This window comes from Neopsephotus bourkii, unplaced genomic scaffold, assembly GCF_033783945.1.
Source record: "Neopsephotus bourkii isolate Nb327-2 ecotype Australia unplaced genomic scaffold, CSIRO-AGI_Nbou_v1 NB_753, whole genome shotgun sequence".
Lineage (NCBI taxonomy): Eukaryota > Metazoa > Chordata > Aves > Psittaciformes > Psittacidae > Neopsephotus > Neopsephotus bourkii.
Window position 1 is genome coordinate 10,258 of NW_026901251.1, and position 576,716 is coordinate 586,973.

General features: G+C 37.0%; 1 protein-coding gene across 8 annotated transcripts; it reads right to left on the bottom strand.

Moving 5' to 3' along the window:
- Positions 1–61,996: 61,996 nt before the first annotated feature.
- On the bottom strand, positions 61,997–367,229 carry SNTG1 (syntrophin gamma 1). 8 transcript variants are annotated; one of them, XM_061354826.1, is made up of 18 exons: positions 366,904–367,226; positions 207,725–207,779; positions 199,170–199,304; positions 186,891–186,947; positions 181,724–181,781; positions 179,153–179,196; positions 179,004–179,045; positions 158,606–158,708; positions 157,176–157,258; positions 155,855–155,985; positions 150,266–150,395; positions 124,214–124,252; positions 108,099–108,215; positions 103,767–103,838; positions 91,402–91,554; positions 85,545–85,637; positions 73,810–73,920; positions 61,997–63,503 (listed from the first exon to the last, which is right to left on the bottom strand). In XM_061354826.1, the coding sequence occupies exons 2-18, from the start codon at positions 207,749–207,751 to the stop codon at positions 63,345–63,347; spliced, it is 1,554 nt and encodes a 517-aa protein (XP_061210810.1). In that variant the 5' UTR covers positions 207,752–207,779; positions 366,904–367,226; the 3' UTR covers positions 61,997–63,344. The 8 variants fall into 8 exon arrangements, with proteins under 8 accessions (XP_061210810.1, XP_061210811.1, XP_061210813.1 ...); XM_061354828.1 differs by lacking the exon at positions 61,997–63,503 and adding an exon at positions 73,235–73,381 and having other exon boundaries at positions 366,904–367,229; XM_061354827.1 differs by lacking the exon at positions 179,004–179,045 and having other exon boundaries at positions 366,904–367,228.
- Positions 367,230–576,716: the final 209,487 nt, after the last annotated feature.

Sequence of the window (576,716 nt, forward strand, 5' to 3'; positions counted from 1 at the left end):
GAACAGGTCTGTATGCACGTCTAAATGTGCTCTGCCTGAATCACTGCTGTCTGTCCTGTCTGCCTATTAATCCCCTTTTGTAACTTTTCCTAGGGCTCTATTCAGTGTGCATGTGTGTCAAGTGACAAATGGAGTCAGACAACAGGCTGCAGGGACCCATAAGTCTGTGTTACCTGTAAATGAAGTGGTGAGCATCTGCAGGTCAGGTTGTTATCACAGAGAGTACTAAGCTGGACTAGCTAGCAAATAAATTAAGTGGTTTGGGGCCCATGAGTATTTTTGCATGGGTCTCTGGTAATAAGGCAACTGAAGAACCAGCTGCTGGAGAGACCAGGTCATGCAGGACATCTGCCAATGAGACCTTGGGGTCTGGGTATCAACTGAGAGGCTCATGTGTGTGTATTTGAGAGTTGGTCTGTCCAGAAGCTCCTTCCAGAAGATGAAGCTGGCTGTGGCCTCAGGGGCTCATATGCTCAGATGCCAGCAACTGGGAAGACTGGCATTAAGGGGCAGTTCTTGAGCAGTGTACCGCAGTGTCTGACCCCAGCTGCTGGAAGCATCCACACTGGACATGTGTGTATGTGTATTTCCCACTGATGAACCTTCAGCATGATCAGGCATATATGTTTGTGTGTGCTTGTTGTGTGTTACTGGGTATACATGCTCAGCCTCACTACTTATTGGACCTGCAGCAGCCCCACCTCCACTAGACCACCAGACAGGAAACCCCTAAGAATATCCAGCTCACTTTTTGCCCTTGAAAAATCACTTCCTTTTGCTGATTGATTTGATCAGAAATAAACAGAATTGAAAAGGTAGGAACAATTCCAACTTAGCAAAAATTTTGGCAACTGGTAGTATCTGTATTATACAAAGGCTCCAGAAATCTTCAAGCTGGTTGCCTCTGATGTACTCACTTCAGACAAACTAACACAATTCAGTCAGTAAAGGTTTTTTCTATGGTGAAAGAAAAAGTAGTACTTGATAATTTTTCTGACTTTAGGAAAACTGAAAGGGAGGAGATAGAGAATGGTGATAAGAGGTAGTTGATATTTCATTCGCTTTGCAAGCTGAGTTTTGTAATCACCTAATCAGATGTGTAGATCATCATATGTTTTCATATTTTTTGTCTGTGTGACTCCCTGAAATTAATTCAGAATATTGTAACAAAAAGCCTCAAATGAGACATTTCACATTAAAATAATAGACTCAAAATCTGGCTCAGCCATAGAGCAAGACATCCATTAAGCTGATTAACCTGGACTAATCTGCCCCTACATAGCACTGGAATGTTCCTGTGCTTCTGGAAATGTTGGACCATTCAAACTCAGCAAATGCAAGTAATACATATCTGTTGAAGTAATTCTGCTGGTAGGAACCATCTTTTAAAATATGCTTTAGTTACTAGTGAGACAGGTGAATAAAAAAATACTAGGTGGTAACTGAGTACAGAAGCAACTCATACTTTATAGAAACTGGGATCTGGAACAAATTCTGTGAAGCAATATGATCCTCACTTGCAGTCCTGGTGATGATTTGGGCTGAATTTTTACACAGTTATGTTGTCTGAATCTCCTGACAAATTCCATGTGTACCTACAAAAGAACTAAGAAGTCGTTTATATGGTGCTGCACAAAGCTTGGGAAAGATGGTGTTGCTTAGAAATAAACCCCTTTTATGATGCTACTATTCATAAATGGAATTCATCTGACATGCATTTAAATAGTCAGTAACTGCCTTAACAGACAGTGAAAACAGCTGTAATACATTTAAACTACTGTATAATTATTAGCACTAGTCAGCACCAGCAGGAAATATGGGGGCAAAAACTCATACTGTCCCATAAAAACTAGCAATCTAGGAATGTATTATTATAAACAGTTATTTGAGTATAAGTAAATCTCTTTATACTTTATATTAGAATTTCTAGTTGCATTAATTTAGAAATATACACCATCAAAGATTACCTTTCATCTCCTTCATCTCCCCATTCAACTAATGTTGCATTTAGCAATAGCATTTTGCTCCTCTATTTTCTGTTAGTGGTCCAAGCACAGATGTGGCTAACAGATTACACAGTCCTTTCACTTCCTTCTCCTCAGACTAGTGTTTCTATATTATTTAAAACTCAGAAAACAGACCTTGCATTGAATTGCTCAGTTCAGTCATATATCAAGGAAGCAAAAATTAAGCTACTCTCTCTCAGCTCATTATATGTTAAATTACAGACACTCCTGGTTGTGGACTTCATGCTGGCATTTGACAACAAAAGAGACTCTGGTTGCAGCCCAGGTTAGATAAGAGCTAGACATTTGGTCCATTAATCAAGCAAACAATTTCAGCTGAACAGAACGCTACCCTAGGTCCAAATTGGCTTACCCATTGGAGCTGTGCTGCCTTATTCTGAGGCCATGGCCCACATTTTTTGTCTGATTTGTTAGCTGAGGTGGCCAATCGGTTAAGTTACACAGGGAGAGTATTTTATTTTAGTGCCAGATACCTGTAGTGATGACTTCAACAGGTGACGCAATTTTTATTTTGTTCTCAAATGGCAGTATTCCCATGCTGGGAAAGACTAATTTGTCTTGGAATATTACATTATCTATTTCTGGAATGGGCATAAAATGCTTTTGGCTAATAAGTGTTCTGATGGTAGAAACCTGAAGGAACAACGGTGTGACCTCATTGTTTTCTACCACTATTGATATCTTCATTCAGTTATTTGCAAGTTTGCAAAATCTGGGGTATCTGTAGTCCAAGCTTCTATACCTATAAATCAGTAAATGCTCACCCCATTTCCTAGTAATAATTCTGTCTGAAGCCAGTACCTTTACATTTGAAAAGACATTGACAGGGAACAGAGAGATCTGTGACAGCATAGAGAAAAACAGACCCATTCTGCATGAATTACTACATATCTACATCCAGGCACCTACCAACACTCTGCCAGATAGGTGATTAGGTCAAGCACCTACTTTGGCATGGATTGCTACACTTCTTCCTAGGCAAAGTGGCCATGTGTGGAAGTGTTTAGGCCACAAGATGAGGTGGTAACATAAATAGAGAAGGACTGGAAGATTTAAAACCTCCTACAAAGCAAGCAAAATGGCAAATGGACATGTTCCAAGCAGCTGCAACGTCAGACCATTTGTTTCCTGCTGAAGACGGAGAAGGTCAGCTGCCAAACTCGATTTCGGCAATTGATTTTCCTGTGTGAGAACTGCTCCCTTAAACTTTCCCCTCGGGCACTCTCCAAGAGTTTGGAAACAGCATTAAACCTCTGTGTTGTTGTTCATTCTATAAAGAAATATCAATATTAATTTATTCTACATTTAATAAAATAAATCCACAATGATGAATATTACTTTTTCCGTTTTCTAACGCTTGGTGTGGTGAAGATAGATATAATTCTCCCAGTGATAGGCAAATCCGGTAGCCATGTTAGACTGAGGTTTTTTACATCAATTATGAAGGCTGATTTTTGCTTTTAAAATGAAAGTGAGAGTTCCAGATATCGCTTTGGGAAGCAAACTATGGCTTTTCCACTTACAGACGCAAAATGACATGGAAAAAGTCATGTGATAAAGTAATCTTCTCCATTATTTTAGTTTGCAAACATTGTTCTTTAATGGAAATTAGACTAATGTAAGTTCTATCACTATGATTGAGATCCAAAGATATTAATGTGACAATTGCAATTATCTTGGGGGTTTCTAGATAAAAAAGTTTCTCAGAGTCACTCGAGGATTTAATGATTGAAGACTGGGGAGGAACTATGGTATAACTGGAAACAAACCAGTTTTAATTTCATGGAGCAAGGAATTATGCTTAGTAAATGACAAAAAAATAATCCTCAGATATATATTTTAGCCTAAAAGGAAATATGTCATTGATATATTTTTTGTGGGCTGATAGAGTCTTTTTTTTTCCTTTTTTTTTTTTTTTTTTTTTTAGTTAGGCTATTTTCCAGTGATTTATTATTTCCCAAATATGACTCAACCATTGTGAATATTTCCAGAGATCTGAGAGGCTGATTGGTTTCAGAAGAACTGCATCTTTTTCTCATTAGCTGTCTCTGGTTTTAGGAGATTTTGTTGTATCCTGTAGTGATGATCTGTTCACATAACAGCAGGGTCAGCTATATACTTACGTGACTTATCTTCTTTTTTTTTAGTACCAGTATGTCCAAATTCTAAAATTTCCTTGATGTACAAATTGATTCAATTTCTGTGTTTTCATATGAAGTTAGTGAAGTTGAGATGTGAAAAATACTTCTGAAAGTACCTGGAGAGTCAGCAGAAGGCATATGCACATTCATCTCCTACTGCAGTTTGATTTGCCTATGTATTCATGACCACAAAATGCTGGACCAATTTGCAAAATTAGCTAAATATGGAGGTGTTTCACATATATCAGTGATTTGACATATTGCTGCTGACTACTAAATTAAATTCAATGTCATAGATGAGTATTTTTACTGACAAGAACACTGAATTGGTAAGATATCCATTTAATGTTGTTCAATAATTAAATCATATTGAACTATGAGGTGCCTGTCCACCTGCATTATTGGTCCTATTCATAATGTACTCAGAATAAAAATTAATAATTATCATTGATTAAAATATGCGTGGGTCTGAGTTTAACAATCGTATTTTTCTTTACTATTTATGTGACAGAATATACATCTGGTGATGTATAATTTTGATCATAGTCTTCCAAAGCGTATTGAGAAAAAATATAAATGTTACTTATTTTTCTCACTAGGTGTCATAGTTTTAAATAATAATTTTAACTGACCTTTTCTGATCAGTGTCTTAACATCTTTCCTCATAAAAACAGTCACTCTTCAAGAGCAAAACTCAAAAAACGCCTTGACTTTGATTGCAGTCAATAGAAGTCTCAGACAGGTGGTTTTGGTCTACTGGTTTTAAAGATACAGGGAAAGTTAATATCTATGTGCAGTGGTTACTACATTGCAGTGTCACAGATATCCTTGAGAAGACATAGCAGAAATACCACCGTAGCCACAGGCAGTTTGTCAGACGGACTAAGTCATAAGCCAGTTGTTTGGTTTATGATTGAAAGAGAAAAGAACCTTCACTGTCTCAGTTTTTACATCCTTGCTATGTCAAATTTCTTGATAATTTTGAGTGCCTTCAGGTAAGCCCTTGAATCTGTTTGGAATAACACAGAGCAGAATTAGCTTTGCAAATATATCTGGAAACTCTGGTTGTCAAGTGCCGTATTCTGATAGACTTATGGGCTGCATCAGCTCCCAGTGATGTACAGCTGTCACTTTATTTAAGTGCATGGATGATTGATTGTCTTCCTGTCACTCATGCTAGTTGGGCTTAGAGAAAGTGTTACCAGAAATACTCTCATTAAGTATCTGAAGGCCTGAGTGAAAATAAGCCTTTTTTTTTTTTTTTAACAGAAGAAAGGAACAGAAACGCTAGGAAGAAATCAGTAGTTGTTATTTTTTGCTTTTTCTCATATATTTAATAGACAATCTGCTATTAAAAATAAGCCAATAATGAAAAAAGATGACACACAGAAAGAAAAGGAACTGAGGCAATATAGAATAATAGAATAGTTAGGGTTGGAAAGGACCTTAAGATCATCTAGCTCCAACCCCCCTGTCATGAGCAGCGACACCTTACACTAGACCACCTTACCCAAGGCTCTGTTCAGCCTGGCCTTGAACAGTGTCAGGGATGGAGCATTTACCACTTCTTTGAGCAACCTGTCTCACGACCCTCACAGTAAAGAACTTCTTCATATCTGATGTAACTCTCCCCTGTTTAAGTTTAAACCCATTACCCCTTGTCATATCACTACAGTCCCTAATGAAGAGCCCATCTTCAGTATTCTTGTAGGCCTCATTCAGCTATTATGAGTTAAAGCCTACAATGGCCTTGATATTATAAACACATTCCCCCAAAATAAACCTTTCTGGTCCAGCTTCCTAAACTATTTGCATTTAATATATAATCCTTTCACTCTTTTAAGACCATGCTTCTTCTTTCTGTGGAATTTGAGTTTGTGCTTGGTTGAGGTTCAGTTAATATTAGTGCAACACACATATTCCTCAAGTCATGTGGAGCATACGTAGTCCTTCTTCGGCTGACTATCATAGAATCATAAAATCAGGGAAGGGTTTGGGTTAGAAAGCATTATTTGTCTGCATTGTAATAACTTCCTTGTCATGTTTGTTAAATACTGGTAACTTCTGTTGATAAAAGCAGACATGAAAATTTTAAGCTATGTCATGGTTTAAGCCCAGGCCTTAAGTCAACCATGCAGCCCTCTCGCTCACTCCCCCCTTTTCTTCATAGAATAGAATAGAATCATAGAATAGTTAGGGTTGGAAAGGACCTTAAGTTCATCAAGTTCCAACCCCCCTGCCATGGGCAGGGACACCTCGCTCTAAAAATTCCCTCCACCCCACCCTGTTCCCAGAGGGATGGGGAGGAGAATCAAAAGAATGTAATTCCCATGGGTTGAGATAAGAACAGCCCAGTAACTAAGGTATAACACAAACCACTACCGCTACCACCAATAATGTTAAGGGGAACAACAAGGGAAGAGAATACAATACCACTCACCAATACGCAGTCCAATTGGGCAGTGAACTAGCCCTTCCAGGTAACTGCCCCTAGTTCTACATCCTGGGCATGACGTGCTGTGGTATGGAATACCTCTTTGGCTAGTTTGGGTTGGGTGTCCTGTCTCTGATTCCTCCTGGCTTCCCCTGCTCCCTGGCAGAGCACGAGACTCACAAAGTCTTTGGTCAGACTAAACATTTGAGCAGTAACTAAAACCATTGGTGTTATCAGTGCTGTTCCCAGGCTGAAAGTCAAAAACACAGCACTGCACCAGCTACTAAGAAGGAGAAAAAATGACTGCTACTGACGAACCCAGGACAAGCTACTATATGCCAGAGAACACAAGAAAATCTTCCAGTTTGATAGAGCTAAACCAATCAAGTAAAGTTGACTTCAAAAAGAGAAAATGGGTGGTCTGTAAGTGACTTTTGTTTCACATGAAAACTCATCTTTTTCTCCCAAAGCACAGAAGGTATCTTCTTTAAACACTTTTGCACCTAGTGGTCCTATGAAAGATGAAACTTGCAGTGAGTAAGAGAACCTGCTGAAATTGTTGTGACATAAGGGTTTGAATTTTTTTAATCTATGCTGCAGGTAAAAATGAAGATTGCTTTATTTATTTTGTCTTCCCAATGGCTTTTATAATGCCTTGATTAAAAACCTGGTGCAAATCTTATTGGAATAAATTGGAAAACACCTTTTCAATGAACTTTGAATGAGGTGAAATAATTCTATTCTGAAGATAACTAGCCTAGAAAGTTGATTGTCTCCTCTCAGGGAGCTCCTGAGAGTATCTGCTCCGTACAACTTTTGCTGTGTGGAGAAATTTTCTGTCCTTTTGGTCTCTACTTAAAACTGTGATGGCAAAATCTAGAAGAGAAAATGTCAAACCCATTATGTGTGTAGTTACAAGCAGTGATGTAGCCATAATCAAAGTGTAAGGAAGGTTATCAAACAGCTTTTTAAAAGCAATATCTATAGAACTAAGTTATCATGAAAAAGAGTTATAAGACTCCTTATTACAAAACATCAGCTAATTGAGTTTTATTGGTTGTTTTTGTTCAAATAATTAGTGAATATCATAAATAATTAGTGAATATCATAAATAATAGAAATAACCTAATTATTGAGGGATAATTTGGAATTCTGGTGCTATCCTGTACTTAACATTTAATATGTATTCCATGAAAAAAAAAAAAAGTGTCTTAGGAATCTAACCAGTCACTGAAATGATATTAACTTGTCCAAGCTTGCAAAGGGGATTAACGTATAATGGAAAAAAGATTATACTTCAGTGCTTGGAGGAAGTCAAATGTAATGGGAGAGGTTTTGGTCCCATCCTGATCAACTCTGGCTTATTCTTCTGCCACAAATCTTGTGCCCTGCCGCTCAAGCACAGGGACAGGTGAACTCCCTCTATGTTCATAGAAATCACTTTTCACAGTTTTCCTATTAAAGGATCCCAGCAGAGACACAGAATAAAGCACAAAGCAATTCCTTCCTTTGTTAGAAGGTCATAAAAGAGAACTATAAGTGTCTAATCTGACCTGCTATAAAACACAGATCAATGAAGTTCAAGCAGGGTTCTCATAAAGGCTGACTAAGGCACTGTTTATTTTCAAAAGCCTAAATGCTATGACTTCTATTAGCTATACTAATGGCTTAGAAAATTTTTAAATTTATGGAAGCTTTCAAATAAACAGCAGTTTATTTGTGGACATATATATACACATGTATTTATATGATTTATCAGAAGGAAAACATAGAAAATGTGTGCATTTGAGGAAGACATCCTTTTCTTTTTTTTTTTGTTCTTATTTTGTTAAGAGTGTGATAAAGTTTCGGGTGAGAGCAAGAAACACAGAACTCAACAACTTGGACCACTGGAAACAGGGTGAATGAGAAAGGGATGACATGGAACAATAGTTTTTTGACTGAAAGTCCTCTGGATTGTGGAAGAATGGCAGAGGAAGCCAACCCTTCCATGTCCTCCTCCACAAGGCTACTTGGAGTGCTGTGTGATAATAATGATTTGAATGTGCATTTCATTTACAGTTCTAGAATACTAAAGACAGCTCGTAACTCTTTTCTCACTCTGGACGCTATGATGTATGACCAATTGTCCTGGGTTTAGCAGTAGCAGTCATTTTTCTCTTTCTTGGTAGCTGGTGCAGTGCTGTGTTTTGACTTTCAGCTGGGAACAGAGCTGAAAACAATGATGTTTTGGTTTGTCCAAGGACTTTGTGAGCCTCATGCTCTGCCAGGGAGGAGGGAAGCCGGGAGGAAGCAGAGACAAGACACCTGACCCAAAGTGACCAAAGAGGTATTCCATACCACAGCATGTCATGCCCAGGAGGGAACTAGGAGTTACCCGGAAGGGCTAGGGGGACTGCAGGGTTGGAGGAGGTATCGGTTGGTGCTTGGTCGGGCTGGGGGGGTGAGTTATAGGTCGCCTGGTGATGAGGTGTTGTATTCTCTTCCTTTGTTATCTCCTTTATCATTACTATTATTGGTGGTAGCGGTAGTGATTTGTGTTATACCTTAGTTACTAAACTGTTCTTATCTCAACCCATGGGAGTTGCATTCTTTTTGATTCTCCTCTCCGTCCCTCCAAGAATAGGGGAGGGCAAGAACGGGGGGGGAGAGAGTGGACAGGCTGTCTTGGCTGGGGTTAAACCACGACACCAATGTAGCAAGAGAGAATTTGTTATATACTCCTGTGGCAGTTATCAGAGAACTCAGGGTTTTTGTTTGTCATAAAACTTAAGTTTGGGATCCAAATGATTACAAAAAGCGCTAAATTTTACTATTAAAGCAGCAAATTTTTAGCTGTTACAGCTTTGAATAGAATCTTGACTTTGTGAATCCCCAAAGGTTTGCAAAAACCTCATTTACCTAAGGATTTTGAGGTCAGTCATGCTTTCTGGCCAAAAGTACATTTATGATGTATCATAACTTTCCAAAAGCTGTCACAGATAATGCAAAAAACATTAAGCAGAGGGTTAGCTGAAAATGGTGCTGGTCCTTAGGGTATTGAAAAGCAGCTTACAACTCATTGCAATGCTCCAAGTGTTGTGATAGTCACTTTGTGTGCTGATATATTTAAGGTGAATATGCTACCTTAAAGTTTTAAAATGAAGACCACAAACCTATTTACATTCATGACTGTCTCATAGTTTTCCTTTTAAATGTATATAAAATTGAAATATTTCTTGAAAGGCTTCAATCTCCTCTCATTCTCTCCAGCTTAACAATTATGCTAGTCTCCTGACTTCAATCAACTACTATGATTTATAATGTTTTGATTTATTTCAGAATCTTGCCTTTGTAATATATCAAGCACAGTATGTAGTTTGGTTTATTTTTTGTTTGGTTGGTTTTGGTTTACTTTTTAGAGCTGAAGTAAGAGTGGTCACTGTAAAGTGAAAGTCTTCCAATTTGACATTAATAATCCATTTGTGTGCGCCATCAGTCAGAACACGTTATTTTAAGGAACACTGAGGAAAATGAGTGATACTAGTCTGATTTAGGGAAATAATTGTTGCTACATTCAATATAACCTACATAGGTTAAAATAATATAACAATAATATAACTGAACAAGTCCATATGCATTGATACTTTTATCAATAATATACTCTAGAAACTTTACTTTTGAAAAAAGTCACATATTTGACATAGGACACAGCATTTTCATTTGCAGTCTTGTTCATGTCAATTATGATCATAAAAATCTGTCAAGAAATTCTAAAAAGGATGTGGCAGTTAGGAAGCACCGGCAGTTTCAGATTTTAAAGCACTGAAGTGATAATTTTGCAGACATTAATATACAACACCAAAGCAGTAATTTTAATGGTGTGTATGAACACCTTTCAAAATTGTCAGATAACTTTCACAGTCAGAACTGGCTGATGTAGTGAATCATTTAAACTAAAAAACTCAGGGGTAGTGTCCAAAGCTGTGACATCTGCATATTCCTAAGGAACTGGGTGGATGTGTGCACTGACCAGAGTAGTGAGGATTGCTTCGCAACTTTCTCCAAAGGCAAGAACCCTAAGGATAGCCACCTCAAGTGTATGTACACCAAAACATGTTGTCTGGGCATCAAACAGGAAGAACCGGAGCTCCATCCCCAGACTGTTATGATGTCATAGGAATCACAGAATCTTGGTGGGACAACTCACATGGCAATGTTTGACTACAAACTTGGAAAGATAGAAAGAGGAGGAAGTGTTATGTAAAAGAGAGTGTATGTAGGTGATCTATGGATATCACAAATACTCTACAGAATGCCTTTTGATCAAGATTAAAAGGATTGTTAGCAAAGATGATCTTTTGTTAGGTATTTCTTACTGACCACCCAGACAGGATTACAAGGTCAATAAAACCTTACTTTTTCCTCATGGGTGCCCTCAGTTACCTGGAGGTATGTTTCACCCAGCACAGTGGTACACAAGTTTTGCTTATGATGTTCTCTCCCTGTTCTTTCATTATATTTTCTCTCCCATGCCCTGCTGTGAAAGGGGAGCAATAGGGTGGCTTTGGTGGGCACCTGTCAGCCAGGATCAGCCCATTAGAGACTGTTGTAGTGAGGTGAGCATGTCAGAAAAGCAAGCCATGTTACAGAGACTGGGATAGGCTGGAAGAGTTGATTACAGTATGAAGTTGAACAAAGACAAATGCAATGTACTGCACCTAGGTCAGAACAACCAAAAAACTCAGTGCAGAGCAGGATATGTGTGAGTGGGGAGCAGACTTGCTGATAAAAATATTGGGATCTTGGTGGACAATAAGCTAAACATGAATCACAGAATCATAAAATGGTTACTGTTGGAAAGGACCTTAAGATTATCTAGTTCCAACCCCCCCTGCAGCAATCCACTGTTGCAGCAGCAAAGGCAAGTTGTAACCTGCCCTGCATCTGCAGGGCATTACTAGCAGAGATAGATCATTCTAACTCTACTCATCACTTGTCCAGCTGCACCTGGAATACTGTGCCCAGTTCGGATTCCCACAATTCCAGGCAGATTTAGACAGACTTGAGAGGGCCCAAAGGAGGTTCAAAGTGATGAAGAACCCACCCTATGAGGAAAGACTGAAGGATGTGGTCTCTCTCTTCTCTCTGGAGAAGAGAAGGTTCAGAGTGGATCTCATTACAATATTCCAGTACTTAAAGTACAGGTACAAAGAGGAAGGAGGCTTTCTCTTCATAAGAGATGCATGGAGAATACAAGGGACAATGGAAACAAGTTGCAAGGGGAGAGGTTTCATCTTGACATAAGAAAGAATTTTTTTTTACAGTAAGCACAATCATTCACTGGAACAACCTCCCCAGGGATGTGGTAGAGTTTGCAAGATGTGACTGCACAGGGTGCTAGATTATTTTATCTAGGTTCCTTTCCCATGACAGGTTGGACTAGATGATTTATGAGGTCACTTCCAACCTGGGCTGTTCTATGATTCTATGAACCCAAAGCTATCAGAAACCAGTACTAGTCACCCACAGGTGTATCTTGGAATTTTCTGCAATAAAGTCTTGGGATTTTAGTAATGTATTTTAGTTATACAGATTTTCAGTCCTGTTGAGCATATTTTCTATTCTATGACTGAAAGTTCTGGGGTTTGTTTTCTAGTCTTTGTTTATAATAGCACCGATCTGAGCAAAAGATGGGCTAGCATGATTCTACTTGTTATTGAAAATGCATCCATGCTTTTAAAAACCGTACTTAAGTTTTTGCAGACAGTGTTACATGAGACATTAGGGAATAATGCCCATAGATATTGAAGGACCTTAAATATTTCCTTATACTTATTGAAATGATTTTCTGAAGCCATTGATTCTATTGGTAGTGTTTAATACTTGACCCAAAAATTAAAAAATATATTGCTTGTGCACAGATGAGAACTTTTTGCCTGACTTAAGCTTAAATTGACCTATTCTGTGGTTGAACTTTACTGTAGCATTAGAATTTTAAATCCCGTGACCTTTACTCCAATGCACGATGTCTATGCAAACAGACACTTGTATGAATAACTTTCTTTTTCCAGATTTCTCTGAGTAAATGTGCTATTTAAACATAGAATAAAACAAATCCAAAGGAACAAGTGATAATACTTAAAATTCTTAATGTTATACATACTCTCAAATACTGCTCTTGCTTATGAGATGTTCAATCTTAATAAACAGGAAGGGGCAGATGTCCTTATAAAGTTGGGTTCCCAGAATCTGAGTGTTTGCTCATTTAATCAATTTTTACATGAGAAAATGAGATTAGAATATGCAGAACATTGCATAATTGGCACAACTTTATGAGTAGTTTTGAAATATTGATTGTGTAATGTTACATATTGTTCACAAACAGACTTCAATCTCTGCCTTATCCAGCAATACAATCTCTTGAACTTAAACAGTTCACTATGAAGTATAAGTATGAAACATGACTAGTAACTCAACACTGCAGATGGGCCTTTAAGGTTTTTAAAAGATTGCTTCATTTCCTACCTTATAACAGCAAAGAAGAGAAATAAAATCAAGTGGAAAACTAAGTCAAATTAATTTATTTATGTACAAAAATGTCTATACCTTTGGCAGTTAGTGACTCAGTAGGACAAGCTGAACATTGAGCAGGGAACTGAGTAATGGAGTGAGACAAAACAGAATGTCTGCAGGAAACTATTAGTTCAGCATATTGGCCTTTAGTGTTAAAGAAAAACAGCAATTGCAAATTGCTAGTGAATTGCAATATTGAATTACAGTGAATTATGTAAAAATCTCAAAAATCTTCATTTTCTTTCTGGTTATTAACTCCCTAGACCACTTCCTTTACTAGTGGTGACCCAGGACAGGAAGCCTTTCAGCCTTTTCTCCAGCAATATTACCTGCTCACTATGTAGAAACACTGTCCTTGATCAAAATAGCTGCTATAAGATTAACTTTAAAAATCTTTTCTTAATTTTTCTCTTGGCTCCTTTAAAGTCAATGAACTTTGTCTATTTCAAGTTGTTTTCACACTGAATAGTGATTGAATTCTGAACAGTTATTATGTGCAGTGGCTAAAGTATGTGAAGAACAATTAAAAAATAAGCATTTAAAACCTTTTTATTAAAGTGGAAAAAAGAGATCTGGAAAGCAAGAATTCTAGACATCAACTGAAAACTCTAATATTGTGTAAGAAATTGCCGTAAAAGAGGAATGTCTGAGGTTAAAATCACATAAAATCCTGATTCCTTCATTGTCTTTTTCTGTAAAGCGATCTGTACAAGGCTTCTTTCTCTACTAGTTTGTTGGTTGTTTTTTTTCACTTTGAAGACCTAACTCCATAGAAGGCCCAGTAGCTTAATGCATAGTGTTACTGTCTTGCTTCAGGTATTTGTAAGAGGCTTTTCTTAGCAGTGATCTCCATATAATCTCCACCACATTCATTATGAAAAACATGAATCATATGTAATGATCGTTTCCCTTCCTCGTTTATTTCTAAACTTTCCAATGTGTTCCAGTGTATACAATTCAATCAGGAGAACAGCAATCCATACAAAATAACTATAGATGTAAAATTCCAAACACAAACAACTAATAAGGAAACCGCATCCAGCATGCTGGAGCTGTCACACAATGGTCAAACTCCAGTAGCTGCACACAGACAAAAGGTCTCATTTCCATTCCTTGGACATTTAAAACTCCTGACTATTAGGAGCTTTGCATGTGTAAAGAACACAAGATGAGCAGCAGGAAGCCCAAATTAAACTACAGTGCAAATTTCTTTATTCTTGTTCCTGCAAGGTTACTGAGAAATATTACCATATTGCCTTAGAATGGAGAATGGACCATAACAGCAGATGGAAATAATGTAAGTGGATGCATACATGCAAGGAGATGAGATCAGAAGTCATCCTGATTATCATTTTTAAAAAAGAACAATTGACTCCTGTGACATTACGAAATGTCATATAAGCAGCTGTGCTGCGAGCTGTGTAGGAAAAGGGTTATAAATGAGATACTGTTAGGTTCATATAAACTTCTTCTCCAGCAGTACTGAAATCAGCTAAAAATGCTTATATATTTTTAATGAAAAAGAGGAAGGCTTACAGTCTTTCCAGATAGACAGGTTCATATATATAAGTATATTCATAGAAATTCCTAATAACATCCCAGTGACCAATGTAGATTCAGAGAAAACTTATTGTACTCCTGTGTATATGCTTTCATGTCCTAGTTTGTAAATGTCTTTTAGGACAACAAGCAGCTGCATATTTTCACTAGAGTTCAGGCTTTCAAGGCACAGTATGTAATTGAAAACTCTAATAATTATTTAAAAAAAAATCCTTTTAACTGAAGTCACCCTTTTCTGGGGTCAGCAAAACCCTTTGTACAGTAGCCTTAAAATAATAAATTATTAAAATGAATTTAGTCAGAGGTACTAATGAAATCATTAATGGGAAATGATCAATGTTATAACATCATCTGACGTACTAGGTCACATCTAGACAAATGAACAGATTTTCCTCATTAGGAAAATGAGCCACTAACCCTAGCATGATTCCTTTCCTATTTAAAAAGGTCAAATTAGTTTTATGTATGTGTTTTACTTCTTACAACTAAAGCAAATATATGAATGCATTTCACAATAAATTCCCTTGGCAAATGGGGGGGGGAAAATCTAATTTGCATAAATAGAGATTTTAATTATTCTAAATAATCAAATAAGAAAAGAACCTTACTGTTTTATTCTCTCAGAGTAATTCAGAGAGTTACACTGTATAACCAGGCTGTAACCCTGCTACTGTCTGCAATACAGCCGTCCTGTCCCTGGAGATTAGGAAGCAGGTCAAAGAGTGGAAGAGGCTTCCTGGAGAGATGGCTGATGCTCCAAATGTTTAAGAGGCATTGGCCCTCAGTAGCATGCTTTAACTTTTAGTCATCCCTGAAGTGGTCAGGCAGCTGGACTAGATGATTGTTGTAGGTATTTTCCAACTGAACTATACTTCCCTTTTTCCTTCCCTGTTCCCTTCCTTTTTCCTTTTTTTTTTACATTTTCCTTTCACTTTTCCCTTTTCCCTTCTCTTTTCCATTCTTTACTCTTCCATTCTCTTCCATTTTCTTCTCTTCCCTTCCCTTCCCTTCTTTTCCCTTCCATGCCCTTCTTCAACTTAATCCAAACTTAACAGCACTAACCAGACTTTCTTCTGGGTTTATACCTTATAAGTGCATCTGGAACTGTGCAAATGAATAAAAAATACTGCAAAAATTGAGCTTATGGGTAGCCAGATAATGTGAAATGTTTGAATCTAATGATTTGAAATTATATGTAACTGTGTATTAAACATACACACACATGAACATAATACATATTTTTTTTACATATAAGTATATATTTTGTATAACGTATTTGTAATTATTAACCTACCTCATTTAAATGTTTGTTTCTATTTATCTTGGAACTGATTTGTGTCTAATATGGGACAGGAAGACGTATTTATGGTTGAGCGTTGCATGTCTAATTGTAGTAGTTAACACTTACAGCTTTGCATGTTAAACTGATCAGTTATCAATATAAATGAAAATGGTTTCTAGACTTGTGGGAACTAAAATATAATAAGCATGAGATACTTTCCTTTGAAACTATATCATGCTTATGGCAAATATTACACTGTAACCAGAAAAAGTAGACAAACAGTGCTGTGGCTCTTCTCACCATTGAAGTATAGGACACATACAGCCTGGGTTTTGCAGCAATACATCTGGGGCATGCAAACCCGCCTTTGCAGGGAAGAATGGAGAAGAGCTGAAAATGACACTAACAAACACTTGCCCACCATAAGATTTTATGAAACTGCTTTAAAAGAAGCCTGTATCCAATTTCTACTGTCAAGTAAACTCTGATTTTTTTATGTTTCTCACCAACAATGTGACTGAAAGAAAATAATTTTATTTATAAAATGAAGATTTAAAATGTAATTCATTAAAAATACCTATATGCATTTTACATTTTAGTTTTTGCATATTAATGAAAATTAGATTCATTGCAAATAGAGGTCAAACATAAGGGACTTTGGCTATATCATCTATCATAAGATTTTAAAATTCAAGGCTTTATAGAGAGGTGGAAGTTTAATTTTAGGCTTTTTTTTTTTAAGATCTGATTTCTTTTCATGAGAAATTCAAAGGAGGATTTTGGTTTCCTCCAATTTCAAGATGGACAATCAGTGTTTTCACTATTTTACCTACACACAGACATGTTGCTTCTTTATACAACTGACTTTGGTTCTGAAGGATTGGGAATAACCCCAAAGTCTAGTTCAGTAACACCACTATACCCCAAACTTACATGTTTCCCAAAGGAGTACTCACAACACAACTTTTTCAATGTAATACTTGCTCTGTAAAATACTTTCTAGAGCTCAGTATAATTCTAAAACTATAGGTAATTGCACAATAATTTTAAGAATAAAAAACTGATCTTTATACAGTAAAACAGATTTTCACCTGAAATAATTATGACATTGAATAAAAATTAAGAAACTATTTATAGTGAATGTACTAATAATACATTTAGAGTATCTAGTACAATTCCTGTTTGGTCTTACAATTTCTTCTGTGTACAAAATTAGTTATATTCTTCCTTACTCCCTCCTATTTTTTTTTTTTGTTTGTTTGTTTTTTTTTGTGTATGGGGTGGGGAAAAGTTAACTTGCTATTTGGAAAAAAAGCATGAACATTGACTATCAAAGTACCCAGTTTTCTAAAATGCAAAAGACAACTATAAAAAAAGCCTTCCATTCAAGTTATTTTACATTTTCTGATGATTCAGAAAAGGCAGTCAGTGGGAAATAATTTTCTTTTGGTCTTTGATTCTGAGTCCTATTCAGATTAGTTATTCAAAATGAAAATTCTTTGTATGAAGATTATTTAAAAAGAGCTTTATTCATCCAAGATTAATGAATTTTCTACTTCTGAGTAAATGTAAATATGAATATCAGGTTATTTTTGCTTGGTTTTTTTTAATGTTGGTGTTACCAACATTGTATGTTTACACTGTGTGGTTAGTGAGAAAACTAGCATATTGCATTACTTCATTTGCCTTTTGGCAAAGTCAGATTCAGTTTTGAGTTTGAAAGGAACATCATTCTGAAAAAGAACATCTCTTATCAACTGAAGTAATGTTTTCTCATCATTTACAAGCTACCCCAGACGTTCAAAGTGAAAAATAAGTTACCTTGTTCCTTGACAGAAATAAGTGTATATAATTTTGGTATGTGTGCACATGCATATATATATATTTATTTATTTATGCCTCTGTGCCTGTATATCTCTATAGATATGGTGGTCAACCTGTATCTCTACATATAGCCTGTATCTACCTATAAAGCCATACGTGTACATTTTCCTTAGAGGAGATATATTGTCCTCTGTTCAACTGACCTAATTTTCTTCTTTCAGTAGAGATAAGCCTCTTTACAGTTAGCACTAAGAAAAAGTTATTCAGAGTATGAACATACAAAACAGCCATCTAACATTTTCTTTCATGAAAATATTTGTAGGGTAAATTATTTCTGCACTGAACTCCATCTGGGTTGATTTTCATCATTACTTTCAGCAATTCTTGATGGGTCCGGAACACATGTCCTACTTTCTACTGTTTACATAGGGTAATAGTATTTCCAGCAAAAATGGGATAGTGCTCATGCACAGGACAAATTTTACTCTGACATAAATTGGCACAAATCCATCATCCTTCAATATTTGTGATTCCCATCTCAGTATGGTCAACTGCAGTCAAATAGCAGATGGGAGAAATTAATTATTAAGTTGAGCAATAAATAAAAACTGTAACATCTTATTAGTAGTTAAATTAATAGGAAGGATTAATCCTGCCATATGAACTCTTGGATACCTGAGAGAAAAGAAGAATTTTCAATTAATATCACATCCCCTTGACTTAATTTGGGAGAAGAAAGGGAGGAGAGTTCTTCTAATTCATCGAATACCCCAAAAGAGAATTATAAAGAAGCAGATTATTTCCCTGTTAATTTCTGCCTTGCTCTCTACAACCTGGAGTCTCCTTTCACACACATTTCTCTGATGTTTCATTCTGAAGAGTTCTAATCAATAAAACCACTTTTGTTTCTTGCAGGTGGCAAAAAATCTGTTCTTTGCTATGACTGAGCAACTTAATCTTTTAGAACAGAAAAGCTTTTCGTTTTCAGTCACAGAACACAACTTCAACTTTCTTCAACACATATTTTTGGCTCTGAGGTAGAAGAAACTCAGCTGCAGAAGAAAGGTGGAAAAAAGAAAAGAGGACATGTAATCCCTGACACATACTTCTACCACAGCTGTGAAAACTGTATTTGCAATGTTAAGAATGCTGTCCTGACACATTTATTGGTTTTGATCTGTCTGCAACCATATTCAATTTAATAATTTAAATATTGGCATATGTGTATTTGATGGCTTGGCTTCGTGAATGAAGATTAGGGAAGGGCTTTACCCACACTTACTACAATCTCAAGCGATCGATGTCCCCTCCTCTCCTGTTAGATTGATGTTGGATGACATGGATGCATGAACTAATTTCTCTGAAAGGCAAAATAGAACACTTTTATTTAATATTTGATAGGAAAAGTGTAATATATAATTAAAAATACAAAAGTAGTGAACGTTAGAATGATATTTATCAATGATCTTTCACTCTTATCTAGATATATATATATAGCCAAAATTTACACACGTAGGCATACAAAGTTCTGAAAATGTAACTTTGAAGATGAAAAGGTGATGTCTCCATAAAGATACATCAAGGGCCTTCTATCCATGTGTCCAATCTGTTATGATATAATACTTTATTTAGTGAAATATCTTATAAAAACAGAAACTGGGGGGGGAGAGTATCGTTTAAAAAAAAAATCAATCCTTTCTCTTTCCTCACTAAATTTCAAAATTGTTTGGGTTTTTTGTTTGGTTGGGTTTTTTTTCACATTTTGGGTTCTTTTTTCTCTGAGGTTAAATACAGATTTTCACTGTTTAAATACTTTTTTTACCTTGTAAAATGAAACACATTCCTCACAGCATGGAACAATGGAAAATATCAAACACTAAATTCTTCTTGCTGTGAGACATTCTTGCAGGCTGAATTTCAACTTTCTGATCAGCTTCATGCAAGCATATGAAACAAGGATTGAAAAGAGACGTGTTTGCATGCCAACCTCTGAAACAAACACTTGAAAAAAATGGGATGGAGAAGTTAATTCTCATTTTTGTGCACCAAGTATGCTTGGATTTTTTATTGACTTTTAGTGTAAACACAAATAATAAATGTTTTCTGAGCACTCTAGGAGCTTGTCTAGCCATAGGTAAGGTTTACATTTACTTTATTTGAGGAGCTGAAAGAGTAAACCAGTTTTCATTGCAAGGCCTCTCAGGAAAACATCTTTTTAGTAGAGCAGCTGATAGTAGAAGTAGAATTTAGCAAAAAGCATTACCTAAATTACTTTCAGCAATTATTCGTACTGCAGTGTTTACTACAGTGCTTAGTGACTGCAATTGATTGAGACTTAATTATGTTGATAAAATAATGACACTGATGACCTCAGTCACAGGTGTCATGCACAGTACTCGCTCTCATTTTCAGCACAGGCTGAAAATCAAGGCCAGCACAGTTTAGTACTTCTTTAGAAAGGCCTGTAAGAAGATTTAAGATCTCAGTGGGAAAACGCCTAAAGACTACTAGTGAGGTAAGATTTGACCAGCAGGTCGAAGGAGGTGATCCTGCCCCTCTACTCTGCTCTTGTGAAACCTCACTTGGAGTATTGTGTGCAGTTCTGGTGTCCTCAACATAAAAAGGACATGGATCTGTTGGAACAAGTCCAGAGGAGGGCCATGAGGATGATCAGGGGACTGGAGCACCTCCTGTATGAAGATAGGCTGAGAAAGTTGGGGCTGTTCAGCCTGGAGAAGAGAAGGCTGTGTGGAGACCTCATAGCAGGCTTCCAGTATCTGAAGGGGGCCTATAGGGATGCTGGGGAGGGACTCTTCATTAGGGACTGTAGTGATAGGGCAAGGGGTTAAAACTTAAACAGGGGAAGTTTAGATTAGATATAAGGAGGAAGTTCTTTCCTGTTAGGGTGGTGAGGCACTGGAATAGGTTGCCCAAGGAGGTTGTGAATGCTCCATTGCTGGCAGTGTTCAAGACCAGGTTGGATGAAGCCTTGGGTGTCATGGTTTAGTGTGAGGTGTCCCTGCCCATGGCAGCGGCTTTGGAACTAGATCATCTTAAGGTCCTTTCCAACTCTAACTATTCGATGATTATAAGGTAACATCTTTAATAATGAATAACTGATCTCAAATTCTCTCTTTAAATGAATGTTTATGAAACAAATGATGAAAGAAAGCCTCCATAAGCATGGTAAACTGACATAAATTTAACATTGATTAGACATGTTCAAAGGCTCTTGTCTTCCATTTTTAATTTTCATTCACACTTCCTAGCTATAAGCCTAAAAAACAATCAGAAGAGCAGTAATTTAACTTTACCTGCTGAAATTTGGCAAGAAACACAAAGTTTTTATTTTCGTGGGGGTTTTTGCCTTCTTCAGTCTGAATAAGATCTGAAAAAACAGACTTTATAGCATGTTTCAGACCTGAAGAGAAGTAAATAGAGTCCTTGATCATAACTGTAACTTTTTTCTTTATTTAATGAAAGCAGAAACAAAAAGGAAGATGCTGGTATTTTTTTATGTCTTTGTAACAGCAATTTGTTTTTATTGCTGGTTATATATGAGGCCATGATTTATCTGAAATGATCAGCAGCTGAATACAAGAGGCTGACTTTCTGAATTACTTGTAAATCTTTTGTTTTCTCAATGAGGATATAATAAATAAAAACAGAGTGCGTCTGCATATAACTGGAAGTCATGCTGACCACTACTAAGAAATAGGCCATCTGATTTCTTATCAATTTTTAGAAAAATATCACCACTGCAATATGCATTAAGTGAATCTCAGATTCTGGCATCAAGCATTACACAGTCTCTTTTAAACTGCATTGCACGTAATAGTCCATAATCAACTGCCATTGAAGACAGTGGGATGTGTGGAGCTCATGAGAAGATGAAGGAAGAACAGATGGACCAAGACTGAAGGCAGCCAACAGCCAGTCACATAATGAACAGCTCTCTTGCCAGGCCATGTCCCAGTTTTTCAGCTGCTGGGCTGTAATATTCATTTCTTCTATCCTCATGAGCTACACAACTCTTCTGTCTGTTATTTAGTGTAAGCCTCCTGGGCAAGTAGCCTTAGTACCTGCAGAAGTAAAGCATTAATGAGGAAAAGCTTCTGTTAATGCTGTGTTCCCAGCGTAAAGTTGGACTCAAGATATAAAATCTTAAACAGTCCTTTACTTACATTTACACTCATTCCTTCTATAGCAGAGTATGGGATATGGACAGTGGTGACAGGTTCAGTGTCTTTAATCCCTGACCTGTTACACTGACTGCAGCTAACACTAGAAACCACACTGCACAAGCATTGGTGAATCACTGCCAGTGGCGATGTTTGGTACTTAGATGCACATTTTTCCATGAGGTTCAATGTCTTGGAAAATTGAAGTGGTGGTTTACACAAGTTACATTAGGACACACTAGGTCAATTTCTACTCAAAGAGAATCAGAGCAAGAGCTATATGGGGAGCTGGCAAGAGAATGTGAGTAAAGTAATACTTTCTTCTGCAATATCAAAGGAAATGTTATTTGGTTCCAGTGGCACATAAGGATCCCGACATCTAACCATTAATGATTAACTAACTATTGGTTAATCAACTGCCTAGTGCACCAAATCACCACCTCCGATATGAAACATCAATCTGCATGTTTCAAAGACATAGTCACTGACCTCCTACAGATTATTTCTTTTCATACTAGGACTCTTAATATGATTAATAGCAAAAAAAAACCAAACCCACTACTTCAAACAAATGAGCTCTTCCTGGGACAAAAAAAAAAAAAAGAAAAAGGAAAAGTGCTCTCTATCACTTTTTAATTTCTGTTTATATTTGTTTCACTGAATTTATGAGCATAGGAGGTACAGTGAAGGGAAGGAAACATACTGAGCCTTATGGAAGGAGAGAGTAAACAGAAGTCTTAAAAGCAAGTGAAAATTGAAGAGAAAGCTTTATGGTAGGCAGTGATGTCAGAATATGTCTTCATTTGCACTATAGATATTAGTTCAGAGTAAATTAAAAAAACAAACTTAAGCTCTGATATTATCTACTTTGAAATCAAAGAAATTGTTCAGAGAGTTTAACTTATGTGATACCATTCACAGGGGTATCTCTGGTTCCATTGGTGTAACTACAGAAATTGCTGCTGACATAGTTACCTCTTCATTAGTGTTATACTCCGCTTAGTACCTGATCAGAAACTTTTCTGTGAGTGGAAAAGGAAGCATTGTTCAATGTTTCTTGCATAAAGTGATAATATTTACAAAAAAAAAAAAAGCAAAAAAAAAATTCCCAAACCAAAACAAACAAACAAACAAAAAAAACAACAAAAAACCCAACAAACACAAATGACACTAAAGCTTTTATAGTCCTTCACAACTTGTTTATGTTCATAGGTAATGGTATCTAAATCTTTAAAAAGCAACAGGGAAAGTATGTTATTTTGCATGCTGTTGGAACTTTATTTCAGTAGCTATAGATTTAATTTATTGACAATCATTTTGCAACCAGTCAGCTGAAACCACAATTTGTACAGACTGCCATTCTGTGTCAATGTGAAATATATTAGAAAGACATTTGAGGCTGGTACTGATGTAAACAAAAATGCATAGTAGTGAAAACAAAATAAGGTAGAATGAAAGCTTTGTGCATTAATTTGCCCCAGGGTCACACAGAAAATTAACTTCTGCTGTAATTAGTAATGAAACTAATTGATTAGTAATGAAACTAATTGACTGATGGACAGCAGTAAAGCACTTGATGTCATCTACCTGGACTTGTGTAAAGCGTTCGACACTGTCCCGCACGACAATCTTGTCTCTAAATTGGAGAGACATGAATTGGATGAATGGACCACTTGGTGGATAAAGAACTGGCTGGCTGGCCGCACAAAAAGGGTTGTGGTCAATGGCTCAATGTCCGGCTGGAGACCAGTTACGAGTGGTGTCCCTCAGGGATCGGTGTTGGGACCGGTCTTGTTTAACATCTTTGTCACTGACATGGACAGTGGGATTGAGTGCGCCCTCAGCAAGTTTGCCGATGACACCAAGCTGTGTGGTTCGGTTGATACGCTGGAGGGAAGGAATGCCATCCAGAGGGACCTTGACACGCTTGTGAGGTGGGCTGATGCCAACCTCATGAAGTTTAACCATGCCAAGTGCAAGGTCCTACACCTGGGTCGGAGCAATCCCAGACACAGCTACAGGGTGGGCAAAGAAGAGATTCAGAGCAGCCCTGCAGAGAAGGACTTGGGGGTGCTGGTCAATGAGAAAATGAACATGAGCCAGCTTCAGTGTGCGCTTGCAGCCCAGAAAGCCAACTGTATCCTGAGCTGCATCAAAAGGAGCATGACCAGCAGGTTGAAGGAAGTGATCCTGCCCCTTTATTCTGCTCTCGTGAGACCTCACTTGGAGTATTGTGTGCAGTTCTGGTGTCCTCAACATAAAAAGGACATGGAACTGTTGGAACAAGTCCAGAGAAGGGCCACGAGGATGATCAGAGGACTGGAGCACCTCTCGTATGAAGATCGGCTGAGAAAGTTGGGACTGTTCAGCCTGGAGAAGGCTGTGGGGAGACCTCACAGCAGCCTTCCAGTATCTGAAGGAGGCCTATAGGGATGCTGGAGATGGACTCTTCATTAGGGACTGTAGTGATAGGACAGGGGTAATGGGTTAAAACTTAAACAGGGGAAGTTTAGATTGGATATAAGGAGGAAATTCTTTCCTGTTAGGGTAGTGAGGCACTGGAATAGGTTGCCCAAAGAGGTTGTGAATGCTTCATCCCTGGCAGTGTTCAACGCCAGGTTGGATGAGGCCTTGGGTAATATGGTTTAGAGCGAGGTGTCCCTGCCCACGGCAGGGGGGTTGGAGCTTGATGATCTTGAGTTCCTTTCCAACCCTAACTATTCTATGATTCTATTCTATGATTCTATGAAATGTGCTTGGCAGCTGGATGCATGCTGATGTTCACAGCTTTATAAGGGCATAGAAAGAAAGAGTTCGGAAATAATGTTTTTTTTTTAAATCTCAGACTTGAACAAGATACTGTAATAATAGTCTACCTTGTTAAAGTCCGCTTTCATAAATGATGCAACAGTAGTGGTAGGGTGTTTCACTTTTGGATGAAACTATCCTAGTAAACTTGAAAAGTGCTCTTTCTGAACTTCCAGCAAAATTAGCAATTGGTGTTGATTTCACAGTAACATTCAATGTATTAGAGCTTTGTCTTGTGTGAGCAAACTGCTAGAGCAGTATGCACTTGTAAAATGTAAATGTAAACTTAATCTTCACCTGTTTTCAAAGGAAAGTTTCACATTAAGCCAGTAATTTCTTTTCCACCTTTAGTCAGGATAAAGCAAGTATAGCCTGCTTTATAGAATATTCTTTTCAGTTTGTAGCAGATTAATTCTGCTCACATTCAAATCAAGTTCTGTGTAAGTATCTATTGGAATAATAAGGCCTTATGAAAATCAGATTGATAGAGTGCAAAAGGTATCGATTTTCTATTTCAATTGCAAATACTACATTTCTCAGTTGCAGAGAGTTATTTTTAAACCGTGCTTTTTTAGTTACCAAAACTGTACAGGTAACTTCGTAAGAATATCACTGGAGTAATAAATATGTACAACCTGAATGAAAGATTCCTTTTTTGATCATACTGTTCATGTTCAATTATCCTGGGCTCCATAATAGGTGCAGAAACATTTTACAGAAGCGTAACTGCACACCAGGTTGATATATCCCCACAGTATAAACTGCACTGTACTCTGACATTACAGACTCATGCTGTACTTGATTACAACCTTTTTATTGGTTTGTGTCCCAATTCTCATTTTATGTTTCTATAATTTATATATTGTTTTATCTGTTATTTGCTTAACCCTCATTATCCTCGGTTTCCTCATTATTACAGCTAACTTAAAATTGATTAGTAGTAACCAATGTAGTTATCACAATAAAATTTTAAATTTATTCTTCATAATTTTCCTTCAGCCTTCACTTTCAATTGTGTATACATAAATTTAGAGAAAGATACCACAGCATACCCTCTTATGTAGATGCCAAAATGAACCGTCAGGAAATCAGTCAACTGTTGCTTGCAAAAGCATCCACTTTCTAGCCACTAATGCTTGAATTCCTTGCTTGAAACAGTTTGCAAATAGGTGCCCAATAAGGGATGTTTGCTTTTGAATGTCACTCTGATTCTTAATGAAGTTTAATCCACGGCAGCTGCATTAAATAGGAGCCACCAGATGGCAGCAAGATTGTCAGCTCTTAGGAAGGAAGGGGATAGACCAGAGAAAAGTACCTGGTTAGTACAATGCTCTTCTTTATGTACCAGTAAAACGTATCAGTTACTTGAAGCTCTTTGCTTGTTGCTGCATGGCAGAGCCCTTGTTCACAGCAGAAGGACATTTTAAGGCTTCTGATTTTTATTCCAAAACATGTACTATGAGTTTGCTCTTTCCAAAAACACCAATCCCTTGAGGTGTTTTGTTTTGTTTTGTTTTGTTTTTTTTTTACTGTATTTCTCCTTCTCTGAGGCAGAAGGACCACAGTCCTCTCTATAATATCTTGTGTTGAATTTGGGGATTGTTTTTTTCATCATTTTCAGTTAATAATAAAAAGAGACAGAATCAATCCCGTGCCATTTGTCCCCCCAGAATATAATCTCATTGTGAAAAAAAGCCCACAGAACACCCTCTCCCCAAGCCCCCCCCCCACTTTAAAAAATGGCGTGCTGAATTTTTGTCATAAATAAGGCAGGTTTTGTGCCAGAGTTCAAAGAACCATCATGTTTTCAACTTGGTTGTCAATAGTTGATGTAAAGCGCTAAAGGAAGGTCTTCATGACTCTTGTCAGCCTTAGTTCTGTATGTGTGTCTGTGCATTTAGCCAGTCCTCCTGGTGTTGCCAAATTCCTTTATAGAACCACAGAGTCACTGTCTATCGGATTAGGATTATACACTAACTCTGGGAACAGCCTTCAGAAATTATCTGGATTGTGTTACTTCACAGGCTGTGGGGAGACAATGACAATCTATGGGCTACTCCTGCTTTAATGACTTACTGCTCATGACTGCAGCCATGTTCAGTGACTATGTGGCTTTCACTAACCTGTTGCCTTTGCCAAATGCAAATGTAAATTCGAACTCTGACATTTATGTGCTATAGATCACAGAATTAAATTTGCTCCTCTGAAAGTAAAGGTAATCTTTTGAGGTAGCCTGAAGTTTCAGTATGCTCATTTAATTTATTTGATTTGTGGTGATGAAAAACATTTTTTCTTTTTTTTTTTTTTTCTTCTGCTGAACATGTTTAGATACCTTCATTTTCAGTCTTATTTGTTTACCTGGGCTTTGGTAGAAGTCTTACCTAGTGTTTAAAAGAAGACTGTCATTGCCACTGCACAGAAGGTGGAAAGCTAGATGTTTTCCTCTTTTCTGTGTGACAGTGTGATCCTTTAGTGTTATGATTTCCTGTGATAGTGTCACTTCCTCCACATAAAAATTATGTCCTAAATACTGTAACTTCATTTGTAATGGTCCCCATTGACATCTTAAGCTAAACTTCTGAAATAATTCATTCACTGGACAAGCTGTGAAAAGTATCAGTATCTCCAAAAAGTCCGCGTGCTGCTTCAGAAGTGACAAACTTGGGGATCTGCATTCCAGTTCTCAGCACTTGGATCCCTTTGCCTGTTCAATTATGTATTTTCACTTACATGACATAGCCTTCAGTGATGGATTTGAGAACAACCAATTGCCCAAGGACCCTGTGAATGATCTCTGTCAAATCAGAGAGACATCTACCAAAACGCACTCTCTCACCCAAAAGTGGACAGTACCTGGCCAGTGGCACTTTCTGACTCAGTTCAGATGGAAGCCTATTAAACACTGTAACAGCACTACTCACTACCACTGTGAGTACTGAGTTTATTAAATTCACAGGTTTATTAAAAATACCTTATCTCTATCCATCTGGCCTCTACAGTAAGTTTTATGGCCCCTTGCAGAACAATTTCGGTTGTACCACTTGCCCTGGCATTTAAAAAGTCTTGAGTATCACAAAGTGTTACTTGGGCTACAATTAGGGAAAAATGCTGAGCTTGGTTTGTTGGAAACAAAGGTAGAGATCCTGGCCAAAAGAGGAAAGGACTGAAGTGGCACACTATCTTTCAGGTAAAGAAAGAGAAGTCTAAGTGGTGAACAAATGTAATTGTGACCTCTGGGGAAGATCAGAAAGGATCTCTTTATCCACTAACTAAAAACACCCAGATGAACTTTGGGACATCTGCTTCAGTCATCTTCTGCTAGAAGTTGATGAAATACTGTCTTCTAAGTGAGTACATTTAATTTGTAACTCAAACAGTCTCCCTCTGCAAAGTATGAAGTGTTATTTTTATATATATATGAAGACATCTACTGACAGCTTCCCCCTTCACTCAATAACTCTTACTTACTTTACTAAATCCTGCAGTGGAAAAGCTGTCCACTTATTTTTTATGTCTTTCTTTTTTTTTTTTTTTTTTGCATTTAATAAGGGTAGCTGCTAGATGTCATGGTTTCTTATTTGATATGATGACACTTACTGGTAGGTTTCAACTGAAGTGCGTATCCTACTGAGTAGAAGGACCCAGTTACAACACACTATTTGCCTGCCATGGTTCAGTGTTGCCATTTAAATAGAACTGACCTTTGTGTTAATGGAGCCATAACCTCGCCTTTAGAGTAAACTGTGTCTTAATCAAAAATAAGAGATGGAAAAGGAGAGTATACTATGCTGCACAAAAGGTGAAGTATTACTGTGGAAGGTAATGCTTCAGCAGAGTGTTTAGAGCTTGGCAACACATCAAAGTACTAGCTGGAATCAAGATTTCAAATTGAGATGGAGTTTTTCAGAACAGTGTAAGTAAACATATATAGGTGCCTTAGGTCAGATTAAAGATCCATCTTTCTCAGAATCTTGCTTATGAATGGAGTCAGCAATGCTTAGGGAAAACCTTTTAACAGCAGAGCAATGAAAAATTCTGGCAATTTGCAACTCAGGGACTGTCTCAGCCACAAAATTTGTGTTTAATAGCACTTTCTAGGGGTACTTCTTTAATGTATTTATCTAATCTTTCAAGCACTTTATGCTTTTGGATTATAAACATTTCAGCAAGGACTTCAGCTGTTGGCTGCTTGCTGCTTGAAAAACTGTTTCCAACCTTCTGCCTGATCATTTTATTTGGTGTGCTCTTGTACAGTTAGAAAAAAAAATGTTCAGTCTCTATTTGCTTTCATCCCACCACATAAAACCTCCATAATGCCTTCTCCTGATCATTTCTCTTCTGAGATGAAGCGTCATAGTCTACTCAAGGTCTACTAGTACAGATGCCACCTCACTCCCTCGATCAGCCTTTATATACCTTTTCATTTTTGAGGTCAAGAAACAGAACACATATTCAAGACTGGATATAATTTAAGTGTATATAACAGTGTTATGGCATTTTCCTTCTTTTTTCATATGAAGCAATTCCTACCATTCACATTCTTTTGAATTAATCTGATTATTGAGCCAATTGTTTCCATCACACTATTCACAAGATCTGCAAGATGTTCTTGAAGTAACACTGACTTATTTATAGCTCATTAATTTTCAGCGTATCCAACATACAAAAGTTTTTTTTCTCATCTATGTGGATTACTTTAAAAATTCACCTTTTACTGCTCTGTCACGCAGTCAGTCTGCTGGAAATTCCAGAAATATTTAGAAATGTCTCAGTCTTCCAGATTTTTCAGGCTTTATGCATCACTACTAGCAAGTCGCCCAGTGTTGTAAAAGATACACTGCTAATAAAGCTTAAGTTTTAACTATAGCATGAAGCAAATGTTTATTAAAATTAAAGCATGCTGCAACTGAATTAACAAATGCAGTAGCCCTCAGTAGGGCAGAAAAATAGAATTCCCCTTAAGAATATTGCTTGCAACAGATGGGAGTTAATCTTGTTTAATCTTAATTAACCGTCATTTTATGAGGTATGCTTACATTAAAATCTATAACAAAATATGTCCTTCACAAACAAGTTTTTGTTATGTTTTGAGTACAAATTTCTGAATATCAGATATGATTAATCATAAGCATTAAAGTTCTAATAAAATTTCAGTTAAATGACCAGAAGCCATCACCTCATATTTTCAAAATTTCTGCCTTCCTTTTAATGCAGAGACTTCATTTCTGTGGCTTTTCCTTATCCTCTGATGGAAAACAGAAACCAGAATTTTTGATCTCTTGGAAAGTTTTTCTTCATGATGAAGCAAACCCCACAAATTTCCTTTTTCTACATTTTCAAGGATTAACTAAATGCTTTATTTTGTAAAAGGGTATTTTAATCTGTAGGTCCAAACTAAGATTTTAGTTGCAAATATTTAAGTAAATTGATTCTGTGCTTGGATATAATAAAAATATAACCAGGGTAAGGTTTGTATTATATATTAATATAATATATAATATATTTAATATACATATATATTAAAAATACAAACCAGGGTAAGGTTTGTATTAAGAAATAGTTTCTTTAAGTGAGCAATTGATACGATTGAATAAATGGACAAATAGTTATGATGACTGATTTCATTTCCTGGTTCTGATAGGAAGAGAAATAATCAAGGCAACACAAAACCATGTTAAGAAACATAACCTATGCATTATGCTGACATATTATGCACTTTGAGTTAGCAAAAGCATGGTATAATGTGATACTAACAAGCAAAGAGATAACAAGGTCAGTAGGGGGTTATACAAGCTTTTCACATTTGTGAGAGAATGAACTTTTAGCAGCAGATGAGAAGCAGGAAGACTGTTGTGGTCTTTTGATATCCCTAGTCTCATCATCACCTAACTTATGTCCACAGTTTTTTTAGCAGTTAATAGAATTTTACTCTGTCTCATCTGTAGAAGCTGCTCTGTAGGTCTCCCACAGAGTCAAATTTTGAAGATTCAGGTAGCATAGCTGTTACATTAAAAACATACTCTGATTGCTCTTTGTGTGCTTCAGTTCTTTATAAGTTGATTGCATGAGTTCATCTGTGGCAGCGGCTGGGGGAATGTGTGTATGACAGGATTCCCTGACTAATTTTCATGGATCCTGCATAACCATATTCTTCCAGGAAGGCAAATTACCACACATAGACTGTAGCAGTGAAATTGCTGTGCAACACAACAAATCCTTATAGACAATCTGTAGAAGTTAGACAACACAGTTACTAGTGAAAGAAAATTTTTCACAAAAATGCTTCTCAACCTCTGGTAACTCACTCCTGGTTGTCAAGGAGATGCCAGCCCCTGTCTCTGTCTTTGTTGTATAGAGGCTGAATAATTTCCTTTCCCAAAGTTAAGGCTATTGTCCTCAACTTATACGTAGCTACTCATTTGATCTGTCTCTTCCAGACCTGTTGAATTTTGTTAGTGTGCTGGAAAGTTGTCTGCTTTTACAACTGTATCAGTTTTTTAGTTTTTTGGGTTTTTTTTAGTAGAAAGATTACTTCTTACCAGCTTGGTCTTTCTAACTGTGGCAATGCCATTAAATGTTTCATTTGCCATTTGTTTACTTGTTTTACCATCTCAGCATAAAAAAGCAACAAACCCATCAATTTAAAAGTAAATCCTTGGGGGGGGGCCCCAAGCCTCAAACAGATAGTCCTGATAACAAAACCCAACATTTTAAGGATGTTGCATGTTGAAATTGAGTGAAATTGAGTCCAAGTACCAGGAAATGTAGAGTGTATGTTCCTTGCCTGGAGGAAAAACAACCACAGCAACAACAACAACAAAAACCAACAAAAACCCAAAACAAAAAACAAAACAGAGAAAAGAGGTAAGACACAATTTACTGTTTACCTGGTGAAATACAATAGCTGTATCAATAATGCAGAACATAGTAGAAAAAGATCTTGGGTTGACCAAAGAATGCTATCAGGCACATAAGAATAAACATTCATTCACTGCTTAATTTGCTTGCATTTGTCCATTCCATAGCTGGCATTTGGATAAGTGGCATGATGTTACAGATCCCGAAGAGGTCCCTCTCTTGGCAACAAAGATGCAAGGAAGGGATTATGATTCAAAGATGTACCCACCAGTCAGAGCCTCCTGGATCTTTTTGCTGAAGATTATGCTTCAGGACAAGATTTCCCTTTAAAATTAAGATGCACAGCAAGAGGTTATTCCATACAAGTCAGAGAAAATTTGGTAATAAACAGAGCCTTCCTGAAAATAAAATAGTCTTTATTGTATATCACTTTATGTTACTTCCACAAACACTGCTACAAATCCTTACTGTTCGGTTTGAGCTAAACCATATTTTGAAGAAGGAACTTGAATGTATGCTTCTTTTTGCCTCTTTGCCCTAAAGATTATTGGAATTATTGAAGGGTGGATTTGAAAATTAACAGAAAATATTCATGCAGTGCTATAAATTTAAGAAGATGTTTGGATTTTTTATTATTTTTTTTAATATATATAGCTATTGGGAAACTCTAGTGGCCTCTTTCTCCTGCGTCATCTCTTCACCCCCATCAATACAGGAAATATCTATTAAAAACTGGCTTCAATTACAATTACAAACACTTAAGCATAAATGAATTTGACAATTGGACTGCTCAACTTGTTTAAAAGTTAATATGTATGCAACTCTTTGCAGAAACAGGGTCAATAGCTGCACATTTGCACAAAAATTTCAGTTACCACCCAGTCTTAAGATTGTCTGTTCAGTATTGGGAGAGCTTAAACAATCTAAGCAAACAAAATGCAACTTGTCTCCAGGGGAAGGAAAGCATCTTTATTCCAATAATGGGCAATCAAATCCTGGGAAAGAAAACTGGTAAAAAAAAATGTATCTGTAAAGCTCCAGCTTTCAGCTGTTGCTGACAAAAAAAAAACCCTTTAATTTGTTTCTGATGAGTTGAAAGTAGTCAGTCAAATTCTTGCTACAATGTCACTAAGTGACTTCTATTAACTGTCACACAATGATTCTGGTAAAATGGGTCAGTCGTTAGCATAATAAACACAATGGTCATTTGATATAGAGTGAGTGCAAGATAATTGCAAATTGTTTGCAATAATTGATCAGTTTTCAAGATCAGTGAGTAGCTCTGCAGATGTGAAAGCTAACAAATAAATAGCAAATGTCAAAGCATGTGATTTGCACAAGCTGGTAAGAAAACTTGATAATCTTTACTTGAAAAGCTAGGAAAAAGATTTCAAAGATGTTACTGGTTTCTATCTGTGAGCTGGGAAATAAAATCAGTCATCATATTATAATCATCAGGGCATTCCTTTACTGAAAAAAGTTATTCTGATCTGTTTGACCGATGAAGTTGCAGAGATTTGAACAGAAAATTAATCAGCCTTCCTTTCTGGGTACAGTACAAGTGAGACAAAATTTGTTTAATAGTAAAACTGGGAAAAATGTCATGAGCAGAATCAAAACTTGATAGAAACTTTGTGGTTTATGGGAGCTTTGACCTCATGGCTGGAGATGGTCTGCATGTGAAGATGATCTTACATGAATTTGATGATCTTATGTAAATTTTTATGATCTTATGTGAATTTAGCTGCCTGAAAAGTAATTGACATCTTCAAATCCAAAACACATATGTCCTCACTCAAGGATACTTACAAAATAAGCCTGCTGTTGCACGTACACTTAAATAGGGCAATCTATTAGCTGGACACTTTAACATCATATTTGCTTCACTGCTGATCTATGCCTTCAAAAGCATAAATCGTGACACCTATTTGCTATGCGATTTGGTGAATCTGCATCAATCACATTAAAAGAAAAATATAATTAGAACAACTGTGATGACCAGAACTGCACAGAGGTTATGTGGTAGTATAATACAGATGGTGAAATAATCCCTGAGGATTACTTTATGGAGGGGTCTCATAATACAGTCAGATGAAATATCGTGTAATCCATCACAGTGCTAATCTTGAATCATATAATGTAGCACAGCTATATACTGAGGATCCAAGACCCATTCCAAAGGCCACAGCTCAATTCTCCAATGTTGATAAATTCTGAGGGTGCACTTCAGATCAGAAGTAATTGCAATTCTTTGCAGTGCAGAGCAAAATAGGAAATCAGAACATTAAAAAGCAAGTGTTCAGTAATGCGTAGTTTTACCCATGGGTTTTTCTGCATATTTTGAAATAGATGAGTCCTCTAATTAAAATAGCCAAGGGAAATGGGCAAGGGTTTGCTTGTTAATTCTGATGGAATATTCTTCCACATAGTGAGCAAGTGTATGTGTTACGCCAAGTTGCTTCTAATTTCAGTTGAATGCAGTTTAAGGTTTAAATCTCTAAGCCAGTTGTAGAATGGATTAAAATCCATGTTAGGGATGAGTCATTCCTCTCCTCAAGGAAAGTGTCAACTTCTATTCTAAAAATGACGCATAGCCTCTCTTCCTTTTTAGCTCTATTATTCCTCCTAAAAATCTCATCATGGGTGGCTGTTCCCTCAGTGTAATGCATTTGGGATTCTAGGACATCCTCATATTTAAAATTTTCACATGGTTTATATCTCTGCTTTAATTTCCTTCCTTGACTGTCACAGTCCAAATGTTCTCTACAATCTACCTGCACTATTGCTTTGCTCTTCTATATTCATGTCTCCTTTTGACTTTTGAGGGGGAGTCTGTTCATATGCTATCTGCCAAGCACCCCTCCTCTAAGCTTGCATTTAAAAACTTTTCTTTTGTAGAAGCTATTTTCATCTCTGGTGATTTCACTGTAATCATCACTGTATTACAAATTCAGTTAAGTGTCAGGATGTCCAGATTCTTTGTGTAGATGTCATGTCATTGTTTCTTTTAAATTTAATGTAAAAAATAAAATAACTTTTAATTATCTGACACTAGTTGATTGTCTTCTTTCGGACTTTTATTTTATTTCATTACCAAGGAAGACTAAGTTTATTAATGGTAGAGCCTTGATTTCCCTTATAACTTGCTAAATTATATTGTTATTAGAATGAATAGATTGATGAATAAGTCTGATGAATACTAATTATCTTGTTCAGCACTTTATATTGCTATAGAGCAATATAAACCTTATCTTTTGAACCTGCAGATCAAATCTAGACCATCTGCCAGGTTTTAGTTTTTAGAAAGGCTACTCATCTAATGGAGCAAAGACACCATGCCCAAGTGCTCTTGGAGGCATTTTCCTTACAAATTTTTTCATTCCTTCTTTGTTGTTTCATTTGATATAAAATAGAAGTAATCTGGCCTGTAAGTACATGTCTGCCTACTGTGAATGGAAAGCACAGCTGCCACTACTGGTTATTTTAAGGAAAAACTAGCATATTGTAGCTATTTTCAGGAGACTGATCATCTTTCCCCTTTGATTAATCAGGAAAGTCAGCTTCTGTTCTGTGTGAAATAGTAAATAAACTACTTGGGTTAACTTAGTTATAAATGCAAAGAACCACTTGTGTTTTTCTATTTAATGAATCTCTATATTTAAGAAATCTTACTTTATTTTTTTAAGAACTGTGCACTGAGGGGTAATGCTAATCAGTAAAGTCTAATGGAAGGGGAGGATATAAAGGCAATGTTTGGTAATATAGATGGGAGAAATAGGACCCTAGAAAAATTACTAGTACAAAAATAACAGCAGTCTTCAATTATCAAAAACTGAAATAGTGTATTTTTTCATATGTACATTTTTCTTATAACTTTTTATATACCCTGCATGAGCTCTGAAGACTGAAACTACACTATAATAAAATAAGAATGGCATTCCAAAAAATTATGCCAAGTTAGACTCATAGCAAAACAGCCAAAATGTCTATAAAAATAATCAATCTGTCTGATGGCTACAGACATTAAATTAGTCAATGGCAATTTGGTGAACATGCAACAATGTCTGATAGGTCAGTAAAGTTCAACTGTAGTTATTCATTTAGCTACAATTATTACACAGTTTACAATCTCACCCAGGGCATGTTCACAGATCTGCTCACTTTTTAATAAGAACCCATTTAAGGACAAGTTATTACTTACTACCCTCCTCGTTTGAAAAACAGTTTTCTGAAAATAAGTAGGATCTTGTGGAAGGTCTTCTATAGTAGTATCGGTAATGTTGAATTTAGTTTCAATGATTTTCATCATCAGAAAAGCAGTATGCTATCAGTGACAATACAGTCTTGAAAATCAAGGCAATGCCTACATGGCACAGTATTCTGTCAAGACTCAAAGATTTTCTAACAGAAATAAATAAGTCAGGACTTTGAAAACTCATTAGCACTCTAGAAGCAAGTGTGCAGTACTTGCCCTCATATGCACAGAGGTACTAAAGACCGTTTTCCTCAAATGGTACACAGAAAAAAATAGAACCTGGAAATCATCTGTTCCAAGGGCAGGATTGAATATGAATGGGGATCCGTGCATGTGGCCATTTGTGAAACTTTTGAGCAATCATGACACATTTTTGCAGCATGCTTTTCAGAAAAACAGGCTTCTTTGCACATGATATGTCTGAGAAGCAAGGTTTTCAACATATCTTGTATCATTTGTTTTATCTTTGCTTTGAGTGGAGTGGTTGAGTTGATTGGGATGTTATCAGCATATGTCTGGAATTTAATGTGAATGCTTTATTCAGTTGTGACTTCCTGAAGGCATGTACACATCTCCAACAGGTGGTACATTTTCATGAAAAATTTATGTTGCTTAGTAGCATTTGATAATTTCTGTCTGAATTCCAGCATTTGAGAAAACAAAAGTCTAAGTGTACATAAACCTTTTCCCTCCTGTAGTCTTCCACGAGTACGAGAATAATATAAATCTTAAAACTGAATGTTTTTCAAGTCTAATCTTAGAGTTGAAACATTATGCATTACAATTAAGCATATTTTGATGACATCAGTGTCACTCTCAAAAAAAAAGTTGTTCTTATGGGAAAAGGTAATCTATTAACCTAGAAAATAAGAAAATGAGTAAAACATAGAATTTGTTAAAAGTAATAGCATTGTTAAGAAATTAGACAGCTGATACTGTGTTGTGATATGATGCTGAACAGGCTGAAACTATTTTTTTTCACAGACTCTTAGCTACTGAATACCATATTAATATGAGACCATATCAATATGAGACCATATCAAATACTGAGTACACTATAGTACTTAACCAGAGATGGAAAAATGATCCCTTTTTTAAAGATTCACTGTGCTTAACTTTGATGATCAACAAGAATCACTATAATCTCTCAACTACATTTTTAAAATGACAGGTGAAGCAGCAAGATAAAACTTTTGAAATTCATTTAAGCGCTATTTGCAGTTCAGTTGTTGTCTTTTGACTCTTAGTTTCCAGTAATTTTCGATGAGATACAGATAACCAAGTGCTCAAATAATGTCTGAAAATTGTTCTAAGAAACATTTTGCCAGTAAAAGCTTTTAGAAACTTGACCTGCACACCTTAATCCTGATTTCTTCTAATCTCTAAGAAAATGTGTTCTCTCCTTTTTTAATAAAATTATATCTTCTCTCAGAGAAAGCGCATTTTGCCCCAAGAGATCATGCTGCACATATTCTGAATACAATTCTAGTAACATTATATGTGGGTTGGAGTAGATTTGAAACTGGTTCTGGAATGGGTGGGACACATGGAACAAAGGTGGTGAAATAAAAAGCCACTTTTCAGAACTTCTGTTTGCACCACAAAAATGAATCACTTACATGCCTGAACTTTACTAGTGCTTCGTAAGGATAGTCCAAAGAAATCTGTTTTGTAATTCTGAGTAAAAAAGATTTGTTTTGGATAGTCTGAACACATACTAATTTTGTAGAATAAAAGGAAGATGGTAAATATATGATGGGATTCTACACAGTGGAATGGTAAATCTCAAAAAGTACTTTTGAATACACATTGGGTAAGACGAGAATTAAGTGCTGCATCAAGTGCATGCAGACTTAATTTTTATAGACAATGGAATAGTACAGAAATTGAACTGATAGGGACAGGAAAGTTTCCATCAACTACTGTTCTGCCTGTTTCTTTCTTCTTTCTTTTGCCTTAACTGAGATTTGTTTCACAGTGATCGTCACAGGATCTCAGAACTTGGTTGTATATGACTCCATGTGCTGATGAAATCTGAGAAACTCGGGCAAAAGCCTTGTAATATCATAAAAACATGCAGAGTTTGTAGCTATACTTTTCATATATTCATCTGAATAATAATTAAAACCAGTCAGCCTTTTAAATTTACCTAACAGCACATCATTGAAATAAAAAAAACAAAAACATCTTGAAGAAATGAACTAATCCTTGACACCCTGAAGACTATCATTAGGATTTCACACCCTGCGTACAATATATACAGCTCTCCGTTCTGCACAGAGAAGTTCAAGCTTTAACACTGATTCTGAAAGACCACTGACCCAAACCCAAAGATCTTCTATATACCAAAATAGGACACAACATTGCTAGATATGCCCTAGTGTGCTTTGGAGGACCCAGTTCTCTGGTTCCCACGTTAGCCCATGGGCTCTTGAGATTATACTAGCATTTTAGAGAAAATTAATCTGGGTACAGGTAAGAAGACAAAAAGCTGTCAAAATTATGAACAAAAATGATAGGAAGCAGAAATAAAGGCAATATGCAATCTCTACTCCACATTCACAGGGTTCTTGAAGGCATCTTTGGTTTTCACATTGTTTTGACAGCCTGGATAAGAGAAGGCTCAGGCAGAGGTTGTTGTGTTTATAGATGTGATGGGAAAGAATGAAGAGGAAATCAGACTCTTCTCAGTAGCATTGACAGGACAAGAGGGAATGAGTACAAATCAAAAGACATGAAACTCCATCTGAATGAAAGAAGAAAGTTTTTTACTGTGAGGGAGATCAGTCACTGGAGAAGGTTTCCTAGTGAGGTTGTTGTGGCTGTGTGCTCCCCACCTCCTCCCAAGCTACAACCACAAGTGGAACAGTAATCCAGATATCTTGCCAGTATGCAAATATGCCAAGTCAATTATCTTACCTTATAAATAGTGGACAACCCCAGGGCTCGCTGAGCTCTCCTTCATGACAGCAGGCTGCAAGCCAGGTTCTTTCCTTACGTAAGGATGACTCTCAAGGTTACTCCTTGAGGCTGAGAAATTTCTTGAAGACACAGTTTCTCGGTGATTAATAGCATGCTAAACTTTGAAATCTTAAATAAGAGATATAAAGGATTTATTGTGCACATATATAATCCTTTAGACATTAACTGCTGATAAAGTCTGGGTCTTGGAGTAGGTCCAGCTGCACCTAGACTCACTTTTGAGGAGTTCTGAAAGCAAGGGAATCCTTTGTGAATATCATGACTCAATAGGAGGGCCTCCTCAACAGTTTTGTCTGACTGTGTCCTTTATGCAGTAAATAATGTAGTACCTTGCCATTAAAGGCAGTTAAACCAGTCATGTTTATCATTGAACTTTGTTAATTCACTGCCTTATATCAATAAAGTATACAGTTGCCTCTCTCCTATGAGTGAGGTAACACCATCTATGAGAGCTCATAGTCTAAATCTCTGTAGATACTCAAAATTTAACTAAACATGGTCGTGGGCAATCTGTTGTTCTTGATCCTGCTTCAGCATGGAGCGAGGGTGACAGGGGAGGGGCAGGAGGAAGGGACTAGATCACCTCAAAAAAACACTTCCAACCTCAGTCTGTGATTTTGTGATTCTCTTAGAACAGTTTTCCAATGTTTTTTCTATAGACCAAATGGCTTGCTTATGATGATGTCATGAAACTGTGTTAAGAGCTCTACTAAATTCAAGGTACATGACATCTACTGGCTATTCCGTGCTTATGAGTCCTGCTGCCTTGTCACAGAAAGAAATTAGATCTGTTTGACACATGTTGTTCGTGACAAATATATTTGGGCTGCTAGTCATTTCTTTGCTCCCTTCCAGGGACATAGAAATAGTGGTTATTTTGTCATTTGTAGTAATACTGAATGTTGGCTGGCTCATATATACTACTTTTCTCAAATAAAGAAAGAACTGCTATTCCATTCTCTTGGTGCCTGATTTGTATGAGATCTCAAAGATAACCCATAAGGATTCTAAGAATTCAGAAGCTATTTTCTACATATGCTATGACGAAATTCTTCTAGCCTACTTGGTTTAAAAGCATCTTATCTACACACAATATGCCATACAGACTCAACTGAAGGCTGAGCTCTCACCCTTATTGTGAGAATTTATAAGTCAAGTGATCAAAACTGATGATTTTATTAAATATTAAAGTAAAAAAGTTCATTAAATATCAGGTATCACCTGTAGGTATCACCTGTAGGTAGCATACAATTTGCACTAACTATTCCTATTAACTTATCATCATGAACACCCAAGTACTTTACTTTTTTTCTCAGTATTCTCATGCTGTACATTCATATTTGATTGTAACAACCAACCTTCTGATCCCTGCATCTTCTTGAAGATCTTCTTTCTCTGAAGTCAAAGAAGAACTCATTATTTAGTCCAGTTCATCTCCTATCCACTTTTCTATTTTTCTTCTATATTGGAATTGTGTGAACTTATGACCTTACTAAAATTCAGCAAGAAACTGCCATCTGTCTTTTTTTCTCTTTGAATAAATTTTCAACTGAGAGACTGACAGTTTTCAAAGTTTATTATTTCTGCCTTCCTGAAATCTATTGTTTTTTCATTTCCCTGATATTACATTTTTCTTTCTTAAGGATTATGACCTCTATTATTTCATAATCCCTTACTCAAGATTCCTTGTCTCAGGTTTGTGTCCTGAACTAGCTGAATGCTCTTTGCAGCAAGCCATCTTTAGACACTTCATTGGTGTAATAGAAAACTATATTCTATACAACTATAAAGGGATGTTATATCACACGCACTTCTGATTCAAATGAACAACTAGTTATTTGAAGTGCTTCTCATCTGGCTTTTATTTATCTTTGATTAGGGACACTGATCCGGAAAATTCTATTTAGGTGTCTGCATGCTATTTGCATAAAAACCTTCTTTGAGTATTTTTGAGTATTTTCATTTTGTCTACTACAGATTCTGAACACACAATCTCACAACTCTAGGACGACTGTCCAGATTAAATGACTTCACAACATAGTTTTGTGATAGGCCAGATCTATAACTCTAGACTAGTTGAACTGAAAACAGAAAAGAAGAAAATACATTGTTTGTATAATGTTCTGCTGGCCAAGAACATTTGCTTGTCCAGTAAATTGGGTGTTCTAAATTAAGATTCTGTGTCTGCTCAGGGAAATCTCAATTTATAGCTCTGATTTCTTTAGGGAATGTCTAAGCTACTCTTAGATGAAAAAAGGGCCATTTTTTTCTATTGAGGCTGTCATTCTGTTAAGCAAGCAAGTGATGGAAACAGAGAGAGGGAAAAAAAAAAAAACAACACCAAAAAATCCAAGGAAAAAAAATGGCTACAGCTTCACTGTAATTTACTCAAAATAAGATACAGAAATTCCAGATCTGCTTCCAGGATTTTTTTTTTGTTGTTGTTTGTTTGCTGCCTACTGTAAAATTGTATGAGTTAAGATCCAGAGAAAGGAACCTGGCTTTGCCTTCCCCTATCACGCAGTGACTTTAGTTTTCCTTTCTACAGTCCCATGACTCTACACCTGACTATGCTTCAGTAGCTGGGGAACTCAAAAGGGTGTGTATGTCCAGAATAGCTAAAACCCCAGTGTTAGATACCTTGACAGTTATTGCATTTAATTCTTAAGTGCACATATTTCTGATTCTATTATTCCTTTGTTTAAGCTGGCAATTGGGGCAAACAGGGTGTATAATTTTTTATCAATGTTTTCAACTCTGCTATGCAAACAAAGAAAGAATTTTTGCCAAATAGATATATGGAATAGCATTTTCATCAGCTAATTCAATTAAAATTTTGAGCTAGAAGGGCTAATGCCGGAAACTATTGTTTATCATTTTTTAGTATATTTGACAATGAAAAATTATTTGAGAATAAGTAATGTAATTACTGCTAAATGCATTCCAAGGTGTGGAAAGTACTTGTCAAGGAGAACAAATTGTACAGATATAAGATGTTATTCTGATAACTTCACTTTCATTGTTGAAGAAAGCAACACTGAAATAAACTGTTGCAAAATACAATTTTCCAGGGTTTTTACTTTTCAGTTTCAGCTCCACTGACTGAGAATTGTATTTCATTTTCGAAGAATGAGCAATTTCTTGCATGTTGCAAAATACTTGCCCTTGTAAACTGTCAGTTGCAATATCCAGGACAAAAACCTATTTTTAGTACCCAAAGTACGTGTTTTTAGATATGGAGTAAGATGAGGATGTCACCTGGGCAGCAGAAAATAAAAACTAAAAAAAAAAAAAAAAAAAAATCTAAGCCACAATATAATTTTTGGCTGAGAAACTTTGAGCAGAAAATACTGTTTATTCTACTTAAAAAGTCTGTAATTTCTTAAAAAAGAAAAAAAGAAAGAACTTTGTGGCATGTTTTAATTTAAAATGCAGCTTTCTACTCATTAATGAAATGAATTAATTAAAGATGGATGATCACTTACTTGCTAGAGCACTTGAGAAGCATCTGAAGGGCACTTATCATTGTTCAAGACTACAACAGTTTGCCTGTAGCAATTTCTTAATATTAAGTTTCTGTAAAGAAAAAGTAACTCTTTTCAGAAGCCTAACCCATGTATGCCATGTGCATGGGATTTCCATGTGTTCTGCTTGTCCAAGTGCAAAAGCCATTTAACATAGCCATGTACATTAGGAAAGCAACTTGACAGGTCAGCTAGGCCTTACCAAGAGCATAAATTTACACTAATTTATACTAATTCTAGGAATAAATATCCACCTCAGGGGAAAGTTGTCAAGAGCGTCTTAAGTATCAAGTGTGGTCAGAGTCCCATTTTAGCCCTCAGGATGCTTATTGACACACATTTACTATATCACTACTAGCTATCTAAAGGGGATCTACCAAATTAAACACTGCTCTTTGTCATCTTTTAAAACATCTATGTACTGGGATGCCATGTGCTATTAGAGAATGTCACAGCGAGAGCTGTCACTGATGAATCAAACACTTGAATCCTCAAATGTTTAATATGTTATTTCCATATATTCACTTCATTTGCTTCATCTCCTGTAGTAACAATGGGAGAGAGTGGCATCTGTGAGACCTAATGACTGACTGAAAGACTACAAAACAATACATGGATGTAGGAGTGTGCATAGATAAGTTCATGGTGATGAGAAACTTGGAATAAAACTCTTGCTGTGGGACAAAACAGACCCAAAACTAAGAGGGATCTGATTCCTGTTCAGCAATTCACTGGCTAAATTAGAATTCAGAGCTCCTGTATAGTGAGATCTGCCTTCTGGATCAGGAATGCAATGGGCATGGTAGGAATTATATGACATATTACAGTAATACCTTTAAATAAGTAATGCAGTTCCTGAGCTATGACCGTGCAAGTAGCTTCAATGACAATAAACAACTGCAGAGAAAGAGGTGGTATTTCCGTTTCCAGAACTATGCAATTAAATTCAGCTAAATCTGGACTGAACGCTCACAATCCCATACAGATTATACTCTCATTGTCACAATGACTTTTTCTTGCTCTCACTGGGTAGGATTGTCTTCTGGGTACCATTTTAGGGTCATCATTGCCTGCCATTATACAGTTAATTTCTTGCTTGCTTGCTTGATGCTTTCCTTCTACTGAAGTTACATAGCTACTATACAAACAGCTTTCTTCCCATCTATCAAATTTACCTGCTGCTTCTGCTTTGTTTTGGTTTCCATGGAAACAAAGATGATGTTTAAGGACATAGAAGGAAATGCAGGTAATCACAAACCTATTCCTCAAGAACAGACATCTTAAAAAATTTTAATTTTGTCCAAGAATTCCCCCTTGCTGTCTCTTAAGATGTTTATTTTACCCACAATATCCTGGGAGGTTTTCTTTTCATGTCTTTCTATTTATACAGAAAATAATACGGCAATGATATGCTATATTTAAGTCTGAATAAAGAATAACATGAAAATCTTCACAGTTCAACCTTATTTACATGATCCTAATAAGAGAAGAGCCTGGGGGACTTCAGCTAGGTGCCTGGGCAACTGAGGGAGTTGAGCACCCGATTGCTCATTGCTGTAACTACACAGGTTCAGTTTGGCCAAAGTGCTCTGATGCCAAGTTATTGACCTAATTTCTCCACTCAAATGTACTTAATGTTGTTGTTTAAGTGGGATGTTTAATTCCTGTTCTTTTATTTACCTTGGCCAGGAACCTGCTAGAACATCATTTTTTTCCTGACATATTTTGATTTACTTCCAGTGTAAGCTAGGACACCAGGCAAGGAGAAGGTGGAAACAGATGGCAAGTGATGATACATCTTGGCCAGTCACACTACACAGTCTGGATATAATTAAGCTACACCTGAATTCTGGTATCCTCTCCTGGGAGCTGAAAAGCCATGGTGAATCCCACAGCTTGAATGTGTGCTAAAAATTCAAGGATCCTGAGCATTTCCTGGACAATAGGGATCTATTTGCACTCCAAATGCCCAAACGAAACTGTTTCCCAAAATGTTTGGATTAGACAACTTAGTGATACTGAGATTCGTACCCTGGAAGTAATGATGCTTTGCTGTTTTCAGTATTTCAAGGAAGATTAGTATTCAAGACTTTGCATGTCATGAAGATATTCAAATCTATATGTCCCTGTTGCACACTCTATTGATAATAATGGATGCTAGTAATTGCGTCTCCTTCAGTTGCTCTCCTCAGTGCCCCCTCAGAGGTTTCCATTTCCACACCAGCTGCTCATGAAGTGGCTGCTGACAGTTTAAATGTTAAAATACTGTCACTAATTTTAGGATTTCTATATATAACAGCATGTAATTCCAGAGATGTTAAAACAGAAAAAAAAAAAAAAAAGGAAGAAGAAAGAAAAGCAAAAATGCCAAATGATACCTCACTAATATATTGCTAAGGATGGGAATTATTTTAGTTATTTCCAGGTAAATGGATACTGATTCAAAATTTTTGCCAGCTAGTAAAAAAATAAAAGCTCTGGGACAAAGCAGGAGAATGATCAAGACATGGGAATGCACGTTCTAATGATATACAGCTGAAAGGGAGACCAAGCGGATCTGGGGGTTCATAGTCAGAGCCTTTGCATCTATTAGCAAAGAAGAAAGAAATGCCTTCTGGGCAGTCAACTTGCCAACAAAGGATTTCAGAGCAGAGAAAAGATGATATTCTTTTGGGAGGGTGTTCCAAAAATAATTTTTAAGGACTAATCTTAGATATTGCAATAGACAGCTACATGAGAAATGCAGGATACAGTTTAAATTAAAATTTTAAAAAAGAAAAAAAAATAGCAAAATTAATAGGTCAGAGAATAATACAGACAAAGCTTTAATGCAGCTACATCAAGCTATGGTAAGAACTCTTAACTACTTGTATCAGGTCAGACAGTATTGTTATGGGAGACGAGATTCAGAGGAGGATGTCTTTTTCGAATCTGTACTCTGAATAATTAATGTCAGGAAAAAAAGTGCTTTTTATTACAATATTTTTTTGTCTTCTTACCCCAGGACAAGCTCTTTGATTTTCTTTGTACCTAAAGCCAATGAACTGCTGTTAACCTGGCTCACTGTCGCTTCACATCTTGCCCTAAAGGTGTTAGATGGATATAAAGTCACTGAGAGTTCATCTGTGATTCTTTGTTTCTTTTCTGTGAAAACCTAAACCCTTAAAGCAGAGCAGATATAACCCAGGTTTTTGGGGGAACTCTCTCCCACGACGATTACCTCTGCTGACTTTGTTTTCCCAGCATGTATCAGAATTACCTAATAAGTTAGAGTTGAACAGATGCAGTCAAGATCTTACTTTTATTGAGCTTTCTCCTATGCTTCACCCTATGACAGTAGAACAGTGCTGTTAAGAAAATTTAGCTGTCTGCAAAGTTGATGCCTCTTTTGCTGTAGACATGGAAAGAAATGGCACAAATGAGATAACCTCGCTAGTAAAGAAATTATGGTCTTTTATTTGAAGCAGATGAATTGTGACTAAAAATTGGGTTTTTTTCTGTCCTTGATACCACTCCTTTGAGGCTATTAAAAGTAATGCAACCCATTTTTGTATTATGTGCAACTCGTTTCCAAGTTTACTAGGTTTGAGTGGCTTGTTTTTAAGTGTGCATACTTGCGAATGTTGCAAGAGAGTTGAGACCTCAGCACTTGTAGATTTGGAGACTATTAAACTGTCCCGAAAGACTGACACTGAATGTGAGTGGTCAATATTTGCTTCTGATTGTTCTGTCTTCAATTTACTGACCGCAAACAAGCAAAATACCTAATGGTCTTTCAGCAGCTTGTGAAAACAAATCTGTTGCTATTTCAGAGCAGTGTTTAGATATAGTGATGAGTACCATAGGAAGACCCAGGAGATTTAAAAATTCTCTCTTCAGAGTGGATTTTAAGAGCATGCAGTAAATAAGGCATGGACCAGATTTCGAATGATGAGTAAAAAACTAAATATTGAATAGTTGTTCATTGAGTATTGTTTGTGTTCTGAATAAGACAGGAGACCTCTGTAAAAAAAAAAAAAAAAAAATAAATAATTGGATGATAATGTAATTAAAGAGGTCAAAATTTTAGTGCACTTAATAATACAATATTAGCATTGCTTTCTTAACAGGGGTTTTTTGTTGGGTTTTCGAAGATTATTTTACTTAGTTTTGAGGTACGGAAACCTGTGGGTGCCACCTATAAAGGTAATAAAGAAAAAGGAAAAAAGTTGAAAATACATAAAGCAGTATGTAGTAGAGAAGATTATTCAGGAATTTTCACTCTGTCTTACAATGTAAACAAATAGGAGCAGTCAATGAGATTGAAATGCACAAAGTTATGCCTTTTTTAAAAAAAGTCTGAACTGTGAATAATTGCACAACAGGATGAGCTGGAACATGCAACATTGAGGCCAAGGATGTAACAAGTTTCACAGATAGGTTAGACATTGACATAGTTTAAGGAATATATGAAGTTCCATGTTACAGTGTTAGAGTCTGTCTCAAAAGGGAGTTAAAGATATACTTGTCTGGTAGTTCATTTATAAGCCAGCACTTAAACAGATATCAAGCTTTTTGTGTCTGTCACCTGTGTCAAACTATGACCATTGAGATAAACTGATTTTTTTTTGACAATTCCAGTGTGAACTGATTTTATTTTTTCTTTTCACATAAATTGTCTTCAGATATTTGTAAAATACATTTTCTAGCTTCTTTTTTTTTTCCTGTTCTATTATTTCTTTGATTCTGGCAACATATAACAAAGTTCTGTGATGGTTTCTTACAGGAGGTTCACCTTTTCCATTAATAGCACCACTGTGATACCATTAAACACCTTAAAATTATCAGTAAAATCCTCACTAATGGAACTGTTATAGTGTTCAGGTCAAAACCAGATAAAGGTTATTGTATCCTCAAGGCAGATAAGACAAAAGGAAAGTACAACTATTGTTTAATTCAGATCGCCAATTACTCTACATTGCAGAAAATGGAAATTCAGGCAAATTTACTTACTTGTGCCTAGCCTCTTTTATTTCACAGCTCAGACACTTAGGATTTGCTATCCTAGCTGCTCCAAATCCAGTGCCATAATTGAGGAAGGTGTGGTTTAGTTGCCAAGCAAATTGGCTTAGGAAAAGAAAGGAGAAATTAAAAAAAAAAACAAACAAAAACCAACCAACTTATTAATGAAGAACACTAATGAATAAATGATCTCCTACAGTTATGGCAGACAATCTGACTTTCTAGCTGTCAGTCACTAAATGAGCATGGACCTACACTAACCATCATTCACTGCTTTTCAATCTGCCATAAAAAGGTAAGGAAAAGGAATAGTGACATAGGGCATGTTGGATCCACATTACTTGGTATTTATTATCTAGCCATAGGTAGCACCAAAAGAGGCTTTGGATTGGAGAGTGTCAGCAAATTATTTTGTCAGCTTCAACTTGTTGGCATGTAGGTCACTATGGCTCTGCCATGGAAAGGAAAAGTCTCAGTAGGCTGCTACTGCCAAAAGCCATTCTCCTTTAATGCTTCCACTCTTGCTGCCACTGGGGACTAGTTACAGGAGCACCCTAGGAGAGCTGCTGAGAGCTCAAGCCTATTGTGGGAACCATAAACATTTAAAAACCATCTATTGTGTAAAAGCCTGATTTCCCTAGCCCACTGGTTTTAATTTTTTTTTTTTATATATTTTCCATGAAGTACTGTGTACCCCTTCCCAGAAAGCAAGTAGAAATTAAAAGCCAAAATAGTGCTTGAAAGTAGCTGAGTTCATAAATTCTGAACCAAACTTTCAAAGTTAAGTCAGAATTACTAGTGTACTCTCTATTCATAACACATGCTGGTTTATTTTTCAGTTGTGCTTGTTTAAGATTTCAATCGTGAATAGACTGCTATTCATTTGAATCATCGTTCCCCTTCAGGTATGCTTCCAACACCAAGAAGTAGTCATTAGTTAAAAATGATAGCTTGGAGCTTATAACTTGCTGCTCAGAGTTCAAGAAACTGGACATATTAATTTAACCACATGCCTGCTGTGATGTTAGAGCTGTTCTCAGGTGCTCCCAAATGGAAACAGTCTGTGACACATCGTAAGACAGTGGCGTGAGTAGGAGATCTAGGAACTAGCTCTCCTTCCACATTAAGCTTCCCGAAGGCTGCAATATATACTCCAAATGGAAATCAAAGATGGTGGTAGAAGTTAATATATTAAAATTTGTTAGAGATGAGAGAACTCTTAATTACCAGCTGCTTTCAAGTTTTTGATAGCTCTATTAAAGATTTTCAAACCGGTTTATGTACAGAATTTCCTCAGATGCATTTGCTCATCTTGTGTGACCATGACCACAGCTGACATAGTTTTGCCTGTGATATCTTCAGCATTTATTTCAGGTGAATACATTTTAAATACATGGATATATATTTCTCCATATAAATAGATATATAAATATATGGATCTCAACACTATATTGCAGTAGTTTACCTGAGAAAGCTTAATAGCTTCCTCATTAGGAAGAAATAGTTTATCATTTGCTGGAAACACGTCTGCATTTGACCACCATTTGCTTTTCTTTCCTAATTGTACTCATTAGTTGTCTTTCAGAAAGCTGTTCAATTATTGCATATTTTTAACAAAATTATTGAGAGAAGATTTACAGTATAGTTGATGACAACAGTTCTAATTCTATTACAAGTGCCATAAGGTCATTTTCTATTCTGAAGAAATCTATTGTGATTGAGTTTTGTTTTAAGTTTCCAGTAAATGTGCTTATCTCCTTAGATGAGTAATTAAAATACTTGGATAATAATCCAGTGGGACCAGGAAACAATTCTGTATATAAATTACACCATGACTGAATAATTTTTCTATCATATCCCAAGTCTGGTAAGGTAGCAGTTATCAGAGACATCTGCAGTGTTATTTATCTTCTGTTCCACTGGGACAGCAGGCTTTATCTGTTCCCAAGCAGACTATATTGGCAGCTCCATCTTCCAGAAGGGTGAAACAGACCCTTCTAAGTCCTGGGTACCTTCCTTCTCTTCGTACTCTTTATTTTCAAGCATATTTGATATATCTGAATTGCTATAGTATTTCAGTGCCGCTTAAGCAGCGGGAGAGAGAAAACTCAAAACTTGTATGATTCCCCATAAGAAATATCTGACCCAATTTTTTCATAATAGCAGGCGTGTTGTAAGGCCTGACAGTAACAGTCATATTATAAATGCAAAACAATGACCATGCAGCTACTGGTTTACTATGTAAACACATTAAAATATCAGTAGACAAGGATAAATTAAACTAATGCCTTGGTTCTAATTAAGCCTTTGATTTCTGAAGTGATTTTCTGTTAATACACAGGAAAAGGCCCCCAAGGCTACATCTATCCTACTAAATTAAACATGCCCAATACAGTTTTCTGGCACTGAAATAAGCTGGCATGGAATAGCCCTCACACATAGTGCTGCACTCTCCAACCCTGCAGAAGAAGACAACATTCCATCCCCTTATGGAAAATAGTTTTGCTCAGTGCTTACTCTGTGATCCCACCTCAAATTGCTACATAAATGCCAGGGTTTGTTTTAATAATTTAACAACATAAGTAGGAGTATAAGACCATAATGATAGAATAGTGAAAACAGTTCAGATCTACTGCCCACAGTATTCCCTAGCATCACTTCACTTACATCACCAGCATCAATTCTGCTGAGAAGCTTCCTATTTGTTGTCTGACTACCCTGAGTGTTTTCTCAATCACTTCATAATAAAAGTAAAAAAAAGCAGACACACTTATCCTGAAAATATACTGAAAACTTGAAGGGAATTGTATTCCACTGAACTCGTAAGATTTGTCACATTCCCCTTTTACAAGGGGGACATGACAGTATGTGAAGTCACATTAAATTTCTGGCTTGCTTGCAAAGATTGGTATGGTGTGAATATGTCAAACTATTACCATTACATTCTACGGTATAGATATGCTCCTATTTATTAAAATTAAACTTAAAAAAAAAAAGTGAATAAGAAATAAGTACTTTTGCAGCGCTATCTTACCAAATTGGCAAAATCACTTTTACTGCTAAAAATGTGGTCCCCTAGCATTTTCTGTTAATGAATCCACTTACAGATTAATACATAATTTTTATTCCTATGTTATCACTATATGATCCCATGACATACTTAGATAATTAAATTGATTTTCTCCCAAACTATATCCAATTGATTCGTGGCTTATAGTCCCACACACTATTCTCAAGCAGAAGCTGAAATCTTGAGTGCAGGATCCTGTCTTCTAGGTCAACTTTTATAACCTTGGTGAAGACTACAAAAATTTTCTTGCTCATTTACATTGCTTGCCACTGATACACACTTAAAGACAATATGAAACTTCAACATTTGCTATCATTCCACATTGTTGTTATTATATATGATGTTGTATATGCCCTGAAAATCATGGTAATATGCTACAGTACAATACTATATCATTTAGCATAATAGTGCGGTGTGTACTCACAGCATTACAGAGGTTTACTTAGCAAAATGCATATTGAAAAGAACAGTAGGCAGAAGTGAATAACTTCTTTTTACAACATGGGAGTCTCTCTTCCACACCCCAGGAAGCCCTTTCTCTTTGTCTGAGAAGCAGCGTATTCTTGAAGATTTGTTGGTTTCAAAGTCTACAGTTAAACATTCTGAGGAGAAAAAAGGCATCCAAACCCTTCTTTCAATCACTCCTTAAATGGTCCCTTGGATAGAAATCCATCTTGTTTGTAGAGGGAGATACTGCTGCATGCAAAACAACCTTTTAAAACCTTGCACTACAGCAGCTATCCTTGTTTGACTCTCACTGACCTCTAAAAGATTGATGAACTATTACATTTTAAAGATCAAATGTAAGATTAAAGTAATTCTTCACATATAACTTTTAATTTTGCCCCCAGTTCTAGAGTCTACAATGTCAATTTATACAGATTGCTGAGCAGATGCAGAGAGCTATTGATTTCTGCAGGACTCATCATTGCATTGTTGTTGCTGTGACTCACCTAGAGCTACTCTGAAATAATTTGATAATGCTGTAGGCTGACCTAGTGGATTTTATACAAATATTTTTACTTAAGTGCTTCTTACTTGGAACTGTCTGAAATGGGTTGAGCAGAAAATAGGAGATGATTCACAATAGCCCACAAAAGGGTCATTAAGAGATAATGCCAGAACTATTAGATTTGATGCCTCTGGCCTGTCAGCTTATGGAATTGGTTTGGCCTGAGGGGGGATAAAAGCCTGACAACACAAATGAAACAGTGAAGACACCTTTGTGTCTTTGTGTCTTATTCAAAGGGACATTGTCTAGGGCTACTAATTGATATCCAGACTGGAAAAAAACTGCCCAGATACATATAGAAAAGTGTGTGTGGACTAGTTAGGACTTCTTATGACCAACAGTGACATTGTCATAGAATCAACAGTTTGGGTTGGAAGGAACCATTAAAGGTCCACCCACCTTGCAACAATCAGGGACATCTTCAACCAGATCAGGTTGCTCAGCATCCTATCTAGCCTGACCTTGACTGTTTCCAGGGACCACCTCTCTGGGCAACCTGTTCCAGTGTTTCACCACCCTTATTATAAAAATAAATTCTTCCTTATATCTAGTCTAAACCTACCTTCTTTTAGTTCAAAACCCCTTGTCTACTGCAACAGGCTCTGCTGAAAAGTTTGTCCCCACCTTTCTTGCAGGTACCCTTTAAGTACTGAAAGGCTGCAGTAAGGTCTTTCTGGAGCTTTTTCTTGTCCTTTCTCTTGTCCAGGCTAAACAACCCCAGCTCTCTGTCTTCACAGGAGAGGTGCTCCATCCCTTTGATCATTTTTGGGGCCCTCCTCTGGACCTGTTCCAACAGATTCATGTCTTTCCTGTGCTAGGGACTCCAAAGCTGGACACAGTACTCCAGGTGGAGTCTCATGAGAGTGAAGTAGAGGGAGAGAATCACCTCCATCAAACTGCTGATCATGCTTCTAGTGGTGCAGTCCAGAATACAGTTGGCTTTCTGGGCTGCAAGCACACATTGCTGGCTCACACCCCATTTTTTTATCTACCAGTATCCCCAAGTACTTCTGCACTCTCAATCTATTCGTCCCAGAGTCTGTACTGATGGAGGGGATTGACCAAACCTAGGTGCAGGACCTTGCATTTGGCCTTATTGAACCTCATGAGGTTCACATGGGTCCACTTCTTCAGCTTGTCCAGGTCCCTCAGTCCATTCACTAAAGCCATATCTGATTGTCATTTGGAAAGGAGGGAAATAAGAAAACAGGCATACAAATTGTATGATAACTTATAACCCCTACTTTTCATAAAGCATTTTGGTAATATCAGAATAAATGCACTCTGGTTTAAGAATTATGTTGGGCCACCTCAGCAAGCACAGGATCATAGGAGAAGAAATGTAAATGTTAGAAAACAGAGTGGGATATAATCTTGCAAAGAAAATCTTCCAGTCCAAGAAAGTGACTCTGAGACTAGTGCATTTCACATTAGGAAAAAAACCCATGGCTACAAAATTAGAAGATAGTTAAGAAAATTGTTTTAGGTTATCCACAGAAAGAACAGAATCTGTATTTGTAGTACAACTCTTATTTCTTTTACTAATATGCTCATTAAAGCATGAGAGAATATTATTCTTTATTAATGTTTTCTCTGACAACTTTAAAGGCTCAAACCCCATAAAATTTAAAGACATGGTCCTGCAAACCCCTTTTTACATCCCTTTTAAATGTAATTGCCAGTCACCTCCAGCTTACATGCAAGTCAACAGAATATTTCACCATTTCTATTCACTGCTTTTGGTTTGCAAAAACAAAGCAGTGAACAGAAAACTTATTTGCCTTTAGTTTTGTTAATATCTAGGAAACTGTCATCATCCCACAGAGGGAGCAAACAGTTCCCCAATTAATGCTATCCCTTCATGTTCCCTGATCATTTCTTTTTTCTATGTGCCTTCTAAGCATTTTCCTTCTTAATTTAGCTTCTACTCGAATTTAAGCTACAACAGCAAATAGAGAGCTGATCTACCCAAAGAGGAAAAAAGGCATGCAGAAAAGTTATACAGGGCCATAAGGGAAAAGCTAAGGCAATATTTATTGCATACTTTGCACTAAGCCTTTTACTGTCATTATCTGGCCATACCTCTAGAATCACATTTACAAAAATACTGTAAACATCAGCAAATTTTTTGCTGCTTGGGGTGCTCATAAAAAGGATGACTTGATAAGAAAAACACATTAAAGCCTTCTTTTCAGACATTTAAAAAATGTGCTATCAATACATTGAGCTTCATCTGATCATATTTAAAAAGAAAACAAAACAACAAAAAATAGAACAACCCACTCACTGAAACTTTTAAAATTCTTTGTTGTGTTCCAAAAAAAACCACTGCTCACCTAAAGTGAGAATGGGCTTTGAAAAATGTAATTTGTCTGGCCCAAACAGAAGCAAATATATGAATATAGTGCTGATTTTGGCATTGGAGTTCTGTGCCAACCAAGGCTGCCTGCATATAATGCAACTGCAGAGGTTGAAAAAAAACCCCAAGCCCCAAAAACCAACAAAAAAAATTAGTCACTCAGAAATTGCCTGATTACAAAGATGGAACAAGACTTGATAAATGCTGGAGATATTTTACCTCTGGAAGACCATAAAGGAAAGGTTTCCTATAAGCCTTTCATTCTTTTTCCTTTGCCCTTTACAAGGTGGGGTTTTTTTCTTCTCTTTAGTCATGTCTGGAAGCCAGAAGATGTGGAAAGGGGAGTACTGGCATATAAATTCTCTAACCTGTCTCCTAGAAAAAAATATTTGCATCCAAATCTGCATTTTTACCTTCACAACCCTTGGAGCTGTCTCACTGAAAGCTAACTCTTAAAATAATGGCTGACTTTTCCCTGCATCCTCTTCCCCATAATGGGGGGAGAGGGTGGAAGATAAAGACTCCTAGTTTATCTTCTGAGTGATAAACTGTCTTGTTCCTATACCCCATCCTCATTACTGATGAGCTGAGAGCTGATCACATGACTGGAAGAATATGTAGGTCCATGATATACTAGCTTTTCACAAGATGCCTGTGAGTCACCAGTGTGATGTGGCCATGGAAATAACTCACGCAACCAGTCACAGTCTTTGCAGACAGTTGACAAATATGGCCACAGGGCAGGACATAAGGGAGATCATATCCGGAGAGAGGTTTAAGGTTCAGAAGTAGTCACAGTCAGGGAGAAAAGTCAAATTGGCACAGATTTAGACTGCATCCCATTACGATGGTATGGAAACAAGCCAGGGAACCGGATTAGCGAATGTCTGCACTGAGCAATGAAGAACACTGCACAAAGCCCTGCGCTGCCATGGACTTGATCTGTTCCAGAAGCAGTGTATCACGGTGTGGTGCTGATGGGCTGTATTTATTATCTTAAACTGCATTAAAGTGGATGAGCTGCTTCTGGCCCTGAGCTGGTATTGCTGCAGCACAACAGGTAGACATATCAGCTAGAGTCAGCAGTAGCTCAGGAATGTCTGCACCATATTTCACTGCACTGCATAGGCTTCTATATGAGCTTGGTTTGTGCATTCGGGCAAAATGAAAGCTGACAGGGCATATGATTGCTTGCTCCAAATATATCTATGAGAAGAGAGGAAAGGGGAGACTGACACTATGGCTGCGAAAAAAAAATATTTAAATTAGGGGATAATGCTGGCATAAAATCAAATAGATATAAACTAGTTACAGATAGGTTTAGGCTGGAAATTAGGAGACTGTTTCAGACCATCAGAGCTGCGAAATTCCAGAAGGCTTCCCAATAAAAGGAAGATGGCCAAAAAGCCTAATTACTTTCAAAATTAAGTTTAAACATTTGTGAAAGGGCTTTATATGGTGATAGGGGTTATATGATTTGACTGCCTGAGGAAGCTGGGTAAGATTCAGTGACTCATGCTGTTCTTCCTAAATTTATATTCTTCTTAACATTTTCCTACCATTTGATAAGCCGCTCGGTCCTTCACAGTAGGTCACTAGTTTCCCCTCATCCTCTTGGACAGCTCAGATCATTGTTATACAACACCAGGACTGGGGCCCTTGACCTCCCTATCAGGAGGGAGTCCCACGTGAAACTACTCCCAGCCACAGGAACCACTCAGGTATGAATTCTCTTTGCCTTTGAGTTTCCATGTTAACCATATTCCAAGCTCCTGTTTCTAATGAAATGATGAAAGACCTTAACTTCACGCTTCTTTCAAATATGTCTTCTGATGTGAGCAGAACATAAGTTGTTTGTGATGTTGCCCTGATTTGAGCTTTTGCTGCACTCAGTGGTATTGCAGTGCAAAGACCACAGCCAACCACACAACTGCCTCTCTTCCTTGCTTTACTGAAGGGGTTTGACCTTTGAGACCTCTGTCTTCCCTCGCTAGCCACTTGAAGAAAAATTGTAAAAAGAAAAAAAAAAACAACCAACTCAAAAAAACAAACCAAGAAAAAAAGACATCTAGCTTAAAGGATTTTATATCTCTTCAAAAGAAAAAGGTGAGAGTTTGGATCTGGCTGCATAAGTTTTTCTCTTTTTTCACTGAAGATCATGGTACTCAATGGAGTCTTTTTTTGCCTCTTTTAAACACCCAGTTTCAAGAGATACCTTCACATGACAATCTAAGCATCTAGAAAAAAAATTTTCTAGCCCTCTACTCCACAGCAAAAATGTCTGAAAAAGGTTCAGGTTGCACCTTAAGTAGTCCGGAAAAATAGAAATCAGGTAAAACACTATTATATCACAATTCTGCAAGGCCAAATCAGGGGGTATGGAGTGGCAGTGCTGACACGTACTTTATCCCAGATGTTACTGCTTCTATGCTGTGTGCTTTAGGAAAAATAATAAATCTCTGCTTATGGCCTTTTGAGTTTTAAATCATCTCCAGACTGTACATAACTGTAACCATAATCACTTGGGCCAAGCAGTATTCCCTTTTCACCACACCAGTGATGCAAGTGTAAATGTTCTGAAGTTCACTGGCTCTTTCTGAAATCAGATTTTTTTCCCCCATATTTCTTCCAGTAACAAGTTAAATTTATCTTTTGATTTACAGCATATCTTCTAGCATCTCTTCCCTCAGTCAGGCAAAAAGATAAAATACGTTGGTTTTGTTCTAATAGATGTAGTACCATTTGATTTTTATTTGATTGCAAAGATGTACCCCTAAATACCCTCAAACACTGTAATATCAGGACCAAGTTCACTTTGAGCAGCAGCAAGCAATTAAATGTCAGTGAGAAATTAATCTGGTACTCGTGTGGTAAAATAATCTGGTTGTAGGTGAGTTTCCTAGCCAGTGAAGACGTGGATATTTCCAAAATCCTAGTCAAGATATTCAGTGGATGACATGCCCTGTGGAAATGCTCATGCAAGTAAGGAATCATCATAATTTCTATTAAATAACAGTTGAACATAGTGTTGGGAAATAACTTTACCGTACCATACCAAAGAACCATACTAGGTCCTTCAATTATTTTCTTGATCTCTCAGACTTGGCTTTCAATGGACTTGGCTGTCAATGATATAAAACTCATACACTGTATGACTGAATGCAAAAGATTACTTAAAAAATATTTATTTTCTATTTTTTTCTGTTATGTTCCATTACAAAAAGAAGCATAACAAAACCAAAACAGAAGATAGCATTTTATTAGTGGTACATTAATGAGTTTAAACAACTAGGTGACTTATGCTTGTCACAAATACATATTACAAACAATCACAAAACCGTAACTAAAAATGAAATAAATAATTTGAATATTTTTCTTAAGTTTTAATAATTATAAAATATATAGCACTTTCTATTACATTTTTTCAGTTATTTTTATCCATAACAAATTAAAATTTATGACACATTTTGCAAATATGCTAAAGGGATAAGAATAATTTAAAAATCAAAGATCCTGGAGGTACGAAATAGTAAATTGATTAATGTTTATTGGTTTATTATGGTATATCCAGATTGTGCATATCCTGAAAAAATAGCCATTTCTTTAACTAATATACATATTTTTCTTTATAGCATTATAAGATTCAGTTTTTAAATGTAAAGCTTCATGGATTTATGCTTCTGTTTTATACTTGTGCCTAATATGTAGCTTTCCTTAATATATACTGAGTATCTTCCATTAGTATATACTAATATATACACACACACACACACATACACACATACACACTATGCATTATATATTAGTATATACTGAATAATACAAGAGTTTCTGTAATATATAGTTGGGATTCTTGTGGGGAAAGTTGTTGAAAGTGGAAGTCATGTATACCATGGTGAAAACTAACTAGGCTTTACATTTTTCAATGTATTTTGACAGATTATGTAATGTACTGTAATAATATACAGAATCCAAACAGAAATTTATTTTAACTCCAGTATTCCTATGCTTTTCTCTATGATTCTAACAGAATATGAACTGCTGTTTCTGCTAAATTTCCTGAAAATGGAGCCAAGCAAGTAGAAATATTCCAGGAAAGTACTAAAATTGCACTTAAGAACCCTCCAGGTGAGGAAAGCACTTAAGCTCAGATATTACTTTATTTGCTTTAACCTGAATGTTAGTCACATATCGAAGTACTCTTACCAGTACATGGATGCCCTTGCCATAATCCTTAGTACTATCCTCTGGCTGTTTAAGAGATTTAGAGTGTCTGTCACATAGCCGAGAGCACAGTTTTGCTGCCTGTCTGAGCAAAGGGGGTGAGGGGACAGGAAAGTATGCTTGGGACCTCAGAGCAAATATTCAGAAGTGTAGATGTGGTAGACAGGGGGAAATATGCAGCAGGGAGAGGGCTAACTAGTATGGGGTGGCCTGCTGGCATTCATTACTGTCCTGGTGTAGTGAGGGAAAGAAGGTGATGGAGAATAACCTGGCCTGGGCATCTATCAGCCTTTGTCAGCTTCACTTTGCTCTTGCTGCAGCATCCCCCTTCAGGCACTAATCTCTGGCAGGCTACACAGTGGTGCCCAGGTTTCTAGGGTCTTTCAAGCATCTACAGTGCACCAGCAGCAGCCACTGAGGAGAGAGAAACGGCTGGCACTAGAAGCTGGCACCTTCGCTGTTTTCATCTCCGGGTTTTTTCCTCTGGACTCAAACAGCTACATAGTCTGAAAACCCATCAGGACATGGAAGTTCTGTAGGTGTGATGGTTGTCTAGTTTCATCCTAAAAACCCAGTTCACATGCTTAAAGACTGCTCTGTGATATGAAGAATTGCACAGTGAGTGGCAGCAGGCAGGAACCTGGCTTCAAAAGCACATTCCTGATAAAATGAAAACGCTAACGTAGAAGCACTGTTAGCTCCTTAGAGAGAGACACATGCATGCACCCTCAGAGATCCTAAGCTACATTTTTGCCTTGCACTTCCCTTTTGAGTGCCTCAAGTCCTGCCTTAGGCATCTAAGACAGGTAGTTAAATTTCAGGAGCTTCAGTGAGTCTCTTATGCTCCCCATCACGCAGGACCAGTGAGTCCAAGGTATGGACTCATAATTGCCTGAGGTTGAACACTTTAAAATCAGCTTAAACTTTTTTCAGACACTACACTTTTTCAGAGACCAGAGCCTGTAAGGAAATGGAAAGTGCAATGAAAGGATTAGTGTTTAATATTAATAAAATTACATTTTCCAAAAGGTTCCCTGGTATTTATTTACCAAGTAGAATAAAAACTGGTCTTTGTTTTTGGCATAGGGAATATTTGAGGGTACTGGGACAATATATAGCAAAGCTGCTGAATTTCTAAGGGCAGAAACTGTACATTCACAAGATCTTTAGCCTTTTTAACATTTTGTTTGGTGCAAGAAACATCTTAAGGCAGTGAATAAACAAAATCACATTTAACATAACAGGCTGCAGTATTGACAACTACTAACTTGTGTTTAACTGTCCACTTTGAAATATTCTGATAAAGTCTACAAGCACAAAGTAAATAAATATATTTTTGTGGAATCAAGGGCTCATTTGGAAAATAATATTTCTTATCATTGTCATCTCAAAGCACATTGGTACTATATATTATTGGTTTGCATTCTTATGAATTCTGGTTTGAATAGACAAAATTTCAAATTATTGGTTTTAAAAATAACCCACTTCTTACAGCTAGTTTGTCTCCACAAACTTCTTGCTGCACTTAACAAAATAAAATGACCAACATCTAAAAATATGCTAATTTTTATTTCAAAGGTGCCTTCATGCTACTGGTATGCAAAGGTCTTTTGGAAATTGAGAACTGTATTCTTAAACAGATAAAAGAAATGAAAAGTATTCAATCATTGATGAGATCCAGAATAACGTATTCAAATCGGTAACATTTTCATAATAAAATGATGCTAACACCATAATTTAGGATATGGTGAGCTCTGTGAAGGTCAGATCTTCTAAAACTTCCAAGATAAAACAAAACAAATCAAGTTATCTTAAGTTATACTTAAGAGTACACATTTTTTGGTATACCATATGACATCACTTCAATAGGCACAGTATTATAAAGATTTGTTTTTATTAAACTTAATTTAAGAATATCATGACATAAAGAAAATATCATGACATAAAGAGAACAAATTACGTTTTATGATATGGGTTGGTTGGGTTTCTGAGTTTGTTAAATAATTTTCTCTTAATTGCTTACAGATTTTTAACAAAAGCTAACAGCTCACTGCAATTGCAGGGTTTCTTTGTCACTGGGCTATTGACTTACAGAATACCTCTATTCATTATGCATTATGCATGAAATGAGAGACTGCAACGTAAAGCATGGGTTTTGACATACACATATTAAATTCATTATGGTTTAAATGGGAATCTCCTGTAGGTGTTTAAATGAAAAAATACACTCATTTAATATGTTTGTAAATTACATTTTGCTATTTCAGGATTAGTTATAATGCAGAGTTTGAAATTTTTCCTCTTTGGACTGAATTTATGACCAACTTCCCCTAAAAGGGCAAGCCTGGATGCAGAGTCACCTCTGAATATCATGTGAAGTCAGAGCACAAACCCTCCTGCATTTACAAACCAATGCTGACCTGCAGTCAAGCCTATCGTGTTTTGCATTCTCACAACATTACTTTTATTTTCTTGAAAACAAAAGTATTAATTAACCTTCACCAGTTTAGCTCCTTGAAATATAGGTATTTAGGAAATCAAAATCAATTTACAGGCTAATGTTTGTATTTTACATGTGGTGTATTTAATGCCCAGTTGCAAAAGTCTCACTGATGAATACAGCAGTCCTACAAACAGAATACTTGACAGAGATCTTTAGGATACTCTGGTGAAATACCAAAAGCTCATGTTATTAGCTCAGTTCTGCAGAAGAAACATTTTTTTAGAGAGGGAAAGGCTTTCATATCACAGAATCCCTAATGTGCAGCAATCTGGAATGACATAAATACTGGTATGGGTAAATGTTATGTTAATTTAAGCACTTTAAAAATGTCCATTAAGAACTCTCACTTTCAGTGGTGCAACTGTGCACAGAACATCATCAGTTGAAAGAAAAACATTCAACTGACAGCTGATTAGTTCTAGATTGTGTTCTTACAAGCACAGCATTTACTGAAGTGTTAGCTCATGCCAACACTGATGGCTAAATGCCACAGTAATGCAAGAAAAGGAAGGAGATGATTCGGGAACACAGCGAAGAAGAACTGTCATTAACAGGTATTGGGCTTCTGTTTCCAGTGTTGTCAGTGCTCTATCAAAATTTCTGCTTCCAGTATATACTTTCTTGACAAGGTCAGTGCCTGAGTTACCATTGTTTAACCCCTCAGACTGCCATAGCTTTGGATTCAAAATATCTGGGGTTTGTACTTTCTCAGGAGCAAACTCAAGATCTGATGGACAGCCATGGTAGTTTCATGTGTCATTCAGAGACCAGGATGTGACCCCCTCAATTAAGGACAATTCATATAAACAAAGACACAATGACTACGAAAATGTTGGATTTTGGTGACACTTAAAGCATCTGATAGCTGGATTTCAACATCCTTCCACTGTATTTAGCATGGAAAATAAATGTATAACCCTTAGAGGTATACTAATAAGAAGCAAGCATGTGGTGAAGGCCATCTGAAAGTGATAAAAAGAGTCTCCAGAAAATATATTTTCAGATTATTTGGAACTAGTAGCTATACTTCAAGGCAAGGATACTCTCACACACATAAATCCAAGTATTTCTAATGCAAAGCAAAGCAAAGGAAATACGATTTTCCCCGACAGTTCATTCATCTTTTGTCTCTGCCTTGCATTTTTAATTGTTCCCATTTTGAAAAGGATTTACTCTGACTTCACTTTTGAAGCTTTAATTACCTTACTACATAGAAAGAGATATGACAGAATTAGCCTTTCTGTTAAGCAAGCAGATGGTGCTCATAACCCTTTTCTTCTATGTGCTTTTATAACAAGACTGGGGGGGGGGGGAAGAAAAAAAGTTTTGATTTCAATATAATAAACAGAAAACCCACAAAGTATTATTTAAAATGTTATGCACATACTATAGCTGCACTAATGGCTCCTCTTGCACTTTTTTAGGTTCTCATGTCTGGCAAAAGAAGTACCTCACCTTTTCTGTTGCTTCAGCTATATCCCACACATTCTCCCACCATTTTTCCATCTTCACTTATGTGTGTAATAGCACAAAATTAAATTATTTTGCAAAATTATATTTAAATAAAGTTACTAGTTTTAAATTTATCAACTCTGTCAGATTTCATCATTAAATGATATTCTGGAACTAGTAAATGATCTGGTCCAGAGTGATGTAATAATCTTAACATTATGCACTGCCATCTATTCTTTACAAGTTATTTAATTTATACCTGTCTTTTACTAACAATATATAAAAAACATTCAAAGGGTGGACTCATTTTTCAAGCATAATGTAGAGTTATCTCTTTTGTTGACAGCCTGAGTGGAACAGAGGTTCTACTTACGATGTGAAAACAAGGTTAAACATGGAAACAATGTATTAGATGGATTGTCTCCGAAACAAATTCAATAGTTAATTATTGTGAACAAAGACTATGAGATTTATATAATTTAGTTCTTGACAAAAAAAAAGGAGGAAGTAAATAGCAGACATGATACTTTATGCACTTGCACTTAATTTGTTATTCAAATTGAATTCTTATCTCATTATTTCTATTTGAAGAAGAGGGACTTACTTGTGGAAAGGTATTTTGCTTTTTGTGGCTTGGCTTACTTGTTTTTTAATCTATCACTCCAATATGGCTGTATCTTTCTTGCTGTTACTGTTAAGACTAAAAGTACAAAACAGAGAAAAGTAGCATGACTCCATGTATGGACACAAATATGGATTTATAACAGTGCTTAAAGTGCTTTCTTGTTTGAGGAGATACCTAAATGCCTTTTCATGCTTATCTCCTTGTCACCATGTACTATATGCTCGTTGTTTGCTCTTATGTCATTTATAATGATAGGGTATTAAGTTCATACTCAGAGTTTATTGTTATAAAAAACATCTGAAACCAGGAAAATGACAATTCTATTTGTGTATTATTACAGCAATTTGAAAATTTTATTAAATACCGAAGTGCTTCATTTCATAATTTATTCCTTTGTTTCCAGTGTTGCTTAAAGCACTATGTAAGTACAAATAGATCATACTAAAAGCATATCCGTCCTATTCTGGGGTTTCGACTAGGGTTATATACCGATGTCTTGCAGAACAGAGATGGATCTATGATCCCACATGAGCATTTATCTGTTGATGCTGCAAGATGTCTTGCCTCCAGGATTGGTTTCCATGTACATGGTTCACCAAAGGTCTACATCTTATGAATATACATTGTTATATCTTGTTGTTAAGTGGCAGTGCTGTCATGTGAGAAGTCAAGTAGTATACTTTAATTTGCCAGTACCAGAAGTTGTGGGAGCAGCAGAAGCTGTAGCTTGACTGCCTACATACAAAGGGTCCAAACAAGCCACTTTGGCTGCAAAGAATGAGTGGATACAGTGAAGAACTGCAAACAGGTTGGAAAATTCCAGCTCCTGGAATTGAAAACAAAAAGATTAAACATGAAAAAAAAAAGAACACCTCACAAACATATACCAAGGAATGAACCAGTATTCAATGATTTTAACAGTTTAATGTAATTCCCCTAACATGCCTGACAATTCTCCATTACAGGGACTTGGACACTGATCAACCCCCATTCAGTAAGTAATTGTTTGGAGGTTAACATGGACAAATTTCTACGAAGTGCTTCCATAGACATATGAGATCCTACCAGCTAAAGGGGAAGGAACGTGATGCTACAGATTTGTTTTCCCTCAGGTTAATGCAAATCTGGCACTTTTGAAGGTTAATTTAGATAAAAATTGGACTGCACCATAAATCTACACATCTCTGAATTGCTATTCTATATACAACGTACCCACAAAGATCAACGTCAAGTTCCACATCACGTCATCACGTCACCTCACACTGGTAGGTATTATCTTACCTGTGCTCCCTCGCCCTCAAAAAAAGACAAGTTTTCAAAAAGTGCTGTGATCACACAGTGTTATTCATCTATAGTGATCTGTTTTCACTGAGAAGTAACCCTCTCAACAGTTAACATGTAACTGGACTGAAAATAGAACCAGACTCCATGTTTTAAATTTTTTACCAATACTAGACAATTGCTTCTTTTTCTACTTTAATTTACATCTCTAAAGCACCAAAGCATGACTAGGTGGGACCCTTTTAGACACCACACTTAGAGGACATAAATAAAAAACATATATATTTTTTTAACATATATGAATTTGCTCCTTTGTGTTTAATTGACTTTACATGATCAGTGTTTTTTAGGTTGTCTTCACTACGATTTTTCTGGAGTTGGCATTTAACCAATAAATATCTGGTTTATTTGAAAGCAAATACTGACGTATTTGAATACATTTAAGTGTAAGGGTGGTAGCGCAGAGTTGCCATCTTTCTGCTTTCATTCACTGCCTATACGGATTCCTTCATTGTAATATGAAGACAGTAATAGATATCTGTGGTATATTCTATTTCTCTTTCTGTTCAGCACTGCTACTTCCAGGCTGTGAAGAGCTGAGTGTTGTCCTTTTTTTTATTTAAAGAATATCGATAATGTTGTAAATTCAACGAAAAAATAGCTAAATCTCTCAAAATGACATTAAGCTGCAATTTTCTGCCTCTTGAGATTTTCGGGGAGATATTGCTGCATGTAATTCACAGAGATGTTTACAAATCCCTCTTATGCAAGGGAGAACAACTGCCTGAAAGCAGACAGCTGCAGGTACAGAGTGTCCAGTGATGTACTGAATGGGTAGAGCTTTGCTCAGCTCTCTTGCAACATAAGCAGATGTCCTTCAGACATGCTCAGAAGTGAAGTTTCCATGAGCTTCTTTAAAAATGTCTTCTTTAAATGTCCCATGAGATTCTTTAAAATCCCTTAACTCAATATTTTTCTTTATTCTCAATAAAGAAGATGGAGTTTATGCCAAGTTTCACAAACCTGCCATCTGTGTCCATTTAAAAAAAAATATCTGTTTAGAGACATTCTGATTTTCAAACACTGGGAGAAGGGCAATTTTATCACTATGCCAAAGTTTTTTTTTAGTTCCTTAAATTTCAAAATAAGAAAATTTATCATAAATAGGAATATAATGAAAATTCAAAATGAAGAAACAAAGAATTATAGAAGCTATTTCAGAGTAAGAACTATCAGTCATTAAAATTAACTTAGTTTTCAATTAACAGGTTTCTATCAATATTACCCTTCTTTATAAAAATAAATATGAAGCTGAAGATGACAGAACAAATATTTAGTGGAAAAGTGAAATATTCATAGTATCAATTCCATGTGTTACATGTAGAAAGACTACATTTCCCCCTACGTCTCAACAGGATAAGCCTATTAAATATTACAGTTTGAGAACTGTTTGAGTCAATTAGGTAACCCTATTAGCTGAAAGTTCTTACTATAATAATTACACCTACTGGACACTGAATTTTCACAGTGCATTAGAACAGTAATTGCCAACAGTTATCACAGGTGTTTCTGCAGCAGCAACACATTGGGAAGATGGATTGTTTAATGGACCTTCAAGAAAAACAAGTGAGGCAACAGAACAGCTTCCAAAGGTCCCTCTGGATTACTGTTAGTAACATAGTGCAGAAATTACTTTGACTGCAAAGATGAACTCTGAGGAATCATCAAATAATGGATTACTATTTGCTCTGAAACATTATTCCCATTTCAATGTAGGCATGCATTTTTAACTGGAAATTCAATCAATGTGAAGCACAGTAGGCTGACTGGCACATGGTGAGCACATACAGGACTGATTAATGGCTGCAGCTCAATCAATGGGAACAAGATCTATCAGGAGCAAGACTTTTCTGGCAGATTAGCCTAATCACAAGAAAGCTTAATGTACAGATAAGACTTCATGTAGAGCTGCTGGCAGATGAAACATTCCCTCACTTCTACTGGAACTTGCACTTTTAGCTGCCCATGGGTCTACTCTACAGATGGAAGGGAACCCACAAGCTTTTGTGCATGCTTAACCACCCCTGGTTGTTTCTGTATACACTTTGTCATCTGTTTATCCTCTTGTCCAAATACACTTTCTTCTAGGTGGGATTCTGTGTATTGCACACCAGCTTCAGATGAGGTTTCCAGTAACACCAAGCTGTGTCATGCTGTCGACACACTGGAGGAAAGAGATGCCATCAAGAGGGTCCCTGACAGGCTTGGGCCAATGCAAACCTCATGAAATTCAACAAGGCCAAGCACCAGGTCAAGCACAGGCTGGGTGGAGAATGGATCGAGAGCAGCCCTGAGGAGAAGGATTTGGGGGTATTGGTTCATGAAAAGCTTGACACAAGTCAGCAGTGTGAATTTGCAGCCCAGAAAGCCAACTGTATGCTGGCCTGCATCAAAAGGAGCAAGGCCAGCAGGTTGAAGGAGGTGATTCTCCTGCTCTACTCCACTTTCTTGAGACTTCACCTGGAGTACTGCAAGCAACACAAGAGGGACATGAACACAGAAAAACTAAAAATTGAATCACACAAACCTACGCAGGTCAGAAATCTGACCTCAGAATGCAGTCACTGCAACTGAGAAATCCCTCTGTAAAAATCCTAAGGAGGTGCACTGAAAACCCATTTAAAGATGATACTCTAAACTTGAAGTATGCTTAAAATAAGCTACTGAATACCATTTGAGTAAGTAGTTCTATACACTGGATCACTTTCAGAAAAGCAGATGAACTGTGCGCATCTTGTTATGGTTTCTAATCTGTCAATCTCCTTAATTCTTAATGTGGCTGCATTGGCTGCAAGACCTTACTTATAAATGCTTATCATAATACTGTTTTATGTCCATACCAAACATAAATTGTCCACAAAAGGGTGATATTTTCTCATTAAAACATTGATGTCTATATGCTAGCTAATGTTAGAAAATGCAGGAACTGATGTGCTGTAATTGTGCAGGACTTGGGGAAAAATGCTTTCACCAGAAGACACTGATACATGAAAGTAATCATCTAGGGTAATGACTTCTAACACATGCAACAAAACTTTCAATTAAATTAAAATTTTATTTTAGAGAATATACTTGAAATAAGCAGAAATGTCAGTCTGGAAAATGGTGCAAGCATCCATTAAGACACCTGGCAATAGCCGAAAGTGGGCATTTCCTTCACAACAGCAGTGATTTAGGCTATTTGTCTTACTTTAGATTAGACTTCTATATAAGATAATTTCAAGTATGAATTAACTGACATTAATTACTATTAAGGTAGTATTAATTAATAAGTATTAATGATAAATCCTTGAAGTTACACTTCTTCCTTTGCTAATACATTATTTCTGCCCTCTTCAATTCTCCATATTCATATAGGCAAAGAAAATTGACTGGATCTTCATCTTAATATGCTGATTTTTTAATTTATTTCCGTTTATTTCCGCAACTCATCTTAGGAGTTCAGCTAATTTGTGAACAAAAGCTAACCTAATGCAGGACAACTGTGTGACCTTGCCTGAGTTTTCCTGTCAAAACTGTTGAGCTGTGTAAAAGTCCTTCAAGTTCAGAAAGGTGAAAACAGAAATCAAAGTGTAGCTTTTGAGTTATATACATGTTTTACAAGGCACAGCAACTCCTAGTTCACAGAAATTACTCAGTGGTGTGTTTACTTACTTAGAAAATTCAAATGGAAATTGTATGTAATAAGAAAAACAGCACTGATACTAATTTTTATATACATGACATATTCCTATGTTTGGAAGCATATATATATAAAGAAACAGGATCTCTCATAGATTTAAAATACTGTTCATATTTGTCAGAAAAATATAAAGCAGCTTCCATTGCAGTTATCCAATACTTAGCAAGGTGAAACAGAACAGCAAAGGACTCTGAGTTTCTTACAGTTTTGAGATTGTGTTATTAGCATCTGGAAGCTGCTGTGATACTGGAAAGATATTATTGCATCATTAAACTGTAGCTAAACAAATAGGGAAATAGGTAACTAGACAGGAAGGTGCCTAAGTGAATCCCTTTGTGCCTTGGAAATAAGGAGAAAGCTTTGCCCTTTGCCCTTCTGTGCTTGTTTTTTTCAACCCAACCCCAACAGCTCAGTAAGAACAAAGGAGACATGTAGGTTCCACATTCTGCCAAACCAACAGCTCTGTTTTGTAGCTCTTAATCAGAAAAATTCTGTCTGACTGTGCAAACTTGTGCAATATTTCCTGCTGAGTGACAGCTGGGAAATAACCTACAGATTGGATTATCTAAAGGGTATCGGTGATTAATGTTGCCCCTAAGGGATTTTCTTCTCAGAAACCACATAGATTTTGCCTTAGAGACCTTCAAAGTTAGGTCTTTGCACCCAGACATCCTGCCGTGGACCTACTGATGTGACCTATGGTAATTACTGTTCAGATTTTTCAGACTGGAATTGCTTAAATCTACGAGGAGACACTTTTACATTACGTTATATATCTTTATAGTAACGTGCTATTATTTACACAGAAGCCAAACAAAAGCATCATGCAAAGTCTCTAGTAAAAAGCAGTATTTTCAACAGTAACTGACAGAATAGTGCAAATGTTTAAATATCTTAAATTATTTCCAAGTGGAAAAGAAGTATGTGTGGTTAAACTGTAGCCAAATCCATATCACATACTGTGTGTCTCAGAGCATGCCATTTTGAATCTTGTCAAGTCAGGCATGAAACATGCTGTGAAAATGTTGACAGAATTATATAAATATTAGCTAAACTCTGGTGGCAAGTGTGTTTCTCGAAAACAAAAAAGAAGCTGACTGATGAATGGACATGGTTCTGCATTTGTTCTTATGAAGTATTTTTGCCATATTCTTCTAAAATTAACAGTGATATCTTTGTATATTCCACCAGAATATGGAGTAGTTGCTGCATAATTATGAAGACAGAAAGGCTAAAGTATAAAATGCTGTTCCATAACTTATTGTTTGTTTGTTTTTTCAAGCAATGTTCACATACAAATCTGAATGGTTTTCCAGAATAGTAACTTTTGGATAGAAACTCAATATCTAAGCACTCTGATACTCTTAATTCTCTAGATAATAAATAAGTGTTTTAAAGCTAAAAGTATTATCACATCGATACAACATGCCATATCAACACTACTGGGATGGCATGAGATGCACAGCATTGTAAATGATAGAAGACAGGAAGCATTTTGATTTTGATAATTCATATTTGTACAGGAAAGAATTATGTAGAATCATAGAATTATTTAGTTTGAAAAATACCTTTAAGATCATCAAGTCCAACTGTTAACCTAGCACTGCCAAGTCTAAGTGCCACATCTGTGTCCCCACCACATCCAGGGATGGGGACACCACCACTTCACTAGACAGCCTGTCCCAATGCTTGACAACTCTTTTGGTGAAGATTTTTTTCCTAATATCCAGTCTAAACCTCCCCTGATGTAACCTGAAGTAATTTCCTCTTGTTACTTGGGAAAAGCGATGGCCACCTACCTCACTACAACCTCCCTTCAGGTGGCTGTAGAGAGCAGTATGTTCTCCCCTGAGCCTCCTGAAAAGGCCAGACTAAACAACCCCAGTTCCCGTAGCTGCTTCTCATCAGACTTGTGCTCCAGGCCCTTTACCAGCTTTGCTGTTCTTCTCTGGACACTGGACATGCTGCAGCACCTCAGAGTCTGTCTTGCAGTGAGGGGCCCAGAACTGAAAGCAGGATTCAAGCTGCAGCCTCACCAGTGCCAAGAGCAGGGGGTTGATTACTCCACAAGTCCTGTTGGCTACAATATTTCCGATACAAGCCAGGGTGTTATTGGTCTTGGCCCCCTGGGCACACTGCTCATATTCAGCCAACTGCAGACCATAACAAAAGCAAAATTGTTTAAAAATACCCCAAAACAACAAAACAGGACAGACCACCTCACATTTGCAAGGGGTAACTGAATTATAGCACATTATATACATTAACACATTCTGTCAGTACTATAGCTGACTTTTGGAGCTGGAGGAAAACACATCTTAGAGGCAAGAAAAGAAGTCTCAGATCAGGTATGCATACACCGTAACAGGTTCTGCATAGAGTGGGTTAGTGTTAACTGTGAAGAGTTAACCCTTCTGTTCCAGTGACTTTGTTAAACTTTATCAGTGTTCCCTGCTTCTACATTACTGTTTGGGAATGCAGAATTGAAGAGCCCTTCATGCTGGGGCAATGACTTTTCAGTGTTTTGGTTTTGTTCTCAGCTGTGAGCTTTCATCTCACTATATGCTGATATTCCCTGTGTAACAGAACTGGCAAAAATTATCTTATATGTAAAGAAAATGTTACACTGTATTTCCCCGTACAACAGTCAGTCCCCAGGCTTTTTGAAGCACAGAGATGCATTTAACAGGTGATGATAACTGTGTCCATGAATATTCATCACAACCTTTAACAGATGTTTTACAGAATTCCCATCATCTGATTCCAAATGTAGCCTGCATACAGTATGCATGAAATCTGGCATTACAAGCATTTCTGCAAATCTGATTAACATTTCCTAATGACTCAAGAGTTCTGCAGATAGTTATACCTCTAACTCTGTAATGCTACTAGAATCCAAAAAATAGAGGCTAGATTGTTCCACCTCTTCTGATGCTGAATAGTGCTTTAAATTCAAGAAAGGCTTAAAGGATACTGAAGGGGCTAATCCACAGAATTTTAAACTAACCAAAGTTCAAAAAATATGACCTAAGAATGACATTCATTTTATAGCCACATTTATTTACGTTTCTTAGACTAAGGAACATAGTTCATACATGAACAAATTGGAATGGATAAAGTGCTTCACTATAAATGCTGCGGCACCTTCCAAAGACAACATTACCTGACTTTTTTGATCATAACTGGTATTGTTTGATCACCAAGAAAATAAATGACAAGTAAAAATTTTTATTTCTAAATTGATCAATGTGAAAGATTGTGTTTATAATAAAGAGCTTAATGCAGCTATTTGCATTCAAACTCATGACTGCCTCTGACACAATGCCTTTTTTCTTTACATACTTTATCATGCTGTACATATTTAGCCCTTTTTGCCAGTAATTTATTTACTAATTTCCTTTTGGCTCATGGAACCACATAGTTACCACCTTCATTCTGCAATTTTCTCTCAGACATGATCAGGAAAAATAGTACAGCACATGCTTCAAAAGCAAGGCTTAAAGATGGCTAAGAAATTAGTCTTTATGTTAACATAAAGATTGGGATCCTAGTCTAAAAGACCTTTGATCCAAACTCTAAGGCACTTCTAGTTTTCAAAGAGCTTGGGAGATCATTTTTCCTCACACAAACTGGGAAAGTAAATGCCCTATTCTCAAAAGACAGAACTCAAACTAAATAGAATAAATAAATAGAATTAAATTTGGCTAGGGATGTTAACAGGAAGGGATTCTATAGGTACATAGCGAATAAAAGACAGACTAGGGACAATGTAGGGCCCCTCCGGAGGCTATCGGGAGAACTGGCTATGCCGGATTTGGAGAAGGCTGAGGTTCTTAATAACTTCTTTGCATCGGTCTTCTCTGGCAAAGGCTCTGACAGCACCACCCAAGTCTTGGAAGGCAGACGCAGGGACTGTGAGAATGAAGACCTCAGGCCCACTGTAGGAGAGGATCTGGTTCGAGACCATCTTAAGAACCTGAACATTCACAAGTCCATGGGACCTGATGAAATCCATCCACGGGTCCTGAAGGAGCTGGCAAATGAAGTTGCTATGCCACTGTCTTATCATATTTGAAAAATTGTGGCAGTCAGGTGAAGTTCCTGATGACTGGAAAAAGGGAAATATAACCCCCATTTTCAAGAAGGGGAAAATGGATGACCCTGGGAATTACAGACCAGTCAGTCTCACCTCTGTGCCTGGCAAAATCTTGGAGCAGATTCTCCTGGAAGGCATGCTAAGACAAATGAAAAACAACAAGGTGCTTGGTGACAGACAGCATGGCTTCACTAAGGGGAAAACCTGTCTCACCGATTTGGTGGCCTTCTATGATGGGGCTACGGAACTAATAGACAGGGGTAGAGCAGTTGATGTCATCTACCTGGATTTGTGGAAAGTGTTCGACACTGTCCCACACAATATCCTTGTCTCTAAATTTGAGAGACATCAATTTGATAGATGGACCACTCGGTGGATAAAGAACTGGCTGGACGCTGCACATAAAGAGTTGTGGTCAATGGCTCAATATCCAGCTGGAGACCAGTAACGAGTGGTGTCCCTCAGGGGGGTGTTGGGATCGGTTTTGTTCAACATCTTTGTCAGTGACATGGACAGTGGGATTGAGTGCACCCTCAGCAAGTTTGCCGATGACACCAAGCTGTGCGGTTCGGTTGATACGCTGGAGGGAAGGAATGCCATCCAGAGGGACTTTTACACGCTTGTGAGGTGGGCTGATGCCAACCTCATGAAGTTTAACCTTACCAAGGACAAGGTCCTACACCTGGGTCAGAGCAATCCCAGACACAGCTACAGGCTGGACAGAGAAGAGATTCTGATCAGCCCTGAGGAGAAGGACTTGGGGGTGCTGGTTGATGAGAAAATGAACATGAGACGGCAGTGTGTGCTTGCAACCCAGAAAGCCAATCATATCCTGAGCTGCATCAAAAGGAGCATGACCAGCAGGTTGAAGGAGGTGATCCTGCCCCTCTGCTCTCGTGAAACCTCACTTGGAGTATTGTGTGGAGTTCTGGTGTCCTTAACATAAAAAGGACATGGAACTGTTGGAACAAGTCCAGAGGAGGGCCACGAGGATGATCAGGGGACTGGAGCACCTCCCAGATAAAGATAGGCTGAGAAAGTTGGGGCTGTTCAGCCTGGAGAAGAGAAGGCTGCATGGAGACCTCATAGCAGCCTTCCAGTATCTGAAGTGGGCCTATAGGGATGCTGGAGAGGGACTCTTCATTAGGGACTGTTGTGATAGGACAAGGGGTAACGGTTTAAAACTTAAACAGGGTAAGTTAAGATTGGATATAAGGAAGAACTTCTTTACTGTAAGGGTGGTGAAGCACTGGAATAGGTTGCCCAGGTAGGTTGTGACTGCTCTATCCCTGGCAGTGTTCAAGGCCAGGTTGGACAGAGCCTTGGGTGTCATGGTTTAGTGTAAGGTGTCCCTGCCCATGGCAGGGGGTTGGAACTTGATGATCTTAAGGTCCTTTCCAACCCTAACCATTCTATGATTCTATTATTCTATGAACTAAGCCTCTCAGGGTTATCGTTTTCATGAATTAGCTCTTGCAACAAAAGCACAACTGAAAATACAACTTCACTGACTTTCAATTAGACACAGATATAAAGCTTCAGTCTTGTAAGGGAGTATGTATTTAATCCACACTTTTTTTTTCTCCTTTGAAATAAAAACAGATTTTAGATCTTTACTGGATTTTTTCCCTAGGTTGACTTGAGGATATATTTTGCACCATTTCTTCATGATAAAAATATAGTATGAAAAATAGGGTCAAACTCTCAGCCAGCTTTGTCAAAATGATAAACAGGAGAGTCGGTAAATATGCCTAAATGCATACATAGGAAGTTCTGGGGTTTATCATTTTTTAATGTAATTACACCTTTCAAAAGACTTTCAACTAGCAAAAATCCAAGCAATTGATTCAGCTTTCTTTTCTTGGAATTTCTTTGGTTTTCTTTTCATTCATCGAGTTTGCTTTGAATTAGTAATTAGTAAACTAAATAATTAAGTTTTATTTATTACTGCATTCCCCTAGATGCTTTGATAACTGCTTTTAATGTACAAAACTCACAATACATTATTTTTACCTTTGCTTCAATTTGTTTAGTATCTTGGTTTTGGAACAAAAATTTGATTTTGCTCTTCCCATCATCTGAAGAACCCTTGAGCTGGGAAAACTTGTACCTCCAAAGTACAGCCTAGGGAAAAAAAAAAAAAAGAAACATAAAAAAACCATACACAAGCAACTTAGTGTAGTTATCATTGAAAATTGTATTAGAAATATCCAATCTCCTTCCAAGGGAACTTTAACCCTTCTATGGTACATAATTAAATCAGTTTAGAGTTATGTGGTCCAATGCTCCTATGTATTATATGTACAGATATGGCTGTACTGTATTTTGTCAGTGTGTGATTCAGATCTGTCAAGAGTACATTTTTGAAATTTACTCTGAAATTCCTTTATCTGTATTTAACCCTGATTAAACAAAAAAGAGAGGATTAGTAAATTCATTGTCATGCCATACTCCAAAGATTTTTTCCCACTCATGATCTGTGGATTCCCCATTCCATCTGAAGTGATAAACTGCCATAGAAGTCCTCTCTTTTTCTTTCCATATTAAAAAATCTAGTTGTTTTAATGTATAGGAAATTTCAAATAAAAAACAAATATCCATTTTTAAATTATAAAATGACAAAAGGAAACTCTGTAATGAGAACCCATTTTGAGTTTACTTATGAGAGCTCTAATCAGGAATTCAGAAATGACCAATTCATTAATTCTAAGCATATCAGTGGCATTTCATGTAGTTATAATATGAATTACATTGTGTGTTGCTGAAAAGAAAACCAGATTGCACTACAGAATAAACATGCTATTAATAAAATTTACAGCTGTGTAGAAATGCATCTTTCTTTTTTATATCTTATATGGATTTATGTAGAAAAAAAAAAACATTTCAAACTACTTTGCTTAGAAGTGGAAAAGAGCTACTTTTTATTGTCTTTTCAGCCTCATTTAAAGATATCCCCATACTCCAGATATTTTGAAGCCCTAACATTTTTCATTGTGATTTCAGTAGTATTTCACATAGTTATAAAGTCGTCTCCACTCACATGCTGATACTTAGAGGACAAATTAATTTCACATGGATTGGACAACACAGAAACTTAAGGCAGGAGGTTATGTTCCATTTTCTTTTGCCTGACTGTAAATTCCTCTCTGTAGCATAGGATGATGCTTCCCATCTGTGCCCTTTGTCTATATTGATAAATGATTTAGTATGTACTTAAACAATATGAGGGAGGTAAAATTTTTCAAGTATCCTAAATCTATGCAGGTCCCTTTACTTCAGAATGTGTTAATCTTTTTAAATTAATGACTCGTAAAAATCCCTAACCTGCACAAAGCTAAATAAAGTTATCTGTGTTTGGCTGAGTAACTTGAAGGGGAAAAAATCCCCAAAGGACAGTAGCTTAACTGTGCACAGTACACAAAGCAAGTCTTAGAATTATTTTTTTTCCAAATTCTCTCCATATATTTGCCTCTTGCAGGTTAAAAAGCCATAATCTCAGCACCACTTTCATTTTCTGTGTGTATATGACAGGTGAGCTCCCACCTACCATAAACAGTTAAGGACATTCTGTTCCAGATAAACCAGAGGAATTTGGCAATTTATGTGAAACTGTATCATATTTGTTTCAAAAGCTGTCCTCCTGAGCCCACCAAGCTGTGCTACAGAACATAGAATAGCTTCCCTCATCCCCTAGTATGTGCAATTCCTTTCATCTTTTTTTGATCAATGATGTTGACTTACGTCCTGTAGATAGTGAGGTAAAAAAAATAAACCCAACCAAATCAGTATACCATTCAGGTGCCCATACTTCCTACATACATGGTAAACTCCTTTTTTCCCAGACCTATGTAGCTCAACAAATCTAGTTGAAAGATCAAGATCATTGCTTTCTGAATGAAAACCAAATCTATTTAAGCATGTAATTTCCGACATGATAAATGTAAAGGCCACTGATGGTCTCCTGATCTCAGGAGAACAATCAAAGAAACAAGCTTTCATCTTTGTCTGATGATTTATAGGGGCGTCAGGAGAGAGGCACAGCAGTAACAAGGACCTTTAGATGAGCAGGCAAAATAACAGGGTACCTGTCATTCCCAATCAGATTAAGTTCAAGTGAAGATCAGGGTTGTACAGAACTGCAGGACTTTGGAATTTACCATGAAGTTTTGCCACTTGCTTCATTCCCACTCAGAGGAAAGAGAATGACAGTCACACCAAATGACAGGCACGACCCAAGAAAATACTTCAGTTTATGCATAACATCAGTTTGAGAGCCCTGCTTAGCAATGGCTCTTACTTGAGTACATTGCAAAATCAGGTCTGTAGTGTGCAGGGGACAAAACCGTTTTCGAGCCTAATCCCAACAAGACAGCACTTCTTCCACCAGGATATCAAAACAAGTTTGAAGAACTGACAGTTCAATAGCATACTTCACACAGGCTATTAAACACTCTTTATCTATAGCGTAAGGAATTAAAATGCCATTGACAATGCATGAAATGACTCTCACATGAAAGAAAAATGAAATGTTTCTCTTGAGTGATCTTCAACAAGTTGCACATTCTCCCCCCCCCCCCCCCCCCCCATATAAGCATGGAGGAGAGTTCTTTTTGCAAAAATAAAAATGGGGAAATTTTGTGAGTTATAAGTTCTTAAGTCAGGAATACAGAGTATTCCTGGTTACTTCTTTCTGGCTACTTCCTTTGTTTTAGACAATTTCTTAAGAATTCCTTCATCCTTGTTTGAACTGGGATGAATGCTGGTTCATGCTGATACACTGGATGTCTACACCTTGATGTACCACACAACATGAAAAGTCTAGCAACTAGGTTAAACTAGATGTGCAACTGCAGATTGCTAAAACTGGGTGAATTACTTAGGTGCATGCCCAGTAAGATACATTTAATTCCTTGTCTCCTACCAAAGAAGCTGAAGTGCTCCCCTATGCAGCCAGAACTGCAGATGTACAAGATTATAAAGCTATTACCAGTCAGACCATTATCTTAAAATACACTATCTTGAGGATCCTTGGGTTACTGTACTTAATACATTAAAGACCCTTAACCAAATCAGCAGTATTTTGGTACAGGCTCCAAAGGAGATAAATGCCTAAGCAATAGCCAGTCCAGGAAAGAACTCCTCTAGAAAACCCACAAAAGAGCAGAGTGACAGTGAGTATCAATACATATAAGCTTGGCACACCAACCATGTGATTAACACACGGATAGAAGGTGGTTTTTTTCAAGACTCATTTATCAAGAAACAAAGTTGTGGGTACAGAGAGCTTCATGCATACTTTTTGCATTACATGCAATCTGACATGAGCCAACTTTACCCCATGAGTATGACAACCTAAGTGAGCCTTCTTTGAGCTCGCCCTGCTAGGCAGCATGGCTGCATGGTGGTGATCTCCCCCTGAGCTGAGATGCCTCTCAGGCTTTCCGATTCCTTATACGAGACTGAAAAATTCTTTCTTTCCCAAGGGAAAGACCCCTTATTTGCAACAGATCACCACCAAGTTGCTGATAGCATGCTAAATCAATACTAATGAAGACCATGTAGCTAGTTCCTGTAGACATAAACTATTGGACAAATCTGAGATTAGGATTGGACCTAGCTGCACCCTAAGCACCACTGGGAGTTTAGAAAGCAAGGGGTTCTACTCTGAATCTTGTCACTCAGTGTGAGGGTCTCTGTGTAAACCTTCTAGCTCAATCCTGATTCAATTTTCTTTTGTATGTTTCATCCATGTAGTAAGTAATGGACTGAACCTTGCCATTTAACTTTGTCAAGTCACACTTTTCACAAATTCATATGAAAACCACTTTTGCTAATACCCTCTGATGGTGATTCTTTGAGTGACCCTAAACCACTCATTTGCAACACTTCTTTTCGTTGTTTCATGTGTTCTATGTGTTTTTTTTTTTCATTTTCACTACTGCAAAATGCATAAGCAATGAACAGAAACCAGACTTAATCTTTTTCAGTAACTATTCTGTTCAAGGACTTTCTCAAGTAGGAAAGAGAAGCAAGACCTACTCATCAAAGTACCCAGTTTCACAGAGATGTGTAGCTACAGCACTGACACAAATGCATGAGAGAGAGTATTGCAGTGCTTGCTGTGGTGACTGCTCTGAATTCTAATTTTAAACGCTAATTCTCCTTCGTTGGGAATAGGCACCCTTGGGGATAATGATCTATACCACTGTCAAAGCCAAGTGAATGAGTTTCTTATGTTTTTGAACATCACAGTTCCTCAGAACCATTTGTTTAATGCTTGCCTCAGAGAGTTAATATAGGGTGACAAAATTTTGTACAAATATATATACATAGGTTGACTTCTAAACAATACGTGCATTTGTAAAACATGCTGGCTTTCTCACAAATTGCCAAAACAACCTAAATGTGTGTGCCACGTAAGTAATTCCTAAATCAGTTTTTATGAATTATAAAATATAAGCAGATGTTCTTACTGGCTTGAAGGTGTAGCTCAACACTCTAATACATTAACATGGTACTTCTTTTAGTTAATAAAAGCAGCCCATTCTCTTCAAGTGCTTTCCTTATTAATCATCAGTAACTGTGCATAACCTGCATCATAGAATCATGGAATCATAGAATAGTTAGGGTTGGAAAGGACCTTAAGATCATCAAGTCCCACACCTCACACTATACCATCTCACCCAAGGCTTCACCCAACCTGGCCTTGAACACTGCCAGGGATGGAGCATTCACAACCTCTCTGGGCAACCCATTCCAGTGCCTCACCACCCTATCAGGAAAGAATTTCCTCCTTATATCCAATCTAAACTTCCCCTGTTTAAGTTTTAACCCATTACCCCTTGCCCTATCACTACAGTCCCTAATGAAGAGTCCCTCTCCAGCATCCTTGTAGGCCCCCTTCAGATACTGGAAGGCTGCTATGAGGTCTCTACTCAGCCTTCTCTTCTCCAGGCTGAACAGCCCCAACTTTCTCAGCCTATCTTCATATGGGAGGTGCTCCAGTCTCCTGATCATTCTCGTGGCCCTCCTCTGGACTTGTTCCAACAGTTCCATGTCCTTTTTATGTCGAGGACATCAGAACTGCACACAGTACTCCAGGTGAGGTCTCACGTACAGGACCATATATAGCATATTTAGGAAATACTACATTTTTTGTTGACCCTAAAGTAGAATTGACACATGGACCAGGAACCAGGTGGTAATTCCTTTTAAAGCAAAAATTGCAACCAAATGGAAAAAAACTCTGTGGCTGATGCTGGCATCAACTACTCATGAGAATCCTGAGACACTTTTAATGTTGAGGCACACAGCTTTATGATGCCTTGATGGAAGATCAAGACAAAAGCTCAGTATGCATTATTTACCGCCTTTAAAACGGAACTCTCAATCCACAAGTAGAGACAAAACTTGTGAATAACTTCACGCAGACCTATTTAGAAATTGGGGACCAAGGTAAAATAGTATATGATGAAAACATCAACAGCTTCACCATTTGGATACATCCAGTGTGATCATGGAAAATCTGACATAGTTAATTCATCTTTTAAGAAATGCACTGTAAGAATACAGTCTCACTGAGCAAATACTGTATGTATCATGCATAATATTAAAGCAACCAGTAAGATACAATTTTTCCTCCCAATTATTATTTGCAGATTGCTTAAACTGCTTTTTACATTTTATATCATTTAGTAACATTAATTTCAAAGAATACCAGAATGCAGTGCAAACAAATAAACAGTGCAGATAAGCTGACAAATTAGATTTAAGACTTCTCTTGAGATGCTATTAAATTACTGCAATCAGAAATCATAAAGAATTGAAATTCTGTCTTCACTGAAATTAAATTGATTTTTTTTTCTTTGACATATTTGGGACCAAGATATTTCACCAATTCTTCTTAATGAGAAATATTTTATTTATTACTAACCATCTAGGACTTATTTGTTCTAGTCTTTGTAACCAAATTACTGCCTATTGTCTTCTGCTAATGTTATTTTGCTTCAGTTACCCAAGGATGCTTATTTTATAGATGGGACATAAATGCAATACATAAATGGCCCACAAAAGAAAAGCTATTGACTTCAGCACCTGTAATAATTTGATGATGTTCCCTATAGTCACACAAACAAAGAAAACTATATTGCTCCTATTCTTAGCACTAGTGGTAAATCTAGAACACATTCTGCAAGGGAATTATAAAATATTTTCACATTCATATCATACGTCAATTTACTACTCATTCCCATCACTTCAGAATCCTGGACTAAACTACATATGATTTTGATGAGATGGCATCAAACAAAATTACTTCCTATCTAGAAAATGGTTTCAGAAAAGTGGGAATGCATCATAATTATCTTAATGTAGGGTATGATCAGGTTAGGGTTTTTCTTTCATTTTCAGTCATGGGGCTTGATTTACCCTTAACAGAGACTGGATTACCAAACAAACACAGAATAAATCAGGGTGTCTGTATTTTTACTTACCATAAGCTAATGAATACGCATAGAAATATGAATGTCTGACTAGTCCATGGCTCGGTGACAGCTATAAAATTTAGCGAAGATTTTTGCATTATTTAGCAAAGGAATTTTGCATTATCACCAGGAATAAAAAAAAGCTGCATTTTTTCAACACGAGTGTCCTGCCAGAACAGGATTGATTTGTGTCCTATGGCTTCATTGATGATCTACATTCAATTTATTATTAAACAGTCTTTCATCCTCTATTTTGGATTATGTGTTCTGGACCGATTCTATTCATGCAAAAAGGGCATTTACAAGTCATGAACTTGTGAAATAGTTTTTGCATCACACAATGCAACAGCATTTCATCTGCCAGTGCACATCACCAAATGCAGGTATTCTCTACACTAACCGTTGACATGAATCATACAGATTTTATCACATAATAGCAAAATAAGTTTGCCCTTCAGTAGGATGCTTGGAAAAAACTGAAAGAAACTGTCAGTGTTTTATAATGATTAGACAGTTACATCTCAGACCAGCTATAAATGGTGGAGTAAATAAAGAAACCATTTTTATTAAAAAAAAGGATATCAGAAGTCACTTTTCAAATATTAATTTCAGCAAATCTCTTTGTTGTCTTTGCCACTGCATCTTCAAAAAGCTGTAGCTGTACTTTTCCAGCACTGATGGTTTTTTGTTTTGTTTGTTTGTTTTTATGATACTTTGACTGATTATATTATTCTTCTGTTTAGCTTTTAAGGAAGTTTTTTATACTAGGTACTTGTAGGTCCTTATTTTAGAATCATAGAATAGTTAGGGTTGCAAAGGACCTTAAGATCAAGTTCCAAGCCCCCTGCCATGGGCAGGGACACCTCACACTAAACCATGACACCCGAGGCTCTGTCCAGCCTGGCCTTGAACACAACCAGGGATGGAGCATTCACAAGAATTATTTTCAAGAATAAAAATAACTGGGTCATTGGGCACCTGGGATATGCCTTAATTTGGCTGTTCGTCTCATGCCTAATTGAGAAAGATTACATTCTTGCAAAGTGACACGTTGTCCATACTGGTAGCACGGGTAGGAAATTGAGTAGGATTAAGATTTTGTCCATGCTCAGTTCCACTGTGTTACCAATCCCTTAAGAGTGTCTTACTAGAGAAAAATTATGGTCCAAGGTAATTTCCTTTGTCAACTGCCGTGGCTTTATAACTGTAAATGGAAAGATGGGGAGGACACAGAAAATAAAAAAACAAACATGAGAAAAAGGAAAAAAAGCAAGAAAGTCAGCCCTAATAAAATAACCGTTCTTGTGTGTTACCAAAGTTACGCCAAATGTTAAAAGTTTACAGTTTGTTTAGTACTGAAGGATGACCTACCAGCATTTTTTTGTTTCTAGCTACAGCATGTAAGACTGTAAGAACTATGCTTAACAGCCTCTATTACAGTTACAGTAGCTATTTGGTCAGCATTCCAATTTCTAAGCATAGAATAAATACTTGTTCATAAGAGTTACATTAATAAATCTTGACCTTGAAGTGAACTTGGTTTCTTTTGACCTCTATTACTGAACTTTGGATTATCAAGGGCTTCTTACATACTGTTTTATTTCAATATCCTGTATGTGTATTACCTGCACAAAGAGACAGACATTAAGGTAAGTATCCCTAGAAAACATGGAGTGTGCTCCTAAAGAAATTAAGATATATACTATGTTTTGTGTTATTTAGTAGCCTTTTGGTATGAAAACCAAATTAAACATATTTGCAATACTATTTATTGTTTACAGTGTATTCTCTAGGTCTGATTGCTTTTTATGTTGCAGTTCTCTTTCAAACTATACTTCATTACTTAAAAAAAGGGATAACATCTTGGAGATTTGGCTTTAGAGAGTGGTACAGAAGAATATGAGCACAAGTATATGTTACTATTTTTAATGTGAAGGGAGAGAAGTCCTTTTGTGTCTGTAATTATATTTGGTAGTTTACAGACTGTTTAGCTGAATTAAGACTGAAATGCTGTAAGAACTCGATTTAACTAGACAATCTTAACTATTAATTCTCCTTTCAGGAAATCACAACAATTTATTATAAAGCAACATACCAAATGCTCTAAATGATAAAAAGCCTGCTAGCTCTATAAGCTATCAGTCAAAAACTGAGTAAGAGGTAGCAGCGGATATGCAGCAGAAACTGCTATGATTTATGCCAGTGCTGTTATAAACACATCACAGTAGAGATTTGTTCCGAAGAACCCTAATACCTTGTGTACTTATATTTATCATAGGTCTGTGCAGACCCAGAAACAATGTTTTTATCAAACTATAATGTGTTTGACTTGGAATACGTTTAGCACAGATGACAGATTTTAACCACTAATTTTGACTTAACATTGTCGTCTATTATATGAAGATGAAATAACAATAAGCAAGGAAACAAGCCACACAGGGTTGCATGTTTTTTTTGACTGAAAACCATAACTTTCATTACCCTCTATAATCTCATTCATGAGCACTGGTAGTGAGTTTAGGTTTCAGAACATTTATAAAATTTTGGCTGCAATTTGTAATGCACTCTGGAAAAAAAAATCTATTAACTTGAAATGTAAGAGGGGAAAAACAATTTAAATATTCATTCATTGCTTAAATACTGGAATAGCTGAACAGCTGGTAAAATCATTAGTTGCAGAACTTGGCTTCACTCCATTTTACTGGTGAATATTCACCATTAAAAATAGTTCAGTCAATTCAGTAGTGATTAAGAAAGAAAAAATACCATGAGCACATTGTTATCTATAAAATAGAAACTGCCTGAAGATTTACTGAAGATTTCACTGCATCAAAATATAAGACACAACTTCTCAGGTGTCCTCAGAAACTATTACTTGTGCTTTGTGTTCTGGGAAACACGAGAATGCTGTAATTAAATAATAAAAGTATCCAATTATATTCATTAGATCTGTCCTCCAAGTACTTGTTCAAGACCACCTTTGAATTCATAAGAAGATTTTGCATCTGCAGTGTTATTCTGTAAGAATTGAGAGATGGACTGAATGAATTATCTGACATTGAACTATGAAGTCTATAAAAAATGGCTTTCAGTTAAGCTTTACCCAAAAAAAGAGTGGTTGAATTTGGTATGAGTAATGTAAAAATAACAGAAGTGAATGTGTGCAAGAAAGACGTGGACCTGCTCTAGCAGGAGGGCTATGAAGATGATCAGAGGGATGAGCACTTCTCTTGTGAAGACAGGCTGAGAGGGTTGGGCTTGTTCAGCCTGGAGAAAACAAGACTCCAGGAATACTTTACTGCATACTTTCAACACTTAAAGAGGGCTTATAAGAAAGATGGAGAGAGACTTTTTACCAAGGCCTACACTGACAGGGTAAGGGGTAATGTTTTTTAAACTAAAAGAGGGTAGGTTTAAATTGGACATAAGGAAGAATATTTTTATAATGAGTGTGGTAAGCTGCTGGAACAGGTTTCCCAAGAAGTTGTGGATGGCCCATCACTGGCAGTGGAAATATAATAGTTTGCACTGAATTTTCAAATACTGAATGTAAAAATTCATGGAACTTATAAAAAGTTAGATGTGGATTTTTTACATGAACAATATGATGTTTTAAATAGAAGCTTTTTTCTTTACACAGAGTTTGTTAATTTGTGTGTCTTTTGTACACTCTTAATAAACAAAAGTATATATAAATATTAATAGGATATAGGTAATTTAATTTAAATTTTATTCATATTTTTCTTGTCCTGCAAACTTTTTTTCCATTATTCTTTATTTTCTCAGATCTTTCTTGGAAAAGAGATTTTAAATTTCTGCTTCATATGAACTCCTTCATTAAGTGGAGAAATAATATTGTTAGCTTACATAACTAAACATGTCTAGTTTATGTTCCAGTTCATGTGCATATAGCAATATTGTTGAAGAACACAACTAGCATAGACATAACCTAAACTGGCCACCACCTTAATGAAGATATCTGAAGAGAATCACAACCTTTACCTTTCTGTAAAATGATGGAGAGTAGGTAATGGTTTTCATATGTAGGTACTCATAAAAAAGTGGTAAACTCACAGAACAATCTGTTTTATAAGTAATATTATTCACCAAGATGTTATTTTCATAATTTTTTCTACAAATAGAAAGGCACAGTGACTTATTTGAACTTCAAATTTACTATACCTTGTGCAAACAAGCAGTAAAATGGAGAAGGAAATATTAAAGGGTTCTGATTAATGGAGTAATGTGGTGGGAAAGGTTGACTTAAGGGAAAGGATAGAAGCATATTCTGTAAAGAAAAGGGCATTTTCAGCAATTGATGGTTGAAGAGAAGTGGAACTTAGAAAAAAAAAATTACACCTTCAGAGAAACACAGAGTCACAGAATTGCATACTGGGTTGAGGCTAGAAGGATCCACCAGGGGTCTAGACCAACCTCCTCCTTCTCAAGCAGGGTCACCTAGAGCACATTACTCCGGATTGTGCTCAGATGGTTCTCAAATATCTCCAGGGAAAGAGACTCCACAACCTCTCTGGGCAACCTATTCCAATGCTCAGTCAATGCTCTCCTATAACAGCAGTGTCAAGCAATAGTAATAAAGCTTGCTGATATCTTGATATTTATTAGCTGTTAGTGAAAATGCAAACATACATAGGCTCCCACTGATTTTCCTGAGATTTGGACTTGCATTAATATAATCTGGAAATTGATGCTCTATTACTCACTTGATACAGCAACTATTTCATCAGTTGTACTGAGTTTTTTTTAAGACTGACGATAAAAGCATAAGTCATAGACACCATGGCTGATTTCTCTTTTTACAGACACCTGAACAGAAATATGTAAAACATAAACTGAGAACTGCTGTAATAACACACACTCCCACCCATGAAACAGGAGAAGAGGAAGGAAAGCTCACAGATCAGCTTGAAACCAGGATTACTTTCTCTCAAAACAAAGGATGCATCAGTGAAAGAAACCTAAAAATTAATCAGTCTGGGCTTTCAAGTGAAATGAAATAATAAAGACTTGATGCCTGCTTCCAATTGACAGTGGTATTGATTTTTCAGTAAGAAGCACATAACAGAATACAACTTGCATAATTTTAAAATCACCCCCATGTTTAACTAAAACAAAGAGATTTGACAAGAGACAATCTCTTACATAATAAAACCAAGTGCAATTTGAGGAAGTACTACTTATCCCACAATATAAAAAAAATAACAAGGAATAATAATGTGATGGAAAAAAGACTGAGAACTTTACCTTTGTGGCAGCATCAAAACAGACAAAGCCCATGCTAAAGTCAATGGTAAGTCCCATAAGATGACTTTCCAAAACACAGGCATATGTCTTGCACTGTAAAAGAAAAGTCAGAGACGGGATTTACCACAGAATACACATCTTGAAATTCTTTCCAGGACCAGGTTTTCGCTTTCCTTATTCTAATGTTTACATAGATCAACATTATTACCAGAAATAAATTATTTGTTTATAAATAAATTTATTGCTAATTTATTTAAAATCAAAGGATTTGATAGCAGTGATTAAGTTTTCTAAGTATTGTAAAAAGAGGCTTTGCTTCCATTAGGGGAAAAAAATAAATAAATGAGGATCAGAATAGCCTCTGTGGTTTATCAATGACAATAGGTAAAAGGGAAGTTTCATTATTTTTGAACTCTCTTATTTGTTTTGGTATCCAGTAACTTCCTCTCACATTAATATACGCCTTTCAGATTTTTAAGCAGAAATAAATGCATTTGTAAAACATCTCTTTGGTATGCTCTTTATTTTGTTTTTGTGTTCTGCTAAATATCACTGGAAAAGGCATTATTACATACAATGTAGCAACCAATGTAATAATATGAAATACTTTTTTTTTCTGCTTCAGCTAGTGGACCAAAATATGTCAAAGGTTCTTATGAGAAACTCTGAAATCCTGAAAGAATTTATCACTGTCTGCTATGCATCTATTTTGTTCCATAACATCCGTAACACTTCAATACATGCTGTGAGACATCTACTAGTGTAATTTCCAGGATGACTATTAATGTGCTGACTTCAGGTATAAAATTACAAACTTTTATTTTTTCACCAAAACATTTTTAAACCTGATGCAAATTCTTCAAAGAAGCTGTTCTTGTTTTATGGAAATGTCACCCTCCAGATTAATGAAATGTGGTTACATTCTTCAAATGCTGCTGTGGACACTAAACACACTTCCATGACCTATAATGTGTCAAAGAACCAGAATATAAATTGTAGACATGGGGACAATGTAAGTTATTAAAATATCAGTGTTACAAAAGTATGTATTGTTATTTTGGGAATTTTGATTAGTAAGGATAAATCACATGCCTTTACTTATATATTCTTTAGGTGGGCTGTTTGAATTCTAAATGGTCTTTCCCAGAACAGAAGAAGCTGAAAGGCTCATTAATAGCTTCTAAGAATTGAAATAGACATTATAATAAAGGAAAATGTAGCAGTCCATAGCTATATAGATTCTCTGGTTATTTTAAATTTGATGTTCTTATGCTTCAATATATATTTATTTTCTGGAACTGAACTATTTGTACAAATTGCTTTCACTGATCAAAACAGGCCTCAACTACACTGGCCAAAACAGGCCTCAACCATGCAAACAGTTGTTGGTTAATCTTCGTGCACACACCTTGGAGCTCTAGAATCTGGAAGCCATCACTGAAGCTGAAGGACACTTTCTGTTGGTTAGCACATGGGAAGAAGTGCATCATTATAATCCAGTCTATTGGCAAAGCATGTGCATTTATAATTCTGAAGTGAAACCAATCCATGCCATGTGCCTTACAAGATGATTTTGCATTATTGCTGAGTAACCACAAATCTTGTGTTACTGTGTGATCCACCAAAGGTGTTCAAAAACTATAACTGTTCATCAGTAAATGAAAGTTTTCCTGCTGCTGTTGCTGAGGTCAAATGCAGTGACTGGTCTGTTTCTATAGCTTCCAAAACTGAAAGAACTTCATGTACTTCACTACATGTGTAAAATCTTAATACATAAAGAAGCACTTAGTCATTGTAACTATTAATAAATAAATCCTGCAAATTTTTAATTATTAATGATTCAGCTCTATGGTATTGCAGTCATACAGTATTTGTGTTTATATTAGCAGCAGCTGTACAATAAAACTACTATGAATATGTAAACTGATAGTAAACCATTGTTAGAAAAGGAGAGGATATTGCCTTTGACAACACCTCATTAGTAAAAAAAAAGGAGTGTAAGAAATATATTTTCACAGTGACTTATTACTTAATGATTTCATGCATGATAAAGTATCGCATGCAAAGCAAAAAATATACAGTTTTGTAGAATTTTCCCACTAACTTCCTACAAGATGCATACTATGTTTTTATTTATAGGTCTCAAAAATACCTAAACCAGATATAAAGCCTTTACTGAGAATTAAAATTTGGCAAGGAGATAGTATATCAGGTTTAAAATATGTATTGCCATCTTAACTCATCTAACCTCTCACCTCTACATTGCAGGGCAGCCTACAGTGTGCACTGCAGCACCATGCTGAGCTTCCACAGCTATCTCTGCCTAGGCTAATTAGCCTCACTGAGAAGTAAAGATTTATGAGAAACAGGATGTATCAGTCTTGGTTCAATGCTGTACTTAAAAGCAACCTGCTTCCCAGACTGGAGGGTCTTTCTTCAAAAGGCAGTGCACACTCTGTGGAGAAATATCATCTAGTTTAGCTCAATGTGGGTACCAGTAGGAAGAAACTCCACTGTAATGTGCAGGCCATCAGTAGTAGCTGATTCTTTATTTACTCTTTACCTACACGTAAGACCAGTCTATGCGCTTTGACCATGCACTCCATGATGTTCAAAATAATGCAGAGACACAAAATTGTGACAATAACAAAAGGATTTCTGGACAGCAAGATTTTAGTTTATTTGGGGAAAATTGTCCCTTGCTTTATGTATGTGTTGTGTGCACTTGCACTATTCTGGTCACAGGTCAGAGTAGGAATGTGAACTTTCAGACACTCGTTAACTGTTGAGATTTTTCTCATCTTTGTTTTCTTTAACTTGTCTTTCAATTCAGATATCCGAAGAAAGCAAAAATACAGAAATTCTTCCCAGGAGACTTTAAAATTTCATATACATTTAAAAAACACTTTAAATTATTAAAAGTGACTATTAATAATATATACTGTGGATGTTTGGCTTAGGTTGCTGATTTCTCACACAGGGCATGAAAACCTTATCAGAACTGAAGCATTCCCATCCCAAAAGAAGCAGAAGAACTTTCAGCACTGATTTTGTGTTCTTGCACAGAATACAGAATCTTAAATTGGGTTTATGAATAATTCAGTGGGTCAGGCGGGAGGCTGAAGGAAGTAACCTAAAGTTGTTCCTTAGATTCTACTCTCTCAATATACACAGTTTAAATTATGGAAAGAATCCTGTGTTTTAAACCTTGTGTGAATCTATCTCTGAAGATATAGGAAACCATACTATGGGTCCAAGATTTAATTCAGCTTTTCAAACTCAGATTCAACTTCAGTGGAGATGAACGCTGAAGTACTGTAATACAAAGCAGCTTACACAATAGCCCTTATATTAGGGAACAACCACAATGCAAACAAGCAGGAAAATTCATGATGGAAGAGGTGAAAATTTTTGCATAAAGTAGCAGGAACACAAAGTAAACCTGACAATCATATATAATTGTACATCATTATGCAAGCTAGAATAATCTCAGGTACTTTATACAACAGTGTTGTGAGACAGTAAGGAAAAAGGAACTCCATTCCAAATCCTTTTACTTTTCCTTTAATAAGTAATTATGACAAAGGGTTAGCGTCTCTTACTACTTTAAACTAAAGAGTGACTGTGAAACATCACAATGGCAGCAGTACAATATCATACCACATATTACTGCTGAATATCTTCAGCTTGACTATGTCTCCTTTAACATATTTCTTTCTTAAAAAACAAAACAAAAAAACCCAACCAAACCAACACCTGCCTATTTTTTGGTTTACATATAACTCTGGCAGAAACTATGAATTAGGCTTAAACAAAATTTATTACATATTTATAGTACTTTCAAAATACTTTATTTTGTGATGTATTCTTTAGAATTACATCTGAATAGGGTCCTGATTAACCTCTTGTGGAGGTTAATGCCAATTTATACTCATCAACTAACTCTGTTATTATTTCTATGATTATGGAATAGTACACAACACATTTGAATAATTTTAAATGCCAGTTTTAAAATGCAATTACATTTTCAAAATTATATGATTTCATAGTAAGAAAAGCCTGAACACAGCTGTATCATCATTCATGTGAAATATGAATAATCATATGAGTGCATATAACACAATTTTAGTAAAAATGTAGAGTTGATACTTTGATTTTGAACTTGTCCCCTTTTCTCAAAAAGCAATGAAAGAACTTGCTGGAGATGAATTATTCCACTCCTTAGTAAAACCAGATTTTACCTGAATCTGAAAATTGGTGGATGAAAGCAGTTTCAGATTGCTGAAAGAAAAATTAAAAGGCCAAGACCAGTTATACTGAAATTTAATATATTATTTTTCTTCAAAACTGGGATATAGAGAGGCAATAAAATAAAGAAAAAAGCTGAAATAGTGTATGTGAGTTACACATTAATAGTCTACCATGAGAAGCCTGTTTGACCACCTTCACAAATTTGCTATGATCAATCAGTCTCAGGAAATCACTACTTTGAGTTCATAATTGCACTCTGAACATCGGCTGAATGAAAAGAAAGGTGGAAGGGCTAAGACTAAACTCAGGTTAAGATTATTAAGGAAATTCTTTTTGGAGACAGAGGAGCAATTTTGAATAAATGCAATTCTAAAACCCAAGAGAAAAATGTAAACTAGGAATGCTAAACTATGAATCAATATTAGAGTAGAACAAATATGAAGTGGCTTCTAGGCTAAAGGTTATTAAAGAAAATTGTCATATGTTCTTTTACTGATGGCACAGTAGTGCTTCAACAAACTGTTACAGCCAGTTATACAAGAAAGACAAAGCGCCTCAAGTATTTAATAGCAGAGGACATATAGTTTTTATGCAGAAAAACTACACTTATATTTTCAGCACAACAGAGTTGAAAAGGTATGAATAGCTCCTGTAAAAGGCAGCAGAGTGCATAAATTTAAAGATAAAAGTTGAACCTGTTTCAATCTTCCTCCAGCAAAAGTATTATGCATTAAAACTGACAGCAACGTAAATTTGCAAAATGCATAATCATTAGGATATACTAATTCAGTCCATCTGCAGGTGTTGGTTTATAGGTTAGAAAAAGGCCACCACATAAGTATTTGTCTAAATAAAAAACTGTCAGTGTTTGCCTTCCCAGGAGATACAGAAAATGCACACAGGGAAACTGAGCATTAGCCAGTACTTGCACAGCTAATAAGCAAACACAACTTTTGTAGGTGTGTTGTCAACTAAAGCTATTCCAAGAACATGTATTTTTTATGATTAGAACATCAATATAACAACTAGGATGAGCTGAATTCTAATTCTGGTAGGTATTTTTTCCTTCTATTTTAACTTTAAAAAACCCAAAACCAACAAAATCACAAACCAAACATGACTCTTTGGTTATGTGAAAAAAACAGTGTTATCTTTAAACACTTGCATATGTCATTTCGCTATAAAAATTAACTAGTAATCTGTACATGACTGTCATCTATCTCTGCTCTGTCATCTGGCAATTGAGTAAATACACAAGAAATGTCAGCTGTGTGAAAAAAGAATAATGTGCCTGAGGTACAATTTTGTTCTTGCTTGTATCCAGTAAGTAGTCTTATCCAGTGTACTCTCATTCATGATTATTACAAGGACAATTTAATTCCTGCAAGGTTCTCTTGCATTATCCAATAACTAATAAAATAGCATGTTAGTATATAATATCTAAACAGCTGTTTATGTCCCTGATCTATAGATTGTTTTTCTTCTTCTGTGAACTTTAGTTTGAGAGCTGCAGGAGGTCAGAGAATTTCTTAAACTGCACCGCCATTTCATATAGACCTATATGTTAATGAACCAAAAGTTAATTACCAAGACAGTTTGCTCTCACCTGTATACGTTCAACTTCTAAAAAAGTTGCTGTTTGGAAGGCTTTTTCCCATAGTGTAAGGTCAGGCTCTAATTCCACTGAAAAGTAAAGATCTTCTCCAGATTCAGACTGGACACTGAAGCAATGTTTCCGCCGGTCCAGTAAATCACTGTCCTGATGAAAACCTGAAGTTATATAATCTGGCATACATCAATTAATATTTTTAATTGCAAACATCTATGCCTGAAATCTAGCATTTAAAAAGCGCATTTTTTATGATATAACACTGTAAAAAACTACTAAGAACTGAGGAACTGAAAATTAGGGGTTTGGTCTAAACATTGACATTTCAGTAAACTTAAACAGGACACATATTTGGAAAGGTAAAGAACATGATAGAAGACCACCTTACATTGCTCAAGGGAGCTCTCTGGTGCAGAGAAGCAGGAAGTTAAAGTGACCAAGAATGGAAATATTTAAGTAGGCAAAAGTAGAGTAAGCACCACTTTTCTCTTTCTTTTCATTCAGTAGACATGTGACAGACCTGCTCAATAAAGCCAGTACAGAACGCACTTGTACATATTCCTGTTTCAAAACTGCTTTACAGTTTCTAGAAGAATCACCTGTGGAGGTAATATACCCTCTCTCTGCAACCATGATGATGAAAAACAGTTGCTCAGATTTTAAGATGACCAGTCACTATGAAACAGTATCTTTCATTACTTCCATCAAGGCCTAAGCCTACTAGCTCTATAGCATTAAGTTATGGATAAAAAAAAATCAGAATGCACATAGGCTGTTAGATCTTAAAAAAGGCATTTCCAAAAAATTAATATTCTTGCAGATTTTTTTTTTCCAGGTGTACAGAGGACTCTGTAGTTTAAGCGGCTAGACGTAGCTAAAAAATAGCTTATGTCCTATGATAAATACTTTTGTCCTTTTTTCCCTCTCCATGACTGCCTTTGTTCTAAAACTAAAATGTCAACTCTGCTCACAGTATTGACAGCATTCAAAAAAAGAGGTCATAATGTCTCTGTTGTTAAAGGCACCTAAGCTCTAACATGCGTACTCAGCCTCAAAGCACACAGAGCAGTACCACTATGACAAATGTTTAATCTTGTGGTTTAATCTTGTGTAGCAACATAAAAAGTATAATCTAGTGCCTGACTATACAAACCCCATCAGCAGGAACTGCATGAGTAAAAGTACTGACTGACCCTCACTCCTTCAGGGAAGAAAAGCTACTTTGTGTAGTGCAACAGCACTTCTTGTCTAACAGGTCTCAAGCAGGGTCTTAAACATTTCATCTCCAGAGCTACACCTGAGTGAATGGGTCTGTTGGTCCATAACTGAATGGACTATTCAGTGTGGAGTCTGCGTGCAAGGTACATAACTTTCCCAAGGAAAGTTTTATTTCCTCATGGCTACAACTTCAGAAGAAATTAAAAATATTTTTAACTCATCTTCATCTATTCTTGACAAAAGTCAGTAGACAGCAATTAATTATTACTAACACAACCTCTTAAACCTTATTTGAAACAAGACTACAGCACTATATGGCATCACAGGAATCACTGCCATTAAAGCAACTGAAGTAATATCCCATTTTTAAATGAAAATTTAGTGCAGTGCTTGATTCCAGAATCCGTATCTCTTTAGCTGGTGCAATAACGTTTGATGTTCTTAAATTACATTGTTAGACTTTCCCATTCTTACAGGCTTTTTTCCTATTGAGAAGAATATGCTGGGTATGAAAAAAGAAACGAGTTCTTGTGTAGACTCTGAAAAATTAAAAGTTTTAGTGAGATTGAGCTCTGTTAAAATATATTTGAAAAATACAACAATCTCAGAAAAGTTTTTTAAGTGATTAAATAAAAGCTTTGCATTTTATCAACACAACTAGCAATAACTGTATTAGATTTTACTAAGCATTACATAAAACCTAAAGGATGAAAAGAGAGAGAGAAGTGATAAATGGGATCCACAATATTAATCCTTGGTTTTGCTATTTATGATAAATGAGAACATTGTTTTAGAAAAGATCTAATCAATACTAGGTAGCATTTCACTTCAGTGGTTTACATATAAAATTTTTATAATATTTCACCTACTGCATCATACTGTGACACACACATAATATACTCATTTATTATCAGAATTTACATTTTGTGAAGTTCTTATTTGGAATGAAAAACAATTCATCAATTCCGCAGAAATAATAATTTTCCACAGAAAAATAATCTCTTTTTTTCTTACTAGGTCCAATGTATGTTCTAGTGATTTTGATATCAATAACTATGGTCACTGTAAGAAAGGTTCAGTCAAATATATTTAAATGTTGTACTTTAAAAAAAAAAAAAAGACATACACATAAGGTATTCCTTTCTTAGTGGTATTTCTTTCTATTTGCAAAAATAAATAGGTGCAAGGTTCCGTTTAGTACTGCTTCTGCTCCTTTTATGTTTCTTTAGTTTTTCATTCGATCTCAGGCTTTTAAAAAGCGAAATCTGTATTCCAACTGTATAGACCTAACCATGTTTCTATTTGTATATGGATAACTGGAGGAAACAATGCATAGGCAAAATTAAAGATAGCTTTCCAAATGTTTTTGTGAAGGCAGGAATTTAAAACAAACTTTTTTTCTTAGGAATCCAACTGAGAATTGTCCAAAAGCCTCCGCAAATTTAAGACAAACTTGTCACGAGTCTCAAAACCAGGCATGGATTAAGCAGGAATTTTCATTAACTTTTAACACATGATTCTTTCATCTGAAATATAAAATGTTAGTCTAACCTTTTAAGAATCTGCTAAGACCCTCTATTTTTTATAATCACTTACTAGCCAATGATGAATATGAGCCAATTTCTAGGTGATTTTTTAAGAACTCTTTCATTCTTTAATGACTAGGTATACCATTTACCCCTGATGTTCTCTCAGAGAATTATTAAAGATTCTCTGAAGAGGAACAGTCACAAAACTTGTAGTGCTATGCTAATTCCCTAATGGAAGTAGTCCTGCAGAAGGATGGGCTGTGAGGAAAGCCCTTGGCTTACATCCAGCTTCAGGGTAATCCAGCATCTCTGCTGACAGGATGGTATGACTCCTGCTTGCCTAATTAATAATGATGTCCATGTTAAGTGAGAGTAATAAATTTGTCTAAGGGAACAAAGCATGGCTCATTAGGCAGGTCCTTTCAAATTAAGGCAGAATGCTTCTTTATCACTAAGTAGTGGCATCGCCTTCTCTTCTGCAGAAGTAATCTTTCCCCTTTTGAAAGCCTGCCCTCTCCAGAAGCACTACTGCTCCTTTTTGATTACTTATGTCTTTTTACTTTATGTACAATGAATGCACTCATATTTGGCTATTATTTAAGAGCACTAAGATGCAACTTTTACTATAGCTATTGAGAGTTGAGTTGTGCTACAAAGGTCTGTGCAATAGGAAACAAAGCTAAACCTACCAGTTTCCTGATCATGGCATGACTTTTACCGAGGATGTGCTCAAGAACTCTCTGGAAACAAGCTTACATGTAAAGTTCTATGTAATATAAAGACTAATTTGGTGATGGAACTGTAAATATTAGTGACACTGGAGAGCAGTTTTTGACATGAACAACAATTCGTGTAAGATGTTCAAAATCAAACTAATCAGAATTGCATTCCTAAATGGACAAAATAGACCTTGACTTTTGAGATAATTTTATTTCAGCTGTTAAAATGAGGTAAATATTCATGATTGTGAGGTAAACTATAGCAATCTTTAATAATATACAGATAAGAAAACAAAAAAAAAAACCTGTTTTCTTTTTTTTGACTAGACAGTCCTGCAAAAAGAAATCCATCCAATCATAACTGAAGTTCAAACCTAGCACTTAAATTCTCTGAAGATAAAAAGCATTCTCCCATTAGTTCAAGACTCCAATAACTCCAAGGCAGCTGTGAAAACTAATCACATCACATGCCTTTACACTTGCTGGCATCAGTGCCATTATTATTTTACTGTTTGTGTATACTTTCATTTACCAGCTCCATCTACATAAACATCCTTCTCCACAAGCATCCTTTTTTCTAAAGAATCCTAATGATCTACTTCTTTATCTGAAACTTTGGTAACACTTTTCTTTAGCATTGCCATTAGTTGCTATGGAGATGGTTCTAATAGCATCTACAGGCAGCAGGGAACAGATTCACTCCAAAGTGAAAAAAGATACTGCTTCTCCAACACATCCTCATTAATCAAGTAATGAATTAAAAATGACCCATGCAGGCATGCACGTGTTTGTAAATACCTCATCTTATGTAGATACTTCTCAATTTTGATGTTAAAAGAAACACACCAAAAAGAACTTGAAATTGCATGTGTGTGTACATATATATCTGTGCATTCAAATAAAACAAAATGCCAACTAAGCTAAAACTGGACAGAATACTTTTCAATGTGCAAATTTTATGAAAATACATTTTTTCAAGGGGAAAAAATAATTGTAATTACAGGATAAAAGGATGAATTTCAATTTCAATTAAATCTACATTAGAAAGATCTGTCTGACTGCTTGAGAGAAACAGAAATGTTCATTCCCTGTAATCTATGAGGTACAGGAGTAAGCTTGAATCACTTTCTTATTCTGTCTGAATAGGAAAATTAATTTGCTATACTGTCTGACTAAAAGTTGATGCAGTATCAAAGAACTTCATCTGAATCAGAACAAGAGTCTGAGTGCAAGTTTCTCCTGATCTAGTGCCATAGTTGTACCTATTTCTTAATGACCTCACTCAGAAATGTGTTTATTAGAAGAGGAAAATGTTCATTATTTTAATAAAATAGACTAATCCTTTGATAAAAGAAATTAATACCTTCCAGAAAAGTACTGTTGGTTATTTTCTGCTAAAGGAGAAATCAGAGACTATATAATTACAGAGATTAAGTAATGTGTTCATCATCTGTCTGGACAGTGATTAAGGTTTTTGTACCTTTCCAGACTTTGAGGCATCATTTGGTGGAAATTAAGTTTACTCAGAAGAGTAAACATAACGCTAACAGATAGTAATGGTAAAGAGTGATTCTATCTTTTCATTCTGAGCTCTTGCTTACAACTTTCTCAGATTTAAATATTGGTAGCTGGGGATTTTTCTATGTTATTTTCCTGCCTGAGAATATTTATTTTTTTATTTTCACTATTTTTTTTTATTTTGACTATAAAATTAAAACAGCTGAATCAGTTATGTGAAATAAATTAGGAAAAGGAATGAAATCATTCTGTCCACATTAAAAACAAGGAAACAAACCAACAAGCAGAACTGCCCCTAAAACTGCTTTTTGGATGGTAGCAAACTTTCGTTGCCATTAAAAAAAAAAACAAAAAAAACCAAAAAACCACAAGTTAAGCCTTACTGAAAAATTTAGATGTTCTTGGCAAAAATTGGCTGATACCATTTTGAAATTTTCATGCTGAACATGCTCCATTTCCATTCTGTAAGAGAAGAACCTTACCTAACTACTTTTCCCAGCTATTAGGGGATGTTACGCTACTAGCCATGGGAAATGAGAACAGGATACACTAGAGGCTAGCTACCTTTTCAAGAAGAAAAAAAGAGGATCTGACTCAAAACCATAAATTAGCAAACAAATTATGTGGAAGAAAAGTTCTTGTAATTCTCACATGGTGAAATTTTTGTGGGGTTTCCTTTTCATCTTTAGATGCATTTACGTTAAATGAGGAAAACAGCTTTTAAAGGTCAGCTTCATGGAAGACACATATTGGAAGGATAAGAAATAATTCTGATGAAATAAAGTCTGTACAATTACGCACCAAATTGATTATTCATAATAACAAAAGCATTACTTACATGACTGCATACTCTTTGGTTTGGCTTGTTATTTTTCTTTTTGTTTCAACAGAATTCCTTACTCAAAGAGCTTGTCAATACATTATGGCAGGCTGAGAACAGATTAGGGTAGCAAAGTGAAAGTATCTGTGTTGGATTACCAGTATGTCAGCAAATTTGTATCAGCAAATGTGTAAAAAATTATACTTTACATGTACTTGGTGATATTGCTCTGAAAAAAAATTCAAAAGTGCCTATAGAAAAAAAGATCCTATCACGAAACAATAAGATAAAAAAATTGTTAGGAAATTAATATTTCTGCATTCAGTGTTGGTCTGACTGTTGAGAGTAAGTAATATGTAGACCTCCACCATGAAGAGAATACACAAATGTGAATTTTAAACAGTTGTTCCTGAGTTTATTTCATCTAAGGAATGGGACACAGATCCAGTGAAAAAAATATGTGATCAGTTAGATGAAAGCCTATAGTCCTAAATTCTTTATGCAATGAAACTGCAACGTCTTATGCTAAATTTAATTATTGCAATAGTCAGAAAGAAAGACAGGAAAAAACCTCAAATAATTAGTGAATGTGACCAAAAAATAAGAGCAAGTTGATAAATTAGAGAAAAATACTACACAAAAATCTACCCAAATTGATGTATCACTACATACTAGTGGGTAAAATACAGAAATGGCATCACTCCAATCTTGAGAAATGCTCTGATTAAACTAAGTCAATGAATGAAAACCTCAAACTTTGGATAAATATTTAACATGGAGGATGTAAGAAACATACTTGTGCTTCCCAAGTACCCTCGTCCAGTATTTATACTTCACACCTTATTTCTGTTCCTTTTCATCATGCCTTCTGTTAAAAGTTGAATTTGGCTTTGCCTTTCAATGATGTTGCAACACCACTGTCAGTTTCAGAACTAAACAAGCAAGCAATTTCTTAGAAGGCAAATCTGATGCCTTTAACCAACTGAGACTGCACGAATCATTTAAACATGTATTTTCTGTATCTGTTGTTCTTTTTATTTTCCTCTTTGTGTTTTTCTTTTTATTACTCCCAGGAAGCAGGATCAGACTCTTAGATTGGCAGCTCCCAGTCCAGACTTGTTTTTACCTGAAAGGTGACAGTATTATAACCTAATTGCATTAATAAAAAAACCAAAAAGTCCAAAAAATGAGGGGTTTTGTTTGTTTTGAAATAAAACCAAAAAACCTCTAAAGTTAAAGGGAAACAGGAAAAGCCTTGCTTAATAACTTTACATTTCAAATATTGTTTTTCCTTCCTTTTCTGAATCAAATAAAAGTTAACAATCCTTTATACAGTTGCAGTTGGCATGTATTTAGTAACACTGTCTTTTGTCTTCAAAAAAGACTCTTGCATGCTGCTATAGAGTTGCAGGAACATAACACCTTTAACATACAGAACACACTACATTTATCCAAATTAACACACCACATATTAGGGATTGTATTACTGTGTATATGCTGAAGAGAAATGAAACGACATTACACACAGAATCCCAGATAATATGGATGATCAGGCTGGAGGTGTGGTCATCTATTGCTTATCTCCATGCAAGGCACCTACACACCAGCTTATGCTTATAAAGATCCAGAGATGGAAATTCAATGGCCTCATCAGGAGCTCTATTTTAGTACTGAATAACACTAGCACCCAAGAAGTTTTTCTTTATTGTGTAACTGAATCCAACTTAATGATGGTCTTAATGCCAGTGGACATGGAGATAATTTAGGACTTTTACTATTTTTTTATAAAACAAATGTAAATCTACTTAGACTGGGAGCAGATCCTCTTTGCTTTGGAAACAAATGTTCTTAAATTTAGAACAGGAGATAAATCAAACTGCTTAGAAAGCTGCTTAGAACTGAACTTAGAACATAGCACTTTTTCTCAAGAACTGGCACATAGCTAAATACTCGTTGAAAATCTAATTTTACCTGAATGTAGCATTAACCTATTCAAAAAAGGGATTCATTACTTATGCCTCCTAAGCAGTTTTGAGCACATATGGAATCACATCAAGATGCAATTCTCAGCCATTGAGCAACCTATATTAATAATAGACCTCAAAATATGCTCTATACCTTCACTTTATATGTTTATGTCTCTATTGGCATTAATTTTAAAATTTATCTGAATATATAAACATTTTCAGAAGTTTCCCATGCTTTATATATCATTCTTTTTCCATACTTCGACTTACTGGCAACAGACAACAAAATTACAGGAAACCAAACAGGAAAATTAACATTACTGTGTTTGGGGATTTTACACACACTAGTAGCTAAATAAGGAAGGAAACACAAGTCTCCTGAGACACCAAGTTGGTCCTGACTAATGTAGTAAGAAAATTGTAGCTGACTGATGCAAACGATACCATCTATAAACATCACTGATTCACCATCCTGACTTATTGCTGGCATAGACTTCCTTTTCACAGTTACCTTCACATTTAATTTCAGAACTGATCTAATACATGAATATGTTTCCTGGTTTATGCTGAATGAAGTGTGCTCTTTATTTTAAATCTCCAAATATTCTGCATGACACACAAAAGATAGAGGACAGGTTACTGAACAACAGAAAGCATTTTCTCACAATTAAAAGGAGATGCTTGGATGAAGCTGAAAAAACTTCGTAATTCAAGCAAACAAAGCAAACTTGCTTGCAGAGAAGTGTAATTTTTATATTCTTCTTCATAACTTACCTGAAAAATCTAAGAAATATTTTTCTACCCCCCACATGGAAAAATTGCTTAAATATTTATTTACCAATTTATCAAAGATACATCTTGTTAAATTATACACTTAGGCATGCATGTAGATGTACACACAGTCAAAATAGACACATTAAAACTGCATATCAAAAATGTAAGAGGTACCAAAAAGACATATGCAAGATAAGGCCATCTGCCCATTTCTGAAGCTGGTGATTTAAGTAACTGCTTTTTTGGAGTGTTGAAGATTTGAACAATCTTAACACTGGAATTAGCTGGCTGTTAATGAGGCTTTTCCCTCAAAATAGAGGATAGGTTGAAATAAGCTTCTTTGAGATTAAAAATATTTATTCATAGTAAATTCTACCACCATTTCTGTTGAAAATGACTCACAGATGCATGTTAATCTCAGAAGTGGTACTGTTACAGTATCTTGCCTGAAAAATTGCTTAACATGGATCACTAATTTTCAGCCACATGCTAGTGTCACTGTCCCACTATCATCAATTTGAATAAAACTGGTGGTAAAAAAAGAAAGTGGTTTAAAAGCTATCAACATCTCTTACCAGCACCTTCCACTGATTAATCATCAGAGCTTGTACAATTTCTAACTTCTTCCCAGTTTGAACTTGCCTGACTGATTTCTACTTCCTCTTTCTTTCTACCAGTTTTTTTTTTAAGTTAAATAATTCTTCAGTATCTCTGTTAAGGTACTTCCACTCCATAATCAACAGACCTATTGAATATTTAATGGATTACTTTGTATGCTTATCAATTTATGCATTTATCTCCTCCAGACCTTATGTTATTTGCATCTCCATAAATGTCCTTTTACATCAAACATAGTCCACTGCTGTTTGCCATTACTTCACAATGAATAATTTAATCCTATACAATTAAAATGTGATTTTTGTACTCAGCCTGCTTTACCTACTTTGCATGTCAAAAATATCATTCCAACACAAAAATCTTGACAATGAAGTGCTTTATATTTACAAATATATATTTTTACACTGTGCTACTTTAAAACCTTTTTACAGTACCTTTCTTTATAAGCCACTTTTGTTTTGGTAATGTACAAATGTGGGTGTCAGGGTTTGGGTGTCTTTTATTTGTTTTGACTATCTAAAGTAGTAAATACTGAATTAGTGGTAGCCAATACCTGCAAACAGGTATTTCTGTCTTCCTGGATTTATCTCTGTCCAATCACATGTGATTTTTGCTTTTGGAGCAGAAACATTAGATAATTTTATCTTCTCAATTCTCCTGAAAACAATGACATGAACTCTGTCTCTGCCATGGAAGAACAGGAAGTGCAGGAGAGGGAACACTGTGGTAGAAGAGCCAAGGTTCCTTTTCTTCATTTTTTTCATAAGGTTTCCTGAACTATCATGCTATCTATCAATCTCTGAGAATATAATGCTTCAAACCCTGTTAGCCTGCCCTTTTGCAATTCAACTCTTTCTCTAAGGAAAACAGATTTACAGTGAAAGTACCATCTGAGGTACTGTAGAAGGAAAGAAGTTTGAAGATAATCACAAGGCACAGTGTAACTTTTTCTAAGTTAAGTTGCCTCTGGTGCATTAGTATCCATAGGATTTGTGTCTGGAAACACAGTTGAAATTGAGACATTTATGATGCCAGAATAAAAGCTGAACGAAACCTTGAGTTTCTACAGTGGCTCAGTGTAGTAGTAGAAATGGGAAGCTGTTTTTCTTGGGTTTACTTGCTTTTATACCTATTGAAACCAAGGTTAAGTCCTATAGTACCTGCTGTACAAAAGTAGAATATGGTAAAGATTAATATTCCAATATCAGAAGCTGTAACATGATTGTAATGTTTTTTCTACTTCCATTTCTTATTATTTACAGGTTTTAGTCAGCTATAGAACCTGTCTGAAACATTTCAACACTTTATAAGCTTGACTATGCTTACAGAAATAAAGGAATAATAAATATGAATAATGCAACAAAGAAACTCAGAAATTATATTCCTTTACCACTTAAACAGGAATTGCCTCTCTGCTGGGACATCCTCTTTTAGCACAGACTGAGAATGGTCTACACCTCTTCCCAGACAAGGTGGGAGAGATGGGTGATAAGAAAAAAACATCTCTGTACCCCTTTCTGTGCTTCCACAGAACAGTCCTAGGAAGGGATTTGTTGAAGTTTTACTGCTTTTTGGACTTATTCCTTGGCTGCAACTTACTTTTGCTACACAGCTGAAAAGAGAAAAAAATCTCTGCATTGGTATACAAGAATAGGGGATAAAGGAGGGGGCAAAGAGAAAAGTAAGTGAAAATGACTGAATGAGAAGAGTATCATGAAGGAAGATGGCAGAAGAAATGAAAAGAAGCACATTTAAATTAGAGAAAACTACATGGAAATAAGTCACAAGGAACAGTTGTCCTGGCTCCAACAGGATTACTTCTCAAAGAAGAGGTAGCTTGGTGCTTAGAGAGGTTACCAGAAAAAAAAAAATAATGCATGTCACAAGTGAGATTTTTTATCTCTCTCAAAGCCTGACCATGCTCTAACAGTGTTGTTCATATTACACCCTCAGTGAAATGTCTTCAATGTTTTCCTGTTTACTCTCTCCCTACATGACCACTACTAAAGAGTCAATGTTTGCACACACTTTGGAGTTAAAGGACGTAACACGGCACTGGGACGTGTTGCATTTAGGATGTTCTCCTTGACAAAGATTCCAGAACTCACAGTCAACACAGCAGTAAAAGAAATCCTTTCACTTATCTGTTCCAGATTGCTAGCAAAGAGCTTTGGGGTTTTTTTCAGACTATAAATTTCGTTTCTTATTTTTGATGTCTCTGATGTAAAAAGGTTCTGAATGTTATTGAGATGTTCCATCTGTAATCTGCCTCCCTAAGGAAAGTACACTACATCTGTGTGACCTACAAAAACTAAGAATGTACAATATATGTCAGGATAAGTCCTTCCCATTGGGAAATGCTTCTTTAAAATATGATCTTTCATACTTTCTTTTTTCTCTGCCTAGATGAAACTCCCCAAAAGACCGAATTATCTTTTACATAATTTTGACCTCCAAAACCCAAACCTAACATACACAAGAAAGCACTTCAGATGAATAGAAAGAGACATTGTTTTCATTTCTTTTTCATTTCTTTTTCTTCTCCTCGAGTTTTAGATTAAGAAATGCTGAGCATCTGGAAAACTGGTTTTCATTTAAGACAGAGAAAAAAATATATATATTAATTCTGAATGTACTCAGAATTGAAAATTAAATATAATGTGCAATAATGACCCTATTCAATTTGCTACTCACAGCTTTAACTTTCTAAACATATTTTATTATCTCTTCCCATTTATTAAAGTTAAGGCTGAAGAAAACTGGAAAAATAAAAGAAAGGGTGAAAAAAATGCAAAAAATATAAAAACTTTCATAATGGTACTGAATACTCTAAAAACTGCTCTCAGTAAAATTTAAAAGCAATGAAATTGCTCCCTACTTCTTTAGCTTCTCACTTAGAAAATGAAACTGGTAAATGATACTGGTTAAATGTTACATTAAACTAAAGCTATAAAACACATACAGCATTGTGGAGAAATAAAACAGTTTCCTAGCCAAAATCAGTTTATTTCGAATTTTGCCATGCCTTCACATTTGTCTCTGTATGTACTGACACCAGACTTCTGATACTGACTTCAAAGGGAAAAAATGGATCTCTTTCTGTAAGGTGGTCAGATGCAGTTTCCAGTTGCAGTGTTATACTTTGGATATTCAACTGGTCTGACAAAGTGATAATCTACTTTATACTTTCACAACATACCTTGAGAATTTTGCACATTATCTCATAAACTGAAAATGTTTTCTCAGCTCGTGTCCAATCCCAGGTCGTGACCTTGGAAAAAGCACAACAAACAAAAGAAACAAAAAAGGAAAGTGAAGTATTTTTGCTTACTTTAAGAATTAATTTTATAAAAAAAAAATATCTATCCCTAAACCATTTACATCCAGTATAACGTACAGAGAAAGATCAAGCATTGCCTCAGGGCAATAACTACTAGGGACCAGATTTTTCCATCCAGGCAGCACTTACGAGTTGTCCTATCTGTCTCCCTGTGCTCCTGTCTCTCCAGTATACTTGCATGCAGGCTGCTCTATGCTGAATGACGAAGCTCCCCCTGGGAACTGGTGTAGGTTGCACTGAGAACCTGAGAAGATGCAGAGCTTGAATTCCTCTCATAAAGCCTTGACTATAAGAAGGCATATTTTCACCAATTCCCTCCTCATAACTGCATGCAACAATTTGCAAATCCATAAAGTTTCCAGCCTTGAAACATCCAAGACACTTACCCCACATGCTTTGAATTCCAGGGAGAAAAATGAATAACAAACAAAAGGCAAATATACTTTTCCTTTTTTTAAACTGAGACCTAATATTTAACAAACTAAAATTTGAGGAATAGTCAATTTCTCCTTTGTCATATGATTTGAAATTGGTTTTATCAGTATTAATTTTAAGCAATTATTTTTCACACAAAAAAAACATTGCATAAGGAGTTCAATACAAGCAAGAGTAAAGGTTAAGATTTAAGTAAGACAGAAAGGGATGGATGAATATATTCAGTAAGGAAAGAGTCAAGCTGATATCACAGCAATCTATAAATTACTTTCCAAGGAAACTGTACGAATGAAAGCGGCAACACAGCTACAGGCTGGGCAGAGAAGAGATTCAGAGCAGCCCTGTGGAGAAGGACTTGGGGGTACTGGTTGATGAGAAAATGAACATGAGCCGGCAGTGTGCACTTGCAGCCCAGAAAGCCAACTGTATCCTAGGCTGCATCAAAAGGAGCGTGAGCAGCAGGTCGAAGGAGGTGATCCTGCCCCTTTATTCTGCTCTTGTGAGCCTCACTTGGAGTATTGTGTGTAGTTCTGGTGTCCTCAACATAAAAAGGACATGGAACTGTTGCAACAAGTCCAGAGGAGTGCCACGAGAATGATCACGGGACTGGAGCACCTCTCATATGAAGATAGGCTGAGAAAGTTGGGACTGTTCAGCCTGGAGATGAGAAGGCTGCGTGGAGACCTCATAGCAGCCTTCCAGTATCTGAAGGGGGCCTATATGGATGCTGGGGATGGACTCTTCATTAGGGACTGTAGTGATAGGACAAGGAGAAATGGGTTAAAACTTAAACAGGGGAAGTTTAGATTGGATATAAGGAGGAAATTCTTTCCTGTTAGGGTGGTGAGGCACTGGAATGGGTTGCCCAAGGAGGTTGTGAATGCTCCATCCCTGGCAGTGTTCAAGGCCAGGTTGGATGAGGCCTTGAGTGATATAGTTTAGAGTGAGGTGTCCCTGCCCATGGCAGGGGGCTTGGAACTTGATAATCTTAAGGTCCTTTCCAACCCTAACTATTCTATGATTCTATGATTCACAATCTCAAAAGACACAAGAACACACAACAGAATGCAAATCGAGGCTACATAGGAAAGAAATAAAATCTTAACAGAAGTTTTGAATAGTGGCCCAGCTCCAAAGGAGGACAGTTATATCAACTGTTAATAACAATCGTTAAGCAGGATGAAGAGGCCATTGAAGTCAGTTTATTTGGTTTTCAAGATCCAAAAATATAAATTTCTTTTAAAAAGATGTATGAGACCAACTTATCTTTTATTTAAATGGAAAACAACAGATGAATTAAGAGTTTAAGAAGCAGTTGGGAGACGTGATGAATAACATATGAAATGCTTTTGTCAAGGAAAGAGAAAAGGGAGGGAAGGAAGGAAGGGAGGAAGGAAGGGAAGGAAGGGAGGGAAGGAAGGACGGAGGGAGGGAGGGAGGGAAGGGAAGCGAAGGGAAGGAAGGAGGGATGGAGGGAGGGAGGGAGGGAAGGAGAGAAGGGAAGGGAGGGTAGGAGGGAGGGAGGGAAGGAAGGGAAGGGAGGGAAGGGAAGGAAGGAGGGAGGGAGGGGAGGGGAGGGAGGGGAGGGAGGGAAGGCAGGGAGGGGAGGGGAGGGGAGGGGGGAAGGAAGGAAGGAAGGAAGGAAGGAAGGAAGGAAGGAAGGAAGGAAGGAAGGGTTTGCTTTTTATGCTGTGGACAAAAAAGATCAAATTTCTCAGTATGGACAGATTAATGAGGAGACGAGTCTTGCTACAGCTCCACCGAGCCCAAAACACCAGCCACACAATCTGAAGTCATATTACCCCATCGGGAAAAGTCATTACTACTGCTTCTGAAGCACAAAGTCATAAAGAGCTATTTTCAAAAGCTTACTGTAGTTCCAGACTTTGGGGAAAAATATCAGAGTTCTCCCTTCTCTGCCTGTTTTCTACTTCTGTTTTTACTTATAAAGGGACTTGTTTTCAGGTTAAAAAAAAAAACAAACAAATCCTTTTTGTTCCTTATATAAAGACATGTGCACAGCAAAAGCAACTGCAGAGACTAGGGAAACACTAATTTTATTTTATGGTTCAAAAGTTGGTAGCACTTCTGTGTTCAGAAAACAACTGAATCCAAGGAATTTACACTGCAAATATACTTAAAACTGTTTTTCTTTTTGTAACTACACTTTATGCATCTCACAGAAAAAAAGCTCTGAAACTGTGGCATCGTAAGTGTGCTCTTAATCTTTTGTAATCCCTGAAGAGATGAATATATATACCTTCAGAATAATGAACATAACTGCATGTTTTCAAGTGTGCATACAAAACCCAGGATTTTATAAGTCCTTTTAAAAAGCTTACTGCAGTCTGATAAAAACATAATCTTGCTGGGCATGTAAGTATGCAATTATTATATACGTTAGATGTTTTTAAGGTAGGTCAACAGGAACTCTTCCTCTTTTTGTCCTTTAAGAAGCATGTTTGTCATTTTGCTTCCCTCCTACTCTGTGCAGCAAATGTTCGGGTACGTCTGCCAAAGCCAGGAGAGTCGCTTTTGAATTAAGGTGCTTGGCGTCATAATCTGACATTTTAATCCAATCCTGAATAATATCCACCAACAAAAGCCAACCCGCCATTACTAGCCATGTGAGAGCCAAACTCCAGTGAACCACTAGTGAACTAGTGTACCAACACTGAACACATGAAGTTTTCAGTTCATACTTCCGTCTCTCTTGTCTTTCACATGGTTTTAAACACTGTGCTAAACAAACATGAATAGTGACTGATGAACGATGCACAGACTTGCAAACTGGCTTTGAACTACTTCAGGAGCAGGTTGCCTAGAAAGGTGGTAGATGCCCCATCCCTGGAGACAGCCAACATCAGGTTCAACGGGGCTCTGGGCAACCTGCTCTACTTGAAAATGCCCCTTCTCATTGCAGTAGAGGTTGGACTAGATGACCTTTAAAGGTCCCTTCCAAGCCAAACTATACTCTGTTTCTGATTCAGGCAGGAAGGGGTACAGCCTGGATCCTGCAACACAGGGTTTAGCACCAGTCAGAAAGGTCACTCAACAAACAAAATGAATCCACATGACTCCCTGTTGCTGGTATGGTACTGCTACCAGCTCCTTCCCTATTTGCTTACAAGTTAGCTAGACGGTTCCTCTGTTTACTGTGGTTTAGATGTACCATAAACAGTGAAAGTAAATGCTGAGTATAAGGCAAAATATAAGCTAAAATTTTGGCCAGTGTTGCCAGTCAGATTCCAATTAATATATTTAATCTAAACAATTTCATTTGCTTCCCTACCTTCTTTTTGATGCTTCCAAGCAGCACAAAAGTAACATTCCAGATGAAATCTGAATACAGAGATATTGTCATTTCCACAGATGCAAAAAGTTTTGATATCTCCCCAAATCTCAGAAGTTTTACTAGAATGATAGTTCAATTTAAACCTAACCATCTTACTTCAGGACTGTTCTGCCTACCAAAGAAAAATGAAAAGCCCCTTTTTAGCACAAGTAGATATCTGTTGTATTTTTCTAAGTTCTTAGGTAACTGGAGGAAAAGAAATTCTTGCTAGATGCCCAATCATCTGATAAACAGTTGTTTTCTATCACTTCTATACCACATACCCTGGAACTTTTCAGTGCTGTAAGTTGCAATCTTGTTAGCTCAATGAGTGGTTTTCATTGTGAAAGCCTTGCATATATTACCTGAAAATATTTTACTTAATAAAATTTCTTCCCACTAAGCATGAGAAATATACTTACTGGAGGTGCTATAAATTTATACAGGGAAGATCCCCTCAGAGCTAGAAACTTTGGTGTGTACATTCGATCCTGAAGGGAGTCTTGTTCCCGTTCTTCCGTCCAGCCCATGTAGACTATCTGACAGAAAAATCAATAGTGTTGACAAATGTCTCAGATATTTTCTTCAAATGAATTGCAAATATTCCACAAAAGTAAGCCGATGTCTGTCGAGTTTTACATAGCTACTAACCTAGAACCCCCCACAAAATATGGTGTACTGGCAGTTTGCTTACAATCACATACTTGTATAAAGGATGCCTGTTATGACAATCCAAAAACATCAAAACAAATATTTATTGTACTAACAAAAATAAAAAAGCCAAACCACATACTCAGGGGATGTTAAAGGTCTATTACATTATTAAAAGCTCCCTGAAATAATTCTACATATTTGCTGCCAGATTATGTCAGAGGAATTTAATGCAAGTGAAGGGTAAGGAACCACTAGGCAGGAATACAAAATTAAGTAGCTGCTGTTACATTGCAATGTAGATGCAGTCTCCACATACAAATTCACAATTACGTATTAAACAATGTGACCTGAAAAATTTTATTTCCAAAAAATGACAAGTTTTATTTTTTCCCTTTCGAAAAACCCCTGTGTAGGCGTTTTGAACCTCCTTGCTTAGGAATAGCAAATTAAGACTGTTTCCAGACACTATTTTGAACAGACTTCATCTACAGCTAAGAAATAACCAGAATGCTGTTGACTTTTCCCACTATTTGAAGATCATCTGACAGAGATGTATGAACTAGAACTTACTCAAACCCAATTAAGGATTTAATTCCCTACCTAGCCATCTATTAAGTTGGAGTAATTTAAAATCAAATCCTTACAGAGAAACAGTATGAGTCACCACTAAGCCAAATTCTGGAGAACATCTGACCAGGGAGTAGACACATCATGCAACTTCTGATTTATACTCATGCCATTAGTAATAAAATAAAATTTCCAGTGTGCAATGGTACACTACTTATGGAAAATAAATCAACCCATATTCCATGCAGTGCTGCTAATGGAATAAATTTATTTTTAAATCTCTTTGTGAAACTGATGTCTAAATTAACTAGGCATAGGGCATTCTCTGTCTCTAAAAGACAGTAATGAAAGGAATATAAGGAAAGGAGTTTTGAAAAAAAATAACTACAACCATGTTAACAGTCAACGAGTTAGTAAGTTGGCATACATGGTATAAGGGTACCTAAATGGTATAAATGTAGCTAAAATGAATGTTTGTACTGCATGTTTTAGACTTTGAGATTTTGTATGCTACATACTTTTTAAAAAGTGCTTTACACAAGTTTATTTCATTACTGTTAGGAAAAACTTTTTTCATCAACAGGTTTTCATGGAAGAATGTTTTTCTTTGTTTTGTTTGTGGGTTTTTTGCCTTTTTTTTTTTTTTAGATCTATTGTAACACACATTGTAACAATTCTAACAATTAATGGCTTTTTCAAATCCCCATGTATGAACTACTACACTCCATCACAGTTTATGAGATATTTTATGGTCTATAAACAGAGACAGGAAGAAGGTTCATTCATCTAACACTTACACAGAAACCTCAGCGTTTATTGTTTTGCCAAAAGCAAACACTAACACTTTAATATAGTCTCAGGTCTAATTAATAACAAGTGTTTAAGTATCTGCTTGTTTGGTGATTAAACAACTGTATAAAAGTCAGAAAGAAGACAGATCTGTACAATACTCAAGAGTCAAGCAGAGTACTCCACAGTATATTGTCATGCAACAACTAAAAAGCCACTTTCCTTGAACCTCATTTATTCTTGAATGAAGAGATAGTCAGCAAAAAACAAAAACAAAAAACAAACAACAACAAGAAAACCCAAACCAACTGACTGGTACTATAAGAGAAGTTTTAAATTATTTTAATTTAACGTTTATTCAGGTTCTCTTTTTTTTTTTTTTTTTGTGTGGGTTTTTTTGTATTATTCAATATAGGACAAGTATGGATCCTCATCACTCTGACTTGGTAGGAATCTGTAGAACTTCATGACTGAAAGGGGCTATGCAGAAGAGTAAAATGAGTATAAAACAAATGTACAAAAGTTTGGCACATTTCCCTCTCTGTAACTGAAAGAGAACGAATGATCTCTACTTTCTAGGAATTGAGACATTTATGCTTTTAAGTTAATTAAACTGAATTGATTTGGTTCCATCTTGATCTGTTTCATTAAAATCAGACACACAGTAAGATATCATCTTGCCTAATATTATTTAATATCACTGCAGCACTGTATGCAATCTGTTTTCAGTTAGCATTTTTCTTTTTCACATTTCTCTTTTCTACATCTCCTCTGACTCCTACAAGTCAGTCATGCTGTGCAGATGCATTGATATTTCAAATTTGATTGCCTTAATATTAAAGCAGCCATGAAATTTAAGGCAATTGCTCCTTTAGATATTTTTCCCTTGTCTCTGTAGATCATGATGATAAATTAGATCGATTTTTCAGACAACCCACTATACCAAGACTTTATACAAAAAAGCATTTCTTCTTCAGACTAAATACCTACTATTAAACATACAGATGAACTGTTAAGCAAAGGCTGTATGATTATAATTAGGAACACTTACAAAGTTGTTTGAGTACATGTGCATATTTGCATGTGTGGATTAAAACAGATTCAGGAAAACAGGGTAATACTGAACAAATATTTGATAATTGTTTTACTTATGGGTTCCTAAAGTGGTCTCAGTTTATCTAAACACACTGAACACGTGAAATTAAAAAATAAATTAAATTATGACTTTTGCATAATGAAGCTTTGAAACTCCTCAAACCCATTTAATTAAGAATTAAAATAGAGGCCACATTCTCGAGACATTTAAGTTACTGGTAAATATTTTGACTTCCAAAAAACCTTTGACTATGAACAACATAAAGAAAAGTATTTCTTTGGAAAGAGATCTTAACTTTCCAAACTTCATGTGTAAGTATGTATTGAAATAGTGGATGAAGATGACATTTCACAAGTGTCCAAAACTTGTGCGTTTTGGAACATATTTTAATGCCGTACATGTGGACCTGGCCCAAAATATGAAGTGTCATGATATTTGTCTGAAATGTTTAAAACCACATATATATGATGAATGAAATGTGAATCACAACTATGCATAGCATGCCCCTTTGTAAGTTTCAAAAACAGTTTAAGTTTTTAATCATAAAATTTTATATGAGTCCCTATAAATTGCTGACCATTACCCACAAAGGTGGCAGTGGTGGGGAAAAGAGATTTTACTTGTGATAGCATTCCACTTAAAAGATACTCTTTAAAAGATACTCTTTGCAGTCCTAGTTTCTAACTTACCTGAAGCAGCAAAATCAAATGGTGACACAAATTAGTTATCTTAGTGGCTGCTGATTCAGTTACAAAGATTCAATAAGTTACAGTTTATGAGTTAAATCTTGTACATTTAAAAAAAATCTATATCTAAATGATAAATGAAACAGGATACTTTCTTCAGTCAAAAATTCATAATCTCCTAATTCAGTAGGCACAGAGACATAATCATCAAGCAAGATAAATTGCCATAAATTCCTGTATTTAATATCTGTCTCATATATTGCTAAAATGATTTTAATAGCCTTGACTTTCAGAGAGGCTTCTCCAAAGTTTTTATGCAAATTTTATTATATTTTAGGAACAAAAATACATGAAAATTTACTCAAAAGGAAACATATGTGACATTAAATGAGTGAGGTGTATCAAAGATCAGAATGGATGCACTGACAGCTTTTTATCTTGGAAATCTCATATTCATACTCATGAGAAACAGAGCTGTAAGGCAACAGGATAAACATGGAGCCTGAAGGCAACTGAGTATGTCAGACAACACAAGGGAAAAATTATGAGGGATGAGAAACTAAGATAATGCTCTCTACCCTTGTTTTAATATTGTTTTCTCTGTATTATAGTCTCAAAATTCATTACAGTCAATTGTTAGCAGAAAAATAATAAAACCAAACTAAAACCATCTAGAAGTGGGATTGTAATGCAATCACTGGCAGAATCAGTTCTGCTTATAAAAGGCTTAGGATTTTTATGCTGAGAAGGCGTTTTTCTCAAAGTCAACAGCAGACCTAATCATACATATTTTTGAGTGAATGCTAGAAAAATGTTTCTGTATTGTATCTATAATCAAAATGCCTATTACCCTTTTTCTCAGGTTGGTGAAGAGCCTGGTAATCTTTCCATACTGTTTTAATTCCTGTGAATTGTTTTCTATCTTCACAAATTCTGCTAAACCAAGGCAGTATCCATATGAAAAATAATCTCACAGAAACAGAAGACAAATGGTTATGAAAGGTTATTTTACATATATTTCAGATTAGATTTAAAATAATTTAAAGCCGCACTTGTTTCATTATGTTTTGTGAAAAATAAACATCAGTAACAATCAGTATTTTCTAGAAAACAGTGCCATGAAATTATTAATAGCAGAAGAACAGCTTTGGGGCATATCCCCTTCCACTTTTATGTCTAAACTGCAAAATTTAGAAATTTGATATTTTTGTTTGGGGTATGGATGGAAATTGTCCTGCACAACCCTCTCTAGGTGATTTTGCTTGACCAGAGGGGTTGGGCAAGATGACCTCCAGAGGTTTCTTATTGCCTCAACCATTCTGTGATTCTGTGAAATAACAAAAATTATGAACGTATAAAACCAGCTTGCAAAACAGTTTTCTCTCTCAGTCTTCCTCTGGTTTATTTTCTCTTTCTATCTCATGTGCTTTAGGGCCATCACTGACAAAGATGATTTTTGTATTTTTGACCCACCTATCAATAACAGTTTATTCAATATCTAAGCATTTCACTTATTATTGGAGATTATAAAATTATTATAGGAGATATAAGATTACACATTTATTGTATTGCATGTATATTAATTTACCTCTGGAAAACAACTCATGTTGTCATCTTGTCAGACGAAAGCTAAGTATAGGTTTTCCATTTGTTTTTGTTCTGCTCTGTTTTTTAAATGGTCACGCAAAAATAAGGAAATATTTTTGGGTCTTAAAGTAAAGAGTACCAGAGAAAACAAAATACTTCTTAATTACTGAAGATGAGTTTTTCCTTATGCTTCATATAACTGAAAACTGATATCAAATAATAAATACAGGGTACACTTGCTTTCTTAGCATATAATAACATAATCAGAGTGAAAACAGTTGTTTCGGGTAACAAAACTTGCCTGCACCTCTGCAGATAACTCTCCAACATTAACGACACTGAAAAACCTGCACCACGGCTTACATCACATCCAACATCATCCCATGAGAAATCTTAACACCTTCTTAGCCTGTCTTTGTATGGGAGGTGCTCTATCCCCCTTATCATCCTAGTGGACCTCCATGTCCTTATGCTGTGGACACCAGAACTACATGCAGTACTCTAAGTAGTGAAACAGTACAAACATATCTCATGCTAGTCTTGGCTTGCAGAATATTGACTAGGTAGTTAAAAAAAAAAGTAATAAAAAATCAACTAGAGTAGCGAGGCAGTGGTAAACCCCCTGAATTGCACAAGAGATGAGTTCATTTTACATGGGATTGAGTCGATGTTCTCCTGGTTAATAGGTATGGCAGCAAGATAATGAAAAAATACATCTTGTATTATCTGGAGCAATCTGCGTGCCTCACTTTAATTAGCCTCCTTTCTTCTTGTAGGGACTTCTCTTGTCTACTTGCCACATAACTTACCTTGGGAGCAATTTAGCATCCTTGGGATGTGCTAAATTCATTTGGGTACCAGGTTTATCACTGAGGACACAGTCCCGCTGCCATCACAGGCATCTTACAGCCTACCTGAGAAACTTCAGACCTTCTTTGGCATTCAACAGAGCAACTTTCAGCAAACCCTTTGATAATGGGCAGGTATCACACACATCCTGACTAAAATGACTATATATCACAGTAATTACTCCTTCTCCTTTTGCTGTTGCGTAAGTACAACCAGTAGGATTCTGTTTTGTTGGTTTTGTTTTGTTTTGTTTTTTACTGGGAAAAAAAATATCTTTGCTATATGGCCATATTTGAATTCCTGCCTGTCCATTTTTCACCTATTGAATTTACAAGTAGGCACAAGAAGGGCTGTAAATTTTAATCCAGGATAAAAATTCTGAGGTTTTTCAGGGTTTAAACAGATAAAAGTGCAATACAGAAAGCTCAACACTCAGGTGGCAAGAAAGTAAACATCATCTATTCTAAAGCCTAGTAGCTTGACTGTGTTTAGGATTTATCTTTTGATCAATGACTTTTCTCCTGCTTTTATAAATGTACACAGTATAAATGTAATATATTTCTTAGGCTGTAAAATATAAATGGGTCAAACAAAAAATATTTCTGATAATTGAGCTGGAGGGCATGGTTTCTCCTTTCTGATGAACAGTGTGACACATTCATCTTTGTCATCTCAGGTTAGACTACTGAAACATGCTGAATGAAGGAAAAAAAATCAGAGTATTACGAGTCACTAGACAGTGTCTTTCAGACTTTCGATGGTGCCACTGAGCAGACAGCTGACATAATTATCCTCCTCAGGTACCAGTGTGAGCGAAGCACTTACAGAAACTTGTATTATCATTCTTAACTCACCCCAGGAGTAGTTTTCAATTAGATTTCAATGAGTGATTCCAGATGTTGCTTTGATTTCCATTTCTGTTTCTCAGGAAAGGACTGGTAAGCAGCTTGGATAGGACTAGTGCAGTTTAGGCTATCTGCCTGTCTCTGTGAGATCACAGTATTAATGTAGTGGCTTTGCTCATATCCTGAAAGCCCACTAAATATCTGCTTAGTGAGCTCTATCCAAAGGGGAAGGTAACAGTAAAAGAGGAAAACCCCCAAATGAGTAAGTATACAGAAAATACAGATGATGTGTAATAGGTTAGACTTGTTTGAAATTAATTTTAGTAACACATGCTTTGAGTTTGCATAACATTAGAATTACATTTATATAGAATTAGATGTTTACACTTCAAAGTGTTCACAAAGCCAGAATAAAATTGCAAATAGTGCATGCTTAAAGCTGGCTTTTAAATCTCTGGTGTTGCTGCTTGCACAGCAAAGTAAACATATCTGTCAGAAATCCCTTTTTTGGTAAAAATGAATTCACAAGATCTGACTTCAAAACCTTTTTATACCTTTGTGAGATTTCAGTTTGAACTATTAAAAACATTAGCAATGCAGATATATATGTAAGCATACAAAAGCCTGTTTAGACCTAAAATATTATATTTAAATACTGAAAACAATATCAGAATTCTAGGGCATAATTCTGGGTGACAATTATTAGGCAGCCAAATTTTTAGATTCCATTCTTAGTCATTTAAATGGCAATACTTATAAATGGATGAAAATGGCTATTATTTGAAATAGCTGCTCCAAATATATTACTATATATATTTGGAAAATATCTTTTGCTATTCATACTGAGAAACAATTATTTTCTGTCCAATCTGATTATCAAGCTTAAAGTGTTCTTCAGGTTTTCTCAAGGCTCTCAGAAAACACAATTACCACTTACATACTAAGTGGTTCTACAGAGGGACAGGCAGGCTGCTTTACTCACATATAAGACAACATAAAAAATCCACTGTGGGTGCCATCTGTACGGCTGAGGGAGAGATCCTGATGGAATAGTTCAAGGCCCTGTGAAGAATGGATAATGGCCTACAGGAACATTATTAACTGATCAATGTAAACTCATAATATCTAGCTGAAAGTCTCTCCTTTCAAAGAGAGATCTTTTTCTTCAAGGCCTTTTTGCATAGTCTCAGAGGTCTGGATCCTATTTGCATACTCTTCTTTCCCATTGTCTGGGGTTGCTATTTAATGGCAGTCTGTTTCAACAGGAGGGGAAGGAGAGGACACCATATTATCTCACCTACCACTGTGAGGGCAGGCCCGTGGGAGCAATGTTGGAGTGACTAATGACTATTGCTTCTATTAAGCAAGTACCATAAATAGCAGGTTTTTAAACAAATCATGTGGAGTATATTTAAAGAAAGTAGCTAGAAGCTGTGTATTGTTGCATCTTAATCCTGATGAACTTCAGGGTACTCTCAGCATGCCAGTTGGATTGAATGACTCTGGATACTCAGCACTTACACACCACCGGATCTATCAGGTAGAAAGGCTTGTTTTAGTGAAAGAAGCTGGATGTCTGTCTAGACCTTGGTCAGAAGTTCCTGGCCACAGGATTGCCAATATACTGCTTCAGGCCTTTTGCCCTCTCCAGACATGCACCATTTTCCAGAATCATTCTTTGTAAGTAAATACGGATGTTTTTTCTAGTTCTAAACCCAGCATTACTGAGACATGCTCCAACAAGCAAAACATTTATTATTTAACAAAAAAAAAAAAAAAACATAAATAAATAAATATTGTTAAAGTTCTCAGCTCCTGAGAATAGCTTATCTATTCGCTGCTGTCACATTTCTATCTGCTGCTTCACAAATTATGATGGACTTAATAACTTGTTTCCCAAAACAGTAAGACTGAATGCAAAAGTTCTCTAATGTGCACAAGATATAACAGATACTGAGCACAAACAGTGCCTCCTTCCAGGAAATGTAACTGTTTAAAAGGAAAAAAAAATAGTGTCCTCATACTATGATTTTCTAGCAGATGTTTCTGAATTTGCAGTTAACTCCATTTTTTAATATTTTTTCCATTAATTTTATTGTCAGATTTTCATCAGAAATTTTCAGTGATTAATACCTCTCCGGTTTTGCTTTTGCTTTTGTTTTTCCTTCTTCACTTGTAGGTAACCCATAAATTGTACTATTTCATACATCAACTATTTTCTCAAGTTAAAGTACCAACTGTATCATTGGTACCATGGAGTATTACTGTGATGAAAGGGAAAAGATCCTTATCTGTGGTCCAGAGAATTATGTTTAGTCACTGTTACTAGAACTTTGAGAAACTACATATTTTTCCTTTTCACAGGGTATAGTACAAAGAACCAATCGCCTGCATAGATGTAAAACGATTGAATGAGAAAAAAAATGAAATACCTATTAGTGCTCCTCTTGAAGTAAACTGTAATTAAAAATACTTTCTTTCAGCCTTTTGAGTCCCATATGCCTCTTCAATAGAAGATCTACAGTTAAAGTACATGCTTCATTGATTCCAATTAATTTATTTAGATGACACAATTCCCCGAGGAATGTTGTGTGTATAGGCTTATTGAACACCTCCATTCTAATCTACTAAATTAATGTTATTCTTGGGAACTTTTACATTCACTTGATGCAATAAAAGAGACATTATAATAAGGAACTGCAATGTTGCAGTATTTTTATTTCTAGCCTCAGCCTTGAATAAAAATTCCAAAATAGCTAGACAGAACAAATGCTTATCTGGTAAGCCATGGATATTAATGATTTTGGATTTAAGGTGAGGTTAGAGGAAAGAACAAAGTCTTCCTCATACTTAATCTTTCTAAGTATAACTGTAAAGAAAAAAAACAAACCAAACCAAGCAAACCAAAAACATGACCTATAGATTTTATGGACCTGGTGACTCAATTTCTCTCCCTTTCTTATTTCTTCTCTTCACTACCACTTTTCAGGAACTTGTCAGAGCAGAGTTGTATAGGACATATGCATCATTCGAGGCACCTATTTCTAAACAAGGATGCTGGAATTTATTTCCTCCTGCTTTGTTGGTCTGTTTGAATAATAGCTAAAAATCCTGTCCAACAATAAAATACATAAAACAGATGCAAGAATTTATTCTATTGGAATAAAATTAAAAACATTTGCTATTTATGTTTCCAGCTGAGACATCATAAATATAAAACTCCACCCCAAAGTCTGTCTTTTAAATCTCAGGCATCCCTTTAAATGTCCTATGCAGGTACATGTCTTGAGTTTTTTTTGGTAAGTGGCAAAATATCAGATCCAAATTTAATTATGTCATGCATATGAACAGAGCAAAGGGATAAAATGATGTAACAAAAGCAGTACCTTCAACTGCTGTTTAAATTCAGTGATTTCTCACTGTCTAACCGCATCACAGATATAGAATTATGCTTCTGGGAAGCGCTGTGTTTGTTACATTTTGTCCGTACTAAAGCTTTATGACAAATCAGGAAGCAATGATTCCTCTGTCTAAATCTGTTGGGGCGGGGGGGTGTCTAGTTTGGAACAACCCTGCGTGCCTACAGGCAGGGTCAGGTTTATGACAAAATGTTAAGATCACATTGCAAAAAGCAGCAAGCTAAGGGAAAGCCCTTATTATGGCAACCTAGCAATTACAGCACTTGCAAATTCAGTGTGTCAAACTTGTATCTTTCATCTTCTAACCTAACTATCAAGATAAAATCCAAGGCATACAGCTCCTGTTGGAAGACACACAAGACCTGTGGGAGCAGAAAGAGCCTGATTTAAAACCTGAGAGGAGCCTAAAGCTAGACAAAAGATCTGGTAACAGCACCTTAATCTGGAAAGCAGTAATCAAGCTGTCCACATGCTGGTTGAATATATTTAAGCTATGACTGTCACTCAAAAATAGGCATAAACATATTATTTCATAAAGTACTTATCTATCTTGTCCAAATATCTATCCTACTAGCTAGCTATTTAGTGCAAAAAAACTATCAATTTATTACAGTCTTTGTGGAAGCACTATGAGCTTTGAACTCAGACCACAAAGAGGGAAGAGCTATCAGATCTGTCCATGTGAGATGTACAAGGTAGAACTACACAGTGGCTGTTTTGGATCTTCTCCTGATGTTTCTACATTCTTCAGGAACTAGATGGGTAACATCTAGGCATCGCACCACTTCCCCACAGATTCCTAAATACTGCTTGTAATCTACCCTTGAAAGGTTACTAAAATATGTACAATACCTAGTAACACTTCTTTCAGAAGGAGAAAATAAGTAACATCTGTTTATCTGTTTATCAATTTAGTATTCCACTTAGTAACATCTAGGTATGGGAAATGTCTGTTCATTTCACTAAGTTTTAAATGTCTACAGTAGAAGCAAAGCATTCAGATCCCCGCTAATTCATCTGCCCTATTCAAACCTTTAGTTAAGAATACAGGAACATTCATCCCTGTATTGACTAAAATTTGGCCACAGATCTGCATGGATGTGGCCTCTAAATTTAGTCAGGCAAAACATACCTTAACTGAAAGCAATTTTCAGGTAGTGACATTAATATTGCAAAGACAAAAAATAGATAATACTTCCAATACTAATGAGAAAAAAATACCAGAAGATATATGAGAATAATATGTAAATGAGGATGAACTCCATACTTGAGGCAAAATTGAATTTGATGGACATATAGAAATTCTTTGATACACAGCTTGAGACTTATAATTTGAGATTTAAGTAACAACTTGATCTAATCACTCTTTTCTATCATCTGAATTTCCAGTGGGTGTCCAAATTACTTCCATCCTTTCATGAACTACAAGGAATGCAGCTCTAGGACATAATCATGGCTATCTAATAACTGCATCCAGTGACTCACAACATGAATATCATCTAGCTCCTCAGGTAATCCACTATCTTCAGGAAGCGGTCTGACCTTCCTCTCAAAAGTCAACATTATTTCCTCAGTCTAAAATCTCTAACAACCTATGCTGTGTATTGCCCTTCCAAGATTTTTATGTCCTGAAGTTCAAAAGCTATTCTGTTCTACAATATAAAGGGAAGAAAAATACTTTGTTTGGCTATAGGAAGCATAGTTTTTTATAACAGAGAGCGCCTCAGAAGCATCTAAAATAATTAACAAAATGTTTATTGAAATGTCTTCATGTCAACCAAAGAAACATATTTATATATTTTTATATATATATTCCTTTTATTTTAGAGAAAGCTCAATAAAATATGGATAAATTACATAAGCCTTTTAAGGGTTTATGTTACAGAGTAATAATCCATGCCGAGTGCTATAGATGGCTGACAACACAGCGTGGGGAATTAGCACAGCACAATTTACACCCTACCGTTCAATTCTGCTTAATTTAACAGCAAGAACTCGGCTCCCCCTGTGCGTTTCTATAAACACTTAACAATAGAAGCTTAATTCTAGAGAATTTCTTTTAAAAGAAACCTGATCAAATCCTTACTGGGACAACAGATGGTGATAGAGCAGATATACCATAGGACCTGAAAATTCAATAATTGTCAGTCAAGAGCTGCAGAATGGCTACTCTGAATATCTATAGTAAAGGCATGTTAAAAATAAAATAAAAATCAACAGTCATGCAAATTTCAGGAGAGAAAAATAATACCTCCCCAAGCCACAAAAAAAAAAAAAAAAACCAACAAAAAAACCACACAACAAAATACACGTCAGGAGAGGGAACAAAACCCTGCCCTTAATGTATGTGCAGAGATGTGTAGAATGACTTGATTTATTTTGATTACACCCTATTTAATCATTCCAATCATTCCAATTTAAAAACATTAATACAATAGGAATGTCATCTTGAAACTTATTATCCTGCAATTAAGAAAAAATGGTGGTGTTTCACACAGATGTTTAGAACAGGCGTGGTCCTATCAGCCCACCTGAGCAATGCAATTCACTTTATTAAGCATTTAGAGATGCAGCAAACGATAGTGGCTTGAGTGACAGGTAAGCCAGCCACTCTGACATCTGCATGTATTCACCTTTATGCATTGTTTACAAGTTAGGTTTTATTAAGTAAACTCACTAAGCAGAAGTTTTAGAAGTGATTGTGAATTAGATTGTCCTAACTACGTAAGTTTAATCAAGCTGAACTGTAGCCTAGTAATCCAAAATACGAGGTGATAGTACGTTGCTGATCTAGTACAGCTGCATGTAGTTGCTTTTACTAAATTGTATCGAAAGCAAGAGAAAATGGGCATATCCATGTGTATTCATGAACGTCATCAAGATGTAAATATGCCTGCAAAACACTGGGATTCATGACAATCAAGTGCTGTGGAGTCTCACATGCACAATTATATCCCATTTACTTGCCTTAGTGTGGCAGAAGTCCATTACACCATGATACTGTTTTAAAACTGAGTTAAACAAAGTTGTGGAGAGGAAAAGAGACCCTGTCTCATTCTCATATAATTCTCACTATAAACTGTTAACTTTGAACAGGGCAGCTACCAGTCCTTTTTCCATAAATGCAGTGGAATTCTAGAGGGAAAGTTTCTTCCTAAAAAATGAAAATTAAAATTATTTAACAAGAACATCTTATCTTCTGCAGAGACAAGGCAAATCTTTAAAAAAATGCTCACTTGCAGCAGATAGAAGAGAAACAGTGTTCAACTTAAAGGATTATAGCATTCTTCCCCGTTATCCTTTTTTTTATGAATTCAACATTGATTAAAGGTGAAGGGCCTTTGAATTCATCTTAATAGAGGTAAAACATACAGTGTGGGAAAATAAAGTTTTAAATACACTGCTCTGCCCAGATATTCTAATCTGTTTCATGTGAAACCTTGAGACTCAGCATTTGTTTGTGTAGTAGGGAAACGAAAGGCTATTATTTGCTGCATTTGTGAACATATATGTGAACACAGCCATAATCCAATAAAATAGAAAATCAGCTCCTTGGGTTTGACAGGTACTGAATCTGCTTTGCACTGCTAGCTTTTTGAGTAAAGGAAGTTTTAAAGTGCAATCAGAAAGGTACTACTTTCCCAACAGCAATTTAGAAACATTTTTACTTGCACACGTAGGGACAGGAGGTGAATTGAAGGCGAGAATGAGATTTAGATCTAAACTTTCAATTCCACTGCACACCTAAACCAGATGTAACCAATTCATCCTCCTAGCGTGGCAATCAGTAAATGTCAAATCTCAATATAACCCAAATAGCAAATGACAGTCATAGTGCGTAGTAAAATCTCCAGTAACTGGAGGCAATATATTTGGTTTCCTGCCCTGAGAAGGATCAGAAGAATTTGTAAGAAAGACTATATAATACAGATTTCCTTAGATGCTATCAAATCAATTTTCAGCTGAGATCAGCACATTCACAAACTCACGATAGCTAATGTGAAGACTGGGAGTTGAAAAGGAATGGGCAGCGCTTGTCCTCAATACACCACCAGAGTTTATTAAGGTAGGGTGCATTTTCTTGTCATTTGGAAAGGGTTAGTGGGGAAGCTGATGCCACCTTTCAGAACTCAACTGCTTAACGATGTCTCTTGTGGGAGATGACATTTGCTGTAATCAGCATAACAGCTGAACAGCAGTGATGAGTTCCAAGAAAAGGAAACATGAGTTTCCTTTCCCTTCGCTGATCAAATAGAAAAGCCTCTAGCTGAAACCTTGAAATATTCTATTCTTTGTGCCTCTCTACTATGAGGTCTTTATTGTTTTTCATCTGGAAATATGGAATTTTGTCTGTAATGTAGTATTCTTTTTAGTGCATATTTAAAATGCACATTATGTTTTCAGCACCAAATGATTTATTTTTTTTTTCTCAACATGATGATATTCTCTTAGATGGCACTATGTGTAGCCTGTGCATAAGTACCAGTATAGAAAACACAACCAATTTTCTAATTTTTTTATGCTACCGTCTAGGGGTTTTCTTTATTACTGTCAGCTCAGAAAGGGGAAACTTTATTTCTCTGTTCTCTCACAATCTTCTTCAGCAGTATGCTGTCTCAGTATGTTGTCTTTGTTGTCCTCTTCCAGCATTTTTTGCATCATCTTTCCACTACTATTAAATGTATTAACACCATTCTCAGAAATTATTGCTTCATGCTGTCCATACCACTTTCTCAGCAATACTCATGATGTTTGAACCTTTAATTTTTGGTAAATGTATCTTATTTTTCTAATAATTTTCCAGACAGACCTACATTCATAAATACTGTCTTAAAGACAAGATGCTATATTACATGCAGTCAAATAGTTTCCTAATCACTTTCTCTCTTCTCTTTTTAACCTATTGCAACATTGAGACATTTGGGTAACACTGCCAGTGCTAAAGTAGCTTCCACATCTATGCAGGTTCATTTGTTTCCTTATTGTAAAGCTAATGTGTATGTCTGTGCTAATATTTGCTTCTCCAAATCAAGAATATATTCATAAAGGAATTCTAACTAACTGGATTGCTTTGTTGACTCTAGTTTGACAATTGCCTTCACCTTGTTATATTTAACAACTAATTAAAATCCACATATATAGATAAATATATACGTATCAATTTTAATTGGCTATATATATGTACATGAACACACACACGTACATATATGTAAATTCTAAGTGAAAATAACCTTCAATTGCCCTACTAGTGCTCATAAAGGAACCCATGGGTATTTGTTAAGTGAATTTAAGTATGCCTTTTTTTTTTTTCTTTTTTTTTTTTAGCATAATAGGATGAAGACAGCAGTCGAAAAGTATCACTGATCAGGGAAAATTCTATGGAAAATTTTGTTTACATAGACAAAGGCATAAAATCAAAGGGTTCACATGCATTTCTGATAATTTTGATAAGTATTTGATACTATATATACGCTATATATATTAGATTTTATAGACTATATATACCATATATATTAGATTTTGATACTAATACCTACGTGTGAGAAATACATTAACCAACTAAGTAATCTGAGGCTGCCAATGAATGAACTTCGAGACTGTCAGTTGACTCAGTTTGCCCCAAGCTCTGCAGCTAGCATGCTCCATAACCCTGTGCAAATATTTTTTTATGCCTTCATTTGGACAACAGAGTTCATGAATTTTTAGAATGTTAATGGATAATTCCATAAAGCATAACAATCTAATTCCCCCTTTTATAGTAAAAAGAGTAAGATGCAATCTGAAGAAAAATTATATAAACATATATGTATGTACATACATGCATTGAAAGGTTAATTTTAAAAGATTAGGCATGATCTTGTTTTTAGTGAAGACTCCAGTTTCCTTTGACTTCAGAAAAAGTTACCTATTTTGAGGCAGCAAGGTACTCCCTAAAGAAAATCTACTGAGAATTCTTGAGCTAGAATAATGCACAGCTACCACGCAACTAAATACAGTTGAAATGAGAATTATAAATACGACAAACTCCAATTTTCTTTTTCTTACCTGCTGGTTTACGGGAAAATTCCTGTTGATTTTTTTTATCTATAAAAATGAATAAAGAAATAGATTAATAGTCATTAGATAAAAAACAACTGAACAAAAATAAACACCATTTGATTTTAGAGACATATACCAGATACTTCCTTCCTAATTATGTATAAAAAAATAAAAGAAGAAAATTTTCATTAAAGAGGTTGAAAACTTTGACATGCTCATGTGAATAATGGGACATTTTGGTCCCTATGTAGTTAATTCCACTGTTCAGAATACTGGAAAGGAGAATACACACAAAATTATTTATGACTTCTCTAATACCACATTTTTTACTTTATCTGATAAGAATCACAGAATTGTTAACGTTGGAAGGGTGCTGGAAGCCGTAACTTAAATTGGAGTATTTAATTATATAAGTAACTCAGAACAACTTACTGCCATCTACCAAAGTCATCAAGCTTTAAGCAAATTCCTTTCCTGAAAAAGTTAGGGAAAATTGGGCTGGAATAACTTTTGAAACAGCCCTTACTCTACCCTTCTTATCCTAGGTGAAAATCAAGTATGCAAAATCAGTTTTGATAATTATTCAAGTAGTATTTTTTCTTTAAGCGTTCACCAATACCCCTTGTAAAAAGAAAAAAAAAAAAAAAACCCACAAAACAACCAGCATGAGGCACCTGACTGATCAGGAGTTTGTACTTAGCCCTGTAGATCACTGACTCCATCTAAATAACCATTGCCAGCTTTCTGACACAAAAGTGTTCAGTACAATCAGAATTAAGTGTGGATTGTACCCATTCTTGCCATTAATAAAACAGAAATCTTCTTTACTTTAACCATACGCCCTGAAAGCTTTTGATCAAGCCTAGTAAATCCATGTGCATTTATGACAGACACTTAATACCTAGAATTTACTTTTTGCTCTCTTATGTTAACTTTTCACAGTAGTTTTTGCAGCTATTATTTTATTCAGAACAGCCCTGCAGAGAAGGACTTGGGGGTGTTGGTTGATGAGAAACTAAACATGAGCTGGCAGTGTGCACTCACATCCCAGAAAGCCAACTGTATCCTGGGCTGCATCAAAAGGAGCGTGACCAGCAGGTCAAAGGCAGTGATCCTGCCCCTCTACTCTGCTCTTGTGAGATTTCACTTGGAGTATTGTGTACAGTTCTGGTGTCCTCAACATAAAAAGGACATGGAACTGTTGGAACAAGTCCAGAGGAGGGCCATGAGGATGATCAGGGGACTGGAGCACCTCCCGTATGAAGACAGGCTGAGAAAATTGGGGCTGTTCAGCCTGAGACGACAAGGCTGCGTGGAGACTTCATAGCAGCCTTCCAGTATCTGAAGGGGCCTATAAGGGTGCTGGGGACGGACTTTTCATTAGGGACTGTAGTGATAGAACAAGGGGTAATGGGTTCAAACTTAAACAGGGGAAGTTCAGGTTAGATATAAGAAGAAGTTCTTTACTGTTAGGGTGGTGAGGCACTGGAATGGGTTGCCCAGGGAGGTTGTCAATGCTCCATCCCTGGCAATGTTCAAGGCCAGGTTGGACAGAGCCTTGGGTGATATGGTTTAGAGCAAGGTGTCCCTGCCCATGGCAGGGGGGTTGGAACTAGATGAACTTAAGGTCCTTTTCAACCCTAACTATTCTATGATTATATGGGTAAATGAGTAAATGACAACTTTAAAACAAAGGCATTGTCAACTATGAATCACTTGTAAAGCCCTGAAAGCCCTGAAACTACCGTAGAATTTACACTGCTTCAACCAAAGTTATGGCATCTTTTGAAAAGAAGAATCAGCACTGAATTCCCTCCAGTGTTTAGAAAATAATTTCTGAACAACTCCGTGCACCGTGTTTTGTAGACATTGCTGCAGTGATAAACTCTTTGCATTCTTCATGCAGATACCAAGTAAGTACTGTCTGTCACTGACATTCCACAATTTCACTATCAAAGGATAATTTTCACTGACAAGCACATACTGGCAAGCATTTTCAGTTGGTTTTCAAACATACCCTGAATAAAAAGTGTCTGAACAACATTTCTCCCTTCTTGCATGTACATCAACTTCAGTCGATGTAAGCTAAGGGGAAACACTGGAGAAGCTAGGACATTCAGTGGACAATATTAAAATAAAATCAATCCACACTTCAGAATGTAACAATTACCTTATATAGAATCATAGAATAGTTAGGGTTGGAAAGGACCTTAAGGTCATCAAGTTCCAACCCGCCTGCCATGGGAAGGGACACCTCGCTGTAAACCATATTACCCAAGGCCTCGTCCAGCCTGGCCTTGAACACTGCCAGGGATGGAGCATTCACAACCTCCCTGGGCAACCTATGTGAGTTCTTAAAAGAAAAGGTGAATGCAAACCACAAGTTTTTGGAAGAAAAACAGAGATTTCAAGACTTTTGGGATTTATTCCTAAACCCAACATGAAATACTCCAGCATGATAAATCCCTGTTTGTGTTAGTAGGCACTATTAAAATTGTTGTCAAAACTGTGTATTTTCTTCTAGTTTAATCAAAGACTGAAGCCAGTACCATGAAAAAATTGCAATATGAAGGAACATTTACTATGCTAAATGAAATACTGGAAATATCTTTTTAGGGGCAAGTTAAAGTTACATATTACATACTTTGGTAGTATTTTTATTTACTTCATGTATCGAGATTAATTTTTTTAACAGAATAAAAGTACATTAGGAGACCAGTGTACTTCTAAATGTTCCTGGGAAATGTTTAAACACATAATGCAAACTTAATTTTCTCATTTTTCAGATTTCCAGTTTGGTTTTGTTTTTTTTTTTTTTAAGCACGGTCAAAACACCTACATTGTTCTAACTGTTGTTTGATGAATTTAACTAATCATGTTTGTTTTTCAGGTAATATGGGGATAATTTCCTGAAATCCGTTATTTTTAATTGCAGTATAGTTTTCAAACTGCGTTACAGGTGTTCAGCTCTATCTGGAACTGGAAAACATTAAGTATGATTAGTTTTAGGAAGATTGTAACTGTTTATCATTCACAAGCATTAACATTGGATGTTACATAAAAAAAAAAACAACAACAAAACGTTCTACAGTAAGGAAGCAGAAGTCACTGATCTTCAAGATTACGAGATACCGTGTCTGAGAATACAGAAAGAAAAACATTAGCTAACATTGTTCTTCCCGGGATGCTACAGTATAGAGTAAAATTTAATCTACAGATGATCCAGATCCAACAATCCTTAAGAATAAAAATCTAAATAGAAAAATTTGTCATAATTAGAAAGAGAAAAATACATCTTCTGTTACTTGATAAATTAGCTAAAGGAGAAATTTTCCTTCAGTCTTCCATACCATTACTGAACTTTTGTAATACTCTCATTCATTAAGCACAATCACAGTACACAATGTTATGTAACTAATGCATATGGGTAACGTTTGTTTTCATCAGAGAAGACCAATATGATACTTTGGAAGCATATATACACATAACCTTTAACAATCTGACAGTAAGAAAGAAAGGCAGGATATTCTTTAGAAAGACGCATTTATCCAAGCAGTAAAAATCAGGAGTGGCACAAAAGGAGACAAAAGAAGTTAGTAAATAATTTTTTTTTTGTTCTGAAGGCAAGAACACATGGGAACTGAACTAGGGCTAGCAAGAACTACCTTCTTGTACTTCATGTTCAAAAAACAGGTGCTGAGGGGTGAAATTCTATTCTGGTTGATGTTTTGAGAATGCAGATTAGGAAAAAAAACAAGCATCCAAGAACACCACAGAGAAAGTAGGTTGATATTTCGTAATCACCTAAATGTGGAAGGAGGAAGTAGGCACCAAAAATAAGGTCTCTGCAGTATATTGCATCTGACATGGGCAAGTGATGCTGATCTGAGACTAATAATGGAAGAATATATTTTAGAGGTAGCTATTATAAAAGAATTTTGACATGGTTTTGAAATGTTTTTGACATGGTAACATACCTGTTTTTTGACATGGTTTAGTGATGGACTTGGCAGTCCTGGGGTAAAGACTGGACTTGATGCTCTTTTTCAACCTAGTTGATTCTGTGATTCTATATCTAACTGTGATAAGGGTATGAACATATATGACTAGATATGTTTCAAAAATTCACCTGGCCAAATATATTAGGACACCATAACCATGAAGAATATTGGATAATGAGACAATATGAAGTGAGACATCAAGAATGCACCATGGCCAAATTCAGTTAATTGTGTGCACTACATGTTGCCACCAGATGGATAGTTTTCACAGTGATGGCTGTGCCTGCTCTGCAGAAAAAATAAGTGAGAACGTGAAACACATCACTCTACAGCAGGGTGAGCAGATGAACTGGCCCTGGCTTAAGGTGTGTGCAAGGATTGCAAAATTTGATATTTTATTTTATTTTAATTTTTTATTTGTGTCAGAGAAGCAGTAGTACGTAAGAATACCCTTCTGTACTATTATCCTTTTGTGTGATTTGTACCCTATTCTGCAACGCAGCTGATTAAGGTCACAAAAACTGGATTTTAAAGGTTGACATTCAGCTGAAACTTAACTGAACTGTTCACTGCTCTGAGAGATACTATTTCAGACCTTCTTTGAGCAAATAACATAGTAATAACTATTGTCAGTTTCCATAATAGGATTTTTAAGTGTAACCTCAAAACTGCTATTTATTAACTGTTTGTTTGACCTTTTTTCCCCTATTTATTTTAATGAAATTTGCTATTCCAATGTAATCACAGGATCCTCATGAGACGATGAGAAAATGTGGCTTTCAGTGAGCACATACTACTGTAAGGACTCTCAAGGGCAGTATGATCTGAACTGATTCTAGTTTTTTCAAATTCTTAAGAATTTAAATGGAAACAGTCATATGTTTGAAAACTCTGTGTCCCAAGCTTGCTTTAATCCTATCTCCTTAAAATACTGTACTGTAAATGAGAGGCTCACAGTTCTAATGTGATACTGTGAAAGATCACATCAGATTAATGACAGTGTCGGTCTCAGGTTATCACAACTGCTCCTCTGCAAGAAGCAATAATATAGTAGATATTACTGCTTGACAGAGGCTATTCCCTCAGAGAACTTACAGGAACAGCCAAGACTGAAAAGCATCACTTGGAATAAGCTGGCAGTTCCTGCTCTGTATTTTGTTGACTTACACAGTAGATCAGACTCTCACACATTTTCACATATGATTCGATCTATCATTTCTTTGCAGCCTGTAGTTTACACGTAAGTTTGTAGGTCTCCTTCCTTATCATAAGTTTTCAAATTATAAAAGAACTCTTTATTATTTTATCTCTGCTAGCCATATAGCTGGATGTCACCAGTTTTTTACTGTAAAGGCTTCTTAGTCTTTTTTCTTTTTTTTTTGCATTACATAACTGCTGATTTATATTCACAAACAGCTAATTAAAATATAATGGCTTGACAAGAATGTAGATTCATTAAACAGTTCTTTGTCTTGCATATTAATGCAGTTCCTGCCACTGGGATGTTAAGTGACTGCAAACAGGTAGAAAGTTCATGACTATTTGGAGCACTTTGGAAAAAAAACATGAATCCATTCTGTGATAATCTTATGTTAATGAATGAATAAGAAAGAGTATATAACTAATGTTTGGAATTATTAGTTGGTTACTCTTATTTTTTGTTTTTGCTAGGTTTTTGCCTGCTGAGTGTGACAGATAAATTGTGGTAAGGTGATATTTTGTTATCCAAGAATATATGTGCGTAGAAAAAGCAGGGAATCCGGGAAAATTTGAAAGAAGCATACATCAGTTCACAGAAAATACATTATATCTTGGTGGATGCATTCAAATAGATGTACAACTGCCTATAGAGTGAATGAAGGAATTCTTGGTGTTGGTTTTACAATCTGTAGCAGATCTTAGAGTTTAGGCTGAAAACCTATATATGCTGTAATTTGCAAAGTGATCTGTTAATGTGTTCTGGAAAATATGGCAGCATAGAAACTACTTTGTGAAACAATTATGTTACTTCCTGACGCCATTCACTATTGTCTGTTGATCACATTTTACCAGCTAAATGGTTCGAAGGCTGGAAATATTAGGACTATTGTCATGATTTCTAGTATTGTCATGCCTAACTTGGATTTTTCTTAAAGCTAGATGCAGTGGATTGCAAATGCACTCATCCTGAATGAACTCAGCATAAAGTTTCTTGAAAGAAGAAACGGGAAAACCGAATATATGAACATTCATATAGAGAAGAGGCTTGATACAATGAATAATCTATAAACATAAACTTGACCTGTGCTTTGGAGTCTGTTCCTATAGATACCTGTAGGCTAAATCATTCTCACTATAGTTTCTAGATGAGAACAACAAAATTGAGAAGCAAGATGATATACATTTCAACTTCTACAATAAATGTTGTAAAATGTCTCTTAAGGATTAAAAAAAAAAAATAAAACATACAAAAATAGACCAAATACTTTTAAAAAGTATAGACAACTAAGACACAATAGGCATAGTTCAGGAAGTCCCTAATCATCTTACTGAAGAAGTCCTAAAGTAGCAGCTGGCTAGAAAGGCAAATGGAAATATAATCATACTTTTGCTACCACTAGACCCATCTTTGTTCTGGCTCAGTGTTAGCCTTAAAATTCTCATGGATCATCTCAATACATCCAGAAACCAAATGCTTTCACTGACATCCTACTTATAAGCAGAAGAAGAAAGGCCCGAGATAGTTCTGAGGTCTCATCTGGAAAGCAGTCCTGTAATTCTTCAGTCTTCTTTTTAAATTCTTGTACTGACTGGCCTTGTATTAGCCAGCTGTACAAAGTATACAGATAGCTCACATACTTCGGTGAGCTGTCATACACACAGGTATTTGATAAATTCTTTTGGAGACAACAAAAGGTGGCTACTAAGACTGAGGAAACTGGCTGAATACAAATTCTTCCTAAAGGGGTCTTGAACTGATGCATGGAAAAAATCAAGAGTTGTATATTGACAGTTATTATCAATTTATGGCATGTAAGAGCACTGTTGAAGGACAAATGGTCATCTGAACTGTGATTGAAAACCTGCATACCATCAAACCTCTTTCACTTCCTTTCTCACACAAAAGAATTCAGTGATGCACAGCATTAACAGATGGATATTACAAAGAAATATCAAATTTGTGACTATTATATGAAAGTATAGTGCGAGCCCTAAGGACAAAAGCACAAAACCTAGTCTTCACATATTTGTGATGTTCCAGCAATAGGACTGGAATTACTTAAAAAATAATGAAGGTTGACTTGGCAGATATATGACTTCACTTAATGTTACAATATTTAACACCTGTTCCTAGGTTTGGACATTATCTTAATGATAATACTGTTCCTGTGCTTCTTTAAAGAAGATACTCGTGCTACAAACATCACGTTTCACAACAAAGATTAAAATACCAGCAGCAACATGCATATTTTTAGCGACAATGGTAACAACTGATATCCAGTCCCTAAGAAACTATTATGGTTCCATCTGAAAGTGAGAAACATACTTCTTTCTCTACTGAAGATTTAGTAGAAAGACTGTGAACAATGAGAATTGAAAAAATACATATTAAAAATAAAAAAAAAAAAACCAAAAAAACCCCAGAAGGAGATACAAGAAACATTACTTCAGATAATGAAACACAACTAGTTAATTGTGGTTTATATCACAATAGTGATTGCTTACTGGAATATTATTACCGCAATATCAATCACACTAAGAGTAAAAAAAGCTGGTGTAGGCAATAATCAGTAACACATTTATTCACGAAATAGTGAAATGTGTTCCTCTCGAGTACCTCTTAAATTTGCAACTTAAAACAATTTTACTATCCACCAAAGAAAAACAGTTTGCAACAGGAATCCATCTGAATACTTCATCAGTATTCATATTCATGTTAATTCTTGTCAAAAAACCATAAATAAGATTCCTGAGTAAAGATGCACTGTACCCAGCATCTCTCAATCCAGTCTTCCTTTGAAGATATTGAGGACTTCTGAAATATAACTTCCAGATTCCTCTAGCTAAACTTTCTAAATTAATTCTATATCACCTGTACTCAAAACACTTCAAATATAAACTCTATATATCTTCTGTATCTGGACATATTAGGTTCTAGAAGCTATAAGATGCATCTGGAGTACATATTTTATTCTTTTTCTCTGAATTGCAAATATTCAAGGAAAAATTTGTTGAAATTAAATCCTATTTCACAATAATGCTTTACTTAGCTGTTGCTATTTTCTTCTTCTATGCAATAGTGATTAGGACTTGTGTTGAAAAATAAATAAAAAAAATTCTAAACTTTCAAAACTTTCACTGCCAAAAGACATAACAGGAAACAAGTTTAATAGTTGGAAGACCATGCTTGGCATTAGAAATCTAAAATTCATTTACACAGGCTATCACTGATTTATTGTGGTATCCTAAATTTCCAAACTTCACTACATGAGTTAGTTTTAGACAGTATGCTTGAGTTATTATACTTCAGTTTAGTTTGACTGAGAACACAGCAAAATAACATTTAAAGTTCAGAATATGGTATGAGAAGCAGGTCATAATGGCTGCTTTAGTAGATGACAAAATGCAAAAGAAGCATTTATATCCTCAGTGCATTACTAGACCAAAACACCAACACCCCAGTGCTTCAAGATATACGCACTTAAAAAAAAAAAAAATGAGGTTAAGGAAAAGAAAATAACTAGATTTTGAAGTACAAGCAGAGTGAAGAAAACCCTGGGCCACTCTCCTTCACAAAACCATGTCGATGGCACACATCTGTCTCTACAAACACCCATAAGAAATGCCAGAATATACAACTTTTGAAGAGAAAATAATCTTATTATACAAGTGTGCTAAATACAGTTATGAAATATCACTGATCTAGTCAGGATTTGGTGTGGCTTTTTTGAGGTGTATTAATCTTTTTCAAAGCTGATACAGTATAGTCAGTACACAAGACTGACATTTACTTAATTTATTTGTGCTTGTTATGAAACTTGGACAATGAGAAACAAGACAATATACATATAGATAAAAGCAATGCTGGGTGTTTTCAGCATTTGGAAAGGATGCAAAAATTTTGGTTATTTATAGCAGCTAATAAAGGAGCTAAAGTCAGGAAGGACAAATACAATCTAGAAATAAATATGTACTGGATGTACCAAGTGTTAGTGTGACACTGCATGTGAGGTGATGAGATTAGTATTTAACAAAGATGAGTTTCAATGGGAATACTTATCTAAACACAAAATTTCAATCAGATGGTTAATTATCTGGTTTAGATGGTTTACTAAAAGGTCTGCAGCTCTTAACCCCTCTGTCCACCAATTATTACTGCAGAATAAGCAACCCCATATCATTCTTTCAGCAGGAGTCAGACTATTAAATTTTTAAAAATTAATCTAGATGTCTCTCCTGGTTTAAAACAGCAGATTTTATACTTTTTTATTTATCAAAGAAATGAAATAATGTAAATAACTCCAATTTCAATTTTTCTTTTCACTTACAATTTAATTACAACATAACATTTAGACAATATAATACCTAGGATATAGTGTTTATTTTTTTAAGTTTTCAAAAAATGCCAAAAAAAATGGAGGAAAAGCGTAAGTGTAATGGTAGCCACAGTCTGGCTTATCTATTTCTGAATGCAGTTTCAAGCACTGATATGAACATGCTCATACTGTGATAATGCAAAAGAATAGAAACATATGCCTAAAAAGGAACTTGAAAGATAAAGCTGTCTGCTCAGCCCATTTGTACAGTCCTGCCACAATGGCCCTCTCAGTGCCTTGTGAGTCAGTTTATTATCAAGTACAGCTCCACTTAGCACTGGAAATTTCCCTTGTATCAAAACAGACTCTTTCTGGTTGCATTTTAAGCCAATTACTTCTCATGTAATCCATTACAGAAACAAAGAGGGAATGTCTTGGGTTTTGTGCAGCTTTTCTAAAGTTGAAAGATTATTCTTTTCTACAGGCTAAGCAGTCCTATTTCACCTTGTATTTCCTTGCAAGTTCATGCTATTGTCAAAGAAGCCAAAGCCCTCTTTGCTGACACTGATTCTGCATACAAGCATTTTTCCTGCATGATGAGGAGGATTGACTAGCACATTACAACTCTGACCCCTCAGCCTTCCTCCATGAGTCTCACAGTCACTTTTGATCCGCTTACAGTCACACTGAAATTGGTCATGGCTGCACGAATGAGCAGTCCCAGATAATTGTAATTTGGCTAGATGGCTTTAGCAACATCCCTCAGATTTAAGCTCCTGGAAGACAGAGGCTTCCCACAATATTACATCCATTCAGTAGACTGAATTTTTCATTGCAGGAGTCATTCATGGACAATACATCTCTTCCTCGTGGGAAGGGTGATCATTAATCTCACAGCTTTTCCATCCTGCCAGGTATTATTTTTAATCCACTCTCAGTAGGCTTGAAACTTTTATTACTGAGGGCAACACTGTAATTCATCACTGAGTAGGGACCATTTCCATATGAAGACCTGTAAGCAGAAACCTTTTTTTGCCAGGTTTCTCTGTTCTCACTAGGTGCAATTGTGGATCTTCCTGGCTTCTTGCCTATCATCTTATCCACACCCTCCAATCCCACATTAGTCATATGGCTCTTTATCTTTTAGGTTACCCTCCTGCCAACCTGGTCTTTTCACTCTGGCTTGGCTGAAACAGTATGAGAGGCAGATAGCTGAAGACTGAAGCTAAACCTGTTTTGTTCCTATGCTTTCAGTCTATCAGCAGGCTTCTGACCTTTCCCATGGAGAGTTTACAGTTTGCCAAGTTTGCATTATTTCAGGACTCCTCATTTCGGTAGACAGAAAATTTGCAGTTCATACTCTGGTATTTAATATGAAAAAGGGGGTAGTAAAATGGCAGACAAAATGATACATTTTACACAATTGTATATAACACATGAAACGACCTACTTGACAGAACCTAATGCTCCATAGAAATGTAGCTAGTGATTTTAAAAATACATTTAATAGTTATACCATACTATATCTGTCTAAATGAACTCCTGATGGCAAACTTCAATAAACTGGCTGGGTGCCAGTGGATAGACAAATTCCTTTACCTGAGGCAATGAAGGTAAAGAGGTTTTCTGTAGTCTTTACAGGTATTATATTTTGTACCACCCCACTAATAACCCAAGTTTGTATGAGTGGATTAAAAATAAAATTGTAGGAACACCTAGTCTTTGCTGTATTGTGTCACATTCCACTTTTTCTGTCTAAAAGAATGACATAATTTTATTCTCTTGGAGCTCTCAGGAAGAACAGTGATATTTATGAGACAATTTGGCTGACAGCACCAGACAAAAAACTGCTTGTAAGCCTAAAAAAAAAATAAATAATAAAAACACTCCCCATATTACATTACTTCAATAATTCTTTTGACACAAGATGAAATAGCTGTTGAGACATTAGGTTCACGTAATAATGAACTAGGTATTAACACAATTCCCAAATTTTCTGATAAAAAAAATAAATTTCATGTCACTATGAGGTATAAAAACCTTAGGGTTTTTTCATTACTTGTTCTCCAGGCTCACAATTTATCTGTAAAACTAGTATTTTTTATTTCACTTAAAACACTTAAAATTACTTTGCAGTACTTTTATATTTAGAGGTCATGTACTCATGTTTTGTAAAATATGTCTAGTCCCTCCTCCTTATACACAGTGAGTCTTACTATATTCTGCATTCAGGTCAATCACAGACTCACTCTAGCCCTGTATTTTAGTTAAGCTCTGAGCTGTTTTGCAATGAGAAACTCTTCTGCAATAAAACTTCTGCTTTCTCGTAAGTAGGAAAAACCTGACACTTCTTAACCTTCTTTCTCTTAAGAAGCTGCTGAGCAATTAACTTGAAAAGCCTTGAATTTAGTTCCCTTCTAAAGAATGTAGTTCCTTCTACTTATCTCAAATTGCACCTCATAAGTAAGAACTTATTACTAAAATACTAAGCAAAAAATCCTCACAAATATGGGTTTTCTCAAGTATTTTCTGGTATTTCTGAAAAGGAATGCTCAAATACTGAGCACTATGGTCATACACAAGTGCAAAGACCTGTGTATATCTATGGGACCATGGCTGAAAAACAGGCCAAGGGGTGAAGTATATCAAAGTACCAAAAAGGGTATGGTACAGTTTTTTGAATAAACCTTTTTTTTTTTTTAAGATGGTAAATACTGAACTACATTTGAAAACTATTTAAATTTTGACCATAATAATGTTCATTGACATTGTAGTAATCGATTATATATTTTTCTTGCCTTGCATATGACCTTGTAATCCTGAAAGAGTTTTGAATAATTCAGCATCAAGAGAATTTCCCCCTCAGGAATTACCAATTTCTTGGCAATAAGAATGACTAAGATGAGCACTGAGGTTACTACAAGTAAATTTAAAGATGAGTTTTGCTTTAATGTGCGTTTCAGACTTGCCTGTAAGGAAACTATGAACTTCTATTGAATTTCACTGGATTACACTGGGCTAGATATAATCTTTGAAAATATTTTTTCAACAGAAAACAAAAAAGGTAAAGCAAATTTCAAATTCCTTTAAACATGACATATTGCTGCATGAGTGAGAGTTCTCACATGGAGTAAAAGTTCAAGAAGCATTTTTAAGATCTTGAAAATAAATCTGTGTCAATAAATTTCAGAACAGCAAACCACTGTCTAACTGCATTTCAGCAGTAAAAGAGACCGTTTAGTCAGAAGTATAGAGTTTTGCTATATCAATAGTTCTTGAAGTCCAATGAAAACATGACATTATAAGCTAATAAATGCAAATAATAACATTTCATTTTTTCAAGGTATCAACGTGCCATATTCTCTAAGTTTCAGCACTATAAAATCAGTATCAAAGGAAGAATCATCCATATAACACTCAAATTATTTGAAGAAATTAAACAAGTAATTAATTTTCCCACAATGGCTTCTCTTACTACTCTAATAATGTTTTAGTTATCAGTCATAGAGATTATCTTTCCTGAAAGAAAAAGGAATGGCACACATATGCTCAGAAAATTACTACAGCAGTAGATTTAAAAGAAGTATAAGAAAACACATTATTCAGCAAAGGTATAATGAACAATGAAGACAGTGTAATGGGTATAAGAACACAAAAGCTATAATTTACAACAAGTGAAAGGCATACGTCAAGCTGCAACAAAAATAGATGATGTATAATGAGTAAAATTGTATGTAGTTACATTGTTATATATTGTCATGATGTAGAAATTAGCTATATAAACTTGACATTATTACAATAACAGTTAAAATAGTAATATATATCAGCATGGTGTGTTATTTGGAGAATTTAAAACTGAACAAAGCAATTAAGGAGCTGAATGATATCATGTCTATTCATAAAACAATAGGCTGCCGTGAGAGCATAAGCTCAAAGCAAAAGAAGAAAATATCCCAAAGATAAATGAAGGTAGCAATTCCTATATCAAATATGGAATTATTTTTTTGCTATGAATACTAACTGTTCTTAGCAGTAATTAGGTGGGTATTAACACACACAATACAATCTGCAAAAGATTTATTTTTTAGCTGGCCTGAATAAAATAGTAATGAAATAAAGTCATAGCTATGCAGAGATAGTTTTTAACCCTGAAACCGTACTTATTATTGGGTGTTCTAAGCCACAGAGAATTTACTCTTTCTACTTAATATTTATTTAATCTAGAATATTCCTGTAGTCAGCAAATGGATGTGTCTATTTAAAACTCTTCTCATTAATGTAATGTAGTCCCCTGTCTAGTCTCTTAACATGTTCCAACATTACTCAAGATTGTTACATAAAAGGTGACAATCATCTGTTTACAACTCACCTTTTAAATAAATTCTGATCCAAAAGAGCACTCAATACTTTCACCTTCTTGTCACTGTCTACTAATAATTTTCTTTTCAATATGCAGTGAACCAACTCTTTTCTTGGCCTCCCTATTATCACTGGTGTATGTCAAAACCATTTCTTTTCATCATTACTGAGGAAATCTCTAGTCCTGCCATCTTTCTGGTTCTACATGCTCATATGATACTTCCTGAGCTGAACCTTAATATTGAATTCTACTCTGCTATTTCTTTCCTCTGATTTAGGTTGATTAAGAGTTCATCATTTAGCCAAGGCCTTTCTTGCACTTTTTTTTTTTTTTTTCCAGTAGACTAGTAAACAGAACAAAGACAAACAAATATAGAGAACTGTTAAGAAGCTGATGACAGGGATAAAAAGAGTTGAAAATAGTCCCATGATTAGTAATAACTTTTCTTGTCTTCTAATGCTTAGGACAGAAAATACCAAAAGGTAAACAATGTAAGATTTTTTATTCTTTTTTAAAGATGAAAGGCTAATGTTTTTGGAGCTAAAGGTTTCTTCAAATCCATGTCTATTCAAATCTAACACAACTCCACCCCCAGCCCAACATGCCTCAGAGTTGTAGTTCTGATCAGATAAAAACCTGACAATTGAAGCTACACAGGCTGTTAATGCAGTGAGTTTATTTATTATTTGCTGCTGACTTGGTCAAGATGAAAACTGCTTTCTAAATCATTCCACTGTAAAGACTGAATGGTATTATAACCAGGAGCAAGTGGGAAGTTTCTATGAGTCTGTCTTCAGGGTTTAAAAACACCCTAAAAAACAAATGCAAAAACAAATGCATAAGCTGTGATTTGTTGTGATTTGTTCTACGAACTTACAAAGGTAATGGGAAGATGGGTTTGCATCAAAAAGCTAAATAGAGGTCAGGCAGCTATAATTGTGGTCAACTAGATTTGGCCTGCAACGTATCCAGCTACGTAAATGGCAACTTAATTTACTGGTAGAACCATCTGCAGGCCCCACAGGGTTCCAGTTGCCATCCAAGCCCAAGAAACTACTTTGTTTTTATTCATAATGCATACTATATTTTCTTGACCTGCTCATTACATTCTGAGATGAAAATGCTATTTATGGTTACTGCTTGGTAAATGATTGCGCTAATCTCCATATCGCTGCAGCAGGAGTAGCTAGCTTAATTAAGGTGCATGAATACTTTGCTAAATAGTCAGGAGAGGTATACTGGCTATCTCGTTATGCAAATAACTTTAAAAATAATCTGTTTGAAACAGCTTTTCAAGAGCCTTTCAGAATTTTGTTTGCTATAGTATTTGAAATTTATAGATTACGTTTATCCAGCAGTATAAAGATCCATTTATGCTAAACTAGTGGAAAAGAAAAGAATTCTGATGTTAATCATGCATACAGACTATGATTTCTTAATTATTTAAAGAGGAGATGAAAAAAGAATGTTTAGCTCCACAACTCCATGGATTGTGTCAGCCTGAGGACATATTTATTCTTGTGAAACACCTTATTTATGATGCAAAATAAATTAAAAAAACCTCTTAAAAATTAATATTTATATCATAAAATGAGGCAAATATTTAAATAGAATGCACACATTATTAAAATATAAGTTTATGAGTGGCCAGTATTTTACTGCCTGGTGAAAAACAAAACAAGTGGTAAAAAAAAATATACCCACTTCCTCTAAAAAGTGGATCATATAAATCATGTAGTCTTGAATTACACTGTTCACTGCTGAAAGCCCAAATATCTATGTAGTAATTGCTTACTTGTATAATATTTAATAATGATAAAGCTTGTGTCCTTCAAGATTTGCTTAATATTAACATTTGCATTTCCATGACTCCTTTTAAAATAAGAAACTTCAGGTGTTATTTTGCAAACATCTGGAGTATCTCAGGAAAATACAAGGAGAAAAAAGTTTGTGAAAACTCAGAATACTTCACGGAAGTGACTAATAACATTAGTATGGCAAGGACTAATGGCAAGGTACATCTGCACCCGGGAAGGTACAGCAGCAGCCACAATGAATGGGAAGGCAAATAGGAAAACAACAAATATGTTAATTTACACAGATTTACAAGGACCAGGTTGTCCTGGGTTTAGCAGTAGCAGTCATTTTTCTCCTTCTTGGTATCTGGTGCAGTTCTGTGTTTTGACTTTTGGCCTGGGAGCAGTGCTGATAATAATGTTTTAGTTTGGCCAAGGACTTTGTGGGCCTCATGCTCTGCCGGGGAGGAGGGAAGCTGGGAGGAAGCAGAGACAGGACATCTGACCCAAACTGGCCAAAGAGGCACGTCATGCCCAGGATGTAACTGAGAGTTACCCGGAAGGGCTGGAACGGCCAGGTTGGAGGAGATATCGGTCAGTGCTTGGTCGGGCTGGGGAGGCAAGTTATCGGTCACCGGGTGTTGAGGTATTGTATTCTCTTATCTTGTTATTTCTTTTATCATTACTATTATTGGTGGTAGCAGTAGTGATTTTTGTTATACCTTAGTTACTAAACTGTTCTTATCTCAACCTGTGAGAGTTGCATTCTTTTCGATTCTCCTCTCCGTCCCTCTGGGAGTAGGGGAGGGCAAGAAGGGGGGGAGTGAGTGAACAAGCTGTCTGGCTGGTTTTAAACCACGACACAGGCCCATCGCTCATCAGGAAAAAACAGAACACTTTGCAACAATCTGGCTTTCCCAAAGCAATGTGGGATAGTTTTGCAGTAATAATAATAGCACAAATTAAGAAGCTTCAGCACTCCAAAGTGGTGGGGAGCACCCTCTGTGATGTGACAGCACCTCAAAAGCATGGATTTTAATTTGATATCAAAATCTGAGAAATATTCCTGTTAGCTTTTAAAACTTTTGTGGATTGCAAAGGAAGATCTTAGACAAAAGAAGGGAAAAGGGTAAAGACTTACCTGACTACAACATTTATAAGTATAGAAAATCCTTAGTTGCTCAGTTGAAGACATCTCTATGGTGCTTGTTTTTTGCTGATCTTTCTCTATCATGGCAAATGACTGCAGAAGATGTGCTGACTCTTCCTGTCTATATATACTCCCTATGTTCCTAACCTTTCAGCTGTGCTAAAAAAAACTGTTTGGGGGATTGTACTTTATGGGATTAGTGAAATGAGTTGGATAAAAAAATCTGCAAAAATAAGAACATGTAGTATAAGGAGTGAAGTGTTTGTGTTCAATTTGGTCATGACAGCTAACACCAGAGTACCCATTGATGCTATGGGACATAGGAGATAAGCATGTATCTGCTGCACTTAACCAGTACTCCAAATAGATGAATCCTACTGGATAGCCTGGATGAGAGCCCTACCTCCTGTTAAACAGTACCGGTGTGAATTTTACATGTGGCTCAAGGAATAGCAAAGAGAACAGTCTTCAGAGGAGGGAGCAGAGTCTCAGCCGTCCTCTGTCTCTGGACATCCTTTGGCCAGGGGTGAGACAGATGGTACCATGCCTGCAGGCTAAGTAGCATGGAAAGCTCCTGTCTCTGGTGTCAGGGTAACTCTTTCAACCTGTAGGCTATTATGCTAAAGTACCCTCTTGCCATTTCCTATTGGTAGTGGGAGAGGTAGGTACTTAATTCAAGGAGACTGAATTACCCTCTGGAGATAGCTGCATTCTTTATATAGTTAATGGGATAGAAGTGCCTAAGATAGGAAGATTGGTTCACTTTCTTCAAGTCTTAAAGACATTTTCTTTTATCCCTTGAGTTTGTAGGAAGTTTGGGTGACAGGATCTTGCCTTCTCAGGGACAAATACCTAACATTTCTATGAGATTACTTAATTTAGCTAAATTAGATTAAATTCCTACATTTTTACAAAAAGAGATGTTTAGTTCCTTGGCAATCAGATACCAGTGAAGAACTACTAGAACTCATTTGACAATGTTAAATTGGATGAATTGTGTGAGAAGCTGCAACATGTTGGGATTTGATAGGAAGATTTTTATCCTTTTTATTACCTTAGGAAACAAACACAATGAAAACGGTATTTTCTGCAAGGCAGGTAACATATTATTCCCTGGAGAAAACTTCAGTAATTTTGTCTGATCATTAACCAACAGACTTATAAATAGTTTTGGAAACTGTACATTTTTATCCTGATTTTTTTTAAGACCCCTTGTCTGTATAAACTGGAAACCTATGAAACCCGCAAATAAATCACCTCCATATAGATTAGTTGCACATATTCAAATCTACTTCTGCATAATTTGTTCTAATGAAAAAAAAACACTTTATCCTGTTATTCAAATGGTCAGTGTATTACTGACACAGTAGGGTACAAAAATACTTTCTACTGATTTTTTTATGTATCACACTTGAAGAACAATGGAGTAATTTTCAAATCAGTAATTTGAAATAGAAGTAAGGGTTTTTTTGATGATATTTGAAAAGTAGCCTCATGAATAAACCTGGAATTTATTACATTAAAAGAGCTAAATTGTGCATCTGCATTGATCTTACATCATCTTTCTTCTAATATAGCTAAAAGTCAGTTTAAGGATTAACCAACATCAAATCCTTCATTAGTTGCATTTTATATTGTATTTTATGGTAGTGAAACATTAAGTAGTTATGGACGAGATGAACAGGCTTTCTGTAACTACCTGGTTGCCTCCTCCCCAGTATTGTTTTTTTATTTCCTCATGCTCCATATCTAAAAATTAGTGACTACTTTTCCTATCACAGGAGATCTCATATCAAAGTAGAATTTAGGAACCCAGTATGTACACCTGAGTCATAAAGCACTCTCTTGACAGATCACCCAGGCATAAGTGATAATTGTCTCATAAAAATAAAGCAAAATTGGAGAATAAAGGATTACCTGCATCAAATATACAAATGTGTAGTAATTTTAATATCAATCAAATATATGTGATTAATAACTTCTGAGACATTATTATATAGAGCATAAGATTGCAGGTTTGATTTCAGACAGAAATGAAGCAACGAAAAAATTGTTTTATACATTTTTATAGATTTAATATACTTCTACCTCTTAATATTTAATACCTACTAAATCTTATTCTGTGTGTGCATATTAGTATGCATATGTACACATATACAGACACATACATAACTTTAAAGCAGTTTACTTTTTTTTTTCCCCCTTAGACTTAATAATTGGGTTTAATTCTAATATTTCACACTGTTCTTTCTTCAACGTGAAATAACCCTGATTAAATTCAGAATTCTATGAAGAACACTGCACCTTTGAACTGGCAAAGTTTAAAGTTATCTGTACTGAAGAATCAGGTGAAATACAGAAAAGGCAGCTACATACACAACCAGAAAGGGTGGAAAAATTAGGTAATTGCAAATAAGTCATGACAGCTGTGCTTTAAGTTACTTTCTAAGTAAGTTAGGGTTATTTAAGGCCAAAGTTGTCTCAAGTGATTTTACAAATGCAGTAAAAAAAAAAATTCCTTTCATTTTACTGTACTGCAGTTCCTGTGGAATTGCTCAAAAAATTTTGAAACAATAAAAAAAAAAAAAAGAAAAAATAACCAACCGACTCCCCCCCCAGCCCTCCCCCCAAACAACCCCTAAAACCCCAAACAGACAACTCTCATACCATAATAGTAAACAGTTCAAGAAAGTAAACATAAACAAAGGAAATGAATAATTCTTCAGAGTGACAAGTTATAAATACCATGCATTGAGAAATGAGAATGAGACAAGGTGCTTTATTCTCAGTTTTTAAGTATGACTTCGCAACCTCAACAACAGCCTTTGAAATAAGTTTTGTATGTAATTATCTAATTTTCTGAAATAAACAAACTGTTGAAAACAAACCAGTGCTGTAATCATGTTGATGACTTTTCAGAATTTTCACTTAAGAACATGAGGTATTATTAGGAGATAGGAAACTTGCCACTGTTTCACAAGACCTTTTCTTAGCATAGAAATAGCAAGTTCAGAGCATCTGGGGCTCTTTTCCTCTGCAGCACATTCTGCCTAGTGGTCATTTGTTGTTTTGCCTATTCTCCCATCAACTGGGTTTGTTTGCACCAACCTCTTAAAACTGTCCTGCAATGACTGAAATTCCTGTCTTCTCCACCACCTGTCTGCACTCTGAGTCCATTCTCTTCCTCAGGTGAATGTAAACTGTACATTATCTGAATGTGCTGGATACCTACAGCACTTTATGAAGCAAGACAATCAAATGGAGAAAGTACTTTCAACACATTAGCCTATTAATAATGTATACCCTGAGGTGTTTTATTGCTTTTTGAGTGCATTTCAATTTCTTTTATTCCTTTTTTTTTTCCTAATTGGTTGTGGAAGAAAGGCAGAACTTTTGATGTAACCACCTTTTAAAAATATATTGTAAAAGTGTGTAAGAGGAAAGGGACGTGAAAACAAGACACCCTTGCTTTAAAATACAAATAATCATATTCCTGTTTGGTTTCGGTTTTTTTAAGACAGCAAAGAGGAGGAAGACAAAAAGAAAGGTTATTGTCTAGCCTCCCGGGTCCCAGTTGCTATTCTATCAACAACAGTTTGTTATTCAACAGCCACTTTCCACATGCTCTCACTTAAAGTAAACTGACTGTGGAATATTGAACAGTTTACTGCACAAAAAAACCCAAAAACAAACAAACAAAAAAACCCCACAAACCTAGATTAAAGTAGCTGGAAATCTCCAACTTCTACTGAAAGGGCAGCTTGGCATTTTGGCAGGAAAGGGCAATTTATAAGTACTTTCTTTTTCCACGTGTTACCTCTCTGCAAAAACCAGAGTGGCTTACCTGTGTTCCCAGTCAGACTGCTCTTACTTCCTACATTCTTGCCATCACTTCTTTGCCACTTTAAATCAATGAAGAGATTTTTATTTTTTTTTTCCTTAATTACAGGCTCCTTGCTACCTTTTACAGGGGTGGGATGTTGAGAGCAAGCATGGCATCCCTGCAAAGTGTCTACTAACTCAACAGATTATAATCTTTATTATAGTGTGTCAACTTAAACCTTCAATAATAACGGAATGAAGGGAGAAAGTCTTAGAGCTTAATATAAATCCTACACAGATTAAAGTACATATTGAATATTCTGATGTTTTGCTTTTATTTAAATGCCAGTACAAGGCTACGATTTAATTTGAATCCGTACAAAATTGGATGAATCAGATAAAGTTCAGGTACTCTTTACTGTATGACAACATCATATATAAAACTGCAAAAATTCTTTCTCTGCAATAACATGGCTTTCATTTTTTAAGGCTTACATTTAACAGGCAAATTGTGATTCGTCTGTTTCAAGAATATTACAAAGGGCTTTTTATTCTCTCTTAAGGACATTGTTCCTCTTAAATTGTATTTTAGAGCTATATAGTGGTAATTTATCATAATACAGATGGTAATAATTTTGCCAGATATTACTGACCACTGCAAGACTTGTAATACTATGTACAGCAAACCTGGAAAGATATTATTACAGACAGCATTAAAAGATTTAACACTGGGGAGGAGTTTGCTACAGAAAGTCAATTTTGTTTCATTTAAAAAGCTATCATGACTAATTGAAGTTTACAACATATATTCCAAATCAAGACTGCAAGGTTGCATGTCTTGCTGAGTACTATCATCATAATGTGTTATAACAACAGCTCCAGCTAGGAAGACAGAAGTTTCTTGCTACAAATTTCCCAGATAATGTAGCTATTCTGGAAACAATATTTCTCAAATAATACTCTTTCCTGTGCTTTTTTCCTAACCTGTCACATGATAGACGTTATCCTTTAAACTCAGATACATTATAATAGTGCAGATGAAACATACTGGAGCAACAACTATACAGTTTGGCAAGACCTAACTTTTTCTTTACAGCTAAATCAGTATGCCCAAGAGGATATAAAATACCTGACAATTCTTCAGTCAAGAAGATACAGGCAACTACTAAAATAATACGTGCATCAAACTGCCCAAAATGTAAGTAAGTATGCAACAAGGCCACATGTAATACTTGATAACAGTGACATAGAAATGGATGTGTTTAAAAATGTCAGGCTGGCAACATCCCATGTTAAAAAAGGGAGGAAAAATAGGTATTTATTTTTGGAATTTTGATGCTGCATTCACTACATTTATTCATTTAGATCTATGTGCCTTAAGACAATTATGGAATAGAAAAAAAAAAAAAAAAAAAAAAAGGGAGCAGGATGTTACAAGTGCATTGAGTTCCGAGTTTTAAATGTTCCTTCAGAAACCTAAATATCAGCACTGGAGTGACTACCTCTGTAGACTTCCCTTTACAAGGCTGAGAACAGGATGCAGAACAAAAACCTGAAATGCCAGGACTCTGTAAACACCTGGATGCCTAACACTGCCTAAAACTCACTTGAACATAAATTTACTTGACAACACCCAATTTATCTGAGTAGTTCTGTCTTGGAAAAAAAAGAAAAGGTATCTGTAAAAACTATTCTATTTGTAATATTTTGAAGACTTCCTATAATCCTCTGTTGTTTTGGCCTTCATTTTACAAGGCTTTCAACTTCTGAATTCTATTCATTATTTGTCCTTTGCACTACTACAGAATATACCACTGTATGAGGTTTCATAATAATGTTAACCTTTTTGGATTTGCTCCAAACATGCTTAGTAACCCCAAAAAATTAAATATTATTGCAATACACAATTTGTGTTGCATCTAAGAGCATAAAATCCCCCAAAACTCCAAAATTACTAACATCAGAGCACCCTGGTGGTTTGCCATGGTATTTCAGCTAAAAAATTAAAATGTGAAATCTGTTCACTTCATGTAAGTGACATTGATTTATTCATGTAATATAACATTTCACAGTATGCTCTTACTGGTGGAAGCATCTACCAGAAAAAATGAGACATGTACTACTAATTTATTTCAGTAACTTACTAAACACTGCAGTAGTCCTGTGATACTTTATTCTTCTCACAAGTGGAACAGATCATATTATTATACTTGTAGGTTTTTTTTCTCCCTTTTTGTACTTTTTTTCTCTTCCTCTACTACTGACTTACAGAATCCCTTTACAGTTACCCAAACTTCAGCACATGATGGATTCATCACATCATGAATTAAAATGTGATATTAAGTCACTTCCAACAGTGCATTTCTACAGTATACAATCTGATTACATACCAACTCAATTCATGTTGTGTAATTTTAAAGGGATGTATTTCATCTCATATATAAGTTCTCCATGGTTTCTGGGGTGCTAAAGAAATGAAAATTAGCAGTATCACTCTCAGTATTCTAGAAAAGCTAGAGGACACTAGTTCAAATTTACTGAATATGAACAAAAAAGACTGCATAACTGGAGTCTGTCTTTGATGAAAATTTGAAGTCACTAATTCAGTTAACATATTGATATTTTTAGCTAATCTCTCATCCTGTATTCAGGATGTAATTTCATATATCTTTGCATTAAAACTGTAAATATTTTGTTGCATAATAATACAATTTTTATCTCACACTGTACAATGATTGATAGTGTAACCACTGCAGGCAAAATGTGTTTGCTTGCAGGCACCATATTCCAGCTTCCATCATGTATATTCAGTTAGCAATATTGCCTATGAAAGAAAGATAATGATGTCAAGATTTTGGTTTTGCTTCTACTCCTGCATTTTTGTTAGCTCCTTGCTCTTTGGTAGATACTGGCTACGCTGATGATTCTGAGAGTGAGTAACATAACCTTTTGGGACATATTAGATCATGACAGAAGAGATTTTGATATTATACTTATAAAAATTTAATTGAACTGTAGACTCAAACATGAAATTTTGGAGCCAGGGACTCAGAACTGTAACACAGATACAGGACCACAGGGACAGAAAGCTATGTTATTCCAACACACATTTGTGAGTCTTGAACTATCAGATCATTTTTTTTCAGCTAGCTTGTGTGTGAAAAAGTAAAATAAATCAGATTTTCTGGTTGAAAATAGTATGCTTTTTTTTCAAGTTATCCAAACATTTATTTGGCAGATTTATTTGGAGAAACTCTCTCTGGCCCCTCAAGGGCAGGTGTGACCGACGTGTGATATACACATCTCTAGGTGCTGAGTCTGAACTCACCACCCTAGGGTCCCTTACCAGTCAAAGGAAAGAAAGCAATGCCCTCAGGGAATTAATCTCATCATAATAGAGATGTTGAAAGTAAATCATATGGATCACTCTTTGGACATTCCGCTTTAAGACATCTAAAGTTAGGCAAGATAAATTCCACCCAAATCTACACAGCCCAAACTTGATTCACAGGTAAAGGAAATGCTTTCAGAAACAATTTAGTTTTTATAGTCTTGTTTTCATCTGCTTCCTTGTTTTTCAAAAGAAGGATATGAGAAAGAGCATGAAAGTTAACCTTTCCATCAGCTAAATGGTGTTTAAATTAAACAAATTGTTTTTCATAACCTCTAGACAGAAATAAGAAGTTAATTGTAACTAAAAATCAGCCAAATTGTTCAGAAGTTCAAATAAAGTCCTATGCTCTCTTTCTTTGGTACTGTATGCCACAGTAAGGGAGACTGTGAGTAAATGCCTCTCTTAAAGGAAAAACATTAACATCAACAGTATGTATATGTCAATAGCCATCTTGTAAAGAAAGAAAATATGGGGACCTCTAATCACATCTAATCATTGTTCTGAGCAACAGTTTGGGTTTTTCCACTCTGTGTGCCTAATGTTTCTTACATTTACTTATCACATATGCTGTCAAATAACTAATTCTTTCTGGCAACTGACAATTTAAAATAAAGTATGTTACAGAAAAGAGAGTCTCATTGGTCTCCATAAATTCATATGGGCTATGAACAATTAGGGCAGTTTTAGATAACTGCCCTAGTTATCTAAATACTGCCCTAGTTATTTAGATGACAGATAACTGTCATAAGCCTTAACTCTCACAGAGTACTTTACAGTCTGTCTTTGGGATAAAGCAAATATGAACACTGGCGTAATAGTTGTATCATCATGTACTGTTGTGAGTAAACAAATACACTGCTTCAGGTAGCAAAAAACATTAATAGTCTGAAATAAACACGAAAAGAGAGAAAAACAGCACTCTCAATTGCCAGAAAGCTTACTTAGACAAGAAAGGTTCTCTACAGCAACAGAACTGTAAGGATGAATAAATAGCCATAAAGTTGGCTTGTACTGCATGGAAGCTTGCAGATGGTGGATGAATTCATGTCTGTCACGTTTTTATAATACAATGACTTTTACATATTGTTGCCAGATGGAACATAGTTTTGCATCTTGAATATAAATCTCCAAGAAATACAACTTCCTTCTATACTTTCCCTGTATTTGAAACAAAAGCAAACTCAGAGGCAGGTTTGGGAGTCTAAAGCAGATTTAAGGAAATCTGAGAGAATGTAAATTAAATTCTCTAGGGCTTCCTTGTTATAACTCATTTCAAAATAATGGAATTACCCATGTGTTCCATACTTTTTGAGGAAAATCAGGGAAGATATCATATAGGCTTCTGCAGGAAAAAACTACATCATTTATCAAATACAAAACACATCCAAGGCAGTTCCAAAAGATCTTTCAATTGAACTTACTAGTAGTTTGGTATAACTTTTGTGTAGCATTTATTCTTGCTTCAATAAAAAGAGACACCTATCCAACAAGATCAGATCATAAAAGCACAGTGCATGAATTACAGATGCATTAAGCCTTTGCTGATAACGAACATCTGTGTCTATAACACAGAAGCACCTTGCCATTCTCCTTGCGTTAAACAATACCTAAACAGACCTAATATCTAATTCAGATCTGATTATACCAGTCTTTATATAGATGTGTTTCCTCAAACTATCAAGAAAGTAGAGATTCTATTTTTTTTATATGTGCTTACACATTACACCTGGCTTTCTCCTGTGTGTTTGGTCTTTGTTTCTAATGCTAGCTGGTATTGCTAAGAAGCAAATAACTCTGATAGTGATAAAGTGAACTACATGACTTTAGGGAGGAATGTTTTCCCATTCAATGGTTTCTCACAAAGTCTGATTTGATGACAAACTTGAGTTGACTTCTCTCAGACAGCCTCAAGCACTGTTTATATGCAGATAATTCTGTGTGTGAACCCATTAGGCTTTTATGACAGTTATGATCAAGTATGATTGGGAAACCTTCTGGCTTATTTGGATCCATACTTACATTGTGCTTTGTGAGGTTGGAAATGTTACTTGCTATTGCTTGTAGCCAGTCAATACAGTCTTCAGCAGAGAGACACTGAATTATTCCACTGCAAACCCCATCCACAGCAATTACTTGGAATGCATTTTGCCTATAGACATATCATAATAGATTAGGTCAGAAGAAAATTTCATCTATTCTAGCATATCATCTTAACAATGTTTGTAGAAATGTTTTCTTACAACGGTCAGCCACTGAACACTGATAAATTGCTGTTTTTTCTGTTTTATAAATACCTGACATATTAAAATGATCATGCTAAAAGGTCAACTCAGTCTATATTAAGGTTCCATGAAGCTATAAAAAAATTCCATGGACTAGCTCCACAGAACCTTGACCAACACTGCATGACTTCAGAGGATAAACAAGTGAAATAGCCGATACGTGCCAAAAAGTCAATACTTTAATACTGCAGACCACAGAGAGGGAAGGTGAGCATTGCACACTCTAAACAACCATTTGCAAAATTCACGAATTACCAGTACCTTTTTATCAACAACTTTTGTTTCATTTTTCTAATACATTTCATTTTTCTAATACATTTCTAATACATTGTTTAAATACAGTAAGGTCTGGACACCCCTTGTCAGCTGCTCTTGGTTAAAGAGTTTTGTTCCTTTTCTAAACTACTGGTAGAAAAGCTGTAGAATTAAAAATCAATCAGGTTGCATTAGTGACTTTTACAATTGCATTTCTGAATATAGGATCATTACCAAAATACACTGAAATGCCAAGAGACATTCAATGACAAAAGCAATTGACACCTGGGTGCTTCTACCCCAGCACCAATCTGGGCATGTATGCAATAATCTGTCTTGCTTTATAGATTGACTTTCCACAGCTGAATGCTGAGCAATTACAGAATGAGAGAAAACTTTCAGACGTTAAAAGAGTAGCAGACCTAATTTCTTCAGTAAATAGGCTTCTTGGCTAAAAGCCTTTGGAAGGCTCACAGGTTTCAGAACCAAAAAACTTCAATATTAATCCATATCCCAGAGTGAGAGATACTAAACATACAGAAAATACCACATTCTACCTCTGTCACACTGCTACAAACCTACCTGTCAATGATCAATTAATGGTTTAAAATTAAGTACATAGTTCAGACTCTTTAAGAATGGCTCAAGCAAAGTGATCATTATCTTCAGGGTAAAACTGAGTGTCACTTATGACAGTTTCTGAAATCTCAAGACAGATATCCACTCAGCAAAGTCTGTTGGTTTTTTTCTGCCTTTTGAAATTATCTTCTAGTTGTATAAAATCTACAGCTAATACCTATCTCTACCACAAAGGTCTTTGCTGCATCCATGTCAAGTACAGGCTTATCTTTTGGTCAGGAGAAGCATTAAAAATTAACTAGACCCACCCCACTGCTTTGAGATTTTCATCATGAGAACTAGCTCTTACAGGAGGATTAGACTTACATATCCTGACACGATCATGAAGAGACCAGTGGTTTATCTAAATCCGTTATCTAACTTTTCAGTTTAGTTGCCTTTTTACATGGGTAGTGAATGCTCATTAACATGGGTAGTGACTTCTCATTAAATTCCCAAAGGTACGAACTGAGAGCTACTTGTTTCAATGACTCATGTGCATTGAAATAAGTAGCTCTCAGTGGTCACGTACCTGACATGGACATGTACTTATGTCAGATAAAGTTTTTGAGAAAGGTTTAATTAAAGCATCTTCAGATAACACAGCTAGCATTTATTTGCTATATCCTTATTTTAAATGGCTATAAATATAAATGGTAAATTCTTCAAGAATAAAATTCTAAGTCCTTACACGAAGAACATGGCATGATGCTCAAATCTGTTGACTATCTCTTACAGCATTAATTTCAGGACTCCCCTTCTTTCTACTCAGTCTATTGCAAACCAAAGTAGGAATCCACGTAATCTATTAATGTGTGATGCTAACTTGCACAAGCAAAGAAACCCTGTTCCAGATTCAGTCCTGATGAACAAATTTCCTTCACACTATACACATTGAATCTGATGCATTCAGGGCATCAGACTGTTCCTACTGTTCCCTAGGTATTTGATGTATGCACATAGAAAAAAACAGCATTCATTCAGAGTGTTCTTGCCCAAGTATCAATGAGCACAGACAAACTCCGAAATATGAAAAGTTATTAGGCTTTTGATAGTGAAAACAGCTTTGTAAATAGCAAGTACAGAAAAATTAATGAATTAGCTTCCATTTCATTTTGCTTTCTAATTTTCAATATCCTATTATTAATGTTGTTCTATATAGCAGTCTCTTTTAAAAATTATCATCTACCTTCCTCTCATAACACATTTTGAGATGGATTAACAATTTTAAATATTCCAGTAATTTAAAACACTCTTATTAACTTCTTGATAGCAACCTAAAATGTTTGGTTTATGCTTTTTTTAAGGAAACTCCACTCCCTCTGCTATATTTAGACTATTTTTTTTTCTTTAAGTACTCTTAACTTCCTCCTGTTAGACAACATAGAAGGACACAAGGAGAAAAAAATATCAGAGTAGGTATTCAAGGTTTAAGTGTGATGTATTTTGTTTTGTATGAATATATTTTCAAATTTATTTTCTGGAAATCCAAACCTCAGGAATATCATTACTACCTAAAAATCTGTCTTTGTAAAATACAAGTGTTATAATGTGCACTTTAAGCTCATGTATTATTGATGCAGAAGACTAAATTTTAAAACCCTAGAACTATGACAGTTGAGTATGCTCTAATTTTCTATGTCAGTAGTTCTGTTCAATTCAATATCTTATCTGAAGTGTACAGCAGAACAGATCTCAGATTTGACTGTCACAGTTTTAGGCCACTTATGCTTCATGCTTTTAATTATTTCTATTTCAACCACTGTTAAACATTGAGCTAAAGGTTTTCAGAAAATTTAATAAAAAAAACCTCCTGCATCCATGGTGAATACAACCTGTTTCCTTTCAGTTCAACCAACACACTGTTGTAGCCTTTGGTTTACACTTCCCCGAGCTCGCCACTATTATTGAGAAAAAGGATCATGGCGTCAAGTAAATATGATTTTGCTATTACTAGTCAAAAGCTGCAGGCTATTTTAAGCTTCAGAATTATCTACTGCTAAAATAACTGTTCCCTAACCTGCTTTAATTTCAGCTCTGTGAATAGGAAAATGCTGTCAGACCTAGGCAGATCTAAGCAACAACAGCCCTTAAAATCAACTGAGGCTATGGGAAGGTTTTGTCCAACTTCCAAATGTTTGTGAGAATGAATAAGAAAGAAGCATGCCATGATAAGAAAAGGTAAAATTAAAGCTATGCAAACCCCAAACTGAGGTTGAAGAACGCTCCTCTTCCACCAGTTTCAGGGGTGGGGTTCATTAACCCACTCCCTGGGGTAGATGGTAACAGTTGACAGTAGGACCCACAAAAACACATGGAAGGGGGAGCATAGAAACAGAGAAAAGGTACTGGGAAGGCTCTTCCATGAAACAGTCTTTCCAGAAATAGTAACAAAGTTTTTCTGTATTAACTTCATAATTTTTCATGCGTTACCCTGGAAGAACTGCTAGTCTCTGATGTGCCACTAGGGTATAGCATAACACACTATTCTTCCCAGACTCACACATCTAAGCTGGAAGACATGAAGGCTACATGGGAAAGCCAGAGTTTATTTCAATTAGTAAGGGTTCACAGCTTCACAAGTCCTTTGTGCTTATTTTAGGAGCTAATGTTTCTGATTAATTAGAAGTAGTAGTAATAGAGACACATGCTCTATAACTGTATACAGCTGTCCTCCAGTTAATGACTCACATGCTGTAACTCATTGAATTTGTTTGTACTACAATTTCGTTCTTATATATACATAAAATACCTAGGTATTTAAAACTTTTAACAAGTTTAACCACTGTGTGCACTGAAATACTACTTCCTGGAAGTGGCGGGACATTGCCTGCTGATGGAAGTAAATGATAAACCTTTTGTTTGCTTCTGTGTGTAGCTTTTGCTTTATTAAACTGCCTTTATCTTGACCCAAGGTTTTTCCAATCACCCTTCTTCCCCTGTGTCCTGCTGAGCTGGGGAGTGATCGAGCAGCTTGGTGGGCACCTAGCATCCATCAGAGTGATGCCATATTTGTGAACCTGACTATGAGCTTCGCACAGCTTTCCCAGTGATTGGGAGACAAAATGGCAATGAAATTAGATGTTAACAAATGTAAAGTAACACATATGGGAAAAAATAACCTTAGCTATATGTAAGTAACAAAGGACTCTACTGTAGCCATAAACATTGATGAAAGAAATGCAAGAGTTACAAAAAACATTTCTCTGAAAAACAGAGCTCAGTAACAGTCAAAAGGTAATAGGCTATTACAAAGTATTAGATAAGAACAGAGAAAAATTATGCAAAACAGCATTATGTCTTAATATAAACCAAGACAGACCCTCCTTGAAGTCTGGATCCCTTTGTCATATAGAAAATATATTAGAATTATGAAAGAAACACAGAGAATAAGAAGGATACTCAGATCTATGAAAGGGTTTCTCTAGAAGTAAATAATAACAGTGATCCTTCAAATTTTAGAAACGTAAGACAGTAATCTGAATTTATGAGAACATAAATCAAGAACGATTATTTAGCATTTCCATCGATACAAGAGTCAGGGCCCAGAGTCCACCCGCTTCCCCCTCCTGGGAGAGCAGCAGCTTGTGCTTGAGGCTAATTCTGCCATGATGTGGCTGTGAGATGTGGCATCAGTCTGCTGTGGAACAGCTTGAGTAGGAGGGCCTACTCACCTGGGAGCTGCTTATCTGCTCAGGTTTTTGCCTTTGGTCCTTGCCTGAGTTTGGTTTCACCTATGCCTGTGCCTGGTCATGTAACCCACTGATTCAGACCTGACGTGTAGGCTGCATCTCCAGCCTGACCTGGCCCTACCTTGCCATGATGGACTCATCTGAAGACCACCGCTAGGCTTGCTCTGCTCCTCCACTGAGGGAAGCAGAACAGGGCCCTTGTCTGTATGGACAATTCCTTGTCCAGGTTTGTCAGCTCTTGGCTCGCCTTCCCCATGGGGCAACCAGCCCTTGCTGCTCCCAAACAACAGGATTATTTCACCCAGTGAAGTTATCAGGCAAAATACTTAATACAAATGGAAGGAAGTAAATTTTAAAAATAAAATTACATTGCAGAGCTCAGTGAGAAAAAATGAGCCTGAAAAACTTAGCTCAGTGCATTGCAAAACTAAAGGTATTAAAAAACAACAGCTAAGAAAGAAGCTTTCCAGAAGAGGAGCATTAGCAGTTATTAAATATGACAATCTATGTGTACAAACTGAGAAATGGGCCTGACAACTAGGTGCAAGTGGGAAGATCATGTTTCCTCCCCTCCTTCTGGCTGATGTGAAAGCAGAACATGGGTGAAAGTGTACCTCAACAGACCTTTATGAAAGCTCCAATATCTCATGTCTCTGACAGCTGTGGTAGAATTAATAATGCCATTCTAACAAGGCAACTCCCTAAGGCTTTTATATGTCAACCAAGAAGTCAAGTTGTTTCAACTTTCTGGAATTCTTTACCTGCACAAATCTGATCCTGGAAGGTACTGGGAAAATCGTGAATGAAGAAGTGGAATTAATCGGAGATCACACCACCTTTTTTCCCACCTAAGTCCTGGGGATGCTGGCCATGAAGAACATGATAATGTATCCTGAAAAAAATTAAAAGGTCCTTATCAGTTTTGGGCTTCATTGTAAGTACTCAGCAGATTTGGAAAGAGAGAGATAGAGTTCAGAGACTTTATATTTCATTTGGCAGTGTTTCGCTTTCCCCAGACCATTTGGCATCAGTTTTAGCTAGTACTGGAGACATTCTGAATTTCCCACAAATAAAATAAATCTGAACCTCACCATCAATATGCTTAAAGGAAGTGTGAGGAACAGTATTCTAAAACCCTAGGGAAAACAGACTGTGCCCTCTTTTTTAAATGGCTAGTTATGAATAAAAGTGAATGTTTACTATGTATCTCATCATCAGCTACTAGCCTTTTATCTGTGCCCTGAATAAAGGTGATCTCTAAATTATTCACTACACAACCATAACTCAGTTGTTCCCTGTGGTCCTGTAGACATTTACATACCTGTCTATTTTAACAAATCACCTCAAAACCTGGTAATTGTGCATGGGATTTAACATGTAATGAAAATTGTTTAGTCAAAACTACATGCTTTACCTATTTACACAAGATATTACATATGTTTTCACCCATCATAAAGACAAATGCACAGCAAAATCCCCTTAAGAACAATATAATGATGGAAATTTTGTATTTCCTGGCTAAGAAAATTGTTTAAAGCCCCTCATTGCATTCCAAAGGCATCTTTTAATAAAAATCTGATCAGACATCTATAGCATTTCATCCTAGAGAGAACTTCCTCTATAATGCCATCATTCTTTGGCAAAATTTCAAGTGTAAATTACTAGAAACAAAGTACTCTGAACTTAAACCAGCAAAACCATGCACCTAATATAGAAAACTATCCTGAAAAAAGCTTTCTGCCTTTCTTTAAATAGGTATGTTTTCATTTTTATAATTTTAATTCCTATGCCATCAAAATAATCTAGAAGGAAAAAACTTCTGCAAAATCCCTCCTGCTCAGATAAAAGTAGTAATCATATCTGTCAAGGCACAGTCTCAGTGGTTATGATTTGTCATATTTTAATTCCCAGCCATAATGTCTGGCAACTTCTTTCGCCCTCTATGGAACTGTCTATCTCCAATGTTAACTAGAGTGCGACTCATGTTGCTGTGCTTTATTAGGTACTTCCGCTTAGGTATTATAGTATAATTAATTTCCTATTTAATGCCACAAAAAAAAAAAATTAAAAACCTGCTCTTACCGTGTTGTTGGGGTGGTAGTTGAGATGCAAACCACTGTCACACAGGGGAGAGGATGTGCCACTGCTTTGGTCGCTGGGGGCACCTAATACAAATATGAATTGACAAAAAAATCTTAATTAATTTATAATGCTAGAATTCAAATTTGTGTATTTCTCTGTGTGTGCATATACCCTCCCCCCATTAGATTTGTCATATCTAACATTCATGTACTTTCTCCATTCAGCCAGCATCAATCCTCTGGTTTGCATGGGTAGCTTTCATCAGCTAAGTAGAGAAGCTCAAGAAAACCTCTCCTGGTGCATTGCTTAATAGAGTTCATAGTTTGTTTAGCAAGAAAAATCAATGGGTTTTGCAAATTTGATAATAAAAGGGAAGTGTGTACCCCCTTGCTCACTTTTCATGGGAAGGAACTAGTCATGACAATGCTTTTGTTAGTCTTGATGATGTTTACAGTTCTAACTCCTTGTAACATTTTAGGAAACTATATGCTAAAGTCCAGAAATAATATGATAGGATTGATGTAAATGCATGTTTCTGTGCATTACTCCGGGTACTCTGTGGTAACACTACCTTTCATAAAAGGAACAAATGTACTGTTGTGTAAGATTATGGTGTTCTAAATTATTTCTTGTCCCACTAAATTTTAATACGCATGCAAAAGATAAAGAGAGTATTTCATCAAATGATTTTATAAAATGTTATTTCATAATTGACTATTTAATTACTACTAAAAAGGTTGAAATTATTGAAACAAAATATTTGTTTTACTGCTTAAAAAATCAAGCAATTCATTTTACCCTCTTAGGTGCAAGAAGCAGAAGGAAAACAGTGGTGACAAAAGACACAGGTTGACATATAAATATGCTTGGATATGCTGCAATTGTCTATAATTATGCACCCACACTTACAATTTAATATAATTAAAGGAAGACAGCTGTCTCCATATGTCTCTCATGGGGCTAGTTGACTAAAACTAAGTTGGACTTAAACAAAACATTTATCATCCCAGAGTAATTTATTCTTAGGTAGACAGACATTTCCACCAAAGCCTCTGAATTTTAAATGGGAAAGTCAAGCCATCTAAACATACACACACAATCTCACTGTCACATTTACAAGACATAATTCTTTCAGACTAAAATGTCTCTGTATCATACTGTAAACTAATGTAATTTCACTGTTTTACCTGCAGCTTTGCTGATTCACACCAGTCAAATGCCTTGTGATTTGTTTTTCAAGCAAAGATAGCAATTTTTTGCTTGAGGTGAATGTTACTACAATACCTGGCAATACAGGCAGCTCATGCTCAGGCAGTAGTGCTGACCAAAAAAGCTCCTGTAAATCACCCTCAATGCACTTGCACTTGCAAGCTGCAAGCATTTATGAACACTGAACTGAGTTGTCATTTGGCTAATTAATAAAGGCTTACATGCACAATCTTCATTTAGTGGCAGTTTGAGAAAAGCAGGTGCTCTTTTCAGAAAGGACACAGTTAGGGTCACTTCTTCCCCTGCGTTGCGAAGGACCTGAACCTGGAAGAGAAATACAAGATAGGGCACCATAGATATGTATGGCCAAAATGCATCAGCAAATTCAAGCAATACCACATAGCTTTCACATACCAGAACATAACTGCTTAGCCATTTATTGCAATGACTCTTTTAAAAAAAGCAAGATTTAATGTTTGCTATATACTTGTCAGTTGAGCTTCTAGAAACACATTCAGGTAGTGGAGCAGTGGGGGGGGGGCACGTGCCTGCTACAGTAGCACTGGCTTTTGCACTATTACTCAACTTGCTCCCTGAAACCGTTCAGCTGTGCACCTCCTTCTTTCAGATCTAGCATCAGCCACACTAGCTTGTATGCATAAAAAAAGTAATCAAAAACAAACCACCCTCCCCCCAGGTTGTCTCATAAGTCCCCAACCAAAACAATAGCAGTAGCTTCCACAGTCGTGCCATAATCCTCTGATTAAGTCTTTCCAACAGCCAGAGTGAAATTTAGGAAGCACTCTAGCATAGGTCAGAGACCTAATCTTCCTTACAGCCACAGAGGAAAAGTACCTATTTTAAGCCTTAAGTCTTAGATAAGCACAAGCTTGGGTTTTGCCAAAGGGCAACTTGCATTCTGGACACAGGAATGCATAAATCACCTATGCACCTGTGACGGCTTTTAGCCTTCCTGTACTCTCCCACAATTGCTCCTGCAGCTCTTGTTCATGCCTTTAGCTTTTGTGTGCTACAGCTGATAAATCCCTCAAGACATATGGCAGACAAAGGGAACCCCAGGCACTTCTCCAGAGTGGCACAAAAGAGGCACAACAGCAACTAAGCAAAAATTCTGTACTTACAGTGAAGGAATAGTATTTTAATCAGTTTATTATAACATGTGAGCCAAGAAGCATCAGGTCACACAACTCTGATTCACAGAAGAACTATTTCCTGTTCTGGCTGTATAACTTCAAAACTCTTCAAGGGCTGATTTAATTTGGGCTTACAAAGACAGAACCGTATCTCTATCTGTGTGACTGTGCTGGTACTGTGCATACAGACAGCTACACAGTAACACATTAATGTTTTAAAGTAGCATGGATCTGCTCCCTTTTTACTGTGTTTTCATAGTAGCTGGGTAACACACAGGTAACCATTCTGTGATTATGCTACTTGTGAGAAAGCTTTGTAAATAATTTATGGAGGATTGCTATTCTTTAATATATTCCTAGCAACAACCTATCCTACAGATTTAGTTATAAATGTATATAACTATACATTAGGTATACATTTATGCATATAACTAAATGGTTTGATGCTTACACATGGAATCACTGCATTACATTAAGTTAACTTAAATAAATTCCTCAAGAAAAAATATCAACTTTGCCTTTAAACATGCAAGCATAATACTTCCTCCTCCACACTGGTTGCTACAGAGGAGTAACGATATGATGACAGAATATTGGATCCAGTATCTGAAATACACTCTAAAATTTTAGTCTTTCTATTGTTTAAAAAAGCATAGTGGTTGTCATGGCACAATTTGCATTGTAGTGTTTATTTATACATATGTGTGCAAATAAACAAACATACAGCAAAAAAACATTCATTAACTTAAACTATATGCCACAAACTTAATCTCTAACAAGAGCCTCTTTGATGAGCACTTCCCAGATCTGATGTGTTTTATACTTTAGAATTCCTAAGTGTACATATTTCATAGAAAAAAGATGACTTGAAATCTGCAGAACAGTAGATCAAGACTGCAGAGTCCTGAATTCCACCAGAGAAACCCTATTGTATTCTCAGCCTCCATAGAAAATTCATCCTTCTCCTCTCTATGTAGCAGTCACACAGTTCAGAGTAGTCCTAGCCAAAGCAAGCAAAAAGCTTACAGGCATGTATTCTCTATTGAAAGGACAAATAGACGAACTGCAGGTATACTATAACTACACCTAACTTTTAAAAATTATTTCTTTTCACTCAGGAATAGGGAAGAAATAAGTGGAAAAGTTACAGCATTTACAACTTTAATTTATGAAGTCACCTTTTAAGATACCTCGGAAGTGGATATCATCTGTGAAAGAAGCTGAGACAGTAAACTCTGCCCCTGAATCTTTAATCTTCCAAGAGTAAAATAAGCCACAAACATGTATGATTTCATTTGACAACATATTGTCCTGTAAAGGCTAGAAGTTGCCATAAGTAGTCTAATGTGACCTTTTTTCTCACACCTCTCTCTCACACCTTTTTATCTCGTAGGATGAAGAATTTAATTTGGTACACGTTTTAGTTGATATTAGCAATACTTATTTCACTGAACTGCATTTTCAAGTGTATGAACCATATAAACCATTTTGACACGCAGAATAAAGACTAAAGAGATATAAAAGATTAAAAAACTACTACATAATAATTACAACAAAGAGGAGGTGAGCTATCAATTCCATTTCACTTACTTCCTAGTCATTGAAAAAGACATTCTGTGAAATAAGGCTAGCTGAAGAAAATGGGATTGTTAATTAAATTTATTGTCATTTTGTAGCTTTCAGTTAAAAGTTTTACTGTTATTTTCTATTTCTTGTTTTTATTTTATGCAAGAAATTAATAATTACTGAACTGCTTTAAATCAAATATGCCTTTTAGGAATCATTTACTTCATGTACTTATGTGTACACCATGCCATACCACCATTCCTCCGTGCAGAAAGAGAACAAGCTACAATAGGAATCTACTTTTAGCGAGGGATATTTTTAGTGGTATGCCAGAACAGCTCTTGTTCATAAATGGAATATTGTTATCTTTTACAAAAAAATATAGCAGCCCAAAGTAATGTAACAAATTCTCATGGAGGGTTATGTTTACGAGAAAAAAACCCAACCCCAAACCACTTGAAAACATAGAGCCAAACAATTTGTCTGGAATACAGTATGAATTTCTAGAGTTTTACAAACATGAATGGAATTCTACCAATGTTCAGATTACTGGCTTATCAATTATTTTTCTCTCTTCCTTATTGCCTAACACCAGATTAGCTCAACTTTATAAAGAAATTTTAGTAAAATGACGACTGTGTGAAAGTAAATGTTTCCTCAGGCTTGGAAAATGTACATTCATTAAAAAGTAGTTCATCTGCACAAGTATATTCATGCAGTCCTGAAAATCAGTAGCATATTCCACTAACAAAGTAGTAATGAGCTTTTACAACTGAAGGTAACCCATAAACATACTGAAGAAACCCAAGGTCAATCATGATATAATATTTTAGATTAAAAAATGGATAGGTATCTACTCAGCCATCCTGCTCTCTTACTTGGAAAAGAGCTCCCTCATTTATTGCATATACATTGCCAATGCCTTGTCAATCACACACTATCATTGACAACATATGTGTTTGTTATTCCTGGCAGTGATAATTCTAGAACTATTTGAAGGTTACTTTCAAAGACAAGATGGAAATAGAGTACCTAAATCCTTTATACATATTTTTCAGAGTTACAGCATGTTTTCTGACTTATAAGAAAAACTTAGAGCTAGGCCGAACAGTGTAACTAACTCCAGATTTAATTTTTTTTGCCAGCACCATCATATATTGTATGCATGATAAAAATGACATAAGACTAAAAAGCCAGGGACTAGTTTCTCCTTCCTGTAAACAATGAGGCTCTCTTAAAAAAATGTAATTTAGAAGACTCTCAAATTTCTTCTCATTTTGCAATGTCTACTTCCATCTTTTAATATAATTACGTTGAATTCCTAATATGTTAGTCCATAAATTAGAAAAAAACCCCATGGGTTTTAGTTTAGGTTTTTTTTTCTCCCCATTCAAAGATAAGGTGCATTTTAAAGAGCAAAATAGAGTACTGTGGAGATCTTGATTCACTGGAGGTTGAACAGTAGTGTTAAAGTGGCATTGCATTTTTTTCAGTAGTTAAAAGCAACAACAGGTCACTGGAAAAAGGGCACTAATATTATTCCAGCCCCAATTTTTATTCTAAAGAACTGTCTGGACCTTCGAGAAAAGGAGTTTTACTAGGAATTCTGCATACAATTGCTAATTGACCACTGATTTCCATAAAGATCCTATCCCTTGCAGAAAATGTTTCAGCATTGGGTAGAATATAAATACCATTTTTCATCATTAAAGGTAGCTATTTATTTGATGAGCGACTAGTCCACAATTAATTGCTTTCTTTTAAAATACATTCCCCACTGTGTTTAAATGGTAAAAAAAGTCAGTACGAATGAAATGTAGCTAAATAAGTAAGAGATCTTACCTTCATTACTGGTAATAGAGAAGGCAGTTCTAAATTTACATCAAATAAAAATATTTTAAAGATCCCCCATCATAAGAATTTGGTGAAGATGAGATAGTGCTAAATCCACAGAATATCTGCTGGAAAGAAATTTAACTCAGTAGTGGACCTAACACTTCCCAAGTCTAACAAGATTATATCTCCCCACCATAAGCCATGGAAAAACTCCCTTTGGAAGAGATCTATAGGTCTATGCACTTGACCTGAAAATTTCTAAAGCACTGCATCCCAGATTGCAGAAAATGCATGGCCGGGCACCATTAAGAAGATTTGCTTTTTTCCTGTACCACTGAAAAGTAATAATCCATTTTATTCCCAGAGGCTGCACTGACCATTCATGATGTATGGGATTTATTTCCTATGAAGCCCTAGATTTTTAATGTTTTCAAGATCTTTTACAAAACATTTGATTTCAGGCAATGAATTCAACTTCCTATATCAGGGGTTTATTTTAGTAGTTAGCAATGAATAGTAGTTTAGTAGCTGTAGTTAGCAATGTGTTGAAGCAGATGTTGCATGCATTAAATAATAAAAAGCTATTCAATATTGCTGTTACTACTTGATTTAGACTTATTTTTGTATTTAATTTAGTAAGCAATACTAGCTATTGATCTGTTGGTGCTCAGTGTCTACTGAAGTCATCCCTGAAGCAGGAAGAAGCTGTGACACTGAAGTCTTAACATCCCATCAACATTATGGCTCTATATTAAATCCCTGCTGCTGTTTTAGAAATCAGGTTTATGTATTTAATGTAGAATGAGTTGATGTCAAAAGAACTACACAAACAGAAACACTAAATACTGCCAGTAAATTTCCTTATGCAAAGCATAAGCTTACTACCAGTGGGATCAAGAAACAATTTACATCTACCACAAATAGCCCTACATAAAGTTAGGATACTCATGAGTGAAGTGAGATGGGCAAAAATAATGGTTGTGCTTGTCTCAACTAGTAGCTATGTGAAACAATAGAATTAGAAAAGCCAGTGTTTCTGAAGCAACACTGTCTATATTTCCATGAAATTACTGTAATGACTGCAAGGGGGCCATTTGAAGAAGCTAATTTTATTGGTGATGTGCAATAGTGCTGAATAAAACCTCTACATAATAATAACACCAGTCTGAATTTTTAATAATGTCTACAATTATATTGCCTTTTAATTTTATAAAACCTTTTAAAGTCCCACTTCAAGAAAACACTTGAGCGTATGTTGAAGTCTCTCTCAATATATTCAGGAAAGCACTGAGGCGTGAATTCCCTTTGACTTCAGTAAGCATTCTTTCCTGAATAAGACTAAATCCCTTATTAAATTACCAATGAAATTTACCCACCAATGAAGTGGTAAAGATTTAACCAGAAGATTATATAGTCCCTAAGACCTGTGTTCTGAACTGAAGCAAATTCCACTCTTCAGCTTTAAAGGAAAATTCAGTTATTTGATGACTACATTGAATTATAAACATCTGGGAGGGGGGAGGGAGGAGGGAAGTAAAAAAAAAGGCAGAAGTACCTTCCCAGCCACTGTGCAGTTATACAGTGCACTACTAGCAAATTCATTGGTAGCTTTTGGTACAATAACATAAAAGCCCAAAGCTATCAGGTTCAAAAGATGCACAAAACTGTTTTGAATTGTTTTTATTTAAAAAATTAACTGCTTTATTCAGTAAAAGCCATGTAGTCAATACAGAATATTTGCATTAAAAACACATCACCGTATGGGGGGATGATATTCATAACAGTGTTTACCAACAATGAAAGTTAATTAACAAATAAAACAGTAAAACCTATCAAAGCTTATTTCCTTCAGAAAATTTCTCTTTCTGACATACAGAGCAAACTAGAAACATCATTTTATGACAGCAGTTCCTATTCAGGCTGCACAACTCAAAGTATACTTCAGACCATTGTTTGACACTACCATAGTTGTAGGTTTTGAATTTTTGCTGCCTGGTTCCAGAACGAGCCTTATATATTTAGATGCAAATGGACTGCATACTAGAAGTGGGAGCTTCCTCAAACAAGGCAAAAGGAAATGTGGGGCAGAATATGGCACAAGACATGTCTTTCTATTCAGAACTCTCTTCTGAGTGTATCTCACTACTGGCACTGATTTTAAAAAGTGCACGGGGACGCAGTAAGATAAGCAGCTGCAGCAAAGATTCCCTACTGAGCCTACAACTGAGCAATTATTCTGAAAAGTGGTGGATAGAAATTTACAGCTTCTTAAGAAAACACAGGAACTGAATCAAGGTAACATTTACTCAGTGAATACTCGAGCTACTAAGGCACTACACAAAAGATCATTTCAGAGCAACATACACAGATATACAGAGTTTGATATTTTTGACAAGTCCCATAAGACTGATCACTTAGAGACAAAATTATTCCCGATTACAAGTGACAGGACTCATTTTAAGTTAGACTATCAGGTGATTTCTCAGACGAATGGCAACATAAGTTATCTTATAGCTATATTCAGGTTTCATTTGTTGATCCTTGCCCTACCTGCTTTCACAAGCTCACATGCTTTGGACATACAGGTACCGGAACACACAACCTCATGAACCCTGTATAAAGCATTAGTGTGAAATCTAAGTATCCACCTTTAAAAACTGATAAGAATTTATCATGTTTCAAGCCTACAGGCAAAGCAGGACATTTATATTAGATGACACGAAGAGACATCTGCACAGTTTCCTAAATAGGAAATTAATAAATTAATCAGATGTAAGCAACGAGAATAAGCATAAGAAGGTAGTAGAAAGAGATTAATGTAACAAATAATGTATTGGAAATATAGTTCACTTGTACAAAAAAGAAAAATAAAATCCATCCAGGCAACAGAGGACCAAATATAGGTCACACAGAGGACACAGACTCCTCAGTTCTTTCTTCAATGCAGTTCCAAGGTAAAAAGATGATATTGTCAGTTCAGTGATATATTTACAGTCAAGCTGGAAAAAAATAAACTGTTTTTAAACTCTGAAGTATAGCACTTGTGGAGCAGAGTACTTACAAGTGACTTTGTCTAAAAGATCTGATAACACCTTTTAGATTTTTTTATGCTCCATAATCAACTGTTTAATCAACTCTATAATCAACTAAAATGTTTAATAATCTTTCAATCAGAATAGCAGTAGAGTGCAATTATTGTGTGGTTGCATGTTTATCTTTTCAAAAGTAATATATTAAGTGCCTCAGCAAAAGGTATCAAAGCAAACACCTGAGGGGAAAAAATATGAAAGGAATAGTCTGCAGCATTTTCCTAGTTTTCTTTCATGAATCTTACCATCATTAATAAATATCACCCATAAAAAGAAAAAAAGTACTACTGTAAGTGCTTAACTTGCATTCTTAGGTCATGTACCCTAATTTTTGATTCTGTTTCACTGTAGACTTCACTTAGTGGTTATCATAGTTCATACTAAATCATTACAAGGCCATTGCTCCAATACAGAAACTATGAAAAGCAAGTGACTAGGACTTGTTAAGCCTATTAAGACTGGGAACACCTTACTCTGGAGTCCTTCACCATAGGTCAGAAGGGACACCATAGGTCCCTGAACTGAAACATTTCATACCATACTCTGAAAAATTAAAAATGTTAATTCCTTCTATAGATTCTAATACAATTTTACCATGATCTATCACTATATTGTTTGACTCATCCCAGCTGAGCTTCAGATTGTTGATTCTAAGGCAAACATTGATTCTAATTCCAGACAATGGGTCTTGTTACTGTTTCAAACCTATATTCCATGTACTACTATCGGTCTGGGACTGTGGTCCATAGAAGGAAATAAATACACAAAGATCCATTTATTAGCCATTCAGCTCTATATGACATGCAGTTCATGACAACAAGAAAATACGCATGTAAACTCACAAAAAAATCAAAGAACCAGATGACTCCAACCCAAATTCATCCCAAGTTTCATGAGCTTTTTCAGTGTATCTGTATGTTATGAGTACATGCCAGAGCTCAGAACTGCCCATCTTTGTTTTCACTTTACCTACTCCATACATGGGTCTACTTTTCTAGAATTACACAGCTACACTAAATGATCTGTGTAGTTATACAGTCTTAAAAGTCCTCTAAACTCTCATAGCTGTTCCATTTTATGAACACTATTATGTATCTAGCTGCTGGGCACCTACTCTCTTCCCGAACTAATTCATGAACATATATTTTGTAATTATATATTTAATGAGCTCCAAAACAACTGGCTAACATAAATGAGGCAAATGACTTAATAAAACCTTAGAAATACCAGTAGACCTGTTTCTAGTGTGGCTGAAACTAAACTGCATTTATTCTACAATTTTTTTAAGGGTATGTAATAGGAAACTGTAATTCTTTTGGACAATACAAAACGTTAAGATAGTTTTCTAATTGTAAATTACAACTCCATGAAATGGATAAAATCACCCCCATGTATTTAGGTAAATTACTCATCCCAACCATCAGTTAAATATTATATATCCATAAGCCTAATTCTGTTTCCAACTAGTTGTGTACATTTCATCTTCTACCATATTTGGGTAAACCTCTGTCGTGGTTTAAACCCTGTCAGCCACACAGTTATCATTGGTGCGATAGCTCATAAATTTACACAGGAACTGGATATTTTTGGGGTTCAATTTCACTGACATTGTCAAATCAAATATTGACTGAAGCTGCTTTGGGGAAAATGTGTGATCCTCTTAATAAACAAAACAAAACTACTGAAATGGAAGAACAATTTACACCATTATAATAGCATCTACAATTTTCTACACAGGTTGGCCAAAAGGGTTGCACAGCAACCTCTGTGCACTGGTGTGTACAACCAGACTGATGATAGGCTATCCCACCAGTCTACAGAAGATTTCTTATTTAAGTCACAAGGTTTTTGAACTTCATAATAATCAGAAACCAACTGTGATAGTATGCTATACTGAGATTGTGGTGATATCTTTTTACTTTACACTGCATGTTAAGGAGAATATTTAAAAAAAGCTGCCAGTACCTGCAGATTTTAAGCAACCTCCAGACACTTTGCACATTTACATTCAAGGATCTATCACATAAAATTTCAAGGGCTTTTAAGCAAAATCTAGGCCCATATTTTAATATGCAGGTAATATGTAGAAATTCATCCTACTCATCCTATAGGCACAATACCCTTGTGAATTTTATCCTTATTATTCACACAAATATAATTTTAGTGGGGTTTGGTCCAATATGATATGCAGCAAGAATAAGCCAGAACCATAATTTACTAATTCTCTGTAGAGTACCAACCAGTTCTTGGTATTGTTATTCAGACAGCAAAGATGGATAAAACCATCTTCAAATGAAAAAAAAAAAATGTCATCAGGCATTCTTTGGACTAAAAAAAAATATATATTTATGGACTAGTATACTATAATATACACCATACTAAATACTCCATCACAGATTTCCTTGACGCACTTTTAAGCAAGGTTTTGATTATGATTGAATAATTTGCAAAAAAACAGGTTATTCTGGAATGACACTTTCTGGTGATAAGATCTGCCACAGAAACACTCAGTGCTGGATATAGGCCAGAGCTTCAGTCATGAAATTACTAATAAATAAAATGGGAAAACCAACACAGCAGGTAATAATATCAGTATTTCTTATGTAGAATATTAACATTTTGCTTATGGGTTGCAACTATTATGGCACACAATTCATGACGATGCATGCATTATTCTATAAAAAAGCAAGCCTAGTGTATGAGCTATCTAGGAGTGTATGAGAAAACAACAGATTCCACATTTATAAGCTGAATTGAAGAAAAATGCTGTGTATTGCCTCTCAAAACCAACAGACACAGCAATTAGACAGGAAACCTCTGTAGAATGATTTAGAAGTCTCCATCCCCTATACAAAACTTGCATAAAATATACAGCATAACGAAAAAGACTAAGTACATTATCCACATTACATGAAGAAAAATAAAAATAACATCAGCTATATTTACAGAATAAACAAAATCATTCTGCATTTATCTGCATGATTCCTAGAGTACCCAGATAAACATAGAATAAAAATCACTAAAAATCCTTTTATGAACGGTTATTTTTCTTCTGCCAGAAGATATTATGCTAAAGCTAGAAAGCTTCAGACAGAAATAACTTTTAAATGAAAAAGTGAGAGCAAAAAATCAAAGTAAAGTTGAAAGTGGGGATATTTTTTTTCTAATACACTGTAACAGAAATTAGACAATAAGCTGGAATTAAGGTCTCCAAATTTTGCAAGTGATGTGCTCTCCTTGACAGAAGGAAATAATTCCTATCAATTTATTTGTTTTAAAGGATTCTGAGTTCTTTCTTTTCATAATCGTTCATATTGCACTTTTTTTGTTCTTGTTAAAGTAATGAACTTAAAGTGTCTGAGTTTTCTAGCCCTGATCATTAGCAAAACAATGATGCTGCCCGCTTATCTATTAAATGTGTAAGAATGCACCGCTACTTAAAACTGCTTCCACACTTCAAATTTATGAGAGTAAGTGCTCTTACAGTTATATTCTATATGAAATTTCTGACACATTTACTAGAGGTACATTTTTTTCTGCATGCAACTTCTGAAAAGATCATTAGTAATTTTCAAAATGAGTATACATTACTAAACTACATGTCAGCTACTGTGTCCCTGTTCCTTACGCTTGCAGAGTGAAAGTCATCCAGTTGATAAAGCATTTTGAAGCACATTCTTAAGTTTTTAAATCTTTTATAAAGAGAGTTATGTCTAAGATTGTTGAAAACATGGCTTTAATATTTTGTCTAGGCAGAGCCCTGGTTGTTGGAGAAAAAGAAAGATCAGTCCAGAATAAAAGTTTGCTCACGCTAATCCCAGTGCAAGCCTGGGGTCATACACACAGCTAGTGGCAAATTTCACATTTACATACTCAATATAAAATTTGCTGCTGGCAAATATGACCTTAACATTTACTTTTCATGAATAGTCACACTAATCAACCACCAACATATAAATGCTCATGAAAAATGAATGCAAAATGGTCTTAAAGAGTTTGAAATCAAATTTTAATTCTAAATTTGAATAAATATTAATGTACAAGCCTATTCCTATTTGTTCAGTTCTAAATGTTATCAACTTCACAATGACATAAAGAATAATTCTTGGACAAATCTGTATTTGAAGTAATGTTTTAGATCAATATATGCAGTTAACTCTGCTAAGATTCTTGGCAGCTAAGGATCTAATCTCTGAGAAAGATATTTTAGCACTACAGGGAGTGTGCTCTGTGGTAAAAGTTTTCAGCTGAGAAATGAGTAAGAACATACTTTCAATGACAGACTTTCGACTGCAGAATAACTGTACTGCATCTAGCCGAAGTTGAGAAAATTAGCTTGCTCTCCATAAGTATTTGTAAAAAAGAAAGCTCTCAATTTAATAAAATCCTTAAATTCATACTTTTAGGCAAATACATATATAGTTTGTTGGACTGAAATCCAGCATAGTTATCCTGAAACATGAAATTTTCACAAATAATATTGCCTCAACATTTTTAGATTCATTTTCTAAATTTTAAGGGTCTTGGCAAAACTGAGTTTGGAGGTACTCACAGTGGATATTAATTAACTGGAGGACATTTACAGATATTTTGGAAAGAAAAGAGATTAACATACAATTCCATGGAACTAAAATAAAAAAAAAAAAACAACAAAAACTAATTAGTATTTCAGCACAATGATGAAAATGTATTGAATTACAGGTTTAATAAGTTTATAGCATGAAGTCTTCATGACTTTCGAAGTTAAGCATAAATCTGATACGTTAATCCAAAATGATCAGGCTACATATCCCATTGCAACCCTTATTTTACCTTTTCTTATTTTCCTAATTAGGCAATAACTCCATGGAAATCCATTCTCGCCAGCAGTTAATTACCATTTGAGACTATAAAATCTTATAAACCCCACAATTTATAGACTATTATATATAGTGGATGTGTTTTCTGAAGAAAAAATCGCAATTAAAGAAAACCAAAATGCTTTGTAAAATTCTGTTACATTGCTGCTAGGTGAGTATGTCAGAGCATCATGAATTCACAAACTACAGACTTCGCTTTTAGAAAGTCTAGGTCCCTCAAACCTCAATAGTTCTGGTTTTACAATATTCTATGTGCTGTCAGTTTCTAAAAAAATTCAGAAAATAAGCAAAACAGAACCTATGTATCTCAAAGCTGCCTAAAAATTTTTATACAGAAGGATGATTCAAAAAACACACTCCGATTTGGAAAACAGTCTTCTGCTGAGATATAGGTATTTTGTGTTTGACACATTCTGGGATATTAAAAGCTGTAGTCATAGAATTAAAAGTAAAAATTTAACTGTTGTGGTATTGCCAAATTCCAAAGCTCCCAGTGTTTCAACTGGAAAAAGAAAATAATACTTTGTCTCACAGATTTGTTGCTGACATTGTTGTGCAGGGGATTCATTTTACTCTAAAGCTTCGTTTATCGATTGATGGAAAGATGCTTTATACAGTCTGTAAAACCTTGTAATCTTTCAGGACAAAAGATGTTTAAATTAAATATTTTATCTGTAAGCATTCATTATGGCAAATGCTATCGCTCACCAACATTTCTCAGTGGAATCAGTGATTCAGAAAGTGTACGTTATGACCTGAAGAGCACAGGGGATTTTGAATGTGTTTTTTATTAGATTTTTCATGTAAACATGACTGAACAAAAGATGTCAAAAAATCTTAAGATGACTGAGATGTGGTGAAGATTTTGGGAAACATGTCTGTTATTCCATTTATGTAAATAAATTATTCTCAGAATAGTATATGAAGCAAAGGCATTTCAGAGAATCCAGAAATATCCTCAGTACTTTCTACAGCACACCAACATATTAAAATATGGAAGTTTTTTCATGTAGAGCATTTCTTTTTAATGGGTTAGCATAATTAGAACCTTTGAAATACTCTGACTCACTACTGGCTTGACAAGGGCATGTGAAGTGAAAGAGAGCCATGTACATTTGCTAGACCTCATTTAAAGATAGATGTAATTATCTTGGTAATGCCATGTTAGCCTTAGCAGTGACTATTTCCCATTTTGATCAGAAAAGTTTTAACAGCACGCGGAGGCAACAACTCCTGCCGGTCTCTGCACTGAAATCTAAAGAACAGGTAACCTTTTTAATTTTTAATGAAGACTTTCTTCCCTCTGTGATCACACAAGCACCAGAACTTTTCTTGGTATCTGTGAATCTGTTACCACTGCAAGCTGTTATACTGGCCACAGTCTTGCAAAATAGTTGACAGGAAACATATAGTACCAAACTGAACTTGTAGAAAGACATTGGTACTATCATGACAAAAGGAAAAAAGAATACGTTTAGAAATAGGCCCAGTGCTGACAAACAGATACCGAAACACCAGTACCATACTGTACCATACTAGTGATTGAGAAGTATGGGGTGGGCCATCTGGAAACCTCCATGTATCTGGCTGGAACAGTCCAACACTGAATACTATTGAAAAATCTATAAAGTCCATTCTCCTTTCCTCTTCCTCCTCCACCGAACAAACTGTCAAAAGACAAAGACCCATTGTAAAAAAGAAACCTAAAAATATGTACAGGTTTTAGATAACCCCTGGATAAATGGTTTCTTCCTGGCACCCATCTGATTTTACTATAGCCAAAACAATGACAATTCTGAAGAGTTAAATCAGGTACTGTAACTGCTGGAAAAATGTCAGAAGACTCTGTGTGTGCACATTTGCACTTCTTTAAGCACACCTCTTTGTTCTGACTCCTTCTGGCTAGCTAAATCAGTACGCATGCTCTATTTTGTCCAGTATGCTCCCTTGGGCCCACATCAAACCATAAGAAATAGAGAGGCTGCTTTTCATAAGTGAGTATTTGCTTTCAGTCTATATCACATGGTTGTTATCTGTCTAAAGAAAATACATTTGTTGCCAGTCTTTAAAGGTAAATAAATTTTTTATTAATAGTGGCTAGGAAAGATAATTTTCATGCCTATAGAAAGTTTCAGTTTTCCTACATTAAAGTGGAGTCTTTTTTTGTATGTTTATTACCACTGCCTTTTGGAGGGTTTTGATGCTTTTTATGCCATTCCTGTCTATTCCTACTAGATTATTATGGGCTATTTATTGCAATCAAAAAAACCCCTCAAACCCCTAGCTGCAGTGGCCTGTGTTTTTTCTAATATATACCACAAAAAAAAAAAAACAAAACAAACCAGAATAAAAATCACTGGGACTCTGGTGCTCTATTAGAAAGCCAGCCCCATTTTCTTATTTTTTAATGATCGTGAAGTATTGAATCTATGCACAGCAAAGAAAAAACTGAGTCCCTCTACCAAAGTCACACAGATACAGCTCCAAAAGTGGAAGATGCTATGAAGAATCTTAAAAAAAAAAAAAAAAAACCAAAAAAAAAAAAACCTTTCAAAAAGTTCTGGAGGGTGAAACACAGAGAGGTACAAGCAAATATGAAAATATTTTTATTTGCTGCCCAAAGAAACCTGAGTCATTATAGTAAAATAATGATGTAAACAAGGTCACAAACAAAGCATGTCTGATGGTACTTGCTTTAAATCCAGTACTGCATGACAAAGGAGGAGCCAGTGGCAGTTATCTGAAAGATGCTGCACCATAACTGGTGATTTGAGGACTATAACTATGTAATAACCAAATAACAACATTAGTCATATAGGCATGGTATTAGTCATGCTGGCATGTTCGACTATTAAAACTTGGTAGCAGTGATGAGTAGTTTTAAAATTACTAATATAGCTACAGATATCTTGAGAAAAATAAATGAAAATACAAATCACGAAGCCAAGCAACACATGATGGTATTTTAAAAGTCTAACATCATAAGGCTTGAATAAATTCAAGACTTTACAGAGTTTGATACAAAAAATATCTAAATTAAAAAAAAAAATAGCTAAAACTAGATTAGAAAAGCATCTGAATACACGTTAAAAACACTACTCTAGGATGTCACTTAATCCAAGGAACGTCCATCACACAGGAAAAACAGTGAACTATTTACACTTGGTAAATTCTTTTCTAGTTGACGGGCTCTTCTTTCAAATTAATGCTGAAATAATTGACAGATTATTATTAGATCCATATTTAATGAACAATAAAGATGTCCAATAACAGATATTTTCATTAATCCCACCAGGGCAGTTAACGTGACATTAGCACATTATTTATTTATTTATTTTTACCTAAGTCTCAAATAGCAATGAGAAGCTGTATGGAAAAAGTAATAACTTGGCCTCTTCTTATGAAGGAAATACAGGATTAAAAAAAAAAAAAAAAGAAAATTACCTTTCATTTTTAAATTGAAAAGTTATAAACTTCTGATTGATTATAGTCTTCTCTTAGAAATGCTGTCTAAACAGCTCCAGGATTTAAGGTCATCATTCAGTCTAGAGGGGAAAGGATTAGATGGCTGTGGTATGAGTTACACAGTACAGAATCTCTGCCACATAATATAAGAAGGTGATAATCTGTATTTGCAGGTTGCTGTTGCCACTGTCACCAAACAGCACAATTTTAGTGTAGAAATCTTTATCTGTAGAGATCCTTAAGTACTTCATATAATTCAGGGAGCTAAATCTGATAATAGCCTAAGTCTCTATTTCACAATTAAGCAAAAAAAAAAAAAAAAAAAAAAAGAGAGAATATAAAAACATAATTTACCAAAAGACACATCCACAAAGTAAAGCTGGACTGAGATTTCAGATCATATTGTTTCCAGTCCTAACTTACAAATACATCATGCTTGTTCTTTTGCTTAAAGCCATTTACAAAAAAGATTACTTAAGCTATTTATAACGGGGTTTAAACATCAGTTTGAATGAAATCACAATTTTAAAACAAAACAAAACAAAAAAACAATCGAGTGAGTTTCATCAGCTGCACATTTAAGCAACAACAAGCCATACACTGTCTGTTTCATAGAACATGTATGACTCATGGACAGCTGGCACAGTTATGGCCCTGTTATAAATGCATAGAAAACGGGGAGGCAAAAGATACAATGCAGTGCATATGGACATCACATCAGGTCATTCTGCTAGAAAATGACGCCTTTGCAAAATGCAGCTGATGGCTGGATTGAAACACAGTGCTGCATATTGTAGTTAGTGCTACATAAAAATCCTCCAAAGTCTAAATATCTATGCTGTCTTGATACCTACCTACATACCTCTGCATGAGCTTTTCCTGTTGGTTTGCAAGGAATGTATGAATACCACATTAACTGGTACATAGGAACTATTTTTCATTAGAAAATATTCCCTGAATTTTTGCCAAATAATAAATAACAAACTATTTCATATCCATAGTAATTTAATTCTGTTTCATTTCCTAAGAAAAGAAAAGATACAAAGATCCAAAGAAACACCAGTGACATCCAACCATAGCTGTTGGTACTATCTGAGATGCTTTATTCACTACTTTAAGAACAGAGGCAAAATGTCCATGTGTGCTACAAGAACTGCATTATGTTGGTGATTGCAAATCTATCTTTGTTTTACGTTTTGACAATAAATGGAGGTAAGTGCTACAGTATATTAGTTTCAAGACTACAAATATATTAGTTTCTAGCCTTATCAATACTCATATCAATTGTGAGCCCTTCAAAGACTAAGTGTGTGGATTGACAAGTTATGCCTTATTGGACCATTTTAATTAGCCCACGAGAAGCCTAAACTCAAAGGTTTGTTTATGCATAATCCTAATTTCAGCCTTTAAAATGTCTTGCTGTAAGATGTGAAGGACAGTCTACTGGAAAAAGAACAATTAAGAAATACAGAGTAGAAAGCACAGACTCATGTAAATTAACAGATATAATGGATTCTTCTTACTTCTACATTCAAGTTCATACTTCATTTTTGGAGTCAAATTGCCAGTATGATTTTGAGAGATATTTTTTAAGAGAACTGCTAGATATTTTTTTTTTCCTCAAGCTCTTTCCATGATGATATGTTAACACAGAGAGCATGTATGTATTTTACCATAGCAGAGAACTAAGACTGAGGCAGTGTTATTCTGTACTCCAATGGGAGCCTTTACAAGCCATGACAACAAACTTTCAGCCTCTGATAAAAACTCATAATGTGCTTTCACAATATGAGTAACATCTCACCTCTAGAACCAGAAACCTAAGTTCAAAATTAAATGATTCAAGCAAAGCTAAAAAAATAAAAAAGAAAAATCAGAAGGAATGGTGTAGAGGAACAGTAAGAATTGACTAAAACCTACCTATCCAGTCTAACAACAGTCTTACCTACCTGATCTGCTTACCTATATCTACCTATCTCCTTGTGAGATTCAGGCAATTATATGTATTTCGTTACTAACAGGCTCTATTAATCACTGAACACTATATCATCAGATCTAACAACCAATGGAAGACAATAAAGACAACAAAGGAGTGCCCACAAGTGTTAAGCTAACCAAGTTCACTCCATACTGGGGAAAGATTCTCCCTGCTATGAAACATGGCACTAATTTGATACAACTACTTGATTTTGAAATTCAAATAAATTTATATGCATCAGTAAAACATGGTGATATACCAGGGCCAACTAAACGTCAGTATAAAACAACAGGCTGCAGTGATTATGCCACAGGTCTTTTCATGCTTTGAAGATATGACATATGCTTAAAAAGTTTCTGCAAGCAACAAGACATTTTTTTATTTTGATGCACACTGCCAATAAAAGTCTGAATTTTCTACAGCCATCTTCAGATTTACACACTGAAAAAAAAAATAAAATCTATGCTGCTTTAGAATGACCAAGACTTTAATACAACCAAGATCACTAATATATTCTCAAATATGTTACCTACTAAGTCTTAATTAGTTACAGAAAAAATCAGAAAGAAACAAACCTCTGAGCTCATGTACCTTACACTGCCATTTGAAAAATAGCTAGATGCAATAAGGACTGAAAATCAAGTTTCAACTACTGTTCATCTCCCTGCTGTGAGCAACTATGCTCCACAAGAATCCCATTTTCTCTGTTACCTTCAGATTAGAGTTACAGATCCTGTATTTGACAAAGATCCTACAAGAGGGAAGTGACAGAACAATTCAAACTGCAAAGGGCATGCTGCAGACAAAATCCCACCTAACTCCTGCAGGCAGACCAGTTCATGTAGTTGCCCTTTACTCAGTGCTAGGACTAAAGCCACTGATTACTGCACAAGGAATAACCACATCTATCATTACTATAGCTGGCTTTGCCACAAATGTACTCCATAACTATGTAATTTATGATAGTGAATGTGTCTAAAAAACCTCCAGATTATCAGAGTTTTGCTTTTCGTATTTTCTATTTTATGTTTCTAACTCCTCTGTGTATTTGAGTTTATAAAACGTTGTACAGACATTTTATCTTATTTAAACATTGCTCAATATTTACTATTAATTCTTAAAAATTATTCTTAGAATAAAGATTTATCTGCTTTTTAAACTCCTAAAATACTTGCACATAAACAAATCAACATTCAAAACTGATAAGAGACTTTTTTTTTCTATTATTTAGAGAAAATTATCTATATGGAGTTTGAGAAGCAGATTATGTTGGGCAAACAAGGTATAAACCAAAATTTAACATGATGGCACTTGCTACTCTGTCAATATGCACCTTTTGGCTTTTCCAAAATCTCTTCAATCTGACCATAAATAGCCAACAGATTTATGTATAATTTTAATGGTTCAGAGATTGTCTCAGAAAAAAAGAAAAAAAATAATCCTGTTCTTACCAGTTTTCAATATACCTTTGAGTGAGCAAGTCTACACTTTTTTTTTTCCTCATGTCTTGAAATTTCAACAGCCTATTGAAATCCCATTGAGAGATTAACCAAGTAACTGTGGTAAGCTTATAAAAGATTAAAAGCTGATCACTGTTGCACAGCCAAAACTTAAAAGTACTATAAATATTACTATTAGCCAGTGTATATGGAAGGTGGCATGATGAAGGCTCTGAAGAATGAAGCATGATTTGCAGCACAAATTTCCAACATGAAACCACGGAAGCACTCTGAGGAATAGTGCAGTGATTACTCTTTCAGCCAGCAGTAACTTGCTCATAAGTACTTCATCTTTGTTAATATTTATACCCAAATGCCATATGTTCAATGATCTGGTGTATAATGGAATGCTGTATGAAATCCAGAATAATTTACTGGCAAAGTAAATTTTAGAAAAGTAAACTTTCAAATATATCATTATTACATTATTTTAAAAATATAGGTACAAATTCTATGGAACTACACACAATTTAAAGATAATTTCTTTTGTAATATTCTCATTTCTGGCATTCTTTTCTGAAATACAGGTCTTCCTACTTCTGAAAGCACTAAAAAAGAGTCAAATATAACAAATGTACATGATACTTTTAGCAAAGCTGACTTACCAAGGGAACCATTCTACCATAGCTCTGAAATACACACGGCTGCTCTAGAAGGAACCTCCTTAATACACTGTTATTCTAAACGATATTGATAACTGCTTAACTGAAGGACGAGAGCACCCTCATAAGTAACAGACAGAGAATTAAAGGCAGATGAATTGTTTTGTTTCAATGTTTAACTGGGATTAAAACCAACTAATCTGCAAATCTCAAACGTAGTGTAAATTACAGCGTTTGAAATTAAAATGACCACACACAATCAGAAAGGTGCAGCACTGCTGAAATTTGATAGCTATAAGCCAGAAGAAATGTTGGAATATGTACATCTAAAATCTCCATAATAAAATAACTGCCTTTAATGTAGAAAAGCCCGAGAACAGCAATTACATCAAACTTAGGAAGAAAAGACTGAATTAAGATCTTAAGCTTCTTGCCATGCTAGAAGGTACAGACATACTTGTCTAGAAATAACAATAATACAACTGATACCAGCAGACTGCAATCAGTGTGCACTACCATCTCAATTACTACAAAAGAAAAAAAGTTAGACAAAAAACCCCAAAATGCTCACCACTTCTTCATGTCTGCATTTTCTCACATTAATTCCATTAATCTGTTATTAAAAAGATAAAGAGAAGACTTACTCTACATTTCATAAGCATACATTTCATTTCACTTTTCTAGAAAAATATAAACAAAATAACTTGCAATTTTACTCACCTGTAGAATTGCATCTCCTATAAAAAGCAAACCTGAAAGTTCAGCTGAAAACAGAAAGCATATTTTTTACTTATTTTGTAGAAAATATCCTACATTTTGTGTACATGTATTCCTATTTAATGTTTTTACATAATCTTTTAAAAATTTAAACAAAACCCTAATAAAATACCCAACAAGCAACTTCCAAATAAATTATTTGGATGTTTTGTTTGTTTTTTTAAATCCGTGAATACTGGCATATCAGTGTTACACAGCCCAATATGAGACTATGAAACATCTTCCATCAGTCATTAACACATTTCAGGCCATTATGGTGAGGTATGGCATACTTTTCCTAATAGAAAATGACTGCAGGACTAGGTCCTATTTGCCTGTGCGAGACTGTTTCTTACAGACTCCAAGGAAAAAGCAACAGGGAGACTCCAGAGCTACGTATGAATGACAAATTTAACTTGTAAGCTTTTACCAAAGACACCTTAGAGCCTGCATCTTTGGTAAACTCTGTGGAGATTTATGCTGGATAGCACTTTATACGCTGAAGAGCTAGATAATCAGTGTATTGTACAAAATCACCAGACAAATTGAGTTTTATTTTTAAAACAAATCTATACCTTATAAATCACAAGGAAATTTATAAAATCTAATTTTAAAGTTGCAATTTTTAAATATTGAGCTATCTAATGAAAATATTTTATAAATACACAAGAAATATAACAAGATTATTTAAGTGTCTATAAAGAAATAAATAACCCCTAACATGAGAACTAAGGAATGTTAAGAGATTAGATGGGACTATCTATACTATCCCAAAACATCACAGAAGACACTTCCTAGAAAAGACTTGTATTTACTTGAGTTGTAAAACTATAATCAATATTGACATAAATTATAATACTCCAATATGTGTTTGAAGGACTGTTCTTATTAGATATATGTAATGAAGGATGCTTAAATTATTGGAGGATTGACATTTTAATTTATTTTTTTTTCTTAAATAAATGCATATCTCAGTATCCGCCAGATACTGTGCTTACATGTACTAACACTTCACATACAACCAAATCTGCCAGCCTAAGCTCCTTACATGCATCACTAGTTTTAATAATTGGATCAAATATCACATTCTTTTTTAAAGGTCCAAAGAAAGAGCTGGAGTCAATAGGGAGGAGGGCAGAACCAAGCCTGCAGAATTTTGAGGTATAGCCTCTGGGTTAGACAGCGTTTTCTGTATCTGTATCCCTAGTACAGATGCATAGCATGATATCACAAGACAGTTGTACAAGAGATGTCCCTCAAAACTAGCTCTAAACATCAGCAGTATGTTTATGAAAAGCAGTAATGGAGATTATACCCAGATAGGTATTGAGGTTAGAGAAAACGTATCAGTGACTGCAGCAGAAAAATGATAAAAAAGTGTGCACTTTTGTGTGCTCAGTTAAATTTCTTTTTTATTTTTCTGCAGTCCTTAATAGCATTTTAATAGCTAGTGTAGGTAATATATGCCACACTATTATGTATTACATTCTGATATGTACACTGAACAGTCACAAGTATAACTTCTTAAAGTTAACCTTATTGCCTTCCTTAGGGGCTCATTCCATGCTGCTCTATAGCCTCCCTACATACAACTTTCACGTCTGCCTTTCAGGGTTGGCTTTCAGTTCTCAGTATCCTGATCCCTCTGTACCTCTCTTTCTCTGTTTGGGTAATTCTGAGAATGTTTTTTATGCTGGTATGTTTTAACTATATAGAATCAGGATCCTAAAATTACTGCATAACAGATGGAAGCAAATACTTCAAAGTCTGCACTTCTGACCTTATACAAATGTACACAATACACACAAACTTTAAATACAGACATTAAATACCCAGCGCTAGTACTGTTTCACAACCTTCATCCCTCATCACTGCACACATCATGAGCTGTTTAACCATTATCCATCTTCCTAGTACATATTACATCAGTCCAGTAATTTCAAAACATTTCCAGTCAAAAACAGTACTTCAAAACCAATTCAGCACCAGCTCTGCCCATATTAAAAATGAATACTTATGCAGCACCAGTTTTTCTATGTATGAGTTGCTGCAAATGCTTAACACAGCACAGCATCTAACAACAACACAGGGGTATTATCAAGGTTCTGTCATTACCCACCCCTGTCCAAGTACTACCCTACTAACCAGTATAAAAATACATGCATTCTCTTCTTGTGTTACCATGCTTTAATGGGCAAACATTTGATCTACTACAGCTTCCTGGCAATAATCATTTGGAAATAAAAGCCACAAAAGTTAAATCTGTTAAGCAATTTTATTTTCTAAATACCTTATTATTTCTCTCCTTAAAAATAATGCCTTACAAGAACTCTTTAAAAAAAATAAAATCATGTAGAACACCGTTTACAAAATATTCCAAATTACGTACTTTTTCAGAGAACAGTTCTGAGGACAGAGATCATAATAACATGGAGAGATAAAGCATTTGTTTAACACTTCCTGAAGAATCTCAAGACTTAATGCACTGGGTTATAAGTAGCACATCAAAACACAATGTACTAATCTGACACCCACCTCTTTGTTCTTTGGAAATCTTAGAAATGACCACTGGAATATTATGTTCTGCTCCACCCTGAAAACAGAATAAATGGCAATTTTGTCAGTCACTAGGAACAGCTCTTTATTAAGTTTACCCTTTCCCTATCTGTAGGTTTCAGAAAGACTGAGAAAATAATTATTCTGCATTTCCTTTTTCTTTATAAAAACCCAAAAGCAAAATCAAAACCAACCCAAACCACAAACTAAACAACCAAAAACAAACAAACAAAAAAAATCCCAAACTTGATTGGGATTAATTCCTTATTGCCTCTCATAAAGAAGTTCTCAGTTGCTATCATCAGCTCAGGAAGTGATTTGAATGTTGTTCAAACCTCTACAAGACTTAAAGAAAAAGAACATTAGTTACTGTGAATTCTGGAGAGATTAATGTATGAAATTGTGCCCTGCAAAAAGCAAAATGGACATTGCATTACAATGGCAGCCATGCTGTGATCAGTTTTCATGCTGGCAAGAAACAGGTAAACAAAAGCCCAAGAAAAGCAAGTTTGGACTTTTCATCTCAAAGGTAGCCTTTATTTGTTTCTGTCCCTCCTACACAAGCACAAAGAGTGAGCAAAGCAGTGGAATAAGTAACAAGAAACCAAAAAGGAAACCTTACAAAATGGAACAGTAGGTATTCAATAAATGGGGGGAAATAAAGGAAAGCTAGACAGTAATTCAACAGCAGCATTTCAGCAGCAATTCAGTGCTGTTGCTTCATTCAATTTATCCTGTGGGGACTGGAAACATTTATGGTGTTTAAGAATAACGTATTAAAAAGAAACCTTACATAAAAAGGAAACTCAGAGGAAGAGAAAGGCATATACACACAAAGACACAAATATTTCTTTCCTCTGTAAAGAATATCAACATGTAAGCTTGAATGTAACCTGTACAAATTCAGATCCTTAGAAATTAGTCTGCCACACTGTTATTTTTCCTAGGAATACTGGTTAAGCATCTACTTACTCTTCTCTTTCAGAGAAAATAGTTAACCAACCTATCTAGACAATGGATCTTTTCCAATGTTTTAAATTTTCCACCCCTCTAAATGTGGAAATGTAGTTATGGATCTCAGATCAGGAGTCAAGTAATGTCGAGTAATGGTGCTGAAGTCTTAAGGGCTCAGACCTCTAACAGACTCTTAACACCCATCTTTGTAATGCAAATTTTCTTTGTCAGTTCTCTGATGAGCTTGGAATAAAGGTAGCTAACACACCTGTGGAGGTGGTCCTGATAGAAAAGGCAGAGGAAGTTCTAATCACTGACAGCTGTTTGAAGGTCTTTGTCCTGGATGTTGGTCATTACTGATGGAAGGTCACCCACATTTCCTTTCAAAGTGTTGCATGATACAGTTCTAAAGATTTTTTCTTAAGCCAGTTTTTCATGTATGAGGGTTTTTTCTGAAATTTTAGTAAGGAAAAACATGGAACTAAAGCTAGCGACTTTTACTGACAAATGCTGGCTTCGTGTTTGGCTCCAAGTATAATAAAATTACTATTTTGTTTTTCTAAGCAGAGGGAGTCTATAAAACCTTACAGCAATTGTTGGACTTCAGCATCTGCAGACAATGTAGGTGACATTTTTATTTCATACTAAAAGACAACATTTATTGAACTAACAAAAATAGCTTTAAGGTCTATTGGCACAATATGGCTAGTGTGTATGAGAATAATCTTCCCAACTGAAAAATGGCGACATTATACATGTTGCCTATTGGAAGCAGTCCATGTAAAGCTCTGAACTGTGTTCAAAGATTGTCTTAAAGAATACTACTTGGTATAAGCCAAAAGTGTGCCAGTAATCGTGTACACAAGCCTTTAAAGATGAAATGATAAATTTTTAAACTAAAAGCTAGATGATTCAACTATTTAATCTTTCTAGCCTTTTTATTTTATTTTTTGTTTCAATTTGAAACACAGAGAAAATGTGTTAATGAAAAAATATCACAGAATGAAGAGAAAAAAAATCGTCTAAGTATGTACATAAGTGTGAGCAGGACAAGTGCATATGCTTGCTTTAGAGATTTTTTGATTGAGTCAGATTTTGAAAGTCATACTGAATCTCAGCAGATGTGCAATGCTATTCATCATTTAAAAAGAACTAACAACACAGTCAGGAAAATGGCAGTGTACAGTGCCTTAGTAGCTAGAAGTCAGACTGCAACTGCAAACCTTAATTTATTTAATGAACTATCAATTTTATTGTCTATTTCCACAGGAACTCTACACTCCAATTACTGAGAAACATGATGTTCTTTCAGAAGTCATATATACTTAGCAGCTTCTTGTGTCAAATCACAAACGTGTTGGAGATGTGATAAATGACTGAAATACTACACTACACAATTTCTGCATCTAACTCCGTGGCTATTCCTTCACACAGAGAGGTTTATTACTGAGACTTCTAAAGGGGCTTCAGAAATTAGAAAATAATTCCTTCTGAAGAGTGTTAACCAGATCAGTTCTGCTTCAAATTCAATCGCACTTTTACAATTAATTTTGGTAAAATATAGTACAGCAAAATACAAAAATCAGTTTTCTTTTGCTCTTTCACACCTTCAAAGAGTGGATTATAAGCACTATTTTACAGGGCTTAAGTTCAGATCTTGTGTAAATCAATCGCAGAAGCAGATTTTTTTAAAAAAGCTGAATGCCAAAACTAGACAAAATCATAAAGAAACAAATATTTTAAAGTGGCACTAATCACTGCACTGCTATAACTCACACATCAGATAAACTGCATCCCCTGATACATACCACTTTAATAACATAAGTCCTTAGATAACCCCCCTCTTCAAGTAACCATAGAGTAGCAAGACAACAAGAATATGTGTTTTTGTGGGAAATTGAATTACTGAAACAAGGAGGAAAAGCCTCCTCACTTCTACAAAAATAGTTACTTTTCTATTTAAAACTAATAATAAATGTAAGTCCATTATTAAAGTTTAGGTATCCTCAAAAAACCCCAAACAAACTGTTACTCATCTGCAAGAGGAAGCATACCATGATTGGTACCTTTTAAGAAAGAAAACTAGCAGTCTTTAGAATATTTGGAATTCAGACTGACATTTCATAACATACCTAAAAAGTCCATTTCAGTAAGTCTTCATAAAGTTTGCTTACCAAAGAGCATTACTTTAAATTCCAGTTCTGAGTTGTTTCTTACTACTATTTTAAAATTACAGTAGCTGATTATGTTAATTATTGTGTTTAGATTGTTTTGACTACCCAATTGCTTGTCAATCTTTTTGAGAGTATAGGATTACTAAAAATGGGATCTAGCAAAAGAGGTTCCATGTTTATTGATTTTCTAAAAAGAAACAAATACTACCGTTTAATACACATAGAATTCTACTTGCCATTTTCACTACCTATTCTACATCATCTAAGTTTGTTTCCCTTGCTGAAAGAGATATCTTTTCTATTTAATATATTTGTTGAAGTGATTCCATAGCCTTACTGTTAGTTATTCCAAAAATTTAAAAGAAATAATCTATTCAACTCTGAATTTAGGTAGCTTCACCTTTCCACTACTTAAGATTAATACTGATCAAAATGTCTATGCAATAAAATAAGTAATTTTAATTTAGAGCCTTTATTTGTAAATTCTATTGCAGCTGCTTCTAGTACACTTGATATAGGTGTTTTATTTTGTTTTGTTTCCCTAGGGGAACAAGATTTGTTTTCCTGTCTAGGCTGAATTAACAATCTGTTTTGGCACTTTTAAATACTTCTGCAACTTCCAAGGATTTTCTACAGAACAATGGACATCTTGCCTAAAAAATTTAGAATATCTCACTCCACTAATTTAAGAAAGACCACTGCATATTCACTATTTAATTTATATTTCTCAATGATATTTTATTTTATACAATGCACCTGATACTTAAACAATATTGAATTTACTAGGAATTTTAATTCTAAAAGATAACCCACTGTAATGTATATCTAAGAAATCAATTTTAGTGACTCTTAATGAGATTTGCTCTCCGAACCTCAAAAGTCCTTACTGTAACCAGTTATTTTTGGCACCAGTTAAATAAAACCTCATTCAGACATATACTTAATTTTACATTGACATTCATTACTTCATCACTATTCAGTGAAATGTAACTTATATTAGAGGAAAATAACTTGTGAGATGTTGACTAAACTTGCAAGAAACTTTGGCCACAAAATAGTAAATAATTTTCCTTGATTAAAGGTCTTCAGTGGGTCAAGATGATAATGGCAAGTGTACTGAGACATATTTTAATAACTAGTATTGCTATTCTGCAATATTCTTATCAAGGACAACACAAATGCACATTAGTCCCTCTTTTGAGTCCATTTTTACAAGGTCAGCACTAGCAGATGTTCACAGGAAAGTCTATACTTTCACTTTGTATGCGTAATTTAGGCCTTTTTGTATTCCTGTGAAGTACTGCTATCTGAGACTGAGGACTGCTGTGTCTAGCAGGTAGAATTAATGTTGTGCTGTCTACACTGAGATTCAAAACTAAGGAAAGGGCTTAAACTATGACAAGTTTTCAAAAGCATAGAGTTTGATGACAAAAATTAACCCTTCTCCTCTCCCTCAAAATAGGATCACCTACACTTATCTATGTTCCTAAGCCTTGCTGAAGGAAGCAAAAATATGTAGCCTGATAAACTGCTACCTTTGGTTGATCTACAGCAAAATAAATATCAAAATGCAGTAACACTCTGTCCTACTAATGAACTGCAGTGAATTAATGTGATATCCTTTGCAGGAGAATTGATGATGAACTTATTGGCTGTTCCATGTGTCTGCTAGTGTACTTTAGCATTCATTAATAACCATCTGAATTAGAGTGCTGTTGAACAAAAGTACAGTCTGTGTAGTTGTAAATACTTCAACTCTCTTATCAAATTTTATTACAGAGTTGCTCACCTTAAATCTTAAGGGAATGATCTTTACACTGTCTTCCATGCCATAGGGCAGTGTAGCTGCTGGCTTACCTACTGGACAGTGGGTTACATTCTATAATATGATTGCTCTCTTGTTTCTATTTCTCTAAAATATAGTTTGTCCTCATTAAAAGTAACATTAACTGTATACAAGGACACTTTATGTGTAACAGGGAGTAACAGAGAAAAAGAACCCCAAAACCCCATCCTACCTTTATACTTAATCCAAATCCTCCTATAGTCTGTCTCCTAATTGTCACTGTTCTTTCCTGAAAAAAAAAAAAAAAGAATTTAGACTTAATGTTTTCTGCCATAACATCTATATTCACACTTTGATAAGTTGTTCCTGTGCTTTCTCCCTACATTGATTTTTCTTGTTCTAATAAACTTGTGAATTTCACAATGCGAAAATCCCATGAAACCTATGTTGGAGAGAAAAATGATAAAGTCTGGAAAAAAAGCTGAGGTTCTATCTCAGACTAAAATTCATTTGTTCAATTTATACCATACTAGCAATTACTGCAATGCAATAAGAACAGAACTGTAAAGTTTTGTTAGCACACAACACATGCATTTCAGAGGTCTTAACCTTGCCTAGTCCGAAACCGGTCCCATATGCAAACTGAAAAATACATGCTGAAGTACATAAACTGCACTCCTGTAGGACATTTTCCAATTTAGTCTAATCCAAAAGGACTACAGCTTGTGTAATCCAAGACCACTCAGTGATGTGAACCAACACGTAAGTGCACATCATCCAGAAAATCATTTCAAAGCAAAGTCCCTATCCAAATTAAAAAAAACTAATACAATCACAGCCACTGTTGATGTCACAGTATCACAGTATGCTAGAGATTGGAAGGGACCTCAAAAGATCATCTAGTCCAATCCCCCTGCCGGAGCAGGAACACCTAGATAAGTTTACACAGGAATGTGTCCAGGCGGGTTTTGAATGCCTCCAGAGAAGGAGACTCCACAACCTCCCTGGGCAGCCTGTCATAGCTATGGTTTAAAAATCATAAGCAGTGATTCAAAGGATGTTGTTACAGATAGAATTATTTAAAGCAGCCCATTTTTTTACTTTTATTGCTCATTTTAAATGCTCTTCTGTAAAAACTGCAGGCTAGTATATCTCTTAGATATGAACATTGACAAAAAAATACTTTGATTTCTAGTTTGTCGTCTTGACTTTATTTCTAAAGATCATTTAGAATTAGTCTATTAGCAGTAAAAAGCTTTAGTATCAGATATTCCAAATACATGGAATATATGGAGTTTATAATGTCCTCTGTACGTGGACTAGATCTTATAAATTACGTATTGCATAAAGGAAGTCTGAATATATATTTTATGTATATATATTCATTTATTTCACCATAATCAGCCAGTGCCAGTCAGATTTGAACGTCTCTCATCAGAAACATACCAGTAACAGTAACAGAAAGGATGGAATATCTACATAGGTATTTTGTCCTTACTTCATATACAGAAAGGTAAAGAAAGCATGCCAGGCTATTGCATAAGAGCTTTGGAAACCTAAATTTGAGGGGAAATCAGTTGCTTGCTTTCTTTCTCAAATTTGTTGATGAATTGAGTAACTGCAGACAGAGCAAGCATAAACTAGGTCTTTTTGAATGGCAAGACAAAATGGGTTGCCTAAAATGAGACTTTCCATTTATTTATTTAGTCTAAAGCTTGCAAATGTTTACTCCAAGAAAGAGGTATATAATTTTGTTGTTAAACGGCCTAATGTTTCAATATTTTTATTTACATTTGAAATGCATGAAAAAATACACTTTTATGTTTGTTACCCACTAATGAATGCATAGTATAGCAATAGAGGAATATATGACTATCCTGTTTCATCTATGTGCTTCTACACTGTTTAGAAGGACTAGAAGAGTCTTGACAGCTCTCAACTCACACCATCTAGGATGCAACTTTTATAATGAAATTCCCAGAAACTGGGTTCAGTCCACAAAGTTATTTCACTTCAGGCCACTAACTGTACTTATAAAAACTTTAGTCTGTCAGGAGGTTTCAGCCAGAGGTAATGTGCAGGCAGTACATTCAGGATAAACCAATATAAGCCACAGCTCGATGTGTGGTCTAAACTGAGTTTACACAGATGAACATGAAACACTCAGCTGTGGCTTCAGTGGTAGCTGTATTTTTCCTGTTAACTCCACCTCATTTTCAGCTCCAGCTTGTGTTTAACATCTAGTTAAGAACAGAAGCTTGACTTGCACATCCTAGTCAATGCATTCTAGTATTTTTGTTATACATGTCAAATCAAATAGAAAATATTTGCATTATCTAAGAAGATGCTGAATAATAAACTGGCTTGATGTACTAGATTAACCACGACTGAAATAAAGAATGTCACTCTTTACAATTAAATTTCAAATTAAGTGGTATGCTTAGTGGAAAACATAAATCTTCAGTAAAATTTGTAGCCCATATGAGAGTAGTCACTGTAAAGTTTAAATAGCGACATATGAATATATTCTGAACCGGAGCTATGCTTAAAAAAAACTAATAAAAACCTGTCCTGCAGAACATTTCTATTCTTGTTTTTCTTTTCAAAAACCAGTGTAAACGCATCAATAAAATATTATTTCTGGCTTTCACTTAAGTGAAGGCAGAGTCAAATCATCCCTGAAAACTTGATTTGCAGTCTTATGTGAGGTTACCAATGCTGTCTAACAGGAAACTAAAAACATTTTCCACTGGAGTTGAGAATTACTTTTTAAAAGGAAGAAATGCATGTTTCAGAAATACTTCACTAGCATGGCTAACTACTAAATAAACAAAACAGTAAAAGTAAGCAAAGGGAACAGAAAAAAATCAAGCAACTGCAATTTTCACGCACAACATGATTTATCAGGAGAGTTTCATCTAGTAATTTTTCCTAGGATCTTTTCTAGTAGATATTAAATGTTTCATGTCTGTTACTGAACTGGATTGAACTTTGAAAACATACTGCAAAGTAGCGTCACTTCAGTGATTATGTGCAATGAAGGCATCACACGGCATTTAACCTAGGTTAATTCGACACACTTCTCATTGTTATGATAAAGAATAACCTTGGTGTATCTTTAATGTAAAGACTTACATATGCTTCATAGCATAATAGCAATTACACACATGCAAAAAAATAATGATCTTCAAAAATACACATCAGAAGTACATGAGCTCTATATTTCATCAGTAAACTAGCAATGATAGCCTAGTCTGCAATTGCAAATCTTACATCAACAATATAGTGAAAAAGCTTTTACAGAACTGTCAGAAGCATCACATTTTTCATAAACCTGTAAAAACTGTAATCCTTAAAGAAAAATAAATATATTCAGTGCAGGTCAGTCAAAGCAGGAGCCCGAGATAGGTGATAATCTTCATCATCTATGTCCTCCATTCAGTAGAGAGACAGAACGTCAACAAATCCCACTCCTTAGAGTTGCAAAGTAACCTGAATAAGTATTTTGATAGTAGATACCAGCTTTGCAATGGGTTGCCAGAAAACTCTTTATCCAACTAAGATTTTCTTTGTGATTTGCACAACTTGCACGTGACTTTTTGCATGTGACTTGCAAAAGAATCCCAAACAAGGTTTCATATTCACTGCCATCTTCAATCAATGTGACCTGAATAAACCTCACATTATATTTTAAAGTAAAATAATATCTTTAATAGAATGATTACTAAAATAAAGAAGTTAAACCAGAAACCTGGAACAAATTATTTTGTTCTGATTTCTTTATTTAGTATTTCAAATAAGCAGTGACAATAAAATGCTTTTCACTGGCCTAATGGCTATAAGCTCTTAAAAGGCTTTACAACTATTAATCTAGCCCTTCCGGGTAACTGCCCCCAGTTTATATACTGGCCATGACATGCTGTGGTATGGAATACCTCTTTGGTTAGTTTGGGTCAGGTGTCCTGTCTTTGCTTCCTCCCGGCTTCCCCTCCTCCCTGGCAGAGCATGAGACTCACAAAGTCCTTGGTCAGAGTAAGCATTACTGAGCAACAACTAAAAACATCGGTGCTATCAGTGCTGTTCCCAGGCTGAAAGTCAAAACCACAGCACTGCACCAGCTACTAAGAAGGAGAAAAATGACTGCTACTGCTGAACCCAGGGTATAATGAAATATGGCAACAACTCTTGAAGGCAGCACATTTTGTACCAGTAAAGAAGTGCTCTAAATATCCCAATTGACCATTTCTGGCTATTTCAGGTTTATGATAGTGATGCTCCACTGATTCCAACTATCCACTTAAAATATAATCTAACTAAAAATCTCTGTCAGATGTAGATTTCTATTAACATTTTACCTAGTTTCACTTTTCCTTCTATTGACACAGGATAATACTCTGCTTGAGCTTGCAATGGTTTTGCAAATTCCAAGAGTAACTTCACCTTCCAAGTTGACAAATTAAAACTTGATTCTGATTAAAAGCCTCTTAGTTCAATACTAAAACTACACAAAATATCTTGCAAGCTTGCTATTCCATTATCACATTTATTATCTACATTACACCAGAGGGAAAGTTAGAGCTCCTAGGATCCTTAAGTGCAAGATTCAGAGCAGTGTTTTAGAAGCTGCTTCCAGGGACAGAACAAACGTAGTTATCATTTTATTGAAAAATTCAAAGCTGCTGCCAAGCTGTCAGCATTTTCCATGCCTCTAACTCAGAAAATTCCTCATCCACACATATGTTCATTGACTGGAAAGGAGAGCTAAGACTTTTGCCCAAAAAATTCTTCCTTAGAGCTTTGCACTGAAATAAAGCAATGTTTTTTTAGGCTTTAATTAAAGAGGTATTAAAATTTCTCCTTAAAATCCATAGAATCTTCTAGAGATCATGCACATAATTTTAAATGAGTTTACAAGTGAAGAAAGACTGGGACTCTGTGAACACAGCAACAGTAAATAGGAAACAAAAACACAGAACCCTATATACTCATTAATTATTTACATTTAGCCAAGAGTTAATGTTATTTTTAACAATTAAATCTTAGGGCACACAAAGATTGAAATATTTTATTCTGACTTGTATGTGATGTAAAAAGAAGTTTATAACTGCTTAACTGACTAGCAATAATCAGTAATTAGTAATACTTTGAAATTATTCATTTCATATAACATAAAACAGTAATCTAATGTGATCTGATAATCTGTCTCAGTGAAAGTAGTCAAATAACAGATGAATAGAAGGATGCAGAACTTCAAATCTCTTCATAAAACTGAGTTAACAGTGTGTGAAACTTCAATATTTGATTACTCAACCTTTTTACTATAATATAAATATTGCATTCAATTGGGACACTGGTGAGTCTGGTTATTCATCTTGCAAAAGTAAAGGTATGAAGAATTAATTTATCTAGGTCCAGACAGAAAATAAGACCTCTCTTTGTCACAGCAGACAGACCAGACACAAGGTACTATACGTACGGAAGAACATGGAAAAAAGTTGCATGGGTGTGGAACAAATCAGCAGGTGGGAAAAGAGGAATAGACATGGAGAGGCATCTACAATAGCACAGTGACATGGAAAAGTGCAGAGGGAAAAAACAGAGTTTTATAGCTTTTAAAATGTAATAACAAAATATAAATATATAATCAATACGTTGGCAGCAACTTCATAGATCAACCTGTTTATATTTGATACCATAGTATCTTCAAGGCTATCACCTTGTGTAGTTTATTAGCTATTAGTAATCACCTACATCCCAAAATAAGAAAATGAAATGAGAATTTATTTTTCATTAATTGTTTTTCATACATTTCCAAGAAGGGAGATTTAATATCCTCATTTTGGTATGCTCTTCTCTTTCTTACTGGCATTTCTTTGGATTAACTGACATGAGCAGTCAAACTTTGCGCTCATTCTGAGCGTAAAGGACACAGAACACAGGTCAGTCACATTTCCAATTTGAATTAACAGCATTAAGAAGGTTTGCCAGCACACTTGCTCATCTGCTAACAACTTCTGTTGTGTGACATTCGAAGCTTGTCTCATTATTTCAGTTCCTCATGCAACTGGAGAAAGTTGGCAGTAAGGGATGGTGGTGATATGGTGGTCAACTGGAAACCCCCATCCTCTGCAGCTATGCTGGAGACTGAGGATGGTAAGAGCAGCTGTGTTGTGTAGACTGTTAACACTTACTTGAACAAACAAAGCACTCAACCCTTATCTTGTTCTTAATTCAAAATGTTCCCAGCATATGTCTAAAACCAGAAACATTTACCTGAATATCTACTTATAAAAATTCTACTCCTAAGTTTAATTTGTTTCAAAAGTACTGCATTTATTATAGAAATAAAAGAGAAAAAAATAAACCAAAACAAAACAAGAAAAAAACACAGAAACCTAGAGTCAGTATGGATCTGAATTCCCACTAGGCTTGGTAGGAATATCACAGAACTATTTAATGTAGTTCTGTGATAAGTGTAGTTTCCAGCTACTGCCTCATATCATACACTGCATTGACCAATGATTTGGGGTTTCTGAGTGTTTTCTGTGGGGGAAAAGCTTTCTTCCAATGAGAAAAAGCTATTCTGCTCTTTCACATTTGGCTTTACAAATGGCAGTCCTGTGTTTGTGCCTCAGTAGATGGTTATGCTTTTTATTTTTAAGTAGCTGCAAAAAAATAAGCTGGCTTAGGTTGTCCTTAAATAAGCACATTTATATCTGTCAGGCTGTCACTTTTAAAAGCTGTCCAGATTGGCAGGGGAAAAAAAAGTTACCACCATCTGATAGATAGTTGAGGACTTCTGTAAAAAAGTGGATTCACTCCACTGAATAGCTGACAGATACCAACATAATAAAAAAAAAATCACCATCCTTACTGGTAGCTTTGTGAAGGTAACAAGAATGGAAAGCGCTTGAAAGGTGAGCTATGTGTTCACATATTTGCAATTCTCTCCAGGACAGGGAGTTTCACTATGGCATCATTCATACTATTCAATCACACAATAGAATCAAAGTATTAAAGAAATACAGAAATAAATACAATACAGAAAGTAAACTCATATGTTTACTATTTTGAGCTTTTAATTTTCAGACATTTTTTCTAATCATTAACATTGATAATGTTATTTGAACTTCTTTTATGTACACCAAAACACATGAAAAGAAAATTTTAAGTTTTCAAAAGAGGCTGATCCAATGTAACAGCTTTAAAACTCACTCTCAGGAAGTCTCCAAAACGAAAATGTGCAAGCATGGGAAATGTAATAACTTCATCTGACTGCTCAAGCAAGTGACAGTAAAGTAATGTGTTCTGAATTTAAACTGATACTTAAAAATTAATAATACTTCTATAATTTAAATTTTAAAAATCAAGAAAAACATGTTATTGTGCAAAGCTTATGAGCTGAAGAACTGTCTCCAATGGAATGTATTTTTTTGTAATACCATAATGGGCTTTGTATAGAGTTATATTTCAACACAGTTGATCTCACAATAGCAAAAGGACAACTTTAAAAGTAAGGTGTATCATGTTCTTATCTTTGCAATAAAAGAATGATTGCGTGATTAATAATGCCAGGAATCAGGTCTGGCTAAAGTCCAACAATTTAGGTCAGTGTTATTCTGATATTGGAAAAGGTGTTCTTTTCTCTATCAAAACCCCAGCTACAGTCCATAGGTCACATTCAGATATACTTGTATTAATCTCAGTTAAATCCATGGACAAATGCCATACTACTCTGAGAGCTGTTGCTCTATAAATTATAAGATAAATGTACATTCACTTTTTATTATTATTGGAGTTATGAATGATCTTCACATCAATCTCCCAAAAAGATCTTTAATTTTAAGAAATATTAAAGAAATCATTCATGTTTAATTTAATAATGCGTTACTACACAGCAGCATGCAACTACATTACTCAAAAGCATCACTTTCATGTTACCATCAGGTGAGTTAGCAGCTCTCTGGAAAATCCATGGCTCTTTAACAGAGCCTTTAAAGAAATCTTTAAAAGGTGTAAATTCTCCTGGTAGCTGAACTTGGCAATTTGCCAGCTGCTCATATTTCATTTTCAGTCTTTTAGCAAACCAGTAGCTGATTTCAATAAACCATCTTGTCAGATGGCACACTGTCATAACCGTAGTTTACAGATCTCACATATACTTTGTTAGAAAAAAAAATCTCAGTACAATTAGCAAAGAAATAAAAACTATTAGAGAAGAAAACAAAAACCAGATAAACTACTTGATAAAACACAATAATCCTCTTAATTGAATTTCAGATGTTCATGAAAGGTGATATGAATTGTGAGGATTAACTCTAAAACAATAACATTGATTCTGGAATTATAAAGATTAACATTTTCCTAGGGATAAAACTATTGAAGATTCATATTTCAGATCAGACATGTCAGGTCTTAGATTATAATCCCTCTCATCATGATTTTCAGCAAGGTCAGTATTAGGCTATCCTTTTTAGTCCAGGCTTTTGGCCCACACATCTAAAAAATGCTGGGAGTTTCTTTATTGCACATTGTTACCTGGAACAGCTTATAAAGCAAACTTTTGTAAATATAATTTCATGTAATTCAAGAAATATTTTTAAAAGGAAATATAAAATAAAGATCTTCTATATCTCTGTCATCAATAGTGATGAAGTTGCCACGTGCTCTAATTCAGTTGTTTTCAGGGAATTTCTTTTTGATTAAAAAAGTGAAAAAACCTCACTGTTCTATCCCATAAAATAATAGACTGTCACAGAGATTTATGATCATAGACTCATAGAATGGTTTGGTTTGGAATGTACCTTAAAGCTTAAAGGGACACCTTCCTCTAGACCAGGTTGCTCAAAGTCCTGTCTAACCTGGCCTTGAGCACTTCCAGGGATGGGGCAGCCACATCTTCTCTGGGCAACCTATGCCACTGTCTCACCACCCTCACCATAAATAAATTCTTCCTAATGTCTAATCTAAATGTCCCCTCGGTCAGTTCAAAACCATTCCCCCTTGCCCTATCACATTATATGCCCTTGTAAGAAGTCCCTCTCCTAGCCCCCTTGTAGGCATTGGAAGACTGTTACAAGGTCTCTCCCAAGATTTCTCTAGGTTGAACAAGCCCAACTCTCTCAGCCTGTCTTCCTAGGAAAGGTGCTCCAGCCCTCTGAGTATCTTTGTGGCCCTCCTCTGAACTTGCCTAAGCAGGTCCACATCCTCGGGGCTGCTTTAAAGACAGTCTACACCCAGCCTGTATTGGTGCTTGGGATTGCCCTGACCCAGATGTAGGACCTTGCACTTTGCCTTCTTGAACTTCATGATGTTTGTACTGGCCCAACTCTAGAGCCTGTCCAGGTCCTTCTGGATGACATCCCCCCCCTCCAGCATGTCAACGGCACCATACAGCTTGGTGCTGCTGGCAAAGCTGCTGAGGGTGCACTTGATTCCACTTGTCCATGACACCAACAAAGATGTTGAACAGGACAAGTCCCAACACTGACCCCTAAGGAACACCACTTTTCACTGGTCTCCATTTGGACATCAAACCATTGACCAAAACTCTGAGTGCAACCATCCAGCGAATTCCTTATCCACCAAGCAGTCCATCTGTCAAATCAACGCCTCTCCTATTTAGAGAAAAGGATACCAACCCCTTAGCAGTAAAAAAAAAACTAATAAAAATCTCTGTAATACTTACTGATGCAACTGATGCTCAAATTTAGATCTAATCCATGGTAATTTGAGCAATCTTTGATGCTTTATGGAATTGCCAGAAATACACTTGCTGCACTATCATTTTGTTTATCCTACTAGAAAAACAGATTTATTTTTTTTTTTTTTTTTTTTTTTTAGTGTTTAACACTGTTTATGTTGCTTGTAATGTTTTAGATTTTTTACTTTATTACTCCAAACTGTATACAATGAACGAAGAGACAAGGTTCCTTTGCATCTGTTTAGTTTTGGAAAACAAGAAGTGTTTTCCACCAAAAGGGAAGTGTTCTAAATTAAGAACTAGGTCCTTATCCCATGTACTCACATTAAGCAGCACCTCATTCCTAAGGAGCTATTGATTTCATTTAGACGGCTCCTCAGGATGCAGATCAGGGTACTGCTGGAACGTTAAGTATCTGTTTAAAGTCTGTCCTACACAGAGGAGCATGCAAATTGACTCAGACCCAACAAACAGAAGAGACACTGTTTTGAACTAGAAACACAGTAATAGCTTTTCATTCCTTACCAGTGCAGAACTGATTAAGCAAATCCTTATAATCAAATTATTTGCAGATTATTTAATAGAACAGATTAAAAACTTTTCCTGTAGCTATTCTCTGTAAAATGTAACAATGATATTGGTCTTCAGTTGCAAATTTTATTTTTTATTCTTCAGGGTTTATTCTATGAGGCAATCAATGGCTTTCTTACTAATGAAAGCACTTGCTCTTGCTGAGTAGCATGCATGTAAAAGAAAAATAGATGTGCTCAGTGATCTAGAATGAGAGAAAGAACAAAATCAATGAAGCAAAGTAAAAAATAAGAAAACAAGCAAATAAGACACCTAATACATCAGGAATAAAAATGAGGAAAAAAACCAAAAGGAAGCCTGTGGGACCTGTTTGATCAAGCTATAGAATCAAAGCACGCGTTTCCAGACAATTTAAATGACCTGTGACAAAAGGACAGTTAACTGTGAAATGCCGATCATCCATAGCTTCAATGAGCCTACTTATTCAAGACCAGAGGAAATCAGGGTGAAGTGTTCAGAAGTCAAAAAGGCACTTCCAGGATAAAGAAACTCATCCCCACCACACTAATATCAGTCAGCTATTGTGGTATGCATTCAATATGCAAATAAGATAAGGAGAGTGTAACTGATGAAGCAAATCATCCCCTGTTTTCCATAGTGCCACTGAAAAACTAAAGAGGGCAAACTGCAAAAGAAATCCTTTCTGTGAAATGGAAAAATAATATATATGCATTTCATGAAGACATTTAAATAACAGCTTCAGTAGAAGCAATAGATATTACAGCACAATAATGAAAGTAATATTTTTGAGCAATAAAATGTTTTAATAAATAATGCCAGAATGGGGTTGGTGGAGTAATGGTGCCACAGTGTGTTGCTAATTGAACAACTGTAGCCTCAGCTCGAACTCGTAATTTCTCTTTACCTGAGCTGCTAGATTACCTCTGTGTTGAGGAACTGATTGATAAAAGGAGCATCTATATTCCATATAAAGAACAGACCTGTCTTAGAAAACTGCATTTATACAGCATGAAATTGTCAAAAGCTAATGTCAGATTTGTCATGCAAATAAACCCAACCTGTATGGAGACAGTGTAGACAGTGTGATACTCTTGTTTCATAGAAAAACTCAGAATCGTTCACCTCAAGATGTTCATAACAGTGAGATGGATTCTCTTATAAATTTTCCACACTTTTAGCACAACTAATATTCTACCAATTTATTTCTGGTTTCTGCTTTGTACCTTTTTATTCCACTTGTATTTAGAGATACAGGGATGTTGCAACAGCAAATAATTAATAAAACAGACATAGTAACAGTCATATAATATTTACATAAACAGATACCAGACTACTATGCACCACAAGATTTAACACGATTTCATTTAGCTCAAAGGGAGAGCAGAATGTTTATGATAGTTTCCCACAGATCTTAAGATCATCTCTGTAAGATACAATTACAGTACCTTTAAAAATGTCTACAGAAATTAATAGTAAATGGCTGCTATCATATTTAGTGATCTTCTAGAAATTAATAAAAACTTAGTATTATAATAGTTCCAAATCCTACAATATTATTATATATTGCATTTTACACATCTTCCAAATAACTGTCTACAAAGCTCAGTTTCTTACCCACAAAATTCAATATGGTGCTTAAATAAGAAAGCTGACACATCACACAAAACCAGTAATACATAAATCACACTACTACACTGCTCCAGCTGAAGTCCATCTTTATTAGGATAATGTGCTGGTAAAACTAGTGACTCTCGCAGCATGAATTAGCAGCATGCATGAAGTCCAGTGTTGCACTGCCATATGACGCAACCATAGCAAAAGAGGACAGCAGATAGTTCCTCTAACAGCAAAGGCCTGCCATAAAAGTTACACATCAACTGTCTTATCAGAAGTCCACTGACAGTACTCGGATATGCAAGTACATTGAGGTCTCTGTACTCACTGTAAAATTCTCTGCTGATGTCATTGCTGTCGCATTCAGTGGCTCCAATATTTAAGGATGAGTGCAGAAAAATAATACTGTCGTCACGCATATAACTTATTCATTATCTTATTGCTGCTTCTTAGATGAGTATGGCTAAGATTTACTCTCAAAAGATGATGTATTAAAACACACTGTTAACAGTCTAAAATGAAATATCAAACTGTAGGAGTAAATGCATACGTATGTGTGTGGGCATACACATGCACACATACATACAGAGTATTTCTGCTTTGCATAAAGTACATCTTAAAGAAAAAATAAAAACTACTTACACCAGAATAGAAAGGCTCACCAGACACACAGATCACATCCTGCTCCTGGATCATCAAAATATCTTTGGCTAAGTGCAGTCGCACTTTGAAAGGCTCCTGGTTACCATCCTGCAGCAAACAAATCCCTGTCTTTGTCTTCGAAGGAAGGAATAAAGAAAAAATGTTTTTGTTAGAGTTTGCATTGCCAGAAGTGGTATTTTGAAACAGAATAGCTTAGAGATAGGTACAGTTATAAAACGGCAGCAAATATGCAAAATTGTATCCAGTAATCGCTGTATTTATTTACTGTGTTCAGACTACAAGGGAATGACTGTCATAGAGGCAATATCAAAGGCAGATTTTACAAAAATAAGGTGCGATTCTGACGATGATGAATTTGTGAAATTCCTTTCAAATCGCTTCAGAGCAGCTGTGTTCTTACTTTCCATCTTTGTATTAAATGATGACACCTCACTTGGACATGAAATCAAGGCTGATGTTCCTCATATTACACCAATTTTGACACAAATATATGAACAATAACACCTCCAAACTAGCCAGATGTGAGCACTGACAGCCTACATGAACCTGTGTGGGCTTTTCATGATCTGGGAGCATACTAAATTGTGCTTTAACATTCGCCTTCAAATGAAGGCGCTGAAGTTAAGAATAAGAGATCAAAGAATACAATTGCCTGTAGTAACTTACTTCTTAATCAAATTTGAACTCTATGTTTATTGTTAGATTAAGAATTCTGTAGGATTCTTCAATATAGAACAAGTGACTTGCCAACAATTTTGCAGATTCTTTGTGGTAGCACCTACTTGTACTACTTTTGGGGGCAGTAGTTTGAGCAGTGAAAAAGCCTGCACGTGAAAGTACTTCCAATATGTAATAATTTTTCCCTGAAGGCCGTGTTGAAATGGCATTCTTTATAACATTTCATAACTGACAACAGTCATGTTGGTAGAGTGTTTTTGGTATGAGAAAATTGCTTACAAACAATTTAAAAATTCAGCCTTACAACTGGTAATCTAACAGTATTAGACACCTATACTTATTTGCATAGATACAGAGATATGCATGTACGCATGTATGTATCTCAGCAGAAAATTCAGATACAAAAGCGTTTAAAATCTTCGACTACTCAATGTCAATAAAACTTTGCTTTCATTCAGGTCACATTTCAATTCACTCTCTGTAAGAAGCTGTTTTGAGAGGAGATCAAGGAAAAAAAAGTCTTGCTGTGAACTTTAACTACCAAGGCTGACCTGGCTGAATCTAAGGGTTTTTTCTCAGACAAGAGTTTAAAAGAGGATTTGGAAGATCTCCCCATAATGTGCTCTGATACCTTACATCCATAGCATGGACAGAAGAAACACAAATATGGAACTGACAGGAGGCAATTGTCAGAATAAAGGTTTAAGTTGGTTTCAAAAGGCTTTGAAAGAGGTGGAAAGGTCGAGGACAACCTTTAAATAGCTCTATACAACGTTCTGTCACTTCTGCTCAATGCTCAACACTCAAACTTAGGAAGTTGCTTTCCCTTGGACACCAATAGGAAATGTGTATAACTCAGTCATAACTTTGAAAGTTGGTCTGACATTTTTATTTTATTAACTAAGTGAAAAAAAGAAAAAACTAAGAGTTCCATACGCTGAACTCACACTCTGGTCAATAGAAGCCCTGGACAGAAAACATCATACAGCCTTGTTTGAATATTTAGGTGTCTTTTTCAAATAGGACAAGATAGAAACTGACACGAAGAGAAAAATCAGATCTGTTAGGTTTTCAGCACCACTGAAAAATTCCCTCTCACATCATACATAGAATATTACAACATTAAAAAAAGAGAATAAAAAGACAGTGTAAAATAGTTAAATTCCCATGGTCCTCTCCTTGTGACTTTTGCTTTACAAACTAAGACAACTCCTCTTTCCATGGAGTTGTGAAGTAAGCACTAAGTGACAACAGAAGCTGAACAAAGCAAGCTGTAAATAACTACATTCAAAAAAAGAGGAGTAGCCTACAAACATCTACATTATAAAATGCCTTTCTCCTGCAGAAAAGTTTGCAGACATGCCTTTCGTCCTTCCTGGATAAGAAGCTAAATTAATTCTGCCTCTAGTACACTGATAATAGTAACTCTGCTGTACTTGACTGCATGCTCCTGATTTGGTCAATAACCCTATAAAATCTCCACAGAGTCTTTCTGCAAAAGCTGAGGGGGTTCATTCCCTCTCCTACCTGAGAGCAGCATGTAAAGGAGAAGAATGTAGTTCAGTTTCCTTAGCTAAGCTCAAGAGAATTCCTTGAGAAGGATGACTGGAATTTAATTGTTTCATTCTGTTTCATTTTTGTCTTCTAAAATTTCCTTTCTGTTCTTTCCCCCACTCCATTCAAAGCATCCAGGAAACTGAACAAAATAAAGGTAAGAGCTCCTGAACCCTGGAACTTAGGGAAGGTATCCTGTTTATATGCTTTCATACAAATTCATATAAATTTCATATAAATTCATAATTCATGTAAATTACTGTGCATATCAACATTTTTCATCCATGTAGCCCCAGCAAAATTATTCTGGCTGGAGAGAGATCATCTGTCCAGCCTACACCCTTGCCACTTCTTATATTTGAAAATCTTAGATGGTGTGCCTGTGTGTGTGTGGATGAGGTAGGGGATTGTGGGTGGTAGCTGATGTTCACTTTTGTTCCCATTATTAATTTTTAAGAGATTCCATGACAGCATGTGCTAAAATTTTCCTTCCAAGCCTTTTATATCTCACTGGCATAGGGCTCTGCCCTACCCCTGACCTACAGCAATAAACCAGCACACAGCACGTCAGCCAAGCTACTGTAACTGTCAGTGTGAAATCATGCAAGGCACTTTCTTGTGTTCAAATGTATGATAAACTGCATCCCCTTATAGCAGATATGGATAGAGAAGCATAGTTCAGCTGATAACAGCTTGTTCAGCCAATGCACCTTGACTAACTGAGACAAAATCACCAGCAACATTGCCCTACTTAAATTTATATCATCTTACTTTCTTCTTCCTGTCTATAGAGTTTGGCATCTCTTGTAGTGAGGGTAAGAAAACTGGGTGTTTAAGTTCCACATCTTTATGAAGTGAATGAGGTAGTCTAGGGAACGAATATGGAAGCAATACACAGTGGTGAAAGAACAAGTTTCTAGGTGGGAGAGGATTCAGTGACTTCATGCAGAAGTAGTGATGAACGAGGTAGCAGTACCTAAGCGACAGATGTAGTGAATGTTGCACCTGCACAGCGTTGCCTCTGATATCTCAGTCTACACCCTTTTAAGCTGTGTTAGACAAGAACACCAATATAGCAAGAGCTGATGTCTTTGGCAGGAGTTTAGAAACTGCTTACTGTTCCTGAACTACTATAGGAGGGGCTGAAAACTGATCCCTTGTTGCTTTGCCACACCAGTCTGTGCTGAACTTTCTGCTTCAGATCACTATCAGAACAGTAGAGGTTGCCAGAGCCTTCAAGGCAGACTGCTTCTATAAAGGATATGGTCACACTCATTACTAGCAATAAGGCAGTGAGAAAAAGGCCATTTAAAAACCTTTTCCTATTATACCCTGACTTACAGCACATTGTGCATATTGGCTGTGTATAAGATCTGGCCCTAATAACTTTCCTAAAAGAAATTTAGAAACACACACCATAAACAGCATGGTAAAATGTATATGGCCTTTCCAAATATTTAATAAATAACTTCACAGGAAAACTATGATTTATACATTTATGCTAGCAGCAGTCTCTACCAAGCATACACAAAACTTAATCCTGCATGAGAAACATCTTTAAAATTACATATTGATTTCAAACCAAATTTTCTGTAGGACTTCCAACATAAATAATTTTTCATTTATCTGGCCTAAATAAGGCTACTGGCAGGTTTTCTGTTGAAAATGTTTTTGTTTAATTTTTCCCTATTTGTGGTTTTCTCTGTCATGTATGCAGTTTTTAAAACTTTTTCTATGTTTTGTTCTGGAGGAGACTTATTCAGTATTTCAGGCAATTTTAAATAGCCTTCATTAGTTTTAAATACAAGACTATGTATTTTTGTTTATGCTATTTTTTCTATTTCTTCTGCCTTGCCGTAATAATTTGATTAGCTTTGCTTATCCTAGCTTCACATTAGTAGGAAGACTTCAACAGATACCCCAGAATAGGCTAGTACATAAACCAGTGGAAGAAAGGAAGACAAAAGTAATACATTTTCTATGAAAGGTGGCCCCAAGTTTTTAGTGCCTGCTTTGGCCAGTATGTCCTAAAATGAATGAAACCTCTGCAATTTAGCTTTAAGCCCTGAAATTTATTTCTACTATCAAAATTATGATATCAGTAAGGAGAATGGGCTGCAGAAAATACCTTAAATATGCACGTAGCTCACTCCAGATGAGTATCAACGCTTTTGGATGCCTATCTGAACTAAAGCTAACCCCTGAGCAGTTGGAGATATACTTCTCACTGCTTTATAATTGTAAGTATAATAATAAAATGGGAAATTGATCAGAGGTAGAAGATGACAATGGTAATGAATATATGAGGTAGGAATATGTGTCAGAACTACACAAAGGATCTTTTTTAAATGGTCCAGCTACTCATTCTGTGGAGGTGCTGCTGGCGCAATTTAAAAGTACTTTTATTGTAAAATACTGGAATGCAGCCCAGATACACAGGGATGTGTTCAGCTTGTCATTCAGAGCCTATTCTATCAGATACTAACATTTTCCAATTCAGAGGATAGCAAGTCCAGTCCTGCACATCGATTTTACACTCCAACTCAAAGAACAGCAGGGAAATGTTGAATTTGGACTTTATCTGCATTTTCTTTGATTTGCCAGGTATTTGCCTTGTAAGTATTTGGCTACAGCATTCTTTATCAGTGCTTTTCTTTCAGAGAATTTCTTTGTTTCGTACAGTCTGATTAATTCAGTATGTAAATTAGACATTTGGAGAATATATATTTATATAAATATGTATATATATGAGCTTCTTACTGAACTAAGGTACTTTCTTAGAGCAAAACTTCTTATTTTCTAACATTATCAGGAAAGAAGTTTTGATGTTTGAATTGCCAATGAGTATACTATATTGGGACTATATTATATCATTACAGTTGAGACCAAGAGATTAGATAACATAAAACTGAAAGTTATTGTAAGAACATGTGTGTTTCTTAAAATTTAATTCATCTATTACATTACATTTTCACAGGCACTGTAAGTTTCCAGTAATTTTCCATCTTGTGATTTTGGCATTAAATTATGAGTGGAAGCTATATTTAAGATTATGAGTGGAAGCTAGATTCCACAAACCCAAGGGATTAGAAATCCCAGAACTGCCATTTGACAGCATTTATAAACAAAGGGAATCATCAGCCTAGGGTGAAACGTGTAAACCAGAAAAGAGCATAAAGGTAAGTAGAAACAATCCAAAAGAGTAAATAACAAGATCTATGAAAGAAAGTCACAAGGAAGTAAAAATACTGCTTAAAAATATGACATGTTCTATGGCAGGCAAAAAACCCCAAAACAACAATACAGGATGGATGTTGAAATAGAGGCAACTGGACCTCTGAAAAACAGAATGTGTCAAATTTTAAAGTGTGTGAAGACTACAAGATCATTCACAGGATACATAAAGCAGAGGAAAAACAGTTTACCAATAAGGAAACAATGGACATTACTATAGAGACAGATTAATAGATAATAAGCATTAAAATGAATGGGGTACTTATTAATTTAAGCAAGTTTGAAGTTATATTAGGTAAAAACAGCCAAGCTAATAGAAGAAAAGGATGAGATTTCAAAAGTTAGGAAGTAAGAAAAGTTAGGAAGTAAGAAAAGTTAGAAAGCTGCACATGCAGCATATTCATAAAGTATATAGAAAATATCAGCTTAAAAAAAAAAAAAGAAAAGAAAGAAAAAAAAAAAGAGTGTCTAAAGGGAGAATGTTTTCATGCATTATAACAATCCCAAGTCGTCACTTTCATCAGAAGGGTACTTTCACGCCAGAGGACAGTATTATGTCAGAGGCTGAGGTTATCTTTCAAGAGAGAGTTTTCAGAATGCAGAAGGTCAGGTGAGTACGGGAGAGCATTTAAAGAACCCAGTGACTCTATGATTCATGCTCTTGTAAAGTTCAGAAAGCTCAGGATAAAGGCTAAAAGAGGAGCCAGATAGTCTTACGGTTTAGAAATTGTTGAGTAAGTACAAGAACCAGCACAATGGATACATTTGCTGATCAGTGAGGGAAAAGAGCATAGAAGCCAGAATAATTAGTTATAAAATAATGCAAATTTTCCCACAACTAGCAAGCAGATAAGCCACAAGAAAAAAAAACCTATAACTTTCCTATCATCAGATACCAGGTATTTTCCCTGTTGGTGCTGTCTGTGTCTGTGAGCGTTCTGTGTGTCGGTATGTGATATGCGTTAGTCATGTACATAAGTACATATGTGCATAAGCACACACACATGTAGTGTATATGTGTGCTCTGTATGTGTGTGTCTACTGGGGATACTTATTCACCCCCACTACTGTTTGGACCTGGGGCATGGAGCTGCAGTTGCTTCTCTTCTTGGGCTTTCAGATTCAGCTCAGTATGTTTTTCCCTGAATGAAAACCAAAACAGATGATGCTTTTCAATGATAGTGTTGAAGTTTTAGTTAAAAATTACGCTATATGTAAGCATAAGGCTGATGATGATTTATTTAGACACAGGCATTTGATGAAAGTAGGTTGAAAATCTATATTTTATTAACTTTGGTTAGACTGGGAGGAGAGATGTAGATCACAGTTTCCAGAATTTCTTGGAAGTGACAGCACTGATTCTGTGGCAGAAGATTTATTTTACAGAAAGCAGATAAACTATGGTTGAATCTACTGCATTTAAGTTTATTAATCTAAAATCAAAAGGAGCTTCTTTTTTATCTCCAGGCCACAGACTTTCTTAGGATGGGTGGAGTCATCCTCTCCTTTCCTTCTCTATCATGGGAAGTCCAACAAAGCAGCTGATTTTTAAAGAGCTAAATTTGAAACCAATGCCCCCCATTAGAAAACAGATACAGAACAAAACAGATCTTTCAATTAACTTATTGTACTGTACCGTAAAGGCTAAGATAGAACTCATATGCTAGGTCATTTTTCTGTGGCTGTTCTTGTCATCACTGCTGCTTGGCACAGAAGTTAATTGCCACTAAATAATTAATACTAGTGTACAGTTTAAATAATGACATAAAAATACAATGAAAATAACATGTATCTGCCTCTTCATCAATAAATGCATTCATAAATAAATTATATTATAAAAAAAATCAACATGCCCTTAAAAATATGTTTTAACTTTTGGTCAGGCCATTGAACTAGATGATCATTGAAAGCACCTTCCAACTGAAAATGTTCTCTTCTAAAACCCAAACCAAACCTCCAAACTAGCAAAAACGCTTTTTTTCCAGGCAAATAATCTGAGATATACTTAGACTGGGCACAAATCTTCTAAGGTCTTAAAGCCTGATACATAGCATCCTGGACAAACATCATTACATTCTTCCCCAAAGGTAAACTTAACTGTCATATTAGGTTTTGACTGTACTACTCCTCTCAGAATGTTGTCATGATTTAATGTTCTTTAGCCTGTTTATTTTCTGTTCTCCCCTAATTTATACCAATTGATTCTCAAGTCCAAATTGACTTTAAGCTGCAGTTAGTTCTTGGTTCTAGTGCTGTTCCCATCCCTCCACTTCATTTTTTTTTCATGGGATCATTGTAACGCTTACAGATATGGCCATTTTTCTTGCTCTCAGTCATAACTTCCTAAACGTTGTTTGCAATTTTCAGTGTACAGTCCTGACTTTTTAATCACAATACTGCATTGACCTCATTGCGCAATTTGGTGTAAACAGTACTCACTGTGTCTCAATTGCTCACGTGAAACTGCATTACAAACATTGTTCATAGACAATCACTGAGTAAATAAGATGCTCTTTTTAATGTCTATAAATACATCTCATTTACTTTAAGGAAAAGTTAGTGGAAGGGGGAAAGAAGTACTTTGCACTGACATTATGAAACTATACTTACTTTAAGCAGAAATAACCCTCTTACCTCATGAAATCAGAATGGAATTGCTTTTCATATTGGTCATCTTCGCCTCTTTCCCTACTCAACATTTTCCCCCACCTTTACAGCACCAGACAGATTTTTGACTCCACTGATGTTTTCAGATATAAACACTGCATGAAGAGCAAAGATCACACGAAACATAGCTACGTGCACCTACATTGTGCCTACAGAGGCAAATTGGAATGGGCAGAGGTGATGGCTAGGGATGAATACACCTGGGCAAATTCTTTCATCTTCTACTACAAAGTCTGTCTGCCACCATAAAGTGATCAGCTGAATAACTTGTATCTGATTATATAACTCCTCTCATTTTAGAAAAAAAGGTGAGGAAAAAAGGATTTTGCATATAAAAAGGATTAAAAGTTCATGCAATTTGATTCTACTATTGTTGAAAAAAGAAAAACATCTGATCCTACCTCTTCACAGGCAGTCCTGAAATCCATGTGCTATGACACAGCAAGTGATATTTGTCTAAAATGGAGAGAAAGATTTCATTAGAATGAAAAAGATATTGCAAAACATAAAAGTTACCTGTCTGAGCTGAGCGACTGCACTTCTTTTTGTTAGGTCCAGTTATAGTCATTGATTAAAAAGAGAAATGATCAAAGTTGCAACAGGATTAGGAAGTGTGAGTTATTAGAAGTTGCTCCTGTTTCTTACAAAGTACACAACCTGATTTCATAGAATATAATGAAAGGAATGATTATGTTCCAACAACCATCTCCTCTCCACAGGGCATTCAAACTTACTTTTCTTATTTCAACTATAAATATTTTTTTTGGTTGTTTTTATTTTTTGTCCGTTCCCCCCCCTCCCCAAACAAAAAATAAGTGTATACCTGAAAGTAACAGAAATTGAGACAATTAAATGTTGCTCTTCAGAATACACTTTCTCTTCTAAAAGACTGTTGGTTTTTTTTCCTCCCCTAATTAAAAAACTTCATGCACCAATGACTTTTGTCTCACATTTTATTAATGCACTTAATGTCTCCAAGTAAGTCAGTGTCATTTAAGTGTGCCTACTTTGCAGAAATATTTATGAGTTGAAAAAACAAATGTTAGAAAGTCAAGAATATGTGTGAATGCTGGCAAAATGTCACACCAAATCCTGTGATTATTACTTTGCCTGGCCTTTATTGAAAGCCTATTCATCCCAGCGCACACTTATGCATGCATTTATTAATGGTATAAAGCCACAGGAACAGGCTGTTATCAGAGGAAAATAACTGTCCTGCTGTTGGTTCTGCAATAAAAACACTCATGTATCACTTCTGGGCAAAAGAGTAATTGCATTCAATGGCTAGCAAATTGAAACCTGTACCAAAATCATCCCCATCAAACATTTTACTGCTATTCTGTGTTAATTATGTACTTACAATTATTTGCATAAATATAGTATTAAAAGCTCCCTCCCAAAAATTGCCCCATTAGCCTAAGCTTAAAACAAAATGTAAAAACTATACCTACAAAAATGTAGGTCTTAATAATAATACTAAAACATCTTCATTTGTTTTGCTGCCATGGACGCAGTTTCATTAAACCCAAGCACACATACACATATGAGGTTAATGTTGTGTATTTACTGAGCTCTGCTTGGTTCACAGCCTGTGCCCTATGCTAGCAGAGCTAGCCTAGGTTGGACAGGTTACAAAGCAGGAATTTAAAATTGACCCATCATCATTCTTTCATTTATCAGCTTCACAAGTGCACCAAGATGCAATAAAGAACTCTTCCTGTAATTCTGCTCTCATGGTGCTCATAAAAAAAAAAAAAAGGTTGCTACTACAATCTTGAAGATTTTCCCTCTGGTGCAATAGTCTTTGTGCAATGAAGTATGTTTCCTTGTAATTTTTATGAACTCTCTTTCCAGGTGCTGAGTAAACTCTAGCGGGAAAGAAGCTTTAGTTACCTTAACAAAATGTCCTCTGAGGACATTTAGCCTTGTGGGACTATAAAAGCATGTACCTTTAAAATACAAACTGAAGTACTGCACAGTGTCCTCCTTTCTCGGGTCCTGGTTATGTCAGGTCAGAATTACTAGTGCCATTAAAAATGTTTTCACTTATGTTCTGCCTTTTATTAATAAAGTTCTAAAAAGCTTCGGTTTGGGCAACTATGGTTCCACACTCAACGACAATTCCTCTTCGGTTCTTTTATAGCTACTCTTTGATCTAAATCATATCTAATCCAGGTAATTTCTACAACTCAGTATTACTCCATTTTCTTTATTTTCTTCTTTTTGTTGGTTTTATTAATTACAAATTTATTTACTTATTTTGGAAATATTTGTATTACCACATAGAAGAATAGTCAGGAGCAACTTGGCTTCACAGGATTATAGCCAATTGTACACACAGCTCACAATCTAAAATAGCTTCTAATTCTGCTCAGATAACAATTTAGCAGTCTTGGAAGTATGAAGTTTCACGTGAATACAAAATTCTTTGTTAAAAAAACCTTTAAACCTTCTTTTTTAATCCTTTAAAAAACACCAAAAAATAGGTGAAATAAAATATACAACAAATACTCTCCTGACAGCCATCTCCTACCTGAGTAACTTCTCTGGTTCTCACAGAAAGGCTTTTCACTGCTTTCTCTGGGAAAGCTGGTTATAGGCAATTTTTCATTGTCTGTAACAACAACTTTTCTATTAAAAATATTGTCTAAAATGTAAACCTTGGACTACATAATTCTCAACAAAAAAATCACACTCAGGCATTCAGCAACTCAGTTACTAATCTTTGCAGTATAGCTGGCTCTGCTTCTGTATTCCTCTATTTCCTACCAATATTGTCTGCAGCTGCACACAGAGAACGTAAGCCCATTATCAGTGTTCTTTTTCTGACTATCAGCAATTTTATAACACTTGATATTTTAGACACAGCATATAGATGGTTTGCTTTCAAAGTGCATTAACTCATAAATCAGCTAGAAACATCACTGTTTCCAGCATTTACATACCAAATAAACACTCTAGATGATTAAGTTACAGGAATATGTATCATGAATCATGCAGAAATTCTGTGAGCTTATGCTGGTAAAATGCCCCAAGGATTAGTAACTGTCTCCTCCTGTAATACATTAAGAAAGTGTAGAAAATCTAAAACTAAGTAATTCTGAAAATAAAACATTTGTACAATGATAAACTGTGAAAAACACTGCTGATAGATATTCCTGATCAGCCTCTGGCTAACCTATGCAAGCCCCTTATCTCCAAACCACCACCACTTTCACCTGAGGACCTTTCCAGCTCTCCTAGGAACTTCCTTCAGTCTCACATAGACAGTCCACTGGCTACCAGCTTAAAGCCCCCTTCAGATGCAGCATTCCTTTTTCATGTACTTTTTTTTTTTTTTTCCTTCCTTTACCCTTAGCTGTCTTTGGAATCAGAAAGTGAGCAGGGAGCTGCCTGTGGCTTTGAAGGGAGGAGGTGCAGAGGAAACAGCAATGTCAGGACAGACAAGGTGTGCAAGCACAGGGAGGGGAAGGCCTGAGCAGCATGCAAAGAGAAAGAATGGCTTCATTGAGGCTTCCTCTGAAAATGCCAGGAATCACTGCAATCAAAATATGTAAACAAGCAAGCTCAGGAAAGTTGCTTTCCTTCCTTTTGACTTGATTTGCAATCTGCACTTCCTCCAAAAAACGAGTTACCAAACTTACTTAGTTCATCTCTGCTGATAGATGCAAAGGATGTAACATGAGACAGGTTGGTAACAGAATTTGACACTCCTTTGGCAGAACAAGCAGCTATTCAGTACTGCAAAAAAATTTACTGAGCAGTATTATTATGGCATTTGTGTTCTGAAGGAAAATCAATGGCTAAAATAAAACAGTAAAGTTTAAGAATGTGGCAGCCCTCAGAGACAAAGCTTCATTCAGGACAATGCACTGAGCACTTGAGCTATGCTCTGGTCTTCTTATAACAAATCGGGTCATATCCAAGTGGTATAATAGATGTAATTCCACAAACTACTTCCATGACTGAATATTCTGGTATACTTAATAAAATAAGATTGCAAACAAACAAAAAACCCCAAATAATAATAATAATTAAAAAAAACATAAAAAAATTCATGTGCACAAAACAGTAATAAGAGACACTTTGCAAAATTTTGGGAATACCACAAGCCAAATAAAATACTATTGAAGCAACAGCAGAAATACAGTAGGAATAGTAGGAAACTACATTCTCAAGGTTACCGATACAAAGTAAAAACACAATACTGTATGCAAGTCCATGGAAAAACTAGGTATTAATCTAATGCAGTTCAATTCAGTATATGGTATCACTGCAGCTTCTATATTTCTTACTTGCCAGAGATAGATCACAATAAATTCTTATTGTCTGAGAACTGTCTCAATTGGTAACTGGGTAATGGACTAAAACCATGCTTCAGAGGCACAGATACCAGATCTGCAACTAATTGTAATCAAGTTCACTACTAAACTTCATGTTTGCTTTTTCAAGTCATTCTTTTGCCTCTGTTTTTACGAAGACCTTTAATGCTCTACATTTTGGAGAAGTCTGAAGGAAGTAATATCTGTCATTTCTGTGCATGTTAGGAAATGCAACATACACATTTTTAACTCTGCAAAGGCTGGGTTGGTTTGTTGTTTATTTTTGGGGGGGGGGGTTATTTTAGCAATAATTAAGGAACAAACCAAACCCAAAACCAAACCAAACCAAACCAACCAACCAACCAACCAAAACCCAACTACAAACCCCCAAAACATTTATATTGTAAATAGGAAAAGTAGGCTTAGAAATTATCCTTAGGTGTACCATAGCAGGTCCTTTGTGCTTTAAGGAAAAGAAAAATATGTTGGGAAAAAAGGGGCATTGCTGTAAATGCAAATTCCATGAAGGCATATTCATTCCATCTGGCTTATCACAGCGTGTTTAGTACTGGAAGAGTAGTCAGAGGCATGCAGACAGCATAGTAAATCAAAGGAACAGTTTAGATTAATAAAACTCTATTCAGTTACTGGTTCCAGAACAGCTGAATTATATTTCATTTGAACACTGAGTTACTTATGTTCAGTTAACATAATGATTTTTAATAATTTATGATAGCAACGTACTGGACTCATCTGGTGAAAAATTTCTGAGTGAGCTGGGAACAGTCTCTAGATCCAAACACAGCCTCATGCTTCTCTCATACAGTTCAATACATGAAGAGGCATCTATATATACATTTCACAGAATTACAGCTTTAATAAATTAAAGTTGGAAGATGCTTATAGAGCTGGTGACCCCTAAGCTGTACGTACTTCAATCTACCTGATAATCCAAGGACTGAGATGAACGTTGAACTCAGCAAAGCTGTGCATTTCAGCAGCAGTGAGGAAAATACTCACCTGACAAACCTATTTAACAAAATGTCCAGCTCTTGGCAAAGCTAATGCTTCAAAAGAATTGAAGCTGCAATTAGTAGCTGACAAGGCTTTTAATGTTTAATTCATTTTACCTTGGTTAAAACAAGAATGATATTTACCTACCAATCATAATTTATTCTGTTAGCTGCAAGCATTTGTAATCAGCAAGCCCAATTAAGAATTCACTGTATAAGCTTTTTTTTTTTTTTTTTCACAAGAATCAGTGAGCCATAAGGCAGTATTAGCTGAACGAACGTATCTGGTACTATTTGGGCTAACAACTATCTAGCGCCCCCCAGAACAAACACCTGCAAATTGAGCTAACAAATAACCCAGTCTGTTCTGGCTTGGCAAAACCACGCTGATGTAAACAGCAAAATAAAAAAGAACAATGCAACACACAGTCTTTCAAGGGGGGAAATGGAGTGTTACAGGCAAATCATCTGAATAAGGTGAGGTTAAATGCCAGTGGTCTGCCAGTGCATGTCTTTATGTGAAATGCTCTATGGCAAAATGGAACAAAAAAGTTTGGCTTTGGGTCAAAGCCTGGAATGTTGCTAGAAGAAAACAAACCTTGTGTCTCACTTTTCCAGTGTTACCTTTTAGTGACTCACTAGACATGTCTAAATATAATTATGTACTTAATTCCAAAGAGAGGTAGTGCAGATGTCAGAGCCCAAGCAGAGACTAAATGTCTCTTCATTCTTAACTGCTCTGGAGGCTGCATGAACTGTGTCATGATTTAGACTATGTCTCAGGTTTGCCTAAAAGTGCCTTGTAGCAAAGATGAACAGAAGTTCTTTTCAGATTATCTGGCACTGCAGTTTTTCTCTCCATTATCTCTCAACACAGAATTTCCTTATAAAAGAGATACTGACATTCCTCTGCCAAGGCAATTGTTTCCCAGTCAAATATAGACTTCATGCCTCTGGCATTATGCCGAATGCTAATAGTTTGGAAAGAGACCTTCCACATCATGTTGCATCTTTTGATTACACTTAAGTTTTAAAAATAACTCAAACAATATAGTACCAATCACCTACAAGAAGTTACAAATTAAATTAATAGTTGTAAACACTCAGGACAGTTTCATTTGGGAATTGCTTAGATACTTAAAGTAATCCAAAGACAGGAATGCTTCCACTTCTTCAAATGCTGAGCATGCTTTTCCAAATTAACATGCGGGTAAGAATACTTAATGGCAAGGTCAGTTTAATGTAAGTTTTGTGTTTGTCTTACCTTCAACTTTGAACATTGACCCAAGGGATCAATATTGGGATTGTTCAACATCTTTGGACATGGATAGTGGGACTGAGTGCACCCTCAGCAGGTTTGCTGCCGACAGTGTGTGATGCGGTTGACATGCTGAAGGGAAGAGATGCCATCCAGAAGGACCTGGACGGGCTTTAGAGTTGGGCCAGTGCAAACATCATGAAGTTCAACAAAGCCAAGTGCACCTGTGTCAGGGCAATTGCAAGCACAAATACAGGCTGGGTGGAGACTGTCTTTAAAGCACTCCTGAGAAGAAGGACTTGGGGGCAGGCACCGGTTGAGGAGAAACTCAATAGGACCCAGCAGTGTGTGCTTGCAGGCCAGAAAGCCAATCATTTCCTGGGCTGCATCAAAAGAAGCATGGCCAGCAGGTCGAGGGAGGAGATTTTCCCCTTCTATTCTGCTCTTCTACTTGGAGTAATGCTATCAGCTGTAGGGCCCCCAACACAAGAGGCATGTGGACCTGCTCAAGCAATTCCAGAGGAGGGCCACAAAGATGATCAGAGGGCTGGAGCACCTCTCTGGTGAAGACAAGCTGGGAGAGCTGGGGTCATTCAGCCTGGAGGAGAAAAATTTCAAGAGAGGCCTTATAACAGTCTTCCAGTACCTAAAGGGAGACTACAGGAAATCTGGAGAGGGACTTTTTACAAGGGCATGTAATGTGATAGGGCAAGGGGGAATGGTTTTGAACTGACCGAGGGGACATTTAGATTAGACATAAGGAAAAACTTTTTCATGATGAGGGTGGTGATACACTGGCACAGGTTGCCCAAAGAAGCTGTGGTTGCTTCATCCCTAGCAATATTTAAGGCCAGGTTGGACGGGGCTTTGAGCAACTTGATCTAGTGAAAGGTGTCCCTCCTGCCCATGGCAGGAGGGTTGGAACTGGATGACCTATAAGGTCCTTTCCAACCTAAACCTTTTTATGCCTCTGATTTATTCAACAGACAATATAATAAAACAGACATTTAGCCATGTAAAGTCCAGAGAAACTAGACTTCATACCCGTGTGGCAATAACTAAATTTATATATATTTAAATAGTCATAAAAGTTTCTAAAATTTTCCTATGTGACCAGAACAGTCTGGATTAATGCAAATTAAGATAAATTGATTCACAAATAGGGAGGTGCAAAAGATCAGTATGACCACCAAATGAAATAAGCATACAAAATATTTTTGAGTTTTATATGTCCACAGACTAAGAAAATGTATGCAGCATATATAATAAAGGAGTGTTAAAACACACTTAGTGAAATTGTTTGGCTAAATGTATTTCTTTAGGAAATGGATTCCATTATCAGAAAACTCAGTCACACAATCCCCACTAATCCTAGCTCTTTCATTTCAGATTCAGACTAAAAAACCATGAATGCAATACCAACACATAATTTATATTTCCCCACTGCTAACAGGACCTTCCCTCAATTTCTGTAGGCAAGTGTATCCGTACCGACTTTAAAAAAAATGTTTTAAATTAATTGCTGTTGATATTTGTGGATGCCATGTTCACTGGGCAGTGCTTGTTTTTATGCTTAAAATAATCAAAATAATAATGTAAAGTTAGCAACAAAAATTAAACCAAGATTAAATAAAGAAGGGACATGACATCAGACTTAATATAGAAGATGTCATTCAATTAAATGAATATGAACATGTTTTTCTTCCAATTTACAAGTGTATATAGTAGCACATAGTTCCATTTTGTATTTGACTGAAATGTTTCCCGTATACCAAGGAAAACGCAAACTAGGATTTTTCAATTGATATGACACCATTTCTGCTCATATGCTGGTTTGAATCAGAAACTTGATAGAGCTTGAACTGACAAGATAAGCATAACTGAAAGAAATGACAAAGTCTAATCTCAGAGAAATTCAGAAGTTTAACTTCAATGAAAACAAAATGATGAGTCATTTTAAATTGCCCCAAGACATAAATAAAATCCTAGTTTCATTTGAAAATTCATAACCAAACCAATATTTGAATTTGACCTTCCTTTACTATTTCTTTCCTTACTATTTTATCATTGTTTCTGTGAAATGATTCATATTATTGAAAAGAACATTCCTAGTCTACAGTCACAAAATCAAAACACTGTTATATTTAATATTAACAAGTTACGTATCACAATGTAATACATTTGTAATTGGTTTGAAATAGAGCAGTGAAAGTATTTTAAATGCTTTCCTATTATATCCATAGGTGTGAACAATTAAAGTGGACTAAGGCATCTCTGTGCTGTAGATGAGCTGTTTATTGTGTCAGGTCATTGATCCTTCAATTTAACTGATTTTATTCATGGTTTTTTTTTCCCTTCCTTTTATAAAATATTAATTTATGGATTTTTCATAAATAATCACAAAAAATGAATAAATTGAAAAATTAATTTATAAAAGTATTTAATGTGATCAAGTAACATTTAATAGCTTTAGACTAAAGTCTAAACTGCAAGTTAGTTCCTACTACCAGGTCCTGTGATCGGTAGCAACCTTCCTGCTAAGAAGCATGCACACACTTCCAGTGGTCACCATTAAAAACCATGCATTTGTTTGTGATCTCTGGGACAGCATCACTATGGCAGAGAGCATCTTTATTGCAGTTGCTACTACAGTGCTGCCTTATCTACAAAGTCACTTCTAAAGTTTACCACTAAACACCAATTTTCCTCAGGTTAAGTTTAAAAAAAATAATAAAGTAATCAATTTCAAATAGTTGCCACTGAAGGAAGAAGGAATAATCCTGTGCCTTACACTAGGAAATTCTAGCCATCAGAGATATATCATGATCATGGTTTGCATGGCCTTCACCATATTTATCTTTTTCCAAAGCTAATACTTCTATACAGAAGAATTCAGTACTTACAGAAAACAAACACCAACAAGCTGGCTCAAAATTAATCAACGTAATTAGATCTTTCACTTGAGTTTTTATATGATTGCAGCAAAAGCTTCTTTAACTTCTCTGGAATTCAGAAAATGGGAATCTATAGCAGTACTGCTGTAATATCATCAAGTCAGGTTTATTTATTGTCAAACTGTTCCTCCAGTAGTACATTGTCAAAATGCATAAAAAGAGACCTTGAGATATGCAAAATATGCCACACAGGAAAACAGCAATTAAAGTACTGTAAAATTAAAATAAACAAAGTTAAGTAGCCAGTGAGAAACAATGCTAAGCAGAAAATATCCTTATGAGAGCAGCACCCCTCACTGAAAATCTGGATGGAACTGAACTGGACTGGGTTGGTGAAATGGTCACCTTAGCTGTCCATACAGCCTTTCTTTCAGGTTGTTAATCCTGCCATGGGGGTGTAGTAATAAATTGCTAAGAAACACCAACTACAGCCTGCTCCACTTTTAAAAACTGAGGTTGATTCAGGCTAGTGGTAAATAAGCTGGTCCAGGAACACTGAGACACCACATAATGATACCCAGGCAGGGCAGACATGGGTGGGCAGCTATAGGTGCCATCCCTATTTAATCAGTCACTGTGTGGAATTACTCATTTTGGTCATCTCCTTTTCTATGTAATTGACTGCTGCTCAGTTTATATTTTACTTAATGTATGCTTGAGCTCATTGAGAGCCAGTATGTCAAAACCTAAGACTCGAGAAATTTTTCTTCGGACACACTCACAATGCAATATAATATGGGTGGGGCTAATATCAGTAACTCCTATGATTGCCTTTCACACTCCACTAAATGCAGGCGAGAGTCACTAAATGCAGGTGAGAGGAGATAATGAGAAAATCGAAGTGTACAGTCAAGCAGACTGGAAGATGCTGAAAGTCATGTTGAAAAAGTGTTACCAGTAATAGAATGAGAAGAATGTGGAACAGAACCTGAAACTTGATAGATCAGAAGAAAGGGGATAGGGTAGGCCAAACTGAGGGAGGGTTTGGGTGATGGGCAAGTTGAGGGATGAGGGAGAAAGAGACAACCTCAACCAGAGTGAAAATGAAGGTCTGTAACCACCACAGAGCACTGGCCCCCGGGGAAGTGTACCCCAAAATCACACCAGAAATCCACAGGCGTAGTAGTATACACCCGCTTTTCTGTAAAGAATACTAAATTAAGCAATGTCAGCAAATTTAATGTGTATATCATTAAGCTATTAAGTACAGATTTAGCTCGTGCCAACTAGTACTCTCCAGAACAACAGACTCCATGATTCAGTAGTTAGTATAAGGATTACTCTCAATAGACAATTATCTTACAGCCACCTGACTTCAGAGGACAGGGCACATGAATACCAGGGATGCCGGCTCTTACGCAGCTACCCTGAAAGCCAGAAGCCATTTTTATTTATAATGATAAATGTAAACTAGTAGCTTTGCCTTTGGAAACTCACAAGAAGTGCCATAACACTGCAGCTAGAGCTCAAAGGACAGCTCTAAAGCTTCCAAGCCTACCTGTGAGAGTACCAGAAGATAGCTCAAAACTTTTTTTGTTTTATTTTTCAAGTAGATTCCAGTGGAAAAAAAAAAGATTGTGATTGTGTAACTGAAAGCAAGTCATAGTGTATACACAAAAGGATAATGGTTTCAGTTTGCATAGCTATGCTTAATTCAAGTATTTTCCAACTTTTTAACTTACCTGAAAGATTTCAAACATAAGTCTTCAAATCAAACGGGACACAAGTTTAAACAATTCTATTGATGTCTCCAAAACCCACAGATATCGTGGTGTACATCTATGTTGGTACACTAAACAGTACCAAAGACATCTGCACTTCAAACACAGTCACTGAAGTAAAGCAGGACTTTTGTATCTTTTCTACTTTCCATGACTCCCAGTCAAGAGAGTAAGGGAGAATATAGAGTTAAGGTTACAATTCCTTTACTCACTTTAAAATCTATTTTGAGGAACAGAAAGATTACAGTTTAAAGACTCTATCCTATCCCTGTGGGGATATGGACCCACAGGGAGGTATGGGGTTTTTTTTCAGCAGATTTTTTCCCCAGGGTAATGGAAGTAGGAAACAAAATTCTCAAACTACCCACAAAGTTTGTGTGTTAATAAATGTAACACAGTGCCAGTCTGAGAAGACTGATGTAAAAAGCACAAAAAGCATAAAAAGGGGAGAGAAAAACATTAAGAGAAGAGGGAAGATATTGTTTATAAGAAGGGCAGTGAAAGAAAAGTGGAACACGTTTTTTAAAAAATCATTTGCATTTGCCTATTGCATATTATTTTTTTAAACTATATACAAACGTCAGCTTGATCAAATCCACATATAGTAAGAGAAATTGTATTTTTTTTTCACCAACAGTATTCCATATTCTAACTATGACTGGTAAGCTGAAGGGAAAGTAGCTTAGGTATATGAAAAACCTAACTTTAAATTTTGTTGGGTTTTTTTTACCTCCTCTACCCTCAGCAGACCCGAGGAGAAAAAGGTTAAACTTGGAGAAAGAGAAGTCATGTAAACCTTAGGAATAAAGTGACTCTAAGCAGTACTGTTGAGAAGAGAGGGTCAGAGATGCATTAAGAGATACTTTCCTTTTCTGAATGATTATGGCAACCATGTACTTTAAAAAGTCTTTTCATGAGATTATCAGAACTATCAAAGTCCATTGCTTGTGACATGCCTATTGAAAACAAATTACTGAAGTGCAGTTTTGTGTACCGAGTCACAAGTGCTTAAAACCATCCTTTATCATTTTAGAAATATTCAAGTGAAAGAGAGATACGTAAAGAAAACAACCTCTGTACAGAAGTCCAGTGACACACAGAATTAAAGCAATTTAAGTAAATGTTAGCACAAACACACTGATGCAGGAAATTAAGATGGGTGTTGTGGGGCTGTGTAAAATGCTTGAGGATCTGGGATTTGGCAAACCTGTCACAAAGGAATGATTAAGGCAGGAAGCTCAGCTAAATTAAGACCATGCAGCAGAACAAAATACATGACTATTTTTAGAAACTGTTGACGTCCACATAGCCCAGGGAAAAAACTGGTCTCCTAGTTTCAGTGTAAGTGACAGCAATGCCATCAGGGCAAGCTACAAGGACATAGTGAGAGTAAACGGCAGACAAGTTAAATCTGAGGCATATACAGGACAATAAGAAATGATGGCATAGCATTCATGTCAAGAACTCTGCTGCTCCGAATCCCCTTTTGCCATTTAATGAACATGCCAAAGTGCAAGTTACACTAGGAAATCTTGGTATCAAGTAGCTTTATATGAGCTTCAAACTATGTAAGAAAAAAACAATGTCAGTATAAATACTGATACTGAGTGGGAATTCTTTATGACGGTTCTAGGTTCAGAAGTGTTGCTTTATGCTTGTCTGTGATAATTGATCATAGTTTAAAAGAATTATTGATAACTGACTGATTCAAAAATTCAATGAAAACTAGAATGCTAAAGAAGTTATTAGAGAGTGTTTCACTCCTTGGGAAAGGTTTCTCCTTTGAAAATAGCAATTTCTTTAGTGAACTGATGATACTACCTCTCAGAGCACAGTTTCCACATTCTTGCATTTCTTCATGGTTTTAACAGCCATAAGTGTCTGTTTAAAACAATGGTTCACTCAATGAGAAATATTTTAGTTTCTTTAAAACAGTTTTTCTTTTTTTTTATTTTCCCTCCCTAAATATAGCAGCAGTTTTAACAATCATTAACAGTCAACCTATAAAATATCATGAGAGCTCAGAAGTATTGCCATGAGAATTTGTAAGCTACCACTTGAACATGAGGATAGAATCACAGAATAGATTCAACAGATTTTCCGGAATCATGCTATGATTCCGGAAAGATCGTAAGAACTGATAAGTAGTTAAATATACACTGAGTCCACAGTTCTTTTGGATTCTTACAATCATGTTGTGGAAGAAACTGAAGAAAGAGGACACATCTGTTAAGAACACAGGAGTAAAAACCTTCATTACTTAATTTTATTTTGTTTGAGATGACATGTTAATAGATCAAAAGATTGAAAAAAAAAAAAGCCTGTCCTTATTATATGCAGACTCATGGTCTTCTACTACCTCCTCTGACTTTTAAAAGAGACTGTTAGAGAAAATCAATTGATATCAATCAATCTGCTGCCATTAACTTGCAGTATAATGTAGGAGAAAACAGTAGGCACCACCTTCTTGATAGTAGTAGTGTTACGTGTAAGATTTTTAAGAGGACCCTAGAACAGCAGTGAACCCCTCAAAAATGGTTTAATATTTGCCAAACAAATGAACTTTTTTGTTCTCCTTCATGGAAACAGAGCAGGAAGACAAAGCTTATATTTTAAGACATCCCCCAACAGACTGCTGTATGTGCTCTCTTAGGCTGCCAAATTATGCTTACCTAGGGTATACTGCTTGTCTTTAGAAGGGACAATGTCTGTGGTCTGCTTTTATGGGAACTTTTTATATGGGTGCAAATAATAATGTAAAAAATATTACTCCAATAAAAATAGTAGCAGCAGTGCACACAGCGTAGTGCCATGCATGGTCAAGGAACTATCCCATCGTTACAAATTCTAAGTAACTGACTAAAAATAAGTATTTCGCTGAACAGAGTTCCAGCATCATGGGATTTTTCAGACTTTTTCAGTCTTTTTGACAAAACTGAGCTCCCTTAGTAATTCCTCTTTCCCTGGACTAGTGTGCTGTAAATCTTCAAGATACCAACCTTGCAACAGACAATACAAAACCACGTTTCCTTACAAAATTATCAGATCACCTTCACTGCATATGCATATCTCCCACCACTCCTTCCAAGAAGCCTGCTCTGATACAGCTTCTGATCAAGTTTATACATTTCCTGGGGAAGCAGCTGTGGCATCCCACAGATATGTCAACTCAACACCAGCTCCCCACAGCATCAGGCAAGGAAGGTCCTGGTTAGGCAAAAACACAGGAAGAAAAGATACAACTTCTGTTCTGAGTTCTCTTTCCATGTGTAATAGTTTCCCAAGCTTTTAATGGAGGCTTAGGATCAGGTTGTAGAGAATTAAGAACATGGGGTGGTTATTCACCACTTGGACTTTCAAATGGTTTACATGGCAAAACTCTTTTACTTTTTTCTCAAAGCTTGTAACCAACTTTTTCATTTGTCTCACAAATTTTAAGTCTCTTGTTCAGAAACCTACAAAACCTGAGGGAGGTTGTGAATGCTCCATCCCTGGAGGTGTTCAAGGCCAGGTTGGACAAAGCCTTGGGTGGCACGGTTTAGCGTGAGGTGTCCCTGCCCATGGCAGGGGGGTTGGAACTAGATGATCTTAAGGTCCTTTCCAACCCTAACTATTCTATGATTCTATGAACTAATGAGAGTATAATATATCCGCTCATTTAGATATTCTCCCAGAAACTCTATGGTGTAGGCCCATTTCTCGTTCTTTATTCTGGAGATAATGAGATCTCAGAATTGGAAGACTTACCAGGGCCATGCCTGTGGCTTTTATTCCCATCTTTTAATATTCATAACTACAGGCCTATAATTCTTTTAACTATGTAACTCTGCCATTAGCGGAAATTTGGGTAACAGTTTGTTCACTGCCTGCTGTAAACAAGCAGAACTGAACTGGATATAAGGATTTTCCTTATGTCTTTCCAAAGTTGCGATATTCCACTTCAAAATCTTCTTTGCACTGTAACTGACAACACCGGATTCATGACTCTGTCCCTTTCACTTCTAACCTTTTTGCTTGTGACATCTTACCGCCTCCACAACCTGCCAATATTATCCTTATTATTCTTTTAAAAATTTTATATCTCACTGCTTCTCTTTTTACAATTTATATTAGGTCTTGGTTTCAATTTCTGCTGGCTATCCTCCTAAGCTCAAATTCTGACTATTTATGACTGAAAGCTATGCAAAACTGATTGCAGTGTACTAGTTAAGGTTTAAGAGCATCCAATCTAAGACTGCAGTATCAGAAATACCTTACAGTACACAAATATCCAAAAGCTTGAGCTGAAAGAATTTGTTGCAATATCCTAGTTTCAAGTCCTACAGTTTTCTCATTTCTAAGTTTTAAAGATAAAGTATTACATTTATAAACTTTTGGGTAATTACAGTTCATTTAATCTTGTATACACAAAGAGCTTCCTAAACATGTAATTTTTTTCCTACTCCCTTTTAATACTCCAGATACAAGAATCATCTACCAAAATCAGAAGAGAATTCAAAACCAGAAAACAGTGACACTGGAATAGGAGTGTCTTTCCCAAATCTTAATAAAAAAAATAAATATATATGTAAAAATTTATATACTTGCAGAGCAATGCAACCTAACTTTGACCAAGTCTAAGTGGAAAGAATTTAGAGAACTGTCCTGTAAAATGCTGAAAAGTCCTGTTTCAGAGAAGAAGGGAAAACCGCAGGATGTGATACATTGCAGTCTGCTGTGTAAATTCATATAAAAACCGTATTTCTCAATATGCAACTCATTTGATGGATGAGCTGTGTCCAGGATGAAATCTACTGCTCATAGATTATTTTTTTATTATTATGACATCATTACTTAAATGTGCAATCAGCTTGTATTACCTCTATAAGAATTCAGGCACTTCTCCAAATTCTTCATTTTTACAACCTTTCTTTGAAAAGGATGCACAATAAACCTGGTAATGCTTTGTAGGTATTTGTAGCTATCTGTTCTTCAGCTATTACACTGACAAATGATGCAGTAAGCTGACTGTGGTTTATATAATGCAACAGATTTGAAAAACTGCTCTTGTTTTTGTTAAGTCAGTTATAAAGCGAGACTTTACCCCCTCTATACTCTGTGCTCTGTACTCTCCCAGGTAGAAACCTTTTAAAATATGGAACAAAGCATCTCAGAAATGTGCTATTTGAGATGAAAAATTAGGAGCCCATTAAACTAGAGCACTGACTAATATTCTCTCTTTTTTTCCTTTACTACTTCTTTCACATTTCACCTACCTAGGCAGGACTAGTCTGCTGAAGCAAAATTAGAATTCCAGAGAAGATCTGAACTGCTGAAATGTTAAACATGTCAGCATGTTAGAGATCCACACTTCTGCTCTACAGCAATAAGTAGTACAAGGTCTAACTGTCTGTTCCTGATCCTCAGGTGAAAAGAACAATTGATATCAGGCACATTCAGCAGGCACTTATACTGTGTCTTACCCTGGCAATCCAGGCTGAAGTTAAGTACTGCAAAACCATTCAGAGACTCTGAAACTGCCTTCTAATGGTAGGTATGGCATATGAATTGAACAAAATGTATATAGCTACTGGATATTAAAAGCATTTTGCAAAAGCCAGTAAGAAACATCACATTTTCTTATGGATTCTCTTGATAATTGAGCCTATTATGGAAAAAAAAATTAAGAGAAAATGCAAATATATATAGTTTAACATGGAAATTATTGTTCAAAACATTTTTGCAGTGTCTGCTGTGGGGTTCAGTGACTGAAGAGCTCAAATCTCAGTTAATATGCTATAGAATACCTTTCTTTTTCTCTCATTATTCTTTCACTAAATAAATTCCAAATAAAAAGAAACTCCTATTTGTATGTAACATTTAGATCCAAAATCCCCATTCAAAAAGGCATGAAAAGCAGCTGCAGATGTAATTGCATTGAATAACGTCAGAATGAGCAACACATTTTGATGCAAGTCAGAAATAGGTAATGCAGATAATATACTATTGTTTTCAGTGTTCTAATGTTAATGCAGAGTCACCTAACCAAAAGCAAACAGCCTCCAGCTCTCCATCACTCAAATAGCTCATTTAAGATTAATAATAATCTTTTCACTTTTATCACTTGTAGATAAAAGGGAATCAGTAAAGGAAATTAAGCAGAGCAGGATTTGATTCAGGTTCAGCCAACCTTTTTATTAATGAAAATACATTAATTCAGTTGGGTTTTAATAGTAAACTTGGGGTGAGAATATGGCTATAAGCCACAGGCATAATGGCCCTCATTTGTCTTTCACTGTCCTCTAACCTTCCAACCCAAGCCACCCTAACTCCTCAGCACATGGACAATGCAGGAAACTCGACAATCTAGAGCTTAGCATAAAGTTGTGTGCCACTTCAACAATCACCTCTTTTCCACACTTTCAAATTAATACAGAGGATGTTCAAAGTAAGAGGGTGGAAGAAGGTACTTAAAGATGGATGACCAAGGACTACACGAAGGCACAGGATGATCACTCATTTGTTGCACCGAGACCGTTTTCCTTCTGTCTGTGAAGGATGCATTAACGTTACCTAATTTTGTGCAGAGGGATTAAGCGTGACCTGATAAGACTCAACACACAGATCCATTTTGTTCTGGGCAGTAGGACCCAATCAGACCACTTAAAGATATAGGTTTGTACACGGTTTTCTTACTGAATGAATTTTTCTTTATGCTGCCTGTCAGAAACAGTAAAAAGTTAGCTACTCCTTCCTTACTCAATAAAGAAATAAATAGCATTCAAATTGTATTTAGTAATTACAAACTTTTTTTTTTTTTTACTATGCTATATATCATGCAGCTTGCTGCAAAAACATAGTTCTAATAGTTCTTTTCACTGAGGGTATCCTATATGCCATAAAAATTAAAATATTACTGCAGATGGAATTATGGCTACAATTATGGAGGAAGGCTCAGTGCCTTCAGCAATAGAGTAATATAAATGTTACATAATGATTTCATTTCCTCTCCAAATGTTCAGTCAGATTAATTTACACAAGCACATTGCCCTTTCCCTCACACACCACAGAAACAGTTGCCCTGGAGTTAAAGATAATCACTCTTTATACACAGTATAGTGCAACTGAATGGGGTGAGACTTTCTCATTGAAAGGCAACAATTGTACAGCCAACTGTTGCACAGGTGATTGGATGAAATGTTATTTCTATGAAAAAAATAACTTATATGACTTTGCACCAGCAATATGAAGAAAAATGTTTTTACAAATGAAAACCTACGTGTGAAGCAACTAAAATAACAGCGACCAATTTCACTGGGAAAGGGAAAACAATGACCAAACACAGTAAAACTAAAACACAGTGCTAATATTGGTTTATAAATATATGGTGTATATTAAAGTTTATCATAAAACACAGCATTCAGCATGAAGAATAAAGTCGCTCTGTCTTTAATAGCAATGTAGCTGAAAACATTTGCCGTTTTAAAATGTTATACGGCAATGTCTAACACTAATATTCAGAAGACTGGGTAGGCATTTATTTTCATGTATTCAAATGTTCATAAGTAATAAGATTTACTCTGAATATGGAATGAATCAGATACATCTTACACATCACAGGCTATTTAATGTTTTAGAAGAATATGATTTTGGTAATGACTATATTGCATCATTTTCTGTCCATTTTACAAAATCAGATGAAGTTAAACAATGATGACAAAATCTATAGCCATATATCAGATATCTGCGAGAAACCCAGGGTAACTTACAAGTGGCAACACTTAATTAACTTCTCCTATATTTTATTTGTTCTCAAATTTGCTCTTTTATGAATTCTGCACAAATCTACCAGACACCAAGAATATTTTACAATTCCTAGTTATGCTTTATTTTTTCAGAGTTTCACAGATGAAATTTAGTTTCTGATGACCTCAGTGGAAATTTTGCCATTATCCTGAAAGACACTAAGAGCTTCACATTTCTCAGTAAGCTATTCCTGGTTAACAGGAAGGTGTTGAGCCTCACTGTATTTTCACATACCCGTTAGGATCTTTAAAGCTATAATAACTGACAGAACAAAGGAATCACCCCCTAACCCCTGATTCTGTAACATGGCATTTTACACAGTGGTACAGTCATGATACTAAAGCCCCCCTTAGTTTCACTTACACCACAGTTGTGAGAACATGTTGTGAGAACATGTTGTAAGAACAGGGACTGCTGTTTGGAGAAGAGTCTTCTGTATTTGTCCTTCACTGGGAGACCAACATTACACTAGCCTGATAATCTACCTTCTACAGAGTATATCGCAGTAAATATAACTAGTGTTTTCACTTACATAACTGACAGTAATGACACTTCTTTTCATAGTAATTGAACAGGCATCTGTTACAACCCATCAAAAGAGCCTTGCTCACCAAAACACGCAGAAATAACAGGTTCTGATTTTTAAAAGAAACTATCATTCATTATGACTAATATAATGGTAATATATAGCAATATTAAACCAAAATGCTTTAATTTTTTTTTAGATTAAATAAGCGCAAATTAAGATTATGAAATATAAGAAATAGCAAAAATGCACACATTATCTCAAGTGAAAAAAGCCAGTATTTTGCATTTTTGTGGCCATTAATGATGATTCAACTGCACTGCAATGCTGTTTTATAGGGTTTTATATCAATTTATAATCTTGTATATGCTTATTTTTGACACTGAATAATTTTTATTTATGTTTGAAATTTATGGCTCCTAGTCAGTCGCAAATGTACTACTAAACTAAACTCATTAAAAGGAGATCATGCCCATTTTTTTAAATAAATGTGAATTGAAAAAAATTGTTCAAAGACCTTTATCAGTTATATTTTATCATCTGTTCATTCTGGGGCCAAAACAAGGGCAAGCTCTCTGACACATATGAAGCTATATGTTAATGGCAAACCCAAGTTCTTTCTACCTGTCTTTCTATTTCAGTTTTGGAGACCAAATAGTTAAGGTAGCTTAAGCAAGAGTTGGATCAGCAAACAACGCTTTAGAACTAACTCTCTTAATCTTTTGTGATGTTTGCATCTTAGCCACTGTTTACTTCAATAATAAGTAAGCAATAAACTCATTAGCAGAGATATGGCATAGAAGGTCAATCTGCCTCAATCACAGCAGAGGAAGTTACTATGGAAGCTGATAGTAAACATGATAAAAGCCTGAAAGAGAAAAGAATAATTTTCTCAAATTTGATCAGTCATATCATTGTTATCCCAAATTAGATTCAGCCTATGATTATCAATCCATAGGCACCAATGCAGTATCTTTTAATTTCACTTCTCTGCCATAATCTATTTTTTCGAGCTGCATGAGGGCCTCTCCTGTTCACCATGTTTTCAAAGACTTCTTAAAGTCAATACAGGCACTTCTATGACAGCAGCAGAGCAATGGTTTGATGTATAAGGGCATATATTTTGGCCCTAAAATAGTTACCTAAACAATATCATGGTCTCACTCTTATTTATAGAAAGGTTCTAATAACCTGGGATCACATTCTTTCCAAATCTACTAAAAAGTTTCTGCCTTTTTTTTTTTTTTTTTCTGAGCTTTTTTGAATGCTCCCTAAGGCTTTGCCTCTTATTTCATTTTTCAGTAAGGAAAAGATCCCACTCCAGGTGTGTTTCGGTTTTCTTTCTTAGGAAATCATTAGTGAATTATTATCAGCCACATTTCCCACTTACACGTAAAATGCTTAACTTCCTGGTGATCTTTGCAGTGGGCACCTCTTTCTCCAGGTAATAAGGACAAGCTCATGGTTGAACCTCTAGTCTTTTCTAAAACCTTATGGGAGCAATATCCGACATCTCTTCAAATTACAGTGCTACAGCCACTATCGATGGAAAAAGCTTTAACGAGGGCAAAGATCTAAAATATTGTAAATATAAAAATTTATCAACACAATTTTATTGTATTTATCTTTTAGCAGGTGTAAAAAAAAAGATATGCATTCCCAAAATGTAGGTGTTACTATTCACTGCACTCAATTATTAGTAATATCATCAGAATTCATTGAGGTTTTCCAGCAAATAGAGAAACCAACATAGTAGACTCAATAGTTATTTCTTAATCAGAATTTAATTTCTGTCAGCCTTTTGTTTTAGCAAAGTGCATCAAACCTCATTCACACTATATAAAAGGAATTAATTAACTGGGCCGCAAGTTTTGATAGGACTTCTGAAATACTAGCATTAACCTAGTAGTGATTTGTACTTCCATATAACTGCCTGTCATTTTTAAAGCTCTGAACTAAAAAATGAAAGTGTCCTCTTTTTTTTTTTGTTTTATTGTAGCTTTCCTACATGTTTCAGTCTTTTAACACAGCTGTCTGCCACTGCATATAATATACATTAGTGCCGTCACTACTAAGCAATATGTGCAAATTATATGTTCCTATTTTGGAATATATTTGACATATAAAAACAAACTAGATTTTTCAATAAGCAGGAAATGCAAAACGGAGTGGACTTTTGCAGCTTAAATTAGTACTCTGGCTTTCCAAGTTCAACAAAAATAAGAGCAACAAAACCAGACTCCAAATCAAAATCTTAATGCTGGACTTTAAGTTAACCTTACTGAAAATCTCATTAAGGTTGTATATTTCTCAATTATATAATTTGTTTTTGAGAAATATAAGCAAGATAAAAAAACCAACCAAACGTTTGCCCTTATAGCAGAGTATGAAGAAGCCTACCAAAGAAATGAAAACGTAAGGTAAAGCCAAAGGGATACGCATTTTATGTGCCCAAGTTACTAAGATCTACTCCCAGTTACACGATGATATGCATGATTAAGCCATCCATTCACTGAAAGGTGAATAAATACTTCTTGCTGTTGTATGTATCAATGTCTCAATAAATTGACAGTATCAACCACAACAGTGAACTGATCTAAAGATACAGCAGGAAAAGTCAAAACCTGATGACATATTTCCATTACCTTGCCTCTTACCTTCAAAAGCATCTCACTGTATTTTCCACTTACTAATGTGTAATAACATACGAAGAGTTGGCTTGGCCAGATTAGTAAACTAGTTTTGAGAACAATGTACTTTACAGAAAAAGAGCTGTTCCCACTGTGCTGTACCAAAATGTTGTGTTGTTTTGATTTTTATTTATTTGACAATTGCAGCCTTCAGATCTATGCAATATCTGAAGTATTGTTGACACTACTGTTAGTTACTCTGTATGGATCTTCTTTACTCCAGAGACTGTAGTGTGATTCTAATGTTCTTCAGCACAAGTTACTAGTAAAGACTTCATTTTAATTTCAGAAACAGAAGGTCCTGTCAAGCAGTTGAAGGAAGTTTTCCCTAACTTACATTGCCAATGGAGGATGGCTTGAGATAACTATAATAAAAGAGCATTTGCTCCATCCAATCTGCTCAAGCACTACAAGAACCACCTGTAGTCTACTGTTTATAGTTTTGGGTACAATATATCAAAAAACCAAACGTGAAACAGATGGAGACAGTTCAGGGGACACCAGTAAGAACAATCACGCATCCAAAAAATAGGGCCTATAGGCTGTGAGAATTTAAGTTATTGTAGCCCAGAATAGAGAAGACTGAGAAAAAACAACACATGCAGCCATATACTTATATATATATATACACATAAATACGTATATGTATATATGTACCTATAAAAAGAACAGAGAATAGAAACAAACTGCTGTCCATGTTTGTTGTGCATAGGCCAAGAAGTAACAGGATTCAATCACAGTGAGGAAGATTTAGGTTACACACTAAGAAGAATTTCCCTGTAGTAGAAACTCTTAAGCAGTTTATGGAAGCTAACTGCTGAAGGAAGCTTCTGTAACAAGAGGTGTGTTGTTATTTATTTTTTATCATTTTTCTTTTCCTAAGAACTAATTAAATATAGATAGTCTAGGATTGGCTTAAGTACAGCTCATCTCACACTGTACGGAAGGATTGGACAGCATGATCTCTCAAATTTCATTCCAACACTTTTTTCTAGAATATTCACATTTTTAAAAGCTAAATTTCAGGTAAATTAAATTTCAACTTCCTTAAATATCAATAATTTCATCTGCAGCAACAAAAAACAAATCCAGCATTATATTCCCCCCAAATATAACTGTGATACATTAATTACCTGAAAAAAATTTAATGTACTCTGTATACAATTGTGAATACAGGTTTAACCTTACTTCATTTAAACCAGAACTGCATTTTTAATTATTTTTGCAGTGATAAAACATTATATTAAAACTTTTCCTCTTGTCTTTTGCTTAAATAACATTATAAAATGTATGTTTAGCAAAATCCTTAGTCTTCATAAAATTTGTAGGTTTCTATGAAAACCTCAGTGCCATGATTCAAATGCACAAGGAGACTTGAGTCCAAATAGTTTGCTAGCTGCAAGATGTAAAAGCTATCCAGAACAGTAAAATTCACCCTTGAAACAGGATTTTCATGGGGCATACACCTTTTGTGTGAATATATCAGGGCTGAACTCCATCAGAAGTAATTCTTACTGTGATTCAGAAAAAATTCCATTGCTGGAGCTGCAAAAATTTTGCTGGAGAGTTGGCAATCATTCACTGATACAAAAAAAAAAAAAAGGCACTGAAGGGAAAATGTGTGAAAACACAGTTTCATGAGACGTTCCAAATGTACGAATTATTTGTTTCATCACCAGTGTTTCATTAGTGATGATGACACAGCAGGTTTTTATTTTGACATATAGGAATCACAATTCACATTCACCATCATAAATTTCTCTGATTTACTGATTTAGACAGAATGTTCCCATAACCTGAAAAAGACAAAACTGCTTAAAAGGAAAATAAATAAAAGTCATAAAACTGTGAATCTGGTATCTCTTAATTATGATCTCCCCTGAAAAACATGCAACCTCCAAAACCAGCCTGCTTGGATTATTTCCAGTCATGATCATTCATTGGAAAACTGCACCTATAGAAAAAGATCATGAAAAACAACACATTTACCTTTTTCTTTAAAAAAAAAAACAAACAGAAATCCACTAAAGGGGAAGTGCATAACATTGACCAAGAATAGAAACCTTGCTACCAATCAATTTTGGGAAGTCTAGACATAAAACTAAATTCTGTATCTCTTACAATTCACTACCAAACTTTTTAATAACATAAATACCCAAGGTTAGCCAGTCACGTATTTTTACTTCAAAGTAAGAAAACACTTATTTCCTCCTTCTGTACAAAGATAAAATAAAACACTGGAAAATGTACATCCCTAATGCTGTCATATTTTTACTTTTCTGCTTAAGAAGACCTGGCTGTCCTATTGGGGCATGAAATAATAAGAGTGTTTATCCCTCCCTTGAGCATGGAAATTCTTTAACATCAGCTGCACACCTCTGACTGTGAATGATGAAAACTGCTAGAGTACAATGGAAATAATAACGAGTTCTCCGAAGTTGAGCGTGTCATGGTCACAGATGCAGGCTTTGCAAGCTAACAAAAAAAAAAAAAAAAAAGAAATTAATCTAGACAGTAGGTTCCTGTTGAATTTCTCCACTGTCATCAGCTGTTTATTATCATGCTGCATTGTGAATAAATGAAAGATTTAGACAGCTTCAGCATTTATTAAATTCCTAATTGGAATCACAGATATTGAGATCTGAGACAATTTCAAGTCATTTTCACTGATAAGCAAGCTCATGACAACAGCCTCAAAGAAGCTGTTCAATAAATATGTATAAGCAGTTGCTGAGGCAGAAAGCTGTTTCTCTCTACTCCATAAGAGTAAAAAGTTTTGGGTAGTTTCCTTACCCATAAATGTATCTAAATCATGAGTCAGAAGTAAGCTGTCTGATCTGAGACTGTACTGGTGTGCAGAGACAGATGTAAACCAAGGAATAAATAGGAACTAGGAAAATGCTTTGAAGTCGTCATGTTTCTCAAACTCAAGAAAATAGAAAGTTTAGAACTATTTTCAACATTGCGTGCATAAAACCCCACAGGATGTCCCTATCCGGCATATACAATAATTCATACACAAATAAACTGCACAGAAATTCTCAACAGAGAAGGAAACAGAGGTGTATGCTCCTGACTGAGAGCTTACAAAATACAGCAAAGCAATGCAGATATGCAGACTCCACTGGATTTTTACTGTGACCAACAGTTTCCAAAATATCTTTCAAACAAACAGTGACATTTCTCCCCTACATATAATCTATCCTAATATCCAGTATTGTCAGACTATCTTGGTCAAGATTTGGGAACTCACATATATGAATACCATTAGCTTGTGGTGTAACCCCAGAGGGCAACTAAGCCCCACTCAGCCACTCGCTCATTTCCCCTGTGATCAGGATAGGGGAGAGAATCAGAAGAGTAAAAGTGAGAAAACTCCTAGGTTAAGATAAAGACAGATGAACGGGTAAACCAAGACCTGGGCATGCAAGCAAAGCAGAACAAGGAATCCATTCACCACTTCCCATCGGCAGGCAGGTGTTCAGCTATCTCTAGGAAAGGAGGGCTTCATCGACATGTAAGGGTGACTTGGGAAGAAAACCACCATCACCTCAAATATCCTCCCCCTTTTTCCTTCTTCCCCCAGCTTTATATGCTGAGCATGATGCCATACAGTATGGAATACCCCTTTGTTCAGTCTCAGTCAGCTGTTCTGGCTGTGTCCCTTCCCAGCTTCTTGTGCACCCCCAGCCCACTTGCTAGTGGGGTGTTGTGAGGAGCAGAAAAGGCCTTGACTCTGTGGAAGCACTGCCAAGCAGTAAGGAAAACATCCCCTGAATTACAAACACTGTTTCCAGCACGAATTCAAAACATATCCCATACCACCTACTATGAAGAAAATTAACTCTATCCCAGCCAAAACCAGCACACTTTACAGTAGAAAAATAACCAGTGACATTTAAAGCTATACTTCACTTATCATTAATGAGTTGTTATTTTGTTGTCAAGTAGCACTCTTAAGATCTTGGAAGGCGAATCAGCTAAGTGTCATTGGGATGGCAGCCAACTTATTCCGCTGTTCTATCACTTATACAGAAATTTCATTTTTTAACTCACCCATCTCTCCCTACTACTTCCCTTTTTTTAAGTACAGCACAAAGAATCAAAAGCAGGATTGAGAAAAGGAAACAGAGATGAAAAGGGATCTGGCACTGTTTCACAGTCACCGTTCTGAGAAGCTGCCTCATCTGACATTCCATGTTCAGAAGTTGGAGAGTGAACAGAATTTTTTCAGGCAAGGCACACCAAACAGTGAGCACTGTCAGGGGACAAGGCAAATTCAGTGAATTAAAGAACAAAATGCTGCAGGTAAAAGAAATGGCAGATTTTGGGTTTCTAGATAGCAACCTACAGGCAAACTGATATGATTTGTTAGTTGAAAAAACAAACTACTCTACAAGGAATCATCTTCTATGTAATTTCCAAGCTGTCAAATCTAAGCTTATGATCTTATTGCCCTTAAAGTTGAAAATATCCTTAGGGAAAACATTAGTCTGAAAGCAAATTGAATTGCAGGCATTTTAATATTAATCTCTTTTACTCAACATAGCTTCTCCATTCAAAAGACTCTTGGTTGTTTCAGAGCAGTTCTGCTGTTAACTCTCAGGAAGAATGACAGGGAGCTTAATACAGATTGGTCTGAATCCCACTGCTTGTCTGACCATAAAAACCTTGGGGACACAACACCATCTACCTAAATCCTTCCACTCTTCAATTCATATATACTTAATAGAGTTTAATCCTCAAATAATAAGTCCAACTAAAGTAGACTAGATAATCTCCTGTACATCTTCAGGGATACCTGCTTTTTTTTTTTTTTTCATGCTGCATCATGATGAAACGTATGAGTCTGATTTTGTAGAAACAGCTAAAACAAATCCTAGGCCAAACCTTTAACTCTTGATGAGTGTAAAAGTCTGAGGAGTTGTATCTGCAATTTGGCAGGACAGGACAGCAGCATATCTGTAACCTGAGGCAGCCAGACATGGCCCAGATTCAGATAGGAGGGCCTGTAGTTGTGCTTTGCAGAATGACATTGCCAGCAAAGCTGAACAATTCTCAGTCTAAAGATGGATCATATCAATAAACTTGCCAATGTTACACTGGGTCTTCTTGTAAAAGATAACATGGATATGCTCTTGCCCATGAATTACACTTATCTGTTTATTTCTCTTTATTCGACTAATACGGAAACAAAAGATAGACCACTGGTTTCTGAACTGGATATAGGCTCAGAAACGCCACTTTCAGTTTCTTATTCAATATAAACTTATATTATGCCTTAAATGAAAACATTTAGATCTAAATTTGTAACAAGATACCCAAAATATTCAAAAAAATAAACTATTCTATTCTATGATTCTAAAATACATCTTCAGCTAACTCCAGGCTATGTCAGCAGAAGCAGATAGGAGATGCTCAACCTTTTGTCAAGGCGATTCTTTCAGTGCCTGAATGTTTGCCCAAGTTTTGCGCTCAGAACCCCATTTAAACAGGATTGGCAAACAGTCTCCGAGCTTATATACACAGCTCTCGAATCCAGCAAGCAAGGCTGCTTGCAAGATGCAGACAGCCAGTAGCTCTCAGATGACAGCTACTTGTGTGGACTCCGTAAGCCACAGGACAGGTTTTTATGATTCCGCTGTAAAATCTACCCCATATTGTGAGAAGCTTTTTTACCCATAAAAATCAGACATTACTATAGAAAGCTACTGTCATTTCCAAACTGCAACCTATTTCCTTGGAAGAAAAAAATTATTTTATTTATTCCAAATTTGGATGATTTCAAGTTAAAGCTAGTGAGAAGCATTTAAACTTGGTTTCTATGGAAAGAATGAGGGTTTAAAATAGATACAGTGGATTGCAGCTAAGCCTTAATAATTTTGTCTGTACTACAGAGAGCTCATAGGAAGACTTTAAAATTACTGTGGACATTTAAAAATGGTAAAAGAAAGATACATTCATTAGGTGTCAATAACAAGAGTAATAAAACAAACAGCTAGCCTAAGAAAATATTTTCTGATATAATCCACTGAAGGACAATGGACATTCTTGAAAACAAGAATCATTTTTAAGCTAAAAAAAAAAAGTACACAAAAAAAAAGGCAGTTTTTAAGTATCATGACAGTTGCATGACAACAAGAGAGATGAGATCTGAATACTATGGGACATGGAAAAAGACAAGAAAGAGAAAAGAATGAAAATAATGCTTCATTATTATATCATAGGAAACTATTATGGAAGATACAAATAATTAGTAAATCATTAACACAACACAGATTATGAAATAATTTATTGCAAATTGTAATATATTTATATGCATTAAATACAAACCAAAACAAAACATGAAGTAATATAAAAATGCAGTAGAAGAAATTCTTAGTAATGTAACATACTAATAAAAAGGAAAAAAAAAAAACACAGTAGATCTTGAGTAACTTCGCAACGAAAAAGAAAGTTACAGATCTTAGCTCCTGATAATGGTTAAAAAAACATTTTCATTTCTTATTTCTAGCTGAGGAGATCTTACTAACATGAACATAGTTAAGAAAAGACTGAAGCTAGAGAACTGTCTTATTTGTAACAAATACATGCTCAGATGTTTAGAAGTCCAGACAGAGACAGGAAAATGTAATAAAGTGGAGGAGGAATTCTATTAGCATGTAGTATGAGAGGAGGAATAGAGGGAGCCACTCTTACAAAAATAACTTTTGACTCAGCTGCTTCATTCACCTAAATACACACCTTAAGCATGCAATTTCTTTGATATATTCTCTGTCAAAAGTAATAAATACTTTAAAATATTCCTGCCTCAGAATACAAAGATAGACTCGTATTATTCACAGACACCTTTTAGGAAATTATTGTCACAGTCCTCCAGCAACAGCATAATCAAAATTGAAGATGACAGAACACTTAAAAAAAAAACCCAAAAAATAAAGCCGAATAAAGCCTTAGCCTGAATTATCTGGTGCAAAAGGTTTCATGCTTTTATTCAGAGGAGATAAATGTTTGCTTAAGTTAACCAGACCAAGAAAGATTTTTGTCTTCAGCTACAAAAAAACTCCTCTCATAATGGAATATTAATATAGCCTACCTGGTTGCAGAGATACATTTTAAAATGTTTGACACTCTAAACATACATGATGTACATGCCAACTTCGTTAGAATCAATGAAGAGCGACAACTCAGCATCATACAAAACATGGATTCTGATCACTCAGCCTATTCTTTACCTCTGTTATGAGACCACAGGCTGGCAACAATCTCTCCTGCTTGAGATTTCACAATCACTTAGTACTGCTTGAGGCAATGGGCGATCCCAGACATGCATCTTGACCAGCTCTGGGCTCCTCAATAGAGGTAGATGCTCCTCTCTCTCCATCCCTTTCAGCCTGAAACTACATGCAAAAGACATTTGGCTGTATGGAACTCTAAAGAGGTGCTTCTATCCAGGGAGCTGAGGAGCAAAGTACATGCCAGCACAGCACACATCAGAAGGTAATTTGAAAAGAAGCCTCAGATACTGACAGAACTGAAAGTCCCTGGTTTAGAAATCCTTTATATTTTAAATGGGATTGTTAAGTCCTGTATTTTTTACGGTATACTGAAAACCAAACCAGAACAAAACAGTAGGTGCTTATTATTGGGACATGCCAAAACCTATGATCCAGAAAGCTAAGACCTTAAGACTCTAGATACTGAATGTGGCAGATGTTTTTTGAATTATGAAGTCCACAGCTAGATGTTTTTTGAATTATGAAGTCCACAGCTAGACTATAGTATCAGCAGTGCTTGCATATGGAGAGCATCAGTAACAGAAGTGATATGAATATACATGTCATGAAAGAAAAAAAAAAAAAATCTAAACCTTGTTACTCCTGAAAATACAGAGAAGATTTCTACAACCATACCCAGCTGTGGGTTTAATCATCTGGAAAGAACACAAGGCACCCCACAAAGAATACAATTAGTCTGTAAATGGGGTAGGCCTAACCACTTTCACCTGCCTGCTCCTCATTTCCTAAGCATCCTGCTTTACAGGGTGTTCACATTATGTAGGCAGCTACGAGATGGAAGCTGTGTCTACTCTTCAGTATTGGTGCAGTGACTGCTTTGAATAAATTAGACTGATAAAAATCGAAATGGTTTTCACAGTGGCCTACTGTTTCTTTATTTTTACCTGTTAATTCAATAGAGGATGTCAAACCACTATGGAGAGGAAGTTTGGAAAGATTCTCAAATAAACCTTGCCAATACAGTCATTATGCTCTGCTGATAATCAGTTAATGCAAATAAGCATTATTAAGCACAGATACAGCACAGAAGAACAGAGCATATCCAATGCTTTATTTTATCAGCATTACATTGTTTCTTTCTCCTATAGCAGAAGAACTTCCTGGTTGCATGTTTTAGAATTCCAGCAATACTGTGCAAGATAAAACTTCTCTGGAAGAGTATTCTCTAGCTGTTTTGTTAACCACAGAAAGCTCTGCTGTCAGTTAGCTGACAGTCATACACTACCAACAAAAATTCAATCCTACACTTCGCTCATATGCAATCAATATGAGCATCTAGAAGGCTAATACACACATAGAGCTAGCCAGAAGAAAAGCATCAGCTTTATTCCAGCATCTGCAGGGGGTTTATTAGTAGATTTGCATAAAATTTGTAACTAACAAGCATAGACAATGTCAGATGACCCTTTACTACACTGTTACCCTCCTTCACAAAGAAAATAATTAGGGTCCATGGAAGGCACTCAATGTAGCAAGAAAATGAGACATTGAAATTAAACAGAATAAATTAAACCAAATGGGTAATAATGAACATTAAAAATATGTACTGGCATTTCTCATCCTTTTTCTAAGACCCTTTCAATGTCCAGACTAATTATAAATAAATTTTATTTTCCTACAGTTATGATTGAAATTTTAAAGTTATACCTATAATTGGTGACAGTGATACTCCATTTATAATTTTATCTGACAGGCATGTCATTGGATAAATACTGATTCTTATTTTCCACATTAAAGGTGCTATTGGCCTTTAAATATAGTATCTGTGCAAACATATGTCCACCTTTCAGCAGCTCTACACTTGCAATGATAATTGACAAAACAATGAATCAAGCTGTATGTCTACCCTAGGTTATATATATATACACACACAAATAGCTGTATCTAGACACACACACACCTCCTCCATGACCGAAGCACGCTGTATACTTAACTATGTAACCATCCAAAGAGCATAGCCAATAAACTGTTAATAAGCTGGGCATATCTGTCTTGAGCCCAGTTTACAGAACTTTTTAAAACAGTCAGACTCCTATAGCAAAGCCAGATGAGCACACAGACAAATATTAAGATGTCCAAGAAACCAAACCCAAACAAAAACACCCAAGCACAGTCTTTATACAACTTGAAGTCTATTTCGTTTCAGGAAACTTGTATTTGGTCTAACAGTTCTTTTTCTTTATGACTATGAGTCTTGCTAAAAGCTATAAACTAAGAAAATAAAAGGTGAATGTCTTTTTCATATTTTGAAGAATAGCAGGCAATAAGCATTTTTTCACAGCAATCTTTAATTTAGACAAAGCACAAAACAGTCCCTCGTCCCTTCAGAATTAATGTTAAAAATTACAAAATATTTTAGGGCACAAGACAGGGAAAAAAAAACTTCTCAACACACTCAGCGGTCCAGAAATCCCATTCATCACCTCATCCTTTGGATTTATCTTTTACATGTGATATATTTTATTCCTTCCAGAGCTGACATCTACACAAAGGTTACCTTTAACTTGAGTACTCGTGGAAAGTCTCTGTTCTCTAAGGTACCTTTGCTCTCACAAGACAGAAACAAGCTCTTATGGTCAGATGTTAGTTAATATTGGTGAATTATTCTCTGTAAGGGATTATATCTGTTAATTAGCCTTTATTCAGTATCTTTCTTAAAACATATTTTAGTTTATAAAGGATGGACAAGTCAGAAAACAAAAGCCAGGTGATCAGGCTAGATTCAAGAAGACAATACTAGAATCTCTTTGGAGGTATTGGCTGATCTTGATTATCAAGGCTGTTTATTAACTGCAAATACTCTGTTTAATTTAAAACTTTAATGTGAATGATGTGTAAATATTTTCAAGGCTATGTGCCTCTCTACTACCTTATTCTAATGTAAATTACAAATAATTACAACAGAAACATTGTGTATGCACAAGGATTCATTATCTTCCCATCCTAGCAAATAAGTAGTAAAATAAACATACATAGCAGCACATAAAATAGGCCACTATTTCTTCTAGTATATTATGCCTACACATATATACATTCTTTATCAGTGTGATAAAGTATGGGTTCCCAAAATTATAAGCATTTTCCTTGTTATTAAAAAAAACAAACAACATTTTACAATTTACCCCAGTGTCAAAGAATTATCAGACTTATAGGTAAGTGCCCAATCAAACCTTTGAAATATCTGACAACAGGAGTAAAATAAATACCTCTATTTGTAACTTGAGATTTTTTTCTTTTCCCCCTTATTAACTTATACAAATTTCTTAAAAAAAATAAGAGATAAAATCTATGCAAGGGAACCTCTCAGTATTAGTCCTTCCATAACGAAAGTGTCCACTTAAATGTCCAGTCCTTCACCTTACAGCTACAGTCTTTAAAATGTAAGTCACTTATTAGAAACCCATTTCTAGGTAGGTTTTAAAAGACCCCAAAGACCTCATCATCATCATCCTTTATCATGCACCTTCAGGCTTATTTTTGTACTTCCTAGCTACCTGCTAGTGTCCTCACACCTACCTTGTAACTGAGGTTACCTCCCTGCTGCTCTCCTTCACTCCACAGCTGCGCACTTGGGTATGCAGGAGGACAGACCACAGCCACAGGCATGCAGATGGCTCATGTGTGCAGGCTATCCAGCTGAAGACCTCTTCAAGGACAAACTGTTCACTCTGCCCAGGGTACCCTGATAAGCTGCAGCTCTGCCCTCCTTTTGCCATGAGAAATCAGCTTTGGGGGCTCAGCAGACATAGGCAGCAGTCCCAAGAAGGAAGGGTGGTGTGTCCTGAAAGCACTACAACTGGAATTTTAGCAACTCATTAGGTAGAGATTTCCTTTTACACAAGTAAATCTGCCTTTTTTTCTGGAGGATTTCTCTCCCAGTGCTGCCCATCTCTTCTTGTGCTGGGAGGACATGTGATCTTCAGCACCCTGAAGATAAATTGTTAGCAGGATCAATAGGACTAACAGAACATGAGGAGACAGGAGCAAAGGGGCAGTCTTCAGAGAAAGGTAAATCCCAAAGAAGGGACAAGTGGCAGGAACTGATTTTTTCTCTCCATGCCACTTTACTAGCAACTATACAAAATAAATTTGCTCCCATCTTTAAGATGTTATCATATGTGCATGCATACGTGTATCTGGGAACTGGTATTCAATGCTGTTGCTGTCTTATCTCAAACTAAGACTTTTACCCTCTATTACTGGAGCGTATTTATCTTATCACACCATTCCAATCAATAAAAACTCCGGTTTGTGGCACAGAGGTGGTGTGCATGGTCAGGCCTACTCTTTAATCTCACTGCAGAGCATTATTTTCGACTGTGGAATTTATTAGTTTTACACTAAATCATCACTCTTTTTGTTAGAAAGAATTGAGGATTGTTAAAAATTGTGTTGTAGAAACAAGAAAACTGGGACTTTGGAATATGTGTAAACACATCTCTCAGTGGGAACTTGGCACCAGGATCACAGCAGTATGCAGTAAATAGCTTCTCTTTAGCTGAACTGTACAGGCCTTAGAATGACATTATTAGTATTAAATGGAACCTTTGGAAACTAGCAATTTATGTTACAAATTCTCTGCTGTTTTGTTAAGGTTTTAAACAGGAAAGCACAACTCACTTTAGACTTCCTGTAAATAGGAAAAGTTTCATTGAAACTTTCAAATTACAGTCTTCAAAAGTCAGACAGAAGTGCTTGTGTCAGGCACAGTTTGAAACCTGAAACTGCTAATAGCAAGATACGCTTTTACCTCCACTCAGTAGGCAAGATTTCAGAAGTATTTAGAAAGGCTGTGCGAGGTAAAAGTTCAGTGTGTGTGTGCACAGCTGATGAAGAACCATTTGGAGACATGCACACACCTGGGGCTGGCAGAAAAATTCGTGTTCTAGAGATGGAATATTAGGTCATAAGTAGCTAAAAGTGAATTTAAGATTCTTCAGGGACATTCTCCTTTTAGCGAATAAAGGGCAAATGGCCATCCTCTTGTTCCATTTTTCTCTGCAGGCTTCAGTGAAGCTGACCATAAGGTAAGGTTGTACTGTGTGACAGATGCAGACAGGTTCCAGGGGAACTGCTTAAAAGGTCGCTTATTTGTGATCTCCCTCATGTGCAACTATTTTTTCAGGCCACTTGCAGAAGAAGTACTTCAACAGCAGAGTCTCAAGTGCGAATAACATGGAAACAACAATGTCCTACCTACTCAATAAAACTACTATGGTGTTACCAAACCCGTCCAAGTGCTTTGAAGAAATCAGGCCACTGATGAAGAATAATCATCCAAAACTGAAAACAAAATTTAATCCTCCTCCCCTTCTCTCTCCCCCACCAAAAAAAAAACCCCAAAAAACCCAACCAACAAAACCCAACCTACTCCATAGTAAAATTTCCTTGATTTAAAAGGCCAGAATGACAAATAGTAAACCACCCTTAGTTCAAAAGTTTTTTTTTTGCTAGAGCTCAGATTTCACATATTACTTTGAAAGTGATTTGTACTCCCTCCTGAAGAAGAGATTTTCCCCCATTTATAAGAATCTTATCTGTTACTCACCTCTTTATCATCTTACGGTTCAGTTACAGAATTGCAGTAAACCTGAAGATATTGGAAGTACCTGGGTACCTAGGAAACTCGCTAATAAATACAGAAAGCTACTACAGAATGACACATTGTCATGGTTTAGTCCCAGCCAGTAACTCAGAACCACACAGCCACTTGCGCACCGCCCCCCCCCCCCCCCCATTCCCTTCCTCCCCCCCACTCCCGGAGGGATGGGGAGGAGAATCGAAAGAACTCCCACAGGTTGAGATAAGAACAGCCTAGTAACTAAGGTATAACACAAATCAGTACTGCTACCACCAATAATAATAATGATAAAGGAAATAATAAGGGAAGAGAATATAAATGCTCACCACCCACCGACCAACACCCAGCCCGACCCAAGCAGTGATCTAACCATTCCAGGTAACTGTCCCCAGTTTATATAGTGGGCATGACGTGCTGTGGTATGGAATACCTCTTTAGCTAGTTTGGGTCAGGTGTCCTGTCTCTGCTTCCTCCTGGCTTTCCCTCCTCCCTGTCAGAACATGAGACTCACAAAGTCCTTGGTCAGAGTAAACATTACTGAGCAGCAACTAAAAACATTGGTGTTATCAGCACTGTTCTCAGGCTGAAAGTCAAAACCACAGCACTGCATCAGCTACTTAGAAGGAAAAAAAAATGACGCTACTGCTGAACCCAGGACACACATGTAGGTTGACTAAGCTACCTCATCAGACATAAGTTCTACTCATCCTTCTGTTGGGATCTCCACACTTGGATTCAGGTCAACTGAAGCTTTCTAAAGAACCAGATAAGGACTGAAACTGATTACTTCACCCTCTAAAACAAAATAATCTCTTTGGAGAACTATAATCTTTGCCCACAATGCCAATCCAAAGCTTTTGAGAGCATCAGCATGCCCCAGTATATCGAGGAAATAAGGGCAGTGGTGTTTAGTCTTTTACTGCCACAAATGTACAGAAACACAAATATACTATAAAGAGAAAACTTCACGCACAAACCTCCTACTTCACTGTATGCACTTATACTCCTAGGGAGAAGACAAGATAACAAACAATATATGATTTGACACAAACCAAAAAGGTATTCTGATGCTACCATGATGCAATAAAAAATTTTTAGACCACTTCCACCACATCCCATACCTGATACATGCACTTCCTGGTTGCAAACGACCCTGCATTCCCTGCCCCCTCTATATTTGTACTTTTAAGCTTAAAATGAAAAGGGGATTGTATACCTAAGAATTCATCTAGCTACTTTGACTATGGATATTACTTACCACCCTTGTCTTATTTATGTCCTTAGACACCCAGCCAAGATGTGCTGCCTACCAGAAAAATCAGTAATGGATAATCTGAGGCCCAACCAGGGTAGGAACCATTCCCCTCACATCCTTGGACCCCAGGGAGGCAGCAGATTTCAGATTTCCCTAAGAAGTGAGTCCAGTCTGCATACTGAGCTTTCTGTTCTCTTCAGAAGGGAGTCTCCTATGACAATGATCCATCTTTTTTTTTTTCTTTTTGCAAGCAGTTTTGAAGCAGGGCATAGATCGACTTAACCTCAGTGATACCTCCAAGTTGGATGAACCACCATCCTTGTTATGGTTCAGTTCCATTTGCAGAGCCTCCTACCCTTTATGAGGAGGCACCTGGGAAGGTGGGGCTGTCACTGAGGAGATATGCTTGTGGAGCTAGACAGGAACTTGTTACCAATGTCACACCCTGTTCCTTCAGTTTATGTGTTCACCCCTGGTCATCAGCCCCCGTAGCACAAGCCACAGGCTCCTGACAGCTCTCTCAGCTCCTTCTGAAGTTCCCTTGGTTTGGGAAACTCCTCTGTGCACTGTACCTCAGCAACGGAGTGCTCAATACTCTGCCCTGGTTTCTGTGACCAACTGCCAGAATCCTACTTACCAAGCACAGAAAAATATCACCTGCTGTTTCCGAAAATGTTTCAGCTAGACACAAATAATGAAAAGGTTCTCTTTCAAACAGCAATGTAATTCCTTCAGAATACTGTGAGAAATTCTTTTGGTCTCTCCATTTTTCCTAGAGCAGTTAGTAAATTCATCGCGTTTTCAACATCTTAGAGGCAAAGAACATTTTTGGGACCTGATCCTCAAAGATACAGACGCTTACAGATTTTTGCTCACTGATCTCAAGAGCTTTCCCTTCTCTTAAAGGATAGCGTTCTTACATGCCATTATGTGTTCATGCTTAGTCCTTCTGATGACTACTTCCCTTTATCAGGGGAACATACATAACACAGTTGAAGTGATTTCATTTAATCAAACAATGGATATTCTCCCCCTGTATAACACATGCCACTTTTCTGCTGCATGGGAGGAATGGAGAGCTAGCGTTGACAAAGACGTCTAGTTTACTGGAATAGTCAATATGAATGACATTGTCCGTGTAAGCCCTGCCTTCACCTAACTGCTGAAGTTACTAACTTTTTTGACACTAATACCACTGTTGTTGGCACCACATTGTTTTATGCACTTCTTTCAGAAGTAGAGCTAACAAAGCTTCCAAGTTTCTTATAAGCACTCATTGTCTCCTGCAAAGTTGTTCATTCCTTCTGAGACTAATTCTCCTGAACTAGTCCTCCTGCTTGCCCATGCTGTGCACATTCTGCTAGCAGTTACAAGCTCTTGGGAAGTCACATAAGCCGCTAGGGCTCCTGCTGCTGCTTCCAAATGCTTTGGCTTTCAAACACATTACCTTGGCTTGCACTCACCACAGCATGTGCTGTTACACACAGTGTATTCTTTTGTTTATTTTTTTACTTTTCTAGACCCTGATTTTGAGCTCAACATTTCTTTCCAAAGCAAATCACCATTTTAATATTGCATTGTGCCCTGGGTTTTGCCAGAGAGACACTGGTGCCAGAGATAGTTACTGGAACCCACCTGGATTCAAAGTGCACTGACCCAGGGAGCAGCCTTAAAAAAATTCCAAATAAGACGGGCAAGTTAAACTGTAGCTATGAGAACCTAATAACACAAGAACTTAAAAAAAAAACATTTTCCTTAGGGATTTGAAGCAGGAAGAGAAAGACCAGAAGAATGTTGCACACGCAAGTAGAAATGGTGAATAACAGTTTTAAGGTATATATCCAGAGATATGAATAGAGTGGCACAGCACATGGTAAACAGCCTAAAGGAATCTGGGGAGAATTCAGAGCTAAACACTTAAAGGGAAGGCAACCTATTCATGAAAGTCTTTGATTTCCTCTTTGTATCCAAGCAATGTCCTCTGTTGAACATGAGTATTACAAAATTACACAGCCCTATTTTATTGCAGTCACTATTTTAATATAACTTTCTGTTATCCTCATACTTAGTAATTACATTATTAGTTAACAGACAACCAGGTGATTTAGTTGTTTAAGCACACCTTCTAGTGTTCTTATTTAGTGATATTTGGCCTGGTACCAGTGTAAGCACAGCAGAGAACTGAGCTAATTACAGAAGGTATATCAAAAGTTGTATTTACTCATAGGATAGCTCTCAGACACAGCAATCACAATGACTAAATGTAGATATAACCTCTGAAGTAGTAAAGCTAAACAGTTCAAGGAACTACAGAGACTGCCAAAATGGCATTCAGCAGTAATTGAGCATTAACCGCATCCAGCCTGTGGCTGCCCAGCTTTTACAACACCAACATAACAGTGCAGATTTTTCTATCTACAGTGTACTTGGGACTACTTCAATGCACAATAAAACTGCAATATCTGGAATACTAATTTTACATCCATGTTGCTTAGACAGAATTTTGAAAAAAATATTCAAGTTTTCTTCACTAAGTTTTCCTTACAGCACGTAAAGTGAGCTTTCTGTCTCCTGCTTGAACAACGTAAGGTTTCTCACAATGCACCTTTACCTACATCTGCTTCCAAAAAAGTTGAGCGTTACTTGGCCTTCATTAACAGTGACATTCCAGAACTTGCAAGAGATGTCCATTAACACTTTTGAGACACCTTCTCAGACAATAATAACAACATGTATCACTGGGAAGTTACTTAAAGAATGACTGGCAGCCATAGACAGTTCTGAGTAACGAGCAAAACAGTGCGTGGTTCATTAGGTATTTTCCTATAGATTGAATTACATAAATCCTTCGTGACTAAAATACTTGCTGGGCTATGTTAGTTTGAAGTATAGTTGAGACAACCAAGGCAAATAAGTATTGAACATATTGCTAACTTATTTTTGTCAAAATAGAAGTGGTTAAACTGAAGGAACTTACTAACTTTTGAACTGGCCAAAAAGGTGAACGTTTTTCAAATAAACCAAAATGTAATTGTAGGGTTTTTTTTAAATCTCATTAAAACTGTTCTTAAATAAACAACCATTTTCCTGAAACATTGAAAATTCAAACCTTAACATGCAGTACTGAACTAATTTAAAATTTTCTTAGGGGATATGAGTGGCTTAGGTACAGTACTCTCATTCCACTGCACAATGTAATAATAATCTCAGTCTGACTGTAAAACCAACTACAGAAACTTTCATCTATTAAAACAAACAAGTATAAAAATGAGACTACAGAACGGTGAGAAGAAAATTGGATTTTTGGAATCCCTTTGGTTTAATTAATCAAAGCCTATACTAATAAAGGCAGCACAATTACTTTCCTCGCAATACATGAAATAATAATACTGAAACATGCAGATCTAATTCATAAATGTAGCTTTATCCACACACATTGAAGCTGCCTGAATCTACTCAACTGCTTTGTTTTTAATATATTATTGCTATTTCCACTCGGCCCATTTTAACTCTCTTGACTAACTTAAATCATCTAGTACAAGAGATACTTCTTTATTCACTAGTACCATTCTGAATAAATAATTCCACTGATGAAGGGTATAAACTATTCCTAGATAGGGATTTTAAGGTACTTTGTTTAAGTAAGAGAAACAAAAAGAACCAGTGCAATACAAACTCGTTTATTTCTAAGTGAAAAATAGAATACAAAACAAAGAACCCCACATCGTTATAGGCATGACCTCAATGCTTGTATTTTCTCAGGCACCAAATTCCTTTCTAACTGCTTAGGCATTCAAGTTAAAAGGGACTTATGCACTCAAGTAACTTTCTCATGCATGACTGTCTCAGTCTAGGGTACCCTTTGGATGCCTTAAGCATCTTGAAGCTCACCCTGTTATCTGGTCACCTAACCATTAAGCATCATGGCACTATATATGATATCAAAACTCATATAACTTTCACAGCAGGTCCGTGAAATGCAAGTGGAAAAGCCACACCTGAGAGATACAAAAACTGGGGGGTTTGCCTCACAATAGAGCTAAAGTTACATGAAAATCTGAGATAGAGGATAGAGAGCATACCACTGCAGGGAGGCCAGACCACTGCACCTTCTTACACTTTTTTTTTTTTTCCTTTGGTAACAGCATAATTCTCACCAACACTGTTTCATGAGGATGATAAAGAGCTGAAGTAAAATCCAGTAAGAATTTCTACCTCTCCCCAATTCCTCTTGATGTACAAGATATGTCTAAAATCTAAGCACAAGAATGAAAAATTGAAGCATAGATGCCTATACATACATAACTGGTGTCTCTTGTTCTACCCTCTAAGTACATCCAGATGGATAAAAATGAGAGTACTAGCTATAATAAACTGTAATCTGTGAAAAACTGAGAAGAAATAAAGAGAAGCTAAGGAACACAATGTGTTGCCTTTGTCCATATTGTTTATTAATGAATTTACAAACACTAGTCCATGTAGAAAACACTCTCTTCCATAAAAGCAACAAATAAAATATAAATAAAATCAGAATTTTAACAAAACCTTTCCCATAATCTTTAAATATATAAATTTTCCCAAATTAAAATGCATTTTTCTGTATCCAATCCACAGAATGCATAATGCAAATGCTGCCAACATAAATTTTAAGAACAACTTTACTGAATGCTATTACTTGTGGTTTTTGGAAATGTGAATCCCACACGTGAAAATGAGAACACGAACTTAACAAAAGTAACTATAATTTCAGCAGGGCACTCTTCTTGCCATTGATTTCATTCAGTGAACTTTACTCATGAGAGAATAAACAATGGTGATCTTATTTTTTCTCATAAAAATGTTTAGAATTTTTAAGAATATGATCACTAGAATACACTAGAAGACAATGAAACAATTCACTAAAGAATCCTTGACATTCACCTATGACAAGCCCCAGACAATTTGTGCAAAATTTCTGCTACATGAAATGGAAAGCTTTGTACCATTTTATGACTGATGGACTCAGAGGTCATCTTCAGTGGTAAAGTCATTGAAAGTCAAAACAATGCAATCCACAAATTATTTTTGGGCTGAGGTAGCTCCAGCTTTATTTATTTTACCACAGCTATTGAAGCTGTGATCTTATTAGGTGTTTTTATAATCTTGACAATGTACCTAAGAAGTAAGGAAGTACCACTTGTCCATTTTAAGATGGTGATCACTGGTTGCTACAAGAAGACCAGCACTAGGGAAGCTTGAGCCAAACATTCTATAACATACGTCATTTTATTCACTAAACCCGATGGCAACACTGAGTTAATAACACTAATTGCAAAGGAGGTGTATCACAGTATCACAGTATCACAGTATCACAGTATGTTAGAGATTGGAAGGGACCTCAAAAGATCATCTAGTCCAATCCCCCTGCCTGAGCAGGAACACCTAGATAAGGTTACACAGGAACGTGTCCAGGCGGGTTTTGAATGTCTCCAAAGAAGGAGATTCCACAACCTCCCTGGGCAGCCTATTCCAGTGTTCCGTCACCCTCACTGAGAAGAAGTTTCTTCTCAGGTTTAAGTGGAACCTCTTGTGCTCCAATTTGTATCCATTACCCCTTGTCCTTTCATTGTTTGCCACTGAGAAGAGCCTGGCTCCATCCTTGTGACACTCCCCCTTTATATATTTATATACACTAATAAGGTCACCCCTCAATCTCCTCTTCTCCAAACTATAGAGACCCAGCTCCCTCAGTCTTTCCTCGTAAGGGAGATGCTCTACTCCCTTAATCATCTTAGTTGCCCTGCGCTGGACTCTCTCCAGCAGGTCCCTGTCCTTTTTAAACTGAGGGGCCCAGAACTGGACACAATATTCCAGATGAGGTCTCACCAGGGCAGAGTAGAGGGGAAGGAGGACCTCTCTCGACCTACTAACCACCCCCCTTCTAATACACCCCAGGATGCCATTGGCCTTCTTGGCCACAAGGGCACAGTGTCGGCTCATGGTCACCCTGTCGTCCACCAGGACCCCCAGGTCCCTCTCCCCTACACTGCTCTCTAACAGGTCGTTCCCCAGCCTATACTGGAACCTGGGGTTGTTCCTGCCCAGATGCAGGACTCTACACTTTCCCTTGTTATATTTCATCAAGTTATTCCCCGCCCAACTCTCCAGCCTGTCCAGGTCTCTCTGGATGGCAGCACAGCCTTCTGGCGTGTCGGCCACCCCTCCCAGCTTAGTGTCATCAGCAAACTTGCTGATAGTACACTCAATTCCCTCATCTAAATCGTTGATGAATATATTAAATAATACTGGTCCCAGTACCGACCCTTGAGGCACTCCACTAGATACAGGCCTCCAACTAGACTCCGCCCCATAGACTACAACTCTCTGGCTTCTCTCCTTCAGCCAGTTCACAGTCCACCTCACTACCCTATCATCCAGACCACACTTCCTCAATTTAGCCGCAAGGATGCTGTGGGAGACCGTGTCAAACGCTTTGCTGAAGTCAAGGTAGACCACATCCACCGCTCTACCATCATCCATCCACCGTGTTATTTCCTCATAAAAGGCTACAAGATTGGTCAAGCACGACTTCCCCTTGGTGAAGCCATGTTGACTGCCCCTCATAACCCTCTTATCCTTGATATGCCTTAAGATGGCACCAAGGACAAGGTGTTCCATCACTTTCCCAGGAATGGAGGTGAGGCTAACCGGTCTATAGTTACCCGGGTCCTCCTTCTTGCCCTTTTAGAAGACAGGAGTGACATTTGCTTTCCTCCAGTCCTCAGGCACCTCTCCCGTTTCCCAAGACTTGGTAAAGATGATGGAGAGCGGTCTAGCAATGACCTCAGCCAGTTCCCTCAGCACCCGCGGGTGCATCCCATCTGGACCCATGGATTTATGGATATCCAGATTGCTCAACTGGTCTTTAACCCATTCCTCATCGACTAAGGCAGACCGCTCCGTTGACCTATCTTCATCCGAGGTCTAAGGCTCGGCTAATTAAGCTGTATTGATTACTACATCTTTATGTCCTAAATACATATTTTACTCTATTCTACTCTAATTCTGCTGTTAAAGGTGTTCCTACAGGATTGTTTGGCTATTAGCAATGAAGTTCTAAAACAGTAGCAGGAAGTCATCAGTTCAGTTTTCACTAAGTTATGGAAGAGAATTTGGCCTAAAGCCAGCCTTCCATTCCAACTTTAGATCTGGCCCATTGTCAACATCCGCAAAGCAAACTAGCATGGCTTGCACAATGCAGCATTTAATAATTATTTAATTTAGGTATTTAATACTTGATGGATTTGTGCACGGAAAACTAAGGCTACCAAGCCAGAACAGCCAAAAACATAATACATGAAACCATGTTCTACTTTGGGTATGACAGAATTCACTCTACTTTTCACATGTATAGCTACAAATCATGCAAATATTAAGAGAAGAGACACTCCAATCAAAACTATTCTACAGTCATTGCTTATACAGACTATGGATATGCGGGGAATATAAGATATTTTTAGAAAAAAAAGCAGACAACTAAAAAAAAATGCTACGCTAGGAAAACTCTGGGAAACTCGAAACAGCACAGAGCACTGCTTTCTCAGCTATTCTAGTAGCAGTAGGACATACTGTAGGACAGCTCTAGCTGTGGAATTCTTAAATCTCTGAAATCCCCAGGAGTCATTGTTATTGCTGATCACAGTGGGGCAGAATTAATTGCTGGTCATTTTTGCAAATACAGCAATTTTTATCAGAAAATGTAAAATATTTAATACTTATTTCTACATAAAAGATAGCATTTATTGATATTTAAAGGTATAAAGAAATCTTAAAAATCTGTTTCAACCTTGTATTTAACGAGATGAAAACATCTAAGACTAACTACTTCTGTTTGAATTTTTTTTTTTAAATTGCATCCAGTTAAACTGTAACAAAATCTTAGAATCATAGAATCATAGAATACTTAGGGTTGGAAAAGACCTTAAGATCATAAAATTCCAACCCCCCTGCCATGGGCAGGGACACCTCGCTCTAAACCATATCACCCAAGGCCTTGTCCAACCTGGCCTTGAACACTGCCAGCAATGGAGCATTCACAACCTCCCTGGGCAACCTATTCCAGTGCCTCACCACCCTAACAGGAAAGAATTTCCTCCTTATATCCAATCTAAACTTCCCCTGTTGAAGTTTTAACCCATTACCCCTTGTCCTGTCACTACAGTCCCTAATGAAGAGTCCATCCCCAGCAACCCTATAGGCCCCCTTCAGATACTGGAAGGCTGCTGTGAGGTCTCCATGCAGCCTTCACTTCTCCAGGCTGAACAGTCCCAACTTTCTCAGCCAATCTTCATATGGGAGGTGCTCCAGTCCCCTGGTCATTCTCGTGGCCCTCCTCTGGACTTGTTCCAACAGTTCCATGCCCTTTTTATGTTGAGGACACCAGAACTGCACACAATACTCCAAGTATTGGATCTCTACTTCATATGAGAAAGGTGAGTAATGGAAATAAGCAAGAAATACAGCTTCCACTTACCTATTTTGTTATTATGCATTTGTTAAACATACATAAATATATTCCATTTTAAAGAAATGTTCACTTGAGTTTTCTGGAAAGAGCCATTGTTCTTTTTCTCTTACCTTTACTACATTCGTTACTAATTTATCAAAATTAATGAAACTTAATGAACTCATCAGTTAAATAATTCTTATCATGTGTTCATTTTACAGACAGTGGTATGTCTCTGCCCTTTCTACTGCCTTACTTTTCTAAGTTATTAGGTAAATTTGAGAATGAACATTATGCCCAGTTACAATTCTCAAAATTGGGGCTTGTGACTGTCACCTTTTCCCTTTTCCTGATCACACAAAATATGGTAATCTAAAAATTAAATTACCTCTTGCTTGTAAAACACACATATTTTGTATTTTCATTTGTCTGCTGGGACATTGAGATATTGTCTGGCTTTTAATTACAGACTGCACAATAAAAAGTAGTGTGTCCTCAAAGCTAAAGTGCCATTTTGGATTTAATTATCCATCCTGCATTTCATTTTCACTCCTGACACAAGCCACAGCTTTTGTAAGGAAGAATTTCTGTTTGGATGTTAGCTTTTTATATACTGCAAGAGAAAGCTGTCTGATGCATTGCCTTAACTCAACAGCATAGTCAGAAACATTCACAACCACTGTGAAATGACTCCAGAAATCAGCTATTTTGAATGCATGAAGATCACACCAGGTTTCAAGAGTCTTTTTTAAGCTCCTTCCTTCCTGAGTAATCTTGCCTTCCACAGATGTCTATCATTGGATACATAAAGAACCACTGGGAAACTAGAAACAGAAATTGACACATTATATGAGTACTGGTATAAGCCATTTCAGAATAAATGAAAACAAAACAAATATGCAACCTACAGCTGCTGGGTACAAGAAAGTTCATTCTTACTGCACATGCACATTACTTACTGATGTTATCTAGTGTCACCTAAAGTATTTTGCAATTTGCAATTCTTTTCAAAATAAGGGAGTATTGAAAAAGAAACCCCACTATTTAAGAGCAACACAAGAACATTAGCAGTATTCTGGTACTGTTCAGTGAAGATTCAGCCTTAAACATGTTTTAAAGATAACAGTGAATCCACAGGATAACTAGCTACTCTACAGAATGCCTCAAACCTGGGCACATTTAACCTACAGTGTATATGGTGTTTGGTAGCTTTAGGAAGTAGCCCAGTAATATGCAAACTTTTAACTACTGCTTGTGTCCTTTTTATAACTAACATCCTCCCCAAAAAAAAATTTCAAAACCAAGCAAAGCCATAAATAAGTTTAAAAAACTCTAGAATATATTCTAATCCTCACACATGTGTATTAGATCGTTAAAAAAATAAAAAACGTTTGCCTAGGAGGTAAAATAAAAAGAATTTAAATATCAGGAATCAGCAAACCACAACTTTTCAGCTATTTTATAATACAACAAAGGAAAGATGTTTTAGCAAGAATCCATGGTGAACAATAAATTTGTACACTTCTAGCAGCAGATTATCTGATGACACATAATTAATCTTTGATTAATGACTTTAATTTAGACAGTACAATTATTTTTGCAAAGACTGTAACAAGCAGAGTTACACAAGTTTTTCAGTGCAAATTGCAATAATTCTACTTAAATCAGGCTTTAATGTGTTCTCTTTGAACCTCTCTTTCGTACAACTGATTTCTAAGTGTGAGTGGAGTTTGGTTTTATCTTTCCTATGTCTGAATTTTTATTCACGCTTCAAGTTAATTTCTGCCTTTATTCTTACAATTTGCTTTGTTATGGTACTCCTGAATACTGTTTAATCTTGCAGAACTTAAGAATCTGAAACTCAAAGCAGATATTTAAATTGGGTCTCAGATACTATCTCAACTTTTCCACATTGTGAACAATTTAGACAGATTACTGTACAAATTGTAACAATAACCGTATAGCTGAATGCTATATAGTAGAATTTAAATATCCACCTACATAGCAATGGATTATTAAAACATTCACAGTAAAAACTTCCCTAATATTCATTTTATTGATCCAAAACCATTGGATTTATAGTAAATCTGATAACAGACTGCCTTCTACATTATGTCCATGGGTCTTCAACAAGTATGTCCATTTCATTAGCAGCTACACATCAATCCTGAATCCACTTCAAAATGGTTATCCTAACAGTATATGCTGCCAGAAATTTGTTTTGCCTTGCCTCACTCATGATACTCATTCACTCACTTTCATCGCCATTTCTGTCTTTTCTCTAAGTCTTGGTATCGGCTGGGATAGAGGTATTGTTTTTCTTAGTAGCTGGTACAGTGCTGTGTTTTGAATTTAGTATGAAAATAATGTTAATTTAAAAAATCATGTTTTAGTTGTTGCTAAAGTACTGCTTACTCTAAACCAAGACCTTTTCAGTTAACTCTATCCCAGATGAAACCAGGACATTCTATTACATTCCATCTGAAAGTTTTATGAAGCTGTTGAGAGGCACAGGTTGCTGCTTTTGTTTTTGGAGTCACTAATTCTTTGCAGCACTTTCTGTTTCAAGTAAAGCACTTAAAATGGTTTTGCAGATTTATTTTTTTTTTCCTTCCAGGAAGCTGGAAAATCCAGGTCAGCTTTCTGCAGTTTCTGGACAGCTACTTCAAATAGCAAGAGAAGTTGCTCACTCTCAAGGGCTAACCGGCAAGGTCCTAACAATTGTATAGTTTATTTCAGCAAATTGAGGGTCTCAAGGTTTTCTGTATGGTATGTACACACATGTAAAATATATATGTTAAAAATTAGTCAAATTAGAACATATTCATTGTCCAGCATAAAAATTCTACCCAGAAACCTTGGCTGGTAAATCAACAGTGGAGAAGAAAATAATAACTTCTGTAGACAGTGAGAACTACTACACTGTTGTAAATGTTTGGTTTTTTTTGTAAGTCAATGTAACAGGGAAAAAAAAAAGAATAAAAACTATTAAGAATATTTAATGAGCTCAAAATGCTTTCACCAATATAGCAATACTCCTATTTCCTCAGAAGACATACCTTCTTTTGATAATTAAACTACTTGAAAACAAGCAATAGAACCAAAATACAAAGTATTCACCTACACATCCACAATCACTCCAGTTACTAATGTGCGGCAAGAGATTATCACAGATTGCATATTTATAATTGCTTGTCTATTAAGAGCTAATGCAAGTATACAAGCACTCCTTGATGAGATTTGTAAAGCCCACTGAATAACTGCATAGGTCATCATTTGCTAATGCAGCTCAATTTCACTTCACTTCTTGAGAAGGATTTTGTTTTCCTTATTTGCAAATGAATTCGGGGTGGACTATAAAGTCCAAGACTCATTCTACACATAAGCACTTCCTCCCTTGCCAAACTTTTCCTCTTCTAGAACACAGGGATCACGATAAAGCTAGTCATCTAGGTAACATTTTTTTCTACCACTTTAGCAAGAAATATGTCAAGTTTGACACATGAGCTACAGGAATCTTTAGTTGACTTTTCATAAGACACCAGGCTCTCACAGTTTTTCTTGATTGCTTTATTTCAATTTTCAAAGCAGAATTTGTTGAATAAAATTAATGAAAAAAGAATGTTTCCAACCTTTTCCACTCCAAAATGTCATTGTTTTAGCCATCCTATTTGCAAGCACCTCTCATTTTCTCACACTTCTCATGCCCTGCAGCTGTTGACAGCTCTCATTTTCCTCCTTCACTGGTTTTTACCAGTTCACTAAGTATAAATCCTGCAGCTTGCTAATCCTGAGAATCATTTTCCTCCAACTCACTGTCTGGTTGGAGTGCTGTATCTCTACTTGGCTCCTGCCTTGCAGTCTGAATTTCTTCCAAGGCTGCTGCTTTATGAAAATTTTTAGGTTTGTGTATTTTCAGTTGGGCAGATATTGGATGGTGGCAGCTCTTGTGCTCCCACCAATTTCTAGCTTATGCACTAGAGGTTCTTTTGCTCAGTCCAGTCAACTCAAGAGCTTAGCGTAAGCTCAAAACATGTAAGTTTTGAAGGAGATTTTAGGTGAAAACTCAGTGAACAAGAATAGAGTTCTGCTAAAAACATAAGAGGCAAATCAAAAGGAATGAACTAAGTGGAAAATGCAAACACAGCAGCATTAAGGAGATAAACTGGAACAAAGTGTGTGACCCCAGAGGAAGAGGGATGGACCAAGAGGTCAATAAAATGATTTTCTGCTTAACTAGCTCTGAAAGGCTTCTATAAGTTTTGCTTCAAAAAAATTTAACCCCAATGGTTTCAATTATGTTACTGATTCAAAAGAAACCATATTACCTTGTAATATGATATTTAGTCTGCAGTTTTCTCTGTCATTGGGCACTGCCTGCTACAGAGTACCTGGAAAGAATCAGGTACTGGGCATTGGCAGGAGTCTTTTTCAAGAGCAGAAATTATGGTTTATTTCAGGATAGCTGTCGTTTACTTGATTGACATTAACAACTGATAAAAACAACCTTTTCACTTTTTTTTTTTTCCTACCCCATATCCTAAAAGGTCACCTTTTATTTTCATCCTTCTCTACATCTCACAGACCTACAAAACGTCAGCTACTTAAACATATACAATTATTACACAGACAGGAAAGAAATGCAAAGCCCAGGTACTCAGTCAAGTGCTTTCTAACCCATTAGAGTTTAAAACAAACAACAAAATCAAACCCAACCAAAGCAAACTAGCCATAACCAAACCAACCAATCAACCAGCAACCACAAAGCAAAACTCAACAAAACAATAAAACAAAAATTAAAACACTGTATAGGCACAACATCAGGATTCCTACCTGGCAGGTAGTCACTTACTGAATGAGCCATTTTTTTTATCTGAACTACATTACCACAGGTTTCCAGCATATTGTTTTGATTTATTTTGTTAGTCTTTCCTAAGATTACTAAAGATGGATAGCACAGAAATAAGCATAACCATCGAGGCTTTTCCACACTGAATCCTACAATGCAGGAATGGCCTTTTAGCTGATCACATGTATCTTCCAGACCAACACAGCAAAGGCTCATGCAGGGCAGAAACATAAATGGACACTGAATGCTTTACATTTTCACTTTCTTAAAAGAGCTTTTCTTTTTCAAGGTAACAATTATAAATAACATTCTTCCACGTTATACTTCAGTAACGTAAGGCTTACTAAAGCAAAAAGCTGAGATCTATAAAACCTCCCAAAGATATTAAATAAATATTTTGTCTTTCTTCCTCATGGATAATAACAGTATGGCTTATTTTATCCTTTATATGTGCATTTTTAGCCTTAAAAATATCTTCCATTATCTGAATGCTCATATTTCATCATTCTCCTTTCAGTTTTCCCAGTATTCTACCTCAAAAGTGACCAGTCTTCAAATTTAATCAGATACATCTCTTGATTTCCAACATCTTTTCCTTTCACACAAAATGTAATACTCTAATTTGACCCACTTTCCTTGCAACTAATCTTCCTGAGCTTTGATTTTCTTCTGTGATTCTCCTTCCACTTCCTAACAATTTCAATTAATCAGAATCTTAAACTGAAAAATACAGGAGTCTTAGTGTTCAAGGATATTTGAGAGGAAAATGGGAATTCTTGATTTGGTCCATAATCATCTGCTGATTTTTAGGTCCTTTTTCAGGTAAAACTATGGCTTATAGTATTTTTCCTTAAAAACTTATTTCTACCATAACTTTATAATCATAACTGAAATAAAACGACTATTAAATGCACAATAAAAGACCAAGAGAATTTAGAAGACCAGTCCTGCACTTGCTGTAGGTGAAAACATCTAAGGCTGGAGAGAAGTCCAACCTAAAAGGCAAATTCTTTTGCCTCAGCTGGAAAAAAAAGTGATTTGCTTGTAGAAGTGAGTTGCATAAGCAATTTGACACTACTAAATACCAGCTATAGCAGAACAAAGTATTTTGGTGTTTAACAAGTAGAATATTGTACTGCAGATGAAATAGTAAAATATTTTACATATTAGTGGCTAAAAGTTTCCAACAATTATTTTAAAAGACATGCTTTTGAACTTAAACTCTCAATTTACTGTGTCAGATAAATTTAAGAAAAGCATAATTTAACATTAAATGTTCTGTGCATGACTTCGCAAACTAGGACTCTCATGAAGACTGAAAGCAACTCAGAGGCTGAAAGGGATAGCTAAGAATGTCCCATGGTCTGACACAGAATACAATATGGTGTGCTAAATGCGAGAAGTCAAAAACAGGAAGAGAACTCCTACAACTTGTGGTATTGTGCAAATTATTCTTAAAGACTGCTAACAGAACTGTAAAAAGAAGCCTTGAGATGTATGGCATGTATTTTCATTTTTACAAGTACCTCAGGTCATAGCTGACCATAGGGAAAGCTGACAATCTTACGACTGGACTTATGTGGAACAGATACCAAGGGCCTTTCCGTAATGAGAAATAAAAGAAATACCCTTTCCTCGAAAGAAGACAGTACACAATGCTACGGTGGAGAAACAAATCCAATAGTCCCCCGTTTCTTGAAATTAATCCTTCAGCTCACAGATGTAATTTCAGGCTTTCTGGATAGAATCTCAGCCAACAGACTTCCATTAATAGCCAAACCTCTTTTAGACACTGAAAAAGCAGCACCACAGATATGACTGAGATTCAAAATTTAGAACACTGTCTACAGCCACAATTAACTGCAAAAGTTGGATGATGTCCAGAGCTGCAGTCCTTAGCTTAAAAGTCTGCCTATAACAGAAGGATTTATATTAAATCCAAGCTAACCCAAAGCACCATTTTAATGCAGCGCATTCTGCACTCATTTTAACATGGAAAATACTGCAGACAGAAAATGTAGTGGGTCTTTTTGGATATTCCTTTGTTTTTCCTATTGGAAAGCTTTAGCTATTAAAATATTAATTCTTTCTAAGAGTTTAAGTCAGGAAAGAAACTGTTTCTCCCATGTTAAAAAAACTTCCTTAGAAATTTAGATCTCGCATCATAACACCCAGGAACACTGTGAATTAAGCAGGAAATTAGTTTTGAAGTTAGAAATACTTCTTCAGGTATTGCCACAGGAAACTGACCTAATTAAGCAGGGTAAAAGCCTTCAATTTATTTTATCAGACATATGTAGCACTCATATATTAGATTATGCCTTAGAATCATAGAATTGTTTAAGTTGGAAAGACCTTTAAGATCACTGAGTCCTACCATTAACCTAGCACTGCCAAATCCACCACTAAACCATGTCCCTAAGAGCCACATCTATGGGTCTTTTAAATACCTTCTGGGATGATGGTTTCACCACTTCCCTGGGCAGCCTGTTCCAATGCCTGACTACCCTTTTGATGGAGAATTTTTTTTCTAATATCCAATCTAAACCTCCTTTGGCACAACTTGAGGCTTGTCTTGGGAGAAGAAACCAACACCCACCTCACTACAACCTGCTTTCAGGTGTTTGCAGAAAGTTATATGGTCTTCCCTGAGCTTCCTTCTCTCTAGGCTAAACAACCCCGGTTCCCTCAGCCACTTTTCATATGACTTATTCTCCTTACCCTTTAACACTTCACTGCACTTCTAATCTTTGAAGATTTCAACTTTATGATGCATAGTAGAACCATCAGAGCTTTTTCATGTTGCTAGACTTTTGTATGTAGCAAAGAATGGCATCCTATGGCTGCACGACTTGTTAAGAGCTGTCCCTAGAATTATATCTCAAGGCTCCTTGATCCACTCTTAAGGCTCCTTGATGCACAGTGAAACAGATGGATGGATGGACAGACGGATAGATAGTTTTAAATAACCTTCCTTCTTTTATTCATTCTGCTGCCACCAAAACATAACAAGCTCTAACCGAAAGCATGATAGAAATAAAGCACATTAAATACACATGAAAAACAAGCAAACAAAAACCACCTAAACATAAAAAGCACATAAATTACAGCTGCAGCCAAGTACTCCAGAGTCAGTGAACAGTAATGCAGTTACCATGATGCATTACTTCAAGTTCCTGGTATACATATATTAATATGGGCTTAACTGTGTGTTTTCATATACCATTTTTCTCCTCACAGAACTTCTGTTTCACCTGTTGCAATGGCCAGACTGTGCCCTCAGGATGAATTTCACAGTCACAGCTGAGTATGGCAAGGCAGCAATGGGCAGTGCTGCAGTTAAGTCAGTTAAACGCTACTCTGAAATACTGAATTCTTTTCTTGGCATGACCATGCAGTCCCTGCAGGGTGATGGACAAGAAACATAAAGCACGGGTATCACCTGCAGTTTCTATATGTTTCTACTGTTATCATAATAGTCTCATAACATGATTCAACCCCCTGGAATCCTGCTAGTGCTTTGTTTACTTAACTAGCAACAGAGGCCTGTTCTGAAGAAATAATGTATTACAGCATCAAAATAGTCTAAAATAATGAGCTTTGATAATTTTGGCCTTGATCATTTTCCCTGTGACTTTTACATGTATATGAAGGGGAAAATATATAACAGTTATGTTATAAAAAGAAAGCTGCTAACATAATAAAGCATCCTGAAACTATCATAGCAGTGCAAAAAAACACCTAATGACAGTATTCATTAAAAAAGTCTTGCTTGGTCAAAATAAATATGGCACAGTGACACTATGTGAGAAGGATCTGTTACATTACTACACGTTTTGTCAGTACTCTCTATGCAGTCACTGAGGCACTTTTGTTTTTGAATAGATCGTTGTGCAGTTAGACATATTATTCACCCAAATATGGATTAGAAATTGTGCTAAGGTTGCACAGAGAATTTCACATCTGCCATTTCCAAACTTTTCAGGCATTAGCTTTCTTGCATTACTATTTTAAACACATTTATATGTCACGACCTACATATGTAATTATTCATTCAAAGCATGGCATGCATTAAAGAACTTAATAATACCCACAATTCAGAAAAAGAAATTCACTGTTCAAAAGAATCCTCCAAACAAAACAAACTCGTCAGAAGAAAGATTCATGATCAGAATTGAAATATTGAGGGTCATGTGCCACTATCCCAAAATTCAGGAAATAATTGCTTCAAAATTCAAGTTAAGAGCTAAGTATTTACAAAAACAGGGGAAAATGTATCTGTAAAGAAAAGTGGGCTGTATCAGATACATACAGATTTCTTGTTCTTATGGATTTTCTGCTCCTTTGGAAACCACTTCTGTACACAAGATGCATTCAGTAAGTACCACTCTCATTTAAGTACTTCACATATAGACCTCTTTTCTTGTGCATATGCAAGATTATTGATTTATTTTACTGCCCATTAGTGTACCTGATATTTTTCTTGTAATTAGAATAATTCAAAGGCCAGTATGTCCAACTAAGCAACTCATGCAGAGCCCAGACTTTTGCTGTGCATAAATATGCATAGGTTTTTGCATATTCGGGAGTGCTTGATTACGATTCTTAACATATTCAATCAGAAGGGGTTCTGAAGAGATTTTCATCTCAATTATGCATGCCTCATTATCATACTTTTAGTGAAGCGGAAAGTACATTACAAGGTGAGAGCCAAAAGTGATGAGATGAAAAGCACAAAGCATAAGTATTTTAGAAGGATTTCTAAATTTGTCTGAAATAATATTAATTCATAATAATATTAATCATCCTTTCTATAACACTGAATTTTTACATGGCACTTTACAATCAGCTCTTCAGAGGATTTTTCATAAAATCAGGTATGGTGTAAAGCTTCAGTAAAAAAAGAGCACAGTTATCACTGCAGAGACAGACAAATCAGAAAAGTATTCTGTGATGTGCTGGGACTTAAGTAGAGATGTTTTTCTAAGATTGACAATAGGCGCTCAGAAAATAGGAATACCCTGAACCAAGAGGAAATGGGGCACTGTTATGAAGGGCAGAATTGATGGAGACAAAGCTTCAGGCAGACAGAGGGAGCTAAAACAAGAGCAAAGCAACATATAATTAGGAGGTATTTGGAGCGTGACACTGAGGTCAGCAGATCAGAAAGTACAGTTTGGAAGGGAAAGAGAAGAAATCTGACTCTGAAGGCAAAAGAACACAAAAGAATTTAAAGACAGAAGTTATGTGGTTAGAAGAACATGACTTTCAATAGCAGTATTTTTGTTAGACTGGTGAGATGAAACTTTCAGAATGGAAGGATAAGCAGAGAAGAGAGGATGGATAGATAAGAAGGGACTACCTGAAAAAGCAGTTGGAAAAAAAAAAACCTACAACAACCATATATCCTGGAACATAGCTGATGTGACGGAGGAAGAGTGTAGGCACCCTTTATTTACACCAAAAAGGATTTGAACGCAAAGAGGGAGGATGAAGTTAGTATGTGAACAGAAGAAAAAAACCAACTTTTATTAGGTGAAGAGCACAGATAACATAAAAGAAAAAAATTAATATAAATATACTTCTCAATATCAATCAAAAGCATAAAAATTAAATATGAAGGAAAGATTAAGGAAAAGGAACAGTATAGCTTGAGGGATTGTGAAGATACAAAAAAAGTCTTGCAGAAAACAGTTGAAATTAAAGGCTATGGTAGTTAATAAAAGCCAGGGGGGAGGGAAGAATCTTTATGGACATAACATTTAAACTGCAAAACTTTAAAAGATTATTCACATTAAGAAACCACATTTGAATGAAGAAACCACATTGATGGATGGAGCTTTGAGCAACCTGATCTAGTGGAGCTTTGAGCAACCTGATCTAGTGGAAGGTGTCCCTCCCAGTTGGGAAATGACTAAAATGTCTTTAACGTCCCTTCCACTACCAACCGTTCTATGGTTCTATGATTCTAGCTCTAAGAATATTGCTACCAGTATTCCGCCCTCAAGATACTTCTAACAAATCTGATCAACCATCAGAAAATGGGTGTGCTGTTGAATAAGAGCCAAACATTAATTTATTCAGAGAGAGAATATGATAGTAGAACGTACATTATGAAAAAGCAATAAAAGGAAGATCTGCTGCACAAATCTTTGAGCAAAAATAATTACAAACTGTAATGCTGTATAATGTATGTTTGACAAATGTGAACTGTATAAGCTAAGCACAAGTGGCAGGTAACTACCTGATATTACAGACATATTAGTGTATCTTCAACAGACTGAAGTATTGTTCTGTAGCTTTCTGAATTCTTCACCTGAATAAATGGTAGGCCTTCAGGTATTCAGATATAGCATATACTTTTAAATTGGTAATATTAATGAATATTTTTAAACCTGTGGACTATGAGTAATTTCAAAATTCAGGTGTGAAAGTTTGATAGGAGTCATGACCAATGAGAACAGGCATACCTTCCTCACTAAAATTCAGACAGTATTATGATAATAACCATAGCATAAACAAGCCACCTCTACTAATAGGAAAGGGCATAAAGACAACTGCAGGAATTAGTGTCTGATAAGCTTGTTTACCTGACAGAAAAGGGTCTCTTTCAACTGTCACAGCAAGAGCAACAATGCAAAGGCTGCTGTACTTAATTATTTGCTACATTTTTCCATCAGGAACAAAACGTCACTTTACTGGGACTGCTCATATTAAAAGCACTGCTGGAAAAACAGTAGTAAACCACAATATAATACAAAACCATACAGTATAAGAAATGAAACATTTAGAATGATCAGTAGGTGGGAGCAGGCTTTTAGAATTCTCCCATGCACACAGGACAAAAAAACACTGCCTGTGCCTATTTAAAAGGAATTACGTTAGTTCCCAAATCTAGGAATGTGCTCAAGAACGGTAGAAAAAAATCAGTAATTAATTAAAAGAAGAAGAAAAAAAAAAACACCAAAAAAAAACCAAAAAGTCAGTGCAATTTGTACTTATTTAGATGTGAGCTGCATCAGTTTCCAAAGCAAGCAGATTTTACAAGAAATTGTTGAAATGTACCTTTGACCTGGTAGCGAACATAATATGGTTAAGAGCCGTTAAATCTTTTTGTAACATAAAATATTCATTATTCATGCAAATACTCCAATGTGTACATTGACCATTTTTAACAATAAAAATGTCAAAAGTCAGTCCTCCATAGCAGACAAAAGAGATTTCTTTATAAAGACATGAAATGTTGCTGTACTTCCTTAATTACCATTGACAATTCAGCAAGAACAAATACAATCAGGTTGTGTGCACATCTATCTTTTTATGAGTTTTGTTCCGTTCCACCAGTGTAATGGTGGATATATTTACTGTATGAAACTATTTAGAACAAAATTGACAAAATAGGGTAATATGCTTTTATGTTCCCAGAAAGCAATTACAAGACAATAAAAACAAAAGTGAACTTTCTTTTGTTCCTTTTTCTAACAACATATTCTGTCTGCATAGAACAGCAAACCTCTATTAAAACTGTAACAGGATTTCAAGGCCCATAGGTCTTTATCACTCTTTTAACTGCAAGACATGAAACAAGTTTAACGTATGTGATTCTTAACATAGTTGCCCAGTCTTTCTTGAAAATAGGCATTCTCAAAACGTTACTGATCAGTAGAACGCATTTTATCCATGCTTAATAAGAAAAAAGCACTTGGAATAGAATCTAGACAATTATAAATTAGATTTAGACCAAGAAAATGTTCTGTCCTTAAAGTACTTCAGAAAATTTATTTTTCTAATTAAATTCTCAGAAGTGTTCTAGATACTAAAAATTGTCTCTCCAATGGGACGTCCAAGAAACCAGAGGTCTAATGGTAAAAAAATAAATGGTGAAAGGAAGTTATACTGAGGTTCAAACTTTTCACTTTTAACAAATCAAAGTAATGAAACATTGACAGAGATACTTCTGATTTGGTGACATTTGAAGTCTAAAGTATTATTCTTTTTCTCATAAAATCACTTCAGTTTTATAGTAGAAGCACAGAATCCATCTGTCAGGCTAAGCTTCTGGGCTAAAAAGTTCCACTGCATGCCTTTTGTTTTATTAATCGCTACACCAAATCCAATTTTACTTATCATAAGTACCCTATCTCCTTCTCTGGAACTCTGAGATAACTAAACATTTGCTCTTTGTGTACAAATAGGAAGCTAGCAGAGAGGAGAACTGGGGTACATCTCATATCTGTCACACACCAGAAAGGATTTCTGAATTTCATCTTCTAAGCTTTTTTTTTGTGTGTATATCTGTCTACAGTTTCGACAGGCTCATTTCTCAATTCTAGACAATACATGCCTATTTCACAAGGAGGATAAAAAAAACCTCCAAAACAATGGCATGCAGCATAAATCAAGGCAAAACACAAAGAAATGTATCGTATGTGCTGCTCATGCCCTACTACCCAGAAACCTGTCCAAAATATAAACTCCATCATCTTAACCATATAAAGAAAGGAAAAATGTGATCATTTCAAAGATCTCAGGGGAAACCCAATGCTAACTCACAACCCGTGCATCCAGAGTAGTCTTAGACACAATTTGTAGCATCATTTAGCAAATAATAAACAAAATCTTTGACTTGTAAATTTTTGTCAAAGACAGCAACTTCAGATAGAAGTCCAAAACTACCCATACTGAAGAAGAGATGTGAGCGAGTCAGAGAGAAATGTCCAAAATCTGAACTGCCCTCTGGTTCTTGAAATCCAAAGATGCTGGAAATAACAGAAGAAAATCCTGATGTTTATTAACTTGTACCAGTAACAAGTGGTGTCCCTCAGGGATTGGTGTTGGGACTGGTCTTGTTCAACATCTTTGTCACTGACATGGACAGTGAGATTGAGTGCACCCTCAGCAAGTTTGCCGATGACACCAAGCTGTGTGATTCAGTTGACACACTGGAGGGAAGGAATGCCATCCAGAGGGACCTTGACACGCTTGTAAGGTGGGCTGATGCCAACCTCATGAAATTTAACCATGACAAGTGCAAGGTCCTACACCTGGGTCGGAGCAATCCCAGACACAGCTACAGGCCGGGCAGAGAAGAGATTCAGAGCAGCCCTGCGGAGAAGGACTTGGGGGTGCTGGTCAATGAGAAAATGAACATGAGCCAGCTTCTGTGTGCGCTCGCAGCCCAAAAAGCCAACCGTATCCTGGGCTGCATCAAAAGGAGTGTGACCAGCAGGTGGAAGGAGGTGATCCTGCCCCTTTATTCTACTTTCGTGAGACCTCACTTGGAGTATTGTGTGCAGTTCTGGTGTCCTCAACATAAAAAGGACATGGAACTGTTGGAACAAGTCCAGAGGAGGGCCATGAGGATGACCAGGGGACTGGAGCACCTCCTGTATGAAGATAGGCTGAGAAAGTTGGGGCTGTTCAACCTGGAGAAGAGAAGGCTGTGTGGAGACCTCATAGCAGCCCTCCAGTATCTGAAGGGGGCCTGTAAGGTTGCCAGGGAGGGACTTTTCATTAGGGACTGTAGTGACAGGACAAAGGCTAACGGGTTCAAACTTAAACAGGGAAAATTTAGATTGGATATAAGGAAAAAGTTCTTTACTGTAAGGGTGATGAGGCACTGGAACGGGCTGCACAAGGAAGCTGTGAATGATTCATCCCTAGTGGCGTTCAAGGCCAGGTTGGACAGAGTCTTGGGCGACACGGTTTAGTGGGAGGCGTCCCATGGCAGGGGGGTGGGAACTTGATGATCTTAAGGTCCTTTCAAACCCTAACTATTCTATGACTATATAAGCATAAATATTAAATTATGTTCCTCCCATTGTACTCCTCTTCTGTCCCAGAAGCTTAAAACCTGCCTTATGAGATTTTTACTTATACATATGAGCCTGTCACTTTTGCATGCATTTAGCATTTGTGTAAGGAAAGGGCAAGAACAAGAAAAATAGCTATCTGGTTTTCATATTCTTTCATAAACAGCTTCTACCTTTAATTTCCTTATTCTGCTGGTGTTTTGTTTTTTTTTATCACTAGATACTGTGAGTTCCAGCATATCCAAATGTGGAAGCAAGAAAAAAACAGTAAAAAAAGGGGCTATTTCAGTTCTTGCTTAACATTAGAGATGCCTGGGTGGCCAAGGTGGTTAATTAGTGAAAGAAATATAGAATTGTGAAATCACAGAATGTATTTGTCAGTGTAACAGAAGAAATACAGAAGAGGAAAAAGACATTTAGGAAATTAACAGGACTGCTGAAATTGTATTGAGGGATTAATTTACTGCTGCCTCCACTATTACAACTTATATTAACAAAATCATTATAGAAAAACCCTATATTAATATGGAGTTCACTAAAATAATCTGCTAATAAAATGCATTATAAAATTAATTGTTCCTTCCTTTCTTTTAAAGGAATACCTGTGTTAAGGTGTTACAATTTGTAATGAAACACAGCTGAGAAAATTGAGTATCACCCTCAGAAAACTTCTGAAGATAACTAGCATTCTTAGAAAGAAATTAACTTCAGGTAGTTAAAGTTACAGCAAACTTTGTTCTTTAATATAATTTTAAACTAATATTTAGAAAGTATGCTACTGCTTTCATGTTTCTAAACCAGCAGAACATCTCAGGAAACTGATTTCTGTGTACATGCAACCCTTGCTTCATATCCATTACATATTTTAAAAATAAGAAAAATAATCTCATGCTTAAATGTTACCCTTGAGCAAACGTGAGGTAAAGCAAGATATGTAATGACATTCAGCCTTTCTGGAGAACATAGAACTCAATATCCTAGTATCTAGAATAAATCCAATCGAAGTTTTCAGCCAAAGCTTTGATCCAAATAACATACAGAAGTTGCAGAATCAGCCAAATGTCTATTTATTGATTTGGTGTCAGGTGGACATAAGAAGGGACAGACACCTTCCCACCAGCACTACTGTATGCAACAAGTAGAAGCATTAAGTATTAAAGATCCATCTACAGATACGGGTCTGTCCCCACTCACAGACTATGAAGTGCACAGAAGAAAGTGAGATATATTTGCAAATACCTATGTGAAATTTGTGAACTTGTTAGTGATGAAAAAAATTGTTTTCCATGTCTGAGGGTATCTGTATTTGGTATTTTTCTTAGAAGATATAAAATTACACCACACACTGTACACTCAAAAAATAGCATTCCTTTATGCTAAACACAATAATACCTATTTTTCTGTTGATATCCCCTTAAACCAGTTACCAGTCTTAACTGCAAATGTTGTACCCCATGAGAAAATGGTCCACAGCTTTTTGTTGTCTGGCTGTATTACTTGAAATGTCAATACAAAGACAAGTATTGTAAGCTCTTAACAGTTTACCTGACTTCCTCTTATTTCTATAAGCTCTTAACAAGTTTACCTGACCACCTGACAATTGTTATTCTACAAGTTATGCATACAGTCAATATTCATAGGTGAGCAGTGTCTTTCAGTATGCTTTTCTGACTTCCCCAGACCTCTTCCCAGGCCTTTGCTTATTCTTTTATGTCAGATCCTGAACTTAATTCAGCTTTCTAGGTTTTACTCCAAGGACTATGAATTCATCTAAGTAACTTGGCCTCTGCCAAGTCTTGCAGTAGGTAACTGCTGGTGGTAAACACATAGGAACAGAGGCTTCAACACAAGTACCATTTATTCCTGAACACAGTGCATGCAGTCTAAGCTAGGCAAAACAGGTTCCTCTTTCAATGAAATTAACAAGAGGAACATTTACAGATTAGCTGATGTTAGCCAGGTGCCTCCCAGAAAGGAACTGATGCACAAGGAACTTAAAGCTTTGTTAGCTGTTGCAGGAAATGTTCAGAAAGAACCTCTGCCATTTGTGGACCTTCTCCCCTACCTTTAACAGTAATCTTTCCATGCTCTGAACATCCCAAACTCCAGCCACTGAAAACAAAACCTACCAATTCTAATCCTTCTTAGGCATAGAATCTTGTAACAATGGTCTATTTGTAAAGTTACGTTGAAAAGAAAAAAATGCTTTCTTGAATCTTAAGCCTTCTTTTGGCTATTGCACACACCAATCCCCCGCTTATCCCTTTGGCTTCAAGCAGGCGGTAAAGAGTAAAACGAGTGATACATAATGCATAATCTGAGTAAGAAATGAGATACGTTTCCCAAACTTGTAATAAATATTTTATATATCACACAGTACCTTTGAGCCCTACAGTCCCTAGGTCTTAATAGAATGTGGGATGGAGGAGAGGCAACCAAATTATTAGACTAGCAAGATGATGTAAGTTAACCCCAGTAAGCAGCTAACCACCCCTCAGCCACTCACTCACTCCCACCCTCAGCAGGACAAAGGAAGAGGAAAGGAAAAAGTGGGGATAGAGATAAAAACTGTGGAGTAAGTGAAGTAAAAATTGAAGACGAGAAACAAAACAAAACAAAACAAAGCAAAAGTGACGCAAAGGCTCACCACCTCTTATGGGTAGATCAAAGCCCAGCCAGATTCTGAGCAAAGATGGCTAACTGAACTAAAACGCCCTCTTTTCTGTTTTTCTTGCTGAGCATGATGCTATATGGCATGAAATATATCAGTGGTTAGTTCAGGTCATCTGACTGGTTGTGTGCCTTCCCAGCATCCTGCCCATCTCCTAGTTATTCACTGGAGGAGGGGGTGGGGCATAGTGACAAAGAGAGAAGGCCTTGAGGCTGTTCAGCAATAGCTAAAACATCAGTGTGTTTTCAGTATTCTTTTGGTCACAAACCTAAAACAGAACACCATACGGGCTGCTATGAAGAAAATTAATTCTATCCCTGTCAGGCCCAATACACAAGAGGTTTCTGAAAAATCATACCCAGAGGTGGATGGAGAAAATAATGGCTTTTATCTCTGCACTCATATCATTACATGTGTCTTCATAACTGAACAAATTCCTGATACATAAACATTTTTGCTTACCAGTAACTCTTTGTATTCCCCAGTTTGATTTGTGATATTCTGTTGTAAATTATCCTGGCTTCAAAAAACACGCACAGCTTTCCATAATACCTTTATTAGTCCTTTAATGTCATGCCTGAAATCTAGAGTCTGATTTGACCAAAGTACTTTTGTTCCAGGGTGAGAGATCTTCACTCACAGCAACTCACTCTTCATACAATGTAGTCTTCCTCACAGCGAAGATATTCCATCTGAAAAAGGCTCTTACACTCATTCAATTTTACAAACAATATTTAAGGATCTATTTTGGTCAGTAACTGTGATCCCAAAAGAGTAACAGTTTCCTAGCATCCTGTACCCAGGGTCATGTGTACACAAGGCAACTCAAGCTACACATATCCATTCAAATTGCTTAGCTGGAATCTACTACAAACTCAAGAAAAACAAGATTTTACTTTCTGCATTTCAGAAGAGATTGCTAGAGAATTGTTTCATAAATTTAAATCCTGTTACTAATTTAAATCTAGCAGGTAGGTAGTTACAGGATATAGGGGATATCAGGAAAATACCTAGGAAACAGTTGTATAAATAAGACACCACAGCAGCAGGCTTAATTTTTAAGTTTTAAGCATAAAAGAAGGCATGCACTGACCTTTTCCTTGTTCCATGTGGCCATCAAAATGAATTTAAACAAGATACAAGACCTGCACACTTAGTTTCATGAAGCAATTTTTCAAACAATAGAACGTGCAAGATGAGAACTGGGTGCTTTATTCTTATTGTAGCAACTACATGGCAATTTGTCTGTCAACTCTCTTGCTAGTTGTTTTTATTAATCTATTTGAGTTTGGATCAATTCCAATTTTCTAATTTCCTGGGCAGCTTTCACAGAAACTATATTCTATAAAAAGAATTTCCCAAAATACAATTTTTTTTTCTGTCTTCCCATATGTTGCATTTTCCTTCAAGATAACTCTGATCTAGTGCTCAATGTTAACATGCTTCTGTCATGGATCGATCACACGGCTAATGAACTGTTCTGGATCTACAGAGACAAAAACCACCTGATTTCCTCTTGTGAGCAGGAATTCCCTCGTTCAAGAAGATACTTGTGACAGGAAAGAGAAAAGATTTTTTGCACTGTTTAAAAGGTTTATTTTACGCTGTTTTTTAAATGAATTTATAAGTTCAGTTTTGATGCAGTAGCAATTAAAGCAGCCAATAATAAAAACAAGTGAATATACATCTATAGTAAATATTCTTTCTAAAAAGAATAGTAAACATTTCTTTCTAAAAAGAAATTTCTAAAAACAAAGTCTTTACATAACCAAAAATATCTAAATATATCAAATAATATATCAATCCTGCCCATCACTCATAGCTACAGATAAAGGTTCACCAGTGACAGCTTGAAGGAGAAAAATCAGACTTTTTAAAAGGCCAAATTTTATCCCTCAAATAAGGAAAGATCCTTTTCCACCACAAAACGTATGTACTGCAGAATACTATATCTAAATAAAACACTACCAAAATCAAGGAACAGAGAAACGTTCATAGTTTTAAGGATTTTCTTTCAAAAGATATTCTTTCTAGTCACGGAAATCATGACAGATAGGTGACAATATGTCTCTTCTGCTTTTTCAGAGCAAACCACTACTGACAGAGATGTGTCACTCTCATAATCTTCCACTCTTTTCCTTCAGTCAGAAGGACAAAATACCCAACTGCCATCTCAGCTGTTTTACTCTTCACCAGAAGATTCCCTTCTGAAGATTTCAGTCATTTCTGTGACAGTGCTGTCACTCTTGCTTAACCAACAAGTCATGCTTTCTTCTCAGAAGATGAAGTGATAATTTTGCATTTCAGTGATAAAAACACACAAATGTACAATTAGTCTTTAACCAGAAGACAGCCAGCAGAACGACAAGAAAACTGATATAGGGCATATATGGTGGAATTTACTGAACATGATTCAACCACCTAAAAGGTAGACATCTAGCCTTAGATTCCCCTTCAGCTGAGTGAAAAGCATCATCTTCTCCAGGGGTGATTCATTCTACCTAGCTTTGATATCTTCTTCATGAAGAAATGAATCCTCTTTGACCACACCTCTTGGGTATAACTGAGACTAATGCCATTTAAGACGCATTAAAAAATAAACAGTGTTGTATTATTGTACAGCATGCAACTGAACTAACTTCAAATTCTTCATATACAAATGGGTTTTAGTTACTGAACAACTGTACAGCAATTGCACTGGGGCCTGTGTGTATATATATTTGCAGCTATTCATATATACTATGTATGCACACTTAAGAAAAGATTTACAAAAGTGTAAATCTTTATTGGGAGAAGATGGGCAGAAATTAATCTTGTTTCAGTTTGGTTTATGGACCATTATTATGATTTTAATTAGTAAAATACTCTGGAAAAAGATACGAAGTCTTAACCTAATGGCATAATATAGTCATGGCAGTCATTTCGGATAACCCTCAAGTACCTGAATATCCTGCTTTCATAGGTTTGTTGGAGTTTTTGTTTGCTTGTTTTGGTTTTGTTTTGTTTGTTTGTGGGCTTGTTTGGTTTTGGTTTTGGGTGTTTTTTTTTGGGTGGGTGGGGTGTTGGGTTAGGTTTTGCATTTTGGTTTGGTTTAGTTTTATGACAGTACAGTCCTGGTTTAGCAATGTTTCCAAGATATTTCACATTCAGCAATGGTACTTATGACATTTCCTGTCTCAACAGCATAAATTTTAGCTTTACCATTTTTAAGTGATCCCAAAGACAGCTACAAAGCTGATATGTTCAGTATCCTAATGAAAGTTAGATCTTGTATCTGATCTAAACAGCCACAAGTAAGGATTACATCCTTTAATACAACCTTATCAGCCACATGTATTCAAGCCCCTGGGGAAACCAGTTGCCATAACATGAACCTGAAAGACATAAAAGATCAAGGTGCTGAAGTAAGGTTAAAGGAGAAGTCTGTGCACAGAATTATTTCCTGCTGCATATAACCTGCAACACTGGTGTTGATCAGAAATATGGGAACATAAGACTCTGTTCTGTTCAGTTCTTATTAAGCAAATGAATGACAATATAATTTCATGCTTCTCAGTAATTCAAGACAAATACTCAGAGTATTCATTTTTCTCCAGTTTGTTTTCTATATCCCATGCTGTCTGCTTTATAGAGAAGAATGGAAAGCAAACACAGAACAAAAAGAATGAAGTATTAAGACCAAAGAGGAGAGAATACAAGCAAAGCAGCAAGCAAAATCAAATTAATAATATAAAACAATATCTTATTGCAAAAAGAAGCACTTGGAGAACATTCTTGCACAGAATCAGTGTATAATTTAGGTTCTTTCAACCTTCCAGTAACAAGGGGGGCTTTAAGAAAATAATAATAATTTTAATAACATCCACCACATTTTGTTGTGTGCTCACCTAGGCTGTAATTTGTACTATTTTTTATATTTTGCAGCATTTATCCCACAATTTGAGTTCTGATTCAAACCCAAAAGCATCTTCCAGATTATTAAAATAATTTACTTGAAAGATCTGCAGACATTTTATCATCCACTTATCAACTCTTGACTGCATTTAAAGAAAAGTTAAAGACACAACTAAGATGTATCATACAGATTATGGCACAACCTAACATATAACATGTAATTTCTGAATCTCTAAGAGGTGATTCTTAGTTCAAAATATAAAGATATAAACATATAGATGTGATAAAAATAGTTAGATGAAAGAACAAAAAATAGTTTAGAACCATAGAAGAGCTTCCAGTAGCACAGACTGATTTACCATTTGGTCACATGTTGCTTTCGCTTATTTATTTATTTTGGCTTTAAATTAAACACATTATTTTCACCTCCATCTGTCACAAAGCAATCCTTGTCCTAGTTTTTGTTTGTGTCACTCTCTGTTTCCTTCACAGCATTAGCATTTCTTCTTCCACTAAGAATGAGTGGTTTCTTACAAGGCAAGTATTTCAAGTAGTGATTTTGAAGATGAAACACTTGACAGGAGTTCAGAAAGCTCTGCTTCACAGTCCCATTACAATAAATGTCCATGAGCATTTTAAAAAGGATTTTGTGGAAAATCTCAGCATACCTATTGTTATAAACTGGCCTATTTGCAAGGACAGGGAGGAAGAAAACATGGCAACTGACATTGCTGGTAAAGGGAATAAGCTTACCTAGGGCAAGAAACAAAGGGATATGAGCCAAAGGAACAAAAATACTTCTTGAAGGTACTTGTAGGGATACATCTTATACTTCCTACCAGCTAGAAATTAAAACACATTTCAAAATAACTAAACTCCATGTGAAGTGAGGAAAGCATAATTTTAATAAGAGATTTATGCACACTTATTTTATTCTTACTGTAAAATTAAATTCCAAATTTTTGCTAGACTGGTTTAAGTATTGCCATTGAATTATGCAGATCAAGAAAAAATTCCAGATACAGTTCAGGTACTCTCATCAACTTCCTTGTTAAACCCACTAACTTGTTAAGTGACAAAACTGTCTCAAACTTTACTTAATAGAGTCAGAAGAACCAATCCTGTCATTAACTGACATACTTATTTCTGCAAGTAGCATAATCAAGCTCACATAGATGCTGGTACTTCAGAAGACAGTATCTTTTTTTATATTCCCACAGTCAAAATTTCATTTCACATTACTTCAGTTTTTAGACATTTGCTCTATCTTCACTTCACTGAAAAAAATATCTTGAGTTACTTAATGTAATAAACCTGTGGAGATGTTCTTAAAATTCTTTGAACTTAAGCAGTTAACCTCTTTCTGTAGTATTTGACAAGCAATCTTAATGTTTTTGAGATAACTGTTTGATCATTCTCAAACTAAAAATATACAATTTTACCTAAGTCCTCAGGCTTAGGCTCAAAATTCCGACAAAATTTTATGTCCTTGTAAAAACTAATATAACTATCCTTGAAATCATAACAGGCATTAAAAAGCCACTTACAAGGAGTTCCACATTCCAAGCTTCCATACCATAGACTAAACATCAATAATGTTGGGGTGTTTTTTTTCCCTTCTGAAAAACACATTACCTCGAGCCAAATGAATCTCAAACTAAGATTAAGATGAGCCAATGTGGCATGTGCATTTTCACTCAACTTCAAAAATGTAGCTGTCTAGTACAAACTGTAAAATTAAGAGACAACTCTCCAGCAGATGAATTAGACTTCTGCTTCATAGGATGTCCAGAGGGATTACAATTTCAAAACAGCAGAAAGCTTAGTAGAAGAAACTCTAACTGCAGTACAAACAGCAAGTTGCATACACTGATTCTGATTACAAAGGATGAGTGAAAAGGAGGAATATGGTCAAGTACATGATCACAATCAAAGAGCTCAAGTCACAGTGCTTCCCGCAATCCCAAGCAAAACACAGTGCTGACAAGATTTAAACATAGGAATTGAAGTGCTCTGTTTTACATGGGTGTAAGATAAACCATACACAACCACTTGAAGAATCTGGGCAGGTAGCACCACAAAATAACAAACAGCAACTGCAAAATGAAAAATACTGGTAGATTCTGCACCCACTTCTACATCTGCACTTACTCTATATCTAGAATCAAGACTTGCTACATTATTTGTGGTGGTTTCTTCCTGAAGAACCAATGACTGATTACTCTGGAGACCCCATAATGGCACCTCTACCACACAACTAGTTCTTACCCTCACCTGTGCCACATCTGTTGTCCTAGGATATCGGCAGGAAATACTGAGAGGGGTTTGGACAGGCGGAAGAATTTAAAATGGTAAGGTGATGTAAAAGAAAACCTAATTACAGTCTTTAGATAATCGAGTGAATGAATCCTTGGAGCAAACTGTAAATGTTAAGCAAAGAATTCTGCTCAGTAGGGATCAGGTGAGAAGAGTAGGGACACAAGCAGCAGTAACACGTTACTTCCAAGTCATTCCCAAGCTACGTGAAACATCAGCAGTCATAAAATTAATCCTTATCATTTTCCTCTGTTCTACAGAAATACAATTTCTGTAATTTCTTCATATCTTTCTATTGTGACCTCATCGTAATAACCAAGACTTAATACTGGGCTTTGTCAACCAAGATTTTCCTCAGAGAAATAAATTCTGAAAATCCACAAAAGCAAGATGGACCCACACTATCACACTGAACAATCAGGTTCCAGTTGGCCATAAAGGACAATCGTGTAGTTTAGATCACACATCAGTTTACTTGCTTAAATATTTCTACTTATTATCTACCTTTCTCAACAAAATGAAAATGATATGTAAATTCTAATGCTAAAATGCTCTTAAAATAATGTACCGTCCAGTCACAGTGACAATATTAGAGGTGGCACAGCTGATCATTTCAATTCCTAAATCTTCCCTACATTCATATTCTACCTAAAATTCCATCTGCTCCCTAATAGTATCACCTGTAGGACAAGACTTTCCATCTGCTGAAACAAAAGCACAGAGCACACAGCACTCAGCAGTAAGCAGAACTGACACACGGAACATGATAGTGAGATTCTACAACACAAGCAAGTTTTGATTCCAATAATTCCTTTCATGCCCTGGGTGAAAGATCTATGGTTCTAACAGCAAATGCAAACCAGATATTTATAAATGGCAAATAGAAAGGCCAAACAATTTATCACAACTTGATTTATAGTATGCCATTGTTTTGCTTATGTAATTTAAGCATAAGCAGAAAACTTTCAGGAAACACCACAATCACTCAAGTTTTATGTAGTGAAACGCAAATACGAAACAATTTCAAAGTTCAAATGCAGTACTTTTTAGACAGAGTCTGTTTTCTTCTTGCAATGCTTTCATGCTTAGCTTTAAGAATCTGAAGCTTAACAGAATTACTGATATGCTTAAGTACATGCATGTTTGCAAGACCAGTGTTTCAGCCTTGTCTTTTTACACAACATGTAATGCACAGCTTATGATGAAACATTCTAATAATGGTGAAGTCCTAAGGCAGTGGCCCTTTGTATCCAAATCTTCATACTGTGAATTGTTCATCAAGCAATTCATTCTAAGTGTAATAGAAATATTTCTTCTGTGGGAACAGATGCCTTCAATGGCTAAGCTCTTTATTTGATTCTTACACCCTGAGATTCCCACTGTGTATAAGGTACTAACCGTGTTAAGATTCTGGTAACACAAGACGAAGGCATTTAAGTTATATACTTTCAGAGGTAAAAATACAGTTAAAAATGCTTAGGCATCCAAATCAAATATAATAAACAAAGCTAGCAGATAGCACTTGCTTTGTTCACAGTGCTGGCTTATTTCTTTTTCAACCTATTCAGTCTGCATGGTTATAAAAAGATCAGATTTGCATTATGTTTGTATTTACTGCAGTAGTGCTAATTTGATTTTCCAGTGTTGGATTCTTAAAAGCTTATTTTTAAGGTTTAATCTTAAACACGGTTAGTGAAGAAGCTTATGGGGAAAAAAATGTAAGTTGCTCCTTTCCTCTGATAAAACATTTTGGAGCAAAAATTAAAAGAAAACCACAACCATTTGTTAACTATTCTGACTCTTTACTTGTGTCCAGCTTACTGTATTAACCATTCACAGATACCAACCAAGACGCAATAGGATGTAATCACTAACTGTTTTATCTGATACCTCAAGACATGAAGGAAATAAATGCAGTACAGAATGGACAATGAGAGACTAGGAAAGTCTAGCAAGTTGTTCAACACGCAAATCGATGTATACAATCAACAACTGTTACTCTTGAAATGATCAAAATTACACTTTAGTCAACAATGGGTGACTCATCTCCCTGGCAAGTTATCATTGTGACTTGAATAGCAGAAGTTAGCTTCACATTCTCATAAATAAAGCCTTCTTCACACACATGAAACTGGATAAAGTCAGATCTTGCACATCTGGAGCTGAGAAGACAAAAAGTAGGAATGTCTTTTCTGTAATACTTCTACTCACATCTATGCATTTTTTTTGCGCTTAGTTTGTGTGAACAAAGGACAAATAAAGATTTTCCACTGTAGCATCACTGTGGAGAGGAAGGAAAAGTTATATATAACTTTCAAGGGTTCTACTGCAGTTTTATCTCTTAGCAATATTGTAATTTATTTATCTTACAGACTATGTGATTTACTTCACTAAGTCTACTACGTTTGGTTATGACATTTTTAAAAATCAATCAGGCCCCATAAACAGAATATAAGTACTTTAACTGTGTATAACTTAGTTTCAACTTAGAGATAGTAAATACGTTGTGTAGATCTTGACATTCAAGTTTCCCATCCTTAAGCTGCCATTCTTCTTTAATTTTTATTAGATGCTTTTTTTTTTTAATAGAGTTAAAAGCAGTTCAGAGAAGTGAGAAATTTAACATAGCTCATGGTTGGTTTCCAAACAATTCACTACAAAAAAATCTGCTAGAAATTGTTATAAAAGATTTCTTTTTCCTTCACTTTGGCACTCTGCAATAGAATAAAGTTGAATTCTTAAACGATTAACTTACTCCCCTTCACAAAAAAAGTACTAATTTGTTAAACAACTTTAATTAACATTTGGAACTTATGTTCAATTCAGGATAAAAAATATTTAACATTTATCTTTCACAAAGTATTCACTAATTTCCACATGTCCTTTATTTTAAGCATCTCTGTCTCTATATTTAACTAGTTAGTTTGTGACGAAAATAGATTATTAAATCTGGCTTTCTGGGAAAATGAACAAACAAACAAAAAAAAAACCCAAACAAAAAAGCAACCAAACAAACAAACAAACAAAAAAAAAAAACAAAACAAACAAAAAATTGCCAAAAACCAAAACTCATTTCTTCTTTATTTACTGAATGGGTTTTATCAATGATGAAAAATTAAATCCTAAATCACACTGCAAGTTTAAAAATGGATTAGCCGAAAGTAATTCCAGAAGTCAAGAGTTTTCTTTATTATTGGTTGCTGTGGCTCAGATAACTGTCTTCTAGAACCACTGGATATGGACTGCAGGTGAATGTATGCAAACCCACTTACACCCTGACAGGTGAAACTGAAAAAAACAAGAGCTGGAGCTCCCCTTCAAGCCAACTCTCATGGTCACCATAAATATCTCCTAGCATAGGCTCAGGTGTGAATGACACAAAGGAGAGTAAAACTCCTGATGTTCAGATGAAAGCAGCTCTGCTTATACAATGTTTGCTATCATACATGCAAGAGAAATGGAAATTTTTTCACCAGGTTAAATCTTAAATCCACTGGATCTTACTTTGAGAAATGTGAGCTGTAATTGATGAGGTTTTTAACTCTGCAGTACTTCTAGGGAACAGTTATAAGTGCAAAAACAAATTAGAGGTTTTATTTATATTCACAAGTTTTATTTATATTAGCAAGTTTTATTTGTTCCTCTTGCAACTTTACTGCTTGTTTTTATTTGAGTGTTAGTATATTCCAGAAGAATTAATGGAATTATGAAATGTTATCATCAGCCTTCAACTCTCCCTTTCCTGAAGAGAGCTCTGTAAAGTTTCAGAGCTCACATCATATTCCTTTATTTAAACAATCTACTGCAATTTACAAAAAAACCTTCATTCATTCAAATAAAACCTTTATATTATAGTGTATATATAGTGTATATAATTATTATATATACAATCTTATATATATATAACTGATGCTCCAAAGGCATGCCTGGCATGAATAAAGGGAACCTGGCTAAGATAGGTCAAATTATAGGAAGTCTTCTGTTTTCTTACCTTTGCAGAGCTTCAACTCAAATAGCACTTTTTTCTCCCAGGAATGATAAGGACAATAAGCAATAATTAATTTACAGTGATTAATTTTTCTGGGCACAGAAAAAGAAAAGCAACAAAGCAATGTCCTCAGGCAATCCTGTTTCATTTAATCTTTTTTCTTCTCCCTTCCAGAGCTTTACTGCTTTGTTCTGCATTATTCTTTCTTCCTATAAGCTTTCATATTCATTTAAACTGGGATGTACTCTGTATATGGAAAGTCACATGATCAATCTTTTAAGTGTCCAAGCTTACTAAAACAATGAAGACTCTTAAAAATGAAAACTTATTTGAAATCCTCTGTTTACCTATTATGATGGGAGGAAGAAAGGGTGAAGGGCCACAGCTGAGGTAACATTTTTCTTCCACAAATTATTCACTTTACAGCTGATTACAATTTATCAGTCAGATCTCGTAAAGGAGTAGTGGTATGGTGGAATTCTATATTCATTGTTATTCTTAACCTCTTCTAAAAGCACACAAGTAATTCTGGAAGCACTTCAGTTTAAGACTTTGGTTACATGAATTCTGGTAAACTAGATATGCCGAAGCTTATTTTGTGCCACTAACAGGAAGTGGCATGACTTACATGCAAAATGTTAAAATCTCTCTATTTCAGAACAGAGAGGCCTTATCTATCCTAGTTATCAAGAACCGTCATTGACCTATGCTAGTCCCTAAATTGCCTCTAAATACTGTTTGAGAAAGTGTTAATTGCATAAGCCAAAGCATTTTAGGGAACATGCCAAAAACTAAATGGCTCCATCCCTGTTTGCTACTATATACAGCTTATAAATCCAGCATCTTCTGAAGTGCAAAGCAATAGTCCCTTAAACTCCTTGGGATATAATACATCGCTCTCATCATAAAAATGACTAGTTTTAAAATGTAAACTATAAGCTCGAAATTTAACAGTCTCTATTCTGTACTTGGGAACTGCAAGTAGTGCTATGACCATTCAGCAAAGACATCCTTGCATTTAAAGATTTTGTAACTACCATGTTTCAAAGCAATTACTATACAGCAGTACAGAACAATTAATATAACTACTGTGATACTAAAATAATTAAGTCAACGCAAACTATTTAAAAAACTGAAACTTCCATTTCATATTGATACTTCTGTGAACTTAATTTCAACATCAGGTTACTTTATTGCTCACAACTGTTTTACACTAAATACAGTTTACCAAAATGAAAGGAACAAAATATTTTTAAACATGACATTATAAAAGGCATCATTTCAGGAAAAAAGAACAACAAAAGCAATCTAGTGAAAATAATGACATCCTGAAGGCATATGTTTCTTGTATTTGCCATCACTTGATTACTAGTGTAGTAACATAGATGAACATACTAGCAAATGGCTAAGCATCTTTGTATCTTTTTGAACACAAGTACAGAAAAATAATAATTCTAGCACCACAAAAATCACATATATAGATGATCAAATTATTTCTAGCTGTGCAGTTGGTTCAGTAGTCTGTATTAGCCTACGTTCTCTTAAAAGTCTGATGCAGTTCACTTTTCTATGGAGCAATTTCTAACTAAATAAACAACTAAATAAAAGAACTTTTAAAAATAATTCAGATATAATAAGTCCCTTTTTGTGAAGGAAAGTAATGCTTATATGAAATGCAAGTTCCATTTAAATATGGAAATAGGAAATTTTAGGTACGCTTAGCTTTCCTACAAAATGTAATCATCTAATGATTTCCCTAAGGCCAGGCTGGACAGGGCTTTGAGGAACCTGGTCTAATGGAAGGTGTCCCTGCCCATGACAGGGGAGGTTCCAAGAACTAGATGATCTTTAATGTTCCTTCCAACCTAAATCATTCTGTGATTCCAGCACAGGAAGGAAGGCAATGGTGATTTCTTTTGGTCTTTGATAGGGTTTGTAGGATGTTTTTGGTTTTGGTTTTGGGGTTTTTTTGGACAAAAGTCTTGACATTGATTCTACAGCAAAATGGATTTTTAATGTCTTATATCTCTTCTGACCCTACTGGGTGCTATTTCTATTTCTGTCCCAGTGAGTCAAAGGCACAGTTACTCCATTTCCAGCTTCCAGATCATAACCACTGTTTTCTCTAAGCTATCCAACTACTAACATGGTTATACTAGAATAACAACCATTGTTTTTATCATGGTTTTGCTAGAAATTTGCTGCATCTTTCTGAGTGAGAAAGACTGCGTGCCTCAAGGCATGCTCTTCTTTCCAACAGTACTTACTGGTTGAATAAAAATATTCATTTACAGTAATATATGAAGTAAACAGAATTCTTCAGGCTGTTTAAATGTGAAATACACAATATTTCACAGAACATTTAGCTCACAACTTTGCCTCCGTTATTATTAGCTCTGTCAAGCTAAAGCTTCTGCTGCAATTCTCTATTTCTGTATGTTACACCAGAGTTTGTGAACTCTATCACAACCTCACATTTGAAGCCTCATTCCAGCATTGTAAATGGCATACTGACCCTAACTCCTGGTATGTAAGACCATTACAAACTGAATGGACTTATGTCAAATCTCACAGATTTATTTCTGTCAAATAAAGACCAAAGGTCTTAAATTCTTTCACCCATTCACTCATAGAACTAAGCCTTTTTATCCTACCTTTCTGTGACTACTGGATTGCAAGTGACAGCATCTTTGAACAGTAAGCAAACATACAGTGACTTGAAAAATCTAGAAAAGGAGGCTTTGCCTGTGGTGACACAAAATATGTAGCAACTTAGGACAGGTAACACCTAATCTTTGCAAAACTGAGAAAAAGGTTCAGTATGCATGTTCCAGGAGAGTGCTTACTAATGGCCACCCTCGAAACACAGGTTTAACTTTACTTTCCATTTAGCTAGCTGAATCAATTTCAGCAACAGTCTTACTTGCAGCAGGTACATGATTATAAAAGTAGTGTTATATATAGAATTGAAGACTGCCACTTTATGACAGTCCATTTAGCTAAATTATCTTCCATGTTAATGCAAGAAAATTCTAGACTAAAGCTTATCACACAGATTCACCTCTGGATTGTCCATTTTTCTGTTAAAATACTTTCAAAATGTAGCACAACTGGATTCTGCACTCACAAGTCTGTCCTGGTTTTAGCAGTAGCAGTCATTTTTCTCCTTCTTAGTAGCTGGTGCAGTGCTGTGTTTTGACTTTCGGGCTGGGAACAGAGCTGATAAAAATGATGTTTTGGTTTGGCCAAAGCCTTTGTGAGCCTCATACTCTGCCAGGGAGGAGGGGAAGCTGGGAGGAAGCAGAGACAGGACAGCTGACCCAAACTGAACAAAGAGGTATTCCATACCACAGCACGTCATGCCCAGGATGTAACTGGGAGAGGGACCCGGAAGGGGGCTAGAGTGGACTGCAGGGTTGGAGGAGGTATCGGTCGGTGCTTGGTCGGGCTGGGGGGGGCAAGTTATCGGTCACCTGGTGATGGGGTGTTGTATTCTCTTCCCTTGTTATTTCCTTTATCATTACTATTATTGGTGGTAGCAGTAGTGATTTGTGTTATACCTTAGTTACTAAACTGTTCTTATCTCAACCCATGGGAGTTGCATTTCTTTTTGAGTCTCCTCTCCGTTCCCCCAGGAGTAGGGGGAGGGCAAGAAGGGGGGGAGTGGGTAACAAGCTGATATCTGGGTTTAAACCACGACAGATGCTTGCATTTTACATATAATAAGTGGTAACATACAACACACCAAAATAAAACCCAACTTTAAACACTTCTACTTGCTTGATTAGCATTGTATGTAAGACTTCATCACACAGGACTGTTGAATTTGGATGTAAATACACACATTATAGCTGCGCTTAAAAAACAAAACAAAACAAACACACATACACCAAAAAAAAAACCAACTGGGAATCAAGATCAAGCTTTCACTTAGCCTGTCATAGTGAAGGACACCAAAGTAAAAGGAATAAAAATAGCTTCCTTTTCCTGTCAGCTACCTCTACAGACATACAGAAAAATGGAAAACCTTGATAATGGCTATATAGAGAAGCAAGGAGTGTACTCTTGCTCTAATGTTAGGAAAATCCCTCTCTTTTAATTGTAACAACAAGTGAAATAATAGCACTTGATATTTACCTGGGAGATACTTGAATCCAAGGTTATGGAGGTCTCGCCTCTAGGTCACTGAAAGGAAAGCAAGCTGAAATTTGATCTTTAAGGTGCCTTCAACCCCAAACCATTCCACGATTCAATAAAGTGCACATGGATTTTAAAAATACAACAAATGTAATTCTGGCAACCATCAAAGTCACGAGTATTAGCTGGATTTTTTATTATTTTTTTTTTTTTACATAGCTCTCTTACAAAACTCATGCATTTTAATAAGCCTAATAATTTGTACATATTGTGAACTATAATTACTTTGCTTTCAGGTTGATTTACTACTGTTGACAGGAAAGGAGTGTAAACGCATCACCTTTTAATTTTTTTCAGATACTTGACGCAGTGATGGAGTGATTAGAAGGATTATAAATACAGAAATATTGGACACGTTCAGGAATGCTCATAAATTTTGAATTAAAACCACTGTTAACATAAATGTCACAGAAGCTTTGTTCAGCTTAATTCATGCCTTAATACTCTAAGCATCTGGTGAAGTCTCATAGAGGGTATTTTCTCCATTCAAAAAATAACAGTTTCAAGCAGCAGTGGTTCTTTTATGAAAGACAGTATCTTATAATGCAGTGACAACCTTAAATTAAGCTCTTCTTTAGGCTTTTGTGTGTAGGAATATGATGTATCCCAGTTCACTAGCATCCATTACCCATAAATGTAAGAAACTTTTTTTCATGCTCCTAGTTTCTTATTTAAGTGACAACACTGCAAAATGTAGGCTGTTTAAAACACTTAGAGGGCAATCTATTGAAAATAATATCCTGTTCCACATGGACACTAGACGTTATACCAAAGCTGCAGTTTTTCAAATCCTAAATTTAGGAACAGCAGATTGACATTGTCAGTCTCGATCATCTAACTCAAGCCTCTTGCAATCATCTTAATCAGTTTCGCAAAATTTGGTTAGTACAAAGGGGCAATTGAACATATATGCTATGCATCCTCATGCAACAGATGACGCAAAATATTTTTCCAAACTCCACAGTCCACTATGAGCCAAGGTCCCTCAATCACAACTACTTCCCTTCAGTATCAACATATATCGGGAATTTTGTTTGTTCAGTTTGATTTTAAAAAAATCACCAAACATAATTCATGAATGCAGGATAGGAACGAGAGACCAAACAATAGAGGAAATGAAAAGGGAAAGGCAGAAGTGACTAACAGTGTAATTTTTGGCTGTAACCCTTCTGAACCACAGAATGGCACCTATCAATGGGCAAGGCACAGAAGCCAGGTGCTTGAAAGAGTTTATCATCACTAAAATTTTACTGTAGTCCAGTATATACCTCTGAGGGCTCTGCAGCTAACATTTTCAGGAAGAACTAAAAAAGCTAAGAAACCATCCCCCAAAGCAATATTATGATTTATCCCACAAACAAACAATCTTTCAGGCAGTCTGGTACCTAAAAGTGTATACTGGCCTCAGCAGATTATAGTAGATAAGGTTGAAAGAGCTCTCCTCAGATACCCAGTATAAACTGCAAGAACTGCAAGCAGCCCCAGCATGTAATTTTGTCTGTAAATGTATCAAGCATCATTATACAAGTAATCAAACTTCTTGTCTTCCCTGCTTCTATTGCCATGACTTTTTTGAAACATTACAATCTGCAATTTGCAAAAACAATAAGAAAAAACAGTGACAATGGCAAAGTTTAATTTACACGTGTTTCTCTAATATTAAAACGCATGGAATACAAGCTGTGAAACAACTGAATTATGAATATTCATAACTTGTAATGGGTAACCTAATACTGAAAGTAGTTAATACAATTAATGACTTCAAATGATTTTTTTAAAGAGTGTTTCCAATAGATTATTTATTATAATTAACCCGTAAAAATTTTTATCTTCACAGATGATACTGTGAGAATATCTGCAAAATTGTCATTCTGTTTAAGGTGTTTCACTCTTACAAAAGAAGACTGGAGAATGAATGTAAGTTAACTAGCATCAGTATCCGAGAAATATTTATGTGAACATTAGCACAACCATCAAGCAAAACCAAACCACACATGACAGTATGGCAACTAAATTAATTACCTAAATTAAGTTAAAGGTGAAACTTTAAATGTTGCTTGACTTACAATGTCAGTGTTAGTTCTCCCAGTCTCCTCCTCAAAACAGAGCAGTTCGCTGAGACACTTTGTTCCTTTGTCCTCAAACAGGAGGAATGGCACAGAGTCACAGCTGGCACCAGCGATGCCTCCTGCATGCCTTTCCTGAGTTAGACTAGGGAGGATAGTCTGGGAGACGACACTCCACTCACTTTAGAAACTAAAAGAAGAACAGCTGCCCTTTAAGTCATTAAATTTTGTTGGTTTTTTTTTCATTTTACTAAACACTATTGTTCGGTTTCCCCACAGATGAAACTGTGCGAATGGCAGACACTTGATTTCAGTACATACACCCAGAGGCACACCCCTAAGACCTATTAGCATGACTCCATCTCCACTGGCACACCAGATGCTGCAGAATACATCCCAGAATTCTACAGATCACTAAGACCACTAAGACCTAAAATGAAGTCCCAATGACATAACCGACCCTCTTCAATTCTAGGGTAATCTGGCCAAAAAGTCAGTAGGAACCATGCAAGCAGACCACGACAGGTCTATTCAGGCAGCACAGGCCACTGACACTGAGCAATCTGTTAATCTTTACAAAATGCTTTACTCTTTAAGACCCTAAAGAGTCATTCATATTTCTTGAATTTCATACTCACTGGAATAATGTGCTAAATTTGTGAAAGCTAAAATATAAAATGGATTCACCGGGTCATACTGACATCTGCATACATGTTCATATCACCATGCAAGTAAACTGAGGATAACATTTTGCTTTTGTAGTAAAAGAAACCTTTCCAGATAAATCAAATAGGCCAGAGATATTCCAGCTATGAGAGGGTTCAGGAGCAAAAGAATCAGGCTTGTGCCCTTTCTCCCATAAATATACAGTATCATAATCCAGAAACAATAAGATACCATACACCAGATCTACAGCAGACCTGTCACCAGTCATTTACAGAGCTGGCAGATCAACTGTATATTAGAAGGAAAAAGGTATACAAGAAACTGAACTTTAAGAAGTTATGATGCCACTGTAACATCTCAGGAAAGATCTATCACCCCACCCCCAAAATTACAAGTTTCATTTACGTTCTTCACTTTGCAAGACTGGTATTCGTTCATAATTCTTTAAGTTGTCAAACATGTAGTCTCACTACATAAAAGATGTCTAACTTATGTGAGGCTTAATTTGGATAGCATTTTAATTACAAATCTATGATGCATCAGGCTGGTTTGTATTTCAATCACATTTTAGTAAGCTGAGTTATATTACATAAATGATCTTTAAAGACAACCACTTTTTAGAAGTGACTATCTTCAGGACTGATGCAAGGGAAGACATATCCAAGTTATCTTCCAGCAGATTTCACAGATGGCTCACAAGGCTGTCATAAGGCACAGGAGGAAGACAGTTGCTTATTTCTTCATACCAATGAGAGTGCTAAGCACAATCTGGATTTAAGGCTCGAAGTCATTTATTTATCAATAACTCTTCTAAACCCTACTCCTGACAACTAGTATTTCTTACATCAAAGCGAATTACTAAAAGTTTAAATGAAAAGGGTTCAAGGAAATAAGAATATTTCACATATATGAGATGTGAAGTATTGCCTTATAAAAACATGCAATACGTGCTTTTCAAGTACAACTTTATGCACCCTTCCATGCAGTCTATCAGTCTATAGCAGTCTATTTAGTTGGTATGAAAGCACCATGTAGTAGTCATGGGGTACACTGGTTAGATGATTTCAGGAAAAAAAAAAAAAAAAAAAGCAATTTTTTTCCAAATGTAACTACAAGTTGAAGTTGTAGATCAAATTCTGACAAACAGTACCATCATCAGTTTGTGCCCTATTACTGACTAGGCTTTGAAGAGAAACACAGCAAACTACAAATGTGTATGTTTATTTTTCAAAGCCTACCATACTTGGTCAAAACAGACACTTTTTATATATATATATAATTTATATACATAATAATAGCCAATTTATGGTGTTTTTTAGTTTTTTTTTCACAATTACTGAAAAACAGCAAAAGGAAACAAGTTTTAATGGGTCATGCTGGTATCCTTTTATACCCTTCACATGGACTGATTCTTTTTTCAGCCTTCCAACAGCACCGTGAAAAATAACAATCCATTAAAAAAATAAACAAATCAGGGTACATTTTCTTCCCTACAGCTTCTAAAGACTCAACTAACCTGGCTGCAAGCATCTGGCACCAAGCAAGTAGCATATGTAAGTTGTTTACAGTCTTCGTGTATCTCAGAAATAGAAAGCCTAAGGCTCTTGTCAAGAAGTTTCAACTCTATCAAAAACATTGTTCTTCTAAGATATTAGTCTCTGAGACCTCATTTTTTTGACCATGATTGTTCTCTGAACAATCATAGCATCTTTGCTGGGGCTTGCAGAAGGAAATCACACTGATTAAGTGTATGTGCCACACTGAAATCCAGGGACAGTGCTCCAGAGCCTTTTCAAAGTGTTAGCCTACAGTCTGGTCTTGACTCACTGCATTACCTTCTTTTAATAAGCTCAGCCACCTATTTCTGTGTGTGTGTGCGTGTCTTATGTTAAGGGGGGATATAGTATTTAGAAGCTCCATTAGAAGAAGCCTCTACAACAAAAAAATATGCCTTATAATTTTTCAGTCTCCTAGGCAGTTGCTTAATTACACACCCCACTCTGATTAACCTACAGATGCATATGAGTCTGTCATGCTATGGCATTTAATACAGCATAATGACTTCTCTTCATGGTTCTGTATAAAGCCAAATGCAATATGGGAATCATACATGTCTGTATCTCTCTGAGATTCTTGTGATACATTAAACAAAATAGGTGGGGAGAAGTTACCTTTTTCCAGGTACCTTCTTCAGGTACTTCACAAGTACTTAACTTTCCAAGTACCTAACTTCACAGCCATTTCCAATATCCCACCATTCTGTCTCGAGATCTCAAACCAAACTGCTCTTGTCCTGGATGGTTCTATTACACACAGACCTGTCATATCGCCTTGTAATATGTGATACAGCAATTTATTATTACTGCCTCTATGGTTGGTGTAATTATAGGCAAACATATTCTGTAAGAAGTCTTTTCTTCCTTTCCCAGACATTTCCTCCCACAGTATGACAAGTCCTTTCATTTTTTTTTTTTATTCTCTGTTTCACAAATTCTATTTTCATCAGTCCAATAGATATATTTGTGTATGAAATGTGTATTAGTTTGACACATTCAACTAAGTTCAGGGAAGCTGAACAGGATTTAAAAGAAGAAAACAAAACAAGCCAAAAAGCCCAAAACCAACCCTAATACTGTGAGTCTTTTGAGAGTCAACAACCACTAAACCCAGGAAGCCTGACTTATTTTGCATTTTCATTACACCTGAAGAAGTTTTAGCTTTTGTGCACTGTAATCCACTTGCTGTTAGCTATGACAAGCATCACAAAATAATTATCTTATTTCCTCTAGCACTGGACATCTGGTTTAGTTATTCCCACAGTGACATATGATGAAAATGTATTTTCTCTCCTTCACATATAAAAGGCAGTAGAAATATAAGAAGTCAGCATCAGTATGTACTGCAGTACTATCTCTAATGACTCATGTCTTTCATGTATTTTCCAGTAGTTTGTTAATTTTTAATAATCTATCTTTAAATAGGTATCCTGAGATTAACTGCAAGAGATTTTTTTTAGGTATCGCGCAGGATTTAACAGCTAATTTGGGCAACAGGCAGTAAGGTAAGTCACTGATATTCTTTCATCATCTTTCATCATCATGATGTATATCAGCATGATATACACGTACATATATATACAACCAGATGAATATGTAAAATGACATTAAATTGTCAGTACAACCAGAAAACAAGTATTCTCCACATTAACATCAGTTTTGGAAGGCATTCCAATCTCTCTCTAAAATAAGCCTACATTATGTTGTCTTATTCAATGCAAGCCAAACTTCTTCAACATACATATGTTAGTTTAAAAGTAATAGAGAGCACCACAATAACTATAGTTTAAAGTGTTGGGTACATAGGACAACAAAAGCATTTCTATTATTATCCAGCTCCCAGCTATGTATTTTCTCAAGCTTCAATTTTCCAGTGGAAAGTCATTCCCCCTCTTTGCCAGTAAATAATTCTGATAGCGTAAATACTGATAGATAATACTTTTATATACCCATTTTATGACAGACATGTCAGAGCACTTGAAAATTTAAATACTTCAGAAAAAAACATTGAGATTTGTTATTCTGATGACAAGAGATTGTACCTTTTCCTTCTTACTCCTCAGATCATTAGAAGGAAAGATGTCCTGTGCAAAATACTATACTCTGTACAAAGATAGAACAGGTGCAGAATAAAAAGTCTATCTAGACGGCAGACAAACTGAAGTAGCCAAATAAAGGTTCTGATGTTGCCACCAAAGACCTACTGGTAAAATTATATCTTAAAACAACAGAACAATAAAATCAGGAGGTCAGGTAGTAACACTAGCTCCACCTGACTCTTAGCATAGGGACTATTCCCTTCATTATGGCTTCTGGAAACTTTAAAAGAAGAGTTTGAGGTGACACAGAAAACATAATATTGTGGAGTGACTTGATGGAACAGAGAAAACTGCCTTGAAAAAAACATCTACTCCTTGCCTGGAAACATGGAATCTTCATCTCAGTCTGGCTAAAGAGGAATAATGAAAGAGCACTATCATTTTACCAGCTTTGAAATGCAGGATTTAAAATACATCACTCCTCTTGTTATTGTGCAGGCTCCTCATCCTTTTTAATTAACCTGTCTTCCTTCTCCATCACTCTGCCCTTATTTATTTGTTTGGGAGTTCTTTTGTTTAAAAATAAGAGAGCTCATCTGACTTTGTCTTCCATATGACTACTAGGGGCTCAGGACAATAGGAACAGCTGAACAGAACTGAACATCTGATTAGCCATGAAAGCTTGCCAGGGGTCAGAGTAGCTTACAAAATGGCATGCCAGTCCTGAACTGCTTCTAGAGTAAGTCTTCCAGTTAAGAGTTAGAAGGAATAACAGAAACTGCATATTCTTGGCTCACATACTTCTCCATTATTTTTGTCTTCCAGGTATGAATATATAACCAGGAACAAGTGCATCATATCTCAACCAGCTTCTTCAAATGTGTGCCCAGCATCTTCAACACCACCTGGAAAATATGGAGTTTCCCCTGTTAAACTGATCGCAGTTAGAGCTAGGTATGGGGGTTTCCCTCAGTAAAAAGTAATATGCTGTAAAATACAGTTCTCAAGAGACTCTAAAAAAGAAGTAGAAAAAGTGATGAAGAATGTAAACCTCAACTAAACAGTCAGGTGAGTTTTGATGAATTTGTAACTTTTTTCATTTTGCCAAACCAACTAATAAAAAACCCTCTCTCATAAATAAACACGGAAGTAAGATCCACGGGATTATTACAATTAAAGGCAAGTAAATCTGGATTAGAAGCAACCAAACTGCTTCTCATTCGCCTTTCTTTTTAATAAAAACTCTTAGCGATTTTGGATGGCAAGCATGCTGATGTGTCTGTAGGCTACCTCTGTGTTGACAAGCTTTATTCTGTCTTTGCTTGGGGTCAAGCATGACAAATTTCCAGCCAGATAACACTTGTCACATCTTAAGGCCATCCAGACAGTAATCATGCCTGCTGCTCACAGAAGCAACATCTGCCACTGCAACAAACTAGAGCTCTTGATTCACACAAGCTCTTGCTGAGTCCCAGATCATTAGGATCTCCTAAGTGCTTCCTCTTACACATGAAAAACACACCTATCATTGAACAAGCAAAGTGCCTCGCTCCCTGCTAGACCCTTGAACACCACAGCTCCGTGCTGAGCCTGAGCTTAGCAACAGGAAGAGCCCCCTTCACTCACATAAGCAAGATCTTGTCAGACTGTCATCATTACCTGATGAGTGAGAGGCTCTTCAGCTGTGAAGACAAATCTAGCTAGTTTCACAAGCACCCTGCTAAAACCACAAGTGCAGTGGGACTTGCTTTAGGCACAAGCCTAGAGCCTGTGCTGGGTTGAGCACAGGGCTCTGCAAAGCCCTTTGGCACACCACAGCTCCCCTTCCTTCGGCCACCTCACCTAGGAAAGTGTTTTGGAGCTACTGCACCAGCTTTAATGTTTAACATAAACTAACATTTCCTAAAAGACCCCAAAGTGTATGCAGTTAAACACCTGATAGGATCATACAAGAACATTTAACTCCCTGTCCCTACTTACTCCTTCAAAGGTCCAGGTTAGAAAACGCCTTAAGGTTAGAAACTTCTCTAGTATGGAAAACGACCTAGACAAACATGGCAGTTAAAAAGAGCATGTAGCTCACATTTAGCCTGCTTGACATGAAATTACTTCTCTCTTAAAAGAAATACTGTGTTAAGAAGAGGTAAGATTTCACTCAGGGAAAACTTCAAAAGCAGCAGCTTTTATAGAATTAACAGGTAAAAGACTATAACAGTCTAATTTTCATTTTAAACAAACCTATTTGTTCAACATCAGCTTAGAATTACATATTAGAAAAAAGCTCTTTCTACATTTTGACAAAATTATTTGAAAATATACCTGGAGCAAAATTTATCAGTTTCACATGGCTCAAAAAAGTTATCAAGCCCAGTATATTCAGGGATTTGAGTTGGTTAATCTTTAAAACATGAGAAAAGTACTCCTGAGATTTTGGGATAAAATCTTCCAACGGGTATTGCTGGATGCCAACAATCCCTCATTGTTATATTCTTACTTATCTAACAATGGGGGAAATCTAACAACAGGGGAAAAATACCTGAGATAACCTCTTCAAAGAGAAATATTATGTTTTGTTTTCTGGAACCAGTGGGGATTTTTAACATGCCAATTAATTAGCTTTTTCCATAGACACTAGATACCTTCTGCTATCCTTAATTCTTAACAGAAGCGTGATCTTCAACACCTAGAATTTAACACATTTCAATACACCCTAGGGAGCTAGTTTTAATGGAAGGAAAAAATGTAATATAAACACAAAAATGAACTTTAATGTACACAGAGCTCACAGATCCTCAGATGACAGATGGCAGCATTATATTAAGAGTTTTAGATTATAGACTTTTGAGAAACTGGTTGCTTCTTCACAACATTCTTACTGTATTCTTACAATAAAAGAAAGAAAAAGTTCCTTGAAAATACAACACCCTAGACACAATAACTTCCCTCTAGAAATGACTCATTACCTATGAGAGCCATCGCGTGTCAAAACGCAAAATATCCAATATTCTTCATTAGAAAAGGTGCTATTATTTACAGTGACTTATTCCTTCCCACAAGGATTCAGATTTTTTTTTCCTTAGAAACAAATGAGAATTGCATACAGTTATGATTAAGATTTTGCTTGATAAATCTGTAAATAAACATACTTTGAGAGTTCTCTTTCTCTGTCAAACACTTGGCTAAAGTAATTGAAAAAGAGGCAGGAGCACCTACAGGAATGAGTTGTTATTAATAACAATGTCATGCTATTGCTGACTTTGGAAGTTACATTCTTTTACCTGGATCTTACTGTAAACTTCCCACTGTTCAATGCAGTTAGCAGAGAAAAGCAACAGTTTGACAAGCAGTGGGAAGCCAATGCCAGCAGTGACAGCAGTGGCAGTTGCTGTGTGCTGAGAGGAGTGTGAGGCTTGCAAAGACCCTGGAGGTGTCTGAGGGGGATTCTGGCCCCCAACACCCTTGGGATGTGTGTGTGCAGGAAACATGAAGCAGGTCTCACAACAGGGGCTGTGCAAGGGGGAGGAAAGGCTGCATTCAGCTTTGAACTGACTGACACAAGTAACCCACACAATGAAGGGTGGTAGAGTTAGACACAAAAGTTCACAAAGGTGAACGAAGGATGGTAGGTTTAAATTGGACACAGGGAAGAAATTCCTCACTGCGAGGGTGGTGAGACACTGGTGCAGGCAGCCCGAAGAAGCTGTGGCTGTCCCATCCCTGGTAGTGCTCAAGACCAAGTTGGATGGGGCTTTGAGCAACCTGGTCTAGTGGAAGGTATCCCTGCCCATAGCAGGGGGCAGTTGGACTAGACAGTCTTTAAAGGTCTCTTTCAACCCAAACTAGTCTGTGATTGTATGGCAAAGAAAATCAAGAATAAAAATGGCTGTCATTAATAATTTACTATTAAAAGATCATCAGATAATCATTAACGGCACAAGACAGAAATTTGTTCATAAAGTTACTTAGCCACCACTATATTTTAATTTTATAATAAGCTTTGATATCCTATTAATAGAATCAATACGTACATTCAGTATGCCGAATCTCTCATTTGATATCTAATTATTACTTTGGTGTAACTACTTAGCAGCAGACACAGAAACTACAGAATTACTCTGGTAAGAATTGAGTTTAGATTTGTAAAACCACTATGGAACTCTGTACTACACTGCAGTAGCATCACATTTCCTCACAGACAGCTATGGGGACTGTTGTAAACACTGTAGTCTCAGCAGATACATTTATGAAAACACTGCCTACTTTCTAATTGGATTTATAAAGACAAACTATTTAGAAATCAGATACTGAACAGATTTTTTTTTTTTCAAGACTTCTCACCTGTTATTGTCCAAATCAGTCCATCCAAAGCTTTCTCTATTTCTCTGGTATTCTGATTTTCTGGTATTCTAAAAGATTTTATAAAATCTCAACAACCTAAAGGCCGACTCCTCTCTTGCAAAATCTTCCAGCAAACTCAGCAAGACATACCACAGTCAAAACCTTTGTAATTAAGCTCTGTTAAGTTTATGTCTACACATAACAGGTCTGAAATCTAATGACCTCAGTTTGAATACTCTAGCCTTAATCCTTTGACAATTAAAACCCCAATAGTTTACTCCATCTGAACATTCTAGCTAGTTAAAGTGTACTGTTGATGGTACAGAGACTTCCACCCTCTATCTCCAGTTTATCTAACTCCAAATAATTTCTAGAAACATGGAAATATTCAGCTAACTATGAGCATCTGTGGCCTTATATAGATATCAAATGAGCATGATGACTTTTCCTAATCTCACAGTGTGAGCGATCACAGTGTCTCAACAAGCCTCTAACACTTTGAGGACACTGGAGATTCAAGTCAGAAATCAAGCCTGGGTGTAATGTCAATAATACCACCTAATCACTTCCAGATGCCGAAATGGATTCTGAGAGAAGATTGCTTTGTGTGCATGTTTTACAAGTAGCCGTATTACTGTCATGTCTGTGAATCCCAATTATGTAGGTAATTAATTACAATTAATTAATTTATTGTAATTACCTGTAATTGTAAAAGCAACTCAGTCCCCTGAAGTTTTTCACTCGTTAGTTGCCACATAACATAGTTCAGGAAGATTCTTTTCTATCGGCAGCCTGATAATCACATTACCATAACAACATTATCAGGTTGAGGAGGGCTACCCAGTCTGTATATATGGAGCATCATAATATCCTAAAAATTAACTTTTCTTCTCTTGAAAACTAGAATGTACAATAAGAATTTATGGCTAAGCATATCTGGAACTGTAAGCAGAAAGTCCAAATAATTAGTTTATAAAGTTACTGCACACATCTTCTACTTAGTAAGGAAATAAATAAATAAATAAATAAATGAGAACTTCAGAAAACTGAAGTAGAAATTTATATTAAAATAGTGAAGAACGAAATGTTCTATCCACACTCAAAGAAACAAGTTTGCAAATACAAGATGACTCATACTGAATCTGCACTTTTTAATGACATGTACTTTCATTACTGTCTTTATTTTAAACAAAACTAGCAGGAATTTCAGTGCTCATTAAAGTGAAAAATGGGTATTGTTGTCCAGGACAAGAGACAGTAAAATATAAGAAGTTAAAACACAGCTTAATAAAGCACAAACCAGACAAGCCCTACAATCTTCTCTAAGGCGGAAAAACGTCCCAGAAGAGGATCTTTATTTCACATGTACTAAAGCTTTAGTACTGCTACAACAAACTCTTCAAATGGCCGTTCCAATAGCTCCAACATCTACATCACTACAAACCAGCACTTTACCCCCTTTTCAAGGAAAAGAAACAATGCAACCCAGAACCCACTAAGCATCTTGTCTGGCAGATAGGCTGCAAACACATCAAACAGGTAAAATATTTAGCATGTAGCAAATAAAGCCTCATTTATGAAACCATAATTTATTGTTTCAATCAGCAGTTTTTTAAATAAGGATGGTTTTAAAAAGGTCTCTCACTTCCGCGGTCAGGGTTATGCCTCCTGGCACAGAAAAATTCCCAAATAAAAACTACCTGTCCTTTCACAGACCACTTCTGGTGCCTCCAGGACCACCGGTGAGCATGACCACAGGCACATACCGCCACGCTCCCGCAGCTCAGCGTTCCTCCGGCACAAGCACTCTCCAGCCCCTGCGGAGGCAGGGAAGTACTAATGACTTATTTTATCAGCTTGGTCACTCCAGGATTCATTGTGCAGAACACATCATCACACGTAAGTTGTGAAGGTCACAGTGCTGGAAGGGAGCCAGATCAAGTCCAGCTTCTTATTACCTCAGGCACCACCTCAAAAGCTGAAGCTATTTTCCTTTTCTCATTAAAATATTATTTCAGAACTGCACTCTTTCCCCTTTTTTCCCCTTTTTTTTCACCCCCCTCCTAAGCGTGCAATCATTTTTTTCTTGTGCCAAAAGTGTTTTTTTCAAATCCTGCTTCTCTGGAGTTACCTGACATACCTTTAAATAGAGATCCTACCCAAAATGCAGAATAGCAAACCCAGTAAAGCAGCTCCTGACCCATCTATACACAGGGACCTGAACAGACATCCTCACTAACCTCAGAACTAGACATCTCTGACTCAGGATCCCACAGGGCACTCTAATTAATGACTGAAACAGCTTCTTGTTTCTTCTAATAAAACATCCCCTCTTCTTATTCTGACAGCCTTTTCTCTTACCTACTTTTATCTGCCTGTATCAGTTTTCTGAAATACCAGTTAAGAAGAAAATTGGTAAAACAACATCTGTGTGTTGGACAAACATGAAGCCATGCTCTGTCACAAAATGTGACTGCAGAGAAAGCAGCAAGTAACCCACTGGTTTTGCTGTAATTTCCTTCCTAATTACCTCAACTGGTGAAATACCTTCAAGTTACTTCTCCCATTCCAGTATTTAGTCTACTGTGATTAATAGCTTCTAAAGTTAAAAAATACTCAGTTGTCTCAAGAGAGTACTTTTTAAAGTGTGCCCTCCCTGGTGTCCCAGGACCTCAGAGTCATTTCAGAAATCTTTCTCTTCAATAAATCTCCGCATCTCTTCATTCCTGTTGTCAGTTCATCAGAAATAAGGAGATGAATTTGAAATGAAGATGCAAATACTAGAATCTGAAACTAAGTACTAAAGCCCTTTTTAATTCAGCTCTATTGTTCGTTTTTAAGCTTCACAAGGCTTCACTGACCCAGTTTCCCAATGACTTTTTCCTGCAATTTTCCCTCCTGTTCAATGAAGTGGATACAACCTACAGTATTCACTAACTGAACTGACAGTTTTATGTTAAGGACAACATCTCCTGAATATAGTTTTGGTATTTCCATTATGTATATTCACTGTATCTGTGTTGAAGCATTGCCTTTCGTGCACTTATGGGTTCTCCGTGTAAAAGTAAGAACTTGAACACATATCTCTCCATTGAAAGTACATACACGGTTAACAAATGGACTCTAATTCTTCATTATTCAGTGTTCACAAAGACATTTCCACTAATTATTCTTTTCTATCATTATACTGGCTTTTTAAGGGGAAAGTGAAATGCTGAATCAGAAGTTCAGAAGTTTTCATTAACAGAAAGCTTTTTAAAGAATTGTACCAGAGACAATACACACAGACAGCTACCCTGTACCATATCCTTAACTGTGGGCACTCATGGAAGGAAAGTGGCTTCAACTCAATCAGACTGTGCTGACTATTCATTCTGCCTAAATGCAGCACTCAAGTCATTTCTTTAAATGCTGAAAGCTTCCCAATCAACATCGTCTCTATTTTTAATATAACATTGAACAATAAATACTGAATTGTTGGTGTTAGTATCCTCGCTTCTACTTTTGGACAAATCTGTATTAAAAATTGTATTAAATGTATCTGATAATGTCCACCACAAAATACTGATAATTTTAAATTTAATGCTGCAAGATGGCCTTATGAAACTAACATTACCTGTCAGTTTAATAGATACTTCAGAATAATTTATAAGGCACATCATACTTCAGGTGAATGTAAAGACAGTAATGAAGGGCAAAAGGACTGCTGGACTGTTTGATCTATGTTCAGAGAAACTAAGAAACATCTCAGACATATACCTCTGAAGCCTCCTTATGACCTAAGTCTCTGCTTCAGCCCTTTGCAGCTGATAGCACCACCTGCCCATGGATTCTGAGCTGAAATACCTGTCAGTATGAGAAGCAGAGGAGAAAGCAAGCCTCAGCAGCCTATGTACAAACATAGCTACTTGCCAGCCTTCAAACAGCCCCTTGCTAGCCTGCATTCTTTAGTTACTTTCTGTGTAGCCAAACTACACAACCAAGTCCCAGCTACATTTCTGTTCAGGACTTCTGCTTTTAAAGCTGGTCCATCTTGAAAACAAGTTACAGCATGTAACTAGTAATAGGAGAAGATTGTGTTCTTCCAATTATCTGACCAGCTCAAGCTAGATCTGTTTCTCCTCCACTGGAAATCCAGGTTCTGCATGGATTTTTGCAGACTGCAGCTCAACCATCCTGAATCTATCACTCTACTGCGCTGAAGGGAGATGAAACCATGTTCCCCTCACATATGAGGTTGGTTCCACACTCCCCACAGGCATACACATAATTCCCACTACATTACTGGCACCACTGCTAAAAAGGCATAAAACAGCTTTTCCACAAAACTTACAGGAAGTCTAAACAAGAAGCACAGGTATACAAAAACCTCATTAACTTCACTGAACAAACTCAGATATCACACTTCAGAACTGCCTGACACCTATTGAGAAGAACTGTGAAGTTACGTGGTATTGATGTTAACCACAACTACATTAATGGCAATTTTAGGATGAAAGACAGCAAGAGGGATCAAAGGTCACTGGTTTTAATCAAGAAGATAGCTTTAAAAGCAAAGGTTTAGTTAACACAGAGATCCCACACTGGAATGCAATGGCTTATTTTCAGTTTTGCTTTGAACCTACACTCATATCCTTACTAATGGCTATTTTAAAATCCTTAAATGATTATGATCCTGGTTCTTTATCTAGCTAAAAATGTGTTTTGCCTGGAAGACTGCAGAGCTTGCTTGTTCTGGTTCAGAAACAAGCAACTCACAGAAAAGACACCATATCTTTAATCACAATTTCGTTGATAATAATGGCATCTCATAACTGAAAATTATGGACACATCAATAATAAAACCTAGCACTGTCTTTGTGCATATACTTTCTGTAGTTCTAAGAATTTTTTATTTAAACTGCACTGTGTGCTGTTGTGATTACCAATGGCAAATGTAACTCCTTAATGGCCTGTTCACCTAAGGTTGTTTGAACTCTGGGCATAGAGGTAATACTCATTTCAGCACATGTGTTTCCATAGTCTGTATAGAAGCACTCTACACTTGGTTTGAGAAATAGGTCTTCTTACATATCCTGCTTAAGTGGGACTTGACAATACCATTCTTTCATCTTTTTTACTCAAATTTCATTTCTTTCTATCTTGCACTAGCTGGGGCAACTGGTACACAGGATCCAAGCCACTTCAGATTCTTACGGCACTGGCTGGACATACACCTTATAAGAACACTCCTACCTTTGCAGTTATACACCTCCTCCTATCAGTTAGAATCAGTTTATAGAAGCACTACTAACGGCATCATGGTTGAAAGCATACGCGGCTATCTGCTGACCTTTGCTAACAGTTCAAGTGAGCATGGATATTGTGACATTATATATAAGTTCATGTCTCCAACTCGAGCTGCAGAAAAATGAGTTTCTGCATCTAGTAACTCAGTTTTCCACTTTAAGAGAATACTTCCAATATATCTATTGTCCTCCTTTGTCATGACAGCAGCTTCCAGAAGAGTCAGCTGAAGATCACCATCTGTAGGGTCTCTACCTCTGTGCCTTCCATCTCTCAGGAACACTTACTTCCTTGCATCAGAGACTCATTTATCTAATTCAAAAGAGACAGGAGGTAAACTTATACCTGTTTAGATCTCCAAGATTCAAAATACACACATTGGCCACTCCAATAAGCACTCAGATGACATTTTCCCCACCGAGTATGTTTCCTTTAGCCACTTGTTTCAACAAAGGAGTTTTGGCTTTGTTATCCTTCTTTTTTAAAGCTGTCCCTAGCTAGGTACTTTCCTGCTCCCCTACAGCTTTTAAAGAATAAAATCAAGTTCTATGTCTCTCACCACCTGTCTACAGGCACCTGAGCACACATCTTTTGAAGTCATTGCAAGGCTGAGCTTCAAGAATGTCTTGCACAGTTTCAGTTATATGTTTGGACTGTATTATATGTTTGCTCTAACCACAAAAGCATAAAAAATGTTGTCAGTGTATTCTATGCTTCTATGTAGCATGCTGCATCACCAGATCTCCACAAAGATTATTTTACTGAGATAAAATTTAAGAGTTGTTCTTCAGAGCCTTCTTATATTACTTGGACAAATCACATTCTTTCACAGCTTTATTTCTAGTATATTATCACAGAAATAGGGATAAATTAAATACTAAGACAGTGCAACACAGGTTTCTACATGGCATGTTGGATGGCTGAAAAGGAAAAATTCCAGGCATGACAGAAATCCATTACATGAAACTTAAAATGATTGCTCAAAACCAAATGAAATGGTATTTTAATTTTTACCCTTTTGACAGAATTGATATATTCTACACACTGACTTTTGATCAATTCTACCTTTCTCTAACACTGAACAGAAACGAGATGGTTTCCTGCTGGACTACAGAAAGAAACTTCCACAAACCATGAATTTGCTACCAAAAATTAATATATCACCCTGGCAAAGCTATTTCAAGAAGGAATTCATGAAGAGTATAAGAAACGCAAATGCTGTACTTATGATTACCTTGATGCAAGTTTTACCCATGCTGTTAGAGCTTCCAAAGGAAAGAAAGTCTGAAAAGAACTTCCGTCAGTACTTCAACAGACTTTGATCTCTGTTTTTGAGAGGTACTGGGGATCAGTGAGAGAAAATATTTTGATTAAAAAAAATAACAATAAAATCTACAAATAAAACCAGGACTGACAGATTCTGCAGATCAGTTCCTTCTGGAAAAAGAAAAGGCCATGGATTCAGCTAATGGCAGAATGTTGGCAAAATAACCATTCAACAGAGGAGAAAATTCAAAATCTTTTAGCTTGGGTTGTGAGGCTTAAATAACACTATGAAAACTTAGACTATAAATATGCGCAGATACTTTATGTACAAAGTTGCTCATATGAAAAATGTGAAGTGCTAATTTAAGGGCCTCGTAATAGATACTAAAAGTATCAGTTGACATAGCTGACAATTTCAACTACGTTTGTATCTATAAATCAGCAAATCCCAGAGCTCAAACAAATCTCCTGAGTAGTCTCAATCTCTCCCTTTTTTAAATTCATATCTTCCCTTGCACTTAGGGACTACATATGAAAAGCTTAAATACAAAATAACAGCTGTTCTCATCCCATTTTCAGCATTAGTGGCATCAAGAGAAAACAAAAGGTTTGTGAGATAGATTGCTGCAAAGAGATCTTCAGCAGAGGTTGGCTAACTCAGAATATTCTGTTGCTTTGTATTAGGATAAGAGATTTCACTTGGGACTAAATTGAGAATGATTTCCGGGTTTCTCCTATAAAGTCTGATCTATAGCACTAAAATTTTTGCTATTTCTCTTTTGCCACTGTACTTATTAAGAGCCTGTAGGATGTAAAATGCTGCAGTGAGTTTATCCAGTTTAGCACCTGTACTTCTATTGTAGCCTGCTTTCTCCACAGTCTTTCTCTTACACTTATTTCATGTAGTTATGAGCCCATTCATCTGAAACTCCATAAAGTTCCAGTTTTGAGGATATGTGAGTTAGCTGTCATCTAGATTATCTACATAAAATATGAGTAATTCACAACAGATTCCTATTAGGAATAGTATTAGCTGAAGACTGCCACTTGCATTCATAGCATCAAACATCCTATTACTAAAAGCAGAGATTTCTATTTCCCAAAAAACAGTGCTGTTCACTATAGAGCAAAACTTCTTTACCATCTCTTTATCTCTTCTCTTGAAATACAACAGAGATGACAATGAAAGGCAGTGAGAAAAGAACATCTGCATCATAAAATCTCTTCGACCATCAGCAGATGATCATTCATTTTCTTAATCAAGTTCTTTAAGCTAGCAGTCTCCAATGATTTCACCAGGCTTGGAAGTTTAAGGAACTTCTTGCTGCCAGCACATTCAACCAGTTTTAAATGACAAAATCGAAGTAAAATTTTAAAAGGTGAGCATTACCCCAAAAGACATTGAGATTTTTCTTTAAACTCACTCTTTCTTCTAATATTCTACTGCTTTAATGTCTCATCTTAATGTTATCTCATTCCAGCCTATTACTGAAACTGCTTAAGGCCAACATGAAGAGAGATTTCAACAGCATTTACAAAGCTGACAAACAATAACATCCACAGTGTCTTCAGAAGTAGCACAACATAACGCCTGAAAAACAAACAATCTTTCTATATTTAACCTGACAAACCCCTCAGAGATAGAAAGCCTTCAGGACCATACCAGAACAAAACAAAGTAAGTCCGACTGTGGTTAACATTTGGATTCTTTGGAGCCAAGATTTTTAAGACAGCCCAGTAAAAACTGAGACATGAATGCCTTGTCAGACAAGTGCCTCAAGATGAAATTTAGATTTGCTCCTGAGACATAGAACAAACAAGCTTAAATATTAAACAAAATAATAATAATAATAAAAAAAAAATAAAACCCCACTTCAGAATAGAGCCACTGAAAAAAAGAGGACTTAATGAAGGATATTAAACAATATGTATTTGTATTTAATGTGATGGTTATCAGTTTCCATGCAGACAGATATAGGCTGTGAGAGCAACTGAAGGTGATCAAATACTTCAGAGCTGAAATGGTATTTCTGGGCTTTTTTGCTGTAATATTCATGTTAGAAAAGCAGTAGACACAAATTACTAGATTTAGAAAACTACAGAAAAAAGGTGGTGTCTTACTTTTATCTTAGTGCAACAGTTAAGATTTTTCACAAATATTTTTATATAAAACACCTCAATAATAGAGACAGAAAAGCATGAAAATTTAAGAAGGCAGCATGTGCAGGCACAAGTCACTAGTCAAGACGTTTTTTCCTTGTGTTTGTTAATGTTTCAGAGAACCTTGAAAGCAGTACACATCCGGCTACCCACAATTCAAAGGCAAAAGATGTTTATATGAGATGAAAAACCTGCAGCGCTAGCTCCCCTGTACAGTAAAATAGAAAGAGAGAGGTTGTTCCAAAGGCCAAGTCAAAACAGGGACCCAATTCGGAAATTTAAACCTGAGTCTGAAAAACAAAGTTAAACATTTCATCCCTTGGAGCTTCTTTGACAACTCTTTTATCACTCTGGCTTCTGTTACTAACACAATAAATGGCAGCACTTTTAACCTCCTCTGGATCACAAGTAACATGCATAAATTCATCAGCTTTGTTCTTCTGGTGTTGCCAGGAACCAGGGAGTGCAAATCCAGCTATGTGCTGACAGCTGTTCTGTGTTCTCTTCTATCAGGGATAAAGATCTGCATTGTTAACTATACCGGAAACCACACAGCCCAGCCATGGAAAAAAAAAATACACTAATAATTCATCCCGATACAAAAGAATGGTTGAAAACCACAGAATCCTTAAAATCTGGTTTAATAAGAACACAAAGAACAAATATGCAGGGATTATTTATGGAATGATATTTAGAACATCCATAATGAATAAAAACATCAAAGCAGTTTAGCAGTAGATAAACACCAGTTCAACATTTCCATTCACTATAGCAACCTGCTGCCTTCCTCTTGGACATATGTTGCTTCTGTATCTACATGGCTTGTGTTATGGTTCCAGACATGTCTTGAGGAGGCTGAAAAGACTCCTCTGAAATCACTGCCGTACATAATGAGTCATACTGCAAAGGGTGACTTGGCAATTTTATTAGCTATAGGATAACTGACCATCACCACCAGCTCCCTGCTTATCTTCAGTGTATTTCAACAGCAGCTGTCAACATCTGCGACAAAGAATCTGCCAGTATAGTGTATTATGATGAGGGAATTTATACTCTGATCATTACTATGGTTACTGAATTCTACAGCAGAAAGATTTTAATAGAAATTACTTTTGTGTTCATATTGTTAAATTATTTGTAGTGGTTCAGAGACTGCTCAGTGATAATTTCTAAAAGGCCTTTTTGAAAGTCTTTAGGATTTTTTATTTATTTTTACTTGATCCTATTCTTGCTTAAGTTGTAAAAAGTAAACCTATTTCGAAGCATAAATAAGGAATTACATAGCCTGTGCTATGGTTCCAGACTCGAGTCTCTTCTCTGAAATCACTGCCATACATCATGAGTCATACTGCCAAACCTGGTGACCCAGAATTACTTATGCCTTCCTTAGTACCACATCACTGGAAATTTTCTGCATGAACTATTCTAACTTAAAATCAGACTGTCTAAACTAAAACTCTTCTTGAGAATCCTCTGTTCTGTCTGTCACAATCAACCTTCAGACTTCAAGGTAAGGTAAGTTTTGTTAAAATGTTCTGTTTAAGTGGTTAAACCAAAAAGGTTAATTTTCATTTGAAAACATTTTAATTATTGCAGTTTATACAACATTTAAAAATTAAAGTTTGGCAACACAATTAAATGTTTTTAATCTTATCTTTTTTTCAACCATTATGTAGAAAAAAAAATAAAAAAAATCATGTCTGAATTTCCATCTGAGATGAAAAAAAACATCAAAACCTTAAATGTATTAAAGCAGGATTGATCCCCAGGACCATCTAATGAGAGTTCTGCCAACAAATGAACAGTATTACATCTTGCAGTGCCAAGTGATTAACACATTTGTTTGAAAGGAGTCTCTCAACACAAAGCGTTCACAGCCTTTCTCACTGCGGCTTGCCAAAGACAACAGGTCATTTTCTGGAACAGTTCTGAGCAAGCCTTCCTTTAACATAAACATACTCCAGAATAATGTTTCAGGTTTACAAGAATACCATGAAGTCCCAGATGAAGACACAAATGTGATCAAAATAGCTCACCTGAGTGTTCACAGAGAAAAAGAGAATTCAAGTTTTACATGACGAAGAAAAGACTTCTGCCTAAAAGGAAGGTAATACATAAAAGCTCTACTTACAAAGTAACTAATACAAATGAAAGTGACTATAAACTCAAAGCCTGTAACCAGATGAACCCAGTAAAAGAAGACATATCCACATTTCTTGGTTAACGACACTGCTGCTACCTCATGCTTTAGTTAATCTTTTTTTCTGATGATGGGAACAATTCCCGTTCTGAAACCAAGCTGTCCATGTGTCACAAAGACTACCAAATAATCAAAAAAAAGCTTTTCATCAGATCCCTGCATCTATGTTCCCTGCAGAAATAGACTAGTTAACAACAGTGACATCACCTCTTTTTCAAAACTACCTACATATACAACAAAATGGAAATTTTTGTCATGAGATATTTGGGGGGGGGGGAAGCCTAAAAATATGCTCAGGTTTATAACTGAGCTTTTGGTTTATTCTGAAACAGAAAACCAGACAGGAGATGCTGCTCACAGAGACAAGATACCACTGCTGAGGTCACCACAAGGTCCAGCAGACTGTTCAGCACACACACCACCTCAGCAGGAGCCAGATACCTGCCTGCAGAGGGAATGAAGCCACAGCAGGTCAGAATTTGGAGCATGATTACAGAGGTGGATGAGTGGGTGAGATGAGTAAGTAATGGCTGACATATGACTGACTGTAAACCCATTGGGAGCACTGGAGAGGCAGACTGGTGGAAAGGAAGAGAGCATAAAGCCCCATTAGTTTTAGCATCAATCTCGATATAAATGTTGTCCATTATCTGGTTTTACTCAGTCATTTTTGTAAACATCTGTATATTCACTAGCTTAAAAAAACCCCAACACATCAGCAAGGAGAAATGTCAGTGCAATAAATGCAGCAATATTGAATAAACAAACATATCTAGTTTATTATGTAGATACATTAGCATATCAGCAGCTCCTTTGAGGATCCTGCTACATACATCTAATTTACTTACATCTTACAGAATGCTTCTTCATACACTTCTCCATACACTACTGTGTAGCATAATACAGTGGTAAAGACACACAATGAACGTAGTGTCCTTTGCTACAGCAGGACAATACCATTCTCAGGCTATTTTTTTCTGTGTTATAACACTTAGATACATCAGTTGGAGGGTGCAGGAACCCCAAAGTTTATCCACTATGAACCCACTGTACAGCACAGATGTGTTATCTCAGCTTACGCATGTTGAAGTTACCAACAAACCTTTGAACATCTCATGGTAAATTACATGCCTGTGGCCTTCCGCCTCAAAGACTTTTTACTGCTTAGTCCACATTTGATGCTCAGATTCCAAGTCCCATAAAAATCAAAAGGAGTGAATATATATAAAGAAAAGAGGTATCCTATAAGGACACAAAACGGGTTGTTCACAGTCCTCCTACAGTCATTCAAGTGGGCTTTGGTGATGACTGTCATGTTATGAGCTTCTCACACAAAAGCACTCCAAATATTTTCCACAGTTTATAATTATTAAACATTACTGTCTTTGAATAATTACAGAACATATTCATAGTTTTCATCATACTCTTAGGCATCTACCTCATTTAGGCCTGAGGAGCAAAACTCCATATAGAGAAATAGCAGCAGAATTTTAAGAACAGCGCTGTTAACTGCGTCCTCACATAACTGTGACTTCTGGAATGTGCATTTATATCCCATGTGTTTTGATTCCATCATTAAATACTGCCTCTAAACATTTTGACTGTACTTTCTGAAATTTTGGTTGTTCTGCCATTCAACTTAGTGTCACACTTATTAAAGTTGTTTTACCTATTTTGCGTACATCATATTCAAAACTTTTGTTTGCTGCAGTAATGAAATACCTGGGCAGTGAGAAATGAGCAGCCAGAGTACAGTGATGTGCATCTCCAGTCCATCATCAGTGTTCATGGCTCTGTCCTGGGGATGGTATGATTCTCACTGCTCTCCACATATTCATCGGTGTACATACCAACACCACCATCTTAAAAAAAGCATCTTGGTAACTCAGGTGCAACCAGAGGTCATGTCAGGGAGCCCTTTGAGAAGGTCCTTGGGAGAAGACTGATTTTTAGCATGGCAAGAAACAGCAATTTCAGGTAGTAAAATATCCTTCCTTACCTGTCATTTTACTTTCATCAGATGAAGAATTAATGTTTCATTACCTAAATACTGATCACATATTTCTGCCATGGTTCAGAGTCACAAACACTCTCTAATCTAAATAGTCAAGATGAAGCTCTGCTGAAGTATTTCTGGTAACGCAGCCACAATGAAGGCTGATGTTGCATCTGAAAAATCATGACGGTTCTGCAGAATGCCTTTGCCATCTCTTTTACAGGCAAAGATTAATTCTTTTGTCCTTGTTAATTTTGTTTCCCATTCCAGACTAGCTAATAAGATCCCTACACCAAAATTCAGAACTATGAGAAATCATGCCACTTTAGCAATTTTCTGCATCTTTTGTGACGGAGGAGGGCCTGCTATACTGCATGCAGAACCAGCCTTTCCTGTCAGAATACAGAAGCAGTATTTTTCACATCTATGAATAGTTTATCTCTTTCCTTTTGTTCCAGAAAGTGCTAAGTATGGGCCTAGTTCACCTGTTAGAAATAAGCTCAAACACTGGCTCACCTTCGGGCCCTGCCTCAGAGCAGGATCCTCAGGCACCATTGATGGGAGCACAGGGTGCAGTGGTCAGGCTGGTGGGGAGCAGAGCACACATGAGCCAGGGCTTGGGCAGGTTCCAAGCCCATCTGGTCTTACTCCTAAGGTCCCGCAGGCGACGTGAAGCTCACTGGCAGGCCATGCTGCTTTGCTCTCCAGGGAACAATCACATATTTATTCACTAGCTGGAACCAGAGAGAAAGCAATCTTCCTGCACCTTCTCTCTCCAAAGCACATTCCAGACTGCCCTGGGCTGCACCAAAAATAAAACAAGAGGTAGCACTGAACACAAGGCTCCTAGGGGAAATGAAGGAAAGCAGCCTCTATTCTGATTGAGAGGTGTGTGTTTAACACTTTCAGTTAAAGTGGAAAAGTGAGCAACACAGCTGTCCCAAAGAATAGCAAGGATACAAAATACACGATCTCTTCAGGTTATTTTTGGGGATGACTCAACCCTCAGGAGTAGCAAAAAAGAGGATGATGGCTGCATGATTATGTAAGTTTAATGGTAAGTTTACGCATGACACATTCATCTTGGTGAAAGTGCCTGAGGTCTGCCATCAATTAAAATCAATGCGATGGCAAAGATAAAGCCAACAACCTCTTGAAATCATCCAAGTTCTGTACTGCATTCCTCTTACTTCGGTGGCAACAGAGGAAACAAAGCTTCCTAAACATTGAGAACAGCCATTCTCAATAGCTCTACACCTGCCCACAGCACAGACTTTTCAAGGTGCTGCAGGGGTGGCAAGTCTCCTTGATGGAATAGCAAACAAAGACAAAAAAAAAATATTCAATGACTCTATCATAAAAGCTATACTGGAATCACTTATTTTTATTTTTCCACTTTAAAAAGTCAGTAATTTCCAAATATAAAGTCATTCTGGACAAGACTAATCTCCACAGCCCCAGCAGCATTTCTATAACCAGAATAACATAATTATTTTAATTGCAGGGTCTTTAAGACTTAATCTCTAATAATGTGATAGCCAGCTGTTTCTGTAATCTATCTCACTTAAAGAAATTGAATTGGTCCCAAACAGCTGTTCCTAAACAGCAGCCACACAACGTGATTGCACATTATAAGGTCACAACATGCAAATTATAGAATTGTGATTTGCAGATAACTGTATCTCCATTTCATAATGCAATACAGAGCCATCTGAAGGCAGATAAGGTACATCCAGCAACTGTGCAATTGAGACTAATTTACTTTCTAAATGTAAATCATTACCTGGTACCCAACATAGCTACAAGTGTGTACACTGAAGTCAAATTCAAACAAAAAATGAAGCTGTATACACTGAACTGTGAAAGTGACTATCAACTTATCAAGACTGTAATAGAGTCTTCATTCTAAGTCTTGAAAGCAAGATTTAATGTCTTTCCAAAATCAGCACTCCTTACTGCCCTACCATTACTTGTCTGATGCACGAAGTTTTGCCTAAAAATGCTGAAGCATTGTCAGGCTGAAGTAAAACAAGTCACCAATGGTGATCCTTACAGTTCTTATAACATCTAAAAATAGCATCACTATATCATACGGATATGGTGGTATTTAAAAAAAAAAAATTACTGGGAAAATTCCTGATATTAATTCCTTATTCTTCAGACACAGACTCTACTTTACACTGGCCTATAGACAGTTGAGTAGCTACAGACATTCCTTTAAGTACATTTTACATGATGCAAATTAATCTTTTAAAGACTGAACAATTATTTTTTTCATGCCTGACTTTTCTATTCCAGTTGCCGACTAGCAAAAAAGGTTAGCTTGCCCACGATTTTCAATAAGCCAACAAGAACGAAAGGGGGTTCAAAGGAATCTACTTTGTCACAGATCCTGGACTGGATTCTGATGATAGTTACCTTATCCTTAGGTAGATCTTACCCTTAGGCAGGTCTTGGCGCTTCTAATCATAGAATGATTAGGGTTGGAATGAACCTTTAAGATCATCTAGTCCCAATTCCCTTCCATGGGCAGAGATACCTCACATGACCATGTCACCCCAGGCTCTGTCCAACCTGGCCTTGAAGACTGCCAGGGATGGAGCATTTACCACTGCTTTGGGCAACCCATTCCAGTGCCTCACCACCCTTACAGTAAAGAACTTCCATATATCTAACCTAAACTTCCCCAGTTTAAGTTTAAACCAATTCCTCTTTGTCCTATCACTATAATCCCTGATGAAAAGTGCCTCTCCAGCACCCTGTAATCCATCTTCAGATACTAGAAAGCTGCTGTGATGTCTCCCCGCAGCTTCTCTCCTCCAGGCTGAACAGCACCAATTTTCTCAGCCTGTTTTCATATTGGACGTGCTCCAGCCCCTTTATCATTCTTGTGGCCCTCCTCTGGACTTGCTCCCGCAGCTCTTATGTTCTTATGTTGAGGACATCAGAACTGCACACAGTAATCCAACTGGGGACTCAAAATTCCAGGCAAACCTCTACTTGAAGAGCCACAATGGCTCATCATTACCTTTTGACAAAAATAACAGTTGAGAGGAAATTAATCTTACACAAAATGACAATTTACCAGAAAAGCAGTTAATAGGTGCATTTTGATACAGTTGATATTATTTTAAAAGAGGCAGAGACAAGATGAATTCTTAAAAATTAAACCTTTCCTAAATACAGAGATTTCCAAGGCAATTATTTATAGACTGGCAAATGCTCGCAAGGCATTTTATAAACAAAAAATTACCGTGCAAAACCTCTATTAATCTGGCAAAGAAAACAGGTTCAAAGACAGCAATAGCATTACACGCACATTAGGAACTTTAAAAAAAAACCAAAACCCAACCACCAAATTAAAAGGTTTGCTCGTATTTTATCATGGAAAATTTCTAAGCAAATAAGAAATTAACTGACCTTATATAAACCCTGTCAAATTGTTCTCACCTTGTGCACCTGAGCACATGCATTTAGAATCTTCATTTCTGCCCTTTCTTCCGTTTTCTCCTCTTAACACATATTTTATGAGACAGAGTTTACATACACCATCTACAGCATGTGAGTAGGTCTATTACCATGCTAAACACCTTAAATAAACCAGCTAAGCAAAACTTCTGTTTAACCAAATGGATAAAAATATATTTTCTCTACATCCATAATTTATCTTGTTGGTTGGCAGGAAACACACAACTGAGAAAATACTTAAGAAACTGCACAAATATTTAGCATGGAGTATTTCACCCTTGAAATTGAATAAAACCCAACTCCTATGAATAGCTTGACCAGGATTTCTCTGTATGGAATACTTACCCTAAAAATATTTCTTAACATAATTCTCTTCATTTAAGGAATTAATGAATTTGCTCCACCTAATATAATATATCTGTAATAATGATAAAACATCTAATGTCCTAACTATAAAAGCTATACACAGCAGAAGTGTAACTGCTTGCATTCAGCAACACTCCTTCATTATAAAGGATTAGAATCCCTATGAACGGGAGTCCTTGGACAGAAAAATACTCCTACAGCTGTACTTCGAAACAGTTCTGAAAAACACTGACAACAAAAGGTGATGAAGCAAATTTTAATATTAGAAGAACTACCCATTATGTTGGAACACTATCTTGAGACAGCCCATCACTAGGTATTTTCAGCTGAGAAATCAGTGTTTTATCCAACATTGGTGTAGAATGATCAGTATCATAAGATAGGGTTATCACCAAACAAACAAAAAAAATAACCAAAATAAAAACCAAAGTGCACTCAAATGACATGTTTTGCACACAAACTTTCAAGAATTCTTGTACATTTTAAAGCGCATACAGAACCATTTTTCATTGATGCAACAAGACCTGTACATTTCTGTTACTGCCAAAAGGACACTTCCAGCACAGATTTCCCTTCCTATGGAAATAAAGCACATCGTCATATCTACGAGTGCTGAATAATGAAAGGATAAATTCTTCTTTGACATGCTGATATAAATTGAAATATTAAGCAGTTATGGAACTGACAGTACAAGTGCATTAAAGAAGGCCTGCAAAGCCTGAAAATATAACCAAGAGAAAAATGACCTGAGTTACTGAAAAAGTATTCCCATTTTGACACTCAGAATGCGAGCCTTCAAGATGCATCACCGGAGTCCTACATTCTGTGTGGCTCACTACTACTTAGAGGTAAGAATAACCCGACAGACAGTGAGCAGCATACTTTTCATTAGCTCTGTGTCATCTTTATTTAAAGACAGAGACAGAGGCAAAATCCCAGAAAGAGGATTAATATTTCCAGAGAAAAAAATGGGATTTAAGTTGGAAATTTTAATACTAATTGATGTCTTGGATCACAAATGGAGCTACTATAAACCAGACTTAACCGCATTGCTTGGAAAAGACAGCCACAGTACCATCTTTTCTTCAATGTTTGTTTAGTGTTTATTCATAACGCTTTTTTGACATAATATGATAAATGCAACAAAGGAAAAAAAGGAAGAGAAGACATGAAAATTGTGACATGTAAATTGTAGTGTATTTTAAAATGGAAAAGAATTTGGACAGTACCTATAAAAAACTTCAGGTACATTTGGAAGGTGAAACAGAAGTGAGGCAGATGAAGCAAGGACTCTGCTTGTATGTACTTATGTTAAGCTGCCAACATGTATCCCCAAATGAATTTCACAAATTCTATGAAAGAAGGATTATAAAAGCATGATCATTTCATGCTGTGTCTCTGGCTAGGTAGCCGGAGTCAATACAAGACTATTGACTAGTTTTCTAGGGATACAGAATTTATTTTTCTTGTATTTAGCACATTAAGCTGATCCTGTGCTTATTGAGATATCGCAATTATGTTTTATCTCTGCTTTTCAAAACACACTTCCTGTGATATATCTTCTTATCTCAACAGTCAGATGAATCACAGTTTAATGCCTGTCTGCTCTAAGTATGCAATGTATCAGGAATGGTCAAACTTGCTCAAGAGCCAAATGTGGTTTACAGTTGGTTTAAATGCAGCTTCCTTAGCAGTGGTCAGAACGGGTTTTAATAACCCTTCAGAGAACATATGGAAAACTTGATCAGAACTTATTTTAAGCAAGAAAAATAAAAAACAAAAAATAAAGTGCATTATATATGAGATGTTGATCATTGCACATTTGCTAAAGTTTCACAGTGAATGTAAAATCACATCTATTTTCTTATAAAACACCTTTCCTTCAGCACCAGCAAATCTTTCACAAACCTCAAGACAACACCACCTGGAGGGATGTTTTAGCCTTCATTAGTTCCTTTGTGGAAAGAAAATTGAGCTTTTGAGGCAGTTCAGATGGAAATTAGCCTATAAAATCTGCCACCTTGTCCATTGCAAGTTAACACACTGGCTGATACACATTAGTGATTTTTCTCGACATCTGTAGACTAAGTAAGGGATAAACCCTTCTGCCAAGACATCAGTTTTGGGGTATCTTTGGTTTTGGAATGGATTTTGGAGCCTATTTTTTATCTTGCATTACCATCACTGACAGTAAAGAACGTGAAAGAAGATGCATATAATACACAATCATGCAATCCTATTGGGGTAGGGCTGTCAGCAATGCTAGGCACATAGCAAAATAGTTGAGATAAAAACTGTAGTGGCCATGAGCACTTTCCTGGGTTAGGTATCTGCTGGATTCAGAACCAGAGGTCTAAGATGCATATGTTATTGCAAAACTCCAAAGACTACAACTTCTCTCCAAACTTTAACTTCTTAAATTACCTCAAGCAGGAACAGCTAATAATAAAGCTTGTTTCGTCAGAAAATGGAAGCTAACAGGCATTTTTTGTACCTCCTAGACAGGTAGGTCTTCCTTAGCAATAAATGTGTATGTCCCTTTGACAGTCTCTCTGTATCCCTGAGTGACGTGCCATCTGTGGGTCGACCCTAAAGATGCCCTAAAAAATGCTTCATAATGTCAAGATGTTTACAAAGGCAGACAAGAAGTTTCACAAGGCAGAAAAGTAATGTTTTAAGCCAGACTATTATAAATAAAAGTAAATAGGTTAATAAATAACTTTTTAAGGTTTCATTAAAAACCTGTATCCTTTCAAGATATTTATAAAAACCATGTATTTTAAAACAGCAGCCTAGTCACCTTTCAGTTCACAGAATGGGAAATGGAAGTGTAGATGATCTACGTCTAGTTAAACCACATTAGGCACATTTCCCTTCTAGAGCAGACTGACAGTTTTTCCTACCTGCAGTGTATGACCCTCACAAAAGCAAATCAGGATATTCAATTACTTATATCAGGTCCAAAGATAATGAAGTTTGAGTACAATTTTGTTCCATAAAATCTCATTAGTTACTGGGGCCATATTTATCTGTAATTAGATGTTTTGCCACATCCTATGGAGATTCTGCAGCCTCAATCAGGCCCTGACAGTAAAGTGACGAATCTTTATTTTCTACAGGCATATACATTTAAGAGAACACAAACGATTAAGGATAAAAGAAACTAAAACACAAAACAAACAAACCACACTACTCCAAGCTATTAGGAGAGAGAAAAGAAACTGGGTAAGTTTAATAAAACACTGCCTCCTCCCATCACCAAACCACTTGGTGGACTGGCAGGCAAATCTGGGCACCTGCATCTTCTCTGTTTGACATCAAGGACAAGTAATGGCTAAGCCTAATTTAATGCCTAAACTACACTGCCCTCGTCCATCATGAATATGGAAGCTCTATCCTTTTCTTAGCCCTGGTTTCCTGCCTAGAATAATCTAACTCTGGCTCCAGCAAGCCCCCTCTAGCACAAGCTCTTTTTTTTCAGAAGAAATGATGCTTGAATGGATTACAAGCAGATGATTGCACGAAAGGGCAGATGGTAGATACAGGGAGCAGCTGCCACTACCAGCAAAAATGGCAGGGCAAGGTCAATTCAGGAACTCTAGTTGTAGCTAGAAATGGTTTTGGGGTGGGTATTTTTGTAATGTCTCCAAGATGAATATTGGACAGCATGAAACAACAGATACTTTAATTTACATTTTCTTAGAACAGAACATACACCGGCTATCCAAAAAGGAGTTATTTGTTAAGTACATAGTAATAGAAAAGCTCTTGTCACAACAGGAGACAGCATCTGACCACTAAGAAATTCCAAAGGTGCAAAGGATGAATTCTCTTTCCCCTGAAAAGCCTGGCTGTGATCTGCAACAGCAAACTTGTAGAGTACATATCCCAGATGAAATTCCAGAAAAACAGATAGCTGGTTTGGAGTCCAGGACAGTCTGATTTTCTTCAGACGTTATGCAAGGCCACTGAAAACATTCATGCTCAGTGACCGGTAACACATCTGTTCATATGACTTTAAGTAAGTTACCAAAGCAGCTGGGTTACAAAACTTAAAGGCACCTAGATTTAGTAACAAGATGCCTAAAGGAGTAACAAGGTAGTCAAAGCACAGATCTAAACGTCTTGTACTCCTTCCCTATTTGTTTTTGCTGTATAATTACTATGTCACAGTGTGCTTAACCTGCTTTGTTTGATTACATCGTGATAACAGCAAACAACTGTGTTCCCCACTATCCCATGGGCTGCTCAGTGGGCTGAACAACTGATAAGCCTTACAGTTAACACGCTACAAAAGCAAAGCGACTAATGAAATATTAAAACACCAAAGCAAGCATGACCATAAGCAGGGTCAGTGAGACACAAGGGTGCTTTTATCTCCTCTTTCTCAGAGAAGGTAATGGACCAGTTTTAAGCAATACTGTTCTGATGCCTATCCTATGCAATAGGATTGTATGCACACACTAATTTTTTTTTTCTCACTTCTGTAGATTGCCTTTCTGCTAAGATAAATCCAATGTATCTTTAACTCTGGTCACTTGTCAACTAAAACATGCTTGAAAAATCTAAAGGAAAGTAAGAGAAGAAAAATGACAGCTTGATGCTCAAAAAATGTAAACAAATCCATCTTCAGACTTCTCATGCACAGCACTACTGTATGGAAAGCAAAATTGTTTATTAAATTAGTCAGGCCTTTTAAGTACAGTATGTTATCAATTAAGGATTCATGCTATAGCTACTGTATAACAGAACCAGGGATGACAAAAAAAAAATGTATCAGTAAATAACAGGTATTCTAGCACCAAAGGAGCATTGCTATACTGGAATGCGTGTAAAGAAAAGTCACAAAATGGGATTAAAGTTATGTTCTTGTTAATGCCCAAGAATTCAGAAATTAGAGCCACATTACATAAAATGAAAACATAACAGCAGAGATCTCTTAACACCTTACAACCCTCTAAACACCCCATAAGCCTTAGGGTGTAACATAGTAACTTGCAAAGTTAAGGTTTCTATTTGGCATTTTTAACTCTGATTTTTTCAGGCCACAAAAGTCTGTTAGAGATTTTGCTTCATTTTCCATTTCACTATCCCTGATTAGCTGCAGTCAGGGAGAGGACACTGTTCTAAATGGAACCCTAACACTGACATTCTTCCAACAAAAAAATATCAAGTAAGTAGACCTATGGTCTATGTACCTATTAAGAACCATGGTTATTTATTCCTTCAGTTTCTATGTGTGTAAATTACATTTCAATATTTCACTTAATAAGTTCTGAAACCATATTTAAACTTTTCCTGGTTTCATGTCTGTTTTGTTTTGTTTTTATCTCCAAAATCTCTGTAATTGAGAAAGCACCAATTCAGCAGGATGAAGATCTTTAGTACAAAAATTACACTGCATCTTTCACATATTGACAACGTGTAGGCTTTTTGTTGTTGTTTTGGTAGTGGTGTTGTGTGTTTTTTTTGGTGTTGCTTTGTTTCTTGTTGGTTTTTTTTTTTTTTAAATATGGCAGCACTCCCAAATTCAGCTATATGGCAGCACATACTGTTTTTCATACACACACTGACATCTTCACTCACTGAACCAACTCCTTCAGAAGTTCTATTGCAATATGAGTTATCTTCATATTTATATTCATTCTTGCTTTGTTTGAGTTCAGATAAATAGGATGGTCTAAGAAAGAGAAAGCTGTGTGGTTTCATTAGTTTACTCAATGATTTTGAGATGGAGTTCGTGACTTTGAATTATTTTACCCTGTGCATGTACTTAAATACCTGACTGTGTCTGTCTAAGACTGAATTATGACTTATTACTTTCAGAAATTTTGACTTAAAACAATATTTCTGGAAAAGTAGCACTGGGGCTTTTTCCTAAATATATAAAAAAAGGTGAATGAAGCTGTCCAGTGAGGCAACAGCTCTCTCACTAACTATATATCTTTATTCAAGATACCACCTGTAGATCATTTTAAAATACATTGACATTATCAAGCAATCTCTGCTTGGATTTGTTTCTTTTTTTCTATTGGGGGGGGCTTTGCTGAGTATTTGGGTTGCTTTGGGGGTTTGGTTGGTTGATTTTTAATATGTGTAATTGATCTCCATCCTCCTTTCGTTTCTTTTACATACTTCCAAAGCTTAGAAAAAATGAAAAAGTCCTTGGGCATTATACTCTATTATACTCAGCAAGACCTTGCTACATGCCACAGACAGCAATCACAGCTATCCACAAGATTATTAGTGACTGTCAAAAATGGAATAGATTAATTCTGAAAAGTTGTGGGTTGATTTCCCAAACTTCATAAAATAAATAGGCTCACTGCGCAACCCAAGTATCACAGAAAAATAATTGAAAAAGCAACATGGGGTGAAGTTATCATCACTGAGTATTAAAGCCATGCAATAATGGCCTACCTCATGTGTAAACCAGAAATCTAAATAAGTACATGTTAAATACATTCATCCCTGAAATCCATAAAGATCATAAAGACTTAAACAGATACAGAAAGAAAGCTCAGAAGCTGTACCTATTTTGACTGCATTTTTTTTCTGAAGAATTAACAACTAAGTAAAAAAGGATTAAAATCATCATACTCAATATGGAAACTTAAGATATTCCTGTCAGTTCCTGGAACTTTTGCTTGCTCCATAGTAAGAGACAATCCTGCTCTAACTTCCTGCACAACAGTGACTTTGAAGATTTCTGTTTTGTAGTGTTTGCAGTAATAATAAATTGTAGATGCCACACAGAGGAATTAAGATAGAAATAACTCATTCCTCAGAGTTAGAGATGTATCCTTACCAAAAAGTCCATCTTTGAAAGAGATGGATATTTGAAAACAGAGTGCTAGTCCTTCTTTTAGAGGCATAGGACAGTGGTATTGCAGGACCCAGCATCAAGTGAAAGAGAAAAGGAAACCACAGACCCAAAGGCCAATCAAAAGGCACACAGAAGGATTACTGCTACATCCTATTCAGATGGCAGAAAATTAATCTACATATGTATTCAGAGCACTGGGACCAACACCAAAGTGCCTAGAGAGCCTTCACAGCAAGAACACAGTGCTCACTACATGAAAAACTCATTCATTTTAGCTCCACTGACATGCCTGACAAGAGTAGGAGATGAAACTGCCCCAGAAGTTTATCCCAGTCTATTTTTTTTAAAGTGGGACTGCTTCTAGTCCTGAACATCATCAGATCATGCCTTTCCTGCCCATCACAAACTGCCTCTTTGCTTTCTGAATCCGTATCCTTCATCTACTGTGTGACCTTGCCAACAGTACAAATGAATTTCACAGATCCCTACTTCCCTGGGGTCCCACATAATCGCTGTGTTCTACAACAACCTTACTACACCATCACAGACGGATTACAAATACTATGTACACATAAATTGTGGTGCACAAGCAGACTACTAGATAAACCTGGTACCTTCCTGTTAGCTTCCTCCCTGCTTGATGCAGGCCAGACTTCAAAGGGAATCATAACATACGAGGAAAACACAATGTACACATGGAACTTGTCCCAGCACACAGCTAAAAGACAACATACTGGGGTGTATTCCAGGCTATGAGAAGTAGGTACCACTTCTACATATAACAGTTTTAGACATGGGTAAGATTAAATGCTGGTGGGTTTATGTGCAAGTGACTTTCCAATCAATTTCCTAGGACTAAGTATTTTCTTGCACTAGGAAACACAACACAAATTAATTTATCAACTGCTCTTCCCCAAACCTGAAGGACCAGAGATTATCCCTACCCTCTACTTTCATGTCTGATCCCTTCCAAAAACCAAGCTGCTGTTTAGCATATCCCTTAGTGTTTTGGGGATTTCCACTGATATTAAGGTGACACAAGGCATGTTTGATTTTACTTTTTTTTCCCCACACACAGTATCGAGTCCTGATGGCAGGCAGACTTATCTAAACAATTAAGCAAGCATATTGAATAAGGAAGACATATAATGACTGAATACTGTGCTGTACTATGGTGGATTCAGAGGTAGACCTGAAAATATTCTCTGCATTTTTGTTACTCATATGAAAATGTTTACTGCTGAATTAGCTCAGTGTTAAAGATGTGTGTTTCTGGAAGGCAAGCTTTGCAGAATTCATACACTGAAGAGGCAACACAGGCTGCCTATTCAGAAAGGCTGATCACCTGGGTCTGATGTCTCATATTACTAACGTAGCTCAGCCATTTACACCTATCATTATAAGAAAGGAAAGCAAACCTATAAAGAAACCAAGTACTGTCTAGATACTGGGGAGGGGTGACATAACAAAGAAACGAGAGCTAGTGCATTATTTCTACAGTGGCTTTCATTTAGAGCAAACCACTACACTAATGTAGAGCAGTTTGAAAAATTAGAACTCTGGCTGTTCATTTATTACTTTAGTTCTTCTATTGGTTTACCTGCTTGTATAAGTGGATTGTACTTTTTGGTTTTGATTTTAACCATTAGACATTCACCTAATATCTGTCATGTCCCATGAAAAATGCACAGTACACAGACCAAGGACAAGGTCTGTATGACAAAGTCTTGGCTTTTTTCTTAAGGATTACCCACAAACAACAAAGCGCAAGTGGAGCTCACAAAGACATTGTCCTGGGTTCAGCAGTAGCAGTCATTTTTCTCCTTCTTGGTAGCTGGTGCAGTGCTGTGTTTTGACTTTCGGCCTGGGAGCAGAGCTGATAAAAATGATGCTTTGATTTGGCCAAGGACTTTGTGAGCCTCATGCTCTGCCAGGGAGGAGGGAAGCCGGGAGGAAGCAGAGACAGGACACCTGACCCAAACTGACCAAAGAGGTATTCTGTACCACAGCACGTCATGCCCAGGATGTAATGGAGAGTTACCCGGAAGGGCTGGTGGACTGCAGGGTTGGAGGAGATATCGGTTGGTGCTTGGTCGGGGTGGGGGGCAAGTTATCGGTCGGCTGGTGGTGAGGTGTTGTATTCTCTTCCCTTGTTACTTCCTTTATCATTATTATTGGTGGTAGCAGCAGTGATTTGTCTTATACCTTAGTTACTAAACTGTTCTTATCTCAACCCATGGGAGTTGCATTCTTTTTGATTCTCCTCTCCATCCCTCCAGGAGTAGGGGGAGGGGAAGAGAGGGGGAGTGAGTGAACGAGCTGTCTGGGTGGGGTTAAACAATGACAGACATTAAAAGCATTTCAAGCAAAAGGCGACAAGATGACAGCATACAGAGACTAAGATTTCTAAAGGAAACAAGTCACCACCATTACTTTTGCTAGCAGGATGCTAATAAATATTTAGACTATTCTGTTATAATTCTTTCCCTCTCAAAAGTAACCTAGTAATAAAGACTATGATCTGACTGCATTTTAAGTACACCACAGAATATGGGTCATAAGCCACTAGCAATTAAGAAACATCATCATCCAAACATAGGCTGCAGATTCAAAAGAGCACATAAAATACTGCAGCCGCAATGTAGAATTGCATGTTTCACCCCACAGGAGAGGAAAAGATTAGAAGGACATACCGGACTGTCAACAGATCACCAAAGGACAGATACGTAGAGCAATGGCAGGTGATAATGTACATATGATAATATGTTGCTTCTTGGTAGTTTTTGAGGTCTTAATACCATCCAAATTGTGTGAAGAGGCTACTACAAAGCATGCTGGTACACCTTGAGAACACAGAGTACCACAAAGCATTGGAATGAGAAGCAGTATAGCTCCATGAGTAACCCAGGATCTGTTAATTCCCACCTCACTAAGACTAATTATTGTCTTCATTTCTTTAACACCCATTTCTACACATTCTTGGCATAACTATGCTTCATCTTGCTTAGTCATATTTTCACCTTATTCAATGTCATATTAGGCAAACTTGTTTGCAGATGATAGGTTCAAAACACATTTCATGTAGCTTGTCTGTAAGGGTATGAATTCATGGTATCAAGAACTCCAAGGGCAGAGTCCTCCAAAAACAACAGAAAGGACTGAACTTCCAATGCACTGTCCTTCAAGGCTGCTTAGGCACTATCAGTATGATGAATCACACATTCTGGTGACATGGGGCCATGCTTGTTTGAATTATGTATGATTGCTAGTTTAATAAAACACAATGACTCATAACAGTTTTAAGGGCAGAACGCTCACTACCCTCTGTAGGAATGGATCTGCTAGCACTGGTTTCGTGATATGCAGAGAAAAACCCTTCCTAACTGGAATCCTTAAAAAGCACAGGAAAAAATCCAGTAATTCACACATCAGGTGAAAGAGGACAAGGGACCTATATCCAAAACTGAAAGACACAACAGAGAAGTATCATTAATTCCACATTGCAAGTTAATTCTTTTCATCCTATCCTGTTTGACTCCACAGATTTTCTTATTTTCTTTAGCATTTAGTAGTCCACATTTTCAGTATGTTCCATTGGCTTTACTTTGGTAATCCCAGTTCAAGAGACAAAATTGATTAGAGATGCCACCAAATGTCCTCCACAAAAGTGGACAGTCTCCAAGATGAGTAAAGCATTGAAGATCACGATGTAATAAAAGTGGCTGAAGTAGCTGGGTTTGTTCACAGAAAAGATGGCTTCTAATACATAAAAAGTTCTTGATAGAGAATATGGAAGTACACTCTGCGTAAGGATGCATAATGACACAACCAGAAGCAATAGGCAGAAACGGAATCAGTGGAAATACCAACTTAATATGAGGAAAAATAAATCCCCGCTGTGAGGACCGCTGAGCATTGGAAACAGGTTGCCAGGGAAGTGGTGCAATCTCCCTCCCTGGAAATATTCAGGATTTAGGTTGACAGGGGCATTGATAAAATATTCTAAAACCCTGCTTCCAAGAGAAGTTGAATTAGATGATCTTCAGAGCTGTCTTCCAACCTATTCTTTTTTCATTATTCCATGCAACTAAAACACTGAACCTTATGATGCATGACTCTCCCTTAAAAAAATTACTCCAAAAAAGCTGTCATAGTCCTTGACCCATTTTAATTCTGCCTAAATTTCACACAAGTCTGTTGGACACTCTTCTGAAAAGTTAGGACCCATATTAAAAATGCATACATGTTATACACATGCATACTGACAGACTATCTAAATTTGATGCTAAAGGAAAACACATTTTCTCTAAGTGACTTCCCCCGGTGTCCAAATTTCCTTCACAGCTCATCATGCCTCTTTCAGCACCCGTATCTTTCACTACATTATTTTGATCAGTCGTAGCAGCTGTCCCCTGCATGCTCTGTTTCACTCGTGGTGCTGGGGACAGACCTACAAGGAGAAGCCCCACCACATGCAGGACCAGCAATGAAGTTTCAGTACCTACTCTTGAACCTTGAATAGTGAATGTCTTCTGGTATGCAGACAAGAGGAGAGTGGAGGATGAGCAACAGGGAAAAAAAAGGGGAGACGTAGCTTAAGGGCTGTGACAGAGTTCAGAGCCAGCCATCCCCATCTGCCAGTGCTCATCAACAATAATATAAGGACTCCAGACAAAGTTGAGGAACCACAACTAGATCCTCGTCCATCTCCTGCCCTTTTACTCCACAGACAGGCATATGGAAACCTGCAGTCATTCACAGCATAACACCCATCAAATCACATCTCAACTGCACAACATAGTTACAGCCATTCTACATTAAACCTTTTAATATTGTGGTCCATAATAAAAGTTTTTGAAGGATTTGTGTAATTCTCAAAGAAAAGTGAAATTCATCCACCTGAAAAGAAGCGAGAAAGAAAGAAGCAACTATTCTCAGAAATACCCTATGATATTACAAAGTACACAGAAAACCAACCTTTTGTGAGGCACTCACCAGTGTAAAACTCGTCCATAAAAGGATAAACTTTTTTAAAAAGTGAACATATTTCTATGATTCTAAATAAAGGTTTCATTAGTTAACAAAAAAAAAAAAAAAAGTGGGTGTTTTTGAAACAAACAAGCAAACAACTAGAAGATGAAGACTCAAGCTTGCATCACCAATGACTTGCATAAACACAATACTGGACCTGACAAAGCAATGACTTGCTGAAATTTGTCATTTTCTAAAATAAAAAGAAATCTTGTTTGACCCAGAAACATGTATGACTTTCTAAGACTGGTAAGAGAAAAGCAAGCCCTTCTTTTTCCCACACATATACACAAGCATAAACCACACATTTTCAGCTGCAAGCAGTATTCTAGTTATAATAGCTCAGAATAGGCAGTTCTCACATCACTACAGCATAGTAAACATATTTACAGAAACCAAACCTGTTTGCGAAGTAATTGGAAATGCTCTTATGTGTTGTTTACATTTGCAACTCCCAGATTTATTTTTTTTTTAAACACATGTATTAGTGAGACATGCAAGGCAGGCCTAGCTGAAAACCAATCATGAAAGAAATTTACAGTTGAGCAAATGAATTAGCTAATAATTACCACAAGGGAAAAGACACAGGAAAATAAAAACTCTCTTAAAAGATCAAACAGAATTGCATATAAAGTGTGCTACCCAGAAATGAATGTCATTTACATTTTTAAAAGTAAGACAAATTTAGTAAAAATTATCAAGATTTGCTTGAGAAATTATAAACCCTTTTAAAACACACAAATGTTCTCAGATGTATCTGATATGGACTTCACTGAGTCTCAAAGTTGGATCGTATTGTACTGCATGAACATCTTAATGGTTGGAACAGGTTGCCCAGAGAAGCTGTGGATTTCCCATCCCTGGAAGTACTCTAAGCCAGGTTGGATGAGGCTTTGAGCAACATGATCTAGTGGAAGGTGTCCCTGCCCATGGCAGGCAGTTGGAACTGTATGATCTTTAAGGTCCCTTCCAACTCAAATCATTCTGTGATTCCATCATGAGTCTGATTTTTTTATAGCAGATAATTTGAATTTATAGACATGAAGTATATCATTTTTAATGAATATTGCTGCAGTTCCATGGTACATGTATAGTGAGTACTTCTATATATGTTTCTAAACTCAGTGCAAGTAACAACGATTCAAAACATATTTTTGTATATACTTTTCTTTAAGGTTACTTCTCAGCAATGGCTAAATAAATCTCCATCAACATATTCCTTTACGCTTTGTTTCCTGCTCAATAGCCATTTAATATTGTCTTTGCTATGTCTTAGTATACTTCTATTTATGTTTTTTCCTACTAAACATCAACAGAACTCACCATACGTTAAACAAAGTCATGATACACTATCAGCAATATTTTCCTATCTGAAACCGGGGGTGTTTGCACAAATTCCTGCAAAGTAGGACTCTCTTATTACATGTCACATGACAGAATCAAAATTCAGCTCTGTGAAATCCAGGAACAGATTAATTACAGAAAACACATCTCTGAACTTTCAAAGGACTATCTGGGATTTACCCACATGACTCATAATTAAGAAAGAAAGAATCAGAGTGAAAACAAAATTGGAATTCTCATCCATTTTTATTTCCATTGCAGCGGTATGTATGAACACCTGCTGTACACTACAGTCATGTTACTGGGACTTTACAAAAGTCATAAAGATACTACTTTACTCCAAATAATTCAACAGTGTGCACATACTATTCCTGTTGATGTCACTGAATGCTGCATACCTTGTGACTATGCACAGCAGTGAGGCTAGATCAAAGGTTAGGAAGAGCTGTTAACTACAGCTGGAATTAAAACCAAAAAACTTCAAAGGCAAAGCAGAAAAAAAGCAGGATAATAATTTTGAAGCTTTTTGCATTTACAGATCATGTCATTTGTGTAAAAAAAAAAATCATCTACAATTTTACATAAGATATATCTTACATACATTACGATACTGAAAATTATACTCAAAACCTTTAGTGATTCTTTTTTTCTCTTACAGAATATAACCTTCTTGCACATTTTGGGGATTGCAAAAGCAGTTTTGATCAAATTTTCAAATAACATTTCAATGATTACACTTTTGAAAATGACATTTTCAGTGAAAGCATTTTCTACCTGATAATACTTATGCAAATTTGTTCATCAAAACACTGCTGGCTGTGATATAATCAGTGTAGATGCCATATACACCACAAGCATTGAAGCTACTGAATGAATAAAAGTACTAATATACTTAAATGTTGGCATTATTTTAATACAAATATTTAAATTATTATGTAACTATAAATGCTAAATGTTAACAAATAATTGTATTATTATTTTCTGGTTCAATTATGTGTTCTTTATTAATGCACTGTTTCTTAATAATAAATTAAATATTTAAATTATTTATTTATATAAACTTAATGGACAACTCTGTAAGTCTTCAGCCTGTCTACCTTTTAGGTGATCACTGCATCCGGTGTGGTGTTTCTTCTAGTCACATATCTCAAAGAAAATAGGAACATATAAATCTAGATATGCTGTCAACTCTTAAAATTACAGGCTATCATAGCACATTGTTAATAAATTTCAGTAGAATAAAGACAGAAATCCTAAAGACAATGATGAATAGCTGTTGTAACACTGCCAAAAGACCAGAAGGGAGCTCCTACAAGAAGCTTACCAACATAGGAATGACTTTGCAAATATTTATTTAATATTAGTATGGGCAAGAACATACACTGATGTCTGTTACACCTCTAAGAATGCCTAGTGTAAATGAGCTGAGCAAACTTAAATCTGAAACAAGCTAACAGAACAAGCCTAGATGTACCAATTTAAGAGCCTCACCATGGCCTAATGACACCCACCATGGTTATGACTGAGAACTTTGCAAGTATTCTGAATAGGTAATGATAGCACCCAGTCAGCGATGACAAATAGGTGCTCAAAGTGATTTAAGAGTGCAAGACAGGCACAAGAACACCTTCAATGTTAACTTACACTCCATTTGTCAGTAAGAATATAATTTTGAATTGGATGTCAGGATTTACGTTCCCAGTTTACACAACTGATTAAAACATTTCCTCTTTTAACATGTACCTTTATTCTACCACCCTTTTCCTTTAAAGACTGTACAACATGCAAGGTGGAGGAGAATAGTCTGAAGCAACTGAACTGCTAACAACTCAGACCTAGTAACAGACAAATAAAATCTACTGATCTACCTTGTTAATCTGAGTTACAGCCACTAACCAGTGTTTCGCTAGAGGTTACCTCTACACTTAACACACATGGAATAAACTCCTCAACTTGAATGGTTCATTTGAGATCAGCCAAAAAGATAGCAACTCCCTTAACATGGGTTCTCTGTTAAATATGTAGAAGTGAATTCTAGGGAATATGAGAACTCTTCTTCAGTAAATAACAAACTAAAGCAGTTTTTCCAGGCTTTAGAATCCAGCATCAGGGAACTTCAAACCTGAGGTGATAAAGCTCATAGTTAAACACAATTTAACTATGAAGGGCTCTGCCATTAAGCCTCAAAGCCCACAAGCTACAGGCTGCAGCTGTGTGCCAAGAACCACAAAATCCAATGAATTAATTCAGAGGAGAGACAATTAAATCAGAAATATGGAAGGCACTTACAGCCTATTCTGCTGAATGTAACAGCAAACTGTTCCTCAGTAATGGTAATATTCAATATAGGGTAAGGCTCAGTGAACCTAAGTTGACTCAGTTGCTTTCTTACATAAAAGTGAGTACCAAGAACAAAGAACGCTAAATATAACATAGCCATACGCACTAATCTACAATTCTAAAACATGAAAGAACTTAAAAAGGAACTTGAAAAATGCAAAGACCATAGTAATTTGAAAATTAATACTACTTGGTACTTTCTGTACAATTTAGTCTATTTTTAATGACTGGAATACAATTTAAATATATTTGAATACTTTTTTTGTCATAAAAGTTCATTTGTAAACATTTTGGTACCTACTTAAAATTACATTTATATACCCACCTATACATATAGAAAGGCATACACAAAATAACAGATATTTATTAAGCAAATATAGGGTATAACAAAAAACTTGACACTCTGTCAACACTGCAGAAATGTATCCATGGCTTCCACTGCAAATTCTCTTTTTCTAAGACAAAAAAGCAAAGATATTACCTAAAGAAGCCTACACATGGAAAGCGAAGTATTATGTCAATTTCCTGTACTCTACATGCATTATTTTACAATCCAGAAACAGTGGAATATTGAAATATTCTCATACTTTCTTCTGCAGTATAGGCATAACAAGGTACATGCATGACCACAATAATCACAAGACTCAAATATGTGACATTCTTTAAAGAATTTAACCCTAAATATCTTGTAGAACAGCAAAATAACATTCTAACTTGAAAACAGTTAAGAAAGTGAGAAACATAAATATTAAATAACTTGTATTAATTACACTGAAAACCAGTGAACACCACAGGAAATAAACCTAGTTGCATTCGACACTGTCCCGCATGAATTCCTTGTCTCTAAATTGGAGAGACATCAATTTGATGGGTGGACCACTCAGTGGATAAAGAACTGGCTGGATGGCCGCATGCAAAGAGTTCTGGTCAATGGCTCAGTGTCCAGCTGGACATCAGTAATGAGTGGTGTCCCTCAGGGACTGTTGTTGGGATCGGTCTTGGTCAACATCGTTGTCGATGACATGGACAGTGGGATTGAGTGCGCCCTCAGCAAGTCTCCGATGACACCAAGCTGTGTGGTTCGGTTGATACGCTGGAGGGAAGTAATGCATCCAGAGGGATCCTGACACACTTATGAGTGGGCAAATGTCAACCTTATGAAGTTTGACCAATTCAAGTGCAAGGTCCAGTATCTAGGTCGGAGCAATCCCAGACACAGCTACAGGCAGGCTGGGCAGAGAAGAGATTCAGAGCAGCCCTGCGGAGAAGGATTTGGGGGTGCTGATCGCTGAGAAAATGAACACGAGCCGGCTTCAGTGTGCGCTTGCAGCCCAGAAGGCCAACCGTATCCTGGGCTGCATCAAAAGGAGCTGACCAGCAGGTCAAAGGAGGTGATCCTGCCCCTCTACTCTGCTCTCGTGAGACCTCACTTGGAGTATTGTGTGCAGTTCTGGGGTCCTCAACATAAAAAGGACATGGAAGTGTTGGAACAAGTCCAGAGGAGGGCCACGAGAATGATCAGGGGATTGGAGCACCTCCCATATGAAGATGGGTTGAGAAAGTTGGGGCTGTTCAGCCTGGAGAAGAGAAGGCTGCGTGGAGACCTCATAGCAGCCTTCCAGTACCTAAAGGGGCCTACAAGGATTCCGGCAAGGGACTCTTCGCTAGGGACTGTAGTGACAGAACAAGGGGTAATGTGTTAAAACTTAAACAGGGGAAGTTTAGATGGATATAAGGGAGAAGTTCTTTACTGTGTGGGTGGTGAGGCAGTGGAATGGGTTGCCCAGGGAAGTTGCGAATGCTCCATCCCTGGCAGTGTTCAAGGCCAGGTTGGACAGCGCCTTGGGTGACATGGTTCAGCGTGAGGCATCCCTGCCCACGGCAGGGGGGTTGGAACTAGATAATCTTAAGGTCCTTTCCAAGCATAACTATTCTATGATTCTATAAATATAAAGGACAAGAAACTACAAATCTAAGGATATCTATACCATAACTGACTGATGTAAATTTCTGTAGTCTGATCCTATCTACTCACCGAACTCCATCAAATTATTATATAACTGTAAATAAATCTGCCTGGGCTCCTAATGTATGGCTTCCCCCACAGAAACCTGAGAAACTGTACATCATCTTTTGGTTTTTGGTTGGTTGGATTTTAGGCAAATTGTTCTTGGTTCCTTATTTGACAGAAAAAATATCTTCTCGCAATCTCATTTCCTTGAGTCCTCCCACCCCAAATCAGTTCTGTCACTCAGAAGTGAAGTCTTTGCGACACAATCTTTTCTCATGTCCCGTAATGCCACTAATGAACATAAAAACCTTCTTGCCATGGTTTAACCTCAGAAGACAACTAGGTACCATGCAGCTGCTCGCCCCCCACCCCACCTTCCAGGTAGAATGGGGAAGAAAAATGGAAGAAAGTAAACCCCATGGGTTGAGATAAGAACAGTTTAATAATTTAAATGAAATAAAATACAGTAATAATAATAGAAATAATATCAACAATAACAATAATAACAGGGAACAAAAAAATAGAAGGAAAAGAAAAATTTCTGAAAAGCCAAATGACACTCAATACAGTTGCTCAACCCTCACTGACCAATGCAGCAATCAGTAGATCCCAGCCAATTTCCCACACCACGTTTACTGAGCATGACCTTCTGTCGTACAGAATGTCCTTTTGGCTTATTTGGGTCAGCTGTCCTGGCTCTCCTCCCTCCCAGCTTCTTGTGCACCTGGTCACTGGCAGAGCATGAGAAACTAGGAAGTCCTTGATTTCAGAGTAAGCACTACTTAGCAACAACTAAAATACCAGCATGTCAGCAACATTATTCTCATACTAAATCCAAAACACAGCTGCACTGTACCAACTACCAAGAAGAAAATGAACTCTATCCCAGCCAAAAACAGGACAGTAATTTAAACCACCACGATAGGGAGTCCACAGATTCAAGTGAGCATCTTTAGAAGATACTGTTTCAAGTCACTGAAATCACAGTTACCTAAGCAATCCTAAGCAATCCTCAAGTGTATTAAATGAAAACAAAATTTGTAGGACATAAAGTAACTATGGAAAGGAGAACTATTATTTCATATTGATTAGTATTAAAAGACTATAATTTCATTAATTTAATATTTACAGTTAATTGAAAAAGTATTTTGCAAGCATAATCTCGCTCAAGTCTGAGCGCACCATTTTCACAAACCTGTCTTCTGATAAGATCTCAGTAATAAAAGTTCTCAATCAGTAATGCAGTAGAAGTTTGGAGGGTTTTGTTCACATTTTAAGCTATGCACATGCCTCAATGCCCAACTGAGTGTGAAAGGACTTCCAAAGAATACTTTGGAAACACATTATGGAAATATCCTCACTGAAAATCAAGTAGTAAATTAATCAGAACACAAAATTTCCTCTTAAGAATAGTCAATTTTTCTGAACAGAGATGGTCAGCAGCCCAAACTAAGAAGTAGTTTTACAGAGTCAACAAATATGCTGGTCAGCTGAAAACCCAATGAAATAGAGGGAATTGCTGGCGCACGTTGTGGTGGAAGCAGGGTGAGCCTGTGTACATTTCACAAGGTGGTTGTTAGTTTAACAGCAGTGCCTCATCAACTTGTGTGTTCTGGTCTTGGATCTAACCTGCACTAAAGGTATGAGCTTTCTCACTTGTTAACAAATCTCTGGACAGGTATCAGTTCATCATTTCTGCTCTCCTTTTCTCACATATGCATGAAGAACAGAACATTCAAATTAATTACACTGCTGGAGAATGGTCAGAGGTTTCCTTGCACAGTGGGTCAGGCCCATGTGATCTATTTAATCACTATTAATCTCTTTGTGCTTCACAGACAGGTAAGTAATATTATGCTGCTCTGTTTTTTCTTATTTCCAGCTGCTGACCTTCACTAAACGCTCCATAAACTAGAGTAAAGACATCCCTCAGGAGTCAGTTGCTCTAATTCTCCTGGAATATATTTGCAAAGAAGGGGCAGGTGGCCCACACAGCAGTCTGGATGGAAATGTGATCAACCGTATAAAGATTTGAGAACCCTTGTGCTCACAAAATTGAAGGGGAGCTGGCAGGTACATTATCTATCATATTCTCACAGATTGGGATAACATAAAACTGATTAGTTATCCATTGTAAATACATAAAAGGACTTGGCGCACACAGACTTTGCCAGAGTAACAATATCCAGCAAGAAGGAGACTGAATTTGCTTAGATAGCCTAGTCTGATTCTGCAAAGCCAATCATATGTTCAAACAGTTAAGAAATACCAGGTATAAACTGCTTTCTGTTATGAAGTATCAGGAAGTAATCCATATTTCATTCTGAATTGTCAGATGTTTCTAAAGATACTCTACCATACATGCTAGAGGCAAAACACTGAAGAGGAAGCAAAGCAAATATTTCTGAGCTGTGTTTACAGCATCCTTCCAGCAATAAACATGAGCATGCACAGCAAGGGCTTCTGGTGCCCTCAAGGTACTGTGCGTAAAACATGGACAGGAGATTTTCAGTTAATGGAGTTCCAAGAAGTTAGAGCTTCTGCCATCACACTGTTTCAGGAAGTATAATTTCTTCCTATAGTAGCCCCAGAAATGTCACTGGCATTATTAAGAAGCAAGCAATTGCAAACAGGTAGACAGAACAGAGTTCAACCTTTTCTCAGTAGTAGAAGCAATTCTATCATTAACTTAGCACAACCAAATTGAATCTGTCATGCACATACATAGCTGTTCATGCAAATGTAAAAATATTGTTTGAGAGTTTTACTGCGTTTGTGAGTTTTTAACTGGCCCTACAGTTTAGCACTGTTTTCCTTGAAAAATGCATGTGTTCAAACTTGAAGGTTGAGCACCTTCCCAAATTAGTTATCATTATTTAAGGAGACACGGGTTGAAACATGATCTTTCCCAAATTTTAATTATTCTGTATGATTAAAGCAGAGATTTCAGATGAACACTGCCTGATGTGTTTTGGTTGACATGACAATACGCAGGTTTTGGTTACTCAATCAGCCACATCACTGTTTCTTCCATTCTTGTACGCTTCCTGTCTTTTATTGCGGCTCCAATGTCCTGTTCTATCCAATGCCATTTTTCTTGGGTTGTATTAAAAACAGATTTGTTCCAAACATTTCTAAGCTTGTTTAAGTAAACTGTACTTCTCCACTGCTTTTCAAACAGAAAAAAAAAAAAAAAACCAAAAAACCCGCAACCCCACAAATAGCAGCATTTTTCCTCTTCTTCTGTGGCTTTGGGTTTCCTTTTATGTCATTTTCCCCATATTGCTATTATATACTTTCTAATACTGCTTTTATTGATTTATTTTACACACAATTTCTTGTCAAATAACATCTGTAATGACATTTATTTTATCCCAGTATAAAATCCCTGAATTTTGATACCTGAAATCACAGTGTGGTTTAAAAGTACAAGTGTTTATTTCCTACTTACGTTCCAAATTTAACTTTAGGTATCAAACCATAATCGTAGAAACATATAATAGTTAAAGTTGGAAAGGACCTTAAGATCACCTAGTTCCAACCCCCCTGCCATGGGTAGGGACACCTCACACTAAATCATGCCACCCAAGGCGCTGTCCAACCTGGCCTTGAACACTGCCAGGGATGGAGAATTCACAACTTCCTTGGGGCAACCCATTCCAGGGCCTCACCACCCTTACAGTAAAGAACTTCTTCCTTATATACAATCTAAACTTCCCCTGTTTAAGTTTTAACCCATTACCCTTGTCCTATTACTACAGTCCCTAATGAAGAGTCCCTCCCTGGCATCCCTATAAGCACCCTTCAGATACTGGAAGGCTGCTATGAGGACTCCATGCAGCCTTCTCTTCTCCAAGCTGAACAGCCCCAACTTTCTCAACCCATCTTCATACAGTAGGTGCTCCAGTCCCCTGATCATCCTCGTGGCCCTCCTCTGGACTTGTTCCAACACTTCCATGTCCTTTTCATGTTGAAGACACCAGAACTGCACACAATACTCCAGGTGAGGTCTCACGAGAGCAGAGTAGAGGGGCAGGATCACCTCCTTCGACCTGCTGGTCACGCTCCTTTTGATGCAGCCCAGGATACAGTTGGCTTTCTGGGCTGCGAGTGCACACTGAAGCTGGCTCGTGTTCATTTTCTCATCGACCAGCACCCCCAAGTCTGTCTCTGCAGGGCTGCTCTGAATCTCTTCTCTGCCCAACCTGTAGCTATGTCTGGAATTGCTCCGACCCAAGTGTAGGACCTTGCATTTGGCATGCTTAAACTTTATAAGGTTGGCATCAGCCCACCTCACAAGCATGTCAAGGTCCCTCTGGATGGCATTCCTTCGCTCCAGCGTATCAACCGAATCACACAGCCTGGTGTCATCGGCAAACTTGCTGAGGGCGCACTCAATCCCACTGTCCATGTCAGCGACGAGGATGTTGAACAACACCGGTCCCACCACCGATCCCTGAGGGAGACCACTCTCCATTGTTCTCCACCCAGACATTGAGCCATTGACCACAACTCTCTGCATGCAACCATCCAGCCAGTTCTTTATCTAGCCAGTGGTCCATTCATCAAACTGATGTCTCTCCAATTTAGAGACAAGGATGTTGTGTGGGACAGTGTCGAACGCTTTGCACAAGTCCAGGTAGGTTACATCAACTGCTCTACCCCTGTCCATCAGTTCCATATCGCTATCACAGAAGGCCACCAAATTGGTGAGGCAGGATTTCCCCTTGGTGAGGCCATGCTGGCTGTCACCAAGCACCTTGCTGGTTTTCATGTGTCTTAGCATTACTTCCAGGAGAATCTGCTCCAAGATTTTGCCAGGCACAGAGGTGAGACTGACTGGTCTGTAGTTCCCTGGGTCATCCATTTTCCCTTTCTTGAAAATGGGGGTTATATTTCCCTTTTCTCCAGTCTTTGGGAACTTCATCTGACTGCCACAATTTTTCAAATATGATGGACAGTGGCTTTGCAACTTCATTCGCCAGCTCCTTCAGCACCCCTGGATGGATTTCACCAGGTCCCATGGACTTGTGTACGTTCAGGTTCTTAAGATGGTCTCGAACCAAATCCTATCCTACAGTGGGCCTAAGGTCTTTATTCTCCCAGTCCCTACGTCTGCCTTCCAAGACTTGGGTGGTGCAGTCAGAGCATTAGCCAGAGAAGACCGAGGCAAAGAAGTCATTCAGAACCTCAGCCTTCTCCAAATCCAGAGTAGCCAGTTCTCCCGATAGCTTCCAGAGGGCCCACATTGTCCCTAGTCTGTCTTTTATTTGCAGTGTACCTACAGAATCCCTTCCCATTATCTTCCACATCCCTAACCAAATTTAATTCCAGCTGGGCCTTAGCTTTCCTAACCTGGTCCCTAGCTTCCCGGTTGTCATCCCTGTACCCTTCCCAGGCAGGCTGTCCTTGCTTCCACCTTTTATAATCCTCTTTTTTCCTTTGAATTTTCCTCAGGAGCTCCTTATCCATTCAAGGAGGTCTCCTGCTCCTCCTGCTGCACTTCCTTCTAGCTGGGACGCAACACACCTGAGCTTGTGTCACCTATATTGGATTCCAGCATATTCCAAGAAAACATATACAAGAGTATTCACAGTGTGAAACATGAGTAAGCAAGATCACTGCACTCTGCAAGCTGCTTTATAAAAGCAACAGATACAGAGAGACTTTTTCAGAGCTTATTGATGATGAGTTTAATTTGGGTGCTCTGAATTGCCCTGCTTATACTGACATATACTTACTGCACACTAAGTACTATATATTGTATATTATACACTGTACACTACGTTGAGAAGAGGACTTGGTCTAGACAACTAAATACCCCCCTGTCAAAGTCGTATTACTAAAAACTTGTTACCAATTTTATATCTGTAATACTATATTCAAAAGTACTCATGGTGGGAAATTGGACAATTTCTGAATCAGGAACAAATTTGGATGAGTGATAATTAGTAAATTATTTGGCTTCTGACAGAGTAAAGACCTCTTTCCTGCCTTGCTTTAAACTGTGCATTAGATTTCCATGAATGTCCAACTGTAAAATCCCAAGCATTGTGTTACTGCAATATCCTAAAATCACAAATGGTCCAGATGGTGTCTAACACAAAATGACTACAAATATGTTTTTGGTTTTGTATTTGATGCAATAACTGTGAATATTTTGCATGTTTCTTGACAAGTCAACAAAATAGGCATTGATAATATTGTTCATTAACTTACCCTTTCAGCAAAGTGAGTAGTATGCAACTGCATACTACCAGTATGCGACTGCAGTCTGGTCTCTGGCAAAACTGGTGGATGCATAGCTTGCCAGAACTGGTACAACATATACATTACATATAATTGCTATAATCAATAAACCACCTTGACTTTGTCAGCTTAAGCCTTCCAGGATATGTTTCTATTAAGAACAACTGTTGCAATATAAGGTGTTAACTATTTCCCTTGCTGACAAACATTTCTTCTTCAGGCCTCAAATATAGGAAGATACTTAGTATGTGTCATAATTCCCACTCCTTTCTTGAACTACGCATACTAATTTCACTTTCACCCAGTCTTTGCTGCACTGTAAGATGCCATCACTAACTCATTTTATGTTACATTTATTAGGCAGAAGTTACACTCTCACAAACCTTCTATTTGTTTCTGTTTGACTCCATTCTAAAAATAACAGTGTCATTCCCAAAATGACACTCCATTGTTTCCAAATGTCCTCAGATGACAAAAGGACCCTGAGAAACTGGAAGTGCTCCTTGTTCTGTTTGGGGCAGACCTGCACACTCGCTTAAAAAAACAAAAAGTTCACCATGCTTCTCTCACAGTGAATGGGCAAATTACCTATTCAGCAACACCGGAAGGAAATACACATTGCTTTTCGTAATTGAACGAGCAATATACTTAAGCTGTGCATGCCAAAAAAAAAACCCACAAAAAAAGAAATGCCACCCCACAAAAAAAAACAAAAAACAACCAAACAAAAACCAAACCACACTCAAATGCAGGAATGGAAAAACTGCTTTTTCCTTTAAATTACCAAAAACAAAGAAAAAAAAAAAGGAATAAATAAGAAAAGTACCTTTAAGTACCTTTACAGTATATGTATATTTTTTACAACACAAACTAAACGTACTAGACACAAACTAATGAGTAAAACAAGATTTCATCTACATCACAGTGGTACGGCTAATCTTTTGGATTATAAGTATTATGCAAAGTAAAATATTATTTACATGGCTAAACTTGTTTGTTTTGTTTTGTTTTGTTTTTTAATGGACAGGTTGTGCTACTTAGTATCTCAGGTATCTGTTGCACCGGTAGAATAAGAACCTACCTAATACACTGGAGGCGAAAAAGGGTATGTTCAGTAAGCATTTACCTCTTTATTGACCCCTTATTCCTCAGAGTTTCCTACATCATTAGGCTGTCAAAGTAGAAAATTTATATTATTTGCTGACTAAATCGTAGCTACAACCACTGAGCAAGAATCTTGCTCTGAACATAATAAAAATGTATCACAGATCATTATTTGTCAGCCCTACTGAATAATAAATATCAGTTACCACCCTAGTCTCAACAAATATGACAAGAAAAATATTACTCCACCAGGATATTTTTAAATGGGTTTAAAGGCTTTTTAAGACAGTCTGTAAACCATCTTTAATGTATGATTTGCTTCAAAATACTTTTCTTCAGGAATTATTGCATTACAGACATGAAGCATACAACAACGTATTTCTGCACAGAGTGGGTAAGTCTGCAAATAATTTCAGAAAGGTTTTCACACCTGTTCAAAACCCAAAATAATCTTCCATCAGCAGAAACAGAGAATTTTAAAACATTACTAAAGCATAAATGATAGTCAATAACCAATAATCATACAACTCCATCTCAACATATATCTAAATGAATCTCATTAAATTCATTCATTACTCAATGAGGATACTGCCTGAAGAAACATAGAGCTAAGTGTTTTCTTCGAATGTTCTAAGAAAACACTCAGGTAAAAACTTTCACATGACTTAATCTTGCCTGTTTCACAGACAGTAAACTGAACTAAAAGCACATTTACCCTACACTAATAGTATTTTATCCTTGTTATGTATGTCCTTTTGGGTAAGATACGAATGTTACAGCTTTCCTACATGATCTTATTTACGTACCACTGAATCTCACAACATAATCCAATTATAAACTGAAAGCACTACAAAAATCTCTTTTTGTAGCATAATCTCATCAGTGGTCTCATGGGTGCTCCATCACCCTGGAATTGCAGCATTGCTTCCTTTCAACTACATGCTGAATAATGTAAATGCTCCACTGCAATCTTGTCCTCAATCAATACTCCTCACATTCTGTAAGTCAAAACATAGCCCTACATGCTTCTCATCCTGTCTGCATAACTATGTGACCCTAACATTGTTTTGGTAGTTAGAAGTGCTATATACCTTAAATAAGCAGGAAACATTAGGGTTTGTTTCATCTCTTTTCTGTAGGGCACATTTCAAATAATATTACACTCCTTTGAAGTATAATACACTTTCAAAACAGCTGTGTGGCTAAACAGTAAAGCTAAGCTTGACAGTAATGCTCATATTTCAGCAATTCTGCTGTTGTGAAGGGTAGAATGGGATAGGAAGCAGTTACTGTATACAGGCTGCAATCCATTTCTATAGGTTTAGAAACTTATTTGCCAAGCCAAAAAAAAAAAAAATAATAAAAAAATTAAGCAGTTTGAAGATGTAAGGCTTTCAAATAGACATAGTAATGTACAGAATTATTTCAAAGCATATGAAAAACTGAAGACAGTGAAAGGCAAGATTAGGCCTGGCCCTGACTCAGGGACAGGAGCAGACAAAGCAATGTGGACAAAAAAAAGCCGGTCTGTAAGGGCTTAACACTTATTTTCATGCAATACCGGTCCTATTTCCTTCCCTGCTCAGAGAAATTCCGCAGAACGAAGGTCATGGCTCCACCTCAGCCCTTTCAAACTTTGTCACCAAATAAAAAAATGCAAGTAAAACCTCATTTAGCAGTGAAGCAACAAGAGCACCTCCTTTTAATAGGGAAAATGAGCCCCTCCAATGTGTGCCTATGCTGGAGCAGAACTGAGATCTGGAAAGAGAGGCAGCAACAGCATGTTGTACTACAGGGATGCTCAAAGCACTCCAGTGATGAGTAGGAATCCTTCGTCTGAAAGAAATTGCCCTTCCGCTGCTAATTCCCACACAGAAACCTTAGATATTCAATTTATTCCATTAATTCATGGTCATGAGGATGCTTATGCAGTCACACAATGCTGAAATCAAATGTTTGCTACTTCACTAGAAATGTATTCAGGTTTAACTAAACACAGGCAGCAGGCAACACAGTCATTTTGATGGGAACTGAATCTGCTCTTCCTTCCTTCCTAAAATAAAGGGTAAGTTTCTATCACATCTCATGGAAGCAAGAGAAAGGCAGTTTACTGTATTGTCATTCTGTGGAATATCACTGCAATAAAGAAATTAATGGCTTTAAGAAAACTGGTGCCTTTGATAACCATGGCTGTCCAATAGAGCCTTAAGGAAAACAGGCCATCCCAATTAAGCTGTTTTAGAAGCAAATCAGAGTCATCCTTGACTGGATCAAATTATTACCCATTATAGTAAAGGTAATTTGATTATTAGAGATACAGTCATTGAATTGGTGTCAGGCTCATATTAAGATATTTCAGGAATAACTTCTGATAGTGTTTACTTGATCACTATGGTGGTTCATTATTTAATTATAAAAAGGAATTACTTAATTGAATCTCTATAAAGTGAGGGTTCTTAGAGATTATTTAATTAAGGGGATGGGAGAAAACAATTCTCTGATGCCAAAGCTAAGGGCTACATATTAAATTGCAAAGCAAAGAGCTACATATTCAATTTTAAACAGGGAGGCTAAGACATATCTAAGAAATTCTATTAAAATAAATGATCTAGCAAGGCGAAGAAATTCAAGTATTTATTAGAGTTTCTGAATGTTTAATTAATCAATATTACAAATACATCACAAAGTATGCTTTTGTGTGAGTGTTTACTGGAAGCAAAACGAACAAGCGTGATTCTATAAAGAAACTTTTGCAAAGTAAACAGTAAAAACAACTGTAAAACCTACAAGTACACAAAAGTGTTTCTGGAGGAGCTTCCCCTGGCCAGAGATAGCCCAAATACAGACCTCTGTGCTACAGGCTGGCAAGACTTCAGAAAAGCTGTCCTACACTCTTCTCTCCTCCTTTTTTCCCCGAGAAAATCATCACTGAACTGAGCAACATTTCTAGCCAAAGCAAAAGCCAGGACATGTTTCAGAACAGTAGGAAACAAATGTCAAGAGCAGTGAATAAGTGTTACCTGGGAAAAAACTGAGCACTTCAGTTCACAACAAAAAATAAATCACTGAAGCTCTCTCTGTTGGGAAATGCCTCAAAAATCTAAGAACAAATTGAAGCTGACATTAAAATCAATTCATGACTATGAAGAACTCTGCTGGTGGATAGATATATTTGATTTCTATTTCTTGAATTGGCACATTACTTTCCAGGGAATTTCTGAATGAGCTTCCTAGTCTCCATGTACTGATCAGAAATGAGTCAAGTTCCAGCTTTAGTCACTTACTGTAACACAAAGCTTTTCTAAATGGACATTAAACTGTTGTTCCCTATAATGCTCAATTCTGGAGTAATTGTGGTTACTGCAATGTTTTCATTTCAGTATGATATAGGGAAAAATACTGTAACTGTGAAATTCCATTATGTTTTAAAAAATCAGCTTTTCAGATTTTAATTATCAGAATTTAAGTACAGAAATCTATTTAAAATAAAAAGCATACACTGAACTAAATATAGATACAAAACCACCTATACCACTGCAAAAAGGAGCATCCATGTTTTTAATTCACCTGCCTTTACAGTATATCCATACGCAGTAAATACCCCAGGAACCACCACTGAAACTGAGGCTAATCACTACTTGTGTGAGGTAAATAAAGGTACCTGTCAATATTTTATAGTGGAGGGACCTGAGACAAATTAAGTATTAAATCAGTTAATTACAGAAAGCCAATTCTCCTCTCTCATGACTGTGGGCACACATTTAGACACCAACTCCTGGTCCAGTCCTGCTTGCTGAACTTGACAAGATCTGCCCTGGCTCTCCCCATCTCACCCACCCCAACTCAGCCTCTTCTTCACTGCATGTATGTCTTTCATCCACCAGATACTGACCCATCCTGTTCACGTACTTCACTTTTGTTTCTGCCTGCAGCCTGCTTTAATGTTTGTACAAGGCTGCAGCAACTATACACTGGCTTTGCTCTCACTTCCAGGGAGAACTCACTTCAGAGATCCTATGCTGTATTTTTCATTTCTAGATGATAAAGCTATCAAAATAAAGGAGGTTTGGCATGTATTAGATCAAACTCATTTTCTTTAAAACAAAAGTACTTATCTGAATTGCTCCATTCCCTATGAAAAGTGTGCAAAAGACAAAATGTCAGCCAGTTATGAAGAAGACAATTTTATATCCCATATCAAACCAAATGGCAGTTGTATATAAAGCAGGCCTATAACTGCACCCACATTTTGTATGTAAATGACACAAGAAAAGCTAGCTCAAATGTACTTTTGAATCAGAAAGTCAAATGTTACTTTCTTACCAAGGGATATTCAGATCAGTGTTTGTGCAGGGTATGCCACTGATGTTCAGTATTACATTTTGCTGTTTCTACTCACTCTGTTATTCCATGCCTTATTTTGCCAGCTGCAAGAAATGCTGCAACTCATCATGTTGCAAATATCTGAGAATCCCAATTCATTTGCTAGTACCCTTTATCGTATCCTGTGAATGCTGCAACACCCAGTGGAATGTTGTTGTATTATTGGACTCGCATGAGATATGAGGCCAAAGTGGAGGAACAGATATATTTACTGGTTTTTAAACTGGAAGTTGCAATCTTAGTTACTTTACCTTTTCATCTAAAAAAAAGAAATAAAAGAGAATTCAAAAACCCAACAAACAGCAATACTAAAGCTGATAAACCACTTCTTGCCCTACCTAAACCCCACAACTGCAGTACAGGGTGTATGAACACAGGTGTACTGTAAAAGTCCATCTACAAAGGAAAAGTAGATCACACATATCCTTATTTCCAGCAAATAGTTTTACAAGCAAGGCAACTTTCAAAAACTTTTGCTTCTCCACACTTCTTCTCCAGTACATAGACAAAAGAAGCTGAAAAGGTCCACTGCGTTTCTGTGAGAGGTTTGTGAACAAGGTGCAGCATTTTTATCTTTTTCTGACAGCCAAAAACCATATTCTGACTTTCCAAGGGGTCAGAGGCAGTGCTAATATACATTTCAAGACTGGAGAAACATGAAAATGCCTACCATACACACGAAAATATGTGACATAAAAAGTGGTGTCATCATAGTTCTAAATTTCACCCCAAAAAAAAGATAACAAGGTTTATAAAACTTGTAACCTACCAAAACTAACGAATAGCAAAATAAATTCCTAAGTAAGTTTTGATTATGCAATGCACTTGAAGAAATTGTCAATATAAAAAATATCTTGAGGCTTTGAAATTAACGTGAAAAAGCATTACAGTGAAAAAAAAAGTCTATTTTTTATTTTTAATATTTTTCTTCCTTTCTGCTATTGTATTTGAATACTAATTATTTACAAGCAGAGGAACACAAATCAAGCATTTAATGCTTAAATAAAGCATTCTCTACCCTTTCCCCAAGGAAACACTGAAAACAAAAGGGAATGTATATAGTTTCAAAGTTAATTCCTAATGTATAGATTCAAAGCTTAAAGAAAGGAAAAAAAAAACACCCACACTGTGGGAACTACAGATAAGCTATAAGATTGTTAGGAGAGAATTATTTGGAAACTGAAATGTAATAGTAATTTTCTTGTTGAATACACATGATTTATGTGCACCAAGAATCTGTCTCACATGATCACTGGAATGTGTTCTTGGGAGTCCCCCGGATGCCAGAAACCGTCAGCTTTGTTCCATGGGCTTCTTACCTGGAGAAAAACTTAGATTCAATCCACACCACAAACTGTGCTGATTTGTGCTGTGCAAACATGGATCTCTGAACAAAAAAAACTGGGAACTTATTCTTGGCTATGAATAGAAACAGAATGAGGAACTTCAGCAATCCTACTTGTAAACTGGACTAATAAATTCTTTCAGAAGGAAAATCCTGGGATATGGAGACAGCCAAATTAAGCCAGCTGGAACAGAAATACAGGAAGATTATGAACCTATAAGGGGTTAGGGGGTGGGCGGTATATACGTTTTTTATACTTTGTTTTTTCTTAGGATACATCTGCTGCTGGCATTAGTTGCTCAGAAAAGTGGTGATTTATAAAGAGCTTGGTTTATTACCATTGGCAGGACTTCTTGAAGGCTACTTCATTCAGAGCTGTTGTACCCCCCTCAGTGTTACTCTCTGTGTTTCTTTCTTTGCAGCACCACCATCCAATGTTTGAGAAAAAATCTGTAAGTGGACAGGTGTAGTGAGCAGCTTCAGTGAACAACCAGGGAGAGACTGATCATGGAAGAATGAAGTTTATCTGAAATACAAAACTCAGAACGTGGTTTATCTGCAGAGTGAGGGAGGGCAGCTCATCACAAGGCACACACAGGAGAGCTACAGGTAGCTACAGTTGGGTAAAACTTCTGGGGGAATGACAGTGAAACACATTTTGTTTAAAAACAGGCTTTGGTTGCCAAGATAAAGGTATATATTTAAAAAGAAGAAAAATAGAAATACGAAAGGCATAAGAGTGTGTCGAGGTAAAGGTTTTTTGCTGAGGAACAAATCTATTGGTATGCCAAAACATATCAAAAGAGGCAGGAAAAATAACTTCATTTAATTTCATTCCTGAAGTTATCTGAGTTTCAGAAGCTGCAAATGCTCTTATATGTTCTGCTCGGTCGTTGTTAAAGCTAATGTAATTTCCATTTTTTAAAAGGCTCCATTTTTTAAAGGCGCTTTACCTTATCTTCTGCACTAGGTGAACTGACACATCACAAAACACTCTGTCATAAAGGACATGAAGGAACACTCCTTGAACAGGTCATGGGCAAATTTTCTCTGGCTAAACAGTGTGTTCAAAAATCCAACCTGTTCCTGAACTGAGCTAACAGAGCAATAGCTCTGGGGTGGGAGAAAAGGAGAAAGGAAAGAAAGCCTAAAGAAAACACACTAATGAGATCTGGAAAGGTACAGCAGTGAAAACTGTCTGGGTCAAATCACCACTGCATTTGCTCACTACCAGCAAGTAAAACAGTGATGAAGTTAGTTAACAGACAGCTCTCAGTTAACACAGCTCTGTGTCCTGACTCATTATTGAGTTTATCAGTGACAATGAGATGGTCTATGATTTCATGCTATATCCAGGCCAACGCTGTAATTCCATAAAATGCTGGAATTTTAGAGGATTTTCCAGGATAAAGCTCCAGCCCTCTGATCATCTTTGTGTTTTACACAGGCCCACATCTCAAGCCTGTCAAGGTCCCTCTGTATGGCACCTCTTCCCTCCAGCATATCAACCACACCACACAGATTAGTGTCATCAGCAAACTTGCAGCGGGTGCACTCAATCCCGCTGTCCATGTTGCCAACAAGCAGTTGTCATCTTGTTTGTTTTCCTTTGGTTGGTTGGTTGGTGTTTTTTAAGAGACTCTCAAATTTTCAATATACAGTTCAGCTTCATCAAAATTCAGGAGTTTGCTTTTGGAATCACTGTGTTCCCTGAGCTGCAGGTAAAAAATGGAAGCTGATTCTGCACATAGATCACACCCACTGAAATATGTTTTAGTATTGCATTCATTAAACTGATGTAAAAGTTCCCTGTTGTGTTAGCAGCAACTGTTGAAGTATATGCTGAAAGACAGATAGTTGGGCTTGTTCAGCCTGCAGAAGAGAATGCTCCAGGGAGACCTCAGAGCAGCCTTCCAGTACCTAAAGGGGGGCTACAAGTAAGCTGGATAGGGACTTTTTACAGGGGCATGTAGGGATAGGACAAAGGGGAATGGCTTTCAATTGAAAGAGGGTACATTCAGATTAGATATTAGGAAGAAATTCTTCACTATCACGATGGTGAGTCACTGGCATAGGTTGCCCAGAGAAGCTGTGGCTGCCCCACCCCTGGAAGTGCTCAAGGCGAGGCTGAATGGGGCTTTGAGCAACCTAGTCTAGTTGATGGCAGCAGGGTGAAACTATATGATCTTTAAGATCCCTTCTAACGGAAACTATTATATAATTCTATGATAAAGTCACGGGAATATATTGATTAGCAAACACTATCTTTTAAAGAAATCACAACTTAAATCTTTTTACATTGCTCCATAGAAACCAAAATAACTCTGACAATGTTCAAAGCAACTGATAAAGATTCAGAATACATTTAAAATGGGCTCTAGGGAGTTCTGATAGAGACACTGAAATATTAGGGACCAACACAAACCAGATTCCACTGCATATTCTTTGTAACATACTGAGTTTTCAGACAGCTGCAGTGGTAACCTCCTTCACCTACTCTGTACTCCAGCTCTTTTATGCTGTTTTCAGAACTGAAGACATCCTAACATGTCACCCAGGCTGACTTAACTTTGATTAGCTGGGTTCAAGTGTCTTTGTACTGAGAAACATGTGAAAGCAGTATGAACCCACGTAATATCAAATCTGTCTCTTAGTTAGTTTTTGTTCTTAGAAAGAAGATTAATATTTTGTGAAAGATCATAAATTGTCAAGATGGACTTTTTAAAGAAGCCAGAGTCACACTTTCATTGCAATTTCTCTGCAAATAAATTATTTAGAAGTACAGAATGTCATACAGTAGTACACAGAAGGACACTGGAAAATTTATCATCTTTTGTTTTACTAGCATTGGCAAGAGGTTTTGAATGGACCATGTACAGTATAGCCAGGAAACCCAAAGAATAAGATAAAAGTACAGAAAAATAAATGTTATTTGTGAGGTAAGGTTATTAGCTTACTGTACAAAGAGGTCACACTACCACCACTGATTTATACTCCAGCACAATCGCTTGAATGTATGCAGGAGGCAATCCTTACGTACAACCACCTCGGTGAGGAAGGAAGCCAGGCAGACAGCAGTGAAGTTGGGACCAGCTATGTGCCCTGATACTTTCATTGTTGTGCTAGAGCTGGCTGGATGTGGAGAGCAACACAGACACAGGCACAAACAGCATTATCGCCTGTGGTGTCCCCAGCACAGCTCCTACCAGATGGCTTCCCTTCTGCTTGCATGGTGTGGCTGGGAGGGAAGGACAGTGTCACCACATCCTGGTATCACTGCTCTTTCACCTGCAAACTCAGAGAAACACAGCCACCATCACCTCCTCCTCCTCCACACACAAATTCCTACCTAAAATACAGCCTTTCTAAGTGGCAGCTTTATGTCCCAGTTTCTTTATAATAGTTAGTGCTTGCACTGACCCGTCATGACTGCATCTGTCATCAACGACAGATCAGTAAAAAAGTTACTGATTACAATAACAACTGTAATTAAGAGAACTGAATAAATGGAGCTAAAGCCCTTCTCAGGGAGACACAGCAAGAGAATCTAAGATAATAAAAAAAAAATAAATCACTTTTTATAGCTCACAAGCACCTTAAAAGCAGAGTTTTAATGTTTATTAGACCAGAAGATCTATGGACAGAGACTATCTGATCTAGCTGGGACAAGGAAGTTTTCTTTACAGTTATTAAGCATATTACAGATAAGCATATTACAGCATATTAAGGCTTACCCCTTCTAGTCTTACTGTTCATTGAAGCAAAATGAAGTTCATCTTTCTGATCAGAAAAGTGAAGAAGATCTTACCAAATCTGCAGGCAACAAAATAATTTCCTGGATGGCAGGAGTTTCTTAGTGTGCCGGAAGCACACACCCTCTGTCAAAGGTGGAAGCCTATCATGCATTAGTTCCTACTGTTCACTGTCTCACTGTAAAAATATTCATAGTGCCTACTAAACATAATTTTTCATTGACTGGTTCTATTTTCCACTGTGGTCAGGCTGAAAACAGCTGTTCAATATTCTCTGATGAGATGAAGCTCTCTAATGAGGTTTGTTGCTCACTCTTCCACACTTAATCTGCAAAATAACCACCTGAAATACTGACATTCCATGACATACCAAATAATCGTTTTTCAGCCATGATCATTTTCATGACTGTGAACATCCAAGAGGAAAAAAAGAATGGTATGAAGAGAGAGAGACAATATTAAGTTGTGAGAAATGGGTAAAGGAAGTAAAAGACGTAAGTAAAACCAGCTGCACCAGTAACACCGAAGAAAGTTTAAGAGAGAAAAAAATAGTAACATATCTATGGGTGGAAAGATGGGAAGAGGCAAGAAAAGCATAAATTTTGTTGACAGAATGCAAAATAAAGAGAAACAAGTAATTAAAGAAGGTCTTTATATATAAATGATGTGTGCATGAAGACAGGTAAATATAGATAAACTAGGTATTGCTGATAAAATAACTACCAGAAGAGGAAAACTGCAAAACTCAGAAAATGATGACGCATTAAGTACTACTAGAAGTAAATAAAAAAAAAATAGATGTGGTCAATTATAATGTAAGTACTCCAGGACATCTGAAACTATTCGGGAATAATTGCATGCACTCATAAGGTTTCAGTTCAGAAAGTAACGGTCAGGTGGAAGAACCCCTTCAGTTTAACACGAACAGTGTAAATGTGGAGTTCACTACAGGAAGTAAATTCAGCTCATCCATACTTACTGTTCCAGTGCTTTAGGTGGCATTTTCTTAGTTAAGGCTTCGTTCCTCGATTACAGAAGCTTAATCAACCTCATCAGTCATGAGACCGATTAGAAATATGTTTTATCAGTCCTTACATGGAAAACCGACATCAGGAATAAAACAGATCATGACTTCCTGAAAGGCTGGACCAGATGGTCTTTTGAGATCCCTCCCAACCTGGGCTGTTGCATGATTCTACGATACTTTGGTCTTTGATGCCATTCTGATTGTTCTCAATTTGTAATGGTCCATAGTTCAGAGCAGCATATCTGATATTATAGGCACTGAATACTGTGGCCACATGAGGGCTAAGTACTACTTTTCCAGTGTGATACCTTAATGCCACTTAATAAAGACATTGTTTTCTACATTAATCAATGTTCAGGAACTCATATGAAGAATCCTAATAAATTCCTTCAGTGGAGGACAAAAAAACCCAAACCAAAACAACACACACACACACACACACACACACACACACACACACACACACACACACACACACAAACAACAGAAGGGTTCTGATCAATCTTAATCTGTTTTAGCATGGATTTTTTAAAATGACCAATGTCATATACCAAAAAAATAATTACCCACATCAACCAATGAATGTTCACTATAGTCAAAGATGGTACACTATGCTTGCTTTGTAACAATCTGCTTTGTTTTCTTTTCAAAGAAAATAATTTCCTAACAATTGCAAGGAAAAGGAAAAGGGTAAAACTGTTAAAAATGTTACCACAGTTAATGTAGTTATGATTCAATTTAGTCTTAGTCATTGGCATAATTGTTAGTACGTTCTATCCCTTTAGTCATAAAGCTACCACTGGAAATTATATCACAGCACTTTATACATTCCGTGTAGCTATGTTCTTGGCTTTAGATCCAATGAACTTTTTTCATTGAGCTACAATTTCATTAGATATACCTCACTGTTTTCATTTCTTGTATAAACTTGTCTGCTTGTTTTCCAACTCTAAAGTACTGATTTGTCAGCCCTGGGTAAATGAAAGTTACTTTAGCACAGAGTAACAGTTCTCATTCACTTGGTTGATGCCACCAGATAAAGTAAAATTACTGTTTTTTTCTAGGTGAGTATAAAGCACACTGAGTGGCTAGAAGACGAAAAATGTAAGAAAGAGAAAAAAGATATAACCCAGCAAAATGGGTTACTAATATGTGAAGGCATAAAGGTAATATAAATCCACCAGTGTGTTAGGATTGCACATGAAAAATAAAGTCTTCCTCCCCCCCCAAAAAAAAAGTTTAAATTACATGGATGTGTTTAAAGGATTTTCTGCATACTGATCCTTTTATTTGCTCAGAATTATCATTTAAGATTAATTAAGTCTTGGAATATATGAAGCCTTAGAATACACGGAAAGACTGCATGTGACCACATTCCTCACCTTTCACATTTTCTGCTACAGATTTGCATTCAGTTCTTACATAGCACTCAAACAGCAATGGTAAATCCCATACCTTTCAGATTTCTTTTTGCTCTTTACCCTGACTTGGAAAATATACCTGGATATTCCCCTTCTTTGCACGGTTTATGAAAAGCATCATACTGACACACTTGGTTTTGCACTAATCTTGCAAAAAAAATCCTTTGAGAAATGTTTTTCAGTATTCCGAAGTCTGATTCAGCATAAGGCTTTCAGTATTCCAGGGATCCATAGCATGCATGGACTAGTATTTTGCCAGTAGCACAATTTTACTAGAATTTATCACTGTGAAATTTTAGTCCTTTTTACAGAAAACACATTCAGCTAGACAAGGGTATTTTACACCTTTTGTCTGAGCAGAGAGCATGAATACAGTTTACAACTTGTACCATTTTTTATACCAGTGGGATATTTCTTCCCCAGCTCTAGAGGCAATTTGTTTACATAGTTTAAAAATGCAAGTCTGAATGCTACATTTAATTTTCAGAAGCACTGCGTGAATATTTGAGGATCTGAGTAACACTAGGAACAACTTCTCCCCAAAAATGCAATAGCAATACATAAACTATAATTCGTCTAAATATCCTTGTAATATGTTAAATATGGGGGGGGGGGGGGGGATTAAAACTCAAAAGGGGAAAAATTTGTATTTCCAATCAGTAACCAAAATTATTTCACTATATAACCCCCTTGCCACTGCCACAGGAATGCGAGAGTACACAGTAACTCTTCTTCCTGTGAGAGAGAAGTGTTTACTATTCTCTCAATGACTGGAAATCTGGCATGGGAGACAGAGAGATGTCAAGAGGAAATAAAAAGTTAAAATAGTAATAAATATTTAAACATAACTAGGAGTTCTGGAAGTTTATCCCTGTGCATCTGAATCAGGTTTTAGGGCTTTCAAGTTTACAGCTTCTAAACTCTAAACTGCTTTTATCTGTGAGCCTAGAATTACATGGCAGAAGCTTTTTAGAGTCTCATCCATTCAGTTTGCAAAGTGCCTACTGCCACAGATCACAGCTTCTCTTAGACCATTTGTTGAACATTAAAGTAAATTTCACAGTTCCCCAGACATAATTTTAAAAGTACTCAGACAAATTAATGGAAGCCTGTGTCTCATAACCACAACCATGTTAATAAACTGCACTCCCCAGTTGTATCATAATTACCAATTTGGCCACAATAATCTTTAACTAGGACTCACAATACATTTTCTATAAATACACAATTGTTCTACTCCATGAAATACATCGTATGCAAAACATCCAAAGAGCAACAGAAAACCAAAGGACATGTTGGCATAATTTTCATTTTTTAATTTGATTACCTAGGAAAATGAAGTTGGTTGTGTTACTATGCTGCATGTATATGCCCACACAAGGGTGAACAGGTGAGAAATACCTGCGTTTCTGAACATCAGCAAAAGCCTTTATTAGTTTGCAGTTTTCCCCATACTCAGTTTCATCAAAACAGGTTCATAAAAGTTTTGTGCAAACGCATAGCTGGATAAAAGTTTCCATTATTAATCCTACTGGCAATTAACACACCCACCAGGGATCTGAGCTTTTATGATTGATAGATAACCTACCATCTCAAAATGAAGTGAAGACAAATGAAAGCACTGCTTGCAGAATTACCAACTACTGTGGAGGAGCCAAGGTCCTAGAGTCGTGGGACCAGAGAGCTATTTACACAAACACAATACGTGCAAGACCACAGGGGATTATCCCGTTTAAAGAGAAAACATTTCACAATCCCCAATGCTATGCCAAAATACTGTATTGAAACAATAACTTATTAAGCAAACATGGCCCCAGTAGTGAGGCCATCTGAGTATCAACTACACTTGTTGCCTTACGATAACAAGACAACCGTGGAAGAGAAAGGCAATGGCACTAGAATCTTTGCTAATGAGCACATATAGTGTGCTAGCATAGCAAAATGTAAGTTGTAAGTGGTTTAATGTCTCACATCAGCAACTAATACACCTGCTTGCTGATTCACCCTATAGAATAAGTCAATGAGAAGGTGCTATGGGACAGGCATGATCATGATGGATGGTTCTTCTCTCTCTTTTGTAAAGGGATGACTCTTTTAGGCTGTTACTACTATGCTACTTACACAGCAATTGTCATTCATTCTACATGCAGATGCCTAATACATTACAGGCCTTGCCAGAAGAACATTTGGTAAAAATGGTGAAGTCACAGAATCACAGAGCTGTCTGGGTTGGAAAAGACCTTAAGATCATCTTGTTCCAACCCTCCTGCCATGGGCAGGGATGCCTCACGCTGTACCATGTCACCCAAGGCTTTGTCCAACCTGGCTTTGAACACTGCCAGGGATGAAGCACTCACCACTTCTTTGGGCAACTTGTGCCAAACCTTGTAGAATCATAGAACAGTTAGGGTTGGAAAGGACCTTAAGATCATCTAGTTCCAACCCCCCTGCCATGGGCAGGGACAACTCGCTCTAAACCATATTACCCAAGGCGCTGTCCAACCTGGCCTTGAACACTGCCAGGGATGGAGCATTCACAACCTCCCTGGGCAAACCATTCCAGTGCCTCACCACCCTAACAGGAAAGAATTTCCTCCTTATATCCAATCTAAACTTCCCTTGTTTAAGTTTTAAACCATTTCTCCTTGTCCTATCACTACAGTCCCTAATGAAGAGCCCATCCCCAGCATCCCTACAGGCCCCCTTCAGATACTGGAAGGTTGCTATGAGGTCTCCATGCAGCCTTCTCTTCTCCAGGCTGAACAGCCCCAACTTTCTCAACCCATCTTCATACAGTAGGTGCTCCAGTCCCCGATCACCCTCGTGGCCCTCCTCTGGACTTGTTCCAAAAGTTCCATGTCCTTTTTATGTTGAGGACACCAGAACTGCTCACAGTACTCCAAGTGAGGTCTCACGAGAGCAGAATAAAGGGGAAGGATCACCTCCTTCAACCTGCTGGTCACACTCATTTTGATGCAGCCCCGGATACGGTTGGCTTTCTGGGCTGCAAGCACACACTGAAGCCGGCTCATGTTCATTTTCTCATTGACCAGCACCCCCAAGTCCTTCTCCACAGGGCTGCTCTGAATCTCTTCTCTGCCCAGCCTGTAGCTGTGCCTGGGATTGCTCCGACCCAGGTGTAGGACCTTGCACTTGGCATGCTTAAACTTCATGAGGTTGGCATCAGCCCACATCACAAGCGTGTCAAGGTCCCTCTGGATGCCATTCCTTCCCTCCAGCGTATCAACCGAACCACACAGCCTGGTGTCATCGGCAAACTTGCTGTGGGCGCACTCAATCCCACTGTCCATGTCAGTGACAAAGATGTTAAACAAGACCAGTCCCAGGGCCGATTCCTGAGGGAGACCACTCGCCCTTGGTCTCCTCCCGGACATTGAGCCATTGACCACAACTCTTTGTGTGCAGCCATCCAGCCAGTTCTTTATCCACCAAGTGGTCCATTCATCAAACTGATGTCTCTCCAATTTAGAGACAAGAATGTTGTGTGAGACAGTGTCGAATGCTTTACACAAATCCAGGTAGATGACATCAACTGCTCTACCCCTGTCCATCAGTTCTGTAGCCCCACCATAAAAGGCCACCAAATTGGTCACGCAGGATTTCCCCTTAGTGAAGCCATGATGGCTGTCACCAAGCACCTCCTTGTTTTTCATGTCCCTTAGCATGCTTTCCAGGAGAATCTGCTCCATGGTTTTGTCGGGCACAGAGGTGAAACTGACTGGTCTGTCATTCCCCGGGTCATCCATTTTCCCCTTCTTGAAAATGGGGGTTATATTTCCCTTTTTCCAGTCGTCGGGAACTTCACCTGACTACCATGATTTTTCAAATATGATGGCCAGCGGCTTAGCAACTTCATTTGCCAGCTCCTTCAGCACCCGTGGATGGATTTCATCAGGACTCATGCACTTGTGTACGTTCAGATTTTTAAGATGGTCTCGAACCAATTCCTCTCCTACAGTGGACCCAAGGTCTTCATTCTCACAGTCCCTGTGTCTGCCTTCCAAGACTTGGGTGGTGCAGTCAGAGCCTTTGCCAGAGAAGACCAAGGCAAAGAAGTCATTCAGAACCTCAGCTTTCTCCAAATCCTGTGTAGCTAGTTCACCTGAGAGCTTCCTGAGGGGGCCTACGTTCTCCGTAATCTGTTTTTTATTTGCTATGTACCTGTAGAATCCCTTCCTGTTATCCTTAATATCCCTAGCAAAGTTTAATTCTAACTGGGCCTTAGCTTTCCTAACCTAGTCTCTAGCTTCCCGGACAATAACCCTGTACTCTTCCCAGGCCACCTGTCCTTGCTTCCACTTTCTAGAAGACTCCTTTTTCATTTGAATTTTCCTCAGGAGATCCTTATCCATCCAAGGAGGTCTCCTGGCCCTCCTGCTGCACTTCCAGGTAATCTGCCTTTGTCTGTTATGTACTGCCTTAAGGCAGATGTCTAAAAAGATTCACATAAAGCATCTGCAATTTCACTGAAGAAATGTATATTAAATAGTTTTAAGTTAACCAGCCAAGCATAGTTATTGAAACAAGAAATACTATTTTCATGCTGTGTGCCAGGATATATACACAACAGCATGCATTAAGTAGATTCAATTATTGGATTAGCAGGACAAAAATGGGAAAAAAAAGAGGCAAAAAATCAGTTATTCAAGAATGAGGCATTAAGACCTCACTGAATTACATAAAACTATTCATACAAAACTATTCAAAATGAACCACTGAAAAAACTTCTTGTTTAGGTTTGAAATCAGTTCCAGATGGAAACCATCTGCAAGCATCCTAGTAGAAGATGATAACTGAACATTATAAAAGCAGATTTTCAAGCAAAGCATTTTTACTTTCATATGAGACAAGAAAAAATACGTATTACGGAAATTTCAAGGGACAGAACAGCAATTCAGACAGTGGTGGACAGGTGGTAAGAACAAAAACCTCAACAAGCTGCTAAATACAGCATCTAATGCTTGGCTTTCCTAAGCAAACCCTTAAAAACAAAGAGAAAGCTTCAGTTTGATGTGAGAGAGGAAGAACCAGCAGAGGCTGGTGAACAGATTTTAACAGGCTAGAAAAATGATCCTCACTTATAGCTCTGAATAGGTTTGAGGAGGGTACACAGCATGAGAAAGATTATCTGAAAGAGGTCAATCCCTGTACAAGCACAGGCCACCACGTACTTTAGCACAGAATCACAGAATGATAGAATAGTTTGGATTGGAAGCGTCCTTCAAAGGTCATCTAGTCCAACCCCACTGTAACAAGCAGGGACATCTTCAACTAGATGAGGTTGCCCAGAACCACATCCAGCCTGGCCTTGCATGTCTCCAGGGATAGCGCATTTACCACCTCTCTGGGTGACCTTTGCCAGTAATCCACCATCCTCATTTTAAACATTTTTTAATTCATGTCTAGCCTGAATCTCCCCTTTTTTAGTTTAAAACCGTTACCCCTTGTCCTATCACAGCAGGGCCTGATAAAAATTTCTCCCCATCTTTCTTATAGGCCCCTCTTAAGAATTGAAAGGAGCAACAATGTCTCCCCACAGTCTTCTCCAGGCTGAACCACCCCAGCCCTCTCAGCCTTTTCTTGTAGGAGAGGTACTTTTCTGATCATATCTGTGGCCCTCCTCTGGACTCTCTCCAACAGGTCCATACCTTTCCTGTACTGAGGACTCCTGAGCTGGATGCAGTACTGCAGGTGGGGAGTATGTAAGTGTAAAAGATGCCTCAAGAACATCTAGCTACGTAATGCGGCCACTGTCACCATCAAAGACAGTTTTACTACAGATTTCCAGTTTACAGGGCTATAAGGCTAATAATCACTATCTTATTTAATATAGATATTTATCTTTTACAAGCACACAATATACGTGTATGTTAGAAACATACACTTTCAAGAAACATACACTATAAAGAATAAAACAGAAATAATGTAGGGGAAAATCACAGATGTGAAGCTCTAGCTAGAGACCATCCTCAAAAATATTAAAATGAGCTGCTCTCAGATTACCAATTTTAGCATCCCTTCAGGGAAAAGTCGTCAGAAAAGCAAAAATTAAGCCTTACGGCAATTTAAGAGAAATATATTCTCTGTGCATATGTGTCAGTAACCAGAAATAGAAACAGATGTTATACCTGAAGTTTTGCAGATGAATTGACAGCAGCCTTTGTAACTCAAGTCACTTTTACCTTTATCATGATGGCACCTTGTACCTCAGAGTAAGATGCCATCTGTGCTCACTGCTATACAAGTGAACAACAAAGAAACATTCTCCACTTACCACTTCTTGCTTGAATTATGTAATTTTACATCACCGTATCATGTCGTTATAGGATTGTTATGCTGAAAAATTTCACAGGTTTCCAGCAAGTCACTGAACTATGAATCCAATAGTAAGCATGACTAATTGTATACTCTCCTGGAAGCTTCGTGGGGCACCTAAAGGTGCTCTTTGACATAAGCAACCATCTACAGCAGGTCCACTGTCCAGTCTTTGTAAATAAAAAGGGTGCCACTATAAAAATCTCCAATATATCTCTTCCATCGTCTTTTAACAGAAGCAGTCCAACAAGGCCCCAGATACCAGCTAGCTACTCAGATGGAAGGGACCATCATTGTAAATCATTTCACACTTTCAGAAGCTGCCTTGCATACTTCAGTAAATCAAATAAATGAAAACTGAGCTTGTAGTAGAAGTACATCCTCTCTGTGGCTGAGGAAGGCAGAGCCGATTCAGTCGCACATCTTGCCTGTCATGGTTGTACAAAACACCTGCACTCTTGCAGGCTGCTAGGGAAAGCAACAGTACGACTGCCATGAGGATTATCCCAAGAACCACTTATCTATACAGAGAACAACAGTTTCTCCCTCCCAGCAGCTACACATCTGAGGAGTCTTCTGATTATCCTTCAGTTTAGATATCTGTTGCATGTAATGCATCAAGTTAAGCATCACTCTGGAGATTTGACTTGCAGACTGTAGAGGGACAGTCAGCCTAAACTGAAGGCTGAATGCACAGGTGTTACTGGTATATACAGAGAGAACATCCCATATGTGCGCTCACTATGCTGAATCTGTTTGCATAGTCAAAAACTCAAAAGGTCAAACTCTGTCCTAATCTGCATCCCAAATGTGCCCCAGTACTATGAAAACAATTGGCTTGTATAAGAGATGGTGATTTTTATGTCTAGTGTTAATCTGCGGTACTTTAAAGCATGTTTTCATGCTGTTTTTCATAATTTCTAAATACAAGAGTATATCTCAGATGGAGGGTGTTAAAAAAATCTTTCAACTAAAGATGATATTTCCGTAATTATACCTTCTTTTTAAGCTAACAAAAAGCTTTGACAAACAAACAGATGGGTGTTTTTGGCTAAAACCATAGGTTTTGAAAACAGAACAGGCCAGTTTATACAATCATAAATATAGGTTACTACTACAGATGTATATTTTTAAAAATAAAGGACTAGCCTTTGCTGCAGTAGCATCTCCAGCTATATATTTACATGCCATAAATCTGCAGAAAGAGACATTTAGCTGTAATTGCAAAACTTCAAAGGACTATGTGTTTTTTGTGAGCTTTTGTGCAGAGGTTTTTCCAGCACTATAAATGCACTAGAAATTCTATATGTAAGATAATCTAAAATACTTCTTGCCATCCAGAAAACACAACTCTGCTGCCATAAAATGAGGAATGTAAGTTAATATTGTGTATCATTTTGCAACTAGAGTAATACTGGCACTTGATCCATAAAAGCAGCCTCTTTTTCATCTACTTTCTCTGAGCAGAATTAGTATTTAGAAAGCTCACAATCTCAATTTTACACTTTTACAGTTGCCTTTAGAGGTGGTTACAGCCATTTGTTCCAGCTTTACCTGCTGGAAAGGAAGGTGCCCAGATAATTTTCCTAAGGAAATAAGAGTTGTGAAATGAGGTCCATAACTCCTCTTAGTCTCCGCAGACTTCTGAGCATTGTAGAGTCTACTATAAGGACTTGTGTGCGTGTATGAAGTCCAGTTTATGGAAGCATTTATCTTGAGCAAGAGATACATGTACATACATGTAAGGCAGAGCAAAAAGGAAGAGAAATCCTGATGATGCTGCTTTTGCATCTTGCCTAACATGGGACAACCTGAGGACCTCACCAATTTCCATTTTGCTTCTTGTGCACTAAGAGGACAATCTCAGATAGCCTGAAGAACCAGAGCATCTCAACTACATCCCCAAATGGTCCCACAGAAGTGAGTGGTCTGTCTAAGGATGCACAGGAGGTCCCGCTTTAAATGCAGGGAACTTAAGAGGACTTTTGGAGAACACTGACACACATATAGTCTTTTCCAGATATTTCTCATATGGACAGCAAACATACTTCTGGCAGAACTCTTCTACATGAGTAGCAGGTCTTTATTTCAAGGACATAATTCTGAGTATTACTGAACAACTGCAGTCTTGAGAAGCAGCACTTTCCCTTCAAGAACACGGACAGCTCTCTCACCAAACATCTTGCTTTTGTTGTTGCAGTTCTCTCTCTGCCTTGTCTAGAAATGAAACTATTCACTTTTTCTTTTTCAAGGTCATACATATCTTCTTATTATCGCAGCATAAAGAATGCAAAAACAAACCCAGTGTATTTTTCTGCCATCTTTAATACAGTGTATTTAGAGGTTTATGATCCCAGTTACTGACCTCAAACTTACAGTCCTGCTGCCATAAAAGAACTGTATAGAAGGCACACTGCTATATACACATGGTGGTCAGTACTACCATGCAGTAGGTACCAGGGAAAGCATTATGTCACTTCATGCTCCCGAGAGTAAAAAGTAGCAAAAAAATATCCATCGGGAAAACAGCAGAATTCCCTGTATGTATCCCTAAACACCTTCTATCATTCTCTCTAATGAACAACTGTATATGAATGAACATCTTATCTACATCTTACAACACTTACAACTTAAAATATAGCACTTTAACAGCTTGTCGTTCTATCTGCTGAATGTCTTTGCTAACGCTCTTCGTAACACATTGTAAGCCATTAAAAGCTTCTGCTCTACTTGGCAAACATTTCAGTGACATTAAGAAAGTCTTATTTAAATTAATTCTCTTTAGAAAAAAGTAGGGGAAAATGCCTATAGGTTTCTTTATGCTCTCAGGTGTTCAGATAAAGAGAATACCTCCTGGCTTCACCACAGTACGCATAGTTAGGGTGATAAATTCCCATTAAAGGTAGGGTCTCTCCCTGCATAAAAAAGTTATCATTTCCAAGTTCAGTAGTTGCACCAAGTCTTCTCCTAAGGAAGTATATATGGGTAGAGTTCACCTCCATATGCAGGTTCCTGTGATCTTCTGTAACAAGTTATTGTAGCTTGTCCCTTCAGTACTAGAAAGAGCCTGCTAAGTCTCAGAATACTTCTCAAATAAGCACTTCAGATCAGGTCTTAACCTTTCCCTAAGGCTGCTCAGTAGAAAACATATTTGATTGTTCTCTGACACACTTTTTTAGTATAGACAGGCATCCTGTTTCTCTATAACGTTTAAAAATATAAACACCTCCTGAAACTAAACACATAATAAAACCATCAAAAGGCATTCCTGTTTGAATCTACAGTGGAAAACACTACTGCAAGAAAAGTTTGCTAGAAAATAATATAATGTGGTGAAGAAGGCGCCATATTATGAGGACTGCCTCCTGCGAAAGTGTTGGTCTGTATCAACTAGAGAAAAACTCTTCCCTAAAGCACTACATCATGCAACCCTAAACTCTGCTGGGTGTCAGGAGCTTAGCAGGAAGCTGTACCAGCCTGTAAATTCCTTAAATCCACTCTCCTAGGTGCAAAAGCTTCACAGGAGCTTGTCCAGATCACTCAACTGGATTTAGCACCTACACAAAAAGTCTGTCTTGAAACTACTGGTTTCACAAGGCTGAAATAAAGAGCTAACAAAAATGCCACAAGAGTCTTTCTCCACTGCTGCAACATTGACATCTCATACTCTCTTCCACACATTTCAGACACAAAGCCTGGAGGCCTGAGGCAGCAGAGATGCAGGTCAATTGCTCAATGACCTTCTCAGAACTGGATGGGCTCCCCCTATGCTGGCCATTCAGCCACACTGGACAGAACTCTCTTTTCTCTCCATTTTAACAAAGTATATATTCAAGGATCAGATTCTTTGATATTTACAACATTTCCTGAGTTTTACCATCATCTCCAAACATGATGCTCTTGTCTAACAAGAATCTGAGGGATCTTTCTAAACAACAGACTTCTTCTTTAACCAGCGATACAACTAATGCATGTGTTTGTTAGTATCTTTCCTGCTCTGCAGAATTTCCCATCTTACTTTTGATAAAAAGCAGCAGGCATACAGGAATTATTTTAAGATCATGAACTTTGACACATTATCAGTTTTTTTAGAGATAATATTCAATACAGCAACAACACAACAGTGCAAATCTCATGAAGATCAACAAGGCCAAGTGCAAAGTCCTGCACCTGGGTCGGGGCAATCCCAAATACAAGCACAGGCCGGGCAGAGACTGGATTGAGAGCAGACTTGAGAAGAACTTGGGGGTGCTGGCAGATGAAAAGCTCAACAAGTACACAGCATTGTGTGCTTGCAGCCCAGAAAGCCAACCAGATGCTGGGCTGCATCTAGAGGAGCATAGCTCAGAATCACAAAGGATGTGATTCTGCCACTCTGTTTTCATGAGACCCCAGCTGGAGTACTGTGTTCAGTTCAGGGCTGGAGCACCTCTCCTATGAAGCTAGGCTGAGAGAGTTTGGCTTGCTCAGCCTGGAGAAGAGAAGGCTCCAGAGAGACCTTACAGTAGCCTTCCAGTACCTGAAAGAGGGCCTAAAAGAAATACAAGGGCATGTAGGGATAGGACAAGGGGGAATGGCTTTAAATTTGAAGAGGGAGAATTAGATTAAACATTGGGAAGAAATTTTTCATGATGAGGGTGGTAAGACACTGGTACACAGGTCGCCCAGGGAAGTTGCAGATGCCCCATCCCGTTAAGTGTTCAAGGCCAGGTTAGACAGTGCTTTGAGCAGCCTGGGCCAGTGGAAGGTGTCCATGCCCATGTCAGTAGGGGTGGAACTAAATGATCTTTAAGATCTCTTCCCACCCAAACCATTCTATGGTTCTCTGATTCTATGACAGAGAGACTGATTGGACCAAACAGGCTTTCTACTCTTCCCCAAATGTTGCAAAATAAGGTCTAGAGAGTAATAGCCTCTACCCTAAATCTATTCTGCTGTATGTTCAAACAATATCATAAATCCCTTATTTCCTTGCAGAAAACAATAAAATTGTATCATGCCGAATTCCTACTTTTAGGCAAAAATGAGCTGATGCCTTTCAAGGCTGATGCCTGAAAATACACTTAAAAATAGTAAGACTTATGTTGGTAAATACTGAAAAAAATAGGTGTCTATACAACGTATGAACTTAACAGGAAGGGTTCGGTTAATTTCAGTAGATGTTGGATGATGCTCTTGTAATTTGCTGAAAGGCAACTGGCCTTCAAGTATAGTTTTTTTTTCCATTTCTCAAAATGCTTTTTTTTCACAAAAAAGGATGTCTTTGCTATAGTTAGACAACTTTAGCTAATACATGATAGCAAAGAGTGAACTATAAAAGTAAAGATCAAGCCTGATTTCAAAGGGGGAAAGTAATGGACTCAGTCCTGTAAACTGTAAAAAGATTAATAGTGTATATTAAAGAGTGCATAAAGATTAACAGATGCTGTACACAGACACACAGAAGCAGAACACAAAAAAAACCTAGTCTCAGAGTTGAGAAAACAACTGAATGCAAATAATGAAAATAATGGTTGCAATTAACCTCGAGATTTCCATTTCAGGAAGAAATATTGTAATATCATTAAGAGGCTAAAAAGAGGCAGTAAGAGGTATATTGAAGGGATATGTTGTGCAGGAGCAAAGTGATAAATAGCAATATCAAGTCACTGTTAACACTGGATTTACCAATCAAAGCACGCAGTGAATACTCATACAGTCCATCACCCATAGACAGGAAGCTTTAGGGGCATTTTAAACTAACAAGAAAACTTTGCAAACTTGAACAGCATACAGAACATGGATAATAACAACATAAAGCATAACAACATAAAAGTATGTGTAACTACTGATCGGTAAGATCAGCTGCCGCTTAGTAGGTTACATAGGTTATATAATGTAGTGAAGAGGACAGATGCTGTATAAAACAGATTAATAAACTGAAATGTAAACAATTTTAATGAAGACATCCCAAGAAAATAGTCCAGGGAACCTCACAGCTGCACAGACAGCAACCTGTGGACAGAGGCATGTGATGAATTGTTACTACAGATACTTAAGAATTAATTAGCTGAAAGACTAATGACATGATGTAGAAAGAAATTCTCTACTTGTGTATTCAATTATCCAGGAGGTCCTTTCTAATCTCAGTGAGCAAAAGAAAAATGAGAGGTGATAATCATCAGATGCCATCATGATTCCTACGTCCTTTGCTTGGAAACATCTAACACAGTTACAGCAGGCTTCCTCCAGTAAAATTCCTTCACGAATGCCACTGGGTTTGACAGAGAAGTTGCTTCAGCTGGAAAAGTAAGAGAGTAGCTATTTTTGCACTTACATTAACAGAGTTGCTTAGTTTGCGTACAGGGAGCCCTGCCACTAACTGCCCCCTTGGCAGTGGCCAATCATGCTACATTCATCACACGTTAACCGCTCCAGCTCCTTGCAATTGCAGCCCCAGTTTGCTTTTATATCTGTTCCTCCCGGTTACTAAAGCCTAACGCCGATTTTGAAAAGACTGCTTTTTATTATGTATTACATTCTGTGTGCATAAAGTTGCTTCATATAAAAGCAAACCACATAACCCACAGAATGAGAATATAAGCACTCCAAACACTAAAACCCATAGAGACACAGATCTGGTGCTCATTTTTACTCAAAATCTGTCTTCAGTGAAGGGCTCTACACATGCATCACTGTGTGTTTTGTTACATGGTGGCAACTGTTCTGCATGGACTAAACCCTTATATTGCCACATAAATGTCTGCCATTTACTAACCGATTGAAACAGTTGTGTGAAGAACTGTATGTGAATTCTGCTGCATTCAGGAACATACAGCTGCGATACCAACCAGTAATGGATACAGGCAGACAGCTGTGTCTGATAAAACCTAGAGCTGCGAGGCAACTGTAGAGCCAATGATCTTCCCCTCCTTTTTCACTTGAAAAAAACCTGATTAGCATAGATTAGTTCTCAAAGGCTGTTTATAATATGTACGAAATGATAGTAGAGAGAGCAGAGAGTTCTCTTACAAGCATAATTCTAATGGCTTTACTCCTTTAGGGGTCAAAAGCAAGCCAAAGAAAATCAATATCCATTTGTGTTGCAGAAGCTGAAACATACAGTAGTTCATTATTCACAACAGTTAAAATAATCAAAAAATTTTGCCATAGAGAGAAATTAGAGCAAGCAATCTCATATAAATTTGAATGAAGATAAATCCAGAAATAGCAAAGCGTTTCATGAAAAGGATCTCAGAAAGATCTCTGTAATTAGGAATAAATCTTTAAATTACAGTAAATATTAACAACTAAACTATATATGAATATAAAATTTTGAGAGTATTTCCAAGATCATAGTGTTGTACCTGTTGATATCAGTGACATTTTTACACTAAATCTAAATTCAATAAAAATGCAAAATGATCTTTAAACCAAGAAAGAATCAGAGGGTAGGACTACTACCACTCATCAGATTCTGGCATCTGTACAGAACGATTTCAACGTATCTTTAGTTTTTGAAAGAAATGGGAAGAAAAATGAATGTCATAAACAGTACTCCCATTCTTACCTCTTTATGGATAGCTGTATTCCTTTAAATGAATTTAATACAATAGGTGGAGGGAAAAAGGCATGTGTTCTGTTTTATTCAAAGAGCCTTTTCTCACAGTTAATTGTAAGTCTATTTAAATAATTTGACCAAAAGCAATATAAAATTTTCTTAAAGAGTCTTTTCTCCCACCTTCAACAGCAAGCCCAGTACACTTCCCACTGTTTGAAAAAGTACACTGAAAATGAAAATAAACATATAACAAACCCAGACTTTAGAATAAATTAATGAATAAACTGTTCCTCCACCAATAGCATTATCTCAGGAGCTCCAAGCAACAAACAGTTCAGAAGTGCTTGATGTCATCAGCTTTAAAATCATACCTTTGAACCAAAATGTCACCCAGCCAGGGAAGGAACACACAAATCTAACAGCAAGTAACAAATACTTCATAAGAAAAAAAATAAAATAAAAAAAGAAAAACCAACATTTTTGAGGTGCGATCTAGATGATAACTATATGCAGAATAATCAACTAAGCCAACAATCAACTGCACTCGGAGCATCTCTGAAGCCCTGAGTTCTTTCACAGACTCAGTATCTGTGCCAGTATTAAAGCAGTAGAACATCAGTGACTTTACCCCAACCACATCTCACACAGGAATTTCAATGGCTGTTGAAAAGCACCCTGTGATCACCAGTGTGGGACTTTTGCTCTGCTCCAGGGCTGTTCCATTCCAGGAACATCCACTTCCTCCTTCAGGGCAGGACTATTCAGCTGTGTTCAGCTCCTGACACGGGAGACCTCCTGTTTTTCACAGCAGAAGGCACAGCACAGCCTTCCACAAAACCTTATTGTTCTGTCTCTTATTGTTACAGTCATTCTGAATACCTGAGTGTCACAGCAAACCTTCTCCAGCAGTATCATTATACATATGTAACTCTAATCTACTCTTACTCTCACATTAGTATCACAACGAAGAACATTTAGGGTTTGGTCCAACACCACCCAACATAAATTGAAGAACAAATGATGAAATTAAACTCATCCCAAACACTCTCCTTGATTAGTTCCCCTTTATTCAATACTTTAATAAACTGTAGAGAGCAAGTCCCCAGGAAACAACCCAGCCCTTGGCTGCTGCACCTCCAAACTCATCACGTAACTGAACGTTCCACCTCTTTTGGCCAACTTGAGCTAATTACTGAAGATCAGGCTCAGAGACCCAAACAACAGTGACAGCAACATCTAAAGTGCACAGTGGAAAAAAGCTTTGTTTCCATATCACGTAGGATATGGTAAGGAGCAGACACATCATCCACTAAATCAGTCTCTTGAGATAGACAATAATTTTTCCCATGAATAATTAAATATACATGTGAATTTCACTGGTTGTGTCTCCACTGCACTCCCTCGTGTTGATTAGAGCTGTATCTCTGAGGGATGATCTGTTTTAGTTTTGTGGGGGGTTTTAACATGTACTTTCTCTCCTTCCTCTGATCTGCAACAGGAGAGCAGAAAATTTAGGCTGGCCACAACGACAGTAAGGCTTTCTGACTCTTCCAGTTATGGTAGGTAAAACTCAGGGCAAACACAGAAGGTCAGCTGTGTAATCATGCTGAGCCAATGTCACAGCATACTGACAGAGGTACACCTTGATGCAGCAGACTCAAACTGGGATTCAAGCGACTCACATTCCGTCTTTTCCCTGGAAACCTGAACCAAAAGCACAGCCATAAGAAAGGCCAAGCAAGACTACATATGAAATCCATTTGACATTTCTTACCATTCACTACAACTCTTTCAAACAATGCATGCAAGCAGACCTGGAAATGCCCACCAGTAAGAAATACTGACAGCATCACAGTTTTCCTAGTAGCTCAGGCACAAGGACCAGTGCTGAATTATGAGCATGAAGAAACGGTACGTACTTGAGTACTGCAGAGGGAAGAACTCAGAGCAGACTACAGCTCTTGTTTGTTTGTCTTAATATTGAATTTAAGATGAATACATAGAAATGACACACTCAACTGAGTTTGGCTAACTATGAAAACCACGCTTAGCTGTTGATACGTTTAATTTTGCTTACAGGTCTTTCTGTCTGTTTATGAAAGTTATGCCTGACAGCCAAGTAGCATGTCTGAGCAAATGTGAAAAAAAATCAGATAAGAAACATAATCTCTGAGCTTGTCCCGAAATTTCTGAATCAAGCCAACATCTTATCTATTAAAGAGATTTGCATAGTTTTAAAACCATGCTTCTGCTATGAAGTCACATACACTGTACTTTAGAAATCCACATCTGAAAGATATAAGCAAACTGGGATATCGAACATTGAAGAGGATACCAGAACAGCCCTACAGCGAACTGTATGATGGCCACTCTTGATTCTTTTAAATTAAGAACGACACAGATTTTAAACCACAGAATAAATATGCAAAAAGGCTTTCTGAAAAGTACCATGTAAAAGATAAAGAAAATATGTGAAGATAAAGAGTTTTGATCAGTATTTTAGAAGTCGTCATTTTTACTTATATCCTTAAAGATCTCAGCTCTTACCTTTCTCTTTCTTCTCAAGTTTGTAACAGGAAAAGAAACGTTTATTTTTTCTATCAGACCCTGTGAAAACTTGGTTCTTCAGACATGTAACAGAGTGAAAAGCTGCCTGTAAGTGAAAATCTAGAGCACCATGTTCTTTAATTCAGTGATGGGGACCTTCATTAGATTATCTCATAGCTATGGGATAAGATACAGCAAAAGCCTAATGATAAATCATTAAATTGTGTTTTCTTCCTCTCCAGGCAAAGAGCAAGTATAGCATTAGATTAGTTTGAAGGACTAAAAAGAAAACAGCTCTGTAACAGGCTTCAGAAGTGACAAAGCTAATACAGTTTTTAAACCCCATTTACTTATATAATCAGGTATAAGCAGTTACTTATGGTAATTGTGGAAACCTCAAATGTAATATATAGCCTGAATGAATTCCAGATCAGTGCATGCTTCAGGGTTTTATCATCTCGCTTGCACATGCCTAGTGAAAGCCTGCCACTCTGCAACCGAAGAAGGAATTACTACAGTAAAGCCACAGGCAGACTTTGCTAAAAGCTGTACTTTTTTTTATATGACACACAAGCAGCTAGCTGAGTGTTTTAAGTAATGAATAAGTTTGCATCCCACTGTCTAGCAACAGTGACTCTAATTGTGCTTCGCTGCATCTTCAGAGAGTCAGAAATATGAACCACAGGAACACTCTCAGTAAACTGTGCTGAAACAAATGACACTCCCCTCAGTCAGCTTACCCACAGTGATCCCCATCCACCATTACCAGAAAGGCTTACTTTTATCTTTCTGCTATAAACCTGAGTTAGTCACACCTACATTGTACTGACATCCCAACATCTTTTAATCTTATTATGCCAATATTGCATCTATGTAAGAATGTGTATTTCAGTGCATAAAAAGATCTCTTGCTGCTGACAAATCAAAGTGCATTAACCTGGGCAGCTCTGAGATTGTCACGCACACCCACACACCCCTTTCGTTAAAAGACCTCATTGATTAGAAATTGAAATATCCAAAACTCAACAAACATTTCACGCACAGTGACAGTTCTGTAGGAGCATATGCTCCCAACATTGCAACTTACACTTTTACCACTATCAGGAAGTAATTTTCCCCACCTTATCTCCCCCACACACACCATTCCCAGTGCCCCTTCTTGAAAGTACCACATTCGCTGGAACGCCCACGTTCACGTTCACGTCCACTAGTTGACTGAGCTCTTAGCGGAATGTCAGAGCTTAGCTACAGGTCTCTGTAAATGCTCTTATTCTGTGCTGCTTTCACGTTAGAACACAACATACATCAAGGTCACTGTAAAAGATTGTAGTTTTCAGGCTGATACAGGAGACACCAAAGAAATCAATAAGAGCAAACTTAATTAAATGCTGTCTGAAGTTCTGTCTTCACCCACACCTGCCCAGAATTCACATCTCTATCCCTTGCGTTAAAGAGACAGGTGTTTCATAGATACGGGGAGTCCAGCTGCCTAGCTTATGTGCTATCAGTGCTGAAAGGTGAACAGGAGAATTCATTCTTTGCACTATGACAGGTCTGCTCTGAGCTCTCTGAGTTTTTAGCAAGAGATTACAGCCCCATGGGCCTCCTCCTTTGAAGTGGAGCTCCTCCGAGAGCAGAATTAGTCCCCTGCCTGCAATCTGTGCTCCATATACTGAAATAAATCATAGTCAACTTTTTGTTTCATGGCAATGTCAAGTACAGCAATAAATACCCACAAGCTAAAACTATTCAAACAAACAAGGCTGGACAAACCATAGCCTCGCAGCAACAGCATCTCAAAGGAAATCACTAGGTAGGGCACAAGAAAGTTAAAGGCATAAATATCAAAACTCTGGGTTCACTAGCGTAATCCTTTCAAATGGGTCGGAAAGGCTAACACCCTGCCTCTCTCCTGCAAGAAGCACTGATATAAAGCAATTAAGAGTCTTCTACAATTGTTACACCTCAGCACAAAAAGAAAGACATTTTATATTAACGCCTATTAGAAGACATCACCTCTCCCAGCTGCAAGTGGAAGAAGCACTGGGACACGGCGCTTCCTTCCCGGCCACCACCCCGGAGCACCGCACCGGCGAGATGCCCGCGGCGGACTGGCGGAGTTGGAGCGGGGCTCCCCGCAATCCCAGCCACCAACCTTCCGCACTCAAACGCCTGAAAATTGCCGTTGGCGCCGCCGATCACCCTGCCTCCAAACCAGGAGCGGGCCGGCGGTAGCTGCATTTTAAAAGTCACTCGCGACGAAGGTAATGCAGAGAAAGGAGAGAGGCAGAGAAGCACTTACTTGCCTGCGCACCACGGCCGGACGACCTCCTCTCAGCTGGTGAATCGCCGTGCCGCTCGTCCTCCCGGACCGCTCCGCGCTATTGCCCAAATATTTCCACAAGGCGCCGGCACATCGCCGGGTTCAGCCGGAGCGCTCCGGGAGTGCGGCCGCCGCCGCCCCCAGCCCGGTGCCCATAGTGCCACCGCAGCCCCGGCAACTCGCGCCCCTTCCCGACGGCCTCCGGCTAACACGGCATCGCACCCGAGCCGCCGCCGCGCCGAGGGGGAGCGTGGGGCTCCCTGCGCCCTTCCCGGAGACGGAGCGGGGGCGGCGGGCGGGGGAGTGCGGTGAGGCAGCGCCGCCCCTCCGCGGCGGGGAGCGGCCAGGCGAGGCGAGGGGAGGCGAGGCGGGGCGCCGCCGCCACCGCGGCCGTAGCCAGCCGCGGTGATGCCGGCCCCGCCCGGGACCCCGCCTGCCCCACGCTCGCCGCTCCCGGAGAGCTCCGTAACGCCGCCCCGCTGCAGCCGCCCCGGGATCCGGTGACGCGCAGCCCTCCCCCAGGCCGGCCCCCGTGGCGAAGCGGGGCGAGCGGGCGGTGAGGCGGGGCGCTGCGGTGCGTCCCGCAGGGGGCCGCTACCGGCCGGCAGTCGGGGAGCGCTCCCGGCCTCGGCGCTGCTGGCGCCCCTGGAGCTGCCGACCCGCAAGGGGGAGGCGGCGTCCCCCGAGGCCGCAGAGAGTGCGTTTGGCTGCGGAGCCCAGTACCCCGGTCCTGGGGCTCTGCGGCTGTCGGCTCTCCCCGTATCTAAGCGGTAAAGTTGTGTCCGTGCCCCCCCCCGTCTCCCCCCCTCCGCCTCAGAGGTCCTCCGTTTCTGCTTAACTTCTCCGGCTGCCGGTTCTCCTGGCCGCGACTGGGTCCAGGGACGACGCACACCGACCCCCGTGCTCGTAAGAAATTAGGTGCTGGTTTTACCACTTTGTCAGGCTGCGGCTCGGGCGCGATCTCCTCCTCTTCGAATTCCCCATCCCGTCCCGTCTCCCTGGGCCGCGGTTCTGCGGCGAGCCCCGCTCCTACGGGCTACGTCGGACAAGGAGCAAAATGGGTGAGGCATGCTCCCATGTGCCTCCCTAAAGCCCCTGCGAGCCCTCGCCTAGGAGCGTCCCGGATACCCTGCCGGGGAGCAGCGCTGAAAGTGATACGGTATAACGTTTCGGTGAGATAAACACACACACACACACACACATATATATATGTGCAAACATTATGTATGTGCACAGACCCGACATGCAGAGGCCGGTGAGGGGCGGCTGCCTCGGGACAGCCAGCTCTCCTCTGGGGTCGGGGGCCGCCAGGCGCCAACTCGGCTCCGCGCAGGCTGCGGGGAAGAAGGTGGTGACCGACTGCCGCGGGAAGAGGGAGAAGGATGGAGTCCGCGGGGAGCCGCCGTCTCTCGGCAAGGCGCTCCTCCGCGCTGCGTGAGGGCGCAGGGACCCCGCGTTGGGCCGGGAGGCGGGCCGGGCCGCCGCTGTGGGGAGCTGCGGGTGCTGCACGAAACAGGGCCGGTGCTGCTGCACGGTGTTGGGCAGAGCCGCCCCGTCTGGGTGCTGCGGTTGGACTGAAGATGGGGGGAGCTGCCGTGGCCTCTGTCGCATCCTCTGGGGCCCGTTTTAGCTCTTGGAAATGTTTTTTTTTTGTGGTCAGGCTGAGGATTTTGTGGTCAATCATGGAGGATTAAAAGACCCGTAAAAGGAGATTGAGCTTTTGCTTCTCTGTGTCTCCTCTGCCAGCTCTTTTCCTTTCCACTCGTTTAGTCTGCTTGGAATGAAAAGTAATTTTCATATGTGTCTTACAGTTAAGGGGCCCTCTTCCACCGAGCTGGTGCAAACAAAAATGTTTCTGTTCCTTATGAATTCCTTTTATAAATACTAACTTCAATAACATGCAGCAAGACATTAAAGGGGAAAAGGATTTAAAAGGCAGGTTCATGCAAGCTAAATAATAGAGTTGCTGTGGAGAGTACAGTTAACTGTGGAGTTGATAAATGCATGAGAATATGCAGTGATAGGTTACATGCCTAATTGAACAGATTTGTACTTCAGTTCTTATCTAGAAATACAGATCCTTATTTCTCCTTGTTTCTTAATACTGATTAATGTTAACAGAGCTCTTGATAGCTATAAGCTAACCAAGTTATCTGCCCTATTGTGGTTCTAGCACAAGATTGAATCGTTTCAGCTGACAGTTCTCCTGACACGACTGAAAAAATAAATTATTACAACTATACAGGTATTAGCACTAAGATGATTGAAATGCATGTCTGAGAATTGAAAGAAGTGAAATGTAGTGAACCAAAACCTATTCAAACACAGAAGTGGTACAGTAGCCCTCCTTGCTCATGCCCTGCTGAGAAAGTCGTCACAGCCACAGAGAGTACAGTTTTTAAATAAAGTGGAAAAAATAGTATTCTATGATTTTTAAGTACTCTGGATAGAGCCAGTTCCACATTCAAATTCCAACAGGGACAACCTCCTTGTTCGAAGTATTGAAGGCACCTTCGCACAGCACTTGCAAACCTGGGTATAGATTAATTGGTACATACAGTGTTCCTCCACCTGTAAGAAGCTTAGTCTAGAGAAGACTTAGAGGGGATCTCATTAATGCATATAAATACTTCAAAGGAGGGTTCCAGGAGGATGCTGCCAGACTCTTTTCAGTGGAGCCCAGTGACAGGATGAGGAGCAATGGCCATAAACTAAGACACAGGAAGTTTCACCTCAACATGAGGAAGAACTTCTTTGTGTTGAGGGTGGCAGAGCACTGAAACAGGCTGCCCAGGGAAGTCGTGGAGTCTCCTTCTCTGGAGACATTGAAATCCCACCTGGATGCATTCCTGTGTAACCTGCCTTGCCTTGCCCGAAGGGTTGGACCAGGTGATCTCCCAGAGACGCCTTCTGACCCTAATGATGCTGTGAGTCTGCAATTCTCTGAAGTTCTGTCATCCTTCATAGAGACCTCTCCATTTTTAATTTGTGTGACAATGAAGAGTAGGATAGTTCAAGCATTATTTCGTTTTCACAAGAGAAAGTTGTTATAATTTTCAAGTTGGGATCTCTCAAACTGTTCCTATGTTCATTAGACTACATGTGTTAGTTACAGGTTTCGTTAGCAGTAAGAGAATGCTGAAGATGAACTCTACCAAAAAAAAAAAAGAAAAGGTGAAAACAGTGCATAATCCTTTAAATCATTATCAAACTGATGCCACATGGTTTTATGAAGTGTGACTGCCAGTTCTACACACAATTAGAATTTTAATTTAGTGTTGTATTTTTGCTTCAAGCAGCACAAACACAAGATTTATACAGAAATCAGATTTCAGGTAAGCTTACCATGTAGTTAAGAACATGAAGCAACACTTAAAGTCAGAGTGTGTGAGCCATAATTGTTTTTGTGTAGTATGTCCAACACTAAATAAGAGATTTTGCGTAATTACGCTGATAGCATGTTGGCTTCTGTTGTAGGTTCTGCAACTTCAGCAGACTGGCACCACTAAAGTCACCAAGAAGGATAGAGTGACAAATGAGGGACACCATTAAGAAATGGAAGAAATAGAGGCTAAGCATGAAGGTAAAGGCGCATTGTTTTAAAAAGATGGGAGTGAAAGGAAGAATGTCACCCAACAAGAGAGCAGGTGACATCCTTTGTAAAACTGTATTGACTGCCTATCTGCAATAGGTCATTTGTATTCTTTTGCCTTGGCAAAATTATTACAGCACCCAATCTCTTTTCTTCTAGTTACAGTTCATTTTAATTGCAGGCAGCAATTCTGACATTTGGCAGCTGAATGCTGGTGCATCTGTCACACATAAGCTTCCCTGTGAAAGAGCTAGGAAACTAAGAGCAGAGAACTAGGCCTTTGAAAAGTGCATAGGTGTTGTGCTTTAAGCCCAGCTGGCAATAAGAACCACACAGCCGTTCGAGCACACACCCCCACTTCCTCCCCCTGCTTCCTGAGGGATGGGAAGGAAAATCGAAAGAATGTAACTCCCAGGGGTTGAGAAAAGAGCAGTCCAGTAACTAAGGTATAACACAAATCACTGCTGCTGCCACCAATAATAAGTGAAGTAACAAGGGAAGAGAATACAACCGCTCACCATCCGCCAACTGATACCCAGCCCGATCCTAGCAGTGATCTAGCCCTTCTGGGTAACTGCCCCCAGTTTATATACTGGGCATGACGTGCTGTGGTATGGAATACCTCTTTGGCTAGTTTGGGTCAGGTGTCCTGTCTCTGCTTCCTCCCGGCTTCCCCTCCTCCCTGGCAGAGCATGAGACTCACAAAGTCTTTGGTCAGAGTAAATATTAAAGAGCAGCAACTAAAAACATTGGTGTTATCAGCATTGTTCCCAGGCTGAAAGTCAAAACCACAGCACTGCATCAGCTACTAAGAAGGAGAAAAATGACTGCTACTGCTGAACCCAGGACAATAGGAAAGAAACTACTACTAGTAGTGAACAAGTAAGATGGATATATAAGAAAGTTACTACAAATGCTTTGGGGAGTAGAGAGAAGAGCCTTTTTGTCCAATATTACCAGAACAGTGGGTTCTCCATTCATGTCGCAGGTCCTGACACCTCATCATGGCTCTCCACTGTTACCTATTTTTTCCTTGATGGGACTTCATCAGTTCTAAGCAATCAACAACATGAAACACACTTCAATCTGCAAATGAAGGCAATATATACTCCTATTTTACATATAAAACTCAGTACCTGAAACCAGGCATGGTTGATGTTCATTTACAAGCACTCTTTTTTTTTCAATTACGAACTGCCTTTAATAGCTCTCTAGATGTGTTTTTAATTCTTACAAAGTCCTGGGTCTTGTTTATTCACATAAAAATGCTCAATAAAAAGACATTATCAGTCTGTAAGAAGAACTTTTTAAGAAGACTATCAAGCAAATTCAAGTGAAACATATAGCACTGATGGATGTTTCATTGACTCTATGAGTATAGAATTAATTTCTTCTTAATATCCACTTTTGGAAAAGACACCAATTACAATAGCAGATGTAACTCATTCAAGGTCAGGTGTCACATGCTTTATGATAAGTAGGTCACAGGGTCATCTTTCAGCACTTTTGTATTCCCTATACTGAATTACAAATGCAGAGCTCATTCCCAGTTTTTGATGACTTTGCATTGGTTTTAGTTTCCATTCACATACTGGTAATAATCCACACAACCAAGTCCAGAAAAGTCTATGAACATATTCCCCCATGTTTCCCCACAACTAGTCTAAACTAAGCTTAAAAACCAAACCAACCAAAAACAAACAAAAACCAAAAAAGCACACACACAACAACAAAAAAAAAAAAAAAAGCCCCAGCCCACAAACAAACAGAAAACACCCCCTTAATTTTCCAGTATCTGGCACACTCACATAGAACAATGTGTCATTTGTCACCGTGGCTTGTAGTCTGAAAATCTGACTGGGGAAATGATAAGAGACCAAAATAGTATTTTACAGTCTGTGGGTGGCCAAAAAGGCTGCAGCTATATTCCATAATATTCCTTGGTGCCACGATTTATTTCTCAAGAGCTCTTGTCAATCCATTTAAAACTCACACAAACATAGACTCAAAGATAAACGTGGCGTTTTTTTCAGACTGGAGCCAAATACGCTTAGACATTAAAATCCCCCTTTTCACGTGTAAACAGGATATTAGCAATTCTGTAAATTCTATGTAAATTTTACTTTGAAATCCTGAGCTTTTTAAATTATCTCAAAGCTTGGAGAATTTAAACCCACATACATTGAAGCCAAACAGCAGAGAATCTCAAAGCCAAACTGCGAAGTTCATAGTCTTAAATTCATTCCTTAATGCCAAATTTTACACTCAGCTTGTATGTCATGTTCGGTGCTGTTATTATTTATGTGAATCAATGATTGGCTTGCATGTCATTAGTGGGTATTTTAACCTAAAGGAGAGTTTGGATAAAATTGTAACAAAGGTTTTTAACTAGTTTCAGGGAAATTATCTATGTTATCTACCTTAGTAATTAATTTATTAAAATCAAGTAAAAAATCATATGCAGTAAATAGTAGGATCTAAGAAAATTATAAATTACTTTTTTCTGTATTGTCCTCAGTAACAAAATTTTTCTTTGCATTATCACAATTATCCCATTTTTTCACCAAAAGAAGATAAAATTACCCTCTGTGCATTTAGAAATCAATTTTACACGTTGTAAACTTCAAAACTGTTGGGAGGGGGCAAAAAAGTATTATTTGAGTATAACTAAGTATTATTTGAGTATAACTAATTTGCACTCTGTAGCACCTATAAGTCTCCATAAGAAAACTAAAAAAATGAAAGATAATAAAGGATGTGAAAGAATTTATGTCTGTTATCTTCACAGGTAGTAAAAAGATGACACAGTGGAATTCAAATATTGTATGTAATATGCAAATTATTTAATTGATTAAAGCATTTTGAAATTTTGAAATATATGTGGATATAGCCATAGTTCATAAAATGGTTGCTATGTTCCTGGCATTAAAGAGCATTAATATATAGTTGAGACAATTTTTGTGGATGGAATAAAAATCACAGTTTTGCCCCAAAGTTGAAACAACTCTGCAAAGAGGTATTAAGGCTTATGTACAAAAGTATGCCTGTTACAGATAATCCCTGACAGATGGGTATTAGGACATGATCTACCCAGCATCTTCAGCCTGGCCCAAGTGTCTGCCTGTGGGAGGATGAAGGGAGCAATGACTATTTAATCATCAAATGCTTTCAGATGCTCAATATTTTTTCACACTCGCAGCTCCCAGTCAGGGTGAGGGGTTAAAAATGAGCTGCCAAGGAAATGGATGGGTGTTTCTGCTTAGGGAGGGATGAGGCAAGCCTTGCCACCTGAAGCTACCATAGCATCCCTACAATCCTTCACTAGAAAGGGCAGCTGCTTTAGCTTGGATTTCGCTCCTCAGTTCCATAGCAGCAACATGGTGCTCTGTGAATGAATTCAGCATTTGCTGGAGACGCCAGGAATGGCTGCTTCACTGCAGAGAAGGAGGGTGCAGGTGCCTCTTGGTTTGAGGAACATGATAGGTGTATGTATGCTCTGTGATGCACATGAAAAACAAAGAACCAGGCCTAGTTTGACAGTCCTGTAAAATCTAGGTAGTTTTCTGCTTTAGTGCGCTAGGTTTGCATGCATAACTTACACCTATTCTAGGGAAAACCTTCTGGGCTTCGAGCTATTCACCATTTGCTGATGTTTCTCGAGAAACTGACCCCAGCCCACAGTTGTGCAACTCACTTCATTTCTGCATTAATGAGTGAAGTATGCCAGGTCCTTTAACTACTGAATAATCAGCATTGCTCTTCCATCATGTAGATAGTCTCAAAATTTTGGAGCTTTCCCCCAACTCTCCTAGCCAGGAATGCTGTGAAATGATTCCCAACACCACTGCGTGCTTCTCCAGCCACACCTTCGTGACATCTGCTGAACATGAACATGGTTTTTACTCATAGCCCTTTCTTCTCAGCACAGCCTGTCCCTGCCTTTAGATCATCTTGGTTTGCTGTCTGTCAGAAAAGTCATTGTTTGCCCCTGGGTTTTTTTTGCCATGACTTACCAGCATGCACATATTCCTGGGTGTTGTCAGGGTGCTGCGAGGCTCAGTGTCTTCCTGGGGACTAGGATATAGTGACAAAGTCAAGTCCAAGGTAAAGCTGGGAAGACAAACCACAGATGAGGATCCAATTCAGCAAAGTCCATGGCCAGGCACAGGAGTGGTTATGAGAGAACTGCAGGTAGGTAAGCCTGCACTGTGTGCATGTGTCCTACAGCAGGGACTGATGGCTCCAGACGGAGCTGAAACGTGGTCCTGGTCCCATGGGTAAGGGTGGGGATCCATGGGAGGCTGGATGAGGGCTTGCAGTTGATAAAAGTAGCAAATACACTTCACCAGTAACTGTGGTGAAGCAGGACCTACCACTTTTCTCAAACCTATTGCAGGATATTCCTACTGCAGAGGCTTTCTGTGCTATAAATGCATGTACCAAATTATTACTCATTACAAAAAACATGAAGGTACTGAGCTGAAGCTCCAGCTCTGTTACAGCATTTCCCAAGAGGTGTTGATTCCAGGGCAAAGGAAGCCCTCGTGCAATTCCAGCACTGTTTTGCTCACAGATATAAAAAATCACCCACAGCATCTCATTCAGAAATCATGAAATGGGTGTTTTTTAATTAGCATAAGAAACTCTTGTACAAAATGTTTCTCATTTTTGTCCAAGGACGTGGTACCTTTGAAATGTTCCTTGTAAGACACAATTGGCAGCATTGAAACCTAAGAATGAATTTCGACTATCCACCTCTACTTGTCTTTTACAGGAATAATCTGTCTTCCAAGTATTACCTCTCTATAAATATAGACCTCTGAAATAATTTTTTACAGAACTAAAATGAAGGGTGGAATAAATCTGGTGGGGTTTTTACCAAGTTATAGATGAGATCTGCTAAAACTAAGAATAACATCTGCATTATCTTGGTCCCATTATCAGTGCTCTGGTCTTGCTGCCTGCATTATCCTCCTCCTTCCTGGAGGGAGCTCCACTACCCCAGGCATCTGTGGGAAAGCTTTAGCCCCACTTACAAACAGGGAAAAAAGAAAATAGATGCTTTATATATAAACCAATCATTTTAGCAATTCCTTAATATTTGTTTCTCTGGGGGAAAAATGTTGCAAGAAAAGTGTTGCACGGTTATAGCCTTAATATCTTGATACTGTATTTCATATTCCCTTTTCTCTAGAAACAGCATGTAATCCTGTTTTCTGCCATGGGTGACTGGGAATTTGAGTTCAGATGATTAGCTTCCCTTTGAATTTCAATTGGCTGACTTGCAGATTTTCCTGGTTTGTGCCCACTAGCTATTCATTAGATCATAAAGACACTTTTCTTTCTTTTGCTACAAATATTTGTGTAAAAATAATTCATTTATTCTCCTCTGCACATATTTAATTATTTTAGTAGACTTTGTGTTATCGTAATTAAAGGTTGACTGAGAAAAAAAATGAAGTATTATTTGCATAAAGCAAATTAATTTATTTATTGTTTCAGGAGAGTAAATTGACTCAAGTGTATTTTGATTCTATTTCTCCCTTAGTAGTACCTCTCAAAATGTTCTGATATTGTCTGCGGATGTGATGAAAATAACCATAACTTAATATGTACTCAAATATTAATTGCAGCTTGTTCATGATGAAAACAAACCGCTTGTCACTATGCAATAGTTGGACACTGTAGTTTTTATAGGTTAATTAGCCTTCAACATGGGTCTCAGCTTAAAAAAAGAAGGTAAATATGCGTCTCAAAGCAATCATATTTTTCACTGCAGATATTACTGGTACTGGGAGACTAAGTGTAAATGAGTCACAGATCTATCACAAACTTATTAAAGCCTTAGCAGACCTCATCACCTGTAGAGTTGCGTGGCTATGAAATTGCCATGAATTCCTGGCATTTTTTCCAACTGGCAATAAATAGTGAATTAGTTTTTATGTCAATACTATTATGAATGCTTTAAAAAAATGTTAACTCTGCACTTCAGTTAATTTTAGAAATTAAATACTGAGTTAACATTTGGGGTTGAGTGAACATTTTTTTTCCACTGTTGATTAATAGCTCTTAAAAGAAACAAAATACTTCAAAAATTGCATAAAGCTTGATAAAAGGGTAGCAGAGTTTGAAACATATGAAGTACATGCACTTTAGAAATTAAATCATTGTGAAAATTATTGTTTATATCAGACCAGAAATGGAGAGAAAGTTCATTTTTATTTGTTAGGAAATGCTGTGTTGCTGATATCTCAAAATCTTTCTAGAGAAATAAAAATTTGGAAAAAGCTCCTTTCACATCTGTGAGAACTTTTATAATATTTTCTTCTTTTACTCATCATAGTAAAATTATAAGTAATTCAAAACCAGTGAAAAAAAAAGTATTTCCTTTCTGATAATCAGTTTATTTTGATACTTCAAAACACAGTTCTGTCAAGCTGACTTGGTGCCAGATATGTACTGCTCATGCAAGCTGTTTTTGACTGATTGACATCTGAATCCAAGCTAGTATTGATGGGTGCTGATATATATCGAAGCTTCCTTGTGTCATACTGAAGGCTGTAACAATCACATGCCACAGCTCCCGTACAGAAGCTGATATACAGCTGCCTATAGAAAAATCATTTACTTTCAACAACCTGTGCTGACTGATTCCTAGAGGTTTTGCATTAGCATGCTGGCCAAGAGAAAAAGACTATTAACCTGAAGCCTTTTTCTGGAGAAAGAGACACAGTCTGACAAGTTGAAATGCTGGGGCGGGGAGGGGGGGGAAGTCAAAGCTGAAATATGGCGATTCTTGTTGGACAGCTTCTTTCCTAAAAAGAGAGAGGTTCAAAGAACTGCCACGTATGTAACGTATTCTTTGTCTTCTTCCTGGTACATCAGGCAAACGGGTCTGTCTGGCTTTTATGGTTCTCTTGTCTAAAATACAGATTTTGCTTATGCCTTCCTGTGGTCACAAAATGGTTTAATGCTCCAGGATCACAGAGAAGAATCACTTAGGAGATACTCCAGTCTCTTGTGATTAAGTACTCTATTAAAACTACAACCTAGACTTGAAGATCCTCTGGAAAGACTCTAAAGACTGACATTTGAAGCTAAAAAGGATCTTAGAAAACCTTTTGCATCTGTCTGGAATACTTAGATTTATTCCCATCAACCTTCCTGAACTTGATATTCTAGTCTGGGCGATAATCCAAGATCTTTCATGAAGCTGTGTTCCCCCAAGCCTCCTTAATATCACTAGTTCTTAGATAATGGGGCTTAAAGTCTCAAGACACACTGAGAGCTTTCAACCCTGAGTTCTTCCCATGTTACAGGATTCACTAAGCTGCATGCTGCTCAGATAGTAACAGCTCAGATGCTGTCTTCACTCTGATTTCTTTTGATATTGTAGTCAGTGAATCTCTCCTGTCAACTTTTGCTGAAAAATAATGGTAATATTTTTAATAGCAGGTGGTGAGGGTCATAGGTAACTGGGTGCATGCATGCACACACATAGTACGAACAGCTGAAAATCATCAATTAGGGCTCTACTTTTCTGAATACAGCAAAATCTTGTAGTTGTAAAGGAACTGTGAAGTACTGAATGCTAAATTTTTAGTGTTTTTCTCACTAGGTGTCTTTAATTCACATGTGAATAATAAAACCATTACTTAATAGAATGTACACAACATAAAGCGTATTAGAAACCTGAACAAAAGATTTTGTGTTTCAGTGATCAAAGCACCTGCATCATTTTACATAATCATATATTTTAAATCTATGCACAAAAGTTATTTTAAAAAATCAAAATGCGATGTAGAACAAATCCAATTGGAAATGTTGAGAATATGTGGAGTTGTGATAAAAAAAGTTGTCTAAGAAAAAAAGCAAAAAGAGACTCTATTAGTCTGATGGCTCTTACAGGAATTTTCTTTGCTAATGGCAATCCTGCCCATAGGCTCTGGTAGGCAGCCCCCAGCAAAGGTGAAGAATTATGCACCCAGAAGTGTGCAAAATGTCAGGATTAAGATTTCTTTAATTTAAGAGTTAGTAAAATCTAAGAAGAAATGAGACAAGATCGCTCATTCTTTTGAAAAATCCAGTTATGAAGTTTTTAACTGTTTTAACAACTTGTTTAGTCCATAAGGGTGTGTCAAAGATGAGAATTAATTCTTTCAGATTATGAAGATTCATTTCAGATTATCTCTCAACATTATTACTGTGTAGTTCATAAATCAATCCCACCAAGTCCAGCAGAGAAAAAACCTTGTTTCTCTAGGTCAGTGTGCTATGAAAGACTTTTCATCAGTAGGAAATTTTACAGAAAAGTCAATTATTTGGTTTATTAGAGAGTTTCCTTTAGTAAAAGCAGTACTAAAAGAAACAATACTTGATGTGGTTGTAGTGTAACAGCACTTAAGACAGAGTAAAGTAAAGAAACTCTGTTCCTTAACTATGTATGTATTACAATGTAGAAACTGCCACATTAATATTTTTTTTCACATGCTGAAAATTAAGAAGGAAGCGGTATTTGTCTCTGTCACTTTGATTTGAAGACTACTACAGTCAATGGAAGTTGTTCTCCACTTACACATAATTTCCCGATGGTCTGCATGAGAGAGATACTAGTTTACTAATCTATTTAATTTGGGAATAAAGAACTTGGTCCCATGTTATCAGGAAGAGGAGATTAACACGGAACCCTTAATTCTCATACCATTTCTCTAATTATCAAGCAACAGACTTCTTCCTGTTTCAAAAAGACCACATTTTATAGTCAAAATGAGCATTTCAAAAGAATTTCAATTAGCAAAAATGCCCACTTGTTCTGAAGTGGGTGAAAGCAAATCCCCAAATCTCAGAAGTTGCCGTGAAACAGAATTGTTGTCAGTCCTGCTATTACCCACACAGGGTTTTGCATCAAACCCGTTATCCCTTTAATCTCTTTATGTCTCTCCCATGAGCAGAGGACAAAAATGAAAATGGAAAGCCCTGTGCATCAGTGACCTATATCAGACTACTGACTTAGTAGCTAGAATGGTAAAATATCACTGCTTAAGTTCTCCTTCTACCAACAAGCTGTGCTATATTCTATCAGTAGAAAACAGGAAAAGAGAAAACGAAAGGAAAACAAGTAGCAGGGGGAGGGAAGGAAATAATATGTGAATATATTTTCTTACAGAAATATAGATAGTGTCAGGCACTGTAATTTCCTGGCCTAGCTCACTACTTCTGTGTGGGAAACACTGATAAGTTTCAGTGGCGGGATTATGGACAGATGTCTAGCATTTTGTAACACTTTTCATTCTTAAGGATCTGGAAAATATTTGTATGTCTTAGCTATACACACCTACACAAACTGAGTCACCTGTGATGGTGAATATGACTGTTGCACTGCCTGTTCATTTTTGGTATGAAATGCAATCACTGCAGCAATTCCTTAAACTTAGGAAGTGAGGTACTTCCAGACCACACACTGGAAAATTTAGTTAAGTACCTATTTCTTGTTAATTATAATCATTGTGCATTTAGTAACTTGATATTTGACAGACCCAGAGAAGGGAATGTAAGTGGCTGTAGCAAGAAACAGGAAAATTGCTACTAGCATTGTGGTAAATAACAGTCACAACTGCCACAACTGCCTTGTTATTCAATTTCAAAACCTGTAAGACAGACACAGTGTCAGTATTCATCCTTAGATAAAGGATATGAAGAATATTCTAGAATTATATTTTCATGTTCTGTTAATAAGGATCTCACCTCTTTATTTACTTGCTTCAAAATGTTAACAAAATTAAAGTTGTCCCAATGTTTTGCCTAAAAGAGTAATCTTAATTCAGATGTCTTCAGTAATATCAGTTGTCCAACAAATGGAAAAATAGCCAATATGTTACAAGTATTTTTGGAAAGAATTTGAATATGATTGAAACCTCTCTGTAGATAAGGATTTTGTATATTAGGAAGCACAAAGAGATAATGAAACAAATAATTCAGTATCTGTAGATGCAGTAGGAGCAATAAGTGAATAATATCACCAGGAGAAAAATGTGCTTTTTTTTTGGTTATGCATTTTGCTCAGAGCTTTAAGCAATATATACCTGCTATAAGAAAACATTCTTCTTCTAATGAATGGTATTGATCTCTATCATAAAATCCAGCCAAAATGTACACATATGCATAAATACATAGAGATAACCATACACACAGCTGCAGCTCTACATGTAATGTTCATGCACATAGGTGCAAAAAAATGCATTAATTATGTATCAACCCTACACATGTATAAAACCTTTTTGGCCTTTGAAAAAAAATATTCCATGTATTATTACAAGATGTCTGAATTGTCCTGAAGTTACATCGACAGAAAATAAGATAAACCAAACCTCCTGACTCTTGCTTTTACTGCCTTCTGTTTTAACCTTGTGAAATGGATGCTGCATTTACAAAGTTTTACAGTTTCTGTTTCTTAAAGAAAGAAAAATGTCTCTGCAGCACTGCTGTCAAGAGTGTTGGAGCAAGTGCGCTTAGGTTATGTCTAGACAGCACAGCAGATAAGCATCCTGGCCTGCCGGGGGTCCCAGTCCTCCAACACCCTAATCACAGATGCGTGATGCTGCTCCCCCTAGCCTAATTGCCCAGTTTCTTACCCATAGAGACAAGGACTAGGGGAGGGAGAGAAGGAAAATAAGGTGATGGTGCACTTCTGGTCTGGCTCTGATATTCTCTGGGGTCCTGCAGTGCAAACATAGTCTTGGAGGCTCTCCTTATGCCCACTGAAGTCAGTGGGAATTTTTCAGGTAACACCTGCCTCAAGTTCTCCATATGACAGTAGAGGTTATTGAAAGAACACTCACAGTGTTTAACTGAGAAAAAGTATACTTATTCCAAACCACAAATACTCTAATTGCCTTAGGCTCTGAGAATCGTCAGACTGATTTAAAACAAAGATCTGTATTTGTTATGTCATATATATGAAATTTTGTATAATTTCCATAAGTCTTTTGATTTTGACCATTTACAACCAGCTAAAGCTTGGACTTTGAAAAATCAGCCAGGCAGAAACTTGAAATGCAGAACTTATACACGCAATACGTTTCAATTTCACCAGATTACAAATTTAAAGTGTTTTTTTCACTATCAGTACTTCAATTTTTATACAACCAACAGGGCGGGTGGTAAACTCATTCCTGAATGACAATTAGTAAACTTTAAGTCCCAGTGGTGCTCAGAAGAGTCTGTAATATTGCTTAATGTTCTAAAAATAATTGATTTTCAGAGTTTCCACAGCCCAGTAACATACATACGATGTATTAAAACTTGAAAGTCAAAATACCTCCCAACTGTTGCAATTTTTTTTCTAGATTTTAGCCATGTCTTTACAAAGAGTATTCAATATCTTTTTTGACCTGATGTGCATGGGTCTCAAGCTATCACACTACCTCCTCATTCCATGCTTGTTAAAGAATCAAATAGTCAAAAAAGGTAAATGTTAAATCTGGAAGAGATTTTTTTTCTCAGTTTGCTGGTTATGCAAAAATTGCAACTGCTGTGACCATTCATGTTCAGTAATAATAATAATTAAAAAAAAAATAATTATTATCTGTTTCAGGACAGGCCTCTGAACAATTCCAGATGCAACAACATTAAAGAGAGAGCACAATATGATTGATTAAAACTTCTCCAGTGACATAAAGTAGCTTGGCTAAGCGTGGTTTATGACTTTATTAATGCAATTTATGCACTATTTCTATTTCAAATGTGCGATTTTAATTTTGAGGAAACCTTTTGTAGTAAGTAGCATTCCCTAAGTACTTACCCATAAGGCTGCTTACAGAAGACTGCCTAAATTACAAGGGAATAATCTGTGTCTCAGTGCACAGAAGTACTCCTTTTATTAGTACAACCAATTGAACCTGAGGTACTGTATGACAGCTATGGAAATTGTTAATGATTAGAATCCAGTAAATGACTTGTGTCTTGATGATTCTGATTCCTCTACAGTCATGGTCAGCTCGAGAGTATTTCAGATTAAAGGTAAAAGGAGAAGAATAAAGATTTGATTTGAACCCATTGCCTCTGGGAAAATGTTGGTGAAAGTAAGAAGATGAATAGTATTTCTTCCTTGGGGACTTGTCAATAGTTGTGTTACAGCCAACAGTAGAACTGTCAGATAAATGAATCATTAAGAATTCAACTTTAAGGCAGGAAGTTTTTTCACACATGATGAATAACTAGTGCATGCCTGAAGAGAAATAGATGGCAATTGTCATAAGTGGCTATAAGCTTATTTGCACAAGGATGGAAGAAATCTGAAGATACCAGCTACCAAGTGGAGTGAAAGCGACAGGAAAATATAATTGTGTTTGGGTGTGAAAAGATATGCCTTCCAATAGGATCTTCCTCCTACGGATTTTTAGGAAGACCTACCAAGAACTGAATTTTAAATACACTCCATTTCTGAACCATGGCTGTTTACATGATTAAGGTAAGAATAAACCCCAAGATTTGTAGGATTTGAAAGTACAATGGCTGCTTTTCATCTAGTAAAAATGGCAAACTGCCACCAGTGTGAATCTTGTTTAAGGTACATAATGGTTCAATTTCAAAGCAGAATATAATTATCTCACAGTTACTTACTAGAATTTCTGGCATGAAGTAAACCCAGAAAAACAAATGCAAAGTTGGATTAAATATGCATAAGTACCTATAGTGTGAAAACCCATTCCTTACAGCAATCCATCTTGCCAACATCTTTTTAAATTTTTGCATATACGTTGTAACAGAGGTTGATAGCAAGAAAAGTAAGAACTTAAATACCTAGGGAGGAGAAGAAAACCCAAACAAAATCATCCGATTAAAATTGTAGGAGATAACATTATTTCTCAAATGTGAGAACGTTAGGTGAGCAATAATTACTTGACAGTAAAAGATTAACTGAAGTTGCATTTCACATACTTAACTGAAAGCAAAACATCTCAGCAGTAGACTGTGTTAACAATTTTCTCCATTACTTCAGGAAGGGTAACTCACTGTTTTCTGTGCAAGATTTGAATCTGTTTTCCCAGCTATAATGGGAACTATATGGTTGCCCAGGGAGGTCGTGAATGCTCCATCCCTGGCGGTGTTCAAGGCCAGGTTGGAGAAAGCCTTGGGTGACATGGTTTAGTGTGAGGTGTCCCTGCCCATGGCAGGGGGGTTGGAACTAGATGTTCTTAAGGTCCTTTCCAACCCTAACTATTCTATGATTTTATGATTCTATAAAAGACCTTACTATTCACCAGACCATAGAAGCCCACCTCCCATTTATTTGCCCTGGGCTCAGACTAAGAAGGGAACACAAATAAACATGCTATTAAACATATCTATTAATTATAGAGTGATTTTTTTAAACAAAGTTCTTGAAAGCCCTCTTTGGAAGGACAGGAAAATATAATCAAAACTAAGCAGAAAAGATTTTTCCTGTGTTTCCAAAATCCAAAGCATAGAAAAAAGCTTCATTTTTCACATTGCCTGGGAATGTGAAAAAACATAGTGCAAGGTTAAGCACTCTCACTGAGAGGTAGCTGGCTGTGTTGAGGGGCTTTCTTAGAACTGAAGTATCATCTCAGATCTGAAAAACTTTAGACCATGGTGGGGATGTGATCTGAGGTTGTATGATAAACTGTCAATTTGTAAAAATACAACATTTGAAGAATTCAAAACCAAATCTTCTTTATTTTTCCTTTGACAAGTATGAATATAGAGGGCTGTGAATGCACAGTTAGTTTCATGCCAATATAAGAAAACAGTTCACTGGAATGTTAGAAATAACAGACTCAGTCCTACGACATTTATGCTGAAAAATAAAATTCCAGCTTCTATCTATGGATGTTACTAATCTGTGGAAGAGAATTTTACCCATGGCTTTTGTCATCCAAAGCCATAAAGGGGTTTCCATACGTATTTATTTAGCTACAGATATCTTGTTTGTTCTTTCAAGCAACTAGCGATTAGGACTAAAAAAGGCACATTAGTGTCAGGCCACACCTGCTTGACTCCAGGGTAGAACACAGTCTGCAGGTGCTCTCACCCTTCTTCTGCCCATGATCCCCTCTGTACTAGGGAGTCCACACATTCACTGAGAAGGCTAGGGTGCGTATGTCTCAAGCTAATACAGCCTTTCACACAGAAAGACAAAATGATCCTGACAACAGCAAGGTTTAGAAGGCAGTATCTGAACATGACTTAGACTATGTCCCATTCTCTGCATTATGCAATAATTTTACTAGCAGTTTTAAACTGTCAAGGTAATGAGTCCTTGTGCAAGATATCTTATCCTGGAGTAGGATATTGTATTTAGCTAAAGCATCTGGGTTGCACATGGAAAGTCAGTGTTTTCTGGAATGGAGGCAGCCAGAGTATGAAATACCATACCACATAGATAACCCCTATATGCATAAAAGCAAAGAATTGAGTAACTTATATATCTCTGTATGGTAGCATTACAGTGATATTATCCTTGTATCAGAGGTATTAGAAATGGAACACTTGCCAGAGTGATGCTATAAAAATGTCTCTTCGATGTTTTTTTTCCTCCCTTATTTTTGTAGCATTCTCAGTTACATTTTATGTGCTGTTAGAAAATTCAATTTCATTGTGATCATCTGTGTAATATTCCATTTTACTGTCTGCTAACAATGCAAATAGCTCACATTTATCATGGCCTTCCAATCAAATTAACAAAAATGCTGAAGCTGTGAAAATCAGTGCCTTTTCCAGAAACATTTAGGAATGCTTGTCACGTATCTAGTTTGAATTTCTATGACATGAGGATTTTGAAATTCCATTGGCAAGTATGGATCTGATCTATTGCTGTGTATAGATGCTCAGATAAAAGTATTCAGGTATGAAGGTAATAGGTATTCTGAAAATAGTCCCAAGAAAACACATTGATTAGGAAATCTGACTTCTACAAACAAGCAAACAGGAAATAGGCTGCGTCATTGGTCTTATTTTTAGCACAAAGTTGTGCTATCCAGGAAAGGCAAGAAGAGCTTTTGTGCATAGAAAGGATAGAGGAAAGAGCAGAATTAAAACACTCTCCGAAGAACTGAAATATGAATATGCTTCTGTACCTAACATGTAACATGAATGAGAGCAAGCCTGGCTGAGAATAGGATGTAAGGTAGTGTTCTGTTGAGAATACCGTAGAAGAAAAGCAGGAATTATGATCAGTCAGTCACCTAGAAATAGTCCAGAAAAGAAAGAAGCAACCATGAACAATGATCATATGCCGTATACCTCATTTTATGCTTATATTCCTCATTTTGTTTATTTGCACATCATCTATTTGTCTTTTTTTGATCTTTTTTTTTTTCTCCTTGGGGTGCTTCATATGAGACCACCTCATTTCAGATGAGTCTGTGGCCCTTTTTACCACTTTCTTTTTTGCTTGAAAACTTATGGTAGTCATGAATACAAAGGAAAACATTGAAATGTAAAAATAAACATACACATTTTTACCCCTTCACAGAAAGCCAGTAAGTGGCAGTTATAGTCCGAACCAGCTGAAGTCATTTGGACTTCAGTGAGCCTGGATTGGGTTCTGGAGGCTGACATCCATGTTTTGAAATTCAACTTTTTCTATATTTCATGTTACAAATTTTAAGTTATCTCATCTTAGATTTTGAAATTTCAATATTCTGCAAGACACCTTTCAACCTAACAAAACCAGAAAGAGCAGGCAGAAATGCTCTTCTAGCCTGTCTGCAGAGCTAACAGAACTACAGGAGGTGCCAGAATTTTGCATGAAAGTATTTCTATGCTCTTTCTCTCGTCTGCAGACTGAATAGAAGCTGTATATTTTGTATTAATCTTTGTATTAAATATGAGACTTTAAAATAAAGCATACCATGTTATTCATACAATGTCAGAGCCTAAGAACTCTGGAGCAATTAAAAACTGAGGCATGGTCTTCTTTCAAGCTATCTTGTATTGCTGCAGAATAGATGATGGCAATAGTTCACTTTTTGTATTTTTAAACAGTGGCTTATGTCAGTGAACAGTGAGAAAAAGATACATTTTCTATCATCTCCACTGCTCCCAGCAGCCTAAGGTGTATGCATACTACAAGTTATTTAGCTTTCCATCTCTCTTTTTAGGTTCTTGTCCCAAGGTTATTTGTGATACATGAGCATTCGTTCAATCCCAGGCTCTCTTTTGAAATGAAACAACAGTTCCTACCAAAACAAAGCCTGGGCATAGTTCATTCAGGAGGTACCTTCTAGTTGGCAATTTGAGTAACAGTGACCGAGTCCATGTGGAGTGACCCTATGCTGTCCTCCCACACGGTGGCAGCAGGATGTGCATCCCTACAGTCCTGCATGCTCCTGTCCCAGGCCTCACCTGTGCAGCACCCACCATGTGGACACCCTTCTGGTTTACAGCATAAAAACCTACTGTTTTGGAAGGTAGCATGGGCCTTGCATTGCTTGGCACATTTCAGACTGAAAAAAAAAAAAAAGCACACAGATAGAGAGCACTGTGGTTTACACAGTGGTAGTCCTTGAAGTTTACAGAGGACCTACCACCAAGATTTTCATAGTCCACACAGCCTGACTAAGGATCTGATCCTGGAGAGAGTATGCGAATATGCACACTTTTTAGGATGTGACTTCCAAAAACAGGCTACAATGTGTTCTAGTGGCATCTGTAAAAATATTATCAACAGCTTTGTTACCCATTGTTTGAGTCAGAGGACAGTAAATTGTACAGCTTTGAGTCTGAAGATAGTATGTTAAATGATAATAATAAATCTTAGTCTTCAAAGAATGTTTTACTCTTTTGGCAGGCCATTCTCTTCCACAGATTTCAGTATGGCTGGAATAATGTGTCTTCAGGCCATTGAATCACTTCTTTCAAAAGCTGTGATTTTACTCAAGTATCTCACTGAAGCAGATTAATATACGCTTGTTCCTGTTCCTGTTCAGACATCTCTGTATTAAAACAAGTAAGAATATCAGAATACTTTAGTAGCATAAACTGTTCTCTAGTCTTTGATCCCCCAGGGTGACCATGCACATAATATTCATGCCATGATTTTAGGTCTCAATTATATATTACATAGCAGATAGTAGAGAGGCTGTCATGATTATGGCTGGTGTTTCCTGAAGTCTACGGCTGTCTCTTGTACTCTACTATTCATAGGACAGTCCAAGATTGGAAGGGACATCAAAAAATCATCTAGTCAAATCTTTCATGGAAAAGGGAGCCTAGATAAGATTATCAAGCACCCTGTCTATTTACCTCAGTATTCATTATTCAACTCAATGCCCAATAATGCAGAATAAATCATAATCCAATATATTCTGAGTGATAGTTCCAAGTAGCAATTACATCCTGTGTTTTGAAACATAGGTTTATGGCTTGTTGGTTTGTTTAACTGTTAGTCTACGTTTATGGGGGCTGTCTTTGCATGACTCGGCCTGATTATTCCAGGTGAGAAATAGGTGCAGTTCTTGGCTGACCTAAGCATTTAGCCACTTCCAGTTAATTTATACTCCTAGAATCAGAGGTAACTTTGAAAACTTAAGCCCTATCCTTGGAATGATTTTTTTGATCGAACACATTAGCGTCAAACTCAATAGAGTACCTCAACAACCTCTTTTAAAACATAAATTATTAAAAGCTTTAGGGGAGTCAGGTGAGTTAGGGTAATTCAAGCTTTTAACTGCAGCATAGTCAACTTTTAAATATATGTTGAATATATTTCAATTGGTCTTACGATGACAGTGCCTGGGGCTTCCATAAAAGTTCACTACCATAAATGACACTGATGAATTCACAGGATGACAGGCTGAAATGAAGAACAGAGGTGAAATTTCAAAATGTGAAAGGCTTCCAAATTTGTGTCTGTGTCATTAATAAATCCATTGATAAAAGTAACTGATGGTGTTTCCAGGAATGATGTAAAAGGAACCATCTCTTATCTCCAAGGGTAAAGCAAAGTATTCGGAAAACCAGAGAAGAAACCAATTATGGCAAGCAGCTCAATTGAATTTATGAAATGATCAAGAACAGGAAATTTCCACATAGTCTTTGCCAGATTCTATGTGTCTATGGGTCCTTATTTTTAATTCTGTTACAGGAATAAATCCATGAAAGTAAATTGCTGAAGCTAAATATGATTGTTAATCCAATTCTCCTCAATTTCCCTTTGTCTTACACATACAATGCTTTGAGGAATGAAGTATGGGGGACTCAACATTGGAGTGCTAGGAGATGTATGTCTGGACATCATAAACATATTTAATTAATGGTAAAAATGAGCACATGAATATAATTTGCCTTTGAAGGGAAAAAGGTAGAGCTATGACATTCTGCAAAATAAGAAAGCAGCCATTTGCGCATTACAGTGACAATACCTTCCTAATGTTTCCTTGTTTTCAAGATATGCTATAATAGAGAAAGAAAAGACTTTTGCTTAATTAAATATGGATAATTACATAAATATGTATTTTAGCTGTCTACTTCAATGATGAACAGGATGACATTAAAAAAATTATAATGCTCTGCACAAAGCTCCTGTGATGGTAATTACATCTAGTACATTACCTCATAACAAGCACTGCCTTTGTGTAAGAGAATTTTATTTCAATTTGAGGACAACGTGGGTGTAAACAAAACAACAAATGAAGAGCTACACTTGTGCTACTCTGTCAGAAAGCTTTAGGGGAAAAGTCCTCTCAGAGGAGATTAATTTTAGATATTTAATTTTTCAATTACTCTCAGAATTTCAGCCAACCATTAAAGTTCATTAGGGTCCTGAATGCTGCATGCACTATATCAAGTCACAAACTTACCACTTGTAAATATTTATCTTTGTTAGTATTTTTAAGATAGTTTTGGTGTTTCTGCTATAAAAATCCATTAAGCAGTCAGTACCAGTTCATCAGAAACATCAAGGGCCTAAATTCCATAGGTTTGGATCAGATAATAAGGAAGTAAATATCAAGCAATTGTCATTTACACACCTGTTACGATGAGTATCTTTTTCAGGTTGTTCTAGCAGATTCTTAATTCCCTTCATTCCAACTAAGACAGAATTTCTGGAAAAGTTCGTAAATTTGAGCACTGGCCAGAAGTAAAATGTTCTCTTGAACCAGGGCTCAAAACTTAAAATTGCACGTTCTAATTCAGCAGTGCCTAACCTTGAACAATGACTGACATAAAAACTGTTCACTTTGGAGTAAAGTGTTCATGCCTTTAAGGACAGCCAGAACAGTGGCCCAGTTTACCAGGCATTAATACTATTATTTTTCATGATGCATTAAGGGCAAACAGGAAACATGTTTTCCAAGTTTGCCAAAGGAAACATGTTTTCCAAGTTTACCAAAACAGTTGATTTGAAGATTTAAATCATCACTTTTAATTTGACCTTTTAGACATTGCCAAGTATAGCACTTCAAACCACTTGTCTCCTCTGCTCACTTCTCCAAATCTGAAAATGTTTGACCCACCACAAACAAGCAACTATGATACTTAATTAGCTGCAGATGAGAATAATGACTTACAAGCCAGCTCTGGAGCTGCTTTGGAGTCATGCCAGCTGAAGAAAAGTCACATAGTATGTATGCTTTTCCCTAAAAATTACAAACTTTCTGCCTTATCACAGATTGTCTATGTAAAAGCCTTTTTAAAAATACACCTATTATCCACCTGTTGATCAAAAGTGTACTGACAAAGTAAAAAAGCTTATGTCCTGGGTTCAGCTTTATCAGTCATTTTTCTCCTTCTTAGTAGCTGGTGCAGTGCTGTGGTTTTGACTTTCAGCCTGGGAACAGCGCTGATAACACTGATGTTTTTAGTTGCTGCTCAGTAATGTTTACTCTGACCAAGGACTTTCTGAGTCTCATGCTTTGCCAGGGAGGAGGGGAAGCTGGGAGGAAGTAGAGAGAGGACACCTGACCCAAACTAACTAAAGAGGTATTCCATACTACAGCACGTCATGCCCAGTATATAAACCGGGGACAGTCACCCAGAAGGGCTAGATCACTGCTCGGGTCGGGCTGGGTATTGGTCAGCGGGTGGTGAGCGGTTGTATTCTCTTCCCTTGTTATTTCCCTTATTGCTATTATTATTGGTGGCAGCAGTAGTGATTTGTGTTATACCTTAGTTACTAAACTGTTCTTATCTCAACCCTTGGGAGTTGCATTCTTTTGATTCTCCTCCCCGTCCCTCCCGGAGCTGGGGGAGAAAGGGGGTGAGGGAGAGAGCAGCTGCATGGTTCTGAGTTGCTGGCTGGGCTTAAACTGTGACATCTTATCATAAGCTTTCTTCTACCAAGGTTACCTTTTAAATTCATTCATTGAAATAGATGCTTCCCCAGTCATACCTGATCTAAGAATGTATCAGGTTATTGAAAGTAGTCTTGCGAATATGACAGAAACAAAAGCTAAATTGTGAGATTACTTTAAAAAAACATTACTGTCCAAACCACCCTTCACATTTTTGAAAATGCACCTTTGCTTTTCTAGAAGTATGAAAAGATGCAGTAGCATTACTAGAGAAAGCTGGAATTGCAAGATCCTAATGCAGAGAATACTGAATGCACCGAAAATATGTAAAAAAAAAGGGGGGGATAAATTCCTTAAGAGTGCTACATTTTGAATAAAAACTTTCACTATAAACATGGTCTTTGAAACAACTTGATTCTTCCTCACACTTAGTGCTGCTTCAGTTTTCCTTTTAATCTGAATAATAGATTACTGCTTACAAAACTACAGCTTTGTTTTAGTCAGTACTACTGCTGAGCATATAAGATCTGTCAAAACAGCATGAAATAGGTGATGGAAAGGAAGAGAACCTTTCCAATGATCTTTCAATCACAAGAGAATTTTCAAGATTTCTTAAATAATAGGACAAAAAATGGTGCAAAAGATTTTCTGCTTATGTCGTACTGACATATAATTTAAGCAAAGCTATATATCCTTAAAATGCTTGTAATAGTCATCCATTTTAAAATTGCAGTGTGTGGACAACATTTGGTTACATATTATTCCTTATATGAAATTTTCTTATGTGTTTTATGGAATGTATCTTCTTTCTCTTCTGTGCAGAACAAACAATACCCAGAGCTTTCTTATTGTATTGGCTTTCTGTGATATATTCTGTTCCTACATTATTGTGAGATTCTTATTCTCAAATATCAGTATTGACTTAAATAGTTTTCTTTAGAAGTAACGTACTTGTTTATGTTTTACATGAAGGGAATAACAGTCCAAAAATATTCTGAGAGAGCATACGCCCCTAGGTTCAGATATGCATGTAAGTGCACAGAGTGTGCACCACTTATGGAAAAACAGCACAGTTCCAAATTGTTGGAGGAAAAGATAATCAGATTTTAATCCTGTTTGCATCTGGGCAAAAGTAACATCTCAAATTTGTTCAAAGTGGATACCTTTTATACTGTATTTAAATTACTGTAAATTATTATTGCAAAAGGTAAGTTCTCATTGTTAAGCAAATGCAAAGTGACAGTTCATGTGTCACAGGAATAGAATGCTGTTATAAAACTTAGGACCACTTATTTTTTCAGGCGTGGAGATAAAAGAACAGTAATAATAAAACGAGCCTCCTTAGGTATTGCCAGTATTCTGCATTACGCATTTATATGATAACTTTTATATAGAGGATCTTCTGATGTTATTAAACCTCACAGGTAGTAGATATTGCTCCCATTCTTTTATAACTGCAGTGACTTGCAGAGAGCGTGGAGAGATTTGTGCATTAATGACTGCTTAGCTCTTTCTCTGGAGCAAATCAGTCTTCTTCTCAGGCTAAATTATTCCTCACAAATTTCTCTGCTTTCATTCCCAAGGTGCCTTTTAGTAAGATACACCTTCATGGATTTGCACTGTGCAGTGAAGACATGCCATTACTATCAAATGCATAAGCATGAATTTCATCATATCCAACTTTATCCAAGTAACATGGGAATGCTTGATCTATCATAATCATGTAGATATATCCAAAAAGAATGAGGCATCTCCAAATGACAATTCATCTTATGCACTGTGAATATCTACCTAGGGATGAGAGAAATCACACTGAAGAGGTTCATTTGTCTCCATTGGAGGAGCCCCCACCTCTAGCGCAGATTAGGCAGCTAATTTTTAGATGGCTAATGTTGGATGAGATTAATACCACCCCAGGTAATGAAGTAACATAGTAGGTCAATATTCAAGTCCTCTGTATTGTGCAGTAGCTGTAACTCCTGCTATCACTGTTTCTAATCAACAGTGAACGGTTATAATAAAGCACCAGTCCCATTTTAATGTATGTAAGAAATTTAGTATTAACCAAATCATCAACCACAGCCTTTCTTTTTCTTAAGCCGTTGGTTGGTGTTTTTTGCCCTTGCTGAGCAGAAACAGAAAGACAGCATATTAAGCCTTTGGCCAGGCTTTGTCTTTACATCAGTCCTCTCTGTCCCATATACTGAGTTGGCTTCAGATTCTTCATCTTTCAACACTGAAGTGAGGAGCTATCCATAATGTAATGCAACACATGAGAATAGCTTGGGCTTTTTGATGAAAAGTCATATAGTTTCCTTAGTTGTACTCTTTGTAAGTCTTCGATCTATTATTTCGTCCAGCCTGCATGCTAGAAAAGTACAGTATGACCACAGGATTTTGCTTTTTTTCAGATTGGCACTTCATGACAGTCTTTCATTTTCTGTCAAATATTACTGTTCTGTACAACAGTAGAGTGAGATAAACTGAGCTGGAAAGAGCCTGATGACAATCATTTAATATATTGTGCCAGAATGTCCTTTATTTTGCTCTGTCAATCATCTTACCTTTTTTTTTCCTTTTTTTTTTTCCTTTTTTTCTTTTTTTTCTTTTTTTTCTTTTCTTACAGTTATAACATGACAGTTGGAGCTGCCCAGATGATGCATGTGGAGTACCAGTTTAGGAGGAACTGTGAAAGATGGATTTTACTGTGTGACACAGTTCCTGGCCTCCTTGATCTTGCCTCAGAAATTTACTTTGAACCTGCAGGAAACTAACAGTCATGGTATCTTCACTGTGCTGACATGACAGAAGGTAAATATAAAACTTCCTTCCATTCAATAACTCAGTTGATGTTTACATTATCTGAGTGTGAGGATTGTCTGGCCATTCACCTGCACTGTTGCTCTACTAACTTGTTTTGTAAGCATTTTGTCTTTTGCAGTGTCCTGATGAACAACTAAAAGTGCCAACAGTAGCTCTCAAAACTGCAGTGGTAAGGAAATAATCCAATTCAGTGATTCAGAATTACTTTTTCATATTTAACTGAATCCTAAACAAATCAGTGATTCTTTCCAATAGCTACAACATTATCAGAAATGTACTGCCTCTTTTGTGGATAATTCTAAATTACAATTTTTCTAATGTCACCATGCTACACAGTTTTCTTGGCATGCTTATTTTGATTTAAAAAAGTTTTCTTTTGATAATATCTTTTATCTTTGTTCTCAGATTGGTGAAGAAATAGTTCTATTCTATGGTACTTTGCTTCAATACCGTTTATACCCTATGGCTTCTTTCTGGAGAATCAGAGAAGTAAAAGCTATTTTTCTGATCTTAAGTTAAACTTCAAATAGAAAAAAAAAAAAAACAACAAACCAAGGTATGAGAATTTAGCATTTCAGGGAAGATTTAGAAATTCAGAGAAAACTTCAGAGAAATACGGTCTAGCATTATAAATATTAAATAGAGGAATAAAATAAGTTAGGATGATATTTATTTTTTACTCATTGTTCTGTATGAAGTAGGTGACAAAAACAAAAAAAAAGGAGGGAGGGAGGGTAATCCTAGGATTCCTAGACTTTCCACAAATGTAAGATTTCTTGTAAATGTAAATCTGCCCTAACTCTGAAAAAGAGTCACATTTTTGAAGCTTGAATGCGGGAAAACAATAAGGGTATTTATCTACTAGACACTGCAAACCTTTGAGGAAAGGGATGACATTGGTGGAAAGACAGTACCTGATGGGTGGCTTTAGATCACTTGCTATAGCAGTCTTTTTCTTTTTTCCTGTCTGTTTGTATTGTGCTCGCCCGAGGGAAATATGTTGTGTACTTGTGAATAAAAGTGGCATTAGTATTAAATCCAGGTTTGTTTTGCAAGTTCTCAATGTAAGTATCATCCATGACAAGGATTTTAGATGAACAGAGAGGGGGCTAAAAGGGCAAAAGATCTTCCTTAATAGACCAGTTCCCCTTTGTTTATGAATTTTCTGAGGGTAATTCAGATGGGCATCCAGTTGGGCTGCTCTGCAGTGGCTAGCCAAAAGGTAAACTAACTACCTACTCTTCTCCTACTTTGATCTTCCTCTCCATGGTGTCTCCTCTTTGTTGGTGATCTTCCTCCATCCTCAAATTTCCAGTGCTGAAGTAGTGAAGGATTAAATTCCTCCAGTGGCAGTTATTCTGCTTGCTCTAATGTAAAGCAGTTTAATCATTATTTATTCCCCTATCAAAGCAGGCAGCCACCAATGGGTAGTGTTTTCTAGAAATCTGTCTGTATTTCACACTAGTCAATAGATCCTTGAAGGCAAAATTGAACCACTGAGTAAATAAAACAAAAAAGGAAACTGAGTGGACAGCAGTTGGCATTTGCATAGTTCTTTATTGGCTTGGCCTTGCATATTAAACACAGATGTGAGTGCTTACTAAGAGTACAACTGTCTAAATACAAGAAGAGATCTAAAAATGGTGGCTGGCCCAGCCTGAATTCTGCAGAGAAAAATTGTCGCACCATTTTCAGTAGTAATTAAAGCTATTGAATATTTTTACAATTATTTGTAACAGGAAAATTGTACTCAGAATATATTATATAGCTGGCTAATGCTTCTTTTAGTGGTGCTTTCTCCTTAAAAGAGCGCTGAAGAACAATTACAGAAATGGCAAAAGAAAATGAAGTGAATAACTTTTCAAGATCATATGGATTTCTAGACAGATCCAAAGGAATGCTTATATATTTTTTTTTTCCAGATATCCCAATAAGGAGAAAAGGACAATTAATATCCTAAGAAAAAAAAAAATAAATTGTGAATTATCTATGCAAAGAAGAAAAAATGAACGTAAAGAAGAAAAGCTTTTACTCCCAAACATATTTTACAAAAATCATAACTTCTATTTTCTCCAAGGACTAACTGTGCACCTCACTCACAAAATAGACAACTATTTCATAAACAGGAGCAAAATGCTGAAGGATCTTGATATATATTCATGTGAGCCAAAATTAGCTTCTGATCTCATGGGAAAAGCTACAAAAACCATAATTGGGCACCGAAATTGAAAACATATTTACTTTAAACTGTTCAGAAAAGAATTCATGGGCTTCAAGTTGCCGCAGACAAACAATTTGTTGTTACACCAGATTTGAAAGAAAAATTACTGGTTCTATTCCTACTGTGAACATAAAGTCATGGTCATTTTAAGAATTTTATATTAATATCAATGTTTCATGGAGTCAGTGATTAAGAAATCTAACATTAATGTATATACATAAAAAAAAAAAAAAAAGATTTTTCCCTGATGGAAGAGATAAAATGGTTATGTCATGTGACTAGCTCCACTCAAGATTTTTTTCAATCGCACATTTTTTGTGAGAAAGCACCATTTTGAGAAAACCAGAATTATGCACAGAATTGAAAGAGTGTGAAAGAGTGTTTCTGTGCAAGAGTTCTTCCAGTTCTAAGGTGGATTTTATGTAGAAGAAAAGGAAAAAGGAGAATATAATTTCACAAGAGCAAACAGCCCCACGGCCAGGATATTTCTCCAAGACTTAAAAAGCTTTTTTGTACTGTGTGATGTCACTTCTCCAAATTTTCTGGGTATTTATAGCACAGTATCGTGTCAGGACAAATCCAAATCTCACAGCATGAGAAGGAAACGCAAATGTAAAAATAGAAAAGGGTGTCAAAACACATACCAGTAAATCCCCTCAGCTGGGTTCAGTGTCAAAGATGATGCAGGTTGTTGCACTGTACATCCAGCCCAATATCCAAGTTTCACGAGCAGAGTTGCTCTAAAGAAATACAAATACAATTTGAAACCTTAACATTTCTATAAGAAGGTATTATTTTCTGTCTATTGTTACAACACGACAGAAAATGAATTATCTCAAAGTTTTGGGTTTTTTTAAATTACTGTGTGTTGATGAAATGCAAAAGGCATATATATACACTTATAAAATGTTAACCTTCTCACAGATCATTTCTAATTGAAAGAAATGGATAAATTATTTGCAAGGGCCCTTGTGTACAGTAGTTTGTTCAAAACTGAACAGGCTGCCCCGGGAAGCAGTGGAGTCACCATCCTTAGATGTATTTAAGAGATGTATAGATGTGGCACTTGGGCACATGGTTTTGTGGTGATTTTGGCAGTGTCAGGTTAAGGATGGCACTCTATCGTCTGAAAGGTCTTTTCCAAACTAAGTGATTCTCTGATTCTATAGCACCATCCCCTCAAAAAAAACCCTCCAAAACTAGCCAACAAGTTAAAAAAAAAAGAAAAAAAAAAAAAGAGAGGGGACAGGGGGCTGCGTTATCACAGAAATAATTCTCTATATCTGGAAGAACATGACAAATATTTCAGGTTTACATTGTACGTAGCCAATTTTCAACCCAAGATTCTGTATTGCCAACAAGAAATGTAGGCTATTAAATAATAATAACAAAACCAAGGATAGGCTAAGTCCTCTATATTGTTTCACTGCCCTATTTCTGTTTAAGCAACTATACATCTGAATAAAACCAGTAGAATTTTTCTACACTTCTATAAAGGAAAAAGTGCTGCTACAACTAGGAGAACTCAAGTAATTTGGTTAGGCAAGGTATTTATTTTGAGCATATTCACTCAAAGTGAAAAGTTGAACATTTTCTATTTATCTGCTACTGAGATGAAGTAAGATTTGAATGATGTTTGGAAATCAGATCATATCAACATAAAGCATGTTATGTTTTCTGCATAAAAGAAAATAATTTAGAAGGAAAAAGGAGAAAAAATAGCTTCTGAAAATAAGATTTAAAATGCAGTGATTTGGCTGTTGCTTATTTCAAAATATGGCCTGAAGTCTAAACTAAACAAAAAAAAAATCATAATTTATTCATAACTGGAGAAAATAAGTTATAAGCTCTGAGGTCAGGAAAAAATCAGGCTCAAGTGTTTTGCTCTGCATTGTTAGTTTTAGTGTGTTTGTCTCGAGTCAGGGTCCCATTGAAGAAAACCCTAGTGTCAGACCCTGTTTCTTTTTGTGATCCCAAGAGTGAAATTAAGATGCAAACAAGGTCAAATACCGTTGGTACTTGATCAGTTGGTTTATTACAAAAAGACAATTATTATAAAAAAGGGAAATTACTGTAATAAGGGGATAGTGATAGAACAGGTTGGAAAAGGGATGGAAATGAAGCAAGGATCCAGAGTGCAGAGAGAGAGAGCGCATCACCACTGTGGATCCACCGGTGTCCCGGAGCTCTGTCATCAGAGGTGGTGGGAGTCCTTCAGGGTTTGTAGGTGGTATTGGAGCAGAGTGTCCCCCAAGAGTCCACAGTAGTTGTCGGAGGTGGGTTTCCTCATGGAGGCGTCCTTCTGGATTTGTCCCCTTGAAGGTACCCTGTGGAGTGTGTCTCTTGGAGTTCCCCTCATGGTGTTGTCTCATGGAGGGTGTTCCTCATGTAGCAGACATCAGTGGAGAGTGTTCTCACGGAGCTGTCATCCTGCAGTCATCTTCATGGCAATGGCTCCTTTTCATGATTACCTTCTCCCCCTTTTATAATGAGTTGGGGGGAGTACCTCTGTTCTTCATGTCACATATTACATGTTCCTGGTGGACCAGTTTCCCTGGTCTTGCAGCCAGCTCTTCAACTGCATGTGTGTGTCTGCACACAGACATGTCTGCAGCAATTCTTGGGATAATGGACAGCAATTCCTCACACCAGTCCTCGAGGTAATGGACAGAAGAGTCTTAGCTCTTTCCCACTCATCCCTCAGGCAATGGATAGCAGAGTCCCAGGCAATGGGCATTGGAGTCTTATCTCAACTCCTCCCACCCATCTCTGGGAAAAAAAGATAGGTGCAATTCCATCTCAGCTTCTCAGACCAATCTTTGAGACAATGGACAGATTCAGAACAGTCTCTCACATCTCGTGAGTCCTGTTACAAGCCTGCTTTGCACTGCACAAATAATTTTTGTGTAACACCTTAACCTCACTGTAAAGTTAAACAGGGCTACAAAGTAGGGGAGGTTCAAGGCAACTTGCATGGCTTCTATAAGTCATCCTAGAAATCACTCAGTCATGACTAATGATTTTGGTTATTTTTCAATAGATTCTATCACAGGATATTACTAATGACTGGGCGACTTGGATTTTGTGTGTTTCTATGTTAAAACATGACACAGCCTGCAGCAGAAACATTACAGAGAAATTGTTTAGCCTGCTGCAGATAGTCACTTGGTGCTCACAGTGACTGATTTGGCTGGTTCATCTCTTCAGTGGTTGTTCAGTCAATGGTTCAGTTCCACAGAGCCATGGCAGGGGAAGCCTCCTGTGATCTATACAGATCTGAATGGTTACTGCTCCCCAGGCCATAAAACAAGACAAACTTTTAAGCTGTGGGGAGAGATGTAGCTACTGAGAATCTGGTTTACAGCTGTTTCTATTTGTGATAGCTTTAGCGCTAGGGAAATCAGAAACACTATTTTGGATCCTGTCTCCAATCCCAGTTAAGAGCAATGAATTTTAGTGTTGTGGGGTTTTTTTCTATCAGATATTCTACTAGGAAATTAATCGCATTTGTAGAAGTGATAACCAATGTTAGAGTTGACTTATTTTTTCTTCAGCATTGTCTTGAAATAAGGAAATATTTCATATTGCAATAGCAGTAAAGTGTAGATGGTTCCTAACAGTCTTGTTAGTGTCCTGGGTTTAGCAGTAGCAGTCATTTTTTCTCTTTCTTGGTAGCTGGTGCAGGGCTGTGTTTTGACTTTCAGCTGGGAACAGAGCTGAAAAACAATGATGTTTTGGTTTGGCCAAGGACTTTGTGGGCCTCATGCTCTGCCAGGGAGGAGGGAAGCCGGGAGGAAGCAGAGACAGGACACCTGACCCAAACTGACCAAAGAGGTATTCCATACCACAGCACGTCATGCCCAGGATGTAACTGGGAGTTAGCCGGAAGGGCTGGGTGGACGGCAGGGTTGGAGGAGGTATGGGTCGGTGCTTGATCGGGCTGGGGGGGGCAAGTTATCGATCACCTGGTGATGGGGTGTTGTATTCTCTTCCCTTGTTATTTCCTTTATCATTACTATTATTGGTGGTAGCAGTAGTGATTTGTGTTATACCTTAGTTACTAAACTGTTCTTATCTCAACCCGTGGGAGTTGCATTTCTTTTTGATTCTCCTCTCCGTTCCCCCAGGAGTAGGGGGAGGGCAAGAAGGGGGGGAGTGGGTAACAAGCTGTCTGGCTGTGGGTTAAACCACGACAGTTCTTTTTGGCGCCCAACGTGGGGCACGAGGGGTTGAGATAACGACAGATCTGACGGTCACAATGCTGATTTATTGGCTCTCAGAGTTGTTCCTCTTGATCTCACAGCTTCAGAATGTTGTAACTTACTTAGAGCCGGTATTTGCTGTGTTAGTGTTTATCAAGTGTGGGGCTTGGGCTAAGGTTCCTGTCTCACTGTACTTTATGGCAATGACTTGTAATACGGGCGAGCTCCAGCAGCAGGGCGGGACGGACGTGGCCGTGGACTGGTGCCTGGCCGTCCGGCTGCTCCTCACCGTCCTGGCCCTCGCCCTCGCCTCCGTCTGCGTGAGGCTCTGGGAAGCCGAGGGAGGGCGGCCCCGGGAGCCGGCGGCTGCTGAAGCGGCCCGGGAGAGCGGCCCCGGGGACCAAGCGGGAGCGGGACCGGAGGCCGCAAAGGGACGGCTGCCGGTGGAGGAGGTCGGGGCGGTCGAGGAGCAGGAGAAGGCAGCGGAGGAGCCGAGCCCCGCGGCCGAGCCCAGCCCCGCGACGGCCGAGAGCATTCCCCGGCAGCCGCCCGCCGAGCCCCAGGAGGACGCAGGAGACCCCGCAGCATTTCCCAGCGAGGCAGAGGAGGAAGAGCTGGACTCAGGAAAAGAGAAGCTGGTGGTGGGAGAGCCGGCAAGCACAGCAGCTACACCAGCCCCAGTGACAAGTACAGCAGCATCATCTGAGAGTTCTGAAGGATTTGAATGGCCTTTGGGTACCCTTGGGACCTGCCTGCTGATTGTGATGATGTTCACTATGTTGGCACACATGCAGAGTGTGTTTTACCCACCACCATTGTGTCTGATCCCAAAATTTAAGCAGAGTCGGGTTTGGGTCTTGTCTGGGGTTAGACAACAATATGGGAGGACCAAGAGGTTTTCCCCAAGGCTGGAGAGTCATGAGTGGCAGGGCATGTGGGACAGTATGGGCAAGTATCTAGTCCACTGGGCCCCTCCAGTGCTTTGGAAACATTGGAGATGGAAGGACAATGAATTATTTTGAACCTGGTGGGCCCCTGACCCTTAAGGCCAACAGAGCAGAGATGCAACATAGAGATGGACTCATGATCAAGGGGTGGACCTAACAATGAACACTACTGCCCAGGTTATTCATGTGTGTGAACACTGCACACAGCCTCTCCTGCTCTGAAAGACTGTTACAAGAGATGGAGCCTGGCATCATGGACCAGATGGACTCAGCAGCTTTATAGGGACTGGTCCATGCACTACGATGAGAGTGCACTTAGATAAGAGTGATGGTATATTGAAAATGTGGGATCTGAGCATGACGTGAATGGTATGGAATAAGGGGTGGATAATGTCCTGGGTTTAGCAGTGGCAGTCATTTTTCTCTTTCTTGGTAGCTGGTGCAGGGCTGTGTTTTGACTTTCAGCTGGGAACAGAGCTGAAAAACAATGATGTTTTGGTTTGGCCAAGGACTTTGTGGGCCTCATGCTCTGCCAGGGAGGAGGGGAGCCCGGAGGAAGCAGAGACAGGACACCTGACCCAAACTGACCAAAGAGGTATTCCATACCACAGCACGTCATGCCCAGGATGTAACTGGGAGTTACCTGGAAGGGCGAGTTGGACTCCTGGGTTGGAGGAGGTATGGGTTGGTGCTTGATCGGGCTGGGGGGGGCAAGTTATCGGTCACCTGGTGATGGGGTGTTGTATTCTCTTCCCTTGTTATTTCCTTTATCATTACTATTATTGGTGGTAGCAGTAGTGATTTGTGTTATACCTTAGTTACTAAACTGTTCTTATCTCAACCCGTGGGAGTTGCATTTCTTTTTGATTCTCCTCTCCGTTCCCCCAGGAGTAGGGGGAGGGCAAGAAGGGGGGGAGTGGGTAACAAGCTGTCTGGCTGTGGGTTAAACCACGACAGTTAGTTATTAGTGGTATTTAGAGCTGCAATAAAACCTAAACCAATCAAAAAGGGAGTCTGAAGGTGGCAGTGAGCTTACAAAATGGGAAGAGTACACAGACTCTGACCAGAGAGTCTGTAGCACACATACTGAATGAACAGAGGGATGACCAAGTTTTCTTCTGTATGCATGTAGTTATTGTGAAAGGATAATGAAAGGAGACTGATGAGTTATGAAGGATGTGAAGTCCCAGCTTTTACAGAGACAAATTTCTGAATTCTTTCATGTAGTCTGTTTCATGTATGTAAATCTCTGATCACAGCTCAAGGCTTTAAGTGGTTTGTTTGACTTGACTATTAAACAACTATAAAAGAAAATGTACAGGATTGGTTTCTGTTGGAGTTTGTTTGTTTGCTTGCTTGTTTTCCCACTCAGGCTTCTCTAACTTTCTAAGGGTTTTCATTAATTTCAATCAATTGTATCCTCATCTCAGGCTTGTCTCTGTCCAACCAAAACTATTCTATGAATCAAACTACTTACTATGTCCCCTTAAAACTATTTAAATAATTGGTGTCCCTTACCTGGTGGATTTTAGACCCTAACTGATTCTGAGGGATGATATAATGCAAAATGCTAAAATTAATTATTGTTTTTAATGTGAAGCAGAAGCTAAATTTGCCAAAAATAATAAAAATTGTCTCCACTTACCTTGTCTTTTCCTTTCTTATCACCCTTTTGTCCTAGCTAGGAATACCTCCTGTTGATCTAAATCTGGTGTTCAACTGTTATTTCTCAAATTACTTCTTCTTACCTTGACCAATGTTCTCCCATGCCATAACATTATGAAAACATTGAACACATTCTAAGGCCAGTATAAGATTTAAGGAAATTTTTGGTGAAGCATAATTAGCATGATGCTAAAATAAACTGTTTGAGGGACAAATTGTTACAGTTTACACCATGTTGAAAGATCATAATGAAAGCCTTTAAGATTAAATCCTGCTATTTTTTCCCCTAAATTCTATTGAAACTGGCAGGAGGTAGAAGCCTGGCAGTTTCATTTTTCCATTATCTTCCATGGCAGTGAGCCATCCTCAAAGGAAATGAAACAGATTCAGCCGGAGCAGAGCACACTGCTACAGGAAATCATCCCATGAAGATATAATATAGAATAAAAGAAGCAGATATTAAATGATTTATCAGTGCTATCACATGATAGGTGAATAGCAACATCAGATGAAGACTCAGGTCTCCCTGCCCTGGGTCCCGCCCTAACAACTTCCTGCTTTGTTTTGAGGATAGTAATAACCAAGACAGTATTCTAGTTTCCAATTTTTAATTCTAAGAATTACATCATTCATAAAGCATAAATATTAGTGTCTCCATGACACAACTATGTGCTTTTTATTCCAGGGTATGCTTCTTTGAATCGACATTTAAAATTAACATATAAATTAATTTAGCTGTGGTTAGGTGAATGCTAATTTATATTTTGGCAACCATTCTGAGAACAATGAATTTATGATTTTCTCTTAGCCAGGAAGATCTACTATATAAGAGCATCCCCAGTGAAAAATGTGAACCCAAGGTTCTGACATTGCTGACAAACTATTTGTCATTAATATGCAGCTTGATCAACTGAATTGTTTGCAGCAACTTACATAGCTTATGTGCAGGTCACCTGTAGCAGTATGCCATTAAAATTGGGCATTCATTTTATATTCTCTTTTGTTTTTCCTTTCTTCAGGGTAGATAAAACATATTATTATTGTCCTCAAAGCATGAGTCTGCATTCCTTTGTATCGGTTGACTTGTCTGCAAATATATATCTGGTCATACAGGCCTGGCAGTGAAAAAGATATATGTGGGTGCTTCTCATATCACTTTGCTTTGTGCTACTGGTTAGATGGCTGATGTGAAATATCCTACTCCAACTGATCTTCTACTCAGGAGCAAACCTTCACTGATTCTCCATCTGAATTACTGAAGCATTCTCAAAATAACATGAAAAACCTGTTATGCTTTTCTCACAAAAGGGTGATCACTTAGGATTCACAAGTTCCTATAATTTACAGATCTTACTTTAAATAAATAAATAAATAAAAAGATAAATAAATGAAGGCTCTTTGAATATATACCCTTCATTCTAGTTATCTATCAATGTGATATAGTGCACTTGAAACTTGTGACATCATCAGTTGTATCACACAAGTTAGACATCACTCACTATAAACTGGCTATAAACTAAAGGCTATATCACTGGCTATAAGCTCTTCAGAAAGGACAGGCAAAGAGAGCAAGGCAGTGGACTAGTCCTGTATATTAGAGAGTGTTTTGATTATCTGGAGTTTAATGATGTTGACAAGAGGGTTGGGTGTTTATACGCAAGAATGAGGGGGAAGGCCAACAGGGCAGTTATCATGGTGGGAGTCCGCTATAGCTCACCCAACCAGGATGAAGAGGCAGATGAAATATTCTACAAATAGCTGGGAGAAGACTCACAACTGCTAGCCCTTATTCTCATGGGGGACTTCAACTTACCAGATGTCTGCTGGAAATATAATACAGCAAAGAAAAGCAGTTCAGGAGGTTCCTGGAGTGTGTGGAAGATAACTTCCTGACCCAGCTGGTGAGTGAGGCAACTAGGGAAGGCATTCCACTGGACCTGTTGTTGAGCAGAAAAGGACTTGTGGGTGATATGATAGTTGAAGGCTGTCTTACGCATAGCAATCATGAAATGATACGGGTTTTTGAATCTCAGATGAGTGAGGAATGGGGTCAGCAGAACTGCTACCTTGGACTCACGGAGAGCATATTTTGGCCTATTTAAAAGACTGGTTGACAGCGTCCCTTGAGATGCAAAGGAAAGCTGGACATTCTTCAAGAAGGAAACCTTCAAGTTGCAGGAGAAGACTGTTCCCATGTGCTGAAAGACAAGCAAGTGAGGAAGACCACTGACCTGGCTGAACAGAGAGCTTTGACAGGAACTCAGGAAAAAAAAGGTGAGTTTATGACCTATGGAAGTCCAGGGAGACTACAAGTGTGTTGTGAGGTGATGCTGAGAGAAAATTGGAGGGCCAAAGTCCAACTAGAACTTAAGCTGGGTACTGCTGTAAAAGACAGTAAAAGATGGTTCTATAAGTAGATTAACAACAAAAGGAGGGCTAAGGAGAATCTCCATCCTTTAAGGGATGCAGGGGAAAGCATAGTGACAAAGGGTGAGGAAAAGGCATAGGTATTTATGCCTTCTTTATCCCAGTCTCTAATAGCAAAACCAGTTGTTTCCCAGGTACCCAGCCCCTGAGCTAGAAGACAGAGATGTGGAGCAGAATAAAGCCCCTATAATCCAATTCAGCAACCTGATGCACCACTTAGACACATGCAAGACTCTGGAGCTGGATGTGATCTACCCAAGGGTACTGAGGAAGATGGTGGAATTGGTGATTGAGCCACTACCAATCATTTATCAGCAGTCCTGGCTAAGCAAGGATGTCCCAGCTGACTGGAGGTTAGAAAATGTGACATCCATCTACAAGAAGGGCCAGAAGGAGGATCCAGGGAACCATAGGCCTGTCACTCTGACCTCGGTGCTGGGGATGGTTACGAAGCAGATCATCTTGGTTGCCATCATGTGGCACATACAGGACAACCAGGTGATCAGACAAAGTCAGCATGAGCTTATGAAAGTCAGGTGCTGCTTGAATAACCTAATCTTCCTATAACAAGGTGACCCACCCCGTGGGCAAGAGAAAGTTTGCAGGTGTTGCCCTTTGGTAAATTTGCAGATGACATCAAGTTGGTCAGAAATGTTGATCTGCTTCAGGGAAGGAAGGCTTTACAGAGGGATCCAGGTAGGCTGGATTGGTGGGCTGTGGCCAGTTTCAAGATGTCAACAAGGCTCAGTGCTGGATCCTGCACTAGCATCACAACAACTCCATGCAATGCTATAGGTCTGGGGAAGAGTGTCTGGAAAAGGACCTGTGGGTGCTGATTGACTGCCACTGAATATGAGCAGCTTGTTCCCAGGCAGCCAAGCAGGCTAATAACATCTTGTCTTGTATCAGTATTGTGGCCAAGAGGACTTTTGCACCAATGCTTCCTATTAGATACACCACAGTCTTCACAATTCCATATGTAAGGAAAATTTTTGCAATGTTGAGACTTAAATTGTATGAAACCATTTCTTCTCTAGCAATGTAGCTGGTTAAAATATTTATTTTTTTAAACTATGTTTTCTTTTTTTTTTTCCTTCTTAATATTTTTAATGCACTCGTTACTGGAGAGTAGCCACCAAATTTTTTAGAGGAATATCTGTAAGTCATCTGAGAATATCTCACGTTCATTACAAAGCAAATGCATAATGCTTATAATCCTGAATAACATAGAAATTAACAGTAGAGCCCTGAAAAGCTGTGTAAATTCTGTCACTATTCAAATTCTAAATCTGTACTGAAAGGGAACTTCATTAAGACAGTTGTGTCTTATTTCCAGCTGCAGCTCAATCTTTAAATAACTGTACTAGAAAAAAAAAATAAAGGCACCAACTTATATAAATTATGAACATGAATAAAGGACAAGTGCTTTACAGTGTACTACTGCATGTAAGCCTGTCTCCAAGTTTTCCGATGATTCACAGTGTATCCAGGCAACAAAGTAAATGACAGCTTTTGAATGTATTTCCTGTTCTTTCTTCATCCACATTTATAAACTCTTTTTTTTTTCTTTTTCTTTCCCTCCCCCCCCCACCCCCCCCGAAGTCTGGTTAGTCATTTTGGGAGCAGTTTTAAAAAACTTCCATTTCATCAGTTTAAGATAAAAAGATGTTCACTCAGCCAGCCTGTGGCATGATTTAAAGATTTTTTCTTGCATGCTTTCCAGGTTTTTGACTTATCTCCTGTTGCAATTAGGAAATGCTTAGATTTGCCAATATCTGTAATCTCTGATTTAGTCATCCACACATCTGTACCCTTGTTTGGTACCTCTATATTTCTGTTGCCGCATATGCTGTAGACACACCTCTAACTCCATTCCCTGGAGTATATGGACTCACAACCTACTGAATACATACAACCTTTATATTGACTTTCACTCAATTTTGTTTCCAATTCACTGTCAATTTCATAACGATTCCATTTAAACTGACCTTACCAAATTTTATGCTCAGGTCTGGAATTTTGTGCTCAAGCCTATAAACAAGGTAAGGAATATGATGCTGGTCAACTCATTCTTTATGATTGCCTGCAGATTGTATTCTTTAAGCTTTGGTTTGCAGGGAGCAATTTCACCAGCAATATTCTGTCTCTGGTATATTTATAATAAAAAGAGAGGCCTTTAAATTCTAATAGTAGAAGGCTAAGTTCATTTCTCTCACAGCACATTTGTTCCATTTTAAATTCAATTAAATTTCATTGTTCCGCAATCCCATTTTACAGGGTCTTTCCCCTAACAATTACTTTTCTGGATGATTCATGAGCGGCTTACCCCTGAATCTCTGCCCCGGCAGTATTCAGCATGCCAAGACGTTAGATCCTAGTGAGAGTCAAAATGTATCCCCACGAAAAAATTAACTCTTCTGAACATTGTTTCATTACTTATGTTCTTTGTATCCTGGAAGGAATTCAGTATCCAAGTAATTTCCTGTCTTTTGAAATCATGAATTTCAAAATCAATTTTTTGAAAGACAAATGATTGCTTTATTGTGTCTGTCATGTGGGACTGATTTTCAGAAACAAGCCTGCTTCATAGAAACACTGATCTTGGAACCATGCTGTGACGTGTTTGACATGCCTGAGGTATGGGATGCCATCCAGAGGTGCCTGAACAAGTTTGTGAAGTGGGCCCATGTGAACCTCGTGATTTTCAACAAGGTCGGGTACTAGGTCCTATACATGGAGGATGAAGGCATTGAAAGCAGCCCTGCCAGAAGGACTTGGGAATACTGGTGGATGGACAACTGAACATGAGCCAGCAATGTGCACTCACAGCCCAGAAAGTCAGCTGTATCCTGGGCTACAACCAAAGAAACATGTACAGCAGGTCAGGAAAGGTGATTCTGCCCCTGTACTCTGCTCTCATGAGACCCCACCTGGAATACTGCATCCTGTTCTAGAGTGCTCAGCACTGGAAAAACATGGACCTATTGGAGTGGGTCCAGAGGAGGGCCATGAAGATGATCAGAGGGCTGCAGCACTTCTCCTATGAAGACAGACTGAGGGAGCTGGGGTTGTTCAGTCTGTAGAAAAGAAGACTGCAAAGAGACTTTATTGTAGCCTTTCCAATACCTACAGGGGTCCTGTTGTGATAGGGTGACGGGTAATGGTTTTAAACTAAAAGAGGTTGGATTCAGACTATATATAAGGAAGAAATTTTTCACCAAGAGGGTCGTGAAACACTGGAAGAGGTTGCCCAGAGACATGGTAGATGCCCTGTCCCTGGAAACATTCCAGGTCAGATTGAACAGGGCTCTAAGAATCCTGCTCTGGTTGAAGATGTCCCTGATCATTGTGTAGGGGGGTGGACTAGATAACCTTTAAAGGTCTCTTCCATCCCAAACCATTCCATGATTCTAATATTCTGTGCTGTGTTTCTGTAGATTGAACCTGAGAACAAACTGCCTGCCATATTTTAAAGTCTTCATTGAGGTGCATGATCTACTTTTTTTTTTCAATAATTGTACAAGATTGTTGCCCATTATATGACACCCAAATTGTTAAAAACTTCCTACCTATACTTAGAAATTAAAAGAAGTTCAAGGCTGAAACTCATGCTGAATTTCTATGGGAAAGAGACACTAGATTTAAAATAGAAGGAACTAATAAAAAACAATCAGTCTTAAAATTCAACAAAATGCATAATGGTAGTGAATATTTTCCTCCAGCAAACAATCCACCAAACTGCAGTGTACTATGCAATAATTCAAGGACCACTGTCTTCACTCTTTCAGTTCATTTCCCATAGCGGTAAGTATTCCTTCAAACCCCCTTTGAAAAGGACTTAAACTAACTGATTCGATGCAGGCAGACACAGGTAAACAGAACTTGTCTGCTCAGATTGACATAAATAATTTTATTCACCTTTTTGATATACACTTTATTAAGTAACGATTCAAGGGAGAAGAATATGATTTTGTGTGTCTGTGTCAGCAGACTCAGATTGCTCATACATCTTATTGAGCATTGTCTTGCTAGGCAGAGCATGTAGAGTTTTACCTTTGGTTAAGGAAAGTTAAGACTTCATAAGAAGGTCTTAATAAAAATGAGGACAAGTCAGCTGAAGGGAGGAAAAATAAAAGAAAAAAGGAAGAAGAGAAAGAAAAAATATATTTCCAATTTAACCACACTGTAATAGATTAATGCATGGCTTTAATGTATCTGCTCTTGTACTTCATAATTACTTTCATCATACTGCCAATTGTGGTTAATATAAATAAATACTCTCATTTGAACCTTACCTTACTTAGGGACCTTGAAGTAACTGGGTAATATCAAAGCATATTTCATCCAATGTCATGGTAAACAAAAAGGCTTAAATTACTGGGTGTATTTCTCTGACCCCAGCACATTCCTCAAAATAGCCAAAAACCTGGTTGAACGCTTGCCAACTGTCAACCTAAAAAGATGTTGCACACTAAAGAATGGAAAACTCAAATAAAACAAAAAGGTGCTTTCCAGGTTCTGTGGTAAGTGCTGAAAGTCTTTGGGAATGTGTGGATGTCTCCCATATCGCTTGAGCCCAGAGATGTAGAAATATATGGAAGGTACATGCCATGCTCTTTTGCTGCAACTACACATGAGTAACAAGAAGATTGCCTGCAGCAGAAGGACACAGTGACAGAACAGCTGAGCAAGAAGTTGGAGAGCTAGAGAAGTGCCTGGCCACACACTGCAACACTCCACACCCTTTCAGTGAACATTGGAATCATAGAATAGTTAGGAAAGGACCTTAAGTTCATCTAGTTCCAACCCCCCTGCCATGGGCAGGGACACCTCACACTAAACCATGTCATCCCAGGCTCTGTTCAACCTGGCCTTGAACACCGCCAGGGATGGAGCATTCACAACTTCCCGGGGCAACCCAATCCAGTGCCTCACCACCCTTAAAGAACTTCTTCCTTATATCCAATCTAAACTTCCCCTGTTTAAGTTTTAACCCATTACCCCTTGTCCTGTCACTACAGTCCCTAATGAATAGTCCCCCCTCAGCATCCCTATAGGCCCCCTTCAGCTACTGGAAGGCTGCTATGAGGTCTCCATGCAGCCTTCTCTTCTCCAGGCTGAACAGCCCCAACTTTCTCAGCCTATCTTCATATGGGAGGTGCTCCAGTCCCCTGGTCATTCTCGTGGCCCTCCTCTGGACTTGTTCCAACAGTTCCATGTCCTTTTTATGTTGAGGACACCAGAACTGCACACAATACTTCAAGTGAGGTCTCACAAGAGCAGAGAAGATGTGGAACAAATTTAGACCCTGAAAGGCCTCTAGGTATGGGGTACTGCCATATGTTCAGGGATCCATTTCTTCTGACACAAAGACCATAGCAGGCACTTTTATGCTTCAGGGAAGAAGAGGGGTGCCAAGGAACACATTGTTTGCTTCAGGACCAGTTGGATCTTGCATGCACTCTGGTCATGTCCTCAGAAGCTCTTTGTTGCTTTTCTTCATGACCAGAGAATCTGATTGCAGAGTTTTGGTGTGTGTTCTGAGACAAGTTTGGCATGGACCATGCCAGCATCTGGGATGAATTATCTGTATGTGGGATTTTCCCTTTATTGTGTAGGAGGGCCATAGTAGCCCTGTTGTGGAAGACCTGGAGCACAAATTTCCAGTTTTTTTCCATAGCACAGGACCAGTGAAGGCCATCTGCTGCAGCTGATGCCCATGTTGGAGGGTGGAATTCAACCAGATCAGGGCAGTGTGGTCCCATAACAGAGCATATTTGATAACTTTTATCTGGTCCAAAACATTCATCATGGGGTATTGGAGCTATCCTATAGGAATCTATATACACTGGCATCAGTTCCTGCTTTGTGGGGCTCCTTAGAGGCACTATATCACATAAGGCTTGGTAAAGTTCTGCAAGATCTTGAACAAGACTGCTTATCACGGAGGATGTCAAGGCTGCCCCTTGACCTGGTGTTTTTTCTTCTCAAGAAAGGGGAAGAAGGTTGGTGCTTGCAAATCTGGATAAAACCCCAGATGACTGGAGGGATGTGAAAACCTGTGAAGTCACCAACTTGATGGTCCTTTACTGGGCAAATGAGTCAAGATGTCTGGCCTGGTGACTGGGAACAAGTGAACTCCATTCCACATGCTAAATATCTACTAGGGCACAGACACACTTCTCTACCTGGTCATCTACAGTTCTACAACGAACCCCTTTCCTGATCCTAGCTGGGGCAAAATGGAAGTGAGGGTTTCAGAGCAGGTGTGAGGGTGAACAAGTCTGTTGTGGGGCCTTGACTTCAGGGAAGATGAGCTCACTGTCATCCTGCCAGTCCTGCCCATTTTCTGGTACTGCTCCAACAGCCTCTGCCTTTTCCTCATGACCTGGACTTGGATTTTTTTTCAGGTCAGGGCAGCACTGGCTCCCTTTCTGGCAGCTGATCTGTGTCATCAAGTTATCAGGTCAGGGTTTCCCTTCCCAGAGGCCATGCTGATTCTTTCTTTACTGGCTGTGTTTATCCATGTGCTCGGTAATGTCATCCTTTAATATAGACTGTTGCATCTTACCACAGATGAAAGACAGCCTCATTGATCCTCTCCAGAGCCCCTTTTGTGGATGGGACTTACAGTGGCAGTCTTCCAGGTCCCTGGCTCAGTGGCTGCTGTGATAGGTTACACATTTTGGCCAGCGGCTATTCAATTTCACATTTGAGTTCCTTCATAGCTCTTGGGTGAATGGCTGTTGATCCTGGTGACTTATTGACAGCTAACTTGTTCTCTGTGGTCTAATACTTCCTGTATACTTAGCTCAAGTAGATATAGCTCCCACTGACCTGCTACAAAAGATGCATTGGATGTTGGAAACTTCCCAACATCTTTAACAGTAAAAAAATCTATACAAAAAATAAATCTGATATTCTTTGCTGTGGCCTTATCCTCAAAGGCAACTTTAACATCTTTGTCATCAGGTGGTCCAGCTGTTTCATGAGCTGGCTTCCACAGTCTGAGGCATTTAAAGACATTTTATTATCAGTCTGAGCATCTTTCACAAATGTATTTATTTTCCCATAAATTCCTGTGTACATATGTTATGTCATGATTTTGCTGCTCTCCTCGTTTGTGACAACCTTTCTGTTTTTTACAGTCGATCCTTTCTGCATATTACCCTCCTTAATTTTTCCATTTAGCTATACAGGGATTTTTACTGGGTCATTATGTCTTTTTCTGAGAGTTTACCTGGGCTTCTAATACAGTATTTTCAAACAGCCTCAAGGCTGCTTGCAGGCTTCTTGTTTTTTTGAGTATTCATTCTAGGGGTATTTTTGCTAATTGCCTCATTTTTATGTAATTCCCTTTTCTGAAATTGAATGTCTGTATGTGGGATTTATTTGGTTTGTTCTCTCCCACTGCAATATTAAGCCTAATTTTATTCTGATTGCTGTTACAGTGTGCTCTTCAACTAATACCATTTGAATTAGGTCGTGTGCAGTACTCAGGACCAAAGCCTAAATGGCAGCTTTCATGAGAGTGCTGAGTTGTTCTAGGAAGCAGAGAGTCTTATCTCTACCTCTTATCTATACTTCTGCCTCTTATCTCTACCTCTATAGAGTCTGTATACATACACTGAAAATCTTGTGCCATTGCAACCCGTCTTAAATTTGCAACATTACGTAAGCACTATAATCCTCCAGATCAAAGAGTCCAGATTATCACCCTGGTACCATTTGTTTGTTATTATTAGAACATGTGATTTCCACACAGAATTCCATAGTCCTTCTCTTTCCCCACAACATTTTTATGCTATTAAATTTTATATATTTTCCTTCATGCACATCTCATTCCATCATCCTTCAAAGGTGGTAGCCTGGCAATGATATATCCCCTTAATTGTCTTTTCACCAGGTCTTTGAGATGCCTATTGTATCAGGGTTGATGGTTATTGCCAAAAATTCTTGTTTCTATATCTTACTTTTTAGGCTTCTAGCACTGGTGTAGAAGTCAGCATTTGTTAGTTTGGCCCTCGGCTTAGCTTTGCCATGTTAGTCAACTGCCATTTTAGGCAAACTAACTTGTCCTCCCTGTTTCTGCTTATTTCCCTTCTGGCTTTTTCAGAGGTGAGCTGCATATCATCCAGGTTACCCTGCCGAATTGAATCAGGCTGAAGGAGGTGTTTCTCCATGTTTGTCAACATTTTCACAGTTCTTACTTAAAATAATCCTGTATGACCTTAATTTTCAAAGCCATCAGCCTTGATTAAAACAAAGCCTGTCCTTCGTTTATAAGTTCCCTTTGTCTCAAAAGGTTTCCCAGTTCCTAATATACTGAAATGTCTGTCCTTGGTACAACATGGTCTCATCTGTGCACTGCAACTCTGGATCCTTGTCTGCCTTTCATGCTTCATGCCCTGGAACTGGTAGCATTTTGGAGAATGCTACCATGAAAATTCTCTTTAGTTTTCTATTGGGCAGTCCAAACAGCTGTCCAGAGCATCACTCATACACTGCCCTAACTCAGTGGTATGAGCTCAAATCATGACTCCTGGATCCTTTCATACACCTTTGCATTTCTCACTATCAGCTTCTTCTTTGATAGCCCACTGCCGAGCACCCTTGGTGAAAGATCTATCACACATGCTAGAGATGTAGTAGTCTACTCTCAGACACTTTCATTTGCAGCTCAGCTCCCTCTATCTACAAGACTTCTTAGGAGCACAAAGCTGTCACACAGATGACCACCCACCCTGAAGCATCATAGAATCATACAATCACAGGTTAGTTTGGGTTGAAAAGGACCTTCAAAGGTCATCTCATCCATACCTCCTGCAATGAGGAGGGACATCTTCAACTAGATCAGGATGCTCAGAACCACATCCAGCCTGGCCTTCAATGTTTCCAAGGGTGACAAGCAGGTGTTGTCTGGATACCTCTCCTTTTTTTTTAGCTGTCAGTTTTCAGTGACTCTCAAAAGAACAGACACAATCTCCCAAAACCAAGAGCTCTTTGCACAGCATGGACACATATAGAGCCAATCCCACAGGTAGTTAATTCCCCTCTTATCCTGGTTTATCATTATTAAGTTAACTAGCAACAAATGAGATATACCTAAGAATGGGTGAGGGATGAGTGGTGTTTGGAGAAAGGTGTTGAACTGACAAAATTAATTACAGCATTTCATTTATAGTACTCTAGGTACTATACATAATATACTATACTACATTACACAGGGATGACAGGTTAATTGTTAAAGCTTCAATCGCTAATATAGGGGTTTGTGTAGAATTAGGTAGGAGGCTTATATTGTGCAGCAGAAGTTATTTAAAAGAAAATAAAACTGACTTGAATTAGATCAAAAGTTAAAACCTAAAAGTCCACCCCATTTTTAATTCATAGGAACTTTCAAATCTCAATAAATGCAAATATTTAATTTTTATCTTTCTAATAGGATTATTTAGCTTTTAACCATTTTAACTATTACTTAAATATTAAAAGGAAATTAAATAAGGAGAAAGTGTTTTGTAGATGTCGGCTTCATTCATCTTATTTTGAAATGTATTTCTACCTCTTTTGAGATGTAACTTTTTTAAAGTCATCTCTTACCAAAATAGGAATTCCAGCAGGAATTTAATTTAAAACTTTTCATGTATATCTAGACAGGAGACTAGCTGTTTGACTTAGTAGTGAAATAAAGCATAGGAATCAAGTAGTTTAGTAATCTCAGTTCTATTCCTAGCATGCCAAATTCAATTATTTAGCTGTTTAGTTTATCTCATGAGACAGGGCACATTTTTCATATGCTGACTGCTAAAATGAAAACAATTAAGGCCAAATTCTCTTCCAATGTCAGGACTCACAACCTTGAAGAATTGCTCTGGGGTGAGCAGTGTTTGGAAAATAAAAACTCTCCCAAATTTTTTATTCAAGGATTAGCTCTGAACACATTGTAATTCTTTGTCAAATCCATTACTGTCCACTGGACCATTCAGAATCTCATGATGATAGATGCTTCTATAACAAAAAAAAGTTCTTACTGCATTTTATTATACAACGATAAACATCTGTCTAAAGGGTTATTGCAATTACCGTGCAAACCTACAAGGGTGAAAATGAAGCTGACTCCACCAGCTCAAACTAAAGGGCACATAAGTGAATTGACCTCACAAGAAGAGATTTTTCTGGTTGTGGGTAAACAGGAGAAATGAGAGGAACAAGTTCAAAGGAATCTGGTTTAGAACACAAAAAAGAAATAGAATGTTAGCAACACCTAGATATATGGTGAAGAGAAAGGCAGAGTAGGAATCCTACCAGAAGGCTCTGTTTTTACAGATGTCCACGATAAACAGAAGTCTCTATGACTTTTTATCCTACTGTTTTCACTATCCTGACATCTATTTATCTCTTTTCTGGCTATGTTTAATCAGGTAATATAAAAAGTTTCTGATAGTCCTGTGTCATGGTTTAAACCCAGCCACACAGCTCGTTCACTCACTCCCCCCCTTCTTGCCCTCCCCCTACTCCTGGAGGGACAGTGAGGAGAATCAGAAAGAATGCAACCCCTACGGGTTGAGATAAGAACAGTCCAGTAACTAAGGTATAACACAAATCACTACTGCTACCACCAATAATAATAACGATAAGGGAAATAATACGGGAAGAGAATACAACACCTCAGCACCAGCTGATCAATAACTCACCCCACCCCACCCAACTGAGCACAGACCGATGCCTAGTCCAACCCTGCAGTGCCCCTGCCCTTCTGGGTAACTCTCAGATACAACCTGGGCATGACGTGCTGTGGTATGGAATACCTCTTTGGTCACTTTGGGTCAGGTGTCCTGTCTCTGCTTCCCCTCCTCCCTGACAGAGCATGAGACTCAGAAAGTCCTTGGCCAGACCAAACATTTGAGCAGCAACTAAAAACATCGGTGTTATCAGCACCATTCCCAGGCCGAAAGTCAAAAACACAGCACTGCACCAGCTACTAAGAAGGAGAAAAAAATGACTGCTACTGCTACTGCTAAACCCAGGACATCCTGTTAGTAAATTTCAACTGTTTCAGTCATCTGGTGCTGTGATAAAAGGCCACACTGTTCTCTTTACCTGTGCAATGCCATAACTTCTTGCTGAGAGTTCTTCAGCATTAGTTGCAAATTGAAGCTGGATTAATAATGTTATTTTTGTGTGTTAGAATTCGTACTGACTCTATGCAGAATAATCTAGTAAGGTCAAAGGTTCTCAACATTTGTCTTTGCTAAAGAGAAAGTGTTTTCAGGAGATAAAGTAGATGCTAAAGGGATTTTCCTAATGTTAGACCCAGCAGGTGAGAAAGAAGCTATACAAAAAAGCACCTTTTCTTCGTGGGAGTAGGATCAAGCTGGCTCAGTCGCTTTTTAAGCTGCCTTGAGAAGAGTTTGTCCCATTCCTAGGAGCATTCTGCAATTTCCCACCACAGAAAAACCTGATGTGAGAAAGCTTGATATTACAGTCTGTCTCTCACTAGATAGATAAGACCTCAACCAGCATAAATAACATCCATGACTACCCTGCAGTGACTATTTATTTGATAGTATAGTGTGATCTACAGTATCAAACACTTAAAAAAAATAATCTAAAGCTGTTGTGCTACCTTTCTCACACTTATCAAAGTCAACAAAAGTTTTGTTAGTCAGATTGATCCATGCTGCCTTAAGAAGGCAGTCTGAGCTTCAAGGAAAACTGATTTGTAAGAAAATACCACTTGTACAAATGTAGTTTTCAAGTTGTGTGCTCATATGCTGTTCAAAATAAAAGAGGTATGAGTGATAGGAGTGTTTCTGTGGGTTCAGTTGCAGCTTCATATTTCAAAGCTGAATTTTATGTTCACATTGGCATAATCAAAAGCTGAGAAAGAAATAACTATGTTTTTCAGCAGTTCAGTTATTGTAGGAATTCTGCTTGCATACTGTGTAGGCTCTGGGTCACTTCTTTCTTTTATACTTCTGACGGTTTTGGGGTTTGTTTGTTTGTTTGTTTTCCCCCTAGGACTAGCAGCTTTTTGCAAGAATTTTCAGCTAGAAACAACATACAGTTTTCCATGGAGTGAGTAACAGTCACTGAATTCAGTATGGGAGGAAGGGCTGTAAGAACCTTTGTTTTGTACCTGAAGCATTCTAAACAAATGGGTATGTGAAATTTGCACTTGAAGTTGCGTAAGACTGGATAGCAGGGAAAATTTCTTTACTGATAGGGTGGTCAGACATTGGAACAGGCTGCCCAGGGAAGTGGTGGAATCACTATTCCTGAAAGTGTTCAAAAACCATGTAGATGAGGCCCTGATTGACACGGTTTAGTGGTGGGCTTCGGAGTCCCAGGCTAAAGGTTTGACTTGATGATCTTAAAGGTATTTTCCAACCTAGCTGATTCGATGATTCTAAGTGATATTCATTGCAGAATCATAAGAAAGGAGTCAGCAGTAAAGTTTTATGCATATCAATACTCTTCTGAGTAACTAGAAAAGTCTGATTATTTACTATGCCTCTGCAAGAGTAGTTGTTGTTTATAATGCATATTAAAAACCAATAAAATCAATAAAATAATTTTCCCTATTTAGGTATGTATATGTACCTCTGATTATTTTGAATTTCAAAACCTGGAATTATGTTGCATAGCAAGAGGGACTCCTGCAGCATACCTTAGGATACTTCCGCATGTAGGATGCACCTCAGTTTCCACCGAATCCCACACACGTTACGGAGCTAAGGGCTCAGGGCATTGTGTCCTCCCTCTCCTTTTGTCATTGCATGGAATTTTCTTTGCCTAACTTTAGATATCTAAATAGTAGGCATCCAGTCTAATTCATCTAATTTCTTCAAATAGACCAGAGGAACTGCCCTCTGGAAGAGTATGCCTCTTTCCTTCAACTAAATAAGTAACCAAAATAACTAACTAGCTCAGTCTAGCTACAGTTTAGGTAGCTAAATTTGAGAGAGGTTGAGCCCAGAGGTTTGTCACATCGATTTGTAATGCAATTTGCTTTAGCTGGACAACTGCCATTCCACACTAGAAAAAAATAAGAATTGCAGCTGAGTACTGTGCAAGATCAATTTGGACTGTTTCAACTTGACTGTCTCAAAGCACTTAAATATTTTTCACTTTCTGCATTCAGTGAAAGCCACTTCCATGACCTGTGTCAGCATCCTCATCCTTTTCATAAGACTTGCTTAGTACTGAAGAAAACATTCCGTTTGCATGATGTAATCAAATTTTGTGTTTTCAAAATAAACTATCTCCACCTCTTTTAAGTATGAAAACTTTCAGGCCCCCAAGATCATTTTCAGAAGAACATGGTCAATTGGAAAAATAAGCAGTAAAGAGAATAAAAAAATTACTATGTCACAAGAATTATGGCAATTTTAGTCTGAGTAACAAGAAAACAGCATTGAGCAAAGCTACATTCCTTTCCATCTCCATGGAATACCTGGATTTAAATCTCCATGGACATGTAAGAGACATGCTATGCAGTTTAATACTTGCAGCTTCGAAGTTCTTTAGAAAATCCACTCCCATCTCACAGAATAATTCTGGAGAAACCAAGTCTAAAAATTTGATTTAAAAATTTAAAATTAGAAAACTGTTGAAAAACTTCCCTTCTTCACATCCGTCAATGTCAAATTATTTTCTGCCTTGCTGTTTATTTGTCAGCATATGGTACCACAGAATAATTGAAGTAGACTGTATCCTGGGCTGCATCAAAAGGAGCATGACCAGCAGGTCGAAGGAGGTGATCCTGCCCCTTCATTCTGCTCTCGTGAGACCTTACTTGGAGTATTGTGTGCAGTTCTGGTGTCCTTCACATAAAAAGGACATGGAACTGTTGGAACACATCCAGAGGAGGGCCACGAGGATGATCAAGGGACTAAAGCACCTCCCATATAAAGGTAGGCTGAGAAAGTTGGGGCTGTTCAGCCTAGAGAAGAGAAGGCTGCGTGGAGACCTCATAGCAGCCTTCCAGTATCTGAAGGGGGCCTATAGGGATGCTTGGGAGGGACTCTTCATTAGGGACTGTAGTGATAGGACAAGGGGTAATGGGTTAAAACTTAAACAGGGGAAGTTTAGATTGGATATAAGGAAGAAATTCTTTCCTGTTAGGGTGGTGAGGCACTGGAATGGGTTGCACAGGGAGGTTGTTGAATGCTCCATCCCTGGCAGTGTTCAAGGCCAGGTTGGACGAGGCCTTGGGTGATATGGTTTAGAGCGAGGTGTCCCTGCCCATGGCAGGAGGGTTGGAACTTGATGATCTTAAGGTCCTTTCCAACCCTAACTATTCTATGATTCTATGATGTCCTCAGACTGTCTGGCAATGAATATGAGGAAATCATCTTCCAGTTTACTTCTTGGCTATTTTCCTACAGCCGTCTTCTGATTTCAGTGCCCTTCTGCAGTAGTTCCTAGGTAATGTGATAATTTGAAGTTTCCTTTCACTGACAAATTGATTGAGTTCCAGCTGAGCTACAGTAACCGTTAAAAGTCCTTGCTGCTTCCTCTTCTCACTAGAAGCTGAGAGCTCTTTGTCTGTTCACATATGTCATATTTTCTGTGTGATAGGATTCTCAGAAAGTACTTTACATCAAATTCAGAAGATTTCAGCAAAGACACAATGTAGTTAAACACAACACCGAATTCAGCAATGTGAGACACACTCAGGAAAAGCGATTTCTGACCTACCACAGGCCTTGCTTGCCTTACCACACCAGGTAAATTTTAAAAGCATAGGTCTTTCCAACAAGGTCATCGAAACTGTCATCAGAATGTGTAGGGAGGGTTCAAATAGGTTAAGTTTTGCATGGTAAGTGACTACAAGACTAACCAATCAGAAAACTAAACAGTTTGTGTTATGCTGTTAACCTCTGACTTCTGCCCTGTGATAGGTACAAATCCATACCATCTGGAAGCATGGGGCACATTCCTCTGACCAGCTCACATAAAAGTTGACACACTGCAGGTTCTGGGACATAATGAAGTTGATAGTCTTGCTGAGAACTTTGTTTTACAACAGAAGAAGGATCATAAAAACTATAGACTGACGGTTAAAGCAGATGTGTCAGGAGGACAAATCTCACTTGATTTATACCTGCAGGATATTCTTAATGCTTGAAAAAGGCATCTGTAAGGCCATCATGTCTACTTTGTTGGCAAAGAGAGCAAAATTCAGTATAAAACCTGGGTTAGGCTGAAGAATGCAGCTTAAATTTCACTGATAAGCTTCTAACAGCAAAGTCTATATGTCTGAAGATGCTGCTTTTCTTTTTTTTTACTAATTACAGCTTTATGACTCATTGCCTTCCTTGATCCATTCGCTTTCTGAAAAGATTTGCAGCTGCAGGGCAGTGACTACAACTGACCTCAGCTTACCCTCTCTCTCTTGCTGCTATCATTACTTGCACTTCATTGCATAGTCCAAATCAGAAAGGCATTGTATATAGCTATATTCACACACACACACACACACACACACACAGAGAGCATTAGAATCAATGTATCAGAGATAATTTCAGATAAAAAGGAGAGTTATGCAACTGTGTATCAGCCAGTCAATTGACAAAAGAACTCATATGGCAAATGATTTAACAGTTCCTCTGTTCAGAGCTTTGATCTCTCTAGTTGCACTTAAGATCACGTACTGTCAGGCAATAGGTGTCTAACCCAAATATTGTGTGTTTCTCTTTGAAGTACTTCACACTTGTATTTTTTAACTATTACCAAGTCAGTACTATTGAATGAATCATGCACTGAGAAATACTTCATCTGCCCATTCTCTATCTACAGTGTATTAGCATGTTTTATACTATATAATTGCCAGATGCTTGTTTACAAGTACCATTCTTTTTTCACTATTCCAACCTAGATTGTTAAGCTCTTTACCAGACCAGAAGGACAAAAAACTGCTGCTATTGCATAAAGGCATGCATCTCCCTGAAGCACCTTTCAGTTCTTAATGAAGATTTGTGCTTAATAAGATGTTAAGCATCTACTGTTAACCATACAGCAATGTAAAAGCACAGTATTACAGGTCTTAGCCTTCTTTTTACAGTGGGGATGCCACCTAGTTAATTTACAGCTTGATAAACCTTCAACACTATGTTAATGTGGCCGTCTGCATATTCCCTTTTGCTGCACTGGATACCATAAATTACCATAAACATTAAATTATTTTAAGGACGAGCAAAATAAAGAAGAATCACTGGATTTTTAATGTGTTCACAGCACTGACTTGAATGCTGCAGTCATGTAAGCTTGAATGTGGCAAGTGCTAATGATGATTTCAGCCTATTTAGGGTACTTCACTTTGTGTCAAAAGATTTCTCCATTACTCTTTCACAGTCAGGAGTCCGATTAAGAGCTGCAATACAAATTTGACATCTTATCCTTTTATTCTGTTTTTAATTAATTATGTTGTCACTGGCGATCTATAAAAATATTCAATCTACTGGTAGATATTGTTTTGGGATTAAGAGTCTCCCAAGTACCTCAGGATGGCCCAAGAAGACAATAAATACAACAGCTAGAGTCCTATGAATAATAATGCATGAAAGCAGGTTAATGATCATACAAATGTTTTAAAACTATTCTTAGAAAAATTAAGAAAACCTCTAATCTACTCTTCAAAAACTCTAATCCACTTCTTATTTTGTAAATTGGGACTACAGTTAAAAAAGTAGCGAGGGAGGAAATAAAAGAGGAATCCAATATTCAGCTGGGAATTTTGCTTCTCAAGAAGGAGAGATGATTAATAATGCTACTTGCAGTCAGTTTTAGGTATATATAGTGTCTTTAATCTGCTTAGTCAGAATAATTTCACAACCTGTTATTTATGGTCATTTAGGATGGCTAGAATTATGGTACTGTTCAGGTTTAGATTCTGTATGAAGCACCTTGTGAAGATCTGTGCTCTTGCGAAAACTTCTGTTCTTCACCTTGAACAATTTTGTTCAGATAATCCATAGCTTTCTGGATAGATCTATCTCAAAGAAGCCATGTTTTAACATGGATGTCTGATCAACTCTATTTGCCTTCTCTATAACAAGCCACAAGAACGAAGGAAAAAAGCTTTCAATGAGGATATTTTATTATTTTTTTTCTCTTCCCACCTGCCATCATTCTCTCTATTTCATGATTTAACTTCAAACACCCTCACTGGATCCAGATAGTGGGGGCACTAAGAAATCGTGAGTCATCACTAGTAGTGCTAGTAAGAATGTATGATATCTTTCCTACTTATTTACTGGTTAATTCAAATTGACAGTTGATTCTTTTCTTTTTTTTTTTTTAAGTCTTCCTGAGCAGTTTAATGTTTAACATTTAACTTAATAAGGAGAAAAATTGAATATATGGCTTATGCAGAAAGAAGTCTAGAAGCAGAAATGAAATTTCTTTCCCCTATTTCCTTTTCCATACTTGCCAGAATGCTTCTAGTTACTCCTGCTAAAACTAGAAGTTCATAATTGACATAAGATCATAACTTGTATGAAGACGTATATTTAGAAAAGGCCTAGATAGAATTTTGCTAAGTTTCTACTGAAAAAGATTCTGATGTGATCATATTTGGACTGCAAAGTAGCACTGCTCTCTGCTGGTAGTTATAAAATTCAATTGCTACTTGGCAGTTGCATTAAGTTTCTTCAACATATTTGCCTGATTAATCTTTAAATTATGCTTTTGTTTGGATTAAGAGAGACAGAGAAATGTTTAGTCAGCTATAAAGCTAAAACATATCTGCTTGCTGCACTGATAAATGATCAATTATCAGGCAAGGTATTCTCAGCAAAGCATTACATTCGCAGAATTTTACATTTGAGGATCCCTCAGCCTTTGACCTTTCTGCCATAACCTGTATCTGTATTCACATCTTTAATAACTTGTCTGAGTCTTCTGTTTTTTTCTTTAACTTGGTCTTCACATTTATAAATTCTTTGCTCATAATGCAACCTTCTTTTTATTAGAGAAACAGATGCCACAAACCCATCTGAACACTGTGTTAACACACAGTTCTAATCAGCAGCATCTCCACACAAAGAAATTTCCTGAGACCTCTCTGTACCTTAAGAAGGAAAAGCCAGAGCCTTTGTTCCCCTTGCTGTAAATCTTCCAATTACAGATTCTTCTGGCAAATAAGTTTGCCTCCATGTTCATGCAGTAACAAGCGATGATGGTCTTTGTCAGTCATCTGCCTCCTCTCCTTGCTGCATCCAGAGGGCATTAAGAAGGCCCTGAGGTCAGTAATCACAGCAGTATCAGCTCTGGGCATTTAAGGGTCATGAGTCGGACTCTTAAAACCTGTAATTTTAAGAAGTGGTGGTTTGAGAGGGAACATTTCTTGTCTATCAGACTTGGTTTTAGGCTCTACAACACGAAGACTGGTAACATATTTGTACATTGATTTGCTTCTCTGTCGATTTTTCTTTCTGGAAATAGATCTTGTTTTATTCCAATATGAATCTCAGAGTTGGTCAAACTTGGACAATTTCCCAATCTATATTAAGAGGACTGCAACCCGACATGGACTGTGCCACATGAAATGAGCAGGAGCAACCTTAGCCAAGCAAGTGACAATGACAGAAGCTTAAACTCCATTTGTTACTAAGCTCTAAATGCAGGCTGGGAGTGCATTCCCCTTTAACTGTGAGTTGTATCGAAGCTGTTAACTTTTCATGTCCAAGCTTTGCTAAGAGAATCTAGATTGACCTTAAGAAGGAGAATGCACTGCTGTTATATTAGCACGACACTATTTGCCACAGAACTAAAATAAATGTTTTTTTAATCCACTGTAAGGAAAGCAAGATATTATTTTAATCTCTGACAGAAAAGGAAAAGAATTAAAAAACTAACAATCCTTTCCTCCTAAAGTAATTTTATTTCAATACCTTTAAACCAAACTGAGAAAAATTTATTGGTATGCACCAAGTTATGTATGGAGGGTTAGATTTCCAAAGGCACAAAGGACAGTCGGATGTCTAATTCCATTTATGCCTTTATAAATAATTGTCAACAGTGAAAGGAAAGCTGTGATATGTGATAAACACAATCCAAGGTCTTTCTGCCTTTTTTAAGCAAGTAAACCATTATCACCTTCCATGCAGGAGAAGAATTCCCTAAGAAAGCAAAGTAAACAAGCAAGCAAAGAACCCAACAACCCTTCTCCCTCCATCAACTTTTTAAAAATCCTTTCCCAAATATTGTTTTTCCCAAAATTGCAAGCACAGAAACTGACAATGGCTTGAAAGATGAGTATTGTGACTCATGGTACTCCTTACACCAAAACTGATAATTTGGTAGTTGATTGCCTTAGCCAAGTTACCGTTCAGCTTTGTTTGTTTGACTTCTCCTTCTGTTCCCTGGCTAAATTTTGCTAGTAGACTCTTTAGGACAAAAATGAATCATAGTGCATATGTATACAATCTCTAGGGATTATATGGCTATAATCATATCCCTATAATTATATCCCTATAATCCCATTCTTAGATTTAGATTGCCATGTGGCATTAGATTATTTAAACTAATTACAGCATTTAACTAGTCTCTGACAAACCAGGAAATTATTTGTACATGTACCCAATGTAAGATTTCATCTCTTTCTCTTCATTTTTAATCAATTTGTAATTTTGAGACTAACCCAATTGAAAGAGTGTTTTCTTATATTAAAGAGAATAAAAAGCTTGGTGTGCTAAATTCTTATTCCATTGCTCAGGACATAATTTTTTTTTTTGAACAATGGAATCCTGAATTTCTGAGTTTTAAATAATATGTAGGAGAAGGCTGTTAATGCAAACCAAATGTAAGCAGGTCTAATTTCCATTATAAGTTCCCGTATTTCTTTCCTCTTTCTTTTCTCACCCACCTGTTTTACTTCTTTTTTTTTTCCCCTCCAGATCAATTCAAGTGTTATCATGCCTCAGAGGAAAAAATCTTGCACAAAAATATGCTTCACCTTAGGAGATCAAAGCTGTTTTAAAGCTGGTGTTTTTTTTTCAAGCCTCTTTTAATCTTGGCAACATCAAGCTCATTAGAAACAACAACAAAAACCAGAAAAAGGGGGTTTTAAGTTAGGATCAGTAAATTAAAAAGAAGCTTTGATATCCAGTAGAAATCAGTGATTAAAAAAAATATTCATGTTATAAAATGGGACTTGGAGAACTGATTATGCAAGAGGGCTGGAAATTCAATTTTTAGTGTCTCACTTCATCAGTACATAACAGTTACAGGGCACCTATCTGTTAGAGGGAAAACTTGTAGTGTAAGAAACAACCCAACTGAGCAAGAGTATAGCCCTAATAAAGCAATTTAATGAAATATTTATGGAAATGGAAAGCCATTAACTACTGATTTGTCCAATTGTTATGTATCATACAGAAGAACAACACACTAAATAACATGCCATTGACTAGTGCAAAACAACAAACCCTGAACGTCATGCTGGTGTCAAAAAGAATGTGTGAAGCATATAAACAAAAGTGTAATCACTTTGCTTCCTTTTCAGCTCAGTTTGGTTGACTTAAAAGCTTCAGCATTTTGGAGTCAACTCACTGAATACAATCTTTATTTCATGAGAAAATGGGTTAATTTCCTTTTCCATTTCCATTAAAATTGTTGTCATGAGAACAAATGAATTCTGCACCTTTTTTGATTATCTCATTCTCTCTCAAAAAGATTGAGACTTCTGAATGTTAAAGGTCTGGAGTATCTCTGAAAGACAACATTTTTCTGGACACTTTAGACTTTTAAATAATCTCTATTTTTGCTGCTTGTCCCTCCCCATATTTATCACCAGCTGTAGGAGCTAGGTAACTGACACTCAGCTCTACAAATCTATTTCATCGTAAAGGACTGTGAGGACTGTCAGCTCTACCCCTACACCGTGAAGACTGTAGCAGGTATGAACATTATTGCTTAAGACTCAGCCCAGCCAAAGCCAGGCCCTGTTACCATCCTGAAGAGACATCAGAAAAGACTGGCAGGAGTACTAGCTGCCTTGGTGAATGAATAGATGGATAGATGAGTGGATGGATGGATGGACAGACGGATGGATGGACAGATGGATACATTACTCAGTGCTCAGAGTCCAAATTTTTGCTTGTCTGTTTCTTTTAGAGGAGTTCTTGTAAAACTGTTGAGTGAAATATTGTTTCTGAATAAATTCAAAACTTCAAGGGGCAAAGTTTTCATTCATAACACAATTTCTTGAATTATGATTCAACTCAGTATCCCATGATAAGGTATATTGCCATTTAGCAGAGAAACCACAGTTCTCTTTTTTCATAAAAACCCCACAGTCCTTTTTCAGCTGCAGCTCCTGCTACATAAATTATATTTTTCTTCCTTCCAACACAAATTTGTAAAAATTGCTTATGGAGCCTACAGTACTAGACCTTTGCTGTCTACTTCACCAGGTGTGAAACATGGCTGTCCTTTGGCATAAAAAGGAGAATATTCTACTCTACTGCCAACTGTTTCATTTTCAGTTGGTATCTGGATGCCTTTCAGAGTGTTATTTTCAGCCTGCAAATTACTAAAAGTTCAAGACATTTATTACTGCTTCCCTTCCATGCAAATTTCATTAGATAAAATTACCTGAAGCTATTGATGCAAAATGGAAGCATCTCATTTCAAACCCCTGCCCTCCCTGCTGAAGCACACCATGCACATGCAAACACTTGAACAGGAGACAACAGCCAGCTAAGGTGATCATTAGAGTGTGGATGTTGAACACCAGAGCAAATTTTAAAACCTGTCAATTTTTCTAGGGTGAGAAGGGTGGATGAGAAAGTGGAGTTTTATTGTTGCTACAGTACTGCCACCAAAACCAACTTGCATTAGTCAAAAAGCAAAATAAGTTTATTGGATATAAACATGAGTCCAAGTGCTGAAATCCTAAATACAGTTGTACAACTAACTGATGCCATTCTGACAAAGGCCAATTTTTGTTTGCGCAATGGAATTGTATTATGTACCTTAAAAGAATCAGTTCTGACTATTCTGATTATATAATATGACTCCCTACATGCCGTTTATTTGGACTAAATCCTACACATCCAATAATTTAGTACAATAAAGTAATAGTTAATGCCAGTGGAATAGCCTGGACAAACCAAGTCTACGCTTTACTTTTTCTGAGCTTAGAACTGTTGAATTCAGAATTGCTGAATTTGCATTTAATTTATTTTATGGCTACGCACCCTACAGCAATCACTGATGTAAAGCTACTGCAAAGTAGCAATTCCAACACTGAATCTCCAATCTCAAAAAAACCCAACCCTGGATAAAAATAGTTTAACAGTAATTTTGCTTGGATAATGACTGCCTAAAATTGACCTTAAATGAAAGCTTTCTCTGAGTTCTTGTCCCCCACAGAGGATTGGTAATTAGAAAACCACTCACAAATTGCCATGCCCAGGGAATTGTCCATCAGCGAACCAAAAAGTGAAGTTTCTGAAATTTTCTCTAGCTGCATATTTATTTACTCCTGCATTTTGATTTAAAAACAGTAAGATGCTTACTGAAAGCAAATATCAAAATCTCACCACTTTTTAGATGTTTTGGGGGTGACATTTTATTGAAACATAGTACTTCATCGCTACAACTTTGGTTTGATTTAGTCCAAGTTTTGGGACCTTGCATCTTAATTAGAGATACTTTAGCCTTGAAATGAATGTGCAATTTATTTTTGTATAGTGGATGTCCTTCTGTTTCTATGGAAACCAGATGTTTGATAATTATACTTGTGCTGTAAATAGTCGTGTGCTGTCATGTGAAAGACTACTCTTTGCAAGTTGCTATTCAGCTGAATAGTCGGTTTTTTTGTCTATTGAAAAATTGGAAGTAAACTGTGTCAAATAGCTGCCTCTGAAATTAAGGTCAAAAAGCAATCACTTTGCTTGACTATTTAAAATAATTATAGAAAAACATTGCTAGATTTTGTTGCTATTTTGCAGGTCAATCTGTATTGCCTTCCTTCTTTTAGTTCTATTTGCTTATTATTTTTTATGCAGAGGAAAACTAACATGAACAATAAATGAGGAAATGTAAGTCTTCTGTAGCTAAGAAGACAGTCAGCAGTCTCAGCCAAACCAATGAGGGTGTACCTGATCCAGAGATCAAAAATTTTTTAAACTCATATCGGTGAGGTGGAGCAAGAATTGTGTATTGATTAACTATAGTGAATTTTCCTTTTTACATCTCGTAAGTGATCTTTAAAGCATTTCAGGGCATGTCATTTTAAAGGGCTCAGCAGTCAGTAGCTAAATAAGGTAGAGGTAGTGAGGAGGCTGGCAAAGGGGTGAGCTCTGAAATGAAACGTGGAAAACTGGAGTGAAAGGGCACTGTGCTGAAAGAGCAAAACTGTTAGGAAGAGAGAACAGCCAGCACATGCCTCCTGAGGGTCATGTGGGAAAACAGGAACTTGTGAAGTGTATGTGGCCATGCATTTTTGTGCCTAAAGTCCCCATAACTAACATAATAACATAAGGGCTTGGAATTTGTGTTTTTAAAGGGAACTATCTGTAAGTAAGAAGACTAATACAGCTCTACATCTCAACATGATTTAGAACTATGAATTCCTCAATTAATGTAGTAAGATATTAGTATAATCTTTGATAATATCACTTTTACATTGAAATCAAGCAAGATCAAATGTGGTTTCAGCTTTTTGCTAATTGTTGAAATTCTAATCAATATTTTTTCTCTGACACTGTTCACAAAAATAGTTGTTTCCTGGAGTAACAGCTCTGCTTAATCCATACACCACAAAGTTTAAGAGTATTCAAAGTAGTTACCAACCTCCCTATAATACATTTTTTGGGGGGTTGAGTTTCATGTTTTAAGTCACTTACAAAGGTGCACAATATAAAAATGTGTGCAATAAAAGTGGCCTATTTCATATTTTTATTTCTAGCTTAATTTGGTGCCCCTGAGAGCAGCTCTTCTGTTACCAGACATAAAATGAAACTTGTATAACAAGAAAACTTGCTACTTGCTAAGGTGTGCAGTATCAACTAATCTGTTATTATGAAAACAGATTTACTCTATTTATACAATCACCTATTTTTCCTCCAAACAGCAAACAGGGCGTTGCTTGGAGGAATCCTAAATCTATAAATACAGCTTACATATTATATCTCTAACTTGCTCTAGTCTTTCTCTTGCCTCACACCCACTGCCTTACATTCTTCTCCTTCTTCCATCAGATATATTTATAATTTTTTAATTTTTATACCTTTTAAAGATAAATGAAACAGACTGTGCCAGAACGCAGAAGAAATAAAGAATATGTTTAACATAAAATGTGAACTTTTAAGGGTATACTTCAGACACTATCACTAACCGTCTATTCTAGTATATTTATATTATATTTATATTTATATTAATTATATTTATATTTATATTTATATTTATATTTATATTTATATTTATATTTATATTTATATTTATATTTATATTTATTTTATTTTATTTTATTTTTATTTTTATTTTTATATATAGATATCTTGCCTCCACCCCCAAAAAATCCTCTTTGGACACAATTCTATTATTTTTCTCAGCAGGCAACGACATCACACTCTTACGTGTAACATTTTGCTGGTTACAGAGGCATGGAGCATAGCTCTGACTCTAGCTTCATTATGAATTTTCCGGTCATTCTACCCTGAGGTATTATTCACTTGAAAAGCACTAGGACTGAATAAAGACTACCTTTTAATACATGCATGTTAAATTTCACATTAGACACCATGCAGGGCATCAGAAAATATGAAACAAAGAGCGTGCATTCAAACTGAAAAGGCTCTTTGAATTTCCCAGTGGGTACACACATACATTATTTCATGAACCTCTGAAGCCTATAGTTCCTTTATTTGTAGCCACAGGTCCAAAAGGAGCAGTCCAGTTTTGAGATATTTGCTACACAAGGTCATTTTTTTCCATGACAGGAGTGCATATGACCCCAAAGCAAACTTGTTCTCTCCACCTTTGTCTCTAGGTTTAGAAAATGTCTGCCTTTTATTCAGAACACTTCAATAGGATATTTTTTAGACAATATTTGGTTTGGTTATGTTTGGGCACTGGACAGCCGCAGTGTACAACAGTGGTCCAAATTGTATCTGTAAACCCCTGAAAGCTTTCCCTGTCACTAGACACTTTTGAAATAAGTAACAAACCATTTCCTAAAGCTATCTTCAACACAGGGTAAAACCTGATAGTAGAAACAAAGGGAAAACTGAGAAATGTGCTTTTCCAGAGGACACAATAGCAGACGGAACCTGACTAGAGACCTCACTAAACTTTGTAAGTAAGTTAGTCATAAAAAAAGTAATCTCTGAACATAAAGTAAAATTGAACTCCTTACAAAAGAAGACAAATAGAAGAGGCATCAAAAGGAGCGTGACCAGCAGGTCAAAGGAGGAGATTCTGCCCCTCTGCTCTCATGAGACACCATTTGATGGACTCTGTGCAGTTCTAGTGTACTCAGCTTAAGAAGGCCATGAACTGTTGGAGCAGGTCCAGAGGAGGGCCATGAGGATGATCAGGGGACTGGGGCACCTCCCATATGAAGATAGGCTGAGAAAGTTGGGGCTGTTCAGCCTGGAGAAGAGAAGGCTGCGTGGAGACCTCATAGCAGCCTTCCAGCTCTGAAGGGGGACTAGGGATGTCAGAGAGGGACTCAGGGACTGTAGCAGTAGGACAAGTAGAAATGGGTTTAAACTTAAACTGGGGAAGTTGAGGTTAGATATAAGGAAAAAGTTCTTTACTGTGTGGGTGGTGAGGCACTGGAATGGCTTGCCTAAAGAAATGGTAAATGCTATCCCTGTGTCCTGGGTTTAGCAGTAGCAGTCATTTTTCTCCTTCTCGGTAGCTGGTGCAGTGTTGTGTTTTGACTTTTGGCCTGGAAACAGAGCTGAAAACAATGATGTTTTGGTTTGGCCAAGGACTTTGTGAGCCTCATGCTCTGCCCGGGAGGAGGGGAAGCCGGGAGGAAGCAGAGACAGGACAGCTGACCCAAACTGACCAAAGAGGTATTCCGTACCACAGCACATCATGCCCAGGATATAACTGGGAGTTACGCGGTAGAGCACAGGGTCTTCTGGGTCAGACTTGTTTTTTCGGCAGGTGGTGTCATATTCTCTTCCCTTGCTATTTTCTCTTATAATTGTTCTCGTTGGTGGTAGTGGTGGTGATTTGTGTTGTACATTGTTTGCTGGACTGTTCTTGTCTCAACCCATGGGAGTTGCATTCTTTTGATTCTCCTCCCCATCCCTCCAGGAGCGGGGAAGGGGGGAACACCGGGGGCGGGAACGTGGGCCTCGACTGCTTCCAGCCTTTCACCAGTCACTGGACGTGAGTGCACAAGCTGTCTGGCTGGGTTTAAACCACAATACCCTGGCAGTGTTCAAGGCCAGGTTGGACAGAGCCTTGGGTGACATGATCTAGTGTGAGGCATCCCTGCCAATGGCAGGGGCATTAGAACTAGATGATCATAAAGTCCTTTCCATTCTGTGATGCTGAGAGCAAATGAAAAATAAGAAGGGAAAGCAGACCAATGAATCTTATCTGTTCAGTAAAGTGTAAAGAAAGGAAAGCACTTGCTGCTATTTAATGCTACAGTCAGTAAAGAACAGAAATTATAGTGGCCTCCTTCTCCCCACTTCATCACACAAATTTTAATGTAGGAAAGTCATTAATTCCCCTCTCCACTACCACCATACAGTCTACTTGGGAAAAAAAAAAAAAAAAAAAGGCTTACCATTTTCACCTGAAATTGTAAAACAAGACACATAATAGAATTTAACCAACTGAACAAAACAGTCACTCTTACTCAAAGAACAAAATGAAAAATTAGATTTCCAGACACAAAAGTTCACAGATGTCTGTAGAATAACAATACATCAGTAACTATTTAGAGGTGATACTATGTTTTCCATATATACTAAAGTATTAGTCACATCAAATGCGTATGTATGATATTGGTTGTAGCTTTTCTGTGCAAGCTTAGCTGTGTATGACAGATGCTTAGCTGGAAAACCAGTGGAGAAACCTGCAGGTCTATCACATGATGTAGCACCTTCCAGTGCTGGAAGATTTCTGAAGGATACCCTAGGTCTTCCTTTGTTAGATTTGGCTTTTTAGATGACTATGAACTCAACACTTGCCTAGCAGTGTCAGAGAAAGAACCCAAAACTTTCATGTGCCTATTCCATCCCCATCAATTCTTTGTCTCATCACTCTTCTAATTCTCACCTTCTCTCTTTGCAGACTCAGTTCTGTTATCCTATAAGGCCAACTGTCTGTAATGTACTTGCCCAAGTCTGACAGGTGAATGATTCCATTGAATGATTAGGTCTTCAGGGGCCTTCAGAAATGCTTGGGAGCTGTATTCCTTGTGCTTGTAGTCTGCATGTGGGACTGACTACGGCAATTGCCTATTACATTCACCATGGGCATGTTTCTGAAGTAATGTCTTCCAAGAACAGCTTTGGACCATCTTTAAAGGTAGCTGAAACAATAGCACGAAGTATGAAAGTCCAGAAGTTCAAGAGCTGGGAACTACTGCTGTCAAAGTGGATAAAGATTCCCCAAAAGCCTCTATGCAGCACACTGCAACCTGCAGTGCATTGAACAAGATTGATGGAGGGCACTGCTATTCAGTCAGTACCATAGGTCCCAAAACAATCTATTTGGGAAAGTTTCCAGGAAATTTAAGGAGAAAAACATCCTGTCTTTCTAATAACAAATTTTTTGCATTTAGCACTGATCAATGATAAAATATACACTGAAACTATCTGAAGACTGCAGTAGGTAGGAGGTGTCAGGGAGCACCAGGCACTTCAGAGGGGAAGTGTGATAGAGCCAAGGGTGACAGCATCCTCTCTGACATGGGTGCAGTCCCACGGTGTCCAGACAAGAAGAGACAAACAGATCATAGAATGGTTCAGGTTGGAAAGGACCTTGAGATCATCTAGTTCCAACTCCCCTGCCATGGGCAAGGACTTCTTACTCCAGCCGATGTCGTCCAAGGCTCTTTCCAATCTGGCCTTGAACACTGCCAGAGATGGCACATTCACAACACTTAGATGCTCTCTAGAAGGTCCAGGGCTGGGCATGAATGCAGCTCATGGCTGAAATGGGGATGCCCCTCAGGGCTATTCCTTGATTTCCCTCATCTGGTCCTAGGTTCCATGGCTGCACTGCTTCAGAGCTCCATCATTACAAACAGTCATGGCCCTGAGACCAAAAGTGTTGGTGCCATCATGGCCCTGAGAGCAGGAAGCACAGAGTGGCTCCAAAAGCAGGTCCTGCCTTAACAGCATCAAGGAACAGCACCAGAAAAATGAGAGAAGTACCCAGTAGCCCAAAAGGTCTGACTGAATTTCATTTGACTGTAATCTCGCTTATTTGTAATAGGTGTGGGTAAGTTTAAGCTGTTTGGTAGCTTTTGAAAATAAAGTCACACACTTAGGAGACTGGCAGTACAATGTGTCATTCTTTACACATTGTAGTATCATGGTGAGCCAGACCTGCTGTGGACCCTTGCTGTGAGGACTCCCTGCCCTCTGTCTTCAGAGCAAGCTGGGGAGTGGTCCAACAGCTTTTCCTCAGACAGGCAAAAATGTGGATGATTTGTTTACATTTCTGTTATAGATCTCTTTTTGGAGAGCATGGGGAGAGAGGACTCCAAATTAACTTTATAACTTGTTCCCATATGGGCAGATAGGATTTTCAGCCAAAGGAAAATTTAGGCTTTAACAGTGATGAAATACATTGATCTGTAATGGCTCCAGTAGACCATCAAGGTTGTATCCTACAATGTCCCTTGGAATTACAGATCTGAACTTCAGTAAGGATGGTGAGACAGTGAATTCCTTACTCTTCAAGGTACAGAATTTGCATTGGAGAGGATGCAAATTCAGAGTGAAAAGTCAAGAAGCCAGAATGCAAGCACCTAGGTAGGCATCATAATCTACATGCAATTTGGTACTGAAATTTCAGGAGAATAGAGAGATGAAGACATAGAGGTTTGGATGACTCGAAGAATAGAAAAGAATTTATGCAGGAGGAAGTTTGCTTCAGGGTTCTGGTGGAACTAGGCTCTTCAGGGGCATCCAGGAGCCTGTATATCAGACAAAATTCTGCTCCTCTAATATTTTTCTTTAGAGGGTAAATCTTTCAAAGAAGAGGTTAGGTCTTTATTACTGATCACCAGTTATGGCCTTGAGTGTGCAGCTACCTATATAAAATAACAGCTTATTCCTTATAATAAGTAGAAGTGAAGTATTAGGCTTTTAATTCCAGAGGATTTTAGTCTACATACTCTGAGCTAACAAAGTAAGCCAGAATACGAACAGTTGATAATACTTTATTTTTGATTCATCTTTTATCTGTACAAGACTAAACATCTATGTTTAAAGCTTAGCATTCATTACTATAGAATCAAAGTGTTTCAAAGTATGAATGGATTGCCCTGGATATACAGAAAAAAATAATTATCTGAAGACTGAATACAGGCAAAAATAAGAGATCAGCAGCCAGTTTCTTTTCAAGTCCAGACTAATCAAATTAATTCAAAATTCTTTGCATGATTCCATTGCTAAAAATCAGTTAAACATGTTACAAAAATCAATCAGAACCCAAATTTCGCTAGTACTACTACTTAGTGAGGAATATGCACAGCCAAGACAGCAGTTCATCATAAAACCACGTCCCATGAGTTGCTAGGTATATTCTGGAATGAGCTGAATGTTGACATTTACCCCTGGACATTAAAAAATAAAACAACAAACTCAAGCAATATTGCAAAACACTAATAAGTAGCTCTCTGTTTAACCACTGTATTCTCTTATAAAACTGTAAAATTATTTTAGTACCCCCATTTCAGAAAACACTGAATTACACTTACAACAAATTAAAATAATACGAGAGAAAGCCTAATGTCTTAGATTATTTTTCAGTCCACTTATAACAGTTTGAAAAAGAATGCAAGATTACTTTAAATGTGAACATGGCAGGTGGCTAACATTACTGTGCAATGCATGTCCCTACTACCCTTTTTGCTCAGTATAACGAGTAGCTGGAGAGAGAATAGAAGTAACACCAGGTAGTTTGTTTGTGTCTTTTCAGATAAAAGTGATCATTTAATGATGAAAAATGTGTTCATGCATTCACACAAACAGCATCTGTATATATAGTTCTTGATGGCTGGCTATGTTCCCTTGGATTATTTAATTACAATAGCTTACTGCTCCTTATGGTTTTGTTTCTGTTTCCATTTTTAACATGAAAATCAACATAGCACTCAATTAGACTGACACATGAAAATATTTCTAAAAAATACTATTCATACTAATTCTTTAAAATTATTTTATAAATATATGTAATATTTAATGAAAGATTCAGAGACTTTTTTACAGACAGCAAACTGAAAATTCATTTACAATGTTTAGTGCACTCCTAGTTTCATTCTCATCCATTATTTTATTATTGTTATTTTAGGTAGTGACTTTTATGATTATGCCATTTGGAGAACATATATTTTCAATTGCAGAATTGCATCAGAACAGCATGGTTTAGAATTGTAATTGTTGTTGACATGACCTTCTGGAAGGAGAACTGGATTCTTGTATTTTGATCAAGAAGAGTGATGATATCACACCAAAATAAACATATTCTCAGCAGTTCTTACTCTTTATATCAATATAGAACTAAATTATGACTTGGCTTTCATAAAAAAGTGCAGTGTGGCTAGCCCCATAACACTTTGAAAGTATTGTATATGCTTTGTGTTCTGACTGGGCCTTTCATATTTGTGAAAAAGTAGAAAAGAATCAGAATGAATGTGTTCTTATCAATATGATCACATTTCCTAAAGTGGATACCTTGCCAGTCATATGATAGCATCCATTCACTTGTTTTGATAGCTTCTTTTTTCACTTCTTTGGGAGCAATACCAAAATTATGACTGCTCTCAAGACTTTACAAACAATTGTAAGCCAGTGGTCTAAATTTTTCAAGTGAATGTTCATACTGGATCCTAAGAACCCCATGTTGGAAATATTTCTTTACTAGAAGGCACTGAAAACCACAGAAATTCAAAGGCAGTTGTATGCACATCAGGAGATAGTCACTGTCAAAGAGCAGTAGAAAAGAAGAATCAGGAGAAAGATTCACCTGTCCCAACATTCTATCTGCACCAGTGGTCAAGAGTGGATACATAGTGAAAAACTCATGAACTTCTTGGGCAATTCACAACTCCGAGACTTTTTTGTCCTTATTACTGACACTTTCTTGTACCTTCATTTCTGGATTTAGAGTGAGTTCCTCTCAATTTAAGGAGAAAACTAGAGGTGCAAGACACTTTAATAAAGTCTTGAAGTTTATAAACTCATATGAATTATAAAGTTTACATAGTTTTATGAAATAACAGGTTGCTTAGCCCTACTTGTGTAGCTTTTGACACCTACAGCTTAATGACTTAATTTTAATATCCAAGAACTACTCAGAAATATGAAAATTTCAGAATTAACACTGTGACAGTGTGGACTCAGGCACACTGATTTTATACATGTGTATTTTTCATGTAAATGCAGACCTAATTGTTTAACTGCATATTAAGAGCTTTGAATTATTTTCCAATAATGCCAAAATTTTCCTAACTTACCTTTTTCTTTTTTCCAAGCTATACTTAACTAAAAACTTTGCAGAAAGGACTTCTTGACTGCATTATTGTTTAAAGTATTTAGCACTGTTTTGTTCTTTCTTTTTGTCAAATAAACTTTGCTAAATGCCATCATCATGTGCCTGCCACTTAGTTTTTTACAGAGAAACCTGCAGAGCACTGAACCTGGGCTGCATTTTGCTAGCTACTTGCAAGCTAGTTTTTTTTACTATGGTACAATTTTGATGATTCAGTAACATTAAAATTGGACTGCTATTACATTAACCTTTATAAGAAAATAATACACAATGGAGAATATCGTATAACCAATAGTAATAATTTAAAAATATTTCTGTGAATTAGACAGCATATAAAGATGGAAGAGAATCTGTTTACCAAAAAAACCTCTTAGACCATATTCATTTTGTTTCTAAACCAAATGGTGCAAAGTCAAAGCAAAGAAGTTTCATGGAATTTCTTGCTAGGGATTAACCATGTGCATTGTATTCCTATGTTTAATATGTCTATTTTACCAGTTGGCCATGGTCAGCTATGATTTTCCTCAAAGGTGAAAGGTAATAACTTTTAAACTTATGCATTCTTACTACAAAAATGTCAAATGCCAGTAGCTTCCTCGCAGAAATAACAATTCTAGTTCAGAGCTACTTGAAAACCACTCTTAAAGGACTGGCTATTTCATTCCCACACAACTGGATAGCAGGGAGTAGGTGGGAGGACCTAAAACCACCTTGGCCTTAGTTAGGAGAGTTTTCATTGGTTTGATGCATCAGCTTTCAATATCCTCAGAGGAAGCAGAGTCTTCAGCTTGTTTTCCAGTCAAATTTTTTGCATAAAAAATATCAGGTGTCAAGCATCCTTTTTGAAAACATTGAATAGCCAGAGACTGGATGCCTTCAGTAATAAGAGCACAGCCCAGGGAAGGTACATATATCTTTAGCCTTTCTGTGCATAAAATTGCTTTTGTAGCTCTACATCTGGAGAGAAATGTGGTTTGATCAGTGTGGTTTGAAGGAATGCCATCAGCTATACGAGCTAACATGGTCTTTAATTGCCAGGTCACACTTGCACGCAATCTTTCTGTGAACTTTTTAAACATATATAAAAGCAGTGGTGAGCTTGCAAATATGATGTTCAACAGAAAGAAGTTTCCTTTCATCCTCAAGAAAACATAAGGGTAACTATCTGTGAATCATCCCTATAGGCCTACACAAGCCACCTTGTGCTTCAGTAAGAATCTTAATGCCATAAATGTTTAATCCATATGTTTCCTTTGTGATTCATCCCTGAGCAGCTCCATATGTCAGCACTGGTCAGACAAGGCTTTTGAAATGCACATTAACAGAGCTGGTGACTTGCAGATAAATGTGCGTCAGCCCCACAAATTGTTATTTTCTGTTTATAAATCCATTCAGTTGGAATACAAAATCACTGAGGAGAGGACTGCTGAAGAGGTCATCAGCAGTGACATTGAGCTGGAAAAGTTAAAGTTTACCTGGAACGATAAGCATGTCTTTCCTGTCTCATTTGCTTTTATTGTGGGGCTGGCTATGAACTAGTCCTTTCTAGGACACCTTGGTTATGCCCAACCTGCAGGAATTGGGTTGGGAGTTGAATCCAGCTCAGCTCACCCACTCCAGTGTCTCACTGAGAATAAATCAGGCTGAGAGGGATCACTAGCATGTTTCCCTTGAGTGGGTGGCAAATGGACTGGGATTTCAAGGTTTACTGCAGCATGTACCTCCATGCAAAGTAAACATGGGCTATGATTCTGGTATTGGTAATCTTGAGTTGAGAGAAAGGTCTAGTACGTGGACCATACTACCCCAGTGTCTGGTATAATACAGTATTGCAAACATGAAGTTCTTGTGGAGAGCAAGGTAGGAAATCATTATTCTCACTTTATAAGAAAAGCAATGAAGCATGCCTTGAGCGGATGAAGCAGTTCAGAGTTCCTTCTAAACTTTTTAGTCAGAAGCATCTGTTTTCAAAGAAACATGAATAATTTCTATCCTGCATTCTGTACAAAAATCACTTTTTAAGGCTAAATCTTTCTTGAACTCAGTAAAGACAGTATACATAGCTACAGTACTTCCCAAAGGAAACCAAGGCTTAATGTTGTGATCAAATCAAGTACTCCTGTCTATATACAGGTATGCAAACACAGGCATTGGGTTCACAGAATATGCACAGGAACCTATTGTTGTCATGTGGGATGGTTAGCTAAATCTGGATCAAGAACCAGCCTCAGACAGCAGACTAAAGGAAACCTAGGTTTTGATACAGGTCTTGATGTAGCAATGGCAAGATTTTCTTTCACACAATACATAAGCACATAGGGTATGAAGATTCAGCTGGCTGTCATGAATACCTCTTAATGTTCATATATGAAAGAAATCTGACCCAAAATACACTGAACTTTCCACCTTTGTGCTAAAATTCTGTAAATCTCAAATGCTTGCACCATGGGTGAGGATAAAAACAAAACAAAGCCTTACTCTTACTGTTATCTACAAAGACATCATACAGTTTCTATTTTTTACTACAGATAAGTTTCAGTCCTTATCCCAAACATATTTAAAGTAGTTTTTAACTTCCAATGAACTCTAATAAACTGTTTTTGTTTTTTAAATTTGAAGGTTTACAGCATAGTTTGTACCAACTAAATATATTTCTTCAGGTTAGCATGTTTCACTTGATGTTCTACTTTAACAGAATAGGGTTTTTTTGTTCAAACTGATTACATTTGAACAGAGAAATATTAGTGCCCTTAGCAATGTTAAGGTTAAAGAACTGTTCAATCGTCAAGAACATCCATTCTTTTCTTCAAAAAATTATATCAAAGGCTCCTTTCATCTGCATGCCAATACATTTAAAAACTGATGAAATTTTTTTGCATACTACTTAAGATTAGAATACAAATAAGATTGAACAGATGGACAAATATATTGCTGATTGACTAATTTTACAGCTGGTTGAATACTATTGATTAAATTATTCAAGAGTTAACAGTAACTTTTGTTTAATGAATTGGTAATTTATTTTAAGTGAGTGCTCTGTCAAGTCTTAAAAATAAGAAGAGAGGCATTTCATAAATAAGGTACTGACTGTTACAAAGTTTTATGTTGTCATTCTTCTACAAAATTCTTGTTGAATTCTTGTCTTTTTCATGACTTTGAATGTGGGTCATTTTTACAAGCCAATATATGGAAAACTAAAATAAATACTGCAACACATATTTTTTAAGAAAACTTAAGAATATTAATGAGTAAATTTTGAATAGTTTTTAAATCATCTTACTGTTTGTTTTATATACTTTAATGAAAAACATTACTTCTCATCTACAATGAGTAAGGAAAAGAGTACTTGTGAGACTTGAACATCTTAAATGTTGTAGCTTTCAGTACAGCCTGAAGGCAAAAGCAATTAATAGTCCTTAGAAGGGAGATCCCAACTCAGTTGCATATTTGGCTTCTAAATGAAATATTGCAAAGATTATTGGCAGATTTTCTTATTGTATTGCCTGTGTGGAAAGGTATTGGTTTTATAATAATTAATAGTTTCAATAAACATTCACTCTATGCTTGTATAAATATGTTATCTTGATATTCCAGTTTCCAAGTGAGAAATGCGTAGAGGGAAAAAAAGGAAAAAGAAAATAAAATTTTGGTAACCACAGGCAGAAACCCAGAAGCTAGTTAAACTGAGACACTAAGTAAGCAACATATATATGTTATCCATCTAATAATATATAAAATAAATATAGTATAATATTAATATAGTCTTAATATAATATTATTACTGTTATTGATATAATTAATATAAAGATTAATATTATAGTTAATGTAATTGTATATCAATATAGTTATTAATATTATATTCCATATTACATATTGCATATTGATAGGCATGTCAATATAATTATATTAGTATAAAAATTATTAACTAATATTAATATAATATAATTTAATATATAATATATGTTATCCATCTAATTCCTTTAATTTCACTATTATTGATTAAATTCTATGCAGAAAAAAAATGTATTTGTTAGGATATATAAGTACAGAATGCCCCAAAGTAAAATAATCTTGCCTTCTTATTATCTTCAAGCAACAACTGGGGATGAACTCGTGTTCTAGAATAGGCTGATTATTTATTCATATATATATATATACATAACTCTAGATAAGTTGGCTTCAATAAACATCTCACAAAAGAAGGCAAAAGGGCAAAGCACAGAAGTGAAATTTTGAAACAAAAAAGATATCAGACATTTATTCATTGAATATATCTTATTTCTAAGTGTTCTACTGCAAAAAACCTATGCAAGCTCAATTCTAACTTTAAAATAATGACTATTTTAATTTGAAAAACATTGAATAGTTTAAAGATTGGCTAGTAACACCTATCAAATGTACCCAAAGTTCTCTCTTGGTATGTTCTTAAGTTCATTTTGACATTTTATTCCAAAAGAAATGTGTCCCCTAAATTACATTAGATTGTCACACCACAGGAATTATTACCCAACAGCTGGTTTTATAGAAGGCAATAGAATTGTTTTATGCTTAAGCCTAATGTAATTTGTGCATACTTGCATTTTATCATTGTGACAAGGTAGACATGTGGGATTCTATATCTGAAGATGAACCTAGAGGAAAACAGATTGCTGTTTAAAGACAAAGAAATTACAGTGGACTTGCATTAAATTTCAATAAACCCTTTCAATGTCATTAAAACACACAGCAGAAAGATAAACTTGATGTTCTAAAAGAAAATTCAAAATGTCTGCTTTTTATTTAGCAAGCTTTAACTCATCAAGTGTCATTGTCAGCTGGGGTCTTCACATTTCAGGGCAATAAAAAAAGTAAAAACAAGTATAATGTTATGTAATATGTATGGATGAAAAATCAGAAAATAAAGCTGCTTGTCCATTCTGATTAACAAAATATAGCTCAAATTTTTTTAAGTTATAACATTCCTATTCCATTTCAGTAGAATTTCAATGCTTTCCCTATTTAGGCAGGCTTTCGACTATGCCAGAATGAAGTTGGCTAAGATCCATCAAAAAAATCCCAAACAGGTGTCCCCTATGAAACCTCAACTTAACATTTCAAAAAATATATTTAACATTTTAAAGAAATTATTTAGAAATTTCTAAAAAAATTCAAAGTAAAAAGAAACAAGAAAAAAAAACCAACCTACTGATGATACTGTGTGAAGACTCAACACTGAAAAAAAAGCAAAACATCTCCTTAAGTATTACTCAGAAAAGTGACTTGCTAGTTGCCTGCCTGTAAAACACTTTTGTCAAGTTCATCACAATGTAGATTATTAGGGAAAAACTTTTTTCCTTAGCTCATGTTTAGGGTTTGGCTCCATGTACCTTGGGAGGCAAATTTTATGTAAGCTTATGAAGTATCTTCCTTTATCATGAATAAAGAGAAGCTCTGCTAAATAATTACAATAAAACCCCTCCTGTATTATAAAATTTATGAAGTCATGCCCAGATAAGTTTACTCAAGTACCCAGAGACTCCTGTAGATAATTTAATTGCTAAGAACTTCTCTCCTGATAAGATACCTTTTGGTTTGGAGGTTTGTACATGGATAAAAACCCATCTGTATTTAATGACACATGAGGACACCTCCTAAGATAACTCTTACTCTGAGAAAAAGTGTAACCAACTGTATTAGAGAGGGAATATTTTTAAGGGAGATTTAAGTTGAAACAGATAGGGAATCCACAGTATGTTACTGAGAATTCAAAAACTACGGGGAAAATCACTACGATACACAACAGATGCAGTGATTCAGGGAATATCTCTCACTTCTTACAGCTTTTTATTATGAAAAAAAGACTAGATCTGAGGCTAAGTAAAACCATTTTGTAAAGTATATGGACACATTTTGATAAAAGTGGTGGCAAAGTAGAGGATACAGAGACAAGCAAAAGAGGAATAAAACAGAAAAAGTCTTCAAACCAAAACGTTATACAGAAATAGATATGTCAAGGTTAAAGTGTCCAAAGCTACTCCTTCCAATTTATCTAATGCTCACCATCGCTTCAGACATGATATCTGATCAAATTGGTGAAGTTACACCTCATTTGGGGAGTCTATCTTTTATTCTATAGTGTTAGTAATAAATGATCATTTCTTCACATGTGTGAGAAAATTTCTCCAGTTACGCACTAATTTTTATATTTTCCTTTACTACTGTCACTCAGTAAAGGACTGAATAAGGGCAAGGGAAGCAAAATTAGAAAAAGGGACATTTCTCATTTTATTGTTATGTTTACCAAAGGCTAGTGAAAAAGAAATGCACAAAATAGTTTTAAGCCATGATCACGTATTTCATTGTAAAAGCAAGTTTGAAAAGAAATTAATTCTCACATTTACCCACTGTTTTGGTTTTTTTTTTGTTGTTAGGTTTTGTTTGTTTGTTTCATTGTGCCTCCAGTGTGTTAGGCTGACAATGCTGCCATGTTCTCTGGGAACTTGAAGATTCATGTGACAATCTGAAAGTTCATGTGGAAACCTGAAGGTTTTTGTGATTCAGAGCTATTGGAATGTACTTTTTGAACCTTAGAATAACAAAATAAGGTTTTCAAAGGCACTTGATTTATTTTTCAGTTTTCTGAAAAAGCTAATCATTAAAATATACGTTTTTCTGCACCAGAGTCTTATTTATTATTTTGATTGCATGTATCTAAGCAAGAGTCAAACAAACCTTTACACAAAAACCCACCAAAGAAAAATGTCTGCAATAAAAGAAAACAATGTATGTTGAACTGATTAAACCAAAATGAATTTAGCTTTGCAAAATGAGAATTTGTATACTGAGGACCAGACTTTATAATTGGCAGAATTAAGACTTTACTGTAAAAAGAGCAAATGTACAGCAGATAGAAAAGCTGACAAAAACTGTAAAAGAAATTCTGCTGCAAAAAGTGACAATGTGATTTGAGGCTCTATGGAGAAGGCAATAATGGTTAGATGTATGTAGTATTAGTGAGGCATTTCACAATAATACATGAAGGTCTGCAATCCACATTAAGAAGACAGAAGAGTCATGAACATTTCCAGATACTATCTAACATGTTCAACTTGCAAACAGAAAAGCCTTACAAGAGCTACTGTAAAGGTTTGGGAACCTGCCAAATTTAATGAATTTAATATATATATATTTCTAAAATAACATTCTAAGTCAAACTATAATGTAACATCCTAATCTGGTGCAATCAAAAGTGCCAAATGCTGCATTGAAACCCAGATGCATAAATGCTAAAAAATTATAGAACATGAATCATCTGTCATTCAGAAATATAGCCCTGGGTGTTGAACTGTGATCCAAACTGGCTGAAATTGTCAGTATATGCCCTATTCCATACTTTTGCTTACAGGAGAAACAGCCAAACTGAGTACTTCTAAAAGAGACTTTTCAGATAATCTTTTGTCACAGATTTGTTCAAGATCTACATATTTAAGTACTTGCCAGATTTCCAGAATCCCATATCTTTCAAGACTCGTTGTGTGTCACCATCCTGCAGCACTTCTTCCCTTGGACCTTTGGTTTCATTTTGTATTCAAAATCCCTGGGCCCTTAATGGAAATGGCGCATTTCAGTCTGTCTGCTACACTGCTGATCCTCAATGACAGGCTAAACTTGCTTCTTTCAGGTGAGATGCTGCTTAATACACACACACACTTCTTGCACATCCATGTACACACATTTATTAATCAGAGATTCGCAAGACCACTCCTATGCACTTAGTAACTGTACTAGAGTGATCTTTGGTTCAGATCCTCTTGTGTGGTAGAAGATAGCATTTCGTTATGCTTTCTTTGCCCACTTCCTCTGCTATTGTGTATTTCCAGCTTACTTCTGTGACGTTGGACAATCCTTCATTTAAGCCTTACCATTCTATTACCCCACTGTTTTTGCACTTCTTTCCCAGGCTTTTAACTGAATCTTCCTTTTAAGCTTCCAAGTATCCTTCTAAGGATCCTTCCAAGTGTCCTTCATCATTTGTCTTAGCAACGGAGTTTTCAAAATTGCCTGGCCAAATATACTAATCAATACATAAGTAAACTCTAGTTGTATTATTATAGTTACCACATATTGAAAGATTTATCAGCAAAAAATGTGTACATAAATGCATCCCTTGATGTAACAATTTTTAGAGAAACACTTTTTCAACTGAATCTAAAATTCTAAATTCTGTTTCGATTTCCTAAATCCAACTAATTAATTAAGACTTCTAGATTGGGACACATTTTCTTACTCAAAGTATCATCATGTTTCTGAAATCAGGATCATTCAAGTCTTTCTAAAGGTTTCACTGACCTTTAGGATCAACCTACCACCATTAATATTGTCCCCACAACCACACAGTATAGAAGCTGAACACGTAATGAATGCTAGTACTATCTATATGTGCTTCTAAATTTGTATTGCTGATAACTGCTTACCATCATATCACATCAACAAAATCTCTGGAGAATCATGAAACTACAACTGTCCCTGTCCCTGCAATTGTAAAAAATACTAAGAATCTAGCTAAACAAAAAAATCTAGCATGGTTTAGGGAAGTCTGTTAAATTACATCCTTGAATGATCGTATCTGCTCAAGGTTATTAAAAAATTGGTGTTTGAAAAATACATGACCACCTCAATGATATTCAGCATAAGTATCATTAAAGAAGGGGGAAATCAATGGCAAAATGCATAAATATTCTAATATAGTTTCAGTTGTTGAACTTTAAATCCATTTAGCTAAGAAATATAGTGGAGTGATACAGGATCCTTGCTGTTTCAGGACTTTTCAACACTTGCACAAATAATCTGAAAAAAGGGAGGTGGAAGCTGTAAGAAGGCAAAAATTTGCTGGTGATAGTAAGTTATTCAAGGTAATAAAAACAAGGGCAACTGAACTGCGGAAGAAATAACCTAATAATGAAATGGCAGATGAAATCAGTATAGGCAAATGCACGGTGGTGCACAGGAGGAGAAACAATCCTAATTTTACATATAAAGTGATGAACTCTGAGATTACTTTTGTCAGGCAGGAATGAGATCTTTAGGGTAGGCCTGTAATAAACAGTTCAATGAAAATGTCAGCTTAATACTCAGGAGCAGTAAAAAAGAAAATAAAAGCCTAAAAGAGGAAAAGGAAAACAATACAGCAAATGTTACAATATTATATAATATTGTATAAAGTTATCCTGGGTGTCCTTTGCAGTTGCTGTTCCTCCCACCACCAACTAAAAAGGGAAGAAGGGAAAAATTAGAAAGAATAATCAACAGCAGTCCCACAGCTATTCAACATAGGAAAAGAAACAGCTAATAAGTGGTAAAAAAATCCCTGTGAAATCATATGTCACATTCAGAAAATAAAAAAGGAAGGAGCAGCCCAATAAAGACTAGGGATGTCAAAGTAATCTAGCTAAAAACAACCCATCAAACAAAACATGAATGCTTCATAGCTCATAGCTAATCTGTGGAACTGACACAAAGGGATGTGGATGATAAACCTTTACAGGAGTTTAAAAAGCAGTTGGAGAAGTTTATAGAAAAAAAAATCTATGAAGAGCTAGTAATCAAAGCCATAACCTCAAGTGCAGGAAGCCCTTTATATACTGTCTGCTGTGGACTGGGAGACTAATAAAGCCCATAAGAGCATTTATGGGCTTCTGATGTCACCTGCAACAAATAACATCAGAGTTGAAAAACTCCAAAGAGAAAAAAATAACAACATTTCAGATGAAAATACAGATTTTAAGCCCTGTAGGACTACATGCTTTTTCCAGCAATTTCAGCTGGTCCAACAAAAAAAACATCTATTCCTGTCTGTGTGTGTTAACCCCAGTAGACAGCTAAGCCCCACACAGCCACTCACTCATTCTCCCTGCAGTGGGATGGGGAAGAGAATCAGGAGGATAAAAGTGAGAAAATTCTCAGGTTGAGATAAAGGCAGTTTAACATGTAAAGCAAAAGCCACTCACGCAAGCAAAGCAAAATAAGGAATACATTCACCACTTCCCAGGGGCAGGCAGGTGTTCAGTCATCTACATGAAAGCAGGCTCCATCATGTGTAACAATTACTTGGGAAGACAAAATGCCATCACTCCAAACATCCCCTGCTTCCTCCTTCTTGTTCAACTTTTATTGTTCAGCATGAGCAATGAAATGAAGTGGCTGGAAGGATCTGGGAGTGCTGACTGACAACTGCTGAACATGAGCTAGCTTGCACCCAGGCAGCTAAGAAGGCCAATGGGATCCTGGCTTGTATCAGCAATAATCTGGCCAGCACGGCCAGGGCAGCAATCATCAATCTGTACTTGGGCACACCTTCAATCCTGTATTCGGTTCTAGGTCCCTCACTACAAGACGGACACTGAGGTGTTGGAGTGGGTTCAGAGAACGGCAACAAAGCTGGTAAACAGCCTGGAGCACAAGTCTGTTGAGTAGCAGCTGAGGGAACTGGGGTGTTTAGTCTGGAGAAGGCTCAGGGGAGACCTGGTCGCCTTCTACAACTACCTGAAAGGACGTTATAGTGAGGTGAGGTTGGTCTCTTCTCCCAAGTAACAAATGATAGGACAAAAGGAAATGGCCTCAAGTTGTGCTACAAGAGGTTTAGATTGGATATTAGGAAAAATTTCTTCACAGAGAGGGTAATCAGGTATTGGAACAGGCTGCCCAGGGCAGTTTTGGAATCACTGCCCCCAAAAGTGTTCAAAAACTGTGTAGATGAGGTCCTCAGTGACATGGTTTAGGGGTGGTCTTGGCAGTCCTGGGGTAAGAGTTGAACTTGATGATTTTAAATGTCTTTTCCCAAGTAGCTTATTCTATGATTCCATGAAGTCATATGGTATGGGATATCCCTTTAGTCAGTTGGGATCAGCTGTCCTGGCTGTGTCCCCTCACAACTTCTTGTGCACCCTCAGAATACTCACTGACAAGACAGTGTGGGAAATATAACAGGCTTTGACTCTGTGCAAGCACTGCTCATTAACAACTCAAACATCAGTGTATTACCAATGCTGTTATGGTCAAAATCCATAGCCTCATACTAGCTGCTATGAAGAGAATTGATTCTGCCCCAGAAAAAAACAGTACATTGTGTCATTTTTTGTCCTTGGTACATCATATAATTCTACCATGTTCATAAGAATTTCCTAGGAAAGCTTTTCTGGATGAAGGCTTGGAAGAGACTAACATTCCTGATTCATCAGCTTACATGTTCTGTAGTACTTAACATATTTATCAGATGAAGCCTTCCTCTACAAAAGCTTTCACTTATTATAATTGTACTATAAAAGGGGTCCTGAAAAACACTTGTAACTGTTAGATGCCATCACAACTAAAGGAAACTAAAACATTTAGACTTTGAAGTGCAAAAATAAAGCCACATGATACGTGTCAATTCTCATGATCATCTGTCAGAGGACTTTCTTGCTATGAGCCTGAAGATCTGGAAGCTGGGGAAAGAGAGACAGAGTGCCAGTTTGGAGAAGGGTGGCTTAAATTTGAACTGTTAAAGTTACCTGTTAAGGAGTGCACTGATTCTTAGCTAGGCATTACATTATTAAAAGGATACAAACAACAACAAAGGTCTTTGTTACGGACAGTCAGGATTACAGGGCTCAAATTTTTAACAGTAGCAGATCATATGGAAAGTTTCAGAAAGTAAATGAGTTATCAAACCTTAGCAATTGAAAGAAAATGGAATGCACAAGAATTTTCTAAGAAAGAATAAGAAAAAATTTAGGCAGATACACTAAATACCTCTCTATGTTGGACTATTAGAGGTATTTTCTAATATATCTGGGGAAAAATGTTCTTCTCTGTTTCAAAGTTGCTTCTGAGAGCAATATGGTGTGTAACAGAAATTATTCTTGGTCCTCAAAATCCTAATCATATCATATCAGATGCTCCAGACATTGACCTTTTGTCAGTGAGTAATGACAAATAAGTGGTAACCTCTCAGAGGAGACCTTGCTTCAATTTTCAGAATTACACAGTGCCTGTTATCTAACCAGTTTTTGGGGGGTTGGTACAGAGGTCCCTGGGGTCCTACTTTCTAATTTAGATAAACTACTGAAGCAGATTAGGCACATCCAAATCTTACTCAGATGTAGATTTAGGAAATACTTCTAGCTGCTGGGATTTCCCATTCCACTCATATGCATGTAGCTACTCAAGTTACTTGCCTTGTGTGGTGGGTTGATCCTGGCTGGCTGCCGTGTGCCCACCAGAGTTGCTCTATCACTTCCCTCTTCAGCTGTATGGGGAGAGAAAATTACAGCAAAAGCCTCTAGTGGGTCGAGTGAGATAAGGACAGGCAGAGATTGCTCACTGATTACCATCATGGGCAAAACAGGCTTCACTTGGGGAGATTAGTTTAATTTATTACCAATCAAATCAGAGTAGTGTAAAGAGAAATAAAATCTTAAAACACCTTCCCCCACCCCTCCCTTCTTCCTGCGGTTAACTTTATTCCTGATTTTCTCTACCTCCTCCCCACCAGCAATGCAGTGGGGATGAGGAATAGAGGTTGTGATCAGCTCATCACAGATTGCTTCTCCTGCTCCTTCCTCCACTGGGGAGGAGTCCTCACACTCTTCCCCAGCTCTGGCATGGGGTCCTTCCCACAGGCTACAGTCTTTCATGGGTCCCCCCCACAGGGTGCAGGAACAGACTGCTCCAGTGTGGGTCCCTTCCATGGGGTGCAGTCCTTCAGGATCAGGCTGCTTCAGCATGGGCTCCTTGTGGGGTCAACAAGTCCTGCAGCAAACCTGCTCCAGTGCAGGCTTCCCATGAGGTCACAGAGTCTTTTGGGCATCCCCCTGCTTTGTTGTCAGGTCCTCCCCAGGTTGCAGGTGGAATCTGCTCCACCGTGGACCTCCATGGGCTGCAGGACACAGCCTGCCTCACCATGCTCTACATCACAGGCTGCAAGGTGCCTGGAGCACCTCCTCCCCTCCTTCTGCACTGACCTTGGTGTCTGCAGGGCTGTTGGTCTCACATATTCACTATTATCTCTGGCTGAAGTTGACATTGTATAAATTTTTAATTCTTCCTTCCTAAATACATTATCCCAGAGCTGAGCCTTGGCCAGTGGTGGGTCCACCTTGCAGCCATCTGGCATTGGTTCTATCAGACATAGGTGAAATTTCTAGTAGCTACTCACAGAAGTCATCCTTGTAGCCCCCCCCACCTACCCAAACCTTGCCATGAAAACCCAATATACCTTGCAATTAATCCCCACAGGAATGAAGTCTGGAGTATCAGGCTGTGTACCTATCACCTATCCAACCTATATCACCACATGGCTCTTTGATACTCAATCCTTGTCATGAAGATCATTTCCTTTGTGTTCTGCTATGCATGATTGTTTGCTCTGTTCTTTAGGATTCAAACTCTTTAGGATAAGCAGTGTCCTCCTATTTTTATATTGTTCCTGAATCTGACTAGACACATGGTTCAATAATACAGCAAATACAGCCTTAAGTCTTTTAGTACTTTTAGGTCACAAATACTTAATCCTAGGACACAAAGCAGTGGGTTTGCATCAATCCCTTCCTCCCATCTGCTTCAAACATTAAAAATTATTGAAAGGTCAACCTTTTTCTGTCATGCTTGATGCTGGATTAGATATTGCCTTTGCCACTCTAACTTCATGCCAGATCGGATACCATTTGCTTTCTCATCCCTAACATTAGGCCTTCATGAACTCCATATCCAATGCTCTGGTTGATTTGGCAGATGTTTGACTGCGGGTCCCTTTGGGATCTCAGGTTGTGTGTGGACACACAGTTCTGTGTTAATGAAGCTGTGGCCCTATGGAGGTGTGCCTGCTGCATCCCATTTTCTAAGAAGTTTAAAGGGAATTAGGGACCCAGATCAAATTAAGTTTCAATTGGTTTTGTTTCTTTTGCCACTGGTAAAAATCCTTGTAATTGTTTTTTCCTCTTAAACCGTCAGCAGAAGTGTAGAAATAATACCTACCATTTACATACCAAGGAAGTCATAAATATCCAAAACAAAACTTCTAAATACCCTGCGGGTTGCAAGTTGTCCATGTAGACAAGTGAGAAAATATAAACAAACAAAATATGTACAAGTTATAGTAATTTGCTAGTGTTTTTCCTAGCAGGAACAAACGTGTTCTATTTATTAAATACATATGCCAGAGGATAATTTGATTTTTTTAATCAGACCCATAAGACTACAGTGTACAAAATCATAATCTTGAAGATTGCTGAAGATGACACTGTTACTTTGTTTTAGTGGTACTGTTTTTAACAAATTTGTGAAAAGCTTGTATCCCAGCCCAAAGAGGGTCTTTGCTGAACACCTATTTGTAGTGTTTGCATTGCTTAGTTTCCATGCCAGAGTACAAAGGTGATATTTTGTGTTATGCTCATTATCAATCAATCTTATTTATTTATCTTTACTTGCTCTGTTGTCTGATAGAAGCCTGAAGGCAGCCAGAACACCAAAACTGTCTAGGATAAGTGTAGTATTTAATATAATTGAGGAAATATCTGAAGCGCATCAATATGGATGAGGGCAAAAGTAAACTGTTGGTGTCACTGAAGCTCAAAGGAAGATTCATGGGTAAATAAAAACATGCAACTACAGTTTCATTTAGAGTAGATTTTAAGAGTAGGAGTCAGAAAGCTTTACCTGGAGCTAATATATCTGGGTTTCTGGTGTTAAAATTCTAAGGGAGGCACTTTTTCCTGGAGGAAGACACATAAACGGGACACATAACTGTTGCAGGCAGACCTAGCTGCCTGTATCTATTAAACTTGACAGCTCTTTTCCCGACAGCTCTTTTCTCACCCTTGCGACTATCTCCCCATGTGCCCACTGAACCTAACCATCCTGCAGCCTACAGGGTGTCTGGCTAAGTGCTCCTCCAGACTGACAAAGGAAGGAGCTGCCAAACTGTGGCAGCTTCCCAAGGACATCAGCAGCTGCTGATGCCATCTCTCAGCATCACTCCTGTTCTCTCTTCAGAGCCCTGCCTGTGGGACTCTTATGGTTGCCTCTTTGTGGCAACACCAGCGCTCCACAGTGTTGGAGAATAAAAGAAAGAATCTCTCAGAAACTGCTGAAATCTGAATAAATAGCTCCTGCTCCACCTGTTTTCACCTATATGCCATTTGAGCAAAATATAAAATTATACCTAGCCAGAATACAAGTTAAGAATTAGTTAAGACACTAAAAAGTATTTTTCCATTTATTTTCAGCTCTCCAGCTGCATTATATTTAATGGCTTAAAAAAAAATAGCCAGATAGTAAAAAAAAAAAAAACAAAAAACAGAAAATTCAGTAACACAAGCATTTCTCAGCAAAATCAGATGTGATTAAATTAAGCCATTTTCATCAGCTGAATGATGAGTAAGAGTCTATAGGTAGTGAAGCCAGCTCAGGGCCCAGGGAGGGCTTTCATCTAAGAGCTTGAGCTACTTTGTCATCATTCTTACATTGTCCTGGCACAGAGAAAGACTAGGTATTTAGCAAGATCAGGAATCAGGCAGCCTCACATATTGAGCTGGTCATTTGAGCTTGCTGGCAAACAAAAACCAATGCTGACTCATACTCAAGTGATAGCAAAGAGCCCAGGAAGCCCACAGTGATCATACTTGGCAGTGGTGCTGTACACATCCTGGAAGAGACTGAGGGCTAGGGCTATAAATCTAACTTGAGCTGAAGAAAAAGCAAACCCCAAACAACCTTAAGTACAGGTTAGAAGAATAAAAAACGAAAGCATTTCATTGCCAATGTCTAAATGTCATCATTAGCTATAAAAATTTCCTTTTCATAAACCTATATCTGTAATCTCATGATTCTTGTAAACAGTGTCAAACAAACTCTATGACAAGCAAACCTCTAATGACACTATAAAGGGAGGGTAAAAATGAGGAAGGAGAAAAAGAAAAGGCACAGAGTGGATTTTATCTGAGGTGTGAAGCACCCAAGTCAAAGTGATGGAGAAATAAAATGAAGGTGTCTTTGGGCAAGCTGCCTGAAAAGGCAACTGTGTGTGGGTAGTTGGAGAATTAATGAGGAAGTGTAAATGAAAAATCTCTCAAAGTAACTAGCAACTGAACTTTTAGAGGCATTCAGGCTTCTTTGAAAAGTGTGTAATGAGAGATTGAAAGGAGAGTTAATGATGAAACCTGTAGAGATTAAACCAAGAAGTAACATTTAAAACTGAAAGCTCCCTTGAGACCAAAAGCCAGCAGTAGGTAGACTGGAACCACTCATTACTGCAATCAAAAGTCTTGCCAATATTCTCAGAAACTAAAAAATGCAAGTGAAAAAAACAAGAACTCTGCCTCAGGGAATAGTGTGTCTGCAGGTGATTTTTTGAGTGATTTGAGATAATGACTGAGAATTGCATTTGGCAAAAAAACGTAAGAGAAAAAAAAGCAGGCTACAAGTGGAAAAAGGCCCTTCCTGTTCTGAGCCTTTTCCATGGCTAAACAAGATTAAAACGTGAAACAACAGCAGCAAAAGCCTCTAATATATTTTTTGTAAATAGTAGCAATCATTTCATTAAACAGATTGGTATCTCCGAAGCCTTTGTCAGGCATGAAGCAAAGCTGAACTAAAGAGATTTCTTAGATTTATAAATGAGAAAAAAATCATTGAGGTGGGCACAACATGCCATATGTAAGTGTAAAGGTTATTGACTCCATTCCCATAAACAATAAAATTCATCTTTACTATAGATCTTTTGTACTACCTGAAACATTGTTTCAGACATGGGGAAAATTACATTATATAAAAGTATTGTTAGGTTAAATACTACAAGAGCTCTTTATACTAAATCTTACCATTTATTTTTCTCTCAGAGGATGCCTTGTTTTTTTTTTTTTTTTGTATGCTTGTTTTTACAAAAGTACATGGATTTCAAGTCCCAGGGAGTGCCTCTATTTTCTACTAAGTTGCAAAGATTTCAAATTCATCAGAATTTCCTCTGTTCTTTCCACCAGAAAACCTCAAACAAAATGCAAGCAAGTCCTACCTTGAAGAACTTCACCTAAAAAACCCAACCAAACAAAAATGAGTTAACTGAATAAGGAAGGTCTCAAAAAGCCACCCCAACCCCCAAAACAACCAAGCTGAGCCAAGCCAACTCAACCCAAACTAAATTAACCCTCCACCCTTCAACTTGAAGTTTTCTACTGTTTCATTGTGCTGTTGTATAATGTAAAGCACACAGTCCTTGCCACAGAGTTTTAATATTTCTTAATGTCAGTTTCACAGTATCACAGTAGGTTAGAGATTGGAAGGGACCTCAAAAGATCATCTAGTCCAATCCCCCTGCCGGAGCAGGAACACCTAGATAAGGTTACACAGGAACGTGTCCAGGCGGCTTGAATGTCTCCAAAGAAGGAGATTCCACAACCTCCCTGGGCAGCCTGTTCCAGTGTTCCGTCACCCTCACTGAGAAGAAGTTTCTTCTCAGGTTTAAGTGGAACCTCTTGTGCTCCAATTTGTATCCATTACCCCTTGTCCTTTCATTGTTTGCCACTGAGAAGAGCCTGGCTCCATCCTCGTGACACTCCCCCTTTATATATTTATATACACTAATAAGGTCACCCCTCAATCTCCTCTTCTCCAAACTATAGAGACCCAGCTCCCTCAGTCTTTCCTCATAAGGGAGATGCTCCACTCCCTTAATCATCTTAGTTGCCCAAGTTTCATAGCTTGAGATTTTGTACTCAGATGGAGTTACGTTTGCTTTAGAAGAATTGCTGCAGAAATAGTGGGGCAAATCAAAGTTCTTCTAACTAAACCTCTCCTTCTTCCTGTGCACCTACAGCGGAAAGCACCGAACACCTGAAAACTTTATGCTATTCTCACTCAAAACCAGCTCAGAAGATGCCAGAAGCAGAAGCCTTCCAGGTGTTTCATGTGAACACTAATAATTATACAATCTGACTACATCCGTTCCTAAAATTACACTATTATTCATCTATCATTTTTGTTTTCTTTCAATAATTCTTTCAGAATTCTCTTGAATCCTTCTAGAAGTCCTACCATCTCATTACATTTTTTCTTAAAACATATTGTCAGGCAATAGGGTTCTTGAAGATTTCTTGAAGGCTATGCCACAAAGTGAACTGTAGCAACATCAGCAGTAGTTGACCCTGCTGGGTTTATACAGTGTTCTGCCTGAAGAAACTGTTCAACGAACACTAACTTAGAAGCAAATCACCCACTCTGAGCAAAATGTTTTTGAGGAGCAGTTCCAGATGTCTATCCATTCATAGCACTGATTACCACTTCCACAGAAGTTCAAACCAAAGAGAGAGAAATGTAAACCAGCATTTAGGCCCATATCTATTAACCAGTTGTTTTTTGTTGTTTTTTTTTCACACACTGGTTATTCATAATCTACTCATACTTTATTAAAAGATAGTATCACCTTTGCCATGTGATAACTGAATTCAGACATCAGTAGCCATCATCCTAATGTCGTTTACCAACATCCTAAATTCCTGATTAACTTTAATATCATTTTTTCTCCATGATGCAAAAATGTATCATAATCCTAAGTATCTTGATTCAGGTCCTATACAATTCCTGCCACAAGCTTATACATTGTTCCTGTAATTACAACTTCAAATCAAAGAGCAAGTGGCAAATGTCAATTTTACTATTGTCACACCGTCTGATATTTAGATTTATACAGTAGTGTAGATATACAGGGAAAGCTGTTTTAAACTTTCTTTCACTACGTAAGCTTTTTCTAGAATCTCTCAAATCATCTTCTTCAAAGGTGAAACTGATATTTTTTTTTTTTTAATGAAACTTTGACACTACATGGTGAACTAAGCCAATTTTAATCTTGTTTAGATGACTCGGCATTTGCCGTTGGCTTTTCACAGGAAAGCATTAAGTGTATGAGGTAGGTGCCATGGAAGGTAGTGATCTTTGATCACACAGATAAAAATAAGACTGAAACTTAGTTGTGGCAGGATGTAGAAGACATGGAATAGCATTCCCTTATAGCACTGACAGTTTTTACCAATTTAAATGTCACATTAGTGTATTTTATGTGTGTTACATTGAATATACTGTCAGATTTTATAGTTATCTGTTATCTGTTTTGAATGCATTCAAACATCAAGTTAATCATTTAGCCATCTTATACAATCAGTCACAAGTTTGTGACGTCTGGAGTTCTAACCTGCATGTCTGCAGAAATTTATTATGCCTGCAGCATCAACTCATACAATAGCTGCTGCTCTTCTAACTACTTTCTAGTGGAGTCTAAGTAGTAAACCAATTGACAGTGGCCTTGCTATAAGAGCTCTATTGTTGACATGCATACATATTTGAAGAACACTGTGTCCTATTTCTAGGATTGCAAATTTGGAACTTTCTTTTTAAAATGAAATATTTGTAGCCTCTACAGGACAAAATTATATAAATGTATAAACAATGCTATCCGATTTCAGAGTCAGAAATTAGTAACATGAGACAAATTAATTACAGAATTTCAGACACAAAACCTTGACATTACCATGAACACATATTGTGGTTTAACCCCAGCCTGCAATTAAGCCCCACACAGCTGCTTGCTGGCTATCACACTGTGGGATGGTGGAGAGAATTGGAAGGGTAAAAGGGTATCATCTCATGGGTTGAAATAAAGACAGCTTAATAGGTAAAGCAAAAGCCATGCATGCAAACAAAACAAAACAAGGAATTCATTCATCACTTCCCAGGGTCAGGGAGGTGTCCAGCCATTTCCGGGAAACAGGGCTCCATCCCTCTTGAAGTCAACACCCAGTCTAAGTCCTGAAAGGACTTACACAAATGAAAGGACTTTCATTTAGTTCTTGAAAGAGTCATAAGTCAAAAAATCTGAAAACTTTGGTAGAAACTTCTTTTTTGTTTGAGTTTTGAAAAACTTGAAATATATTAAAATTGTAGAAACAGAAAAGAAAAAATTAAAATTAAAAATAAGAAAACAGAAGGAAATTAATGGAAAATACAAAATTTCCAAGAATTTCCAGGAATTCGAGTGACAGATTCTTAAACAGAGAACCATAGGTTTTACTGCTTTTATTTCAGTGACTAGCATTAGCAATTCTACCCCTTTAGGGCAAACCACCAGCATGCCCAGAAACTCAATTTCTTCTTGGCTGAGATCCATAGGCACCTTGTAGGTTTTGACTGGGACAGCTGTTTGAAAATATTGCGCAGTTAGTCTTGACGTTTATCTTTATCTTACAAATGAATATGCTGACATACCCTCAGCTGAGGTATAGCTTAACTATTGCATCAAATCACCCACAAAGAAAACTTTGTGATGCAAAATATTCACGTCTATACTCTTCTGAGATATTTCTTGACCATCACCGTTTTCAACAAAAATATTACAACAAGAGAAATATTGTCTAGTTATTCATGGAAAAGAGCATTAATACACTAAAGTTTTGAAAAGAGACAAAAGCCATTGGAGACTGTGACCAATAATTCTAAATTTGCAAATTCTTGATAGCTACAGATCTTCAGAGATTAATTATAAAGTTACTCGTCCTGAAAATGGCATCTCAGTTTGCCTCAATAGGCGCTGTTTGGAGTCACATTCCACTGAAACAAGCATCCAGATTCAGATTTAAAATGTGCTGGTTTATTACAGTTTTTGATTCCTCTAATAAATGTCCTTTCTAAACATAGACAGCTCCCATAAATCTCCTCAAATCTGTGGGATATTTAAAAGTAGGCATTTGTCTTATAGAATAGATTCAACTAATCCCTGAAGCAACACACATATGGATGTAGTAACCTCTTCACTAATTTGCCCAAATGCTCTGTATGCTCACCATCAGTGCCAATGTCTGTCATGTAAATCAAATAAAATATCAGTGGGTTTTTTAAAAGAAATTCATAGAGCTTAAGCAATAAAATAAATCATCACTGAAAAGCTATTCTGCCTTCTGTTCCCCCACCATTAACTTGGAGTAATTCCTGGATTTAAAGGGCTTCCAGGAATCACTAATTTCTTAGTGATCCCAGCTGAAACCTGCATCCCTTGTCACCTTAGTCAGTCATAAATGGTATAGTCCATCTTTGAGAAGTAACGCATTCTCAGGAAAGCACTACATTATTCCATTTATTTTTTTTTTCTCCTCTTTACTTTCTGCTTTTCCTTCCAGTGCTTACCATTTCTTTGCCATGAGTTTTTCTTATACTGGTCACTTCTCTGTGGCAGAAAAAGGGAGTGAAATATATGGTATAAAGAGCAAAAATAGTTTCTTTGGTCACATTCTTTCCTTAAAACATTTCAGCTACTACTGTGTTCTTCTAATGTACCACAGCTAGTTCTTCAAAGTGACCTTCCACAATTTACTGTCAAAACAAATTACATATTGGGTCTGAAAATGGTAATATCATTGGGAGGTAAGAGGAGGCATTAAAATTAACTTCATATGAGGATAATTAGTTTCATAATACACATTGATAACAGCAACATGACTTGAACCATTTTCCACCCAACATTTATTATTTTTCTTGCTTTAGTTAGTGTGCAATTGCTTTCTTTGCTGTTTAAAGATGTTACTTTGTTCATACGTTTGAATAAACTCTATGTCATACAGTGAAAGTAATCCACTCCAGAATTTGAATAGAAATACCATGACAAAAAAAAACTTTTTTCTTTCTCAAGAGCGAGGCTCTCTCAACAGCAGCAATGGTTTCCCTGATCATCATCTCCACTGATCTCTGGGTAGCAGTAGCTTTAACAGATCAATATAGGAATGCAATGAAGAGATGAAAGCAAGATGATGAAAGGTCCTGAGGGCAAGACATTCAAGAAGTGGCTGAGGTTTGTTCAGGCTGTAGAAGAAAAGGCTGGGGGGGGTGGGTGGGGTGACCTCATGGCAGCCTACAACTCCTTCAAGGGGGGCAGTGGAGGGAGAGGTGTTGATCTCCCTGGTTATCAGACACAAGGAAATAGAATGAAGTTGTGCCAGGGGAAATTCAGATTGGACGTTAGGAAAAAGTTCTTCACTGAGAGGGCAGTCATTCATTGGAACAGGCTCCCCAGGGAAATGGTCATAACAACAAGCCTGTCAGAGTTAGAGAAACATCTCTGTGATGCTCTTAGTCATATGGTTTAGGTAGTCCTGTGAGGAGCAGAGAGTTTGACTCAGTGATCAGTGTGGATCCTTCCCAAGTAGAGATATGCAAATTCAATGAAGTTCTGGCTACTAAAGAGATCTTATCTTTTTTTTTTTCCTCTAAATGTTTTAAACCAACTAAACCAGTTACACTCTTTTGAAGTTTTTTTTTCAAGTTACATGAATATATTAAATACATAGAAATATTAATTTAAGAAAAGATTAATAGCACTCTCTGAAAAAAAATAGTGAGTTAAAAGTGTCATTCTTGAATTCCTTGGCAATAAACTATCAAGGTACTGAAATATAAATATTACTGTAATGACTAGTATGTTGGCCTGGTTTTGCTGAAAAGTGTTCAATGAGAGTTTCATTCTGTTAGTTCAGTTCTCTCAGCACTTCAGGTGGTTCACACGGCTCACTTTTATGATTTCTTTTTCAACTGATATTTGCATTAGTAATCTGAATTTTAACTTGCTTTCCTACTCTTCAACAATTATTTTCAGAAACAATATTTTCATACATGGGAAAACACAAGAATGAAAACAGGCATTTTTTTTTCATTTTTTATTCCCCAAAAGATCACTGTTTTCTTTATAAAATTAAGCTACTTAGCTAATTAAACATTCTAGCAAGTTGTACCTGTATAAATATGTATACTGTGTGCATTTTCTGTGCTCCTTTTGCAAGTCTACAATTACTGAAAAATAACAGAGCCCCTGATTTAATGTGCTCAAGGCAATGGAACTCAAAATACACAGTAATAAATATCAAAATCGATTATTGCTCATTTTGCCTTCTTATGTAAACCAGCGGGACATTAAATTCTGTACAAAAATATTTGTCTGGCACTACTATAAGTCCAACAAAACTTTTCTTCTGTGGGTCTACCCCTCCTCATGTCTTTTTTTGTATTCTGCTCACCTGATGCTCACTCTAGAATCTACTAGCAGACATCAGAATTTAAGATAAGGAATACAGTCAGTATCAACCAGCTTACAATCAGTTTTACGAATGCCCATGAATAAGAGGCAATTGTTAAGGATTGACTCCAAAGATGCAATGGAGCAAAAGAGAATAAGTCTAACTAGACCAACAAAAGGATCAGGATTATTTTTAGGACAAGTTTTCACTGCATGGACAGCAGGGTGTGTATAGTTTGTTTTCCTATGGTTTATTTATTTTGAAGGCCTTGCTTTACTGACACACTGTAATAAAGTACAGTCTCTCCAACACACACTTTACTTTCTGAAGAAGATGCTTTTTAATAGGGAAAAGGCACTTGAGTGTGGCTGAGCCATAGTTACAGTTATAAGTTTTAGAAAGCCCTTTCTTTTGATACAGGATTTACAATACTCAGCTCTCAGAACTGTACTTTTAGGTACTACTCAGAGACGCCTCCAGAATCCAGGATTATCTGGAAACTTCTCATTTGCCTACACACTAGATTTATTGTGTAGGAGTACTCTGTACACAATACTAAGGCTTAATAACTGCATATAATTAGCTCAGTTTCAAGTATGCGTGCAATCTATATATGTCTAGCACAGGCCCCACTGTACTGTTGCATCCACAGCTAGCTGTGGATGGAAAAAAATGTAGAACTTGTGCCTCACTGGCTGTGTATTCAATACACCATTGCACACAAACACCTGCACACTACAGACAGTACAGTTAGAACTGGAAATTGCATACAGAGAGTTAAAGACATTAAGGTGTCAAAATCTCTGTCTTTATATCCTGTGTCCATGCGATGAAAGTCTAGTATGCATTGTTTATCATCAGGATAAACTCATTGTTCTAGTCCTTGTACATGTTGTAGGACATACAGTGAAATAAGGGCTCTTCTTCATTATATATAGTTTTCTAGTTAAAGTATCCCATTCTCCATGGGGCAATTACATAACAGTAACATACATAGAACTTAAAAAAAATCACATGTGGTTATTAGATGAAGGACTGAAGCGCAGAGACTGTCTTTATTTGAGGGGCTTACAATTGGCCCATCAAATTTTAAAGGACACAGTATGAACTCTTTAACAGAACTGGCAAGAGCCTCTCTTAGGGATTCTGGAAATCTTCTTGGAGCTGCAACCATTAACTGAATTCACATAGGTAGTTGCATTGTTAATAAATCTCTTCTTACTAGAGGCCAAGCTGAAATCCTGTTCTACAAGAGCTGGTTTCCACAGAGATATTTGGGACAGAAATTATGAAAAAAGTAAGGCTCAGGAAAGATGATGTTGGTAGTGAGAAAATAGGAGCAGCTAAAACCATTTCACAGCAAAATTCACAGGACACACTGCATAGATCCAAGCATGGATATAGTGGGATGTGAGAAAGAAAGAAGCAGCAAAGATATGAACTACTGAGTTATTATTGTACATAAAGCAATTCAAACACTGTGAAACTAAGCCTAGCTGAGACAGCAAAGTACTTATTTTCCAAAACTAGGAAACTTGTGAAAGATAACTCCTAATGCTGTGATAGAGCTGATTCATTACAGAAATTTTGCTTTACAAAAAATTAATGAGTTATCTATAATTATGTTACTCATTTTGAGACATTAATTTGAATCCAAAATGGAATGAATTCTGAGATGCAGATTTAGATTGAGGAGGATTAAAATACCAAACCAAACAACTGTGTTGCAGCAATAACAGAAAAGGACAAGATGGAACCCTCTAGTGAGAAGAATGAAGACGTGGTAGAATAGAAAACTGAAATTATATATATATCTACATATATAAGAAGATACAACAAAAAATATATTCCCAAAAGACTCCGTAGAGGAAACATCTTTAAAGTCTGAGGTACTGCCCATGATTCCACTTCTGTCCAGTAGTTCCCAGTCAATGAGTAACTAAATTGACAGATAAGACATTGAGTCACATGCACAGTGTTCCTCTTATACTTTATATAAACTATTTCTCAGGTCAATTAAAGACAGCTATGTACTAAAGGCAGACGGATGGCAAACTAAACTCCTGACACTGTCGGCATTGTTGGAAATGAAAGGAGCTATTAAACAGACGGCTTATGACTGTAAAACGACCACAAAAGTCCCTGAAGTTGGAATTAGTAATCTTAAGGTCTTTTTCAAACTATTGTATTGTGATAATAATGGTTTTAGGGTTTTTTTTCTTCTTTTTTTTTTTTTGTTTTTAATAGTTTTTATTTTGTTCTTTCTTTTTTAGAGAAATGAAATTAAACTCTAAAGCTGAATAGTGTCTTTCCTTCACATCTGAATGTCTATTTTCCTAAAATCACTGTCAACGCAGCAATGGAGCTGTGTTCTTTCTTTTCTTCTCCCAAATCTTTTTGAAAGAAGGATGAAAAGCAAAATTCAATGTTTCTGAAACCCAAATGCTAAAAAATATGGACAAGAGTTATTCTTAGGCATAATGAGATACTGCATGCCCACTGTGAATGAAAGCAACATAAGATACATTTTAGAATGAATATCATAATGGAGTAGGAATAAAAGAATTCCAGTAGCTACTAAATTTGTTTCCAAATGACACTATTTCAGCCTGTCAAGAAAATGTTAAGTGCTATGAGGACATTCCAAAGATATAATCAGACTCCTATTCTTCACTAAATATATATATGTATTAGAACAGATGTAAGAATGGGTTTCAGCTAGCTCCAAATAAATGGTCACCTGCTGTACTATTTAAGTATAGTGTAGCTTAACTTAGAACAGCTAAGCCAAATCAAGTGTAATTAAGAAAAAATAAACAAAAACAAAACACACAGAATTGGCCAGTTTGAGCAAACTTCATTCTAAAGGACAAACTCCCAAGTCACAGTACAATACTTGAATCAAATTCGTGAGCTAAATTCTCAGACCTGCAAGTTATTTTTGAACCCAGGTTTTCTCATTGAAAGTATATGTTCCATAAACTTCATAGGTGGTATTATTTTACATATACATTTATATACATACATGCACATTTATACATCTGTGTGTGTGTATGGGTGTGTTATATATGTGTATAAGCATATAGACACACACATATATATGTTGTGCTGAGAGAATATTTTGCAAAATAGAAACTGGAACCAAGACTTGCTTTAATAATTCACATATTTTTCTGCTGAAGATACTCCATATAAATGCTGTAAGTTTTGTTTGCAATTTATGGCATAAACAAAAACATGATCGTAAATAGTTACCTACAACTGTTTTTTCTCTAACTCCTGAATGCTTGAATATTCTGAAAAAAAAGAAATGATTGGTTTTGGGAATCTTGTATATTCATTTTTAGATTCAGTAGAGAACAGTAGAATAAAAAAATATTGCATTACATATAAGTCTTTTCAAGATACAAAATTTTTAGAGCAAATGTTTATGTAAGCATGATACTAGAAGTCAGAGGACTAGGGGTTATTTTCTTCCTCCTCCCTTCAACCTCCTAAGAACTTGTTTCTGAAATTGCATATTTCAAAAATTGCTTGACAGGTTTTTAGTGCCAAGGGCTAATTGACTGCTGCAGCACATGGAGAGAGCTGAGAGAGAAGAGAGGAATGTAAGAAAGCAAGGCAAAGAAAACTGTAGAAAAAAGAGATGAACAAAGTAAATATTTAAATATTATGAGAATGAACAAATTGCCCAGAAATCCTATTTTTTTTAATTAGATGGTTTAGTTGCTGCTGAACCAGATGGAATGATAAAACAAATTATACAGACATACATCTCGTATGTACCTGGGATGACAGGGTAGTTCCACTACTAAGGGATAGATCACCTTTGCTCAGTTCCTGTTTTCCCCTTTCATCTGAGTTTACAGGAACATGCAGTTCACATACTAAATCTGACTGCTTTAATACCTTTTTGTTTTTTGCCTGTGAATCATCTTTTCCACTGGGATGTTCAGAAGTTCCCAGGAGCCTGCTAGCAGCTACTCACTGCTTAAGGTTTTTTTCCAAATAAAGCTTTAGAAAACAAGAATATTTGTAATCTTGATGGAAGTGAAACACATAAAATTTCTTTCAGTGTATTCCTAGTTAGAAACATACAATTTATTTCACATAGTAGCCATTTTTCAAGCAGAGTTGTTCAGTGAGCAAGAGAAATAATGATGACTGGTTTTCCATCTAAGTAGATTGCTGGTGTTTATTGAAGTTAAGATTTCAGTATGAGCACAGCCTCATTACTCTCTTTTCTACTGGGCTGATAAGGGCTATACAGCCTGAAATATTCAGGGAACTTTTGCCTTTCTTGCTAATCTCAACCAAAAATAGTGAATGGACTCAAAACTGTATGGAAGAATATATCCAGAGGCATAGAAAGAAAGGGAAGGCACGATTGTGCAAGACTTAGCTTCCTATCCTTAGGGAGCCACACTAAAAAAAACATTTCTTGACTATAGGAATTTTAAGTGGAGGTATTTTTTCTGGCAAATAGCTGGTTGGGTTTTTTGCCATTATTTTTACTGTCATGAGGGTTGACGATTACCACAGGAATAACTCACTGGGAAAATTTTACCCACATGAATAAAAATGTATTGGACCAGAGTCTAGGAAAGCATGCTAATACCTTTGGGCACACCAATGTTATCAACATTAGCACTACTATCCTGAGGCAGAGCTTATTTGCTGCTTAACATTCCTGAATGTGTTGTGCAACAGACTAGCAGAAAATGAATCTGCCCAGATGTTCAACATCACGCAGTTGGAGCAGGCAGCATGTGTCATGTACAGATAGCTTATGTATACACAAACCTGACCTACTTGAATATTATGTAATAAAGAAGCTAGAATCAATGACTTAATTGGTTAAAGACACTAAGAGAATACCCAAAAAATCACCTGGCTGATATTTTTTTGTTCATCTATACATGAAAATATTTGTAAAGGTCTAACTCAGATTGGGCTGTGACTGGCTTTTCATTACTTAGATGTTGCTTTTTTAAGTATATGGGGAAAGCACTAGGCCAGAAGGCAGTGAAGTAGCTATTGCTTTTTTTTTTTTTTTTTAATACAATATAAGCACTTAGCAGAATTTGTTGGATGATACCAATACATTTAACAAATATACTTTAATGTAAATTACTCCTCAGGGAGATTCCAATAAACTGCTAAAGCACTGTATAGGAAAAAAATAACACCCCCCCCCCCCCAAGCCTATAAGCAAGCCTATTTATATCCTATAGAAACAGGATAATATTTTTATATTTTAAGGGATTATTTGAGTTTGAGTCATTACAAAGGGTCATTCAGCTAGTATTATAAAGTCTGAAGTTGGAGCTAAGGTTTTCAAAGCTACATTTTTGTTGGTTTTAATAGTACCATATTGAGACATGTCACTGCTGATTAAGACATCAAAATATTAATAAAGATGCACTTTTGAATAATTTTAGTTCTTTGAGGATCCCTGGCATTCTTTGCCAGTCAGCTGCTGTGCTCAGAATTCTTGCTTGCAATTCCAAGCCAGGTGTTGGCATGAATCCTTGAAATACTTTGAAGAGAGATTATATCATCCCTCTGCATCAGAATGAGGGGATCATTTTTGTAAGTCACAGCAGGGTATGTAATTGATAATTTTATCAACTATTGAAGCTTCAAAATGTAGTTCAGTTTTAGAGGAAGATTAGAGCAGTAGGAGCTTCAAATTATAGCAGTCAATAGGATATAAAAATAAGTCAAAGTAAAGAATTGAACTATTAGGCCTTTTTTTTTCAAAGATAATTAGCAGTATACAGACATTTCTCATAGACATCTGTGGAGATACGAGTAAGAATGTAATTAGATATGTCTTTGAACATTAAGTAGTCCTGAACTTTCAATGAATATTTGTGACTGAAGTAAGTAATGGATTACTCTATTTTATACCATCTTTGAATCAGGAGGGAGGAGGAGGAAGTACAAAGCAACAATGAAAGTCAAGGGAAGACTGGAGGATTTTCTTCTGTTAAGAGTACTTCTTTGAAATGAGATAATTGTTTGTCCCTTTCTTGTTCCTATAATAGTGTCAATTCTAAAAAAAATCAGGAGAAAAAGAACAAATAAGAATATAGCTAACAATAAGTAAAAGTGTTTGTGTCTCGATAAATTACAACAGAAAAAAATCCACATTTTCTTTGATGATAGACAGGCTAAAAACCAGGAATTCAGACCCTATATTCCTCCTGTCCTGTTGCTCATGCTGCTAACATATTCTATATACTCTCTAAAATTTCAACTACCTTTTTTAAGTATAACCTACAGCAGAAAATACATATTCTAAAAAAACCCCAAAACCAAATTAAGCAAAATTACCACCACCTCCCCCACCACCCAAGATTATCCTCATTCTGCCCAATGGAACTTTAAAACAAAAAGCAGTTCTTAAACATTTTCAACTGAGATAAAGCATTTTAAGCATATCATTATATATGCCTAGGACCGAATACATGTGAATGAACAAGGATTGAAGGGAGGAGAGCATGGCAATGCTTTAGCCAAGATTTTTCAAGTATTTTACATCAGCGCTAAAATTGCATTATTAACCTAGATTTAGGCCTGGGATCTGGGTGCAAAGAACTCAGGAACAGGAATTAATTTAGTTCTACAATTCTAGTAAAATTAAAATTAGGGGAAAAAAATCAAAGGAAAAAAATGATAGTCGATGTAGGTGCAAAATAGGAAGTGTCTTGCTCTTGTTAAAGAAAGAAAAGTGGGATGATTACATTTCCAAAGCAGCAACTAATTCTAATTTTTTTACTCTCCCCACAATTTTCTTTTAAAAGTACAATATTCCTGTGTTACATCAACACCAGTAATCTGAGACATTTCTATGGTTACTATTCCTACAGACATTGAAAAAAGGTTGAATTAGCTTGTATAAGCTGTGTTGGGTTTTTATATCTATTTCCAAATTTTCAATGAACTAAACTAATAAGACACAAGAGAAATAAAGGAATATGTGTCTACTTTAAAGATAAAGCTCCACTAAGCAATAGAAATTCAAAAACACTTTAACAAAAGTGTCTAAATAATTGATATCAAAAATCAAACATAAAAATCGTAACAGATGAAAGAAAGTCCAGCCATCAAACTCTTTTATCTCTAGAGGTCACAAATTGCATATGTAGACAAGAGTGTAAATTACAGATGAGCAATACTCCCCCTCTTCATCCGGTGATGTGTGTCTCAACCAGCAGATAAACTCTGTAAAGATTTTGTACTAAATAGGTTTTGGTGAATTTTTCTTTCAATTTACTTGCCCAGTCCTTTCTAAAACCACCTACAGCCTTAGTATCCATCACATCTTGAGAAACAGCCCAGTTACTGTGAACACGATTTTTTTTTTCTTCACAAATTCAATAGAGAAAATCAGACAGTATTCAGGAACATCGATAAATGACTGGTCAAAACAGGGACAAATCAAAACAGAATTCTGTAGCCTGAAGATCTCATTGCCTCAACTTACATCTGCATTTGGTCCATTAGCAAATGAAAAATAAATAAATAAATAAATAAAAAGCACATTCTTAAAGCTGTATTTAATAGTACCCTTCCTGACTGGTCTTCTGCATAAATCAGGCTTTTAGTGACTTCATCATCTTTTCAAAAATCCCAAATGATTCTTTTCTCTTGTTGTAATCTCAGGACAGCGAGAATCCATGCCCGTTTCAGAAATGTTTCAATCTCTCACTATGCCTCCAAGAAAAAAGCTGCATTAGCCCGGGAATACTTTACAGCAAAACAGAATAATGCTCTCTTCACTGAAAAGCTCAGCCAACAATGTTCTATGTTTTCTTTTCATACTTACACTTTCTGTTTAGTAAATTAAAAACATCCCATTCTGATTATTATTATCTTTTTGGTTACCAAATAACAATGAGTGAAATTGAAGGAAGAATACAAAAGCAAGAAAGTAAGCTTATTTCTACAAGACCAATGCTTTGTATCACACCTTTGGCAACAAATGATGATTTTTTATAAATAATACATTACATCTAAATTCGACTTTATGAGAAAATATGATGCATACAGAAAAAAAAGTCCAGCAAAAATCTATTTTTTTTTTAAAGTTTATACCTAAGCATGTCAGATGCAGTAAGGAAAGCAACTTATAAAGATTTGAAGTATATTTGCAGTACATTGATATAAGTGACTTTATAGCAACAAAATTTTTCTATATGATAGATTGCAATGTAAAAATGCTCGCAGGAGACAGCCTTTCGGCAAAACTGGAATCTAAGAGGACCTAGATAACAGAGGGAGAGCACAGGATAGACTGTCAGTGTGACATGACTAAGTGCTAAAAATCTAGAGACCATTAATAATCAGAAAGGCAATTATTGTCCATATTGGAAAGTAGTTGAGTGCCATTCACTGGCTAAGTTGATGGTATTATTTATACAGAGATTTAGCGCTGTTACTTACTGAATAATGAAGTATCTGCTATATATATTATTCAAGTAATTTTTTCCCATTCTGGTTAAATAGCATCTATCAAATACCAGTAGAAATAGAATTATCTTTTTTGTGTCATGACAGACAGCTTTAAATCTATTACACTTTGCTCAAACTTTTAAGTTATGCCTATATAACAAATTGGAACTGAATTAAAAAAATATCTGTCTTTTTTGTTTAATCAAAGACATTTGCATATCCAGTAATGTTACCTGCTTTTTCACCCAGGTAATAGAGGATTTCAGGAGTCATTGAGTTTAATTTCCATAGACAGCATAAACTAAAGGGATACCGTTATTTCTTATTTAATCTATGAACCATTCTGTTCAAGCAACAGTTGTAATGGTTGGGATGATCATGGGTGCGTGACTACATACACACACAGTATTTATAGACACATGTCTTCTGTCTACAGAGGTATGTTTTGACAAGGAAAAAGGTTCTCACTTCTCAAACAGGGGATAACTATTTCTCCGTTCTACAATTTTTCAGGCACCTACCACTGGTAAGCAACAAACTATCAAGTCAACCAGCTGCCTAAGGGTAGGATGTAGCTTCTTCACAAATTAACAACTTTGGAGCATAAAATGTTTCTGAACACCGTCACAGCAGACTGGCAGAATCTTATCCTTGTGTCTGTCTCCTCTCTTTTGGAAGGGTTCTTAAATCTTATGTAGTTGCCTGTCTGTGAAACAGGCGACACCGGAGCAACTCCTCTGACTCTTGAAAGGATGATGAGCCTACACGTCATTACTCCTGAAGAAGCACCCTATAAGTGCTTCAGGGTACTTTGAATTGTTTGTATTTTTTGAAAAAAAATCAGTGGAAGATTTGTTACTACTCTGCAGGCTTTCTGACTAGATGCTCAATGAAGTCCTCTTTTTACTGGATTTGACCCCAAGTTATACATTGTATAATGTATATTATTGTACATAATATATACATATATGTACACACATATATATACATATAATAAAAAAATAAAATAGATACATTGTATAATGTATAGCTGCAAAGATATTTACAACTGAATGCCCAGATAACTGGAATCTCTGAGATAATATGTTCTACGTCTCAGAAAAAGATTTCTCACCAAAAACTTTCACTATCACTAATGAGCAAGATAAGGAAATTTATTAGAAATTATAAAACATCTTTGGATAAAAATATTTTCATATGTGGCTACATGCACATCTATAGAAAATATGTATATGTATATAGAAAATACTCATAATTTCTCCCCTTCCCTGCTCCAACAAGAAAAAAATAATGAGACACTGTTAGCTTCCAAAAAAGAAAGAGAACTGAGGAACAGCCTCCACAAAAGTCTTGGAAATGATAACTCTTTCCAAATACACTGGCAGAAGAAAGCCTAGAAAAGAGTCTGGAGGACGAAGATTATCAAAGTACAAAGAAAACATTCAGAGGAGGTAAAACCACACCAGAATGCTAAGGGAAATATGTGTCTCTCTATTTGATGTGCTGAAATGTGGGGAGATTCCCGTGCCAGAAGTTTTCAGTTCCAGAGGTGCTGAACAGATCTATGTCATATTGAAATGTAACTAGAAAAGGCTTTAAAACAAACTCATTAAATGAACAACAACAAATCACTAGGACTAGAATATGCTCAGCAAAGAGTTCTTGACCAGCCCAGAAATGAAATATCAACTTGTGGAGTGTAAAATTAATGCTAAAAATGCCTTGGAACGAAAGGATTGCAAAGTGGTTGATGGGCCACAGTGCATCACTATATGTGCTGAAGTTTAATGCGTACATGTTCAAAAATTCAGATTAAAATTTTTATTGAGGGAAAAGAAAAGAGAATGAAGGGGAGAAAAAAACTTCAATGGATACCAAATACATAGAATTCTCTGCAAATGAAGACCTTCAGCCCAAATTACCAGACCGTGCAAAAGTTCTACTAGATGCTTACAGGCTTCTTCAAAACAGGGTTTAGACCGGGGCAGAGATGGATCAGTTGGCTAGATGTGTTTTGTTTTGACCCAATGTATATGGGCTTGGATTTTGTATTATCTGTTTTTTTTTCTGTTTCAAGAACTTTTACTAGCCTAAAAATATTAATCAGTGAGTACTACTGCAGGTGCAGTATGGCTACTTCTGCTAGACTAAGGTGTCCCAGCTACCTTCTGTCTTCACAATAAACCATAAAAAAGTCGCCTCTGAAATGAACCATCTTAACAGTGAAATGAATGGGAAAGAAAAACAGTGTGATACAGTGATAACTCTGTACCAAATACAGCACAGCAGTACTCGTTTAACCTACTCTGTTCTAAGATGTGTAATTCCTGATGTTAGGAATCTCTGATAATTTGCAGGTAAACTCCTAATAAAATGCTGAACTTTTCACAGATGTCTGACAACATTTAGAAGATTTATTTTCATAAGTAATATAATTACAACAGAGACAATCTAATTAGAGACTCAAAGATGTTCTGTAATTGAGCCCTGCAGTACAATCTTCCTTCCAAGAGAAAAAAGCACTTACTCTGCTTGACAGAGTTGAACAAGTGTAAAAAGGTAAAACCAACTTCGGAAACAAAGGCTTAGAGGTAGTTGTTTGTTACCTAGGACAAATATTTGTATTTTAAACCCAATTTATTTTCACATCTGTGCAGGCTTGAGGCAACTTTCTTTGAATATTCAGTACTGACTGAATATCAGCTCAACAATTCTCACGTAACAAATAAAATGAAGACTGGAGTGCTAATAACATACTTCTGGGCATGAATTTGTAAATGTCTTGGCAGTCTTAAGCTGGAATTTACAGTTTAGGGTCAAATCCAGGAAAAAAGGGAAGGCCAAAAAAGCCTACGGTTCTTTGGCATTCATCTCTAAGGCCTGCGTTTCACAAGAATGAAATACATGTCAGATACAGGATGCTTGGCAGATTTTTTCCTACCTTCCAATCTTCTCCTAAGCATGAACTCTGTCTCTCTTTCATCCTTCTACAGTTACATGTGAGAGGCCCTAGGAAATTCTGAAAACATACCTCTATATCAAATTGATATAAATAAATATATATACGCATCTACATTAAAATCTGTGGGCATGAAGAAAAAGAGGAGAATAGAGTCTGCTTTTCTAATCCACACAGTTTTATGCTTTGCCCTATTAAACCAACTTATTTCCCCCGCAAATTTTTATTCCTTATTTTTATTTTTATTTATTTTTTAATGAGGAAAATTATCTTTGAAACTTGAGCAGCATCTTTTAAGCTTAGATTTAGAGCTGAATAGAGTTACTGGTCTTCAAGCAGTCTCACGAAACTGGTCAGGGTCTTGCTAATGAACAAGTTAGAGAAGAGCAAACAGAAATATTCAATACATATCTGCTTAAGTACAGCTGCATTGTATTGTGCAATTATTTAATGAAATATGATCCCTCTCAAATAACACCTGGAGGTGGTTGAAATTGCAGAGAAATTGAAACCTACTGTATCTAACAAAAGAAGAGAAAAATAGATACATAGGTATTTAAGGTTTAGATCTTCAGTTTTTCTTGGAAATTAAACACAAAAGGAGAGATTTAGAAAAACTGAATTTACAGTACTTATATGCAATGATGAAGATTTGGATTTTCTCAGGTATGTTTCATATCTCCAACAAAGAAAGATTTTGTAAACAAAGAGCAATACCAATGTTACCTCCTCCTTTCAAGTGTAACATTAAAAATCCCAAATTAAACATTTTCAGAAAAATAATTTGAAATGAAACATTTTCAGGAAATTAATCTGAAAGTTTAGGTTGATTTTGATAAACAAAGAAATCTCTCAATGGGAAGCTACACAATCAGCACTTGAAAAGAAAATAATAAATAGAAAGCAAGAAAGAGAGGAAAGACTAGACAAAAGCATGAGATTCTTGAGTACCCACAAAGCCAATGTGTTTGCAAGGCTCTTCATCTGACCCTGCTCAGTAGGATGATGTGCAAAGTGTGGTATACAAAAATGAAAATAAAAAAAACCCCAAACCTTCACAAATGCCAGTGGGAACTTTTTCTCTTCCCCTTTTTGAAGCAGCGGGGGGAAATGTTATTATCAGAGAAAGTGAATTTATAAAGAAAACAAGAAAAATAAAGGGAATAGAATTTTTTTTTTTTTTTTTTAATTGGGGATGTTAAGTAATACAGGAATAAGATTACTTTTCTGCCAAGGAAAAAAAAGCATTATTGATATTGTAACACAGCACAGTGCAGAAAGTTTCTGCACCCACTTAGGTGACTACACATTTGAGGTGCAAATCTAGAAAAAAGTAGAAAATAAGTGGAATTTTACTAGCTTGAAACTTGTCAATTAGAGAAAGACATTAGAGTTTAATCTCTAGTTCCTGGTGGATGCCTGGACACAAACAGCATATCTGAACTTTTTGCAGAATTTGACCTTCAACATCTATAGTTCTTCATACTTGTCAGAAAACTTAAACACTGAAAATAGCTTCTTCTATCATTGTTATTTCAGCAAAGCAGGTCAACAGCCTGTCAGCTCTCTCACATAACTTTCCCCTTGTTACAATTCTAATCCATCAAGGTAACTTCAAGGGTATTTTCAAATTATTTTTCCCCAAGGTGGCATTAGGTAGACACTTTTACAACAAAAGCTCAGCATTCTCAAATCCTTTCCATCCCTTGTCATGAACAGATGGCACAATAAAGACAGAACCATTTCTTCACTCTCAAAACTTAGAGCAAGTGGAATTCATTAAGAAAAAAAACCCTGATATTATAAATTTTTCTGAAGCTATTTACAGTTTAATACTAGAAGTACAGCAGCAGAAATATGCTTCTTGGCTTCTGGCATTACTATCATCAACATGTCATTGAAAGTTAACACTACAAATTTCTTTTCTTAACTGGCTGAGAGTCCTAAAACGCCCATGTGATGTTTGCACCCTGTGCATTGGGCAAAAGAACTGTTGAAAAGTGGATGGCTGATGAACTCTGGAGTTGCAGACATCTCAACCAATGTCAGTACAGCTCTCATTGCTGCTGTAAGGTGGAGCATTTTTAAAAGCTAAAACATTCCTGATTCCTTGTAGGGTGGGTTTAAGCTGTCTTTGCTTACTCCCCCTCTTACCTTCATAAAACTGAACACAGGAATGTCTCTGCTAGTTCCTGCTCTTCTACTCATTACAGCAAAAAGGACTCACAACCACACAGGATGCCCACAAGTTTTCATTCTCTCTAACTAAAAACACACATTAGGCCATCTCCTATGCATTAGTAAGAAACACTTCTTTAGTTTAGCATAATGCTAGTATGTGTCCTGCTCCTCACTGACCCTTTTAAGAGATGACCAGAACAGGAGTCATAACTTAGCAAAGCCTAAATCCACACTGTCTAAAAGACTCCTGAGTGCTCTAAAAAAAATAATATAACCTCTGTGTTTCCCTGGTAACGTGGGACTCTCCGTAACAAGGTTTTGTCAGCAGGCAAAAGAAGAATTTCATGGCTTTCTGAGTGCAAGACTAATTAACCAACCTACTATAGTAGGACCATAAGACTCCATAACTTCCAGAGCAAAGCATCTCTCTCATCCTTCCTTCTCCCAGCTAAATTTACTGAAATATCTGAAAAAACCCAAACCCCTCACTTCTAAAACTGGACATAGATAACACAGCTTAACATACTCCTGAAAAGAAGTCAGAGAATAGGGTGCTGAGTGTGATATGGTATATGAAAAACAGAGTTTCTCTCCATCTAGTAAGTGAGACACCTCAATGCTCAAATTTACGGAGTCTTTAAAAATCACAGAAAATGTTTTTTTCCCTTGCCTTTGACAGGATAATGAATGAACAACTGATAACAGTGAATTATAGGATAAAACTAATAAAAAGGGCTGAGCTGACTAAAGGAAATATCATGCCAATCAATCTGCATTCAGAAGTCCTTTAAATTATGCAGTGCAAAATCCAGGCATATAAGGATACGCTTACTCTATAGCACCTAGTCATTATACAGTGCTTTGTTTATGCATTCAGTTTTCTTTCGGTATTATTGTATAGAGAGGTTGCTGCTGTAGAGAAAAAAGAAAAAAAAAGGCAAACCAAAAAAACAAGACAAGAAAGAAAATGGAAAGCATTATTACTATACCAGAAATAATAGCAGCCAGATAGGAAGAATTATTTTTATTTTTTTATTTCAATAACACCTAAAAACCCCATACAAATAAACAATAAAAATACAAAAATAATAAAATTTGGTATTTTTTAATGCAGGATGAAAATCAAAAGTGAATCCAAAAAATTAACAATTTTGATTATGGAAAACAGTACTATAAAAACCCTTAAAGTCTTGGTTACAAGGAGAAACATCATCCATATTAATTAAGGATATTTTCTAACTTTCTTAGATTTAAAAGAAAAATTACAAAATATTTTATATTGATGTTCTTAGAGAATATTCTTCCATAGGGGATAGTTCCCATATTAATATTTATAATATTTATATTGGCATTTTGAGTTGGTTAGTTTGCTCTCCTACAAAATACTTTAGAAATGCTGCATGTCTCTAATTGCCCTGTAAGTCCATCAGTGATATTAAGACAGCTTTAGGGGTTAGTTCAATTCTTGGTGGCCTGAGGGCACTCTTTGGTTTTAATAAAGAAGCCTATGCAAAGAGCAAGCTGTCAATTACAAGTAGGTCAGACTTAAGCTAGGCTGTTTTCTCTTTGGGCCAAACTGGAAGCCAGAAGAAGGCTGGCTAAAAAGGTTTCTCTACAAATGCCTATCAATAGTTACACAACCAAGGGAACAAGTCAGCCAGTGGCTTTTATACAATAAAGCAATGGCTGTCTATGAGTATTTAGGATCACTTACGGGAGCAGAGCCACTGCAAATGTCCATTTCCCTGCAAGGGAAAGGAATGTATGGATGTAACTGCAGAGATTTCATTTTCCTTTAGATTGCACTATGTAAAGGAGAGGGAAAGGAACAAAGTGGCAAATTTGAGAACTGCTACGTTATAAGATTCCATTAATTTATCTATTGTTGTGTTATTCATTTCTTTCAATGATTGTTAAAAGACTGAATGCTGTATAATATATCTAGCTGTATATACTTTCATATTTCCTGTTCAAATGTATCAGAGATCTTCCCCCCTCAAAAATCATACTATATCATAGCTTGGATCGAGAGCTTGAAGACTTCAGGCGCAGGCAAGTGCCATCACTGCATAACTAAGTATGACTCTGAACATTATTTGGCATCCCTTTTTTTTTTTTTTTGACAAATGAGCGTTTTTCTGACACAAGTTACTGTTTGAGCTGGAAGACCAGTACCATGATGGAGACCCATGCTCTGCCCTCTGATATACAGTGTGATTCTCACACCCACTATGACTTGCTGACACAGTGCCTTCTCATGTTCTCAGTGCCGTTTAATTATATCCCCACTACTAGCACTGAGAAATAAGTAGTCAGCCTCAAAACAGAGTGCCTAAGAGTGGGAAAAACTTTGTGGAATTGTTCCATTCAGGTCACCTACAGTTGAATAAAGCTTTGCTTGGAATAGCAAATTAGCATTGCATAAAACATTTCAGTCCCATTTTAAGTTGAGATGATTTGAACTTAATCACTATATTGTTGTTAGGATTGCTCTGGACAGTTTTTATCCAGATAAACTACCAGTCTTCAAGAAATTCCTGTACCTGATTTAGCATTCAGCAGAAATAATTTGCAGGCAGTCACTATGTTTTGAATGATAAAAAAAAGGGTAACACTGTGGGCCAGGACCCAAGCTATTCTGTCAATTAGTTTTAGAGCCAGTGAATGCACTTAGGAATATTTGTGTCTACAGTAATAAGTTGCAGAAGAATATACAAATAGCCTAGGCTAGACTAAACTAGAATTTTTTGGTTGGGAAGGACCTCCAATGATCATGTAGTCTAACTGCCTGACCATTTCAAGGCCAACCAGAAGTTAAAGCATATTATAAAAAATATTGTCCAAATGCTTTTAAACATTGACAGGCTTGAGGCACTGAACACCTCTCTAGGAAGCCTTTTCCATTGCTTAATTACCCTCTCAGTAAAGACATGTTTCCTAATATCAATCCTAAACCTCCCTTGTTGCAGCTTTGAACCATTCCCATGTGTCCTGTCTCTGGAAATCACCTCCTTCTGTACTTCCCCTGCTCAGGAAACAGTAGAGAGCAATGAAGTCACCCCTGGGGAAGTGGATCTATAAAGAGGAACAGCTGTTGAGGATTGACTGTCCACATAAAACCCTCCAAAATGCATAGACTATGCTCATTTCATTGACTGAACATGCCTTTGCTGTGAGAACATGCTATATGCGCTCTGAAAATATCTCTTTTGGGTTAGTTTAATTTGAACAGTTTGTACACTCCAAGACTGTTTCTAAGCATATACCAAAGTGTAGTATATTAGGTGGCTAGGGGATCAAAAGCACACTCCTGATTCAACCTCAAACAGGATGTAAGCACACTTTAACAATATAAACCGCACACAAATAATAACCATTAGAAAAAGAGGAAAAAGGAAAAAGCCTCAAAACATACCATTTCCTATATATGGATAATACATTTGCAATTCTAGCTTTTATATATTTCTAGTTACGATGCTAATCAAGAAATTTTTATTTCAGCTGGTCCCTCAAGAATACATAATGCTGCTTGACTTCCTGTTAGCAGGAAGATCCCTTTGCAGAAATTGTATCAGAAAAGCAAAGACTGTAGCCTTTACACAAAATTACTTTGTGATAGATGACCAAAAATCATATATCCAGGGTTTTTTTAAAAAAATAGTTATAATAATAATCTATCCTACAGTCAGTCAATTAAAAAATAACACTTCTGAGGTAAAAATCAGTGCTCAAACTCACCTACCAGTGGAAACTGTGCAGTATAAAATCAAACCAAGCTATCAGACCAAATAAACTGAACCTTAACTTTGTAGTAAAAGGTCATCACAAAATGGCTGTTTTGATAGGCTTACAAATGGAAAAGACAGAAATACTCCTGTGGAATATGATCTGCAAAATAAGACACAAGTAGGTTCCATAAGGAAAAGAAAAAAAAAAAGCCCAGTTACACTGAAATAAGACAAGGTGTTTTGCCAAAACCATCAGGCCATATTAATCTGTATAGAATCATAGAATAGTTAGGGTTGGAAAGGACTTTAAGAACATCAAGTTCCAACCCCCCTGCCATGGGCACGGACACCTCGCTCTAAACCATATCACCCAAGGCCTCATCCAGCCTGGCCTTGAACACTGCCAGGGATGGAGCATTCACAACCTCCTTGGGCAACCTATTCCAGTGCCTCACCACCCTAACAGGAAAGAATTTCCTCCTTATATCCAATCTGAACTTCCCCTGTTTAAGTTTGAATCCATTACCCCTTGTCCTATCACTACAGTCCCTAATGAAGAGTCCCTCCCCAGCATCCCTATAGGCCCCCTTCAGATACTGGAAGGCTGCTATGAGGTCTCCACACAGCCTTCTCTTCTCCAGGCTGAACAGCCCCAACTTTCTCAGCCTATCTTCATATGGGAGGTGCTCCAGTCCCCTGATCATTCTCATGGCCCTCCTCTGGACTTGTTCCAACAGTTCCATGTCCTTTTTATGTTGAGAACACCAGAACTGCACACAGTACTCCAAGTGAGGTCTCACGAGAGCAGAATAAAGGGGCAGGATCACCTCCTTCGACCTGGTTGTCACGCTCCTTTTGGTGCAGCCCAGGATACGGTTGGGTTTCTGGGCTGCAGGTGCACACTACTGGCTCATGTTCATTTTCTCTTCGACCAGCACCCCCAAGTCCTTGTCTGCAGGACTGCTCTGAATCTCTTCTCTGCCCAGCCTGTAGCTGTGTCTGGGATTGCTCTGACCCTGGTGTAGGACCTCGCACTTATCATGGTTAAACTTCATGAGGTTGGCATCAGCCCACCTCACAAGTGTGTCAAGGTCCCTCTGGATGGCATTCCTTCCCTCCAACACATCAACCGAACCACACATCTTGGTGTCATCGGCAAACTTGCCGAGGGCGCACTCAATCTCACTGTCCATGTCAGGGACAAAGATGTTAAACAAGACCGGAAAAGGCAAAAAAAGGACAACCAGAAAAGTTGACATCAGGAACTTTTTCAGGTTCCAAAGACTTTAGTTATTAAGCTGGGTAGTAGAAAACTGTTACTGAGTTTTAGTAGACCTAGTGGTTTTCTAAATGCATAGCTCATACAGACGGTGTTAAGAACTTGCATGGAAATTAAGAAAATAAGATATGATATATTACTATAGTAGAATTTGTGCAAAAGGCATCATTGCCTTCAAAACTTAGAAAGTCTAGATTTATTTTATTTTTATAGTAATTAAGTATTGAAGTTACAAGCTTAAAATTGAATGCATTAAAGACTCCTGGTTTCTACCTCTTGAAATACTTTTTGAGGCTATCTGTTCTTTCACTAGAGACAAAGGCATAGATATTGCTCTGAAAATACATTTGCCATTTACTCTTTCTTTCCTTATTTCAGATGGATTAACTGTATTCATATGAATTAATTCCTGGAATATCTAATTCTTCTCCAAAGCTCTTTGAACAGTTGCTAGAAATAAGCATTAGTTTTATCCAGTTATTCCACCTCTTATATGTGATCCCTTGCTATTGCACATACAAAATATAAAAAGACTGCCTTCCTGGTGGTAAAGTGGGTGATTCTTCCTCAGATTGCTTCTGCAGTAGGAAGGAACATTGTACTTTGGGGAACAGGGCCTTTTCCTTGTTGTTCCATTTTACAATGTTTACACCCTTGCTCACTCCAACTACAACACTAAATCCATGTTATAATCTTTCTTCTAATGTTTGTATTTCTCTATCTGAAAAAGTCTAGAAGTTTACGAAAGCAGGCTATGCTAGATATTATGGATTAGATACCACATATAAAGAAAGGATGACTGAATGCTTTTTTCCTATCAAATTATTAGAGAGTTTAAGATAGAAAACCCCCTAGGTATTATTATTACATATAGATGTCTTCTATATGGGGACACCTCGCTCTAAACCATATCACCCAAGGCCTCGTCCAACCTGGCCTTGAACACTGCCAGGGATGGAGCATTCGCAACCTCCCTGGGCAACCTATTCCAGTGCCTCACCACCCTAACAGGAAAGAATTTCCTCCTTATATCCAAACTGAACTTCTCCTGTTTAAGAATTTCTTCCTTATATACAATCTAAACTTCCCCTGTTTAAGTTTTAACCAGTTACCCCTTGTCCTATCACTACAGTCCCTAATGAAGAGCCCATCCCCAGCATCCTTATAGGCCCCCTTTCAGATACTGGAAGGCTGCTATGAGGTCTCCACGCAGCCTTCTCCAGGCTGAACAGCCCCAACTTTCTCAGCCTGTCTTCATACAGGAGGTACTCCAGTCCCCTGATCATTCTCGTGGCCCTCCTCTGGACTTGTTCCAACAGTTCCATGTCCTTTTATGTTGAGGACCCCAGAACTGCACACAATACTCCAAGTGAGGTCTCACGAGAGCAGAATAAGGGGGCAGGATCACCTCCTTCGACCTGGTGGTCACACTCCTTTTGATACAGCCCAGGACACGGTTGGCTTTCTGGGCTGCAAGAGCACACTGCTGGCTCATGTTCATTTTCTCATGGAACATATTAAACATTAAATATGAAGCATTTCAAAACTGTCATTTAGAAAGTCTATAATGAACACAACAGCTTCAGAATATTGAGTCTAAACTGATTTTAGTCAACAAGAAATATTTTCATAAGGCAGAAATCATTCTTACATGGAAGTAACACAGGCAGAAAGAGCAGAGGTCAACTACAGAAGCAGTACTGAACCACAGGATTAAAGGGACATCTTGTCCTACCATATAGATTCATCACTGTTACAAGAAAATTAACGTTTGTTTCGTTTTTCAATTTTTTTTTATTTTTCCCCCGGTCAAGAGACAGCTGGATTATTTATTTATTTATTTATCTATTTCTCTAGGAAGACTTTACAACATTATCAGAAATGCATGGAATAGCTAACAGTCTTAGGAAAAAAGTCGCTGTCATATTTCCAGATCAGTGATTTCAACAGTCAGATCCTGCAAAGCCTTAGCATACAATGCTGCATATAATAAGGATTTGCATACAAAGGGCTTTGCAAATTATCATAATTTCAGTTTTTGAATTTTCTATCGCAATCCATTCCACACTACCAGTTATAAAATCTAATTATTAATATTATTTTTTAAGTTAAATTGATGATTAAAAAAATTGCACTGAAAAAAATTGTGCTTTTAATGTTTCAGGAAAAAGTAAGTCTGAGTTATTTCAATAGCTGCTTCTTGGAATCTAGAAGGAATTTCCTCTCTTTTCCTTTAATGATTGAGAGAAATATAATCAAAGTTATTCAAGTGGCAAATTATAACGATCTTCATTGCTAGCATAGGCTGTACATTTTCCAAAGACTTAATTATTTCTCATTTGTTAGAGCATTTTCTTTTTTACTTACTGTGGAATTCTTAAATGTGCTTTTAAACACAGATTTTGAAAGTGTCAGACAGTCACAGAAGCTCCATTTATAACCTTGGCATTTTTTCTTCAGTCTAGGCTACACCCTCCCAACACATCCATCTCCATCATTCCAACAAGGCAAAGCAGCCTCAGCTTAGTTTTCATTGCTATATATTTCACTGAAACTCTTGTCCCAAGACTAGAACACTGAATAAAGTTAACTGCTTTGGCTCCCAGCAGTGCTCTATTGTATATTTAGCAAGGGTGAAATATAAGCACTAACTGAAGTAATCCTTAACACATTACTTGAGAAAGAAAAAAAGCACAACCCCACTTTTCCCGTTCAAATGTTCATCAGTTCCACCTGGGCATTCAGTGTACTGTTCTTGCCCAGCTGCTGTAGAAACAGCTGAGCAGCAGTTGGGACTCAGAAGCAGTACATCTTTTCATAATGTGCTTTACCAGCACAGATTGGTGCAACTTCAGAAATTCTGAGCATTTCATTTTAATTCTCTTCACATGTTAATTTTGAACAAATGCAAGACTATGTTTTGTATTAACCACATTTTAACACAGTAAGTTTCCTTCCCTCCAGTATAGAATCAGCTGGCTGGAAAAGACCTTTAAGATTATTAAGTCCAACCATTACCCCAGGACTGCTAAGTCCACCACTGAACCATGTCACTATGGGCTTTCTACATGTTTTTTAACACTTCCAGGGACAGCAACTCCATCACTTCCCTAGGCAGCCTGTCCAATGCCTGACTACACTTCCAGTGAAGAATTTTGTCCTGATATCCACTCTAAAACTCCCCTGGCACAGGAACTCTTGTCTTAGTAATAGTTTAACATGCATTCCTAGTAACTTCTCAAAATGTTAGTTATACCACACCTGTAAAATGGACCCATGTTCTAAACTGGTCACAGTCATTGTAAATCAGTAAAACTTTATTTCATATTGGCTGAGAGCTCCATGAAAAAATGAATTTCCAGAAAAATTATTCTCAAAGAATGTGTCACTGGGTATTGCACATAGTTGTGAGCTTCATTAAAATGAGTAATTGCTCACCTAGAATTACATGTTGTTCATAACATAGGAAACTTCTGCTTACAAAAGAACCAAGCTGTTAAAGTGTGCCACCAAGGAAAACTTTCCATTCTAGAATAGTGATTTTTCAGTACAGCTGCAGACGAAGACACAAATGTAAAATTAAAGACGGCTTGCACTGCCTGTAATATGAACAATTTCAAGTAAAAGAAAAATAAGGATTTATAACATAAGAACATGGAATACAGATTATATGAAAAGGACAATTTTCTTTATTAGTCTCACATTAGAATTCTATTTCAGTGGTATTCCTCCTCACAACTGCAGAGCTAGAATAGAAGCCACACATCTCTAAATACTGTTTTGCCAGCAGAAAAAGAAGGCAATAGAAAGGGACTGTGTCTCATCTCCCACAGTTGCACTACTCTGCTGGTGATAGGACATGTTTGCAAGCTCCACCATTCAGACCAGGGACGCATTTCGTCTTTGTACCTACTTTGATTACTGCAATATTCACAGCAATTATGCAAAGACAGAACTATTAACATTCTTGACCACCTGCTTTTGGCCTTGCCTATCTTTGATTTTGAGCCAGTTTTTTGGCTAGCATTCAATAAGTAAAGACCTATAAAATACAGTCTACCAAGTTCCATTCACAGCCACAGCCACTGATCTAATTAAGTCTTTCCAAAGCACTTGTTAATTTTATCCATAGTTAAAGACAAGAGTTGTCATGGGGACATCATAGAAGATTTGTTCAAGTCAGTTTCACAAGTCATTAACTATCAGGTGAAATTCCCATTTCCTTAACTCAAATGTAAGCCATTAAATCATACCAGTGACAGTTGAAAAAGATGACAAAAATAACATCTCCAAAGAACATGCACATTCTTACATTTTCATTAATTTACACCTTTGCACTTAAAGCTCCCAAACTAAGGAGAAGACAGAATATGAGGGAAGGTGGAGCTACTTCTTCTTCCTCTGCAAGAGAAGCTTTAACTGAGAAAGCATGGCATTTAAATCCACTTTATTTTAATATGAACAATACTCTTTCCTTGTCCTCAAGGCTTACATGCACAAATCCAATACATGAATTATGTATGTTCCATAACCAATGGGGATAAAAAAAGTAAAAAACCCACAGCTGTGAGAAAATGAGAACTCTTTTTTTATTGAATATTATATGAATTGTTTCGAGTTTCTGTGATATTAAAGCATCAATAGAAGCTGAAGATTTTTGAAAGTTTTGTTCACCTATTCTTAAGGTATAAAACATTGAGAAAAAGACACATGGTTTCCCCAAGAGGAATTAAGACACTTTCATCAGCAATTATTACAGGTACTTCAGACTGTTTTTATAGATGTGAAAAGGGACGTAAGAAGCAGTTTCCATCTTTGTATAAAGTCATGCATGTACACTGAGAATTTATTCAGTTTTACAGTATATGGCAATAAGTTCAAATAACCCATTATTTTCATTTCTTGAAAGCAAATATTTTATCCTCCTGCTCTTTGTGTAGGTACACAGAACAAAAGAGACAGCCACTTGCTTTGGGTGGTGGGTTTTTTGTGCTATTGAGGAGGAAATGGGCAGGTCATCAATGCAGAAAATTAGGGAAGGAAACATCCTGATAGATGCAGAAGAAATTCAAGAAGCAAACAACAAGGCTGGCTGGGGATACTGGAAATGATGATGACATGTCAGGACCCTTTAGGCAGACAGAAAGACAGGAAAACAGTGTTCAGTAGATCACAAAATTATTCAGAAGAATTTCAACCGTGAAATATTAAACACATGAGAGAGGTTTAAGGCAATACTAAGTAGAGTTTAGGGCCAGCATCAAGGAAGAAAAGAAATGCAGTGAGCTTTCTCCAGGGTGGGATAGAATAGAAACCACATTATCACCCTGAAACCACTGCTGTTTTTAAACAGTGGCAAAACAGAGCCCAGAGGTGAGTGGGCTTTAGTAGGTTGACCTTGAGGTGCCATCAGCATGAGTAATTATGAGTAGAACTGAAGCAAGTAAGAAAAGAAAATGGTATTTAGCAAGCACAATAGAAAGGGAAGATGTGTACACTTCATAGGCAACGTTGGATCTAGTGAAATGCCAAGACGATTTATCTGTTAAAAATGTTGTTGAAGTAACAGCAACCATTTCTTGAAGGAGGTTGGTTTAGGTGCATTCAAGTCAACTATTTCAGCAGCTGTACTGAACTACTTACCAGGTAAAAGCACACATTATTATGGAAGATTTTTAAAAAGATTTTGCGTCTCATCAGATTAGAGAAATTCTCGAGATAAAAAATAATTTCCCATATTATGAGTAGTTCATAACATTTTACTAGAAAGTCTGTGCAGGAGAATCCTCCCATTTGGCAATGTTACATCTTCTGTAAGGCACAGCTAAGTTTAAATCAATTGTATTCACAGAGGACAGCACTAAATGCTTCCTTCAGCCAGGTTTATTCACATTTAGCTTCCAAGCTTGCATTTTTGCCCTGTTACTCGTTCACAGAGGTAGGCAGCCTTTGAAAACCATTGGAGCTCTTCAAATTACTGAAAATAATAAGACCAAAGGTAAGTGACAAGATGACACATATGAAAGAAAATTATCAACAAGCAAAAGAATATTTGACATTCCAAAAGCCTGAAATTATCTTTGAATATAAAGACTCACCATATACTACTATCTATGCAAATTTCACTTTCTCCTTTTATAGTGTCTCAAAAATATTAAAGCAGACATATAAATCAACCTCAAAACCATTACTTAAACAAGAGGATACAAAGTTAGCATTTGGGCAATGTAACATAACATTCACTCATATTGTTCACAGAGCTTTTGTCTAAGACTTTTTTCCTAAGCCTCATTTAAATATTCTATCATTTAGATCCTAAAGTGATCAAAGTTGTAGATGATTTCTAAAAAAAACCCAAAAGTCAGTGCAATGTAACCCTTAGTAATTCTGTTGTGCTTTATGTCATAAAAGTGACTGTGCTTACTCAGAGGAGAGAAAAAGAAATTTCTGTGGGCAAATGTGGGCAAAGAAATTAAGAGAAAATGGGTTAAAAATAAAGTATGTGTAATTGCACCTTCTCAGTTACTTCTTTTTGAAGGCACTCCACCTCAAAGAAGATAAAATTTAGCAGTGAGTCATCTCATATAATTTTGTTTCAGAACAGCTCACTATTTAAAAGGGGAAGTAGTGGTTTTGAAATAAGGAACTAAAAATTACTTTGTAGGTAATATATTATTTTACCTGCTAAAAAAACTTGCATAGTCAGCTATTAAAGATTAAATTCATTACGAATAAGAAAAGTACAATACATCAGAGGTATGAGTGAAAACTTTCTTCTTATCTTTCAGGCAGGCTACTAGGAGCTTCCACTTCCAACTTTGGGGATTCTTTGTATATTAAATTGTTGTTATGGAAAAATGTATAGATTGGTATTCATTTACCAAAACAAAGACTGATGATCTACTAAGGCACTATTGAGATAGTGCATTATTACCAACATTCATCAAAATTTACTCAATAAAATTATAAACAAGAAGTCACATTAAAAACAAGAAAGAAGTCAAACCTTAAGAATAGTTTCTGATTAAAATAAAGGTAAATAATACTAAAGATACCAAAAAAGTGTGTCTATATATATATATATGTAAATGTTACTTTTTAAAACATAAGCTATACAGAAAACAGCAAATATACTTCCTTAAGCTATTATAATATCTGGTCAAGTATATTTATGACTGTTGTCATAATGTGATTAATTTTGTTTATGCCAAGAAACACACAAAACATGGATGAGAGCAGCAGACTTATGATCAAGCAAAGAGAAAGTATGGAGACAACTGCAACAGTGCAAAATTCAAATAGTATTTACTTTAGTTACAAATTTGTATCTTCATAGTGCTATTTGACTATAAATTTAAATTTTATTATTATTTTATGTATTTACAGTATGCAAAAAGGGTGGTGTTTGTTTATGATCTTCGTTTAAGAATTATGCAGCCAAGAAATAGAAGAAATGTAATTTGCAGGATCTCATCTTTCTTTAACCCTTGAAGAACTGCTGTGATCTGTATTAAAAAAAAACCAAAACGCTATCACACAACAGTTGATTGCATTGGCTAGGTTAATGCATTGGCAGAATTTTGAAAAACAGAAAAAGATTTTTTTAAAGATGGGTCTTTAAACCTTACCTATGTAGGTTACTGCTGGAACCAGTGCCTTCTTTTTTTTTCTTAATTCTTCATTATAGTATACAACAACAGTGAACAAATAAATTATCAGCTATAAAACAATTTTTTATATGTACCGTGATTTGTTGTATTTAGCATGTAATTTATATGTCCTCATCTCCAAATAATGATGAAATTATTAAAGCAGCTAAGATGTTCTGATATGGTAATTGTATTTATGGTACCTGCAATTGAACAGCAAGCCAGTACTATCTGCAATTGAATAGCAAGCCACTACTATCAGCCTGCCTTTACAAATGAACTGGCACATGTATCTCCAAACAGAAGCTCTGAGCCAAATGATTTGTGAACCATCATAGGCTACTTTTTGTCAGATAATACTTAATATACAGAAGCTCTGAGCCAAATGATTTGTGAACCATCATAGGCTACTTTTTGTCAGATAATACTTAATATCACATCCTAGTTGACTGCTGACCACCAGTCATTCTTTTCCAGGACTCAGAATTTAGATGGTTACATGGAGCTCATACAATGCCCTTGCCTTCCTTTTTTTCTTTTTTTCATGAGCTATTGATTAACAGCAACAACACATTATAAATCCCAAGGTACTAAATTCCCCATGTGATTTTATGAAAACTTGTGAAGCATCTTTTACAGAATGTTGATATAACAGAGAACACTGAAGAGATATTTAGTTAAGAATAAAAATCTTATTACACTTGAATGAAACTTTTGTCACACATGGGCACTGTATCAGTTAAATATGTTGCTTTCTTTTTGCCGAGCAAAACACAGTTCTCCAGAAGGCACTACTTCATCTATTGATGATCAAACATAACAACAGCAGTCAGGGTTGGTTAACTCTGGGAAGAAGACTAAATTATGCCTGGAATACACATCAAAACTCACACATCTGCCACATTGAAAGCAAGACTTTAGTGGAAACCTATATTGGCTGTTTCGGTTCCTCTCCTTTCTCATAGGCAGGAGTATTTCTGTGACAGACCTCCTTGGCAGTGAACTAACGATGCCACAGATCTTGCCCTGAAAATGGCCAGCCACCCACCATTCTTTCAGAGACATACACTCAGTGATCCCAATGAACTTCCCAGTTAAACAGAAAAATACCTTGATATCACCCTAATCCCTAACAGTGTTCAAGACAAGGTTTGATGGGGCTTTGAGCAACTTGGTCTAGTGGAAGGTGTCCTTGCCCATGGCAGTGGGGGTTGAAACTAGATGGTTTTTAAGGTCCCTTCCAATCCAAACCATTCTACTACTCTGTGATTCATAGAGCAGTACCATGACCTAGAGAGCTTATTTTATTACAGAAATATTGGGTGTTAATGTTTCAAAATATATTTTTGTTAGTAATTTTTTCATGAAGAAAGTTTAGAAAGTTCCTATTCAGACAGAAATGATTCTGAAGTTTCGAGGAACAGAAACCTGAGAGCAGTTGTTCACAAATTTGAAGCTTATTGGAAACAACTATAAAGATTCCCATTTACATCAATAAAAAAAACCTTATGCATGAGTAATGGTGTACGCCTTACGTGTAAGCAGCATTGGAAATTCAAGGTTTTAGCCAAGAAATATCATTATGAAAGATCTGAGAGTCTAGCACAGATGTTAATTATTTGTTGATGCTAAACTTAGATGAGAAATTGAAACTTTATGTATAACGTTGTCATATGCTCACCTAATTGGCAAAATCCTGTTTACCTTCTAGCTGTGTATATTGCTTTTACATAATATTTTATTACTGTCATAAAATAACATTCAAATATGACTTTAGAAGGACACTATAATAAAAATCCTTTAGTAGCATACTAAAATCTAAATGCCTAAATCTAAACAAATAAGCTTAAATAATTATTGCAGCTAACATATCACTATTTCATACATTTTTCTATAATGTATGCAACATACTTTGGATAAAAATTGTACTGTTTCATGTCTACTGTTTATGATCAATTTCACTGCAGGCAAGTTTTGTTTGAGTGAGACAGTACTACTTACAAGACATATTATTACAGTCAGTTAATTTGAGAGAAGCTAAATAATAGCTTTGTTCAAAATCATTGATTAAATTATCAAAGATTGTGAATTTGGTTAATATTTACCAAATGCTTTTTATCAGAAAAAAAGTTTCCCAAGATTGGAATGTTTTTCTTCCATATGAGAGTTTGGTACCTGTATAGAAGGTAGAAAATCACTATTAATTTTTCCCTTCTTTGTGAGTATGAGAACACATAGTCTGCATCTCTAATGAGTGCAAAAGTCATAGTCCAGTAATAGCAACCGTTATAGTCCACTATTTTTCCCCACGTTACCTTCTTTATGAATAATTAGATGCTCCCTTAAGGAAAGCCTATAACCAATTTTATCCATTTGAATTTACCAATAATGAGACTACAGGATCCTTGTTTCTCCCATTCATTTTGCCCAAATTATTTGCTTGATGGAAAAATACTTGCCAGAGGAAAGAAAAAGAGAAAGGCAAGGCAGAATACTTATTGATTAACTGTTGACTTCTCTGCCATCTGAGAAAAGACAACCATGAATATGGAACTAGTTTCATCCTATAAAATGTGCTTGACTTAACATTTCCACCTTAAGTTATTCAAATTAATTGTTAAATACTAGAGTTTTTAGAAACCCAAGACATTCACTAATGACCTTTCAAATTAGTTAGTAATTTAATTCTGCCTTAAAATCTATTAATATCTTCTTGTTATTTATAGAAAAATGAAATGATATGACTTTCTTCTGATTCATTTTTAAGAAAAGAGACTGTTTAATGCTGGGACAATGCAAGCTGATGCAGTGACCTTACTGCTCAGCCTTTTCATCCAGAAACATAAATGTCATTTCAGACTTCACTCTTCCACACAGAGAGTTCATGCTCCAGGTGTTTCATACAGTCTGATGGCAGGATGTCTTACACAAGCAACATGGGGAGAAAGGCTGTATCTGCTGATGAGAGGCACATGGGTCTCACCATGTAAAATAGCAGAAACCTGCAGGAAGAGGTTCATAGCATTCCAATATTAGTGTGTAAAACCTTTCAGGAATTATAGCTCTCTCAGGGTTCTGGTTTTGTTTCACTGAGTATGAGGACAGTTTATATGATCAGTTTATTGTATACACTTCGAAGAAGAGGAAAGAAAGAACCATTTGGGCAAATGGTTTCTAGTAGCTTCCTCAGGCCTGAATTTCTTTTAGCCTATCAGGTGGGATATATACTTGAGTACTCATTTAAGTACACTGGGCCACCTTTCAGTAACAGACAGTGCTTTCGTTTTGAGGGGGTATTCAGCTTTCAGATACAAGCAAGGCTTTTGCTTTGCTTTAAACTATTGAAAAGAATACTTTTCAGTTTCAATGAGCAACTCATTCAGTTCCTTGCAAGTGTCTATCACACTAAGCTATTGACAAGGATATCTTCGAGATCCAAGCTGCTGCTAAAAGATGAGGGGCATCGTGTCTCCCAAGTACAAAAATTAGCCTGTTTCCTTTTCTGTTGCTTTATGTTCATTTAACCATAAGTTGCACAGCAGTAATTGGTACTCAAGTACTGTGTGTGTTGTGTGTAAGCCACTGCATGGGACAGAGTTCTCACTGAAGTGCTGGTAGACAGCATGCCTGTGGACAGGCAGAAAGGTGATTAACACCTTCAGAAAAGAAAATTCTAGGACTATAAGGGTTTATAAAAATTTTACCCTAAAATTTTTTTTGGCTTCCAAATCCATTGAATTTTATTGAATTTATGAATTCTTACAGCATTTATGGAGAGGTTTCAGTTGATGTTTGCTCTCAGTGCCATTCAGACTGTTTCGGCAATACAGAGTAACACTATTACAAGCTTTGATTGTTTCTGTTCCTCCCTGCTTGCACATGAGAGACAGACAGATATTTTCTCTTAGCAAAATGAAGGGTAGCTTAAAAAAACAACAACTTCTAAAAAAGAGCTCTATTTCATAGTTTGGATACTTTATGAAGTCTTTCTTGTGCAATATATTTACTATGTTGTCAAAAATAGAGCATTTTTTCAGTTTGGTTCAATGAAATGTTATACTTGAAAGAATCTAAGTTTTAAACAGTGACAAGTATTACTGAATAACTTTGAGAGTGTGAGAAAAGGCCAATTAGGTATAATAAGGCAACAGTAATGTTGATAATGTAACAGATCCTTTAATACAAACAGTGAAGAAATGTAGACACAAGATAAATTAAATATGTTTGTATATGACACAAATATATGTAGTCACTGGGGAAAAGGAAAGAAAGAGAAAAAGCCAATTGAACATCCTGAGATCACAGGAAAAGTCTACATACAATCCATATACATTTTTGCAAGTGATATATAAGGTTTTAAAGATGATTTACTTGTTAGCACTTTCAGAACCTTTGGGATAGAAGATATAATGAGAAAGTTTGTAGTTTCAAGGATCTTTCATGATTCCAACCAGATGGAAACTAGTACTGATGATGAACTTCAGACATGAGCTCACTTGTCATTGTATGAAGCTCAACGATGTTGTTGATTTAGGTTCCATACAGTCACATTAGAAGAAGAGGACTGTTATTACAGGAGTCCCCACCCTCTTGATTAACTTGAATTAGGAGAGGGAAGGAGACGAGATATGAAATGTCATTAACCTTTAATCTGAAGAATGACTGTAAGGAAAGGTGATTGTTCGGGCTGCTACCAGAAAACAAGATTACAAACCAATTCCTAATCAAAAGAAGTCAAAATCCTAGTCACAAGTCAAATTCCTAGACAAAGCCTCGCAGCTGGTTGCAGCCAAAGCTTAGTCAAACCTTGCTATGAGCTTACTATGATGTATGGATGATAGCCAGAATTTAGCAAAGTGTAGATTATTCAGTTAGTGATAGATCACAATAAGAATATACAAAGGTACACTTTGTAATCTGTATCTTTGCATAGACAAACACAAATAGTTCATACATTCTTTGATACCCATCAACTCCTTTCACATACATATTTTATAATTATTGCTTTCCAACTTAACGCAACACAAACTTTGCCTTTTCATGCTGCTGCAGTTCGGTATTTTTCCCTAGTTGTAGAGATTTCTGTCCTTTTAAATAACCAATAGGTTTAGTTGCAGCTATAATTAACATCAGTCTGCAAAACTGAGATGTAACTGTTGCTTGGGTATCCCTTGAAAAATAGGGCATATTGGAGAAAATGGGAAAAGTACATTAAAATACTTAAAAGGACAAAGATCTTTACTTTCAGATGTTTTTTCAGATGTGTAGCAGTCATTCAGCAGTGGAAATATAAGAAGAACCTTAATTACCAGGCTGAGATGGCTTGCTGTTACTTTATTTTACTGTAAAAGGAATTTTCTTGAAAAAAAAATAAAATCACTTCACCGATACTAACACATGGCTATAGCTAGAACACAGCAATTTAAATTCAAGAGCATTACTGGGTAATAAAGAAAGCAAGTTTCCGTTTAACACTGCACCCAGCTGGGTCCATAGGAAAGATTTTAAGTAGGAAACTCATCTTTTCCCAGATTAAAATGTTGGTGAACTGGATAAACACAAATATTATGAAGATAATAATCTTATTATAACAATTATTAATAAACATATAATTAATAATAGTTATTAATTATTACTTCCTATTTTAATAATTATTATTAATGAACTTATTGCATTTATTAATAAGCATATTATTATAAGATAATAAACATCATATATTATGAAGTTTAGGAAAGAAAGAGCAATGTCATTAAACGAGAGATACTTATCTGTCACAGGCTGCCTTTCAGCTAAAGGAAATGAATTAATGAGAGCTGCATGGTGTAGTAAGTAATTGGTTTAAGATTTTCCAGACATCTATGTTTCCATTAGTTTACCTATTTACACCATGACCAGAACCAATCCTGTATAGTTTCTGTATCTATGTCCTGGGTTCAGCTGTAGCAGCTGTTTTTCTCCTTCCTAGTAGCTGGTGCAGTGCTGTGTTTTTTACTAGCCTGAGAACAGTGCTGATGATAACACACTGGTGTTCCAGTTGTTGTTAAGTAATACTTACTCTGATCAAGGACTTTTCAGTCTCATGCTCTGCCAGTGAGGAGGGGCATGAGAAGCTGGGAGGAAGTAGAGACAGGACACCTGACCCAAACTAGCCAAAGGGCTATTCCATACCACAGTACATCATGCCCACTATATAAACTGGGGGGAGTTACCCAGAAGGGCTAAACCGCTACTTGGTCGTGATGCTTATCAGTCGGTGGGTGGTGAGCAGTTGTATTCTCTTCCCTTGTTATTACCCTTATCATTATTACCATTGGTGGTAGCAGCAGTGGTTTGTGTTATACCTTAGTTACTGGGCTGTTCTTATCTCAACCCATGGGAGTTACATCCTTTCAATTCTCCTCTCCATCCCTCTGGGAGCAGGGGAAGGAAGAAGGGGGAGGAGCGAGTGAGCAGCTGCGCGGCTCTGAGTTGGCGGCTAGGCTTAATACACGACAATTTAGAAGTAAGACGTAGTAATTTCCAACATCAGAAATGCATTCATTTTCAGTTATTCTGGTTTTAGAGACTTTGTTTCAAATAAATGCTTATTGAATACAGTAGATTTATACTACACTGTACATAAAGTTACCATTAATTTTTAGGTTAAGAGTCAAGTTATAGGTTAATTAGATTATGATAAATCACAGTAAACCTAATGGATTTAGAATGGCCTAATATACACAAACAAATTATGTGTCTGATTAAATAACAGACATTACAGTGACAGCAGGTAACCATTTCTGCAATCATCATTGCATAACCTTTATGACTTTATCACCTTTAAATTCTCAGAACTGTCACTAATACTCAAACCACTGTAAATCGGGTATTAATTTGGTATCAACTATTATGAAAATAATTCACTTCTGAAGGTGTCAACCTCCTCATAGTGAAATAGTAACAGTAACTTTCCCAGTGAGATTGCCTTGTTCTACTCACCCAGCCTCCATGCAGTAAAAACGGCTTTACTGCTTTTGTGCTATATTATTCTGACTAAAGGGGTATGAGATTCCCAACAGCACTCCATAGTCCTGCAGTCTCATTATTTCTTGGAAGTTTAAGTGAGATTCTGAATATACCTACCCCTGACCTTCTCTGTTCCCCAACTAGGAAAGAACAGACTCAGCCACAGAATTGGCTGCAACAGCCAATATGCTTCAAAGGTCAATGATTAAACAACATTGCATCATGGGAACGCAGCTACTCTTTTCTGTTTATAGCCTGACTGTAAGATCTTATCCCTGAATCAGGGCTAAAGTACAATCCTACCTTCTAGTAATAACGTTACGTATTCATCTTCGACACTTAAACTTTTTGTTCAGGGTGGAAGATAAGGCAAGGAAAATCTAGCTGTCTTATTTATAATGAACTTGTTTTATAACATGAGGCCCCCAAAGAACTATTTTTCATACCATACAGCACTGAAGAACACATGACTGAAGACTCCTATGACACAAGGTGGCTTCCTGACATGCTATCCTTACCTGTGGGACAGTCCTAACATAGGGACTCTTCAAAGGACTATTGCCTTCTAGATTTACAGTCACTGTGTTAAAGACTTGGTTAGCCTCACTAGAACAAATTATTTCTTTATATGGAGTAGAGGCACTACAGACCCAGCATGCAGGTGTTCAACATGGAATCCACAGAGTAGCAAAGCGCTCTCCTCAAAGCTTTAGCTTTGACCTTTAAGGCTCTGCCTGGATTTCCTGAAGGCAGTGCAGGCATGTTATAAACCCTGCCAGCTGTAGCCTGTGTATGACTTTTCCCAAGTTATAGATCCCAACAGCCTCAGTTAGTTACATGAAACCAGTGGCAATAAACTGAGGCTGTCTTTTCACTGGTTTCACATCATACTTTTTTCCCCACTCTGCCAGTAATACTGCTGCTCCTTTCTCCATATGAGGAGCTCTTGGTGGATTCTAGTATAAGGAACCCAACCTATATTGTTTCTTATAAATACTTACAAGGATTCAAATTCACAAGGATTTCATAACCTGCAAATATTTTTATTTTTTTTAATTAAACAAAATCACAGCAGTGGACATTCAGTGTATGCTAATTCTAGTGTTTTGTTTGCTTTAATCTTCATGGATGACTACTATAGAACAAGAATAGCTTAATTTAAAAATGTATAAAAATTTTCACATTTTAAATGGAAGCTGGAAGTAAAACTGTGGAACAAAACCACCGTAAGAACTGTAAAAGACCTAAAAGTTCTGTAAGGTAAGTAGTGTTGTTAATTTGTCACAAAGTGCTAAACACTGTAAATCATTAAGGTATTTTTCCTTAATGGAAATATTTAGTTCAGTATTTTCAGCTCGATGACAGTTTTTCTGTAGAATTTAATATAATTCCATGAACCAGAGAAATGACAAAAAGGAGTTAATTTTCCAGCTCCAGAGGTTTATGAAATAATTTATTTGGAGGATAGGGAGGCTCTGCAGAAGGATCTGGACAGTCTGGATCAATGGGCTGTGGTCAGTAGTCTGAGGTTCAAGAAGGCAAAGTACTGGGTCCTGTACTTGTGTCACAGCCCCATGCAATGCTACAGGCTTGGGGAAGACTGGCTGGAAAGCTGCCTGGTGGAAAAGAACCTGGAGAAGTGAAGGATCACTGGGGACATTATTGCTCTCTACAGCTACCTGAAAGGAGGCTGTAGTGAGGTGGGGATCAGTCTCCCAAGTAACAAGTGATAGGACAAGAGGTAACAGCCTCAAGCTGCACCAAGGGAGGTTTAGATTGGATATTAGGAAAAATTTCCAGACAGAGAAGGTGATCAGGCAGTGGAACAGGCTGCGCAGGGAAGTGGTGGAATCACTGTCCTTGGAAGTGTTTAAAAACACTTGGTGACACACTTTAGTGGTGGTCTTGAACAGTCCTAGGGTAATGGTTGGACCTGATGATCTTACACATTCTTTCCAACCTGGTTAATTCACTTGCTGATGATCAGACAAGTGGTACAGAGGGACAATATCTAGATTAGGGAATCTTAATCTAATTAGGGCCCTTAATCTCTAAACTGTTTCAGGCTGTCACCTGGTTTGGATTCCTACAGCCCCACTGATATGATTTAAACTGCTCCAAAACCTCTAGCTTTGCTAGTTCACAGTTGCAGGATTGTTCATAAAGAAATTAATCTTTCAAAAATCTGGTTCTTTCATTCTACACTTTTTAATAACTCTGGGATGACTTCTTTGGAGCTATTGTTTCTGATGAGATAGCTTTAAATTGAAGTCACCATACCTATTGCACTTAACATTTGCTGTACAATAGCTCATCCACTGATACTCTGTAATTAGAGATAGATAATATCTACATCCCTGTGCCACGAGTTCTAATGCAGAATTTTACAAAGGTAAACAAAGGTTAATTACCAAAAGATTAGTTGAATAATCCCACTGTAAGGAAAGTGAATGAAAAAGGCTCAATAAAATCATGCTACATGATTAGTCTTGTAATGATGAGTGATATACTGCACTAATTTAAAGAGTAGACAACTGGGATTTTTTTTTTTTTTTTTAATTTTACATAGGAAACCTTCAAAAAAGAACACATTCTCTTACATAAACTAAAAGCTCCTGTTCTTCCTCCGGCTATCAAAATCACAGCAACTGAACACAGTGCAATGGATGAATTTATTTACTTGTTGCTTGTACTGAATTATGGTTAGCATTGAAAAATACAAACACAGTAGTATTTACATTGGTATAGTTATGCTGGAGCTATTCTAAAAAGTTCTTACCCTATATATTTCTATCCTGGGTATAAAAATGTGTGAGTTAGCAAAGTTATGGTTATTTGACTGATAACAGTTTTGTTGCTGAACCAGCAGAAAAGCCAAATAACGATACCTACGTCTTTCTGAAGCTGCTGTTAAATCTGTTATCAAATGTTTTCAGTGTCATTACTGCTTGTATAGTTAATATTGAATTTTTTGCATCAGGAATTCGCAAGATACTATAAAGTAATTTGGATTTCTTGCTCATTAGAATAATTGCAAAGTAGCTGGAATAGAAAATTACATTCCCTAATGGATTTTTTCTTCACGCGTTCAGGGTCATAGCCATCTGCTCTCTCCTTGTCCCCCACTCCAACCCTACTATAAACTGCAATACACAGTAATCTGTTGGTGATTTTTAGGATATAAAAGTTGAGTGAAATAATCTAAAGTTTCATAGTTAAGCCTTAGTGTCTAAGAAGAAACAGAAAGATTTTTCTAAACACTGCCATTGTCTGTAATTGTCAAAAAATTGACTCTCAACAATAGAAAGTGAAAATGGCTAGAGTTTTGGGGTCACTGTTTCCTGTTATGACCCCATTTCACTAATGGAATAGCACTTTGATTAATGGGATAGTGATTAATAAAAGTACAGCCTTGTCAATTCTCTCAGTATACGATGACCTGAATACCTTCATATTGTTCCTTCTAATGCCCTCATGCTCAGTGTTACATTGCCTTAATGCAATAAATTTATACTTCAGACATCAAAATTCATCTTCTAATTCTCATCAGTTTAAATGCACACCATTTTGCTATTCATCAGTCTTTTGATTGACAGAGATTGTTGACTTTCACATAGTAAGCCTTGATCACATGCCAAATGTATATCATACATTCACTAACTTAAAACCCAGGCCAGTTTTGGGAGCTGAAAATCCAGATTTGGACCCTAATGCCTAAATTTCCTATTAACATCTGTTATTCAGCAGTAAATTTACTGCACTATGAATATCAGGTTCATATTGCATGAATATTATCAAAACCTTTGCTGGAGAATTTGCATGCAGTGAATAGATAAACCCATGGCTGAAGCTGGCTGGAATCAGTTTCATCCTTTGATGCAGACAAGTTGAAAAACACATTTAGTGGTATCAGCTGTTCCTTTTGTACAGGTATGCAGATGACTTCAATTTCATCAGTCCTTTAGAATACCTCAGGCAAAAGCTCCCACATTTTTTGAAAGTAAGTCTGATGATTTGCAAAGAGAGTACACACAAGTTCTCATCTTTCTCAAACCTGAAAAATGTTGAGTATCACACATTAAAGTGGTATGTAGGCCAGCATCCTATAGAAGAGAGCATCCTATTTCCCTGAGCCAGAGAATGAAATACGAATTTTTATTTCAGATAAACTGTGCAAAATATCCCAGTTTGAACCTGAGTTTGATCACACAGTTTTCAGCATCTTTAACAACTATTGTGATTGCTTTGTGCCCATTAAGCTGAAGCATGAAAAATATGCAAAAAAAAAGCGTGCCTTTGTCTCCTAATGATACCATTTTACTGGCTAAATTTCCTTATAACAGATTAATATGCTCTCTAGTTACTACCTTGTGCATTTTGAATGTTTTCTTTCTCCTTTGTTTGTAAGTGTTTTCAAGTTTGACTTGCAGAGATGACTTCACAAAAATGTTCTCCCTTTTGCATTTCAAAAATATAGCTGCACATCTTCCCCCTCACAGCATTTATTGCCATCTCTTGGTAACAAGCACTACAAAATGCCTAAGATTTCTTGCATGTTGCATAGAATTAGAGTTATACAGTTATATAAAGACTGAAGGACATGATACATTTGCTTTAGTTCTGCCTTCAGTGTCTACCAGGGTAATTGAGATTAAAGCTTTTTGCCACAAATGCAACTTCTTTCATTCCCCCAGGGGTTTGGCTGCCTGGGCTGAGGTCTAAATTTTGGTGCAACGGTGATCTCAGGTCAGACAACTGTGTGGAAAGAGCTGTATGAGAAAGGGCCATGAGAAGTGAGGCCTGCCCTGCCTTGCTTTGCATTTTTGTTTAGCCGGACTACCTGTCTACTACAGGGGTCCTGGCCAAACTCTGCCTCACTGATGCTAGTACCTTTCTGTCACAGACCTGCGTGGTTATTTGAACTCTTGGCTGACACCAGACCTGCTCTGCTCACCTTAAACAGGTGAGGGTACTGTGGGAACAGAGCTTGATGGTCATGTCACCATCTTTGCCTGCTTATCATCACCCTTAGTTGCTGGCTCACCTTGCTCTCTGGAGCAGCCTAGTCTTGTTGCACCTTGGTGGTAGCCTGCTGTGTCCTCAGCTGGTGCCTGTACAGACTCAATAAGGATCGAGTCTGTACCTTGATTGCATCCCCTTGATTGCATCTTTGAAGAATCATCTTTCAAATCTGTGTGCTTTTCTCATAATAATCTGAGCAAACACCATGGAAAGTTTAGTTTAGGACATGTAAAAATTCAGGAGAACATTACTGAATTTATACATAAATTCTGGGTCTCTTCCAGGGAGGCATGTACTTATCCCCTTCCAAAGTAGCTCACTAGAATAAGAAATCCAGATTTCTTATTCTGTAAAGGTATCCTTTCCTATTAACTCTTCAGTTACAGATGTTCACTACAAAAAGACCCCAGCCACCCCTGAACAAGGGGATTTGGGCATCCTCTTTTGCTGCAAAGTTGCTGAAATACAGTTCATCAGCTACAGACTCTACTGTTGAATTATGGAAAAAAATATCTCATAAAAGAGACAGCAGTAATCCAGAATATAAAGCTAGAATGACAAAAGAAAATATTTGTCTTGTAAAAGTGCTTCATATATTACTATAAGCTATTCTTTAGTAAGCAATTGGAGGAAATAAAAAAAAAAAAAGCCCCTACAGAAGTAAAAGAAACCAATGAAATATTTCTACTGGAAAACAAAATATGACCCAGAAGACACCTGCATTTGTATTTATTAGGCATTATCATCAAGCGTTCATTTAAGTTTTTTTTTTAATGAAATCTTAAGTTCTGTGAAAAGGTGAAGTTGAACATTTCAAACCGCAGTAGCTCAGTGAAATAGTTTGCTTTCAGAATGCAACATAAGGATAAAAGATAGAATATGGTAAGAATAGAATAAGAAGATAGAATAAACACCTCTGATTTTTATTACTGCTGCTATATTTATAAGAAAGTTGTTTACTGGAAACTGGAATCATTTTGCCATTTTGGTGTTTTCTAAACAGACACAGAGTCTAGTTTAGAAAGGAAATATTGCTTACTCTGTGCAGGGTATCCAAGGGAGGTCTCCACAAATCAAGCCCCCCAGTGTTGTAACTTTGAGCTATTTATACATTTATACATAGGCTCAGTTTTTCTTTTCTTTTGAGTTGGTGGGTTTCATGAGTGGGTGGTCCTGCTGCTCTCTGCCAATATTACCTTTTGCCTACTTACTGCCCATTTTCTTCTGGGTAATCAATCAAGGGCTGAGGCTTGATGATCCTCACTGTCAGTTCTGACTCATCACTCAGAGAAGCAGGAAGGATGCTCTGTTCAGAGAAGTCTTTGTATGTTATCTCAGTTATCTAGATTAGCACCGTTATCAGTTCTGAGCTACTGATTGGATTACCATTTTTTCCCAAGGAACCACAAGCATCAAAGGGACAGTCCCCAGCTGAAGCAGAATACTTATAACATTAATGGCACTAAACAATTCACTGCCCAATTTTATGTGATGTAGGAATTTAGATGTAAAGTCAAAATACAGATTATCTCCTCCAGAGAAGCTGCAGAGAAAAGCCTTTATAAGGAAATAATTTCTAAAGGAAGAAAACGTGGTTTGTAATGTGGAAGTCAGCAATATTCTTTAAGAAGTGAGAGATACTATTTTCCAGACAATTTAGATCTCTTCAAACGTAAGGGCCTGACTTTTCCCTCTCTAATGAGGTGCTGTGAATAGGCAGCCAGCTTCCCTCACCTTTGTCAAGCAGTGCCCTCCATAAAGCAACAGATGAGAACTACTTTCTTCCTCTCATGGTCATTTACTCCCCAGAGAAGAAGTCTTCCTCTGTACAGCAGACAGAAAGAGTTCATTTGGATATAAGGAACTGGAGTCTGTTGGAGCTCAGAAGTCAGTAAGACTTGTAATAAACTCATGAGAAGGAATATTCAGAAAAGGAGGACACAACTTGGAGACATTAATCTACAAAGTCTTTTATTCCTGTACTGTTCCACCTTGTCTTTTCATAAGTATTTTTAAAATAAGTTGCTTAGAACTATTAATTACTCGTGCCTGTTTCTTTTTTAATAAAAACCAGCTTTTGTGGGAAGAGCTCTTCTATCTTCAGTGCTTGTTGATTACAAAAAAAAGAAAAAAAAAGGAGAAGGAGGGGTCTAAGCTATTCAGATTTGCTTTTTTCAAATAAATATCAGTGCAGACTTTAACAGTATCCAGAATGTGTGTTTTATTTATGTTTCCTTGAGTCCAAGGAACTCTGTTTGTTCTGTTTTTTAATTATAGAAGGGAAAAATATATTCTTTTGTACTAAGACAAGTTTTATCTTCTTCTGCCAGACCTATCCTGACACATATTAACAGCTGGGCTCCAAAAAGCCTGTGAAGGAAATATATTATAGAAAACCTTGTCTTTTCACTCTTAGGCTAAATATAATTTGATAAGCTTTTAGACATTTCCATAAAAGAGCAAATAAGATTCTTATTTTTAATATATTCAAGAAAATGTATTACAAAGGTCCAATTCAGAATGCTCTTGCCTAAGAAGTCATGCATTCTAGTTATATAAGTGTTTACCTGATTCACTTTCCATATCTATCAGATTATAGACAAGACAGGAAATTTTCGTGATTGACACAGGTCTAGAAAGAAGAATGATGGAAGTCAGGTTATCATTAATCACTGTTATGCTAAGTATGTGATTTAGTAGAATGCTGATTTTTCTGAGAATTTTTGGGGAAAAAGTAACAAGGACAGTGGGGATTTATAGCAGTAATTTTGGACTGTCTGAATTACCTCTAAAGGCAGCCCATTAGAAAATGTAAACAAAAGATTATTACAGCAGAGCTATTTCTTCTTTGTTGGAAGTCCAGGAGAATTAAGTTTTCCTAAGGAAAGATATAGAATTAGACATTAAGTCCTCGATTAATGAATTTATTATTTTAATTCAATACTGGAAGCTGAGTGAAGGCAGAATTGGGTGATTGGTTTCTAAAGTTGTTATGGAATCAATGAAAGGACAAAAAAGATTTAAGTTTTATGAGATTAGAACTGTTTGGCTCATTAGACATAGTGGAGGGTATTGGCAGGACTGTTTTAAAACACCTCTGGTTACATCTACAGTGCCTTTATACAGCTGTGCCAAAAAGGACAAACATGTCCCTTACTCAGCTACATTAAATCCATACGGTCATTTGGAGAGGCCTCAGTTGCAAATGTATCACTGCTCACAGGGTCAATTAATGTTAGGGCTACCTGCAAGCTGTCCGCTCATGGTGCCAATACCGATTACTAAAAGTAATACTGTCGTATGCAATAATGTCATATAACTCGGATATTACCAAGTTGGATGTGTTATAATGGGAGCAAACCCAGAAGAAAGACTGTGCTCTGGAGAGATAATGGTCAGGGGAACAGATTTGGTTTTACACATTTTTTTTAAGTCTAAACAATATAGCTGATTGTTTTTTCTACTTAAAATTTTTGCTTTTCTAGTGTTCTAACTGATGAAAATTATGCCATCCAATTAAATTCCCTTTCCCTTAAGGCAAGCATAGAAAAAGAAAGCCAAACTACATCTGAGTTTTGAACATCCTGGGATTCTACCCTACCAAGAAAAATACCAGATTTTCTATGGTCCCTAACCTTCTGTCACCTGAACTGTCAAAGATACTTTTGTTACTATGGCAGCCTGAAGAATAGGCAACTTATAGTCAGTGCTCTGCAGTTAGGAACCTGTGATGGTATTATAAATGACATGCTTGTCTTGAAATTGGAGAGGCATGGATTTGATGGGTGGACCACTTGGAGAATAAGAAATTGGCTGGATGGTTGCACTCTGAGAGCTGTGGTCAACAGCTTGGTGTCCAAGTGGAGACAGTGACAAGTAGTGTCTTTCAGGGGTCGGTATTGGGACTGGCAGTTTTTAACATCTTTGTCAGTGACACAGATAGTGTGATTGAGTGCACCATCAGCAAATTTGCCGATGACATTTAGCTGTATGGTTGTGGTTGACACACTGGAGGGAAAGGATGGGATCCAGAGAGACCCCAATATGCTTGTGAGGTGGGCTAATGCCAACATCATGAAGTTTGACAACGCCAAATGCAAAGTTCTGCACCTGGGCTGGAACAATCCCCAGCACAAATACATGCTGATGGAGACTAAATTGAGAGCAGGACCGAGGAGAAGGACTTGTGGGTGCTGGCTGATGAGAAACCGAACATGTGTGCTTCAATGTGCTCTTGCAGCCCAGATATCAATCGTATCCTGGGCTGCATCCCAGGATAGCTTGGCCAACAGGTTGAGGGAGGAGATTCTCCCCCTCTACTCTGCTCTTATGAGACCCCACCTGCAGAACTGTTTTCAGTTCTGGGACCCCAACACAAGAGAGATATGGACCTGCTCAAGCGAATCCAGAGAAGGCCACAAAGGTGATCAGAGGCCTGGAGCTCCTCTCCTGAAGGCAGGCTGAGAGAGCTGGGCTTGTTCAGCCTGGAGGAGAGAAGGCTCTGGGAAAAACTTAAAGCAGCTTCTAGTATCTAAAGGGGCCTGCAAGAAATCTGGAGAGGGACTTCCTACAAGGGCATGAAGTGACAGGGCAATGGAGAATGGCTTTAAACCGAAAGAAGGTTGAATTAGATTAGGTATTAGGAAGAAGTTCCTTACTGTGAGGGTTGTGAGACACTGGCACAGGTTGCCCAGTTAAGTAGTGACTGCCCCATCCCTGGCAGTATTCAAGGCCAGGATGGATGAGGCTTTGGGCAACCTGGTCTAGTGGAAGGTGTCCCTGCCTATGGCAAGGGGACTGGAACTAGATGGTCTTTAAGATCCCTTCTAGCCTAAACCATTTTATGATTATATGATATATCACCTATATTTTGTGGTATAGTTTAGAAGTTTCTATTTCCGGAATTAAAACTCAGAATTCAGTCAGGAGCAGCAATAAATTGTGATGAGTCAACAGTTACCTCTTTGATATCGAAGAGAAGCCTTTAGAATATGATGCTCCACGAAAATGGGATTAGGTGGAATTAGCATAAATCTTAGGTCTTGAGGACAGATGGAGAAGAAGCCACAGTCCTAACTTACACTAAATATCTAAAATCCTATAAAAGTCATTAAAGATTTTTTTTCATACTAAATTTTGCATAATATACCGTTCTTTATAGTGAACAGTATTTTAGGATGGCATGCTTCAATTAATTGTATTTTTAAGGACAATATTATCCACAGATAGTAGCCTTTGAATATTTTGGGTTATTGAAAAGAGAGTTGAGCTCACACAAATGCTCCATGACCTTATATGAAGTTGTGGATATTTAATTCCTGTGGCTCAGTGGGGAGAAACTCATATAAACATATGGACTTACAACATCTTCATTTAAAGGATTTTGGCAATGTGTTGCCAAATAAAGGAAAATAAATCCAAGTAAATACAATTAACATCTATAAATGTTTCTTACCTAGTCAAGTCAACATGTGTTTTGATTGTGACAATCATTACACACAGAATTAGGCAAGACGAGGTTAGAGAGGTATATAGATTTATGAAAACAAAGGGATTAACAAGTCCCCTTATTCTTAGTGGATCTATGACTCTATGATTCTAAATAAGATGAACTTGAACTCAAAACCTGTGTAACTCAATTTATTGCCAGGAAACTTTTCACTTAATACTTTTTATCCTTAACTGTTTTAAAAGTACATTTGCTTCATTAAAGACTTCTGAATGCATTAATAATAACTATGCCTTGGGCTAAATTTTTATTGTTTTCATTACTTAACAAAGCAGAAATATTTTTGCATATTTAAAAATATTATGGCAATTGGATTTTTAAAAACGACAAGAGATTGTAACATTTCAGAAACTAAGGTGTTTCATCTATCAAGACTTCAAATATGCTATTTTTAAAGCTACACTTGTCGACTACAGGTAAACTTTCTACTGTAGTAATTTTAGCTGTCTAGATAATATTTCTCTTGTTCCACAGGCCGGTATATCAACTAAGCAATGACAAGTAGCAGTACAAAAGAAGCTCAATCCAAGTGCATGCATTTATTCATCTCTGTAGAGCTCATTCTATGCTATGCGTGTAGTTACACACAATAGTACTTCAGAGGACACAAAGAAAGTGTGCAGTCTTGGTATCATTCCCTTCTGAATAACCATTAGGAAGCAAACTTTGTTCCATAACCACAGTAGTCCCGTACGCCAAAGGATAGTGCTCAGTTAATAGTGACTTTACTGATTTATTTCCTCCTTCAGTTTGCTCATGTCAGCAACTCCTTGTGTTGTTAAATCATGTTAGGGAAAAAAAAAAAAAAAAAAAAGCCCAAAAAATTCTTTCCTAATTGAGTGCTTTTGTGAGATGATGTAATGTGATGATGCCCAACCTGTAGATGGGTCCAAAGGCACAAAAGGCACAAGTATTTTAAGCCGTTCTAAAGGGAATTTAGAATTAGGTATTCTTCTATTTCATTGTTTGATGTCAAAATTTGTTTAAGAATCTGGGCATGATTGATTAGCATTTGAAAGATACGCACATCAGAGCACTGAGTAGTGTATAAAACATGAAGCATTGATTTATATTGTGGAGACCACATAGCAGCCTTCCAGTATCTGAAGGTGGCCTATAAGGATGCTGGGGAGGGACTCTTCATTAGGGACTGTAGTTATAGGACAAGGGGTAATGGGTTAAAACTTAAACAGGGAAAATTCAGGTTAGATATAAGAAAAAAATTCTTTCCTGTTAGGGTGGTGAGGCACTGGAATGGGCTGCCCAGGGAAGTTGTGAATGCTCCATCCCTGGCAGTGTTCAAGGCTGACTTGGACAGAGCCTTGGGTAACATGGTTTAGTGTGAGGTGTCCCTGTCCATGGTAGGGGGGCTGGAACTTGATGATCTTAAGGTCCTTTCAAACCCTCACTGTTCTATAACTCCTGTCAAACTCTAATGGGTACATACAACATTAAATTCTTAAAACTCCTATTTTTAGCAGTAAGTCCATAAGATGAATTTTGCTTGTTTCAAATCCTTGGTCCAAAAACTAAGTTCCCTACAGCTTCCCAGTGTCTGGAAAATTGTAATACTTTCCTCAAATGATCCAGTTCACATAAAAAACTGAACCCTTTTTGGTGAAACTTTCCCCAGAAACATTTAATGCAAGGTCACCATATCACATGAAATGTTTGAGGCAAAATGTAAAAACATAAGCAACTAATACCATAGGTAGCAAGTACACACAATACTAACTCTGTCCAGCATTGTCACAGCTTGAAGGGAAACAAACCCACATATTTAGATACGTCAAAATCGGTTATGCAAATATTCATCAATAATCTGATTTAGAAGCAAGAAGTTTGAAAAAGTGTTCTGAATGTGACAGCCTGGACAAAACTAAAAAAGAAATGTCATTGCTTTATGCAGAATAACTCCCTTCAGTATGAGCTAGTAAGAAAGGCCATGGTGACAGAAAGCTTTATAGCACAAGATGAGGCACATAATGTATAACAAAGCATATGAACTCCTGCCCTTCTTCACATTATTCCTTATTCAATCCATTGGTATTAATTTTAAATCTCTGATACCTCAAAAAAATATTATAATTAACTATCATTCACACTGAGAGCAACTTGCACTGTAGCCAGTAAAGGAAAAGTTTGCCTGGAAATTCAAGGCTTGCACTTGCACTGAATGGAAAATTGCAATCAGTTGCTTCTTGTTTAAACAGACAAGTATTAGATAAACAAAGGAGAGAACATTCTCATATTGGTCCATTATGTCAGATACTTTAAAATTATTTCCATAGAGCTAGTCAAAAGGTCTGGGCACATCTTTAGAAGCCGTAAGTAAAGCTGCAGGTGAGAGGAGAGTAGAATCAGGTCTTAAAAATTACTGGTATTTGTTGCTTAGATGAGTATTTTTTTTTTTAATTATCTTTGTAAAACCTTCTTGGCTCCAAAGCAAATTTATCAGTGCCAAGGCTGGCACTACTGTTTACAGGTTAATATGTTGAATGAGACAGCCTTATTTGAGGCACATGAATTTTTGAATATATCAGTATACTCTACAATGTGCATCTATACAGATATTTCTCTGTGTGTATGCTCCCAAATATTGATGTAGCCATCTATAGTCATACATGTTGGTGTTGCTATTTGGCAGAACAAAATACAGATCCCACTGTCTATTTCAAATAACTTTTTGCTTAATAGTAGAACAGGAAGGTGAACAAAAGACAGACTTGTTGTGGTTTAAATCCAGAGGATAACTCAGTATCACACAGCTGCTAGCTCACCCCTTTGCTTTCCCCCACTCCCAGGTGGGATGGGAAGAGAATCAAAGGAATGTAAACCACAAAGAAAAATTTAATAACTAAATTACAATATACTACAACTAATAATAATAATAAGGGAAATAACAAGGGGAGAAAATATAAAACTAAAAAATGAAAGGAAAAAACAACACAATAAACACAAGTAATGCACAGTACAATTGCTCACCACTCACTGACCGATACCCAGCCTGAACCAAGCAGTGATTGGTCCCTTCTGGGTAACTTCTCTCCAGTTTATATAGTGGGCATGATGCACTGTGATATGGAATACCCCTTTGGCTAGTTTGAGTCAGGTGTTCTGTCTCTGCTTCCTCCGGTCTTCTTGTGCCCCTCCCCACTGGCAGAGCATGAGAGATTGGAAAGCCCTTGATCAGAGTAAGCGCTGCTTAGCAACAACTAAAACATGCATGCGTTATCAGCACTGTTCTCAGACTAAATCCAAAACACAGCACTGTACCACCTACAAAGAAGAAAATTAACTCTGTTCCAGCCAAAACTAGGACAAGGCGTTTCTTAGCTCTGAGCACTAACTCAAGCAACAACTTGCCATACTAGAAAATTGCTCTTTAATTTTCATTTACAGAGCAAAAGTTTACTTGTAACCAAAGTTCACCTGATTTTACTTATTCCACTTGTAATGTTTATTTTAAGTAGATTTTCTTTCTGTTATATTATGTACAGCAAATACGGTCACTCAGCTTTACCTTGATACATGACAAAAATCATACTCATCAATTAAGCTTCCAGTTTAAAACAAATTTTATCCTTATTATTTTTAAACAGCTTGACCTTACACTGTGTACTAATAAACTTAATCAGTAAGTTCTCAAGGTCTTCCAGTCCAAATGGATTTTTGTCAACTCCTACATCTAAGAATGACGTAAACTTGAACTAGGAAGAGGCAGATGACCCTACTGAAATATCTGGTTTTAAAGTTCCTCTTTTCACTCCCAATTTCCTTTAATTCTCTCTCCTTCCTCATTTCAACATGGACATGTGAAAACAAGATGCACATTTGAGCTGCCTTGTTTGCCCTTGATTTAGTTCTTCCGGCAGAACATTGTATTTTCATTTCTAGCACTTAATCCACTAAAGCATTATTTCCAGAATGTCTGTGTGGCATCAGTCAGTCCTTCCAAATTTTTAGAAAATGAGAGAATAACAATTATACTTTTTCTAAAGAATATAAACCCCAAATAAACCAGCCAAGCAAGTACTTCCCTTTGTAAACGCATGTTAAATGAAATCTTCTATGTAGAAGGTTGAGCCAACAAATAAAAACCATTCAGGTTCTGAAAGAACTAGAAGGGGGCTACATTCTCAGCTCAATTCCCAGCTACATTTTGTCTAATATAATGATTTCAAACTATACAAAAAAAAGGTATAAACCCATCAAATTACATTAGCAGCCCTTTAAACTTATTGTAGCCATTTATCAACATTTCCTTGAGCAACCTTATTTGCATGGTTGTTCTATGTTTAGGCCATGTTCTATGTTCTTTGCTTAGGCCATAACAGATTCCTATGCTTAAACCAAAAATTTCCCTTTCCAATATGTTCTCTTTCAGTTCTTTATAGAGTTAATCACACTAGAAATACACAATACTCACTCTTTTGGTTTGTTTGTTGTTTCTTTGTTGTTTGGAATCAATGAATCTTTTTAAATAAGATATTTATTTATTTCTTCAAAATCATTTAAAAGCACAAGTTTTAAAAAGACAGAAAAACACAATTCATTAGAAAGTGCATTCTTATATGCTGTGGCGGCAACGTTATCTGCATGCTATAAATAAATAAATTAATTAATTAATGAAATAAATAAGAAAAATGGCCTTTTGTAGCTACATCCCAGAAACATTTGCACATAAAAAAATCAGTAAAAAAAATTGTTCTTGCATGCTGTGTTAATGAGATTCACCCATTAAGCAAATCCAACTGATTAGTACCTGCTGGTTTTGAATAAAACACAACTCTAATGATTAGCACAGCTAGCTTTTATTTCTAAGAATTACCTGAAGGTACTGCTGTTGTAAGTTGCAGGAAGAGCTGGGAGCTGGGAGCTTCACAAACTGGGGTGCATGCAGTCTACTGAATACATTTTTAATCAAAAGATGAGGGGGAGAAAACCCTTCCCTTTTTTTCTTCTTCAGTAGAATCTTCACAATGAAGAGTTTGAAAACATGCTGCTTAATGTATTTATCATGCTGTCAGACCCATCTAGTTCACTTTTTCCTCCTATTATCTAACCATAAACTAGGTATTATATACACAGTTCTTAGTTTCTAGGCCAGATACTTTCCAGACAAATGGAGTTCTCTGAGGGAAAGCTAAGGGTAACTCTCAAAAGAAAAGAATGTTAGATAGATGAGAGTAAGGAAAGACTGGGTGTACACACTGCAGAACATGTATGCCTTTTGCTTCTCAGAAAGTTCATTATCCCAGTAAACTCAAGAGAAAGCACTTTATGGTGCCACCTGAATTGATGGATAAATAGGGTAGGGACTAGTGGACTAGTGGCAAATCCTTTTATCTGCTTAGCAAAGCAGAGGAATGATGCTAATTCCACTAATAGGAAGTATGCTAATTAAAACACACACTATTTTATAATGCATGTATTGAGAGCAGCCCTGAGCAGATAGATGCATATAACTGAGAGCAGGAGAAAGACATTGGAGTGTTGTTTGGCAAGAAGCTTGACATGAGCCAGCAATGTGCACTCACAGGCCAGAAAGCCAACCGTATCCCTGCCTGCATCAAGAGGACCATGACCACCAGGTCAGGGAGGTGATGCTTCCCTTCAACTCGACTCTTGAGAGAACACCCCCTTCATCCAGCTCTGAGAATCCAACACAAGAGAGACATGGACCTGTTAGAGCGAGTTCAGAGAAGGCCACAAAGACAGTCAAAGGGCTGGAACATCTCTCCTGTGAAGACAGGCTGAGAGAGATGGGCTTGTTCAGCCTGGAGAAGGCTTCAGTGAGACGTTAGAGAAGCTTCCAGTGCCTAATATGGGCCTAGAGGAAATCTGGAGAGGAACTTTTTACAAGGGTGTGTAGTGAAAGGACAAGTGGGAATGGTTTTAAACAGAAATAGGGGAGATTTAGATTAGATATAAGAAAGAAATTCTTTACTGTGAGAGTGGTGAAGCACTGGCACAGCCCAAAGAAGCTGTGGCTGCTCTATCCCTGACAGTGTTCAAGGCCAGGCTGGATGGGGTTTTGAGGAACCGGGTCTAGTAGAAGGTGTCCCTGCCTGTGGCAGGGGAGTAGAACTAGATGGTCTTTATATATAAACAAGCTTTATTTTGGAGGTTGACACATCCTCTTTTTGCCCAAACCAAAAACCCAAAACAAAAGAACAAACCCCTCAAAACACACCAAACTTAAAAAATTCCATTGTGAAAACAATTTTAGTTTTCCATTCCTATTATGTTGCACGATTTCTCCCCCTAGGCTCTTCAAAATGATGACAAATTAGCTTCACATAGGTATTTTCCAGTCACATGATTATAGCTTTTATTCCATTAGTAAAAGCTGCACTGCACCATTAGTGATGAAAGGTGTTTTAGTAGATTTTGCATTATTGAAAAGAAATGTAAAGGCAGAATAGAAAATATAAGTTCATATTTAGACAATTTACATTGCAATTTCCAGTTAGGCAAAATATTCTACCGAAAATGATATGAAATATTACAAACCTCTCTATTTAATAGTTATAAGAAACTATTTGAATTCAAATGTTTGTGTTCATCTTTTTCCTTTGTGAAGTTACGCTTCTCATGTGACATCATCAGAAAAAAGTTTGAAATGATCTTTTGCTGTAAAGTTCGTGTGTTGTGTGTTATCTCTGGACTCCAAATACAAAGTTCTCTGAAGTTTCTGACATCTGCAAGTAAACCCACTCTTCTGATCTCCCTCCTGAAAATACACTGCTCTACTGAGAAATGTAACAGCATAACTCCACAGTTACTGCTTACAAGCTATTTTTCATCTATTTATGTTCAGCTGCAGCACACATTTCTTCACTGGCATCATTCCTTGCTCATTTGTGTCCTCAGGTGGAACTGGCCCATTTTAAAGCCCAAAGCTTTCTGAATGCCATGCAGCCATGACTAATTTCTTCTTGTAGATAAGTATACTTCATCACAAAATAAAAAGCATAAGTGAAAATCTACAGGCGTTTAGAAAAGTTTTTTCCCTAATTTTCATGAAGATTTACAGCACAATTTGATAATAATAATTAAAAAAACCCCAAAGCAACCAAGAAGGCAACTGCTAATGAAAATTATTCCAACAATTTAATACCATTTAGTCATTAAAATTATCACTTTTTATATATGTATGATGAATGGTCTGATAGATTGAATATATACACCTACCCACACATACACACATACCCAATTTAACATTTATATATACAGATAGACATACACACCCACATACATTTAATATATAGATAAAAGTGTGGGTGTTTTATATAGAAACTATGCAGAAATCACTTCTGGAACTTTCATTTTGGGCTAGTTTTTAATGCCCACAGGCTGAGCAAAACAGTTCAAGAAAACTTAGCTATACTTATAAGAAAGCGACTGAGTAGTTTTGTGACTCTGCTTCAAACTGCAGTCATTACCTCCCTGCGGAAGTTTACTCTTTATTTTAAATTTAGTATTATCATGCTTTAACGTGGTAGGCAGCTAAACACCACACAGCTGCTCCCTCCTCTCTCAGTGGGACTGGGTGAGAGAATCAGAAAAAAGAAAAAAGTGAAATTCATAGGTTGAGAGAAAGACAATTTAATAGGATGGGAAAAGATGGGAAAATAACAGCAATGTGATGCACAATGCAGTTGCTCGCAATCCACCGATGCCCAGACTGTTTCCAAACAGCAACAACCCCTGTCACTTTTCCCCCCATTATACACTGCTGAGCATGATGCCCTGTGGTATGGAACATCCCTGATCCCAGCTGTGTCCCCTCCTAACCACTTGTGCGCCCCCAGTCTGCTCACTGGTAGTGTGGTGTGAGGAGCAGAAAAGGCCTATGTGAGCATGGCTCAGCAATAACTAACACATAAGTGTATTACCAACATTATCCTCATCCTAATTCCAAAACACACCACTAGGAAGAAAATTAACTCTATCCTAGCTGAAACCAGGACACTATCTGCAGGAAGAACAGTAAGAACAGTTGCTTTTATTTACTGAACTTAGCATCAGTTATGATGTTGTGATGCACGTCAACTTCGTATACCTTAGATATGATATTCTACATACTTTTTGCATATATAAATATTCTTATTCACATTATATAGAAATGTGCCACATTTTGTTCCAGCAATAGAAGAGTATTGAGAGTATGTAGAAGAATATTGAGGAAGATGGGTTGCTCAAGGCTTTTTATTGAGAAATTGTACTAAGAAACTGAGCATCACTGACAATTTTCTACTCCTGGAAAGGAAGAAGATTGTTCAGTGCATAGTGTGTGTGACCATCTCCTTTGGTATATGTTTAAATGTTGAGTCCATGTTTGAATATTGAATCCATGATAGCTTTTCTCAGCACAGAAAGCAAAGCGAACCTGAGAGGAAAAGAAATGAGTGGAAAGAACACGTTACATTGAGATGGAAAAAAAAACAACTGATCCCTAGCACCCTAACAACTAGGAAAAAAAAACATAGAAAGTAAAGCATAACAAAAATACCAATATGTGAGCTAAAATCGTAAGTGAGACAGCACATTCACAAAAGAAGTTATGATCTTCACATCGGCAAAGACAAATTTAGGCTTGCATACAAGCATGGTCATCTCCAATATTCACCAGTGTTCAGGACCTGAATGCAGACAAAAAATATTTTCTGTTTGTTCCAGGATAGCTTTGACATTTTTTTACTGCTAAATTTCCTCCATAGCAACATCATGTTCCAAGGCTTCTGTTCGTACAACTTCCCAGTAACATGGTGAGACCAAATGCACTCATATTTCTTTAAATGAAAAAAGATCACACAAGAAAAATGTTAGCAGCATGTAGTTTTCTGGATTTCTATTATCAAACATTTTTGGGTTTTTTTGTTGTTTTTTTTTCAGATAATGCATTTCTAAGTTCTAAACTGATTGATTGTGACTGATGAGACAGGATAAATGCTCCGATTTTTTTTCTGCTGATTAGATAAACACTTTAAAACTTTTATTTGAACATACAAAAATTCAGTTTTCTAAACAGAAATACTAGACTTTGTCTTCCTTGTGTTTTTTTGGGGTTCAAGTGCTGTGTTTTTTGCAGTATCTTACTGCATGCCAGAAAACCCTTTGGGGTAACAACAGATTGCAGGTGTTCAAAGCAACATCTTTAAGTATGCTGTAATAGTATAAATATGTGGAGACAACTTCTGTTGATAGATAGTATGAGCACAGTGGAAAAGATTAAAATTAAATAAACAGTAGCTGTAGAGGCTATGGCAGCACTTGCATGTTGATTTACTTGGAGGGATCAGTGGGGCTTTCCTCCCTTAATTCCCTGTCCTGGGTTCAGCAGTAACACTCATTTTTCTTCTTGGTAGCTGGTGCAGTGCTGTGTTTTGACTTTCAGCCTGGGAACAGAGCTGATAACAGTGATGTTTCGGTCTGGCCAAGGACTTCGTGAGCCTCATGCTCTGCCAGGGAGGAGGGGAAGCGGTGAGGAAGCAGAGACAGGACACCTGACCCAAACTAACCAAAGAGGTATTCCATACCACAGCACGTCAAGCCCAGGATGTAACGGAGAGTTACCCAGAAGGGCTAGGACTGCAGGGTGGGATGAGGTATTGGTCGGTGCTTGGTCAGGGTGGGGGCGAGTTATTGGTCGGCAGGTGGTGAGGTGTTGTATTCTCTTCCCTTGCTATTTATCATTACTATTATTGGTGGTAGCAGTAGTGATTTGTGTTATACCTTAGTTACTAAACTGTTCTTATCTCAACCTATAGGGGTTGCATTCTTTCTGATTCTCCTCTCCATCCCTCCGGGGGTAGGGGGAGGGCAAGAAGAGGGGGGAGTGAGTGAATGAGCTGTCTGGCTGGGTTTAAACCACGACAGTTCTTTTTGGAGCCCAACGTGGGGCTCTAAGGGTTGAGATAACGACAGATCTGACTGGATTAATAAGTCACTCATCACAATGCTGATTTATTGGCTTTCAGAGTTGTTCCTCTTGATCTCACAGTTTCAGAATGTTGTAACTTACTTAGATCTGGGATTTGCTGTGTTAGTGTTTATCGAGTGTGGGGCTTGGGCTAAGATTCCTGTCTCCCTGTACTTTATGGCAATGACTTGTAATATGGGTGGGCTCCATCAGCAGGGCGGCACGGACATGGCCATGGACTTGTACCTGGCCATCCGGCTGCTCCTCACCGTCCTGGCCCTCGCCCTCGCCTCTGTCTTGGTGAGGCTGCCAGGAGCTGAGGGGGAGTGGCCCCGGGAGCTGGCGGTGGCCAAACTGGGCCAGGAGAGCGGCCCCAGGACCAAACGGCAGCAGGAGTGGGACTGGAGGCTGCGAGGGGACGGCTGCCAGTGGAGGAGGTCGGGGCAGTCAAGGAGCGGGAAAAGGCGGCTGCCGAACAGCAGGAGAAGGCGGCGGAGAAGTCAAGCCCCGTGACGGCTGAGAGTATCCCACAGAAGCCACTCTCCTATCCCCAGGAGGATGCAGGAGAGCATGCCGCATTTCCCAGCAAGGCAGAGGAGGAAGATCTGGACTCACTAAAAGAGAAGCTGGTGGTGGGAGAGTCGGCAAGCACAGCAGCTACACCAGCCCCAGTGACAAGTACAGCAGCATCGTTTGAGAGTTCTGAAAGTTTTGAATGGCCTTTGGGGACCTTTGGGACCTGCCTGCTGATTGTGATGGGGATCAGCATGTTGGCACATAGAATCAGAGAATCATAGAATAGTTCTGGTTGGAAAGGACCTTAAGATCATCTAGTTCCAACCCCCCCTGCCATGGGCAGGGACACCTCACACTAAACCATGTCACCCAAGGCTCTGTCTAACCTGGTGTTGAACACTGCCAGGGATGGAGCATTCACAACTTCCTTGGGCAACCCATTCGTCCTGAGCTCAGCAGTAGCAGTCATTTTTCTTCTTAGTAGCTGGTGCAGTGCTGTGTTTTGACCTTTGGCCTGGGAACAGAGCTGATAACACCGATGTTTTAGTCTGACCAAGGACTTTCTGAGCCTCATGCTCTGCCAGGGAGGAGGGGAAGACAGCAGGAAACAGAGACAGGACACCTGACCCAAACTAACCAAAGAGGTATTCCATACCACAGCATGTCATGTCCAGTATATAAACTGGCGGCAGTTACCTGGAAGGGCTAGATCACTGCTCGGGTTGGGCTGGGTATTGCTCAGTGGGTGGTGAGTGGTTGTATTCTCTTCCCTTGTTATTTCCCTTATCATTATTATCATTGGTGGTAGCAGCAGTGGTTTGTGTTATACCTTACTTACTGGGCTGTTCTTATCTCAACCTGTGGGAGTTACATTCTTTAGATTTTCCGCCCCATCCCTCCAGGAGCTGGGAGGAAAGAGGGGGGAGTGAGCGAGCAGCTGCATGGTTCTGGGTTGCTGTCTGGGCTTAAACCACAACAGTTCCTTTTGGGTCCGAAGTGGGGCCATGAAGGGTTGAGATAATGACAGATCTGACTGGAGTGTGTCCAATCGTATTTGTGATAAGCATTCATTGTTTCAGATTAATAGTCACTCGTCACAATGCTGATTTATTGGCTCTCAAAGTTGTTGCTCTTGATCTCAGAGTTTCAGCATGTCATACCTTACTTACAGCCGGTACTTGCTGTGTTCGTGTTTATCAGCTGGGGGGCCTGGGCTAAGGTTCTTGTTTCATTGTACTTTATGGTAATGACTTTTAATACAATAGAATCATTGATCATGAAACTGATCTGGCTTCCTTTCCCAGTGTGATCACCACCTCTATACTTTGGGAAGTATATAATAGAAGTGTTTAGCAATTACACATCTTTTTTCCCCTCCTCAGGTGGTCAACCTATGAAGGAGACATTCCCTTACACTCCCAGCCCTCCCAGCAGACCATTTACAGCATCATTTGAGAGTTTTAAAGGTTCTGAATGGCCTTTGGGTGCCCTTGAGACCTGCCTGCTGATTGTGAATGGGGATCACCACGTTAGCACACATACAGACTGTTTTACCCACGACCATTTTGTCTGATCTCAGAAGTTAACAGAGTTGGGTTTGGGTCTTGCCTAGGTTTAGAGGACAATATAGGAAGACCAAGAGATTTTCCCTGTGGCTGGACAGCCATGAGTGGCAGGGCATGTGGGATAGTATGGACAAGTATCTAGGCCAGTGGGCCCCTCCAGTGCTTTGGAACTTTACCACTGAGTAAATGCAAAATCCAGAAAAATTAGTAAAACATTTAAATGAGGTTTGTTGTCATCCTGGTCATACCAGAGAGGGACAAACCATGGCAATGTGCTGGGGCTTAGCCTATGCTTACAGAGCTCTGTTCAACACCATCCAGCACCTTCACAGGGAAAAAATGTTTCTGGATCTGATGGCAAAGCAACTGACAATGCAGCTACTCTAACTCCACATACAGCAGCTACACCAGCCCTAGTGACAAGTACAGCAGCTATTCAAACTCTGATCACAACAACTGTTTTCACAAGGTAAGGATGAGGTTCCCTTCCGCTCTGGCAACCTGACTGGAGAAAGAGTGGAGTGAAGGATTCGGGCTCCTATTTCAGCACAAAAGTGACTTCCCTCATCAGTGTGTATGTGTATTACCTGCATGTCAACACAGAATTATGGTGTCTATTCTAGTCAGCATGTGCAGAGGCAGCACCATTCTCAGTACACACAGCCTACATACAGAGACTGAAAAGATCAGAACAGGTGAAATAAAAGGCATTCCACTGCAAAGTGCAGGAGGATAAGTACTTCCTCCTGCACTGAAACAAACTGCTTTCCTCTCAGGGCTGATTGCCTCCTACTTCTTCCTTTTGAGCAGCAGGATACTAGTCTGCACCCCACTTGCATGATATGCTTTTATGTCTATTCTTAGTTCTAGGCTATATGGAGAATTACAGAATAATCAGTCTGGCTTCAACCAAATAAATAAAGATACAGTGATAAGAACTTGCCTTCACACATTCAATGCCTCATCAAAACCAAGAAATATATGAAAATATAAAGAACACAGATCAAGATAGTGGGAATATGAATGCAGCCAGAATGACTGTTCAGATATTTTTTTCTTAAATTTACAGTCTGATATGTGCCATCGTTTAGAGTTTTAAGAAGAGAATAAGCAACAATATCCAAAAGTTCTGAACAATTAGGGGTTTTTTTTCTTGGTTTTTGTTGTGTTTTTTTTTTTCTGTTAGAAAGCCTTAGCTCATTTTTCTCCAGCAATAATTTCTGTAGTTTTAAAACTGCAACATACCAAGTCACATTTGATCTATGCCACTTAGTCAGCAGTCTGTAGTATTCTAATGTGGTTTAGGATTATAAATTTAATGTAGAGAACCATCTCTGGGTTAGCTGGGGGTTCTTGACCAGCTTTATGTGTCTGTGTGCATGCACATGTGTGTGTGCATTAGTACAGACCAGTGCAGAAATGGTCTGTATCAGCAGCTGGAGTGGGGTTGCAACCTCAATGGTTTATATGCCCAAGTGCCAGCACCTGGGGAGACTGGGATCCAGAGGCAGCTGCTGGGCAAACTGCTGCATTGTCTGAGCCAGCTCCTGGAGGCACTGTCCATACATGTATGTATTATATAATTATACATATTCTTATATTCTCAATATAAGACCTCCACTCTGCTCAGCCAGAGGGAAGCAGGATGAGGCCACTGGTGCTGTGTTCACGTGAGTGACTTGTGTGTCTGCCTGTGATCTCTGGGGTTAGTCATGTGTCGACACTGTCCAGCATGACATCCTTGTCTCTAAGTTGAAGAAACATCAATTTGATAGATGGACCACTCGGGGGATAAAGAGCTGGCTGGATGGCTGCACACAAAGAGTTGTGGTCAATGACTCAAATGTCCAGCTGGAGACCAGTAATGAGTGGTGTCTCCAGGGACTGGTGTTGACACTGGTATTGTTCAACAACTTTGCTGGTGATATGGACAGTGGAGATCTCATAGCAGCCTTCCAGGATCTGAAGGCGACCTATAACGATGCTGGGGAGGGACTCTTCATTAGGGACTGTAGTGACAGGACAAGGGGTAACGGGTTAAAACTTAAAACCGGGAAGTTTAGGTTGTATATAAGGAGGAAGTTCTTTACTGTAAGGGTGGTGAGGCACTGGAATGGGTTGCCCAGGGAGGTTGTGAATGCTCCATCCCTGGTGGTGTTTAAGGCTGGGATGGACAGAGCTTTGGATGACGTGGTTTAGTGTTTGGCTTCCTTGCCCATGGCAGGGGGTTTGGAACTAGATGATCTTAAGGTCCTTTCCAACCCCAGCTATGCTGTGATTCTATGGTTCTATGATATATGTCATATATGTATGCCAGACATACATATAAGTCAGTCATGTGTATATGTACACATGTGTATTCATAGCGTATCTGTGTGTATGTGCCTACTAGGAATACATCTTCAGCCTTGCTACTGGTTGAACTTGGGGGCACGCAACTGCAGCAGCCTCACCTCTCTCATGCTGTCTGATCTGACATGATATATTTTCCACTAACGATTATATATACAGCAACATATACAGGCACCTATTGCATCAGAAAGAGTCTGAGCTACACAGCAAGTATCTATTTGCAATGGCTGTATCAGTAGCTTTGCTATGCCATTATCCCTGCTATTAGAGAGGACCGTTAGCTTAAATGTGGAAAGCATGTCTTTTCTCTTCCAAATAATGTCTGTTCGATAATGAAATTGCATCAGCATATTTGTACTTCTGCTCACTACAGTGATTTTAATATACTATTGTGAGTATTTCAGGTAGTTAGAATAAGCAAATATTTGTGTAGAATACATAGACAAAACAATTTTGTTCTCATGGTTGCAAGGTAGATTATATTAAATTCCAGCAGCCTTGTGGCTGGGCAACCTGTGCCAGTGTCTCAACATCCTCATAGTAAACACTTTCTTCCTAATTTCTAATCTAACTCTACTCTTTTTTTCAGTTTAAAGCAATTCCCCCTTGGCCTATCACTACATGCCCTTGTAAAAAGTCCCTCTTCAGACTTCTTGGCCCCTGTTGGTGAGCTGCAAATTACATCTGGTCCATCATAGCCCAGCCTATGAGGTTAGCTCTTAACTGTTTCTTGTGTTTTGTTTGTATTGTTCATTTTTTTACAACTTGGTAATGATTTTCTATGTGTTGCATAACCTAAGGATGCTAAATAAGCTTTACATTCCTAAATATATGGTTCTTTATTACTGGCAACCCAAAGGATGGTCTCCTGTCTTTAATTCATTATGTTAGTACTGTTCTTATTACTCTGAAATGTCTCTGCTGTACAGGTTGCACAAAGTCAATATGACTATTTTAGTGAATGTCTAAGTGTATTTTGTACTTCACAGCTTTGAACAGATTGAGAAAAGAAGATATTCCAAGGCTCTTGAGCAGAAGAACATAGTGATGTTTTGACTGAACACTGTGACACTTCAAAGCTTCTGTAAGACTTCAAAGCTTCTGCACCTCCACTTGGCAAAATGGTTCCGGATACCCTCTTTTATAGCCTTTATGAAACAGAAGCAGTGATAAAGAATGCGTTATAGTCAGCTTCTTACTTTATTAAAAAAGCTGAAGTTACCAGAATCACTTCTGCTCTTTAGTAGACACTGACTTACTGTTACAGTGTGTAGAGAAGCTATGAAAGCAAACAATAGAGCGAACAAGATGCAGTAGGGAGGAAAAGCATCATGCTCTACAAGCATCTCTCACAATACACAGCCATCCATTGCTGACAGTTGGAGAACTCAGTCTTACATAGACAGGCATATTTTAGGCTGAAGAGAAAGCTGATGGGTATTGCTGTAGTTTTCTCATACAAAGCGGAAGTCAGATATTCATAACTTTTAATTTCAAAAGTTTAAAAAAGGTAAGAAAAGGGAGTTAGTTAAGCATAGGAATACATCATCTACCCTCATTTATCAAAATAACATAGCAGAAAGGTGATTAATGGAAACAAAAGAAATAAAGAATGGCAAAATTCCCACCTCTCAGCAGGATCAATGCAGCGAGGGAAAAGTGACAAGAAAGAAATTCAGGTGTGAGAATCAGTTTCCCCTTCCGTTCATTGAATAGATCCAGTCCTTGTTTATATCATCCCTTTGTATTAGAAGTGTAACTTTTATTTTTTCAACTGAATCATGCATTCTGATACTTAAAAACCCATGCTAGTGATTATTTGGCTCATGACTGTTTTCAAGCCTTCAGTAATAGTGCCCAAAAGTAAGATCTAGCTTACATGTACTGTCAGGCCATAAGAAGTACTTAAGACGTTATCCCTTATCCCACACGTATGTGGTTAGTCTACAGTTTTCCAAACAGAACAGTAACATTTTTAAAATGGTGGCTGGTAAACCACAACATACGTGGTGACTGGTAAATAGTCATAAATATCTGTACCAGAAAGACTGTAAATTACTGTCACATTTCATGCCTATAAATGCTTAGACCTCCCTAAAAGCATTCTGGGGGCTTTGATCATTATTATTCTTAAGTTTCTCAGTCCTTTAGCATTTTAATAGCTTCTACTTTATTAAATCATCCGTATTCCTCAAATTCTCAATTAAGAATTTCAAAGTAGTACAAGTTGACCTTAATTATGGATATGAGAAAAAAGGTTAGAAAAAAAAACCCAACCACTAAGCAAATGCCACTCAAAAGTGGGCTTGTGTCTAACAGAATTATCTTTTAAGGCAAGATTGGTTTACCTTACAACCTAATTAGGAACTGACTGATGCTGAAGTAAGGAAAGTATCCTTTACTGCAAATGCAGATGCTAGACTTATTTTGAAAGTGTAAATCTTTTGAAGGTTTGAATAATGTCTTAGTAGGGTCCCAGTAGGATTAAAAAAAAAAAAAAAGGAAAAATGTAATATCAATAAATAATAAATTAAACAGATGGACAAGACAAAAAACCCCAAACCTGAAAACAAAGACATTATGAGAAAAGCAAAGTAATGATACCAGAATCTGAATCATCTTTAAATCCATAATATTTTTTTTTACCTGAAATTAGAGTTGCCCTCATTTTCAATCATACTTATATACTCCATTACAGAGTTTAGCCAGTGTCCTCCAGATTCTGCAACTGACAATCTCAAACATAAATCGAATGGATCTAGTCTTGCTGTGAAAACTGTGTAAAGTGCAAGAAGTTTGGGTTTTTTTACATTTTAGTAATTTATTTATGTATGGTACTATGATAAAGCTTTATGTCAATAGTTTTTCTATTTCTGCTAGGAAATACTGTACTCATTTCACTGGGCTTTCAAAGCTCCAAAGTAAAAAAAAAGTAACAGAAGCTGAATGCTCTCATTCAGTGAGAAGCCAAGGAAACATTTTTTTAGCTTATTTTCCACACCTGAACAGATGACACATTAGGTTTGGCTGATGCCAAATGAAAGCATGCTGCTTAAGAGTAAACCATGATTGAAATGCTACAAAAATGTGACTGGGGGCTGGGAGCAGAATTACCAGCTACACACTAGTACTCTTGTTAAGCTTCAAGGAGAGGGTGTCTTTTGAAGATACTAATGGAAACTAAAAAAAGGCTTCAAAAAGAGTAATCTTCTGTTTACTGCAGCTTTTCTTTAGCAGTCCTAGGAAAAAATAGCATGAAACTATTCATATACCCTTTTAGCAATTACAATACCCTAAAAACACAGCCTTTTTCCTAGGAGTAAGTGATTGCCAGCCTCTGGGTTGTAAAATACACATTTGAATCTTTAAGTGGGATATCTAGTAATGGAAAGAAACATTTCAAGTGGGTATTACCAGGTTAATATATACACACAAGTTTCAAACTTTCGGGTGGGGGGTGGGGGGAAGGATCCTGGATAAGAACTGTGCTACTTACTGTGCTCTTTTACAGTTGCTCAACTTGGGTGAGTAGAGGTGTTTGCAAGAAAAAAAAAAGGGTGCTGCTGTGAGAAGGTTTTATGACTACTCAATTTCATTTCAGAATCTGTTATCCATTGATGTTTCAAGATCAAACACAAGAGGTCCATCAGACAGCTTCAGGTGTAAAAGGATCAAGGATCACCTCTGCCACTAAATATTTCAGTAACACTTCCACTGAAGTTTAAAGAGAAATGTGTTAATTTTTATCAGGGTGGCTTTTAATTGATATTTTTGCCCCCTGCAGTATTTCAGAAGGCATTATCCAGCCAAGATTTGATATTTCAGAGTGTTTCATTCACCAATTATATATATATATATGTGTGTGTGTGTGTGTGTAGGAGGGGGTGTGTGTTTCAGGTCTTTAACCATCTATTTTAAGTTGCTAAAAATAAAATTTCTAGTCAGTTGTTGAGTGATGAAGGACAGGATTTTGGATCAATGTATTCTAATGCAAACAGGTAATGTAAATAATAACAAGTGATTTCTTCTGTGGTACAGCAGCCTTGTCAGTTATAACATTGCTGTTATGAAAAATGCAGAAGCAATTTATATCATGTGAACTGATATATTTTTACATATTCTAGTACTATGCATTTAATGCCAAACTGTTTAATTAGGTACAGATTTCTCTTAAAGCCACAAAAAGCTATGAGAAAATATACTAAAAGAACAAGTATTTACCTAAAGACTTTTCCTCACGAAGCTTGATAAAATTTATACCTTCATGAGATACAGGACAATTGTTAAAGACCCATGTTAAGAGTTTTATTCTGCTGAATTTTCTATTTCATACAGCTGCCTATAGTGATTTAAATAAAATTTGAACACCTATATCTTCTCTTTTGTGAAAACTTGGATTGTTGCCCTTGCATTCATACCTTTTGCTAAAATAATTCTGGTTCAGAACGCTGATGCAAAAATCATTTTCCCAGTCTACAACATAGCTGAATATGTCAGTTGTTTTGTCTTACCCCACTGATTTCTCCTCCTCTGCTAAATTATTGTTGGTCACTTGCCAACAGTATGCCTCTTTTTAGAGGTGGTATGCCTCTTTTTATCCAATATCTCTCATTCATGGTTGTGATGCTAGCTCCTGCACTGCTTTCCATACTTGATAAACTTAATTGCCCAATTGCTAATTTTCAAACAAGTATTCTTCTACTTTGTCCCTGACTGCCTTTGGCCTGGGAATAATTCTCTGCAAACCTCAGCTAAAATTAAGACACTGTTAACTTTCAGAATCAGCTTAGAAATTTTCTCCTCCAAGAATGTCTTTGAAAACTGAGGAGCATAAGCTAACATAAATTGTCACACTTCATTTAACCTGCTAGTTATTATTTAAGACTTTTTAAGAAGACTTTTAAAGGACAAACATTTTTAATCAATAGTAAATCTTATGTTATTAAACAATAGGTTCCTAGATATAGTGACAATTCACAACATAAATGTCAAAAATATTACTCAAGTTTTTCAAAACCAAGAGTGAAATGAATGTAACAACCAGACTTCTGCATGCCTACTACTTTCTATCTCTTGCTCAACAATGGAAATTATTGAATCAAGAATTTGAGCAGGTATCAAGAAGCAAAGTGTTACTGGCTAAAAGACGTATTTGCTTTGTAACTAATTGGGAAACCATTGTTTATATCTTCAGCTCAATGTTGCTAGACATAAAAATATGAAAGCAGAAAAGTATATTAGCTTTGATTTATGAGCCATCCTTGCATTCTGGAAGCCTAGAATCACAAACAAATACATCCAGAAAGATGTTTAATATTCACAGAGTCTGAGTAACAATGAAACCTCAACAGCAATTGAAGTAAAAATAACTTGATATTGTTTTGAATAAAACTATCTCCCACAAAATAGTAATAGAGCGCCTTTTCAAACACTTTGGATCAGTCTTTCTGCTACCAATGCTAAAGAATCTTTTCTCTGAAGTTATTCTTGCACGCAAAATTAGAGGTAAGGCAGTACAAAGTCTTTAAACTTTCTTTGAATGCAGTACAGAGTAAGGATGTGTAGAAAAAAAGTTTTACATTCCTCTTTTGTAGAAAAAGTGTGCCCAATGACATTTTGCCAAAGGTATTATGATTAATACATTGAATTAAAAACTTTGTCCTTTTTATGATAGCTGTTATAAAAATAAATTAAGCATGCAATCTTTAGTTTTCAAGAAGAAAGCATCATGTCAACAAGAGTGAGAGACATCATGACACAGATAAGCTTTTATTAGTAAACCTAATAAAAAATGCACAGGCAATTCATAAAGTCAATAGCATTGTTAGAAGGATATTTTACAGATTTTTTTATGCTTATAATATATAGATATATATACACACATGAAATAGCTTATAGAGCTATAATTCTTTTGTATGTATGTTATCAGTTTGGTAAACCCACCTCATAAATTTAAAATTATTTCAAGTTTTTATAGCCTATTCTGCTTCATGGGGGTTCCCTAGTGTGCAATCAGACAATTAATGCATATTTATAACATTTAATGGCATCTCTTTTTGAATAATGCACAATGTCTTTGTACCTAACACAGTGCAAAAGTATTAAACTCAAAATAAAGAAAGAGCTAACAAAATACATTGCAACACAGGCACCATTAGCAGGCAGGTAGAGATTTCAGAGAGGATGTGAAGATAAAAATTTAAAAGGCTGTAGGAACTCTTGACCTTGACACACTTGTGAGGTGGGCACATGCCCACCTTATGAAGTTTGACCATGACAAGTGCAAGATCCTACACCTGGATTGGGCAATCCCAGGCACAGGTACAGGTTGGGCAGAGAAGAGATTCAGAGCAGCCCTGTGGAGAAGGACTTGGGGGTGTTGGTCAATGAGAAAATGAACATGAGCCGGCTTCAGTGTGCACTTGCAGCACAGAAAGCCAAATGTATCCTGGGTTGCATCAAAAGCAGCATGACCAGCAGGTCAAAGGAGGTGATCCTGCCCCTCTGCTCTGCTCTCGTGAGACCTCACTTGGAGTACTGTGTGCAGTTCTGGTGTCCTCAACATAAAAAGGACATGGAACTGTTGGAATAAGTCCAGCGGAGGGCCACAAGGACGATCAGGGGACTGGAGCACCACCTGTATGAAGATAGGCTGAGAAAGTTGGGTCTGTTCAGCCTGGAGAAAGCTGCATGGAGACCTCATAGCAGCCTTCCAGTATTTGAAGGGGGGCTAGAGGGATGCTGGGGAGGAACTTTTCATTAGGGACTGGAGTGACAGGACAAGGGGTAACGCGTTCAAACTTAAACAGGGGAAGTTTACATTGAATATAAGGAAGAAGTTCTTTACTGTAAGGGTGGTGAGGCATTGGAATGGGCTGCCCAGGGAAGTTATGAATGCTCCACCCCCAGTGGTGTTCAAGGCCAGGTTGGACAAAGCGTTTGGTGACATGGTTTAGTGTGAGGTGTCTCTGGATATTTTTCCAGGCAATTAAATATACAAATAGTCTCTGATCCAAGAAATTCCAGAGATAGGTGAGGTATTACCTAACAATTACAAGCTAATAGTTTAGCAATAAATTATATTTCTGATGAGCAAGCATTGCTTTGGTGTAATCTGGGAAATATAAATTCTGATTGTTCTTCAGCAACCATGCTGCAAGTTTGGAAGTCACAATGAAACTTAGAACTGTATCTTCGCAATGGTCTTTTACATATAGAAAATTAAAGTAATTTGGCCCTCTGGGAAAGTGCAATATATAGTGCAACAGTGCACGCTGCATAGTGTAATGAGATAGCAACTGAAAGAATTGCCCCTATTACTACCCCTATAAATTGATCAGCAGTCTATTAAAAACAATTTTATGCATTACCAAAGAAAAAGTAGTCTTTTCTGAGCTTCCCACTACTTGGAGCATCTTTAAGAAATTTTTTCATAAACCATTCAAATCAACAAGTCAAGAGGAAACCAAAGCTTTTCAGAGAGTACCACTCATGTTTGCCACCACCACCAGATCATGTGCAATACTCTTCCAATCTCACAACAATTATGAGAGATAAAGGGAGATTCAATCCTTTTACGAAGAAAGGGCTAGGGAGCACAAAGGACTGAGAAATGCTGTCAGAAATAAACCATGAGGGAATTTCTCCAGACCAGGATAAAGGAAACCCAACAATAAATAGTAGGTCGTGAAAACATCATCTAAAGGAAGACAGCACATATACAGCCCAGAGGGCCAGATTATTTCATTTACTCTCTTTAGACAGAAAGCAGTTTGCCATGCGAAGACTGGGGAAACAATGTCACAATGAAGCCACAGCTTATATTCTTACAGACCCAGAGCCAGCAATGAGAACAGCTACCAAAAATCCAGCATTAAAAAAGCTGCTGCTACGTCCTCAAGGCTTTTGGGGTTTCCATCAGTTGTTACAAGAATGCTTGCCACAAACAAACAATGAAATTGATACTCCAAGAACTGAATGGCTATAGATAACAGCTTAAGATATTGTAGTTTCATGACTAGCAGCTAAATCTCCATATTAACTTCTAAGAGTACTATTTAAAAGTGAAATTGAACAGAAGTGTCACAACAGTGTCAGGAAGATCCTCAAGTAGTTCCCTGTACAGAAAGTTTTGCCTACAGAAGTAACTCTATTTCTTATTATATAACCAGAGTTTCCAAACTTTTATAAAGCTTACAGTGAAGAAATCTTTTCTGGATTCATATGCAAACAAATGGTATACAACAGAACAAGACTTGCCATTGAAATTTCAAGCTGAGCTTCATAAAGGTTATAATAGTAAGAGAATGAAAAATTAGTATGGTAAAACTACATTTGTATGGATGGTGTTTCTCAGTAGACTATTCACATTTTCCAGCAGCAGTTGCCTTTTATGTTAATTATTTCTGAATCCAGTATATGACTTGAAAAAGATGTGAGTGTATATTCTCTACTTTTTGTGTGTGTGTGTGTGTTTATTTACATTCATTCTCATTTTTTCAATCTTGTAAAATTTCAGGACCAGTCACCTATTCTGGTACTTAATGTAAGAATTATATGCCCTCCCTAGGCATATAATGACCTATAATTTATGGACATTCACAACAGAGTAAGACTTCACTGTCTCTAAGTCTTAATGTCAGGTTGCCATAGTGGAGCAGACTCTTTCCAGTTTCCAGAGAACTTTCTTTAAACAGTCAGTCTGTCAGAATGTTTCTTAAAATGTAAATGCAGAAGTCTGAATTTCCATCTTCAATGTTTCATTTTCCCAAAGCTTCATTTTTCAGTTTTGCCAGCATGCGGCTTACTTAGATTTTACTTTTTAGTCTTTTCTCTGCTCTCATTTCCTTCAAGTTACCTGAAGGATTTGACTTCATTTTATGCATTATGAAAAAATAAAAAAATGTAGGTAGTGCCAGAGTGTACCTCTGGCAACACTGAAGGTGAGTTCATCTGTTGACCTATTGCTGGCTGGAACTGCAGCACTACCAAGTTATTCTACTGTAACAGGGGAATATCTATGCCTCTCAGGACAAAAGTTTAACCCTGAAAATGATACACATCTTATATAGCCAACAGAAAAACTCCATCTATTTTGCCTTGTGTAACAAATACTGCTGATCCTGGCAGCACTGAAGACCACTGCTTCATTTGTGGACATTGTGTTACACATACTCCTACCTGAAGTACAAATAACTCCACCATGTATTTATTTTCTAACATCTAAACGGCATGCTGCTGACAGTACAGATCAACAACTTCTATAATTTGCCTCAAAATGTACCTTTATACATAAAAAATTTGGTTTAATAACATTGGCTCATCTACAATAGGAAGTATGCATTACTGTTTGTAATTCTTGTATTTTCATTCAAGAAAAAAAAATTTTTTTTCTTCTGCAGAAGTCTTAGTGTGGCTTCCACCACTCAACTGCTGTTTATGAAGAATTACATCTTTGTAATTGCCTCACATCACCTTTTTAACACTGACATCTCTATATTTGACACACTTTTTTGCTGACACAATGTAAAAACTTGAATGGCAACAGCACCACATGTTTCTCCTTACCATAAAATTCTAATTTGATTTTTTTTCATTTTACATTTCAGGAGAAGGCAAATAACTGAGGAAACAGGAAAGGAAGGGAAGGGAAGGGAAGGGAAGGGAAGGGAAGGGAAGGGAAGGGAAGGGAAGGGAAGGGAAGGGAAGGGAAGGGAAGGGAAGGGAAGGGAAGGGAAGGGAAGGGAAGGGAAGGGAAGGGAAGGGAAGGGAAGGGAAGGGAAGGGAAGGGAAGGGAAGGGAAGGGAAGGGAAGGGAAGGGAAGTCACTTTGCCAGAAGTCAAACCTGCCCTCACACAGAACCAATATTTTGTGGAAGTTCTATGAACCCTCTCAGATAAAAGGCAGCAGTTACTGATAGCGCTTTTTTCTTTCCTGTTGGTAACATATATAAAGGGGCTTGCAAAAAAAAAAAAACCCAGAGACAGCACTAAATTCTGAAAGACTCTACAGCTGTCTACAGTTTTGCTCATACTGAAGAATAAAGAAATATGAGTACAAGTTATGTGAGAGACAAACCTTTAACTTTATGTGTCAGACTTCTACATTCCATCTGAAATTGATATCTTCCCTAAAAATCAGTAAGATCAGAAAGTAAAATGTTCATTGAGGAGAATCTCTGAAGCTTCAGCAGCAGCCACATAAACATCAGTCTCTGATGCCTCATTTTTAGGGGCTGCCTCTGGCTGTTCTGACCACTACCATTTAGGTACAAAAAGGAAACATCAAAGACTGTGCTTGCTGCAGCCTGTGTATGAGATGCATCCCATGACACTGTCATGTCCTCTGTGAGGGCCATGACTTCAAACATGTTATATAGTCCAGTACAGATATGGTAAATAGATAATTGGCTAAGAAAATTGCTCTTGACAAGAACTCTGGGGAGGTAAATGCTTTTGAGAGATTTTGTGTAATGACAGAAAAGTAACCTCTTCCTAAACTAAAAATCCTGCATCTTCCATATGTGGAAGTGAAAGAAGTGTGGGGTTTCCCTTTTAAGCAGCAGTAGGGAAAACCACAAACAAACAACAGAAAAGATCATTTGGAGAACCTAAAGCTGCTGTAAAAACAAGTCAGAAATTCTATTTATATCTCCCCTCTCTCCCAGACTGGGAGAAGTGAAATAAAGAACTTGGCAGCCTCCATCTACCACCTTGACACTATGAAAGATAGCAGAACAAATTAATAGCTTAAAAATACCCCTGGTCATAAACCAGAAACATTTGCACTGGTCTGTACCTTATAAAGTTCACCAGACTGAAGAAAGAAAGGGGACCAGAGAGGAGAATGTCAGCCTCTTATGCTGCTAGATTGAAAGGGAAAACAATCATGATAATAGATTATTCCTTCATGGTTACAGCACAGATGTAGGGTCAGGGCATGTGTACCAAGCTCTAACAAATACACTCTGTACTGTTGATATGTAAGTCCCTTAGATTCTACCTTGTAGTGTTCCAGCTCTTTATCAGGGTGATTAAAAAACTCTAAAAGGAATTGTGAGCTCGATCAATCAATACCTATCATCTGTCTGCTAAGGTTCACAACCAAAAGCAGCACAGAAGTTCACAGATATTGACAATATGCATATTGATACTGAATAAATGATTCATGAAAAAATAATTTACAAGTAGAATCAAAAAATCACAGAATGATTGAGGCTGGAAGAGACATCTGGAAGTCACGTTGTCCAAATCCCCTGCTCAAGCAGGGCCACCTAGCATCACTTGTCCAGGATCATGTCCAGACAGTTTTTGAGTATCTCCAAAGAGAAAGCTTCCACAGCTTCACTGGGAAACCTGTGTCAATGCTCACAGTAAAATAGTGTTTCCTGATCAGTTACAGAAACATAGAACAGTTTGGGCTGGAAGGGACGTTAGTTTCAACCCCCCTGGGTTTGTTTACATTCCACTAGATCAGATTGCTTAAAGCCTCATCCAACTTAGACTTGAAGACTTCCAGGGATGGGGCATTCACAGTTTCTCTAGGCAACAGAGAAGGTCTTCAAAGAGACCCACCTGTTTTTCAGTTTGTGCCCATTGTCTCTTATCCTGCCACTGGACACCACTGAAAAGAGTCTGCCTGTATCTTTTTTGAAGCCTCTCTTCAGTTTTGTACATATTGATGAGATTCCTCCTGAGCCTTCTCTAAGCTAAGCATCCCTAGCCCTCTCTGCCTTTCCTCATAGTCCCATCATCATCTTCATGGCCCATGCTGGATTCTTTCCAGTGTCAATACATCATAGACTTTTTCCGCATCCATGGTTTAGTATTTTCTTATATTTGTTTATTGTATTTCTACAGATTACATTTGAATTTTCAAAATTTATGATTCCTTGAATTGTTCTGAAATAGAGCTGGAAGTAACAGGGCTGTTGTGGGCATCTAAGCATTAGTTTGTAAAATGCATGGTACTTTGTCTTATTTTATCTGTTCATTTCACACTGTGCTGCCCTAGGCTCTGAAAATATAACTAAACTCTGCTCTGTCAAGTAACACGAATATTCACAGCAGGCAGCTAGAGAGAGAAACACATGAAGGGTGTGTTCTCACACTATAATTTTATGTAGAGAATGAAGAACTATGTCAGCTATATATTGGATTGGTCAACAAACTAACCTCCAGTGCTCAAAATGGATCAAACAGCTTACGTAGCAGTACCACAAAGCTAAAATGAAGTTAAGTTTTCCCTAAAATCTTTTGCAGCATATCACCAGTTGCAATCTGTTTTACATAATCAGTGGGAGGAATTGTTACTCGGGTAGCATTTTAGAGCCCCCAAACCCAGTCAGGAAAACTGCCAAAAGACAAAGGAATTAAAAAAGAAGCTGACCTTGAAGTAAAGGATTAGATACATGCATTTCAGGGATAATAAAATAAAAATAAATTAAAAACACCACACTGAAATTGTCTGAAATCTGCAACAAGTAGAAGCAAACATCAAGTGACTGTTAGAAGCCTGTGGGAGATGTGATAACATGAGTTGATAAAAACCCTGACTCAATGAGCTCTGCAAAGCACCTATGAACCTCAGAGAAGTGAATTATGTGGATAGAAAGCAGTGGAAAAAAAAAATGAATCAAAAGGAAGTCCTGATCTAACAAAATTGAAGAACAAGAGAGCAAAAGAAGCACCATGAGAATTGAGATACTCCTTTGGCACACTCAAAATCTGAGCAAACCTCATTTAACCACATCTCTGCTTTTCTGCAGTAAATGCAGAGCCAATTTGTCATATATGTATTCTGTTGTTCTTGAGAATAAAATCACACGTTCATTATATCAGTCTCTGTACAGTTTGAAGCCTCAGAGTAAGGTAGAAGTAGTATTCACACTCTATAGAAACTGCCTTGTTCAGTTCCTGTTACAGCCAACTATTACAGACCACCTGTTACAGAGCAAGCTAAACTAGAGTTCCGTAATTGCATTTGAACAGAAATACAATGCCCATTTCAAATGCAATTGTTTTTATTTTTATGGTCACCATACTCTATATGTTCTTTTCATTTGTAAAGTAGTTATGTAGAACATTTGATGCACCCAGTGAAAGGGGAAGGGGAAAAAAGTGGAGCTCAACAGGAGTTAAAGCTGCTTATCTTCCTCTCTATTTAACTTTTTCAGCTGGTGTTTCCAACTGCATTCAAAAAGCACAAACACACAAAAGCATGAAAATTTGCAATGATCATTAACAAGCAGTTCTTCTGAGTACATAATTTTTGCTTTCTACACAATCTACTTTAGATTTCTCCGTTCCTGGCCTCACTAGTTTTCCATGTTTCAGAAGGCAAAAATCCTCCCAAACACAGAACTTCACCAATCCCCAACACAAATAAATGGTCTACAGTCAGGAGAGGCTTATCTAATAAAATCATGTCCCAGTTAGTCAGTATTAAGAGACAGAAGACAGATACTTGCAGTTCCAGAAGAATCTCATATCGTAGCTCCTAAAATATCATCGTTACTTATAGCCATAAAGGATGAACAAATTATCCAACAATAAGCATAGTAAGGTTTCTAGAAAGACAACTTGCTATAAAAACAATGCAGTCCCTAAAAACCAGATCTCCTTACAGCAACACTGTGGATTAACGTTGCAATACATGTATGGTAATGAAACATGAATAAATGGAGGTGACTTCGGGCTAACGTCTGTACTGGTGTAAACCAGAAACAAGCATATACAACAGCACAGACAGAAGACACAGCAAGAGAGTTAGTGTTTTCCCATTTCAATATTACAATCCATTATTGCTCATAATGGGCAGAACTGTTACAACAAAGATTCTTGAATAGATAAAATTTTAAGTATTCTTTTCCTTGGCAGTTTGCTTACATAAACCCAAATCTGAATTTATTAAAATGTATTTTAAACATGACCAATTTTATGTACAACACATATTTGTAAGCTGTGGTGTTAAAATATAACGGTCTCTTTAGAGCAGACATAAAGCACAGCGTATGCATCAAAAGTAATGTAATACTGTCCCACACAACATCCTTGTCTCTAAATTGGAGAGACATCGGTTTGATGAATGGACCACTCGGTGGATAAAGAACTGGCTGGATGGCCGCACACAAAGAGTGTTGTGGTCAATGGCTCAGTGCCCAGCTGGAGATCAGTGATGAGTGGTGTCCCTCAGGGATCAGTGTTGGAACCGGTCTTGTTTAACATCTTCGTCACTGACATGGACAGTGGGATTGAGTGCCCCTCAGCAAGTTTGCCGATGACACCAAGATGTGTGGTTCAGTTGATACACTGGAGGGAAGGAATGCCATCCAGAGGGACCTGGACACACTTGTGGGGTGGGCTGATGCCAACCTCATGAAGTTTAACCATGACAAGTTCAAGGTCCTACACCTGGGTCGGATCAATCCCAGACACAGCTACAGACTGGGCAGAGAAGACATTCAGAGCAGCCCTGCAGACAAGGACTTGGGGGTGCTGGTCGAAGAGAAAATGAACATGAGCCAGCAGTGTGCGCTTGCAGCCCAGAAACCCAACCGTATCCTGGGCTGCATCAAAAGGAGCTGACCAGCAGGTCAACGGAGGTGATCCTGCCCCTTTACTCTGCTCTCGTGAGACCTCACTTGGAGTATTGTGTACAGTTCTGGGGTCCTCAACATCAAAAGGACATGGAACTGTTGCAACAAGTCCAGAGGAGGGCCACGAGAATGATCAGGGGACTGGAGCACCTCCCATATGAAGATAGGCTGGGAAAGTTGGGGCTGTTCAGCCTGAAGAAAAGGCTGTGTGGAGACCTCGTAGCAGCCTTCCAGTATCTGAAGGGGGCCTATAGGGATGCTGGGGATGGACTCTTCATCAGGGACTGTAGTGAGAGGACAAGGGGTTAGGGTTTAAAACTTCAACAGGGGAAGTTTAGATTGGATATAAGGAGGATGTTCTTTCCTGTTACGGTGGTGAGGCACTGGAATAGGTTGCCCAAGGAGGTTGTGAATGCTCCATCCCTGGCGGTGTTCAAGGCCAGGTTGGACGAGGCCTTGGGTGATACGGTTTAGAGCGAGGTGTCCCTGCCCACGGTAGGGGGGCTGGAACTTGATGATCTTAAGGTCCTTTCCAACCCTAACTATTCTATGATTCTATGATTATTCCAAGTGGTGCTTCATGGCATTCCCCCTGAATTATTATTATATAATAATAAAGTTATAATAATAAAAAGAAAAAAAAACAAGCCTTTTTTTTTGTGATACAGGCTATAAATAAAAATGTTTGCAGTCCAATCATTTTTAGCCTTGCATTTTAAATGTGCGAATAAAAACATATTGTACTTCAGAGTACTCACTGAGTCATTTGACAATGCTGCTTGTTATGTCCCTTCGGGACGCATGGCATTTGTAAACAGATCACCAGGCTGGACTTAATAAGTAGCAATTTTTTCTCCCAGGTGCATTTCTCATGTCAACCTTCGCTATTAAACTTTTGCCCTCAATATCTGTATAGAATACCTCCACTGTGGTTTAACTTCCCTGTGATAAGTGTAAGATAAGATTTTTTTATTTTTTTTAAAAACCCAACCAACCAACCTTGTAGTTTCTGAATGTCCACGGATTCTGAGTCATCCATATAACCATTATCTCTTCCAAGTGACAAATCTTTTCTTCCAAGCTCTATGCAGCCAAAATTCTCCCATTTCTCTGGGATGTTTAATATGAATAACATTCCTGGCTTTCCCCCTGCAGTCCTTTTTATTCCTCCTGGGTTAAGTTACTTGAGAACAACAGACTTCACAGGACCTGCTGAACATTGTGTTAGAAACACAAACTGGATCTGCCTGTGAGTAAGGATACCTCTCAAGGTTACTCCTCAAGGTTGAGAATTCTTGCAGCAACAAATTCTCAGTAAGTGATTAACAGCATGCTAAAAATGAAATCTTAAAAAAGTGATATCAGAGATTGACTGTGCATATATAATCCTTTAGACATATACCGATGACCAAAGCTGGGACTAAGTCTGGATTCACCTTAACTGTCCTCAGTAACTTAAATTCCTTCCTAAAGGAGGAATTTAAAAGGCAGAAGGATCCTTTCTGACCCTCATGATTCAATGGGAAGGTCTACCTGATGGTTTTGTCTGAACCTCATAAAGCTAATAATCAAGTGTACCTTGCCATAAAATCTTGTTAGATCACTGTTGCATTTACAATCAAGTTTTGTTAAGTCTCTGATTTATATAAATAAACATTTTGCTACTTCTTTCTTATGATTCAAGCACTCCATCTATGACACAGAAAAGAATCACTTCATAATCCATTACTTCACTATCTACTGAACTGCCTGAACTCTTCATGTTATTTCACACAGAAGTAACAGTACAACTCTGTAGTTCGGTGTAAAAGACCACACTTCTTCACAAAACATAAGCCAGATTGCAAACAAATTGTAAGAGAAAGTAAGTCATGTTACTATTTTATAAAATCAGGAAACATTATTTTCAATTAGATTTTATTCCTCAGTATATTCTCAGCAGATGTAAAGTTAGTTTATCAGCTCCAGGTCTTCAGGATATTCTAAATTTTTAGTACATATTGAGAAATAATAAAGACAACACGGCCTTCTATTAGTAAACTGTTCTCTTTCCTCAGGCTGTTCTCTTTCAAAATAGAATCTATTTAACACTACTTTACATTAAAAAGTAATTTTGTAGCTGTGAGCTGGCATATCTTGTCACAATTCTGCCTTACGAACAAAAGATTCAATGTTTTAAATGTTTTAAACACCTTGTAATTATCCTAAATCTCCACAATCAATGTACACTCTCTCAGGTTAATGCAATTCTTCGATTATAAACTGGAAGATCATGAATGTTAATATTCCTGTCAGCAATTCAAAATAGCTTGCAGGATCTCAAACTCAACCATCTCGTGGTCGCTGCATCCAAGGCTGCCCTGCAGTGCCACATTTCCAACGAGCCCTTCCCTGTTGGTGAGCACGAGGTCAAGCATGGCACCTCTCCTTGTCGGTTCCTCTATTACTTGCAGAAGGAAGTTGTCTTCCACACAATCGAGGAGCCTCCTGGATTGCTTGTGCCGGGCTGTACCATCATTCCAACAGATGTCAGGGTGGTTGAAGTCACCCATGAGAACGAGGGCCTGTGAGCGTAAGGCTTTTCCTATCTGCCTACAGAGTGCTTCATCCGTAGACGAGCACACATCTCTAATTCCTCTTGTTTGTTCCCCATGCTATGGGCATTTGTATAGAGGCATCTGAGCTGAGATCCAAATGAAGCCGGCTCGTTGGCTGCAGCACCTGGAATATCTCTGCATTGCTCCGAGCATTTATTACAGGTGCTGGCAACTGACTGGGTGTGTTGGAATGGAATGATGCCCCCCTCCCCCAACACATCTAGCTTAAAACCTCCTTGACCAGTCTGGCAAGTCTCCTACCAAAACTGCTCTTCCCCTTACTTATCGGACCAGCTTCACCAGCCCCCGCTAGACCTGGCCTACAAACTTGGGTCCCATGTTCAAGACACCCAAACCCCTGACTGTGACACCACCCTTTTAACCATTTATTAACATGGCTAATCCTCCTAGCATTTTTTAGGTCCTCCCTTGTATCCTGAAGGATAGACGAAAAGACTACCTGAGCTCCAGAGCCCTTAACCACCTCTGCCAGGGCTCTGTAGTCCTTCTTTATGTTCCCCAGGCTGCTACTGTCTATATCCCTAGCACCCACATGTATCACCAGAAGTGGGTAATAGTCCGTGGGGCTTACCAGAGCAGGCAGCCTCCCTGCCACATCCCTGATCCCCTGGTAGGCAACACACCTCCCTTGAGACCAGGTCAGGCCGACAGACAAGTGCTTCTGTCCCTTTCAAAGCAGAATCCCCTACTAGTACGACCCGCCGCTTTTTCCTGGCAGCACCAGTAGAAATCTTTACTAGTACATCAGCTGGCTGTTTCTGGTGCAAGTGCGTTTCCTCATGAGCCCCCTGCAGGACAGCAAAGCAGTTCTGCGTGGGGACAACAGATTTAGGAGGAAATCCCTGGCTTTTAATTGTCTTTTTCATCTTTTTTTTTTTTTTTTTTTTTTGTCACCAATTCCCATCTTCGTGGGTTAATGGCCTCCTTCTTTCCTCCATGAGCTAGAGGGGAAGCTTGAGGACTCTGCACAGTTTGGGTCTGGAGCAAGCATTCCTGCTTCCTTTCAGCTTCCCTGACATCTTCCAGCCTATTAATAGCTTCCTGCAGCTCAGCCACCTGCTGCAGGAGAACCTCCACCAGGGCGCACCGAGTGCAGCCCTGCCCATTGTGTACCTTTCCCTCACCAGAGCAGTTCAGGCACTCTCTACACCCCGAAGTCTGCACTGCAGCCTCCTCTCTCATCGGCTCTGTCTGGGTGCCTACGCTGGCCACCGCCGGGGCAGCCAGAGCAAAGCTCCCAGACCGGGCCCTGCTCATACTGCGAGCGCTCACCATCCCGCGCGAACTGCCGTGCAAACTGACGCGCGAACTGCCTCGACCCGCTCTGTCCGCCTCGCTCCTGGTTGCTTGCGCTCCCTGGGGCAGTTTTTTAACCAACCAGGGCTAGCGCCGTTCCTCCTGGCTCCGCCCCCTGTGAGTCCCTGCTCGCGTCAGCTCAGCTGCCGGCTCCTGGGCAGGTCCTGTCGAGGACTTGAGGCTCCTTTGGTGGCTCTTGTTGCTCTGAGTTGAGGCTCCTGGACCCTGATCTCCCCCCGCTCCAGTGTTCAAGGCGTCCTCTCTCGAGCTACTCACCTCAGCAATTGGATATAAGGAGGAAATTCTTTCCTGTTACGGTGGTGAGGCACTGGAATAGGTTGCCCAAGGAGGTTGTGAATGCTCCATCCCTGGCAGTGTTCAAGGACAGGTTGGATGAGTCCTTGGGTGACATGGTTTAGTGTGAGGTGTCCCTGCCCATGGCAGGGGGGTTGGAACTTGCTGATCTTAAGGTCCTTTCCAACCCTAACTATTATATGATTCTACACTGATGTACAGCATTCTTAACAGAAATCCAAAGGTCTTGATTGGTTTCTGCTTAAATTTATTGAAATTCTGCAAGTGTATGCTGAGACTAAGAGGTTTCATTTTCCATTATTTTGGTGATTTTTTTTTTTCAGTTTTTTAGCTGCTTAATTGAAGTTCTGATCAGCTCTCCCTCTTTCCCTTAATTTCCTCCTCTCCCCGCCCCCCCCTTAGTCTAATTCAGTTCTAATTACAGCAGTTGTTTTTACAACACAACTTAATAACAATACACTTGACATTAATGCAAACAATACTAAATTAAGAGTTTTAAGCACAGCTCTTGGTGATCTTCCGGTTGGAAAGTTATCCTGGAGTCTTAATGACTTAGTGTACTTTAATTTCTTATTATTTTTAATTTAAACATAGTCATGGCCATTTCATTAAATGTTATCCAAATCTCAAACTCTGCCTTTTACTGAACTAACTTCACCCTTTTCCATGTGTTTATCTCTGCAAGTAATAATTCAACCCTCCTCACACTTCATTTGTGTTACATTAAACAAGCTCTAGCTTTCTAGGTTATCTTGCTCACTTGTCTCACTTTCTGTGACTGACTCAGCTTCCCAACTCAGGAAAATACAGGAGGAAATATGTAAGAAGTTACTGCCAATATAATCTACACATCACTGGTTCTGTTGTAGCCAAATCTCTGCATTTTTCACAGATAAAGCAACTGTCATGACCCTATAGCTGAGTTACAGATTCTTGATTCCAGTCAAGGTGACCTATTGCCCAGTGATGACTTATGCCATTAAAAGTGTTTCCAGGATTTTATCCCTTGGTACATTATAGGCTTTGTCTTTTCAAAATATATATATAAGCAACTTGTCATTTTGTGTATATCCTATGTGTTTCTGCATATGCCTCCTCCACAAACAGAAGCTGTGATAGTTCATAAGGGCAGCATAAAGATCTCCAGAACACATTCTGCAAGAGGCTTCATGCCAGTATTTCATCAGCTAGTGCTAATTGGTAAGGACAGGCTAAAGCGTGCTGTTGTATCAGTGCTTAATCACAAAACGAAAGGCTGGTTTTTTTTCATTCAGCAGTAGACCTGTGTTTTACCTCCGTCAATTCCTAGTTTGCTCGCCCTATTTGGCCCATTTGAGGTATCAGCCAAAACAGCATCCTTCATAGAATTAAAAAATTATTCTCTTAATGGTTAAGACTCCACATGGCCAGGAGCCAAATAACTCAAATGTGTGTGGCATGCTCCTTGCTCAACCAAGAATATAACTACAGGCTTTCTATTTGACTTTCTCACCATCTGAGAGTGCTCCGAGATTCGCTAATAAAAATAAATAAAAAAAAAATAGCAAGAATTAGAGGTCTGTTCTATGGTATACTGAACTAACACAGTTGCCACAACAGTTTCTCTGGTCAGCAACACACAGAACAACAGTGTGGTCAGCATCATATCTTACCAGCCCTGACATCCCACCATTACCCTGAAGACTCAGGTACATGCTTACAGGATAGGGTGTTTTGTGGTAGAACTTTAGAGGTAAATGCATAGCAAAGTTTAGCACTTTCATTCTATGATTTGATGTTAGCCAGTAGAATACAAATGAAAACTCTTTCATGGTCTGTATAAAAATATGAGCAAATTCTTCAGAAATTACAGGAAAGCCTTATTGTTTCATAAGAAGTAGGGTGAATGTTCCAGTAACACAAGGGGCTATTTCAGAGTAAGGTTACATATGACTAAACTACTGACAAGAAGAGCAACTGGCCAGGAAGAGAGAGAGAGGAGCTAATACTTACTGATGAGTAATTATGAAAACAAATGGGCCAAACACATGCAGCATTCCAGAAACTAGTCCTAATTCTTTCCATAGAAGGGAGAGTTTGGATCAGTAATAAAGAATTTTGAACTGTAATAAGAGCCTGTCTTCCTTATCTCCTGATCCTATTTCAGGCCCTATTTCAGGAATCCTGGCCTATCCTGGCCCTATTTCAGGAATAGGCTTCCAGCACACTCAAGTTAGGCGTAAGAGACTAATTGTATGCAAAATAAACAAATTTACTTTCTCTCATTATTCTTCCATTGCTGAATTTTTGAATACCATATTGAAGCAATACCCATAAATATAGCAAAATAATAAAATCTTCCATTTGCAATCTGATAAAGCACTTTCCCATCCCGCTCGGTGCATCTGAGGGGATGTGATCTTTTACAACACTCTGGTTCACAGGAGAAACCACAGCCCCTCCAGAGGTTAAAAAATGAAACAAAACTAAATATTATTGTAAACTTCCCTCAAACTATGTCAGGAGGAACTGAAGAATGGGGTTGATTGAGGAACAGGGTTGTAAATAAATAACTCCAAGGAGGTTAGGCTTTGTTAGCAACTATAGAGAAAAGGAAATGACTAAGATAAGCTTTGCCAGAACCGCCTGATGGTTACCGATATGACAACGATACTAAAACAAAGTGATGAAGAAATAACCACCAGAGGTTCCAAAGCTCACTACCACATTTTAGTGCGCATACTGGAGGGATTCTCTAGAAGTATGATTTATGTAATCTCATTCATCATTCATTCATTCACGGCTTGATTTCATGAACGAAGATTTGGGAAGGGCTTTACCCATGCTTACTACAAAAGCGCTAATGACTAAAAAGGCTAATGTGGGATAGGCAAATTCGGTTGCAAAAAGCACAATGAAAGGTCTCCTTGGGTGGTATAGGCGGGGCATGATTCTTTCTATGTTGTCTTTTCTCCTCGAGACTAGCTTTGCGTATGTTCTCAAAGGAGATAATGGCATTATGTATGGTGTGTCTCCAAGTCTCCCGATTGGAGGCCAAGGTGGACCACTGATGGTAGTCAATATGGCCAAGGCTAAGGTATTGTTTCAGGGAGTCTTTATATCTCTTCTTTGGGGCACTTCACTTGCAGCAACTGGTGGCAAGTTCACCATAAAACACAGTCTTAGGGAGGCGATGATCCTTCATCCTAGAAATGTGCCCTGCCCTGTGCAGCTGCAATTTCAGCAATATGGCCTCGATACTGGTAACAAGGGGGTGTCCATGAAACATATGTAATGTAATGAATATGTATAAGGACAATATAATCACAGGCTGGTTGATGCACAGAGGAGACACGCTAGGAGGAGCTACCTCCCGTGTCTCCCGGCGCCGCAATAAAGAACACCTGCTTGTAAACTTAAAACTTTGTTGGCAAGTTCCTGGAGATTTCTCTGAATCATTTTGGCACCCCAGATTGGGCGCTCTCTGCTTGGCTGCAGGACCCGCTGAGGACAGGGCTCCCTAGGGCCTCCAGGAAACTTCTCCAGAGGGACCCCTCAACTCACTTGGATCACTGTGGAAGCAGACAAGGACCATCACCATAATTGTAAAGGTATTCTTTTGGTTATTTTATTTTATAGCATTTCATAAGGCATAGGAGACGTCCTATGCAGGAATGCTGGTTAGTGTTCATAAGGCGTAGGAGACGTCCAATGCAGGAATGTGGGAAAGTGGTTAATATTCCAGAAGGTGTATGCAGGAATAAGAAAGCTTTCTGTAAATTGAGATAGAAATACCTCATAGGTAAAGGCGTATACCCGGCTGCTAGCGTCCGTTTGGTATACAGGTATTCGTTCTGAATAGTTCCGTAAAGCATAGGAGGCGTCATATGTGGGAACGTGGTTGTAATTTTCTCTTTTCTGACCCAATTTCTGAAAACCAGTATTTGATGCTGTGCTTAAGTAATTAATGAATGGAGAACCGTTTTTGTTTTTATTGTGCTCCCAATTTGTATTAGTGTACTTGGCGTATGTTTTTGTCTTTGTTTTCAAATTTGTGAGCAAGGGAGTGGAATTTTTGGGATCCCGTGTGAGTGTGTGTGTATAGTGTGTGTAAGAAAATAATAGGAAATTGACAGAGCAGAGAAATAATAGAAAAGAGCACTCTGGGAGGTATTCTGGCTCACTGGAAAGAATTAGGAGGATACCCCTGGGGCTCGGTAAATAAAAAGACTTTAATTAAATATTGTAACAAATAGTGGCCATTATATACCTTAGAGGATCAGGAAAAATGGCCCAAAAATGGGACTTTGAATTACAATACGTTGTTGCAATTAATGTTATTTTTAAGGCTGCAAGGAAAATGGGATGAAGTAATGTATGCAGATATGGTTTTCACATTGGGAAGTCATCCAGAGTGGCAGAAAGAATGTGCAATAAATAGAGCACCACCTGATCCTCTGATTCTAGCCTTAAAAAATGATAGAAAAAGACCGAAACCGAAATTAGAAATATGTTTTTCAGGATGTGACATAGGTGAAATATGTCTGAAACTGAGAAAAAGGGAGGAAGAGAGGAGAGGAGATTATGTCTCCCCAAGATTTGCGACACTAAACCCGCAAGGTCCAATAAATCCGGTAACCTCTGCTGCAAGTCCCCCTGATTCTGATGAGGAGGAAGGAATGAATAGTAATGATAATAGCACACAAGAATTTAAAGGTACCCTGATTGCCGCTCATGTCCATAGTAAAACAGGATATGTGACACAGGCACCTTTAGGGGAAGCAATGAGACTGGAGGGACAAACCAGAATAAATTTATCAATGGGAGACTTAGGTGCTTGGAAACAGATTGTGAAAAATTATCAAAACGAGGAGTAGAAAAACAATTCGAATTGATTGTCAAAAGTCAGGATCCTGACTGGAGAGATACAGTCTTAAGATTAGATGCAGTAACTGAAACAGAAAAGCAACTGATGATAAAACCAGCTTGTGCTTAGGTTAATGCCCAAATAATCACTGAAGAATTAGCAGGAAGAATGGAAGAAAATGTTCCCTTGACTATACCAGACTGGGACTATGACAATTTGGCAGATTAAGCTGCTTTAAAGAGATATCAGAATCTGATTAAATTTGGGCTAAAAAATGCGGTACCAAAAGCCGTAAATTGGTCTGCTCTATTTGAAATAAAACAAGGACCAAAAGAAACACCGACCAAACTCTTAAATTAAGAGAAGTAATGTGAAAATATACTATCTTAGACCCTTCTTCTATTGAAGGCAAATTACAAATCATTAACTTATTTCTAGGACAAACAACAGAAGATATTAGAAGAAAGCTTCAGAAATTATCAGGACCTGACAATCATAATTTAGAAAAATTAGTAGATGAGGCATGGAAAATTTATAGAGCTCCTGGAGATTTCTCTGAATTGGAACAAAAGTCTTGGCAGGTTCTTATAAAAGATCCGAAGAAGAAGGTGAAAATAAAAAAGGAAAGAAGGAAAGAAAACAGAGAAAAAGGATCACCACCTCGTGGATCCAACGACATCTTACAGGTCAGAGAATGGAAATTCTTTCAGTTGTAGTCCTGTAGTCAGTGTACCCGCCTGGGTCCAGGGTGCAGAGGTGCATGCACATGGCTGCAGGACGGCTGCCTTTCCATAGGGTCAGGCTCTCTTGGAACCCTCCCACAGCTGAGACTGATCCCCAGGGGATCTGGTGAACCCCAGACCCAGTTCATTTTGTGCCCTAAAGGGAGCCACAGTGTCTGTGCCTCTGTCTCCAGGCAGTTTGTCGCCAGGACAGTTGATCTTCGCTGCCTTCGGAAAGAATTCACCACCTTCACGGAACAGGATCCCCTGCTCTGCGCATCTGCCCAAGCGATAACGAGCTGTCAGTTCATTTTGTCTTTTGAGTTAAGATAAACAAAGAAGGGCATTTGACCATCACAAGCACTTACACTTCCCTCACCTACCCAAACCCCTGGTATTATAAAGGCCCAAGGTCTTCATTCTCACAGTCCCTGCGTCTGCCTTCCAAGACTTGGGTGGTGCGGTCAGAGCCTTTGCCAGTGAAGACTGAGGTAAAGAAGTCATTCAGAACCTCAGTCTTCTCCAAATCCTGTGTAGCTAGTTCACCCGAGAGCTTCCTGAGGGGGCCTACGTTCTCCCTAATCTGTTTTTTATTTGCAATGTACCTGTAGAATCCCTTCCTGTTATCCTTAATATCCCTAGCCAAGTTTAATTCTAATGGTGCCTTAGATTTCCTAACTGGTCTCTAGCTTCCCAGACAACATCCCTGTACACTTCCCAGGCCGCCTGTCCTTGCTTCCACTTTCTATAAGACTCTTTTTTCATTTGAATTTTGCTCAGGAGCTCCTTATCCATCTAAGGAGGTCTCCTGGCCCTCCTGCTGCACTTCCTTCTAGTTGGGACGCAACACTCCTGAGCTTGTAGCAGGTGATCCTTGAAGACCAACCAGGAGTCTTGGGCCCCCCTGCCCTCTAGGGGTATATCCCATGGAACCTTACTAAGCAGGTTCCTGAAGAGGCCAAAGTCTGCTCTCTTGAAGTCTAGGGCAGTGAGCTTGCTGCATGCTCTTCTCACTGTCCTGAGGATCTCAAATTTGACCATCTCGTGATCACTGCAGCCTTGGAGCGCCACATTTCCAATGAGCCCTTCCCTGTTGGTGAGCACAAGGTCAAGCATGGCACCTCTCCTTGTCGGTTCCCCTATTACTTGCAGAAGGAAGTTGTCTTCCACACAATCGAGGAGCCTCCTGGATTGCTTGTGCCGGGCTGTACCATCATTCCAACAGATGTCAGGGTGGTTGAAGTCACCCATGAAAACGAGGGCCTGTGACAGTGAGGCTTTTCCTATCTGCCTATAGAGTGCTTCATCTGCAGATTCCTCTTGATCAGGTGGTCTGTAACAGATCCCCACAGTAATGTCTCCCATCACTGTTTTCCCTTTAGCCCTGACCCACAAACTCTCTGCTAACTGCTCACCAGTCCCCAGACAGAGTTCCATACTCTCCAGCCTATCCCTAACATAAAGGGCAACCCCCCTCTGCACCTGCCAGGCCTGTCTTTTCTAAAGAGTCTGTAACCTTCCATTCCAACACTCCAGTCACAGGACCCATCCCATTATGTTTCTGCAATGCCTATTATATCATACCCCCGTAGATGAGCACACACCTCTAATTCCTCTTGTTTGTTCCCCATGCTATGGGCATTTGTATAGAGGCATCCGAGTCGAGCTCCAAATGAAGTCGGCTCATTGGCTGCAGCACCTGGAATATCTCTACATTGCTCCGAGCATTTATTATCGGTGCTGGCAACTGACTGGGTGTGTTGGAATGGAATGATGCCCCCCTCCCCCAACACATCTAGTTTAAAACCTCCTTGACCAGTCTGGCAAGTCTCCTACCAAAACTGCTCTTATGGACCAGCTCCACCAGCCCCCGCTAGACCTGGCCTACAAACTTGGGTCCCACGTTCAAGACACCCAAACCCCTGACTGTGACACCACCCTTTTAACCATTTATTAACATGGCTAATCCTCCTAGCATTTTTTAGGTCCTCCCTTGTATCCTGGAGAATAGATGAAAAGACTATTTGAGCTCCAGAGCCCTTAACCACCTCTGCCAGGGCTCTGTAGTCCTTCTTTATGTTCCCCAGGCTGCTACTGTCTATATTCCTAGCACCCACATGTATCACCAGAAGTGGGTAATAGTCTGTGGGGCTTACCAGAGCAGGCAGCCTCTCTGCCACATCCCTGATCCGTGCCCCTGGTAGGCAACACACCTCCCTTGAGACCAGGTCAGGCCGACAGACAAGTGCTTCTGTCCCTTTCAAAGTAGAATCCCCTATTACTATGACCCGCCACTTTTTCCTGGCAGCACCAGTAGAAATCTTTACTAGTACATCAGCCGGCTGTTTCTGGCGCAAGTGCGTTTCCTCATGAGCCCCCTGCAGGACAGCAAAGCGGTTCTGCGTGGGGACAACAGATTTAGGAGGAAGTCCCTGGCTTTTAATTGTCCTTTTCATCTTTTTTTTTTTTTTTGTTCCCAGTTCCCAGCTTCGCGGGTTGACAGCCTCCTTCTTTCCTCCATGAGCTAGAGGGGAAGCTTGAGGACTCTGAACAGTTTGGGTCTGGAGCAAGCATTCCTGCTTCCTTTCAGCTTCCCTGACATCTTCCAGCCTATTAATAGCTTCCTGCAGCTCAGCCACCTGCTGCAGGAGAACCTCCACCAGGGAGCACCGAGTGCAGCCCTGCCCACTGTGTACCTTTCCCTCACCAGAGCAGTTCAGGCACTCTCTACACCCCGAAGTCTGCACTGCAGCCTCCTCTCTCATCGGCTCTGTCTGGGTGCCTACGCTGGCTACCGCCGGGGCAGCCAGAGCAAAGTTCCCAGACCGGGCCCTGCTCATACTGCGAGTGCTCACCATCCCACTCGCCTGCCCGCGCGAGCTGCCGTGCAAACTGCCTCGACCCGCTCTGTTTGCCCGCTCTGCTCGCCGCGCTCCTAGGGTCAGGTTTTTAACCAACCAGGGCTAGCGCCGTTCCTCCTGGCTCCGCCCCCTGTGAGTCAGCTGCTCGCGTCAGCTGAGCTGCCGGCTCCTGGGCAGGTCCTGTCGAGGACTTGAGGCTCCCTCGGTGGCTCTTGTCGCTCTGAGTTGAGGTTCCTGGACGCTGTTCTCCCCCCCCCGTTCCGGTGTTGAAGGTGTCCTCTCTCGAGCTACTCACCTCAGCAATTCATCTTCCGCAACTTTAGAAGCTGGAACTTCTTACCAAAAAACGGTATCTGTGAAACATAATAAACCCACTGAAATTACTAAGTTCTATTCTACTTGGACACTTAGTGTCAATATTAGAAAATAAAGGAAATGCCTCACTGCTTTGGAGGTGGAGAATTAATTTTTACAGTGATTTTTCTCAACAAACTGAGATGATACCTAAAGAATCTCTTTTAAATTTCTAATTTTTGCAATCTAATTTTAACCCGTAAAACATCTATTTTAATATACCTATAAATTTAAATATAAATAAAATAATATAAATATATTTAGATATATTTTTTAAAACAGTATCCCAAAGTGAAAACTTGTAGTTTAGGTAAGTAAGGTTTAATTCTTCTTTACAGACTACTCTTAGAGTACATGAACCATGATGAAATCTGAAAAAATTATTTCCATAATGCACTATGACAGGTTAGCAGTAGCAGACAATGAAATAACGGGGAAAGTGTAATTCAGTATATTGAGAGCAAAGCCAAATATATAACTGCAGTTTATCATTTTTTGAAAAAAAAAAAACCACAAAGGGAACTGAGCTTTTTCTTAACCAAGGTTAAGGGACAATACCTCCTTCTTCAGAGCAAATGGTTTGTAGACCCTCCATGCTCTAGACAGTAAAGTGGTATTTTATCATGTCTTTTTTTCTGAAATACTTCATAGTCTGACTCTAAACATTTGGATAAGAGACTATATTCAGCATTAAATATTTCAGTGGATTATTCTTGCATTTCACATAACTGATGGGTTTGTAAATTTGGTTTATTAAAAAATACTGAAGCTTGGCTATGGATTAGTGATGGGAGTTGAATAGACAATAGTTTTCAAATGTACAGCTACTGTTATTTTTCTTGTGCCTCTTTAATTTGGAGTGAAGTGAGTGTAGATTTGTGAATTCTTGTCAATGAACATTTTCTCTCCTCTTATGCATTCTCCGTTTAACAGTGCCCTCCCCACACCCAAATAGCCTGCTTACAACAAACCCATTTTTCCTTTCAAAGATGAAAAAGTATTTCTTTATTCTTACATGCTTAGTAGGGCATAAATCCATTTTGTGATGGCTGTGGTTTGCATTTTATGTTCACATACAAAATTCTAATATATTGATATACTGATATTATTGCAACATGAGTACTGAGCTATTTTATGAAAAAATGTGGAATTGAATGACCTTATAACTCTGTACTAACATAAGAAGCTATGAGAGTTCAGAATGTTTATAGTAATTGAAAAATGTATTAGGCATCTGGCAGTGGTTTAGAAAACCCTTTGCTAAGCTCAGAAATACAAACCACTTTTTGTAGGGCTGTTAAAATGAAGAATGCTTTCTTTATAAGCTATTTACGTTCTTTTAAAGCTGAATGACTTTAACACATAAATAGAAGTAATATAAACTACTTAAAAAAATCAACTTGATTAAAATAACAGAAATAAATAAGTAACTCAGAAAATGATGGGGGAAAAAAAAGTGTTAAAAGCTATATACTCAAAATGGATGAAAAAAAGGGAAAGGCAACATAACCATGAACCTAAAGATTTGTAATTCTATTAAAAATATGAACATATGCTTTACTAATAAATGCAGTCAGGACTACTCCATAAAAGGGTGGTATCAATGCAAGAATGGGAACAGCCATTTGGAAACTAAAGACACTAAAAGAGAGTACTTTACATCTCTGGAACATAATTAAAAAAGAAGTATTTACATTTGGCCTAGTAACTCTGGTAACTACTTGTTTAATACTTAATAAACCTTCCCTGAGGCCATAGAACTCGTACAGTATGGAAGAAATGGGCCAAGACAGCACTTCAGGAAAGGAGCATTTTGTTCTTACACAATATTTTGATTTCTGCTCAAAATTTTAGGCTACCATATGTTGTGGAGTTTTTCCCTATTGTTTTCCTTCAGATACCATTCAGGATATTCATTAAGCTTATTTTCAATCCCTGTTGATAAATAGGGATATGGGATATGTCATAAAGCCAGCAATATGCCTCTGAAGAGAGAGGCAGACAAGAAGAAAACCTTCATTTGCCAAGAGTACAATGACAACAGCTAGATGAAGGTGTAAATTGGACTATGGGATTAGGACAACTTGTCTGGAATTGGCACGAGCTTCCACAGAAATGAAATACCTGAGGTAAAAGGACTATTGCAGAAGGAATGGAGGTGAGGAGCCTTGAGGTGGGTTGTGTCCTTAACTGAGAAGTCAAAAGCTACCTGCCTAGAGCTAGAGAAAGAGGATCTGACCTGAAAAGGTAAAGGAACAAAGATGTCTTGTAGAAATAAACAAATTTCCTATTAGGTTTTATAAAAAGATAAGGTCTTCGAAAGTCATTGTCAAAGAAAGATTCAGGGGATGTAGATCTCCAGGTTAGTCAATGCTGGAAGAACCTAGGGCAAAAGAAATTTCATGTCTCTGAGTCATGATAGGTCACTTCAAAGCAGTCTGTACCTGAATATTTCTACTGGGCTTGATTAGGAACATTAGTAAACCACAGAAACTGACATATTTTATGTGTCAATTCCATATCTTATATAAATACCAGCTTCCTTGCATCTCTTTGGGGCATACTTCTCTTTTATTTTTTTTTTCCTGTGGTTGTTATTTTTCAGGTTTTATTTCTTTGTTTTGGTTTTTTTTTTTAAATATAAATAGAAAAAGATAAGTAAGTCACATCCCACTGGCAAAGGCAAACCTCTTTATAGAAGAAACATTTTGAAGTTAATGAATAGTTCTAATGCAAGAAAACTACAAAGGTGTTAGATATGAAAGAGTTTAAAAGCTTGATAGAATTTATAGCTCGGTGGAACCCAAAGACAGTTGCAAATGACTACATTACTGATGACAGGCAACCACAAAGCAGTTACACAGAATATGGAACTGAAGAGAACAGAATACTGGTTTTTAGCTTCATGTAGAGTTAGATGTTAAAGCTTCATTACCTGGGTGATCTTTGGGAGTTATTTGTCCAGAGACTACCTGTGCATCTTGGGCTTTCTCACTTGCTAGCAATACCAGGTTTTGTTCAGTGTACCTTAATAACAAGACCTTTCTAGACCTGTCTTCCCAAAGGAAAAGGCAGGTCAGAAACTTAGATTGCTTTCTTTTGCGGGTTAACTTTCATCAAAGTAGGTCTGAGGTTTTGTTTTGGGTTTCTTTTTGGTCTGCTGTTGAATTAGAACTTGTGCTTTAAACATATCTAACAAATCTGATTCATGTTTTTACATGATAACAATAAATTAAGTTGAAACATATGTCTTCATATTGTGTGCCCTTTGGCAATGTATCATTACATTACACATTACCTTCCAGGATTTTCTTGCATGCCCATGGCAAGGGGGTTGGAACTAGATGATCTTAAAGTCCTTTTCAATCCTAACTATATAGGATTCTATGATTCTGTGAATGTGGTAAGAAACTAAAGACTTTTTAGATACAAGGAATGAGCTTTACATTTGGGTGGGTCAGGCTTAACTGCATTATTAATAATTCAGGCAATTAATACAAGTAGAAATCTAGGCATTCTATGGCTACCCCTGCATGGGTGAATACTGTCCAGGAACATGTCTGTAGCATGGAAGAGCTGTGCAGAGAATATAATAACCATGTTAAACATGCTTCAGATGTTTCTACTAAAGACTAACACTGTACTAGTTCAAAGCTAATGAACTGAACAACCACTAGTAGCTGGAATATAGTTTTCAGTTGAGTTTCATCTAAAAATGAAATTCAGTTTGTGCACTCCCATAAAACACTCACACAAACCAAAGCATAGTAAGCTTTGGTATTTGGGATAAGGAGTTTAACTTCAGAAGTGCATTTCTGATACACTGCAGACATGTCTACAGGGCTGCCACAAAGGATCAATTCTAATGTTTCTTGAGAAAACAAAAACAAAAACAAAACAGCACAAATGGGATATCGATCAAAATGGAAACTGGGCTGAGGATTTGCTTTTCCAGTTCCTGGGGAATATTACAACAAACATGTTGTGCCCTTTTAACACCCTTTCAGCTTCAGAGAATTATCATTCTAGAAGTTCCGTAAACCATAGGCTGCATGCATTTAACTGACATTTTTTCATTCATTTGCAAGATTAATTCTCTGTTGCGAGTAAATGCAAATTAACACACTAAAGCATCTGGGAAAATATATATCATTTTAGAATGAATTAACAATTTCTATAAGGTTTCAACAATTCCAAAACCATGAAAAATCCAGGCATAGCCTAGATTTTTTTTTACATACTAGCAAATATTACAGAATGAAAATTAAAATATTGCAGAATGGAAATTAACATCTACTGAAACAAGAACCATGACATGCCTCTCCATTCTTGTGGGTGTTTAATGGGTCTTTTCCTACTGCTCAGTGCCCTACAGCTAGTTATTTCCATTTACAAGTCTCAGTGTGATAAATCAGAGCCTTTCAAACTGATCTGCTATAGAGTGCTGTCATATATCTCAGGAAAAAAAAATAAAAATTAGATATTCTAGATGCATTCCAGATAAGTAAACCACATTTGTACGTTAACAATTATTACAGAATTCTAGGTATATTACTTCAATGTTCTTATCCTTGCAGTTAAATCAAATAACAATTCCACTACAAAACAATGGCCAGAATATACAGAGCAGCATACAAATTCTTAAGATGCTGCAATTCACATATTATTTCATTCCCTATTCGTTCCAGGTGCTAATACTAGCTTGCTTCAGACCTGAGCCTGAAATAGTATGGAACAGTATGTTTCATCTGGATCTTTCAAAATGATTATGGCATATTGTAAAATGCCATAAATAGGGATAATTTTTAAAGATCAAGGAACTGAAATGCCATCCTGATTAGGTATATTTCTATGAACCAGGACCCCACTATTAATCAATAGTTCAGGAAAGAGACTGATATACGTCATGATGATAAGAGTCAGTAGGATGATGCAGGCCAGCAAGATACTATAGAGCATCTTGAAGCAGCTAATGATGGGAAAGCTAGGCTTCTCAGTGGTTTCTTTGATGACAATAGGGTGCTAATGTGCACAACATACCCATAATACCCTTACTGTCTGCCTGGTTTCAACAGTGAGATGGAAAAGTAAGTGTGAACAAAGTAATATAAATAGTGCTAATGGAAGTTTTACATAGTCATAGCATAATATTCTTGTAAAACAATATTTATGAGCATTTATACACATATATCTGACATATGAGCAACTGTAACATGAAAGTTTTAGTAGTTCTGACATACAAAATTCCACTACCTGAACACTCATCCAGGCTATTACACAAATATGTACAATATAAAGGGACTCCAAAGATGTGAACTATGCACTTTGCATAGTTCATCCCTCCAAATGTCACATTTACATTTCCTGCAGATGTGAATATAATACTTACTATTTTATTCTTACACATAGTCAGGCTGCTTTGTATGCAACCATGCATATGTGCAAAAAATGAGATTTCTACTAGGGAGATACCATGTATGTTTTGCTGCTCAGCTTGTCTGTAGCATGTCTACTAGGATTAAAATTATGCTGCTGCTTGTTTTGTAAACTGAAAGCAGTTAATAGATAAGTCATTCAAAACCTCTTTAGAGTTGTGGATTTTTTTTTAAATCAAGGTTTTTAATAGGTAAGTAATGAACCTCCTCCTCTCACACATTCCCTGCATGTGATGCTTGGTTGCAACCACAGTCCTGGCAGTAATTCAAGTCTGGTCACATTTACTCTTGGTAATATATGAACACATATGTCAATGCTGCTTTTTTCTTTTCCCCTGTGATCACCTATTATGACTAACAATTCCCCAGTGCTCTATTTACTTTGAAATGTACCTGCTGTCAAAATGACTTAAGAACAAATGCTATGCTTGTTTGGTTTTGGAATGCAGAAAAGGCAGTATCATACAGAAGAGAGTCTGCACAGTCATTCCTCAAGTCTCAATTTTATCTGATTCCCAAACAAAAAGCTTTTTTATGACATATAATGAACTGCAAAATATTAACTAATAACTAATTTGTATACTGAGTAATACAAAAGTTAGTTTTAATTAAGCTTTTCTGATTCATAATATATTATACATTGAAAGATTTGTGTTTAGGTGATTTGGAATTAAAGAATTACTATTATCACTGTGATAATACTTTCTAAACTCCTTCAATTTATTCCTTTTCTTCTTATCACTGTGATAATACTTTCTAAACTCCTTCAGTTTATTCTATTTCTTCTTTTGCACAAAACAGCTGCTCAAGGAAGTAAAACTGTTTTCATAGATGTTTTGTACTGTAGGGCATCCATATATAATAAGATACATATTATTATTATTCAATTGTTTAAAAATAGAATCATACCACCTCAGTTTCTCAGCTGAATTCATCTACATCCTGTGTTTTTGTCTCCTTTATTGTCCATGGCCAGCATACACAAATGGTAGACTAGTTTCTGTCTCTGCTATTTACCCTGATCCAGAAAGCAAGATATTAGCAAGTAATGTGGCTCAAATAAAAAAGGGCTGAATTCATGTGCTCTTCTTCGGAAAACCACTCTTCAGTGAAAACCAGCACATAGTCTGTGCTAAACTTCACAAGTTATTCATTCCAGAAGAGTGTTTTCTGCACATGTCAAAGATCTTGATTTGACTACCAGAATATGTCAGGGGGCCCTGATTTTGCAGATCACCCCAAAGAACTGAACTGACAAGAGGACTGAACTTTTTAATAGGCACAAGAATAGTTTCTTTATGGCCACCTCAAATCAAATCTATGCTAGCACCAAACCTACAAACTTTATGCAGGGTAATTATTTTCTAGAGGGAGGTTGTAAGACTCATTGCAAATACCAGATGAGGATAGATACTTCTTTGGAAGAGTCTTGCATATTTACTCCCTCCTACTTTTAGTGTATGTGTTGCATTTATGTGGAAAATAGCTGTTCTGGGTAGTTTTAATACGTGTTTTTCACTCTGCCACAGAAAGAACATGACAGCATGTTTATTCCTATATTTTTTACATGCAATCGACCTAACTAAACACTTAAATTAATCAGAAAGATTATGCAGTCTGCCAGCAGTGGCAGAGCATGCTATGTCCACATAGAAGTTGTTTATTATATTTAAGTACTATTTATACACAGCAGAAAAGGAAACTCTGAACAGAAATGTCTATACAGACACAACAAATATTTTACACTCTAAACCCACAGTAGTTTGAATTAAAGCTGCGTACTAGGACTATGTCCCCATACTGTACTCCAAATAAAAGTACTACCAATATTTATACTAAAAGTATATTTTTGCATTTGCTTTTTGGTGGGAATGAAGAGTAGACAGAAAAAGAAACCATAATTCAGTTACAAAAACAGTCTCTCTTCCATCAGCCTCCTAGTATACCTAACGATCAATTACCTGAGTAATTTTATTTATATATATATAATTTATTTATATATAATTTTATTTACAAATTAAACTCTTTACAAATAGTTCTACATTGTAAGCGTGTTTTTGATTCAGAGGAAATAATTTACCAAAAGGAAACACTGTGCTTTGTATTTTGGTATAGATTTTGCTGGGAAACTTAGGGAATGAAAACTTATTGGAGTTCAATGTTATAATTTCTCTTTTCACGTATCAGCTTTTGGGAGTGAAATTTACAGTAGGATTTCAATAAATTCTTGCAAGATGTAGTTTATAATAAGGCTTAGTTTATAATAAGAGAGTAACTGATTTATCTAGTTACCCTGGTCAAAATATAATAGTCTTAAGTAAAGATATCACTGAGAAAGGAGCCAGGAACTCTTTTCGTACTTGAGAGCAACTCTATTTTGCTTCCTCTTAACAGAAATGCTTTGAACTCACAGAATTTGTACTTACAACTAGTTTACGTAATGAACGGCCAGTGTGAATCTGTGTATCTGTGCTTTCAGTTACCTGGCTTGTCCCTCAAAAGACAGGCTCTGACCAAGGCTGCGTTGATTTGTTCTAAAGGAGAAAATGCACAAAGGGTTAGTTGAAAGTAGTAGCATTTGACAGGATGATACAGTGAGTAAATACTATTTCCAAAAATCACAGCCAAATGCAATTTGTTACAAAAGCTGATTTGTATAATCAGAAGACTGGCTTTTATTAAAAATATAAAGTAAAAGGCTTAAGATGAATAGCTAGAAAAATATCCAGTGAAATTCATTTTTTTTTTTCCTCATTAGGAATAATTACTTTGACATTTCATGAAGAAACAACAGACAACAATAGCAGGTTTTGTGCAAAAAAAATAGGTACTGCTTTTGTGTACCTCTGCTGGACTGATGGTATAATCAGTAGAGAATATTTCTGTTGAATTAAGGCACTTTCTGGCTGCCTGCAAAAGAGTAAACCCCAGCCTCTGTGCTCAGTTTCTATCTGTATCAGGAGTACAAAGGGATGTTTTCTGCAGGTCTGCCACTCATCATGGGCAGACATGAGAGCAAGCAGGCGGAAACTGGGACTGGTTTGACTTCAAGCTACAGGATCCAATGTGAAAAAAAACAAAATAATCTGTGGAAGGTAAGAAGCAGCTGACACTATTTCCTGTGGAGCAAAAGGAAACAACAGAGAATAGAAGGCAGGGAAAGAGACCTTAATTCTAACCTGATTCTGTATTTCTTTCTTTCTATGCATTTGCTCTTGATGTAGAAGTCATTAAGTTAAACATTAATATCTGTTTTCAACAGGTAGGTATGTACTTGACATATACCCCTAAGAATTAAGTTCTGAAAAATACAAATGGCATTAGTAAAAATTTTAGAGATAAGAAATTTGATTCATTTTAGGAGTTTTTAAGAAGACCTTTTCTATAACTGGGGATTTCATTCATTCCACCTGCACATTCCATCACTGGAGACAGCGTGCATCACCAAAGAAGCCATTCATTTACCAAAATGAATGTATTATGATGCTATCCGTATGCTCTTAACCTTTGAGATTTAAAATGATTAAAGAAAAAAAAATCTCTGTTTTCTTCAGTGGATGTTATAGGGCCCATGGTCAGTCAAATAAGAAAATGATAAGCCCAGGAGAAGAATTTTCAAAGAGTAAGGTGTCATTAAAAATACTGCAAGTTTTATAGAAAAGCAGAATTCATATCGGTGGACAATCACTTTTTGATACTCCAAACACTTATCTACAGGTTTCAAATTACATTTCAGGAACCAGCTTCTTCTTATCTACAAATGTAATTTAGTTTTCAGTATATGCTATCTTGAGTATCTTTTTGTCGTAAATATAACTGATTCCAATAGTCATAGATCATCAATAATCTTTGTATGTAAACAGCATAGACTGATCAGTCTGAACACTTGGGACTGATTACCACAGCAAACTATCACTTTGAAGTAGATGTTTTGTAACAGTTTGTAAATGTACAAACATATTTAAAAAAAAAAAAAATAAATCTGCAGTGATGAAAACCAGAGAGCACTCAATATTTCTGCCTGACAACATTGCCATTTATATACTGTGCTTAAAGCCTATGTATAATGATTTCCTGAAGTACTTGAGGGTGGTAATAATGCATTCAGAAATCAAACTCCTAATGAACTTAGTTCTTACTGAAGTTATTTAAAGGTGAGAACATCAGAATTCTTTAAACAATATGGCCTTAAAATAGGACAGGAATTCCCTGCTGGCAGTTTTGTTTATTTTAACAGAACCTGTTTTACTCAGTTGATATAATTACCTTTTCCATAATGGGATGCTAGGATGTATTGCAAAATAGCAAGATTATATAGACATATTCTTTGTTATCACATGCAGTTTCTATCTGTCTTCTGTGTGGAGGGTAGGAATTCTGCCTATATAAGAATCAGAATTTTAATCACCTGTCTCTACAATTGGGTATTGTAAAAGAAAATGAACTGCAGAATGAAAACTACAAAGGGTAGATAAAAGAAAGAAATGCCACATGAGGACTAAAGTAAAGGAACTTGTGGAAGGAGTGCTTTAGTCACATGCTGTATGACAAAAAAAGGGTCTTTAACTATGACAAATTTGCTAAACAAATAACAATGTTCTAAACAGCAAATGCTAGACAATCGTTTTGCACAAATAAGCAATTTGCCTATACTCAACTCAGTTTTCAAGTATGAATGTCTCCAAGACAAGTGAGAAGATTCTTTTTGCTAGCAAAATCCTGCAGATTGACTTTCTTACTAGATCCAAATTGTTTTCCTAAAACAAAGTCATAACTTATAGCTTAAGTTACCTGCTAGCATTTGTTTTTTTGTCTACAAACATGTATAAAACGTTCTCCTTACTAGAATATACTCTTAAGTACTTTCCTTGGTAACAAGCTCACAGAATTATCATTAATGGGGGAAAAAATATCTAATTTTATCACACTTCTTGAATAATATCCCAACTGTTGTTACTAAACACATTTAAATAAAAGAGACTAAACAGTGAGGTAAACTTGCTTCTTGGTTTAGAAGTTAATTCCAGCATTGGCTCAGCTGCTATTTCTGGGTTTTGTATTTGTAATTTAATAGTATTAAACCATAATTCTGTAATTCTTACCTTGCATGTTTTCTATGCATAATATTGCATCAGCAAAAAAACCCCTTGATTCAAAATTCAACCTGATGTAGATTTACCTAGACATAATTGACATGTGATGTTTCCATTTCCGTCTTGCCCCAACAGAAATCCTTCTGCAGGACTGATGATATTCACCTTCAGACACTGACAAACAAAAAAAAAGGTAAAACCAGGGACTAATTTCGATCCTCTGAATCTTTCTGTGACTTAATTTGTTTTTTCTCACTCTCTCTTAATTGATTATCATTTCCTAACTAGGCCATTTAAGTTAGCTGCCAAAGGCTATGTAGCACACACACTTCAGAATAACTTCGTCATTAAAACATCAGAGGACAAAGGCTCAAGGAGAATTTGCAATCCATATTACATATTGTCTTTTAAAACTTCTTCCTTCAGCAGCCATTCTTGCCACTGTATTCATTTGCAGCTCCTTTTAGACAAAAGGTAACAGGAGACATGTAGACCTACATAAAACTATTTCACCAAATAATAGCGTTTGTTTCTGAAACAGTAATCATTTTAGAGTACAAGCTGAAAGTGAATGTAATAGTAGTTTACTAGAGAAAATTCTGAAACTTTAAGGTGTTTTTAGTCATTCAAGCTCCTGTAATGCTTCAGGGAGGATCTTCTGGTAATAATTTAAAATAAGTGAAGACAGCAGGATGTGTATCATTAGTTGTTAATTCTAGTCACCTAACTTTATTGGTTTCCTACAGAGTAGCTAGTTAATAGTGATCTATAGACAGGGTGTTTTTTTTAGAATACCTATAAACAAAAGAAGGCTAAGGTACATCATGTGATGTTTCCCACACCATCTGCTGCATTGCTCTGAATGAAATGACAGTAAGAAAGGGTTCATCAGAAATGATGTAGCAGATGGCCAAGTTAAAATTATGACATTTATGCCTTAATTTTGCTTTCTTTTTACTTACTACTGAAGAGACCAAAGAAGTTAAGGTCCACATTCTACCAGAATATTAAAAAATAATTTGCAATAATAAAGTATGCCAGAAGAAAAATCTCAAAAATGCAGCTTGTAAATCCACTATACTGTAAGGGTGTGGCAGGGGGAAAAGCATCCTGAATTAATAGAAATGGTTAAGAACATCTCCATATACCCTTCTTTCAACCTTATCTAAGGTTGGCTTTTTAGCTGTCCTCCCAAATAAGCATACCTTGCTGCTGCAAAAATCTTGTTTCTTAATATAGTGTTCCTTCCTCTACATCTTCCTGAAGCTATCAGTGAGCTTCATCTTAATCAGACATCTCACCTAACTTTTGACCTAATGTCTGGGAACCAAATGAATAGTAGCTAAAAATATATCTATTCTGCCAGTCATTGCTTTCTTTCCTTTGGGACATGAGAAGCGTCTCAGTGCTGTTCCAAAAATTCTGTGTCATCCGCATGGCCCCAGTGCGCTGCTCCCTCTGTTGGTGGTTCAGTTTATTTCCATCAACTGCATTAGTCATAAAGTCAGGCGTCACAAGTCATTATGATTTACACATGAAACCTGAAAAATTACTTGCAGTGGAGGAATAAATAAAAGAATAAATAAATAAAAGAAGTTATGTTACTGTAGAAAAGCTTGAATCAGACCTATTGTAACATAAAACAGTTGAATTTTTTTACATTAGAACAGAAACTTTCTTTTAGTATTGCCCTTTGCAACACCATCAGCAGTAAATTTGTTTCAGTTGCTAGACAGTTAGGGGCATTCCAGGTCTCTCTGAGCATTACTTCCCATTACAAAACTCTTTCATCTTATTTTGTAGACAGAATGCCGATGTATTCTACACCTGATTCTGTATTGTACAGCATAATTCATGGTAGAGTAAGAGCAGACTGCTTATGAAATTCTAGTTGCAGAATCAGCTACTAAAGTACTTTGCAGTTCCCAAGACAAACAAGCAAAAGGGAAGTGATAAAATGGTACTGCGGTAGAATGTGGTTGCATGTATTTCCATGATGCAGTGACATTTGACAGGACACTGTAAGATAAAATCTGCAAAATATATGCTCTGAAAAAAATGAGAAAAATTGTAAAGTCAGACTGCATTACCAAATAAACTTTCCCCTACAGATACTGTTAGAACTCAATCTAAGGAATTTCCTTCCTAGAGGTAATACTTTTACTTTGGGAAGGTGACACTCTCTTAGTGCACACGGATCTTTTAATTATTATTAGAAAAAAAAGTAAACAAACAAAAAAAAAAAAAGGTGAGAGTATCTAGAGAGAATGGGAGTGTGCTTCCTGCTAATTCAAAGAGGAAAATAGAAGAAAAAGGTCATGAATCTCAGTTTGTCATCAGTTTCTGAGATGTGAATATTTATAGAAATTGTTATAAAAAAGCCATAGTAGGAAATGGGAAAAATGATGCGAGAACAAGTCTTCTTTCTTCATAAACAATTGATTAAATTTTGCAGAACTTCTGTTAAAAAACCCTGAATCTTCGAATACAATATATAATTTATGTTTGGTTTATCCTGGTATTTTACTACCACTTAAGCTGAGCTGGAAAGATAATCCTTCAAACTTTTATTCCTTTTTTCTTCCATCCTGCAGTTCAGTTCATAGGAAAAACCACTTATAATTAAGGGGTTTCTTAATTATGACTGGCTTCAGGATGTAGTTTTTGCTTCTCAGAGAAGGAAGACATGAACTCTTATTTTTAGATTCAGCAAACTATTCTGGGTATCAGTCATGGGATTCTGTGGCATTTGAACCTTTGCATGGCCTTACATTTCATTCCCAGTTATGAAGAATCAGCTTGTGGAGATCATATTTATACTCTTAAAATATGGTAACTATTAGGAAACTCTAGGTAGCTATGCTTTAGAAAAATGATCTTTCTCTAGCAGCAGGATATATTACAAATGAGACAAAGTAATTTCAGTTTCTACAGGTATGTCTTGGGGGGGAAAAGAATGCATAGGCATCTACCAGTTGAGATACTAATAGTAACTGTTTATCACTAGTAAATCTATAGATTATGATGTCTTAAAAACGTATCAGACAGTGCCAACAGGTGACATGACAATTTCCTTCAATTTGCAGCATACTGCTGTGTTGGGTTTGCATGGTGAGGTTTTGTTAGTGGGGGTGCTACAGGGTGGCTTCTGTGAGAAGCTGCTAAAAGCTTCCCCCATGTCCAATACAGCCAGTACCAGCTGGCTCCAAGATGGACCCACTGCTGGCCAGGGTCGAGCCTATCAGTGATGGTGGTAGTGCCTGATTTAAGAAGGGGAGGGGGAAGCCTGTGCAACATCGGCCAGACGGAGGAGAGGAGTGAGGATATATTAGAGGAACAACTCTGCAGGCACCCAGGTTACTGCAGAAGGAGGGGCAGGAGGTGCTTCAAGCACTGGAGCAGAGATTCCCCTGCAGCCCACGGTGCAGACCACAGTAAGGTCTTTACCTAGGTAAAGACTTTCCAAGGAATAGAAACATTAAAAGAAGGCAGATGGTTTGGAAAAAAAAGACAAACTGAAAATGCACATTAGTGGAGTATCAATCTGGAAAAAAAAAAGAAAGATTAACAAAAAAGGAAAAACTACAAAACAAAAAATTGTCACAGAAACACAGAAGCATAGTCTTTTTCCTTGTTATGCCACAGAATGACCGGAAGAGTCAAGCCATATGGTCTAAATTTCCCAATGTTTAAAATTTTGTTTTAAATTTCTCAATGTCTTCCTGAAAAAAAAATAAAAAAAAAATCCAAAACCATTCCTTTCATTCATCTGACTTATTAAATACTTGACAGCTGCCAAGGACTCAGACATAGGTCAAAAGTAACTGCAATGCTCTTGAAAGTATTTCTGCAGTGCTTTTGAATGTATTTCATTGGAATGTTAATAGGCCAAAAAAGAAGTCTTAGCAAGAGAAAAAGGCCAATCCCATTGTTATTTTAGCATGAACAGTTCAATAATGTTCATTTTATTGAAGTTTTTTTTTGGTAGAAGTCTTTCTCTTTTTTACTTTTCCTTTTTTTTTTTTTTTTTAATTTGCATCCTGACACCTCTAAGGAGGATGGAGGGAGGAAAAGACTTTTAATCTTCTTTAAATGTTGATAAAACTCTTTCTTGGGAGCCTGATGAATCTAAAACAGATGAGGCAATCATTTGGAACAGTCTGATGTGAAACACAGAGAAAAGAAACAGGAGTAAGAACGGCACAGATCCTCAGACCCTATTTTTTGTAGGGAATGTGGCACTGCAGGAAAGAAGGAATAAAGGAGTGACAGAAACTGAGCGTAAGGGTAGATGCAATGAGGGAGAAGTTGAGACTAAGACCTAAGGCAGGTAGTCACCAGGAGAGGGAAGTGGGATTTTGTAACTGTCTCCTGGTAACAGCTTTACAGAAGTTGCTTGAATCCTTATCTTTATAATTATAGCATACAACAGATCTGACAAAGATAACTTGTAATCATCTGCAAGTACTCCTGAAAACAGAAATCTTTATTTTTACCATGATGGTACTAAAATGGTACTTGTTTCACTGAATAGTATCTTTTTTAAACTTTAAGAGGAGTGGATTGCTCTAGAATGTAATGGATTTACTCAAGTTGATGTGTGGACCCTTTTCAGTGATGTGCACTGCTTAATAGACAGCCCTATGCACTAAAGACCCTGCTGCCTTTGAAATATTGTTGTACAGTAATGACTCTCTTCTTCCTTCAAAATCCTGACAGGATTACTGTAAATTAATTGTCCTTTGTCTTAAAAGTGGAGATCTCCATGACACACTGCTAGGCAAGGCTCCCTATTCCCCAGAATTGAGGAACACAGAATTTTGTCATTCTTTGTACACTTTACAAAGACAAAATAGAAAAGATTATGAGAAAAAAACATACCAGAGGGAAAAATTCTTGAATCTATGCTACCCTAGGGTACAATACATGTCTCCTGCAACACAGTCTGCCACTATACTTAACTGCAGAGGCATGATATATTTTCTACTAGGCAGATATGTTGAATATAGGCCCCTTCTTCAAAGGTACGAACATCATATACTGTAAGTGTAGGCAGCAGAATCTGAAGAGCTCTTTTGACCAAGGACCTTCCACTGTAATCATGGGTCAGGGAGTATGATAGGATCCACTCTATCCGTCTATAGGCTCTCATGAAAGAGTGCACTATCAACTGTTCTGGAAAGAAATAGGATGTTGAAGAGTGATAAAAATGTAGTTAAGAAAAAATAGAGATAAAAAAGGAAGATGCAGATGAATTACGTAAGAAACATTTAGAACATAAGACACAAGCAAAATAAAAAAGAGAGTCACCTTAAGTTAATATAACTTTACATTCCTTGTGAAGAACAAAGGAAATGGAATCTCTGAAACACAGAGATCTGGGAATCAAAGCAGTCTTTGTTCAAGCACTTTTATATTGAAAGCAAAACTGCCCTTTGATTAGGTGTTTGAGATCCAACAACTGAGAGTTGCGTGTTTGTGGTTTTTTTCCAGCTAAGGAGTAAAAGTAGACAGAGAAGATTGGAGCACACTTGCTACACTTGTAAAAAATAAATACGGTAATGGTAATATGATCTAAGGTGGAGCACTAGTGTCTGTGACTGATGATCTAGAGGAAATTCACTGAAGTACTAGAACATAGAATCCTTGATTTTACAAATGAAATATAAAACAGATTCAATCTCTCACCTGACTTTTTAGGGATTTCAAATTCTTTTGATATATTTTCACATGAAAAAAAAATTTGAGAGTTGAGGCATTTCTAATTAAGAAAAAGCAGGTGATGACATTTGTTTCATGAATACCTAAACTTCCTCCCAAAATGCTGATGTGATGCCTTTTTCTAGGCTTAACCCAGAAAAAAAATAAATATCAAATGAATGTGAATGAACAAAATTTGTGTAATTTGAAGGCAAATGTACATCTTATCATGTTTTGTGTGATACCAGGATTCAAGCTTCCTTACAAAATTATGCGTAACTTCTTGGTACCTGTAAAATAAAACAGAATACTTAAACAAAATTCCACTTAGGAATTTGCTCTTCTAAAATATAATTTTCAAAATTTTCAATTCTATTATCATTTATTTCTGTCAAATATTGTTCATTTTTGAAGAAACAAAATTTTGTTTAGATTCAAAGATATTTAACGTGCTGGGTTGCTTTTGGCTGGGATAGTGTTAATTTTCTTCACAGTAGCTAGTATGGGGAGGTGTTTTGTATTTGTTCTGAAAACTGTTTTAGTCTAGGCACGTTTTAGTTACTGCTGAGCAGTGGTTGCACAATGTCAAGGCTTTTTCTGCTCCTTACACTACCACACCAGCAAGCGGGCTGAGGGTACACAGAAGTTGGAAGGCGGCACAGGTGGGACAGCTGACCCCAACTGGCCAAAGGGATATTCTGTATCATATGGTGGCATGCTTAGCATACGAAGCTAAGGGAAGAAGAAGAAAGGGGGAGGACATTCAGGGTGATGGTATTTAGTTTTCACATCTATTACTCATGACGGAGGTTTGCTTTCCCTGGAGATGGCTGAACACCTGTCTGCTGATGGGAAGTGGTGAATGAATTCCTTGCTCTGCTTTGCTTGCATGTACAGATTTTGCTTCAGCTATTAAACTGTCTATTTCAATCCATGAGTTTTCTCACTTTTATCCTTCTGATTCTCTCCCCCATTTCACCTGGGGGGAGTGAGCAGCTGTGTGGGTCTTAGCTGCCAGCTGGGTCTAAATCACAACACCTGCACTGCCTTTCTCTGGTTCCAGAGAACAGTTATGTACTTCTTCCAGTTGCTTTTCCTTACAGAATAATGATTCTTTCACACATTTATACATGTTATCTATTTAAACATAGTGTCGTGGTTTAACCCCAGCCAGACAGCTTGTCCGCTCACTCTCCCCCCCTTCTTGCCCTCTCCCTATTCTCAGAGGGACAGAGAGGAGAATCAAAAAGAATGCAACTCCCACGGGTTGAGATAAGAACAGTTTAGTAACTAAGGTATAACACAAATCACTACTGCTACCACCAATAATAGTATTGATAAAGGAAATAACAAGGGAAAAGAATACAACACCTCACCACCCGTCAACTGATAACTTGCCCCCCAGCCCGACCAAGCACTGACCCATGCCTCCTCCAACCCTGCAGTCCACCTAGCCCTTCTGGGTAACTCCCAGTTACTTCCTGGGCATGATGTGCTGTGGTATGGAATACTTCTTTGGTCAGTTTGGGTCAGGTGTCCTGTCTCTGCTTCCTCCCAGCTTCCCCTCCTCCCTGGCAGAGCATGAGGCTCACAAAGTCCTTGGCCAAACCAAAACATCATTTTTATCAGCTTTGTTCCCAGCCCAAGAGTCAAAACACAGCACTGCACCAGCTACCAAGAAAGAGAAAAAAATGACTGCTAGTGCTAAACCCAGGACACATAGCCACTCATGATACACAGACTAATGCAGGAACGCTTACAACTTTTTTTTTGCTGCTTACTGCTCTTTTACCTTTAGAGAAGAAAAAAGTGCAAGATTATACATTTTGGAACACCTAGATACTGATGAAAGTATTAAAAACTATGATTACATTCTTCTTGTATTTGAACAGCATTTAGGTTTTGTAGCTGCACAGTGAAGCATAAAAATACAAAGAAAGAACGTTCCCTAAAGGGCTCACGATCTATTCTGCCCTTGGTATTTTTCTGAATTAGTTTTCATAAATACATAAAAATAACAAAACAGAATTTCTGTTGAAAAAATATGCATATTTTCCATTATTTATCAAGAATTACTCTGACATAACAGAGGAGGCAGGCTTGTCCTGTATACTTGAAATACAGGAAAGACATGTGTTTAACTGACATTGCTTACAGTATATTATTTCCAGGACAGAATGATCTGAGAGGCAGTAACATAAGCTCTGTGAGTCTACATGGGTTTTCTCTACACGGTGAAGAAGTGGGTGGACCTGGATAGACAGAAACTTGGACTAGTTCTGCTAAAGTAATGGCTTGTCTAAGTTCTATTGAATTCCCGTAGTGTTAGTAGCTATAAGAAATGGACTTTGAAGACCAATTATGCTCTCAAAAATCTTCCTAATAGACAGCCTCCAAATGCATTCCAAGCTAGAAGAGCTAAGAGCATTTATTAAGTATTTTGTTGAAAGGTGTTAAGTTACTTTTAAAAAGATGCCACCCACACAAATAGCTAGAAAATACCGAATTTCATGCTGTATTCTACACTGCTATTGGTGGCATGCTATAGAAAGACGCAATGCATTTATTAGCTTGCCATGACAGTGAACCAATCAATTTATTTTGTAGTGTTACTATTTTATGCAGGAAGGATAGTTTGATTTAATAATGCAGAAAATAAGCCCAAGTTAGGACAACGACAGTTAAGACAACTGTATAATTTAGTAAGCCAGTGCATATCTTGCTTGGAGTGCCAAAATACTCCATAAATAGGATAAACTTTGACAATAAGATACTGCAGTAATCAATAAGTAGTTGTTGCTTTTATAGATCCTTAGATACTAACACAAGCTATCTTTACAGCAATAACAAAAAAGGACTATCAACATTTATGCAATTTCAAGAATGAAGAGTATTAGAAAGTAGTTAATGGAAAGTATGTAGCTCCATATGCTTAAAAATTAGGTAACTCTTTCTTCAAGTCTCTAAAGTAATATTCAACCATAGTTCTGGCTTATAGTTTCTCCTTCCTCATTGCATATTTTCAGTACACAAGTTTGTTAGTTGCTATTCGTCTGTATTCCAGCAATCTTAACCACTAACTTTGCCAGCTACATAGTAAAATAGATGGTGTCAGGGTTCCAGTTAATAGTGCAAAGATTTTCATGAGAACTCCATAGTACATACCAAGATATAGAAATTTTAATAACTGCTATTTTCAGATTGCATATTAAGGAAAATATAACATCAAGTGAAGAAGCTGCATGGAAGTATTGAAGTGATCATGCTACATGTAGTTTTCTGTAGCAATTTTTGAGATATCCTTGCCTGTTTTTTCTTGGGATCTTTCTTGCCAGTTCCTTAATTCACATTTACTACAAGTCTTTCATGAGTTTGCCTTTGGAACTGCTTTTTCTAGCATTTACAAGAACATAGTTTCATAGTTCTACCAAAGATAAGAGGATTCTGCAAAATGAGACCCAGGCACTACTACAGAAGGTACTAAGTGGAGAGTCCATGCTTTTACATTGAGCTACAAGCTGCCAGGAAGCAGACATTGGTTAGTAAACTTCAACATCCAATGACAAAACCAACCTGGCTCTGGAATTCTGCTGTGTTTTGTTGTAACATCAATATTGACTGCATAGTAGGAAAAAGACTCTTGTCTCCATAGGTGCTATGTTTGGGTTTTTTACTACTTGCTTCTTCTTTTTACTTAAAGTTGTAACACAGCAAAAGAGCAGTCCAAAGTTAATTAAAGCCAATAGACAAAAGACTGAATACCAAAATGGCAGTTAGATGATTAGATGTTTGTATAAAATGTGATAATGCTATTAGGATAGCCACACCGCTTCTACAAAAAAATGAAGCAAATATTAATAAATGGTAAATTAATTTATACTTTTGGGTAGTTTACTAGTCCAATAAACCTAAAATTCTCATAATAAAATGTCTTAATGTCATCTTGCCTACCAACTTATGGTCTGTTTTTACTCCTCACATGCATGCCTCCTGTTGATATTAATAGAACTACCTTACATAAACCTATATGTAAAAAAGATTTTTGTGGAGATATGTTAAACATTTTCTTTCTCTGGAAAGGATTATAATTTTCAAGTTCAATTATTTTCCATTATTTGTAAGCAAAATTTTCCAATAGACTTAACAGAGTTCATTAAAGGCACTGCATTTTGTGATAACAAAATATGACTTCATCCAAAAATAAGGCAGGTTGTCACAAACAGTGGCTTGGCCAATAGACATAAGGTTTAATGATAGAGAGATAAAAGGAGGCAGAGTGCAGTATCATTCCTAATACAGTAATACAGACATTCACTCACATAACAGCTCTCATTATGTAATTTTCAGTGGCAATATAATTTATTTACTGTAATTTGCAGACACTTTAAAACTAAACTCAATATTTATGCAGCTTTTTGCCTTTTTTTTCCCCAGTGAATAGTTTTTATTTTATTTGATTTGACCAACTTCTTGAATTTTCTTCCTTTCATCTTTCTGGTTAATTAATCTAGGAGAATATATACATAATGTTTAATACTAATAACTCTCTTGCAATGAGATTATGATGTACTGCAAAATATGTCCTCCCAAAATTAACTCTAAACTCCTTTACTCTTCTTTAATAGAAGAGTGGTAGTAAAGATCACAACATATATGCCAAGGGGAATAGCAGAGAATCATACAAAATGTGCTTCAGCATTTTGCATATTATCTTAATTTATAAAATAGATCATGCTTTAATTTTCTTAAAGCTTTTTTATTCAATATTCAATCTGCATGCAAATTGAAATGTTTCCAAATGCAATACATTTAGATATGCATCTTCATTTCTCCAATTTTCCTCTTCTTTCCTCCCATGTCTATACAAATTCTTCCTAATGAGATTATTTTAACATGTTGCATGAAGCAGCTTATTGTAATTCTCTTCTTTTGTAAATAATTATGTAGATTCTTTTTCAAACCAATAGCCATCCTTTCACAATAAAGAATACACAAGCTCCTGTGGTTGCTCAGGAAACAAATTGGAGGGGTGTGGTTTTATTAAATGATCCATGCAGAGGGACTTGGGTTTATCTATTTAAAAGAACAAACTTTAGAAATAAATTCTGAGAAAAAAAATAACACTTTCCTTTGTGCACCAGTGACCAGCCTCTTCTCAACTGATAACTTTTGTTCCTAAAAAACATTCAGAAACATAAAAACTGTCAGCACTTTCAGAAGTGAAATGAAAATATATCAGAAACATAAGAACTTTTTATCCAAGAACTTTTACACAAGCAGTCAGTTCCAAGGTCCAGGGTATGATGGGTATGGTTCCCTATGTGGAAAGGGAGCACTGTAAAACTGCTCTTTTTTTTTTTCCCCTGTACTTCAAAGAAACATCTCTCTAGTGCATTTCATTCATTTTAAATATGTTTTGCTTCTTTTTCTAGTGAAACAGAGACTTATGAAGAAAACATTCAGGTCAGGAAGTGATAAAACATTATCATAAGTCAGCTACTTAAGCCTTAGAAAGCCTGTAATTTATTAAGCACCCCAAGAAGATAGCATGTGTAGTACAGCAGGACACTGGAGATTGCAATGATCAAAAATGAAACTGCAGTTAGGCAAGAACAGCTGAATTCCCCACTGACCAAGCATAAAGAGCTCGCACACCACTTTTCAAAACTATCAACACAAGAATAGATGGGATACTGAGATTTGGTGAGGAATGGAAAAAAGGGAAAAAAAAAAAGAAAAAATCTATCTACTGTAATTTTTTTTTTAATTAACATACCTTTTAAAGTATTACTGAAGAGGAACAGTAATATTCTGTTTTCTAACATCTAGAAGAAAACCAGTTCTGATTCAGACTTTAGATTTGCAAAGACTAACTGTAATGGTTGACATTGACACTAAGTGGAAGACAGTGAACCACTGAGAACTGGAATAATTGTGTCTCTGACAATGAGAAATCAGGGAAAAAAAGAAGACCCCCACAGATGGTGCATAAAGCAGAACTGCAGTCCATGGCCTTTTACCTTTGGAAGTCCATTGTCTCAGTGCACAATTTATGTATTATAATTTGTATAACTTGTCTTACTTTAGCAGCCTATATATCACACAGAATATCTGTACCATGGATACCTTTAAGCCCAATATCTGAACTGCACTATCCAGGGACAATTATAAATTTTTATGAAAATATAACCATTGTTTAAAAATTTGTGACGCCAACTACAGTAAAAATATTCTAAATCCACATACTGCTTTTTAAGGCAATGGTAAATGTATTGCTTTTATCAGATAGTCTAGGAGAAAGTAAGTCACAGAAAAAGACAGTGGCAGGAAAACAAGTCTTGTTGGAAAACATCAATAACAGCTGCAGTAGCCAGACAGTAGCCAAGACAGTTTGAGCATACGATATAGTTTACTTATATGAGCAACAAATGTTTTTATCAGTTCTTCTAGGCTGGGACTACTTCTTCCCAATATTATTACTTACTAATGGCAAGAACAATTTTTGTTAGAGTGTGCCTGGTACGGAAAGTAAGGAGGTTGAATAAATTTCCAAGAGATTTGCTAAGGAAATCCATGATTTAGAGTATTTCCCAGCACAGGTATAGTATCAGTCTTTTTTTTTTTCTTTTTTTCACTAAGAGAGAATGATAAAAGCAGTTTTCAGAATGGATGAGAAAAGTCAGTGGAGACTGAGTTCACTAATGAGGTACATGGCAGAGGTGGATGTGGGAAGCAGGAAAGGGCCCCTATACTAGAAAATAACTGAATGAGGTAGGTGGGTTTTTTCATGCAGGGTAAGAGGCAGAAGGCAACTCAGTGGGATGAAAGAAACAGAAAGGGATGCTGGTACTAGCAGATGAAAGAATATAAGAATGACTCATCTCCTCTCAAAGTAAAGTGAATTTTTCAGAGAGAGGTATATAGAATATAGTGTGCCATACTTCCAACACTCTCAGAGAAAAAAGGATAAGTAGATTAGGGAAGTGAGGGTCATGATAAAAGTCATCTTCTGCTCATCCTAAAGGTCAGCTTTTAAAAATAGCCGCAGAGATCCATGAAAACAAAGCAGCTGAGTTTGGAATATTCAGTTGTTACTTTGGCATTCCAGAAACACAACCACTGTTCTTCCAGCTCAGTATGGTCTTGTCCTTGGTGGAACACTCCTCCTCAGTTTCTCTCTGGATGGAGGGTGGAATCGTATGAGTCTCAGCATGGAAAAAGTCTTGCCTGCACTGTGCACGACAACTGCCATTTCGCCAATGCACCACAGCTGGAGAGTCACAGACTGTTGGAGGTTAGAAAGCACCTCTGGAGACTATTCAGTGCACCCACTGCTCAAAGCAGTGTCAGCCAGAGCAAATGCAGGCTTCCTGGTCACATTTTGAATATCTTCAAAGATCCAACCACTCTGAGCAACCTGTTCCACTGCCTGAGCACCCTTAGAGACAAAGTGTTTTCTTTTGTTTAAATGGATTTTCTTGTATTTCAGTTTGTGTCTGTTGCTTCTTGTCCATCCACTGAATGCTACAGAAAAAAGGCAGGCTTCATCGTCTTTCAAGCAAGTGCTCAAACCCCCAGCCATCTTGGTGATCCTCCACTGAACCTGCTCCAGTTTACCAAGGCCTGACTTGCTTTCAGGGGGGTACAAAACTGGATACGGTGTTCCAGATGTCTGTAAAACCGCTACACACACCATATACCAATATTAAAAAACACTCTCAGTGTAACACCTAACACCTACACTCTTACAAACTCAGATACAGGTCAGATAATGGCTGTGTTAAGGCTTTGCATATCTTCTGTTAACACCGGTCACATGGTACATATGAAACATGTCACTTAACACAACTGTTTTCTGCATTACCACTTTGGATCTTTCCAGTGTCCTGCAGAAGGAAAGGATTGCTTAGCAAAGACACTCTGATAAGTTCTTTAAAAGCACTTACCACAAACTTATTATTTCTATACTTTATTCCATCATTAACATAAATATATGTATAAAGAGAAAAGGAAAATCATCTTCTAACCAGTAAACATATATTCATGATGATCCTTTAACAGCCAATAAAACACATATTCATGACATTTAGCAGTGAACACTAATACAAAATATATGGAAGAACAGTATGAGTGTTTAAATGAGCTTTAAATTACATACATTAGTATATAGTGCTAGGAATATGCATTTAGAAAGCCTAAATAATGCTACTTTGCTCCTACTGTTTTTTTATTATGGACTGCAAGTATCCAGAATTCCAACTAGTGTATTTCTCCAATCTGTTAGAGTACAAATATAAATTTTACTTCTTAACTAAAGGAAGAAATCCATAATTTTATTCTCAAATACACTTTTTACTTTTAAATCTTAGGATGAAATTATGAAAGTTTTAATCTTGATACACTAGGAAAACCTACTCATTCTATAACTTAATGACAAGGAAGAAAGATAAAAGAGATGAAATTACACAGAAAATGCATTAAGTTACTTTGTCTACTATACTTATAATATTAATTTAAAAGAAATCTCAGAAGTGATCACTCATGTATTTCAGTGGATATTTATTTTCTAAGTAGTCAGACATGACTAAATTGCTGCATCCAGATCATAGTTGCCGAGTACTGAGGACAATTCACAGTGATGAGGTTTACTGCATAGATACATACTACAGCTAAGCACTAATTTCTGTGTTCCACTTTTACAGCACATTTTGTCACTATGGCCCACTGAACACTGTTTAACGTGTAATACATAGTTGTACTGTGCCCTTGTCTTACTGAGCAAACATAGAGCAACAATGAGGTTCAACAACCACACAAATGCTAGAACACTATTTGACCTGAGATTTGACTACCTATGGTTGTGGAGCAAGTAAAGGGAAGCCTGCATCATGGTAATTTATACATGCATGACTCAGTGTCCTCTTATTAAAAACAGGGACTGCATTCCAGGAAGGAGTGAAACAACACAAAAAGAGAGTAGGACTACCAGCATTTTTTTGAAAGCAAACTTTGGCATAGGAAAAGTTAAGACCAAGATCAAAAGATAGACACAATATTTTTAAAAAGCTTATTTAGAAACAAGTGGGGGAGGAATCAAGTAAAATCAAACATTCCAGGGGCAATTAAGGACTTTGAAATAACCTGAGTAGTGAGTATTGGCATGCCAAAGGAAATTTGCAATAGCCAAACATTTGCTTTTATTTCACATCAGGAATGTATATGACATATATGCACATGCAGGTAGCCTATCAGCTTCAAACTTTACATTACAGAGTATACAAAGAAAGAAACATTTACATTACAGAGTATACAAAACTGCAGTACTGAAAATTATATTATCATTATTATTTTGAGCAACATTTTCATTTTCTTCTGAAAAAAGCATTAAAACTTCCTATTTTTTTCTGGGAGAAAAAAAAACAAAAAGCAAAATGACCCCCAAAACCCCCCAAAAACAACAACAAAAAAACCCAACCAAAAACCAACCAAACCCAAACATTTGAAACTGCTGCCTCAGCCTATTAGAACACATAATACAAATCAAATTAATTCCATGCAAAAATAGGATATGCGGTCAAGACACAAATACCTGATAAAAGATAGGTAGAAGGAGACTAATTATTTGAAATCTGAATAAAGAGTTTTTCAGCCCTAGCATATCCAATTTACGGACACACCAGTACAGAAATGCCTATCTAGGTCAACTCTGCATCAGTAAAACAATTCCACTGACTGTGGAGCTCCTAGTAATTATCCAGTGAAAATAAGGTAAACCAACAAAAGCACTTTCCTTGTTGAAATACATAAACTAGGGGCTTTTCTTCTCATAAAGCATAAATCAGTTTTCTATGAATAGTGGAATTAATAACAATAGTCTCCTAAGAACTTGTGACTTTTATTCTTTAAACTCAGGCTCCAAACGAGAATATCTTTTCCTTCCCTGATGCCCACCACACTGTGGGCAGAAACTGTGTTATAGCCGGTCTTTGGTTATACTTAATCTAATTTTGATATGTGTTTAGTGTTCAAAAAAAATCTTTAAATGTCTGATTTTTTCTTACATTTTCATTAATTATATGATAATCATATAAAAACAATCTAGAGCTAGTAGAATCTAAATTGTCAGATTGATATTTCAAAATTAAGAAAAAATTGTAACATACTTCTATGTTTCTATGAAAATGGATAATTTTTTAATTTATTTTCCTCTAGCAAATGTACAATAGGTAATCACAGAAAGCTCAACTGTGTTAACAAATGACTTACTTATGAATCCTCATGAAAATGAATTGTAGAGTACTGTTCCTGAACGTAAAAGACTTAACCTTTCTTCTCAGCCCTCACTAAATCTTTTGTGTCGCAACCACTAAATATTTAAATTAGCTTCAGAATGTCAACTAGGTTACAATGCAGACTTCAGACCTTGTTTTGACTTCATTTCACAGGAGCTGTCAACATCCCTTTCAGAACATTGTGGTATGGCTATTAAGGCCTTGTTTTCTCCAGCAATCACAGCTACAACACGCAAAGAGAGTAAGTTCAGATATAAAAATGTTTATAGACTTCCAAACTGGCATATGAATACTTTACAAAATGGTTCTAAAGTACTAGCAAACAATGTTTCTGCAAGCAAGAAAATGTGTGAGCTTCAACCAGGTATGCTTTCCCTATATACTGATTCCACAATGGTTTCCTTCGCAATTTCTCAGTTACAGCAATGGAATGCAAAAGTAGATTGGCATAAAATAAATAGGTATATTTTTATTTTAATATGTAAAACATACATACTTCAAATTTTAAATGGTGACAGGCCATAATCTGTTTTGTGGTCAGCACTACTATCAAATACAGCATGTGCTCTCAATTTCTTCCTTTATGTTAATGTCAGCATGAAATTTCCTCATCTACCTTACTTCTGCACCTACTTACATCAGTTCCATTAATATCTGAACTAGTTGTATGGGGGGGGTTTTAGGCAGTTTCCACCTTGTCTTTCTGCTGTTAATCATACCTCTACTTCTCTCCATGTTAATCATTATGCTAACTTTCAGTACTTAAACTGACATCTTGTTACTATTTTTTATCTTCACTTTGGAGTTTTATACTGCTATTCATACTTGCATCATAAGAGATGGGACAGGACAGCTTTGCTCTTTAAATTCTCATTCCTACATTTTGACCACACCAGTGTGCTACTCATAAGATTTTTCATTTTCTTCCACAACGCATTCTATACATGCAGTCCTGGTTTATCTCCTCAGAAGAGGAGATCCACAAGATTCCTTCTAAATTAATTACATAAGTAACAAAGAGACCAATGGAAAAAAATCTAATAAAAGAACACAATAAAATAAAAACTTACAAGAAAAATTCTTTGCCTTAACTAAATCTAATGTAGCTGCTTGTCCCTTGAATATAGATCATGAACCGACCTAGTGACATAATTACAATACTTTAGTACGGGAACACTACACCAAATAGTGCTTTTCTTTTTCCTCAAATCTTGGTAGAAATATCATGCTCAACAAGAAATACCATGTGGACTATTTTAGGTTAATTAACCCATTAGTCATCAGTAATTGTAAAAAGAATTATAATGGAAGGCATAATGAACTCCCATTGACATTAAATTGAACTAAGTGTTCAGGACTTCTAAATTTACTTGTAATGACATAAAGAATGTTTCTATAGTGTCAATCAAACTGACAGCAATCAATCAATTAAAAGAATTGAGAAGACCTAAACTAGCTGGGGAAGAAGGAAGGGTAAGATGCTTATCATGGATTTAATGAAGTATTTGCTTTGGAACCCAGTGAAAGAACCATTTTAGAAGGATCACACCTGGATGAAAAAAAAAGGAAAAAATCTTCTCTGATTACCTAAGAGTGAAAGGGAAAGCTGGCACAGAGCTGTGCAAAACCCATACATGCAACTGATATGCAGTATGGGCAAAACCACATGGATTATTTAATAATCTCTGTGAGCAATTCCAACCTTCATTTGGTGTGATTGTACAGAAGCAGCAGTATGCCTGTTTCCTGCTTTAATTACACAGTAGGAGCAAGAGTTACTAACGAAGCTGTTGTTTCTGTCAAACTTCCGTTAACCTGGAGATGATAAACTGGATTAATTCTGCTTTCGATAGCTTTAAATAGTAAATAATTCAAGACCCAGTTTGCCAGACAAATAATGCCTTCTTCAGAAACAGACACTTATGTAGCAAAAGTAAGAAGGCATCTATCTGTCCCATGAACACAGCATTTATTAAATTGTTCAAATATCTACAGCTAAGAATGAAAAATTTAGTTGAAAATATAGACTTTTAGTTCTGTGAATCACTACTTTAGTGATTTTTAATTATTTGAAAATACCAGGGTGCCTGTTCTGCCTGATTGCCCTGTTTCCTTTTACACTTCTCTGACTTACAAAACATAATTCAAAGCAGAAAACACAGTCATCTCTATATAATCTACTGCCCAAAACTTCAAGATATTTGGATCTGTTATAATGTTATGAACAGAATGGTTTGTCCTTTAGTTCTTTCTAGTTATATAAAACAAAATATCATCCAGTGGAGTGAGAAAGTTAGAATTTGACTACATAAGCATTAATTTCATTATTCTCTCTAGATGCTTCTTAACCTCCCATATTTAATAAACCAGCAGTCTACAACTCTGCTTTGTGTACTTACAGGTGAAAAGCATATTGCATAAGGCATTTTTCAACTGAATATTAGGGGGAATCATCACCTTTTTGACTTAAAATTCTGTGTCATATGTCAGAAATGCTTAAGTCAGAGATCACTCAGCCTACACATAACAGTGCTGTTGGCAGTATTGGGGTGCATTAATGGTTTCAGAACACACTTTCCACGATAATCCACTATAGCCCAAGTTTGTTATGTCTCCATGTGCACCTTGAAGCCCAGATTTCTTCTCTAGCACCAAATAAAATGATGCTTCCCTTTTCTAAACTAGGCTCTTAGCTAAAATTTAGGGTCAAGCTAATTGTTTCTGTTACTGAAGCTGGTGATGGTGGCAGACATCTGCACCATTTTCTTTTAAATAGTGCACAATTCTTGCTTTTCCTGAACATACTCAAAAAAACCCAAAAAATAACTGTAGGCAGTTTCTTTGCTTATAGCAGGTTTCCAAACAGGTATGTAAAAAAAGACAGCAAAATAATTTGAGATACATGTTCCTTCCCTCTGGCCTGTAGCAATTTGAATTTTAGGAAAAAAAAGAGAAAAAAGATTGTCCCATTTTCCTATCATAAACCCCAGAAATTTCACACGCTATCACTATGGCTGCATCTTCATCGAATTCATAGATAAGAACACTTATAATGTAATAACATTCATATAATTAATATGCTAAGGAGGCAAGACAATTGTGACTTTCAGTAACATACCTTATCACTTGATTAAATGGGTTTTCTTACCACTTCCTCTGAGATATTTAGTGCTGTTCCAAGTCTGTAATTAGGTAGGTGAATTTTATTGCATTTTGAATCCTAAAATGTGTTTAATTTTGACAAAGAGTAACCTACCAAGTACTGAATAAGCCAAGTTAAAAAAAAAAAACCAAACAAAACCAAACAGACTAAAAAAAAAAAAGAATGAATATATTCAATCTGTTTTCTGTGCATAGGGCTTCTCCTGATGCCTGGGGAGTTTTTCTGTGTAAAGCCTGCCAATAGGACTCTCCATTTTAAGTAACTCAGCCAAATGGAAGAATCTGAAGTTTCTAAATGAAATAATTCAGCCAGCCCACTTGAGTTATATCCATGTCCCTATCCAAGTGAACCCCCAGTGCATTTCACGATTTAGGTGCCGATACAGAAAACAGTTTGCCTTCCTGTAAGCAGTTAGGTGGAAAAAAAAGGAAAGAATGAGAATTTCTCTGCATTAAAGCTGTTGGTCATAATCATGCTATTGGCCTAATGTATCTTTATAAATGTTCCCACATGCTAAACCAAACAGTTTTCTATTGATCCTATTAGCATTACATTGTCAGCTGCAACACAGACTGAATTAAATTACTTCAGTGAAATAAGAGAGTCTGAACACTAGAATGTATCTCCCTGTGGTAACATCCATAAGGAATGTTTGTATTTCAGATAATCCTCTGCACTCCCATAGATGTTAAAATTTGCAGCAAAGAGAAATGAGCATGATGTGATAAGCGCCATGAGCAGGCTGGTTTTGATTTATTCCTCCCCTCCCTTTATCTTCCTTTCTGACATCTCTCTGGATAACAGCTGCAGTCCCAGATGATGTACTATTGGTGCTGTGCTTAGCAGAGCTCTCTCAGGTGCTCCTTAATGACAGGAGAGCCGTCTGCAGAGATCATGAACAGATGATCCATGGCAGAATGTTCACTCTTGAGGCTGCCAGTACAAAGTAGACAAATGAACCATGTACCCATTAAGTTCTGACTTTTGCTTATGTTTATACTTTACTTTCCTGATGTTTATTTGGTGCTCTGATGCTGCCACATGCAGGTATAAGACTGCTATAATATTCCAGGGACTCTCCTTTTGACTCTAGTTACTCTAGTTCCTTGCAAATTCTGTTTTGACTCTCTCTGGCATGAGTTCTCTGTTTCCTTATTAACAAATTATCAAATACATATATGCATATATGTATATGTATTTGTGAGTCACTGCAAGCTGTAGCTGGCTGTACTAATGAATAAGCCTTTTAAAAGTTCCCAGAAAATATGATTTGATATATGGTTTATTACAAGTGTGCTAGAATAGCAGTAGTTGTTAATTTTCTCTCTAAGCAGTTTGAACAAAATTAGTCTAAGCACTACGATTAGACAGGATATTTTCCAGAACAATCTACTCAAGCTACCAGAATAATGGGAAAAGGCAGAAAAAAGATCTGCTTGC

Coding starts and splice junctions, on each gene's coding strand:
- SNTG1 (XM_061354826.1), bottom strand. CDS start 207,751: ATGGATTTCAGGACTGCCTGTGAAGAG. Junction 186,948..199,169: donor GTGAGCCTTTCTATTCTGGT/GTAAGTAGTTTT, acceptor TTTTTTTTTCAG/GAAAGAACAGTGACAATTAG. Junction 63,504..73,809: donor CTAAACAAATTGAAGCAAAG/GTAAAAATAATG, acceptor TTTCAATTCCAG/GAGCTGGAATTTTCCAACCT.